Consider the following 560,195-nt stretch of genomic DNA (forward strand, 5'->3'; position numbering starts at 1 on the left):
TTTGGTTGTGCAGAGTTTTCTGAGGGACTATCCGGATCTTGATGCACTTCTGCACAAGGCCCGCCTAGAGTGTGCTCACTTGCGGCGTTCCAGCTTGGCAAGATCCCGCATTGCTGCTCTGCAGCGTCGGTTTCGCCTTCCTGAACATCGCATCATATGTGACCTACCTACCAGGTGGAATTCCACGTTACATATGTTGGAGCGGTTGTGTGAGCAGCAGCAAGCAGTAATGGAGTACCAGCTGCATCAGGCGCAAAAAAGTCGCAGTCAGCGCCGCTCAGACTTCACAACCACAGAGTGGGCCACTATGAAGGACGTCTGCCAGGTTTTGCGTCCTTTTGATTATTCCACGCGGATGGCAAGTGCAGATGATGCACTAGTCAGCATGACTGTCCCCCTTATCTGCTTGCTTCAAGAAACCCTGCAAGGGATAAGGGATGATGTGGAAGAGATGGAGGATGAGGAGTCACCTTTTCCATCAGGTTCTGGACAGTCAGCGCCACGTGGTTCCTCACAAAGGGGTCGGCAGGGGACCCTTTGTGAGGAGGATGAGGAGGAGTCAATGGACGAGGAAGAGCTACGTCCAGAGGAGGGAGTTCCACCATTGTCCAGTGGTCAGTGTGTACAGCGAGGGTGGGGTGATGAAGAGCGGGCAGAGATCATGTCTCAAGCAGGGGACAGCGTTTCTGGGCCAGTTGGCAGTCTGCAGCACATGGTTGAGTTCATGTTGCAGTGCCTGAGAGACGACCGCCGCATCGACCACATTCTCAACGTGCCTGATTATTGGGTGTACGCCCTCCTCGATCCTCGCTACCGTGACAATGTCCAAAACCTCATCCCGGCGTTGACACGGGAGCGTAAAATGCGGGAGTACCACGACACACTGGTGAATTCCATCATCTTCTCCAGTCCAACTGAGAGGAGTGCTGCTAGTGCTTTACAAAGCAGCTCAGTGCGTCGAGGCAGTGGAGGAGGAGGCTCTGCACAAAGAGGGAGCAGAAGCAGTGCCTCTGCCCAAGGCAAGCCAAGTATGGCACAACTGTGGAAAACTTTTGTGTGCCCGCCCCAAATGTCTACACCATCACCGGCGGCTCCAGTCAGCAGGAGGCAACAGTTCCGTCAGATGGTGACAGACTACATGGCTTGCCCTCTTAGTGTACTCCCAGACGGCTCTTCCCCGTTCAAGTTTTGGGTCTCTAAGCTGGATACATGGCCAGAGCTAAGCCAGTATGCATTGGAGGTGCTGGCTTGCCCTGCGGCTAGTGTCTTATCGGAACGTGTCTTTAGTGCCGCAGGTGGTGTACTAACAGACCGTCGCATGCGACTATCCTCCGATAACGTTGACCGGCTTACTTTCCTGAAAATGAACCAGGCCTGGATCTCGCAGGAATTTGCCACTCCTCTGCCTGATTAAGTAATTGGGTGTCATCCAGGTCTCCTGATGTGTTCATCTTTCTACCACCTGAACTGCTATTCCTGGGCTCCAACACCGCCAGTTGCGGCTCAGAAGTGCAGGCTGCACAGTCTAAACATACGACCCAGTGTTATTGGGTTTCAGTAACGTCAGCTGATCCCCAGCTGTGTAGCCGGCAATGTGTCCTGCGACCGCCACGCTGGCACAACAACCTAAATGTAAGGGAACCTGTACCCCCCCCCTCGGCGTTTGTTACTGAAAGAGCCATCTTGTGCAGCAGTAATGTTGCACAAGGAAAAGGTAGCTCTTTTATTTTTGCTCCTTGCACATGCAGAACTTAACACTTATAAAATGTGTTCACTGATACCGTTATACCGTCCCAGAGCTGGGACTTTCCTTCATAATGTGACGCAGCACAGCCGTCATTCCTACCCCCTTGGTGCCATGCGCTGCCTCCTCAGCGTTGTTTTAAGCTCTCACGAAGCCTGCGCTGTTCTGTTATCCCTTGGCCATGGCCAGTTTGCGCTGCCTGTCTTCTGACATAATTTGGTGTCAGGATGGCTGCGCCTGTGCGCCCACGCTGCCCGAGAACCCGCCGCGCAGTGTCTTCTGATTGAATCACACTGCGAGCCTGGGATCCATGGGCATGCGCAGTGCATACAGTTAGGTCCATATATATTTGGACAGAGACAACATTTTTCTAATTTTGGTCATAGTCATTACCACAATGAATTTTAAACAAAACAATTCAGATGCAGTTGAAGTTCAGACTTTCAGCTTTCATTTGAAGGTATCCACATTAAAATTGGATGAAGGGTTAAGGAGTTTCAGCTCCCTAACTTGTGCCACCCTGTTTTTGAAGGGACCAAAAGTAATTGGACAGATTCAATAATTTTAAAATAAAATGTTCATTTTTAGTACTTGGTTGAAAACCCTTTGTTGGCAATGACTGCCTGAAGTCTTGAACTCATGGACATCACCAGACGCTGTGTTTCCTCCTTTTTGATGCTCTGCCAGGCCTTCACTGCGGTGGTTTTCAGTTGCTGTTTGTTTGTGGGCCTTTCTGTCTGAAGTTTAGTCTTTAACAAGTGAAATGCATGCTCATTTGGGTTGAGATCAGGTGACTGACTTGGCCATTCAAGAATATTCCACTTCTTTGCTTTAATAAACTCCTGGGTTGCTTTGGCTTTATGTTTTGGGTCATTGTCCATCTGTAGTATGAAACGACGACCAATCAGTTTGGCTGCATTTGGCTTGATCTGGGCACACAGTATGGCTCTGAATACCTCAGAATTCATTCGGCTGCTTCTGTCCTGTGTCACATCATCAATAAACACTAGTGACCCAGTGCCACTGGCAGCCATGCATGCCCAAGCCATCACACTGCCTCTGCCATGTTTTACAGATGATGTGGTATGTTTTGGATCATGAGGTGTACCACACCTTCGCAATACTTTTCTCTTTCCATCATTCTGGTAGAAGTTGATCTTGGTTTCATCTGTCCAAAGAATGTTCTTCCAGAACTGTGCTGGCTTTTTTAGATGTTTTTAGCAAAGTCCTGTTTAGCCTTTTTTATTCTTGATGCTTATTAGGGGCTTGCACCGTGCAGTGAACCCTCTCTATTTACTTTCATGCAGTCTTCTCTCTATGGTAGATTTGGATATTGATATGCCTACCTCCTGGAGAGTGTTGTTCACTTGGTTGGCTGTTGTGAAGGGGTTTCTCTTCACCATGGAGATTATTCTGTGATCATCCACCACTGTTGTCTTCCGTGGGCGCTCAGGTCTTTTTGCATTGATGAGTTCACCAGTGCTTTCTTTCTTTCTCAGGATGTACCAAACTGTAGATTTTGCCACTCCTAATATTGTAGCAATTTCTCGGATGAGTTTTTTCTGTTTTCGCAGCTTAAGGATGGCTTGTTTCACCTGCATGGAGAGCTCTTTTGACCAGATGTTTACTTCACAGCAAAACCTTCCAAATGCAAGCACCACAACTCAATTCAACTCCAGGCCTTTCATATGATTAATTGAGAATGACATAACGAAGGGAATGCCCACACCTGTCCATGAAATAGCCTTGGAGTCAATTGTCCAATTACTTTTGGTCCCTTTAAAAACAGGGTGGCACATGTTAAGGAGCTGAAACTCCTAAACCCTTCATCCAATTTAAATGCGGATACCCTCAAATGAAAGCTGAAAGTCTGAACTTCAACTGCATCTGAATTGTTTTGTTTAAAATTCATTGTGGTAATGTCTATAACCAAAATTAGAAAAATGTTGTCTCTGTCCAAATATATATAGACCTAACTGTATCTTCACCTCGGGCTCTCGCCCATCTCCCTCCGCCTTCTTTAGACTGTGCGCCGTCAGCTGATCCCTAATAGCATGCCACGGCCGTGACGCCGCACAGTCTGAAGAAGAGGGAAGGAGGGGAGTGAGAGTCGAGGATATGCACTGTGCATGTCCATGGATCCAAGGCCCGCAGTGGGATTACAATAGACGACACTGCGAGGTGAGATCTGGAGCAGCGTGGACGCACAGGCACTGACAGCCTGACACCAAATTATGTCAGAAGACAGGCAGCGCTAATTGGGCATGGCCAAGGGATAACAGAACAGCGCAGGCTCCGTGACAGCTTAAAACAACGCTGAGGAGGCAGCGCACGGCACCAAGGGGATAGGAATGACAGCTGTGCTGCGTCCCATTACGAAGGAAATTCCCACCTCCGGGACGGTTTTACGGTATAAGTGGACACATTTTTAGTGTTTACTTCTGTGTTTGCAAGGAGCATAATTAAAAGAGCAACCTTTTCCTTTTGCATCCTTAGTGCTGCACAAGATGGCTCTTTCAGCTACAAACGTCTTGGGGGGAGGGTTAAAGGTTCCCTTTCAACTTGCTCCAGTCAGGCTTCGGCCTACACTCTGTTCCTCTGCTCCTCCTGCTATTCCTGGGCTCTAACACCGCCAGTTGGTGCCTGGAAGTGCTGTCTGCACAGTCAACAGTCGCTCCTCTGTTATTGGGGTTCAGTAACGTCAGCTGATCCCCAGCTGTGTGTGCGGCAATACCTCCAATCTGCTCCTCCTGCTGTCCTTGGGCTCTAACACCGCCAGTTGGTGCCTGGAAGTGTTGTCTGCACAGTCAACAGTCGCTCCTCTGTTATTGGGGTTCAGTAACGTCAGCTGATCCCCAGCTGTGTGTGCGGCAATACCTCCAATCTGCTCCTCCTGCTGTCCCTGGGCTCTAACACCGCCAGTTGGTGCCTGGAAGTGCTGTCTGCACAGTCAACAGTCGCTCCTCTGTTATTGGGGTTCAGTAACGTCAGCTGATCCCCAGCTGTGTGTGCGGCAATACCTCCAATCTGCTCCTCCTGCTGTCCTTGGGCTCTAACACCGCCAGTTGGTGCCTGGAAGTGTTGTCTGCACAGTCAACAGTCGCTCCTCTGTTATTGGGGTTCAGTAACGTCAGCTGATCCCCAGCTGTGTGTGCGGCAATACCTCCAATCTGCTCCTCCTGCTGTCCTTGGGCTCTAACACCGCCAGTTGGTGCCTGGAAGTGTTGTCTGCACAGTCAACAGTCGCTCCTCTGTTATTGGGGTTCAGTAACGTCAGCTGATCCCCAGCTGTGTGTGCGGCAATACCTCCAATCTGCTCCTCCTGCTGTCCCTGGGCTCTAACACCGCCAGTTGGTGCCTGGAAGTGCTGTCTGCACAGTCAACAGTCGCTCCTCTGTTATTGGGGTTCAGTAACGTCAGCTGATCCCCAGCTGTGTGTGCGGCAATACCTCCAATCTGCTCCTCCTGCTGTCCTTGGGCTCTAACACCGCCAGTTGGTGCCTGGAAGTGTTGTCTGCACAGTCAACAGTCGCTCCTCTGTTATTGGGGTTCAGTAACGTCAGCTGATCCCCAGCTGTGTGTGCGGCAATACCTCCAATCTGCTCCTCCTGCTGTCCCTGGGCTCTAACACCGCCAGTTGGTGCCTGGAAGTGCTGTCTGCACAGTCAACAGTCGCTCCTCTGTTATTGGGGTTCAGTAACGTCAGCTGATCCCCAGCTGTGTATCCGGCAACGTGTCATGCGACCGCCACGCTGGCACAACTAAAATGTAAGGGGACCTGTCCCCCCCCCCTCTAGGCGTTTGTTACTGAAAGAGCCACCTTGTGCAGCACTAATACTGCACAAGGAAAAGGTCGCTCTTGAAATTATGCTCCTTGCAAACGCTGAACTACACACTCATGTAATGTGTCCCCTCACACCGTCCAACCGTCCCGGAGGTGGGACTTTCCTTTGTAATGTGACGCAGCACAGCCGTCATTGCTACCCCCTTGGCACCGTGCGCTGCCTCCTTAGCGTTGTTTGATTCCGTCATGGACCCTGCGCTGTTATGTTATCCCTTGGCCATGCACAGTTTGCGCTGCCCGTCCTCTGACATCATTTGTTGTCATCCTGGCTGCGCCTGTGCGTCCACGCTGCCCGAAATCCCACCTCGCAGTGTCGTCTAATGTGATCCCACAGTGGGCCTGGTATCCATGGCCATGCGCAGTGCATATACTAGCCTCTCACTCCCCTTCTTCACGCTTCTTCAGACTAGGCGGCGTCAGCTGATCCCTAATAGCATGCCACGGCAGTGACGCCGCACAGTCTGAAGAAGCAGGAAGGAGGTGAGTGAGAGGCGATGATATGCACTGCGCATGCCCATGGATCCCTGGCCCGCAGTGGGATTACATTAGATGACACTGCGAGGTTGGATCTCGGGCAACTTGGACGCACAGGCACTGCCAGCCTGACACCTAAATGATGTCAGAAGACGGGCACCATTAACTGTGCATGGCCAAGGGATAACATTACAGCGCGGGCTCCGTGACAGAACCAAATAACGTTGAGGAGGTGGCGCACGGCACCAAGGGGGTTGGAATGACGGCTGTGCTGTGTCACATTACAAAGGAAAGTCCCACTTCCGGGACGGTTTGACGGTGTGGGGGGACACATTATATGAGTGTGTACTTCAGCGTTTGCAAGGAGCATAATTTTAGGAGCCACCATTTTCCATGTGCAGTATTACTGCTGTACAAGATGGCTCTTTCAGCAACAAATGCCTGGGGGGGGGGGGGGAGTTAAAGGTTCCCTTTCAACTTGCTCCACTGCAGGCTTCGGCCTACACTCTGCTCCTCTTTGATTCCCTGGGTTTCCACACTGTCAGTTGCCACCTGGAAGTGTTGTCTACACAGAAAAAACACTAGCTGATGTGTCAGTGGGGTTCAGCACCGCCAGCTGTTCCCCTGCTGTGTAGTCGGCAACGTGTCCAGCACAAGCCACGCTGGCACATGAACTGAAAATAAAGGGACCCTGCCACCCACCCCAAGGTGTTTCTATGTATAACAGCTACCTTGTACAGCAGTAATGCTGCATTTGTACAAGGTGTTTGACTTTTTCTCCTTGCCAACGTGGAACTCAACACGTACAAAATGTGTCTCATTGAGACCATTCCACTGTCCCTGAGGTGTGACTTTCCTTTCTAATGATACGCAGCACCCCCCTTGGTAGCGCTTCCCGTCTTCTGACATCATTGGTTGGCTGGCTGCGCCTGTGCGTCCGCCCTGCCTGAAACAATGCTCCTCGTTGTCTTACTTATTTTGACTGTGAGGGTGTGATTGATGGGCATGAGCAGTGCATATCTTCGCCTGTCTTAACTCATCTCCTTCCGCCTTCTTCAGACTGTGCGGCCTCATGGCCGCGGCATGCGAGAAGGGATCTGCTGAGGCCGCCCAGTCTGATGCAGGTGTAAGGACATGAGTGACAGGCGAAAAAATTTACTGCGCAAGGTCACGAATCCCTGCCCCGTAGTGTGACTTAAAGAAAAGACACTGCGGGTCTGGGTTTCATGGCCATCGCTAACCGCACCGGCCAACATGAAATGAGGTCAGAAGACAGGCAGCGCTCACAGCGCATGGCCAAGGGATAACAAGAGCGCAGACTCCTGTACAGCAAATAACAACGCTCAGGAAGCTGCGCCCATGCACAAAGGTATTATTTTGGACACCTGTGCTGCGTCTCCTTAAAAAGACAAGTCACGCCTCCACTACTGTTTGACAGTATAATGGGCTAAATAGTGTACGTGTTTTATTCAGCGTGTACAAGGAGCAAAAATAAATAGAGCAACCTTTTACTTGTGCAGCATTAATGCTGCACAAGGTGTGGCTCTTGTACCTTGCAACACCTGAGGGTGGGTTAAAGGTTACCTTTGAAATTGGTTCAACTAGGCTTCGGCCTACACTCTGCTCCTCTCCTCCTCCTGCTGACCCTGGGCTATAACACCGCCAGTTGTAGCCTGGAAGTGCTAGCTGCACAGAGAAAAACACCCGCCAATGTGTTAGTGGGGTTCAGCACCGCCAGCTGTTCCCCTGCTGTGTAGCCAGCATCGTGTCCAGCACAAGCCACGCTGGCACAACAGACCAAAAGCTGCCACCAGTGCAGGCCTCGGCCTACACTCTGCTCCTCTCCTCCTCCTGCTGCCCCTGGGCTCAAACACCGCTAGTTTTTGCCCGGAAGTGCTAGCTGCACAGAGAAAAACACCAGCCAATGTGTTAGTGGGGTTCAGCACCACCAGCTGTTCCCCTGCTGTGTTGCCGGCATCGTGTCCAGCACAAGCCACGCTGGCACAACAGACCAAAAGCTGCCACCAGTGCAGGCTTCGGCCTACACTTTGCTCCTCTCCTCCTCCTGCTGACCCTGGGCTCAAACACCGCTAGTTTTTGCCCGGAAGTGCTAGCTGCACAGAGAAAAACACCAGCCAATGTGTTAGTGGGGTTCAGCACCGCCAGCTGTTCCCCTGCTGTGTAGCCGGCATCATGTCCAGCACAAGCCACGCTGGCACAACAGACCAAAAGCTGCCACCAGTGCAGGCCTCGGCCTACACTCTGCTCCTCTCCTCCTCCTGCTGACCCTGGGCTATAACACCGCCAGTTGTAGCCTGGAAGTGCTAGCTGCACAGAGAAGAACACCAGCCAATGTGTTAGTGGGGTTCAGCACCGCCAGCTGTTCCTCTGCTGTGTAGCCGGCATCGTGTCCAGCACAAGCCACGCTGGCACAACAGACCAAAAGCTGCCACCAGTGCAGGCTTCGGCCTACACTTTGCTCCTCTCCTCCTCCTGCTGACCCTGGGCTCTAACACCACTAGTTTTTGCCTGGAAGTGCTAGCTGCACAGAGAAAAACACCAGCCAATGTGTTAGTGGGGTTCAGCACCGCCAGCTGTTCCCCTGCTGTGTAGCCGGCAACGTGACCTGCAAACGCCACGCAGGCACATGAACTGAAATTGAAGGGAGCCTGCCCCCCACCCCCAGGTGTTTCTATGTATAACAGCCACCTTGTACAGCAGTACTGCTGCATTTGTACAAGGTGGCTGACTTTTTCTACTTGCCCACGTGGAACTCAACACGTACAAAATGTGTCTCATTGAGACCATTCCACTGTCCCTGAGGTGTGACTTTCCTTTCTAATGATATGCAGCACCCCCCTTTGGTAGCGCTTCGCGTCTTTTGACATCATTGGTTAGCTGGCTGTGCCTGTGCGTCCGCCCTGCTCGAAACAACGCCCCTCGGTTTCTTATTTATTTTGTCAGCGAGGGTGTGGTTTATGGGCACGAGCAGTGCATATGTTCGCCTGTCGTCACTCATCTCCTTCCGCCTTCTTCAGACTGTGCAGCCTCATGGCCGCAGCATGCGAGAAGGGATCAGCAGAGGCCGCCCAGTCTGAAGCAGGTGTAAGGACGTGTGTGAGCGGCCAAAATATTTACTGCTCAAGGCCACGAATCCCAGCACCGCAGTGTGACTTGATGAAAAGGCACTGTGGGTCTGGGATTAATGGCCATCGTTAACCGCACCGGCCAACATGAAATGAGGTCATAAGACGGGCAGCGCTAACAGGGCATTGACAAGGGATAACACAAGAGCGCAGACTCCTGTACAGCAAATAACAACGCTCAGGAAGCTGCGCCAAGCACCAAGGCGTTATTTGGGACACCTGTGCTGCGTCTCCTTAAAAAGACAAGTCACGCCTCCACTACAGTTTGACTGTAGAATGGGCTAAATTGTGTACGTCTTTCATTCAGCGTGTGCAAGTAGACAAATTAATAGAGCAACCTTTGACTTGTGCAGCATTAATACTGCAGAAGGTGTGTCTCTTGTACTTTGTAACACCTGAGGGGGGGTTAAAGGTTTCCTTTGAAATTGGTTCAACTGGGCTTCGGCCTACACTCTGCTCCTCTCCTCCTCCTGCTGCCCCTGGGCTCTAACACCGCTAGTTTTTGCCCGGAAGTGCTAGCTGCACAGAGAAAAACACCCGCCATTGTGTCAGTGGGGTTCAGCAACGCCAGCTGTTCCCACACTGTGTAGCCGGCAAAGTGTCCTGCAAACGCAACGCAGACACAAAGCTGCCTCCAGTGCAGGCTTCGGCCTACACTCTGCTCCCCCTGCTTACCCTTAGCTCCAACACCGCTAGTTGAGGCTCTAGGAAGACAATCTTTAATAGGCAACGCATCCGGGTTCCAGCACCGCCAGCTGGTACTCGGCAGTGTTTTTGTCACGGGTACTCCCTCGTGCCCAGCCTGGTTCCAGCACCGTCAGCTGTTTCCGGGTACTGTCAAACTCACTGAGACACCTATGTGTTGCCCCGTCGTGTTGCGGTCGAGTTAGCCAACTCCAGGGTGCCTCCAGTTTAGGAGCTTCCTATGTGGGCTGCGTGAATTGGTAGTCAAGGCTGGTTCTGTAGTGCCAGTAGGCCAAGCTCACCCTGTAGGACTGTTGGGGTTCGGTAACTGCGGCTGCCTCGCGGCCTAGCTGTTCTCCCCTCTCCTGTGGACCTTGTGGTGCACCACCTGGTTCCAGCACCGTCAGCTGGTTCCGGGCCGAGCCTTTGGCTTAGGTGCCTCCTCCTGGGTATCCGAGTTCCGCCAACGCCAGGCGGTCCTTGGTAGTGCTTTTAAGCGCGGGCACCTACAGCTTAGTAACCGGGTTCCAGCACCGTCAGCTGGTCCTCGGTCGTGCCATTGGCTCTTGCACACTGGGGCCACGCATCCGGGTTCCAGCACCGCCAGCTGGTTCTCGGCAGTGTTTTTGTCACGGGTACTCCCTCGTGCCCAGCCTGGTTCCAGCACCTTCAGCTGTTTCCAGGTACTGTCAAACTCACTGAGACACCTATGCGTTGCCCCATCGTGTTGCGGTCGAGTTAGCCAACTCCAGGGTGCCTCCAGTTTAGGAGCTTCCTATGTGGGCTGCATGAATTGGTAGTCAAGGCTGGTTCTGTAGTGCCAGTAGGCCAAGCTCCCCCTGTAGGACTGTTGGGGTTCGGTAACTGCGGCTGCCTCGCGGCCTAGCTGTTCTCTCGTCTCCTGTGGACCTTGTGGTCCACCACCTGGTTCCAGCACCGTCAGCTGGTTCCGGACCGAGCCTTTGGCTTAGGTGCCTCCTCCTGGGTATCCGAGTTCCGCCAACGCCAGGCGGTCCTTGGTAGTGCTTTTAAGCGCAGGCACCTACAGCTTAGTAACCGGGTTCCAGCACCGTCAGCTGGTCCTCGGTCGTGCCATTGGCTCTTGCACACTGAGGCGACGCATCCGGGTTCCAGCACCGCCAGCTGGTTCTCGGCAGTGTTTTTGTCACGGGTACTCCCTCGTGCCCAGCCTGGTTCCAGCACCGTCAGCTGTTTCCGGGTACTGTCAAACTCACTGAGACACCTATGTGTTGCCCCGTTGTGTTGCGGTCGAGTTAGCCAACTCCAGGGTGCCTCCAGTTTAGGAGCTTCCTATGTGGGCTGCATGAATTGGTAGACAAGGCTGGTTCTGTAGTGCCAGTAGGCCAAGCTCCCCCTGTAGGACTGTTGGGGTTCGGTAACTGCGGCTGCCTCGCGGCCTAGCTGTTCTCTCCTCTCCTGTGGACCTTCGGGTCCACCACCTGGTTCCAGCACCGTCAGCTGGTTCCGGGCCGAGCCTTTGGCTTAGGTGCCTCCTCCTGGGTATCCGAGTTCCGCCAACGCCAGGCGGTCCTTGGTAGTGCTTTTAAGCGCGGGCACCTACAGCTTAGTAACCGGGTTCCAGCACCGTCAGCTGGTCCTCGGTCGTGCCATTGGCTCTTGCACACTGGGGCCACGCATCCGGGTTCCAGCACCACCAGCTGGTTCTCGGCAGTGTTTTTGTCACGGGTACTCCCTCGTGCCCAGCCTGGTTCCAGCACCATCAGCTGTTTCCGGGTACTGTCAAACTCACTGAGACACCTATGTGTTGCCCCGTCGTGTTGCGGTCGAGTTAGCCAACTCCAGGGTGCCTCCAGTTTAGGAGCTTCCTATGTGGGCTGCATGAATTGGTAGTCAAGGCTGGTTCTGTAGTGCCAGTAGGCCAAGCTCCCCCTGTAGGACTGTTGGGGTTCGGTAACTGCGGCTGCCTCGCGGCCTAGCTGTTCTCCCCTCTCCTGTGGACCTTGTGGTCCACCACCTGGTTCCAGCACCGTCAGCTGGTTCCGGGCCGAGCCTTTGGCTTAGGTGCCTCCTCCTGGGTATCCGAGTTCCGCCAACGCCAGGCGGTCCTTGGTAGTGCTTTTAAGCGCGGGCACCTACAGCTTAGTAACCGGGTTCCAGCACCGTCAGCTGGTCCTCGGTCGTGCCATTGGCTCTTGCACACTGGGGCCACGCATCCGGGTTCCAGCACCGCCAGCTGGTTCTCGGCAGTGTTTTTGTCACGGGTACTCCCTCGTGCCCAGCCTGGTTCCAGCATCGTCAGCTGTTTCCGGGTACTGTCAAACTCACTGAGACACCTATGCGTTGCCCCGTCGTGTTGCGGTCAAGTTAGCCAACTCCAGGGTGCCTCCAGTTTAGGAGCTTCCTATGTGGGCTGCGTGAATTGGTAGTCAAGGCTGGTTCTGTAGTGCCAGTAGGCCAAGCTCCCCCTGTAGGACTGTTGGGGTTCGGTAACTGCGGCTGCCTCGCGGCCTAGCTGTTCTCCCCTCTCCTGTGGACCTTGTGGTCCACCACCTGGTTCCAGCACCGTCAGCTGGTTCCGGGCCGAGCCTTTGGCTTAGGTGCCTCCTCCTGGGTATCCGAGTTCCGTCAACGGCAGGCGGTCCTTGGTAGTGCTTTTAAGCGCGGGCACCTACAGCTTAGTAACCGGGTTCCAGCACCGTCAGCTGGTCCTCGGTCGTGCCATTGGCTCTTGCACACGGGGCCACGCATCCGGGTTCCAGCACCGCCAGCTGGTTCTCGGCAGTGTTTTTGTCACGGGTACTCCCTCGTGCCCAGCCTGGTTCCAGCACCGTCAGCTGTTTCCAGGTACTGTCAAACTCACTGAGACACCTATGCGTTGCCCCGTCGTGTTGCGGTCGAGTTAGCCAACTCCAGGGTGCCTCCAGTTTAGGAGCTTCCTATGTGGGCTGCGTGAATTGGTAGTCAAGGCTGGTTCTGTAGTGCCAGTAGGCCAAGCTCCCCCTGTAGGACTGTTGGGGTTCGGTAACTGCGGCTGCCTCGCGGCCTAGCTGTTCTCCCCTCTCCTGTGGACCTTGTGGTCCACCACCTGGTTCCAGCACCGTCAGCTGGTTCCGGGCCGAGCCTTTGGCTTAGGTGCCTCCTCCTGGGTATCCGAGTTCCGCCAATGCCAGGCGGTCCTTGGTAGTGCTTTTAAGCGCGGGCACCTACAGCTTAGTAACCGGGTTCCAGCACCGTCAGCTGGTCCTCGGTCGTGCCATTGGCTCTTGCACACTGGGGCCACGCATCCGGGTTCCAGCACCGCCAGCTGGTTCTCGGCAGTGTTTTTGTCACGGGTACTCCCTCGTGCCCAGCCTGGTTCCAGCACCGTCAGCTGTTTCCGGGTACTGTCAAACTCACTGAGACACCTATGTGTTGCCCCGTTGTGTTGCGGTCGAGTTAGCCAACTCCAGGGTGCCTCCAGTTTAGGAGCTTCCTATGTGGGCTGCATGAATTGGTAGTCAAGGCTGGTTCTGTAGTGCCAGTAGGCCAAGCTCCCCCTGTAGGACTGTTGGGGTTCGGTAACTGCGGCTGCCTCGCGGCCTAGCTGTTCTCTCCTCTCCTGTGGACCTTCTGGTCCACATCCTGGTTCCAGCACCGTCAGCTGGTTCTCGGCAGTGTCTTTTGCTCTTGTACCTTCTGCTCCCCATCCTGGTTCCAGTACCGTCAGCTGGTTCCGGGCAGAGCCTTTGGCTTAGGCAGGGCCGCCATCAGGGCACTACAGCCGTGACTGGCGTAAGGGGCCCGGTGAGCAGAGGGGGCCCGCATCGGGCCCCCTCTTACCTGCTCACCGGGCCCCTACCGGCAGCCGCAGGCTGAACCGGGCCCTTAGCGGCGGCCGGCGCTACAGCTGTACGCTATTGACGTGCGGGCCCGCGCCCGCACGTCAATAGTTAACAGCCGCCAGCCGCAGCGTGCAGGTCGCCGGCGTCTGACGTCATTGTCAGTCGCCGTCGAGTGCACGGTGCAGCTGCGTGGAGAGAGGAGCGCGGCAGGTAAGTAGAACTTTTTTTTATTTTTATTGAGAGCGGCGATCGGGGGGTGGGGGGGGGGGGGGTTTGGGCAGAAGGCTGGACACAGGGGGGGCAGAAGGCCGCTGGACACAGGGGGGGCAGAAGGCCGCTGGACACAGGGGGGGCAGAAGGCCGCTGGACACAGGGGGGGCAGAAGGCCGCTGGACACAGGGGGGGCAGAAGGCCGCTGGACACAGGGGGGCAGTAAAGCTGGACACAGAGGGGGCAGAAGGCCGCTGGACACAGGGGGGCAGTAAAGCTGGACACAGGGGGGGCAGAAGGCTGGACACAGAGGGGGCAGAAGGCCGCTGGACACAGGGGGGCAGTAAAGCTGGACACAGAGGGGGCAGAAGGCCACTGGACACAGGGGGGCAGTAAAGCTGGACACAGGGGGGGCAGAAGGCTGGACACAGAGGGGGCAGAAGGCCGCTGGACACAGGGGGGCAGTAAAGCTGGACACAGGGGGGGCAGAAGGCCGCTGGACACAGGGGGGCAGTAAAGCTGGACACAGGGGGGGCAGAAGGCTGGACACAGAGGGGGCAGTAAAGCTGGACACAGCGGGCAGTAAAGCTGGACACAGGGGGCAGTAAAGCTGGACACAGAGGGGGCAGTAAAGCTGGACACGGGGGCAGAAGGCCGCTGGACACGGGGGCAGTAAAGCTGGACACAGGGGGGGCAGAAGGCCGCTGGACACAGGGGGGCAGTAAAGCTGGACACAGGGGGGGCAGAAGGCTGGACACAGAGGGGGCAGAAGGCCGCTGGACACAGGGGGGCAGTAAAGCTGGACACAGAGGGGGCAGAAGGCCGCTGGACACAGGGGGGCAGTAAAGCTGGACACAGAGGGGGCAGAAGGCCGCTGGACACAGGGGGGCAGTAAAGCTGGACACAGAGGGGGCAGAAGGCCGCTGGACACAGGGGGGCAGTAAAGCTGGACACAGGGGGGGCAGAAGGCTGGACACAGAGGGGGCAGAAGGCCGCTGGACACAGGGGGGCAGTAAAGCTGGACACAGGGGGGGCAGAAGGCCGCTGGACACAGGGGGGCAGTAAAGCTGGACACGGGGGGCAGAAGGCTGGACACAGGGGGCAGTAAAGCTGGACACAGAGGGGGCAGTAAAGCTGGACACGGGGGCAGAAGGCCGCAGGACACAGGGGGGCAGTAAAGCTGGACACAGGGGGGCAGTAAAGCTGGACACGGGGGCAGAAGGCTGGACACAGAGGGGGCAGTAAAGCTGGACACAGGGGGGCAGAAGGCCGCTGGACACAGTGGGGCAGTAAAGCTGGACACAGGGGGGGCAGAAGGCTGGACACAGGGGGGCAGTAAAGCTGGACACAGGGGGGGCAGAAGGCTGTACACAGAGGGGGCAGTAAAGCTGGACACAGGGGGGGCAGAAGGCCGCTGGACACAGGGGGGCAGTAAAGCTGGACACGGAGGGCAGAAGGCTGGACACAGAGGGGGCAGTAAAGCTGGACACAGAGGGGGCAGAAAGCTGGACACGGGGGGGGCAGAAAGCTGGACACATGGGGGGCAGAAAGCTGGACACGGGGCAGAGTGCTGGACAGAGATGGGGCAGAGTGCTGGACAGAGATGGGGCAGAGTGCTGGACAGAGATGGGGCAGAGTGCTGGACAGAGATGGGGCAGAGTGCTGGACAGAGATGGGGCAGAGTGCTGGACAGAGATGGGGCAGAGTGCTGGACAGAGATGGGGCAGAGTGCTGGGCAGAGTGCTGTACACAGATGGGGCAGAGTGCTGGACATAAATGGGGCAGGATTGGAAACAGATGGGGCAGAATGGAGACAGATGGGGCAGGATGGATACGATGGAGACAGATGGGGCATGATGGGGAGATCATATGGGGCAGAATGGATACTCATGAGGGCAGGATGGGAGAACATATGGCTGGAGCCTGGAATGAGACACATGGGGGCTAGGATGGCGAAAATTACCATAGGGGCTAATTAAGGGATATTATTATTGCAGTGATGTATTTATTTTATTTTTTGAGTATACTGTTTTAAATGGGGGGCGGTCCTGTTACTGTGTAGAGTGATACTATGTTGCCTTCTTCATGTGGTGTAATGTAGAAGTTGGGAAAATTACGTAATGTGTTCTACAAGCGGAACTCGAGATAACTGTTTTATTTCCTGCAGAGACGAGTCCTGGCTGGATGAAGTGATGGCGGTCTGTGCTGGATGAAAGATGAAGGACTTCACCTAGAGACGTCACTGGTGAGTCAGTGTTACCTATACACTGACACTATACACTGTATACTATATACAGAGGTCCTGTGTACAATGTCACCAGTGATCACTGTATTACCAATATATTATATACAGAGCTCCTGTGTGTAATGTCACCAGTGATCACTGTATTACCTGTACACAGACACTGCTTACTAATTACAGATCTCCTGTGCATAATGGCACTGATGGTGATAGTATTGTGGTTTTTTTTTTTTATTACTAATCAGTATTGTAGTATTCAGTCATTGTTGGTTATATGCGGTCTGGTCATGGTGTAGCGGTATTTGTTCCTTGTATGTGATATTATTCGATCACTGTGGTGGTAATATGTCATCTGGTCATAGTGCTGTGGTATTTGTTCCTTGTATGTAGTATTATAGGTCATTTTAAAAATTGAAAAATAAATAAAAATATACCTAAATTGTATTGCATATTTTAACAAATATTTAGTAGGTTACAGTAGAGTAGGGCCCGGCCAAAAGTGTCAACCGTGTTCTGGTGGCGGCTTAAAAAATCTTTTGGCCAAAACAAAAGCTGCCGGCTATATGTGTGATCTGGTGATGGGAACTGTCAATGTGTGATAGGTGAGAAGTGGAGATTTTCCAAGAGAGAGCGGTGGGACTGTGGACAGTTCGTGGGGTGGAGCCTGGAGGCGGGGCTGGGGTGGAGCCTGGGCGGAGTCTCAAGGGGGCCCCGAAAATTTTGCCAGTATGGGGCCCCGAAATTTCTAGTGGCAGCCCTGGGCTTAGGTGCCTCCTTCTGGGTATCCAAGTTCCACCAACTTCAGGTGGTCCTTGGTAGTGCTTTTTAGCACGGGTACCTCCTGCTTAGTAACCGGGTTCCAGTAACGTCAGCTGGTCCTCGGTAGTTCCATTGGCTCTTGGACCTTCGGCTACCCATCCGGGTTCCAGTACCATCAGCTGGTTCTCGGCAGTGTCTTTTGCTCTTGTACCTTCTGCTCCCCATCCTGATTCCAGTAACGTCAGCTGGTTCCGGGCAGAGCCTTTGGCTTAGGTGCCTCCTTCTGGGTATCCGAGTTCCGCCAACGTCAGGCGGTCCTTGGTAGTGCTTTTTAGCACGGGTACCTCCTGCTTAGTAACCGGGTTCCAGTAACGTCAGCTGGTCCTCGGTAGTTCCATAGGCTCTTGAACCTTCGGGTAGCCATCCAAGTTCCAGTTCCATCAGCTGGTTCTTGCCATTTTCTCAGCCTTCTTGTACCTTCTGCTACATTTCCAAGTTGAAGACCCTAAAGTCGACGACCCGGAAGACCACCCCGATGACGACGACGACGGCGGAGACGACGACGGCGTAGACGACGACCCTGGAGACGACGACCCTGGAGACGACGACATGGAAGACCGAGAAGCAGAAGAACAAGAGGCTGCAGAACAAAGAGCAGAAGAACATTAAGCATAACACTTAATATCAGAGCAAAAGATATTATCTAAATTATATGCAGAAGAAGACTAAGCAGTGTATGGGGGTGAGTCCGTTCCTCCTCGTGGTGCCCCTGGATAAAGCCTGATGCTGCAGGCCAAACTGAACGCGGACAAATGTAACTTTTGTGACTGGCAGAACGGAAGGTGTAATCTTCAAACTTTTATAGATAACAACTACGGGAATGCCTGTCACAAATGAGAATATGATGAAGAAGTAGAATAGGAAGAATAATAATAGTTGAATAAAATGAATATGTAGAATAGGAAGAATAATAATAGTTGAATAAAATGAATATGAAGAATGTAATTAAAAAAAATAGGTAGAAGATGAAGAAGAAGATGAATAAGGTGAAGAAAGTTGATGTCAAAGATGCTGATGATGATGAAGATGAAAGTGTGGGAAAAGTAAAAAAAAAAAAAAGGGGAAGGGCGTGGAATAGTGAAACATCAAGATCTGACAAAATAAAAAAAAAATTACATAGTCAATATCTTTGTCACTACGAACGTCTTTAAAAAAAAAAAAAAGGCTATTCTATTTGATTGCGCTAAACCTCTATGACTTTAATGTCTCCGCCACCTCCCCAAATACATCCTGCATTATTCTTTGTTGTTTTCCTTCATGTAGAATGAACCTACAAGGAAAGAAAGGGTTTATTTTAATTCTGATATTTTGGTCCCATTGACTTGCATTGGGATCGGGTATCGGTATCGGCGATATCCGCTATTTTTTGAATATCGGCCGATCCAATCCGATACCGATACTTTCCGATATCGGAAGGTATCGCTCAACACTACTAGTGAATAATGAAAAATAATTACTTATCTTATAAATAGCCCATGAATCTAATGCTGCCACACTGGTAATACCATCAGCCTTTGCTCAGTGGTCTGCAGCAATAATGTTCTGTGCAGAAATTATAGATACATTTTAAGTTGTTTAAGATTTTTAAGAAATGGACACAGAGAAGGGAATACTCAAAATGATTGCTTATCCTGTAAATTCCAATGAAAATTCCAGTGCTGCCAGCTCAGTTGTCCTGCTGGTCCTTGTTCGAGTGGCCTGCAGATATTAGGTCCCAGCAATATCCTCGGGACAGATATAACTAGTCAATGGCCAATGCAGTCATGTACCGTAGTATCATCGGTGGTGCAGCCAGGGATTGGCAGTAGCTGTATCCTGTGTATCGTCAGCTCAAATGTTCTGCAGAAATGTTTCCAACTATGAGCAGGACTATTATATCAGCAGTCTGCTAGCGGCAGGGAGTTTTCAGGTAAATACTAGATATTTTGTGAGTTTGAGAAATTCTCTGCTTTAAGTTCAGTTTTTAAAAAGTGTTTATTACGTCTTTAAAAACTAGAGATTTAACATATACTATTACCAGTATCCAGTAGAAGGCTAGAGAAGTCCATTTAGTGAAGTGTACACTAACCCATTACTTGCCAAATTAGCCATTTTAATTTTTTTTAATGACAGATTTTTAATGTTTTGGGTCCTAATGAATCAGAAACATAATTTGCAACATTTTTTCAAGTACGGATTTTTCAGAAAAGGGCATCCCAATATTCAATTAAAAATGACAATGATATGATTTCCTATTTTGTAAACATTCATTTTACAAACACAACACAAAAATTGGACCTAATTATAAAAATTTTAAAATCTTACTTGCTAGAAGCTGAAGATTAGACGTCCCAAAAAAGGACATTGGTAGATAATGGGTTAATATCTTTCCCAAATTATGAGCAAATAGATTAACCATTTTTGACTAAGATGGCAAAAAACACACTTCTCTTGGTGATGGAAAGGACAGGTAGAGGGGTTATGGAGGAGGCTGTTATTTTTTAGATTTGTTTTTTAAGTGTAACTAATCATGTGCTGGTGGCAAATTTTAGCCTGGGGGCACACAGCAGTAGCCCATGAGTAGCGGCCCATCCTTAAAGGGGTTGTCAGATCTCAAGCTACGTGTCTACAGTCACTATGTGTGAATCCTCATATCGTAGCTCTGTGCGCTGAGGATTCTCTGGTGCTGGTGCCAGGAACAGTGTTGTGAGTTCTGTTGTCGAGCTCCCTCCTGTGGTCATGGGTGGTGCTTTGGCGGGTTCTGTCCATGGACTCCCTCTGGTGGCTGTGGGTGGTGCTGCTGCCTCTGAGGTTCCTTCCACAGGTGACGGAGTTTATTCGTTGGCTGGCTGCTCTATTTGGCTCCACTCGGATCGTTGCTCCATGCCAGCTGTCAATGTTCTTGTACTGGTTCAGTTCGCTCTTGGATCTTTCTGGTGACCTGTCTACTCCAGCAGAAGCTAAGTCCCTGCTAGTTATTATTTGTTCATTGTTTTCTGGTTCAGCTTGCTATCATGATTTTGTTTTGCTAGCTGGAAGCTCTGGGATGCAGAGTGGCACCTCCGCACCGTGAGTCGGTGCGGAGGTCTTTTTGCACACTCTGCGTGGTCTTTTTGTAGTTTTTTGTGCTGACCGCAAATATACCTTTCCTATCCTCAGTCTGTTTAGTAAGTCGGGCCTCTCTTTGCTGAAACCTGTTTCATTTCTGTGTTTGTGACTTTCATCTTTACTCACAATCAATATATGTGGGGGGCTGCCTTTTCCTTTGGGGAATTTCTCTGAGGCAAGGTAGGCTTTATTTTCTATTTCTAGGGCTAGTTAGCTCTTAGGCTGTGAAGAGGCGTCTAGGCCGTGTTAGGTACGCTCCACGGCTATTTCTAGTTGTGTGATAGGATTAGGGGTTGCGGTCAGCAGAGTTCCCACTTCCCAGAGCTTGTCTTGTGTGAGTTTAACCATCAGGTCGTTCCTGGTGCTCCTAACCACCAGGTCCATAACAGCAGGGCTGCCATCAGGGCATTACAGCCATTACTGCTGTATGGGGCCCGGTCAGCAGCAGTACACAGAGGGGCCCGCAGATCCGGGGCCCCACTGTTGTGCTTCTACTGATCGGGCCCCATCATGTAGTAAAATACTGTGCACTGCGGCGCTGGGGCCCGGGAGCCTTTTTGGAGCTGTGCACGGCCGTCTCACCTAGTCGGCTGCACAGCTCCTGTTCGGCTGTGGCTAAAATGTATGGGCTCCCTGCAGGTCCTGACTACAGCCCATACATTCTAGCCGTCTCAGTAGTGAATGTGCTAGAATGTAGGGGCTCCTGTCAGGTCCTCTCAGCAGCACATACATTCTAGCTGCTGCTTCACTGCTGGAAACACTAGACGCCCCGGGAACGACTGAGGTAAGTATAAAAAACATTTTTGTTTTTTTAATAGGTGAGGTGAGGTGGGGGGGAGTGAGACTGCAGATGATGGGGTGTGTTTTAGGGAGTACTGTACATGATGAAATAATAGGGGGCTGCAAATGATAAAGTGTATTTGAGGGGGTACTACACATGAAATGATTGGGGCTGCAAATGAAGTAAGGGGGACTGCAGATGAAGTGAAGGGGGGATAGGGGACTGCAAATGATGATGTGGGGGTGATGGGGACTGCAAATGATGTGGGGGGACTGCAAATGATGTGGGGGGACTGCAAATGATGATGTGGGGGTGATGGGAACTGCAAATGATGTGGGGGTGATGGGGACTGCAAATGATGTGGGGGTGATGGGGACTGCAAATGATGATGTGGGGGTGATGGGGACTGCAAATGATGATGTGGGGGTGATGGGGACTGCAAATGATGTTGGGGGACTGCAAATGATGTGGGGGTGATGGGGACTGCAAATGATGTGGGGGTTATGGGGACTGCAAATGATGATGTGGGGGGGATGGGGACTGCAAATGATGTTGGGGGACTGCAAATGATGATGTGGGGAGATGGGGACTGCAAATGATGTGGGGGTGATGGGAACTGCAAATGATGTGGGGGTGATGGAGACTGCAAATGATGTGGGGGTGATGGAGACTGCAAATGATGATGTGGGGGTGATGGGGACTGCAAATGATGTTGGGGGACTGCAAATGATGATGTGGGGGTGATGGGGACTGCAAATGATGTTGGGGGACTGCAAATGATGATGTGGGGGTGATGGGGACTGCAAATGATGATGTGGGGGTGATGGCAACTGCAAATGATGTGGGGGGACTGCAAATGATGATGTGGGGGTGATGGGGACTGCAAATGATGTGGGGGTGATGGGAACTGCAAATGATGTGGGGGTGATGGAGACTGCAAATGATGTGGGGGTGATGGAGACTGCAAATGATGATGTGGGGGTGATGGGGACTGCAAATGATGTTGGGGGACTGCAAATGATGATGTGGGGGTGATGGGGACTGCAAATGATGTTGGGGGACTGCAAACGATGTGGGGGTGATGGGGACTGCAGATGATGATGGGGGGTGATGGGGACTGCAAATGATGTGGGGGGACTGCAAATGATGATGTGGGGGTGATGGGGACTGCAAATGATGTGGGGGTGATGGGGACTGCAAATGATGATGTGGGAGATGGGGACTGCAAATGATGTGGGGGTGATGGGAATTGCAAATGATGTGGGGGGGATGGGGATAGGTAATGATGTGGGAGTGATAGGGACTGCAGATGATGAAGTGTGTTTGAGGGGGTTCTGCACATGATGAAATGATAGGGGGCTGCAAATGATGAAGTAAGGGGGACTGCAGATGAAGTGACGGGGGGGATAGGGGACTAAATGATGATAGGGGACTAAATGATGAAGTGGGGGTGATGGGGACTGCACATGAAGTGAGTGTGAGGGACGTGGACAGCAATTGAATTGAACTTGGGGGTGGGAAGAGCAAATGATGTATTGAAGGTGGGGAGAGCAAATAATGAATTTTGAGGGTGGGGAAGATCAATTGATAATGAATAGAGGGTGGGAGAGAGAGAAGACGTGGCAATGAATTGAGGCAGAAGGGGCATGTAACTATAATGAATTGGGGTAAGGGTTAGAGCGGGAGGTACATAGTGGGTTCGTTGAGGATAAAGTAACTGGTAATAAATTGGAAGAATACAGGTGCTAATTAATTTATATATTAAATGAGGAAAGTGGCTATATACAGATAGTGGGGGCACAGTGGCGGATTATAATTTATATTTGGAATGGTGGGTTGCATAATAACCAATTATATATTAATGGTGGGTGAACGTCTGTAGTCAGATGTGTAGTGTAGAAGAAAGGGAAAAAATGGGGAATGTGCTCTGGAAGCGGTGCTCTAGATAACTGTGTTATTTTATGCAGATGAGACGAGTCCTGGCAGAAAGAAGTGATAGCGGTCTGCGCTGGATTAAAAAGAAACGCAAAGATGAAGGACTTTAGCTAGAGACGTCACTGGTGAGTATGTTACCTGTACACTGACACCATACACTGTATACTGTATACAGTGCTCCTGTGTATAATGTCACTGGTGATCACTATACTATCTGTACACTATACACTATATACAGAGCTCCTTTGTATAATGTCACTAGTGATTGCTGTATTACATGTACACTGTACCCTATATACAGAGCTCCTGTGTATAATGTCACTAGTGATCACTATATTATCTGTACACTATACACTATATACAGAGCTCCTGTGTATAATGTCACTAGTGATCGCTGTATTACATGTACACTATACACTATATACAGAGCTCTTGTGTATAATGTCACTAGTGATCGCTGTATTACATGTACACTGACACTATATGAAGAGCTCCTGTGTATAATGGCATCGGCGACCACTGTATTACCTGTACACACACTGCATACTAAGTACAGATCTCCTGTGTATAATGGCACTTATGGTGATAGTATTTTTTTTTTATTAATGATCAGTATTGTACTATTCAGTCACAATGTGGTGGTAATATGTTGTCCGGCCATGGTGTAGCGGTATTTGTTCCTTGTATGTGCTATTATTCGGTCACTGTGTGGTGGTAATATGTGGTCTGTTCATGTTGTGTTGGTATTTGTTCCTTGTATGTAGTTGGTCACCATGTGATGGTAATATGTGGTCTGGACATGCTGCGGTGGTATTTGTCCCTTGTATGTGATATTGTTCAGTCACTGTGGTGGTAATATGTGATCTGCACATGGTGTGGCGGTATTTGTTCCTTGTAGATAGTATTATAGGTCACTATGTGGTGATAATATGGTGTCTGGTCATGGTGTTGTGGTATTTGTCCCTTGTATGTGGTATTATTGGTCAATTGAAAAATAAATAAAAATACACCTAAATTGTATAGCATATTTTAACAAATGTTTAATAGATTAGAGTAGAGTAGGGCTCGGCCAAAAGAGTCTACCTTGTTGTCGTCTCAAATTTAAAAAAACCTTTTGGCCAAAACAAAAGCTGCTGGCTATGTGTTTGATCTGGTAATGGGAACAGTTAATGTGTGATTTGTGAGAAGTGGAGTTTTGGCAAGAGACAGCGGTGGGGCTGTTGACAGTTCGAGGGGTGGAGGCGGGGCTGGGGTGGAGCCTGGGCGGAGTCTTAAGGGGCCCTGAAAATTTTGCCAGTATGGGGCCCTGAAATTCCTAGTGGCAGCCCTGCATAACAGTACAGCTGGCCCAAAGTATTAATGCATCTCAATAGAGGGATAAGAGAAGTTCTGAGACCATTTTTTTTTCTTTGCAGTGTGTTTTGTCTTTCTTTTACCCTTAACCTTTGGGTGGTTCAGGACACAGGTGTAGATATTCAAGGTCTGTCCTCTTGTGTAGATCATCTCACTGCAAGGGTACAAAACATTCAAGATTTTGTGGTTCAGAATCCGATGTTAGAGCCTAGAATTCCAATTCCTGATTTGTTTTCTGGGGATAGATCTAAGTTCCTGAATTTCAAAAATAATTGAAAATTGTTTCTAGCTTTGAAACCCCACTCCTCTGGTGACCCCGTTCAACAAGTAAAAATCATTATTTCTTTGTTGCGTGGTGACCCTCAAGACTGGGCATTTTCCCTTGCGCCAGGAGATCCTGCATTGCGTGATGTAGATGCGTTTTTTCTGGCGCTTGGATTGCTTTATGATGAACCTAATTCAGTGGATCAGGCAGAGAAAATCTTGCTGGCTTTGTGTCAGGGTCAGGATGAAGCGGAGGTGTACTGTCAGAAGTTTAGAAAGTGGTCTGTGCTTACTCAGTGGAATGAGTGTGCCCTGGCGGCAATTTTCAGAAAGGGTCTTTCTGAAGCCCTCAAGGATGTCATGGTGGGATTTCCCACGCCTGCTGGTCTGAATGAGTCTATGTCCTTGGCCATTCAGATCGATCGGCGCTTGCGTGAGCGCAAAGCTGTGCACCATTTGGCGGTATTCTCTGAGCATAGGCCTGAGCCTATGCAGTGTGATAGGACTTTGACCAGAGTTGAACGGCAAGAACACAGACATCGGAATGGGCTGTGTTTTTACTGTGTTGATTCCACTCATGCTATCTCCGATTGTCCTAAGCGCACTAAGCGGTTCGCTAGGTCTGACACCATTGGTACGGTACAGTCTAAATTTCTTTTTGTCCGTTACTCTGATTGGCTCTCTGTCATCCTATTCTGTTATGGCATTTGTGGATTCAGGCGCTGCCCTGAATTTGATGGACTTGGAGTTTGCCAGGCGCTGTGGTTTTTTCTTGGAGCCCTTGCAGCATCCTATTCCATTGAGAGGAATTGATGCTACGCCTTTGGCCAAGAATAAGCCTCAGTACTGGACTCAATTGACCATGTGCATGGCTCCTGCACATCAGGAGGATGTTCGCTTTTTGGTGTTGCATAATCTGCATGATGTGGTCGTTTTGGGGTTGCCATGGCTACAGGTCCATAATCCAGTTTTGGATTGGAAATCTATGTCTGTGTCCGGCTGGGGTTGTCAGGGGGTACATGGTGATGTTCCATTGCTGTCAATTTCGTCTTCCACTCCTTCTGAAGTCCCTGAGTTTTTGTCAGATTACCGGGATGTATTTGAAGAGCCCAAATCCGGTGCCCTACCTCCTCATAGGGATTGCGATTGTGCTATTAATTTGATTCCTGGTAGTAAGTTTCCTAAGGGCCGACTGTTTAATTTATCTGTGCCAGAGCACGCCGCTATGCGGAGTTATATAAAGGAATCCTTGGAGAAAGGTCATATTCGCCCGTCGTCATCACCGTTGGGAGCAGGGTTCTTTTTTGTGGCCAAGAAGGATGGCTCTTTGAGACCTTGTATTGATTACCGCCTTCTTAATAAGATCACAGTCAAATTTCAGTACCCTTTGCCGCTGCTGTCTGATTTGTTTGCCCGGATTAAGGGGGCTAGTTGGTTCACCAAGATAGATCTTCGAGGGGCGTATAATCTTGTGTGAATTAAACAGGGCGATGAATGGAAAGCAGCATTTAATACGCCCGAGGGCCATTTTGAGTACCTGGTTATGCCATTCGGGCTTTCTAATGCTCCATCTGTGTTTCAGTCCTTTATGCATGACATCTTCCGAGAGTACCTGGATAGATTCATGATTGTATATTTGGATGATATTTTGGTCTTTTCGGATGATTGGGAGTCTCATGTGAAGCAGGTCAGAATGGTGTTCCAGGTCCTTCGTGCGAATTCCTTGTTTGTGAAGGGGTCGAAATGTCTCTTTGGAGTTCAGAAGGTTTCATTTTTGGGTTTCATTTTTTCTCCTTCTACTATCGAGATGGACCTTGTTAAAGTTCAGGCCATTTATGATTGGACTCAGCCGACATCTGTGAAGAGCCTGCAGAAGTTCCTGGGCTTTGCTAATTTTTACCATCGCTTCATCGCTAATTTTTCTAGTGTTGCTAAACCGTTGACTGATTTGACCAAGAAAGGTGCTGATGTGGTCAATTGGTCCTCTGCGGCTGTAGAGGCTTTTCTGGAGTTGAAGTGTCGTTTTTCTTCTGCCCCTGTGTTGTGCCAGCCAGATGTTTCGCTCCCGTTTCAGGTCGAGGTTGATGCCTCTGAGATTGGAGCAGGGGCTGTTTTGTCGCAAAGAAGTTCTGATGGCTCGGTGATGAAACCATGTGCCTTGTTTTCTAGAAAATTTTCGCCTGCTGAGCGCAATTATGATGTTGGCAATCAAGAGTTGTTGGCCATGAAGTGGGCATTCGAGGAGTGGCGACATTGGCTTGAAGGAGCCAAGCATCACGTGGTGGTCTTGACGGATCACAAGAATTTGACTTATCTCGAGTCTGCCAAACGGTTGAATCCTAGACAGGCTCGATGGTCGCTGTTTTTCTCCCGTTTCGATTTTGTGGTTTCGTACCTTCCTGGCTCTAAGAATGTGAAGGCTGATGCCATGTCAAGGAGTTTTGTGCCTGACTCTCCGGATGTTCCTGAGCCGGCGGGTATTCTCAAAGAGGGGGTAATTTTGTCTGCCATCTCCCCTGATCTGCGGCGTGTGCTGCAGAAATTTCAGGCTGATAGACCTGACCGTTGTCCAGCGGAGAAACTGTTTGTCCCTGATAGATGGACTAGTAGAGTTATCTCTGAGGTTCATTGTTCGGTGTTAGCGGGTCATCCGGGAATCTTTGGTACCAGAGATTTGGTGGCTAGATCCTTTTGGTGGCCTTTTTTGTCACGGGATGTGCGTTCTTTTGTGCAGTCCTGTGGGACTCGTGCCAGTGGGTTGCTTTTGCCCTTGCCGGTCCCGAAGAGGCCCTGGACGCATATTTCCATGGATTTTATTTCAGATCTCCCTGTCTCTCAAAGGATGTCGGTCATTTGGGTGGTTTGTGATTGCTTCTCTAAGATGGTCCATTTGGTACCCTTGTCTAAATTGCCTTCCTCCTCTGATTTGGTGCCATTGTTTTTCCAGCATGTGGTTCGTTTGCATGGCATTCCGGAGAACATCGTCTCGGACAGAGGTTCCCAGTTCGTTTCAAAGTTTTGGCGGTCCTTTTGTGCTAAGATGGGCATTGATTTGTCTTTTTCTTCGGCTTTCCATCCTCAGACAAATGGCCAAACCGAACGAACTAATCAGACTTTGGAAACATATCTGAGATGCTTTGTTTCTGCTGATCAGGATGATTGGGTGTCCTTCTTGCCTTTGGCTGAGTTCGCCCTTAATAATCGGGCCAGCTCGGCTACTTTGGTTTTGCCCTTTTTCTGTAATTCTGGTTTCCATCCTCGTTTCTCTTCAGGGCAGGTTGAGCCTTTGGACTGTCCTGGTGTGGATACTGTGGTGGACAGGTTGCAGCAGATTTGGACTCATGTGGTGGACAATTTGACATTGTCCCAGGAGAAGGCTCAACGTTTCGCTAACCTCCGGCGCTGTGTTGGTCCCCGACTCCGTGTTGGGGATTTGGTTTGCTTGTCGTCTCGTTATGTTCCTATGAAGGTTTCCTCTCCTAAGTTTAAGCCTCGTTTCATTGGTCCGTATAAGATTTGTGAAGTTCTCAATCCTGTGTCATTTCGTTTGGCCCTTCCAGCTTCTTTTGCCATCCATAATGTGTTCCATAGGTCGTTATTGCGGAGATACGTGGCGCCTATGGCTCCCTCCGTTGATCCTCCTGCCCCGGTGTTGGTCGAGGGGGAGTTGGAGTATGTGGTGGAGAAGATTTTGGATTCTCGTATTTCGAGACGGAAGCTCCAGTACATGGTCAAGTGGAAGGGTTATGGTCAGGAAGATAATTCCTGGGTTTTTGCCTCTGATGTTCATGCTGCCGATCTAGTTCGTGCCTTTCATTTGGCTCGTCCTGATCGGCCTGGGGGCTCTGTTGAGGGTTCGGTGCCCCCTCCTCAAGGGGGGGTACTGTTGTGAGTTCTGTTGTCGAGCTCCCTCCTGTGGTCATGGGTGGTGCTTTGGCGGGTTCTGTCCATGGACTCCCTCTGGTGGCTGTGAGTGGTGACGGAGTTTATTCGTTGGCTGGCTGCTCTATTTGGCTCCACTCGGATCATTGCTCCATGCCAGCTGTCAATGTTCTTGTACTGGTTCAGTTCGCTCTTGGATCTTTCTGGTGACCTGTCTACTCCAGCAGAAGCTAAGTCCCTGCTAGTTATTATTTGTTCATTGTTTTCTGGTCCAGCTTGCTATCATGATTTTGTTTTGCTAGCTGGAAGCTCTGGGATGCAGAGTGGCACCTCCGCATCGTGAGTCGGTGCGGAGGTCTTTTTGCACACTCTGCATGGTCTTTTTGTAGTTTTTTGTGCTGACCGCAAAGATACCTTTCCTATCCTCAGTCTTTAGTAAGTCGGGCCTCTCTTTGCTGAAACCTGTTTCATTTCTGTGTTTGTGACTTTCATCTTAACTCACAGTCATTATATGTGGGGGGCTGCCTTTTCCTTTGGGGAATTTCTCTGAGGCAAGGTAGGCTTTATTTTCTATTTCTAGGGCTAGTTAGCTCTTAGGCTGTCAATAGGCGTCTAGGTCGTGTTAGGTACGCTCCACGGCTATTTCTAGTTGTGTGGTAGGATTAGGGGTTGCGGTCAGCAGAGTTCCCACTTCCCAGAGCTTGTCTTGTGTGAGTTTAACCATCAGGTCGTTCCTGGTGCTCTTAACCACCAGGTCCATAACAGAACAGGTGGTCTTGTGACTGCAAACATGCGATATACATATAGATATATAGATATATATCTATATATATATATATAGATATAATGACACACATGCACTGTCCCCACTGTATAATGACACACACAGGGCCGGACTTGGACAAAAAAGCAGCCCTGCCACATAAACCCCACCAGCCACTTACTCAATCACTCCCCACCCCCGATCAGTGGATTCTGCTATACTTTGTCCTGCACTTCAACACTATTCTTAAAGGCGTTATTTGAAGAGCCACATGTGAATGGCGCCCAGTGCGCATGATCAACCACAGCTCTATTTACATGGTGCTCTCTAGAGCTCCAGTTCTTGGTATCATGGGGGTCTCAGCGGTTGGACCCCAGCAATTGGAAAGTTCTCTGCATAAGAGATTACTTGGGATAATCCATTTAAATGGGTTTTCTGATTTTTTTTTTATTTTCCCATAAAAAAAACTGAAAATAATAAACCAGGATTGACTTTCCCAAATACCAATGTCACCTCTCTGACAATAGAACAGGAGAAATGGTACTGTGCAGTGTATATATACAGGAGGAGTGGTACTGTGCAGTATATATACACAGGACAGGAGGAGTGGTACTGTGCAGTGTATATATACAGGACAGGATATATATATATATATATATATATATATATATATATAATGTGTTACAGTGAAGCAGCCAGTATCACTTATATATTGTATATATGGCAGGCTATATACATTGTATAGGCAATACTGCTACTGATGTGTATATATGCTATATATAGGTGATACCACTGTGTATATATGTACGTGTGTGTGTATATATGTGCTAATGTACGCTTAACATCCCCACCCCTAATGCCAAGATGAACCCTATCAATCCCTCTTAGCTGTCGCGGACACTTATAAGACCCAACATAGACAGCAATCCACACAGCCCCCTGAGGAAGCTCAGTGCGCGAAACGCGCATCGGGGCTCATGGTGCACATGCTCAGCACTGAACCACACATGGGTAAGCAACACTTATGGCACTCTGCATAGATGTGTCCTTTTTTTTATTTGAAATGGGCTAAGTGCAATATGGGAGAGTAGCTACAGGAGAGGTTAGTTAGTCCTTATTTTCATTAAGTAAGTCCATATTGGTCCGGACAGGGCTAACTGTGCTCATCGCTGACACCTCCAAGACTTTTTTGTATGCCCTACATTACCTAGCATTATATTCTGTGCTGTTTTTGGTTGCACCTTCATATATATTAATGTGGGTTCTCCTGCTGAATGTGTCCATCCTTTCATCTATCGATCCTCACCATTTATAATCATTTAAATATTGTTGGTTTTGAAATATTGTATCATCTTAATAAAATTTATATTTTTTTACTAAAATTGATGATGTTATGTCTATTATGGGGCATCATGCTCTGGGTATGCTTATAGGATTATACAGAGATAATGGAGCAGAACCAAGCTTACTACAGAGATAAGGGAGCAGAACCGAGCTTACTACAGAGATAAGGGTGTAGAACTGAGCTTACTATAGAGCTATGGGAGCAGAACCGAGCTTATTAGAGAAACATGGGAGCAGAAATGAGCTTACTACAGAGATATGGGAGCAGAACCAAGCTTACTAGAGATATGGGAGCAGAACAGAGCTTACTACAGTGATATGGGAGAAGAACCGAGCTTACTACAGAGATATGGAAACTGAAAGAAGCTTACTACAGAGATATGGGAGCAGAACTGAGCTTACTAGAGATATGGGAGCAGAACAGAGCTTGCTACAGAGATATGGGAGAAGAACCAAGCTTACTACAGAGATATGGAAACGGAAAGGATCTTACTAGAGATATGGGAGCACAACTGAACTTGCTAGAGATATGGGAGCAGAACAGAGCTTACTACAGAGATATGGGAGCAGAACAGAGCTTACTACAGAGATTTAGGAGCAGAACAGAGTTTACTGCAGAGATAAGGGAGCAGAACAGAGCTTACTACAGAGCTAAGGGAGCAGAAGTGTTATAGTCTGGTGATTAAGGAGCGACATGCGACTAGCTCTGAGCAGGTGGTAACTATACTGACCGCAGTCCCTAAGCTCGACACAACACTAGAAGTAGCCGTGGAATGCTCCTAACTCTGCCTAGGCATCTCGTCACAGCCTAAGAGCTAACTACCCCTAAAGATAGAAGCAGGAAAACTATCTTGCCTCAGAGAAAATCCCCAAAGGATAGATTAGCCCCCCACAAGTAATGACTGTGAGAGGAGAAGGAAATGACATACGTAGTATGAAACAAGATTAAGCACAGGAGGCCACTTCTAGCTAGATAGAAATAGTACAGGACAGAACGCTGTGCGGTCAGTAATAAAAACTAGAAAAAGTCCACCGCAGAGGAATGCAAAAATCTCCACACCTGACTAAAGGTGTGGAGGGCAAACTCTGCTGCCCAGAGCTTCCAGCCTAGCTGAATAGATCCATACTGATAAGCTGAACAAATGAACAAAACATAGAAAGTGCTGAACAACAAAGTCGACAACAAGTGAACTGCAAAAGGACAAGCAAGGACTTAGCTTTTGCTGAACTGGTCAGAATGTCAGGAAAATCCTAAGAGCAATGACTCCAGGCAGGAACAATTGACAACTGGCATTGAATGAGGGATAAGGCCAGACTAAAATAGCTGAGCCAGAAAGATGATTAGTGAAAACAGCTGCTGAAGCTAAATCCAAGAAGCAGCCATACCACTCAAAACCACAGGAGGGAGCCCAAGAGCAGAACTCACAAAAATGCTACTTACAACCACCGGAGGGAGCCCAACAGCGGAATTCACAACAGTACCCCACCCCCCTTGAGGAGGGGTCACCGAACCCTCACCAGAGCCCCCAGGCCGATCAGGACGAGCCAAATGAAAAGCACGAACCAAATCGGCAGCATGAACATCGGAGGCAACAACCCAAGAATTATCCTCCTGGCCACAACCCTTCCACTTGACAAGATACTGAAACTTCCGCCTCGAAAAACGAGAATCCAAAATTTTCTAAACCACATATTCCAACTCCCCCTCAACCAACACCGGGGCAGGAGGATCAACAGATGGAACAACGGGCACCACATATCTCCGCAACAAAGATCTATGGAAAACAATGTGGATGGCAAAAGAGGCTGGAAGGGCCAAACGAAAAGACACAGGATTGATAATCTCAGAAATCTTATAAGGACCAATAAACCGAGGCTTGAACTTAGGAGAAGAAACCTTCATAGGAACATGACGAGAGGACAACCAGACCAAATCCCCCACACGAAGCCGAGGACCAACACACCGACGGCGGTTAGCAAAACACTGAGCCTTTTCCTGGGACAACGTCAAATTGTCCACCACATGAGTCCAAATCTGCTGCAACCTGTCCATCACAGAATCTACACCAGGACAATCAGAAGGCTCAACCTGCCCTGAAGAAAAACGAGGATGGAAACCAAAATTACAAAAGAAAGGCGAAACCAAAGTAGCCGAACTGGCTCGACGGCAAGAAAGTCACCCAATCATCCTGATCAGCAGACACAAAGCATCTCAAATAGGTCTCCAAGGTTTGATTAGTTCGCTCAGTTTGACCATTTGTCTGAGGATGGAACGCCGAAGAAAAAGACAAATCAATACCCATCCTAGCACAAAAGGCCCGCCAAAACCTGGAAACAAACTGGGAACCTCTGTCAGACACAATATTCTCCAGAATGCCATGTAAACGAACCACATGTTGAAAAAACAATGGAACCAAATCAGAGGAGGAAGGCAATTTAGGCAAAGGTACCAAATGGACCATTTTAGAGAACCGGTCACAAACCACCCAGATAACAGACATCCTCTGGGACACAGGAAGATCCGAAATAAAATCCATGGAAATATGCTTCCAAGGCCTCTCCGGGACGGGCAAAGGCAAAAGCAACCCATTAGCGCAGGAACAGCAAGGCGTAGCCAGGGCACAAGTCCCACAGGACTGCACAAAAGAACGCACATCCCGCGACAAGGAAGGCCACCAAAAGGACCTTGCAACCAAATCTCTGGTACCAAAAATCCCAGGATGACCAGCCAACACAGAACAATGGACCTCAGAAATTACCTTACTTGTCCATCTATCAGGAACAAACAGCTTCCCCACAGGACAGCAGTCAGGTTTATCAGCCTGAAACTCCCGAAGCGCCCACCGCAAATCAGGGGAGATGGCAGACAGAATCACCCCTTCCCTAAGAATGCCAACCGGCTCAAGGACTCCAGGAGAATCCGGCAAAAAACTCCTAGAGAGGGCATCCGCTTTAATATTCTTAGATCCTGGAAGATACGAGACCACAAAATCAAAACGGGAGAAAAACAGGGACCACCGAGCCTGTCTAGGGTTCAGCCGCTTGGCCGACTCAAGGTAAATCAGATTCTTATGATCGGTCAAGACCACAATGCGATTCTTGGCTCCCTCAAGCCAATGTCGCCACTCCTCAAATGCCCACTTCATAGCCAACAACTCCCGATTGCCAACATCATAATTGCGTTCCGCAGGCGAAAACTTTCGGGAAAAGAAGGCACATGGCTTCATCAAGGAACCATCAGAATTCCTCTGTGACAAAACGGCCCCTGCCCCAATCTCAGAAGTGTCAACCTCAACCTGAAAGGGAAGAGAAACATCCGGCTGACGCAAGACAGGGGCAGAAGTAAATCGGCGTTTAAGCTCCTGAAAGGCCTCAACAGCCTCAGAGGACCAATTAGTCACATCAGCGCCTTTCTTTGTCAAATCGGTCAGGGGTTTAACCACACTAGAGAAGTTGGCAATGAAACGGCGATAAAAATTAGCAAAGCCCAAAAATTTCTAAAGGCTCTTCACAGATGTGGGTTGAATCCAGTCATGAATGGCTTGGACCTTAACAGGATCCATTTCTATAGACGAAGGGGAAAAAATAAACCCCAAAAAAGAGACCTTCTGAACTCCAAATAGGCACTTAGACCCCTTCACATATAGAGCATTATCACGAAGGATCTGGAATACCATCCTGACCTGCTTCACATGAGACTCCCAATCATTGGAAAAAATCAAAATATCATCCAAATACACAATCAAGAATTTGTCAAGATAATTGCGGAAAATATTATGCATAAAGGACTGAAATACAGAAGGAGCATTAGAAAGTCCGAAAGGCATCACCAGGTATTCAAAATGGCCTTCGGGCGTATTAAATGCAGTTTTCCATTCGTCACCCTGTGTAATACGAACAAGATTATATGCCCCTCGAAGGTCAATCTTGGTAAACCAACTAGCCCCCTTAATCCTAGCAAACAAATCAGAGAGCAAAGGTAAAGGGTATTGGAATTTGACCGTGATCTTATTAAGAAGGCGATAATCAATACAGGGTCTCAAGGAGCCATCCTTCTTAGCAACAAAAAAGATCCACGGTTTGACAGCCCGTTTTAAAGTCCAGCTGACCACATTCACCTCAGGGAAACTTGAGGGAAAGCCCACCTGGATCCATGCCAGTCACTGCAAAAAGATCTTTTCACCAGCAGAATGACTGTTGTCCTAATCACCTTGCTGGCAGTGGTAGGATGTTTGCACCTTACAGAGACACTGGATAAACAAACTTATTCAACATCTTGCTTTTCTTATAAAAGACGCGGAAGGACAAAAACTGCTGGACTGTTGGATCTGTGCACACAGCCCAGTATCTGCAAGGACTATGCTGTACTTAGCCTTACCCCAGGACCCAAGGAAGGTATTAACACCACACTGCATGCACAGTGAGACTTGGACTCAGATTTTCGTGGTTCCTTAAGGCTCTTAATGAGACTAATACAATATAGAGACTCCTTTTTTCCCAGCCAATTGGCTTAGCGGCCTAGCGGGATGGATTATTTTCGGTGTTTTACAGACTTGTATGCAAATTTTGTTGCTTTACTTATTCTTTTATGTAGCCGTAAAAGCGCTAATATATATATTACCTAAGCTATGGAATAATGTAGGTGTAGAAAAAAAATCTAAGGCTGAACCTTCTGTAGTGTATCATAGGCCCCGTATGGCCACTGCTGATGGGGAAGTTGAGTGTCCACACTGAGGGTGGATGGGCGAAGCAGGTAGGAAGTCCCCTTGTGGGTACTAGACCCATGAGACAGTAGCTCCTTTGTGGACATCAGCTGACCCCGTAGCAGAGGTTATACCATTTACAAAAGGGGGAAATTGATATAGAAGGGTTAATAGGTTGCCTTTAGCTACCTTGCCTTTAAGTGCCTTTTGCCTTTAAGTGTTAGAATTACTAGAATCTGTTGACTCAGTAGTCTGACGGTCTCCTCTTCAAGGAGACTGTACTTCTTATCATGTATGTTCTCAAGAGTCAGTACAACATATTCTGGGTTATGGTAAATAAAGTATGACCCTGGGTGATGGTGGGGGCTACATGAGTTACATTGAAATGCATTATGTGTAAATGGTATAAAATATTGCTTCTTGCTTATTACTGCAGATAAAAGTGACTTTTATCTGCTCACAGGATATGTGTGAGGTGTCTTTTTGTCTCCCAGCGCGCTTGTAAAATGACGGGCGTAACTCCACAATTTGGCCCTCACTGGTGATCTGTAAGCTGACATTTGGGTCAGAATGAAAAACAGCTACAATCTCACTCAAGAAGCAATTGACTCCTTCCACTCTCTCAAGCTGCTCATTGTGTCAGACATTCCAAACTATGATCAGCCATTTTTCTTATTTTTCACAAAGCAGGGTGGACATGCTACCGCAGTACTGACACTACAACATGGAAAGAAACAGAGACCGATAGCTTACTACTTAGCACAATTAGACCCCGTGATTAGAGGGTCTTCTACATGTGTACGTGCTGTAAGAGCTGCTGTATTATAGAAAGGCATGTGAAATCACACTGACTTTTTCTTTTTTTGACAATTTTGTTCCCCACGTGACATTAATGCCAGACTCGTACAAGTTCAACCAAAACACCTGTCTAAGATCAGACAGATCAGACTTGAATGTGCTCTAATACTAATCCCTGAATATGTCACCCTCAAAAGACATAATGTTCTGAATCCAGCCACTCATCTGCCTGTGGATTCAGAAAAGGGGGAATTGGTGACAGCATTGGCAGGTGGGAAAGAGAACATGACATGACGCACGAACATGACTGCATAGGAACTGATGAGTCAGGAGACAGTGGGTTTTACATATGTTCGTGGGAAGAAAAAAAAAAAACCCTGTTCCTAATGCATATTTTGAGGTTTTTTTTTTATTTTTGTAGATGGCTTCAGATACCACCAGAATGGGCGACTCTACATTGGATATGCAGTAGTATCCTCACATGAGGTAATCCGAGCTGAACCACTCGCTCCTCACATGTCGGTGCAGGAGGCAGAGTTGAAGGCACTCACTGAGGCGTGTAGAGTTGCTGCAGGTAAAGTCGCTAACAGTTACACAGTTTCAAATTGTGCATGGGGAATATCCCATGATTATTGCCCTATCTGGAGAAGCAGAGCGTTTGTTACATCAGCCGGTAAGCCCATTAAAAACGTAGAGCTGGTGAAACAATTAGTGGAGGCATTGACGTTATCAGTCCAGGTTGGCATCGTCAAGGTAAAAAGCACACACGGACGGTGACTCTGTGGAGGAAAAGGGCAACAGAAGGACGGACGAGGCTGCTAAAGTAGCAGCAAGGCGGCCTAGGGAGCAGTGGATGGTGGCGGGGAGTCAGCGTATTCCAGCCACACTGAGCCTAGATGTCCTGAAATCCCTCCAGCTGCCCAAACAGAGAGGGAACACTGGGAGAATGGGAGCTGAGCTGAACTCAGAAAGAGTATGGGAGAATCAGGATAAATCGTATATACCAAGATCCCTGCTCCCAATCATGGCGCAAGCAACACAAGATGCCTTCTGGATCGCTCCTGGTTTCAGTTACGCAGCCGCAAAGCTCGTACAGTCATGCCTCATCTGTGCACAGCACAACCCAGTAAAACAGTAAAAATCCCTAAGAAAGCGACACCCAGGCCTATCTACCCGTTTCAGAGACTGCAGACTGGCTACATACAGCTACCCAAGGTAGGAGTGTGTGAAAAATATCCTAGTATGTGTAGATCTCTTCTCTGGTTGGCTGGAAGCCTATCTGGTAAAATGTGCAAATACTAAAGCAACTGCAGACAAACTAATGAAAAAAACTGATCTGCAGGTAGGGTGTCCTAGAAACCATAGACAAGCGATAGGGACACACACTTCACGGGAGAAATAATGAGGGAAGTCATGCAGGTCCTGGGAGTACAGCAAGCATATCATGCACCATATAGACCACAAAGTAGTGGGAAAGTGATGAGACTAAACGGGACACTTAAACTGGAAAATCAAAGGCCATGGCAGACAAAGGAAAGAGCGGGGTAGAGTGCTTGTCTCTTGCACTCTTTTCAGTCACACACACTCCAAATAGAAAGACAGGCTTGTGTCCTTTTGAAGTCCTGTTTAGTAGTTTGCCAGAGGCTGGTCTGTACTTCCCACAGGTGCTACAAAAGCAACACAGTGCTATGACAGCCCATGTCCAGGCCTTACAGAAAAGACTTAATGTGGTGCATAAACATGTGTTTTCATCCATTCCAGATCCTAATGCCAGTGCAGACGTATATCAGCTGAATCCAGGTGATTGGTGGTCATACACAGACACGTGAGAAGGAGCCTAGATCCACCCGCTCCCAATGGTGACGAAGAGGGCCGAATATGCCCTTTCTCTAAAGATTCCTTAACATAGCACAGACAGATTGAAAAGTCAGCCCTTAGGGAACTTACAACCAGGAATCAAGTTAATAGCACAATCACAGTCCCTATGTGGAGGAAGGGAACTGGACTTGGGCTCATCGAATACATCCTGGAAATCTGACAAAAATTCAGGAACATCAGAAGAGGGGGAAGAGGAAATTGACATTAAAGGAACATCACTATGTACCCCTTGACAACCCCAACTAGTCACAGACATTGATTTCCAATCCAGCACTGGATTGTGTACTTGTAACCATGGAAAACCCAGTACAACAACATCGTGTAAATTATGCAACACCAGAAAACGGCAATCTTCCTGATGTGCAGGAGCTATGCACATAGTCAGCTGAGTCCAATACTGAGGTTTATTCTTGGCCAATGGTGTAGCATCAATACCCCTCAAGGGTATGGGACTCTGCAAAGGCTGCAAAGAAAAACCACAGCGCCTAGCGAATTCTAAGTCCATTAAGTTCAGAGCAGCGCCCGAATCCACAAATGCCATGACAGAAAAAGATGACAATGAGCAAATCAGGGTCACAGACAGGAGAAACTTAGGCTGCACAGTACTAATGTTAACAGATCTAGCGACCCTCTTAATACGCTTAGGGCAATCAGAAATAGCATGAGCAGAATCACCACAGTAAAAACACAGCCCATTCTGACGTCTGTATCCCCTCTGTTCCGCTCTAGTCAAAATCCTATCACATTGCATGGCCTCAGGACTCTGCTCAGAGGACACTGCCATATGGTGCACCACTTTGCGTTCGCACAGGCGCCGATCAATCTGAATGGCCAGAGACATGGATTCGCTCAAACCAACAGGCGTGGGAAAACCCACCATAACATCTTTAAGGGCTTCAGAAAGACCTTTTCTGAAAATAGCAGCCAGAGCCTCTTCATTCCATTTAGTGAGCACAGACCATTTTCTAAATTTCTGGCAGTATAACTCTGCCGCTTCCTGACCCTGACACAAGGCCAATAGTGTTTTCTCAGCATGCTCTACAGAGTTAGGTTCGTCATACAATAATCCGAGCGCTTGAAAAAATGCACCTACATTCAATAATGCCGGATCCCCTGTTTCAAGAGAAAAAGCCCAGTCTTGAGGGTCACCACGCAGCAAGGATATGATGATTTTTACTTGCTGAATGGGATCACCAGAAGAACGGGGTTTCAAAGCAAAAACAATTTCAGTTATTTTTAAAGTTCAAAAACTTGGATCTGTCCCCAAAAAAACAAATCAGTAGTAGGAATTCTGGGCTCTAAAGCCAGAGTCTGGACAACATAGTCCTGGATACTCTGTACTCTTGCAGCAAGTTGATCCACACGAGAAAACAAACCCTGAACATCCATGCCAAAGCATATATCCTGAACCACCCAGATATCAAGAGGAAAAGAAAAAAAAAAAAAGACAAACCAAAGCACAGAAAAAAAAATGGTTCAGAACTTTCTTTTCCTTCTTTTGATATGCATTTAATTCATTTTTGGCCAGTTGTACTGTTATGGTCTGGTGATTAAGGAGCAACATGCGACTAGCTCTGAGCAGGTGGTAACTATACTGACCGCAGTCCCTAAACTCGACACAACACTAGAAGTAGCCATGGAATGCTCCTAACTCTGCCTAGGCATCTCATCACACCCTAAGAGCTAACTACCCCTAAAGATAGAAGCAGGAAAACTATCTTGCCTCAGAGAAAATCCCCAAAGGATAGATTAGCCCCCCACAAGTAATGACTGTGAAAGGAGAAGGAAATGACATACGTAGTATGAAACAAGATTAAGCACAGGAGGCCACTTCTAGCTAGATAGAAATAGTACAGGACAGAACGCTGTGCGGTCAGTAATAAAAACTAGAAAAAGTCCACCGCAAAGGAATGCAAAAATCTCCACACCTGACTAAAGGTGTGGAGGGCAAACTCTGCTGCCCAGAGCTTCCAGCCTAGCTGAATAGATCCATACTGATAAGCTGGACAAATGAACAAAACATAGAAAGTGCTGAACAACAAAGTCCACAACAAGTGAACTGCAAAAGGACAAGCAAGGACTTAGCTTTTGCTGAACTGGTCAGAGTGTCAGGAAAATCCTAAGAGCAATGACTCCAGGCAGGAACAATTGACAACTGGCATTGAATGAGGGATAAGGCCAGACTAATATAGCCGAGCCAGAAAAACGATCAGTGAAAACAGCTGCTGAAGCTAAATCCAAGAAGCAGCCATACCACTCAAAATCACAGGAGGGAGCCCAAGAGCAGAACTCACAAAAATGCTACTTACAACCACCGGAGGGAGCCCAAGAGCGGAATTCACAACACAGAAGACAGCTTACTACATAGATAAGGGAGCATAACAGAGCTTACTAAGTCTACTAAATATATACAGGAACAATAGCAAGCTTACGGCAAACATATGCTACCAGAATCTAGATTACTACATTACTAAATAAAAAAATAAAAACACCACTAAAAAGAGCAATGTTATCACCTTACTGTAACAGTATATTGGTAGATACCAGTCCCACAGAACATACACGTGATTACAGTACAGTTTAACTTACACATGAGGTTTTTCTGATCCAGGTCGTTCACTTTTCCTGTCTTTTTTCTTCTGGCCCAGACCACCATTACCATTTCTCTAGCCACAGCTTGTCTGCACAGATTACAACAAAAACACATTTTCAGCGATGTCGCCATCTATTTCCAACCTACAAAAACTCCCCACTCTGCATGCACTTGCGGTGTGGAACACTGACCCCAATATTTAAAAAATTGTGCCATTATTAGGATTACTCCCTCCCCAAAAAATGAAAGTGTCCCATAGAAAGTATTAACGCCCCTACTGTGCAAAGGCCTGTATTCTATATAATATCCCAAGTGCCCCCTTCCAGCAACAAATACCCTTGAGTGTCCACTTAAAGTTAATAATGCCCCACAACAAAAATAAATAAATAATGGAACCTGAGTGCCCCTATCAAAACTAATAATGTCCCCTTTTATAACAAATAATGTCCTCTGAGCACCCACACAGCTATGTATATACAGGATGATGGTCCTACAGCCCCCAATACACAATGTGATGGTCCCCAAAGCCCTTTATAATACATTGAGGACCCCAGAGCTCCTTATATATAGTAAAATGGCTACATAGCCCCTATATAAAATATGATGTCCCCACTGCCCCATATATATAGTATGAAGGTCCTCACTGTCCTATATGTATTATACAGTGGAGAAAAAAGTATTTAGTCAGCCAAAAATTATGCAAGTTCTCCCACTTAAAAAGATGAGAGAGGTCTGTAATTGACATCATAGGTAGACCACAACTATGAGAGTCAAAATGAGAAAACAAGTCCAGAAAATCACCTTGTCTGATTTGGTAAGATTTATTTTGCACAACATGGTGGAAAATAAGTATTTGGTCACTTAAAACATGCAAGATTTCTGGCTCTCACAGACCTGTAACTTCTTCTTTAAGAGGCTCCTCTGTCCTGCACTCATTACCTGTAGTAATGGCACCTGTTTCAAAATTTTCAGTATAAAAGACACCTGTCCACAACCTCAAATAGCCACACTCCAAACTCCACTATGTTGAAGACCAAAGCGCTGCCGAAGGACACCAGAAACAAAATTGTAGCCCTGCACCAAGCTGGGAAGACTGAATCTGCAATAGGCAAGCAGCTTGGTGTGATGAAATCAACTGTGGGAGCAAGAATAAGAAAATGGAAGACATACAAGACCATGGATAATCTCCCTCAATCTGGGGCTCCACGCAAGATCTCACCCTGTGTGGTGAAACTGATCAAAAGAACAGTGAGCAAAAATACCAGAACCACACGGCAGGACCTAGTGAATGACCTGCATAGAGCTGGGACCACCATAACAAAGGCTACCATCAGTAACACACTACGCCGCCAGGGACTCAGATCCTGCAGTGCCAGACGTGTCCCCTTATTTGGTTTATCCAGAAGTATATTGGGAGAATGTCATATGATCTGATGAAACCAAAGTAGAACTGTTTGGTAGAAACAAGTCATGTTGCCATCCCCATGCTGTGAAGCATGGGGATAGCAACATCATGCTTTGGGGCTGTTTCTCTGCAAAGGGACCAGGACAACTGATTCATGTACGTGAAAGAATGAATGGGGCCATGTATCGTGAGATTTTGAGTGAAAATCTCCTTCTATCAGCAATGGCATTGAAGATAAAATGTGGATAGGTCTTTCAGCATGATAATGATCCCAAGCACACCACCAGGGCAATGAAGGAGTGGCTTCGAAAGAAGCATTTGAAGGTCCTGGAGTGTCTCCAGATCTCAACCCCATAGAAAACCTTTGGAGGGAGTTGAATCTCCGTGTTGCCCAGTGACAGGGCCAAAACATCACTGCTCTAGAGATCTGCATGGAGGAATGGCCCAACATACCACCAACAGTGTGTGCCAACCTTGTGAAGACTTACAGAAAACGTTTGACCTCTGTCATTGCCAATACAGGATATATAAATGTATCCAAGTACTGCAGAGCGCTGGCGCCAGGAATGGTCCGAGGAGCCCAGCACCTGCGCACTCCAGTACTTGGCTCTGCCCTCAACAGGGCAGATAAAGTACACCTGCACAGGAGCTGCGACAGGAAGCAAGCAAGGAATCATTGCATGAAGATGGGAGGCGCTGGACCCGGACCTAGACACCCATCAGACCGGACAGCCCCCCCAGGTGAGTATAATCTAACTTGTTTTTTTTATCTTTTAGGTTACATTGGGGGCTTATCTACAGCATTACAGAATGCTGTAGATGAGCCCCTAATGGCGGTGGCAGCAGCTTATATGTGAAAAAGTAGGTGACAGATTCCCTTTAATGACCAAATACTTATTTTCCACCATAATTTGCAAAATAAATCTTCACAAATCAGACAAGGTCATTTTCTGGATTTGTTTACTCATTTTGACTCTCACAGTTGTGATCTACCTATGATTTCAATTACAGGCCTATCTTGTCTTTTTATGTGGGAGAACTTGCACAATTGGTGGCTGACTAAATACTCTTTCTCTCCATTGTATATATGTGTACATATAAACACACACACATTAAAGGGAACCTGTCACCTGAATTTGGCGGGACTGGTTTTGGGTCATATGGGCGGAGTTTTTGGGTGTTTGATTCACCCTTTCCTTACCCGCTGGCTGCATGCTGGCTGCAATATTGGATTGAAGTTCATTCTCTGTCCTCCATAGTACACGCCTGCACAAGCCAAGATTGCTTTGCGCAGGCGTGTACTATGGAGGACAGAGAATGAACTTCAATCCAATATTGCAGCCAGCATGCAGCCAGCGGGTAAGGAAAGGGTGAATCAAACACCCCAAAACTCCGCCCATATGACCCAAAACCAGTCCCGCCAAATTCAGGTGACAGAGTCCCTTTAAGAAGGTCCTCACACCCACCATTCCCCACACAGCCCCTCATCATCCCCCATTCCCCACACAGCCCCTCATCACCCACCATTCCCACACAGCCTCTCATCACCCACAGCCCCTAATCTTCCCTTCTCCCTACAGCCCCTCATCATTCCCCATTCCCTACACAGACCCTCATCATTCCCCCTTCTCTCCACAGCCCCTCATCATTCACCCTTCTCCCCACAGCCCCTCATCGTCCCTTCTCCCCACAGCCCCTCATCATCCCCCTTCTCCCCACAGCCCCTCATCATTCCTCTTCTCCCCACAGCCCCTTATCATTCACCCTTCTCCCCACAGCCCCTCATCGTCCCTTCTCCCCACAGCCCCTCATCATCCCCCTTCTCCCCACAGCCCCTCATCATTCCTCTTCTCCCCACAGCCCCTTATCATTCACCCTTCTCCCCACAGCCACTCATCATCCCCCTTCTCCCCACAGCCCCTCATCATTCACCGTTCTCCCTACAGCTCCTCATCATCCCCTTCTCCCTACAGCCCCTCATCATCCCCCTTCTCCCCACAGTCCCTCATCATCCCCCTTCTCCCCACAGCCCTTCATCATCCCCCTTCTCCCCACAGCCCTTCATCATCCCCCTTCTCCCCACAGCCCCTCCTCATTCACCCTTCTCCCCACAGCTCCTCATCATCCCCCTTCTCCCCACAGCCCCTTATCATTCACCCTTCTCCCCACAGCCACTCATCATCCCCCTTCTCCCCACAGCCCCTCATCATTCACCCTTCTCCCTACAGCTCCTCATCATCCCCTTCTCCCTACAGCCCCTCATCATCCCCCTTCTCCCCACAGTCCCTCATCATCCCCCTTCTCCCCACAGCCCTTCATCATCCCCCTTCTCCCCACAGCCCCTCATCATTCACCCTTCTCCCCACAGCTCCTCATCATCCCCCTTCTCCCCACAGCCCCTCATCATCCCTTCTCAGCACACACAACCCCTCATCACCCCCCCCCCCTTCTCCCCACACAGCACCTCATCATAATCTTCACTTTGCAGGCCCACTCAAGTAGCATCAACCCTTTCCATATTACCTCCTAATAGTTATCACACCGAGTCCTGGGTCTTCATTTCCATTTGAAGCCCCTCAGTCCTCTCACAGGCATCCATGGTGGAGCCCCTCATTTCCCACTTCCTTCTCCAGCAGCCTAGGCAAAGCACAGCTTCCTGCTATTGGATTGTCACTGTACTGAAGGAGGCCCCGCCCCTTCCAGTGACATCATTACTGCAAGAAATCAACTCCAATCTAGACAAACCCTGCTGCCAGCCGCATCACACGATCACAGTACTGTACAGCACAGCAGACATGGCCGCACGCAGTTTGTTGTGTGCGGTCATCAGGCGGCCGGCCCTGCACAGCTGTTGGGTGAGTGGCCCGAGGGCATTTGCCTCCCTGCCAACTGGCCCAGATCGCCCCTGGCCCGCATACAGGACCATTTAAAGGCTGGCGGGATGACGTGACCGCGCACTACAGGTGCGCTATTTAGTAAAATCACTGTTGGTCTTCCAGCAACCCTGTGCAGCTCCTCAGGCACCGGCCCGGGGTGCATATGCATTCCTGCCACCCGACCCAGCCCGCCTCTGTACCTAATCTATTTGCTCACATTTTAGGAAATGTAGCTGAGAACCAAAGTTAATACATGTCTTTTTTTAAAGCAGTGTAATGGGTGAACATAAAATAAGAAAGGTAGTAAAATGTAATATTCAAGGTATTTTCAGTAAAAAGTTTTAAGCTTCTCAGTCCGATATAGGTCTACATGTTCTAATCATGAATATCTAAAGCTATGTTAACCATGTTTTTTGCTCATATATTTTTATTGTGTTATTGAATGTGATATGCCTGACCAATGTTCTGTACATAAGTTATAGGTACATTTTTTAAGTAATTGTCCAGGATTTGTGAAACAAAATTTACAGAGACTAGAGAATAATGAAAAATTATTGCTTATCTTATAAATAACCCATGATTCTAATGCTGCCAAACCGGTAATACCATAAGCCTTTGCTCAGTGGCCTGCAGCAATAATGTTCTGTGCAGAAAATATAGATACATGTTAAGTTGTTTAAGATTTAAAAAAAATGGACAGAGAAAGGAATACTCAAAATGATTGATTATCCTGTAAATCCCAATGAAAATTTCAGTGCTGCCAGCTCAGTTGTCCTGCTGGACCTTGTTAGAGTGGCCTACAGATATTAGGTCCCAACAATACCCTCGGGACAGATATAATTAGTCAATGGCCAATGCAGTCATGTATCGTAGTATCATCAGCGGTGTAGCCAGGGATTGGCGGTAGCTGTAACCTGTGTGTGGTCAGCTCAAAAGTCCTGCAGAGCTGTGTCCAACTATGAGCTGGACTAATATCCTTTTCATGACCCAGCTATTTTGACCTTAATAAACCTGGCCATTTTTTGCAATTCTGACCAGTGTCCCTTTATGAGGTAATAACTCAGGAACGCATCAATGGATTCTAGTGGTTCTGAGACTGTTTTTTTCGTGACATATTGGGCTTCATGTCAGTGGTAAATGTAGGTTGATAATTTTTGCGTTTATTTGTGAAAAAATGGAAATTTGGCTAAAATTTAGAAAATTTCACAATTTTCAAATTTAAAATTTTTATTTGGTTAAACGAGAGAGTTATGTGACACAAAATAGTTAATAAAAAACATTACCCACATGTCTACTTTACATCAGCACAATTTTGGAAACAAATTTTTTTTTTTGCTAGGAAGTTATAAGGGTTAAAATTTGACCAGCGATTTCTGATTTTTACAACGAAATTTACAAAACCATTTATTTTAGGGACCACCTCACATTTGAAGTCAGTTTGAGGGGTCTGTATGGCTAAAAATACCCAAAAGTGACACCATTCCAAAAACTGCACCCCTCAAGGTGCTCAAAACCACATTCAAGAAGTTTATTAACCCTTCAGGTGCTTCACAGCAGCAGAAGCAACATGGAAGGAAAAAATGAACATTTAACTTTTTAGTCACAAAAATGATCTTTTAGCAACAATTTTTTTATTTTCCCAAGGGTAAAAGGAGAAACTGGACCCCAAAAGTTATTGTACAATTTGTCCTGAGTACGCCGATACCCCATATGTGGGGGGAACCACTGTTTGGACGCAAGACAGGGCTCGGAAGGGAAGGAGCGCCATTTGACTTTTTCAATAAAAATTGGCTCCAATCTTTAGCGGACACCATGTCGCGTTTGGAGAGCCCCTGTGTGCCTAAACATTGGAGCTCCCCCACAAGTGACCCAATTTTGGAAACTAGACCCCCCAAGGAGCTTATCTAGATGCATAGTGAGCACTTGAACCCCCAGGTGCTTCACAAATTGATCCGTAAAAATGAATAAGTACTTTTTTTTTCACAAAAAAATTCTTTTAGCCTCAATTTCTTCATTTTCACATGGGCAACAGGATAAAATGGATCCTAAAATGTGTTGAGCAATTTCTCCTGAGTACACCGATACCTCATATGAGTGCACAAACCACTGTTTGTGCACACGGCAAAGCTCGGAAAAGAAGGAGCGCCATTTGACTTTTGAATGAAAAATTAGCTCCAATCGTTAGAGGACACCGTGTCGCGTTTGGAGAGCCCCTGTGTGCCTAAACATTGGAGCTCCCCCACAAGTGACCCCATTTTGGAAACTAGACCTCCCAAGGAACTAATCTAGATGTGCGGTGACCACTTTAAACCCCCACGTGCTTCACAGAAGTTTATAACGCAGAGCCGTGAAAATTAAAAATCATTTTTTTTCCACAAAAATAATTTTTTAGCCCCCATTTTGTTATTTCCCCAAGGGCAACAGGAGAAATTAGACCCCCAAAGTTGTTGTGCAATTTTTTTCTGAGTACGCTGATACCCCATATGTTTGGGTAAACCACTGTTTGGGCGCACGTCGGGGCTCGGAAGGGAGGGAGCACCATTTGACTTTTTGAACGCAAGATTGGCTGAAATCAATGGAGGCGCCATGTTGCGTTTGGAGACCCCTGATGTGCCTAAACAGTGGAAACCCCTCAATTCTAACTCCAACACTAACCCCAACACACCCCTAACCCTAATCCCAACTCTAGCCATAACCCTAATCACAACCCTAACCCCAACACACCCCTAACCCTAATCCCAACCCTAACCCCAATCCCAACCTTAACCACAACAGTAACCCCAACACACCCTTAATCCTAACCATAACCACAAGCCTAATCTTAACCCTATTTCCAACCCTAACCCTAATTCCAATCCTAACTCTAATTCTAACCCTAACCCAAAGGCTATGTGCCCACGTTGCAGATTCGTGAGATTTTTCTGCACCATTTTTGAAAAATCCGTAGGCAAAAGGCACTGCGTTTTACCTGCGTATTTACCACGGATTTCCATTTTTCTTTTGTGCAGATTTCACCTGCAGATTCCTATTGAGGAACAGATGTAAAGCGCTGCAGAATCTGCACAAAGAATTGTCATGCTGCAGAAAATACAATGCAACGTTTCTGCGCTGTATTTTCCGCACCATGGGCACAGCGGATTCCAAGTAGCCATGGAATGCTCCTAACTCTGCCTAGGCATCTCATCACACCCTAAGAGCTAACTACCCCTAAAGATAGAAGCAGGAAAACTATCTTGCCTCAGAGAAAATCCCCAAAGGATAGATTAGCCCCCCACAAGTAATGACTGTGAGAGGAGAAGGAAATGACATACGTAGTATGAAACAAGATTAAGCACAGGAGGCCACTTCTAGCTAGATAGAAATAGTACAGGACAGAACGCTGTGCGGTCAGTAATAAAAACTAGAAAAAGTCCACCGCAAAGGAATGCAAAAATCTCCACACCTGACTAAAGGTGTGGAGGGCAAACTCTGCTGCCCAGAGCTTCCAGCCTAGCTGAATAGATCCATACTGATAAGCTGGACAAATGAACAAAACATAGAAAGTGCTGAACAACAAAGTCCACAACAAGTGAACTGCAAAAGGACAAGCAAGGACTTAGCTTTTGCTGAACTGGTCAGAGTGTCAGGAAAATCCTAAGAGCAATGACTCCAGGCAGGAACAATTGACAACTGGTATTGAATGAGGGATAAGGCCAGACTAATATAGCCGAGCCAGAAAGACGATCAGTGAAAACAGCTGCTGAAGCTAAATCCAAGAAGCAGCCATACCACTCAAAATCACAGGAGGGAGCCCAAGAGCAGAACTCACAAAAATGCTACTTACAACCACCGGAGGGAGCCCAAGAGCGGAATTCACAACACAGAAGACAGCTTACTACATAGATAAGAGAGCATAACAGAGCTTACTAAGTCTACTAAATATATACAGGAACAATAGCAAGCTTACGGCAAACATATGCTACCAGAATCTAGATTACTACATCGATACAGTACCAGAGCCAAGCTTACTGCTTAGATATGGTACCATAACTGAGCTTACCTTCAAACATACAACTCCAGAAACACGGACATGTAAACACACAGTACGGCAGGGGCATTGCTAGGGTCCTGAAAGATCAGGGGTCCAAGCCCCAAGTGCATGTTTCCCCATATGACCTCCCTATAGCCATTTAAAATAGCATGTGTACATATGTAAGTACAGTATACCACTAATGCTAGCCAACACACAATGCAAAGACCAATATTATCAAAATGACTACTATAAAAGACCAAAACAATAAAACTACCATCCACCACCATCACCACTACACAGTGAATACATAATAATATGACCATTACCTCTACATAACAAAACACTCTATACAAAGACCAATGACACCACCACACATCATCTACTACATAATGGCCGAAACACATTAAGCTGTTACTAAATAAAAAAATAAAAACACCACTAAAAAGAGCAATGTTATCACCTTACTGTAACAGTATATTGGTAGATACCAGTCCCACAGAACATACACGTGATTACAGTACAGTTTAACTTACACATGAGGTTTTTCTGATCCAGGTCGTTCACTTTTCCTGTCTTTTTTCTTCTGGCCCAGACCACCATTACCACTTCTCTAGCCACAGCTTGTCTGCACAGATTACAACAAAAACACATTTTCAGCGATGTCGCCATCTATTTCCAACCTACAAAAACTCCCCACTCTGCGTGCACTTGCGGTGTGGAACACTGACCCCAATATTTAAAAAATTGTGCCATTATTAGGATTACTCCCTCCCCAAAAAATGAAAGTGTCCCATAGAAAGTATTAACACCCCTACTGTGCAAAGGCCTGTATTCTATATAATATCCCAAGTGCCCCCTTCCAGCAACAAATACCCTTGAGTGTCCACTTAAAGTTAATAATGCCCCACAACAAAAATAAATAAATAATGGAACCTGAGTGCCCCTATCAAAACTAATAATGTCCCCTTTTATAACAAATAATGTCCTCTGAGCACCCACACAGCTATGTATATACAGAATGATGGTCCTACAGCCCCCAATACACAATGTGATGGTCCCCAAAGCCCTTTATAATACATTGAGGACCCCAGAGCTCCTTATATATAGTAAAATGGCTACATAGCCCCTATATAAAATATGATGTCCCCACTGCCCCATATATAGTATGAAGGTCCTCACTGTCCTATATGTATTATACAGTGGAGAAAAAAGTATTTAGTCAGCCAAAAATTATGCAAGTTCTCCCACTTAAAAAGATGAGAGAGGTCTGTAATTGACATCATAGGTAGACCACAACTATGAGAGTCAAAATGAGAAAACAAGTCCAGAAAATCACCTTGTCTGATTTGGTAAGATTTATTTTGCACAACATGGTGGAAAATAAGTATTTGGTCACTTAAAACATGAAAAACAAAATCCAGCTCACCATACCGACATTCCCAGGAGCTCGGAGCACGGAACCGCTGTGTCAGGGCGTGGACGGACAGGAAAGAGAAGGAGATCCAGCTCAACGAAATAGTGAAAAATCCATAATTTATTTCACTCAAAATACAATGAAAGGACAAAACATCAGCATACAGAAAAAATTATAAAAACAAGGTCAACGCGTTTCCGGTGACTAAGCACCCTTAATTCATGATTAAGGGTGCTTAGTCACCGGAAACGCGTTGACCTTGTTTTTATAATTTTTTCTGTATGCTGATGTTTTGTCCTTTCATTGTATTTTGAGTGAAATAAATTATGGATTTTTCACTATTTCGTTGAGCTGGATCTCCTTCTCTTCACTTAAAACATGCAAGATTTCTGGCTCTCACAGACCTGTAACTTCTTCTTTAAGAGGCTCCTCTGTCCTGCACTCATTACCTGTAGTAATGGCACCTGTTTCAAAATTTTCAGTATAAAAGACACCTGTCCACAACCTCAAATAGCCACACTCCAAACTCCACTATGTTGAAGACCAAAGCGCTGCCGAAGGACACCAGAAACAAAATTGTAGCCCTGCACCAAGCTGGGAAGACTGAATCTGCAATAGGCAAGCAGCTTGGTGTGATGAAATCAACTGTGGGAGCAAGAATAAGAAAATGGAAGACATACAAGACCATGGATAATCTCCCTCAATCTGGGGCTCCACGCAAGATCTCACCCCGTGTGGTGAAACTGATCAAAAGAACAGTGAGCAAAAATACCAGAACCACACGGCAGGACCTAGTGAATGACCTGCATAGAGCTGGGACCACCATAACAAAGGCTACCATCAGTAACACACTACGCCGCCAGGGACTCAGATCCTGCAGTGCCAGACGTGTCCCCCTGCTTAAGCCAGTACATGTCTGGGCCCATCTAAAGTTTGCTAGAGAGTATTTGGATTATCCAGAAGTATATTGGGAGAATGTCATATGATCTGATGAAACCAAAGTAGAACTGTTTGGTAGAAACAAATCATGTTGCCATCCCCATGCTGTGAAGCATGGGGATAGCAACATCATGCTTTGGGGCTGTTTCTCTGCAAAGGGACCAGGACAACTGATTCATGTACGTGAAAGAATGAATGGGGCCATGTATCGTGAGATTTTGAGTGAAAATCTCCTTCTATCAGCAATGGCATTGAAGATAAAATGTGGATAGGTCTTTCAGCATGATAATGATCCCAAGCACACCACCAGGGCAATGAAGGAGTGGCTTCGAAAGAAGCATTTGAAGGTCCTGGAGTGTCTCCAGATCTCAACCCCATAGAAAACCTTTGGAGGGAGTTGAATCTCCGTGTTGCCCAGTGACAGGCCCAAAACATCACTGCTCTAGAGATCTGCATGGAGGAATGGCCCAACATACCACCAACAGTGTGTGCCAACCTTGTGAAGACTTACAGAAAACGTTTGACCTCTGTCATTGCCAATACAGGATATATAAATGTATCCAAGTACTGCAGAGCGCTGGCGCCAGGAATGGTCCGAGGAGCCCAGCACCTGCGCACTCCAGTACTTGGCTCTGCCCTCAACAGGGCAGATAAAGTACACCTGCACAGGAGCTGCGACAGGAAGCAAGGAAGAGGAAATCATTGCATGAAGATGGGAGGCGCTGGACCCGGACCTAGACACCCATCAGACCGGACAGCCCCCCCAGGTGAGTATAATCTAACTTGTTTTTTTTTATCTTTTAGGTTACATTGGGGGCTTATCTACAGCATTACAGAATGCTGTAGATGAGCCCCTAATGGCGGTGGCAGCAGCTTATATGTGAAAAAGTAGGTGACAGATTCCCTTTAATGACCAAATACTTATTTTCCACCATAATTTGCAAAATAAATCTTCACAAATCAGACAAGGTCATTTTCTGGATTTGTTTACTCATTTTGACTCTCACAGTTGTGATCTACCTATGATTTCAATTACAGGCCTATCTTGTCTTTTTATGTGGGAGAACTTGCACAATTGGTGGCTGACTAAATACTCTTTCTCTCCATTGTATATATGTGTACATATATACACACACACATTAAGAAGGTCCTCACACCCACCATTCCCCACACAGCCCCTCATCATCCCCCATTCCCCACACAGCCCCTCATCACCCACCATTCCCACACAGCCTCTCATCACCCACAGCCCCTAATCTTCCCTTCTCCCTACAGCCCCTCATCATTCCCCATTCCCTACACAGACCCTCATCATTCCCCCTTCTCTCCACAGCCCCTCATCATTCACCCTTCTCCCCACAGCCCCTCATCATCCCTTCTCCCCACAGACCCTCATCATCCCCCTTCTCCCCACAGCCCCTTATCATTCACCCTTCTCCCCACAGCCACTCATCATCCCCCTTCTCCCCACAGCCCCTCATCATTCACCGTTCTCCCTACAGCTCCTCATCATCCCCTTCTCCCTACAGCCCCTCATCATCCCCCTTCTCCCCACAGTCCCTCATCATCCCCCTTCTCCCCACAGCCCTTCATCATCCCCCTTCTCCCCACAGCCCTTCATCATCCCACTTCTCCCCACAGCCCCTCCTCATTCACCCTTCTCCCCACAGCTCCTCATCATCCCCCTTCTCCCCACAGCCCCTTATCATTCACCCTTCTCCCCACAGCCACTCATCATCCCCCTTCTCCCCACAGCCCCTCATCATTCACCCTTCTCCCTACAGCTCCTCATCATCCCCTTCTCCCTACAGCCCCTCATCATCCCCCTTCTCCCCACAGTCCCTCATCACCCCCCTTCTCCCCACAGCCCTTCATCATCCCCCTTCTCCCCACAGCCCCTCATCATTCACCCTTCTCCCCACAGCTCCTCATCATCCCCCTTCTCCCCACAGCCCCTCATCATTCACCGTTCTCCCTACAGCTCCTCATCATCCCCTTCTCCCTACAGCCCCTCATCATCCCCCTTCTCCCCACAGTCCCTCATCATCCCCCTTCTCCCCACAGCCCTTCATCATCCCCCTTCTCCCCACAGCCCTTCATCATCCCCCTTCTCCCCACAGCCCCTCCTCATTCACCCTTCTCCCCACAGCTCCTCATCATCCCCCTTCTCCCCACAGCCCCTTATCATTCACCCTTCTCCCCACAGCCACTCATCATCCCCCTTCTCCCCACAGCCCCTCATCATTCACCCTTCTCCCTACAGCTCCTCATCATCCCCTTCTCCCTACAGCCCCTCATCATCCCCCTTCTCCCCACAGTCCCTCATCATCCCCCTTCTCCCCACAGCCCTTCATCATCCCCCTTCTCCCCACAGCCCCTCATCATTCACCCTTCTCCCCACAGCTCCTCATCATCCCCCTTCTCCCCACAGCCCCTCATCATCCCTTCTCAGCACACACAACCCCTCATCACCCCCCCCCCTTCTCCCCACACAGCACCTCATCATAATCTTCACTTTGCAGGCCCACTCAAGTAGCATCAACCCTTTCCATATTACCTCCTAATAGTTATCACACCGAGTCCTGGGTCTTCATTTCCATTTGAAGCCCCTCAGTCCTCTCACAGGCATCCATGGTGGAGCCCCTCATTTCCCACTTCCTTCTCCAGCAGCCTAGGCAAAGCACAGCTTCCTGCTATTGGATTGTCACTATACTGAAGGAGGCCCCGCCCCTTCCAGTGACATCATTACTGCAAGAAATCAACTCCAATCTAGACAAACCCTGCTGCCAGCCGCATCACACGATCACAGTACTGTACAGCACAGCAGACATGGCCGCACGCAGTTTGTTGTGTGCGGTCATCAGGCGGCCGGCCCTGCACAGCTGCTGGGTGAGTGGCCCGAGGGCATTTGCCTCCCTGCCAACTGGCCCAGATCGCCCCTGGCCCGCATACAGGACCATTTAAAGGCTGGCGGGATGACGTGACCGTGCACTACAGATGTGCTATTTAGTAAAATCACTGTTGGTCTTCCAGCAACCCTGTGCAGCTCCTCAGGCACCGGCCCGGGGTGCATATGCATTCCTGCCACCCGACCCAGCCCGCCTCTGTACCTAATCTATTTGCTCACATTTTAGGAAATGTAGCTGAGAACCAAAGTTAATACATGTCTTTTTTTAAAGCAGTGTAATGGGTGAACATAAAATAAGAAAGGTAGTAAAATGTAATATTCAAGGTATTTTCAGTAAAAAGTTTTAAGCTTCTCAGTCCGATATAGGTCTACATGTTCTAATCATGAATATCTAAAGCTATGTTAACCATGTTTTTTGCTCATATATTTTTATTGTATGATTGAATGTGATATGCCTGACCAATGTTCTGTACATAAGTTATAGGTACATTTTTTAAGTAATTGTCCAGGATTTGTGAAAAAAATTTACAGAGACTAGAGAATAATGAAAAATTATTGCTTATCTTATAAATAACCCATGATTCTAATGCTGCCAAACCGGTAATACCATAAGCCTTTGCTCAGTGGCCTGCAGCAATAATGTTCTGTGCAGAAAATATAGATACATGTTAAGTTGTTTAAGATTTTTAAAAAATGGACAGAGAAAGGAATACTCAAAATGATTATCCTGTAAATCCCAATGAAAATTTCAGTGCTGCCAGCTCAGTTGTCCTGCTGGACCTTGTTAGAGTGGCCTACAGATATTAGGTCCCAACAATACCCTCGGGACAGATATAATTAGTCAATGGCCAATGCAGTCATGTATCGTAGTATCATCAGCGTTGTAGCCAGGGATTGGCGGTAGCTGTAACCTGTGTGTGGTCAGCTCAAAAGTCCTGCAGAGCTGTGTCCAACTATGAGCTGGACTAATATCCTTTTCATGACCCAGCCTATTTTGACCTTAATAAACCTGGCCATTTTTTGCAATTCTGACCAGTGTCCCTTTATGAGGTAATAACTCAGGAACGCATCAATGGATTCTAGTGGTTCTGAGACTGTTTTTTTTCGTGACATATTGGGCTTCATGTCAGTGGTAAATGTAGGTTGATAATTTTTGCGTTTATTTGTGAAAAAATGGAAATTTGGCTAAAATTTAGAAAATTTCACAATTTTCAAATTTAAAATTTTTATTTGGTTAAACGAGAGAGTTATGTGACACAAAATAGTTAATAAAAAACATTACCCACATGTCTACTTTACATCAGCACAATTTTGGAAACAAATTTTTTTTTTTGCTAGGAAGTTATAAGGGTTAAAATTTGACCAGCGATTTCTGATTTTTACAACGAAATTTACAAAACCATTTATTTTAGGGACCACCTCACATTTGAAGTCAGTTTGAGGGGTCTGTATGGCTAAAAATACCCAAAAGTGACACCATTCTAAAAACTGCACCCCTCAAGGTGCTCAAAACCACATTCAAGAAGTTTATTAACCCTTCAGGTGCTTCACAGCAGCAGAAGCAACATGGAAGGAAAAAATGAACATTTAACTTTTTAGTCACAAAAATGATCTTTTAGCAACAATTTTTTTATTTTCCCAAGGGTAAAAGGAGAAACTGGACCCCAAAAGTTATTGTACAATTTGTCCTGAGTACGCCGATACCCCATATGTGGGGGGAACCACTGTTTGGACGCAAGACAGGGCTCGGAAGGGAAGGAGCGCCATTTGACTTTTTCAATAAAAATTGGCTCCAATCTTTAGCGGACACCATGTCGCGTTTGGAGAGCCCCTGTGTGCCTAAACATTGGAGCTCCCCCACAAGTGACCCAATTTTGGAAACTAGACCCCCCAAGGAGCTTATCTAGATGCATAGTGAGCACTTGAACCCCCAGGTGCTTCACAAATTGATCCGTAAAAATGAATAAGTACTTTTTTTTCACAAAAAATTTCTTTTAGCCTCAATTTCTTCATTTTCACATGGGCAACAGGATAAAATGGATCCTAAAATGTGTTGAGCAATTTCTCCTGAGTACACCGATACCTCATATGAGGGCACAAACCACTGTTTGTGCACACGGCAAAGCTCGGAAAAGAAGGAGCGCCATTTGACTTTTGAATGAAAAATTAGCTCCAATCGTTAGAGGACACCGTGTCGCGTTTGGAGAGCCCCTGTGTGCCTAAACATTGGAGCTCCCCCACAAGTGACCCCATTTTGGAAACTAGACCTCCCAAGGAACTAATCTAGATGTGCGGTGACCACTTTAAACCCCCACGTGCTTCACAGAAGTTTATAACGCAGAGCCGTGAAAATTAAAAATCATTTTTTTTCCACAAAAATAATTTTTTAGCCCCCATTTTGTTATTTCCCCAAGGGCAACAGGAGAAATTAGACCCCCAAAGTTGTTGTGCAATTTTTTTCTGAGTACGCTGATACCCCATATGTTTGGGTAAACCACTGTTTGGGCGCACGTCGGGGCTCGGAAGGGAGGGAGCACCATTTGACTTTTTGAACGCAAGATTGGCTGAAATCAATGGAGGCGCCATGTTGCGTTTGGAGACCCCTGATGTGCCTAAACAGTGGAAACCCCTCAATTCTAACTCCAACACTAACCCCAACACACCCCTAACCCTAATCCCAACTCTAGCAATAACCCTAATCACAACCCTAACCCCAACACACCCCTAACCCTAATCCCAACCCTAACCCCAATCCCAACCTTAACCACAACAGTAACCCCAACACACCCTTAATCCTAACCATAACCACAAGCCTAATCTTAACCCTATTTCCAACCCTAACCCTAATTCCAATCCTAACTCTAATTCTAACCCTAACCCAAAGGCTATGTGCCCACGTTGCAGATTCGTGAGATTTTTCTGCACCATTTTTGAAAAATCCGTAGGCAAAAGGCACTGCGTTTTACCTGCGTATTTACCACGGATTTCCATTTTTCTTTTGTGCAGATTTAACCTGCAGATTCCTATTGAGGAACAGATGTAAAGCGCTGCAGAATCTGCACAAAGAATTGACATGCTGCAGAAAATACAATGCAACGTTTCTGCGCTGTATTTTCCGCACCATGGGCACAGCGGATTTGGTTTTCCATAAGTTTACATGGTACTGTAAACCTGATGGAAAACTGCTACGAATCCACAGCCAAATCCACACCGTGTGCACATAGCCTAATTCTAACCCTAACCCTAGTTCTATCCCTAACCCTAGTTCTAACCCTAATTCTAACCCTAGTTCTAATCCTAATCCTGGTTCTAACCCTAACCTTAGTTCTAACCCAAACCCTAGTTCTAACCCTAATTATAACCCTAACCCTAGTGCTAGTTCTAGCCCTAAGCCTAACCCTAGCCCTAACCCTACCCTAGTGGAAAAATAAAGGTAAATATATTTTCTTCATTTTATTATTGTCCCTACCTATGGGGGTGATAAAGGGGGGGTTCATTTACTATTTTTTTAATTTTGATCACTGTGATAAGTTTTATCACAGTGATCAAAATGTATCTGGAATGAATCTGCTGGCTGGCAGATTCGGTGGGCTCACTGCGCATGCGCCCGCAATTTTGGAAGATGGCGGCGTCCAGAGAAAACGAATGGACACCGAAGTTCGGTAAGTATGGGGGGTGGGATCGGAGCACGGGGGAGTGGACAGGAGGACGGGGGAGTGGACTTGAGGACGGAGGGGAGTGGAGCACATTACAGGACAGGACGGAGGACTGGGGAGGAAATCGGTGGTGGATGCGGGGGCAGATCAGGATTTCCAGCCATGGCCATGGCCGGGGCCATGGATTGTAATATTTCACCACGTTTCATAGGTGAAATATTATAAATTGCTCTGATTGGCTGTCTCACTTTCAACAGCCAATCAGAGCGATCGTAGCCATGGGGGGATGAAGCCACCCCCCCTGGGCTAATGTACCACTCCCCCTGTCCCTGCATATCGGGTGAAATTACAGTTCACCCTTTCACCCAACCTGCAGGGACGCGATCATTCTGTGACACAGCATATGCGTCACAGGTCGGATTGGCACCGACTTTCATGACGCATACACTGTGTCATAGGTTGGGAAGGGGTTAAATCAGCAGTCTGCTAGTGGTAGGGAGGTCTACATGTTTTAATTATGAATGTCTAAAGCTATGTTAACCATGTTTTTTACTCAAATATTTGTATTGTGTTATTGAATGTAATGTGCCTGACCAATGTTCTGTACATAATAGGTACATTTTTTAAGCAATTGTCCAGGATTTGTGAAAAAATGTACAAAGACTAGTGAGTAATGAAATATTATTACTTAATTACTACTTAATTATTACATATGTAGTATTATTCGGTCACTATGTGGTCTGGTCATGGTGTGGTTGTATTTCTTTCAGTATGTGGTGGTATTTCTATTAGTTTAGGGGATTGTGCTGTGTATGGTGGTCATTTTTTCTCTCTGATATTAATTAGATTATTTATTTCCATTAGAGATCAGATACTTGGAGCACAGCGGCAGAGATGCACTTACAGGGGTTTCCTGTGGAAAAAAGTAACCACCTATCCACAGGATAAATGATAACGTATTGATTGGTGGGGTCTGACTGCTTGGACCCATTAAGCAAAATATGGAACTTTTTATCCCCATTAGACTGGAATGGCATATCTGACTTGACCACTGATCTATTCATTCCCTCAGTGGCTGCACTTGTTTTTTTTCTAGAAGACCCAAAGAGAATGAATGGAGCTGCTATCAGATATCCCACCAGTTGCTCCATTTTAAAATGGGGATAAATGTCCTATCAACGATAAAACTTTCTCATTTTTCCGATCGGTGTAGTTTCTAATGGTTGGACTTAAGATATCACCTATCCTATGGAGCCCATGGATAGGTGATAACTTGTTTTAACCTAACAACCACTTTAATGTAAACTATCGTAATTGTACATCCCAGTTATGGGGATGCACAGTAGATGTGCAGGAGCCGCATGTGCTTTACAGCCGATGCTCCACTATAATGGGGATAATGACTGACAGATATTTGCATATAGCTGTAGGGTGGGCCCCTAGAGTCCATTCCCCTGGTGGGCCCAATCCTGAGGTCTTATATAGACAGGTGTGTGCCTTTCCAAATCAAGTACTATCAGTTTTATTACACACAGCTGGACTCCAATGAAGGAGTAGAACCATCTCAAGGAGGATCACAAGGAAATGGGCAGCATGTGCCTTTATTGTGAATGTTTGAGCAAAGGGTCTGAATACTGACCATGTGATATTTCAGTTTTTCTTTTTTAATAAATTTGCAAAAATTTCTACATTTTTTTTTCAGTCAAGATGGGGTGCAGATTGTAAATTAATCAGAAAAAATTAACTTTTTTAATTTACCAAATGTCTACAAAGAAACATAGAGTGAAAAATTTAAAGGGGTGTGAATACGTTCTGTACCCACTGTACAATTATTAACAAACTAGATGGTGGCCCGATTCTAACGCATCGGATATGCTAGAATATATATGTAGTTTATTTATGAAGATTTAAGAATAATGCAATGAATACACAGGATTTTCCAGGTAAAATATATACATTATCAGTGAAGCGGTGTTTAAATCCCGCGCCAATATCACTGATTGGTCATGGCCGGCCGGGCGCGACCAATCAGCGCAGCAGGGTTTAAATCTCGAGCCAATATCGCTGATTGGTCGTGGCTGGCCGGGCGCGACCAATCAGCGAAGCGTGGTTCAAGTCCCATGCCAATTCGCGGCCAGACTGCGCCTGTCGCTGATTGGTCGCGGGCAGCTGGCGAGAACAATCAGCGACGCCGGATTTCCGTTACAGACAGAATTAGATGATTATATAGTAGATACCCGATGCGTTAGAATCGGGCCACCATCTAGTATTCATATAAACATTGGTGCTTACATTTTTGTTTTAACCCATTGGACACACTGCCATTGTTTTTCTTCTGTCTTTATTTTAAGAGTCAAAAAATTATTAGTCTATCGCTGTATGACAGCTTGCTTTCTACAGGATGACTTATAGGTTTCAAAGACACCATTTATTTTACCATATGATAAACTTAAAAACGGGGAAAAATTTTATTCTCTCCCTTACACTGTCCTCCATGTTGTTTCTCACTCAGACTGTCCTCCATGTTATTCTCGTCCTCACAGACTGTCCTCTATGTTATTCTCTCCCTCACAGACTGTCATCCATGTTATTCTCCCCTTCACACACTGTCCTCCATGTTATTCTCGCCCTCACAGACTGTCTATTATTCTCGCCCTCACAGACTGACGTCCATGTTATTCTCTTCCTCAAACCTCCTCTAGGGTTGAGCGAAACGGATCGGTCATTTTCATAAATCGGCGACTTTTAGGCAAAGTCGGGTTTCATGAAACCCGAACCGATCCTACAGTGGGATCGGCCATGCGGTACACGATCAGAGCGCCAAAGTCGCGTTTCATATGACGCTGTCACCGCCGTTTTTCATCCAATGAAGCAGGACGCAGAGTGTGGGCAGCGTGATGACATAGGTCTCGGTCCCCATCATCTTTGAGAAGGGCATGGCAGTGATTGGCTTGCTGTCTGTGGCGTCACAGGGGGTATAAAGGGGCGTGCACGCCGACCGCCATCTTACTTCTGCCGATCTGAGCATAGGGAGAGGTGTTGCTGCAGTTAGTCAGAAGCAGGGACAGAGTTAGGGAGGAAATATAAACCCCCAAACCGCTTGTGCTGGAGCGATTTTCACTGTCCCACACCACAGAAGCAGCCATCTGCAGACCGGACATAACTGCACGAGAAGTATGCTGCCTTCCAGGTGCGATGATCAAGGATGTGACCGATAGGATACCAAAGCTCTTCAGCTCCAAGGACGTCCACCCATTTCTTCTGATACATGTTGGCACCAATGACACGGCAAGGAAGGACCTACCGACAATCTGCAAAGACTTTGAAGAGTTGGGGAAGATAGTAAAGGAACTGGATGCACAGGTAGTTTTTTCTTCTATCCTTCCAGTAGACGGGCATGGCACCAGGAGATGGAACAGGATCCTTGATGCAAACAACTGGCTAAGACGATGGTGCAGACAACAAGGATTCGGATTCCTGGACCACGGTGTGAATTACTGGTACGATGGACTCCTCGCCAGAGACGGACTACACCTCAACAAACCTGGGAAACACACATTCGCCAGAAGACTCGCTACACTCATCAGGAGGGCGTTAAACTAGAAGAAGAGGGGACGGGAAGAAAAACATTAGACTTGAACAAAGAAGACCCAGGAAAACATACTCAGATGGGAGGTAAGAACATTTCTAAAACAATCCACAGCGAGGAGATTGGAACAAAACAAAATCCTCTAAACTGCATGCTCGCAAACGCCAGAAGCCTGACAAACAAGATGGAAGAACTAGAAGCAGAAATATCTACAGGTAACTTTGACATAGTGGGAATAACCGAGACATGGTTAGATGAAAGCTATGACTGGGCAGTTAACTTACAGGGTTACAGTCTGTTTAGAAAGGATCGTAAAAATCGGAGAGGAGGAGGGGTTTGTCTCTATGTAAAGTCTTGTCTAAAGTCCACTTTAAGGGAGGATATTAGCGAAGGAAATGAGGATGTCGAGTCCATATGGGTCGAAATTCATGGAGGGAAAAATGGTAACAAAATTCTCATTGGGGTCTGTTACAAACCCCCAAATATAACAGAAACCATGGAAAGTCTACTTCTAAAGCAGATAGATGAAGCTGCAACCCATAATGAGGTCCTGGTTATGGGGGACTTTAACTACCCGGATATTAACTGGGAAACAGAAACCTGTGAAACCCATAAAGGCAACAGGTTTCTGCTAATAACCAAGAAAAATTATCTTTCACAATTGGTGCAGAATCCAACCAGAGGAGCAGCACTTTTAGACCTAATACTATCTAATAGACCTGACAGAATAACAAATCTGCAGGTGGTTGGGCATCTAGGAAATAGTGACCACAATATTGTGCAGTTTCACCTGTCTTTCACTAGGGGGACTTGTCAGGGAGTCACAAAAACACTGAACTTTAGGAAGGCAAAGTTTGACCAGCTTAGAGATGCCCTTAATCTGGTAGACTGGGACAATATCCTCAGAAATAAGAATACAGATAATAAATGGGAAATGTTTAAGAACATCCTAAATAGGCAGTGTAAGCGGTTTATACCTTGTGGGAATAAAAGGACTAGAAATAGGAAAAACCCAATGTGGCTAAACAAAGAAGTAAGACAGGCAATTAACAGTAAAAAGAAAGCATTTGCACTACTAAAGCAGGATGGCACCATTGAAGCTCTAAAAAACTATAGGGAGAAAAATACTTTATCTAAAAAAATAATTAAAGCTGCCAAAAAGGAAACAGAGAAGCACATTGCTAAGGAGAGTAAAACTAATCCCAAACTGTTCTTCAACTATATCAATAGTAAAAGAATAAAAACTGAAAATGTAGGCCCCTTAAAAAATAGTGAGGAAAGAATGGTTGTAGATGACGAGGAAAAAGCTAACATATTAAACACCTTCTTCTCCACGGTATTCACGGTGGAAAATGAAATGCTAGGTGAAATCCCAAGAAACAATGAAAACCCTATAATAAGGGTCACCAATCTAACCCAAGAAGAGGTGCGAAACAGGCTAAATAAGATTAAAATAGATAAATCTCCAGGTCCGGATGGCATACACCCACGAGTACTAAGAGAACCAAGTAATGTAATAGATAAACCATTATTTCTTATTTTTAGGGACTCTATAGCGACAGGGTCTGTTCCGCAGGACTGGCGCATAGCAAATGTGGTGCCAATATTCAAAAAGGGCTCTAAAAGTGAACCTGGAAATTATAGGCCAGTAAGTCTAACCTCTATTGTTGGTAAAATATTTGAAGGGTTTCTGAGGGATGTTATTCTGGATTATCTCAATGAGAATAACTCTTTAACTCCATATCAGCATGGGTTTATGAGAAATCACTCCTGTCAAACCAATCTAATCAGTTTTTATGAAGAGGTAAGCTATAGGCTGGACCACGGTGAGTCATTGGACGTGGTATATCTCGATTTTTCCAAAGCGTTTGATACCGTGCCGCACAAGAGGTTGGTACACAAAATGAGAATGCTTGGTCTGGGGGAAAATGTGTGTAAATGGGTTAGTAACTGGCTTAGTGACAGAAAGCAGACGGTGGTTATAAATGGTATAGTCTCTAACTGGGTCGCTGTGACCAGTGGGGTACCGCAGGGGTCAGTATTGGGACCTGTTCTCTTCAACATATTCATTAATGATCTGGTAGAAGGTTTACACAGTAAAATATTGATATTTGCAGATGATACAAAACTATGTAAAGCAGTTAATACAAGAGAAGATAGTATTCTGCTACAGATGGATCTGGATAAGTTGGAAACTTGGGCTGAAAGGTGGCAGATGAGGTTTAACAATGATAAATGTAAGGTTATACACATGGGAAGAAGGAATCAATATCACCATTACACACTGAATGGGAAACCACTGGGTAAATCTGACAGGGAGAAGGACTTGGGGATCCTAGTTAATGATAAACTTACCTGGGGCAGCCAGTGCCAGGCAGCAGCTGCCAAGGCAAACAGGATCATGGGGTGCATTAAAAGAGGTCTGGATACACATGATGAGAGCATTATACTGCCTCTGTACAAATCCCTAGTTAGACCGCACATGGAGTACTGTGTCCAGTTTTGGGCACCGGTGCTCAGGAAGGATATAATGGAACTAGAGAGAGTACAAAGGAGGGCAACAAAATTAATAAAGGGGATGGGAGAACTACAATACCCAGATAGATTAGCGAAATTAGGAATATTTAGTCTAGAAAAAAGACGACTGAGGGGCGATCTAATAACCATGTATAAGTATATAAGGGGACAATACAAATATCTCGCTGAGGATCTGTTTATACCAAGGAAGGTGACGGGCACAAGGGGGCATTCTTTGCGTCTGGAGGAGAGAAGGTTTTTCCACCAACATAGAAGAGGATTCTTTACTGTTAGGGCAGTGAGAATCTGGAATTGCTTGCCTGAGGAGGTCGTGATGGCGAACTCAGTCGAGGGGTTCAAGAGAGGCCTGGATGTCTTCCTGGAGCAGAACAATATTGTATCATACAATTATTAGGTTCTGTAGAAGGACATAGAGCTGGGGATTTATTATGATGGAATATAGGCTGAACTGGATGGACAAATGTCTTTTTTCGGCCTTACTAACTATGTTACTATGTTACTATGTTACCTTTTTGTGCAGGGACAGTGGAGGTCGTATTTTAGTGCAGCAGCTGCATAGCTGTGTGCACGGTGCTGTGCAAACCAACTGCTTTTTTTAAAGCAAAATTCCTGTTGCTCCTTTCTGCACAGTTACCTATCTTGTTTATTTGTCCACATTTTTGTGTTAAGCAGTCCTTTTTATTGCTGCCATACTTGTCCTGAGCTCATTGTAGGGAGCTTGTTTTTTAATTTATTTTTTTTTAAATAATAATTCCAGCCACTTTCTGGCACGTTCATAGTGTTGTGTTATACCACTGGGCCAGAGTTGTGGTTCTGTGTCTCCCCCCCAAAAAAGGGAGATTAAAATTCGCACACAGTGTATATTCTGATGTACTGCTAGTGTGTCGTATATATCAGGCAGCCACTTTCTGGCACGTTTATAGTTTACTGTTATACCACTGGGCCAGAGTTGTGCTTCTGTGTCTCCCGCCCCCCCAAAAAAAGGGAGATTAAAATTCGCACACAGTGTATATTCTGCTGTACTGCTAGTGTGTCGTATATATCATGCAGCCACTTTCTGCCACGTTCATAGTTTACTGTTATACCAGTGGGCCAGAGTTGTGCTTCTGTGTCTCCCCCCCTAAAAAAGGGAGATTAAAATTCGCACACAGTGTATATTCTGCTGTACTGCTAGTGTGTCGTATATATCAGGCAGCCACTTTCTGGCATGTTCATAGTTTACTGTTATACCACTGGGCCAGAGTTGTGCTTCTGTGTCTCCCCCCAAAAAAAAGGGAGAGTAAAATTCGCACACAGTGTATATTCTGCTGTACTGCTAGTGTGTCGTATATATCAGGCAGCCACTTTCTGCCACGTTCATAGTTTATTGTTATACCACTGGGCCAGAGTTGTGGTTCTGTGTCTCCCCCCCCCAAAAAAAGGGAGATTAAAATTCGCACACAGTGTATATTCTGCTGTACTGCTAGTGTGTCATATATATCAGGCAGTCACTTTCTGCCACGTTCAAAGTTTACTGTTATACCAGTGGGCCAGAGTTGTGCTTCTGTGTCTCCCCCCCTAAAAAGGGAGATTAAAATTTGCACACAGTGTATATTCTGCTGTACTGCTAGTGTGTCGTATATATCAGGCAGCCACTTTCTGGCACGTTCATAGCTTACTGTTATACCACTGGGCCAGAGTTGTGGTTCTGTGTCTCCCCCCCAAAAAAGGGAGATTAAAATTCGCACACAGTGTATATTCTGCTGTACTGCTAGTGTGTCGTATATATCAGGCAGCCACTTTCTGGCACGTTCATAGTTTACTGTTATACCAGTGGGCCAGAGTTGTGGTTCTGTGTCTCCCCCCCCAAAAAAAGGGAGATTAAAATTCGCACACAGTGTATATTCTGCTGTACTGCTAGTGTGTCGCATATACAGTGGGGCAAAAAAGTATTTAGTCAGTCAGCAATAGTGCAAGTTCCACCACTTAAAAAGATGAGAGGCGTCTGTAATTTACATCATAGGTACACCTCAACTGTGGGAGACAAACTGAGAAAAAAAAATCCAGAAAATCACATTGTCTGTTTTTTTAACATTTTATTTGCATATTATGGTGGAAAATAAGTATTTGGTCAGAAACAAACAGTCAAGATTTCTGGCTCTCACAGACCTGTAACTTCTTCTTTAAGAGTCTCCTCTTTCCTCCACTCATTACTTGTAGTAATGGCACCTGTTTAAACTTGTTATCAGTATAAAAAGACACCTGTGCACACCCTCAAACAGTCTGACTCCAAACTCCACTATGGTGAAGACCAAAGAGCTGTCAAAGGACACCAGAAACAAAATTGTAGCCCTACACCAGGCTGGGAAGACTGAATCTGCAATAGCCAACCAGCTTGGAGTGAAGAAATCAACAGTGGGAGCAATAATTAGAAAATGGAAGACATACAAGACCACTGATAATCTCCCTCGATCTGGGGCTCCACGCAAAATCCCACCCCGTGGGGTCAGAATGATCACAAGAACGGTGAGCAAAAATCCCAGAACCACGCGGGGGGACCTAGTGAATGAACTGCAGAGAGCTGGGACCAATGTAACAAGGCCTACTATAAGTAACACACTACGCCACCATGGACTCAGATCCTGCAGTGCCAGACGTGTCCCACTGCTTAAGCCAGTACATGTCCGGGCCCGTCTGAAGTTTGCTAGAGAGCATTTGGATAATCCAGAGGAGTTTTGGGAGAATGTCCTATGGTCTGATGAAACCAAACTGGAACTGTTTGGTAGAAACACAACTTGTCGTGTTTGGAGGAAAAAGAATACTGAGTTGCATCCATCAAACACCATACCTACTGTAAAGCATGGTGGTGGAAACATCATGCTTTGGGGCTGTTTCTCTGCAAAGGGGCCAGGACGACTGATCCGGGTACATGAAAGAATGAATGGGGCCATGTATCGTGAGATTTTGAGTGCAAACCTCCTTCCATCAGTAAGGGCATTGAAGATGAAACGTGGCTGGGTCTTTCAACAAGACAATGATCCAAAGCACACCGCCAGGGCAACGAATGAGTGGCTTCGTAAGAAGCATTTCAAGGTCCTGGAGTGGCCTAGCCAGTCTCCAGATCTCAACCCTATAGAAAACCTTTGGAGGGAGTTGAAAGTCCGTGTTGCCAAGCGAAAAGCCAAAAACATCACTGCTCTAGAGGAGATCTGCATGGAGGAATGGGCCAACATACCAACAACAGTGTGTGGAAACCTTGTGAAGACTTACAGAAAACGTTTGACCTCTGTCATTGCCAACAAAGGATATATTACAAAGTATTGAAATGAAATTTTGTTTCTGACCAAATACTTATTTTCCACCATAATATGCAAATAAAATGTTAAAAAAAAACAGACAATGTGATTTTCTGGATTTTTTTTTCTCAGTTTGTCTCCCATAGTTGAGGTCTACCTATGATGTAAATTACAGACGTCTCTCATCTTTTTAAGTCGTGGAACTTGCACTATTGCTGACTGACTAAATACTTTTCTGCCCCACTGTATCAGGCAGCCACTTTCTGGCACGTTCATAGTTTACTGTTATACCACTGGGCCAGAGTTGTGCTTCTGTGTCTCCCCCCCTAAAAAAGGGAGATTAAAATTCGCACACAGTGTATATTCTGCTGTACTGCTAGTGTGTCGTATATATCAGGCAGCCACTTTCTGGCACGTTCATAGTTTACTGTTATACCACTGGGCCAGAGTTGTGGTTCTGTGTCTCCCCCCCCCAAAAAAAAGGGAGATTAAAATTCGCACACAGTGTATATTCTGCTGTACTGCTAGTGTGTCATATATATCAGGCAGCCACTTTCTGCCACGTTCATAGTTTACTGTTATACCACTGGGCCAGAGTTGTGGTTCTGTGTCTCCCCCCCAAAAAAAAGGGAGATTAAAATTCGCAAACAGTGTATATTCTGCTGTACTGCTAGTGTGTCATATATATCAGGCAGCCACTTTCTGCCACGTTCATAGTTTACTGTGATACCACTGGGCCAGAGTTGTGGTTCTGTGTCTCCCCCCCAAAAAAAGGGAGAGTAAAATTCACACACAGTGTATATTCTGTTGTACTGCTAGTGTGTCGTATATATCAGGCAGCCACTTTCTGGCACGTTCATAGCTTACTGTTATACCACTGGGCCAGAGTTGTGGTTCTGTGTCTCCCCCACCCCCCCAAAAAAAAGGGAGATTAAAATTCGCACACAGTGTATATTCTGCTGTACTGCTAGTGTGTCATATATATCAGGCAGCCACTTTCTGCCACGTTCATAGTTTACTGTTATACCACTGGGCCAGAGTTGTGCTTCTGTGTCTCTCCCCCAAAAAAGGGAGATTAAAATTCGCACACAGTGTATATTCTGCTGTACTGCTAGTGTGTCGTATATATCAGGCAGCCACTTTCTGGCACGTTCATAGTTTACTGTTATACCACTGGGCCAGAGTTGTGGTTCTGTGTCTCCCCCCCAAAAAAAAGGGAGATTAAAATTCGCACACAGTGTATATTCTGCTGTACTGCTAGTGTGTCGTATATATCAGGCAGCCACTTTCTGGCACGTTCATAGCTTACTGTTATACCACTGGGCCAAAGTTGTGGTTCTGTGTCTCCCCCCCCCCCCCCAAAAAAAAAGGGAGATTAAAATTCGCACACAGTGTATATTCTGCTGTACTGCTAGTGTGTCATATATATCAGGCAGCCACTTTCTGCCACGTTCATAGTTTACTGTTATACCACTGGGCCAGAGTTGTGCTTCTGTGTCTCCCCCCAAAAAAAGGGAGATTAAAATTCGCACACAGTGTATATTCTGCTGTACTGCTAGTGTGTCGTATATATCAGGCAGCCACTTTCTGGCACGTTCATAGTTTACTGTTATACCACTGGGCCAGAGTTGTGGTTCTGTGTCTCCCCCCCCTAAAAAAGGGAGATTAAAATTCGCACACAGTGTATATTCTGCTGTACTGCTAGTGTGTCATATATATCAGGCAGCCACTTTCTGGCACGTTCATAGTTTACTGTTATACCACTGGGCCAGAGTTGTGGTTCTGTGTCTCCCCCCCAAAAAAAAGGGAGATTAAAATTCGCACACAGTGTATATTCTGCTGTACGGCTAGTGTGTCGTATATATCAGGCAGCCACTTTCTGGCACGTTCATAGCTTACTGTTATACCACTGGGCCAGAGTTGTGGTTCTGTGTCTCCCCCCCCCCCCAAAAAAAAAAGGGAGATTAAAATTCGCACACAGTGTATATTCTGCTGTACTGCTAGTGTGTCATATATATCAGGCAGCCACTTTCTGCCACGTTCATAGTTTACTGTTATACCACTGGGCCAGAGTTGTGCTTCTGTGTCTCCCCCCAAAAAAAGGGAGATTAAAATTCGCACACAGTGTATATTCTGCTGTACTGCTAGTGTGTCGTATATATCAGGCAGCCACTTTCTGGCACGTTCATAGTTTACTGTTATACCACTGGGCCAGAGTTGTGCTTCTGTGTCTCCCCCCCTAAAAAAGGGAGATTAAAATTTGCACACAGTGTATATTCTGCTGTACTGCTAGTGTGTCATATATATCAGGCAGCCACTTTCTGCCACGTTCAAAGTTTACTGTTATGCCAGTGGGCCAGAGTTGTGCTTCTGTGTCTCCCCCCCTAAAAAAGGGAGATTAAAATTTGCACACAGTGTATATTCTGCTGTACTGCTAGTGTGTCGTATATATCAGGCAGCCACTTTCTGGCACGTTCATAGCTTACTGTTATACCACTGGGCCAGAGTTGTGGTTCTGTGTCTCCCTCCCCCAAAAAAAGGGAGATTAAAATTCGCACACAGTGTATATTCTGCTGTACTGCTAGTGTGTCATATATATCAGGCAGCCACTTTCTGCCACGTTCATAGTTTACTGTTATACCACTGGGCTAGAGTTGTGCTTCTGTGTCTCCCCCCCAAAAAAGGGAGATTAAAATTCGCACACAGTGTATATTCTGCTGTACTGCTAGTGTGTCGTATATATCAGGCAGCCACTTTCTGCCACGTTCATAGTTTACTGTTATACCACTGGGCTAGAGTTGTGCTTCTGTGTCTCCCCCCCAAAAAAGGGAGATTAAAATTCGCACACAGTGTATATTCTGCTGTACTGCTAGTGTGTCGTATATATCAGGCAGCCACTTTCTGGCACGTTCATAGTTTACTGTTATACCACTGGGCCAGAGTTGTGGTTCTGTGTCTCCCCCCCCCAAAAAAAGGGAGATTAAAATTCGCACACAGTGTATATTCTGCTGTACTGCTAGTGTGTCGTATATATCATGCAGCCACTTTCTGCCACGTTCAAAGTTTACTGTTATACCAGTGGGCCAGAGTTGTGCTTCTGTGTCTCCCCCCCTAAAAAAGGGAGATTAAAATTTGCACACAGTGTATATTCTGCTGTACTGCTAGTGTGTCGTATATATCAGGCAGCCACTTTCTGGCACGTTCATAGCTTACTGTTATACCACTGGGCCAGAGTTGTGGTTCTGTGTCTCCCCCCCCAAAAAAAAAGGGAGATTAAAATTCGCACACAGTGTATATTCTGCTGTACTGCTAGTGTGTCGTATAAATCAGGCAGCCACTTTCTGCCACGTTCATAGTTTACTGTTATACCAGTGGGCCAGAGTTGTGCTTCTGTGTCTCCCCCCCTAAAAAAGGGAGATTAAAATTTGCACACAGTGTATATTCTGCTGTACTGCTAGTGTGTCGTATATATCAGGCAGCCACTTTCTGGCACGTTCATAGCTTACGGTTATACCACTGGGCCAGAGTTGTGGTTCTGTGTCTCCCCCCCCAAAAAAAAGGGAGATTAAAATTCGCACACAGTGTATATTCTGCTGTACTGCTAGTGTGTCGTATATATCAGGCAGCCACTTTCTGGCACGTTCATAGCTTACTGTTATACCACTGGGCCAGAGTTGTGGTTCTGTGTCTCCCCCCCCCCCAAAAAAAGGGAGATTAAAATTCGCACACAGTGTATATTCTGCTGTACTGCTAGTGTGTCGTATATATCAGGCAGCCACTTTCTGGCACATTCATAGTTTACTGTTATACCACTGGGCCAGAGTTGTGGTTCTATGTCTCCCCCCCCAAAAAAAAGGGAGATTAAAATTCGCACACAGTGTATATTCTGCTGTACTGCTAGTGTGTCGTATATATCAGGCAGCCACTTTCTGCCACGTTCATAGTTTACTGTTATACCAGTGGGCCAGAGTTGTGCTTCTGTGTCTCCCCCCCCAAAAAAGGGAGATTAAAATTCGCACACAGTGTATATTCTGTTGTACTGCTAGTGTGTCGTATATATCAGGCAGCCACTTTCTGCCACGTTCATAGTTTACTGTTATACCACTGGGCCAGAGTTGTGGTTCTGTGTCTCCCCCCCAAAAAAAGGGAGATTAAAATTCTCACACAGTGTATATTCTGCTGTACTGCTAGTGTGTCATATATATCAGGCAGCCACTTTCTGGCACGTTCATAGCTTACTGTTATACCACTGGGCCAGAGTTGTGGTTCTGTGTCTCCCCCCCCAAAAAAGGGAGATTAAAATTCGCACACAGTGTATATTCTGCTGTACTGCTAGTGTGTCATATATATCAGGCAGCCACTTTCTGGCACGTTCATAGTTTACTGTTATACCACTGGGCCAGAGTTGTGGTTCTATGTCTCCCCCCCAAAAAAAGGGAGATTAAAATTCGCACACAGTGTATATTCTGCTGTACTGCTAGTGTGTCATATATATCAGGCAGCCACTTTCTGCCACGTTCATACTTTAATGTTATACCACTGGGCCAGAGTTGTGCTTCTGTGTCTCCCCCCCAAAAAAAAGGGAGATTAAAATTCGCACACAGTGTATATTCTGCTGTACTGCTAGTGTGTCGTATATATCAGGCAGCCACTTTCTGCCACGTTCATAGTTTACTGTTATACCACTGGGCCAGAGTTGTGGTTCTGTGTCTCCCCCCCAAAAATGGAGATTCAAATTCTCACACAGTGTATATTCAGCTGTACTGCTAGTGCGTCGTATATCAGGCAGACACTTTCTTCCACGTTCATAGTGTTGTGTTATCCCACAGGGCCAGAGTTAGGGTTCAGTGTCTCCTCCCCAAAAATGGAGATTCAAATTCTCACACAGTGTATATTCAGCTGTACTGCTAGTGCGTCGTATATCAGGCAGACACTTTCTTCCACGTTCATAGTGTTGTGTTATACCACAGGGCCAGAGTTGGGGTTCTGTGTCTCCCCCCAAAAGCAAGTCATCTTTCAGGCAAGCTACGTGTCAGCAGGGGAAGGTGGGGAAAAAGAATGTGAAATCCATGATTGGTTAATTTAAATGAAGGTTAGATCATCAACATTTTTGGTAGCCAGACGTGTTCTTTTTTCGTCAGTATTGAACCAGCAGCACTGAACACTCTTTCTGAAAGCACACTGACAGCAGGGCAATCGAGGTTCTGTAATCCATATTCTGGCAATTCAGGCCAGGTGTCTAGTTTAGATGCCCAGTAATCAAAGGGGAATGACCTGAGAGGGAGAACATCAATAAGGGCGGAAAAGTAGTTTGTAACCATACTGCACAAATGCTGTCTCCTGTCACTTTGAATCGATGCAGCTGTCCCTGTCGTGTCAGCGGTCATTGCGAAATCATTCCACAACCTTGTCGTAAAACCCCTCTGTCCAACGCCACTTCGGATTTCTGCACCTCTAGCACCTCTGCCATGTTGCCCCCTGCAGCTCGTGTGAGAACCATCACCGGCGCTGTGTGCTGGGAATGCCTGAACCAAACGGTCTACAAGAGTTGCTTGTTTGGTAGCCAATATTTGACCTAGGTTCTCATGTGGCATGATATTTTGCAGTTTTCCTTTATATCTTGTATCCAGGAGGCAGACCAACCGGTTGTCGTCAACGGTCATCATTTTAAAAATGCGGGGGTCCCTTTTTAGGATACGCAAGGCATACTCAGCCATGTGGGCCAATGTTCCAGGTGTGAATTAACTGTTTCTGCTGGGTTGAGGCCCACTTTCTTGCAAATCAACATCACAAGTGTCCCGCAATAAACCTGTACCAGACCTTGCAATGCCACCAGTTTCTATTGCCACCTGAGAATCATCCTCCTCCCATACATATTCATCCCCATCATCCTCCTCCTCATCCTCTTCGTCCGCCAATTCGTCCTGTACAGTTCCCTGAGCAGACAATGGCTGGCTGTCATCAAGGCTTCCCTCCTACTCGGCTGCAGACGCCTGCTCCTTAATGTGTGTCAAACTTTGAATCAGCAGACGCATAAGTGGGATGTTAATGCTTATGATGGCGTCGACCACTGCACACCAGACATGTGGTGCCATCCAAGTCTCCATGTCTGCCATCCAAGTGCCTGCCCGTGTATCGCCCACAAATTTATAACAGCACGCCTCTGTTCGCACAGCCTTTGAATCATGTGCAGTATGGAGTTCCACCTTGTTGCAACGTCGATTATTAGGCGGTGCTGGGGAAGATTCAGCGATCGCTGATGGTTCAGCATACGGCTGGAGTGTATGGGCACCCGACGGATGTGCGAGCAAAGTCTTCGCACCTTCAGGAGCAGGGCTGGTAACTTTGGATAATTTTTGAGGAAGCCCTGCACCACCAGGTTAAAGGTGTGAGCCAGGCAAGGTATGTGTTTCAGTTCTGAAAGGGCTATGGCAGCCATAAAATTCCTTCCGGACTGAATACCTTGCCTGCCTCAAGATGTACACTGCCCAGCCATGACTGAGTTTGTTGCTGCAAGTACTCCACCAGTACTTCCGCGGTGTGTCTGTTGTCGCCCAAACACTTCATTTGCAACACAGCCTGCTGACGCTTACCACTAGCTGTTCGATAATGGGACACCCCGTGTGCAACACTGGCAGCTGCGGATGGAGTGGTAGGGCGACTGCGCTCTGTGCACGAGCTTTCGCTTTTGGAGGAGGAGGAGGAGTTTCGAACGCCGTATGCCAACTTTTTCCTGAGACTGTGGGATAGGCTGAACTGTCGCACTATGGCTGCCCCCTGTGGACCCTGCATCCTACACATTAACCCAGTGCGCCGTGATGGACACGTAACGTCCCCGGCCATGCCTACTGGTCCATGCATCTGTTGTGAGGTGCACCTTTCCACTGACTGATTGCCTCAAGGCATGGACAATGCAGTCTTTGACATGCTGGTGGAGGGCTGGGATGGCTTTTCTCGCAAAGAAATGTCGACTGGGTAGGTCATAGCATGGTACTGCGTGGGCCATCAGGTCTTTGAAAGCTTTGCTTTCAACCAAACGGTAGGGCATCATCTGTAATGAGATTAGTATAGCAATGTGGGCATTCAAATCCTGTGTAAGCGGATGAGAGGATGAGTACTTTCTTTTCCTAATGAGAGTCTCTTGTAGGGTGAGATGGACTGGAAAGCTGCATATGGCGGAACTAGCGGTGGTGGTGGACATGGCGGATTGAGAGAGTTTGTTATGGTATTCTTGTTGTTGCCCAACATAGTCTTTCCTACCAATAACCTTGTGATTCCCTGACTGCTTTGGCCTTATGACGATACCTCCACATTTGCTGCTGGTGGTGTCCTAACCGGTGGGCTTACAGTGAGGGAAGCAATGTAGCATTGCTGACTAACTTCACTCCGAGCAGGTGAACCAACGGTACGGGACGTTTCGTAGTTAGTCCAGGCTTGCAAGTGCATGGTGGTTAAATGTCTAAGCATGCACGTTGTATTTAAATTTTGAAGATTCTTCTCTCTGTTAAAGGTCTTGGAGCATTTCTTACAGATAACTTTTGACTGATCATTCTAATCTTGGTGAAAAAATTTCTATGCTACACTCTTCCTACTATCGAAAACCTTTTCAGGCATTGTGCGCTGTGCTACTTTCACCGAATGACCACGCTCTCCTAACACTGTTTTTGTTTTTCGCAAACATTTTTGGCCTGATATGGGCCTGCCAGATGACAGCTGTTGCAATGTAGATGACTGATGCGGATCATCCTCCTCCGCTTCTGAGCTAGTGGCAGCGGCACCCTCTTCCCCCAATGGCTGCCAATCTGGGTCAACAACTGGGTCATCTATCACCTCCTCCTCAATGTGATGTGCACCTTCCTCAGTGTCACCGTGTAAGGTGCTATAGCGTTCGGGACAGGGCACCATAGTCTCATCAGGGTCACATTCTGGCTCAGTAAACTGCAAGGGCAATGTAGTGATCACAGTCAATGGAACAGCATCACAATCTAGCTGTGGCTGTACATCAGTGCACTCCATGTCCTATTCTTCTTGTAATTGGCAGTGTACAATTTCCCTTTCGAACCCAGGCACGGTATGTGTAAAGAGCTTCATGGAGTAACCTGTAGTGTCGCCTACTGCATCCTTCACTTTTGGTTTGGGAGAAGGACACAAGGAAACGTCTTTTTCCTGACCGGGAGCATCCAATGACGACTGGCTGCTCTTACATTTAGAACTTTGGGAAGAGGAGGCGAAAGAGCTAGAGGGTGAGTCAGCAAGGAAAGACAACACTTTTTCCTGCTTCTCCGGCTTTAAAAGCTGTTTTCCTACTCTCAGGTAAAGGAGCCTTCGAGGCCTTGTGTAGCCAGACGATGACGCAGGCTGAACACCTCCAGCCTTAGGTGCTACTGTGCTTTTGCCACTACCACGAGATGCAACACCACCAGCACAATCAGTGCCAGCTGGCAACCCCCGCCCATGGCCTCTTCCACCAGACTTCCTCATTTTTGGGGGGGAGACACTGAACCACAACTCGTATTACACCGTCGTAATATGAGGGGCCCAGTGCCAGTACCGCTGCCCACGAGAGAGTGTTCCCCCCCCCAGATTGAACTGTGCTCTACCACTTGCAATACTACCTCTCCTAGCTCCACCACTGTGTAGTCTGTGCGGGTAAAACCTGAAATGGCACTGCCAATACAAATTATTTGAAATGATAGATAGTTAAAATATACAGGGGCCCTGGACTCCATTTAATACTTTGCGCCTACTACCACTGTCTTTATTATTTGGGTGTAATAACGGTGTCTGCCGCTGCATCTTTTTTTCCTTCACTGAACAAAGCTGAACTTCAACTGTTGTCCCGTTTCAAATATTAAACTGCATTTGCCCTACTTATTGGGTTGGGGCCTACTAACGGTGTCTGCCGCTCCTTGGTGTTCTCCTGGTTTATTTTTCTTGCGCTTCAATCTTCAGGCTTTCGTTTAAATATTTTTTATATTAAACTGCATTTGGCCTACTTGTTGGGTTGGGCCTAGTAACATTGTCTGCTGCCGCCTCTTGTTTTCCTCTACTAAACAAAGCTGAGCTTGAAGCTTCAGGCTTTCGGCCTGTAACAACAATATGAAACTACATTTGGCCTAGTTCTTGGTTTGGGCCTAGTAACATTGTCTGCTGCTGCCTTTTGTTTTCCTCTACTACACAAAGCTGAGCTTCAATCTTCAGGCTTTCGGCCTATATTTAGAATATGAAACTGCATTTGGCCTACTTGTTTGGTTGGGCCTACTAACGGTGTCTGCCGCTGATTGTTGTTCTCCTCCACTGAACAAACCAATGCCGCCTGTTTACTCCTGTTACCAATTTGGCTTTTAGCCTACGTTTTTATTTTGGGCCTATATCTGTTTCCTCCTCATTCCTGCCCATTGCCCAGCCACTGCTAGATGAGTCTGCTGGTACATTGACACAGACCACTACATTCCCCTTGCACTCTACACAGCCTGAATCTGACCCTGCTGAAACTCAGGTTCCCCTTCCCGCATACTATACCACCTTACATGGGGACAAAGAGGAAGGTGCAGATGAAAGTGCAGGTTCCTTCAACAGGTGGGGGGGGCATACTCGTTGGCGACGTCACTGGCACAGGGCCCCTCATAGTACGCAAAAGTGTCTCTGCCGGTGGGAGGCGCCCCCGCCGTCAATCACAACACCGTACTTTGAGGGGCCCTGTGCCAGTGGCAATGCGAACGAGTGTGCCCCCCTACTTGCTCAGGATCACAGCACTTGCAAAGTTGAAATACTTACCTCTCCCTGCTCCACCGCCGTGACGTATTCCACATTTCCTGGGCCCAAGAAAAAATTGAGCCAGCCCTCCCCCCCACAACTTTAACCAAATGACCCCCAATTTTCAATACCTAACTATTATTATAAGGTTAATTAAGATTGACAACCTTAAGTAACAAGAATTGATGATTTTGACATTAAAATGGGCTCTGTAGGTGTTTTTCTGTCCTCCACTCACTGCCGACTTTTATTCCCCATTGACTTGCATTGGGTTTCGTGTTTCAGTCGGCCCCCCGACTTTTCGCAATGATCGGCCGATTTCACCCGACCCGACTTTTGACAAAGTCGGGTTTCTCGAAACCCAACTTGATCCTGAAAAAGTAAAAGTCGCTCAACCCTACTGTCCTCCATGTTATTCTCTCCCTCACAGACTGTCCTCCATGTTATTCTCTCCCTCACAGACTGTCCTCCATGTTATTCTCTCACTCAGTCTGTCCTTCATGTTATTCTCGCCCTCAGACTGACCCCCATGTTATTCATAGTTACATAGTTATTAAGGTTGAAGGAAGACTATATGTCCATCTAGTTCAACCCATAGCCTAACCTAACATGCCCTAACATGTTGATCCAGAGGAAGGCAAAAAAAACCCATGTGGCAAAGAGTAAGCTCCACATTGGGGAAAAAAATTCCTTCCCGACTCCACATACGGCAATCAGACTGGTTCCCTGGATCAACGCCCTATCAAGGAATCTAGTGTATATACCCTGTAACATTATACTTTTCCAGAAAGGTATCCAGTCCCCTCTTAAATTTAAGTAATGAATCACTCATTACAACATCATACGGCAGAGAGTTCCATAGTCTCACTGCTCTTACAGTAAAGAATCCGCGTCTGTTATTATGCTTAAACCTTTTTTCCTCCAACCGCAGAGGATGCCCCCTTGTCCCTGTTTCAGGTCTATGATTAAAAAGATCATCAGAAAGGTCTTTGTACTGTCCCCTCATATATTTATACATTAAAATAAGATCACCCCTTAGTCTTCGTTTTTCCAAACTAAATAGCCCCAAGTGTAATAACCTATCTTGGTATTGCAGACCCCCCAGTCCTCTAATAACCTTGGTCGCTCTTCTCTGCACCCGCTCCAGTTCAGCTATGTCTTTCTTAAACACCGGAGACCAGAACTGTGCACAGTATTCTAAGTGTGGTCGAACTAGTGACTTGTATAGAGGTAAAATTATGTTCTCCTCATGAGCATCTATGCCTCTTTTAATGCATCCCATTATTTTATTTGCCTTTGTAGCAGCTGCCTGACACTGGCCACTGAATATGAGTTTGTCATCCACCCATACACCCAGGTCTTTTTCATTGATGGTTTTGCCCAGAGTTTTAGAATTAAGCACATAATTATACATCTTATTACTTCTACCCAAGTGCATGATCTTACATTTATCCCCATTAAAGCTCATTTGCCATTTATCAGCCCAAGCTTCTAGTTTACATAAATCATCCTGTAATATAAAATTGTCCTCCTCTGTATTGATTACCCTGCAGAGTTTAGTGTCATCTGCAAATATTGAAATTCTACTCTGAATGCCCCCTACAAGGTCATTAATAAATATGTTAAAAAGGAGAGGGCCCAATACTGACCCCTGTGGTACCCCACTGCTAACCGCTACCCAGTCCGAGTGTGTTCCATTAATTACCACCCTTTGTTTCCTATCCCTGAGCCAGCTCTCAACCCACTTGCACATATTTTCCCCTATCCCCATTATTCTCATTTTATGTATCAACCTTTTGTGTGGCACCGTATCAAAAGCTTTTGAAAAGTCCATATACACTACATCCACTGGGTTCCCTTGGTCGAATCCGGAACTTACCTCTTCATAGAAACTGATCAAATTAGTCTGACATGAACGGTCCCTAGTAAGCCCGTGCTGATACTGGGTCATGAGGTTATTCCTCTTCAGATACTCCAGTATAGCGTCCCTTAGAATGCCCTCCAGGATTTTACCCACAGTAGAGGTTAAGCTTACTGGCCTATAATTTCCGAGTTCAGTTTTTGTTCCCTTTTTGAATATTGGCACCACATTTGCTATACGCCAGTCCTGCGGCACAGACCCTGTTATTATGGAGTCTTTAAAGATTAAAAATAATGGTCTATCAATGACTGTACTTAATTCCTGCAGTACTCGAGGGTGTATCCCATCCGGGCCCGGAGATTTGTCAATTTTAGTGATTTTTAGACGCCGCCGCACTTCCTGCTGGGTTAAGCAGGTGACATTTAATTGGGAATTTTTATCACTAGACATTTTGTCTGCCATGGGATTTTCTTGTGTAAATACTGATGAAAAAAAGTCATTTAGCATATTGGCTTTTTCCTCATCCTCATCCACCATCTCACCCAGACTATTTTTAAGGGGGCCAACACTATCATTTTTTAGTTTCTTACTATTTATGTAGTTAAAGAATATTTTAGGATTATTTTTACTCTCTCTGGCAATGAGTCTCTCTGTCTCAATCTTTGCTGGCTTGATTTGCTTTTTACAGAATTTATTTAATTTTTTGTATTTATTTAATGCCTCATCACTACCTACTTCCTTTAATTCTCTAAATGCTTTCTTTTTGTCACTTATTGCGCCCCTTACAGCTCTATTTAGCCATATTGGTTTCCTCCTATTTCTAGTATGTTTATTCTCTCCCTCACAGACTGTCCTCCATGTTATTCTCTCCCTCACACAGTCCTCCATGTTATTCTCTCCTTCACAGACTGTCCTCCATGTTATTCTCTCCCTCACACTGTCCTCCATGTTATTCTCTCCCTCACACTGTCCTCCATGTTACTCTCTCCCTCACAGACTGTTCTCCATGTTATTCTCGCCCTCACAGACTGTCCTCCATGTTATTCTCTCCCTCACACTGTCCTCCATGTTATTCTCTCCTTCACAGACTGTCTTCCATGTTATTCTCTCCCTCACAGACTGTCCTTCATGTTATTGTCGTTCTAGTATATGTATGTAGTTTATTAACGCTAATTGGTCGAGGCCGGCCGGGTGCGACCAATCAGCTACGCGAGATTTTGGTTACAGACAAACAGACCCTTAGACAATTCTATATATAGATTGCCAGCGGCAAATAAACCTAAGTAAGAACTACAAAAATTTACTTTTAATCAAACTATTAAAGGAAAGTGTTTAAAATCTTAGTATGTGTCCATGGACAGGATATTGCTTATTATGTTATTATATTTAATTTTATTTAATATTGTATTCCTTGTCCCATTACCAGTGTATTTTTGAGGAACGGATATATTCGGGTGGCCGCTACCAATATCATTAAACCTGAAACCACCCATAAACCACACTGACCAGCTGCTAAAATAAGGTCCTAGGCCTCCCCATCATGTTTCACCAGCTAGACTGGCTTCTTCAGGGACTGAGGCTCTCATTACCAAAAAGCTGTCTAAGGAAACCAGGGACAAAATTGTAGACTTGCAGAAGGCTGGGATAGGCTACAGAAGAATATCAAACAGCTTGGTGACAAGGCAACAACTCTTGGCATAATTATTATAAAATGGAATAAACACAAGATGGCTGTTAATCTTCCTTGTTCTGAGGCTCCATGCAGGATCTCGCCTCGTGGGATAAGGATTATTCTGAGAACGTTCAGGAATCCGCCCAGAACCACTTGGGAGGGCCTGTTCAATGAGCTGAAGAGAGCTGGGGTCTCAAACATTATGGTTAGCAACACACTACGTCGTCATGGATTCAACTCCTGCAGAGCATGCAAGGTCATGCCAGCACATGAGGTCATGTGGTCATATAGAGGAAAAAGGAGACATACAACTCCAAAAACACTATCTCAACCGTGAAGCATGGTGAGGGAAACAAAATATTTTGGGGGTGCTTTTCTGCAAAGGGGACAGGATGGCTGCACCGTATTGAAAGGAGGATGGAAGGGTTCATGTATCACAAGATTTTGACCAACAACCTCCTTCCCTTAGATCATTGAAGATGGGTGGCTGCGTAAGAAGCATTTCAAGGTTCTGGAGTGGCTTACTCAATCTCCAGACCTGAACCCAATAGAAAATCTTTGGAGGATGATGAAACGCAATGTTGCTCAGCGAGAGACCAAAAATCTGTAATATCTGGAGAAGATTTGCATGAAGGAGTAGGCCAAAATCCCTGCTTCAGTGTCTGAAAAGTTGGTCAAAGTTGCAAAGGAAGGTTTCTGTACCTATGATAAAAGTTACAGACCTCTCCATTCTTTGTAGATAGGAAAACTTGCAAAAATCGGCAGTTGAACAAATATTTATTTTCCCCACTGTATTGGTTCTTGGTGCAGGTTTTATAGAATCCCTGTATACTTTGCAGCAGTGGTCAGAACGTGGAGCTATGTATAATCCCATCCAAACTCCTAATTTGCAGCTTGCTATGTACATTGTGAGCAAGCTGACAATCAGTGGTTACTTGCATGCCACACCAAGCCCTGCAGTGATATTTTCCTGGGGATAAATGACTGATTGTGTTGAAACTACAGCATGCTGTTGAGAAAGTGAATTAGGGTATCTGCCTCTACATCATGCTGCTCTCAGAATAAATAGCAAAAACCTAATGACAGTTCCCTACAAGTGCTTTTAGAAGACTTTTAAGCAGACCTGTCTGGTGAAATTAATCTGAATTTGCATCTTGAGATTTACCATCGACCTTTGGTGATTTGATCGTTTAGCCACCAAGATCAATTGCTTTTCAGAATCAGAGCATATTTAGCAAGTTGCTTGATCTATATTTTAGAGATCCATGAGGCCTGATATTATTTATTTATATAGCACCATTGATTCCATGGTGCTGTACATGAGAATGGGTTACATACAAGTTACAGATATCACTTACAGTAAACAAACTAACAATGACAGACTGATACAGAGGGGCGAGGACCCTGCCCTCGCGGACTTACATTCTACAGGATTATGGGTAAGGAGACAATAGGCTGAGGGTTGCAGGAGCTCTGGTGTTGTTGAGGCAGTATCTCCGGTAGTGATGAGGAGGCAGCGGGGTCAGTGCAGGCTGTAGGCTTTCCTGAAGAGATGGGTTGTCAGGTTCCGTCTGAAGGATCCCAATGTGGTTGATAGTCGGATATGTTGGGGCAGAGAATTCCAGAGGATGGGGGATATTCTGGAGAAGTCTTGGAGACGGTTGGATGAGGAGCGAATAAGTGTGGAGAGAAAGAGGTCTTGGAGATTACGGAGATTACGTGAGGGAAGACATCAGATTAGTTCAGAGATATATGGAGGAGACAGGTTGTGGATGGCTTTGTAGGTCAGTATTAGTAATTTGAACTGGATACGCTGAGGGAATGGGAGCCAGTGAAGAGATATGCAGAGGGGGGAAGCGGAGGAGTAGCGAGGAGAGAAATGAATTAGTAGGGCAGCAGAGTAAAGGATTGACTGAAGAGGTGCAAGGGTGTTAGCAGGGAGGCCGCAGAAAAGGATGTTGCAGTAGTCAAGTAAAGTAAATAAGGCAGCACACTGCAGCGCTAAAACATGTAAACTTGAAAACACGAAATTTGAACTGCATTACTGCACTAGAAATATGAAAAATGAGAGCTTTTAGCGCATAAAAATGGCCAATTTTATGTGTACCTGGTAGCCCCTTTACGGCATCTCTCTTATACCAGGTGCTAAACTTGCCTTACCTCGCTGAGAATAAACGTCTCCATCTGAATGGGTACATGTGAAACCTCTTCTTAGACTAAAATTCTCTCTCTCTGTGGAGGGGTATTGGACCTGCTGTAATTAAAACACCTGAAGCTAGGAGGCGGAGTGCACAATCAGAAGGCTAAAGAATACATTTCAAAAACCTGACCGGCACATCCAAACATAGACTAAATGTGAACAGGTGCTGAACCTAGAGTCGCCAACTCATATAGTTAAGTAAATAAGGCAGCACACTGCAGCGCTAAAACATGTAAACTTGAAAACACGAAATTTGAACTGCATTACTGCACTAGAAATATGAAAAATGAGAGCTTTTAGCGCATAAAAATGGCCAATTTTATGTGTACCTGGTAGCCCCTTTACGGCATCTCTCTTATACCAGGTCCTAAACTTGCCTTACCTCGCTGAGAATAAACGTCTCCATCTGAATGGGTACATGTGAAACCTCTTCTTAGACTAAAATTCTCTCTCTCTGTGGAGGGGTATTGGACCTGCTGTAATTAAAACACCTGAAGCTAGGAGGCGGAGTGCACGATCAGAAGGCTAAAGAATACATTTCAAAAACCTGACCGGCACATCCAAACATAGACTAAATGTGAACAGGTGCTGAACCTAGAGTCGCCAACTCATATAGTTAAGTAAATAAGGCAGCACACTGCAGCGCTAAAACATGTAAACTTGAAAACACGAAATTTGAACTGCATTACTGCACTAGAAATATGAAAAATGAGAGCTTTTAGCGCATAAAAATGGCCAATTTTATGTGTACCTGGTAGCCCCTTTACGGCATCTCTCTTATACCAGGTCCTAAACTTGCCTTACCTCGCTGAGAATAAACGTCTCCATCTGAATGGGTACATGTGAAACCTCTTCTTAGACTAAAATTCTCTCTCTCTGTGGAGGGGTATTGGACCTGCTGTAATTAAAACACCTGAAGCTAGGAGGCGGAGTGCACGATCAGAAGGCTAAAGAATACATTTCAAAAACCTGACCGTCACATCCAAACATAGACTAAATGTGAACAGGTGCTGAACCTAGAGTCACCAACTCATATAGTTAAGTAAATAAGGCAGCACACTGCAGCGCTAAAACATGTAAACTTGAAAACATGAAATTTGAACTGCATTACTGCACTAGAAATATGAAAAATGAGAGCTTTTAACGCATAAAAATGGCCAATTTTATGTGTACCTGGTAGCCCCTTTACGGCATCTCTCTTATATCAGGTCCTAAACTTGCCTTACCTCGCTGAGAATAAACGTCTCCATCTGAATGGGTACATGTGAAACCTCTTCTTAGACTAAAATTCTCTCTCTTTGTGGAGGGGTATTGGACCTGCTGTAATTAAAACACCTGAAGCTAGGAGGCGGAGTGCACGATCAGAAGGCTAAAGAATACATTTCAAAAACCTGACCGGCACATCCAAACATAGACTAAATGTGAACAGGTGCTGAACCTAGAGTCGCCAACTCATATAGTTAAGTAAATAAGGCAGCACACTGCAGCGCTAAAACATGTAAACTTGAAAACACGAAATTTGAACTGCATTACTGCACTAGAAATATGAAAAATGAGAGCTTTTAGCGCATAAAAATGGCCAATTTTATGTGTACCTGGTAGCCCCTTTACGGCATCTCTCTTATACCAGGTCCTAAACTTGCCTTACCTCGCTGAGAATAAACGTCTCCATCTGAATGGGTACATGTGAAACCTCTTCTTAGACTAAAATTTTCTCTCTCTGTTGAGGGGTATTGGACCTGCTGTAATTAAAACACCTGAAGCTAGGAGGCGGAGTGCACGATCAGAAGGCTAAAGAATACATTTCAAAAACCTGACCGGCACATCCAAACATAGACTAAATGTGAACAGGTGCTGAACCTAGAGTCGCCAACTCATATAGTTAAGTAAATAAGGCAGCACACTGCAGCGCTAAAACATGTAAACTTAAAAACACGAAATTTGAACTGCATTACTGCACTAGAAATATGAAGAATGAGAGCTTTTAGCGCATAAAAATGGCCAATTTTATGTGTACCTGGTAGCCCCTTTACGGCATCTCTCTTATACCAGGTCCTAAACTTGCCTTACCTCGCTGAGAATAAACGTCTCCATCTGAATGGGTACATGTGAAACCTCTTCTTAGACTAAATTCTCTCTCTCTGTGGAGGGGTATTGGACCTGCTGTAATTAAAACACCTGAAGCTAGGAGGCGGAGTGCACGATCAGAAGGCTAAAGAATACATTTCAAAAACCTGACCGGCACATCATGTTGCAGTAGTCAAGGCGTGAGATGATGAGGGCATGCACAAGCATTTTAGTAGATTGACGGTTGAGGAAAGGACAGATTCTGGAGATATTTTTGAGCTGGAGGCGACAGGTGGACAGAGCTTGGATGTGCGGTTTGAAGGACAGGGCAGAGTCAAAGGTTACTCTGAGGCACGGTACGGGGGAAAGCATGATGTCGTTGATTGCGATAGATAGGTCAGGTAAGGAAGATCTATGGGATGGATGAAAGATGATGAGTTCAGAATTGTCCACATTGAGTTTGAGGAAGTGAGAGAAGGATATGGCTGATAGACAATCTGGGATTCTGGACAGCAGAGCGGTGACGTCTCGGCCAGAGAGGTAGATCTGAGTGTCAGCATAGAGGTGGTATTGGAATCTATGGGACTTTGAGTTATCCCAGGCCAAGTGTATAGATTGAGAAGAGTATGGGTCCTAGAACAGAGCCTTGGGGGACTGCAACAGAGAGAGGGTGGGATGAGGAGGTAGTGGGGGAGTGGGAGACGCTGAATATGTGGTTGGAAAGGTACGAGGAGATCCAGGATAGGGCGAGGTATCTGATGCCAAAGGAGGAGAGGATCTGTAGTAGGAGGCACTGGTCAACTGTGTCGAAAGCAGAGGACAGGTCTAGAAGGAGGAGTACAGAGTATTGTCTGTTAGCTTTGGCGGTAAGTAGGTCGTAAGTGATTTTGGTCAGGGCTGTCTCAGTTGAGTGATAGGGCGGAAACCAGATTGTAGATTGTCAAAGAGCAAGTTAGATGAGAGGTGGGAGAAAAGTTCACAGTGGACGTGCTGCTCCAGGAGTCTGGAAGCAAATGGGAGCAGCGATATTGGGTGATAGCTGGACATAGCAGTTGGATCGAGGGTTGGCTACACCAGCATCCTTCAATCCTTAGTTCTCTTTTCCCCTTCTTCTTAGAGCTATAACTTTTAAAAATCTTTAATTTTTATTTTTCTGCTCCTTTAGGTGACTGACTTCTGATCATCGGATTGCTTTTTATATATACTGCAATACAATCGTATTGTACTTATCAGGCAAACATGTGGGTCTTCATCAGTCACCTGGCTGCCAGGGCAACCCATCGGCACTCCACAATCATATTACAGGAGAGTTGATAAGCACCTGAAATGGTACACCCCATGACCACACACCTTAAACACCACTGTCAGACATTTAAAGTCGCATTCAAAAGGTTCACCGTAAAATTACCTTGGTACTTTGCAGGGGTATTTTTCAAAAATTCAGGGAACCTAAAGGGGCCTACCAGCTCTCTACACAATTCCAAACTTCAGCTTCTACAAGCCCAATGATCCATCTTCCAAAAATTGCTTAAAATCAATGGCCCAGATTCATCAATGTTCTTTCGTCAGAATTCTGGCATAAATCACTTTGATAAGTCGCAAAACTCGAGGTTGGGCAAATTTTGCAACTTTTGGCGTTTTTACGCAAGTTTTGTACGAGTCCACCCAAATGGGTGGAGCTCAGGTGGAATGGGGGCAGGATGCCACAGCGTATCAAATTTATAATGATCTGCACCATACCTCAGGCCAGAAATCTCACTCCAATATATGACTGGAGTAAGAATTTTTGGTGAGGCGCTCTCCATCTTTCAGACACACCTTATTCATTAAGAGTCATGCTCCTAATGAATCAGGAGTGTCTGATGCCAAAATGCCACCTAATCAAGAATGGCATGAACAACACCAGTCTTCATGAATCAGGGCCAACATGTTAACAATATCATGGCTTTGAGTTATAGAAGATTCCCCAAAATAAGTTCAAGATTCTTTATCAGCTGCAGATCATAAACCACTCATCTATACTTCTCATTCAGAGCTTACATAAAAGATATAGGCTTATTCATGTTATATATAACAAGCAAATAGGCAGATAAATGAAAATATCTATAATACTATATACAATTAAAAGTAGTATTTAAAAGTCAGAGGTTTTATATTCTCCTTTAGGATAGTTCTCATCCCTCCTGTGAATCTGTCCTGGGTGTCCGTCCTCTATTCCTTGATCCAGCATGAGGTTGTGTTTCTTAATATCCGCCTTCTCCTCCTCACATGCTAACACTCCTCCGTTAACAGAGCTACAGCAGCCAGATAAGTGTTTATAAGGGCTCATCTCCACTTGTGTGAGAATAAAACGGTCCGATTTACGGACCGAAAAAACTGATGTAACGTGTGTGATTGTCATGCGAGTGTCATGCGAGTGTAATGCGATTTTTTAATCGCATCATCCGTTTTTACATCCGTGTGCAATCCGTTTTTTTTCTGTGCAACTATTTTTATACAGTCATTTACAGGACTATTTACAGTGTTCTGTGCCACAGAATGGTAAGGTATCCGTAAAAAACGGATGGAATACGGATGGTCCGTATTCCATGCGTTTTTTTTCTCGCACCCATTGACTTGCATTGGCGAGTCTCGTCCGAGAATCTCAGCAATACGCAGCATGCTGCGATTTTTTTCTCAGCCGACACAGATTTTTCTCAGTCCGATTTCGGCTGGGAAAAAAATCGCAAATGGAATGTCACCTATTGAAAAACATTGGTCCGAGTGCAATCCGATTTTTTATCGGATTGCACTCGTCCGTTTTCCTCACAAGTGGAGATGAGCCCTAATACAGTAATTTACCCCATTTACCTGGCACGTGAATTGTATCTTACAGTTTTTGTTGTTTCTCTTGGAGGTTAGGTTGAACTACAATCAATAAAGCGAACGTGGTGTAGTTTCTTATAAAATAGTTTCCTCTTTCACCTTATTACCATACTTACAAAATACACAATTACAAACCAGCATTTCAGTTGAAAACCGTAACCACAAATAAGGCATCCATCCAACTAGTTTCACTACATATTGCTTTATCAAAGGCTATCGGTCTGTGAATGCCGTTCTCTATGTTATATTCGACAAGAAAACTGAAAGCGGTAGAGGAATTAATAACATGTGACATGGAAAACGTATTTATTGCAGTGTGATTGTGGATATACAGTCATGCCCAAAAGTGTTGGCACCCTTGAAATTCTTCCAGAGAAAATTATTGCAACATGTTTAGTTATACACGTTTATTGCCTTTGTATATATTGGAGCAACACAAAACATAACAGACAAAAAGGCAGATTGGACATAATTTCACACAAAATCCCAAAAATGGTCAGGACAAAATTGTTGGCACCTTTCCAAAAACATTGGTAAACAACTTTGTTTTAAACATGTAATGCTTGTTCAAACTCACCTATAGCAAGTAACAAGTTTGGGCAATATGAAAATTAAACCTAAAACCAGATAAAAAGGGGAGAAGTTAACTCAATCTTTTCTTTGTGTTTCAATGTGCCACACTAAGCATGGAGAACAGAAAGAGGTCAAAAGAACTGTCTGAGGACTTCAGGTCCAAAGTAGTTGAAAAGTATAATCATTCTCAAGGTTACAAGTTCATTTCCAGAGATCTTGATGTTCCTTTGTCCACAGTGCGCAACATAATCAAGAAGTTTACAACCCTTAGCACTGTAGCAAATATCTTTGGACATGGACAGCAGAGAAACATTGATGAAATGCTGCAATGCAGGATAATCTGGATGGTGAATAAGTAGCCCAGATCAAGATCCAAAGAAATGTAAGCTGTCATGCAGGCTCAGGGTGCATCAGTGACAGCGTGAACTATCTATCTGTCAAAATTTGAATGAAATTAAATGTTTACCGAAAACAGAATGAGGCCTACAAAGAAAAGAACTCAGTACCTATAAATATAGTGGAGGCTTAAAGATGTTCTGGAACTGTTTTGCTACCTCTTGTGCTTGGTTCCTTGACTGTGTTCAAGGCATCATTAAATCTGAAGATTACCATTGGATTTTGTGTCCCAATGTAGTGCCCAGTGTCAGAAAGCTGGGTATAGGTTATGAGTCTTCCAGCAGGACAATGACCCCAAACATACTTTAAGAAGCACCCAGAAAAGGATGGAAACAAAGAGCTGAAGAGTTCTGAAAGGGCCAGTAATGAGTCCGTATTGAAATCCGATTGAAGACCTGTGCAGAGATCTTAAAGTCGCTCTTGGGAAAAGGCACCCTTCAAATATGAGAGACCTCAACCAGTTTTCAAAAGAGTGATCCAAAATTCCAGTTGAGAGGTGTAAGAAGCTTGTTGATGGTTATATTATTACTATTATTTATTTACACTGTGTGCAGAATTATTAGGCAAGTTGTATTTTAGAGGATTATTTTTATTATTGATCAACAACTATGTTCTCAATCAACCCAAAAGACTCATAAATATCAAAGCTTAATATTTTTGGAAGTTGGAGTGGTTTTTTTCTTTAGACTTGGCTATCTTAGGAGGATATCTGTTTGTGCAGGTAATTATTACTGTGCAGAATTATTAGTCAACTTAACCCCTCTGTGACCTTAGACGTACTATCCCGTCGAGGTGCCCTGGGCTTATCTGACCCTGGACGGGATAGTACGTCATAGCCGATCGGCCGCGCTCACGGGGGGAGCGCGGCCGATCGCGGCCGGGTGTCAGCTGCTTATCGCAGCTGACATCCGGCACTATGTGCCAGGAGCGGTCACGGACCGCTCCTGGCACATTAACCCCTGGCACACCGCGATCAAAGATGATCGCGATGTGCCGGCGGTGCAGGGAAGCACCGCGCAGGGAGGGGGCTCCCTGCGGGCTTCCCTGAGACCCCCAGAGCAACGCGATGTGATCGCGTTGCTGCGAGGGTCTCACCTCCCTCCCTGCTTCCTCCAGCCCCGGATCCAAGATGGCCGCGGATCCGGGTCCTGCAGGGAGGGAGGTGGCTTCACAGAGCCTGCTCAGAGCAGGCACTGTGAAGGCTGCAGCGCTGCATGTCAGATCAGTGATCTGACAGAGTGCTGTGCAAACTGTCAGATCACTGATCTGTGATGTCCCCCCCTGGGACAAAGTAAAAAAGTAAAAAATTTTTTTTCCAAATGTGTAAAAAAAAATTAAAAAAAATATTCCAAAATAATGAAAAAAAAAAAAATATTATTCCCATAAATACATTTCTTCATCTAAATAAAAAAAAAAACAATAAAAGTACACATATTTAGTATCGCCGCGTCCGTAACGACCCAACCTATAAAACTGTCCCACTAGTTAACCCCTTCAGTAAACACCGTAAGAAAAAAAAAAAAAAAACAAGGCAAAAAACAACGCTTTATTATCATACCGCCGAACAAAAAGTGGAATAACACGCGATCAAAATGACAGATATAAATAACCATGGTACCGCTGAAAGCGTCATATTGTCCTGCAAAAAACGAGCCGCCATACAGCATCATCAGCAAAAAAATAAAAAAGTTATAGTCATGAGAATAAAGCGATGCAAAAATAATTATTTTTTCTGTAAAATAGTTTTTATCGTATAAAAGCACCATAAAAAAATGATATAAATGAGGTATCGCTGTAATCGTACTGACCCGAAGAATAAAACTGATTTATCAATTTTACCAAACGCGGAACGGTATAAACGCCTCCCCCAATAGAAATTCATGAATAGCTGGTTTTTGGTCATTCTTCCTCACAAAAATCGGAATAAAAAGCGATCAAAAAATGTCACGTGCCCGAAAATGTTTTCAATAAAAACGTCAACTCGTCCCACAAAAAACAAGACCTCACATGACTCTGTGGACCAAAATATGGAAAAATTATAGCTCTCAAAATGTGGTATTGCAAAAAATATTTTTTGCAATAAAAAGGGTCTTTCAGTGTGTGACGGCTGCCAATCATAAAAATCCGCTAAAAAACTCGCTATAAAAGTAAATCAAACCCCCCTTCATCACCCCCTTAGTTAGGGAAAAATAAAAAAAAATGTATTTATTTCCATTTTCCCATTAGGGCTAGGGTTAGGGCTAGGGTTAGGGTTAGGGCTAGGGTTAGGGTTAGGGCTACAGTTAGGGTTGGGGCTAAAGTTAGGGTTAGGGTTTAGATTACATTTACAGTTGGGAATAGGGTTGGGATTAGGGTTAAGGGTGTGTCAGGGTTAGAGGTGTGGTTAGGGTTACCGTTGGAATTAGGGTTAGGGGTGTGTTTAGATTAGGGTTTCAGTTATAATTGGGGGGTTTCCACTGTTTCGGCACATCAGGGTCTCTCCAAACACGACATGGCGTCCGATCTCAATTCCAGCCAATTCTGCGTTGAAAAAGTAAAACAGTGCTCCTTCCCTTCCGAGCTCTCCTGTGTGCCCAAACAGGGGTTTACCCTCACATATGGGGTATCAGCGTACTCAGGACAAATTGGACAACAACTTTTGTGGACCAATTTCTCCTGTTACCCTTGGGAAAATACAAAACTGGGGGCTAAAAAATAATTTTTGTGGGAAAACAAAAAGATTTTTTATTTTCACAGCTCTGCGTTATAAACTGTAGTGAAACACTTGGGGGTTCAACGTTCTCACAACACATCTAGATAAGTTCATTGAGGGGTCTAGTTTCCAATATGGGGTCACTTGTGGGGGGTTTCTACTGTTTAGGTACATTAGGGGTTCTGCAAACGCAATGTGACGCCTGCAGACCAATCCATCTAAGTCTGCATTCCAAATGATGCTCCTTCCCTTCATCACCCCCTTAGTTAGGGAAAAATAAAAAAAAATGTATTTATTTCCATTTTCCCATTAGGGCTAGGGTTAGGGCTAGGGCTAGGGTTAGGGTTAGGGCTACAGTTAGGGTTGGGGCTAAAGTTAGGGTTAGGGTTTAGATTACATTTACAGTTGGGAATAGGGTTGGGATTAGGGTTAGGGGTGTGTCAGGGTTAGAGGTGTGGTTAGGGTTACCGTTGGAATTAGGGTTAGGGGTGTGTTTAGATTAGGGTTTCAGTTATAATTGGGGGGTTTCCACTGTTTCGGCACATCAGGGTCTCTCCAAACACGACATGGCGTCCGATCTCAATTCCAGCCAATTCTGCGTTGAAAAAGTAAAACAGTGCTCCTTCCCTTCCGAGCTCTCCTGTGTGCCCAAACAGGGGTTTACCCTCACATATGGGGTATCAGCGTACTCAGGACAAATTGGACAACAACTTTTGTGGACCAATTTCTCCTGTTACCCTTGGGAAAATACAAAACTGGGGGCTAAAAAATAATTTTTGTGGGAAAACAAAAAGATTTTTTATTTTCACGGCTCTGCGTTATAAACTGTAGTGAAACACTTGGGGGTTCAAAGTTCTCACAACACATCTAGATAAGTTCATTGAGGGGTCTAGTTTCCAATATGGGGTCACTTGTGGGGGGTTTCTACTGTTTAGGTACATTAGGGGCTCTGCAAACGCAATGTGACGCCTGCAGACCAATCCATCTAAGTCTGCATTCCAAATGATGCTCCTTCCCTTCCGAGTCCTCCCATGCGCCCAAACGGTGGTTCCCCCCCACATATCGGGTATCAGCGTACTCAGGACAAATTGGACAACAACATTTAGGGTCCAATTTCTCCTGTTAACCTTGGAAAAATACAAAACTGGGGGCTAAAATATAATTTTTGTGGAAAAAAAAATATTTTTTATTTGCACGGCTCTGCGTTATAAACTGTAGTGAAATACTTGGGGGTTCAAAGCTATCACAACACATCAAGATGAGTTCCTTAGGGGGTCTACTTTCCAAAATGGTCTCACTTGTGGGGGGTTTCTACTGTTTAGGTACATTAGGGGCTCTGCAAACGCAATGTGACGCCTGCAGACCATTCCATCTAAGTCTGCATTCCAAATGGCGCTCCTTCCCTTCCGAGCCCTCCCATGCGCCCAAACGGTGGTTCCCCCCCACATATGGGGTATCAGCGTACTCCGGACAAATTGGACAACAACTTTTGGGGTCCAATTTCTCCTGTTACCCTAGGGAAAATACAAAACTGGGGGCTAAAAAATAATTTTTGTGGGAAAAAAATTTTGTTTTATTTTTATGGCTCTGCATTATAAACTTCTGTGAAGCCCTTGGTGGGTCAAAGTGCTCACCACACATCCAGATAAGTTCCTTAGGGGGTCTACTTTCCAAAATGGTGTCACTTGTGGGGGGTTTCAATGTTTAGGCACATCAGTGGCTCTCCAAACGCAACATGGCGTCCCATCTCAATTCCTGTCAATTTTGCATTGAAAAGTCAAACGGCGCTCCTTTCCTTCCGAGCTCTCCCATGCGCCCAAACAGTGGTTTACTGCCACATATGGGGTATCAGCGTACTCAGGACAAATTGGACAACAACTTTTGAGGTCCAATTTCTTCTCTTACCCTCGGAAAAATAAAAAATTGGGGGCAAAAATATAATTTTTGTGAAAAAATATGATTTTTTATTTTTACGGTTCTGCATTATAAACTTCTGTGAAGCACTTGGTGGGTCAAAGTGCTCACCACACATCCAGATAAGTTCCTTAGGGGGTCTACTTTCCAAAATGGTGTCACTTGTGGGGGGTTTCAATGTTTAGGCACATCAGGGGCTCTCCAAACGCAACATGGCGTCCCATCTCAATTCCTGTCAATTTTGCACTGAAAAGTCAAACGGCGCTCCTTCCCTTCCGAGCTCTCCCATGCGCCCAAACAGTGGTTTACTGCCACATATGGGGTATCAGCGTACTCAGGACAAATTGGACAACAACTTTTGGGGTCCATTTTCTCCTGTTACCCTTGGTAAAATAAAACAAATTGGAGCTGAAGTAAATTTTTGGTGTAAAAAAGTTAAATGTTCATTTTTATTTAAACATTCCAAAAATTCCTATTAAACACCTGAAGGGTTAATAAACTTCTTGAATGTGGTTTTGAGCACCTTGAGGGGTGCAGTTTTTAGAATGGTGTCACACTTGGGAATTTTCTATCATATAGACCCCTCAAAATGACTTCAAATGAGACGTGGTCCCTAAAAAAAAATGGTGTTGTAAAAATGAGAAATTGCTGGTCAACTTTTAACCCTTATAACTCCCTAACAAAAAAAAATTTGGTTCCAAAATTATGCTGATGTAAAGGAGACATGTGGGAAATGTTACTTATTAAGTATTTTGTGTGACATATCTCTGTGATTTAATTGCATAAAAATTCAAAGTTTGAAAATTGCGAAATTTTCAACATTTTCGCCAAATTTCCGTTTTTTTCACAAATAAACGCAGGTACTATCAAAGAAATTTTACCACTATCATGAAGTACAATATGTCACGAGAAAACAATGTCAGAATCACCAGGATCCGTTGAAGCGTTTCGGAGTTATAACCTCATAAAGGGACAGTGGTCAGAATTGTAAAAATTGGCCTGGTCATTGACGTGCAAACCACCCTTGGGGGTAAAGGGGTTAATAAAAACCAAATATATTCCCATCTTATTTGTTTATTTTCACCAGGTAAACCAATATAACGGCATACAATTTAGAAACATTTCTGACATGCAAAAACAAAACCCCCCAAAATTTGTGACCAATATAGCCACCTGTCTTTATGATGACACTCAACAGCCTTCCATCCATAGATTCTGTCAGTTGCTTGATCTGTTTACGATCAACATTGCGTGCAGCAGCCACTACAGCCTCCCAGACACTGTTCCGAGAGGTGTACTGTTTTCCCTCCCTGGAGATCTCACATTTTATGAGGGACCACAGGTTCTCTATGGGGTTCACATCAGGTGAACAAGGGGGCCATGTCATTATTTTTTCTTCTAAGAGACCTTTACTGGCCAGCCACGCTGTGGAGTAGTTAGAGGCATGTGATGGAGCATTGTCCTGCATGAAAATCATGTTTTTCTTGAACGATACCGACTTCTTCCTGTGCCACTGCTTGAAGAAGTTGTCTTTCAGAAACTGGCAGTAGGTCTGGGAGTTGAGCTTCACTCCATCCTCAACCCGAATAGGCCCCACAAGTTTATCTTTGATGATACCAGCTCATACTAGTACCCCACCTCCACCTTGCTGGCATCTGAGTCGGAGTGGAGCTCTCTGCCCTTCACTGATCCAGCCTCTCGCCCATCCATCTGGCCCATCAACAGTCACTCTCATTTCATCAGTCCATAAAGCCTTTGAAAAGTCAGTCTTAAGATATTTCTTGGCCCAATCTTGATGTTTTATCTAATGATTCTTGTTCAAAGGTGGTCGTTTTTCAGCCTTCCTTACCTTGGCCATGTCCCTGAGTATCGGACACCTTGTGCTTTTGTTACTCCAGTAACGTTGCAGCTCTGAAATATGGCAAAACTGGCAGCAAATGGCATCTTTGTAGCTTCACGCTTGATTTTCCTCAATTCATTGGCAGTTATTTTGCGCCTTTTTTGCCCAACACGCTTCTTGCGACCCTGTTGACTATTTGCCATGAAACGCTTGACTGTGTCCAGGCGTATAAAGTCCAAAAAAGAAGAGAATGTCCAGCTTCACCGAATCCATAAAAAAGAGTTTTCTTTATTCACAAACTTTAAACATAGAGGATACAGACTTCAGCACGAACCATATGGGTAAGAATCTCAACGCGTTTCTGGAAACTAAGCTCCAGAAACGCGTTGAGATTCTTACCTATATGGTTCGTGCTGAAGTCTGTATCCTCTATGTTTAAAGTTTGTGAATAAAGAAAACTCTTTTTTGCGGATTCGGTGAAGCTGGACATTCTCTTCTTTTTTGTAAAAAGAGACAGCATGGTACAAAAATAATTCTAATTTAACCCCTTTCTGACATGTGACGTACTATCCCGTCGACGTGGGCCCGTATGCCCACCGACGGGATAGTACGTCATAGCGATCGGCCGCGCTCATGGGGGGAGCGTGGCCGATCGCGACCAGGTGTCAGCTGACTATCGCAGCTGACATCCGGCACTATGTGCCAGGAGCGGTCACGGACCGCTTCTGGCACAATAACCCCCAAAACACTGTGATCAAACATGATCGCAGTGTTCCGGGGGCATAGGGAAGCATCACGCAGGGAGGGGGCTCCCTGCGGGCTTCCCTGAGACCCTCGGTACAACGCGATGTGTCCTCCCTGCAGGCCCCGGATCCAAAATGGCCACGGGGCTGCATCCGGGTCCTGCAGGGAGGTGGCTTACCAGCGCCTGCTCAGAACAGGCATCGGGAAGCCTCTCTGCAGTGCACATCAGATCGCTGATCTGACATAGTGCATTGCAAAGTGTCAAATCAGCGATCTTACACTATAACATGATGCAACCTCCCCCCCCCCCCCCCCCAGGGAAATGTTATAGTGTAAAAAAAAAAAAATATTCAGATGTGTAAAAAAAAAAAAATTCCTAAATAAAAAAAATATATATATATTGTTCCCATAAATACATTGCTTTATCTAAATAAAAACAACAATAAATACACATATTTAGTATCGCTGCGTCCGTAACGACCCGACCTATAAGACTGTCCCACTAGTTAACCCCTTCAGTGAACACTGTAAAAAAAAAAGTGGCAAAAAACGCTTTATCATACCGCCGAACAAAAAGTGGAATAACGCGCGATGAAAAAGACGGATATAAATAACCATGGTACTGCTGAAAATATCATCTTGTACCGCAAAAAATGAGCCGCCAGGGAGCATCATCAGTGAAAAAATAAAAAAGTTATAGTCCTCAGAATAAAGCGATGCAAAAATAATTATTTTTTATATAAAATAGTTTTTATCGTATAAAAGCACTAAAACATAAAGATATAAATGAGGTATCGCTGAAATGGTACTGACCCGAAGAATAAAACTGCTTTATCCATTTTACCAAACGCGGAATGGTATAAACGCCCCCCCCCCCAAAAGAAATTTATGAAGAGCTGGTTTTTGGTCATTCTGCCTCACAAAAATCGGAATAAAAAGCGATAAAAAAAGTCACGTGCCCGAAAATGTTACCAATAAAAACATCAACTCGTCCCGCAAAAAACAAGACCTCACATGAGTCTGTGGACCAAAATTAGGGTTAGGGCTAGGGTTAGGGTTTGGGCTAGGGTTTGGATTACATTTACGGTTGGTATTAGGGTTAAGGGTGTGGTTAGGGTTGGGATTAGGGGTGTGTTGGGGTTAGGAGTGTGGTTGGGGTTAGGGGTGTGTTTGGGATTAGGGTTAGGGGTATGTTTGGGTCAGGGTTTCAGTTAGAATTGGGGGTTTCCACTGTATAGGCACATCAGGGGCTCTCCAAACGCAACATGGTGTCCCATCTCGATTCCAGTCAATTTTGCATTGAAAAGTCAAACGGCGCTCCTTCCCTTCCGAGCTCTGCCATGTGCCCAAACAGTGGTTTACCCCCACATATGGGGTATCAGCGTACTCAGGAAAAATTGCACAACAACTTTTGGGGTCCAATTTCTTCTCTTACCCTTGGGAAAATAAAAAATTGGAGGTGTAAAGATCATTTTTGTGAAAAAATATGATTTTTTATTTTTACGGCTCTGCTTTATAAACTTCTGTGAAGCACTTGGTAGGTCAAAGTGCTCACCACACATCTAGATAAGTTCCTTAGGGGGGTCTAGTCTCAAAAATGGTGTCACTTGTGGGGGGTTTCAATGTTTAGACACATCAGGAGCTCTCCAAACGCGACATGGCGTCCGATCTCTACAAGAACTTTTGGGGTCCAATTTCTCCTGTTACCCTTGGTAAAATAAAACAAATTGGAGCTGAAGTAAATTTTTTTAAACATTCCAAAAATTCCTGTGAAACACCTGAAGGGTTAATAAACTTCTTGAATGTGGTTTTGAACACCTTGAGGGGTGCAGTTTTTAGAATGGTGTCACACTTGGTTATTTTCTATCATATAGACCCCTCAAAATGACTTCAAATGTGATGTGGTCCGTAAAAAAAAATGGTGTTGTAAAAATGAGAAATTGCTGGTCAACTTTTAACCCTTATAACTCCCTAACAAAAAAAATTTTGGCTCCAAAATTGTGCTGATGTAAAGTAGACATGTAGGAAACGTTACTTATTAAGTATTTTGTGTGACATACCTCTGTGATTTAAGGGCATAAAAATTCAAATTTCCATGTTTTTCACAAATAAACGCAGGTAATATCAAAGAAATGTTACCACTATCATGAAGTACAATATGTCACGAGAAAACAATTTCAGAATCACCGGGATCAATTGAAGTGTTCCAGAGTTATAACCTCATAAAGGGACAGTGGTCAGAATTGTAAAAATTGGCCTGGTCAGTAACGTGCAAACCACCCTTGGGGGTAAAGGGGTTAAGACTGTGTGAACATTAAAATCATGATAAAATATTTTCCTCAATCGGTACATAAAAAATATTTTTTCCAGTGTGAGCTCTCTGGTGTAAAGCCAGATAAGATTTCCTGGTGAAAGATTTCCCACAGTCTACACATGAAAATGGCTTCTGTCCTGTGTGAGTTCTCTGATGGTTAACAAGATCAGACTTGTGCCGAAAAGATTTCTCACATTCTGGACATGAAAATGGTCTCTCCCCTGTGTGAATTCGCTCATGCTCAATAAGGTGCCATTTCCTGGTGAAACATTTCCCACATTCTGAACATGAAAATGATTTCTCCACAACGTGGGTTTTCTGATGTTTAGAGAGATAGGCCTTCTGGTTAAAACATTTTCCACATTCTATACATGAAAATGGCGCCTCACCTGTATGAGTTATTTGATGTACAATTAAATGTTTTTTTCTAGTAAAACACTTCCCACACTCTGAACATGAAAACGGCTTCTTTCCTGAGTGAGTTCTTACATGTTCCACTAGAGTTGCTTTCATGGTAAAACTTTTCCCACACTCTGAACAAGAAAATGGCTTCACCCCTGTGTGAGTTCTCTGATGTTTATAAAGATGTGACTTCTGGGTAAAACATTTTTCACATTCTGAACATGAAAACGGCTTCTCTCCTGTGTGTATTCTCAGATGTTTAACAAGACTTGATTTTTGAATGAAACGCTTATCACATTCGGAACATGAAAATGGCTTCTCCCCAGTATGAGATCTTTGATGTACCAGAAGATCTGATTTCTGGCAAAAACATTTTTCACATTCTGAACAGGAATATGGCTTTTCTCCTTTGTGTCTCCTTTGATGTTTAAAAAGTTGTGATTTCTGACGAAAACATTTCCCACATTCTGGACATGAAAATGGATTCTCACTTCTATGACTCATTTCATGCTTAATAAGATTAGTTTTCCTTTTAAATTGTTTCCCACATTCAGAACATGGAAATATTTTACTTCCTTTAACCTTTGTACTTTTTTCAGCAATCTGTGATCGACCAGATGATGGTTCCTTGTGATTAATGTGATAAGTATATAGATGTTTGCTATGAAGGACTGGTGGAATATTAGTGGCAAGAAGTGTTGCTGAATGTTCTCCACAATAATCTTCTGTAGCAATGTTAGGTAATACTTCATAATCTGCAGATGAAAGGAGATGGTTCTCCGAGTTTATGGTATAGTCATCTGTTGGAAATAAAAAAAAACAATTATATTTAGTCTTCTATTCATCTAGCTCATAATATTGTACAACATGATGCTTGTAGATAAGACTGGGTGTTCAAAATGATTCACTTTAAAATGGTTGTCTCAAGTTCTTAATTGGTAAAAATTGCAAGGTGCTTGTAAAGAAAAAGAAACTTTGCAAAATTACTTCTTATTAAAGGGATATCAATGACTTTGTGAAAAACAAAAAAAAGTGCGTGAGTACCGATAGGCACCGATAGGCAGGTAGTTGCTACCTACCCTGCCTATTGTGCCCATAGACTGCTCCTGCCTGGGATTCAGCTGCCTCTGCTGACGTCACATGGACAGAGCAGCAGATTCTTTTGATGGGGTTCTCTGTTGATGGAGTGAGGCTTTCATGCTGTTAACCAGTATGACGTAAGAAGTCACACTCCAAAAATGGAGTAGGGCAGAAAGAAGCTGCCACTCTGTTGACGTGATGTCAGCAAAGGCAACTGAATACTTGGCAGGAGCAGTCTGTGACCACTTTGTACCGGTGAAAAACAGCGCCGTGTGACAACAGACAGGTAAGTAGCAATAGCAACTACCTGCAAATCCCGGGTAACCCCTTTAAATATCCTATCCAGTCTCAAGAGCAGAGAAATGTTTAATTCTATTGTGCTCATGTTAGGGCTAGCGGAACGCACCAAATAAGAAAGATAGAATAAGGTGCGTTCGCAGCCCGGGGTCCACCGTGCAGAGATGGAACCTGCTGCCAAGTAATGTTGCTCCTTCCAGGCCATTTTTTTTTTTTCAATTCTGACCAGTGCCACTCTACAAGGTAATAACTGTGGATCCCAGTAATTCTGAGAATGTTTGTTTTTTAATGACAAATTGTACTTCATGTTAGTAGTAAATTTAGGACAATTTGTTTGTGTTCATGAAAATATCGTAAATTTGGCAAAAGATTTGAACATTTTCAAACTTTTAATTTTTATACCCTTAAACCAGATATCACAAAGAAAGGTCCAGCTCCATGATAGTAACATAGTTATTAAGGTTGAAGGAAGACTAAGTCCATCTAGTTCAACCGATAGCCTAACCTAACATGCCCTAACATGTTGATCCAGAGGAAGACAAAAAAAAACCCATGTGGCAAAGAGTAAGCTCCACATTGGCGAAAAAAAATTCCTTCCCGACTCCACATACGGCAATCAGACTAGTTCCCTGGATCAACGCCCTATCAAGGAATCTAATATATATAACCTGTAACATTATACTTTTCAAGAAAGGCATCCAGTCCGCTCTTAAATTTAAGTAATGAATTACTTATTACAACATCATATGGCAGAGCGTTCCATAGTCTCACTGCTCTTACAATAAAGAATCCGTGCCTGTTATTATGCTTAAACCTACTTTCCTCCAGACGTAGAGGATGCCCCCTTGTCCCTGTCTCAGGTCTATGATTAAAAAGATCATCAGAAAGGTCTTTGTACTGTCCCCTCATATATTTATACATTATAATAAGATCGCCCCATAGCCTTCGTTTTTCCAAACTAAATAGCCCCAAGTGTAATAACCTATCTTGGTATTGCAGACCCCCCAGTCCTCTAATAACCTTGGTCGCTCTTCTCTGCACCCGCTCTAGTTCAGCTATGTCTTTCTTATACACCGGAGACCAGAACTGTGCACAGTATTCTAAGTGTGGTCGAACTAGTGATTTGTATAGAGGTAAAATTATGTTCTCCTCATGAGCATCTATGCCTCTTTTAATGCATCCCATTATTTTATTTGCCTTTGTAGCAGCTGCCTGACACTGGCCACTGAATATGAGTTTGTCATCCACCCATACACCCAGGTCTTTTTCATTGACGGTTTTGCCCAGAGTTTTAGAATTAAGCACATAATTATACATCTCATTACTTCTACCCAAGTGCATGACCTTACATTTATCCCCATTAAAGCTCATTTGCCATTTATCAGCCCAAGCTTCTAGTTTACATAAATCATCCGGTAATATAAAATTGTCTTCCTCTGTACTGATTACCCTGCAGAGTTTAGTGTCATCTGCAAATATTGAAATTCTGCTCTGTATGCCCCCTACAAGGTCATTAATAAATATGTTAAAAAGGAGAGGGCCAAATACTGACCCCTTTGGTACCCCACTGCTAACCGCGACCCAGTCCAAGAGTGCTCCATTAATAACCACCCTTTGTTTCCTATCCCTGAGCCACCTCTTAACCCACTTACACATATTTTCCCCTACTCCCATTATTCTCATTTTATGCATCAACCTTTTGTGTGGCACCGTATCAAAAGCTTTTGAAAAGTCCATATACATACGTCCACTGCATTCCCTTGGTCCAGTCCGAAAATTACCTCTTCATAGAAATTGATCAGATTTGTCTGACAGGAACGGTCCCTAGTAAACCCATGTTGATATTGGGTCATGAGGTTATTCCTCCTCAGATACTCCAGTATAGCATCCATAAAAATATTTTTCCTCATAATTCATTAAAAAAATATTTTTTATACAATCAGCATACATGCCAAGAGCCCCTATGGGGAGGTACAGTACAGACCAAAGTTTGGACACACCTTCTCAAAGATTTTTCTTTATTTTCATGACTATGAAAATTGTACATTCACACTGAATGCATCAAAAGTATGAATTACACATTACACATGTGGAATTATATACTTAACAAAAAAGCATGAAACAGCTGAAAATATGTCTGATATTCTAGGTTCTTCAAAGTAGCCACCTTTTGCTTTGATGACTGCTTTGCACATTCTTGGCATTCTCTTGATGAGCTTCAAGAGGTAGTCACCGGGAATGGCTTTCACTTCACAGGTGTGCTCTGTCAGGTTTAATAAGTGGGATTTCTTGCCTTATAAATGGGGTTGGGGCTATCAGTTGTGTTGTACAGACTGTTAGAATTTGTATTATGGTAACAAAAAAGCAGCTAAGTAAAGAAAAATGAATGGCCATCATTACTTTGAGAAATGAAGGTCAGTCAGTCTGAAAAATTGGGCAAACTTTGGAAGTGTCCCCAAGTGCAGTGGCAAAAACCATCAAGTGCTACAAAGAAATTGGCTCACATGAGGACCGCCCCAGGAAAGGAAGACCAAGAGTCACCTCTGCTTCTGAGGATAAGTTTACCCGAGTCACCAGCCTCAGAAATCGCAGGTTAACAGCAGCTCAGATTAGAGACCAGGTCAATGCACACACAGTTCTAGCAGCAGACACATCTCTACAACAACTGTTAAGAGGAGACTTTGTGCAGCAGGCCTTCATGGTAAAATAGCTGCTAGGAAACCACTGCTAAGGACAGGCAACAAGCATAAGAGACTTGTTTTGGCTAAATAACACAAGGAATGGACATTAGACCAGTGGAAATCTGTGCTTTGGTCTGATGAGTCCAAATTTGAGATCTTTGGTTCCAAGCACCTTGTCTTTGTGCGATGCAGACAAGGTGAACAGATGGACTTCCCACCGTGAAGCATGGAGGAGGTATGATGGTGTGGGGGTGCTTTGCTGGTGACACTCTTGGGGATTTATTCAAAATTGAAGGCATACTGAACCAACATGGCTACCACAGCATCTTGCAGCGGCATGCTATTCCATCAGGTTTGCGTTTAGTTGGACCATCATTTATTTTTCAACAGGACAATGACCCCAAACACACCTCCAGGCTGTGTAAGGGCTATTTGACCAAGAAGGAGAGTGATGGGGTGCTATGCCAGATGACCTGGCCTCCACAGTCACCAGACTTGAACCCAATCGAGATGGTTTGGGGTGAGCTGGACCGCAGAGTGAAGGCAAAAGGGCCAATAAGTGCTAACCATCTCTGGAAACTCCTTCAAGATTGTTGGAAGACCATTCCCAGTGACTACCTCTTGAAGCTCATCAAGAGAATGCCAAGAGTGCGCAAAGCAGTCAGCAAAGCAAAAGGTGGCTACTTTGAAGAACCTAGAATATATGACATATTTTCAGTTGTTTTACACTTTTTTGTTAAGCATATAATTCCACATGTGTTAATTCATAGTTTTGATGCCTTCAGTGTGAATGTACAATTTTCATAGTCATGAAAATACAGAAAAATCTTTAAATGAGAAGGTGTGTCCAAACTTTTGGTCTGTACTGTATATAGTAGCATACACTTTTCAAACCTTGCAGGTCTCAATCATTGCAATGGCCCCCAGTAGGACATATAGTGCACAGGATTCTGTATGTGCTATTGGGTGTGTCTATGTGGGAGAAACAGGAGAGAAACTGAGAGCAAGGATGAGGTCTCATCAACACACAATTACAGATAAAAAAAAACATTTACCAGTGGCCAACATTTCGGTGGTCCAGGACACAACATAAACATGAAAATTGTCAAATTTAAAGGAAATTTTAAATCAGAAAAACATTGCAGGTTTTGGGAATACAAACGTATTAGAGTCATTGATTCCATCTACACAGGACTATATCTGTCAGAAGGATTTAGGACTCACTACAAAATCTGAGGAATCTGCTCCGAAGAAGTTGAGGGCACCAGGCCTCTGATCTTACTTGGATATTGGGACTATAAGGATATGTTTCCACAGTCAGTAAACGCTGCGGGTTGGATGCTGCGTACAGTCGCAGCGTCAAACCCGCAGTGTCCAGATGCTACAGCATAATGAAGGGGATTTCAAGAAATCCCATCTCCACAATTTTTTAAAGACTCCCGTGGCTCCCTGCATAAATGGACATGCAGCACGTCTTTCCAGACCGCAGCATGTCTGTTTATGTTCTGCTCTGTCTCTGCAACATTAATTTCCCTTAGAATAGCATTAGATGCGGTAAAACCGCATCATCTTTATAGTCACATGAGTAGCAAGTGTGGAAGCGAAGCTTACTACGCATGTGTACTAATTTAAACAATGTCTTACCTTGTGCAACAGCCAGAAGTTTGTGTCCACTGCAGTTTTCGCAATAAGATCAGCAGACCGCGAGAACTGCAGTGCACATGACCGCCGGGATTATCTCCGGTCACTAGCAAAGTTCTCACGGTCAGCTGATTGTAAGAACTGCACTGCAGGTGACCGCCGGAGACCGAGTTATCTCCGGTGGCCATCTACAAGCTCTGCTGTGTCTGGATGTCAGGCTGCATGGTGGCATCATGCCACCATTCAGCCAAAGGCATCCAGATGAGGCAGAGCTGGACTCATTCTGGGACACTCGGTAATTGGACTACGTCGAACAAGGGAGTATTTGTGTTGGTTTATTATTTTATTTTTTTGCAGGAGATCGAGGGTTTTAGGGATTAGGAGATGCAGTAAGTATGGTTAATTAAGATTATTAATGGACTTTATTCTGGCTTTATCTGTACCTACCATATAACTATAGGATTAGTGATGGATAGGTGTCTTATAGACATTTATCCATTACTAATCCGTGGACTTGATTTCACCGGACAATACACAGCTGTCATAAACCCCACAAATATTACCCCACTTGCCACCGCTACAGGGCAAGTGGAAAGAGCCAGGTAAAGTGCCACAATTGGCGGATCTTTGGATGCGCCAATTGTGGGGCAGCTGCAGGCTGCTATTTTTAGGCTGGTGAGGGGAAAAATCCATGGGCCTCACCAGCCTGAGAATACCAGGCCACAGCTGTCTGTTTTTTCCTTGGCTGGTTAATAAAAAATAGGGGGACGCCACACCGTTTTTTTTTGGAGCGGATCCTGTTGCGAATTCTGTTGTCGAACTCCCTCCTGTGGTCGTGAATGGTACTTCGGCGAGTTCTGTCCATGGACTCCCTCTGGTGGCTGTGAGTGAAGCTGCTGCTTCTGAGGTTCCTTACACAGGTGACGTGGTTTATCCTTTGGTTGGCTGCTCTATTTAACTCCACTCAGATCGTTACTCCATGCCAGCTGTCAATGTTCCTGCATTTGTTCAGTTCGCTCTTGGATCTTTCTGGTGACCTGTCTTCTCCAGCAGAAGCTAAGTTCCTGATAGTTATTATTTGTTCATTGTTTCCTTGTCCAGCTGGTTATCATGATTTTGTCTTGCTAGCTGGAAGCTCTGGGATGCAGAGTGGCATCTCCGCACCGTTAGTCGGTGCGGAGGTCTTTTTGCACACTCTGCGTGGTCTTTTGTAGTTTTTTGTGCTGACCGCAAAGATACCTTTCCTATCCTCTGTCTGTTTAGTAAGTCTGGCCTCCCTTTGCTGAAACCTGTTTCATTTCTGCGTTTGTGACTTTCATCTTTACTCACAGTCAATATATGTGGGGGGCTGCCTTTTCCTTTGGGGAATTTCTCTGAGGCAAGGTAGGCTTATTTTCTATCTCTAGGGCTAGCTAGTTCTTAGGCTGTGAAGAGGCGTCTAGGGAGAGTCAGGAACGCTCCACGGCTATTTCTAGTTGTTGTGATAGGATTAGGGCCTGCGGTCAGCAGAGCTCCCACATCCCAGAGCTTGTCCTGCGTGAGTTTAACTATCAGGTCGTGTCGGGTGCTCCTAACCACCAGGTCATAACAGTACAGCTGGCCCAAAGTATTAATGCATCTCAATAGAGGGATAAGAGAAGTTCTAAGACCATTTTTTTTCTTTGCACTGTGTTTTGTCTTTCTTTTCCCCTAAACCTTTGGGTGGTTCAGGACACAGGTGTAGAGATGGACATTCAAGGTCTGTCCTCTTGTGTGGATCATCTCACTGCAAGGGTACAAAACATTCAAGATTTTGTGGTTCAGAATCCTATGTTAGAGCCTAGAATTCCTATTCCTCATTTGTTTTCTGGGGATAGATCTAAATTCCTGAATTTCAAAAATAATTGTAAACTGTTTCTAGCTTTGAAACCCCGCTCCTCTGGTGACCCCGTTCAACAAGTAAAAATCATTATTTCTTTGTTGCGTGGTGACCCTCAAGACTGGGCATTTTCCCTTGCGCCAGGAGATCCTGCATTGCGTGATGTTGATGCGTTTTTTCTGGCGCTTGGATTGCTTTATCATGAACCAAATTCAGTGGATCAGGCAGAGAAAATCTTGCTGGCTTTGTGTCAGGGTCAGGATGAAGCGGAGGTGTACAGTCAGAAGTTTAGAAAGTGGTCTGTGCTTACCCAGTGGAATGAGTGTGCCCTGGCTGCAATTTTCAGAAAGGGTCTATCTGAAGCCTTAAGGATGTCATGGTGGGATTTCCCACGCCTGCTGGTCTGAATGAGTCTATGTCCTTGGCCATTCAGATCGATCGGCGCATGCGTGAGCGCAAAGCTGTGCACCATCTGGCGGTATTCTCTGAGCATAGGCCTGAGCCTATGCAGTGTGATAGGACTTTGACCAGAGCTGAACGGCAAGAACACAGACGTCGGAATGGGCTGTGTTTTTACTGTGGTGAATCCACTCATGCTATCTCCAATTGTCCTAAGCGCACTAAGCGGTTCGCTAGGTCTGCCACCATTGGTACGGTACAGTCTAAATTTCTTTTGTCCGTTACTCTGATTTGCTCTCTGTCGTCCTATTCTGTTATGGCATTTGTGGATTCAGGCGCTGCCCTGAATTTGATGGACTTGGAGTTTGCCAGGCGCTGTGGTTTTTTCTTGGAGCCCTTGCAATATCCTATTCCATTGAGAGGAATTGATGCTACGCCTTTGGCCAAGAATAAGCCTCAGTACTGGACTCAATTGACCATGTGCATGGCTCCTGCACATCAGGAGGATATTCGCTTTTTGGTGTTGCATAATCTGCATGATGTGGTCGTTTTGGGGTTGCCATGGTTACAGGTCCATAATCCAGTGTTAGATTGGAAATCTATGTCTGTGTCCGGCTGTGGTTGTCAGGGGGTACATGGTGATGTTCCATTGCTGTCAATTTCGCCTTCCACTCCTTCTGAAGTCCCTGAGTTTTTATCAGATTACCGGGATGTATTTGAAGAGCCCAAATCCGGTGCCCTACCTCCTCATAGGGATTGCGATTGTGCTATTAATTTGATTCCTGGTAGTAAGTTTCCTAAGGGCCGTCTGTTTAATTTATCTGTGCCAGAGCACGCCGCTATGCGGAGTTATATAAAGGAATCCTTGGAGAAGGGTCATATTCGCCCGTCGTCGTCACCATTGGGAGCAGGGTTCTTTTTTGTGGCCAAGAAGGATGGCTCTTTGAGACCTTGTATTGATTACCGCCTTCTTAATAAGATCACAGTCAAATTTCAGTATCCTTTGCCACTGATGTCTGATTTGTTTGCTCGGATTAAGGGGGCTAGTTGGTTCAGCAAGATAGATCTTCGAGGGGCGTATAATCTTGTGCGAATTAAACAGGGCGATGAATGGAAAACAGCATTTAATACGCCCGAGGGCCATTTTGAGTACCTGGTTATGCCATTCGGGCTTTCTAATGCTCCATCTGTGTTTCAGTCCTTTATGCATGACATCTTTCGAGAGTACCTGGATAGATTCATGATTGTATATTTGGATGACATTTTGGTCTTTTCGGATGATTGGGAGTCTCATGTGAAGCAGGTCAGAATGGTGTTCCAGGTCCTTCGTGCGAATTCCTTGTTTGTGAAGGGGTCAAAGTGTATCTTTGGAGTTCAGAAGGTTTCATTTTTGGGTTTCATTTTTTCCCCTTCTACTATCGAGATGGACCCTGTTAAAGTTCAGGCCATTTATGATTGGACTCAGCCGACATCTGTGAAGAGCCTGCAGAAGTTCCTGGGCTTTGCTAATTTTTACCGTCGCTTCATCGCTAATTTTTCTAGTATTGCTAAACCGCTGACTGATTTGACCAAGAAAGGTGCTGATGTGGTCAATTGGTCCTCTGCGGCTGTAGAGGCTTTTCAGGAGTTGAAGCGTCGTTTTTCCTCTGCCCCTGTGTTGTGCCAGCCAGATGTTTCGCTCCCGTTTCAGGTCGAGGTTGATGCTTCTGAGATTGGAGCAGGGGCTGTTTTGTCGCAAAGAAGTTCTGATGGCTCGGTGATGAAACCATGTGCCTTCTTTTCTAGAAAATTCTCGCCTGCTGAGCGCAATTATGATGTTGGCAATCGAGGGTTGTTGGCCATGAAGTGGGCATTCGAGGAGTGGCGACATTGGCTTGAAGGAGCTAAACATCGCGTGGTGGTCTTGACGGATCACTAGAATTTGACTTATCTCGAGTCTGCCAAACGGTTGAATCCTAGACAGGCTCGATGGTCGCTCTTTTTCTCCTGTTTTGATTTTGTGGTTTCATACCTTCCGGGATCTAAGAATGTGAAGGCTGATGCCCTGTCAAGGAGTTTTGTGCCTGACTCTCCGGGTGTTCCGGAGCCGGCGGGTATTCTTAAAGAGGGGGTAATTTTGTCTGCCATCTCCCCTGATTTGCAGCGCGTGCTGCAGAAGTTTCAGGCTGATAGACCTGACCGTTGTCCAGCGGAGAAACTGTTTGTCCCTGATAGATGGACTAGTAGAGTTATCTCTGAGGTTCATTGTTCGGTGTTAGCTGGTCATCCTGGAATCTTTGGTACCAGAGATTTGGTGGCCAGATCCTTTTGGTGGCCTTCTTTGTCACGGGATGTGCGTTCTTTTGTGCAGTCCTGTGGGACTTGTGCTCGGGCTAAGCCCTGCTGTTCTCGTGCCAGTGGGTTGCTTTTGCCCTTGTCGGTCCCGAAGAGGCCCTGGACGCATATTTCCATGGATTTTATTTCTGATCTCCCTGTTTCTCAAAGGATGTCGGTCATTTGGGTGGTTTGTGATCGCTTCTCTAAGATGGTCCATTTGGTACGCTTGTCTAAATTGCCTTCCTCCTCTGATTTGGTGCCATTGTTTTTCCAGCATGTGGTTCGTTTGCATGGCATTCCAGAAAACATCGTCTCGGACAGAGGTTCCCAGTTTGTTTCGAGGTTTTGGCGGTCTTTTTGTGCTAAGATGGGCATTGATTTGTCTTTTTCTTCGGCTTTCCATCCTCAGACTAATGGCCAAACCGAACAAACTAATCAGACTTTGGAAACATATCTGAGATGCTTTGTTTCTGCTGATCAGGATGATTGGGTGTCCTTCTTGCCTTTGGCTAAGTTCGCCCTTAATAATCGGGCCAGCTCGGATACTTTAGTTTCTCCGTTTTTCTGTAATTCTGGTTTCCATCCTCGTTTCTCTTCAGGGCAGGTTGAGCCTTCGGACTGTCCTGGTGTGGATACGGTGGTGGACAGGTTGCAGCAGATTTGGACTCATGTGGTGGACAATTTGACATTGTCCCAGGAGAAGGCTCAACGTTTCGCTAACTGCCGGCGCTGTGTTGGTCCCCGACTTTGTGTTGGGGATTTGGTTTGGTTGTCATCTCGTCATGTTCCTATGAAGGTTTCCTCTCCTAAGTTTAAGCCTCGTTTCATTGGGCCATATAAGATTTCTGAAGTTCTTAATCCTGTGTCATTTCGTTTGGACCTTCCAGCTTCTTTTGCCATCCATAATGTGTTCCATAGGTCGTTGTTGCGGAGATACGTGGCGCCTATGGTTCCCTCCGTTGATCCTCCTGCCCCGGTGTTGGTCGAGGGGGAGTTGGAGTATGTGGTGGAGAAGATTTTGGATTCTCGTGTTTCGAGACCGAAACTCCAGTACCTGGTCAAGTGGAAGGGTTATGGTCAGGAAGATAATTCCTGGGTTTTTGCCACTGATGTTCATGCTGCCGATCTAGTTCGTGCCTTTCATTTGGCTCATCCTGATCAGCCTGGGGGCTCTGGTGAGGGTTCGGTGACCCCTCCTCAAGGGGGGGGGGGTACTGTTGTGAATTCTGTTGTCGAACTCCCTCCTGTGGTCGTGAATGGTACTTCGGTGAGTTCTGTCCATGGACTCCCTCTGGTGGCTGTGAGTGAAGCTGCTGCTTCTGAGGTTCCTTACACAGGTGACGTGGTTTATCCTTTGGTTGGCTGCTCTATTTAACTCCACTCAGATCGTTACTCCATGCCAGCTGTCAATGTTCCTGCATTTGTTCAGTTCGCTCTTGGATCTTTCTGGTGACCTGTCTTCTCCAGCAGAAGCTAAGTTCCTGATAGTTATTATTTGTTCATTGTTTCCTTGTCCAGCTGGTTATCATGATTTTGTCTTGCTAGCTGGAAGCTCTGGGATGCAGAGTGGCATCACCGCACCGTTAGTCGGTGCGGAGGTCTTTTTGCACACTCTGCGTGGTCTTTTGTAGTTTTTTGTGCTGACCGCAAAGATACCTTTCCTATCCTCTGTCTGTTTAGTAAGTCTGGCCTCCCTTTGCTGAAACCTGTTTCATTTCTGCGTTTGTGACTTTCATCTTTACTCACAGTCAATATATGTGGGGGGCTGCCTTTTCCTTTGGGGAATTTCTCTGAGGCAAGGTAGGCTTATTTTCTATCTCTAGGGCTAGCTAGTTCTTAGGCTGTGAAGAGGCGTCTAGGGAGAGTCAGGAACGCTCCACGGCTATTTCTAATTGTTGTGATAGGATTAGGGCCTGCGGTCAGCAGAGCTCCCACATCCCAGAGCTTGTCCTGTGTGAGTTTAACTATCAGGTCGTGTTGGGTGCTAACCACCAGGTCATAACAGGATCCCACTATTTTTGCTAACCATCCAAGGTAAGCAGACTGCTGCAGCCTGGTATTATCAGGCTGGTAAGGTTCATGGATATGGGATCCTTACCAGACTGAAATACCAGCCCCAGTAGTCTGCTTTACTCTGGCTGGTTAAAATATACAGGGAAGACCCCACGCTATTTAAAAAAAAAAAATTATTATTTAAATATTAAAAAGCAAGGGTCACAAGATTCACCGTTATGTAAATTAGTACACATGCGTCGTAAGCTGCGTTACTGCACTTAATACGCATGTGACTAGGAAGATAATGCGGTTTTACCGCATCTAATGAAAGTGTATGGGTAATTTACACCGTGGAGACGGAGCGTCTCCACTACATAAATTGACATGCTGCCGTCTGGAAAGACGTGCGCATGTCCGTCTCTGTGGGTGAGCCGCGGGCATTGGTGCACACATAGTGGGCATGGGATTTCTTGAAATCCCATTGACTGTGCTGTAATGCAGCGTCCAACCCGCAGTGCTTACTGACTGTGGGAACATATCCCAATATACAACTCTGGCAAAAATTAGGAGGCTACTGTAAAATTTTCAGTTTGTCTGATTTTTCTATTCCTAGGTATACTAGCTGTTATGAAGGCAATCCAGTGACACAGTGTGCCAGCAATCAGAGCACATACAGTGATCTGACAATAACCCAAAAACAATAGAACGAGCTCTGAGACGTGGAATCTCTGTAGACCGCAATACCTGAACCTATCCTAAACACAACTAAAGGCAGCTGTGGATTGCGCTTGACAATACCTATGCAACTCGGCACAGCCTGAGGAGCTGACTAGCCTGAAGATAGAAAAACAAGCCTGACTTGCCTCAGAGAAATACCCCAAAGGAAAAGGCAGCCCCCCACATATAATGACTGTTAGCAAGATGAAAAGACAAACGTAGGGATGAAATAGATTCAGCAAAGTGAGGCCCGATATTCTAGATAGAGCGAGGATAGCAAAGAGAACTTTGCAGTCTACAAAAATCCCTAAAGCAAAAAACCACGCAAAGGGGGCAAAAAGACCCACCGTGCCGAACTAACGGCACGGCGGTACACCCTTTGCGTCTCAGAGCTTTCAGCAAAACGAATTGATAAGCTGGACAGAAAAAGTAGCAACAAAAGCAAAGAAGCACTTATCTAAGCAGAGCAGCAGGCCACAGGAAAGATCCAGAAGCTCAGATCCAACACTGGAACATTGACAAGGAGCAAGGAAGACAGAATCAGGCGGAGTTAAATAACAAAGCAGCCAACGAGCTCACCAGAACACCTGAGGGAGGAAGCTCAGAAGCCGCAGTACCACTTGTGACCACAGGAGTGAATTCAGCCACAGAATTCACAACAGTACACCCCCTTGAGGAGGGGTCACCGAACCCTCACCAGAGCCCCTAGGCCGACCAGGATGAGCCACATGAAAGGCACGAACAAGATCTGGAGCATGGACATCAGAGGCAAAAACCCAGGAATTATCTTCCTGAGCATAACCCTTCCATTTAACCAGATACTGGAGTTTCCGTCTAGAAACACGAGAATCCAAAATTTTCTCCACAATCTACTCCAATTCCCCCTCCACCAAAACTGGGCAGGAGGCTCAACAGATGGAACCATAGGTGCCACGTATCTCCGCAACAACGACCTATGGAATACATTATGTATGGAAAAGGAGTCTGGGAGGGTCAGACGAAAAGACACAGGATTGAGAATCTCAGAAATCCTATACGGACCAATAAAACGAGGTTTAAATTTAGGAGAGGAAACCTTCATAGGAATATGACGAGAAGATAACCAAACCAGATCCCCAACACGAAGTCGGGGACCCACACGGCGTCTGCGATTAGCGAAAAGTTGAGCCTTCTCCTGGGACAAGGTCAAATTGTCCACTACCTGAGTCCAGATCTGCTGCAACCTGTCCACCACAGAATCCACACCAGGACAGTCCGAAGACTCAACCTGTCCTGAAGAGAAACGAGGATGGAACCCAGAATTGCAGAAAAATGGAGAGACCAAGGTAGCCGAGCTGGCCCGATTATTAAGGGCGAACTCAGCCAACGGCAAAAAGGACACCCAATCATCCTGGTCTGCAGAAACAAAACATCTCAGATATGTTTCCAAGGTCTGATTGGTTCGTTCGGTCTGGCCATTAGTCTGAGGATGGAAAGCCGAGGAAAAAGATAGGTCAATGCCCATCCTACCACAAAAGGCTCGCCAAAACCTTGAAACAAACTGGGAACCTCTGTCAGAAACAATATTCTCAGGAATGCCATGCAAACGAACCACATGCTGGAAGAACAAAGGCACCAAATCAGAGGAGGAAGGCAATTTAACCAAGGGCACCAGATTGACCATTTTAGAAAAGCGATCACAGACCACCCAAATGACTGACATCTTTTGAGAAACGGGAAGGTCAAAAATGAAATCCATCGAAATATGTGTCCAAGGCCTCTTTGGGACCGGCAAGGGCAAAAGCAACCCACTGGCATGTGAACAGCAGGGCTTAGCCCTAGCACAAATCCCACAGGACTGCACAAAAGCACGTACATCCCGCGACAGAGATGGCCACCAGAAGGATCTAGCCACTAACTCTCTGGTACCAAAGATTCCAGGATGACCAGCCAACACCGAACAATGAAGTTCAGAGATAACTTTACTAGTCCACCTATCAGGGACGAACAGTTTCTCCGCCGGACAACGATCAGGTTTATTCGCCTGAAATTTCTGCAACACTCTCCGCAAATCAGGGGAGATGGCAGACACAATAACTCCTTCCTTGAGGATACTCGCCGGCTCAGATGAACCCGGAGAGTCGGGCACAAAACTCCTAGACAGAGCATCCGCCTTCACATTTTTTGAGCCCGGAAGGTACGAAATCACAAAATCGAAGCGGGCAAAAAATAACGACCAACGGGCCTGTCTAGGATTCAAGCGCTTGGCAGACTCGAGATAAGTAAGGTTCTTATGATCAGTCAATACCACCACGCGATGCTTAGCTCCTTCAAGCCAATGACGCCATTCCTCGAATGCCCACTTCATGGCCAGCAACTCTCGGTTGCCCACATCATAATTACGCTCAGCAGCCGAAAACTTCCTGGAAAAGAAAGCACATGGTTTCAACACTGAGCAACCAGAAACTCTCTGTGACAAAACCGCCCCTGCTCCAATCTCAGAAGCATCAACCTCGACCTGGAACGGAAGAGAAACATCTGGTTGACACAACACAGGGGCAGAACAAAAACGATGCTTCAACTCCTGAAAAGCTTCCACAGCAGCAGAAGACCAATTAACCAAATCAGCACCCTTCTTGGTCAAATCGGTCAATGGTTTGGCAATGCTAGAAAAATTACAGATGAAGCGACGATAAAAATTAGCAAAGCCCAGGAATTTTTGCAGACTTTTCAGAGATGTCGGCTGAGTCCAATCCTGGATGGCTTGGACCTTAACCGGATCCATCTCGATAGTAGAAGGGGAAAAGATGAACCCCAAAAATGAAACTTTCTGCACACCGAAGAGACATTTTGATCCCTTCACAAACAAGGAATTAGCACGCAGGACCTAGAAAACCATTCTGACCTGCTTCACATGAGAGTCCCAATCATCTGAGAAGATCAAAATGTCATCCAAGTAAACAATCAGGAATTTATCCAGATACTCACGGAAGATGTCATGCATAAAAGACTGAAACACAGGTGGAGCATTGGCAAGTCCGAACGGCATCACTAGATACTCAAAATGACCCTCGGGCGTATTAAATGCAGTTTTTCATTCATCTCCTTGCCTGATTCTCACCAGATTATACGCACCACGAAGATCTATCTTAGTGAACCAACTAGCCCCCTTAATCCGAGCAAACAAGTCAGATAACAATGGCAAGGGATACTGAAATTTAACAGTGATCTTATTAAGAAGGCGGTAATAAATACACGGTCTCAGCGAACCATCCTTCTTGGCTACAAAAAAGAACCCTGCTCCCAGTGGTGATGACGATGGGCGAATATGTCCCTTCTCCAGGGATTCCTTCACATAACTGCGCATGGCGGCGTGTTCAGGCACGGATAAATTAAATAATCGACCTTTAGGGAATTTACTACCAGGAATCAAATTGATAGCACAATCACAATCCCTATGCGGAGGTAGGGCATCGGACTTGGGCTCTTCAAATACATCCTGATAATCAGACAAGAACTCTGGGACCTCAGAAGGAGTGGATGACGAAATAGACAAAAATGGAACATCACCATGTACCCCCTGACAACCCCAGCTGGATACCGACATAGAGTTCCAATCCAATACTGGATTATGGGTTTGCAGCCATGGCAACCCCAACACGACCACATCATGCAGATTATGTAGCACCAGAAAGCGAATAACTTCCTGATGTGCAGGAGCCATGCACATGGTCAGCTGGGTCCAGTACTGAGGTTTATTCTTGGCCAAAGGTGTAGCATCAATTCCTCTCAACGGAATAGGACACCGCAAAGGCTCCAAGAAAAACCCACAACGTTTAGCATAATCCAAATCCATCAGATTCAGGGCAGCGCCTGAATCCACAAACGCCATGACAGAATACGATGACAAAGAGCATATCAAGGTAATGGACAGAAGGAATTTGGATTGTACAGTACCAATGACGGCAGACCTATCGAACCGCTTAGTGCGCTTAGGACAATCAGAAATAGCATGAGTGGAATCACCACAGTAGAAACACAGACCATTCAGACGTCTGTGTTCTTGCCGTTCAACTCTGGTCATAGTCCTATCGCACTGCATAGGCTCAGGTTTAATCTTAGACAATACCGCCAAATGGTGCACAGATTTACGCTCGCGCAAGCGTCGACCGATCTGAATGGCCAAAGACATAGACTCATTCAAACCAGCAGGCATAGGAAAACCCACCATGACATCCTTAAGAGCCTCAGAGAGACCCTTTCTGAACAAAGCTGCCAGCGCAGATTCATTCCACAGAGTGAGTACTGACCACTTCCTAAATTTCTGACAATATACTTCTATATCATCCTGACCCTGGCAAAAAGCCAGCAAATTTTTCTCAGCCTGATCCACTGAATTAGGCTCATCGTAAAGTAATCCGAGCGCCAGGAAAAACGCATTGACATTACTCAATGCAGGGTCTCCTGGCGCAAGAGAAAATGCCCAGTCCTGAGGGTCGCCGCGCAAAAAAGAAATAATAATCAAAACCTGTTGAATAGGATTACCAGAAGAATGAGGTTTCAAGGCCAGAAATAGCTTACAATTATTTTTGAAATTAAGAAACTTAGTTCTATCACCAAAAAACAAATCAGGAATAGGAATTCTTGGTTCTAACATAGATTTCTGATCAATAGTATCTTGAATCCATTGTACATTTGTAACGAGATTATCCATTGAAGAGCACAGACCCTGAATATCCATGTCCACACCTGTGTCCTGAAACACCCAAATGTCTAGGGGAAAAAAAAGACTGAACACAGAGCTGAGAAAAAAAAATGATGTCAGAACTTCTTTTTTCCCTCTATTGAGAATCATTAGGTAGGCTCCTTGTACAGTTATGAAGGCAATCCAGTGACACAGTGTGCCAGCAATCAGAGCACATACAGTGATCTGACAATAACCCAAAAACAATAGAACGAGCTCTGAGACGTGGAATCTCTGTAGACCACAATACCTGAACCTATCCTAAACACAACTAAAGGCAGCTGTGGATTGCGCCTGACAATACCTATGCAACTCGGCACAGCCTGAGGAGCTGACTAGCCTGAAGATAGAAAAACAAGCCTGACTTGCCTCAGAGAAATACCCCAAAGGAAAAGGCAGCCCCCCACATATAATGACTGTTAGCAAGATGAAAAGACAAACGTAGGGATGAAATAGATTCAGCAAAGTGAGGCCCGATATTCTAGATAGAGCGAGGATAGCAAAGAGAACTTTGCAGTCTACAAAAAACCCTAAAGCAAAAAAACCACGCAAAGGGGGCAAAAAGACCCACCGTGCCGAACTAACGGCACGGCGGTACACCCTTTGCGTCTCAGAGCTTCCAGCAAAACGAATTGACAAGCTGGACAGAAAAAGTAGCAACAAAAGCAAAGAAGCACTTATCTAAGCAGAGCAGCAGGCCACAGGAAAGATCCAGAAGCTCAGATCCAACACTGGAACATTGACAAGGAGCAAGGAAGACAGAATCAGGCGGAGTTAAATAACAAAGCAGCCAACGAGCTCACCAGAACACCTGAGGGAGGAAGCTCAGAAGCTGCAGTACCACTTGTGACCACAGGAGTGAATTCAGCCACAGAATTCACAACAACTAGCTATTGAACCTGTTCTACGCCTGGGTGGCGAGCATTTATATTGGTATATGGTCTCCATCCTGGTATGTGCTGCTTCCATCCTGCGCCCTAATCTTGTCATGTGCCGCCCCCATCCTGTGCCCTCATCCTGTCATGTGCTCCCATCCTGCGCCCCCATGCTGTCATGTGCTACTCTCATCCTGCTTCCCCATCCTGTCATGTGCTGCTCCCATCCTGCGCCCCCATTCTGTCATGTGCTGCTCCCATCCTGCGACCCTATCCTGTCATGTGCTGCCATCCTGTGCTGCTCTCATCCTGTGCCGCATCCTGTCATGTGCTGCTCTCATCCTGCGCCCCATCCTGTCATATGCTGTTCACAACCTGTGCCCCCTTCCTGTCATGTGCAGCCCCCATCCTGCGCCCTCAACCTATTTTGTGCTCCTCCATCTAGTCATGTGCTACTCATAGGGAATGGGGTCGTCACTAACCACGTCATCGCGCCCTCTGACCTGAACATCACAGCCAGAGGACGCGGAAGACAGAACGGCGTGCAGAGGTGGAACAGGGACAGGTGAATATCGCATGCTCACCCTTCTGGCACGTCCCTGCTTCTCCTAGGGAGATCGTGGTATGCGTTCAGTGCTTATGCATACTGCGATCTCCTGGGCCAAAATTCTCATCCCCGGGTGCGTCACTCTGTTGGGCCCAGACTGCGCAGGCACTTGAGCAGTTTAAAGGTTTCGGACAGAGTGACGCTTCCAGCGTTATATTATGATGTGTTGCTCCCATCCTGTGCCCCCATCCTGTCATGTGCTGCACCCATCCTGCGCCCCCATTCTGTAATGTGCTGATCCCATCCTGCGCCCCCATCCTGTAATGTGCTGCACCCATCCTGCGCCCCATTCTGTAATGTGCTGCACCTATCTTGCACCCCCATTCTGTAATGTGCTGCTCCCATCCTGCGCCCCCATTCTGTCATGTGCTGCTCCCATCCTGCGCCCCATTCTGTCATGTGCTGCTCCCATCCTGCGCCCCCATTCTGTCATGTGCTACTCCAATCCTGCGCCCCCATTCTGTCATGTGCTGCTCCCATCCTGCGCCCCCATCATGTCATGTGCTGCTCTCATCCTGCGCCCCATCATGTCATGTGCTGCCCCCATCCTGCGCCCCCATTCTGTAATGTGATGCGCCCATCCTGTGCCCCCATTCTGTCATGTGCTGCTCCCATCCTGCGCCCCCATTCTGTCATGTGCTGCTCCTATTCTGCACCGCCATCCTGTCATGTGCTGCTCTCATCCTGCACCCCCATTCTGTAATGTGCTGCTCCCATCCTGCGCCCCCATTCTGTAATGTGCTGCTCCCATCCATATGCCCCGTAGGCTGCTCCATAAAGGTTGATGGCCCCATAAGATGCTCCATAGCATAATATGCCCCGTATGCTGCTCCATAAAGGATGATGGCCCCATAAGATGCTCCATAACATAATATGCCCCGTATGCTGCTGCGATAAAAAAAATAAATGACATACTCACCTTTCGTCGCTGGGCACCGATTGCTGGGGACCTAAGCAGGCGGGGACACTGGCAAGCTATTGGGGTCAGGTGCCGGATTCGCCACTGGTTCAGGCCCCCGGCACTTGCAATATTCACCTGTCCCCGTTCCACAGCTGTGCGGCGCTCTGTCTTCCTCGTCCTTTTTTTTTGCATTACTTGAGGTCTGCAAGCAATGCATTTTTTTGTTATTTTGACCACTTCTCATTTTCAGAAAATAAATACAAAATGTATTGCTTGGAACTTCGGAGACATATTGTCAGTAGTTTATGGAATAAAAGAACAATTTACATTTTACTCAAAAATATACCTATAAATAGGCCTCTTAATTTTTGCCAGAGCTGTATCTGCAAACAGGAAATCACTTTTTTTTCCTTCCCAGCAGCCACGTTTTAATTAGCTTTATTTCAAGTGACAAAAAAAAAAAAAACGCATCAAAAAGGCATGCAAAAAACGCATCAAAAATGCAGGTGACCTGCCAGTGACCTAAGATGCCGATTTTACCTGCGTCAAATCCTGAGCAAATACTGAGCCATTCCTTACCAGGGAAACATACCCTAAAACTTTCAGACCACTAATCTAATCCAATTAAGGATTCAGTCTCTGAGCTCAGTTTGTTTCTTTATTTAAATGTTCATTTATTATACAATGCCCCTTACTTTTTTTGTTTGTGTTTCTCCAAAAATGTTGTTATACCATGCCTGAGGAAATGACCTAAGAAGTCCTGAAAGCTTGCTTTGTAACATCATTTATTTTATTTTTGTTAGCCATTAAGGCTATGTGCACACGTCAGGATTTCTTGCAGAAATTTCCTGAACAAAACCGGACATTTTCTGCAAGAAATCCGCATGTGTTTTTTTTTCACTTTTTTTTGTTAGTTTTTTTTGCGGATTTTTCTGGAGGTTCCCAATGCAATAATATAGTGGGAAATCCGCAAAAAGTCCGCAAAATTAATGAACGTGCTGCGTTTTTTACCGCAATGTATTTTTTTTCCTGGAAAAAACCGCAACATATGCACAAAAATTGCGGAATGCATTATAAATGATGGGATGCATATATATGCGTTTTTTATGCCTTTTTATTGCATTTTTATAGCGAAAAAAAAACATGAAAAATCCGGATCGTGTGCACACAGCCTTAAAGGTATTATGACACAAGATTATGTTGTTTTTCACGCTAAATGTGGTTAGACACACTGTGGGGCTCAGAGGGGAGGGAGGCATTTGGATTTTGGAGTGCAGAATTTGCTGAATTTTATTTGAGGGGTGAGGAACCATTTAGCTTTTACAGTGCCTTTGCACTTTCAGTAACGTGGAAACCCCCTATAGGTCCATCATCTGTTAATGGAAATGAGTGGGGACTTGCTTTTTTGTGGATTAAGCTGAAGCTTTTATTCGCAACATTTTACATAACATTTGGTATCACATTTATCCGATGCCCTACGCTGACCACTTATATTGGGGTTTCCATCTAAATCTCTGAATGACTATAATGGGTCTAGCCTCTGTTCAGCGTTATCCTTCTCAGAAGTGCACAGAACTGTGGTCAACTATGCTTTTATGCACGTCTAAAAGCATGCACACCACCGGATCATAGGCCACACGGCATCCACAGTGCCTCCATCTGCCTCATTATAGGGAATCTTCCGTCGGGGGTTCTGACTGAATCACATATTTCAGAAATTTACACGGAAACCCCGGTGTGAGCATGTGTTGTAGAGCGCAGGATAAATGTGCGCCGAGCCTTACTGTGATCTTTGGGAGGAAGAATAAACACATCAACAGCATGTGAAAAATAGTTTTCATTTTTTACGCCGTTCCTTGTGCAGTATAAGTGATTAGATGACTGTGTTTTTTGGGACAGTGCGATTACAGGGATACCAGATTTATATTGTATTTGTCTGTTTGGTTGTTGTCAAACACGAAAATACTTTTCTTTGCAAAAATTTGCATCACCATATTTTGAGAGCTATAATTTTTCCATATTTCGGATTACAGTCATGTGAAAGCTTTTGTTGTGGAACGAGTTGACATTTTTATTGGTATCATTTTTGAGCACATGACATTGATTGCTTTCTATTCCGATTTTTGGGAGGTAGAATGAACAAAAACAGCAATTCAATAATTGTTTTTTGTTTTATATTTATGCCGTTTTGCATGTGGTAAAATTGATAAGGCAGCTTTATTCTTCCGGTCAGTATAATTACAGCAATAACATAGATGTGGTATGTTTCAGCGATTTTACACAAAAACTTTTATAGAAAAAAAATATACTTTTGCATAGCTATGTTCTGAAAGCTATAACTTAATTTTTCCGGTGATGAACTGTATGGTGGTTTGTTTTTTAGTTGTACAAGATGAAGTTTTCAGTGATACCACTTTTATTTACATTAGCCTTTCTGATTGCATTTTATTCCATTTTTTTCCCCAGCGGTTTGATGAAAAACCATAGATTGCCATGTTTTCATTTATTTTTTTTTATTACATTCACTGAAGCGGTGAACTAGTGTGACACTTTTATAGGTCGGGTCATTCCGAAAGTGGCGATACCAAATATGTGTACTTTTATTTGTTCTGAGCATGGGCTAAGCAGTAGTGATGAGCTAGTATACTCGTTGCTCAGGTTTTCCCATGCATGCTCGGGTGGTCTCTGCATATTTTTGAGTGCTTGGAGATTTAGTGTTCGTCGCTGCAGCTGCATGATTTGCGGCTATTAGATAGCTTGATTACATGTAGGGATTCCCTAGCAACCAGGCAACCCCCACATGTACTCAGGCTGTCTAGCAGCTGTAAATCATGCAGATGCGTCAACAAAAACTAAATCTCCGAGCACTCACAAATACTCGGAGAAAATACGAGCGTGCTCGGGAAAACCCGAGCAATGAGTATACTCGCTCATCACTACTAAGCAGCTTTCCGTGGCATGATGACCCCGGGTCACCACGGCAATGATCGTGCCCTGCGATGATGTTGCGGGAGTGCCAATATGAAGGCAGAGGGAGCTCCCTTCCTCTGACTGCCTCCTGACTGTTGCAGTCGCAGCATTTAGGTTAAACAACTTGGGACTGGCACCGTCCCTGGTTGTTAGTGCAGGAGCTGGGCCACTAGCAGCGCCGAGCTCCTGCTGTTATCAGGCGGGTGGTGATGATATTTCACTGTTGTTGCTGAATGAAAAAAATCTTTGTTTTTATTTATTTTAATTTCACTACATGGAATGAAAGTGTTGTATTGCCAAGTCCCTTTGATGGGTTCTACTTCCTGTAACCAATGTTTTAACAAACTCTCAACTTCTTTGTAGCCCTGGTTTGTAGGGATGAGCGAGTGTACTCATTTGTCGGGTTTTCCTGAGCACGCTCGGGTGACCTCCGAGTATTTATGACTGCTTGGAGATTGAGCTTTCATCGCAGCAGCTGAATGATTTACAGCTAGTAGCCAGGCTGAGTACATGTGGGGGTTGCCTGGTTGCTAGGGAATCCCCACATGTAATCAAGCTGGCTAATAGCTGTAAATCATTCAGCTGCCGCTATGAAAACTAGATCTCCGAGCAGTCAGAAATACTCGGAGGTCACCCGAGCAACGAGTACACTGCTCATCACTACTGGTTTGTACCAATTAGTAGTTTTTAAAGATTTATTAATTGAAATTTACTTTTTGGTTTCAGACTAAAGCTTTAACCCCTTCATGACCCAGCCTATTTTGACCTTAAAGACCTTGCCGTTTTTTGCAATTCTGACCAGTGTCCCTTTATGAGGTAATAACTCAGGAACGCTTCAACGGATCCTAGCGGTTCTGAGATTGTTTTTTCGTGACATATTGGGCTTCATGTTAGTGGTAAATTTAGGTCAATAAATTCTGCGTTTATTTGTGATAAAAACGGAAATTTGGCGAAAATTTTGAAAATTTCGCAATTTTCACATTTTGAATTTTTATTCTGTTAAACCAGAGAGATATGTGACACAAAATAGTTAATAAATAACATTTCCCACATGTTTACTTTACATCAGCACAATTTTGGAAACAAAATTTTTTTTTGTTAGGAAGTTATAAGGGTTAAAATTTGACCAGCGATTTGTCATTTTTACAACGAAATTTACAAAACCATTTTTTTTAGGGACCACCTCACATTTGAAGTCAGTTTGAGGGGTCTATATGGCTGAAAATACCCAAAAGTGACACCATTCTAAAAACTGCACCCCTCAAGGTACTCAAAACCACATTCAAGAAGTTTATTAACCCTTCAGGTGCTTCACAGCAGCAGAAGCAACATGGAAGGAAAAAATGAACATTTAACTTTTTAGTCACAAAAATTATCTTTTAGCAACAATTTTTTTATTTTCCCAATGGTAAAAGGAGAAACTGAACCACGAAAGTTGTTGTCCAATTTGTCCTGAGTACGCTGATACCTCATATGTGGGGGTAAACCACTGTTTGGGCGCACGGCAGGGCTTGGAAGGGAAGGAGCGCCATTTGACTTTTTGAATCAAAAATTGGCTCCACTCTTTAGCGGACACCATGTCACGTTTGGAGAGCCCCCGTGTGCCTAAAAATTGGAGCTCCCCCACAAGTGACCCCATTTTGGAAACTAGACGCCCCAAGGAACTTATCTAGATGCATAGTGAGCACTTTGAACCCCCAGGTGCTTCACAAATTAATCCGTAAAAATGAAAAAGTACTTTTTTTTCACAAAAAAATTCTTTTAGCCTCAATTTTTTCATTTTCACATGGGCAACAGGATAAAATGGATCCTAAAATGTGTTGGGCAATTTCTCCTGAGTACACCAATACCTCACATGTGGGGGTAAACCACTGTTTGGGCACATGGTAAGGCTCGGAAGGGAAGGAGCGCCATTTGACTTTTTGAATGAAAAATTATTTCCATCGTTAGCGGACACCATGTCGCGTTTGGAGAGCTCCTGTGTGCCTAAACATTGGCTCTCCCCCACAAGTGACCCCATTTTGGAAACTAGACCCCCCAAGGAACTTACTTAGATGCCTAGTGAGCACTTTAAACCCTCAGGTGCTTCACAAATTGATCTGTAAAAATGAAAAAGTACTTTTTTTTCACAAAAAAATTCTTTTCGCCTCAATTTTTTCATTTTCACATGGGCAGTAGGGTAAAATGGATCATAAAATTTGTTGGGCAATTTCTCCCGAGTACGTCGATACCTCATATGTGGGGGTAAACCACTGTTTGGGCACTCGGCAGGGCTCGGAAGGGAAGGCGCGCCATTTGACTTTTTGAATGGAAAATTAGCTCCAATTGTTAGCGGACACCATGTCGCGTTTGGAGAGCCCCTGTGTGCCTAAACATTGGAGCTCCCCCACAAGTGACCCCATTTTGGAAACTAGACCCCCCAAGGAACTTATCTAGATGCATATTGAGAACTTTAAACCCCCAGGTGCTTCACAGAAGTTTATAACACAGAGCCATGAAAATAAAAAATTATTTTTCTTTCCTCAAAAATGATTTTTTAGCCTGGAATTTCCTATTTTGCCAAGGATAATAGGAGAAATTGGACCCCAAATATTGTTGTCCTGTTTGTCCTGAGTACGCAGATACCCCATATGTGGGGGTAAACCACTGTTTGGGCGCACGGCAGGGCTCGGAAGGGATGGCACGCCATTTGGCTTTTTAAATGGAAAATTAGCTCCAATCATTAGCGGACACCATGTCACGTTTGGAGAGCCCCTGTGTGCCTAAACATTGGAGATCCCCCAGAAATGACACCATTTTGGAAACTAGACCCCCAAAGGAACTAATCTAGATGTGTGGTGAGTGCTTCAAGTGCTTCACAGAAGTTTATAACGCAGAGCCATGAAAAAAAAATAAAAATTATTTTCTCAAAAATGATCTTTTAGCCTGCAATTTTTTATTTTCCCAAGGGTAACAGGAGAAATTTGACCCCAAAAGTTGTTGTCCAGTTTCTCCTGAGTACGATGATACCCCATATATGGGGGTAAATCACTGTTTGGGCACATGCCGGGGCTCGGAAGTGAAGTAGTGACGTTTTGAAATGCAGACTTTGATGGAATGCTCTGTGGGCGTCACGTTGCGTTTGCAGAGCCCCTGATGTGGCTTAACAGTAGAAACCCCCCACAAGTGACCCCATTTTGGAAACTAGACCCCCAAAGGAACTTATCTAGATGTGTGGTGAGCACTTTGAACCCCCAAGTGCTTCATAGAAGTTTATAATGCAGAGCCGTGAAAATAATAAATACATTTTCTTTCCTCAAAAATAATTATTTAGCCCAGAATTTTTTATTTTCCCAAGGGTTACAGAAGAAATTGGACCCCAAAAGTTGTTGGCCAGTTTCTCCTGAGTACGCTGATACCCCATATGTGGGGGTAAACCACTGTTTGGGCACATGCCGAGGCTCGGAAGTGAAGTAGTGACGTTTTGAAATGCAGACTTTGATGGAATGCTCTGTGGGCGTCACGTTGCGTTTGCAGAGCCCCTGATGTGGCTTAACAGTAGAAACCCCCCACAAGTGACCGCATTTTGGAAACTAGACCCCGAAAGGAACTTATCTAGATGTGTGGTGAGCACTTTGAACCCCCAAGCGCTTCATAGAAGTTTATAATGCAGAGCCGTGAAAATAATAAATACGTTTTCTTTCCTCAAAAATAATTATTTAGCCCAGAATTTTTTAATTTTCCCAAGGGTAACAGGAGAAATTTGACCCCAATATTTGTTGTCCAGTTTCTCCTGAGTACGGTGATACCCCATATGTGGGGGTAAACTACTGTTTGGGCACATGCCGGGGCTTGGAATTGAAGTAGTGACGTTTTGAAATGCAGACTTTGATGGAATGCTCTGCGGGCGTCACGTTGCGTTTGCAGAGCCCCTGATGTGCCTAAACAGTAGAAACCCCCCACAAGTGACCCCATTTTGGAAACTAGACCCCGAAAGGAACTTATCTAGATGTGTGGTGAGCACTTTGAACCCCCAAGTGCTTCATAGAAGTTTATAATGCAGAGCCGTGAAAATAATAAATACGTTTTCTTTCCTCAAAAATAATTATTTAGCCCAGAATTTTTTATTTTCCCAAGGGTTACAGGAGAAATTGGACCCCAAAAGTTGTTGTCCAGTTTCTCCTGAGTACGCTGATACCCCATGAGTGGGGGTAAACCACTGTTTGGGCACACGTCGGGGCTCAGAAGGGAAGTAGTGACTTTTGAAATGCAGACTTTGATGGAATGGTCTGCGGGTGTCACGTTGCGTTTGCAGAGCCCCTGGTGTGCCTAAACAGTAGAAACCCCCCACAAGTGACCCCATTTTAGAAATTAGACCCCCCAAGGAACTTATCTAGATATGTGGTGAGCACTTTGAACCCCCAAGTGCTTCACAGACGTTTACAACGCAGAGCCGTGAAAATAAAAAATCATTTTTCTTTCCTCAAAAATTATGTTTTAGCAAGCATTTTTTTTGATTCACAAGGGTAACAGGAGAAATTGGACCCCAGTAATTGTTGCGCAGTTTGTCCTGAGTATGCTGGTACCCCATATGTGGGGGTAAACCACTGTTTGGGCACACGTCAGGGCTCGGAAGTGAGGGAGCACCATTTGACTTTTTGAATACGAGATTGGCTGGAATCAATGGTGGCGCCATGTTGCGTTTGGAGACCCCTGATGTGCCTAAACAGTGGTAACCCCTCAATTCTACCTCCAACACTAACCCCAACACACCCCTAGCCCTAATCCCAACTGTAGCCATAACCCTAAACACAACCCTAACCGCAACACACCCCTAACCACAACCCTAACCCCAACACACCCCTAACCATAACCACAACCCTAATTCCAACCCTAACCCTAAGGCTATGTGCCCACGTTGCGGATTCGTGTGAGATATTTTCGCACCATTTTTGAAAAATCCGCGGGTAAAAGGCACTGCGTTTTACCTGCGGATTTTCCGCGGATTTCCAGTGTTTTTTGTGCGGATTTCACCTGCGGATTCCTATTGAGGAACAGGTGTAAAACGCTGCGGAATCCGCACAAAGAATTGACATGCTGCGGAAAATACAACGCAGCGTTTCCGCGCGGTATTTTCCGCACCATGGGCACAGCGGATTTGGTTTTTCATATGTTTACATGGTACTGTAAACCTGATAATCCGCACCGTGTGCACATAGCCTAATTCTACAGGTATGTGCACACGCTGCGGAAAACGCTGCGGATCCGCAGCAGCTTCCCATGAGTTTACAGTTCAATGTAAACCTACGGGAAACAAAAATCGCTGTACACATGCTGCGGAAAAACTGCACGGAAACGCAGCGGTTTACATTCCGCAGCATGTCACTTCTTTGTGCGGATTCCGCAGCGGTTTTACAACTGCTCAAATAGAAAATCGCAGTTGTAAAACCGCAGTGAAATGCGCAGAAAAACCGCGGTAAATCCGCCATAAATCCGCAGCGGTTTAGCACTGCGGATTTATCAAATCCGCAGCGGAAAAATCCGCAGAGGAACAGAATACGTGTGCACATACCGAAACCCTAACCCTACCCCTAACCCTAACCCTACCCCTATTCTAACATTAGTGGAAAAAAAAAATTTCTTTATTTTTTTATTGTCCCTACCTATGGGGGTGACAAAGGGGGGGGGGGTCATTTATTATTTTTTTTATTTTGATCACTGAGATATAATCTATCTCAGTGATCAAAATGCACTTTGGAACGAATCTGCCGGCCGGCAGATTCGGCGGGCGCACTGCGCATGCGCCCGCCATTTTGGAAGATGGCGGCGCCCAGGGAGAAGACGGACGGGACCCCGGCTGGATCGGTAAGTATGATGGGGTCGGGGGGGGGGGGGGGGTCGGAGCACGGGGGGGTGGAATCGGAGTGCGGGAGGGGTGGAACGGAGCACGGGGGGCGTGGAACGGAGCACGGGGGGGCTGGAATGGAGCACGGGGGGGTGGAACGGAGCACCGGGGGGGGTGGATCGGAGTGCAGGGGGGGTGATTGGAGCACGGGGGGGTGATTGGAGCACGGGGGGAGCGGACAAGAGCACGGGGGGGAGCGGAGCACTGGACGGAGGGGAGCCGGAGCAGTGTACCGGCCAGATCGGAGGGCTGGGGGGGCGATCGGTGGGGTGGGGGCACACTAGTATTTCCAGCCATGGCCGATGATATTTCAGCATCGGCCATGGCTGGATTGTAATATTTCACCCGTTATAATAGGTGAAATATTACAAATCGCTCTGATTGGCAGTTTCACTTTCAACAGCCAATCAGAGCGATCGTAGCCACGAGGGGGTGAAGCCACCCCCCCTGGGCTAAACTACCACTCCCCCTGTCCCTGCAGATCGGGTGAAATGGGAGTTAACCCTTTCACCCGATCTGCAGGGACGCGATCTTTCCATGACGCCGCATAGGCGTCATGGGTCGGAATGGCACCGACTTTCATGACGCCTACGTGGCGTCATGGGTCGGGAAGGGGTTAAGGTCCATAAGCTCTTCACAAAAACTTTCTACAAAGTGCTCTGCACTTTTGGAAACAGTGGCAAAAGTCCATCTGTCAACAGAAATCCACTGGAGAAATATGAAGACAAGCAACACAGAAATTTGTAATTTTTCAAAACTTTGAAAATTACTAAAAAAAAAACCCTAAAGTATATAAAAAAAAGTCTTCACCTTTTGCATTCTCTAACACACTATTACCAGATAAAAAAATCTCAAAAGAATTAAAAACAAAGGAAAATAGCATTGGTTCACTTGAAATGAAATGACCCTTCTATATAGAATAACATTCTCTATTACAGGGTAAATTTTAAACAATAGCAAAATATCATTTTAATGAACTCCTACCTCTGAATGATAGTAACCATACAGTTACGTGATGTGTCGGCTCTCTAGCTTTGATGCAAGCTGCGTCTGCATCTTTCCCAGCAGATGATGGGTGTATTTTATTCAACCATCATCTGCCTCTAACAGCCGTGAGTGGAGTCTCTGTTGCCCATAACACGTTGCAGCTACTGAGATATACAGGGTGGGCCATTTATATGGATAGACCTAAATAAAATGGGAATGGCTGGTGATATCAACTTCCTGTTTGTGCCACATTAGTATATGGGAGGGGGGAAACTTTTCAAGATTGGTGGTGACCATGGCAGTCATTTTGAAGTCGGACATTTTGGATCCAACTTTATTTTTTTCAATGGGAAGAGGGTCATGTGACACATACAACTTATTTCACAAGAAAAACACAAACAATGGTGTGCTTGTGTTGTATTGTCAATGCAACCCTCTTCTCCCACTCTTGACACACTGATTAGAAACACCACAAAAGAAATGCTTGCACAGGCTTCCAGTATTCATGGTTTCAGATGCTGCACATCTCGTATCTTCACAGCATAGACAATTGCCTTCAAATGACCCCAAAGATAAAAGTCTAAGGTGGTGAGATCAGGAGACCTTGGAGGCCAATCAACTGGCCCACAATGACCAATCCACTTTCCAGGAAACGGTTTATGTAGAAATGCTCGGACATGACACCCATAATAGATGGTATAGTGTAGTATATGGGGTACAAGGTTAGTGGGGCCATTCTTAATCAATGATAACCTCAATGCCACTGTATATCTGAAATTGCTACATGATGATGTGTTGCGCTCTTTATGCATTGAAGATGGTATGTTCCCTGAGTTTTTCCAGCAAGATGGCGCACCACCACATTATGGGTGTCAGGTCCGAGCATTCCTACAAGGAATCTGACCCTTTTAGACTAGCATTTCTTCTGTGTTGTTGCTATCAGTGTGTCAAGAGTGGGAGAATAGAGTTGCATTGACAATCCAAAACAATGGGCAGCACTTTGAACACATTTTCTAAGTCGTCATAAATAACTCATGAAAGAATAAAGTTACGTTAAAACAAGCACACCATTGTTCTTCTTGTGAAATTCTCAATATGTTTGTGTCACATGACCCTCTTCCCATAGGAAAAAAAAGTTGGATCCAAAATGGCTAACTTCAAAATGGCCACCATGGTTACCACTCACCTTGAAAAGTTTTCCCCCTCCCATATACTAATGTGCCACAAACAGGAAGATATCACCAACCATTCCCATTATATTTAGGTGTATCCATATAAATGGCCCACCCTGTATTGTACTGATATTGAAAACTTGTATGAGTGTGTATGGCCAATGTAGTAGGGCTTATGGTACGGATAGTGGGGGATATAAAATAAAATAATATTTGGGGATTGTACCAGGGGAATAAATGATCTTTTGGCACATTTAAGGTTCATCACTTACCTGTGCTGATATCTGTGGAAATTTCCATCTCCTTACACAGCTGGTTTACACTCACATACATCTCCTCTTCTTCAATTATAATTTCATCTTTGATATCAGACACTTGTATAATCTTATTCGGCAAGTATGGAACAAGTAACACACAATTAAGAAAAGAATTTGAGAAATTTAGGAGGAAAAAAACTAAACAATACAAGATTTGTAACTACTAAAATGGCACCAGTATTATATTTCGTGAATGTTCACATGCTGTGTTATTGCAGCTTTTTTTTCATTGCGGTATTATGTGTATAAAAAGCACTTATGCAGTGTTACCAAAATGAATGAGATTTCTAAAATCTCTTTCACCAAAACATTTGAGTTTTTTGAGTTGCGAGTGTTCTTTAAAAACCACATCATGTAAATTGTTTCTGTGTTTTTCACCCTCTCGAATGCATAAAAAAAGCAAGTAAACACGCAATGAAAATACAAGTAACAACACAGTTGTAGAATTTGATACACTTACTACCTGGTAATCATGATTGACATTTGGATTTTTCACTGAATAATCCTCAGAATCCAGTGGAGTGGTACATCTCTCTGGTAGACTTCTCGTATTGGATCCGTCTGCAGAGCAACATTTCATCTGAATACATTGTTTACATATGATCAAATGCTATAGACTTGTTGGTGATCAATGTACACGTGGTAATGAAGTATGAACCTGCAGATTAAATTGGAATGCTTATCCATCTAATGTGCAGATATGAAGAAAAACTAAGTACACCCTCTTTGAAGTCCATGGTTGTGTGCATCAGGACATACCGTAATTAAAAAAATGTGGTCCTTAGAAGGTCTTAAAATTAGGTAACTACAATATCAGAGAAAAAACAGAACATAAATTAAACTGTCATTATTGAACAAAAACTAGACCAAAATACAGAAGCAATGTGTGCAAAACATTAAGTACACCCCATGAATCAATAATTTGTAGAATCACCTTTAGCAGCAATAACCTGAAGAAACGGTTTTCTCTATGACATTCAGTCCCTCACATTGTTCTCCGGGAATTGTGGCCAACTTATCCAGTAAACTTTGCGTACATTCATAATTGACAGGGGTAATATGACATGGGCAAGACTTATTTTATTTATTTATTAAGTTTACTTATATATCACCATCATATTCTGCCACACATTATAGATCTCATCATCATCTCTGTCTCCATGGGAGATATAGTTTGTGAGCCCCAATCAGTATATTTTGATCTGTGGGAGGAAACCTGAGTACCCAGAGGAACCGCAAATATGGGGAGAACATGCAAACTCCTTGCAGATGATGATCTTGGTGGGATTTGAATCCACTGAGCCACCATGCTGCCCTTAATTATATATAACAAAGGCAAAACATTGTTATATATGACAGGGGCATCAATTCATTAAAATGGTTTTCTGGTAATTCCGGCCTGATATCCTTCTCTCCACCCCGGCAAAGTTCCTGGGAACCACAGTACTCAAGCATGCAGCCTCATTTTGCTGGCCACCGGCCCTTTGATTGCTCCTTACTAGAGATGAACAAACTTGTTCAGAAAACATTCACCAACCTCAAATTCAGCACGACCGTAGCTCATTTGGATTCATGTTCCTAGGCATTTTTCCTAAAAATAGTCAAATCTCAGCCAAAGTTCTGAAAATGACTGAGTTCTCTAAGAACTCTTTCAGACATCAGTGTTTCTGATAGCAGCATGGGCCACAAAACGTCCTACACATGTGCACACTGATGATGCATGGATGACATCCCCATGTCATCAGTGCAACACGTATCGGCGCATGGGAATTAGCAGAACTGTTCACGCTGTTTCCCGACGTCGGGTGTTGAGGTGAACACAGCTCACATTACGGTCCCCTGCTTGCGCTGTGATCAGCACTAGCAGGAGACAATGTTGAGAGTTGTATATAACAGCGAGAGCAAGTGGCGGCTGATGGGAGTATTCATTAGCCGTCAGGTGCCCTATAAATAAATGAATAAATAATTTTAAAAAAATTATGTGTTGCACTGTATTTTTGATAACCATCAATACAAATCTGACAACTGCAGGCTGCAACCCTCAGCTGTCAGCTTCAAAAAGGCTGGTTATCAAGAATAGAGGAGTTTCTAAATCGTATTTTAATTGCCGTATATACTCGAGTATAAGCTGAGATTTTCAGCCCACTTTTTGGGGCTGAAAGTCCCCCCTCGGCTTATACTTGAGTCATACCCAGGGGTCGGCAGGTGAGGGGGAGCGGGGGCTAATTATACTTACTTGCTCCTGGCGTGGTCCCTGCACGTCCCTGGCTTCCCGGCGCCGGCAGCTTCCTCCTGTACTGAGCGGTCACATGGTACCGCTCATTACAGTAATGAATATGCAGCTCCACCTCCCATAGAGGTGGAGCCGCATATTCATTACTGTAATGAGCGGTAACGGAGACCGCTCACTACAGGAAGAAGCTGCGGCACCGGGAAGCAGGGACTGCACAGCGCCAGGAGCAGGTAAGTATAACGGGGAGGGGGAGCGCTGCGCGATACTCACCTGATCCTCGTTCAGATGCCGCTCCATCTTCAGCAGTGGTGCTCAGGTCAGAGGGCGCGGTGACGTGGTTAGTGCGCGCCCTCAGCCTGAACGCTAGTGCTGAAGATGGAGCGGCGCCGGAACGATCAGCACGTGAATATTGAAAGCGCCGGGGCCTGAGCGACGGAGAGGTGAGTATGTGATTTTTTTTTATCACAGCAAATGGGGCAAGTGTCTGTATGGAGCATCTATGGGGCCATAACGTTTGTGCAGCACTATAAGGGGCCATAACGTTTGTGCAGCACTATATGGGGCCATAACGTTTGTGCAGCATTATATGGGGCCATAATGTTTGTGCAGCACTATAAGGGGCCATAACGTTTGTGCAGCACTATATGGGGCCATAACATTTGTGCAGCATTATATGGGGCCATAATGTTTGTGCAGCACTATAAGGGGCCATAACGTTTGTACAGCACTATATGGGGCCATAACGTTTGTGCAGCATTATATGGGTCCATAATGTTTGTACAGCATTATATGGGGCCATAATGTTTGCGCAGCACATTTTGTGAAAGAGCCCCCACACTGTTTACTATGCGGTGGACTCCGGGAAAATGGCTGTCGGGGTGGCGCATGCGCAGATGGAGATCTTGGCAGGCGTGGATGGAGATCTCGGCTTTCCTCAATCTGAGCCTGCCCAAGTTAGAAGCCGGACCCCGGAAGAATAGCGGCCGTCATATGCCGCTGCAGGGCTACCACTCGCCACCATACCACCACCACAGGACCGCCGCACCACCACGGCACACCGCAGGACCACTGCACTGCATCCCTCGGTAATAACAGTGTTCGGTTTATAAGACGCATCCCCATTCCCCCCCTAATTTTGAGGATCATAAAATTTCATCTTATAATCCGAAAAGTACGGTAATTTTTAAACCCTGCTTCTGTGTTTTGGTTTAATTTTTGGTAAATAATAATATGGTAGAATGTAAATTTTCATGTGTTGCTGTTTATCTGTGGTTGTATTTTTTTTTACATAATTTTACTACAAATTGTATGATTTAATGTACAGTATAATTAACCCCTTAATGACAGAGCCAATTTGGTACTTAATGACCAAGCTAATTTTTACAATCCTGACCACTGTCAGTTTATGAGGTTACAGCTCTAAAACACTTCAACGTATTCCACTGATTCTGAGAATGTTTTTTGTGACATATTGTACTTCATGTTAGTGGTAAGATTTCTTCAAGATGACTTGCATTTATTTATGAAAAAACTGAAATTTGGCAAAAATGTTGACAATTTGGCGATTTTCAAACTTTTAATTTTTTTGCCCTTAAATCAGAGAGCCATATCGCACAAAATAGTTAATAAATAACATTTCCCACATGTCTACTTTACATCAGCACAATTTTGGAAACTTTTTTTTTGTTAGGATGTTAGTAGGGTAAAAAGTTGGCCAGCAATGTCTCATTTTTCCAACAAAATTGAAAAACACATTTTTTTAGGGACTTCACATTTGAAGTGAGTTTGGGGGGTCAATATGACAGAAAATACCCAAAAGTGACACTATTCTAAAAACTGCACCCCCTCAAGTTGCACAAAACCACATTCAAGAATTTTATTAACCCTTCAGGCGTTTCATGAGAACTAAAGCAATTTGGAAGGAAAAAATGAACATTTTACTTTTTTCACAAAAAATTTACTTTAGAACCAAACTTTTTTACTTTCACAAAAGGCATCAGGAAAAAATGGACAAAAAAAATTTGTTGTGCAATTTCTCCTGAGTACACCGATATCCTATATGTGGGGGAAAGCCACTGTTTGGGAGCTTGGCATGGCTCAGAAAGGAGGGAGCTCTGTTTGACTTTTTGAACGCAAAATTGGCTGGAATCAATGGTGGGCGCCATGTCGCATTTGGAGACCCCCTGATGTGCCTAAACAGTGGAAACCCCCCAATTCTAACTCCAACCCTAATACAGCCCTAAGCCCAACCATAACCCCCAATCCTAATTCCAACCCTAACCCCAACACCACCCTAACCCCAACCCTAGCTCTAACCCTAGCCCAACCCTAACCCCAGCTATAAGCCGAAATATAACCCCAACAATAACTCTTACCCTAGCTATAACCCCAACCATAACCATAACCCTAGCTATAACCCCAACCCTTACAATAGCCCCAACCCTAACTCTAATAGAAATAAATACATTTTTTAAATTTATTATTTTTACCTAACTAAGGGGGTGATAAAGGCTGATTTACTTTTTTTTTTATTTTGATCACGATCACTGTGATAGGGTCTAACTCACAGCACTGGACACCCGCAGCCACACATCCCCTCATCCCAGCCTGTGGCCTGCATCATTGCCCCACTCCTGCCTCCATCAGCAGTGACCCTGGGACCACGCGTCACCGCAGCCACCACCCCACCACCCCGGTAAGCAATAAGATGCATGGATTATAAGAAGCACCAACATTTTATTAAAAAAGGTGTTTTTTTTCCTATTTTTCTCCTCAAAATTTGGGGTGTGTCTTATAATCCAGAGCATCGTATAATCCGCAAAATACGGAATTTATTCCAAAGGGTGTGCAACCAAATATTAAGTTGAGGGTACCAACAATTTTATAAAGCCTATTTTGTTTTTTTTTGTGAAATTATGTCAAATTTGCCTTCTTTTTCTCTGTATCTCTTGCATTGTCCCAATACACACAATGGTAATAAGTATATGTATGTGTAATAAAACATACAGTTAGGTCCATATATATTTGGACAGAGACAACATTTTTCTAATTTTGGTTATAGACATTACCACAATGAATTTTAAACAAAACAATTCAGATGCAGTTGAAGTTCAGACTTTCAGCTTTCATTTGAGGGTATCCGCATTTAAATTGGATGAAGGGTTTAGGAGTTTCAGCTCCTTAACATGTGCCACCCTGTTTTTAAAGGGACCAAAAGTAATTGGACAATTGACTCCAAGGCTATTTCATGGACAGGTGTGGGCATTCCCTTCGTTATGTCATTCTCAATTAATCATATGAAAGGCCTGGAGTTGAATTGAGTTGTGGTGCTTGCATTTGGAAGGTTTTGCTGTGAAGTAAACATCTGGTCAAAAGAGCTCTCCATGCAGGTGAAACAAGCCATCCTTAAGCTGCGAAAACAGAAAAAACTCATCCGAGAAATTGCTACAATATTAGGAGTGGCAAAATCTACAGTTTGGTACATCCTGAGAAAGAAAGAAAGCACTGGTGAACTCATCAATGCAAAAAGACCTGGGCGCCCACGGAAGACAACAGTGGTGGATGATCACAGAATAATCTCCATGGTGAAGAGAAACCCCTTCACAACAGCCAACCAAGTGAACAACACTCTCCAGGAGGTAGGCATATCAATATCCAAATCTACCATAGAGAGAAGACTGCATGAAAGTAAATAGAGAGGGTTCACTGCACGGTGCAAGCCCCTAATAAGCATCAAGAATAAAAAAGGCTAAACTGGACTTTGCTAAAAACATCTAAAAAAGCCAGCACAGTTCTGGAAGAACATTCTTTGGACAGATGAAACCAAGATCAACTTCTACCAGAATGATGGAAAGAGAAAAGTATTGTGAAGGTGTGGTACACCTCATGATCCAAAGCATACCACATCATCTGTAAAACATGGCAGAGGCAGTGTGATGGCTTGGACATGCATGGCTGCCAGTGGCACTGGGTCACTAGTGTTTATTGATGATGTGACACAGGACAGAAGCAGCCGAATGAATTCTGAGGTATTCAGAGCCATACTGTGTGCCCAGATCAAGCCAAATGCAGCCAAACTGATTGGTCGTCGTTTCATACTACAGATGGACAATGACCCAAAACATAAAGCCAAAGCAACCCAGGAGTTTATTAAAGCAAAGAAGTGGAATATTCTTGAATGGCCAAGTCAGTCACCTGATCTCAACCCAAATGAGCATGCATTTCACTTGTTAAAGACTAAACTTCAGACAGAAAGGCCCACAAACAAACAGCAACTGAAAACCACCGCAGTGAAGGCCTGGCAGAGCATCAAAAAGGAGGAAACACAGCGTCTGGTGATGTCCATGAGTTCAAGACTTCAGGCAGTCATTGCCAACAAAGGGTTTTCAACCAATTACTAAAAATGAACATTTTATTTTAAAATTATTGAATCTGTCCAATTACTTTTGGTCCCTTCAAAAACAGGGTGGCACAAGTTAGGGAGCTGAAACTCCTTAACCCTTCATCCAATTTTAATGTGGATACCTTCAAATGAAAGCTGAAAGTCTGAACTTCAACTGCATCTGAATTGTTTTGTTTAAAATTCATTGTTGTAATGACTATGACCAAAATTAGAAAAATGTTGTCTCTGTCCAAATATATATGGACCTAACTGTATGTAATTACAATAATTTTCTTCATTTTCTGGAACAATTTCAAGGGTGCCAGCACTTTCGGCCATGGCTGTATGTCCTTTATCTGGTCCCATCCTGATATATATGTCCCCCATCTGGGCCAAAGCGGTATAGACGTCTCCCATCCTGGAATATATGTCCCCCATTGGCCCCTTCCTGGTAGCTATTTCTACCATTCTGCCGCTGTTTTTAATGCATAAATAAATTGAAAAGATTCTTCTCAACTTCCTCTACCCCCTCGCAACCGCTATGCCCCTGATGAGAGAGGTAATATGAACATTTATAAAAAAAAAAGCTGTGATAATAGCCTGCTAGATACGAAATCATGAACATTTACACCATAATATTAGGTGTGTTACAGGGCAAAGGTTAGGTGGTGGGGTGGACTTGTGGTGGCTCTGTCTAGGAAATGAACTGACAACCTGCTTCAATCTGCAGACACAGTGATCCCCAGTGAGAAGTTCAGGGTGCACTTTCAGTGTGGCTGATGCTCTAAAAAAAAAAGAATGGGCAGAGCACAGTTGCATTTCTGACCTTTGCTACCACAATTGAGCTACAAACAAATTAAATAAATAAAGCATGGTGGTCGGGCACAAGAAGCACAGATCTTTGCTTCTCTTGAAATGCTCCTGGCCAGGCACCCTGCTGCCCAGTGTTATTTGAGTCTCCATTGTGGTGGCAGAGATCAGGGGTGCACTGGGCTCCCGTGTTCTGCCTCTCCTGTCTGGGTGCCATGCTGACAAATTACATTGGCGGCTATTTTTCAGCCACCACAACAGAGGTCAGGAGTGCACTGCATACCTCTGCTCTACCTCTTCTTCTATCTGAGAGCTTGCCTTGCACACTGACAGGGTTATACGGTGTCTTGCCAGTCACCACTCATGTTGGGAATACCTGCTGTGGACGCAATCATCATCCTCCGGTTTCCAGACTGCTTTGTCGATCTGTCCGCTGTGGAGGCAGAGCTAGCAGGCACTTGCGTGGAGTCTCGTGTGGAAGTGGTGAGTGATGTGAGAAAACAGGGCACCCTGCTTCCCACTGGTTTAGCGGTCTGGGAGATATGGGACGCTATGAATCCCTAGTGCCAGGCAACGCAGGACGCTGCCTTGCCTGGTATTAACCATTGGTGGGAGTGCGCCCTGCTGGACATGACTGGGAGGAGTGCTTCATCTGATGGTTATCGTTAGATTTGGGCTAGCTATTTAAGCCTGTTTCTAATTCAATTCAGCGCTGTTAATTCAGTTCCCTTGTGTAGGGTATGGTGAGTGCTTCCTGGCTGCGCTTTGGTTGCTTCTCAGTAGTTGCCAATGGTCCATTTCTTTATTAGCTATTGTCCCGAGGTTTCCCTTTGGTTTTTATTTGGGTTTTTTGCTAGCTTTGTATTTAATATTCTACCTGACTCCACATCGTCCATGTCACCAGACGCCAGCTATCCTTTGACATCAGTCTGGGAAGGGCTCTGTAAAGCCTCCCTCCCTTTCAAGTATGGGTGAAGAATATGCTGGCCCTTAAAGACTTACCTAGCAGTGGTGTCTTGTGCAAAGTGTATCTGTGACTATGCTTTTGCTGGTCCGATGTGAGTCGCTGCAGAGTAGCTATTCCAATGCATAACAATTCAGCATTAAGAAATAGTACTGCAAGTGACACCTGACGACTGGAGTAGTCCCGATGTTGCACAGTAATGTCTGTCAGGACAAAGTACAGTGGCTGTGTTGCCACCCGGGGGAAGAATCGTCTTAGTCAGCAACGCAGGACTGGATACAGGTGAGTTTTATGCTGCCCCTTCTACCAGACACAGTAAAACAATATGCCAGGCAGCAACCATAACCCCTAAAGTAATAAATGTCAAAACTCGAATGAGAAAAGAAAAGCACAAAGTCATAAAACAAAACAGCAACATTTATATCTGCTGTCCCTGCCTGGATCCAGCTCGGACTGATCCATGGTATTCGCTGGCTCCAGAGGTAATGTCACTATTCACCAGCCACAGGACTGCGTGGGCCTATGATAGACTGCAGAAGTCAGGTGACTTGAACCGTGTGTCATTGGATGTTTTTCTGATTTCCTATTACAGGACGAAATGATCTTGTGACTGGTGAATATGGCGAGTTCCCAAGCATTCTACATCTAGAGCATACGCAAGAAAAAAAATGGGACATGTCTATTTTTCAGGAAATCCAGGAGAGTACTTTATCTTTAGCAATAAAATATAGCTTTTAATTATCCATTTAAAATAACATTGACATCACAAAAGGTTTTTCACCAATACTAATATTGTACATAGCAGCATAGTACACACTATATGTTCACAGAGTTTTTTAGGTATCTTTTGGATCAGGTCTGCTCAAAATGATGATTGAAAATCACTTGAATGCTTGAAAGACTCTTCCCATTCATTTCTATTTTAAAACCACTTGTCATGGCTCGATTTGTGCATTCGATCTGTTGACCTCTTGGTTTGTGGTCGGTTCTCCTGTCTGCTGAGTTATTGTCCTTTCTTCCCTGTCCTTGTGCTGATGATTCCCATTGCCTTTATTTTTCCTTTCTGGATTTACTCTTCTTCAGGTATTTTCCATTGTACCGTTTTGGTTGCCCTTTCACATTCTGGGTTGGGCTATATACAGTGGCTTGCAAAAATATTCACCCTTTGGCATTTTTCATGTTTTGCTACCTCACAACCTGGAATTTCATTGTTTTTTGAGGGTTTGCATTACTTCATGTAAGGAACATGCCTACAACTGTGAATATTTGGCTTTCTTTTTATTGTCAAGCAAACAACAAATAGGACAAAATTCCGTAACTGAGAACTTCGATGTGTATGACTATTCACCCACCCAAAGTCAGTATTTTGTAGAGCCTCCTTTTGCTGCAATTACAGCTGCAAACTGCTTTGGATACGTCTCTTTGAGCTACTCTAAGCGTATTATTTGAATACCAGTTGCATTATTTAACTGCATGTGAACATGGTTGGTCAAAAACAAACGAAAAATACAAATCAAAAACTTCAGTTTTCTAAAGAAAATAAAGCAAAGGGTTGTACAGGTTCACTAATTATTATAATCAGGCATTCTTACATTCTTCACAGAAATAACTCACATATGCTTTACATAAATATTTACTACGACTAGAACATGTATTTGTTTTATCTCACAAAGATGGACAAATGCTGCATATTTTCCTTTCTAGGCTTTTTCCAGTACTGGTGGAGGCCGTGGGATTGCGTTGTTGAGCATGCTGCTAGATACGATTTACTATGGCTGCTGCTCCATTACTTCGGGAATCTTCCTAAGACAGATGGCATAATAAGTGACTTTTCAAATTCTTCCACACATAGTCTTCGTTTATGCAGTTTATTGGTGTTCCGATCAGGGTTTATTTCACACCATAAAACAAATGCATGGTAGGCAGATACATCAAGAATGTTATAAAATGAAACTACTGGCCACCGATTGGTTTTGTGTTTGCTTCTGTACGTCGCAATAAGTTGATCTCGTGTATCAACTGCCCCAGTGGGTGTGATGTAAAAAAGTTGTCATGTTTTGTCCTCTTAGTCCAAACCTCAAATCTGAAACTCGTGTAGCCTGATTCTTTTCAGTTTTCTCTCCAGGCTTCTTTTCTGTATATACCAGAGTCTTTAGATTGTATAAAGTGCTGCTGTCGCAAAGTGTCCATATCTTGATGCCGTACTTTTCTGGCTTACTCAATATACAGGGTGGGCCATTTATATGGATACACCTAAATAAAATGGGAATGGTTGGTGATATCAACTTCCTGTTTGTGGCACATTAGTATATGGGAGGGGGAAAACTTTTCAAGATGGGTGTTGACCATTTTGAAGTCAGCCATTTTGGATCCGACTTTATTTTTTTCAATGGGAAGAGGGTCATGTGACACATCAAACTTATTGAGAATTTCACAAGAAAAGTAATGGTGTACTTGGTTTTAACCTAACTTTATTCTTTCATGAGTTATCTACAAGTTTATGACCACTTATAAAATGTGTTCAAAGTGCCGGCCATTGTGTTGGATTGTCAATGCAACCCTCTTCTCCCACTCTTGACACACTGATAGCAACACTGCAGAAGAAATGCTAGCACAGGCTTCCAGTATCCGTTGTTTCAGATGCTGCACATCTCTTATCTTCACAGCATAGACAACTGCCGTCAGATGACCCCAAAGATAAAAGTCTAAGGGGGTCAGATCGGGAGACCTTGGTGGCCATTCAACTAGCCCATGACGACCAATCCACTTTCCAGGAAACTGTTCCGTTATGCACTGAAGATGGCACGTTCCCTGAGTTTTTCCAGCAAGCTGGTGCACCACCACATTATGGGTGTCAGGTCTAAGCACTCCTACATGAATAGTTTCCTGGAAAGTGGATTGGTATTCGTGGGCCAGTTGAATGGCCACCAAGGTCTCCCGATCCGACCCCCTTAAGGTACCTTCACACTAAACGACGCTGCAGCGATCCAGACAACGATCCGGATCGCTGCAGCGTCGCTGTTTGGTCGCTGGAGAGCTGTCACACAGACAGCTCTCCAGCGACCAACGATGCCGGTAACCAGGGTAAACATCGGGTTACTAAGCGCAGGGCCGCGCTTAGTAACCCGATGTTTACCCTGGTTACCATCCTAAAAGTAAAAAAAACAAACACTACATACTTACCTTCCACTGTCTGTCCCCGGCGCTGTGCTTCTCTGTACTGGCTGTGAGCACAGCGGCCGGAAAGCAGAGTGGTGACGTCACCGCTCTGCTTTCCGGCCGCTGTGCTCACAGTGAGTGCAGGAAAGCACAGCGCCGGGGACAGACAGCGGCAGCATGTGGATCTGGAAGCCTGTGCTAGCATTTCTTCTGTGGTGTTCCTATCAGAATGTCAAGAGTGTGAGAAGAGGGTTGAATTGACAATCCAACACAATGGGCAGCACTTTGAACACATTTTATAAGTGGTCAAAAACTTGTAAATAACTCATGAAAGAATAAAGTTATGTTAAAACCAAGCACACCATTGCTTTTCTTGTGAAATTCTCAATAAGTTTGATGTGTCACATGACCCCCTTCCCATTGGAAAAAATAAAGTTGGATCCAAAATGGACGACTTCTAAATTGCTGCCATGGTCACCATCCATCTTGAAAAGTTTTCCCCCTCCCATATACTAATGTGCCACAAACAGGAAGTTGATATCACCAACCATTCCCATTTTATTTAGGTGTATCCATTAAATGGCCCACCCTGTACAATGCTTGAACGCGCACCTACCTTGGAATGACACAAGTTGTTCATCCACAGTGACATTTTGACCAGTATTTTATAATTTTGGGAGAATCTCTATCCATTTATCCTAAACTTCTCAAATAGCGGCCAGTTGTTAGAGATTTTCTGAAGTTAGCAGAGAACAATTTTCCTGCCTTAGCAGAAGGATGCAAGTGCCAAATTAAGTTTTTGTTTCTAGACTGAATTGCTTACATCAAACTGGTTGACTGGGTATCGTACCTCATCTGATTCAACTTCAGAATCAGAATTTTCATAATCTCTTTCCCCGCCACTTATGTGGTCCTCATCTTTGGACACTTTCTCCAGTTAGATATCTTCTTCAGAATCTGAGGCCTTGGCAAGTTTTTACAATTCAGCTTCACTCAATGGACGTCTTCACCACATTTTTATCCAACTTTTCAATTGAGGTACAGTCATGACTTTCACGGGGTAAACTCAGCATTATAGACTAAAATGGCTATATGAATAAACAATAATAATAAGAAAATCGCAGCAAACACTAACCAGTTTAGCAACAATAAGAGCTCATATACTACAGCGAAGCAGACTTGCACAGACCTGTACTCAAAGCCCATCCATCTGCAGTAACTTGCAAATGTATCGAGGACACGGACCGGCAGGAACTGGAGAAATCAATAAACAATAGTAGATGAAATAGATAATCCACAATGATACTATAATAATTTATATGGATGAAAATATGGCAGGAGATCTGTTTAAAACACAATTGGGTCATATTGACCAGGGCAGTACATATGTAACAATCATTATATCAAAAGAGTTAAAAAAAACACTCATAATAACAACACCCATCCTTATACAAACTTGCCTAAGCACAATTTGGAGATCCTGATAATAATTAATCTGCAGCTTCACAAACCGCAGGGTTAATCCACTCGAGTGTTAATTTCACAGCATGCTTTGGGTGATTGTCTGTGAACCTCTGTCCCAGTCTCAAATCACTGACAGACTGAAACAGGTTTTGCTCAAGAGTATTTATTTATTTTATACACTTACATAGCACCATTAGTTCCACAGCACTTTACGGACACTATTGGCACTGTCCCCATTGGAGCTCACAATCAACATTCCTTACCAGTGTGTACTTAAAGCGTGAGAGGAAAGCGGAGAACCCTGAGGAAACCCACACAAACACGAGGAGAACATACAAACTCCTTGCAGATGTTGTCCTTGGTTTGATTTGAACTCAGGACACCAGCACTGCAAGGCTGCAGTGCTAACCACCGAGTCACCATGCTGTCCCAGTACATTATCCTTGTATTTCGGACCATCCATCTTCTCCTTAACTTGGGACCATTTTTCCCGTCCCTGAGGAAGGAAGCCGTTACCTCCCAAATGCATCAGATTGAGACCCTTACATTACCCTATAGACCTGACCAAAGGAATGGAAGTGACGTCACTACCTTAACCAGTAGCGGTATCCACCGCGTACGTCAAGTGGCAGTGATTCTTGCACGCTTACAACCGGCAGGGACAGCATTCGTTCAGTATCACTGCCCAAACACAGCCCCTTCTAGCACTTTTGAACTTCATCGCAACTGTCATCCTTGGACTAACATGAAGCAGGTCAATGGATGGTATCCGCTGGTGGGATCGCCTGCTTGAACCAGCAGCACAGTCTGATCGACACCATCGTACCTAGCTTTCCATAGCAGTCTCCACAGTGTGGCTTTCCTAACATCCAGTACACCCAGCTTTTCCAACATTGATTGTTATCCATTTTCTTTTTACAACTAACGCACCACCAGCAGCACAGCCAGATCGCTATCACCACAGCAGTCATTATGGTGTGGTTCTCCTAACAGCCAGTGCACCCAGCTTTCCCAACATTGATCGCTATCCATCTTCTTTCTACAACCAACGCCCCTTGCCAAGAACAACTTACATTGAGTAAGGTAATTCCTTTATTGCAAAAAATTGCATGGTGGCACCAGATCATTCGTAAAATTCACTGGGGGGACCCATATACAATTTTTCGTATTCACTTTATACTCCTGGAATTTCAGCAAACTTTTGGTGTTATTACTGGCGCACCCTTGCCCTAGTTTATACCCTTATCATGTGGACTAGAGATGAGCGGTGTTCGAGTCGAACTGTTCGCCAATTTCAAATTCTAGCTGTTTTCGGTGGTGTTCGAGTCGTTCAACGAACTCGAACAATTTGCTTAAAATTCGGCTGTTCGAGTTTCTGATCGATAACTGTTCGTTCACCAAAACCTTAACTTGATTTTCACATTAAAACTGTTTATCAATGTTAATAGATTGTTTCAGTGTATAGTGTGCGGGGGAAAGGCGGGGGATAGATCTGTGCTGAAATAATGCCGATCTCCATTTTTTTTTCTTTCCCGCATTTAGGCTGGTTTCACATTTGCGTTTTTTTTTTTGCGTTTTAGCGCAAAAAAACGCATGCGTTTTTTTCCTATACTTAACATTAAAAATGCATGCGTTTTTTTGCGTGCGTTTTGCCGCATTTTGACGACGCATGCGTCGTTTCTATGCATGCATTTTGTTGCAGAAATGCAACATGTAGTAATTTCTAGCGGCGTTTTTTTTGCCGCAAAGAACCGCATGCGTTTTTTCATGGCAAAAAAAGTATTGATGTCTATGTAAACGCATGCGCTTTTAAGCACATGCGTTTGCATGCGTTTTAATAGAAAAACACAAGAATACACACTGATAAGCCACCCCCCAACCCTAACCCTAAGGGATCCTAACCCTAACCCTAAGGGTTAGGATCCCTAGGGTTAGGATCCCTAGGGTTAGGGTTAGAGTTAGGATCGCTAGGGTTAGGGTTAGGTTTGGGGTTAGGATCCCTAGGGTTACTAGGGATCCTAACCCTAACCCTAGCTATTTATGTTTATAGTGGGTTTTCTAGTTGATTTTGATGATTGGCAGCTGTCACACACTTCTCATAATGCGTTTCAAAAACGCAAACACAGGAAAAAACGCATGTTAAACGCGTCAAAACGCCGCATTTCTTTTAAAACATGCAAAAACGCTTGTGTCTAAAAAAACGCAGCGTTTAAACGCGTTTTTTCACCAAATGCGTTTGTGTTAAAAACGTGTTTTTAAATGCAAATGTGAAACCAGCCTTACAGTGGGGCGGTGCAGTCTCTCAGCCTATCAGCAGTGCACACACACACACACACACACACACAGCAAAGTGCATGTGATGCACACAAGCAAGGGCATATGTCATTAGCTGTGTATGTGACATGTCCTTGCCCTATAAGAACCAGACATTTTCCCCGTTGCTAGCATTTCCTCACTGCTGCAGCTTAGTGTTAGACGGCACCGCTGCTGCTGTGGGCGCTATACAATATAAGAGTGTGAATTGCGAGTGAATTTGCAGTTAGATTGAGAGAGATAGGTTTAGGGAGTCGGGACTAGTTGTAATATCAGCCCTTTTCAGGGTAGGTTACAGCAGATCATAGCACTTTTTGCCAGGCAGGTCTGTGCCAGTGCTGTGCAAGTGTATGTCACAGCCTTTGGTGTAATCTATCTCCGCCAATCCTTTTGGGCTGTCACGCTCACGCCCTGACTGGTGGGCGTGAGCTCGGGGGGTTTGTGGCCCCACTGTGCCACAAACCAGACTACCCTGGAAGGGGCGTGACTATGACAGCTGCCTGGGGTTTCGCTGGAGCCTCTGATGGTGAGGTCAGGCTTGTGCAGCAGGCAGCTGCCAGGTGCTACTCCAGGGTGGTGTCTGGCTGTGGCTGCTGATCCCACTTGGGAAACAGGAACACCAGGATTGGTGCGGGCATCAGGCAGGACTGGCAGAAGAGCACGGCTGGAACTCAGACAAGTAGGCTGGCACGGCAGAGAACACAGGGCTGGCAGAGACACGGCAGAAACACGGGGCTGGCAGAGACACGGCAGAGAACACAGGGCTGGCAGAGACACGGCAGAGAACACAGGACTGGCAAGGACGGCAGGAAACACAGGACTGGCTAGGACGGCAGGAAACACAGGACTGGCTAGGATGGCAGGAAACACAGGACTGGCTAGGATGGCAGGAAACACAGGACTGGCTAGGATAGCAGGAAACACAGGACTGGTTGATGTGGTATATGAAGGAACAGGTAGGGGCCTGTTCACACTGGAGGTGCAGGTACAGATATGTAGTTTGGAGGAACAGGTAGGGACCTGTTCACACTGGAGGTGCAGGAACGGATATGAAATATGAAGGAACAGGTAGGGACCTGTTCACACAGGAGGTGCAGGTACGGAAACAAGCCAGAAGGAAAGGAGCATGAAGGAACAGGTTGGGACCTGTTCACACAGGAAGTAAAGTGCAAGACTGCAGATAGGAGCGGAAGAGCAGCAAGAGATAGCGTAGCAACAAAGGCTAAGCAGAGCGGAGCCACAAGGAATGTGGAGAGGAGCTGCAGCAAGAGATACTGCTGAAGCTAAGCAGAGTGGAACCACAAGTATTGCGGACAGGAGCTGCAGCAATAGATACTGCTAAAGCTAAGCAGAGTGGAACCGCAAGGATTGAGAGAAGTTGCAGCAAAAGATTACTGCAGCAACGGGAGCGGAGCAGAGTAGAATGGAGCAGAACCGCAGGAGTGCGGAGTAGAGATCAAGCCACAAAGCTACAAGCAGGCAGAGCCACAAGAGTGCGGAGCAGAAGCAGACTGAGAACACAAGGAAAGACACAGCAGGGAAGGAAGCCACAGACAAGGAGACCGAGATAAGACAAAGTACAGACAAGGCAATGGAACAAGACACAAGGACAAAGACACAGGGACCAGGATATTCTGCCTCCTGGAGGGCGGACAACAAGATCAAGGCAATAGCACAGAGAAAAGCCTCCAGAGAGGGAGTAACACAGAGCAAGACCTGGCAAACTCAGAAGCTAAACACTAACTGAGCAAACACATTGCACAGGCCCAGACCACAGGGTGAAGCTGCACTATATACAGGAGGCCTCTTGGTAATTGGTCAGGAACAGATTAGACAGATGCACCTGATTCCTATAAGAACCAGAGATTTCAGGCGCCGGCCCCCTATGCACACAGACAGGAAGCATGCATAGAGCAGAGAGACAGAACATGGAGCTGGCATGAAACAGAAACCACATCATGGCCTGGAGCAGTGGGTAAGATTGTGTGAGAAATGAGAGGCCATGCCGTGATGCCAGCAGAGTTGTTACATGGGCTAGTAGCATTGTCTGGTAGTCATCGGAGTAGACTACCTGTGAAGCTAGCTACACCGCCTGTGTGTCTAAATTTTTACTGCATCTAACCCAGTAAATTGTTTTGGGCTTAGTAGCAGTGTCTGCATGTCAGAGGAGTAGCCTGCCTGTGAAGCTAGCTACACCGCCCGTGTATCTAATAATTTTTTATTGCATCTAACCCAGTAAATCGTTTTGGGCTTAGTAGCAGTGTCTGCACGTCAGCGGAGTAGCCCGCCTGTGAAGCTAGCTACACCGCCTGTGTATCTAATAATTTTGTACTGCATCTAACCCAGTAAATCATTTTGGGCTCAGTAGCAGTGTCTGAACGTCAGCTGAGTAGCCCGCCTGTGAAGCTAGCTACACCGCCTGTGTATCTAATAATTTTTTTACTGGATCTAACCCAGTAAATCGTTTTGGGCTAGTACCATAGTTTGGCCACTCAGCTCTGCTCGGTTTCCATCCATCGTTTTTTGTGCCAACAACTACAGAGTTGCCAATTAGGTAAGCACCAAAATGAGTGGCAAAAGGCCTTCTGCTGGTGGAAAGGGGAATAGGCCTGTTGGAAAGGTAAAAAAAAAGGTTGTGTCCGTGGGGTAGGTGGTAAAGCAACAGTAACATCTGCAGAGAAAGACCATCTTCCAGCCAAAGCAAGATGTCTACTTCTTTTCGTGGACAATCTGATATGATCCCTTTCTTACAACCATTACTACGAGCATCGCTACAAATTCCAGATGAGGCACAAAAAGAGCAGGTGCTTGAACGGATATCAAGTGCTCGTTCAAGTAGACTCTCCTCCGTGTCAACTTCAACATCACAACAACTCCAGGCCTCAGAGTTGTCACCCCAATTGCACTTGCTTCCTCATAGCTCCCAAGTCTCCAGCCGCCCATCTGAGTATGGGGTAACACAGATGGTTGAATCTGCAGAACTGTTTACTCATACTTTAGCCTTGGAATCAGAGGTCTGCTCCAGAGCTTCTGTGAATCCAGACGAGGAAACGATCAGCACTGGTGCCCAGAATCTTTGTGAGTCGGATAAAGGCCCAGATGAAGAAGGTTCTGAGCATAATGTATACCCTCGTTCCCAAACTGTAACTCCTGTTGGTGGACACAATGATGAGACTGAGATACCTGATTGGAACGAAAACTTGACTTTTCGGTCAGGGCAGGAAGAGGTTGGCTCTGAGGACGACAGGTGTGAGAACACACAGGGTGATAATGACGAGGTTGGAGACCCCACTTACTGTCAACCCACAGTCCGCCAGTCCATGAGGTCAGCAGAGGAGGATGCTAGTGACGACGAGGTTATGTTGCGCCTTCCTGGACAGAGTACTGGAAGCACGTCAACAACTGCATCCTCAACCACAACTGTGCCTCTGAGCACAAGTCGTGGTGGCTCTTCAGGTCATATGGGCTCTAAGCCTTGCATAGCCTGGGCAGTTTTTGAGATTGCAAAGGATGACCCAACTCATGTTGTCTGTAAGATTTTTCAACAAAATCTCAGTAGAGGCCAAAAAATGAAAAGTTTGAGTACTTCATGCATGAACAGTCACATGGATATGAGGCATAAGTTGCAGTGGGAAGCTCACTGTGCTACAATGCGGCCTAGTGGGCCGGGCCAACCACCGTCTGCTCCATCAAGTGCATCCATGGCCTCTTCATCCTCTGTGACTGTGGGGACAGCTGTCGCACATGGTTTTGGACGCAGACCTTCCAGCTCTTTACCTGCAACAGCCAGTGTGATTGGCAGGTCGTCAGTACATTTGCAAGTGGAAACACCTGCAGGTGTTGAGCGCTCTGCCCCATCAAGTGCATCCACGGCCTCTTCATCCTCTGTGACTGTGGGGACAGCAGTCGCACACCGTTTTGGACGCAGACTTTCCAGCTCTTTACCTGCAACAGCCAGTGTGATTGGCAGGTCGTCAGTACATTTGCAAGTGGAAACACCTGCTGGTGTTGGGCGCTCTCCAACATCGAGACCACCACATTTTGATCAAGGTAACATAATATCTCCGCCTGCACCTTCCTCACAGACCAGCAGTTTGTCGGGTACAACCTACTCAACCACGTCTAAGCACGGCAGCCAGCCCTCGATCCCTCAGATGTGGACAAGTGAAAGACGGTTTCCTCCTAGCCATTACAAAGCTAAGAGGTTGGATTTCACCATCTGCAAGCTGTTGGCTACAGAAATGCTGCCTTTCCGCCTGGTGGACACAGAGGATTTTCGAGACCTTATGTCCGTCGCAGTGCCCCAGTACCAGATGCCCAGTCGCCACTACTTCTCAAGCTGTGCCTGCGCTACACCAGCATGTCGCACACAACATCACCGCTTCCTTGAGAAACTCTGTGTGTGACAGGGTGCATTTCACCACAGACACTTGGATGAGTAGACATGGACAGTCTAATGCTCGCACCGAGACTGGTTGGTGCGGGCGTCTGGGGGTGTGGCCCCACTGGACCACAGACCAAACTTCCCTGGAAGTAGCTTCCTAGGTGTTCGTTGGAGCCTCTGATGGTGAGGTCAGACTTGTGCAATAGGAAGCTACCAGGTACCACTCCAGGGTGGAGTCGGACTGTGGATGCTGATCCCACCAGGGACAAGACACAGGCAGGCAGGCACGGCTGTGACACTGGCTGACAGATGGGTACGGCAGAGGCCCTGACGGGCAGACTGGCTTGACGGAGATACAGACAGACAGGCGGGCACGGCTGGCACTGGCAGACAGGCGGACAGGGCTGATACTCTGGTAGGATCTGGTATACAGGCGGGTGTATGGAAACAGGTAAGAACCTGTTCAGACTGGTAAATATAAACAGACAGGTAGAGACCTGTATGTCAAGTTGCTGAGCAGAGGTAGAGCAAGAACGGATGCAAAGCAGAACCACAGGAGGTGGAGCTAAGAGCAGAGAAGGCGGAGCTAAGAGCAGAGATGAAGGCGGAGCTAAGAGCAGAGAAGGTGAAGGCGGAGCTAAGAGCAGAGAAGGAGAAGGAGCCACGTGCAGAAACGCAGGAGGTGGAGCCAGGTAGAACCACAAGGAGCAGAGCTGCAGAGCGAGAGCTGAGCGGAGCGACAGAGCAAAGCCACAGAGTGCAGAGCAAGGTCTGAGTGCAGAGCAAAGTTAGAGAGCACAGCTGAGAGCAAAGCCACAGAGTACAGAGCAGAGAGCAAGGCTGAGAGACACAGATCCACAGGTTGTGGCAGAACAGAGCAGAGAGAAGCAAAGCCACAGACAGTGGCGAACAGAGCAGAAAGATAAGACAGAGGTACACACAGCAGAGTGGGAAATGACTAATGACAAAGGAGGAACAGGAACGGACATAGACCAGAGTTCAGACAGAAACTGACACAGATACACAAACAGAACACAGATGAAGGCCTGCTAATTGCAGCCCTCAGAGACAGGAAACAGACACGACCTGGCAGCTCAGTAGCAAGTGATAACTGAGGGAAATGGTTTGCTCAGGCATCCTCCAATGGGTGAAGATGCCTTAAGTATCAGAGGCCACTAGGCTATTGGCCAGAGACACCTTAGGGAGGTGCACACAGTCCCAATAAGAATTCGGAGTTGCTGGCGCCGCCCCCCTATGCACACAGCCAGGAAGTGTACACAGAGTAAGCGGCCATGAAGCACATGGCATGGATCCGGCAGCAGACAGATCTCACAGCATGACACTGGGTGAGTGAGTAGATGTAATAGGCAGGTGGGGAATGGAAGGCCATGCAGTGATGCCGGCAGGGTTGTTACAGACAGGGGCGTTACATGTTGGTGACTGGGCACTGGGTAACTATGGTGACAGCAGAAGGGGCTGCTGTCCAACTCGTCCCCAAGAGTTGCGCGTCGATCCTCTGTATCTATAAGTTCCTCCACTGCTTCTGCCTCCTCAACCTCCTCTCGGTCCTCCACCTGCACCCAAAGCCTGTCTGGTAATGCCACCCGCGTTCTAACTGCGCAGAGGGAATCCTGCACACCTCCTTGCTATGCTGTCACCAGGGCTCAATGGCATCAGGCGGTGTTTACCTTGAAATGTCTGGGAAATGGGAGTCACACAGCTCAAGAGTTGTGGTCAGCTCTGGAGACCGAGTTCCATCAATGGTTGTCTCCACTGAACCTGCAGCCAGGGAAGGCCGTGTGCGACAATGCTGCAAACCATGGTGCGGCCCTTCGCCGGGGCAATGTCACACACGGGCCTTGTATGGCTCACATTTTGAACCTGGTTGTGCAGCAATTTTTATCCCACTATCCCGGACTAGATGGGATTCTGCAGAGGGCACTGTCGCTGTGTGCTCACTTCCACCGTTTGCATCCCACAGCTCAACGACTTACATCTCTACAGAAGTCGTTGGGCCTGCCAGTTCACCGGCTGAAATGCGATGTGCCCACACGGTGGAATTCAACTCTGCAGCGACTGTGGTAGCAACGACGAGCTCTAGTGCAATACGTTATGATGTATAGCCTGGGCCAACGAGATCCAGAGGTGGGGCAAATCACGCTGCAGGAGTGGTCTAAGATCATTGACCTATGCACCCTTCTCCACAGTTTTGAAATAGCTACGAAGATGTTTAGTGCTGACGATGCCATTATCAGCATGACTATTCCGGTCATTTACATGCTGGAGCACACCTTAAAAAGTATTCAGAGTCAGGTGGTGGGACAAGAGGAGGAGGAACAGGAGGAGTCGTATGCGGAAGAGATAACCAAGGGCACATGGTAGCAGCCAAACTGTTGAGGAAGGTGCAGGAGCCGAGGAAGAAGTGGAGGACAAACTGGCGCTGGGCATGGAAGACTCGTCAGATGAGGGAGACCTTGATCAAATTTCTGTTGTGCGAGGTTGGGGGGAGAGGACAGAGGAAGGAAGCATGATTCTCACCTCGCCGCCACCAAGACAACAAGGACTTGGTCCCCAAGGATGCGCAAGACACATGAGTGCCTCCTTGCTGCACTTCCTGCAACATGACCCTCGGATTGTCAGAATCCGAAGTAATGCAGACTACTGGGTTGCCACACTCTTAGATCCCCGGCATGAAAGTAAATTTGGCAAAATAATTCCTGCCGTAGAAAGGGATTCACGCATGCAGGAGTATCAGCAGAGACTGTTACAGAATCTTACATCTGCTTTTCCATAAAACACTAGTGGTTCACGTAGTGAATCTCTGAGTTCTAACTTGCCAACCGTGGGACTGTTGAGTCATCACTCAAACCATAACGTAACATCGTATCTGGTGGTAACAGCAATTTTTTCCAGTCGCTTCAACAATTTTTTAGACCATCCTTTGCAAGGCCACAGGAGACAAGAAGTCTGACGCATAGCCAATGCCTAGAGAGGATGGTACAGGAGTATCCCCAAGGTAACATCGATGCCATGACTGTGGAACTGGACCCTTGCTCATTTTGGGCTTCCAATCTGGAAAAAAAGCCTGAGCTCCTCACGCCTTGGAGATCTTGTCGTGCCCCGCAGCCAGCGTTCTCTCTTAACGTGTGTTCAGCGCTGCTGGTGGTGTGCTGACAGATAAGCGCACACGGCTGTCCAGTGAGAATGTAGACAGACTAATGTTCATCAAGATGAACAAATCCTGGATCCGCAAGGACATATCTACCCCTGTGTCATCCTGGGGAGACTAAAAGCTTGATGATTTTTGAAAATCACCTCACCATTTTAAGAAACTCTGGGGAAATTGATGCCACTTAAGTGGTGTCTGTGGCCCAATTTTTGGAAAACATGGAGACTCTTTTTGGAGTCCCTTGCTGTTTTTTACATGACGTTGGCATCGTCAATTCCAGGTGGGTGGGGTCACTCCCCCGCTTTTAACCTTTAGAAACTAAATACACTATGGCTTGGGGTAACACAGATGGTCGAGTCTGCATAGCTGTTTACTCATACTATGGCCAGGGATTCAGAGGTCTGCTCCAAAGCTTCAGTGTCTGCTAGTCAGCAGAGTACCCCACCCATGAAGCAAGCTACACTGCCTGTTTATCTAAGTACAAATTTTTAACTGCATCTAGCACAGGCAATACTTTGGGCCTAGTAGCAGTTTCTGCTACTCAGCAGAGTACCCGCCCATGAAGCAAGCTACACCGCCTTCTTCCTTTCTCAATCTAACCCCTCGGGTCTGGGGTGTCTGCTCTCCCTCCAGCTCTCTCCTTCTCACAGGTGGACTACCGCGTGTATTCACACTGTGGCGAATCTTTTGGGCCCAGGCATAAGAAGTCGTCAAGGTAATGGATAATATGTGCCCCCTTAGAAACATTCATGACGACCCATTCGAGGAAGCAACTAAACGCCTCAAATAGTGAGCAGGATATGGAGCACCCCATGGGCAAACAGTGATCTATGTAGTATGCTTCTTCACAGAAGCGGCCCAATAGGCGGACACTATTCGGAGGCACAGGTAGTAACCGCAACACCCCCTCAATGTCTATTTTGGCCATTAGGGTGCCCCTTCCCAACTTCTTGATCCGCCTGATTGCCTCGTCAAAGGAGATACAGTATATAGTACTGTACTTGGTTCTGCGTCGATGTTGTCGTTTACTGACCTGCCCCTTGGATATGACAAATGGTGGATTAGTCTGAATGTATTGGGTTCCTTTTATGGCACGACTCCCAACGGGGATACCACTACGTCTTCTAAGGGAAGTGTTCTGAATGGACCCGCCACCATTCTACCTAAAGATATTTCTTTTTTTTTAAATTTTGTGACGACGTCTGGGTGTTGGTAGGCTGATTTTAGATTTTTACTCCAGCCTTTCTTGATTTTAGAAGGGCATGACATGCCTATATCTGTGTCTCCTCCTCCTTTTCCTCCTCCACCTCTTTTCTTTTCGCATGACTATATGTACTTGTGACTTTTCCATGCGTTTGTTGTGTCTTCTGAGTAGTTTGGCAGCTTTTGGACACCTTTTAAGGGGTTTTCTATGTGTTTTCTAAGTGTTTGTAGGTGTTTGCCTGCCATTGGTTTCAATGGGGTTCGACAGTGTTCATCAAATGTGCCACAATTCCATGAACCGAAGTCGAACACTAGGGGGGTGGCTCAACACTAGTGTGGACCTAGTTGTTTCCACGTCTTCCATCTTTTGGCGACATTATATTTTCCCCAGCGTGGTTTTAAGAGAGGTATTGCTACTTGAACCAGCAGCACAATTAGATCGTACCCAGCTTTCTACAGCAGTAATTATGGTGTACTTCTCCTAACTGCCAGTGCACCCAGCTTTCCCAACATTGATCGGTATCCATTTTCTCTTTACAACCAATAATAATAATAATAATCTTTATTTTTATATAGCACTAACATATTCCGCAGCGCTTTACAGTTTGCACACATCATCGCTGTCCCCGTTGGGGCTCACAATCTAAATTCCCTGTCAGTATGTCTTTGGAATGTGGGAGGAAACCGGAGTAACTGGAGCAAACACGGAGAGAAAATACAAACTCTTTGCAGATGTTGTCCTTGGTGGGGTCTGAACCCAGGACTCCAGCGCTGCAAGGCTGCTGTGCTAACCACTGCGCCACCATGCTGCCCACCAATGCATCATCAGCAAGATTAGTCAGATTGCTACCACTGTACCCAGCTTTCCACAGCAGTTATTATGGTGTGGTTCTCCTAACAGCCAGTGCAACCAGCTTTCCCAATAGTTGTCGCTATCCCTCTTCTTGCTACAACCAACGCACTGTGCCAAGAACAACCTACATTGACTAAGGTAATTCTTTTATTAATTGCATGGTATAAATATTGCTTTTAGTAGTGGCACTTAAGGTACTGGATCATTGGTAACATTCACTGGGGTGACCCAGGGACCTCATATATATTTTATTTGAGGCTTTATATACAATTTTTTGTGTCAATTTTGTACTTCTGGAATTTCATCGGACTTTTGGTGACACCACTGGCACACCACTGCCCTAATCTATACCTTTACTGTGTGGACCTAGTTGTTTTCCACATCTTCCGGAGATATTAAATATACTTTTCCACAGCGTGGTTCCAAGAGCGGTATTTTTCTGTATACTGGCCCTTGGAATGCTTCTATGTGAGGACATATGTTGTTTTTCTTGCGGACTCGCTTTACCACTAGTGGATTAAAAAAAAAATATATTTAAAGACAGGTTGTAATGTAAAAAAAAAATAGGTAAAAAGCTAAGGGGGGTAATACTTTTGCAAGCCTCTGTATATTCTTCCTACATTACACTTCCTTGTTGGCTATACTTCTAAGAGGATTAGTGCTAAAGACTTCCAGCCCTACAGGGAAGGGATTTTTCCTGCTTGGCGTGTGTATTTCTGCTGTGTGTTTGTCTGCCTTTCCAGCACCTTTTCTTTTTCCTTAGGTTGGCGGGAGATCATTCTTGTTTCATTTATTATTCTCCGTACATTCCCTTTGTGCACGTGCATTAAATCTCATCACTCTGGGTGCAGCGGCCTCCCCTCTGGTTGCTCAGGAGGTACCAGAAACCCCTCGACGGTCTTTTAGGCTGCCAGGTTCAAGAAGGTGTTTTAGCTATGCAGGCTTCAGCTTCTCTGTTTTCTAGGTTTAATTATTCCAGTTATCCGTGTATGAGTGAGTTACGTCAATATCACCACTTTGCTGGTCAGATGTTCAGTCCATTGAGCACTGAGCACAAACGACTGAATATACACCGTGTGCAGAATTATTAGGCAAGTTGTATTTTAGAGGATTATTTTTAGTATTGATCAACAACTATGTTCCAATCAACCCAAAAGACTCATAAATATCAAAGCTTAATATTTTTGGAAGTTGAAGTGTTTTTTTTAGATTTGGCTATCTTAGGAGGATATCTGTTTGTGCAGGTAACTATTACTGTGCAGAATTATTAGGCAACTTAATAAAAACCAAATATATTCCCATCTCACTTGTTTATTTTCACCAGGTAAACCAATATAACTGCACAAAATTTAGAAATAAAACATTTCTGACATGCAAAAACAAAACCCAAAAAAATTAGTGACCAATATAGCCACCTTTCTTTATGATGACACTTAACAGCCTCCCATCCATAGATTCTGTCAGTTGCTTGATCTGTTTACGATCAACATTGCGTGCAGCAGCCACCACAGCCTCCCAGACACTGTTCCGAGAGGTGTACTGTTTTCCCTCCCTGTAGATCTCACATTTTATGAGGGACCACAGGTTCTCTATGGGGTTCAGATCAGGTGACCAAGGGGGCCATGTCATTATTTTTTCTTCTTTGAGACCTTAACTGGCCAGCCACGCTGTGGAGTAGTTGGAGGCATGTGATGGAGCATTGTCCTGTATGAAAATCATGTTTTTCTTGAACGATACCGACTTCTTCCTGTACCACTGCTTGAAGAAGTTGTCTTCCAGAAACTGGCAGTAGGTCTGGGAGTTGAGCTTCACTCCATCCTCAACCTGAAAAGATCCCACAAGTTCATCTTTGATGATACCAGCCCATACCAGTACCCCACCTCCACCTTGCTGGCGTCTGAGTCAGAGTGGAGCTCTCTGCCCTTTACTGATCCAGCCTCTGGCCCTTCCATCTGGCCCATCAAGAGTCACTCTCATTTCATCAGTCCATAAAACCTTTGAAAAGTCAGTCTTAAGATATTTCTTGGCCCAGTCTTGACATTTTATCTTAGGTTTCTTGTACAAAGGTGGTCGTTTTTCAGTCTTCCTTACCTTAGCCATGTCCCTGAGTATCACACACCTTGTGCTTTTTGTTACTCCAGTAACGTTGCAGCTCTGAAATATGGCAAAACTGGTGGCAAATGGCATCTTGGCAGCTTCACGCTTGATTTTCCTCAATTCATGGGCAGTTATTTTGCGCTTTTTTTGCCCAACACGATTCTTACGACCCTGTTGGCTATTTGCCATGAAAAGCTTGATTGTTCGGTGATCACGCTTCAAAAATTTGGCAATTTCAAGACTGCTGCATCCCTCTGCAAGACATCTCACAATTTTGGACTTTTCAGAGCACGTCAAATCTCTCTTCTGACCCATTTTGCCAAAGGAAAGGAAGTTGCCTAATAATTAAGCACACCTCATATAGGATTTTGATGTAATTTGACAACACCCCTCCTCATTACAGAGATGCACATCACCTGATTTACTAAATTGGTAGTTGGCTCTCAAGCCTGAACAGCTTGGAGTAGAACAACCAACATTTATAAAAAGCATCATGTGATTAAAATACAACTTGCCTAATAATTCTGCACACAGTGTATGAACACAAGTTGATTTTACATTAGAAATATATACGAATAGTCTTTCAAACATTTTTTGATTATTTTTTTCAGGCATCATCTGGAGCAAACTAAGACCCTCTCCAAAACTCAAAAACGCTGTGTGCATATACCCTTACATTTCATAGTGAACACGTTTATATATTCTTTTCATACAGTGAACAATTTTATCATGACTAACTCCCTTTAGTTATTACCTACCAATGACATCTGTAGGAATTCCCTCGTACAGCTCGTTCACAGCAGGATAAAACTCTTCATCTTCTTTTAGGTCTTCAGTTTTCATGTCACATGAATATTTAACCTAAGTCATAATATATGGAACAGATAATGTGCAATCAGTTGGGTTGCTTTTACAGCATTACTATGCATTTTATGCATGTTTTTACACCAAATCTAGGAGATTACAAAAAGAATGGAAAGTAGAATCATTCCGGTATACTTCCCCTTCCTTTTATAATCCAATCCTGCAATTGGCTTCACAAACTGTATAAGGCACCACATATGAAGCACTTCAATGAAGCACTTCAGAAATGAGAATACAGATAATAAATGGGAAATGTTTAAGAACATCCTAAATAGGCAGTGTAAGCGGTTTATACCTTGTGGGAATAAAAGGACTAGAAATAGGAAAAACCCAATGTGGCTAAACAAAGAAGTAAGACAGGCAATTAACAGTAAAAAGAAAGCATTTGCACTACTAAAGCAGGATGGCACCATTGAAGCTCTAAAAAACTATAGGGAGAAAAATACTTTATCTAAAAAACTAATTAAAACTGCCAAAAAGGAAACAGAGAAGCACATTGCTAAGGAGAGTAAAACTAATCCCAAACTGTTCTTCAACTATATCAATAGTAAAAGAATAAAAACTGAAAATGTAGGCCCCTTAAAAAATAGTGAGGAAAGAATGGTTGTAGATGACGAGGAAAAAGCTAACATATTAAACACCTTCTTCTCCACGGTATTCACGGTGGAAAATGAAATGCTAGGTGAAATCCCAAGAAACAATGAAAACCCTATATTAAGGGTCACCAATCTAACCCAAGAAGAGGTGCGAAACCGGCTAAATAAGATTAAAATAGATAAATCTCCGGGTCCGGATGGCATACACCCACGAGTACTAAGAGAACTAAGTAATGTAATAGATAAACCATTATTTCTTATTTTTAGTGACTCTATAGCGACAGGGTCTGTTCCGCAGGACTGGCGCATAGCAAATGTGGTGCCAATATTCAAAAAGGGCTCTAAAAGTGAACCTGGAAATTATAGGCCAGTAAGTCTAACCTCTATTGTTGGTAAAATATTTGAAGGGTTTCTGAGGGATGTTATTCTGGATTATCTCAATGAGAATAACTGTTTAACTCCATATCAGCATGGGTTTATGAGAAATCGCTCCTGTCAAACCAATCTAATCAGTTTTTATGAAGAGGTAAGCTATAGACTGGACCACGGTGAGTCATTGGACGTGGTATATCTCGATTTTTCCAAAGCGTTTGATACCGTGCCGCACAAGAGGTTGGTACACAAAATGAGAATGCTTGGTCTGGGGGAAAATGTGTGTAAATGGGTTAGTAACTGGCTTAGTGATAGAAAGCAGAGGGTGGTTATAAATGGTATAGTCTCTAACTGGGTCGCTGTGACCAGTGGGGTACCGCAGGGGTCAGTATTGGGACCTGTTCTCTTCAACATATTCATTAATGATCTGGTAGAAGGTTTACACAGTAAAATATCGATATTTGCAGATGATACAAAACTATGTAAAGCAGTTAATACAAGAGAAGATAGTATTCTGCTACAGATGGATCTGGATAAGTTGGAAACTTGGGCTGAAAGGTGGCAGATGAGGTTTAACAATGATAAATGTAAGGTTATACACATGGGAAGAAAGAATCAATATCACCATTACACACTGAATGGGAAACCACTGGGTAAATCTGACAGGGAGAAGGACTTGGGGATCCTAGTTAATGATAAACTTACCTGGAGCAGCCAGTGCCAGGCAGCAGCTGCCAAGGCAAACAGGATCATGGGGTGCATTAAAAGAGGTCTGGATACACATGATGAGAGCATTATACTGCCTCTGTACAAATCCCTAGTTAGACCGCACATGGAGTACTGTGTCCAGTTTTGGGCACCGGTGCTCAGGAAGGATATAATGGAACTAGAGAGAGTACAAAGGAGGGCAACAAAATTAATAAAGGGGATGGGAGAACTACAATACCCAGATAGATTAGCGAAATTAGGATTATTTAGTCTAGAAAAAAGACGACTGAGGGGCGATCTAATAACCATGTATAAGTATATAAGGAGACAATACAAATATCTCGCTGAGGATCTGTTTATACCAAGGAAGGTGACGGGCACAAGGGGGCATTCTTTGCGTCTGGAGGAGAGAAGGTTTTTCCACCAACATAGAAGAGGATTCTTTACTGTTAGGGCAGTGAGAATCTGGAATTGCTTGCCTGAGGAGGTGGTGATGGCGAACTCAGTCGAGGGGTTCAAGAGAGGCCTGGATGTCTTCCTGGAGCAGAACAATATTGTATCATACAATTATTAGGTTCTGTAGAAGGACGTAGATCTGGGTATTTATTATGATGGAATATAGGCTGAACTGGATGGACAAATGTCTTTTTTCGGCCTTACTAACTATGTTACTATGTTACTATGTTAATACCTAATGTCAGAAGTATATATTTCCCTTTCTCCCACTCTGTCCCCATGCCCAGGCAACAGCAAAGAAAATGACAACACTAATGAACTGATAGTGGTTCAAAAGGGTCAAAATACTTTGTCCGGCTATTCTTCTACTAAATCTACAGAGAGAATGCCCCCTAATATAATATGGCAGGACCACAAATGTGTAGTCAAGGAGGGTCATTAATAACCCCTTCACCGAGTCTGTTTTCAACTACATGACAAGGTCAAATTTTACAATTCTGACCAGTGTCACTTTATGTGGTAATAATTCTGGAACGCTTCAATGGATCCCACTAATTCTGAGACTGTTTTCTCAATACATATTGTACTTCATGATTGTTGTAAAATTTCTTTGATATGACTTACTTTTATTTGTGAAAAAAATCGGAAATTTTCAATCTTTTCATTTACAGGCGCTTCTCACAAAATTAGAATATTTTCAAAAAATTAATTTATTTCAGTTCTTCAATACAAAAAGTGAAACTCATATATTAAATAGAGTAATTACAAACAGAGTGATCTATTTCAAGTGTCTATTTCTGTTAATGTTGATGATTATGGCTAGCAGCCAATGAAAACCCAAAAGTCATTATCTCAGTAAATTAGAATACTTTATAACACTAGCTTGAAAAATGATTTTAAAATTTGAAATATTGGCCTATTGAAATGTATGTTCAGTAAATGCTCTCAAAACTTAGTCGGGGCTCTTTTTGCATCAATTACTGCATCAAAGCGGCGTGGCATGGAGGCGATCAGACTGGCACTGCTGAGGTGTTAAAAAGCCCAAGTTGCTTTGATAGCAGCCTTCAGCTCCTCTGCATTGTTGGGTCTGGTGTCTGTCTTCTTCCTCTTGACAATGGGGTTAAGGTCAGGCGAGTTTTCTGGCGAATCAATCACAGTGATACTGTTGTTTATAAACCAGGTATTGGTACTTCTGGCAGTATGGACAGGTGCCAAGTTCTGCTGGAGAATGAAATTTCCATCTGCAAAAAGCTTATCGGCAGAGGGAAGCATGAAGTGCACAAAAATTTTCTGGTAGACGACTGTGCTGACTTTGGTCTTGATAGAACACAGTGGACCTATACCAGCAGATGACATGGCTCCCCAAACCATCACTGATTGTGGAAACTTCAGACTAGACCTCAAGCAGCTTGGATTGTGTCCCTCTCCACTCTTCATCCAGACTACTATTGAGGCACAGTGCAAAGCTCAGAAGGGAAGATACATCATATTAGAGTTCTGGAATGAGGGTGCCATGTTACATCTGCAGAACTCTTGATGGTCCAGATCAGCATAAACCCCCCAAATGTGACCTTATTTTACAAACTACACCCCTCAATTTATTCATCTAGAGGTGCAGTGATCATATTGACACATGTGCTGCACAGAATTTTATACTATTGGGCGGTGAAGAGAGAATAATTAATTTTTACCACTAAAATGTTGTTTTAGCCCCACGTTTTTCATTTTTACAAGGGCTAATGTTTCTCGTGAGTACACCAACACAGGTAGTCAGGAACTACTTTTAAGGCAGAAAGCAAAACTCAGAAGGGAAGGAGCGCCATATTATAGTGCAGATTTTACTGTTATGGTTTGTGGGTGCCATGACCCACTGGGAGAGCCCCTGAAGTGCCAGTACAGCAGAACCCCTCATAAATGACTCCATTTTCCAAACTACACCAGATTGTCCTAGAATAGTTTGCGGACTCCATATACAAAGCCCCTAAGTGCTAGTAGAGCAGAATCCTTCCTCCAGTGATCCCATTTTGGAAATTATACCCCTTTTGGAATTTATCTACAGGTGTAGTAACAATTTTTAGTCCATTGGTGTTTTCCAAAATCAACGAGCAGTGAATGTTGCTGAGTAAATTGCCAACTGCTGTTGTAGTCCCTAGTACATTATGCCCAGCTTGTGCTTCTGGAGACATGAACCCATAAACTGGACGAGCTCTCATTGCTACAGAAATGGCAAAAGTGAACACTAAATGGGGTTTGGGCACACTGGGGCTCAGAAGGGAAAGAGGTGTTTGGATTTGAGAGAGCAGATTTTGCAAAATTTCTTTTAGGGGGTGAGGAGACATTTCTCTTCTCTAGAGCCTTTGTACTACCAGTAACGTGGAGATGACAAACCTGAGTGGGGACTTGCTTTTTTTGTGGATTGATTTGAAGATTTTGTAAGGAACATTTTACACAACATTTGAGAACACATTGATCTGGCACTCTACGCTGAGCACTTACTTTGGGGTGTCCATCTAAAGCTCTGAGAGACGTGATTCAGATAAAAGCCCCGAGGGATTCATTCACTATAGTAAGAAAGCTGAATTACTCTGGCCCCTGCTTGGCCTTTGATCAGCGGTGACCTTTACAGAAGTGCAAAACACTTTGGCTGACCAAACTTTTATGCACGCTTGAAAAGACACTGCCGTATCATAGAACAGACAACATCCAAAGTGACTCCATATGCCTCATTATTGGGAATTTTCTGTCATGGGTTCCTATTGAATCACGTATTGCCGAGATTTACATGGAAACCCCTATGCAAGCGCTGAAAGCAGAATAAATGTGCACCAAGCCTTACTGCAATCTTTGGAAGGCAGATTGAACAAATCAACGGCAGATGAAGAATTGTTTTTATTTTTAACGCCCTTTTTCATGCAGTGTAAGTGATTAGTCAACTGTTATTCGGGTCGGTGCGATTCCAGCGCTATACCAGATTGATATAGCTTTTCTGTTTGGCTGCTGTCACAAACTAAAACACACTTTATATTTTTTTGCAAAAACAAGATTTTGCATAGCCATTTTGAGAGCAATAAGTTTACATATTTCTGCCGACAGAGTCATGGGAGGGCTTGTTTTTTTTCAGGACTAGTTGACTTATTTATTGGTATCATTTTCTGTTACGTAACATTTTGTTTTCTATTACGATTTTTGGGAGGCAGAATGAACAAAAAACAGCAATTCAGGAATTGTTTGTTTTTCTTTTCTGTGGATGGTAAACTCCTTTTCAAAACCATCCCATTCGTGACCGAGCTTGTGGAACTCCGAGTAGGAATGCTATACTCAGAGAAGGTTAATCTCTATGTGCTGTCACACCCTCTGCCTCTCGGTCTGCCATGGCTGTGAAAACATGAACCAGTCTTGGATTGGAGATCTGGACAAGTACTTGGGGTCAGGAGTGCTGGGAGAGAGGATTAGTTCCCATTCATTCTGCTCGACCTTCGGCTTCTGTATCTACCTGGTTTGTCTGCTGCATACTGGACATACGCTAACATCTTTGATAAAAAGGAGGCTGAGATGCTAACACCTCATAGGCTGTATGACAGTCATATTGACCTTCTACCAGGCACTTCCCATTCATGAGGCTGAATCTATTCCCTGTCGCTGGCTGAGACCCATGCCATGTCTGAGTATATTGAAGAGAATCTTGCCCATTGATTTATCTGGAAATCTTCCTCCCCCCATGGAGAAGGTTTTTTTTCATGTAGAGAAAGCATTAAGCTACTTACTGGTAGCGGCGTTTCTCGGAGGCCCATGACAGCACGACAGAGAGAGGGGATCCGCCCATTAGGAACAGGAAACCTACAGATACAAAAGGGCGGTACCTCTCCCTTGCCTCAGTTGTATTTCAGAGTCTTGAGAGGACTACCGCGGTTAGTGGCACAAAAAATATACACTATATACAATTATATACAGATTATATACAAATTTCCAGCTATATATTTGGAACTGGTATCCTGAGTGAGATATATACATCTATAGGAAGTGCAACCCCCAGTGAATAGGGAGGGAACTAAGGGTGCTGTCATGGGCCTCCGAGAAACGCCGCTACCAGTAAGTAGCTTAATGCTTTACTCGGACTCCCATGACAGCACGACAGAGAGAATTACAGAGATGTAAGGTACCTTAGGGAGGGACTATGGCCTGTAGCACCCTTAACCCGAATGTGAGATCAGAGGAAGCCCCCAAATCCAACCTATAGTGCTTAAAGAAGGTGGACGGGGATGACCATGTGGCCGCCTTACATATCTGGTCGATTGATACTCCAGATTTTTCCGCCCAGGATGTAGCCATGGCCCTGGTGGAATGCGCCCTCAGATTCTGCGGAGCCGGACCCCCACCTGCAGTATAAGCCAAAGAGATAGCCTCCCTAATCCACTTTGCTAATGTGTATTTTGATACCCTAAGTCCCTTTCTAGGATTTTGGAAAGATAAAAATAATGCATCATCTTTCTTCCATGTGTCGGTAACAGAGATGTATTCTAGCAGGCATCTCCTAACGTCTAATGTATGGAGTAGTTCTTCCTTAGGGTTAGCAGGATTAGGGAGGAAGGATGGTAAGATTATCTCTTGTGACCTGTGAAACCGTGATGATACTTTTGGTAAATAGGCTGGGTCCGGTCTGAGGATTACTCTGTCTGGTAGAAACTCTGTATAAGGGGATACCCTGGAGAGAGCTTGTATGTCTCCTACTCTACGGGCAGATGTAATTGCTACCAGAAATGCTGTCTTAAGGGATAGCGCCTTAATTGAAGCTGTTTGCAAAGGTTCAAATGGCTCTTTAGTCAATGCTGATAGGACTAAGTTGAGATCCCAAGGCATAGATCTATCTTTCTGAATGGGTCTAGATCTACTAGATGCCTTAATGAACCTTGAGATCCAGTAATTATTGGCAATGTTACAGGAGAATAGAGCCCCTAGGGCCGAGACCTGTACCTTTAGAGTACTAGTGGATAGACCTAGTTCTAAGCCTTTTTGCAGGAATTCTAAAATTTGTTTTACAGGTATTCCTTCTTCTAAATTGAAATCAGAAGAGGCCAGAAACTTTCGCCAGGTTCTAGCGTAGATTGTTGTGGTTATCTGCTTCCTACTTTTCATAAGGGTTTCAATCAAACTCGGGGAGAACCCTTTGTTTTTCAGTAACGCCCTTTCAAAGTCCATGCCGTTAAATGAAGGTTCTTTACTTGCGGATGACTGATCGGCCCCTGGTAGAGCAAATCCGGAATCTCCGGAAGTACCCAGGGATCCTCCACTGACATGATCCTGAGCCAAGTGAACCAGGCCCTTCTGGGCCAGAATGGGGCAATCAATATAACTCTGGCTCGATCTTCCCTTATCTTCCTGACTACCAAGGGTAATAGGCCTAGTGGAGGAAATGCGTATGCCAGCTGAAAATCCCAATTGATCAGGAAAGCGTCTACGGCTAGAGGATTCTCCCTGGGATTTAGGGAACAGAATTTTGTTGTCTTCCGGTTGTCCCTGGTAGCAAATAGATCTACATCTGGATGTCCCCATTTGTGGACAATCTGATCGAACACGCAATTGTTTAGGGACCACTCCCCTTGTCTCAAGGTGTTGCGGCTTAGAAAGTCCGCTTTGACGTTTTCCTTTCCTCTTATGTGCAGTGCGGATAGGGATAAAAAGTGATTCTCTGCTGTCTGGAACAGACGATCCGTCACTCTCATCAGTGACTCGGAATGAGTTCTACCCTGATGATTTATGTACGCGACCGTCACCCGGTTGTCCGATAGGATCTTGACATGATGACCCTGCAGATATGAGAGGAATTTTTTCACTGAAAGCTCTACTGCCATTAATTCTTTCTGGTTGGAGGAGGCTGATATTAGGGAAGGGGGCCATAGACCCTGAACCATAATGTCATCCATGTGTGCTCCCCAACCCGCAGGGCTAGCATCAGTAGTTACCACACGTGTTACCTGAGACATCAAGGGAACCCCCGCCGATAAGTTTTCACTGACTAGCCACCACTTAAGAGATGTGAGTGCTTTTGGACCTAAAGTAACCTGACTCTGCAGGGACCCCTGTAAGATTTTGTCATTAACCAGCACCTCAGCTTGTAATGGTCTGGTGTGGAATTGGGCCCAACGGACAGCGGGAATGCAGGAAGTTAAGGAACCCAATAGAGACATAGCCTGTCTAAGGGTCATGGATGGTTTGTCAATTGCCTTAGACACCTGTTGCTGAATATGTAAAGATTTGTCGAGTGGAAGACAACATTGTTGTGTTTCTGAGTTTAATGATAGACCTAAGAATCTTTGTATTTTTTGAGGCTGTAAACGGGATTTCTCATAATTTATGATCCACCCCAGACGCTCCAGTCTGGATGTGGCTGATTCTAACTGGGACAGGCAATGGTCTGCTGAGCTCCCTACTATAAGGAAGTCATCCAAGTAGGGAATGATCAGGATGTCGGACTCTCGCAAGTGCGCCATAACCTCAGCCACTAGCTTTGTGAACACTCTAGGAGCTGCTGATAAGCCAAAGGGGAGCGCTCTGAACTGGAAATGGTGAATGCTACCCTCCATTGACACCGCTACTCTCAGGAATTTTTGGAAATCTTCATGTATTGGAACATGATAGTATGCATCTTTAAGATCTACAACTACCATAAAACAGTGTTTAAACAATATCTTTATTGCTGAATTAACCGTTTCCATTTTGAAGGATTCATTAACCAGGAATTCATTAAGACGCTTTAGATTAATGATCGTTCTAAACGATCCATCTGGCTTTTTGATCAGAAAAAGCGGAGAATAAAATCCCCTTCCTTTTTCTGAATCTGGAATTTCCACCAATACATTCTTGGCGCATAAGTTCATGACTTCAGCCTCTAGGGCTGCTTGCTCCAGGGGGGGAGGAACGATAAGGGGTTAATTTGAATTTATCCCGAGGCCAATGATTGAAGTCCAGCTTAAGACCTTCAGTAACAATGCCTCTGACCCATCTACTGTTCGTTATGTCAAGCCATGCTGAGGAGAATGCTGACAGTCTGCCCCCCACAGGGATTGCTAGTCATTGGTCTGGTTTTTTCTGATCCTTTGAGGAACGGCGAAACATATATCCCGTACCTCTACCGCGTCTGTCTTCCCATCTGAAACTCTCTCTAGTGGGAGAGGACCCGCGTTTCTTCCCACGACCAAATCTTCTTCGACTGAAGGGTCGGCGGTAGGATGCAGAGTACAGACTTGGGAACTTCTTTTTATCATCGCTTGCCTTTTCCAGTAACTCGTCCAGCATTGGACCGAAGAGATACTGTCCCTCGCACGGAATGGCGCAGAGCTTAGTTCTGGACTGGATGTCCCCTGACCAGCACTTTAACCATAGGGCCCTGCGAGCCGCGTTAGATAGACCTGCTGCTCTGGCCGCCATTCTGACAGAGTCCACAGAAGCATCCGATAGGAAGGCTGCAGCATTCTGAATTGTCGGAAGCGCTTTCAAAATAGAATCTCTGGATGCGCCATCCTTCAGCTGAGACTCTAATTGATCTAGCCAGACCATTAATGATCTGGCTGTGCATGCTGTGGCCACTGCTGGTCTGAGGGATCCAGCCGCCATCTCCCAGGTACCTTTAAGAAAGATATCCGCCTTTCTGTCTAGGGGATCTTTGAGGGACCCCATATCCTCAAAGGGTAATGAGGCTTTCTTTGACGCCTTTGCTACGGCCGCGTCCAACCTCGGAGCTATATCCCATGTCTCCACCACCGGATCATCAAAGGGATACCTTCGTTTTAAAGCTGGCGGTAAGGCCCCCTTTTTTTCAGGTTTTTTCCATTCACGGAGTATCAATTCTTTGATCTTCTCATTTACCGGAAAAGACCTATGTCTCTTACGATCTAACCCACTAAACATTAACTCTTGTTTGGAGGGCTGTGATTTGGGTTCCTCTATACCCATCGTGCCCCTAACTGATTTGACTACCTTGTCAATCTTATCTAAGGGTAGACAAAATCGTCCAGACTCTTCATCTGATGAAGAGGAGAAAGGACTAGAGAGATAAATATTTTCTTCTCTTTCCTCTTCTGATGAATTAGAGTCCACAGGGGTCCTATGCTTCGGGCCTTCCGCTTGGGATAGGGATCGTAATGACTCCCTTACTTCCAGCCGGATCATTTCTTTTAAATTTGCCGTACTCACGGACTCTTCTGCTACCTGGGGGAGGACAATATAGGTGATAACTACTATCTGACCTAAGGTCACTTCCACCCAACCACTCCTGTAGACCTCACCGTCTGTTGTATACAGGGGGCACATAACTTTTTAGTACAGGAGTCGGGTAAGGGGACTCCACAGAGGGCACACTCCTTATGCTTGGATTTTTCCGTACTTTTCTTCCCCTGGAAAGATAAAGTATAAGGGCCCCGCGTCACAGAGTGAACTTTCACGTAGATCACTTACCCGTGCGCCCAAGTCAAATACCGGAATCCGAGGGGGTTCTTTCCTAGACGAAGCTCTGGATCCCTGTTCGGATGAGCTTTTCCGACTAGGTTGGTCGCCTCTATCCTTTTTGGGCTTCTGACGCATCTCGTCTGACAGCTGCTGCTGCTGCTCACCACCACTCTCCATGACGGATTACGACCAAAAGCATGGTTCTGAAATTGTGACCTGCTTATATCCCCCTTGGATCCGGTCAGCAGATAGGCCAGCGCTATCCCTATTGGTTCCTGGACACAGCCAGGAGGGCAGAGGGCTGAATGATGAACCGGCGCTCAGATGCGATGGGCGCCGCCATCTTGGAACGCCCGCGCATGCGCAGACGCCCGGCGACCCGGAAGCGGCTACCAGACTCCGCCCCCCTACGTCACCGCACCCGGAAACGCTCCAGCACACGCTGAGAGCGGTGCAGGACGCCGGGGACGGATCGGCAGCGCTCCGGAGCTCGCCCACACATCGGAGCCCGGCACCCGCAGCCATGCCGCACCGCTGCACCACCAATGGGAATACTTACCTGCGCCGACACTGATGGATGCAGGAAATCCTCCGGACTCCGCTCCCTGCTGCGAACACCACTGACGTGTAATCCAGCAAGGACCACCGTGGTGTCTCCAGGGATCTCCGCACCGGCCGAGGTAGGAGACCCCCCCGCTACCGTAATCGGCCGGCCTGGGCTCCTTCGTCTGTAGGCACCCGTCCCCTCAGGAACAGGAAACCAACTGAGGCAAGGGAGAGGTACCGCCCTTTTGTATCTGTAGGTTTCCTGTTCCTAATGGGTGGATCCCCTCTCTCTGTCGTGCTGTCATGGGAGTCCGAGTAAAGGACGGTTATCTGCGACCCTGTATTGATTACAGGGGCCTCACCCAAATTACTAACAAGAATAAACACCCCCTGCCCCTCATTGTGTTCGATCAACTTAAAGGTTCAAGAGTTTTCACAAAGCTCGACCTTCACGGGGCATACACCCTGATCCCAATATGTCAAGGAGATGAATGGAAGTCGACCCTCAACACCTGAGATGGCCATTACTTGCATTCTATTGTTTTAAGATCCACACCATCAGGCTCTTCCATCCTCTTTCCCTCAGAGTAGAGGTCATATACTGTATCCCAGGCTCACCCACCCAGTTCCTTGACCAGTTTTCTGCCTGGCTGCCACACTTCATGTCCTCAGAATTACCAAACCTTATCCTGGGAGATCTCAACATCCCCATAAACAGTCCCACCTCACCATTTGCAGCTTCAATCTCTAACCACTTCTCTTGGGCTCTCACAGCTTTCAACATCTGAGACACTGTTGACCACCATCTCCTACTCTATGCTCCACTCAATTGGCATAAAGAAAATTGCTCTCTCCTGGTTCTATTCCTATCTTTCTGACTGCTCCTTCACTGTATGATTTCCTTACTCCACTTTTTCACCTTTTTCTTCCACTATTGTGACTCTCGGGGTTCAGTCCTTGGCCCTATTCTCTTCTCTCTCTACACAGTACCAATTAGTCAGACCACCAGCAAATTTGGCTTTCAGCACCATCTTTATACAGATGATACACAACTATATACTTCATCGTAACCCAGCTGTACTACAGAATACCAGTGACTGTCTGTATGCAGTCTCCATCATGTCCGCTCTCTATCTGAAACTCAACCTTTCCCAAACTGAATAACTTCTGCTCCCGTCATCTACTTACCTCCCTAAATCTGACGTCCCCCTCTCCGTGTGTGTGCCACCACAATAAGGCCTAGGCAGCACCTCTGTGTGAAAGTAGGTACAATCAAACCATACATTATCCATTGTCTATTCCCTGCTTGTTAATCCAGCAGATCAGCCAACCTATGGATTCTTAACCCAGTGGGAGGATGATTTGGGCATTTCTCTTTTTCCCGATCAAAGGGTTATGGTACTGTCCTTGGCTCATATCTGAAAGAATCGAATTATAAAAATGGTCCAGATGCTATAGGGTTCCAACTAAATTAAGTATTTGACTCCACTGATCTTGTGTGTTGGAGATGTAGATGTCATGAGGACAATGTTTCCATATCTTTTTGTCCTGCCCAGTTCTACAATCCTTCTAGACTGATGTGAAAAGCATGATTAGACTAGTAAATGGGTCCTGAACTGTTTCTGCTTCAGCTTTGCAAGACTTCTGCTTCCTCCTATAAACGTTCACTCTCAAGATTTCTGGTGATGGCTGCCAGAGACTGAATAGTTCTATTTTGGAAGACAACAAATCCACTAAGTATGTCCTTCTGAATTTTTAAGGTTAAGGACTTAATGTACATGGAGGATCTGAAGGCTTCTCTTTACAACAAATATGATATGATGATGCCTTTTACAAAACATGGTGTTACTGGATGGCGTTTCAACGCTCCAGAGAATATTGAAACTTAGACTACCCCATGCACATTACAGCTTCTAAAAGCACAAAAAGCATGACTGGAACAGCCAGTAGTGGGGCGTCCGGAGATCATACATGGACCAACTGTGGCCTCTTTAATGACATGAGATCAAACACATGATATATAAAGCATTTTTGGCTCTATCTACCTGATCATCCTGCAGGACGTTCTGATTTTCATCTTGATAATCCTCAAAATATAGTAGATGATGACACTCTATTTCCTCATTACTGGATTCAACTGTAGAAGACACACATGGTGACTGAATACATTATTTCTATAGGATCATCAGGTGAAGGAGATTTCTCTACCATTTCACATACAAAAATATTTTTTTAATAGACAATATCAGGATTGGATCCGAACAGAATTTTTAAGCTAGCCACACACAGATGCATTAGATGAGCTGAGCCATTTATTTTGACAGGTAACCTGGTCATCTAATATTTGAGGGCAACGCAACTTTACCTTGATATCTGTTGAGATGAAGATAGAGTGGCATGTAAAAGTTTGGGCACCCCTGGTCAAAATTACTGTTATTGTGAGCAGTTAAGCAAGTTGAAGATGAAATTATCGGTAATAATAGGCCTAAAGTTAAAGATAACAGGTTTCCTTTGTATTTTAGACAAAATATATAATGTATTTTTTGGACTATAAGACGCACCAGAACAAAAGATGCACCCCTTATTTTAGGGTTGAAAATAGGAAAACAAAGATTTTTTATAAGACTGGGGTCTTATAGTTTGAATTTAAGGTATCTTACCTGGGTGCTGGTGGGGATGGAGTGGGTTCACAGGAAGCATGGTCCCTTCTTCAGGAAGCTGGCAGTGGCATTAGTGGAGCAATGCTGCGGGCCGGCAAATGCGGAAGATATAGTATATCTCATCTTCAGCTAAGCATTATAACTGGCTCAGTGATCATACTCAAAGAGTGGTAACAAATAGTTGCACATCCAGTTGGAAGAGTGTTTCAAGTGGAGTACCACAAGGCTCTGTCCTGGCCCCAGTGAGGAATAGAACTAAGCAACAGTACATGTGAAAAAGACTTGGGTATACTAATAGATCACAGCTGCACATAAGTCAACAGTGTGATGCAGCAGCAAAAAAGACAAACACAGTTCTAGGATGTATTAAGACAAGCATAATGTCTCGATAACATGATGTAATTATCCCCCTCTACTCCTCATTGTTCAGGCCTCATCTGGAATACTGTGTCCAGTTCTGGACATGACATTTAAAAAAAAAATTGAAAAACTGGAGTTCAGAGAAGAGCTACCAGGATGGTGAGCGGACTGCCAACTATATCCTACAAGGAACAAGGTTAAAGGATCTGGGAATGTTCAGATTGCAAAAAAAGAAGGCTAAGAGGAGACTTAATAGCTGCCTACAAATATCTGAAGGAATGTCACAGTGTAGAGGGATCATCCTTATTCTCATTTGCACATGGAAACACGAGAAGCAATAGAATGAAACTGAAAGGGACAAGATACAGATTAGATATTAGAAAAAACAAATTGACAGTGAGGGTGATCAATGAGTGGAATCGGCTACCACAAGAGGTGGCGAGTTCTCCTTCAATGGAAGTCTTCAAATAGAGGCTAGATAGGCATCTGTCTGAACTGTTTTAGTGAATCCTGCATTGAGCAGAGGGTTGGACACAATGACCCTTGAGGTCCCTTCCAATGCTAACATTCTATGGTTCTATGATTCAATGAAGGTTTCAGACCTTAATTCCCTAATTAGCTTGTTAGGGTTAACGCATGTTCACTACCATGAATAGGAAAGGCCAGGTGATGCAAATTTCCCTGTTTTATGAAAACGCAGCCTCCTCTAACCTTGTGCTAAAAACCAGCAGCCATGGGTTTTCTTAAGCAGCTGCCTAGCACTCTGAAAATGAAAATGGTGGAGGTTTGACTTCTAAAGACCTTCAGAAAGATTTATCAGACTCTGGAGTTGTGGTACATTGTTCTACTGTTCAGAGACACCTGCACAAATATGGCCTTCATGGAAGAGTCATCAGAAGAAAAACTCTCTTGCGTCCACACCATAAAATTCAGAGTCAAAAGTATGCAAAAGCACATCTAAACAAGCCTGATGCATTTTAGAAAAAAGTTATGTGGACCAATGAGGTTAAATAGAACTATTTGGCCACAATTAATCAAAGCTATGTATGGAGAAAAAAAAATAAGAACATCTTCCCAACAATTAAGCATGCGGTGGATGAATCATGCTTTCGGTTTGTGTTGCATCCAATGGCATGAGGAACATTTCATGGGTAGAAGGAAGAAGGGATTCAATGAAATTTCAGGAAGAAGGGATTCAATGAAATTTCAACAGATTCTTGATGCAAACATAACACCATCTGTAAAAAAAAAAAAAAAAAGCAGCAGTTGAAAAGAGGATGGATTCTACAAAAGGATGATCCTAAACACATGTCAAAATCCACAATAGAGTACCTAAAAAGGTGCCAGTTAAAGGTTTTACAATGGCCCTCACAGTCCCCTGATCTGAACAGCATTGAAAGTTTGTGATTAGACCTCAAAATAGCAGCGCATGCAAGAAGACACAGCAATCTCACAGAGCTGGAAGAATTTTTCAAGGAATAATGAATGAAAATCCCTCAAACAAAAAAATGTTTACAAGCTGTGTTTCTTTTAAAACAGGGTACTACTAGGCACTAACCATTCAGGGTGCCAAAATGTTTGCATCGGCTTATTTGTTTTTGTAGCTTTTAAAATGTAAATGATGAAAATATTTTTTTTCCTAAAATACAAAGGAAATGTGTAATTTTTACCTCTACCTAGAGGATAAACAGTCGCACTCAGAGTCTTATATAATTTGCATATAAGTCCCTGGTCTTTACCAAACCTTATAATAGAGATTCAAGGAAGGGTAGAGTAGTGTAAAGTTGATAAATACTGAAATCCCATTGTAAGCTTGTCTGGTGCTTCCCTGAATCTCTATTATAAGGTTTGATAAAGACCAGTAACATGGTCGAAACGTTACCTTATGGAATAGTTTGCATTTCTCTACTGCGGTGAAGCAATTTTCTTTATCTGGTGATTTAAATAAATCCTTTTTTTGCAAATTATATGAGACTCTGAGTGCGACTGTTTATCCTCTGGATTACGGTCAGTGGAATATTTTCACGTTCAGTCAGCACCTCCTAAGCTAGAGTGCGCGTCTTTCCTTCTTTCTTAACATTTTTACCTTTTAGAGATAATCTAATCTTCAACCTGTGTAAAAGGGAAGTGCCTCAGGTTGTACATTTATATATGTACTTGCATGCCAGTCATGCATGCAAGATATATATATTATATTTAGACATACATACAGTACAAACCAAAAGTTTGGACACACCTCATTTAAAGATTTTTCTGTATTTTCATGACTATGTAAACTGTACATTCACAATGAGGGCATCAAAACTATGAATTGACACGTGGAATTATATACTTAAAAAATATGTGAAACAACTGAAATGATGTCTTATATTCTAGGTTCTTCAAAGTAGCCACCTTTTGCTTTGATGACTGCTTTGCACACTCTTGGCATTCTCTTGATGAGCTTCAAGAGGTAGTCACTGGGAATGGTCTTCCAACAATCTTGAAGGAGTTCCCAGAGATGCTTAGCACTTGTTGGCCTTTTGCCTTCACTCTGCGGTCCAGCTCACCTCAAACCATCTCGATTGGGTTCAGGTCTGGTGACTATTGAGGCCAGGTCATCTGGCGTGGCACCCCATCACTCTCCTTCTTGGTTAAATAGCCCTTACACAGCCTGGAGGTGTGTTTGGGGTCATTGCCCTGTTGAAAAATAAATTATGGTCCAACTAAACGCAAACTGGATGGAATAGAATGCCGCTGCAAGATGCTGTGGTAGGCCATGAAAGCCTGCTGCACAAAGTCTCCTCTTAACAGTTGTTGTAGAGATGTGTCTGCTGCTAGAACTCTGTGTGGCATTGACCTGGTCTCTCTTCTGAGCTGCTGTTAACCTACGATTTCTGAGGCTGGTGACTCGGATAAATTTATCCTCAGAAGCAGAGGTGACTCTTGGTCTTCCTTTCCTTGGGCGATCCTCATGTGAGCCAGTTTCTTTGTAGCCCTTGATGGTTTTTGCCACTGCACTTGGGGACACTTTCAAAGTTTTCCCAATTTTTCAGACTGACTGACTGACCATCATTTCTTAAAGTAATGATGGCCACTTGTTTTTCTTTACTTAGCTGCTTTTTTCTTGCCATAATACAAATTATAACAGTCTATTCAGTAGGTCTATTAGCTGTGTATCCACGAGACTTCTGCACAACACAACACTGATGGTCCCAACCCCATTTATAAGGCATGAAATTCCATTTATTAAACCTGACAGGGCACACCTGTGAATTGAAAACCATTCCCGGTGACTACCTCTTGAAGCTCATCAAGAGAATGCCACGGGTGTGCAAAGCAGTCATCAAAGCAAAAGGTGACTACTTTGAAGAACCTAACACATTTTTTCAGTGTTTCACACTTTTTTGTTAAGTATATAATTCCACATGTGTTAATTCATAATTTTGATGCCTTCAGTGTGAATGTACAATTTTCATAGTCATGAAAATACAGAAAAATCTTTAAATGAGAAGGTGTGGCCAAACTTTTGGTCTGTACTGTTTATATATATATATATATATATATATATATCTATCTATATAATCGTCTAAGAGGTACTTCCGTCTGTCTGTCTGACTGTAACAGAAATCCTGGGCCGCGAATTGGCCCCTCCCTACTTCTGTCCAGTCAGTGCCCCCTCCCTACTCCCCTCCAGTCAGTACCAGTGTGTCGCCCCATCTCGGACCAACTTTTTACTATTGATGCTGCCTATGCATGTTAAAAATAATTAAAAAAAAATAAAAAATCATGCTATTCTCACCTTCCGTCGCCTCCGCAGCTTTCCCGCTCCTCCCGATGCTCTCGGCAGCTTCCGTTCCCAGAGATGCATTGCGAAATTACCCAGATGACTTAGCGGTCTCACGAGACCGCTACGTCATCTGGGTAATTTTGCAATGCATCACTAGGAACGGAAGCTGCTGACCGACAGCTTCGGTGGACGACGGAAGGTGAGTATATAACTATTTTTTTTTCACAGGGATATGGTGCCAACACTGCTGTATACTACGTGCGCTGTGTTATATACTACGTGGCCTGTGTTATATACTACGTGGGCTGTGTTATATACTATGTGGGCTGTGTTATATACTATGTGGCTGCTATATACTACGTGGCTGCTATATACTACATGGCTGTGCTATATACTATGTGGCTGTGTTATATACTACGTGGCTGTGCTATATACTACGTGGCTGCTATATATTACGTGGCTGTGCTATATACTACGTGGGCTGTGTTATATACTATGTGGCTGCTATATACTACATGCTGTGCTATATACTACGTGGCTGCTATATATTACGTGGCTGCTATATCCTACAGGACTGCTATATACTACGTGGATGTCTGTATTATATACTACTTGGCTGCTATACATTACGTTGCTGTGCTATATACTAAGTGGGCTGTGCTATATACTACGTGCCTGTGCTATATACTACGTGGCTGTGCTACATACTGCGTGGGCTGTGTTAAATACTACATCGCTGTGCTATATACTACGTGCCTGTGCTGTATACTACGTGGCTGTGCAATATACTACGTGGGCTGTGTTATATACTACATCACTGTGCTATATACTACGTGGCAGTGCTATATACTATGCAGGCCAGCCGCGACCAATCAGCGATATTGCCGCGGGATTTAAACACCGCTTCGGTGATTGGTCGCGGTTGGCTGGGCACGACTAATCAGTGAAATGCAGTCCGGCCGCGAATTGGTGCGGGATTTCAACCACGCTTCGCGGTTTGGTCGCACCCAGCTGGCTGTGACCAATCAGCGATATTGGCACGGAATTTAACCCCCACTCACAGCGCAACGAACATACATACCATACATATTCTAGAATACCAGATGCGTTAGAATCGGGCCACCATCTAGTATATATATATATATATATATATATATATATATATACACGCACATACACCCACACATACATATAGTATGTGTATAACTCGTATATACAGCTCTGGCAAAAATTAAAAGACCACTGCACAGTTTTATAAAAATCACCATCTCTACATGTCTGACAGCCATTCTAGTGTCAGTTGAATTCCAACCAGAGTACACCTCATTCTACTTAATGTGCTTCTGATTAGGTGATCACCTGAACCAAATCTTAGTTAACGAAGGAAAATATAAAAAAACACTGCTGTGGTCTTCACAATCCTCTTGCAATAGGACAAGCTGGATGGCAAAACAAGTGCTAGTAATATCCCAAAAGTAATAGGAATGAAAAAAATAACTTGTAACCATGCCAAAGGAGTTGAAAAGAAAAGTCTTGAGTGAGGAAAAGAAGGGCTCAACTCTGGCTTTACTAGCAGAAGGACACAGTAAGCGCCATGATGCCTCCATCCTTAAAATTTCTAAGACGGCAGTCCATTACAACAAGGTCAAGCAGCAGACATTGGGGACAACATAGCAACAGACCGGCAGACGGCAAAAACGACTCTCCACTGACCGGGACGACCATCATCTTATTCGAATGTCACTCAGCAACCGCAGGATGGCATCAAGTGACCTACAAAAGGAATGGCAAATGGCAGCTGGGGTGAAGTGCATGGCAAGAACAGTTCATAACAGGCTCCTAGAGGCAGCACTCATGTCATGTAAAGGTAGAAAAAAGCCTTTCATCAATGAGAAGCAAAGGAGAGCCCGGCTGAAGTTTAACAAAGATTCTAAGGATTGGACCATAAAGGACTGGAGTAAGGTAATCTCTGATGAGTCTAATTTTCAGCTTTGTCCAACACCTAGTCGTCTAATGGTTAGATGGAGACCTGGAGAGGCGTACAAGCCACAGTGTCTTGCACCCACTGTAAAATTTGGTGGAGGATCGGTGATGATTTGGGGATGCTTCAGCAAGGCTGGAATTGGGCAGGTTGTTCTTTGCGAAGGACGTATGAATCAAGCCACATACAACGTTATCCTAGAAAACAGTTAAATCCTTCTGCTCAGGCAATGTTCCCCAACTCTGAGGACTGTTTTTTCCAGCAGGACAATGCACCATGCCACACAGCTAGGTCAATCAAGGTGTGGATGAAGGACCATCACATCAAATCCCTGTCATGGCCAGCCCAATCTCCAGACCTGAATCCTATTGCAAACCTCTGGAATGTAATAAAGAGGAAGATGGATAGTCACAAGCTATCAAACAAAGAAGAACTGCTTACATTTTTGTACCAGGAGTGGCATAAGCTCACCCAAAAGCAGTGTGAAAGACTGGTTGAAAGCATGCCAAAACACATGAAAGCTGTGATTAAAAATTATGGTTATTCCACAAAATATTGATTTCAGAACTCTTCCTGGAGTTAAAACATTAGTATTGTTGTTTCAAAAATGATTATGAACTTGTTTTTTTTGCATTATTTGAGGTCTGCAAGCAATGCATTTTTTTGTTATTTTGACTCATTTTCAAAAAATAAATACATTTATTGCTTGGAACTTCGGAGACATGTTGTCAGTAGTTTATAGAATAAAAGAACATTTTACTCAAAAATAGAAAAATCACACAAACTGAAAATTTTGCAGAAGTCTCTTAATTTTTGCCAGAGCTTTATATGTATATATAATTTCCCCATATTCAAAATATTGTCCCCCACATGTAGCAATGTCCCCTCCATATGCCACGCAGATATGCCCAGCACAGAAAAGTCTGGGCATGTCAATAGAAGATGGACAGATGTCCATCTGTTGTATGTGGCTATATGCCAACATGGTTAATTACCATGTCAGGAGATGGCCACAGTGCTAGGACAAAAGGATCAAAGAGATTCTTTGTTCTGGCTGCAGCCCCTGCCTGAAGGGGTCCAGGAGACAGTGCTGATAAAATCATATCAGTGTAGGCGCCTGGCACTTCAAAGTACCCTGCTGCCAGGTCGCACATGAGTGCGTGCAGGAACGCGCATGCTATATGTCATTTTGTGTGATGACACTCGCGCCCTGCATGCACACATGCAGGGGGCCGTGGCCACACGAGAGCGAGCCCCGCCGGATTTGAATATCCAGCGGCAGCGCTCTGTCTCTCTTCCTGCTTCCCGCCGGTAAAGCCCCTCTTCCCTTCCCTACGTGTCCCTGTATGCCCCTCCGCTGTTTCCCCCTCCACAGTCCCGTACTCTGCAGCCTTCTCCCAGCCTGCATGCAGCTCCTGCTCACTGTAGCTGTACACCGGATCCACGTGGGAGTCATAAATACCTTTTACTGATACACGGTTTTGTCTCAGTCGCCGTTTGTAGAGCATAGTGTAAAGGAATCGCAGTAACAGGTGAGGTATTAGCCGAATATTGATTATTAATAGTCAAGCCGGAGATTAATAATTAATATACAGTATATAGCCCTCTAATAACTTGCTTAACTGTTCACAATAGTAAATTTGACCAATGGTGCGCAAACTTTTACATGCCACTTTAGATTTGTTCTCAAGAACATATGGAGCAACTAGAGCAGCCAGTGCAAGTCCTAGCATCCATACATGTGTACCGGAAGGGACAGGGGGAGTCCAGAGAGACACCTGTGGGCTGCAGTAGCATTTGGCCAATAGCCATTTTCTTTGTATGACCGGCCTTGTATTATACAGCCAGTCTAAGCTAGCTCCGATCTTGCAGCTTTTTAACCATCTTCAATAGCAAGAATGTAGTTAAACAGTGTGTATTTTGCATTCATGGGCTGCCATGGTAGCCGGGGCCCTAATAGAGGTCCCCATGTTTGCCAGTTTACAACTCCCATGAAGCATTGACACAGGCAGGGGCTTCTTAATTTATCAGTAAAATGAAAATGCAACACAATACATGATTAAGGCAATGCATTCTGGAAGAGATGAAGGTTACAACTGTAAAAGTGTGAAGTAATCAAATATTATGCTATTTCTCTCTTAGTGAAAAATGTTGAAATTGTGTTTTTTTTTTTCCATTTTATGGAAATTTTAAAGAAATTAAATAGTGCCACTCAAAACTGCAACTGGACACCAGCACATTTGATTAATTTGATCGCCCCTCCCACTCCTCAAAGCTCCACCCAGTTTGGTGTTGCTGATCCAAAATAGCGTGAAAAAAACAAAAGTCGCAAAATGTTCACACAACTCTGCACTGTTCAAGAAAGCAAGAAAATTGCAACATTTCAAAGCTTTTACGCTAATGTGGATGAATTTGATGAATCGACCCCCTAGTCTTTATAGTTTTCATATATCGTCAAGAATTAAAAAAAATGATGGCTCTTGAAAGATGGCTGTGATAGGAAGGGGACAAAGGGATTGTCTTGCGATATATTGATGTGGGTGTGCAACACTTGGTACCACCACCAATCAGCTGTTTTCAGCTTCCATGGGATGTAAAGAGTGAATGAATGGATTAGGAACAGCACAACTCTATTGTGTAGTTGACGATAGGTCATCAATATTATAAGACATAACAGACCCCTTAAAAATTGCTCCCGTTAAAGGGAACCTGTCAGCAGGATTGTGCACAGTAACCTACACACAGTGTTAGATAAGCGCCGTTATACTGATTACAATGATACCTGGTGATGAAATCCGTCTTGTGGTTGTTGTTTAATCTGTATTGTCAGTTTTCAGTTAATGATATGCTCGTACTCCGGGGCGGCCTGTGGGGGTCTTCATGTGGAGCTCTGATTAGGTATTCATAATGCAGACTGCTGACAGGTCACTGATCCCTCTCTGACCTGCCCCCTAGTTTACATACTGAATATCTGTACATAGTGAAGAAAAAAAAAACCTGCACTGTAGCATAATCGCATGTTTACTGTCCTGATAATATCTGTACTTGATGTTATTTAGATAGTAGAAAATAAAAAAAATAAATTTTAACCCCTTTACCCCCAAAAGTGGTTTGCACCTTAATGAGCAGACCAATTTTTACAATTCTGACCACTGTCACTTTATGAGGTTATAGCTCTAGAACCTTTCCACAGATCCTGGTGATTCTGAGACTGTTTTTTCGTGACATACTGTACTTCATGATAGTGGTAAAATTTCTTTGATATGCGGTATGTTTATTTGTAAAAAAAAAAAAAAAAAAAAAACTGAAATTTGGCGAAAATTTTGAAAATGTCGCAATTTTCCAACTTTACATCAGCACAATTTTGGAACAATTTTTTTTTGTTAGGAAGTTATAAGGGATAAAAGTGGAAAAGTGATTTCTCATTTTTACAACACCATTTTTTTAGGGACCACATCACATCTGAAGTCACTTTGAGGGGTCTATAAGATAGAAGATACCCAATAGTGACACCATTCTAAAAACTGCACCCCTCAAGGTGCTCAAAACCACATTCAAGAAGTTTATTAACCTACACATATTTGGTATTGCCGCATTCAGAATCGCCTGATCTAAAAAATAATCTGATCGCTAAAATGGCGTAGCGAGAAAAAAAAAATTGAAATGCCAGATTTACGTTTTTTTGGTCGCCGCGACACTGAATTAAAATGTAATAACAGGCGATCAAAAGAACGTATCTGCACCAAAATGGTATCATTAAACACATCAGCTCGGAACGCAAAAAATAAGCTCTCACCCAACCCCAGATCACGAAAAATGGAGACGCTACGGGTATCGGAAAATTGTGCAATTTTTTTTTTTTTTTTAGCAAAGTTTGGAATTTTGTTTTACCACTTAGATAAAAAATAACCTAGACATGTTTGGTGTCTATGAACTCGTAATGACCTGGACAATCATAATGGCAGGTCAGTTTTAGCATTTAGTTAACCTAGCAAAAAAGCCAAACAAAAAATTGGTATTGAACTTTTTTTGCAATTTCACCGCACTTGTAATTTTTTTCCAGTTTTCTAGTACACGACATGGTAAAACCAATGATGTCGTTCAAAAGTAAAACTTGTCCCGCAAAAATCAAGCCCTCACGTGGCCATATTGATGGAAAAATAAAAAAGTTATGGCTCTGGGAAGGAGGGGAGCGAAAAACGAAAATGCAAAACCGAAAAAAGATTGGGTCATGAAGGGGTTAAACGCATAGTAATCTTAGTGTATGTAAACTTTTGACTTTGCAGTAAGTAATAAACATGCCTTAAAACATTCTCTCTCTCATTATTCTGGCATTTGGCAAATACTAATAATTATGGGAATCCTAATTGACCTAAAACGGGAAAGGTTTCTTCTGATTTCATGTCAGATATTGAGAAAAACATTCACGTGTCTTATTATATTGTGTATGTAAAATTCTAAAATTCTGGTTTAAACAGTATGTATGTATATATATATATATATATATATATATATATATATATATATATATATATATATATATATATATATATATATATATACCGTATATATCCTTAGCCATATAGTTTTTGGCTTTGTATTATAAAAGTTACATTAGGTCTTCAAAAACTTTACAGACAAAGGCACAGAAAATCTCCTCCTACCAGATAACATGCGAGTCTTCCGATTTTCCATAATAATTTCCTTGTACAGATCTTTGTGTCCTTCTATGTAGTCCCACTCCTCCATGGAGAAATAGACGGTGATGTCCTCACACCTTATGGGAACCTGACACACAGATACAAATTCATTGTGTCACAGTGCAGATTTAGCAGAGACCTTGCAGTTATTGGTGTATTTACAAAAAAGTCTAAAGGTTTATTCAATGTCTCCATTATGTCCCGGTCATGTAAATTGATTCCAGGTACTTCATATAGGTCTTCAATACCAGATCAATGGGGATAATATGTACGGTGCTCCGAGGATCTGCTGATTGTAGTGTCCACAGTGGCTGGCTGTACACAGTAATAATAATAATAATAATAATCTTTATTTTTATATAGCGCTAACATATTCCGCAGCGCTTTACAGTTTTGCACACATTATCATCACTGTCCCCGATGGGGCTCACAATCTAAATTCCCTATCAGTATGTCTTTGGAATGTGGGAGGAAACCGGAGTGCCCGGAGGAAACCCACGCAAACACGGAGAGAACATACAAACTCTTTGCACAGTATACAAAGCCGGATAAGCACAACTAGGCATTCTATGTAGTGGCCACCCTAGGGTGCTACAGCTGAACTCCCATTAAAGTGATAAAAATAATCATACTATACAACTCAAAGCTATTGTGGAACCAGAAAGACCCTATATGTGTTTCACAGTAGTTGTCACTAATTACCACTTTCACACAATTTCGCATCTTACAAGGATTGCATAGCAAACTTTGCAACTGAAATGCTTACTCCGGTAAGACCCTTATGTAAAAAACAAACAAACAAACAAAAAAAAAATGTAAAAACTAAATAGCAGTTGTGTGCAAAGTGTTTAAAGGGAATCTGTCAGCTTGTTCCCATTATGTAATCCGAGAGCAGCATGATGTGGGGAAAGAGAGCCTGATTCCAGTGATATATCACTTACAGGGCTGTTTGCTGTAGGGTCAATGAAATCACTGTTTTAAAAGCAGGAGATTAGAATTACAGAACAAGATGCCTTTGTGACTCCTAGTCCAACCCCACCCTCACCACTGATTGGTACACTGTGTATTGGGAGAAAGCTGCCAATCAGTGGTGTGGGAGGAGTTATAGAGGACTCAGCATTCCCCTTAGTTAGAAGGGTTAACAGTTGATCAGCAATTTCTCTTTTTTCCCACAAAAGTGACATCATTCTAAAATCTGCACCCCTCAAATCCTCATTCAATTTAACCTTTCATGTGCTTCAACAGCAACTAAAGCAACGTGGAAAAAAAAAATAACATTTTACTTTTTCCACAAAATCTTTTAGCCCCAATCTTTTGATTTTCACAACAGTAACAAGAGAAATTGCACAATATATTTTCAGGTCAATTTTCTTCAGAGTATGCAGATACCCAATATGTGAGGGAAAACCACTGTTTGGGCGCATGGCAGAGCTCGCAAGGGAAGGAGCGCCAATTGACTTTTGAATGCAAAAATGGCTGGAATCGAGAGTGGACATGTCACGTTTGGAGAGCCCCTGATGTGTCTAAACAGTGGAAATCCCCCACAAGTGACCCCATTTTGGAACCTAAACCCCTGAAGTAATGTATCTAGATGTGTGGTGAGCACCCTGAACCACAAGGTGCTTCACAGAAGTATAATGTAGAGCTGTGAAAATATAACGACAATATTCTCCCACAAAATCGTACTTTTAGCCTCAAAGTGTCTATTTTCACAAAGGTAACAGAAGAAAATGGTTGTGCAAGTTCTCCTGAGAAGGGCAATACCCTTTATGTGGGGGAATATAATTGTTTGGGTGCATGGCAGAGCTTAGAAAGGAAGGAATGACGATCTGGAACACAAACTTCAATGCAATCGTTTGCGAGCGTCATGTCCCGTTTGGAGAGGCCCTCATGTGCCTAAACAGTGGAAACCCCCCATAAATGAGCCCATTTGGTAACTGCACCCCTTAATGATTTTATCCAGGGGTATAGTGAGCATTTTGAACCCACAGGTACTACACAGACTTTGATAATATTAGGTGGTCATATGTAAACTTTTCTTTATTTCACAAAAATGTTGTTTAACCCCTTAGCGACCGCCGATACGCCTTTTAACGGCGGCCACTAAGGGTACTTAAACCACAGCGCCGTTAATTAACGGCGCTGTGGAAAAAGTCCATAGCGCCCCCCAGAGGCCGATTTTCTCCGGGGTCTCGGCTGCCGAGGGTAGCCGAGACCCCAGAGAACATGATTCGGGGGTTTTTTAACCCACCCCGCATTTGCGATCGCCGGTAATTAACCGTTTACCGGCGATCGCAAAAAAAAAACAAAAAACGCGATCTCTTTTTAATTTCTCTGTCCTCCGATGTGATCGCACATCGGAGGACAGAGAAAAGGGGTCCCAGGTGGCCCCCCAATACTCACCTAGCTCCCCCGATGCTCCTCGTGTCTCCCGGTGGGCGCCGCCATCTTCAAAATGGCGGGCGCATGCGCAGTGCGCCCGCCGGCCGGCACCGGGAGAATCTTTGGGGTCTCGGCTGCCGGGGGTAGCCGAGACCCCAAAGAGCATGATCGGGGTCGGTATTACCGACCCCTGTTTTGCGATCGCCGGTAATTAACTGTTTACCGGCGACCGCAAAAAAAAAGTAAAGTGTAATTCTCTGTCCTCTGATGTGATCGCACATCAGAGGACAGAGAAATAGGGGGATTCGGGGACCCTAGCATACTCACCTAGGTCCCTGGATACTCTTGCTGCTCCACCTGGCCGCCGGCAGAAGAACATGGCGGACGCATGCCCAGTGCGCCCGCCATCTGTCTCCATCTGCCGGCCGGCAGGAGAACAGCAGTTGGGGCTAAAATTAGGGTTTGGGGTAGGGTTAGGGGTAGGGTTAGGGGTAGGGTTAGGGGTAGAGTTAGGGGTAGGGTTAGGGGTAGGGTTAGGGTTAGGGTTAGGGCTAGGGGTAGGGTTAGGGCTAGGGTTGGGGCTAAATTTAGGGTTAGGGTTGGGGCTAAATTTAGGGTTAGGGTTGGGGCTAAATTTAGGGTTAGGCTTCTTTCACACTTACGTCGGTACGGGGCCGTCGCAATGCGTCGGCCCGACATACCGACGCACGTTGTGAAAATTGTGCACAACGTGGGCAGCAGCTGTAGTTTTTCAATGCATCCGCTGCCCAATCTATGTCCTGGGGAGGAGGAGGCGGAGTTACGGCCACGCATGCGCGGTCAGAAATGGCGGATGCGACGTACAAAAAAACGTTTTTTTGTGCCGACGCTCCGCCAAAACACAACTGATCCAGTGCACGACGGATGCGACGTGTGGCCATCCGTCACGATCCGTCGGCAATACAAGTCTATGGGCAAAAAACGCATCCTGCGGGCACATTTGCAGGATCCGTTTCTTGTCCAAAACGACGGATTGCGACGGAATGCCAAACGACGCAAGTGTGAAAGTAGCCTTAGGGCTAGGGTTAGGGTTGGGGCTAAAGTTAGGGCTAGGGTTGGGGTTAAAGTTACGGTTAGAGCTGGGATTAGGGCTAGGGTTTGGATTAGGGTTGGTATTAGGGTTAGGGTTGGCATTAGGGTTACGCTTGGGATTAGGGTTAGGTTTGGGATTAGGGTTAAGGTTAGGGTTGTGATTAGGGGTGTATTGGGATTAGGGTTAGGTTTGAGGTTAGGGTTGAGATTAGGATTAGGGGTGTGTTGGATTTAGGGTTTTGATTAGGGTTATGGTTAGGGTTGACATTAGGGTTGTTTTGGGGTAAGGGTTGTGATTATGGTTAGGGTTAGTGATTAGGATTATGGATCAGGTTGGGATTAGGGTTAGGGGTGTGTTGGGGTTAGGGTTGGAGCTAGAATTGGGGGGTTTCCACTGTTTAGGTACATCAGGGGGTCTCCAAACACGACAGCCAATTTTGCGCTCAAAAAGTCAAATGGTGCTCCCTCCCTTCTGAGCTCTGCCGTGCGCCCAAACAGTGGGTTACCCCCACATATGGGGCATCAGCGTACTCGGGATAAATTGGACAACAACTTATGAGGGTCCAATTTCTCCTGTTACCCTTGTGAAAATAAAAACTTGGGGGCTACAAAATCGTTTTTGTGAAAAAAAAAATATTTTTTATTTTCACGAATCTGCATTCTAAACTTCTGTGAAGCACTTGGGCATTCAAAGTTCTCACCACACATCTAGATAAGTTCCTTGGGGGGTCTAGTTTCCAAAATGGGGTCACTTGTGGGGGGTTACTACAGTTTAGGTACATCAGGGGCTCTGCAATCGCAACATAATGCCCACAGACCATTCTATCAAAGTCTGCATTCCAAAAAGGCGCTCCTTCCCTTCCGAGCTCTGCCGTGCGCCCAAACAGTGGTTTACCCCCACATATGGCACATCAGCGTACTCGGGATAAATTGGACAACAACTATTGCAGTCCAATTTCTCCTGTTACCCTTGTGAAAATAAAAACTTGGGGGCTACAATATCTTTTTTGTGAAAAAAAAAAATATTTTTTATTTTCACGACTCTGCATTCTAAACTTCTGTGAAGCACTTTGGCATTCAAAGTCCTCACCACACATCTAGATAAGTTCCTTGGGGGGTCTAGTTTCCAAAATGGGGTCACTTGTGGGGGGTTACTACAGTTTAGGTACATCAGGGGCTCTGCAATCGCAACATAATGCCCACAGACCATTCTATCAAAGTCTGCATTCCAAAAAGGCGCTCCTTCCCTTCCGAGCTCTGCCGTGCGCCCAAACAGTGGTTTACCCCCACATATGGCGCATCAGCGTACTCGGGATAAATTGGACAACAACTATTGCAGTCCAATTTCTCCTGTTACCCTTGTGAAAATAAAAACTTGGGGGCTACAATATCTTTTTTGTGGAAAAAAAAAATATTTTTTATTTTCACGACTCTGAATTCTAAACTTCTGTGAAGCACTTGGGCATTCAAAGTTCTCACCACACATCTAGATAAGTTCCTTGGGGGGTCTAGTTTCCAAAATGGGGTCACTTGTGGGGGGTTACTACAGTTTAGGTACATCAGTGTTGTGAGTTCTGTTTTTGGGCTCCCTCTGGTGGTTACTGATGGTACTGGGTGATTTGTGTTCTGCTGTCTCTGGTGTCCACCTGTTCTATTAGGATTTGGGAGTTTCCTATTTAACCGGGCTTTCTTGTCATTTCCCCGCCGGCTATCAAGGTTATCAGAGTGTTTTGTTACCTCAGCTTCTGGCTACAGTAATCTTCAGGACAAGCTAAGTTTTTGATTTTCTTGTTCCACGTTTTGCTTTATTTTTGTCTTGTCCAGCTTGCATATAATTGTTTCTTTGCTGCTGGTTGCTCTAGTCGGCTGTAATTGCTCCTCATGTTCCATGAGTTGGAACATGAGTTCAAGTAATTACAGGATGGTTTTTTTGAAGGGTTTTTTGCTGACCGCGCAGTTTACTTTTGTATCCTCTGCTATCTAGTTTTAGCGGGCCTCATTTTGCTGAATCTGTTTTCATACTGTGTATGTGCCTTCCTCTCATTTCACCGTCATTATATGTGGGGGGCTGCTATTTCTGTGGGGTATTTCTCTGGAGGCAAGAGAGGTCTGTGTTTCTTCTAATAGGGGAAGTTAGATCTTCGGCTGGTGTGAGACGTCTAGGATCAACGTAGGCACGTTCCCCGGCTATTGTTATTTGTGTGTTCAGGTTTAGGGTCGCGGTCAGCACAGGTTCCATCACCCTAGAGCTCGTTGGTGCTTGTCCTTTTGTGATTCCCTGCCATTGGAATCATGACAGTATAGCCGGCCAAAATGTTTGGGCTGAAGTAGGAGGAAAAGTAGTCTGAGGAAGTTTTTTTTTTTTTTTTTTATCTCCTCAGGTTGCTGCCTAGCCTTAATTGCAGCCTGGCTGATTTTTTTTTTTTCCTCCTCTTAATCCTTGAATGGCTCTGACCTTAGCTGTTTATCATGGACGTCCAGAGTTTAGCTTCCAGCTTGAATAATCTTGCTGCTAAGGTTCAAAATATACAAGATTTTGTTGTACATGCTCCTATGTCTGAACCTAGAATTCCTATTCCAGAGTACTTTGCTGGAGATAGATCTAGTTTTCTGAATTTTAGGAACAATTGCAAGCTGTTTCTTTCTTTGAAATCTCGCTCTTCTGGAGACCCTGCTCAGCAGGTTAAGATTATTATATCTTTCCTGCGGGGTGACCCTCAAAATTGGGCATTTGCATTGGCACCAGGGGATCCTGCGTTGCTTAATGTGGATGCGTTTTTTCTGGCATTGGGTTTGCTCTATGAGGAACCTAACCAGGAGATTCAGGCTGAAAAAGCTTTATTAGCTCTCTCTCAGGGGCAAGATGAAGCAGAAATATATTGTCAAAAATTTCGGAAATGGTCAGTGCTTACTCAGTGGAATGAGTGCGCCCTGGCTGCAAAGTTCAGAGATGGCCTTTCTGAGGCCATTAAAGATGTTATGGTGGGGTTCCCTGCGCCTACGGGTCTGAATGAGTCTATGACTATGGCTATTCAGATTGATCGGCGTTTACGGGAGCGCAAACCTGTGCACCATTTGGCGGTGTCTTCTGAACAGGCACTTGAGACAATGCAATGTGATAGAGTTCAGTCTAGAAGTGAACGGCAAAACTATAGGCGGAAAAATGGGTTGTGCTTTTATTGTGGTGATTCAGCTCATGTTATATCAGCATGCTCTGAACGCACAAAAAAGGTTGATAAGTCTGTTGCCATTAGTACGTTACAGTCTAAGTTCATTCTGTCTGTGACTCTGATTTGCTCATTATCATCCATTTCCGTCGATGCCTATGTAGATTCAGGCGCTGCCCTGAGTCTTATGGATTGGTCATTTGCCAAGCGATGTGAGTTTAGTCTTGAGCCTCTGGAAGTCCCTATTCCTTTGAAGGGAATTGACTCTACACCTTTAGCTATGAATAAACCTCAGTACTGGACACAAGTGACCATGCGTATGACTCCCGTTCATCAGGAGGTGATTCGCTTCCTGGTATTGTATAATTTACATGATGTTCTAGTACTTGGTCTGCCATGGTTACAAACTCATAATCCAGTCCTTGACTGGAAAACAATGTCTGTGTTAAGCTGGGGATGTCAGGGGGTTCATGATGATGCACCTCCGATTTCTATCGCTTCATCTACTCCTTCTGAGGTTCCTGTATTTTTGTCTGATTATCGGGATGTTTTTGAGGAGCCTAAGCTCAGTTCGCTTCCTCCTCACAGGGATTGCGATTGTGCTACAGATTTAATTCCTGGTAGTAAATTTCCTAAAGGTCGTTTGTTCAATCTGTCAGTGCCAGAGCATACTGCTATGCGGGATTATGTTAAGGAGTCCTTGGAAAAGGGACATATCCGTCCATCTTCGTCCCCTTTGGGAGCAGGTTTTTTTTTCGTGGCCAAAAAAGATGGGTCCTTGAGGCCTTGTATAGATTATCGTCTTTTGAATAAGATTACCGTAAAATATCAGTATCCTTTGCCTTTGTTGACTGATTTGTTTGCTCGCATTAAGGGGGCTAAATGGTTCACTAAGATTGATCTTTGGGGTGCGTATAATCTTATACGAATAAAGCAGGGTGATGAGTGGAAAACCGCATTTAATACGCCTGAGGGCCATTTTGAGTATTTGGTAATGCCTTTCGGACTTTCTAATGCTCCTTCAGTCTTCCAGTCCTTTATGCACGATATTTTCCGTGAATATCTGGATAAATTTATGATTGTGTATTTGGATGATATTTTGGTTTTTTCTGATGACTGGGAGTCTCATGTTCAGCAGGTCAGGAAGGTGTTTCAGGTCCTGCGGGCTAATTCCTTGTTTGTAAAGGGCTCAAAGTGTCTCTTTGGAGTCCAGAAGATTAATTTCTTGGGGTATATTTTTTCCCCTTCTACTATTGAGATGGATCCCGTCAAGGTTCGGGCTATTTGTGACTGGACGCAGCCTGCATCTCTTAAGAGTCTGCAGAAGTTCTTGGGCTTTGCTAATTTCTATCGTCGTTTTATAACTAATTTTTCTAGTGTTGTTAAGCCTTTGACGGATTTGACTAAGAAGGATGCTGATGTTGCTGATTGGTCTCCTGCGGCTGTGGAGGCCTTTCAGGAACTTAAACGCCGGTTTTCTTCTGCTCCTGTGTTGAGTCAGCCTGATGTTTCGCTTCCTTTCCAAGTTGAGGTTGATGCTTCCGAGATTGGAGCGGGGGCGGTTTTGTCACAGAGAAGCTCCGATTGCTCGGTGATGAAGCCATGTGCGTTCTTTTCTAGAAAATTTTCACCCGCTGAGCGGAATTATGATGTGGGTAATCGGGAACTTTTGGCCATGAAGTGGGCATTTGAGGAGTGGCGTCATTGGCTGGAGGGTGCTAGACATCGTGTGGTGGTCTTGACTGATCACAAAAATCTGATTTACCTTGAGTCTGCCAGGCGTCTGAATCCTAGACAGGCTCGTTGGTCACTGTTTTTCTCTTGTTTCAATTTTGTGGTTTCGTACCTGCCAGGTTCAAAGAATGTGAAGGCGGATGCTCTTTCTAGGAGTTTTGTGCCTGACTCCCCTGGAAATTCTGAGCCCACTGGTATCCTTAGGGATGGGGTGATTTTGTCGGCCGTCTTCCCAGACTTGCGACGTGCTTTGCAGGAGTTTCAGGCGGGTAAACCTGATCGTTGTCCGCCTGAGAGACTGTTTGTTCCGGATAGTTGGACCAGTAGAGTCATCTCCGAGGTCCATTCTTCTGCGTTGGCAGGTCATCCTGGAATATTTGGTACTAGAGACTTGGTGGCCAGGTCTTTTTGGTGGCCTTCCTTGTCGAGGGATGTGCGTTCTTTTGTGCAGTCTTGTGAGGTTTGTGCTCGGGCTAAGCCTTGCTGTTCTCGAGCCAGTGGATTGTTGTCACCTTTGCCTATCCCGAAGAGGCCTTGGACGCACATTTCCATGGACTTTATTTCGGATCTCCCTGTCTCTCAAAAAATGTCTGTCATCTGGGTTGTGTGTGACCGCTTTTCTAAAATGGTTCATCTTGTACCCTTGCCTAAGTTGCCTTCCTCCTCTGAGTTGGTCCCTCTGTTTTTCCAAAACGTGGTTCGTTTGCATGGGATTCCGGAGAACATCGTTTCTGACAGGGGATCCCAGTTTGTGTCTAGATTTTGGCGGACGTTCTGTGCTAAGATGGGCATTGATTTGTCCTTTTCGTCTGCATTCCATCCTCAGACGAATGGCCAGACGGAGCGAACTAATCAGACCTTGGAAACTTATTTGAGGTGTTTTGTTTCTGCTGATCAGGATGACTGGGTTACCTTTTTGCCGCTGGCCGAGTTTGCCCTTAATAATCGGGCTAGTTCTGCTACCTTGGTTTCTCCTTTCTTTTGTAATTCGGGGTTTCATCCTCGTTTTTCCTCTGGTCAGGTGGAGCCTTCTGATTGTCCTGGAGTGGACATGGTGGTGGATGGGTTGCATCGGATTTGGAGTCATGTGGTGGACAATTTGAAGTTGTCCCAGGAGAAGGCTCAGCAGTTTGCTAATCGCTGTCGCCGCGAGGGTCCTCGACTTCGTGTTGGGGACTTGGTGTGGTTGTCTTCTCGTTTTGTTCCTATGAAGGTCTCTTCTCCTAAGTTCAAGCCTCGGTTCATCGGTCCTTATAGGATCTTGGAAATTCTTAACCCTGTGTCGTTTCGTTTGGAGCTCCCGGCATCGTTTGCTATTCATAATGTGTTCCATCGGTCGTTGTTGCGGAGGTATGAGGTACCTGTTGTTCCTTCGCTTGAGCCTCCTGCTCCGGAGCTGGTGGAGGGAGAATTGGAGTATGTTGTGGAGAAGATCTTGGATTCTCGTGTTTCCAGACGGAAACTCCAATATTTGGTCAAGTGGAAGGGTTATGGTCAGGAGGATAATTCTTGGGTGGTTGCCTCTGATGTTCATGCTGATGATTTGGTCCGCGCTTTTCATAGGGCTCATCCTGGTCGCCCTGGTGGTTCTCGTGAGGGTTCGGTGACCCCTCCTCAAGGGGGGGGTACTGTTGTGAGTTCTGTTTTTGGGCTCCCTCTGGTGGTTACTGATGGTACTGGGTGATTTGTGTTCTGCTGTCTCTGGTGTCCACCTGTTCTATTAGGATTTGGGAGTTTCCTATTTAACCGGGCTTTCTTGTCATTTCCCCGCCGGCTATCAAGGTTATCAGAGTGTTTTGTTACCTCAGCTTCTGGCTACAGTAATCTTCAGGACAAGCTAAGTTTTTGATTTTCTTGTTCCACGTTTTGCTTTATTTTTGTCTTGTCCAGCTTGCATATAATTGTTTCTTTGCTGCTGGTTGCTCTAGTGGGCTGTAATTGCTCCTCATGTTCCATGAGTTGGAACATGAGTTCAAGTAATTACAGGATGGTTTTTTTGAAGGGTTTTTTGCTGACCGCGCAGTTTACTTTTGTATCCTCTGCTATCTAGTTTTAGCGGGCCTCATTTTGCTGAATCTGTTTTCATACTGTGTATGTGCCTTCCTCTCATTTCACCGTCATTATATGTGGGGGGCTGCTATTTCTGTGGGGTATTTCTCTGGAGGCAAGAGAGGTCTGTGTTTCTTCTAATAGGGGAAGTTAGATCTTCGGCTGGTGCGAGACGTCTAGGATCAACGTAGGCACGTTCCCCGGCTATTGTTATTTGTGTGTTCAGGTTTAGGGTCGCGGTCAGCTCAGGTTCCATCACCCTAGAGCTCGTTGGTGCTTGTCCTTTTGTGATTCCCTGCCATTGGAATCATGACACATCAGGGGCTCTGCAATCGCAACATAATGCCCACAGACCATTCTCTCAAAGTCTGCATTCCAAAAAGGCGCTCCTTCCCTTCCGAGCTCTGCCGTGCGCCCAAACAGTGGTTTACCCCCACATATGGCGCATCAGCGTACTCGGGATAAATTGGACAACAACTATTGCAGTCCAATTTCTCCTGTTACCCTTGTGAAAATAAAAACTTGGGGGCTACAATATCTTTTTTGTGGAAAAAAAAATATTTTTTATTTTCACGACTCTGCATTCTAAACTTCTGTGAAGCACTTGGGCACTCAAAGTTCTCACCAAACATCTAGATAAGTTCCTTGGGGGGTCTAGTTTCCAAAATGGGGTCACTTGTGGAGGGTTTCTACTGGTTAGGTACATCAGGGGCTCTGCAAACGCAACATAATACCCGCAGACCATTCTATCAAAGTCTGCATTCCAAAACGGCGCTCCTTCCTTTCGAGCTCTGCCGTGCGCCCAAACAGTGGTTTACCCCCACATATGGGGTACCAGCATACTCAGGACAAATTGGACAACAACTTTTGGGGTCCAATTTCTCTTGTTACCCTTGTGAAAATAAAAACTTGGGGGCTAAAAAATCTTTTTTGTGGAAAAAAAAAATATTTTTTATTTTCACGGCTCTGCATTATAAACTTCTGTGAAGCACTTGGGCATTCAAGGTTCTCACCACACATCTAGATAAGTTCCATGGGGGGTCTAGTTTCCAAAATGGGGTCACTTGTGGGGGATTTCTACTGTTTAGGCACATCAGGGGCTTTCCAAACGCGACATGGCGTCCGATCTCAATTCCAGCCAATTCTACATTGAAAAAGTAAAACGGCACTCTTTCTCTTCCAAGCTCTGCGGTGCGCCCAAACAGTGGTTTACCCCCACATATTGGGTATCGATGTACTCAGGAGAAATTGCACAACAACTGTAGTGGTCTAATTTCTCCTGTTACCCTTGTGAAAATAAAAATTTGTCGGCAAAAAGATCATTTTTGTAGAAAAAATGCTATTTTTTTTTTCACGGCTCTACGTTATAAACTTCTGTGAAGCACATGGGGGTTCAAAGTGCTCGCCACACATCTAGATAAGTTCCTTAAGGGGTCTAGTTTCCAAAATGGTGTCACTTGTGGGGAGTTTCCACTGTTTAGGCACATCAGGGGCTCTCTAAACGTGACATGGCGTCCGATCTCAATTCCAGCCAATTCTGCATTGAAAAAGTCAAACGGCGCTCCTTCACTTCTAAGTTCTGCGGTGCGCCCTAACAGTGGTTTACCCCCACATATGGGGTATTGGCGTATTCAGGAGAAATTGCATAACAAAATTTATGGTTACATTTCTGTTTTTACACTTGTGAAAATAAAAAAAATGGTTCTGAATTAAGATGTTTGCAAAAAAAAGTTAAATGTTCATTTTTTCCTTCCACATTGTTTCAGTTCCTGTGAAGCACGTAAAGGGTTAATAAACTTCTTGAATGTGGTTTTGAGAACCTTGAGGGGTGTAGTTTTTAGAATGGTGTCACACTTCATTATTTTCTATCATATAGACCCCTCAAAATGACTTCAAATGTGATGTGGGCCCTAAAAAAAAATGGTGTTGTAAAAATGAGAAATTGCTGGTCAACTTTTAACCCTTATAACTCCCTAACAAAAAAAAAATTTTGTTTCCAAAATTGTGCTGATGTAAAGTAGACATGTGGGAAATGTTATTTATTAACTATTTTTCGTGACATATCTCTCTGATTTAAGGGCATAAAAATACAAAGTTTGAAAATTGCAAAATTTTAAAAATGTTCGCCATATTTCCGGTTTTTTCATAAATAATCGCAAGTAATATCGAAGAAATGTTACCACTAACATGAAGTACAATATGTCACGAAAAAACAATCTCAGAATCAGCGGGATCCGTTGAAGCATTCCAGAGTTATAACCTCATAAAGTGACAGTGGTCAGAATTGCAAAAATTGGCCCGGTCATTAAGTACCAAATTGGCTCTGTCACTAAGGGGTTAAGGAAGGAGCGTTATTTGCGCAGGCGTGTACTATGGAGGACAGAGAATGAACTTCAATCCAATATTGCGGCCAGCATGCAGCCAGCGGGTAAGGAAAGGGTGAATCAAACACCTGAAAACTCCGCCCTTATGACCGAAAACCGGTTTAGCCAAATTCAGGTGACAGGTTCTCTTTAACTAGCAATCTCCTAATTGCTCACCCTTCCAGCCACCCTGCTACTTACTGACTGCCGTCCAGACATCTTTCCACCATCACCTGCCGCATCTCTGACTCTTTGCTATAGGCAGGACTTCTGGGCATGTCCAGGATTTGGAGGTCACAACGTTGTGACGCCACAACAACTTGATGATGCGCAGTGACCTCCAAGATCTAGACGCATCCAGAAGTTCTGGCCTATGGTGAAGAGGCCAGAAATGGGGCGCATGACAGCGTAAAGAGGATCGGATAGCGAGCAGTGGGTACTTCCAGCGAGGTGAGTGATGCATTAGATATTAGTATTAGGAGGTAGCAGTTGTTGTTTTTCTTTTTTACCATTTGTCGACCCTCTACAGCTCAGCAAAATGGCAGCCAGCTAGCCTCCACTTTGCTGAACTCGCGTGAAGAATACAGATCTTTTGCGAATTTCAGGTAGAGTTCAATGTCACTCCAATAAATTTACCCATCTCTAGTGTTATGCTATCCAAGACTAAAAAGAAATGTTGTCTAGAGCAGCGGGAATAAAATATGGCCACTTTACCCTGGTGACTGCTCCTCTTTAACCCCTTTATCCCCAAGGGTGGTTTGCATGTTAATGACCAGGCCAATTTTTACAATTCTGACCACTGTCCCTTTACGAGGTTAGAACTCTGGAACGCTTCAACGGATCCTGATGATTCTGAGACTGTTTTCTCGTGACATATTGTACTTCATGATAGTGGTAAAATTTATTCGATAAGACTTGTGTTTATTTGTGAAAAAAAACGAAAATTTGGTGAAAATTTTGAAAATTTCGCAATTTTCCAACTTTGAATTTGTATGCCTTTATATCACAGAGATATGTCACATAAAATACTTAATAATTAACATTTCCCTCATGTCTACTTTACATCAGCACAATTTTGTAACCCCAATATTTTTTTCGTTAGGCTATGTGCACACGATGCGGATTTAGTGCGGATCCGCAGCGAATTTTTCCACGTAGAAACACTGCAGATCCGCCCTGTAATTTACAGCACAATGTAAATCAATAGTGAAAATAAAAAGCTGTGCAGATGGTGCGGAAAAATAAGCGCAGAAAAGCTGCGGATTTAAAAGAAGGAGCATGTCACTTCTTTTGTGCGGCTCTGCAGCATTTCTCCACCCTTCCATTATAGAAATCCGCAGCGGTAAAAACTGCAGAAAATCCGCATCAATTCCACATAAAAACCGCACAAAATCCACATAAAATCCGCGGCAAATCTGCACCTGCGGTTTCTGCCAGGAGATGCGGATTTTGTGCAGAAAATTCCACACCCCATTCCACAACGTGTGCACATAGCCTTAAAGATGAATAGCAATTTCTCATTTTTACAACACCATTTTTTTTAGGGACCACATCTCATTTGAAGTCATTTTGAGGGGTCTATATGATAGAAAATAACCAAGTGTGACACCATTCTAAAAACTGCACCGCTCAAGGTGCTCAAAACCACATTCAAGAAGTTTATTAACCCTTCAGGTGTTTCACAGGAATTTTTGGAATGTTTAAATAAAAATGAACATTTAACTTTTTTTTCACACAAAATTTATTTCAGCTCCAATTTCTTTTATTTTACCAAAAGTAACATGAGAAAATGGACCCCAAAAGTTGTCCAATTTGTCCCGAGTACGCCGATACCCCATATGTGGGGGTAGACCACTGTTTGGGCGCATGACAGAGCTCGGAAGGGAAGGAGCGCCATTTGACTTTTCAATGCAAAATTGACTGGAATTGAGATGGGACGCCATGTTTCGTTTGGAGAGCCACTGATGTGCCTAAACATTGAAATCCCCCACAAGTGACACCATTTTGGAAAGTAGACCCCCTAAGGAACTTATCTTGATGTGTGGTGAGCACTTTGAAAAAAATCATATTTTTTCACAAAAATGATCTTTTTGCCCCCAATTTTTATTTTCCCAAGGGTAAGAGAAGAAATTGGACCCCAAAAGTTGTTGTCCAATTTGTCCTGAGTATGCTGATACCCCATATGTGGGGAGGAACCACCGTTTGGGCGCATGGCAGAGCTCGGAATTGAAGGAGCGCGATTTGGAATGCAGACTTAGGTGGATTGGTCTGCAGACTTCACATTGTGTTTGCAGAGCCCCTAATGTACCTAAACAGTAGAAACCCCCAACAAGTGACCCCATATTAGAAACTAGACCCCCCAAGGAACTTATCTAGATGTGTTTTGAGAACTTTGAACCCCCAAGTGTTTCACTAAAGTTTATAACGCAGAGCCGTGAAAATAAAAAATAATTTTATTCCCACAAAAATGTTTTTAGCCCCCCAAATTTTTATTTTCCCAAGGGTAACAAGAGAAATTGGACCCCAAAAGTTGTTGTCCAATTTGTCCTGAGTACGCGGATACCCCATATGTTGGGGTAAACCCCTGTTTGGGAGCACGGGAGAGCTCGGAAGGGAAGGAGCACTGTTTTCCTTTTTCAACGCAGAATTGGCTGCAATTGAGATCGGACGCCATGTCGCGTTTGGAGAGCCCCTGATGTGCCTAAACAGTGGAAACCCCCAATTCTAACTGAACCCTAACCCCAACCTAAGCCCTAACCCTAATGGGAAAATAGAAATAAATAATTTTTTTTTTTTAATTTTATTACTTTTCCCTAACTAAGGGGGTGATGAAGGGGGTTTGATTACTATTTATAGCATTTTTTTTAGCGGATTTTTATGACTGGCAGCCGTCACACACTAAAAGACGCTTTCTATTGCAAAAAATATTTTTTGCGTTACCACATTTTGAGAGCTATAATTTTTCCATATTTGAGTCCACAGAGTCATGTGAGGTCTTGTTTTTTGCGGGACGAGTTGACGTTTTCATTGGTAATATTTTCGGGCACATGACGTATTTTGATCGTTTTTTATTCCGATTTTTGTGAGGCAGAATGACCAAAAACCGGCTATTCATGAATTTCTTTTTTTTTTTTTTGGGGGGGGGGGGGGGGGGGAGTGGGGGGTGGGGTGGCGTTTATACCGTTCCACGTTTGGTAAAATTGATAAAGCAGTTTTATTTTTCGGGTCAGTACGATTACAGCGGTACCTCATTTATATCATTTTTATGTTTGGGCGCTTTTATAAGATAAAAACTATTTTATAGAAAAAATAATTATTTTGCATCGCTTTATTCTGAGGACTATAACTTTTTTATTTTTTTGCTGATGATGCTGTATGGCGGCTCGTTTTTTGCGGGACAAGATGACGTTTTCAGCGGTACCATGGTAATTTATATCCGTCTTTTTGATCGCGTGTTATTCCACTTTTTGTTCGGCGGTATGATAAAGCGTTGTTTTTTTTTTTTTACCGCGTTCACTGATGGGGTTAACTAGCGGGACAGTTTTATAGGTGGGGTCGTTACGGACGCGGCGATACTAAATATGTGTACTTTTATTGTTCTCTATTTATTATTTAGATAAAGAAATGTATTTATGGGAACAATGTTTTTTTTTCTTTATTTAGGAATTTATTTATTTTTTTTTATAAATGTGAATATTTTTATTTTTTTACTTTATAACATTGCCCCAGGGGGAGGGCATCATGTTATAGGGTCAGATCGCTGATCTGACACTTTGCAGAGCACTGTGTCAGATCAGCGATCTGACATGCAGGGCTGCAGGCTTACCAGCACTTGCTCTGAGCAGGCGCTGGTAAGCCACCTCCCTGCAGGACCCAGATGTAGCTCCGTGGCCATTTTGGATCCGGAGCCTGCAGGAAGGAGACGCTCGGTACAAGGTGAGCACATCGCCTTGTACCGAAGGTCTCAGGGAAGCCCGCAGGGAGCCCCCTCCCTGCGCGATGCTTCCCTGTACCGCTGGAACGCTGCGATCATGTTTGATCGCAGTGTGCCAGGGGTTAATGTGCCAGGAGCAGTCCGTGGATATTCAGCTGACACCCGGCCGCGATCAGCCACGCTCCCCCCGCGAGCGTGTCCGATCGCATATGACGTACTATCCCGTCACTGTGAATTAAGTCCCAGGTCATCTCGACGGGATAGTACGTCATATGGGATTAAGGGGTTAAACCACTTAGATGCTGTGAAAACAAAACTTGTAGCTTCAAAGACAATACATGTAGAAGAGTTCTAATTATTGTGCTGACAGGGATCCAACTCCCCACTGATTTATACCTAATCATTGTATTGAAATATTTTTTTTTCTAGTGATTATTGATATAGTGGTCTAGATTCCTAGACTATTAGCAATATCAGGCTTGAGGGGCTTTATTTTTGCACATCATACTTTTGGCTATATTGCCTCCATACACACTAAGGTCACCATACAGACGCCTCCTTTGGTGTTGCTGTTTAGTGTCCCATCATACCAGCAGTGCTCACCTCTCCAGTCAGCAGCTCAGTGATCTTGTTGATGAGTTCCAGGACCTCCCAATAGCTTGTGCCCTTATATATCAGTGAGTGAGGAGGAAGCACCGTGATGGGGACCTGGTTCCTGCTCCATACGTCACCCTCATTCTTCACTACTATGTAATCCTGTACAAGCAGAGAGACCATGACACCTCTAAGTCACTTTACATCACTATACATTCCTTTCAACTTTATTTTATAGCTTTAATTTTTTTTTAAGATAGAAGAGATAACAACCCCTCACCTCTCCGGTCAGCAGGTAGATTATCTCTAGGGTGAGGTTTAATATTCTCTCAGCCATTTGTATTCTTTCCTTCTCCATTTTATATAGGTCAGACCTACCGTCTTCAACCTGTAGGGAAAAAAAATGTAAAGAAACAATTGTCAAACACCCAATATAAAAGAATACTATCTCATACAAATGGCAACCAGTTCAGTGATTGACAGTCTCCCATATATGACTGTGCATACAGAAACTGCTGTCATTCGCCGAGTAGGACCGCCCACTGGACTCGTATACATACAACAAGCACTAGCAATTTCAAAGAATACAATACAAGTTATACTGAATCTTTTCCAAAAAGCCTAAACATCATTCTGCTCAGCTTCTTCTCTATACCAGGCAATGCACAGTTGTGATGGCATAGTACAACATATATAAAAACTGTATATGCCACAGAGTAGGCTGCTAGCCGGTGGAGTAAGATGGAAACCAGAAGGGTCATCATGTGGGATCGTTACCAGGAGCTCAGAATCGGGGACATAATCAGGATTCAGAAGACCAAGGTCAGAATGAAAATCAAATAGGCACAACAGGAGCTGAGCAACAGGAGTAAATCAGGAGTGTTAGTGGAATTGGCAGTGTTAGGCCATGTTCACACTAGCAGTATTTGGTCAGTATTTTACATCAGTATTTGTAAGCCAAAACCAGGAGTGGGTGATAAATGCAGAAGTGGTGCATATGTCTCTATTATACTTTTCCTCTGATTGTTCCACCCCTGAGATTGGCTACAAATACTGATGTAAAATACTGACCAAATACTTATTGTTGTATACAATGGAGCTATTCTTGCTCACACTGCAATAAATAAAATACCAACATTGTGGGGGCGTGGCCTGGAGCTTGAGCGGTGCGGACGTGGGTGACACGAGCTCCCCGGATTTTTCTGTCTGGGGACCCCGAAATCGCGTCCAAACCCCTGGGAGTTCCACAGCTGTGAGCCTGGAGAGTCACCGAGCTGACACCGCCTGAGCCCTGCATCGAGGGAGCCATCCCGCGGAGAGAACGCCGGCAGGAGCAGGCAGTGCCGCAGCCAGACGGCGCCATCACTGATCCCCTGTGGAGCCCCGGCAGCGAAGGAGCCCCTGCAGCGGAGGGGCGGGAGGGGTTTTTGCTAGGTGAGGAGCGAGATACGTCATGTAGCTTCTCGGTTCTCCTATGTACCCCCCACGGCCATCCATTAGATTATAAAACTCTTTAATGTTCATGGGCAAACCCAAAAAACGCTTAGAGGCACCCCTGGACTCTACAGCCCACTCCTCAGAAATGGATCGCTTCTTAACCAATAACAAGCAGCATAGAAATACCAGATCCCAGTCCTCCATTAAGGTCTCTGAGGATCAATTGTCCTCACAAGGCTCAGTGACCCCGCACAATTCGCCCGAAAGGGCATCAGAGGAGGGCGATAACAGTAATGATCTTCCTGATGATATGAACGTACAGGACCTTAGCAAATCCCTTCCCACCAAAATAGACTTGGAGAAATTTGCCCGTAGGATAGAAAATTCCTATAAAAAGGAGCTCCATGCCCTAAAATCAGAATTTACAACAAGAGTGGAAGAGGTAGAGAAAACCCAGGATCTCGTATTGCAAGAACTACAAATACACAGAGAGGTCATAACAAGCCATACTTTGAGACTGGAGGAATTAGCGACCGGAATGGAGGATCTGGAAAATCGTAATAGGCGCAATAATATCAGGATACGTGGTTTACCGGAGTCCATAGGCCCAGCTGAACTAGACCCAACAGTGCAGAAGCTATTTCTAGAAATCTTAAATGAAGCGGGGTCGGGTTCCATAGAATTTGACCGAATTCATAGGTCCCTTGGCCCGAAGCCACAGTCAGACTCAAGACCCAGAGATGTCATCTGCAGAGTGCACTACTATAAAACTAAGGAATCTATAATGCTAGCGGTCAGGCGGAGGGGCACAATTCATTTCTGTGGTACACAGATCCTAATACTATCAGACTTGTCCAGGCGGACCCTGCAGCTGAGAAGAGCCCAACGTCCATTATTGTCCCTCCTCCAGGGAAAAGATATCCCTTATAAATGGGGCTTTCCATTTCAGTTGATTGCTTTCAAAGGTGGGAAATCAGCCACCTTCCGCAACCTGGGGGACCTGGCCAACCTCCTAGGTATTTTTGAGCTGCCGATGACTGCCCTACCCGACTGGCCAAATTCTCCTCAGCTCCCAGATATACCACCGAGATGGTCAAGGGTCCAGCGCTCTAAACACCACAAGAAGCATGACTCACCCTCTGACCAGACCTGAGAGCCTTTCATTAATACTCCATTTGCTTCTATGGTGACCTAACCAGACCTTCTGTGCCTCACTGAGTCGCTCTGCTTCTGGGCTTGATATGTGGCAGGAATTAACAGAGTTTTGTTTTGTAAACTGTCTCCGCATAAGTTAAACTTATTTGTCTACCATAGATGTTTGACATAATATTGGAGCTTCATTAATCTAATTTCCTCTTCTTAACATTTTTATTCCCTAATTAGAGTGCCAGTCTAACCTATATGGGTATAGTTGCTAAATACTTGAAGTTTGCCTTTATAAAATGTTATATAACTGTTGATTTGCCCCTTAGGCCGGGGGGGGGGGGTGCTCGGGGAGCTGAGCCTCGCCTTTGGCTCTACCTCACCCAAATTGGTGCGAGTGGTGGCATTTTGGTATGCCACCGCACCAAGATTTCCTCATCTAGGTGCTCGACCTCTACACTCTCTTTCTCCTTTCTCGGCCTATACTATATAGGTTCCTCTCTCCTCTCTTCCATGGTTTTCTTCTCCCAATCCCTCATTCCTTTCCCAGTCCAAATAACTCACATGGATCCTCCATGGGCCTGGTTTCACTGTTCTCACAGTCGGCTGTTCACCCAACACCTTGATCATGGCTAGAATCAAATTTTGCTCTTTTAATGCCAAAGGACTTAACATACCAGAAAAAAGAAGACAGGTACTGTACTCTCACCAGAAGCTACAATATTAATGCTCCAGGAGACTCACTTTAAGACAGGAGTGACTCCTAATTGTACATCGTATCACTACCCCAAATGGTTCCACAGCACAAACCCCCACTCAAAATCTAAAGGGGTGTCTATTGGTTTTCACAAATCCTTCCTCCCTGAGGTCCTCGATTCGGTAGTTGATACAGAAGGGAGATTTATCTTCTTGAAGTTGGCATGGCGATCTCGTGAACTCATATTGACTAATGTTTATTTCCCTAATCAGGGTCAGCACAAATTCGGCTCCACGTGCAAACAGCTTTTAGAAAAATTTGCAGGAGGCTCGCCGATAATCCTTGGAGGTGACTTCAATCTCCCAATGAATCCTCTACTTGAAGGGGCCTTGGGAAAGTCCTCATATCCTGTATCCACTATTAAAAAAGTGAAGAAGCAGCTGAGTGACTTGCGGTTGATGGATGTGTGGAGGGCGTTGCACCCGGGCGTGAGGGACTATAGCTTTTATTCCCCAATATATTCCACATATAGCAAAATTGACTATTTTTTTGTCTCCCACTCCCTGTTAGAGGGGTGGAGGCCGATGTGGGGTCGATTCTGCGGTCTGACCACGCACCTATCTACCTCACGGTGCAACTGGGTCCCTATGTGAGATCCAGGTTCTCATGGAGATTAAATGAGAATCTTCTGCAGGATCCGACATGTGTTTCGGAAGTGAAGCGTTCCATTGAAGGCTTTGTGGTGGACCATGCTGACGACCCCACGTCGCCCTCGATCAAATGGGAGACCCTAAAATGTATCCTGAGAGGTGTATTCATATCGCATGGTGCTCGTCTTAAAAGAGAGCGCACTGAAGAAATCACAGAACTCTCCTCCCAGATACACAAACTCGAAGCAAAACATAAACAGGACCTTTCCCCGCTCACTTTATCAAATCTGTCCACGGCCAGACAAAAACTACTCACTATCCTAGATCAGAAATCCCGGTGCTTGAGAGAAAAAATAAAGAGTCGCTTCTATCATCTAAGTAACAAAAGTGGCAAACTCTTGGCGAGGGCTCTACATCCCAGAGGTCCCCAAACATTCATCCCATACATTAAAAATGCCAGGGGCAAAAAAGTTTACAGCACGCAGGACATACTCTCTAGCTTCCACGATTACTATAGCTCACTCTATAACTTAAAGGGTCATTACAACGATCTTCCCCCGCACACACTTCGGGATAAAATTAAATCGTATATCCAGTCAAATCGGTTGCCCCTTGTCTCGGAGGGGTGCCTGGCGGACTTGGAGGACGATTTTTCACTAGAGGAAATCTCCTCTGTGGTCGGGGAGCTGAAGTCGGGTAAAAGCCCTGGTCCTGATGGCTTCACAGCTAGCTTTTATAAACAGTTCTCGGATCTGCTGTGTACTCCGCTCTTGACCTCTTGTAACTATGTGGTCCTTTCCACCACAGGCACTAGCTGCGCATATAACAGTCATCCCTAAGCAGGAGAAAGATCTTGCGTTGTGCAGCGGTTACCGTCCCATCTCACTTATTAATATAGATGTAAAAATTTATGCTAAAATGATAGCCCAAAGATTAAATAGCCTTCTACCCCATCTGATCAACTAGGACCAGGTCGGTTTCATCCCGGGAAGGGAGGCGAGAGATAATACCATAAGATCTATCTCTCTGATTGATAGGGCAAATAGAGGCGGAGACCCCATGTGCATACTTTCAATCGACGCCAAGAAGGCATTCGATAGGGTGGGATGGGAATTCATGCAAGGAGCTCTGGAGGGCATTGGGTTAAAAAAGAGGATGCTGCGGAGTATCATGGTGCTCTATGAGGCTCCCTTGGCTCAGATCAAAGTGAACAGGTCTCTGTCAAACTCCATACAAATTCGCAATGGCACTAGGCAGGGGTGCCCCCTCTCACCCTTACTATATATTTTAGCCATGGAGCATCTGGCCGCCGCGATCCGCAGCAACCCATCCATAAAGGGTATAGAGATCCAGTCAGAAGAACACAAACTAGCCCTGTTTGCGGACGATGTGCTTATGTACATCACCTCTCCTGTAACCACCATTCCCAACATCATCTCAGAGCTTCAGAGATTTGGTCTCCTGAGCAATTTCAAGATAAACTCACATAAATCAGAAATTCTAAATGTTATGGACCTTTTCCATCATGCATGTAACAAAAAATGGGTGAACTTGGAACTTAATCTCTCGGCGGCCAATCCTATCGCCAACATTTGGCAAAAGAAAAACGCACAGGATCTGAGGGAGGAACTCCCCTTCCTCCCAAGAAATCTAGTGCTCTTCATCAAAAACGGTAGCCAAAAACTCAACATTTCCTCGATACCTGGCCCCATGACCCCAGTTATCGATAACCTAGACTTTCCAGCTGGACGGGATAAAACCGTCTTTTTCCATAAACATAAGGACAGTCACCCGGTAATCTATGATTATATAACCCAGTCCACTATAAAGCCCCTACGGTCCCTCTTTGCTGAATCAGATCCACCCCCTGGATCATGGTTTCCATATGAACAAATTAAAAGTTTCATTAATGTGATTTCTAAGCAGACCAACATATTTAGACCCTTCACTCCCTTCGAGTCGGCATGCCTGGGTGCGGGCCCTCCCACGCGTTCGGTTTCATCCTTGTATAGGATGTTCCAAGACCATCAGATAACTGTGTTTGGCTCTCCTGCATTCTTTGCGAAATGGGAAAATGATCTAAACAAAACCTTTTCACCAGAGGATAGATCCAAGTGTCTCCTTCATACCTTCAGATCTTCGTTGTGTGCTGACCACCAAGAGAGAAGTTATAAGCTACTGTCTCGATGGTATAGATGCCCGGACGGTATTCACAATATGTTCCCATCCACTTCAGATGTTTGCTGGAGGTGTTGGACAGAAAAGGGATCATACTCGCATATTTGGTGGACTTGTCCTCCCATTCATAAATTCTGGAAGGATGTATTTGATCTACACAACAAATTATCCTTTTATAGGTTGCAGCCGACTATGGAGCTGGCCTTGTTATCGATGTGCGATCTCTCCATTGCCAGGTTTAAGAGAGGTCTTCTTAGACATTTCCTCACAGCCGCACGCAATCTAATACCTCGGTATTGGAAACAATCCAAATCTCCATCGCGCTCTGATCTTGTTATAGAATTGAACCACATATACAGAATGGAGCAGTTGATCGGGCAGGACACAGGAACCCTAGACAGAGTGCTGAACATATGGTCTCCATGGATCATGTACAGAGAGACTCCGGATTTGATATCTTGGATAGGGCACGGTTGACTGCGGACGGGAAACCAGGACCCAATCCCCCCTCCCCTTGCTCCCCCCCTCTTTCCCCCCTTTCTCTCTTCTCTTTTCTCTTCTCTATCTTCTCTCAAATATAAATAAAGTTTAAGCTATTTTGAAATTATTACATAACGCTTTCATATAGTTGTTCCAGCTTTTACAGCTTAACTGACTCCTTACGTACACACTAGGGAGGACAGAAAGAATGTTAACTCAAGTTACTTCAAACCACAACGCATTTTATTGTTTAAAAGTGCTTGCATCGAAGTTGTTTAATCACATATTTGTCTGATGATGATTTGATCTGCAATGTATATTTTCATGCAACTTGTTTCAATAAAAAGATTTACACAAAATACCAACATTGTAGACAATACAATAACACATAGCTGCACTGTGCTGGCCATCGCAGGGTGCCTGTTCCATAGAACCCTAATGATCACAGCCCTATAGCTATTCTCTATGCACTGCTGCACTTTATGTAACCTAGACATTGGAAAATATGATTTCTTTCAGTGTGGATTCTATGAAGTTATGAATATGATTTTCATTGTAGTAAATGCCTGAGACTAAATGATCAATGTTTTCTACCACTCGTTACACCACTGTTTAGTACCTGGTGATGCGAAAAAGGGCAAGGTTGACGCTTTGGTATGAAGGCCAACATATTCACGACTGCATTTCTACATAAAAGTAACAGATTCTAAACAGGTCACAGCCGTGTAATAAAAAGACGTGGATCAAATATAATTATGTCACAACCAGGTTAAATGCATGTAGAGGAACTGCGGAGACACCATCACGTGTTTCTCAACGCAGGCAGTGAATAACCAGGCCTTTCCCCGGGAAGGAACAACCAAGGGAAGGGCAGCATCCAATAAAGGAAAACATCCAATAAAGGAAAACCACCTATGCCAAGCATGATATCCATCCACAGACAGCTGTTTCGGGTTTTTTGCCCCTCATCAGTGTGGAGTAGGAAACTGGCTATCAGGAGCAGTGCCTAGTAGAAAGTCTATAAAGGCACGGATGATTGACCTCGTGGAGACCAAAACATCCAACACCGCGGAGACACGATCACCTAGTAGACTGGCTCCTTATAGCCAGTTTCCTACTCCACACTGATGAGGGGCAAAAACCCCGAAACAGCTGTCTGTGGATGGATACCATGCTTGGCATAGGTGGTTTTCCTTTATTGGATGTTTTCCTTTATTGGATGCTGCCCTTCCCTTGGTTGTTCCTTCCCGGGGAAAGGCCTGGTTATTCACTGCCTGCGTTGAGAAACACGTGATGGTGTCTCCGCAGCTCCTCTACATGCATTTGCATATTTGGGGGCAGTGTTCTGGATCACTGCGTTGAGAAACACGTGATGGTGTCTCTGCGGTGTTGGATGTTTTGGTCTCCACGAGGTCAATCATCCGTGCCTTTATAGACAACCAGGTTAAAGACATAAAAAGTTGCAAGTTGTGCATCTTTCTACATTACTATGTGACATTTAACATATTCTAATATTGAAAAGTATACAAATTAACATACATATAAACAAACAAAAAAATAATTTGGACATTGACATGCGACATTTGACAAGATACCCTTGGGCTGTTAACCAACATTGGGCAGTGTACTAGCCTGCTTCACTATCTGTGGTGGTGTACGTTGGGACAAATGTAGCATTAAGGTGGAGGACTTGATACAGTAAATATGGTGTGACGGAGATGACGCGAGGACCTTAATGATTTGTCAAAAATGTACGCCATTTTTAATAAATATGAGCTACTATTTACCACCCTGTATTTTACATACTCACAGAACAGATACTATACCTATACACCAGTACCACGCTTCAATAAATACAAATGCAAATACAAATACCTAACAATTACATGCAACATTGTATGACATACCCAGTAGGGATACTACTGTATAATAAGCACTACAGAAAGCTATATACCATATCTATAGATACAGATATTTACTAGATAATACACACAACACAGTAATCTACTATATAATTGTCTATAAAGGGTCACTTCCGTCTTTCTGTCTGTCCTTCTGTCTGTAACGGAAATCCCAAGTCGCTGATTGGTCACGGCAAAAAGGCCACGACCAATCAGCGACGGGCACAGTTCGGCGGCAAAATGGCCGCTCCTTACTCCCTGCAGTCAGTGCCCACAGTCCATACTCCCCCCCAGTCAGCGTTCACACAGGGTTAATGGCAGCGTTAACGGATCGCGTTATGCTGCGGTGTAATGCAGTCCGTTAACGCTGCTATTAACCCTGTGTGACCAACTTTTTACTATTGATGCTGCCTATGCGGCATCAATAGTGAAAAGATCTAATGTTAAAAATAATAAAAAAATAAAAAATCATTACATACTCACCTTTGGTGGGCCCCCGGATCCAGCCGAGGCCTTTCCCGCTACTCGCGACGTTCAGGTGACCGGTCCATGCATTGCGGTCTCGCGAGATGATGACGTAGCGGTCTCGCGAGACCGCAATGCACTCTTGGGACCGGAGCGTCGCGAGGAGCATCGGTAAATGCCTCGGCTGGATCCGGGGGCTCCGGAAGGTGAGTATATAACTATTTTTTATCTTTTTTTTTTTTTTAGAAGAATATGGTGCCCACATTGCTATATACTACGTGGGCTGTGCTATATACTACGGGGGCTGTACTATATACTATATGGGCTGTGCTATATACTACGTGGCTGTGGTATATATTAAGTGGCTGGCCAATATACTACATCGCTGTGCTCTATACTACGTGGCATGGTGTTGTGAATTCTGTTTTCAAACTCCCTCCTGTGGTCATGAATGGTACTTCGGCGAGTTCTGTCCATGGACTCCCTCTGGTGGCTGTGAGTGGAGCTGCTGCTTCTGAGGTTCCTTCCACAGGTGACGTAGTTTATTCTTTGGCTGGCTGTTCTATTTAACTCCACTCAGATCGTTACTCCATGCCAGCTGTCAATGTTCTTGTACTGGTTCAGTTCGCTCTTGGATCTTTCTGGTGACCTGTCTACTCCAGCAGAAGCTAAGTCCCTGCTGGTTATTATTTGTTCATTGTTTTCTTGTCCAGTTGGCTATCATGATTTTGTCTTGCTAGCTGGAAGCTCTGGGATGCAGAGTGGCACCTCCGCACCGTGAGTCGGTGCGGAGGTCTTTTTGCACACTCTGTGCGGTCTTTTGTAGTTTTTTGTGCTGACCGCAAAGATACCTTTTCTATCCTCAGTCTGTTTAGTAAGTCTGGCCTCACTTTGCTGAAACCTGTTTCATTTCTGTGTTTGTGACTTTCATCTTAACTCACAGTCAATATATGTGGGGGGCTGCCTTTTCCTTTGGGGAATTTCTCTGAGGCAAGGTAGGCTTTATTTTCTATCTTTAGGGCTAGTTAGCTCTTAGGCTGTGAAGAGGCGTCTAGGTCGTGTTAGGTACGCTCCACGGCTATTTCTAGTTGTGTGATAGGATTAGGGGTTGCGGTTAGCAGAGCTCCCACTTCCCAGAGCTTGTCCTGTGTGAGTTTAACCATCAGGTCGTTCCGGGTGCTCCTAACCACCAGGTCCATAACAGTACAGCTGGCCCAAAGTATTATTGCATCTCAATAGAGGGATAAGAGAAGTTCTGAGACCATTTTTTTTTCTCTGCAGTGTTTTTTGTTTTTCTTTTCCCCTTGACCTCTGGGTGGTTCAGGACACAGGTGTTGATATGGACATTCAGGGTCTGTCCTATTGTGTGGATCATCTCACTGCAAGGGTACAAAACATTCAAGATTTTGTGGTTCAGAATCCGATGTTAGAGCCTAGAATTCCAATTCCTGATTTGTTTTCTGGGGATAGATCTAAATTCCTGAATTTCAAAAATAATTGTAAACTGTTTCTAGCTTTGAAACCCCGCTCCTCTGGTGACCCCGTTCAACAAGTAAAAATCATTATTTCTTTGTTGCGTGGTGACCCTCAAGACTGGGCATTTTCCCTTGCGCCAGGAGATCCGGCATTGCGTGATGTAGATGCGTTTTTTCTGGTGCTTGGATTGTTTTATGGTGAACCAAATTCAGTGGATCAGGCAGAGAAAATCTTGCTGGCTTTGTGTCAGGGTCAGGATGAAGCGGAGGCGTATTGTCAGAAGTTTAGAAAGTGGTCTGTGCTTACTCAGTGGAATGAGTGTGCCCTGGCGGCAATTTTCAGAAAGGGTCTTTCTGAAGCCCTTAAGGATGACATGGTGGGATTTCCCACGCCTGCTGGTCTGAATGAGTCTATGTCCTTGGCCATTCAGATCGATCGGCGCTTGCGTGAGCGCAAAGCTGTGCACCATTTGGCGTTGTTCTCTGAGCATAGGCCTGAGCCTATGCAATGTGATAGGACTTTGACCAGAACGGAACGGCAAGAACACAGACGTCGGAATGGGCTGTGTTTTTACTGTGGTGATTCCACTCATGCTATCTCCGATTGTCCTAAGCGCACTAAGCGGTTCGCTAGGTCTGCCACCATTGGTACGGTACAGTCGAAATTTCTTTTGTCCGTTACTCTGATTTGCTCTCTGTCGTCCTATTCTGTTATGGCATTTGTGGATTCAGGCGCTGCCCTGAATTTGATGGACTTGGAGTTTGCCAGGTGCTGTGGTTTTTTCTTGGAGCCCTTGCAGTATCCTATTCCATTGAGAGGAATTGATGCTACGCCTTTGGCCAAGAATAAACCTCAGTACTGGACTCAATTGACCATGTGCATGGCTCCTGCACATCAGGAGGATATTCGCTTTTTGGTGTTGCATAATCTGCATGATGTGGTCGTTTTGGGGTTGCCATGGCTACAGGTCCATAATCCAGGGTTGGATTGGAAATCTATATCTGTGTCCGGCTGGGGTTGTCAGGGGGTACATGGTGATGTTCCATTGCTGTCGATTTCGCCTTCCACTCCTTCTGAAGTCCCTGAGTTTTTGTCAGATTACCGGGATGTATTTGAAGAGCCCAAATCCGGTGCCTTACCTCCTCATAGGGATTGCGATTGTGCTATTAATTTGATTCCTGGTAGTAAGTTTCCTAAGGGCCGACTGTTCAATTTATCTGTGCCAGAACATGCCGCTATGCGGAGTGATATAAAGGAATCCTTGGAGAAAGGTCATATTCGCCCGTCGTCATCACTGTTGGGAGCAGGGTTCTTTTTTGTGGCCAAGAAGGATGGCTCTTTGAGACCTTGTATTGATTACCGCCTTCTTAATAAGATCACAGTCAAATTTCAGTAGCCTTTGCCGCTGCTGTCTGATTTGTTTGCTCGGATTAAGGGGGCTAGTTGGTTCACCAAGATAGATCTTCGAGGGGCGTATAATCTTGTGCGAATTAAACAGGGCGATGAATGGAAAACAGCATTTAATACGCCCGAGGGCCATTTTGAGTACCTGGTTATGCCATTCGGGCTTTCTAATGCTCCATCTGTGTTTCAGTCCTTTATGCATGACATCTTCCGAGAGTACCTGGATAGATTCATGATTGTATATTTGGATGATATTTTGGTCTTTTCGGATGATTGGGAGTCTCATGTGAAGCAGGTCAGAATGGTGTTCCAGGTCCTTCGTGCGAATTCCTTGTTTGTGAAGGGGTCGAAATGTCTCTTTGGGGTTCAGAAGGTTTCATTTTTGGGTTTCATTTTTTCCCCTTCTACTATCGAGATGGACCCTGTTAAAGTTCAGGCCATTTATGATTGGACTCAGCCGACATCTGTGAAGAGCCTGCAGAAGTTCCTGGGCTTTGCTAATTTTTACCGTCGCTTCATCGCTAATTTTTCTAGTGTTGCTAAACCGTTGACTGATTTGACCAAGAAAGGTGCTGATTTTGGTCAATTGGTCCTCGGCGGCTGTAGAGGCTTTTCAGGAGTTGAAGCGTCGTTTTTCTTCTGCCCCTGTGTTGTGCCAGCCAGATGTTTCGCTCCCGTTTCAGGTTGAGGTTGATGCTTCTGAGATTGGAGCTGGGGCTGTTTTGTCGCAAAGAAGTTCTGATGGCTCGGTGATGAAACCATGTGCCTTCTTTTCTAGAAAATTCTCGCCTGCTGAATCTAAACGATTAGGGCGCACAGCTATATAGATCAAATAAAAAGTGCTGAGGGTGCAAAACAACAGTAATAAAAACTGAACAAGTAAACCAAAAAGAAAAAGTATTACTGCACAAAAGCTGCACACCATCAAATAAGTAGATAACAAAAGATAAACATAGACTGATTTTATTCACGGATCAGAACATACAACATAAATAATAAAAACATAATTAAAAACATGAAAACAACATCATGAACACACAGGGAAATGCATATAATGACTCAGTATAATGAGCTAACCCAACAAAGACCGTTGGCTCATGGGGTGTTGCGCAAAAATTTATAATGTCAAAAGGACAGTGCTGAAATTTAGCTCGTATGGCCGCTACCACAGACCAAAAGCGAGCAAAAATAAATAAACGCACAACAACGTCCAAAGCAAAGAGCAGCAACTAGCCAAAAAGGACATATACAGGGCAGCCTATACAAAATGATACCACTGAGACACAGCATATAAACAGGAGAAACCTCCCAAATGTATACCACCTGGTGACGTGATGCCCCACGCGTATCGCCCGGCGAACCGGGCTTCGTCAGGGGATGCATGTTAGCCCGTGCACCAGCCTTAAATAGTGTCTGCTAGATAGCAGATAAGGTTCCGGTGTGTACCGGCCGGCACCGCGAAACCGGAAGTGAGCGCTAACCATAATGAGTGTTGACACCTGAGAGCCCAGCGCAACCATGCGCAGAAGACTCGGGGGGGGGGGGGGGGGGGGGGGCGGGAGAAACCAGCGAGCACAAACCAAGGTGGGAGGTCCGTGAAATCCTGACAATACCGCACGATCATGCCGAGGACCCAGCGCTGACATGCGCAGAAGGACCAGGGGGAGGAGGAGGTGTCAGTAAGCACGAACCAATGTAGGAGATCCATAAAGTCCCGACAATGCAGCGCGATCATGCGCAGAGGGGAAGAGCAGAAACAGACACAGCGCAAGCGCCAGTGAAAGCCAATGAAGAGAATGCAGACATGCGCAAATGAAGGGGCAGAAGACATAGACAGCCCCAACACTAGAAATAGGAAGCCTGAAGTATTCTAATGGAGCCACATGTACGTGCGCAAAGAGGGGCAGAAATAGCTAATATATATACTGCATAGGCGCCCGCAGGGGCCACCAGTATCAGGGCCAGGAAACATGCGCCGATAACAGGAACAACTACCCCTAAATGCAATGAAGTTAGAAATAAAGCGCAGCAAATAGGAAACGGCGTAAATACCTAAAAGAAAAGATACACCTGTAGGAGAACAAGGATCACTGATACACATAACCCAGTAACAACGGACCAAGCATCCCCCGGGGGCAATCGAACATGCACACAAACCTACAACCTCACAAATCAAAATAAGATGGAAATATTGAGGCGGTCCCCATAGTGCCCAAACGAAACTTTATTGAACAAGAGTAACAGTGTAATAACATAACACATACAGAGTTCCATAAAATATAATGATACCAACACAGCAATATGCATAATATATCCAACATGTTACACATCTATTGTTAGAGAGGACATATAATAGGGCAAAATGGGACCAATAAGGTCAAGTGTGCGCAGTGCTGAGAAACAGCACCCCCCCATGAGCCAAAAAATGCATAAAGATGTAAATAAAACTTGGCATCTGACACACAAAATTATGGAAAAGGAGGCCCATTTGGGCTCATACGCAAAATGCCATATAATAGCACCCCCATGAGTCAAGGTCCAAACGAGATCTAATTCCGACCCATATGGAAAAGAATGCGCAGTGCTGAAAAAACGGCATCCCCCATGAGCCCAAAAATACATAAACATGTGATAAACTTGACATCTGAACCACAACATGTAGGAGGGGGTCCATTATGGCCTCATATGCGCAGTGCTAGATAGTAGCACCCCCATGAATCAAGATCCAAACAAAATCTAATAAGACTTGGCAATGGTATCCCATAAAACAATGTAGCCTAGATGTACAGCAGCATGTTTTATGATAAAGGATAAATATATAATAGTCGGGACCCAAAATGAGCCCAGGTAATCATAATGGATAGTGTCCATAAACCCAATTGGGCATGTGACACAGAACCCGCTGAGGAACACACACTAAAATCTGCAGAGTCCATAGTCCACGTAGGGAAGCGAAGGTGAGTATACCTCATTTATAATATGAGATAGACGGAGGCAGTTTCCAAAATGGGCAAGAACCTCAAAACCCAGGCTCATCCATAGTAGACCAACACATAAGGGAACGTTCATCCGAGGAATCCAGTAAATAGCAGCTCTTCGTTAAGACCTACGGGAGTAATGGAACCAAGATTAAAAATCCACCTCGACTCCATGCGCAGAAGTAATTGTCCATATGCACCGCCCCTATTGGTTGTACGCACTCTGTCCAGTCCAATAATTTTAGTGCCCAGAGTCCGGCCATCATGATGTACCAAAAAATGGGATGCTACCGGAGTGAGTACTTTGCCTTTCAAGGAGTCACTACGTGCCAAATTAATGGTGGAGAAGTGTTTTTGCACTCTACGTCGTAACTCCTGAGAGGTCTGGCCAACATAAACCTTACGACAAGGGCAGATAAGAGCGTAGATGACAAAAGTCGTCTTACAGTTAATATAGGTGCACAACCTATGTCTGCTCTGATTGATAGGGTTCACAAAAAAACTTCTAGTGGGGCACATATATGGACAAATATTACAATTGCCACATGCAAATGACCCACGAAGATCAATGCCTCGATTAAGCCTAATGGTTTGCCTTTGATAGTGACTATTTGTCAAGAGATCCCTAAAGTTAGGGGCTCTTCTGGCTGCAAGTTGTGGTCGGTCCCCCACCACTCTTGATGTGGACAAGTCAGTGGTAAGAATATCCCAGTGCCTCTGCAGAATAGTTCTGATCTGTGACCAATTATTATTATAACTGGTAACAAATCTGGGCCTACTGTCCCGTACCTTGTTCTGAGGCACCAACAGCGACTCTTGAGTATGCCCATTAGCCCGCTGAAAGGCTGCAGAGATACTTCTCCGTGGATAATGTCTTTGACGGAACCGATTAGTCAGGTTGAGAGCTTCTTGGTGGAAGTCCTCATCCGAGGTACAATTTCTCCGTGTTCTCAGGAACTGCCCAACGGGAACACCATTCCGGGTATGTACAGGATGGAAACTCCTAAAGTCAAGAAGACTATTGGTAGCAGTCGGTTTCCGGAATAGTTTGGTGAAAAGAGAGCCATCCCTGGCCATCACTTGTAGGTCCAAAAAAGTCACTGTGGTAGAGGAGAAGGAATACGTAAGCACAATATTATGAGGATTCCTATTGAGAAGAGTGACGAAATTGTGACACTCATCAATACTGCCCGTCCAAATGAAAAAAATATCGTCGATATATCGACTCCAATGGCAGACATGCCGCTTAAACTCCTCTAGGGGGTACACCATGGTGGCCTCCCACCAACCCAAAAAGAGATTGGCGATGGCCGGGGCACAGCGCGCCCCCATGGCCACTCCAGAGATTTGTAGATAGTAGGACCTATCAAACAGGAAGAAATTGTGCCCCATAATAAATTCAAGCAGATCAACTATTAGAGAATCATGCATTCGATCCGAATGCCCCAACTGGTCCAAGAAATACAAAGTGGCAGTGATTCCGTCCTCATGGCTGATATTGGAATAGAGCGACTCAACGTCGCAAGTGACCAATAGAAAGTTTGAAGGTAAAGACACTTCACGACAAATACGAATAAAATGTGATGTGTCCAAAACAAAAGATGGTAGATTTCTAGTTAGGGGCTGCAAAAAATGGTCCACATACATGCAAGCTTTTTCACAGAGACTCCCTATCCCAGCTACGATAGGGCGGCCCGGAGGTCTCTGTGAATCTTTGTGGACCTTAGGTAACATGTAAAATGTAGCTGTAATAGGGACCTCTACCCACATAAATTCAAACTCGTGATGACTAATGATGCCAAGATCCCTTGCCTTCTCCAAGAGCTGTCTAAATTTCCCTGCAAATACAGCCGTAGGGTCCGATGGCAACTTCCTATAAAATCGACTGTTGCCAAGTTGTCGGTGGGCCTCTTCTAGGTAGAGGGAATGTGGCCACAAGACCACATTACCCCCCTTATCAGCTTCTTTGATAAGGAAGTTAGTATTAGACCTAAGATCTCTAAGGGCCCGCCTCTCGTCACTACTAAGATTACCCGGCACAAATCTGCTGGGTCGTAGGGCTGCAATGTCCCGTTTGGCAAGCTCAAAAAACACTCGAATGGCAGGGACTAAAGAAAAAGGTGGAGCTACTTTGGATTTGTTTTTAAAAAGGCGAGAATCCTTACCATCATCAAGGCTATTTTCTTGCAGGAGTAGTAGAAGGTCACGAAAAACCTGTTGGTCAGTCTGATCCAATCCCTCTGTCATGTGTGGTCTACTGTGTAACACCTGTAAAAGAAGACGTCTGCAGAATAAATACAAATCCTTTACCACTGTAAATTTATCCAATTCATGGACCGGGGAAAAGGTTAGACCCCGTTGCAGCACAGAAAGTTCACTCGGAGACAAGATATGGTCTGATAGATTAACTACCTGTAGTATATCACAAGGTACCTGGGCGGAAGCAGCAGAAGGGATTAGGGGTCCTGGAGTCATTACTTGCGTTGAGCCTTGTAAGGCCTCTTGAACGTGGGCTGACGCCCCCCGTACCTCGTAATCCGTGAAGGTAGAAATGTGGCGCCTCCGCCCCCTTCGAGTCCGATGTCTGGATCGCTTTCTGCTGAAGATAAAAAATCACTCTCCGACGTACCAGTTGTCATAGTAGTGTGTTTGGACTCATTACTTTTTTGAGGTTGGAAACCTTGCCTCCTGTTTCCCTGATGTTTCCATTTAAAGGCTTTTTTGGAGTCAAAATCATTGCGGTCCCTAAAGAATTTAGATTTCTTCTTGGCCATCACCTCACGGTCATATTTGTCTAGGCCCTCTTTAAGTTTGACCTTGAAGGGCTGCACTTGTTTGACATCATCAAAATTCGCCATCTTAGCTTCTAAGTCTTTGATGTGGCTTTTGGTTTGAACTAAAAGTTCACGATCATGTTCCAAAAGCATATTCATAATGATGCTGGAGCACTTCAAAAGACCTTGTTCCCATATGTCACGAAATCCCAGGGAGGGCTCCCACGCCGGAAAAATAGACACTCTAAGACCACGAGGGGCAATCCCCAACTTAACATATTCCTCAAGACTACGTATATTCCACCAGAGTCTGATCCCAGCCCGGTGTGCCCCCAATAGCTCCGAGGCAAGTTTATTGAAATCTGAATCAGGTGAGCTCTGTTCCTCAGATGAAAAAACATTCATGGATTGAGCCCGCCATGCGGCTTCTCGAGCCTCCCAATCCATAGCTCACAGCACTGACTAGCACAGCCGGAACCTACAAGATAAATAATAAGACACATGCACTCAATATAGAGACATGCACACAAAGTAGATTATTATTTCCAAATAGAACGCGTGCCAGCCCAAGAAAGAAGCCCACCATAAGGTGAGCATAGAGCATATAATGAATCTAAACGATTAGGGCGCACAGCTATATAGATCAAATAAAAAGTGCTGAGGGTGCAAAACAACAGTAATAAAAACTGAACAAGTAAACCAAAAAGAAAAAGTATTACTGCACAAAAGCTGCACACCATCAAATAAGTAGATAACAAAAGATAAACATAGACTGATTTTATTCACGGATCAGAACATACAACATAAATAATAAAAACATAATTAAAAACATGAAAACAACATCATGAACACACAGGGAAATGCATATAATGACTCAGTATAATGAGCTAACCCAACAAAGACCGTTGGCTCATGGGGTGTTGCGCAAAAATTTATAATGTCAAAAGGACAGTGCTGAAATTTAGCTCGTATGGCCGCTACCACAGACCAAAAGCGAGCAAAAATAAATAAACGCACAACAACGTCCAAAGCAAAGAGCAGCAACTAGCCAAAAAGGACATATACAGGGCAGCCTATACAAAATGATACCACTGAGACACAGCATATAAACAGGAGAAACCTCCCAAATGTATACCACCTGGTGACGTGATGCCCCACGCGTATCGCCCGGCGAACCGGGCTTCGTCAGGGGATGCATGTTAGCCCGTGCACCAGCCTTAAATAGTGTCTGCTAGATAGCAGATAAGGTTCCGGTGTGTACCGGCCGGCACCGCGAAACCGGAAGTGAGCGCTAACCATAATGAGTGTTGACACCTGAGAGCCCAGCGCAACCATGCGCAGAAGACTCGGGGGGGGGGGGGGGGGGGGGCGGGAGAAACCAGCGAGCACAAACCAAGGTGGGAGGTCCGTGAAATCCTGACAATACCGCACGATCATGCCGAGGACCCAGCGCTGACATGCGCAGAAGGACCAGGGGGAGGAGGAGGTGTCAGTAAGCACGAACCAATGTAGGAGATCCATAAAGTCCCGACAATGCAGCGCGATCATGCGCAGAGGGGAAGAGCAGAAACAGACACAGCGCAAGCGCCAGTGAAAGCCAATGAAGAGAATGCAGACATGCGCAAATGAAGGGGCAGAAGACATAGACAGCCCCAACACTAGAAATAGGAAGCCTGAAGTATTCTAATGGAGCCACATGTACGTGCGCAAAGAGGGGCAGAAATAGCTAATATATATACTGCATAGGCGCCCGCAGGGGCCACCAGTATCAGGGCCAGGAAACATGCGCCGATAACAGGAACAACTACCCCTAAATGCAATGAAGTTAGAAATAAAGCGCAGCAAATAGGAAACGGCGTAAATACCTAAAAGAAAAGATACACCTGTAGGAGAACAAGGATCACTGATACACATAACCCAGTAACAACGGACCAAGCATCCCCCGGGGGCAATCGAACATGCACACAAACCTACAACCTCACAAATCAAAATAAGATGGAAATATTGAGGCGGTCCCCATAGTGCCCAAACGAAACTTTATTGAACAAGAGTAACAGTGTAATAACATAACACATACAGAGTTCCATAAAATATAATGATACCAACACAGCAATATGCATAATATATCCAACATGTTACACATCTATTGTTAGAGAGGACATATAATAGGGCAAAATGGGACCAATAAGGTCAAGTGTGCGCAGTGCTGAGAAACAGCACCCCCCCATGAGCCAAAAAATGCATAAAGATGTAAATAAAACTTGGCATCTGACACACAAAATTATGGAAAAGGAGGCCCATTTGGGCTCATACGCAAAATGCCATATAATAGCACCCCCATGAGTCAAGGTCCAAACGAGATCTAATTCCGACCCATATGGAAAAGAATGCGCAGTGCTGAAAAAACGGCATCCCCCATGAGCCCAAAAATACATAAACATGTGATAAACTTGACATCTGAACCACAACATGTAGGAGGGGGTCCATTATGGCCTCATATGCGCAGTGCTAGATAGTAGCACCCCCATGAATCAAGATCCAAACAAAATCTAATAAGACTTGGCAATGGTATCCCATAAAACAATGTAGCCTAGATGTACAGCAGCATGTTTTATGATAAAGGATAAATATATAATAGTCGGGACCCAAAATGAGCCCAGGTAATCATAATGGATAGTGTCCATAAACCCAATTGGGCATGTGACACAGAACCCGCTGAGGAACACACACTAAAATCTGCAGAGTCCATAGTCCACGTAGGGAAGCGAAGGTGAGTATACCTCATTTATAATATGAGATAGACGGAGGCAGTTTCCAAAATGGGCAAGAACCTCAAAACCCAGGCTCATCCATAGTAGACCAACACATAAGGGAACGTTCATCCGAGGAATCCAGTAAATAGCAGCTCTTCGTTAAGACCTACGGGAGTAATGGAACCAAGATTAAAAATCCACCTCGACTCCATGCGCAGAAGTAATTGTCCATATGCACCGCCCCTATTGGTTGTACGCACTCTGTCCAGTCCAATAATTTTAGTGCCCAGAGTCCGGCCATCATGATGTACCAAAAAATGGGATGCTACCGGAGTGAGTACTTTGCCTTTCAAGGAGTCACTACGTGCCAAATTAATGGTGGAGAAGTGTTTTTGCACTCTACGTCGTAACTCCTGAGAGGTCTGGCCAACATAAACCTTACGACAAGGGCAGATAAGAGCGTAGATGACAAAAGTCGTCTTACAGTTAATATAGGTGCACAACCTATGTCTGCTCTGATTGATAGGGTTCACAAAAAAACTTCTAGTGGGGCACATATATGGACAAATATTACAATTGCCACATGCAAATGACCCACGAAGATCAATGCCTCGATTAAGCCTAATGGTTTGCCTTTGATAGTGACTATTTGTCAAGAGATCCCTAAAGTTAGGGGCTCTTCTGGCTGCAAGTTGTGGTCGGTCCCCCACCACTCTTGATGTGGACAAGTCAGTGGTAAGAATATCCCAGTGCCTCTGCAGAATAGTTCTGATCTGTGACCAATTATTATTATAACTGGTAACAAATCTGGGCCTACTGTCCCGTACCTTGTTCTGAGGCACCAACAGCGACTCTTGAGTATGCCCATTAGCCCGCTGAAAGGCTGCAGAGATACTTCTCCGTGGATAATGTCTTTGACGGAACCGATTAGTCAGGTTGAGAGCTTCTTGGTGGAAGTCCTCATCCGAGGTACAATTTCTCCGTGTTCTCAGGAACTGCCCAACGGGAACACCATTCCGGGTATGTACAGGATGGAAACTCCTAAAGTCAAGAAGACTATTGGTAGCAGTCGGTTTCCGGAATAGTTTGGTGAAAAGAGAGCCATCCCTGGCCATCACTTGTAGGTCCAAAAAAGTCACTGTGGTAGAGGAGAAGGAATACGTAAGCACAATATTATGAGGATTCCTATTGAGAAGAGTGACGAAATTGTGACACTCATCAATACTGCCCGTCCAAATGAAAATGTTTTTTCATCTGAGGAACAGAGCTCACCTGATTCAGATTTCAATAAACTTGCCTCGGAGCTATTGGGGGCACACCGGGCTGGGATCAGACTCTGGTGGAATATACGTAGTCTTGAGGAATATGTTAAGTTGGGGATTGCCCCTCGTGGTCTTAGAGTGTCTATTTTTCCGGCGTGGGAGCCCTCCCTGGGATTTCGTGACATATGGGAACAAGGTCTTTTGAAGTGCTCCAGCATCATTATGAATATGCTTTTGGAACATGATCGTGAACTTTTAGTTCAAACCAAAAGCCACATCAAAGACTTAGAAGCTAAGATGGCGAATTTTGATGATGTCAAACAAGTGCAGCCCTTCAAGGTCAAACTTAAAGAGGGCCTAGACAAATATGACCGTGAGGTGATGGCCAAGAAGAAATCTAAATTCTTTAGGGACCGCAATGATTTTGACTCCAAAAAAGCCTTTAAATGGAAACATCAGGGAAACAGGAGGCAAGGTTTCCAACCTCAAAAAAGTAATGAGTCCAAACACACTACTATGACAACTGGTACGTCGGAGAGTGATTTTTTATCTTCAGCAGAAAGCGATCCAGACATCGGACTCGAAGGGGGCGGAGGCGCCACATTTCTACCTTCACGGATTACGAGGTACGGGGGGCGTCAGCCCACGTTCAAGAGGCCTTACAAGGCTCAACGCAAGTAATGACTCCAGGACCCCTAATCCCTTCTGCTGCTTCCGCCCAGGTACCTTGTGATATACTACAGGTAGTTAATCTATCAGACCATATCTTGTCTCCGAGTGAACTTTCTGTGCTGCAACGGGGTCTAACCTTTTCCCCGGTCCATGAATTGGATAAATTTACAGTGGTAAAGGATTTGTATTTATTCTGCAGACGTCTTCTTTTACAGGTGTTACACAGTAGACCACACATGACAGAGGGATTGGATCAGACTGACCAACAGGTTTTTCGTGACCTTCTACTACTCCTGCAAGAAAATAGCCTTGATGATGGTAAGGATTCTCGCCTTTTTAAAAACAAATCCAAAGTAGCTCCACCTTTTTCTTTAGTCCCTGCCATTCGAGTGTTTTTTGAGCTTGCCAAACGGGACATTGCAGCCCTACGACCCAGCAGATTTGTGCCGGGTAATCTTAGTAGTGACGAGAGGCGGGCCCTTAGAGATCTTAGGTCTAATACTAACTTCCTTATCAAAGAAGCTGATAAGGGGGGTAATGTGGTCTTGTGGCCACATTCCCTCTACCTAGAAGAGGCCCACCGACAACTTGGCAACAGTCGATTTTATAGGAAGTTGCCATCGGACCCTACGGCTGTATTTGCAGGGAAATTTAGACAGCTCTTGGAGAAGGCAAGGGATCTTGGCATCATTAGTCATCACGAGTTTGAATTTATGTGGGTAGAGGTCCCTATTACAGCTACATTTTACATGTTACCTAAGGTCCACAAAGATTCACAGAGACCTCCGGGCCGCCCTATCGTAGCTGGGATAGGGAGTCTCTGTGAAAAAGCTTGCATGTATGTGGACCATTTTTTGCAGCCCCTAACTAGAAATCTACCATCTTTTGTTTTGGACACATCACATTTTATTCGTATTTGTCGTGAAGTGTCTTTACCTTCAAACTTTCTATTGGTCACTTGCGACGTTGAGTCGCTCTATTCCAATATCAGCCATGAGGACGGAATCACTGCCACTTTGTATTTCTTGGACCAGTTGGGGCATTCGGATCGAATGCATGATTCTCTAATAGTTGATCTGCTTGAATTTATTATGGGGCACAATTTCTTCCTGTTTGATAGGTCCTACTATCTACAAATCTCTGGAGTGGCCATGGGGGCGCGCTGTGCCCCGGCCATCGCCAATCTCTTTTTGGGTTGGTGGGAGGCCACCATGGTGTACCCCCTAGAGGAGTTTAAGCGGCATGTCTGCCATTGGAGTCGATATATCGACGATATTTTTTTCATTTGGACGGGCAGTATTGATGAGTGTCACAATTTCGTCACTCTTCTCAATAGGAATCCTCATAATATTGTGCTTACGTATTCCTTCTCCTCTACCACAGTGACTTTTTTGGACCTACAAGTGATGGCCAGGGATGGCTCTCTTTTCACCAAACTATTCCGGAAACCGACTGCTACCAATAGTCTTCTTGACTTTAGGAGTTTCCATCCTGTACATACCCGGAATGGTGTTCCCGTTGGGCAGTTCCTGAGAACACGGAGAAATTGTACCTCGGATGAGGACTTCCACCAAGAAGCTCTCAACCTGACTAATCGGTTCCGTCAAAGACATTATCCACGGAGAAGTATCTCTGCAGCCTTTCAGCGGGCTAATGGGCATACTCAAGAGTCGCTGTTGGTGCCTCAGAACAAGGTACGGGACAGTAGGCCCAGATTTGTTACCAGTTATAATAATAATTGGTCACAGATCAGAACTATTCTGCAGAGGCACTGGGATATTCTTACCACTGACTTGTCCACATCAAGAGTGGTGGGGGACCGACCACAACTTGCAGCCAGAAGAGCCCCTAACTTTAGGGATCTCTTGACAAATAGTCACTATCAAAGGCAAACCATTAGGCTTAATCGAGGCATTGATCTTCGTGGGTCATTTGCATGTGGCAATTGTAATATTTGTCCATATATGTGCCCCACTAGAAGTTTTTTTGTGAACCCTATCAATCAGAGCAGACATAGGTTGTGCACCTATATTAACTGTAAGACGACTTTTGTCATCTACGCTCTTATCTGCCCTTGTCGTAAGGTTTATGTTGGCCAGACCTCTCAGGAGTTACGACGTAGAGTGCAAAAACACTTCTCCACCATTAATTTGGCACGTAGTGACTCCTTGAAAGGCAAAGTACTCACTCCGGTAGCATCCCATTTTTTGGTACATCATGATGGCCGGACTCTGGGCACTAAAATTATTGGACTGGACAGAGTGCGTACAACCAATAGGGGCGGTGCATATGGACAATTACTTCTGCGCATGGAGTCGAGGTGGATTTTTAATCTTGGTTCCATTACTCCCGTAGGTCTTAACGAAGAGCTGCTATTTACTGGATTCCTCGGATGAACGTTCCCTTATGTGTTGGTCTACTATGGATGAGCCTGGGTTTTGAGGTTCTTGCCCATTTTGGAAACTGCCTCCGTCTATCTCATATTATAAATGAGGTATACTCACCTTCGCTTCCCTACGTGGACTATGGACTCTGCAGATTTTAGTGTGTGTTCCTCAGCGGGTTCTGTGTCACATGCCCAATTGGGTTTATGGACACTATCCATTATGATTACCTGGGCTCATTTTGGGTCCCGACTATTATATATTTATCCTTTATCATAAAACATGCTGCTGTACATCTAGGCTACATTGTTTTATGGGATACCATTGCCAAGTCTTATTAGATTTTGTTTGGATCTTGATTCATGGGGGTGCTACTATCTAGCACTGCGCATATGAGGCCATAATGGACCCCCTCCTACATGTTGTGGTTCAGATGTCAAGTTTATCACATGTTTATGTATTTTTGGGCTCATGGGGGATGCCGTTTTTTCAGCACTGCGCATTCTTTTCCATATGGGTCGGAATTAGATCTCGTTTGGACCTTGACTCATGGGGGTGCTATTATATGGCATTTTGCGTATGAGCCCAAATGGGCCTCCTTTTCCATAATTTTGTGTGTCAGATGCCAAGTTTTATTTACATCTTTATGCATTTTTTGGCTCATGGGGGGGTGCTGTTTCTCAGCACTGCGCACACTTGACCTTATTGGTCCCATTTTGCCCTATTATATGTCCTCTCTAACAATAGATGTGTAACATGTTGGATATATTATGCATATTGCTGTGTTGGTATCATTATATTTTATGGAACTCTGTATGTGTTATGTTATTACACTGTTACTCTTGTTCAATAAAGTTTCGTTTGGGCACTATGGGGACCGCCTCAATATTTCCATCTTATTTTGATTTGTGAGGTTGTAGGTTTGTGTGCATGTTCGATTGCCCCCGGGGGATGCTTGGTCCGTTGTTACTGGGTTATGTGTATCAGTGATCCTTGTTCTCCTACAGGTGTATCTTTTCTTTTAGGTATTTACGCCGTTTCCTATTTGCTGCGCTTTATTTCTAACTTCATTGCATTTAGGGGTAGTTGTTCCTGTTATCGGCGCATGTTTCCTGGCCCTGATACTGGTGGCCCCTGCGGGCGCCTATGCAGTATATATATTAGCTATTTCTGCCCCTCTTTGCGCACGTACATGTGGCTCCATTAGAATACTTCAGGCTTCCTATTTCTAGTGTTGGGGCTGTCTATGTCTTCTGCCCCTTCATTTGCGCATGTCTGCATTCTCTTCATTGGCTTTCACTGGCGCTTGCGCTGTGTCTGTTTCTGCTCTTCCCCTCTGCGCATGATCGCGCTGCATTGTCGGGACTTTATGGATCTCCTACATTGGTTCGTGCTTACTGACACCTCCTCCTCCCCCTGGTCCTTCTGCGCATGTCAGCGCTGGGTCCTCGGCATGATCGTGCGGTATTGTCAGGATTTCACGGACCTCCCACCTTGGTTTGTGCTCGCTGGTTTCTCCCGCCCCCCCCCCCCCCCCCCCCGAGTCTTCTGCGCATGGTTGCGCTGGGCTCTCAGGTGTCAACACTCATTATGGTTAGCGCTCACTTCCGGTTTCGCGGTGCCGGCCGGTACACACCGGAACCTTATCTGCTATCTAGCAGACACTATTTAAGGCTGGTGCACGGGCTAACATGCATCCCCTGACGAAGCCCGGTTCGCCGGGCGATACGCGTGGGGCATCACGTCACCAGGTGGTATACATTTGGGAGGTTTCTCCTGTTTATATGCTGTGTCTCAGTGGTATCATTTTGTATAGGCTGCCCTGTATATGTCCTTTTTGGCTAGTTGCTGCTCTTTGCTTTGGACGTTGTTGTGCGTTTATTTATTTTTGCTCGCTTTTGGTCTGTGGTAGCGGCCATACGAGCTAAATTTCAGCACTGTCCTTTTGACATTATAAATTTTTGCGCAACACCCCATGAGCCAACGGTCTTTGTTGGGTTAGCTCATTATACTGAGTCATTATATGCATTTCCCTGTGTGTTCATGATGTTGTTTTCATGTTTTTAATTATGTTTTTATTATTTATGTTGTATGTTCTGATCCGTGAATAAAATCAGTCTATGTTTATCTTTTGTTATCTACTTATTTGATGGTGTGCAGCTTTTGTGCAGTAATACTTTTTCTTTTTGGTTTACTTGTTCAGTTTTTATTACTGTTGTTTTGCACCCTCAGCACTTTTTATTTGATCTATATAGCTGTGCGCCCTAATCGTTTAGATTCATTATATGCTCTATGCTCACCTTATGGTGGGCTTCTTTCTTGGGCTGGCACGCGTTCTATTTGGAAATAATAATCTACTTTGTGTGCATGTCTCTATATTGAGTGCATGTGTCTTATTATTTATCTTGTAGGTTCCGGCTGTGCTAGTCAGTGCTGTGAGCTATGGATTGGGAGGCTCGAGAAGCCGCATGGCGGGCTCAATCCATGAATGTTTTTTCATCTGAGGAACAGAGCTCACCTGATTCAGATTTCAATAAACTTGCCTCGGAGCTATTGGGGGCACACCGGGCTGGGATCAGACTCTGGTGGAATATACGTAGTCTTGAGGAATATGTTAAGTTGGGGATTGCCCCTCGTGGTCTTAGAGTGTCTATTTTTCCGGCGTGGGAGCCCTCCCTGGGATTTCGTGACATATGGGAACAAGGTCTTTTGAAGTGCTCCAGCATCATTATGAATATGCTTTTGGAACATGATCGTGAACTTTTAGTTCAAACCAAAAGCCACATCAAAGACTTAGAAGCTAAGATGGCGAATTTTGATGATGTCAAACAAGTGCAGCCCTTCAAGGTCAAACTTAAAGAGGGCCTAGACAAATATGACCGTGAGGTGATGGCCAAGAAGAAATCTAAATTCTTTAGGGACCGCAATGATTTTGACTCCAAAAAAGCCTTTAAATGGAAACATCAGGGAAACAGGAGGCAAGGTTTCCAACCTCAAAAAAGTAATGAGTCCAAACACACTACTATGACAACTGGTACGTCGGAGAGTGATTTTTTATCTTCAGCAGAAAGCGATCCAGACATCGGACTCGAAGGGGGCGGAGGCGCCACATTTCTACCTTCACGGATTACGAGGTACGGGGGGCGTCAGCCCACGTTCAAGAGGCCTTACAAGGCTCAACGCAAGTAATGACTCCAGGACCCCTAATCCCTTCTGCTGCTTCCGCCCAGGTACCTTGTGATATACTACAGGTAGTTAATCTATCAGACCATATCTTGTCTCCGAGTGAACTTTCTGTGCTGCAACGGGGTCTAACCTTTTCCCCGGTCCATGAATTGGATAAATTTACAGTGGTAAAGGATTTGTATTTATTCTGCAGACGTCTTCTTTTACAGGTGTTACACAGTAGACCACACATGACAGAGGGATTGGATCAGACTGACCAACAGGTTTTTCGTGACCTTCTACTACTCCTGCAAGAAAATAGCCTTGATGATGGTAAGGATTCTCGCCTTTTTAAAAACAAATCCAAAGTAGCTCCACCTTTTTCTTTAGTCCCTGCCATTCGAGTGTTTTTTGAGCTTGCCAAACGGGACATTGCAGCCCTACGACCCAGCAGATTTGTGCCGGGTAATCTTAGTAGTGACGAGAGGCGGGCCCTTAGAGATCTTAGGTCTAATACTAACTTCCTTATCAAAGAAGCTGATAAGGGGGGTAATGTGGTCTTGTGGCCACATTCCCTCTACCTAGAAGAGGCCCACCGACAACTTGGCAACAGTCGATTTTATAGGAAGTTGCCATCGGACCCTACGGCTGTATTTGCAGGGAAATTTAGACAGCTCTTGGAGAAGGCAAGGGATCTTGGCATCATTAGTCATCACGAGTTTGAATTTATGTGGGTAGAGGTCCCTATTACAGCTACATTTTACATGTTACCTAAGGTCCACAAAGATTCACAGAGACCTCCGGGCCGCCCTATCGTAGCTGGGATAGGGAGTCTCTGTGAAAAAGCTTGCATGTATGTGGACCATTTTTTGCAGCCCCTAACTAGAAATCTACCATCTTTTGTTTTGGACACATCACATTTTATTCGTATTTGTCGTGAAGTGTCTTTACCTTCAAACTTTCTATTGGTCACTTGCGACGTTGAGTCGCTCTATTCCAATATCAGCCATGAGGACGGAATCACTGCCACTTTGTATTTCTTGGACCAGTTGGGGCATTCGGATCGAATGCATGATTCTCTAATAGTTGATCTGCTTGAATTTATTATGGGGCACAATTTCTTCCTGTTTGATAGGTCCTACTATCTACAAATCTCTGGAGTGGCCATGGGGGCGCGCTGTGCCCCGGCCATCGCCAATCTCTTTTTGGGTTGGTGGGAGGCCACCATGGTGTACCCCCTAGAGGAGTTTAAGCGGCATGTCTGCCATTGGAGTCGATATATCGACGATATTTTTTTCATTTGGACGGGCAGTATTGATGAGTGTCACAATTTCGTCACTCTTCTCAATAGGAATCCTCATAATATTGTGCTTACGTATTCCTTCTCCTCTACCACAGTGACTTTTTTGGACCTACAAGTGATGGCCAGGGATGGCTCTCTTTTCACCAAACTATTCCGGAAACCGACTGCTACCAATAGTCTTCTTGACTTTAGGAGTTTCCATCCTGTACATACCCGGAATGGTGTTCCCGTTGGGCAGTTCCTGAGAACACGGAGAAATTGTACCTCGGATGAGGACTTCCACCAAGAAGCTCTCAACCTGACTAATCGGTTCCGTCAAAGACATTATCCACGGAGAAGTATCTCTGCAGCCTTTCAGCGGGCTAATGGGCATACTCAAGAGTCGCTGTTGGTGCCTCAGAACAAGGTACGGGACAGTAGGCCCAGATTTGTTACCAGTTATAATAATAATTGGTCACAGATCAGAACTATTCTGCAGAGGCACTGGGATATTCTTACCACTGACTTGTCCACATCAAGAGTGGTGGGGGACCGACCACAACTTGCAGCCAGAAGAGCCCCTAACTTTAGGGATCTCTTGACAAATAGTCACTATCAAAGGCAAACCATTAGGCTTAATCGAGGCATTGATCTTCGTGGGTCATTTGCATGTGGCAATTGTAATATTTGTCCATATATGTGCCCCACTAGAAGTTTTTTTGTGAACCCTATCAATCAGAGCAGACATAGGTTGTGCACCTATATTAACTGTAAGACGACTTTTGTCATCTACGCTCTTATCTGCCCTTGTCGTAAGGTTTATGTTGGCCAGACCTCTCAGGAGTTACGACGTAGAGTGCAAAAACACTTCTCCACCATTAATTTGGCACGTAGTGACTCCTTGAAAGGCAAAGTACTCACTCCGGTAGCATCCCATTTTTTGGTACATCATGATGGCCGGACTCTGGGCACTAAAATTATTGGACTGGACAGAGTGCGTACAACCAATAGGGGCGGTGCATATGGACAATTACTTCTGCGCATGGAGTCGAGGTGGATTTTTAATCTTGGTTCCATTACTCCCGTAGGTCTTAACGAAGAGCTGCTATTTACTGGATTCCTCGGATGAACGTTCCCTTATGTGTTGGTCTACTATGGATGAGCCTGGGTTTTGAGGTTCTTGCCCATTTTGGAAACTGCCTCCGTCTATCTCATATTATAAATGAGGTATACTCACCTTCGCTTCCCTACGTGGACTATGGACTCTGCAGATTTTAGTGTGTGTTCCTCAGCGGGTTCTGTGTCACATGCCCAATTGGGTTTATGGACACTATCCATTATGATTACCTGGGCTCATTTTGGGTCCCGACTATTATATATTTATCCTTTATCATAAAACATGCTGCTGTACATCTAGGCTACATTGTTTTATGGGATACCATTGCCAAGTCTTATTAGATTTTGTTTGGATCTTGATTCATGGGGGTGCTACTATCTAGCACTGCGCATATGAGGCCATAATGGACCCCCTCCTACATGTTGTGGTTCAGATGTCAAGTTTATCACATGTTTATGTATTTTTGGGCTCATGGGGGATGCCGTTTTTTCAGCACTGCGCATTCTTTTCCATATGGGTCGGAATTAGATCTCGTTTGGACCTTGACTCATGGGGGTGCTATTATATGGCATTTTGCGTATGAGCCCAAATGGGCCTCCTTTTCCATAATTTTGTGTGTCAGATGCCAAGTTTTATTTACATCTTTATGCATTTTTTGGCTCATGGGGGGGTGCTGTTTCTCAGCACTGCGCACACTTGACCTTATTGGTCCCATTTTGCCCTATTATATGTCCTCTCTAACAATAGATGTGTAACATGTTGGATATATTATGCATATTGCTGTGTTGGTATCATTATATTTTATGGAACTCTGTATGTGTTATGTTATTACACTGTTACTCTTGTTCAATAAAGTTTCGTTTGGGCACTATGGGGACCGCCTCAATATTTCCATCTTATTTTGATTTGTGAGGTTGTAGGTTTGTGTGCATGTTCGATTGCCCCCGGGGGATGCTTGGTCCGTTGTTACTGGGTTATGTGTATCAGTGATCCTTGTTCTCCTACAGGTGTATCTTTTCTTTTAGGTATTTACGCCGTTTCCTATTTGCTGCGCTTTATTTCTAACTTCATTGCATTTAGGGGTAGTTGTTCCTGTTATCGGCGCATGTTTCCTGGCCCTGATACTGGTGGCCCCTGCGGGCGCCTATGCAGTATATATATTAGCTATTTCTGCCCCTCTTTGCGCACGTACATGTGGCTCCATTAGAATACTTCAGGCTTCCTATTTCTAGTGTTGGGGCTGTCTATGTCTTCTGCCCCTTCATTTGCGCATGTCTGCATTCTCTTCATTGGCTTTCACTGGCGCTTGCGCTGTGTCTGTTTCTGCTCTTCCCCTCTGCGCATGATCGCGCTGCATTGTCGGGACTTTATGGATCTCCTACATTGGTTCGTGCTTACTGACACCTCCTCCTCCCCCTGGTCCTTCTGCGCATGTCAGCGCTGGGTCCTCGGCATGATCGTGCGGTATTGTCAGGATTTCACGGACCTCCCACCTTGGTTTGTGCTCGCTGGTTTCTCCCGCCCCCCCCCCCCCCCCCCCCGAGTCTTCTGCGCATGGTTGCGCTGGGCTCTCAGGTGTCAACACTCATTATGGTTAGCGCTCACTTCCGGTTTCGCGGTGCCGGCCGGTACACACCGGAACCTTATCTGCTATCTAGCAGACACTATTTAAGGCTGGTGCACGGGCTAACATGCATCCCCTGACGAAGCCCGGTTCGCCGGGCGATACGCGTGGGGCATCACGTCACCAGGTGGTATACATTTGGGAGGTTTCTCCTGTTTATATGCTGTGTCTCAGTGGTATCATTTTGTATAGGCTGCCCTGTATATGTCCTTTTTGGCTAGTTGCTGCTCTTTGCTTTGGACGTTGTTGTGCGTTTATTTATTTTTGCTCGCTTTTGGTCTGTGGTAGCGGCCATACGAGCTAAATTTCAGCACTGTCCTTTTGACATTATAAATTTTTGCGCAACACCCCATGAGCCAACGGTCTTTGTTGGGTTAGCTCATTATACTGAGTCATTATATGCATTTCCCTGTGTGTTCATGATGTTGTTTTCATGTTTTTAATTATGTTTTTATTATTTATGTTGTATGTTCTGATCCGTGAATAAAATCAGTCTATGTTTATCTTTTGTTATCTACTTATTTGATGGTGTGCAGCTTTTGTGCAGTAATACTTTTTCTTTTTGGTTTACTAATTCTCGCCTGCTGAGCGCAATTATGATGTTGGCAATCGAGAGTTGTTGGCCATGAAGTGGGCATTCGAGGAGTGGTGACATTGGCTTGAAGGAGCCAAGCATCGCGTGGTGGTCTTGACGGATCACAAGAATTTGACTTTCTCGAGTCTGCCAAACGGTTGAATCCTAGACAGGCTCGATGGTCGCTGTTTTTCTCCCGTTTTGATTTTGTGGTTTCGTACCTTCCGGGCTCTAAGAATGTGAAGGCTGATGCCCTGTCAAGGAGTTTTGTGCCTGACTCTCCGGGTGTTCCTGAGCCGGCGGGTATTCTCAAAGAGGGGGTAATTTTGTCTGCCATCTCCCCTGATTTGCGGCGCGTGCTGCAGAAGTTTCAGGCTGATAGAACTGACCGTTGTCCAGCGGAGAAACTGTTTGTCCCTGATAGATGGACTAGTAGAGTTATCTCTGAGGTTCATTGTTCGGTGTTGGCGGGTCATCCTGGAATCGTTGGTACCAGAGATTTTGTGGCTAGATCCTTTTGGTGGCCTTCTTTGTCACGGGATGTGCGTTCTTTTGTGCAGTCCTGTGGGACTTGTGTTCAGGCTAAGCCCTTCTGTTCTCGTGCCAGTGGGTTGCTTTTGCCCTTGCCGGTCCCGAAGAGGCCCTGGATGCATATTTCCATGGATTTTATTTCAGATCTCCCTGTCTCTCAAAGGATGTCGGTCATTTGGGTGGTTTGTGATCGCTTCTCTAAGATGGTCCATTTGGTACCCTTGTCTAAATTGCCTTCCTCCTCTGATTTGGTGCCATTGTTTTTCCAGCATGTGGTTCGTTTGCATGGCATTCCGGAGAACATCGTCTCGGACAGAGGTTCTCAGTTTGTTTCGAGGTTTTGGAGGTCCTTTTGTGCTAAGATGGGCCAAACCGAACGAACTAATCAGACTTTGGAGACATATCTGAGATGCTTTGTTTCTGCTGATCAGGATGATTGGGTGTCCTTCTTGCCTTTGGCTGAGTTCGCCCTTAATAATCGGGCCAGCTCGGCTACTTTGGTTTCGCCTTTTTTCTGTAATTCTGGTTTCCATCCTCGTTTCTCTTCAGGGCAGGTTGAGCCTTCGGACTGTCCTGGTGTGGATACGGTGGTGGACAGGTTGCAGCAGATTTGGACTCATGTGGTGGACAATTTGACATTGTCCCAGGAGAAGGCTCAACGTTTCGCTAACCGCCGGCGCTGTGTTGGTCCCCGACTTCGTGTTCGGGATTTGGTTTGGTTGTCATCTCGTCATGTTCCTATGAAGGTTTCCTCTCCTAAGTTTCAGCCTCGTTTCATTGGTCCGTATAAGATTTCTGAAGTTCTTAATCCTGTGTCATTTCGTTTGGACCTTCCAGCTTCTTTTGCCATCCATAATGTGTTCCATAGGTCGTTGTTGCGGAGATACGTGGCGCCTATGGTTCCCTCCGTTGATCCTCCTGACCCGGTGTTGGTCGAGGGGGAGTTGGAGTATGTGGTGGAGAAGATTTTGGATTCTCGTATTTCGAGACGGAAACTCCAGTACCTGGTCAAGTGGAAGGGTTATGGTCAGGAAGATAATTCCTGGGTTTTTGCCTCTGATGTTCATGCTGCCGATCTAGTTCGTGCCTTTCATTTGGCTCGTCCTGATCGGCCTGGGGGCTCTGGTGAGGGTTCGGTGACCCCTCCTCAAGGGGGGGTACTGTTGTGAATTCTGTTTTCGAACTCCCTCCTGTGGTCATGAATGGTACTTCGGCGAGTTCTGTCCATGGACTCCCTCTGGTGGCTGTGAGTGGAGCTGCTGCTTCTGAGGTTCCTTCCACAGGTGACGTAGTTTATTCTTTGGCTGGCTGTTCTATGTAACTCCACTCAGATCGTTACTCCATGCCAGCTGTCAATGTTCTTGTACTGGTTCAGTTCGCTCTTGGATCTTTCTGGTGACCTGTCTACTCCAGCAGAAGCTAAGTCCCTGCTGGTTATTATTTGTTCATTGTTTCCTTGTCCAGTTGGCTATCATGATTTTGTCTTGCTAGCTGGAAGCTCTGGGATGCAGAGTGGCACCTCCGCAACGTGAGTCGGTGCGGAGGTCTTTTTGCACACTCTGTGTCGTCTTTTGTAGTTTTTTGTGCTGACCGCAAAGATACCTTTTCTATCCTCAGTCTGTTTAGTAAGTCTGGCCTCCCTTTGCTGAAACCTGTTTCATTTCTGTGTTTGTGACTTTCATCTTAACTCACAGTCAATATATGTGGGGGGCTGCCTTTTCCTTTGGGGAATTTCTCTGAGGCAAGGTAGGCTTTATTTTCTATCTTTAGGGCTAGTTAGCTCTTAGGCTGTGAAGAGGCATCTAGGTCGTGTTAGGTACGCTCCACGGCTATTTCTAGTTGTGTGATAGGATTAGGGGTTGCGGTCAGCAGAGCTCCCACTTCCCAGAGCTTGTCCTGTGTGAGTTTAACCATCAGGTCGCTCCAGGTGCTCCTAACCACCAGGTCCATAACAGCCTGGGTTATATACTGCATGGGCTGTGTTATATACTATGTCTCTGTGCTATATACTACGTGGCTGTGCTATATACGTGGCTGTGCAATATACTTCGTGGCTGGGCAATATACTACGTGGCTGGGCAATATACTATGTGGCTGTAAACTACATACATATTCTAGAATACCCGATGCGTTAGAATCGGGCCACCATCTAGTATATCATATACAGTATATGATTATGGCTTACAGCGAATGAAAACCCAAAAGTCATTATCTCAGTAAATTAGAATACTTTATAACACCAGCTTGAAAAATGATTTTAAAATCTGTTATGTTGGCCTGCTGAAATGTAAGTTCAGTAAATGCACTCAATACTTGGTCGGGGCTCCTTTTGCATTAGTTACTGCATCAATACTGCGTGGCATGGAGGCAATCAGCCTGTGGCACTGCTGAGGTGTTATAGAAGCCCAGGTTGCTTTGATAGCAGCCTTCAGCTCATCTGCATTGTTGGGTCTGGTGTCTCACATCTTCCTCTTGACAAAAGGGAACCTATCACCAGGTTTGCCTGATAAAAGATACTGCCATCACCTTTCTGGGCTGATATACAGCATTCTATAATGCTGTATATCTGCCCCCAACCCAACCTGCAAGAGTAGAAAAATAACTTTTATTATACTCACCTGCGGGGCGGTCCAGTCCGATAGCTGTCACTCTTCTTGGTCCGGCGCTTCCCTTCTTCTTGCAATGCCGCCCTTCTGCTTACATCGTGTGCATGATGCGTCTCCTAAGGAAAGCGCTCCTGCGCAGGCATACTTCTCTGCCCTGTTGAGGGCAGAGCATAGTACAGGAGTGCTCAGGTGCCGAGAAAGGTCAAAGAGCCCCGGCGTAAGCACACTGCAGTACTTTGCTCTGCCCTCAACAGGGCAGAGAAGTACACCTGTGCAGGAGTGCGATGCCGGGGAGACTGTGTGTATGACGAAGGGACGTGTCATCCACATGAAGCAAGCAGGAGGATGGGGATCGTAAGAAGGTGGCAAGTGCTGGACCAATACCAACAGAGCCCATTGCACCGGACCGCCCCGCAGGTGAGTATAATAAAAGTTATTCTTCTTCTCTTACAGGTCAGATCCGAGGGCTTATTTACAGCACTATAGAATTATGTATATCAGGCCTGAACAGTGGTGGCCATATCTCTTATTGGCCAAACCTAGTGACAGGTTCACTTTAAGGTTAAGTGAGTTTGCTGGCCAATCAAGAACAGTGTTACTGTTATTTATAAACCAGGTATTGGTACTTTTGGCAGTGTGGACAGGTGTCAAGTCCTGCTGGAGAATGAAATATCCATCTCCAAAAAGCTTGCAGAGGGAAGCATGAAGTGCTCTAAAATATCCTGGCAGACGGCTGTGCTGACTTTGGTCTTGATAAAACACAGTGGACCTACATCAGCAGATGACATGGCTCCCCAAACCATCACTGATTGTGGAAACTTCACACTAGACCTCAAGCAGCTTGGATTGTGTGCCTCTCCACTCTTCCTCCAGACTCTGGAACCTTGATTTCCAAGTGAAATGCAAAATTTACCTTCCTTGTGGATTGTGTCAATGACTGCCTTCTGGACATCTGTCAAGCAGTCAGTCTTCCCCATGATTGTGGGGCCTACTGAAACAGACTAAGGGACCTTTTTAAACGTTTAGGAAGCCTTTCAAGGTGTTTTTCGTTAGTTATTCTAATTTACTGAGATAATGACTTTAGGGTTTTCATTGGCTGTAAGCCATAATCATCAACATTAACAGAAATAAACACTTAAAATAGATCACTCTGTTAGTAATGACTATATAATATATGAGCTTCACTTTTTGTATTGAAGAACTTAAATGAATTAACTTTTAGATGATATTCTAATTTTGTGATAAACACCTGTACACATAGTAAAGTTACGTGGTATAATACACAACATAACTATAGCTATATAGTATACTGACATTACACACAGCACTGAACATACAGTGGGGCAAAAAAGTATTTAGTCAGTCAGGAATAGTGCAAGTTCCACCACTTAAAAAGATGAGAGGCGTCTGTAATTTACATCATAGGTAGACCTCAACTATGGGAGACAAACTGAGAAAAAAAAAATCCAGAAAATCACATTGTCTGTTTTCGTAACATTTTATTTGCATATTATGGTGGAAAATAAGTATTTGGTCAGAAACAAACAATCAAGATTTCTGGCTCTCACAGACCTGTAACTTCTTCTTTAAGAGTCTCCTCTTTCCTCTACTCATTACCTGTAGTAATGGCACCTGTTTAAACTTGTTATCAGTATAAAAAGACACCTGAGCACACCCTCAAACAGTCTGACTCCAAACTCCACTATGGTGAAGACCAAAGAGCTGTCAAAGGACACCAGAAACAAAATTGTAGCCCTGCACCAGGCTGGGAAGACTAAATCTGCAATAGCCAACCAGCTTGGAGTGAAGAAATCAACAGTGGGAGCAATAATTAGAAAATGGAAGACATACAAGACCACTGATAATCTCCCTCGATCTGGGGCTCCACGCAAAATCCCACCCCGTGGGGTCAGAATGATCACAAGAACGGTGAGCAAAAATCCCAGAACCACGCGGGGGGACTTAGTGAATGAACTGCAGAGAGCTGGGACCAATGTAACAAGGCCTACCATAAGTAACACACTACGCCACCATGGACTCAGATCCTGCAGTGCCAGAAGTGTCCCACTGCTTAAGCCAGTACATGTCTGGGCCCGTCTGAAGTTTGCTAGAGAGCATTTGGATGATCCAGAGGAGTTTTGGGAGAATGTCCTATGGTCTGATGAAACCAAACTGGAACTGTTTGGTAGAAACACAACTTGTCGTGTTTGGAGGAAAAAGAATACTGAGTTGCATCCATCAAACACCATACCTACTGTAAAGCATGGTGGTGGAAACATCATGCTTTGGGGCTGTTTCTCTGCAAAGGGGCCAGGACGACTAATCCGGGTACATGAAAGAATGAATGGGGCCATGTATCGTGAGATTTTGAGTGCAAACCTCCTTCCATCAGCAAGGGCATTGAAGATGAAACGTGGCTGGGTCTTTCAACATGACAATGATCCAAAGCACACCGCCAGGGCAACGAAGAAGTGGCTTCGTAAGAAGCATTTCAAAGTCCTGGAGTGGCCTAGCCAGTCTCCAGATCTCAACCCTATAGAAAACCTTTGGAGGGAGTTGAAAGTCCGTGTTGCCAAGTGAAAAGCCAAAAATATCACTGCTCTAGAGGAGATCTGCATGGAGGAATGGGCCAACATACCAACAACAGTGTGTGGCAACCTTGTGAAGACTTACAGAAAACGTTTGACCTCTGTCATTACCAATAAAGGATATATTACAAAGTATTGAGATGATATTTTGTTTCTGACCAAATACTTATTTTCCATCATAATATGCAAATAAAATGTTAAAAAAACAGACAATGTGATTTTCTGGATTTTTTTTTCTCAGTTTGTCTCCCATAGTTGAGGTCTACCTATGATGTAAATTACAGACGCCTCTCATCTTTTTAAGTGGTGGAACTTGCACTATTGCTGACTGACTAAATACTTTTTTGCCCTACTGTATATACTCAGTATAGAGTTACATGGTATAATACACACCATATGTATAGCTATATAATATACTGACATTACACACAGCGCTGTACATATATACACAGTATAGCGTTGCATAGTATAATACACACCATATCTATAGCTATGCAATATACTGACATTACATACAGCGCTGTACATATATACACAGTATAGAGTTACATGGTATAATACACACCGTATCTATTGCTATATAATATACTGACATTACACACAGTGCTGTACATATATACACAGTATAGAGTTACATGGTATAATACACACCATATCTATAGCTATATAATATACTGACATTACACACAGCGCTGTACATATATACACAGTATAGCGTTGCATGGTATAGTACACACCATATCTATAGCTATGTAATATATTGACATTACACACAGCGCTGTACATATATACACAGTATATAGTTACATGGTATAGTACACACCATATCTATAGCTATATAATATAATGACATTACATACAGCACTGTACATATATACACAGTATAGTGTTACATGGTATAATACACACCATATCTATAGCTATGTAATATACTGACATTACATACAGCGCTGTAGATATATACACAGTATAGAGTTATATGGTATAATACACTCTATATCTATAGCTATATAATATACTTGTCACGATATTGTATGAAATATAATATGATGTTGTAGCTTTGTCCTTCCGCCCATGCTGGGGCCTAAAACCCCCCTTCTCTCACTGGCTCTCTTTGCTTCTCTGTGTGCTTCGGAATGTATGGTAGAAGGGGGTTTTATTGCCCGGGCCATAAATTCCAGGCTCAAAGAAAGTTTCTCGCCCCCCTCCCAACTGCACTAGCTGAAACTGGTATAAATGGCTCCAAAATCCATGGAAGTCCTTTGTTCCATTATTGTAAGATATTGGGCCAATGATGTAGGCTAGAAAAAGGAAAATACATATGGTTAACGTTCGTCGGCCGTTCTGTCAGTCACACTAAACATGAGCTTCTAACTCCATCAGGTAAAAAAGTAGGGATTTCTCTGTAATTATGCATCACAAATAGGACATATTTGATCTCATTAGAATGCCAATGTTAAAACGAGATGAATGCTGGGTTTGTTATGACTATGACATGTTCTGTAGCGGAGATACAGGCATTAGATAAACTTGTGTTAAATCCAGTAATACTGAAGAGGTAGGACGGACTGGGTAAACCAACCCCTTTTAGTGATGTCACCAGGCTGAGCTATAAGTGTTATGCCAGACCCCAGCAGTTAGTCTGTCTGCTGGAGCCTATGTGAGTCTGACTTGAAGAGCTGTTCCTAACCACAGTCCTAATGCACTGGGACAGATAGAAACTCCACTAGCCTGGTTGCCCCAAATGATCTGAACACATGTAAGTGTTATTTCACATTTAACCCCTGTTATTTTTATAATTACCTTGTACATATTTTCAATTGTCTCATATTGTAACATCTTTATATGACTTTTTATAAACACTGCCTTAAATCTTTTACGGAGTATAATATTTAATATACAAGATTTGTTCTTCTGCCCTAAAACGTTCCCTAAGTCTTCTGAAGGGAATTACGGTACTGTTTTGGGTTAGCTTTAGACCCGTTTAATCGAATCTGGTGGCAGCATACCGTGTGCGGGCCTTTGGGTGTCGTTGTAGCGACTGCGGCGTTGATAATTACAGTCATGGCCAAAAGTATTCACACCCCTGCAATTCTGTCAGATAATACTCAGTTTCTTCCTGAAAATGATTGCAAACACAAATTTCTTGGTATTATTATCTTCACTTAATTTGTATTAAATGAAAAATTACAAAAAGAATTGTCCTAAAGCCAAATTGGATATAATTCCACACCAAACATAAAAAGGGGGTGGACAAAAGTATTGGCACTGTTCGAAAAATCATGTGATGCTTCTCTAATTTGTGTAATTAACAGCACCTGTAACTTACCTGTGACACCTAACAGGTGTTGGCAATAACTAAATCACACTTGCTGCCAGTTGACATGGATTAAAGTTGACTCAACCTCTGTCCTGTGTCCTTGTGTCTACCACATTGAGCATGGAGAAAAGAAAGAAGACCAAAGAACTGTCTGAGGACTTGAGAAACCAAAAATTGTGAGGAAGCATGAGCAATCTGAAGGCTACAAGTCCATCTCCAAAGACCTGAATGTTCCTGTGTCTACCGTGCGCAGTGTCATCAAGAAGTTTAAAGCCCATGGCACTGTGGCTAACCTCCCTAGATGTGGACGGAAAAGAAAAATTGACAAGAGATTTCAACGCAAGATTGTGCGGATGTCGGATAAAGAACCCTGACTACCATCCAAACAAGTTCAAGCTGCCCTGCAGTCCGAGGGTACAACAGTGTCAACCCGTATTATCCGTCGGCGTCTGAATGAAAAGGGACTGTATGGTAGGAGACCCAGGAAGACCCCACTTCTTACACCGAGATATAAAAAAGCCAGGCTGGAGTTTGCCAAAACTTACCTGAAAAGGCATAAACATTGGAAGAATGTTCTCTGGTCAGATGAGACAAAAGTAGAGCTTTTTGGGCAAAGGCATCAACATAGAGTTTACAGGATAAAAAAAGAGGCATTCAAAGAAAAGAACACGGTCCCTAGAGTCAAACATGGCAGAGGTTTCCTGATGTTTTGTGTTATGACCTGGTGATCAGGACAATAATGGACGTGGTGGTTAAGAGCACACGGAATGACCTGATAGTTACTGATAATATAGGACGAGCTCTGGGACGTGGGAACTCTGCTGACCGCAATCCCTAATCCTATCACGCACACTAGAAATAGCCGTGGATTGCTCCTAACGCTCCCTATGCAACTCGGCACAGCCTAAGGAACTAGCTAGCCCTGAATATAGAAAAATAAAGCCTACCTTGCCTCAGAGAAATTCCCCAAAGGAAAAGGCAGCCCCCCACATATAATGACTGTGAGTAAAGATGAAAATACAAACACAGAGAAGAAATAGATTTAGCAAAGTGAGGCCCGACTTACTGAACAGACTGAGGATAGGAAAGGTAGCTTTGCGGTCAGCACAAAAACCTACAAAAAGACCACGCAGAGGGCACAAAAAGACCCTCCGCACTGACTCACGGTGCGGAGGCGCTCCCTCTGCGTCCCAGAGCTTCCAGCAAGCAAGACAACAAACAAAATAGCAAGCTGGACAGAAAAATAGCAAACCAGAGAAATACAAGCAGGCACTTAGCTTCTGCTGGGAAGACAGGTCACAAGAACGATCCAGGAGTGAACAAGACCAATACTGGAACATTGACAGGTGGCATGGAGCAAAGATCTAAGTGGAGTTAAACAGAGCAGCCAGCTAACGAATTAACCTCGTCACCTGTGGAAGGAAACTCAGAAACACGCACAGCCACCAGAGGAAGTCCATGGATAGAACCAGCCGAAGTACCATTCATGACAACAGGAGGGAGCCCGACAACAGAATTCACAACAGTACGCCCCCCTTGAGGAGGGGTCACCGAACCCTCACCAGAGCCCCCAGGCCGACCAGGATGAGCCAAATGAAAGGCACGAACCAGATCGGCAGCATGAACATCAGAGGCAAAAACCCAGGAATTATCTTCCTGACCATAACCCTTCCACTTGACCAGGTACTGGAGTTTCCGTCTCGAAATACGAGAATACAAAATCTTCTCCACCACATACTCCAACTCCCCCTCAACCAACACCGGGGCAGGAGGATCAACGGATGGAACCACAGGCGCCAAGTATCTCCGCAATAACGACCTATGGAACACATTATGGATGGCAAAAGAAGCAGGAAGGGCCAAACGAAATGACACAGGATTGATAACCTCAGAAATCTTATACGGACCAATGAAACGAGGCTTAAACTTAGGAGAGCAAACCTTCATAGGAACATGACGAGACGACAACCAAACCAAATCCCCAACACGAAGTCGGGGACCTACACAGCGCCGGCGGTTAGCGAAACGTTGAGCCTTCTCCTGGGACAATGTCAAATTGTCCACCACATGAGTCCAAATCTGCTGCAACCTATCCACCACAGTATCTACACCAGGACAGTCCGAAGACTCAACCTGCCCTGAAGAGAAACGCGGATGGAAACCAGAATTGCAGAAAAACGGCGAAACCAAAGTAGCCGAGCTGGCCCGATTATTAAGGGCGAACTCAGCCAACGGCAAAAAGGACACCCAATCATCCTGATCAGCAGAAACAAAGCATATCAGATATGTTTCCAAAGTATGATTAGGTCGTTCGGTTTGGCCATTTGTCTGAGGATGGAAAGCCGAGGAAAAAGACAAATCAATGCCCATCCTAGCACAAAAAGATCGCCAAAACCTCGAAACAAACTGGGAACCTCTGTCCGAAACGATGTTCTCCGGGATACCATGTAAACGAACCACATGCTGGAAAAATAATGGCACCAAATCAGAGGAGGAAGGCAATTTAGACAAAGGTACCAAATGGACCATATTAGAAAAGCAATCACAAACCACCCAAATGACCGACATCTTTTGAGAGACGGGGAGATCCGAAATAAAATCCATAGAAATATGCGTCCAGGGCCTCTTCGGGACCGGCAAGGGCAAAAGCAACCCACTGGCACGAGAACAGCAGGGCTTAGCCCGAGCACAAGTCCCACAGGACTGCACAAAAGAACGCACATCCCGTGACAAAGACGGCCACCAAAAGGATCTAGCCACCAAATCTCTGGTACCAAAGATTCCAGGATGCCCAGCCAACACTGAACAATGAATCTCAGAGATAACTCTACTAGTCGATCTATCAGGGACAAACAGTTTCTCCGCTGGGCAACGGTCAGGTCTATCAGCCTGAAATTTTTGCAGCACGCGCCGCAAATCAGGGGAGATGGCAGACAAAATTACCCCCTCTTTGAGAATACCCGCTGGCTCAGGAACACCCGGAGAGTCAGGCACAAAACTCCTTGACAGGGATCAGCCTTCACATTCTTAGAGCCCGGAAGGTACGAAACCACAAAATCAAAACGGGAGAAAAATAACGACCATCGAGCCTGTCTCGGATTCAACCGTTTGGCAGACTCAAGATAAGTCAAATTCTTGTGATCTGTCAAGACCACCACGCGATGCTTGGCTCCTTCAAGCCAATGACGCCACTCCTCGAATGCCCACTTCATAGCCAACAACTCTCGATTACCAACATCATAATTGCGCTCAGCAGGCAAAAACTTTCTAGAAAAGAAAGCACATGGCTTCATCACCGAGCCATCAGAACTTCTTTGCGACAAAACAGCCCCAGCTCCAATCTCAGAAGCATCAACCTCAACCTGAAACGGGAGCGAAACATCTGGCTGGCACAACACAGGGGCAGAAGAAAAACGACGCTTCAACTCCTGAAAAGTCTCTACAGCTGCAGAAGACCAATTGACCACATCAGCACCCTTCTTGGTCAAATCAGTCAACGGTTTAGCAACACTAGAAAAATTAGCGATGAAGCGCCGATAAAAATTAGCAAAGCCCAGGAACTTTTGCAGGCTCTTCACAGATGTCGGCTGAGTCCAATCGTAAATGGCCTGGACTTTAACAGGGTCCATCTCGATAGTAGAAGGGGAAAAAATGAACCCCAAAAATGAAACCTTTTGAACTCCAAAGAGACACTTTGACCCCTTCACAAACAAGGAATTCGCACGAAGGACCTGGAACACCATTCTGACCTGCTTTACATGAGACTCCCAATCATCCGAAAAGACCAAAATATCATCCAAATACACAATCAGGAATTTATCCAGGTACTCTCGGAAGATGTCATGCATAAAGGACTGAAATACTGATGGAGCATTGGAAAGCCCGAATGGCATAACCAGGTACTCAAAATGGCCCTCGGGCGTATTAAATGCTGTTTTCCATTCATCGCCTTGTTTAATACGCACAAGATTATACGCCCCTCGAAGATCTATCTTGGTGAACCAACTAGCCCCTTTAATACGAGCAAACAAATCAGACAGCAACGGCAAAGGATACTGAAATTTGACTGTAATTTTATTGAGAAGGCGGTAATCAATACAAGGTCTCAAAGAACCATCCTTCTTGGCCACAAAAAAGAACCCTGCTCCTAACGGTGATGACGACGGGCGAATATGGCCTTTCTCCATGGATTCCTTTATATAACTCCGCATAGCGGCGTGTTCTGGCACAGATAAATTGAACAATCGGCCCTTAGGAAACTTACTACCAGGAATCAAATTACAGTGCTGTGTGTACTGACATTACACACAGCACTGTACATATAAACACAGTATAGACCTACATGGTATAATACACACCATATCTATAGCTATATAATGTACTAACAATACACAGCGCTGTACATATATACACAGTATAGAGTTACATGGTATAATACACACCCTATATACAGCTATATAATATACTGACATTACACACAGCACTGTACATATATACTCAGTATAGAGTTACATGGTATAATACACACTATATCTATAGCTATATAATATACTGACCACTATGTGGTTGTAATCGGGCTCCAACTCCCGATACTCAGCTCATCGGCCAGTCCCTCGCTGTAGCGGGAGCCAGAGTTTCCCCGTCCTGTGAAATCACCCCGCCAACATCTGCGGGGGTTCCTCCAGGATCGGAGTACACTCGTCCAGAGACACACAGTGGTGAGTGTGCCAAGGGTGGCAAGGAAATGTTACAAGAAATGGAGCTAACCTCAGCGGTTAAGGAGTTAATCCTACAACTATCACACTCTGGCGGAAAAGTGGTGAACAATACAACACCACAGTCCGCTAATCTACACAAAGACGCCTTCTTCTGCGGGATCAGCCCGCTAGGCGCCCATATAGATCAGGAAACTAGACAGAAAATCTGGAGCAACGATTATATTGATATATGGTCGCTGTTATCAGCGGACCAACAAACGGTGGATAAATCTAACGATAGGGGTAGATCAAGAATCGCTTTAACCATGAATAATTGGCTCCAGGCTTTCCCAGTATTGGGCTGTATTATAGGCCAGAAACATCCGGAACGCTGCTCCGAAATGTTTATATATCAGGACATGATATATAGTTCGTATAAGTCGCACGGCGGTTCAGCCTGGCGACGGTACGACGAGGAGTTCCGCAGGCGTCTGGCCCTACAGCCCGATCTAGGCTGGGGGGGTGAAAGCGACAGACGTGTGGTTGCGTCTGATGTTGTCCCAAAAGCAGCCCCCCTTTTCGGCCACGACCACTAATTATTCCGCAGCTGCAGGTCAGAACTCAGTGGTCGTGAGAAAACCCGCTGGTTATTCAACGAGGGAAACTGTTGTTTCCACGCGTTATGCACCTTGACAAAGAAGGCGAAACGCGCGTCGGTGGCGGCGGGGAGCATCGGTCCCGACCTGGCATTAGCATGGGTAAGCAGATTGGGTAGTGTATGAACCGGGCTGTAGGTTGTAGGTAGTGCGCACTACATTATACAAAGGATTTAATTAGTCATTGGACTTTATATTGATTTACTACCCTGGGTTCCTCTATCTATTGATGGCACTTAGCCTGCTTTCTTTTTCCCATGTTGGCCGTTTATTACATCTTATTGGTCGGGACCCTTGCCCTCCTTTTCCCGATCCTAGTCGTGTAAATTCTGTATTTTGTACACTATTGTTGTTAATATTTAATAAAGTTGTTATTTTGTTATCTTTGGACCTTTCTCCATTTTTCTTATGTAGTATATATTTGGATAAGGAGAGTCCTGCTGGTGCACGGACATGAGTACGGCAATTTGTCCTGATAGCACCGTTTCACTGATGGTACCTTATATGGTTTATGTTTATTTAGACGTGTGGTTGCGTCTGATGTTGTCCCAAAAGCAGCCCCCCTTTTCGGCCACGACCACTAATTATTCCGCAGCTGCAGGTCAGAACTCAGTGGTCGTGAGAAAACCCGCTGGTTATTCAACGAGGGAAACTGTTGTTTCCACGCGTTATGCAAATTTAGACACGATTGCTCCGCTTGCGGGGGGGGGGGGGACACCCAGCGTCAAGGTGCACTCATCAGTCAAACAAAACGCCTACACGGCAGAACCCCAGTGAGCGTAACCGCGATGGCCCCCTGGCTAAAGCTCTACCCCAATAAGAAAGCGGCTCAGCAGCTGCAGGCGGGATTCTCCGACGGGTTCTTTATTCCCTTTACGCTAACAAGAACGCCAACCCTATCTGATAACCTAAAATCGGCTCGTGAATTCCCCGGAGTACTTAGACAAAAAATTGATAAGGAGGTAGAGTTGGGTAGAATAGCGGGCCCCTTTCAGTCGCTCCCCTTCAAAAACATGAAAATATCACCGCTAGGCATTATACCAAAAAAGGAACCCGGTAAATACCGCTTAATTCATCACTTATCTCACCCAAAAGGCGATTCGGTTAACGACGCAATTTCCCCAGAAGAAGCTTCTGCCTCATACGCGTCGTTCGATAAGGCGGTAGAATTAGTACGGACAGCCGGACCCGGTGCCCTGCTAGCCAAATCCGACATTGAATCGGCATTCCGTTTACTACCCGTACACCCCGAATGTTTCCACCTTCTGGGCTGCAAAGTGGACCAACACTATTACTTCGATATGTGCCTCCCGATGGGATGTTCCATCTCGTGTCACTATTTCGAGCTATTCAGCACCTTCCTAGATTGGGTAGTTCGGTACGAGACTGGCAGTAAATCCCTAATCCACTACCTCGACGATTTCCTGTTCGTCGGCCCCAGAAATTCTAAACTCTGCTCTGAGCTACTAGAAAAATTCAAATCTATCTCACTCAAATTCGGTGTGCCATTCTCACCAGAGAAAACGGAGGGACCATGTAATGTATTGCCCTTCTTGGGCATTGAAATAGATACCAACTCGATGGTGTTCCGCTTACCAAAGGATAAAATACAAAAAACCCTGCAAATGTTGAAAGGCTTCCGCGAAGTTAACAAGATAACCCTACATGCAGGCGTTATTGGGCCTACTGACGTTCGCCTGCCGTGTAATGCCGGTTGGTAGAGCATTCTCGCGCAGACTATCTCTGGCGACAAAAGTCGCTTCTCAGCCCGGCCATAGAATTAGGCTCACTCGTTCGTTAAAAGCAGATCTGCTAGTATGGCAGACGTTCCTACAATCGTACAACGGTCACACGTGCGTCATGGCTAGTGAGATCGCAAGCGAGGATTTAGGGCTGACAATAGGGTGGAACAAAAAAGAGGGTTTTGCAGCAATTTATAAAAACCAATAGTGCAAATTTGGTTGGCCAGAGAAATGGATGACAACAAAATGGGGGCAAGATCCAGCCCTATGGGAATTGTTTGCGGTAGTAGCAGCGTTTGGAGTTATGGGCTGATCAGTTGAGGAACATGAACATTCGTTTCCAAACAAAAAATGTGAAAACAGCGAAGAGTTTAAATCACATGTCTTCTTCATCCCTGCCCATACTCGCTCTCTTGCGCCGGCTAGCGTTGATATGCCTTGATAACAATATTTGGTGTAGAGCCACAGCGGTGGCGGAAGTCGACGATAATACCATTAACCCACTGTTATTTTCCAATTGGCAGGCTTTCAGAATCCAGCAGCCCAACGCGCAACCCTGGGGTATTCTGTGTCCACTGTCCCTGTGGGACACAGTGGCCAATCATTGATGCTCTTAATCCGGGCCTCCGTTTCGCCAGCTACCTGGCAAGTGTATGGTAAGGCTTGGGAGGAGTGGTGCTCACTAATTCGGGGTAGGCCAGTCGATGAATGCGACGGAGCACGAAGCGCGGTGACAACTGATTTTCTATTACGGATGAGGGAAGGCGGGGCGTCGAGCACTTCGGCACAACGGAAATTATCGGGGCTAGCATTTTTCTTTCAATTAATGGGTTGGGTAGACGTAACTAAGTCCTTCTGCATAAGACAAGCCATAAAAGGTTGGAAAAGGCTTCAGCCAAGCCAAGAATGTCGCCGCCCCATTTCACTGAGACTATTGCAGGACATGATCTCGATATCCCCGTCGGTCTGCTCATCGCAATATGAGGCGGCCCTCATATCAGCAGCTTTTGCGACGGTCTTTTTCGGAGCACTGCGTATTAGTGAATTGCTACCGCGATCAAAAAAGCGACAGAAGGAGGCCTAATTAATGAGGACATACAGTTAGGTCCATATATATTTGGACAGAGACAACATTTTTCCAATTTTGGTTATAGATATTACCACAATGAATTTTAAACAAAGCAATTCAGATGCAGTTGAAGTTCAGACTTTCAGCTTTCATTTGAGGGTATCCACATAAAAATTGGATGAAGGGTTTAGGAGTTTCAGCTCCGTAACATGTGCAACCCTGTTTTTAAAGGGACCAAAAGTAATTGGACAATTGACTCCAAGGCTATTTCATGGACAGGTGTGGGCAATTCCTTCATTATGTCATTCTCAATTAAGCAGATAAAAGGCCTGGAGTTGATTTGAGGTGTGGTGCTTGCATTTGGAAGGTTTTGCTGTGAAGTAAACATGCGGTCATAGGAGCTCTCCATGAAGGTGAAACAAGCCATCCTTAAGCTGCGAAAACAGGAAAAACCCATCTGAGAAATTGCTATAATAATAGGAGTGGCAAAATCTACAGTTTGGTACATCCTGAGAAAGAAAGAAAACACTGGTGAACTCATCAATGCAAAAAGACCTGGGCGCCCACGGAGACAACAGTGGTGGATGATCGCAGAATAATCCCCATGGTGAAGAGAAACCCCTTCACAATAGCCAACCAAGTGAACAACACTCTCCAGGAGGTAGGTGTATCAATATCCAAATCTACCATAAGACTGCATGAATGAAAATACAAAGGGTTCACTGCATGGTGCAAGCCACTCATAAGCATCAAGAATAAAAAGGCTAGACTGGACTTTGCTAAAAACATCTAAAAAAGCCAGCACAGTTCTGGAAGAACATTCTTTGGACAGAAGAAACCAAGATCAACCTCTACCAGAATGATGGAAAGAGAAAAGTATGGCGAAGGCGTGGTACAGCTCATGATCCAAAGCATACCACATCATCTGTAAAACACGGCGGAGGCAGTGTGATGGCTTGGGCATGCATGGCTGCCAGTGGCACTGGGTCACTAGTGTTTATTGATGATGTGACACAGGAAAGAAGCAGCCGAATGAATTCTAAAGTATTCAGAGACATACTGTGTGCTCAGATCCAGCCAAATGCAGCAAAAGTGATTGGTCGTCATTTCATTCTACAGATGGACAATAACCCAAAACATAAAGCCAATGCAACCCAGGAGTTTATTAAAGCAAATAAGTGGAATATTCTTGAATGGCCAAGTCAGTCACCTGATCTCAACCCAACTGAGCTTGCATTTCACTTGTTAAATACTAAACTTCAGACAGAAAGGCCCACAATCAAACAGCAACAGAAAACCACTGCAGTGAAGGCCTGGCAGAGCATCAAAAAGGAGGAAACACAGCGTCTGGTGATATCCATGATTTCAAGACTTCAGGAAGTCATTGACAACAAAGGGTTTTCAACCAAGTACTAAAAATGAACATTTTATTTAAAATTATTTAATCTGTCCAATTACTTTTGGTCCCTTTAAAAACAGGGTGGCACGTGTTAAGGAGCTGATACTCCTAAACCCTTCATCCAATTTTAATGTGGATACCCTCAAATGAAAGCTGAAAGTCTGAACTTCAACTGCATCTGAATTGTTTTGTTTAAAATTCATTGTGGTAAGGTCTATAACCAAAATTAGAAAAATGTTGTCTGTCCAAATATATATGGACCTAACTGTAGTTATATGCAGCAACGCCCTGCGCATCAGGGTTAGAAAATCCAAATGCGATCCCACCAGTAGGGGCACATGGGTCCTGGTTAACTCTACAGATGGCCCAGCTTGCCCGCTAAAAATGGTTAAAAGATATGCCGTTATAAGACACGCTGGTAGATTTTTCTTCACTCATACAGACGGGTCCCCTCTGACCAAGTACCAATTTCATGCGATGTTCAAGCTATGCTTGGAAAAAAACGGGGCAAATCCAAAGGAGTATGGAACACATTCGTTCAGGATAGGGGCGGCCACAGAAGCAGCTAGGGCAGGAGTGTCAGAGGCCGAAGTGCAGAGAATGGGTCGTTGGAAGTCCGCATGCTTCGCCAGATACATAAGACCTGACTTGCTTAATTAACATGTGTTGTCTCTTACAGGGATTGAAGTTTGGGTTGTAGGAGATTCCTACGTTTACTGGCCCGAAAAGAGGGCCAAGCTGCGGCCAGGAGGAACAAATCTTTACCTCCCTGGCATAAAGGTTAACTGGAGGGGTATTAGAGGCCTCCAGTGGAAACAGGTGTTCAAAGAGATGGTTGGCATAGCAAGGATGGCGGAACAACCGTTGATAGTGGTGTTACACGCGGGTGGCAATGACCTTGGCAAACAAAAGGTGGCCGAATTGTACAAATGGGTGACAACGGATATGGAACGTTTCAGCTGTCTATTCAGGAACATAATACTGGTGTGGTCGGATATAACACCACGGGCCGTTTGGCGAGGAGCAAGAGATAAAAAAGCCATAGAGCGGACAAGGGGTAAATCCAATGCTCGGAGGATTGGAAAATATGTGAGAGGAAGAGGCGGTATCGTGATTCGCCACCACCAGCTACAAGGGGATAACACGCCACAATTAAGACTGGACGGAGTTCACCTAACGGACATTGTCCTCGATATTTTTCTGTCTGGTTTACAGGATGGGGTTGAACAGGCCCTAACATTGATGGGTGGGGTCGGAGTCCCGCGTAGGTAATACACGGGATCCTCCGTGGCGGAAGAAGCGGAGGAGGGCAAGGGTCGTAACCGCTCGTTGGGCCAATTCCCCTGTCGATCACGGACAGGAGCTCGGAGCGAGCCGCTCGTTACGATATGTAATTGCCCTTTCTCTGCTTATTTAATTAATAAACTGTGACCGACCTGTTCAACCCACCTAGGACTGTGTGTGTTTCATTACGGGACTGATGGGAGGGGGGAAGGCACTGGTTACGAAACGCAGGTCTCCACAGTCTGGCAGACGCGGTACTGATTAAGGTGCGTGTCTCTGACTGGGGAACACAGAGAAAGCAGAACTAAAAGGATGTCTGTGCCAGTTCCCCCCTAGCATCACTCCCCCCTTTGTGATGCACTAATTAGAAGACCCCCAGCCGGCCAGTGGTCAATAGAGCGGAGGGGTCCTACGGCCACTCCTACAGGGGTTAAATCCAGGTGTCCGGCCGAGAACTTCATCTTTTCCTCTCGGCGGACACCTGGAAGCTTTTGTCCCACCCTTCCTCCCTTTTTAAGGGCTAATGAAACTAACCTGCGGGATAATGTAAATGTGTAAATTATGTTTTAATTAAAAAAAAAAAAAAAATGGTTTTTACGTATGTGATATAACTAACCCTGGTAACCTTGATTAAGTCATAGCGGAAGAAGCGGAGGAGGGCAAAGGTCGTAACCGCTCGTTGAGCCAATTCCCCTGTCGATCACAGACAGGAGCTCGGCGCGAGCCGCTCGTTACGATATGTAATTGCACTTTCTCTGCTTATTTAATTAATAAACTGTGACCGACCTGTTCAACCCACCTAGGACTGTGTGTGTTTCATTACGGGACTGATGGGAGGGGGGAAGGCACTGGTTACGAAACGCAGGTCTCCACAGTCAGAGTTACATGGTATAATACACACTATATCTATAGCTATATAATATACTGACATTACACACAGCGCTATACATATATACACAGTATAGAGTTACATGGTATAATACACACATCTATAGCTATATAATATACTGACATTACACACAGCGCTGTACATATATACACAGTATAGTTACATGGTATAATACATACACACATCTATAGCTATATAATATACTGACATTACATACAGCGCTGTACATATATACACAGTATAGAGTTACATGGTATAATACACACCATATCTATAGCTATATAATGTACTGATATTACACACAGCACTGTACATATATACACAGTATAGTTACATGGTATAATACACACCATATCTATAGCTATATAATATACTGACATTACACACAGCACTGTACATATATACACAGTATAGAGTTACATGGTATAATACACACCATACTATAGCTATATAATATACTGACATTACACACAGCACTGTACATATATACACAGTATAGTTACATGGTATAATACACACTATATCTATAGCTATATAATATACTGACATTACACACAGCAATGTACATATATACACAGTATAGAGTTACATGGTATAATACACACCGTATCTATAGCTATACAATATACTGACATTACACACAGCGCTGTACATATATACACAGTATAGAGTTACATGGTATAATACACACCGTATCTATAGCTATACAATATACTGACATTACACACAGCACTGTACATATATACACAGTATAGAGTTACATGGTATAATACATACACGCATCTATAGCTATATAATATACTGACATTACACACAGCGCTGTACATATATACACAGTATAGTTACATGGTATAATACACACCATATCTATAGCTATATAATATACTGACATTACACACAGCACTGTACATATATACACAGTATAGAGTTACATGGTATAATACACACCGTATCTATAGCTATATAATATACTGACATTACACACAGCACTGTACATATATACACAGTATAGAGTTACATGGTATAATACACACCGTATCTATAGCTATATAATATACTGACATTACACACAGCACTGTACATATATACACAGTATAGAGTTACATGGTATAATACACACCGTATCTATAGCTATATAATATACTGACATTACACACAGCGCTGTACATATATACACAGTATAGAGTTACATGGTATAATACACACCGTATCTATAGCTATATAATATACTGACATTACACACAGCGCTGTACATATATACACAGTATAGAGTTACATGGTATAATACACACCGTATCTATAGCTATATAATATACTGACATTACACACAGCACTGTACATATATACACAGTATAGAGTTACATGGTATAATACACACCGTATCTATAGCTATATAATATACTGACATTACACACAGCGCTGTACATATATACACAGTATGGTTACATAGTATAATACACACCGTATCTATAGCTATATAATATACTGACATTACACACAGCACTGTACATATATACACAGTATAGAGTTACATGGTATAATACATACACGCATCTATAGCTATATAATATACTGACATTACACACAGCACTGTACATATATACACAGTATAGTTACATGGTATAATACACACCGTATCTATAGCTATATAATATACTGACATTACACACAGCACTGTACATATATACACAGTATAGAGTTACATGGTATAATACACACCATATCTATAGCTATATAATATACTGACATTACACACAGCACTGTACATATATACACAGTATAGAGTTACATGGTATAATACATACACACATCTATAGCTATATAATATACTGACATTACACACAGCACTGTACATATATACACAGTATAGAGTTACATGGTATAATACACACCATATCTATAGCTATATAATATACTGACATTACACACAGCACTGTACATATATACACAGTATAGAGTTACATGGTATAATACACACCGTATCTATAGCTATATAATATACTGACATTACACACAGCACTGTACATATATACACAGTATAGAGTTACATGGTATAATACACACCATATCTATAGCTATATATATATAATTGTCTAAGGGTTTTTCTGTCTTTCTGTCTGTCTGTCCAGGAAATCCCGCGTCCCTGATTGGTCGAGGCCGCCAGGCCTCGACCAATCAGCAACGAGCACAGCGACGATGATGTCATAATGGTTGCCATGGCGACGATGATGTCATAAAGGTTGCCTCGACCAATTAGCGACGGGCACAGTCTGCCGCGAATTCTGGAATCATCATTGTCCATATACTACGGGGACATGCATATTCTAGAATACCCGATGCGTTAGAATCGGGCCACAATCTAGTATATATATAATTTTCTAAGGGTCACTTCCGTCTGTCTGTCCTTCTGTCACGGTTATTCATTCGCTGATTGGTCTCGCCAGCTGCCTGTCATGGCTGCCGCGACTATTCAGCGACTGGCACAGTCCGGAAGAAAATGGCCGCTCCTTACTCCCCGCAGTCAGTGCCTGTCGCCCGCATACTCCCCTCCGGTCACCACTAACACAGGGTTAATGCCGGCGGTAACGGACCGCATTATGCCGCGGGTAACGCACTCCGTTACCGACGCTATTAACCCTGTGTGTCCCCAACTTTTTACTATTGATGTTGCCTATGCGGCATTAATAGTAAAAAATGTAATGTTAAAAATAATAATTAAAAAAAAACCTGCAATACTCACCTTCCGTAGTCGCTCGCGCCGGCCGCCGTCTTCCATTGCATGTTCCGGTGGCAAAGATGGTATGGGAGAAGGACCTGCCATGACGTCACGGTCATGTGACTGCAACGTCATCACAGGCCCTGCGCGATAAGGACCTGCCATGACGTCATGGTCATGTGACCGCGGCGTCATCACAGGTCCTGCTGTTATGAAAGGCAATTCAGTATCACAATGGACATGGAGGTCAGAGCACATACAGTGATCTGACAATAACCCAAAATCATAGAACGAGCTCTGAGACGTGGGAACTCTGCAGACCGCAATCCCTAATCCTCTCCAAACAACACTAGAGGCAGCCGTGGATTGCGCCTAACTCTGCCTATGCAACTCGGCACAGCCTGAGAAACTAACTAGCCTGAAGATAGAAAATAAGCCTACCTTGCCTCAGAGAAATACCCCAAAGGAAAAGGCAGCCCCCCACATATAATGACTGTGAGTAAAGATGAAAAGACAAACGTAGGGATGAAATAGATTCAGCAAAGTGAGGCCCGACTTTCTTAACAGAGCGAGGATAGGAAAGATAACTTTGCGGTCTACACAAAACCCTAAAGAAAACCACGCAAAGGGGGCAAAAAGACCCTCCGTACCGAACTAACGGCACGGACGTATACCCTTTGCGTCCCAGAGCTTCCAGCAAAACAATTAGACAAGCTGGACAGAAAAAATAGCAAACAAATAGCAAGAAGAACTTAGCTATGCAGAGCAGCAGGCCACAGGAATGATCCAGGGAAAAACAAGTCCAACACTGGAACATTGACAGGAAGCCAGGATCAAAGCATTAGGTGGAGTTAAGTAGAGAAGCACCTAACGACCTCACCAGATCACCTGAGGGAGGAAACTCAGAAGCCGCAGTACCACTTTCCTCCACAAACGGAAGCTCCCAGAGAGAATCAGCCGAAGTACCACTTGTGACCACAGGAGGGAGCTCTGCCACAGAATTCACAACAGTACCCCCCCCTTGAGGAGGGGTCACCGAACCCTCACCAGAGCCCCCAGGCCGACCAGGAGGAGACACATGAAAGGCACGAACAAGATCGGGAGCATGGACATCAGAGGCAAAAACCCAGGAATTATCTTCCTGAGCATAACCCTTCCATTTAACCAGATACTGGAGTTTCCGTCTTGAAACACGAGAATCCAAAATCTTCTCCACAATATACTCCAATTCCCCCTCCACCAAAACCGGGGCAGGAGGGTCAACAGATGGAACCATAGGTGCCACGTATCTCCGCAACAATGACCTATGGAATACGTTATGTATGGAAAAAGAATCTGGGAGGGTCAGACGAAAAGACACAGGATTAAGAACCTCAGAAATCCTATACGGACCAATGAAACGAGGTTTAAACTTAGGAGAGGAAACCTTCATAGGAATATGACGAGAAGATAACCAAACCAGATCCCCAACACGAAGTTGGGGACCCACACGGCGTCTGCGATTAGCGAAACGTTGAGCCTTCTCCTGGGACAAGGTCAAATTGTCCACTACATGAGTCCAAATCTGCTGCAACCTGTCCACCACAGTGTCCACACCAGGACAGTCCGAAGACTCAACCTGTCCTGAAGAGAAACGAGGATGGAATCCAGAATTGCAGAAAAATGGCGAAACCAAGGTAGCCGAGCTGGCCCGATTATTAAGGGCGAACTCAGCCAAAGGCAAAAAGGACACCCAGTCATCCTGATCGGCAGAAACAAAGCATCTCAGATAAGTTTCCAAGGTCTGATTGGTTCGTTCGGTCTGGCCATTAGTCTGAGGATGGAAAGCCGAGGAAAAAGACAAGTCAATGCCCATCCTACCACAAAAGGCTCGCCAAAACCTCGAAACAAACTGGGAACCTCTGTCAGAAACGAAATTCTCTGGAATGCCATGTAAACGAACCACATGCTGGAAGAACAATGGCACCAAATCAGAGGAGGAAGGCAATTTAGACAAGGGTACCAGATGGACCATCTTAGAAAAGCGAGCACAGACCACCCAAATGACTGACATCTTTTGAGAAATGGGAAGATCTGAAATAAAATCCATAGAGATATGTGTCCAAGGCCTCTTCGGGACCGGCAAGGGCAAAAGCAACCCACTGGCACGAGAACAGCAGGGCTTAGCCCGAGCACAAATCCCACAGGACTGCACAAAAGTACGTACATCCCGCGACAGAGATGGCCACCAAAAGGATCTAGCCACTAACTCTCTGGTACCAAAGATTCCAGGATGACCAGCCAACACCGAACAATGAACTTCAGAGATAACTTTATTCGTCCACCTATCAGGGACAAACAGTTTCTCCGCTGAACAACGATCAGGTTTATTAGCCTGAAATTTTTGCAGCACCCGCCGCAAATCAGGGGAGATGGCAGACACAATTACTCCTTCCTTGAGGATACCCGCCGGCTCAGACAAACCCGGAGAGTCGGGCACAAAACTCCTAGACAGAGCATCCGCCTTCACATTTTTAGAGCCCGGAAGGTACGAAATCACAAAGTCAAAACGGGCAAAAAACAGGACCAACGAGCCTGTCTAGGATTCAAACTCTTAGCAGACTCGAGATAAGTCAAGTTCTTATGATCAGTCAATACCACCATGCGATGCTTAGCTCCTTCAAGCCAATGACGCCACTCCTCGAATGCCCACTTCATGGCCAGCAACTCTCGGTTGCCCACATCATAATTTCGCTCAGCAGGCGAAAACTTCCTGGAAAAGAAAGCGCATGGTTTCATCACTGAGCAATCAGAACCTCTCTGCGACAAAACAGCCCCTGCTCCAATCTCAGAAGCATCAACCTCGACCTGGAACGGAAGAATCATTAGCACTTTGGGCTTCCTGTACTGTTATGAAAGGCAATTCAATATCACAATGGACATGGAGGTCAGAGCACATACAGTGATCTGACAATAACCCAAAATCATAGAACGAGCTCTGAGACGTGGGAACTCTGCAGACCGCAATCCCTAATCCTCTCCAAACAACACTAGAGGCAGCCGTGGATTGCGCCTAACTCTGCCTATGCAAGTCGGCACAGCCTGAGAAACTAACTAGCCTGAAGATAGAAAATAAGCCTACCTTGCCTCAGAGAAATACCCCAAAGGAAAAGGCAGCCCCCCACATATAATGACTGTGAGTAAAGATGAAATGACAAACGTAGGGATGAAATAGATTCAGCAAAGTGAGGCCCGACTTTCTTAACAGAGCGAGGATAGGAAAGATAACTTTGCGGTCTACACAAAACCCTAAAGAAAACCACGCAAAGGGGTCAAAAAGACCCTCCGTACCGAACTAACGGCACGGAGGTACACCCTTTGCGTCCCAGAGCTTCCAGCAAAACAATTAGACAAGCTGGACAGAAAAAATAGCAAACAAATAGCAAGAAGAACTTAGCTATGCAGAGCAGCAGGCCACAGGAATGATCCAAGGAAAAACAAGTCCAACACTGGAACATTGACAGGAAGCCAGGATCAAAGCATTAGGTGAAGTAGAGAAGCACCTAACGACCTCACCAGATCACCTGAGGGAGGAAACTCAGAAGCCGCAGTACCACTTTCCTCCACAAACGGAAGCTCCCAGAGAGAATCAGCCGAAGTACCACTTGTGACCACAGGAGGGAGCTCTGCCACAGAATTCACAACATCCTGCGCTCATACCAACCCTGGGATCGGAAGCTGCCGTGGACTACAAGGGGCCCTCGAAAAGGTGAGTATATGTTTATTTTTTAACCTGTGACAAACCTGGCTGGGCAATATACTACATAGCTGGGCAATATACTATGTGGCTCTGTGCTGTATACTACTTCGCTGTGCAATATACTACGTCACTGAGCAATATACTACGGCACTGGGCAATATACTACGTAACTAGGCAATATACCACGTCACTGGGCAATATACTACGTCACTGGGCAATATACTACGTGGTTGGGCAATATACTACGTCGCTGGGCAATATACTACGTAGCTGGGCATTATACTACGTGGCTGGGCAATATACTACGTGGCTGGGCAATATACTACGTGGCTGGGCAATATACTACGTGGCTGGACAATATACTACGTGGCTGGACAATATACTACGTGGCTGGGCAATATACTACGTGGCTGGGCAATATACTACGTGGCTGGGCAATATACTACGTGACTGGGCAATATACTACGTAGCTGGGCAATATACTACGTAGCTGGGCAATATACTACGTAGCTGGGCAATATACTACGTGGCTGTGCAATATACTACGTGGCTGAGCAATATACTACGTGGCTGTGCAATATACTACGTGGCTGGGCAATATACTACGTGGCTGGGCAATATACTACGTGGCTGGGCAATATACTACGTGGCTGGGCAATATACTACGTGGCTGGGCAATATACTACGTGGCTGGGCAATAAACTACGTGGCTGGGCAATATACTACGTGGCTGTGCAATATACTACGTGGCTGTGCAATATACTACGTGACTGGGCAATATACTACGTGGCTGGGCAATATACTACGTGGCTGAGCAATATACTACGTGGCTGTGCAATATACTACGTGACTGGGCAATATACTACGTGGCTGTGCAATATACTACGTGGCTGTGCAATATACTACGTGGCTGGGCAATATACTACGTGACTGGGCAATATACTACGTGGCTGTGCAATATACTACGTGGCTGAGCAATATACTACGTGGCTGTGCAATATACTACGTGACTGGGCAATATACTACGTGGCTGGGCAATATACTACGTGGCTGGGCAATATACTACGTGACTGGGCAATATACTACGTGGCTGAGCAATATACTACGTGACTGGGCAATATACTACGTGGCTGGGCAATATACTACGTGGCTGGGCAATATACTACGTGGCTGGGCAATATACTACGTGGCTGTGCAATATACTACGTTGCTGTGCAATATACTACGTGGCTGGGCAATATACTACGTGGCTGGGCAATATACTACGTGACTGGGCAATATACTACGTGGCTGGGCAATATACTACGTTGACATGCATATGCGTTAGAATCGGGCCTCCATCTAGCAGCTATATAATGTGCTGCCTCTATCATGTACACGATAACGGCCATCACTCCCCATGCTCACACTGCAGTCACACACACTATGCACAGAGACACTGTATACAAGCAGCATAACATAACACACAATAAACCCCGGCAGCTCGTACCGTAGCTCATCTGCAGAAACATCCCAGTGACTTCAGGACCTTTGATGATGTCACAGTCATGTGATCAGGCAGCCTTTTCCCTGCGTATTTAGGACCTTTGGAGCTGCCGTGGTCATGTGACTTGTCATTTGCCATAGAGAACTTGGCTATTCCACTTTCAAATGATGAGTCATGGAAGGGGTTAATGAGTCATGGGCGGGGTTATAGAGGGGTGTCGCTACTGCCCGCCCCCCCCACCTACCCCAGACACCAGCTGGGCAGTGCTCATTCTCCCCAGGGTCTTTCTGGTGCTTCATCTATCTGATCTTGGTAGCGGCGGTGCATATATTGGAACAATGTAAAAAAAAAAAAATTTGTTGCAAAGTGTTTATATATAAATCCCTAAATAAAGAAAAAATAAAAATATTATTCCTAGTATTTGAATAAATACATTTATGTAAAAAATACACGTATTTGTTATTGCCGTGTTCGAAACTAGCCGACTTTTAACCCCTTTACCCCCAAGGGTGGTTTGCACGTTTTTACAATTCTGACCACTGTCCCTTTATGAGGTTATAACTCTGGAACGCTTCAACGGATCCCAGTGATTCTGACATTGTTTCCTCGTGACATATTGTACTTCATGATAATGGTAACATTTCTTTGATGTTACCTGCGTTTATTTGTGATAAAAAAAACAGAAATTTGACGAAAATGTTGAAAATTTCGCAATTTTCCAACTTTGAATTTTTATGCAATTAAATCACAGAGATATGTCACACAAAATTCTTAATAAGTAACATTTCCCACATGTCTACTTTACATCAGCACAATTTTGGAACCAAAATATTTTTTGTTAGGGAGTTATAAGGGTTAAAAGTTGACCAGCAATTTCTCATTTTTACAACACCATTTTTTTTTAGGGACCACATCTCATTTGAAGTCATTTTGAGGGGTCTATATGATAGAAAATACCCAAGTGTGACACCATTCTAAAAACTGCACCCCTCAAGGTTCTCAAAACCACATTCAAGAAGTTTATTAACCCTTCAGGTGCTTCACAGGAATTTTTTGAATGTTTAAATAAAAATGAACATTTAATTTTTTTTCACAAAAAATTTAATTCAGCTCCAATTTTAAATTTATTTTACCAAGGGTAACAGGAGAAAATGGACGCCAAACGTTGTTGTACAATTTGTCCTGAGTACGCCGATACCCCACATGTGGGGGTAAACCACTGTTTGGGCGCATGGCAGAGCTCGGAAGCGAAGGAGCGCCATTTGACTTTTCAATGCAAAATTGACTGGAATTGAGATGGGACGCCATGTTTCGTTTGGAGAGCCCCTGATGTGCCTAAACATTGAAACCCCCCACAAGTGACACCATTTTGGAAAGTAGACCCCTTAAGGAACTTATCTAGATGTGTGGTGAGCACTTTGACCCACCAAGTGCTTCACAGAAGTTTATAATGTAGAACCATAAAAATAAAAAATCATATTTTTTCACAAAAATTATCTTTTCACCTCCAATTTTTTATTTTCCCAAGGGTAAGAGAAGAAATTGGACCCCAAAAGTTGTTGTACAATTTGTCCTGAGTACGCTGATACCCCATATGTGGGGGTAAACCACTGTTTGGGCGGATGGGAGAGCTCGGAAAGGAAGGAGCGCCGTTTGACTTTTCAATGCAAAATTGACTGGAATTGAGATGAGACGCCATGTTGCGTTTGCAGAGCCCCTAATGTACCTAAATAGTAGAAACCCCTCACAAGTGACACCATTTTGGAAAGTAGACCACCTAAGGAACTTATCTAGATGTGTGGTGAGCGCTTTGACCCACCAAGGGCTTCACAGAAGTTTATAATGGAGAGCCGTAAAAATAAAACAAAAATTTTTTCCCACAAAAATTATTTTTTAGCCCCCAGATTTGTATTTTCCCGAGGGTAACAGGAGAAATTGGACCCCAAAATTTGTTGTCCAATTTGTCCTGAGTGCGCTGATACGCCATATGTGGGGGGAAACCACTGTTTGGGCGCATGGGAGGGCTCGGAAGGGAAGGAGTGCCATTTGAATGCAGACTTAGATGGAATGGTCTGCAGGTGTCACATTGCGTTTGCAGAGCCCCTAATGTACCTAAACAGTAGAAACGACCCACAAGTGACACCATTTTGGAAAGTAGACCCCCTAAGGAACTTATCTAGATGTGTGGTGAGCGCTTTGACCCACCAAGGGCTTCACAGAAGTTTATAATGGAGAGCCGTAAAAATAAAACAAAAATTTTTTCCCACAAAAATTATTTTTTAGCCCCCAGTTTTGTATTTTCCCGAGGGTAACAGGAGAAATTGGATGCCAAAATTTGTTGTCCAATTTGTCCTGAGTGCGCTGATACCCCATATGTGGGGGGGAACCACTGTTTGGGCACATGGGAGGGCTCGGAAGGGAAGGAGCTCCATTTGGAATGCAGACTTAGATGGAATGGTCTGCAGGCGTCACATTGCGTTTGCAGAACCCCTAATGTAGCTAAACAGTAGAAACCCCCCACAAGTGACCCCATATTGGAAACTAGACCCTCCAGGGAACTTATCTAGATGTGTTGTGAGAACTTTGAACCCTCAAGTGTTTCACTACAGTTTATAACGCAGAGCCGTAAAAATACAAAATCTTTTTTTTCCCACAAAAATTATTTTTTAGCCCCCAGTTTTGTATTTTCCCAAGGGTAACAGGAGAAATTGGACCCCAACAGTTGTTGTCCTATTTGTCCTGAGTACGCTGATACCCCATATGTTGGGGTAAACCCCTGTTTGGGCACACGGGAGAGCTCGGAAGGGAAGAAGCACTGTTTTACTTTTTCAACGCAGAATTGGCTGGAATTGAGATCGGACGCCATGTCGCTTTTGGAGAGCCCCTGATGTGCCTAAACAGTGGAAACCCCCCAATTATAACTGAAACCCTAATCCAAACACTCCCCTAACCCTAATTCCAACGGTAACCCTAACCACACCTCTAACCCTGACACACCCCTAACTCTAATCCCAACCCTATTCCCAACTGTAAATGTAATCTAAACCCTAACTGTAACTTTAGCCCCAACCCAAACTGTAGCCCTAACCCTAACCCTAGCCCTAACCCTAGCCCTAGCCCTAACCCTAACCCTAACGGGAAAATGGAAATAAATACATTTTTTTAAATTTTTCCCTAACTAAGGGGGTGATGAAGGGGGGTTTGATTTACTTTTATAGCGGGTTTTTTAGCGGATTTTTATGATTGGCAGCCGTCACACACTGAAAGACGCTTTTTATTGCAAAAAATATTCTTTGCGTTACCACATTTTGAGAGCTATAATTTTTCCATATTTTGGTCCACAGAGTCATGTGAGGTCTTGTTTTTGCGGGACGAGTTGACGTTTTTATTGGTAACATTTTCGGGCACGTGACTTTTTTTATCGCTTTTTATTCCGATTTTTGTGAGGCAGAATGACCAAAAACCAGCTATTCATGAATTTCTTTTGGGGGAGGCGTTTATACCGTTCCGCGTTTGGTAAAATTGATAAAGCAGTTTTATTCTTCGGGTCAGTACGATTACAGCGACACCTCATTTATATCATTTTTTTATGTTTTGGCGCTTTTATACGATAAAAACTATTTTATAGAAAAAATAATTATTTTGGCATCGCTTTATTCTGAGAACTATAACTTTTTTATTTTTTTGCTGATGATGCTGTTTGGCGGCTCGTTTTTTGCGGGACAAGATGACGCTTTCAGCGATGCCATGGTTATTTATATCTGTCCTTTTGATCGCGTGTTATTCCACTTTTTGTTCGGCGGTATGATAATAAAGTGTTGTTTTTTGCCTCGTTTTTTTTTTTTTTTCTTACGGTGTTTACTGAAGGGGTTAACTAGTAGGCCAGTTTTATAGGTCGGGCCGTTACGGACGCGGCAATACTAAATATATGTACTTTTATTGTCTTTTTTATTTATTTAGATAAAGAAATGTATTTATGGGAATAATATTTTTTTTTTTTTCATTATTTAGGAATATTTTTTTTAATTTTTTTTTACACATTTGGAAAAATTTTTTTTTAACTTTTTTACTTTGTCCCAGGGGGGGACATCACAGATCGATGATCTGACAGTTTGCACAGCACTCTGTCAGATCACCGATCTGATAGCAGTGCAGGCTGCTTCACAGTGCCTGCTCTGAGCAGTCTCTGTGAAGCCACCTCCCTCCCTGCAGGACCCGGATCCGCGGCCATCTTGGATCCGGGTCTGGAGCAGGCAGGGAGGGAGGGTAGACACTCGCAGCAACGCGATCACATCGCGTTGCTGCGGGGGGCTCAGGGAAGCCCGCAGGGAGCCCCCTCCCTGCGCGATGCTTCCCTGCACCGCCGGCACATCGCAATCATCTTTGATCGTGGTGTGCCAGGGGTTAATGTGCCGGGGACGGTCCGTGACCACTCCTGGCACATAGTGCCAGATGTCAGCTGCGATAGGCAGCTGACACCCGGCCGCGATCGGCCGCGCTTCCCCCGTGAGCACCGCCGATCGCGCTGGACGTACTATCCTGTCCGTGGTCATAGGGGCCCACCCCACCTCGATGGGATAGTACGTCTGATGTCAGAAAGGGGTTAAAGCTCCCCCTATTTAACCCCTTTAGTAAACACCGTAAACGAAAAAAAAAGGCAGAAAACAACGCTTTGTCATACCGCCAAATAAAAAGTGCAATAAAACGCGAAAAAAAGACGGATATAAATAAAAATGGTGCCACTGAAAACATCATTTTGTCCCACAAAAAACCAAGCCCCCGTATGGGGTAGCTCCATCAGTGGAAAAATAAAAAAAAGTTATAGCTCTCAGAATAAAGTGATGCAAAAATAATTATTTTTTCTATAAAATGGTTTTCATTGTGTAAAAGGGCAAAACATAAAAAAAGACATAAATGAGGTATCTAGGATACAGCTGCGTTACCAATTTTACCACACGTGGAAAGGTATTTAAAAAAAATCCTGAATTACTATTTTTTTGTTTAGTCTGTCTCCGAAAAGTCAGAATAGAAGGCGATAAAAAATGTTATGTGCCGGAAAATGGTCCCAATAAAAATGTCAGCTCGTCCTGCAAAAAAACAAGACCTCACAGGACTTTGTTGGCAAAAATATGGAAAAATTATAGATGTCTAAATAAGGGGATGCATTTTTGCAATAAAAAGCGTCTTTTGGTGTGTGTGACAGCAGTAAATTCCAAAATAGTTATCACTTAAGGGCATACAATAAGTATATAAATCATAAATCTACCCTATTAAATCAGATTTTATTATACCTTTTAGAAACCAAACCGTGGTTAACATCAAAATCCAAAACACCGTGCAATACCAAACAAACAACCCTTGCACAATGACCTGTGATGCTACGTCATCTGGGGTCATTGTCCCAAGGCCCTCGCTGGGAACGGGAGTTGTCGGGAGCATCGTGAGGATTTTTATTATTTTTAACATTAGATCTTTTACTATTGATGCTGCATAGGCAGCATCAATTCAATAGTAAAAAGTTGTTTGACCAGTGTGACCAACCTGTCAATCAGTTTTCCAAGCGATGCTACAGATCACTTGGAAAACGCTAGTGTTTAGTGGGAATACACATGTGAATTCCGCATGCGTTTTACCCACGGCAGGGAGTTGCAGAATTGCCACGGAAATTTCCACGGTAATTCCGAATGTGCACATAGCCTAATGCTTGCAGCCTGGGGGCACTTAAGGGTTAACAATAGGAAGCCATTTTTTTTCTTTTCCCATCCACCCTGTCCTGTGCTTGTCTGCACCATTTCTCCAGTACTCACATGCATTTACTCCACATCTACCACTCACCTGACTGCTCCTCCCAGATCACTCACAGTCACACTTCACTAAACTGAATCTGATAAGCTCCAGGCACCAGCCAAGAAAAAAAAAAAGCTGGGCTCAATCACAGTGCAGAGCCGACGCCTTTCATTCACAGCAGGGGGCCGGCTGTTTGTATCGGCTTGTTCACAAACGATACATCACTAAAGAACTCCCAACCGTTCCGGATCCAGAGGGACAGTCCTGGTTTTGAGTCTGCCCCGCGGTCACGGCCATGATCTTACTTTTCCGGCACTGCACTGACCGTGATTCATTCACCAACTGGTTGCTAGGAAACATCGGGAAATTTTGGATGGCTGCTCTGTGCGCACAGGACCTGTGATGAGGTTACAGGAGGGGAGGAGTCAGGGGTCACATCATCAGGGGCTCCGTGTATGCAGGACTCTGCTGTGCTGGTTGTTATGGTGCTGGATGAGGGTAAGTTTATGTGTGAGGTCAGGAAGGGTTTGTGGATGTAGCAGAGCTGTGTATGTACAAGGTGTATGGAGAGGAGCCACGTGTGTATGAGGTGTATGGAGCGGAGCCATGTGTGTACGACGTGTACGGAGCGGAGCTGTGTGTGTACGAGGTGTACAGGGCGGAGCCGTGTGTACGAGGTGTATGGAGCAGAGCTGCATGTGTATGAGGTGTACGGCGCGGAGCCGCATGTGTACGAGGTGTACGGAGCGGATCTGTGTGTGTGTGTGTACGGAGCGGAGTCACGTGTGCTTAACTCCCAACCATCTCAGATCCAGTGGGACAATCCCAATTTAGAGACTTTGTCCCGCTTGGGATCCTCCTTTTCCCTCATGGCCTCATACCAAATGTACCTCTGCTTTAAATTGCTTGCGCGATCGCTAGCTGTGTCGGATCGGAGCAAATATTGCTCCTCGCTCTGACACTGACTGGCACAGGAGACACGGAGAGGTCTTTATCAGTAGCGCACCAGAGCTGCAGCGACGTGAGCAGTAAGCGGTATGGCTGGATGACATCATTCAGAGCCACGGGAGAGGAAGCTGCCGTCTGCTGCGAGGGAGCGCGGTGAGAGGTGGGTGAGTGTGTGGTTATGGAGAAGGCAATGATTGGGGTTGAAGAGAAGGCAATGATGGGGGTGTGAGGGCAATGATGGGGTGGGGTAACTATGTGTGGCCATTATACTGTACGCAACATCATGTGGTGCCATTATACTGTATGGAGCATCATGTGTGGCCATTATACTGTATGGAGCATCATGTGTGTCATTATAAAGTATGGAGCATCATGTGGGGCCATTATACTGTATGCAGCATCATGTGGGGCCATTATACAGTATGGAGCACTGTGTGGCCATTATACAGTATTGAGCATCATGTGGGTCATTATACAGTATTTAGCATCATGTGTGGCCATTATACTGTATGGAGCATCATGTGTGTCATTATAAAGTATGGAGCATCATGTGGGGCCATTATACTGTATGCAGCATCATGTGGGGCCATTATACAGTATGGAGCACTGTGTGGCCATTATACAGTATTGAGCATCATGTGAGGCCGTTCTACAGTATTGAGCATCATCTGGGGCCATTATACACTCAATGACAGAAGTTATGTCGCTTATCCATGTTATGTAAATAAAAACTTATAACCTGATGTTAACCCCTCTTTGACCTTAGATGTACTATCCCGTCGAGGTGCCCTGGGCCTATCTGACCCTCGACAGGCTAGTACGTCATAGCGATCGGCCGTGCTCACGGGGGGAGCGCGGCCGATCGCGGCCGGGTGTCAGCTGCCTATCGCAGCTGACATTCGGCACAATGTGCCAGGAGCGGTCACGGACCACCCCCGGCACATTAACCGCCGGCACACCGCGATCAAACATGATCGTGGTGTGCCGGCGGTACAGGGAAGCATCGCGCAGGGAGGGGGCTCCCTGCGGGCTTCCCTGAGACCCCCGCAGCAACGCGATGTGATCGCATTGCTGCGAGGGTCTCCCTACCTCCCTCCCTGCTCCAGGCCCGGATCAAAGATGGCCGCGGCATCCGGGTCCTGCAGGGAGGGAGGTGGCTTACCAAGTGCCTGCTCAGAGCAGGCGCTTGGTAAGTCTGCAGTGTTGTAAGTAAGATCGGTGATCTGACAGAGTGCTGTGCAAACTGTCAGATCATCGATCTGTGATGTCCTCCCCTGGGACAAAGTAAAAAAAGTAAAAAAATTTTTTTACAAATGTGTAAAAAAAATTCCTAAATAATAAAAAAAATAAGAAAATATTATTCCCATAAATACATTTCTTTATCTAAATAAAAAAAAAAAAAACAATAAAAGTACACATATTTAGTATCGCCGCGTCCGTAACGACCCCGCCTATAAAACTATATCACTAGTTAACCCATTCAGTGAACACCGTAAAAAAAAACAAAAAACGAGGCAAAAAACGCTTTATTCTCGTGCCGCCAAACAAAAAGTGGAATAACACGATCAAAAAGACAGATATAAATAACCATGGTACCGCTGAAAATGTCATCTTGTCTCGCAAAAAACGAGCCACCACACAGCATCATCAGCAAAAAAATTAAAAAGTTATAGTTCTCAGAATAAAGCGATGCAAAAATAATTATTTTTTCTGTAAAATAGTTTTTATCGTATAAAAGCGCCAAAACATAAAAAAAATATATAAATGAGGTATCGCTGTAATCGTACTGACCCGAAGAATAAAACTGCTTTATCCATTTTACCAAACGCGGAACGGTATAAACGCCTCCCCTAAAAGAAATTCATGAATAGCTGTTTCGGTCATTCTGCCTCACAAAAATCGGAATAAAAAGCGATCAAAAAATGTCATGTGCCCGAAAATGTGACCAATAAAAACAGCAACTCGTCCCGCAAAAAACAAGACCTCACATTAGTCTGTGGACTCAAATATGGAAAAATTATAGCTCTCAAAATGTGGTAATGCAAAAAATATTTTTTGCAATAAAAAAGCGTCTTTCAGTGTGTAACGGCTGCCAATCATAAAAATCCGCTAAAAAACCCGCTATAAAAGTAAATCCAACCCCCTTCATCACCCCCTTAGTTAGGGAAAAATAAAAAAATTTAAAAAATGTATTTATTTCCATTTTTCCATTAGGGTTAGGGCTAGGGTTAGGGTTAAGGCTACCGTTTGGGGATGGGGCTAAAGATAGGGTTAGAGTTGGGGCTAAAGTTAGGGTTAGGGTTTGGATTACATTTACGATTGGGAATAGGGTTGGGATTAGGGTTAGGGGTGTGTCTGGGTTAGGGGTGTGGTTAGGGTTACCGTTGGGATTAGGGTTAGGGGTGTGTTTGGATTAGCGTTTCAGTTATAATTGTGGGGCTTCCACTGTTTAGGCACATGAGGGGCTCTCCAAACGCAACATGGCATCCGATCTCAATTCCAGCCAATTCTGCGTTGAAAAAGTAAAACAGTGCTCCTTCCCTTCCGAGCTCTCCCGTGTGCCCAAACAGGGGTTTACCCCAACATATGGGGTATCAGCGTACTCAGGACAAATTGGACAACAACTTTTGGGGTCCAATTTCTCCTGTGACCCTTGGGAAAATACAAAACTGGGGGCTAAAAAATAATTTTTGTGGGAAAAAAAAGATTTTTTTATTTTCTCGGCTCTGCGTTATAAACTGTAGTGAGACACTTGGGGGTTCAAAGTTTTCACAACACATCTAGATAAGTTCCTTGGGGGGTCTAGTTTCCAATATGGGGTCACTTGTGGGGGGTTTCTACTGTTTAGGTACATTAGGGGCTCTGCAAACGCAATGTGACGCCTGCAGACCAATCCATCTAAGTCTGCATTCCAAATGATGCTCCTTCCCTTCCGAGCCCTCCCATGCGCCCATACGGTGGTTCCCCCCGACATATGGGGTATCAACGTACTCAGAACAAATTGGACAACAACTTTTGGGGTCCAATTTCTCCTGTTACCCTCGGGAAAATACAAAACTGGGGGCTAAAAAAATTTTGTGGGAAAATATTTTTGTTTTATTTTTACGGCTCTGCATTATAAACTTCTGTGAAGCCCTTGGTGGGTCAAAGTGCTCACCACACCTCTAGATAAGTTCCTTAGGGGCCTACTTTCCAAAATGGTGTCACTTGTGGGGGGTTTCAATGTTTAGGCACATCAGTGGCTCTCCAAATGCAACATGGCGTCCCATCTCAATTCCTGTCAATTTTGCATTGAAAAGTCAAACAGCGCTCCTTCCCTTCCGAGCTCTCCCATGCGCCCAAACAGTGGTTTACCCCCACATATGGGGTGTCAGCGTACTCAGGACAAATTGTACAACAACTTTTGGGGTCCAATTTCTTCTCTTACCCTTGGGAAAATAAAAAATTGGGGGCAAAAAGATGACTTTTGTGAAAAAATATTTTTTATTTTTACGGTTCTGCATTATCAACTTCTGTGAAGCACTTGGTGGGTCAAAGTGCTCACCACACCTCTAGATAAGTTCCTTAGGGGGTCTACTTTCCAAAATGGTGCCACTTGTGGGGGTTTCCACTGTTTATGCACATCAGGGGCTCTCCAAACGCAACATGGCGTCCCATCTCAATTCTTGTCAATTTTGCATTGAAAAGTCAAATTGCCCTCCTTCGCTTCCGAGCTCTGTCATGCACCCAAACAGTGGTTTACCCCCACATATGGGGTATCGGCGTACTCAGGAGAAATTGTACAACAACTTTTGGGGTCCATTTTCCTTGGTAAAATAAAACAAATTGGAGCTGAAGTAAATTTTTAGTGAAAAAAAGTTAAATGTTCATTTTTATTTAAACATTCCAAAAATTCATGTGAAACACCTGAAGGGTTAATAAACTTCTTGAATGTGGTTTTGAGCACCTTGAGGGGTGCAGTTTTTAGAATGGTGTCACACTTGGGTATTTTCTATCATATAGACCCCTCAAAATGACTTCAAATGAGATGTGGTCCCTAAAAAAAATTGTGTTGTAAAAATGAGAAATTGCTGGTCAACTTTTAACCCTTATAACTTTCTAACAAAAAAAAATTTTGGTTCCAAAATTGTGCTGATGTAAAGTAGACATGTGGGAAATGTTACTTATTAAGTATTTTGTGTGACATATCTCTGTGATTTAAATGCATAAAAATTCAAAGTTGGAAAATTGCAAAATTTTCAACATTTTTGCCAAATTTCCATTTTTTTCAATAAACGCAGGTAATATCAAAGACATTTTACCACTATTATGAAGTACAATATGTCATGAGAAAACAATGTCAGAATCACCAGGATCCCAGAATCACCAGGATCCGTTGAAGCGTTCCAGAGTTATAACCTCATAAAGGGACAGTGGTCAGAATTGTAAAAATTGGCCTGGTCATTGATGTGCAAACCACCCTTGGGGGTAAAGGGGTTAAATTCATCCATTGGTTGTATAAATTATTCTTTTGAAAGCTGAAACCCTCCGAAATGTGGTTTAGGTTAAGAAAATAAATTTACATCAATGCAGAAATATTGATCAGTTAACGAACACAGAATGGTCAGATTTTGGCAAGACAAAAGTTTTGTCTCCCACAGAAAGTAATGTGATATTCAAACAATTAATTAACCTAAAATACAAATATATGTTGCATAACATTGGTGAATGAAGTTGTGGTGCTATTAGAGTCATATTTAATATTTTATGTGAGCTTAAAGGACTGCATCCATGCTTACATGCCTCCCAGAGTTCATCTAGATTCTTTGGTTTTGTCTTCCAAGCTTCCTTTTTCATCCTACCCCAAACATGCTCAATGATGTTCATGTCTGGTGACTGGGCTGGTCAGTCCTTGAGCACCTTGATCTTTTTTGCCTGGAGGAACTATGTTGTAGAGATGGATGTATGAGATGGAGCACCTTCCTGCTGCAGAATTTGACCCCTTTTATGATTTGGAATATAAGAGGTAGCTAATACTTCTTGATATCTTAGGCTATTGATATTGCTTTCCACCTTGCAAATGTTGTGAACACCTCCATACTGAATGTAACCCCTGACCTTGATCTTTCCACCACCAAATGTAACTGTTTTCTGGGTGTATTTTGGATCCATACGGGCTCCAGTAGGTCTCCTGCAGTATTTGCGGCAGCTGTGGTGTAATTCTACTGAAGATTCATCAGAGAAATCCACAATCTGCCACTTTTCCAGCGTCCATCTGTTTAGGAGGTTGTGGAACTTTGCAAATGCCACACGGAGCATCATGTGTGGCCATTATACAGTATTGAGCATCATGTGGGGCCATTATACAGTACTGAGCATCATAATTGCCAGAGCTGTATATAAACAATTTTCAATATTTGGATTTTAATTACTATTTTTACATTACAGCCAGCATTACCCCCTATTGACAGCATTGAAAGGATCTGGATCCATATCCGGCAGGCATACCATCCCTTTCCACCGTCGGGAGTCAAGTCTTCAATTTATTGCCATTGAAAACTATGGACATTCATCACTCTTCTTGGTTCTCACCTTAGGAGGCACTTAAATCAAACTTCTTTCTAATGGATGGGTCTTATCGGACTGTTCTCTAATGGTGGGCAGTCACACCACTGGCCTATACAGGTCCTTCTCAAAAAATTAGCATATAGTGTTAAATTTCATTATTTACCATAATGTAATGATTACAATTAAACTTTCATATATTATAGATTCATTATCCACCAACTGAAATTTGTCAGGTCTTTTATTGTTTTAATACTGATGATTTTGGCATACAACTCCTGATAACCCAAAAAACCTGTCTCAATAAATTAGCATATCAAGAAAAGGTTCTCTAAACGACCTATTACCCTAATCTTCTGAATCAACTAATTAACTCTAAACACATGCAAAAGATACCTGAGGCTTTTATAAACTCCCTGCCTGGTTCATTACTCAAAACCCCCATCATGGGTAAGACTAGCGACCTGACAGATGTCAAGAAGGCCATCATTGACACCCTCAAGCAAGAGGGTAAGACCCAGAAAGAAATTTCTCAACAAATAGGCTGTTCCCAGAGTGCTGTATCAAGGCACCTCAATGGTAAGTCTGTTGGAAGGAAACAATGTGGCAGAAAACGCTGTACAACGAGAAGAGGAGACCGGACCCTGAGGAAGATTGTGGAGAAGTGGAAACATCCAGAGCCACCGTGCACAGGCGTGTGCAGGAAATGGGCTACAGGTGCCGCATTCCCCAGGTAAAGCCACTTTTGAACCATAAACAGCGGCAGAGGCGCCTGACCTGGGCTACAGAGAAGCAGCACTGGACTGTTGCTAAGTGGTCCCAAGTACTTTTTTCTGATGAAAGCAAATTTTGCATGTCATTCGGAAATCAAGGTGCCAGGGTCTGGAGGAAGACTGGGGAGAAGGAAATGCCAAAATGCCTGAAGTCCAGTGTCAAGTACCCACAGTCAGTGATGGTGTGGGGTGCCATGTCAGCTGCTGGTGTTGGTCCACTGTGTTTCATCAAGGGCAGGGTCAATGCAGCTAGCTATCAGGAGATTTTGGAGCACTTCATGCTTCCATCGGCTGGAATGCTTTATGGAGATGAAGATTTCATTTTTCAGCACGACCTGGCACCTGCTCACAGTGCCAAAACCACTGGTAAATGGTTTACTGACCATGGTATTACTGTGCTCAATTGGCCTGCCAACTCTCCTGACCTGAACCCCATAGAGAATCTGTGGGATATTGTGAAGAGAAAGTTGAGAGACGCAAGACCCAACACTCTGGATGAGCTTAAGGCCGCTATTGAAGCATCCTGGGCCTCCATAACATCTCAGCAGTGTCACAGGCTGATTGCCTCCATGCCACGCCGCATTGAAGCAGTCATTTCTGCCAAAGGATTCCCGACCAAGTATTGAGTGCATAACTGAACATTATTATTTGATGTTTTTTTTGTTTGTTATTAAAAAACACTTTTATTTGATTGGATGGGTTAAATATGCTAATTTATTGAGACAGGTTTTTTGGGTTATCAGGAGTTGTATGCCAAAATCATCAGTATTAAAACAATAAAAGACCTGACAAATTTCAGTTGGTGGATAATAAATCTATAATATATGAAAGTTTAATTGTAATCATTACATTATGGTAAATAATGAAATTTAACACTATATGCTAATTTTTTGAGAAGGACCTGTATTATGAACATCTATGCCCTTGGGATATTAAATTGTAGTTACACTTCACTATTTTTAGCATCACAAATTGATTGTATTTTCATCAATGAGTAATTCCAGCACCTCTGCCATCTTCGTTTCTCTCATTCTTTTTCCCATCGCTCCCACCCTACCCCTAGGTCCTAGGATTGTGCACTTCACACCAATTGTTACTTAGTTCGCAACAGTCCCAATCCCCATACAACACCACCTTTGTGAACACACTGTTGTTCTCTTTAATTATTTCTACCACAATTCACCCTGGTTGGGTTAGCCCACTACTACATACACATATAAATCCCATAGTAATCATATTCAGTTCATATCCGATAGCGGAGGTCCCTTTCACGGTCTCCCAATATCCACGTAACCCTTCTCCCCTCCCCTGTTCTCTTCCAGTGATTATCACACCTCCACTCCCTACCCATTAGGTCATCTTTATTACGTTTCTTTCCTTTTAAAGCTCTTGGAACACATTATCGATTTATTTATATATAAAACTCCTTTACCCACATATCAACCTTTATCTATTTTTTGGTTCCACACATTCCATTTTTTTTTTTTAACATGAAGCATTGCTCATCTATCTCATTTCTCCTCAACAAGTTAAGGGTCACCGCGCTTTTATTCACTATTGTTACTCACATTCCACCTTTATTGCAAGCCACTTTCACTGTTCAGACACATACACTGGTATTCATTCATTTACTCACGTCCTTTCTTTTGTCCCGATGGTATGCATGCGTGGCTTCCCCGATCTTGGGGACTTTCGGTAGTGATCACTCCTTTCCACGCGTGCGTGTCAACTAGCATCTCCAGGAAGTTCCTGTCATCCGATGAGGGCACCTGCACCATGCGCAGCTGACATCATGGACACATACTGGCTTCCACTGCACACTGATAGGAGGTAACAGAACATAAATATGCGGCTGCCGCTCACCTCAACGCGACCCCGTAAGAAGCTGGCGGTAAAACGCGCGTAGTGGTGAGGGGACGCTGTGGCGATTACTTCCCACTTGGAAACTACTGACTGTTTCCAAGGTAATTTTGGCACAGAACACTTTATGGACATTTAAGGCATTATTTATCCCTGACTTTTTACCTTATGTATTCTCTTTACCTGGTCTTATAATCTCAAACGAGCAGTAATAATCTGCATATATACCTCTACTCTGCACTTGCAGCATATTAGCACAAATTTTAGATATAATTAAGATTTATGAGTCTCCCCAATTACCATTATTCTCTCGTGACCTACTGCACCTACAGATCAAAGATCTGTAGGTATTTTTCTGCTTTATCCTTCTCTAGCCACTATAGCACACTGTATTCCATGGTTTATTTCTACTTACCGTATTTTCCGGCGTATAAGACGACTGGGCGCATAAGACGACCCCCCAACTTTTCCAGTTAAAATATAACATCTTCTTAAAAGGGGGGGGTCTTCTTATATGCCATGTGTCGTCTTATAGGGCCGGTGACTAATGTGCCTTTTTTTTTTTGGGGGGGGGAGGGAGGAGTGGTCCCGATGACGAAGGAAGGGGGCGTCTCACAGGAAAGTGTGAGTGGAGTATCCCCCTATTACCTCATTGTAGCAGCATGGGGTCTCTGTGCTGGGGAGCGGCGGTGGCTGCTCCTCTTTGTGCCGCATGGGTGCTGTGCTGTGGGGCGGCAGCGGCGTATCTTCATGCAGCGTCGGGGCTCCACCGGCATTTCCTCAATGCCCGGAGTCACCTGCAGCTCCATTGCTGCGATGCGGTGGCCTCCGGGAAAATGGCCGCTGGGGGCGGCGCATGCTCAGATTCAGATCTCATCCCGAGATCTCAGGAGACGAGATCTGAATCTAAGCATGTGCCGCCCCCAGCGGCCATTTTCCCGGAGGCCACCGCATCGCAGCAATGGAGCTACCGGTGCCTCTGGGCTTTGAGGAAATGCCGGCGGAGCCCCGACGCTGCATGAAGATACGCCGTTGCCGCCCCACAGCACCCACGACACGAAGATACGCCGCCCCACAGCACAGCACCCACACGGCACAAAGAGGAGCAGCTGCCGCCGCTCCCAGCACAGAGACCTCATGCTGCTACAATGAGGTAATAGGGGGATACTCCACTCACACTTTCCTGTGAGACGCCCCCTCCCTTCGTCATCGGGACCACTACACCCCACCCACCATATGCACCCGGCGTATAAGACGACCCCCGACTTTTAAGAAGATTTTCAGGGGTCAAATAGTCGTCTTATACGCCGAAAAATACGGTACTTTAAAACTGTAACTTAATTCTGGAATGGAGGTATATAAAAAAGCAGATATAACTGAAAAAAGTTTATTGATTTCTCCGCCTCAATATCCATCTTTTTGTCCAAAACAGCGTCACCTACATGATATTCTCTGCTTACATTTATGTTTTTATATCTTTGTATCAATAAAAATGGAATTTTTACATGATCTCTTCTCAAAACTGGACTCTTTGTTTGACTTGGTGGTTGCAGTTCATATTGTGTTGTACAGATCTATATCCAGCCCGTAGATTGTAACAGCTAATTTACATATTAAGAAAAACATGGACTTCTCTATAATATGACATTGGATTACAGATATCAAGGTGTAATTTTATTCAGCTTTCTATGACCTGCATGCCCATACAGACGGCTTAGGAGGGATGATTCTACTGACAGATTCCCTTCAAAAGAATTGAGAAGAATAGGAGTCTCTGGGGTAAAAAGTAAAACCTGGAAGTAAATTTACAGTTTGCATCTACCATTGTCATTTTCTTGCACATACTGATCAAAGCAAAACCAAACTGAAATGAAAAATGAAAACTGCTGCGGTGTATTTTGAAGCAGGTTCTGCATGCAATAAACCCCTGCTGGAGAAGGCAATGGCAAGTAGTAGGCCGGCGTCACACTTGCGAGTTTTACGGACGTAAGAGCACAGAAACTACGTCCGTAAAACTCGCAAAAAATACGGCACAATTATTCTCTATGCCCCTGCTCCTATCTGCCGTATTAAACTGATCCGTATTATACGGCTTTCTACGGCCGCAGAAAATCGCAGCATGCTGCGTTTGTCACCGTATTGCGCAAATAAAACGTCAATGAAAGTCTATGGAAGCCCCAAAAATACGGATTCCAGACGGACCAGCAGTGTGACTTGCGAGGAATACGCAGCGCTGTTAGAGAGAAAAGGCGGTAATTCAATTACCGGCTTTTGCTTTCTCCTTCCTAAACCCGACATGATATGAGACCTGGTTTACATACAGTAAACCATCTCATATCCCCATTTTTTTTGCATATTCCACACTACTAATGTTAGTAGTGTGTATGTGCAAAATTTGGCCGTTCTAGCTAGTAAAATAAGGGGTTAAATGGCGGAAAAAATTGGCGTGGGCTCCCGCACAATTTTCTCCGCCAGAGTAGTAAAGCCAGTGACTGAGGGCAGATATTAATAGCCTGGAGAGGGTCCACGGTTATTGCCCCCCCCCCTGGCTAAAAACATCTGCCCCCAGCCACCCCAGAAAAGGCACATCTGGAAGATGCGCCTATTCTGGCACTTGGCCACTCTCTTCCCATTCCCGTGTAGCGGTGGGATATGGGGTAATGAAGGGTTAATGCCACCTTGCTATTGTAAGGTGACATTAAGCCAAATTAATAATGGAGAGGCGTCAATTATGACACCTATCCATTATTAATCCAATACTAGTAAAGGGTTAAATAAAAAAACACACACACATTAAAAATTAATTTATTGAAAAAATCACAAAGGCTGTTGTATTAATTTATTCTACTCTCAATCCACTCACTGAAGACCCTCGCTCTGTAAATAAAAAAAAAATAATAAACCAACAATATACATACCTTCCGGGGATCTGTAAGGTCCAACGATGTAGATCCATCTGAAGGGGTTAAAATATTTTGCAGACACGAGCTCCGCTAATGCAGGTTGCTCATTTCTGCAAAACCCCGGCGAATGAAGCTAAATATAGATCAATGAGCTATATTTAGCTTCATTTGCGGTGAGGCGCCCTCTGCTGGCTTTTCCTAGATCGTGGGAACTTTCCTAGAAAGCTCCCTTGCTCGAGTTCATATGAGGACAGCCAGCAGAGGGCGCCTCACCGCAAATGAAGCATCCTGCATTAGCGGAGCTCGTGTCTGCAAAATATTTTAACCCCTTCAGATGGATCTACATCGTTGGACCTTACAGATCCTCGGAAGGTATGTATATTGTTGGTTTATTATTTTTTTTTATTTACAGAGCGAGGGTCTTCAGTGAGTGGATTGAGAGTAGAATAAATTAATACAACAGCCTTTGTGATTTTTTCAATGAATGAATTTTTAATAATGTGTGTGTTTTTTTATTTAACCCTTTACTAGTATAGGATTAATAATGGATAGGTGTCATAATTGACGCCTCTCCATTATTAATTTGGCTTAATGTCACCTTACAATAGCAAGGTGACATTAACCCTTCATTACCCCATATCCCACCGCTACACGGGAATGGGAAGAGAGTGGCCAAGTGCCAGAATAGGCGCATCTTCCAGATGTGCCTTTTCTGGGGTGGCTGGGGGCAGGTGTTTTTAGCCAGGAGGGGGCAATAACCATGGACCCTCTCCAGGCTATTAATATCTGCCCTCAGTCACTGGCTTTACTACTCTGGCGGAGAAAATTGTGCGGGAGCCCACGCCAATTTTTTCCGCCATTTAACCCTTTAATTTACTAGCTAGAACGGCCAAATTTTGCATAGACACACTACTGACATTAGTAGTGTGGAATATGCAAAAAAAATGGAGAGAAGACATGGTTTACTGTATGTAAACCAGGTCTCATATCATGTCGGGTTTAGGAAGGAGTAAGCAAAAGCCGGTAATTGAATTACCGGCTTTCTGCTATCTCGCGCTGTATGAAGCAATAATATATATACATATATGTGTCTACTGACATATATATATATATAGAGAGAGAGAGAGAGAGAGAGAGAGAGAGTATATATGTTGTTTTTTTTTTTATCACATGGATCCCTTGTATAGCGGTATGTCGGTTTTGCAAGCCTGCGCTAAAAACACGCATTACGGCTGCCATACGGATTACATACGGAGGATGCCATGCGCAAAAAACGGTGACACACCCTGCCTACGGAGGAGCTACGGACCACTATTTTCGGGACTTTTCAGCGTATTACGGCCGTAATATACGGACCGTATTTTCATACGCTGTGTGTGACGCCGGCCTTACAGCTAAGGGTTCTGTTCTACAGAATTCTGTAACATAACATTATTGCAAAGCCAATTATTGTGTAAGTAGGTCTCCTTCATACTGTTCAAATGTTATGTCCAAACAGAGTAAACAAAGTTAAGAGATTTCCATCCTTTCTTTTTCACATAGCTGGATCTTTCTCTACAATCAGAACAAATACGCAGAATTTTTAAGAATGTCATTTCTCATGTGATTTTTCCGATGTTTCAACAGTTCTGAGCTGCTGATGAAGGATTTTAAGCATTCCGAACAAGAATACGGCCTTTCACCGGTGTGGATTCTCTGATGGACCACAAGATAAGAATTACTAAAAAAACATTTCCCACACTCCAAGCAAGGATATGGTTTCTCCCCTGTATGGACCCTTTGATGAACAACAAGATTTGAGTTTCTAGCAAAACTTTTTCCACATTCTGAACAAGAAAATGGCTTTTCGCCTGTGTGAACCTTCTTATGGTTTGCGAGATTTGACATTCTGCTAAAACATTTACCACATTCAAGGCATGAGTATGGTTTCTCTCCTGTGTGCCACCTCTGGTGTGCAATGAGGTATGACTTTAGCTTAAAACGTTTTCCACACTCTAAACAGGAATATGGCTTTTCAGCTGTATTACGCTGCTGCTCATCCTTGAAGTCTGTGGATGGAGAAGGCACATACTCTGCAGAACTGGTGGTTAGGACAGCATCATTACCCAAGAAGGGCTTTTCTTCATAGGAGACAAATAGTTCTATATGAGCTGATGAATATTGTTGGAGATGATTTGTGGGTGTATATAGGTCAGTACAATCTCCCCCGTCCCATGGTTCCTCCTTAGTAAACCTAGATGGATCTTGAGTATAATCTCTTGAGTCCATTAAATTCTCTTCATTTAATAAGATTGGTTCTTTCTTAATAAGCGCAGATGGGAAGTGTGGAATATGATCTGTGTGTATATGGATGGTGGTATTGGGGAGATTGTCAGGTCCACATAACGCGGATCTCTCAGAAACCTTCTCCAGGCAGTTATTTTCCTTTGGTTTCTTTGATAACGCGTATTTGGCTGTCTGTATAAGCTTATCACTATTATGGTCATTAGTGATAGAATCTTTTGAAGAAATGGGAATGCAATTTGCTTCAGATATTTTTGTAGACTTCATGGGATCTGTGGAGAAAAACAGACACTTGGTTAGAAGATGCAACTTTGCATTATTTTTCATAAAAATTGATCAGACAGCCAAGTATAATAGTTTCTAACACATAATAAGACAATTCCATAAAAGAAATCCATCACCAAGATTTTGCTACCCCATCTGCGACCAACATGATGTATGTTTAGGGACCCTGATTTCAGTGATGTATCACTTAATTGCACTGCATATTGTAGTTTTGAGAAAATCATTATTTTATCTATGCCAGATCTTCCAGATCTCTGAATGCTTAGCTCTGTATAACCCCAAATGCCCCACGGATTGACAGCTTTCTGTGTACACTGTGAACAGGCAGAAAACTGCCAATCGGTGGTGGGAGCGAGGTGATACAGAGCTCATGAATATGGAGGACTACACAGCAGCAGGTTTCTATACTTGCGATAATCTACTGCTGATAAAACAGTGATTTTATCACAACTACAGCAAGGAGCTCAGTGAGTGACACATCGCTGGAATCAGGAGGGTCTCTACATTAGGCGGATCCCAGATTAAATGACAAAGCCATACCGTATTTTTAGGACTATAAGACACATTTTTTCTCCAAAAAAATTGGGAGAAAAATGGGGGGTGCGTCTTATAGTTCTAATGCAGGCTTACCTGGGGGTTGCGGCATAGGTGTGGGAATGCTGCGGCGGTGCGGAGTGCACCTGAGCAGGTGCACTCCGCACCACTCACCGCTGCAGCATCGCCACACCTCTGCCATAACCCCCTGGTAAGCCTGCGTTCGCATTATAAGATGCACCCCTCATTTTCCCCCCACATTTTGGGGGGAAAAAAGTGTGGCTTATAGTCCGAAAAATACAGTAAGTGCTCAGCGTAGTGCACAGGATAAATGTAATCCAAAATGTTATGTAAAATGTTCCCAACAAAAGCTTCAACTCAATCCATAAAAAAATGCCCCCACTCAGCTCCGTTATCTGTTAACGGAAATATAGGGGGCTTCCACGTTACTGCTAGTACAAAGTACAAGTGCCCCCCCCCCCCCAAAAAAAAAAAAAAAAAAAGAAATTCAGAGCGTCCACATCTTTGGTATGTCTGTAAGGATGACAGCCTGCCTAATTTATGGGTGCCTGTCTCCAGAAGCATGAGCTGGGCACTACAATATATTGGAGACTACAACTTACTGGGCGCTACAATACAGGAAAGATATATACAGCTCTGGCAACATTTTCAGGTTTCTCTGACTTTTCTCTTTATAGGTATATTTTTTGAGTAAAATGTACATTGTTGTTTTATTCTATGAACTACTGACAACAGGTCTCCGAAATTTAAAGCTAAAAATGTTGTATTTATTTGCAGCAAATGAGAACTCGACAAAATAATAAAAAAGAAACAGTGCTTTCAGACCTCAAATAATGCAAAGATAACAAGTTCTTATTCATGTAGAAACAACAATATTAATGTTTTAACTCAGGAAGAGTTCAGAAATGAATATTTGGTGGAATAACCATGATTTTTAATCACAGCTTTAATGCATCTTGGCATGCTTTCCACCAGTCTTTCACGCTGCTTTTGGGTGACCTTATGCCACTCCTGGCACAACAATGTAAGCAGTTCTTTGGTTGATGGCTTGTGACTATCCATCTTCCTCTTGATTACATTCCAGAGGTTCTCAATGGGGTGCAGGTCTGGAGATTGGGCTGGCCATGACAGGATCTTGATGGGGCGCTCCCTCCATCTACACATTGACTGATCTAGCGGTGTGGCATGAGGCATTGTTCTGCTGGAAAAACCAGTCCTCAGAGTTGGAGAACATTGCCTGAGCAGAAGGAAGCAAGTGTTTTTCAAGGATAGCCTTGTATGCGGCTTGATTCATACCAGATTAACCTGCCCAATTTCAGCCTTGTTGAAGCATCCCAAGAACATCACCGATCCACCACCAAATTTCACAATGGGTGCAAGACACTGTTGCGTGTACACCTTTCTAGGTCTCCGTCTAACCATTAGACGACCAGGTGGGCAAAGCTGAAAATTAGACTCATCAGAGAAGATTACCTTACTCCAGTCCTCTATGGTCCAATCCTTATGGTCCTTGTCAAACTTCAGCCTGGCTCTCCTTTAATTCTAATTGATAAAAGGCTTTTTTCTAGCTTTACATGACTTGAGCCCTGCCTCTAGGAGCCTGTTACTAACTGTTCTTGCTGTGCACTTCACCCCAGCTGCCATTTGACATTCCTTTTGTAGGTCACTTGATGTCATCCTGCGGTTGCAGAGTGACATTCGAATAAGATGATGGTCATCCCGGTCAGTGGAGAGTCGTTATCGCCATCTGCCGGTCTGTTGCCATGTTGTCCCCAATGTCTGCTGCTTGACCTTGTAATGGACTGCCATCTTAGACATGGAATGGATATATATATTTTTCAGTTTTTTGTGCCAGCACAAAAAACTGAAAAAAAGTGGACTTTATTGCCCAAACGGCATGGCAACGTTTCGGATATAGTATCCTTTCTCAAGGATACTATGTCCGAAACGTTGCCACGCCGTTTGGGCAATAAAGTCCACTTTTTTTCAGTTTTTTGTGCCGTTTTCCTTTTTTTACTTCTATTTTGTTAGCCATTTGAACATTGGCTGGGGAAGCTTTGCATGATTTTGAGGTAGTATTTGATGCTGTTCCTATATATATATATATATATATATATATATATATATATATATATATATGTATGTATATATATATATATATATATATATATATATATATATATGTATGTATATATATATATATATATATATATATATGTATATATATATATATATATATATATATATATATATATATACACACACACACACACACACACACACACACACACACACACACACACACACACATACATACATACACACACACACACACACTATATATTACACTTGCCTGCCGTCTTCAAAATTTTAAGGATGGTGGCAACATGATGTTCACGGTATCCCTCTGCTAGTAAAGCCAGAATTGAGCCCTTCTTTTCCTCACTCAAGACTTTTCTTGGTTTTCATGGTTAAAAGTTATTTTTTCATTTAAATTAATTTTGGGCTATTCCTAGTACTTGTTTGGCCATCCAGCTTGTCCTATTGCAAGAGGATTGTGAAGACCACAATAGTGTTTTTATACTTTCCCTCATTAAATAAGATTTGGTTCAGGTGATCACCTAATCAGAAGCACATTAAGTAGAATGAGGTGTACTCTGGTTGGAATTCAACTGACACTAGAATGGAATGGCTGTCAGACATGTAGAGATGGCGAGTTTTAGAAAATTTTGTAGTGGTCTCAATTTTTGCCAGAGCTGTATCTTGGTACTGTGTTAGCCGGAAGATAGAAAAATATTTAGATTTGAGAGTCCTCAGTGGTTGATACCTTTTAATGGCTAACTTAAAAGATGGTAACAAATTGTTAATCTGGGATCTTGTAGTCCTGATGTGAGTTGGGGAGGATAGGGAGCTTCTGGCAATGATGCTTCTTAGATTTGGGGGCTGTCTAAAACACAGTAGTTGGCACAATAGCAGTTTCAATTTTCACTTAGCAACATCCACTACTGCTCGTTTCTGTAAAACACCCATGGCAGTTAAAATTGTCACTACACTTGTAAATAAATTCCCAAAGGGGTATAGTTTCCAAAAAGAGGTCACTTGAGGGTGAATTATGCTCTTCTAGCACTTAGGGCTCTGTATATGGCTAAGCAGTAATCTATATCCACATTTGAGATATTTCTACAATCAGCAGAAATTGTGGGACAATGAGATCTCAGAGTTGGTGCCGAGATCTCCATCTGCGCATGCGCCGCCCCCTGGTGGCCATTTTCTCAGAGTCCACCGTACAGGAAACCGTGGAACTGCGGGGGGGGGGGGGCTGTGGCCTTTCACACAATGTCGGCAGAGCCCCCGCCGCAGCAGCGGGCACCCGCAGCAGCGCCGGACACATCGGAACACCCCCTTATACTGCTTACTCATTAGAAATTGCACAACAAATTTGGGGTCCATTTTCTCCAGTTATCCTTGAGAAAATAAAAATGTTGGGACTAAAAGATAATTTTTTGTAACCACATATCTGAATAAATTCCATGGGGGACTAGTTTCCAAAATTGGGTCACTTGTAGGGGGTTTCCACTGTTTAGGTACATCAGGGGCTCTCCAAACGTGACAATGGCGTGAGCTAATGATTTCACTCAAATTTGCATTCAAAAAGTCAAATGGTGCGCCTTCCCTTCCAAGCACTATCATGAGCCAGTAGTTTTCCAAAACATATGGGGTATCAGCGTTCTCAGGAGAAATTGCAGTATAAATTTTTGGGGCCATGTTCTCTTGTAACCCTTGCGAAAATTAAAAAAAAAAAAAAATGGGTCTAAAGTAACATTTTTGTAATAAAAAAGTCATATGTCCATTTTTCCTTCCATATTGCTTCAGTTCCTGTGAAGCACCTGAAGGTGAAGGGTTAATAAACTTCTTGAATACGCTTTTGAACACTTTGAGGGGTGCAGTTTTTTTGGAATGGTATAAATTTTTGGTATTTTCTGTCATATAGACCCCTCAAAGTCAATTGAAATGTGATGTGGTCCCTAAAACAATATGGTTTTGTAAATTTTGTTGTAAAAATGAGAAATTGTTGGTCAATTTTTAACCCTTATAACTTCCTAATAAAAAAACATGATGAACCCTAAAATTCTGTGGAGGACCCTGACTCAAGACAGGAGTAAAGCAAGGTTATGGCCATTCTAACCCTAGCTATTTTGGACTTATGAGTCACCTTACCCTTATTGGGACCCTGAAACAAAACAAACATGGAAGACTACTTCTTCCAGGGGCCTGGGACTTCAAGGTATCTAAGGAAGCACCTTTTGATATCTAAAGAATTAATGACTAGCTTTCTCTGAGATTTTGTTTTCACATGAAATGAAGGGAGAACTACCTCCTGTCATCAATGAAACCTCTAAACTACTTTCGGGATAAAAGCTGTGGGTTAACCAAGATGGCCTGTAATTCACGAACCCCCTTTGCCGAGGTTAGGGCCACTAAGGCTACCTTCACACATCATTTTTTTGACGTTAGCCTCAACCCGGGAAATTTGGAAAAAAGGGATCCATCGCAAATTGTGAAAAACTGATGCGATGGATGAGAGAGAGAGAGAGAGATAGAGAGATATATATATATATATATATATATATATATATATATATATATATATATATATATCTCCGGCGTTTGGTAGAATGGAAGCCTATGGCACCGGATTTGTCAAATGATGGTATCCGGCCGCGGATTCCATTTCTAATGGAATGGAAAATCGGAGCATGCTCAGTTTAGAAATGGAATCCGTGGCCGGATTCCATCATTTGACGGATCCGGTGCCATAGGCTTCCATTCTACCAAACGCCGGATCCGTCACTGTCCGTTTTTCCGAAGGACACAAAAAATGTTAGTATGTCCGCTTTCTCCGGCCGCCAGAAAAAGAATTTTCAACGGATCCGGCGAAAAACGGATGAAACGTGAGGCCATCTGTCGCAATCCTTCGCTAATACAAGTCTATGAGAAAAAAACGGATCTGGCGGCAACTTTTGCCGGATCCGTTTTTTCAGAATTCGCCGGATTGTGCATGACGGCAAAAAATGATGTGTGAAAGCAGCCTAAGAGAGCTGTATTCAGACTGAGAACCCTAGTAGTCTTAAACAAAATAGGCTCAAGGGTGTCTCATATAAGGGCATTCAGTACTAGGTTTAGATCCCAGGGAGCTATTCTAGGACCACCTACTGGCCAAGAAGCATGAGAAGCATTCATGAACCTATGCACCCAACCTATGCCTTCCTGCTGAAACTCCAACACATCCGTAAGCGAAACCTGTTGTTGTGTTGATAGATTTTGCCGAGAGAAATGTATTCCATACTTTTTGGTATATTTAAGGAGGTAACCTTTTTCCTACTTAACAGAGAGAGTGGAAACTAAGTCATGTAAGAATCCCTACTGGCTGATATGGCCCTCCTTCAAGCTCCAAGCAGGTGTAGGTTGTGAACCTAAAGGTGGAGGACTGGGCCCTGGGACAGAAGGCTGAGAACATTGGGTACTATGCAATGGTCTTAGACGAACATAATTCTCAACCAAGCAAACCAAGCACATCCACCCCACTTAGGGATTCCCGTGGATTCAGGGAGAAAAATTTGTCCACCTGCTGGTTTTCCCTGGTAGCGAATAGGTCTAGGAGACCCCATAAAGCACAAATCTGACAAAAAAATCTTGATTCAAAGTCCATTCTCCTTGGCTGAGTGAAAGGCGGCTTACATAGTTGGCTATAATATTCTCTGACCATTGTATATGCCGGGCGGATAGGGATAAAAGATTTTCTTCTGCCAACCGGAAGACTTTTCCTATTTGTTCACCCTTTAGTGATTTATCTAGGCCACTGGTGTTGTTATAGAACATTATCACCATGTTTCTCTCTGCAATACATTGTAAAGTAACTTGTATCGCCTCCCATATTGCTGTCAGTTCTTTCAAATTTGATTAACTGTTTTTTTTTAATTGTAGTATCCTATAGAGTCTGAAAAAGTAACCTTCCAGATGGACTTCCCACTTCTCACCTTGTATTCTTGGTAACTACAATTGGTTCTTGAACTGTCCACGGGATTCCTTTCAAGAGGTTCTTTCTGTCCATCCACCAGATGAAGGAGTCAAGAATCTCTGCTGACAACTGGAATTCCAGGTCTAGATGACACATCCTACTGGTCTGCACTGCAAGGATCTCCCATTGAAGACATCTTTTATGAAACTGGGACCCCTGGACAGCTGGAATTGTGGCCATCAAAGAGCTTAACAGAGACATCCCTCTCCTTGTTGAAATCTCCTGAAACCTTTGGAGTTTTAAGATTTTTTGCTCAATTCTCACAATTTTCTGTTGTGGGAGGAAGCAACGGGTTGAATCCAAATAGATCCCAAGAAAAACCTGAATCTGTAGAGGTTATATTCTGATTTGGTCATGTTCACTATCCAACCCAGACCTGACAAGACAGCTAGGACTTGTCGGACTGCTATCGTACAATCTCTTTGATTTTCCTATTATTAGGAAATAGTCTAGATCTGGTACTACTAAAATGTCCTTTTTTCTTAAGAAGCATGCCATTTGTGCCACTATTTTGGTGAAAATGCTGGCTGCTATAGAAACTCCAAAGGGTAGGAATTAGTATTGTACATGAAGTAGGTCTCCTCGGATTTTTACTGCTACTCATATACAGTATGTCTGATGGCCTGGGTGGATCAGAACGTGATAGCAAATCAGGTATAGTAGTTTTACAGTGGATCTCAGAGTTTCCATTTCCACTTTTGTGGTTCTTTGATAACAATTCAGAGCTTTTAAATTGATAAGTGTTCTGTGAGAACCATCGGGTTTTCTTTTTACTAGAAGCAGATTGCAGAAGAAGCTTTTCCCAATGACTGATGCTGGTACCCTGACCATTACCTGTTTTTCGAACAGCTTCAGAACCTCCCAATTCTAATGTTCACTGGTTCTTTGCCCCTAGCTGGTAGTGAGCTGTTGACACTTATTCCTGTCATTATGGGCAAAAAAATTCCGCCACCTTAGTTTTCTTAGAAACAAATGTATGTCTTTCACCCATACAAAAGGGTCAAACCTAGTGTTTGGGACGAAGGTCATCCCCGCTTTTAATACCTTAAATTCTGATGTCGTGAGTGTGTGAGAGCACAAATTAATAATACAATTTTTGTCAGATCCCTTCATCTCCCAGTCCCTCTGAGTGTCCCCACAATCTTCTATTTGTTGTAAGTGACTGTCCGACCTCGAAGTTGATATCGAGTATCTCGGCTCTCTAAAAAAGACGGCTGTGCAGAGTAAAGGTACCGTCACACTGGACGATATCGCTAGCGATCCGTGACGTTGCAGCGTCCTGGCTAGCGATATCGTCCAGTGTGACAGGCAGCAGCGATCAGGCCCCTGCTGTGATATCGCTGGTCGGGGCAGAAAGTCCAGGACTTTATTTAGTCGCTGGCTCTCCCGCTGACATCGCTGAATCGGCGTGTGTGACGCCGATTCAGCGATGTCTTCGCTGGTAACCAGGGTAAACATCGGGTTACTAAGCGCAGGGCCGCGCTTAGTAACCCGATGTTTACCCTGGTTACCATTGTTAAAGTAAAAAAAACAACCACTACATACTTACCTACCGCTGTCTGTCCCCGGCGCTCTGCTTCTCTGCTCTGGCTGTGAGCGCCGGGCAGCCGGAAAGCAGAGCGGTGACGTCACCGCTCTGCTTTCCGGCCGCTGTGCTTACACAGGGCAGAGAAGCAGAGCGCCGAGAGACAGACAGCGGAAGGTAAGTATGTAGTGGTTGTTTTTTTTTACTTTTACGCTGGTAACCAGGGTAAACATCGGGTTACTAAGCGCGGCCCTGCGCTTAGTAACCCGATGTTTACCCTGGTTACCAGCATCGTTGGTCGCTGGAGAGCTGTCTGTGTGACAGCTCTCCAGTGACCAAACAGCGACGCTGCAGCGATCCGGATCGTTGTCGATATCGCTGCAGCGTCGCTTAGTGTGACGGTACCTTAAGAGGATGATGCCGAGGCTGAGCCCTGATGAGGACCTCCCCTCCCTCCACTCTCTGCTCCTTTTCTCTGCCATCTTTTGAACCGTCCCCCTCTCCTACGCTGGTTGGTAAATATCTCAAAAGACATAGCACTCTCTTTTGGATTTGCCTCAGCGTCTGAGGACTCTAGATCAGACGAAGAGATATCTGTATTCACAGTTCCCCGAGTATATAGATTCGGGTATGCCTGCTTTTCTCTGAATTGAAAAGTTTCTTTAACCTTCCCTCCACCCGAAACCTGTCATCATGGTTAATTGGGTCTTCCTTTGTTAGGGTATGGGCTTATTGAATAAGAACCCCCAGCTTTGGCCTTTCCCCAGGTACATTCGCCCCAACCACTGTCCTCTCTCTACCCTCAGAACTCCTAAAGAATCTTTTGTATCTGGCAAAAAAGTAAGAAAAATTATTTTTCTTATCTGCCACTTTCTCTAAAAAAATCTCACCTAAGACAGAGCTGAACAAACAACCTTCTTGACAGAGAACAGCACAAGGCTTCATTTTGGACTGGAAATCTGCTGACCAGTTTTTTTTTTTGTTTTTTTTTTAGATAGAGTTTAGTGTGGAGAGTTTGAAAGAGCACAGGAGTGGGTGCAGCTTATCTAATGCTGTCCACAGACGCATCTGCCAAAAAACAAAAACAAAAAAACAACCATCTTCTGAATAGTGGGTAAGGCCTCCAATAGTTGGTCTCTTGAACACCTATTTCTTATCTGGGAATCCAATTCCTGTAGCCATTTTATTAGGGACCTAGCTGTACAAGAATGTTTAATTGTGCGGAAGCAGAGCGTGGTGTGACTTTTCTAACACTGTGACAAAGACGCCTGATTAGACACTGGGGGTATACTTTTGACTCCACCATCAGGATGTGCCCCAATATCAGAGAGAAAATATTCACTTTAATTAGTAAAAAAAAAAGAAAGTAATATAATGAGCAAAAGTTAATTTTTCATATCCCCAGTAGCTCCTGGAAGGATAAATCGGTTGAGAATTAGGCCGGGATCACACATACGCAAGATACGGCCGAGTCTCGCAGGTGAAAACCCAGCTCTGGTGCCGGCACTCCGGAGCGGAGCGTGCAGCCACACAGCAATACATGGAGCCGCACGCTCCGCTCCGGTGTGCCGGCGCCAGAGGAGGGTTTTCACCTGCGAGACTCGGCCGTATCTCGCGTATGTGTGATCCCGACCTTACAGTGAGTGACTGTGTGTTGTTTTCCTTTATGGTATCTAAACATACATCCTTTTCAAGCACACTGAAAGGAACTAGGAAGTTAAAATTTACCCAACATCTCCATAGCCAAATGTGCTTTAAACCTGGTGTCATTCTAGAGCTATTGTAGTTGTGGTGTATTACATACATCCTTGGCATTAAACTGTTAAAGCAATGCACAGGCGTGTAAAATTGGGAGTCAGGGGTTAGGCTATGTGCACATGGTGTAGCACACAAAAAACCGCTTCTCTTGCAAAAAAAAAAAGCTATAATGTTTCTGCCGACAATGTCATGTGAAGCCTTGTTTTAACGGGATGCAATTATATTTTTATTGGTATTATTTTTGGGCTCATAACTTTTTTGCTACTTTCTACTTGGATTTTTGGCAGGTAGAGTGAACAAAAAAACAACAATTTAGGATTTTTTTTTGAGGGGGGGGTATATTTTTTGACGTTCACTATGTGGTAACTATTATAAGACGTCTTCATTCTTTGGGTCTGTACAATTACAGCAATTCCACATTTATGTATTTTTTATATTTTATTTATGTTTTGCTACTTTTTACACAAAAACTATTTTATAGAAAAAGACATGGAATAAAATACAATCAAAATGTCATATATATATATAAATAGAAATGGTATCACTGAAAAAGTAATCTTGTCCTGCCAAAAACAAGCTGCCATAAAGGTCTGTCAGCGGAGAAATAAAAAAAGCTATAGCTCTCAGAATATGGCCATGCCAAAACAATATTTTGTTTGTCTATATGATATAAAAAAAATTGGGGGCTACTTCTTTTTCTTCAGGATGTTCTCTGTATGGGTCAAATAGTTAGATAGCTTTATACATCAGGTCGTTCCGGGCATGACAATACCAAATACCTACATTTATGTATTTATTGAGGATTTCTTAATTCTTTTTTAAAATATTTTTGCAAACAAATATATATGCGTTTTGTTTTTACTTAGTCTCTCTTAGGAACTTCAATTTAATTTCTCTGATCACTACTCTAATGCATTGCAATCCAGTACGACTGTCAATGTGACACTGGCAGAACACCTGTTACACTCTGCTTATAGCAGGGCCCAAAAGGCAACTCTAGCTGGAAGTCATGGAGGTCGTTATTTGACCTGCAGCTGCCATGACAACCATCATCTCCCCACGATCGTATTGCGGGGATGCCAATAAGGAAAGACAGAGAAAGGGAGCTCCCTCCCTCTCACAACTCTCTAAATTGCTATTGATTGCGGTGAAAATGAAAGACAAAGTAAAATCTAACAAGGAGTTGATCAAAGTAAACTAAGACCCAAATAAATCTACTTATTATGTAATCTCCACAGTAATAAGTTCTACAACATTGCTTAAAAAGGGTCACTTTCATAGAGAAGTAGTAAATGGCATCTGGCCTCTTTGCCTTTAAAGGGGAACCTGTCAAGCGATTCATACTGTCCAAACCGTGGGCAGCATGAATTGCAGCCGGGGCTTCACAATTGCTATATATACTTTGACGAGCCATCTCAAAATTCGCCCAGCACTGCATCGGGATGACTCTTCACAATGCTGCCGGGGGCAGCTCAAGATTGAATAAAGAAGCAGATTTCCCTACCTCTCTTTGCAAGAGCCAAAAGTTTAAATATTTCCATCAACTTGGCCATATGAGCCTTTTTTATGGCAATAATTGTAGTTTATATGGTAAAGTAATTGGTATCATGCTAATGTAGCCATAGGCATGTTAATGATATGGGAATTATGAGAGAATGGAAAAACAAATTTCAAAAACCTCTGGATTTATCCGGTATCATTGATTGCCATCCATGAGGTTATTAATGGTTCTTTGAGGAATGCTTTTTCATGCTGAATGCACTTGGGAACTAATGTTATCAAGATCTGTAGCTGGCACCTCCTTTTGCAATTGCTGAACAATTATGTCCCGGATGTGCTCGATGGGGAAACAATTCCAGAGACGCTGCAGGCCAAAGAAGTATGTTTACACCATGCGGAGTGCTCACACGAGCACAAGCAGCATGGGGCTTGCATTGTCGTGTTGAAAAAATGGCTCCAGGGACACTTTGGAGAAAAAGCAGATAACGCTGTGCTATTACCTGTACTTGGAATGAAGAATACACGAGTCCAGCTATTGTACATTAAGCTGCCTCACACAATCCTGTGAGTAGGACCGGAGTGTTATTTCCTTGTGAAGGGCCTCTTATCGCATTGCCCACTTGGTCTCTTGACAGTTGAAGAATGGAACATACTTCGGCACTGAGAAGAAGCACTTATTCATTTTAAATGTGTTTATTCCTTCTGGCAGAACAGGGGTTAATCGGCCATGTAGGAAATCCCAGTGCTTACAGCTGAGCTCAAGTTAGCCACTCCTTTCCCCTTTTATAATCTGGGCTCTGCTACAAATCCTTGTCAGAGCTTGCATTTGCTACATGGCTAACGAAGGAAAGAGGAGTTCTTATGAGGAGAGTTGGAGGAGTTATTAGTGACTGTTGCTTGGTTTGTATGTGTGGTAATTCCCTATCCTTCTCTATTTTGGTTTATTCCCCTACCTCCACGCCTCGGTGCATTCCTCTGTTATATGTGAGTGAATATTTTGTATGCCTGGAGTTTTCAGTAAAACCCTTGTTTGTGTTGCCTTGTTTGTCGGGTTGGTGTACTACAGTGCACAGTAGCGCCCCTCTTCCCTGGGTGGGGAAAGAAAACAGACAGAGGGCTAATTCAGGAGATAAGGCAAGGGTGGAGGCCCGGGCATCTTCACCTTCAAAAGTTAAGGTTACCCGACAGGTGTGTCATGACAACAGCAATGGAGGCAATTGTAAACGGATGTGTTAAAAAATGCTGAAAATAAGAATGCTTTCAAAAATTGAAGTGCTAATTTTTTTTTATTAAAGTGAAAGAAGAAAAGAAAAACCTAAATCAAATCAATATTTGGTGTGACCACTCCTTGCCCTCAAAAATAGTACAATTGTACCTAAAGAATAATTGATGCTGTTTTGAAGGAACTCAGCATGGAGGTTATTCCCAATATCTTGGAGAACTAGCCACAGATCTTCTGTAGATGTAGGTTTATCATATGCAATTATTGCTTTTTTTTAGTCCTGAATTTAAATCCCGTTTCCAAAGTCTGCCCCCAAAATGCTACATTATCAAGTTCAAGATTGCCAACTAAACTACAACTTGTCGACCTACATACCTTTTACTCCAACAGGTCTTATTTGAAGTGGTGATCTGTCAGAACGAGAAGCATCATACAGGGAGTCGGCAGTAACTGGGGGGACACAGTAATCGTTCTCTGGACAATATTGTGAATTTGGACATGTCTCTTGCAAATCATTTTTTCCAGATCCATCTGTGGAAAATACACAAAGTGACTGATCACATTATTTACAACTGATGGAGACAAGTTATAACTTGGCATCTAAGTTGCCTGTTTTCTCCTTTACCATTACTAAAAGTCTCCTCTTACCAAATGATGTGATGAGCTGAGGTTTCTCCATCATGAAATCTTCGTACAAATCCTTGTGTCCTTCTAAATACTCCCACTCCTCCATGGAGAAATAGACAGTGAGATCCTGACACCTTACAGGAACCTGATGTATACAATTATACAGCCATCAGCCAGATACCACCAGTGGTGTTACTGTATAGTATCCCAGCATTCCCAGTAGCACTCACCTCTCCAGTCAGCAGCTCAATAATCTTATTGGCGAGTGCCAGGATCTTCTGATCATTGTCTTTCTCGTCTATTAACATCTGATTTGAAGAAGCCATGATGGTGCTCTTTGTACCACCACATCCTCCTGACACAAGGTGGCGGCTACCAGGTGTAACACATTCACGAGAAGTCTTCTTTATTACAGTGTAATCCTGTGTACAGAAACTATAATTAATATCACTTTATAGATTCCTGGAATCCAGTAACTCACCAGTAACGTCCCTGTGACATAATTCCTGCCATCCCTCACCTCTCCGGTCAGCATGTAAAGGATCTCCAGAGTAAGGTTTAATATAATCTTAGTGATGTGACTCTTGTCCTTCTCCATCTTTAGCGAGTCAGTGATGCGACTCTGGGATTCATTCCCCCTCATGTTGTCAGGCAGGTGTTTTATGCAGAAAAGGCACGGTCTTCATGGAACCTAAATGACATGTAGAAAGCAAAATAGATATATTGGATAAATATTACATCCTTGGGCACCTGCTCCCTATCTGTCCATATCTCAGTCTGCTTGGAAAAATGGAGCAGAAGTTTCTGGACTCCTTGGATTAAAGGGAACCTGTCACCAGTTTTTGAGCCTATGAACAAATGCTGTGCTCTTTTATGCTCTGCAGAGAAGAGTGCGCCTGTGTGGTTGATTGAGCATATGGCACAGGCGCGAGCTCTCGGTTCGCTTTGTGGATGATGCGTCATATCAATCAAAGCAGGAGAACGCGATTAGGAGCAGAGAGGAGGGACAGACGCAACAGCGAGGATGCCTATCGGAACGGGCCACACATTTACATACAGTGAGGAAGCATATCAAATGGTATTTTTGGGGGTGTATACAGGGTTAGGGGGAGACAGCAGGTGTTAGACACGTTTGTGGAGTGCAGCACATGAGAAGTTAGAGGTGGTGGCATTTGTTCATAGGCTCAAAAACTGGTGACCGGTTCTATTTAAGCACGGAGATTTTTTACTCATTTTCACATTCTGTGTACATTTGTAATGATTTCATATTACCTGGAATTATTATTTTATATAATTATTAGAATGTTTGTTACATCATACATGTATTGATATGTTAATATTCCTGGATTGTTTGCCCCTTACCAATGGCCATCTTTTATTTGCATTGTCATTTTCTGTTATGATTTACCTGACTTATTCATGAATACATTTTGTTATTTAATACCTATTACTGCGGACTGTTTTGATCGGTCTTTTCCTGAGTTCTTTGGTGATTTTTGCTTTTTCCCGACTGTCCATCATTTTAGATTTAGTCCTTCTTACTTGGTTGGCAGATTTAATGAATTATTTATTTAGACATAACAATCCACAAAAAAGTCTCAAATTGCCATACAACACAACTGGACTCAATACACAATGCACATATAATACTTAGATTCAATAATATTTATTAATAATTCACATCAAATTTAACAACAGTAATTATACAAGAGAAAACCTCCAAATGTGATGGAGCGGATTAATACACATGACATCTACAAAGAAACCAATATGAAACATTAGTAGCCAGACAAGCCCCCATGCAGAAAAAAACTGCCTACACAAAGACCTGAACCTAACAAACTGATGAGGTTTGTGTATACACACGGCTTAGAAGCACGCCAGGTGACCCAATCAATGGGACTTTTAAATTGTTACTGCCACATGGCATGTAAATATACTGGCGCTTTGACCTATGACAATATAACAAAGGTATCGTGGCCGGTCTCAAAATATGGGCAATCTGGCAACAAAACTTACATATGGTAAGATGTCCGTGTCTCCGTTCCTTTACCCCGACGCGCGTTTTGTAACACTTCCTCAGGGGGCGTGCTTGTAAGCCGTGTGTATACACAAACCTCATCAGTTTGTTAGGTTCAGGTCTTTGTGTAGGCAGTTTTTTTATGCATGGGGGCTTGTCTGGCTACTAATGTTTCATATTGGTTTCTTTGTAGATGTCATGTGTAGAGTTGAGCGACCTTGACCTTTTTAGAGTCGAGCCGGGTTTTGCGAAACCCGACTATGTCCAAAGTCGGGTCGAGTGAAATCGGCCGATTATGACGTAAAGTCGGGATCGACCGAAACACGAAACCCAATGCAAGTCAATGGGGCAGCATAGTCGGCAGTGAGTGGGGGCCAGGAAAACACCTAGAGTGGCCATTTTAATGTCAAAACCATCCATTCTTCTTAATGAAGCTTGTCAAGCGTAATTTACCTTATAATAATTGGAAGGCATTTGAAATTGGGGGTCATTTGGCTAAAGTTGTGGGGGGTAGGGCTGGTTCAAGTAATTAGTGGGCCCAGGAAATCTGGACCACGTCACGGCAGTGGAGCAGGGAGAGGTAAGTATTTCAACTTTGCAAGTGCTGTGAACCTGAGCAAGCAGGGGGGGCCCACTCGTTGGCATTGGCACTGGCACAGGGCCCCTCAAAGTACAGCGGTGTGTTTGCACGGCGGGGGCGCCTCCCACCGGCAGCAACACTTTTGCGTACTATGAGAGGCCCTGTGCCAGTGACGTCGCCAACTAGTATTCCTCCCCCCACCTGATGAAGGAACCTGCACTTTCATCTGCACCTTCCTCTTTGTCCCCGTGTAAGGTGGTATGGTATGCGGGAAGAGCAACCTGACTTTCAGCAGGGTCACAATGTTGTTGTGTAGCGTGCACGGGGAATGTTGCGTTATGGGTCAATGTACCAGCAGACTCATCTATCACTGGCTGGGCAATGGGCACGATGAAGTGGAAACACAGATATAGGCCCAAAGAAGAAAGTGGGCTAAATGCAGTTCAAAATTGGTAACACAGGAATAACCAGGGGGCATTGCAGTGGAGGACAACTGGAATGAGAGGCTGACACAGAGAGTAGGGCCAAATCAGTAAGTAGTCGAAATGCAGTTCAAAATTGGCAACCGTAGTAAACAGGCGGCACAGCTTTGTTCAGTGGAGGAGAACAGCAAGGAGTGGCAGACACCGATAGTAGGCCCCAAACCAACTAGTACGCCAAATGCAGTTGTTCCATTTAACCACAATTTAATGAGAGCCTGAAGATAGAAGCTCAGGAAAGGCAACCTGGGGAACACCTTGGAGTGTAACACACCATCTCTCTCCACCCCATACCCATTTTGTATGGCCTAATGCAGTGTACTTTTCTACAACTACTAAACGAGAGTCGGAAGACCGAAGCAATGGCAAGGAAACCTGGGGAACACCTTAGAGTGTAACACACCCTCTCTCTACACCCCATACCCAATTTGAAGGCCTAATGCAGTGTAGTTTCCAAGAACTACTAAACGAGAGCCGGAAGATCGAAGCTCAGGAAAGGCAACCTGGGGAACACCTTGGAGTGTAACACACCCTCTCGCTACACCCCATACCCAATTTGAAGGCCTAATGCAGCGTAGTTTCCAACAACTACTAAACGAGAGCCGGAAGATCGAAGCTCAGGAAAGGCAACCTGGGGAACACCTTGGAGTGTAACACACCCTCTCGCTACACCCCATACCCAATTTGAAGGCCTAATGCAGCGTAGTTTCCAACAACTACTAAACGAGAGCCGGAAGATCGAAGCTCAGGAAAGGCAACCCGGGGAACACCTTGGAGTGTAACAAACCCTCTCTCTACACCCCATACCCAATTTGTAGGCCTAATGCAGCGTAGTTTCCGACAACTACTAAACGAGAGCATGAAGATCGAAGCTCAGGAAAGGCAACCTGGGGAACACCTTGGAGTGTAACACACCCTCTCTCTACACCCCATACCCAATTTGTAGGCCTAATGCAGCGTAGTTTCCGACAACTACTAAACGAGAGCCGGAATATCGAAGCTCAGGAAAGGCAACCTGGGGAACACCTTGGAGTGTAACACACCCTCTCTCTACACCCCATACCCAATTTGAAGGCCTAATGCAGTGTAGTTTCCAAGAACTACTAAACGAGAGCCGGAAGATCGAAGCTCAGGAAAGGCAACCTGGGGAACACCTTGGAGTGTAACACACCCTCTCGCTACACCCCATACCCAATTTGAAGGCCTAATGCAGCGTAGTTTCCAACAACTACTAAACGAGAGCCGGAAGATCGAAGCTCAGGAAAGGCAACCTGGGGAACACCTTGGAGTGGAACACACCATCTCTCTACACCCCATACCCAATTTGAAGGCCTAATGCAGAGTAGTTTCCAAGAACTACTAAACGAGAGCCGGAAGATCGAAGCTCAGGAAAGGCAACCTGGGGAACACCTTGGAGTGTAACACAACGTCTCTCTACACGACGGAAGGGCTGATTCTTAGGAAGGAAGGCTGTTGGAAATAAGCATTGCGCGTCCGAGGGTGATTATATTCTTATTAGGTATATACTCACCCTCGGACGCGCCCTGCTTCTTTATTTGGAATGAATGTTTATTTGCAATGTGGTGTTGACTTTCTCTATTATTTTGGTAATTAATGATTTTATTATTTTCATTATTTTGCATCTTCTCGGCAATAATATAAAGAAGACGCGACAGGACAACACTCGGTGGATGCCATATGTGTGTTTTCAATTTAAAAAAACTTTCAGTTAACTACTTGCAGGAGAAAGTAATTGTAGCTGGTGGCCATTTTTAGTACTGTACCAGATTAGAGTTGTGTGTTTGTTTTTAATGTTAAAATGTCTGCATTTGATATCTCACCAGTATTTTCTTTTTTATAAGCAAAATACTTATTTTTATATTTTCTGATGTTGGTTCCAGGGGTACACGGCCAGCAGTGCCCTGGTCAGTGTAGTAGTAGTTGAAAGAATGGACCGCAGACAGGCATCGAAGGCCTAAAATAATAACACATGGCTGTAGGCAATTTTAAATTGGTTCCAGGGGTACACGGACAGCAGTGGTGTGGTCAGTGGAGGCCTAGTGGAAGGAGTGACCGCAGACAGGCATCGAAGGCCTAAAATAATAACACATGGCTGTAGGCAATTTTAAATTGGTTCCAGGGGTACACGGGCAGCAGTGACCTGGTCAGTGTAGTAGTAGTTGAAAGAATGGACCGCAGACAGGCATCGAAGGCCTAAAATAAAAAAATTGGGCTGGCTGTAGGCAATTTTAAATTGGTTCCAGGGGTACACGGGCAGCAGTGGTGTGGTCAGTGGAGGCCTAGTGGAAGGAGTGACCGCAGACAGGCATCGAAGGCCTAAAATAATAACACATGGCTGTAGGCAATTTTAAATTGGTTCCAGGGGTACACGGGCAGCAGTGACCTGGTCAGTGTAGTAGTAGTTGAAAAAATGGACCGCAGACAGGCATCGAATGCCTAAAATAATAACACATGGCTGTAGGCAATTTTAAATTGGTTACAGGGGTACACGGACAGCAGTGACCTGGTCAGTGTAGTAGTAGTTGAAAGAATGGACCGCAGACAGGCATCGAAGGCCTAAAATAAAAAAATTGGGCTGGCTGTAGGCAATTTTAAATTGGTTCCAGGGGTACACGGGCAGCAGTGGTGTGGTCAGTGGAGGCCTAGTGGAAGGAGTGACCGCAGACAGGCATCGAAGGCCTAAAATAATAACACATGGCTGTAGGCAATTTTAAATTGGTTCCAGGGGTACACGGACAGCAGTGACCTGGTCAGTGTAGTAGTAGTTGAAAGAATGGACCGCAGACAGGCATCGAAGGCCTAAAATAATAACACATGGCTGTAGGCAATTTTAAATTGGTTACAGGGGTACACGGACAGCAGTGACCTGGTCAGTGTAGTAGTAGTTGAAAGAATGGACCGCAGACAGGCATCGAAGGCCTAAAATAAAAAAATTGGGCTGGCTGTAGGCAATTTTAAATTGGTTCCAGGGGTACACGGGCAGCAGTGGTGTGGTCAGTGGAGGCCTAGTGGAAGGAGTGACCGCAGACAGGCATCGAAGGCCTAAAATAATAACACATGGCTGTAGGCAATTTTAAATTGGTTCCAGGGGTACACGGGCAGCAGTGACCTGGTCAGTGTAGTAGTAGTTGAAAAAATGGACCGCAGACAGGCATCGAATGCCTAAAATAATAACACATGGCTGTAGGCAATTTTAAATTGGTTACAGGGGTACACGGACAGCAGTGACCTGGTCAGTGTAGTAGTAGTTGAAAGAATGGACCGCAGACAGGCATCGAAGGCCTAAAATAAAAAAATTGGGCTGGCTGTAGGCAATTTTAAATTGGTTCCAGGGGTACACGGGCAGCAGTGGTGTGGTCAGTGGAGGCCTAGTGGAAGGAGTGACCGCAGACAGGCATCGAAGGCCTAAAATAATAACACATGGCTGTAGGCAATTTTAAATTGGTTCCAGGGGTACACGGACAGCAGTGACCTGGTCAGTGTAGTAGTAGTTGAAAGAATGGACCGCAGACAGGCATCGAAGGCCTAAAATAATAACACATGGCTGTAGGCAATTTTAAATTGGTTACAGGGGTACACGGACAGCAGTGACCTGGTCAGTGTAGTAGTAGTTGAAAGAATGGACCGCAGACAGGCATCGAAGGCCTAAAATAAAAAAATTGGGCTGGCTGTAGGCAATTTTAAATTGGTTCCAGGGGTACACGGGCAGCAGTGGTGTGGTCAGTGGAGGCCTAGTGGAAGGAGTGACCGCAGACAGGCATCGAAGGCCTAAAATAATAACACATGGCTGTAGGCAATTTTAAATTGGTTCCAGGGGTACACGGGCAGCAGTGACCTGGTCAGTGTAGTAGTAGTTGAAAAAATGGACCGCAGACAGGCATCGAATGCCTAAAATAATAACACATGGCTGTAGGCAATTTTAAATTGGTTACAGGGGTACACGGACAGCAGTGACCTGGTCAGTGTAGTAGTAGTTGAAAGAATGGACCGCAGACAGGCATCGAAGGCCTAAAATAAAAAAATTGGGCTGGCTGTAGGCAATTTTAAATTGGTTCCAGGGGTACACGGGCAGCAGTGGTGTGGTCAGTGGAGGCCTAGTGGAAGGAGTGACCGCAGACAGGCATCGAAGGCCTAAAATAATAACACATGGCTGTAGGCAATTTTAAATTGGTTCCAGGGGTACACGGACAGCAGTGACCTGGTCAGTGTAGTAGTAGTTGAAAGAATGGACCGCAGACAGGCATCGAAGGCCTAAAATAATAACACATGGCTGTAGGCAATTTTAAATTGGTTACAGGGGTACACGGACAGCAGTGACCTGGTCAGTGTAGTAGTAGTTGAAAGAATGGACCGCAGACAGGCATCGAAGGCCTAAAATAAAAAAATTGGGCTGGCTGTAGGCAATTTTAAATTGGTTCCAGGGGTACACGGGCAGCAGTGGTGTGGTCAGTGGAGGCCTAGTGGAAGGAGTGACCGCAGACAGGCATCGAAGGCCTAAAATAATAACACATGGCTGTAGGCAATTTTAAATTGGTTCCAGGGGTACACGGGCAGCAGTGACCTGGTCAGTGTAGTAGTAGTTGAAAAAATGGACCGCAGACAGGCATCGAATGCCTAAAATAATAACACATGGCTGTAGGCAATTTTAAATTGGTTACAGGGGTACACGGACAGCAGTGACCTGGTCAGTGTAGTAGTAGTTGAAAGAATGGACCGCAGACAGGCATCGAAGGCCTAAAATAAAAAAATTGGGCTGGCTGTAGGCAATTTCAAATTGGTTCCAGGGGTACACGGACAGCAGTGACCTGGTCAGTGTAGTAGTAGTTGAAAGAATGGACCGCAGACAGGCATCGAAGGCCTAAAATAAAAAAATTGGGCTGGCTGTAGGCAATTTTAAATTGGTTCCAGGGGTACACGGGCAGCAGTGGTGTGGTCAGTGGAGGCCTAGTGGAAGGAGTGACCGCAGACAGGCATCGAAGGCCTAACATAACAAACTTGGGCTGGCTGTAGGCACTTTTAAATTGGTTCCAGGGGTACACGGGCAGCAGTGGTCTGGTCAGTGGAAGTCTAGTGGAAGGAGTGACCGCAGACAGGCATCGAAGGCCTAAAATAATAACACATGGCTGTAGGCAATTTTAAATTGGTTCCAGGGGTACACGGACAGCAGTGACCTGGTCAGTGTAGTAGTAGTTGAAAGAATGGACCGCAGACAGGCATCGAAGGCCTAAAATAAAAAAATTGGGCTGGCTGTAGGCAATTTTAAATTGGTTCCAGGGGTACACGGGCAGCAGTGACCTGGTCAGTGTAGTAGTAGTTGAAAGAATGGACCGCAGACAGGCATCGAAGGCCTAAAATAAAAAAATTGGGCTGGCTGTAGGCAATTTTAAATTGGTTCCAGGGGTACACGGGCAGCAGTGACCTGGTCAGTGTAGTAGTAGTTGAAAGAATGGACCGCAGACAGGCTTAGAAGGCCTAACATAACAAACTTGGGCTGGCTGTAGGCACTTTTAAATTGGTTCCAGGGGTACACGGGCAGCAGTGGTCTGGTCAGTGGAAGTCTAGTGGAAGGAGTGACCGCAGACAGGCTTCCAAGGCCTAACATAACAAACTTGGGCTGGCTGTAGGCACTTTTAAATTGGTTCCAGGGGTACACGGGCAGCAGTGGTCTGGTCAGTGGAAGTCTAGTGGAAGGAGTGACCGCAGACAGGCTTCCAAGGCCTAACATAACAAACTTGGGCTGGCTGTAGGCACTTTTAAATTGGTTCCAGGGGTACACGGGCAGCAGTGGTCTGGTCAGTGGAAGTCTAGTGGAAGGAGTGACCGCAGACAGGCTTCCAAGGCCTAACATAACAAACTTGGGCTGGCTGTAGGCACTTTTAAATTGGTTCCAGGGGTACACGGGCAGCAGTGGTCTGGTCAGTGGAAGTCTAGTGGAAGGAGTGACCGCAGACAGGCTTCCAAGGCCTAACATAACAAACTTGGGCTGGCTGTAGGCACTTTTAAATTGGTTCCAGGGGTACACGGGCAGCAGTGGTCTGGTCAGTGGAAGTCTAGTGGAAGGAGTGACCGCAGACAGGCTTCCAAGGCCTAACATAACAAACTTGGGCTGGCTGTAGGCACTTTTAAATTGGTTCCAGGGGTACACGGGCAGCAGTGGTCTGGTCAGTGGAAGTCTAGTGGAAGGAGTGACCGCAGACAGGCTTCGAAGGCCTAACATAACAAAATTGGGCTGGCTGTAGGCACTTTAAATTGGTTCCAGGGGTACATGGGCAGCAGTGTATGGTCAGTGGAAGTCTAGTGGAAGGAGTGACGGCAGACAGTCTTCGAAGGCCTAACATAACAAAATTGGGCTGACTGTAGGCACTTTTAAATTGGTTCCAGGGTAACACGGCCAGCAGTGGCCTGGTCAGTGTAGTAGTTGTAGAAAGAAGGGACCGCAGACAGGCTTCGAAGGCCTAACATAACAAAAATGTCAAAACAATGGTATTGTCAGTGCCAGGCATTGAAGGATGTCAGCGGCTAGACTACACATTGGTGAAGCTGTGAGAGATAATTTTGCTAGTGGTAGAGCACTGTTTGAGCTGGGGGGGGGAACTGTCTTGTGGCCGGCGGTACAGGCACAGGGCCCCTCATATTACAACGGTGTGTCTGACGTTGGGTGCGCACCACCACCGCCAGAGACACTTTATTGTACTATGAGGGACCCAGTGGCAGTGCCGTCGACCAAAAGCGGCCACACCCACCTCTTCAGACAAACAGCACTCTCAAGGGTCCAAGCGCAAAGTGGCGATAGCACGGCCCCGTGTGGGGAGTTTGGCCATTTCGTGAGGTGGAAACATGTCGTATGCTGGACAATCAGGTGAAGAAAATTACGAGATTGGAAAAGTCATTCAGAATAGTCCACAGGCAAGACCTTTTCATAGGAAAGCTAGGTGTCAGCCGGGCAGGGTGGGGCAAAAGATTTTGAAATCCAGTTGTGGTTCATTTTAATGAAGGTTAGATCATCTACATTTTGGGTAGCCAGACGAGTCCTTTTTTCTGTTAGTATTGAACCTGCAGCACTGAATACTCTTTCTGATAGGACACTAGCTGCCGGGCAAGCAAGCTCCTGCAATGCATATTCTGCCAATTCTGGCCAGGTGTCTAATTTGGATGCCCAGTAATCAAATGGGAATGACGGTTGAGGGAGAACGTCGATAAGGGATGAAAAATAGTTTGTAACCATACTGGACAAATGTTGTCTCCTGTCACTTTGAATTGATGCTGCAGTACCTGTCCTGTCTGCGGTCATAGAAAAATCACTCCACAACCTGGTCAGAAAACCCCTCTGTCCAACGCCACTTCTGATTTCTGCCCCTCTAACACCTCTGGTCTGCTGGCCCCTGGAGCTCGTGTGAGAACGATCACGGGCGCTGTGTGCAGGGAATGCCAGAAGCAAACGGTCAACAAGAGTTGATTGTTTTGTTGCTAATATTAGTTCCAAGTTCTCATGTGGCATAATATTTTGCAATTTGCCTTTATAGCGAGGATCAAGGAGGCAGGCCAACCAGTAATCGTCATCGTTCATCATTTTTGTAATGCGTGTGTCCCTTTTGAGGATACGCAAGGCATAATCCGCCATGTGGGCCAAAGTTCCCGTTGTCAAATCTGCGGTTGTGCTTGGTTGAGGGGCAGTTGCAGGCAAATCTACGTCACTTGTGTCCCTCAAAAAACCAGAACCCGGCCTTGCCACGCCACCAATTTCCCGTGCCCCCGGGAAAGCTTCCTCATTAAAAATATACTCATCCCCATCATCCTCCTCATCCTCCACCTCCTCTTCGCCCGGTACCTCGTCATGTACACTGCCCTGACCAGACAATCGCTGACTGTCATCAAGGCTTTCCTCTTCCTCTGGTGCAGACGCCTGATCCTTTATGTGCGTCAAACTTTGCATCAGCAGACGCATTAGGGGGATGCTCATGCTTATTATGGCGTTGTCTGCACTAACCAGCCGTGTGCATTCCTCAAAACACTGAAGGACTTGACACATGTCTTGAATCTTCGACCACTGCACACCTGACAACTCCATGTCTGCCATCCTACTGCCTGCCCGTGTATGTGTATCCTCCCACAAAAACATAACAGCCCGCCTCTGTTCGCACAGTCTCTGAAGCATGTGCAGTGTTGAGTTCCACCTTGTTGCAACGTCTATGATTAGGCGATGCTGGGGAAGGTTCAAAGAACGCTGATAGGTCTGCATACGGCTGGAGTGTACAGGCGAACGGCGGATATGTGCGCAAAGTCCACGCACTTTGAGGAGCAGGTCGGATAACCCCGGATAACTTTTCAGGAAGCACTGCACCACCAGGTTTAAGGTGTGAGCCAGGCAAGGAATGTGTTTCAGTTGGGAAAGGGAGATGGCAGCCATGAAATTCCTTCCGTTATCACTCACTACCTTGCCTGCCTCAAGATCTACAGTGCCCAGCCACGACTGCGTTTCTTGCTGCAAGAACTCGGACAGAACTTCCGCGGTGTGTCTATTGTCGCCCAAACACTTCATAGCCAATACAGCCTGCTGACGTATGCCAGTAGCTGCCCCATAATGGGAGACCTGGTGTGCAACAGTGGCAGGTGCGGATGGAGTGTTTGTGCGACTGCGGTCTGTGGACGAGCTCTTGCTTCTGCAGGAGGACGAGGAGGAGGAGGAGGAGGGGGTGCGAACGGCTACAGACAACTGTTTACTAGACCGTGGGCTAGGCAGAACTGTCCCAAACTTGCTGTCCCCTGTGGACCCTGAATCCACCACATTTACCCAGTGTGCCGTGATGGACACGTAACGTCCCTGGCCATGCCTACTGGTCCATGCATCTGTTGTCAGGTGCACCTTTGTGCTCACAGATTGCCTGAGTGCATGGACGATGCGCTCTTTAACATGCTGGTGGAGGGCTGGGATGGCTTTTCTGGAAAAAAAGTGTCGACTGGGTAGCTCGTAGCGTGGTACAGCGTAGTCCATCAGGTCTTTGAAAGCTTCGCTTTCAACTAACCGGTAGGGCATCATCTCTAACGAGATTAGTCTAGCTATGTGGGCGTTCAAACCCTGTGTACGCGGATGCGAGGCTAAGTATTTCCTTTTTCTAACCATAGTCTCATGTAGGGTGAGCTGGACTGGAGAGCTGGAGATCGTGGAACTAGCGGGGGTGCCGGTGGACATGGCAGACTGAGAGACGGTGGGAGATGGTATTGTTGCCGCCGGTGCCCTAGATGCAGTGTTTCCTACTACGAAACTGGTGATTCCCTGACCCTGACTGCTTTGGCCTGGCAAAGATACCTGCACAGATACAGCAGGTGGTGCGCTAAATGGTGGTCCTACACTGCCGGAAGGGATGTTGCGTTGATGACTAGCTTCATTGGCCGAGGGTGCAACAACCTTAAGGGACGTTTGGTAGTTAGTCCAAGCTTTCAAATGCATGGTGGTTAAATGTCTATGCATGCAACTAGTATTGAGACTTTTCAGATTCTGACCTCTGCTTAAGGAAGTAGAACATTTTTGACAGATGACTTTGCGCTGATCAATTGGATGTTGTTTAAAAAAATGCCAGACTGCACTCTTTCTAGCATCGGATACCTTTTCAGGCATTGCAGACTGAGCTTTAACCGGATGGCCACGCTGTCCTCCACCAGGTTTTGGCTTTGCCACGCGTTTTGGGCAAGATACGGGCCCGGCAGATGGAACCTGTGGCGATGTTGATGCCTGCTGCGGCCCCTCCTCCTCCTCTGCTTCAGAACTGCTGCCGCCTGCACCCTGTTCCCCCAATGGCTGCCAATCGGGGTCAAGAACTGGGTCATCTAATAACTCTTCTTGTACCTCCTGCGCAACTTCGTCTGTGTCACCGTGTCGTTCGGTGGTATAGCGTTCGTGATGGGGCAACATAGTCTCATCAGGGTCTGATTCTTGATCAGCACCCTGCGAGGGCAATGTTGTGGTCTGAGTCAAAGGACCAGCATAGTAGTCTGGCTGTGGCTGTGCGTCAGTGCACTCCATGTCAGATTCAATTTGTAATGGGCATGGACTGTTAACTGCTTCACTTTCTAAGCCAGGGACGGTATGTGTAAAGAGCTCCATGGAGTAACCCGTTGTGTCGCCTGCTGCATTCTTCTCTGTTGTTGTTTTTGCTGAAGAGGACAAGGAAGTGACTTGTCCCTGACCGTGAACATCCACTAACGACGCGCTGCTTTTACTTTTACCAGTTTCACGAGATGAGGCAAAAGAGCTAGAGGCTGAGTCAGCAAGATAAGCCAAAACTTGCTCTTGCTGCTCCGGCTTTAAAAGCGGTTTTCCTAATCCCAGAAAAGGGAGCGTTCGAGGCCTTGTGTAGCCGGACGACGAACCTGGCTCCACAGCTCCAGACTTAGGTGCAATATTTTTTCCCCCACGACCACCTGATGCTCCACCACTACCACTACCCTCATTACCAGCTGACAATGAACGCCCCCGGCCACGACCTCTTCCACTAGACTTCCTCATTGTTTTAAAAACGTAACCAAACTAACGTTATTTGTTGCAGTCACACAACTTACACGGTGAGCTATAACTTCAGTATGATTTAGCTACCCCTTTACAGGTTGGTGAGACCACAGCGAAAATCAGGCCCAATGTTACACACTCTTTTTTTGGTGGCTGCAAATTAGAGAGATGCCCCACACGCAGGACTGTCACTGAAGCACAAATGTTAATATTAATGTCACACTATTATTTTTTTTTTATTTTTATTTTTTTCAGGAACACTTTAGAAACCCCCCAAAAAAAAAAAAATAGATTTTTGCAGGGAGAATTTAGAAAACAAATGTAACAAACTATATGCTTTCTATGGGCCACTGAGTGAGAGATGACGCACACAGGAATCAGGAGTGGCACACAAGCCCAGAGGCCAATATTTTTCTACCAATGATTGATGGAGTTATTTTCTCTGGTAGATTTTGGAACCCAAATCAAGGAAAAAAAATGTAGGCTTTCTATGGACCACAATTGGAGAGAGAGAGAGAGAGAGATGGCACACCCAGGAGTCAAGACTGGCACACAAGCAGAAAGGCCAATATTAATCTCCCACTGTTTTTTTTGGTTGTTTTTTTTTTTTTTTTTTTCAGGGAGACTTTAGAAAAAAAAATAATAAAAAAAATATGATTTTATCAGGAAGAATTTAGAAACCAAATAAAATAAAATGATTTTTTCAGGGAGAATTTATAAAACAAATAAAACCAAAAATAGGCGTTCTATGGCCCACTGACTGAGAGATGACGCACCCAGGAGTCAAGACTGGCACACAAGCAGAAAGGCCAATATTAATCTCCCACTGTTTTTTTTGGTTGTTTTTTTTTTTTTTTTTTCAGGGAGACTTTAGAAAAAAAAATAATAAAAAAAATATGATTTTATCAGGAAGAATTTAGAAACCAAATAAAATAAAATGATTTTTTCAGGGAGAATTTATAAAACAAATAAAACCAAAAATAGGCGTTCTATGGCCCACTGACTGAGAGATGACGCACCCAGGAGTCAAGACTGGCACACAAGCAGAAAGGCCAATATTAATCTCCCACTGTTTTTTTTTTTTTTTTTCAGGGAGACTTTAGAAAAAAAAATAATAAAAAAAATATGATTTTATCAGGAAGAATTTAGAAACCAAATAAAATAAAATAATTTTTTCAGGGAGAATTTAGAAAACAAATAAAACCAAAAATAGGCGTTCTATGGCCCACTGACTGAGAGATGACGCACACAGGAGTCAGGAGTGGCACACAAACCCAGAGGCCAATATTTTTCTACCAATGATTGATGTAGTTATTTTCTCTGGTAGATTTTAGAACCCAAATCAAGGAAAAAAAATATAGGCTTTCTATGGACCACAATTGGAGAGAGAGAGAGAGAGAGAGAGAGAGAGAGAGAGATGGCACACCCAGGAGTCAAGACTGGCACACAAGCAGAAAGGCCAATATTAATCTCCCACTGTTTTTTTGGTTGTTTTTTTTTTTTTTTTTTCAGGGAGACTTTAGAAAAAAAAATAATAAAAAAAATATGATTTTATCAGGAAGAATTTAGAAACCAAATAAAATAAAATGATTTTTTCAGGGAGAATTTAGAAAACAAATAAAACCAAAAATATGCGTTCTATGGCCCACTGACTGAGAGAGAGAGAGAGATGGAACGCTTAGTACTGGCACACAAGCCCAAAGGGCAATATTAATCTCCCTTTTTTTTTCCAGGGAGAATTTCTGAAACCCAAAAAAAAAATAAAATAGGCTTTCTATGGCCCACTATTTGTGAGAGAGATGGGACGCTCAGGACTGGCACAGATGGCACGCTCAGGACTGGCACAGAAGCCCAGAGGCCAATATTAATCTCCCTTTTTTTCTGGGAGAATTTATAAAACCAAAAAAATATTTAAATAGGCTTTCTATGGCCCACTATTTGTGAGAGAGATGGCACGCTCAGGACTGGCACAGATGGCACGCTCACAACTGGCACACAAGCCCAGAGGCCAATATTAATCTCCCTTTTTTCAGGGAAAATTTATAAAACAAAAAAAAAAATTAAATAGGCTTTCTATGGCCCACTATTTGTGAGAGAGATGGCACGCTCAGGGCTGGCTGGCACAGATGGCACGCTCAGGACTGGCACACAAGCCCAGAGGCCAATATTAATCTCCCTTTTTTTCTGGGAGAATTTATAAAACCAAAAAAATATTTAAATAGGCTTTCTATGGCCCACTATTTGTGAGAGAGATGGCACGCTCAGGACTGGCACAGATGGCACGCTCACAACTGGCACACAAGCCCAGAGGCCAATATTAATCTCCCTTTTTTCAGGGAAAATTTATAAAACAAAAAAAAAAATTAAATAGGCTTTCTATGGCCCACTATTTCTGAGAGAGATGGCACGCTCAGGGCTGGCACAGATGGCACGCTCAGGACTGGCACACAAGCCCAGAGGCCAATATTAATCTCCCTTTTTTTCAGGGAGAATTTATAAAACCAAAAAAAAAAATAAATAGGCTTTCTATGGCCCACTATTTGTGAGAGAGATGGCACACTCAGGACTGGCACACAAGCCCAAAGGCCAATATTAATCTCCCACTGTATTTTTATCAGGGAGAATTTATACACCCCACAAAAAAAAATACAGAAAAATGAAAAGGCTTTCTATGGCCCACTATGTGAGAGAGATGGCACACACAGGGATGGCACTCTAGCAGAAATGCCAAATTGCCAATCTTAATCTCCCACCAAAAAAAAAAAAAAAAAAAAAACAGGGAATGTCCTACAATTACTATCTCCCTGCCTGCAGTAATCTCAGCCAGGTATGGCAGGCAGCTACTATCTCCCTGCCTGCAGTAATCTCAGCCAGGTATGGCAGGCAGCAATAAGGAGTGGACTGATGCACAAATGAAATAAAAAGTGTGGACAAACAAAAAAGATAGCTGTGCAGAAAGGAAGGAACAAGAGGATTTGTGCTTTGAAAAAAGCAGTTGGTTTGCACAGCGGCGTACACACAGCAATGCAGCTATCAGGGAGCCTTCTAGGGCAGCCCAATGAGCTACAGCGCTGAGGGGAAAAAAAAAAAAAAAAAATTCCACTGTCCCTGCACACCGAGGGTGGTGTTGGACAGTGCAAATCGCTGCAGCACAAGCGGTTTTGTGGTTAATGGACCCTGCCTAACGCTATCCCTGCTTCTGACAAAGCGGCAGCAACCTCTCCCTAAGCTCAGATCAGCAGCAGTAAGATGGCGGTCGGCGGGAACGCCTCTTTATAGCCCCTGTGACGTCGCAGACAGCAAGCCAATCACTGCAATGCCCTTCTCTAAGATGGTGGGGACCAGGACCTATGTCATCACGCTGCCCACACTCTGCGTTTACCTTCATTGGCTGAGAAATGGCGCTTTTCGCGTCATTGAAACGCGACTTTGGCGCGAAAGTCGCGTACCGCATGGCCGACCACGCACAGGGGTCGGATCGGGTTTCATGAAACCCCGACTTAGCCAAAAGTCGGCGACTTTTGAAAATGTTCGACCCGTTTCGCTCAACCCTAGTCATGTGTATTAATCCGCTCCATCACATTTGGAGGTTTTCTCTTGTATAATTACTGTTGTTAAATTTGATGTGAATTATTAATAAATATTATTGAATCTAAGTATTATATGTGCATTGTGTATTGAGTCCAGTTGCGTTGTATGGCAATTTGAGACTTTTTTGTGGATTGTTATGTCGATATTATAACACAATGATATAACAGGGATCACTTTATTTTGGTTAAATAAATTATTTATTTAGAGCAGCATTGTGAAAATTACTTTTTAACTATACGTGTCCTGCCACCAGGTATTTATACTTTGTCTGGTTTTATATCTTTATTACAGTCAGCAGACAGGACACCAGTGTGCACACTCCTCCTGTATTACAGTCAGCAGACAGGACACCAGTGTGCACACTCCCCCTGTATTACAGTCAGCAGACAGGACACCAGTGTGCACACTCCCCCTGTATTACAGTCAGCAGACAGGACACCAGTGTGCACACTCCCCCTGTATTACAGTCAGCAGACAGGACACCAGTGTGCACACTCCCCTGTATTACAGTCAGCAGACAGGACACCAGTGTGCACACTTCCCCTGTATTACAGTCAGCAGACAGGACACCAGTGTGCACACTCCCCCTGTATTACACTCAGCAGACAGGACACCAGTGTGCACACTCCCCTGTATTACAGTCAGCAGACAGGACACCAGTGTGCACACTCCCCCTGTATTACACTCAGCAGACAGGACACCAGTGTGCACACTCCCCCTGTATTACACTCAGCAGACAGGACACCAGTGTGCACACCACCCTGTATTACACTCAGCAGAAAGGACACCAGTGTGCACACTCCCCCTGTATTACAGTCAGCAGACAGGACACCAGTGTGCACACTCCCCCTGTATTACACTCAGCAGACAGGACACCAGTGTGCACACTCCCCCTGTATTACAGTCAGCAGACAGGACACCAGTGTGCACACCACCCTGTATTACAGTCAGCAGACAGGACACCAGTGTGCACACTCCCCCTGTATTACAGTCAGCAGACAGGACACCAGTGTGCACACTCCCCCTGTATTACACTCAGCAGACAGGACACCAGTGTGCACACTCCCCTGTATTACAGTCAGCAGACAGGACACCAGTGTGCACACTCCCCCTGTATTACACTCAGCAGACAGGACACCAGTGTGCACACTCCCCCTGTATTACAGTCAGCAGACAGGACACCAGTGTGCACACTCCCCCTGTATTACAGTCAGCACACAGGACACCAGTGTCCACACTCCCCCTGTATTACAGTCAGCAGACAGGACACCAGTGTGCACACCACCCTGTATTACAGTCAGCACACAGGACACCAGTGTCCACACTCCCCCTGTATTACAGTCAGCAGACAGGACACCAGTGTGCACACTCCCCCTGTATTACACACAGCAGACAGGACACCAGTGTGCACACTCCCCCTGTATTACAGTCAGCAGACAGGACACCAGTGTGCACACCCCCCTGTATTACAGTCAGCAGACAGGACACCAGTGTGCACACCCCCCTGTATTACAGTCAGCAGACAGGACACCAGTGTGCACACCACCCTGTATTACAGTCAGCAGACAGGACACCAGTGTGCACACTCCCCCTGTATTACAGTCAGCAGACAGGACACCAGTGTGCACACTCCCCCTGTATTACACACAGCAGACAGGACACCAGTGTGCACACTCCCCCTGTATTATACTCAGCAGACAGGACACCAGTGTGCACACCACCCTGTATTACAGTCAGCAGACAGGACACCAGTGTGCACACTCCCCCTGTATTACAGTCAGCAGACAGGACACCAGTGTGCACACCACCCTGTATTACAGTCAGCAGACAGGACACCAGTGTGCACACTCCCCCTGTATTAGACACAGCAGACAGGACACCAGTGTGCACACTCCCCCTGTATTACAGTCAGCAGACAGGACACCAGTGTGCACACCCCCCTGTATTACAGTCAGCAGACAGGACACCAGTGTGCACACACCCCTGTATTACAGTCAGCAGACAGGACACCAGTGTGCACACCACCCTGTATTACAGTCAGCAGACAGGACACCAGTGTGCACACTCCCCCTCTATTACAGTCAGCAGACAGGACACCAGAGTGCACACTCCCCCTGTATTACACACTCCCCCTGTATTACACACAGCAGACAGGACACCAGTGTGCACACTCCCCCTGTATTACACTCAGCAGACAGGACACCAGTGTGCACACCACCCTGTATTACAGTCAGCAGACAGGACACCAGTGTGCACACTCCCCCTGTATTACAGTCAGCAGACAGGACACCAGTGTGCACACTCCCCCTGTATTACACACAGCAGACAGGACACCAGTGTGCACACTCCCCCTGTATTACAGTCAGCAGACAGGAAACCAGTGTGCACACCCCTTACACTCAGCAGACAGGACACCAGTGTGCACACTCCCCCTGTATTACACACAGCAGACAGGACACCAGTGTGCACACTCCCCCTGTTGTTGTGAATTCTGTGGCAGAGTTCACTCCTGTGGTCACAAGTGGTACTTCGGCTGATTCTCTCTGGGATCTTCCGTTTGTGGAGGAAAGTGGTACTGCAGCTTCTGAGTTTCCTCCCTCAGGTGATCTGGTGAGCTCATTAGCTTTTTCTCTACTTAACTCCACCTGATGCTTTGATCTATGCTTCCTGTCAATGTTTCAGTGTGGGACTTGTTTTTTCCCTGGATCATTCCTGTGGCCTGCTGCTCTGCAAAGCTAAGTTTTGCTTATGTTATTTTGTTGCTATTTTTCTGTCCAGCTTGCTTTATTGGTTTTTCTCGCCTGCTGGAAGCTCTGAGACGCAGAGGGACCACCTCCGTACCGTTAGTCGGTGCGGAGGGTCTTTTTGGTCCCCTCTGCGTGGTATTTTATAGGTTTTTGTGCTGACCGCAAAGTTATCTTCCCTATCCTCGTTCTGTACAGCTAGTCGGGCCTCACTTTGCTAAATCTGTTTCATCTCTATGTTTGTGTTTTCATCTTACTCACAGTCATTATATGTGGGGGGCTGCCTTTTCCTTTGGGGAATTTCTCTGAGGCAAGGTAGGCTTATTTTTCTATCTTCAGGATTAGCTAGTTTCTCAGGCTGTGACGAGGCGCCTAGGTTCTGGTCAGGAGCGCTCCACGGCTACCTTTAGTGTGGTTTGATAGGCTTAGGGATTGCGGACTGCAGAGTTCCCACGTCTCAGAGCTCGTTCTATTATTTTCGGTTATTGTCAGTTCACTGTATGTGCTCTGACCTCCATGTCCATTGTGATTCTGAATTGCCTTCCATAACAGTACAGGAAGCCCTAAGTGCTAATGATTCTCAATAGAGGGAAAAAAGAAGTTCTGAGACCATTTTTTTTTCTTTGCACTGTGTTTTGTCTTTTTTTTCCCCTAGACATTTGGGTGGTTCAGGACACAGGTGTAGCAATGGACATTAAAGGTCTGTCTTCATGTGTGGATCAGCTCACGGCAAGAGTTCAAAATATTCAAGATTTTGTGGTCCAGAATTCTTTGCTTGAACCGAGAATTCCTATTCCAGATTTGTTTTTTGGAGATAGAACTAAATTTCTGAGTTTCAAAAATAATTGTAAACTATTTCTGGCTTTGAAACCTCGCTCTTCTGGTGACCCAATTCAACAGGTTAGGATCGTCATTTCTTTTTTGCGCGGCGACCCTCAGGACTGGGCGTTTTCTCTTGCGTCAGGAGATCCTGCATTGAGTAATATCGATGCGTTTTTCCTGGCGCTTGGGTTGCTGTACGATGAGCCTAATTCAGTGGATCAGGCAGAAAAAAATTTGCTGGCTCTTCGTCAGGCTCAGGATGAGATAGAGGTATATTGTCAGAAATTTAGAAAGTGGTCAGTGCTCACTCAATGGAATGAATCTGCGCTGGCAGCAATATTCAGAAAGGGTCTCTCTGAAGCCCTTAAGGATGTCATGGTGGGATTTCCTATGCCTGCTGGTTTGAATGAGTCTATGTCTTTGGCCATTCAGATCGGTTGACGCTTGCGTGAGCGTAAACCTGTGCACCATTTGGTGGTATTACCTGAGCTTAAACCTGAGCCTATGCAGTGTGATAGGACCTTGACCAGAGTTGAACGGCAAGAACATAGACGTCTGAATGGTCTGTGTTTCTACTGTGGTGATTCCACTCATGCTATCTCTGATTGTCCTAAGCGCACTAAGCGGTTCGCTAGGTCTGCCACCATTGGTACTGTACAGTCAAAATTTCTTCTGTCCGTTACCTTGATCTGCTCTTTGTCATCATATTCTGTCATGGCATTTGTGGATTCAGGCGCTGCCCTGAATTTGATGGACTTGGAATATGCTAAGCGTTGTGGGTTTTTCTTGGAGCCCTTGCAGTGTCCTATTCCATTGAGAGGAATTGATGCTACGCCTTTGGCCAAGAATAAGCCTCAATACTGGACCCAGCTGACCATGTGCATGGCTCCTGCACATCAGGAGGTTATTCGCTTTCTGGTGTTGCATAATCTGCATGATGTGGTCGTGTTGGGGTTGCCATGGCTACAAGCCCATAATCCAGTATTAGATTGGAAATCCATGTCGGTGTCCAGCTGAGGTTGTCAGGGGGTACATGGTGATGTTCTATTTCTGTCAATTTCGTCATCCACTCCTTCTGAGGTCCCAGAGTTCTTGTCTGATTACCGGGATGTATTTGATGAGCCCAAGTCCAATACCCTACCTCCGCATAGGGATTGTGATTGTGCTATCAATTTGATTCCTGGTAGTAAATTCCCAAAAGGTCGATTGTTTAATTTGTCCGTGCCTGAGCACGCCGCTATGCGCAGTTATGTGAAGGAATCCCTGGAGAAGGGGCATATTCGCCCGTCATCGTCGCCATTAGGAGCAGGGTTCTTTTTTGTAGCCAAGAAGGATGGTTCGCTGAGACCTTGTATAGATTACCGATTATAGTTTGTCCCTTTTCCCCATAGTTTGTAAGCTTGCGAGCAGGGCCCTCACTCCTCCTGGTATCTGTTTTGAACTGTATTTCTGTTATGCTGTAATGTCTATTGTCTGTACAAGTCCCCTCTATAATTTGTAAAGCGCTGCGGAATATGTTGGCGCTATATAAATAAAAATTATTATTATTATTATTATTACCGCCTTTTAATAAGATCACGGTTAAATTTCAGTACCCCTTGCCATTGTTATCTGATCTGTTTGCTCGGATTAAGGGGGCTAGTTGGTTCACAAAGATAGATCTTCGTGGTGCGTATAATCTGGTGCGAATTAAGCAAGGTGATGAATGGAAAACTGCATTTAATACGCCCGAGGGTCATTTTGAGTATCTCGTGATGCCGTTCGGACTTGCCAATGCTCCATCAGTGTTTCAGTCCTTTATGCATGACATCTTCCGAGAGTACCTGGATAAATTCCTGATTGTGTACTTGGATGACATTTTGATCTTCTCGGATGATTGGGAGTCTCATGTGAAGCAGGTCAGAACAGTTTTTCAGGTCCTGCGTGCTAATTCTTTGTTTGTGAAGGGATCAAAGTGTCTCTTTGGTGTGCAGAAGGTTTCATTTTTGGGGATCATCTTTTCCCCTTCTACTATCGAGATGGATCCTGTTAAGGTCCAAGCCATCCATGATTGGACTCAGCCGACATCTCTGAAAAGTCTGCAAAAGTTCCTGGGCTTTGCTAATTTTTATCGTCGCTTCATCTGCAATTTTTCTAGTATTGCTAAACCATTGACCGATTTGACCAAGAAGGGTGCTGATGTGGTCAATTGGTCTTCTGCTGCTGTGGAAGCTTTTCAAGAGTTGAAGCGTCGTTTTTCTTCTGCCCCTGTGTTGTGTCAACCAGATGTTTCTCTTCCGTTCCAGGTCGAGGTTGATGCTTCTGAGATTGGAGCAGGGGCTGTTTTGTCGCAGAGAGGTTCTGGTTGCTCAGTGATGAAACCATGCGCTTTCTTTTCCAGGAAGTTTTCGCCTGCTGAGCGTAATTATGATGTGGGCAACCGAGAGTTGCTGGCCATGAAGTGGGCATTCGAGGAGTGGCGTCATTGGCTTGAAGGAGCTAAGCATCGCGTGGTGGTATTGACTGATCATAAGAACTTGAACTTGACTTTTCTCGAGTCTGCCAAGCGCTTGAATCCTAGACAGGCTCGTTGGTCGTTGTTTTTTGCCCGTTTTGACTTTGTGATTTCGTACCTTCCGGGCTCTAAAAATGTGAAGGCGGATGCTCTGTCTAGGAGTTTTGTACCCGACTCTCCGGGTTTATCTGAGCCGGCGGGTATCCTCAAGGAAGGAGTAATTGTGTCTGCCATCTCCCCTGATTTGCGGCGGGTGCTGCAAAAATTTCAGGCTAATAAACCTGATCGTTGCCCAGCGGAGAAACTGTTTGTCCCTGATAGGTGGACGAATAGAGTTATCTCTGAACTTCATTGTTCGGTGTTGGCTGGTCATCCTGGAATCTTTGGTACCAGAGAGTTAGTGGCTAGATCCTTTTGGTGGCCCTCTCTGTCGCGGGATGTGCGTACTTTTGTGCAGTCCTGTGGGATTTGTGCTCGGGCTAAGCCCTGCTGTTCTCGTGCCAGTGGGTTGCTTTTGCCCTTGCCGGTCCCGAAGAGGCCTTGGACACATATCTCTATGGATTTTATTTCTGACCTTCCCGTTTCTCAAAAGATGTCAGTCATTTGGGTGGTCTGTGATCGCTTTTCTAAGATGGTCCATCTGGTACCCTTGTCTAAATTGCCTTCCTCCTCTGATTTGGTGCCTTTCTTCTTCCAGCATGTGGTTCGTTTGCATGGCATTCCAGAGAATATTGTTTCTGACAGAGGTTCCCAGTTTGTTTCGAGGTTTTGGCGAGCCTTTTGTGGTAGGATGGGCATTGACTTGTCTTTTTCCTCGGCTTTCCATCCTCAGACTAATGGCCAGACCGAGCGAACCAATCAGACCTTGGAAACATATCTGAGGTGCTTTGTTTCTGCTGATCAGGATGACTGGGTGTCCTTTTTGCCTTTGGCTGCATTTGCCCTTAATAATCGGGCCAGCTCGGCTACCTTGGTTTCACCGTTATTCTGCAGTTCTGGGTTCCATCCTCGTTTCTCTTCTGGACAGGTTGAGTCTTCGGACTGTCCTGGTGTGGATACTGTGGTGGACAGGTTGCAGCAGATTTGGACTCAGGTAGTGGACAATTTGACCTTGTCCCAGGAGAAGGCTCAACTTTTCGCTAATCGCAGACGCCGTGTGGGTCCCCGACTTCGTGTTGGGGATCTGGTTTGGTTATCTTCTCATCATATTCCTATGAAGGTTTCCTCTCCTAAGTTTAAACCTCGTTTTATTGGTCCGTATAGGATTTCTGAGGTTCTTAATCCTGTGTCTTTTCGTCTGACCCTTCCAGATTCTTTTTCCATACATAACGTATTCCATAGGTCATTGTTGCGGAGATACGTGGCACCTATGGTTCCATCTGTTGAGCCTCCTGCCCCGGTTTTGATGGAGGGGGAATTGGAGTATATTGTGGAGAAGATTTTGGATTCTCGTGTTTCAAGACGGAAACTCCAGTATCTGGTTAAATGGAAGGGTTATGCTCAGGAGGATAATTCCTGGGTTTTTGCCTCTGATGTCCATGCTCCCGATCTTGTTCGTGCCTTTCATGTGGCTCATCCTGGTCGGCCTGGGGGCTCTGGTGAGGGTTCGGTGACCCCTCCTCAAGGGGGGGGGGGGTACTGTTGTGAATTCTGTGGCAGAGTTCACTCCTGTGGTCACAAGTGGTACTTCGGCTGATTCTCTCTGGGATCTTCCGTTTGTGGAGGAAAGTGGTACTGCAGCTTCTGAGTTTCCTCCCTCAGGTGATCTGGTGAGCTCATTAGCTTCTTCTCTACTTAACTCCACCTGATGCTTTGATCTATGCTTCCTGTCAATGTTTCAGTGTGGGACTTGTTTTTTCCCTGGATCATTCCTGTGGCCTGCTGCTCTGCAAAGCTAAGTTTTGCTTATGTTATTTTGTTGCTATTTTTCTGTCCAGCTTGCTTTATTGGTTTTTCTCGCCTGCTGGAAGCTCTGAGACGCAGAGGGACCACCTCCGTACCGTTAGTCGGTGCAGAGGGTCTTTTTGGTCCCCTCTGCGTGGTTTTTTATAGGTTTTTGTGCTGACCGCAAAGTTATCTTCCCTATCCTCGTTCTGTTCAGCTAGTCGGGCCTCACTTTGCTAAATCTGTTTCATCTCTATGTTTGTGTTTTCATCTTACTCACAGTCATTATATGTGGGGGGCTGCCTTTTCCTTTGGGGAATTTTTCTGAGGCAAGGTAGGCTTATTTTTCTATCTTCAGGATTAGCTAGTTTCTCAGGCTGTGACGAGGCGCCTAGGTTCTGGTCAGGAGCGCTCCACGGCTACCTTTAGTGTGGTTTGATAGGCTTAGGGATTGCGGTCTGCAGAGTTCCCACGTCTCAGAACTCGTTCTATAATTTTGGGTAATTGTCAGTTCACTGTATGTGCTCTGACCTCCATGTCCATTGTGATTCTGAATTGCCTTTCATAACACCCTGTATTACAGTCAGCAGACAGGACACCAGTGTGCACACCCCCCTGTATTACAGTCAGCAGACAGGACACCAGTGTGCTCCCCCCCCTGTATTACAGTCAGCAGACAGGACACCAGTGTGCACACCACCCTGTATTACAGTCAGCAGACATGACACCAGTGTGCACACTCCCCCTGTATTACAGTCAGCAGACAGGACACCAGTGTGCACACTCCCCCTGTATTACACACAGCAGACAGGACACCAGTGTGCACACTCCCCCTGTATTACACTCAGCAGACAGGACACCAGTGTGCACACCACCCTGTATTACAGTCAGCAGACAGGACACCAGTGTGCACACTCCCCCTGTATTACAGTCAGCAGACAGGACACCAGTGTGCACACTCCCCCTGTATTACACACAGCAGACAGGACACCAGTGTGCACACTCCCCCTGTATTACAGTCAGCAGACAGGAACCAGTGTGCACACCCCTTACACTCAACAGACAGGACACCAGTGTGCACACTCCCCCTGTATTACAGTCAGCAGACAGGATACCAGTGTGCACACTCCCCTGTATTACACACAGCAGACAGGATACCAGTGTGCACACTCCCCTGTATTACACTCAGCAGACAGGACACCAGTGTGCACACCACCCTGTATTACAGTCAGCAGACAGGACACCAGTGTGCACACTCCCCCTGTATTACAGTCAGCAGACAGGACACCAGTGTGCACACTCCCCCTGTATTACAGTCAGCAGACAGGACACCAGTGTGCACACTCCCCTGTATTACAGTCAGCAGACAGGACACCAGTGTGCACACCACCCTGTATTACAGTCAGCAGACAGGACACCAGTGTGCACACTCCCCCTGTATTACAGTCAGCAGACAGGACACCAGTGAGCACACCCCCCTGTATTACACTCAGCAGACAGGACACCAGTGTGCACACTCCCCCTGTATTACAGTCAGCAGACAGGACACCAGTGTGCACACTCCCCCTGTATTACAGTCAGCAGACAGGACACCAGTGAGCACACTCCCCCTGTATTAGTCAGCAGACAGGACACCAGTGTGCACACTCCCCCTGTATTACAGTCAGCAGACAGGACACCAGTGTGCACACACCCCTGTATTACAGTCAGCAGACAGGACACCAGTGTGCACACTCCCCCTGTATTACACACAGCAGACAGGACACCAGTGTGCACACTCCCCCTGTATTACAGTCAGCAGACAGAAAACCAGTGTGCACACCACCCTGTATTACAGTCAGCAGACAGGACACCAGTGTGCACACTCCCCCTGTATTACAGTCAGCAGACAGGACACCAGTGTGCACACTCCCCCTGTATTACACACAGCAGACAGGACACCAGTGTGCACACTCCCCCTGTATTACAGTCAGCAGACAGGAAACCAGTGTGCACACCCCTTACACTCAACAGACAGGACACCAGTGTGCACACTCCCCCTGTATTACAGTCAGCAGACAGGACACCAGTGTGCACACTCCCCCTGTATTACACACAGCAGACAGGACACCAGTGTGCACACTCCCCTGTATTACACTCAGCAGACAGGACACCAGTGTGCACACCACCCTGTATTACAGTCAGCAGACAGGACACCAGTGTGCACACTCCCCCTGTATTACAGTCAGCAGACAGGATACCAGTGTGCACACTCCCCTGTATTACAGTCAGCAGACAGGACACCAGTGTGCACACCACCCTGTATTACAGTCAGCAGACAGGACACCAGTGTGCACACTCCCCCTGTATTACAGTCAGCAGACAGGACACCAGTGTGCACACTCCCCCTGTATTACAGTCAGCAGACAGGACACCAGTGTGCACACTCCCCTGTATTACAGTCAGCAGACAGGACACCAGTGTGCACACCACCCTGTATTACAGTCAGCAGACAGGACACCAGTGTGCACACTCCCCCTGTATTACAGTCAGCAGACAGGACACCAGTGAGCACACCCCCCTGTATTACACTCAGCAGACAGGACACCAGTGTGCACACTCCCCCTGTATTACAGTCAGCAGACAGGACACCAGTGTGCACACTCCCCCTGTATTACAGTCAGCAGACAGGACACCAGTGTGCACACTCCCCCTGTATTAGTCAGCAGACAGGACACCAGTGTGCACACTCCCCCTGTATTACAGTCAGCAGACAGGACACCAGTGTGCACACACCCCTGTATTACAGTCAGCAGACAGGACACCAGTGTGCACACTCCCCCTGTATTACACACAGCAGACAGGACACCAGAGTGCACACTCCCCCTGTATTACAGTCAGCAGACAGAAAACCAGTGTGCACACCACCCTGTATTACAGTCAGCAGACAGGACACCAGTGTGCACACTCCCCCTGTATTACAGTCAGCAGACAGGACACCAGTGTGCACACCCCCCTGTATTACACTCAGCAGACAGGACACCAGTGTGCACACTCCCCCTGTATTACAGTCAGCAGACAGGACACCAGTGTGCACACTCCCCTTGTATTACAGTCAGCAGACAGGACACCAGTGTGAACACCCCCCTGTATTACACTCAGCAGACAGGACACCAGTGTGCACACTCCCCCTGTATTACAGTCAGCAGACAGGACACCAGTGTGCACACACCCCTGTATTACACTCAGCAGACAGGACACCAGTGTGCACACTCCCCCTGTATTACAGTCAGCAGACAGGACACCAGTGTGCACACCCCCCTGTATTACACTCAGCAGACAGGACACCAGTGTGCACCCCCCCTGTATTACACTCAGCAGACAGGACACCAGTGTGCACACTCCCCCTGTATTACAGTCAGCAGACAGGACACCAGTGTGCACCCCCCCTGTATTACACTCAGCAGACAGGACACCAGTGTGCACACTCCCCCTGTATTACAGTCAGCAGACAGGACACCAGTGTGCACACTCCCCCTGTATTACACACAGCAGACAGGACACCAGTGTGCACACTCCCCCTGTATTACAGTCAGCAGACAGAAAACCAGTGTGCACACCACCCTGTATTACAGTCAGCAGACAGGACACCAGTGTGCACACTCCCCCTGTATTACAGTCAGCAGACAGGACACCAGTGTGCACACCCCCCTGTATTACACTCAGCAGACAGGACACCAGTGTGCACACTCCCCCTGTATTACAGTCAGCAGACAGGACACCAGTGTGCACACTCCCCCTGTATTACAGTCAGCAGACAGGACACCAGTGTGAACACCCCCCTGTATTACACTCAGCAGACAGGACACCAGTGTGCACACTCCCCTTGTATTACAGTCAGCAGACAGGACACCAGTGTGCACACACCCCTGTATTACACTCAGCAGACAGGACACCAGTGTGCACACTCCCCCTGTATTACAGTCAGCAGACAGGACACCAGTGTGCACACCCCCCTGTATTACACTCAGCAGACAGGACACCAGTGTGCACACTCCCCCTGTATTACAGTCAGCAGACAGGACACCAGTGTGCACACTCCCTCTGTATTACAGTCAGCAGACAGGACACCAGTGTGCACCCCCCCCTGTATTACACTCAGCAGACAGGACACCAGTGTGCACACTCCCCCTGTGTTACAGTCAGCAGACAGGACACCAGTGTGCACACCCCCCTGTATTACACTCAGCAGACAGGACACCAGTGTGCACACTCCCCCTGTATTACAGTCAGCAGACAGGACACCAGTGTGCACACTCCCCCTGTATTACAGTCAGCAGACATGACACCAGTGTGCACACCCCCCTGTACTACACTCAGCAGACAGGACACCAGTGTGCACACTCCCCCTGTATCACACTCAGCAGACAGGACACCAGTGTGCAAACCCCCCTGTATTACAGTCAGCAGACAGGACACCAGTGTGCACACCCCCCTGTATTACAGTCAGCAGACAGGACACCAGTGTGCACACTCCCCCTGTATTACTGTCAGCAGACAGGACACCAGTGTGCACACTCCCCCTGTATTACAGTCAGCAGACAGGACACCAGTGTGCACACTCCCCCTGTATTACACTCAGCAGACAGGACACCAGTGTGCACACCCCCCTGTATTACAGTCAGCAGACAGGACACCAGTGTGCACACCCCCCTGTATTACAGTCAGCAGACAGGACACCAGTGTGCACACTCCCCTGTATTACAGTCAGCAGACAGGACACCAGTGTGCACACTCCCCCTGTATTACAGTCAGCAGACAGGACACCAGTGTGCACACTCCCATGTATTACAGTCAGCAGACAGGACACCAGTGTGCACACTCCCCTGTATCACACACAGCAGACAGGACACCAGTGTGCACACCCCCCTGTATTACACTCAGCAGACAGGACACCAGTGTGCACACTCCCCTGTATTACAGTCAGCAGACAGGACACCAGTGTGCACACTCCCCCTGTATTACAGTCAGCAGACAGGACACCAGTGTGCACATGCCCCTGTATTACAGTTAGCAGACAGGACACCAGTGTGCACACCCCCTGTATTACACTCAGCAGACAGGACACCAGTGTGCACACTCTCCCTGTATTACAGTCAGCAGACAGGACACCAGTGTGCACACTCCCCTGTATCACACACAGCAGACAGGACACCAGTGTGCACACTCCCCCTGTATTACACTCAGCAGACAGGACACCAGTGTGCACACTCCCCTGTATCACACACAGCAGACAGGACACCAGTGTGCACACCCCCCTGTATTACACTCAGCAGACAGGACACCAGTGTGCACACTCCCCTGTATTACAGTCAGCAGACAGGACACCAGTATGCACACTCCCCCTGTATTACACTCAGCAGACAGGACACCAGTGTGCACACCCCCCTGTATTACAGTCAGCAGACAGGACACCAGTGTGCACACTCCCCCTGTATTACACACAGCAGACAGGACACCAGTGTGCACACTCCCCCTGTATTACAGTCAGCAGACAGGAAACCAGTGTGCACACCCCTTACACTCAGCAGACAGGACACCAGTGTGCACACTCACCCTGTATTACAGTCAGCAGAAAGGACACCAGTGTGCACACTCCCCCTGTATTACACACAGCAGACAGGACACCAGTGTGCACACTCCCCCTGTATTACAGTCAGCAGACAGGACACCAGTGTGCACACCCCCCTGTATTACAGTTAGCAGACAGGACACCAGTGTGCACACCCCCTGTATTACACACAGCAGACAGGACACCAGTGTGCACACTCCCCCTGTATTACAGTCAGCAGACAGGACACCAGTGTGCACACTCCCCCTGTATTACAGTCAGCAGACAGGACACCAGTGTGCACACTCCCCCTGTATTACACTCAGCAGACAGGACACCAGTGTGCACACTCCCCCTGTATTACACTCAGCAGACAGGACACCAATGTGCACACTCCCCCTGTATTACACTCAGCAGACAGAACACCAGTGTGCACACCCCCCTGTATTACAGTCAGCAGACAGGACACCAGTGTGCACACCCCCCTGTATTACAGTCAGCAGACAGGACACCAGTGTGCACACTCCCCTGTATTACAGTCAGCAGACAGGACACCAGTGTGCACACTCCCCCTGTATTACAGTCAACAGACAGGACACCAGTGTGCACACTCCCCTGTATCACACACAGCAGACAGGACACCAGTGTGCACACCCCCCTGTATTACAGTCAGCAGACACGACACCAGTGTGCACACCCCCCTGTATTACAGTCAGCAGACAGGACACCAGTGTGCACACCCCCCTGTATTACAGTCAGCAGACAGGACACCAGTGTGCACACTCCCCTGTATTACAGTCAGCAGACAGGACACCAGTGTGCACACTCCCCCTGTATTACAGTCAGCAGACAGGACATCAGTGTGCACACCACCCTGTATTACAGTCAGCAGACAGGACACCAGTGTGCACACTCCCCCTGTATTACACACAGCAGACAGGACACCAGTGTGCACACTCCCCCTGTATTACACACAGCAGAAAGGACACCAGTGTGCACACCCCCCTGTATTACACTCAGCAGACAGGACACCAGTGTGCACACTCCCCTGTATTACAGTCAGCAGAAAGGACACCAGTGTGCACACTCCCCCTGTATTACAGTCAGCAGACAGGACACCAGTGTGCACACCCCCCTGTATTACAGTCAGCAGACAGGACACCAGTGTGCACACTCCCCTGCATTACAGTCAGCAGACAGGACACCAGTGTGCACACTCCCCTGCATTACAGTCAGCAGACAGGACACCAGTGTGCACACTCCCCCTGTATTACAGTCAGCAGACAGGACACCAGTGTGCACACCCCTTACATTCAGCAGACAGGACACCAGTGTGCACACTCACCCTGTATTACAGTCAGCAGAAAGGACACCAGTGTGCACACTCCCCCTGTATTACACACAGCAGACAGGACACCAGTGTGCACACTCCCCCTGTATTACAGTCAGCAGACAGGACACCAGTGTGCACCCCCCCCTGTATTACAGTTAGCAGAAAGGACACCAGTGTGCACACCCCCTGTATTACACTCAGCAGACAGGACACCAGTGTGCACACTCCCCCTGTATTACAGTCAGCAGACAGGACACCAGTGTGCACACTCCCCCTGTATTACACTCAGCAGACAGGACACCAGTGTGCACACTCCCCCTTTATTACAGTCAGCAGACAGGACACCAGTGTGCACACTCCCCTGTATTACACTCAGCAGACAGGACACCAGTGTGCACACCCCCCTGTATTACAGTCACCAGACAGGACACCAGTGTGCACACTCCCCCTGTATTACACTCAGCAGACAGGACACCAGTGTGCACACCCCCCTGTATTACACTCAGCAGACAGGACACCAGTGTGCACACTCCCCCTGTATTACAGTCAGCAGACAGGACACCAGTGTGCACACTCCCCCTGTATTACACTCAGCAGACAGGACACCAGTGTGCACACTCCCCCTTTATTACAGTCAGCAGACAGGACACCAGTGTGCACACTCCCCTGTATTACACTCAGCAGACAGGACACCAGTGTGCACACCCCCCTGTATTACAGTCACCAGACAGGACACCAGTGTGCACACTCCCCCTGTATTACACTCAGCAGACAGGACACCAGTGTGCACACCCCCCTGTATTACAGTCACCAGACAGGACACCAGTGTGCACACTCCCCCTGTATTACACTCAGCAGACAGGACACCAGTGTGCACACCCCCCTGTATTACAGTCAGCAGACAGGACACCAGTATGCACACTCCCCCTGTATTACACTCAGCAGACAGGACACCAGTGTGCACACCCCCCTGTATTACAGTCAGCAGACAGGACACCAGTGTGCACACTCCCCCTGTATTACAGTCAGCAGACAGGACTCCAGTGTGCACACCCCCCTGTATTACAGTCAGCAGACAGGACACCAGTGTGCACACTCCCCTGTATTACAGTCAGCAGACAGGACACCAGTGTGCACACTCCCCCTGTATTACACTCAGCAGACAGGACACCAGTGTGCACACTCCCCTGTATTACAGTCAGCAGACAGGACACCAGTGTGCACACTCCCCTGGATTACAGTCAGCAGACAGGACACCAGTGTGCACACCCCCCTGTATTACAGTCAGCAGACAGGACACCAGTGTGCACACTCCCCTGTATTACAGTCAGCAGACAGGACTCCATTGTGCACACCCCCCTGTATTACACTCAGCAGACAGGACACCAGTGTGCACACCCCCCTGTATTACACTCAGCAGACAGGACACCAGTGTGCACACTCCCCTGTATTACAGTCAGCAGACAGGACACCAGTGTGCACACTCCCCCTGTATTACAGTCAGCAGACAGGACACCAGTGTGCACACTCCCCCTGTATTACACTCAGCAGACAGGACACCAGTGTGCACACTCCCCCTGTATTACACTCAGCAGACAGGACACCAGTGTGCACACTCCCCCTGTATTACAGTCAGCAGACAGGACACCAGTGTGCACACTCCCCCTGTATTACAGTCAGCAGACAGGACACCAGTGTGCACACTCCCCCTGTATTACAGTCAGCAGACAGGACACCAGTGTGCACACCACCCTGTATTACAGGCAGCAGACAGGACACCAGTGTGCACACCCCTTACACTCAGCAGACAGGACACCAGTGTACACACCACCCTGTATTACAGTCAGCAGACAGGACACCAGTGTGCACACCACCCTGTATTACAGTCAGCAGACAGGACACCAGTGTGCACACCCCCTGTATTACAGTCAGCAGACAGGACACCAGTGTGCACACTCCCCCTGCATTACAGTCAGCAGACAGGACACCAGTGTGCACACTCCCCTGTATTACAGTCAGCAGACAGGACACCAGTGTGCACACTCCCCCTGTATTACAGTCAGCAGACAGGACACCAGTGTGCACACTCCCCCTGTATTACAGTCAGCAGACAGGACACCAGTGTGCACACTCCCCCTGTATTACAGTCAGCAGACAGGACACCAGTGTGCACACTCCCCTGTATTACAGTCAGCAGACAGGACACCAGTGTGCACACTCCCCCAGTATTACAGTCAGGAGACAGGACACCAGTGTGCACACTCCCCCTGTATTACAGTCAGCAGACAGGACACTAGTGTGCACACTCCCCCTGTATTACAGTCAGCAGACAGGACACCAGTGTGCACACTCCCCCTGTATTACAGTCAGCAGACAGGACACCAGTGTGCACACTCCCCCTGTATTACAGTCAGCAGACAGGACACCAGTGTGCACACTCCCCCTGTATTACAGTCAGCAGACAGGACACCAGTGTGCACACTCCCCTGTATTACAGTCAGCAGACAGGACACCAGTGTGCACACTCCTTACAGTCAGCAGACAGGACACCAGTGTGCACACTCCCCCTGTATTACAGTCAGCAGACAGGACACCAGTGTGCACACTCCCCCTGTATTACAGTTAGCAGAAAGGACACCAGTGTGCACACCCCCTGTATTACACTCAGCAGACAGGACACCAGTGTGCACACTCCCCCTGTATTACAGTCAGCAGACAGGACACCAGTGTGCACACTCCCCCTGTATTACACTCAGCAGACAGGACACCAGTGTGCACACTCCCCCTTTATTACAGTCAGCAGACAGGACACCAGTGTGCACACTCCCCTGTATTACACTCAGCAGACAGGACACCAGTGTGCACACCCCCCTGTATTACAGTCACCAGACAGGACACCAGTGTGCACACTCCCCCTGTATTACACTCAGCAGACAGGACACCAGTGTGCACACCCCCCTGTATTACAGTCACCAGACAGGACACCAGTGTGCACACTCCCCCTGTATTACACTCAGCAGACAGGACACCAGTGTGCACACCCCCCTGTATTACAGTCAGCAGACAGGACACCAGTATGCACACTCCCCCTGTATTAAACTCAGCAGACAGGACACCAGTGTGCACACCCCCCTGTATTACAGTCAGCAGACAGGACACCAGTGTGCACACTCCCCCTGTATTACAGTCAGCAGACAGGACTCCAGTGTGCACACACCCCTGTATTACAGTCAGCAGACAGGACACCAGTGTGCACACTCCCCTGTATTACAGTCAGCAGACAGGACACCAGTGTGCACACTCCCCCTGTATTACACTCAGCAGACAGGACACCAGTGTGCACACTCCCCTGTATTACAGTCAGCAGACAGGACACCAGTGTGCACACTCCCCTGTATTACAGTCAGCAGACAGGACACCAGTGTGCACACCCCCCTGTATTACAGTCAGCAGACAGGACACCAGTGTGCACACTCCCCTGTATTACAGTCAGCAGACAGGACTCCATTGTGCACACCCCCCTGTATTACACTCAGCAGACAGGACACCAGTGTGCACACCCCCCTGTATTACACTCAGCAGACAGGACACCAGTGTGCACACTCCCCTGTATTACAGTCAGCAGACAGGACACCAGTGTGCACACTCCCCCTGTATTACAGTCAGCAGACAGGACACCAGTGTGCACACTCCCCCTGTATTACAGTCAGCAGACAGGACACCAGTGTGCACACCACCCTGTATTACAGGCAGCAGACAGGACACCAGTGTGCACACCCCTTACACTCAGCAGACAGGACACCAGTGTACACACCACCCTGTATTACAGTCAGCAGACAGGACACCAGTGTGCACACCACCCTGTATTACAGTCAGCAGACAGGACACCAGTGTGCACACTCCCCCTGTATTACAGTCAGCAGACAGGACACCAGTGTGCACACCCCCTGTATTACAGTCAGCAGACAGGACACCAGTGTGCACACTCCCCCTGTATTACAGTCAGCAGACAGGACACCAGTGTGCACACTCCCCTGTATTACAGTCAGCAGACAGGACACCAGTGTGCACACTCCCCCTGTATTACAGTCAGCAGACAGGACACCAGTGTGCACACTCCCCCTGTATTACAGTCAGCAGACAGGACACCAGTGTGCACACTCCCCCTGTATTACAGTCAGCAGACAGGACACCAGTGTGCACACTCCCCTGTATTACAGTCAGCAGACAGGACACCAGTGTGCACACTCCCCCAGTATTACAGTCAGGAGACAGGACACCAGTGTGCACACTCCCCCTGTATTACAGTCAGCAGACAGGACACTAGTGTGCACACTCCCCCTGTATTACAGTCAGCAGACAGGACACCAGTGTGCACACTCCCCCTGTATTACAGTCAGCAGACAGGACACCAGTGTGCACACTCCCCCTGTATTACAGTCAGCAGACAGGACACCAGTGTGCACACTCCCCCTGTATTACAGTCAGCAGACAGGACACCAGTGTGCACACTCCCCTGTATTACAGTCAGCAGACAGGACACCAGTGTGCACACTCCTTACAGTCAGCAGACAGGACACCAGTGTGCACACTCCCCCTGTATTACAGTCAGCAGACAGGACACCAGTGTGCACACTCCCCCTGTATTACAGTCAGCAGACAGGACACTAGTGTGCACACCAACCTGTATTACAGTCCGCAGACAGGACACCAGTGTGCACACCACCCTGTATTACAGTCAGCAGACAGGACACCAGTGTGCACACTCCCCCTGTATTACACACAGCAGACAGGACACCAGTGTGCACACTCCCCCTGTATTACACTCAGCAGACAGGACACCAGTGTGCACACCCCCTGTATTACAGTCAGCAGACAGGACACCAGTGTGCACACCCCCCTGTATTACACTCAGCAGACAGGACACCAGTGTGCACACTCCCCTGTATTACACTCAGCAGACAGGACACCAGTGTGCACACTCCCCTGTATTACAGTCAGCAGACAGGACACCAGTGTGCACACTCCCCCTGTATTACAGTCAGCAGACAGGACACCAGTGTGCACACTCCCCCTGTATTACAGTCAGCAGACAGGACACCAGTGTGCACACTACCCCTGTATTACAGTCAGCAGACAGGACACCAGTGTGTACACTCCCCCTGTATTACACTCAGCAGACAGGACACCAGTGTGCACACTCCCCCTGCATTACACACAGCAGACAGGACACCAGTGTGCACACTCCCCTGTATTACAGTCAGCAGACAGGACACCAGTGTGCACACTCCCCCTGTATTACAGTCAGTAGACAGGACACCAGTGTGCACACTCCCCTGTATTACACACAGCAGACAGGACACCAGTGTGCACACTCCCCCTGTATTACAGTCAGCAGACAGGACACCAGTGTGCACACTCTCCTGTATTACAGTCAGCAGACAGGACACCAGTGTGCACACTCCCCCTGTATTACAGTCAGCAGACAGGACACCAGTGTGCACACTCCCCCTGTATTACAGTCAGCAGACAGGACACCAGTGTGCACACTCCCCCTGTATTACAGTCAGCAGACAGGACACCAGTGTGCACACTCCCCCTGTATTACAGTCAGCAGACAGGACACCAGTGTGCACACTCCCCCTGTATTACAGTCAGCAGACAGGACACCAGTGTGCACACTCCCCCTGTATTACAGTCAGCAGACAGGACACCAGTGTGCACACTCCCCCTGTATTACAGTCAGCAGACAGGACACCAGTGTGCACACTCCCCCTGTATTACAGTCAGCAGACAGGACACCAGTGTGCACACTCCCCCTGTATTACAGTCAGCAGACAGGACACCAGTGTGCACACTCCCCCTGTATTACAGTCAGCAGACAGGACACTAGTGTGCACACACCCCCTGTATTACAGTCAGCAGACAGGACACCAGTGTGCACACTCCCCCTGTATTACAGTCAGCAGACAGGACACCAGTGTGCACACTCCTTACAGTCAGCAGACAGGACACCAGTGTGCACACTCCCCCTGTATTACAGTCAGCAGACAGGACACCAGTGTGCACACTCCCCCTGTCTTACAGTCAGCAGACAGGACACCAGTGTGCACACCACCCTGTATTACAGTCAGCAGACAGGACACCAGTGTGTACACCACCCTGTATTACAGTCAGCAGACAGGACACCAGTGTGCACACTCCCCCTGTATTACACACAGCAGACAGGACACCAGTGTGCACACTCCCCCTGTATTACACTCAGCAGACAGGACACCAGTGTGCACACCCCCTGTATTACAGTCAGCAGACAGGACACCAGTGTGCACACCCCCCTGTATTACACTCAGCAGACAGGACACCAGTGTGCACACTCCCCTGTATGGCAGACGCGGTACTGATTAAGGAACGCGTCTCTGACTGGGGAGCACATAGAGAGAGCTGCACGTAAAGGTTGTAAGTGCCAGTTCCCCCCTAGCATCACTCCCCCCTTAGTGATGCACTGATTGGAAGACCCCCAGCCGGCCAGTGGGCACTAGAGGGGAGGGGTCCTACGGCCACTCCTACAGGGGTTAAATCCAGGTGTCCGGTCGAGAACTTTCTCTTTCACTCCCGGCAGGACACCTGGAAGCTTTTGTCCCTGCAGTCGTGATGTCGGACCCCCTGATTGAGGCCTTACAGAAGAGAGCGGCACAGAGAGGTGAGAACTGGCTTCGGTCCGTTTTTTCCGACATCAGGGCTCAGCTTTCTGTGCCCTCTCCCGACCCCCTGCTCACACCCCCCTTATCTGGTCCGGCCTCGTCCTCCCTCACGCCTGCGCCCCCGGGGCCCCTTATGGCAAGCTCACCTTTCACGCCAGCTGGGGGCCGTCCCGTGCAGCGTTCATGCGGTCCAGGTTTTGATTCGGTGCTGCCCCTCTATTCCCCCCTACGGGCTGAGGGTATCACAGCCGCAGACGTTGGGAGGGCCTCCAGGAAGCGGCGGGGGAGGGCCGGGTGCCGCACATAGCGCAAACGAAGGGTAGTCCCCCCGGGCGTCGCGGGCCGCGCCGTGCAGCTGACAGGGTCGCCTCCTCCCCCTGTGCCTCTGGTGGCCGGTGGTGAGCTGGCTAGCGGCGCCAGGCGGCGTGAGGCTTCGCCTCCTTCCCTGGCCGTTCCGGCGGGTACCGCGGCTGTGCGGGGGGGAAGGCGGTCTGCCCGCCTACCCCGCGCCCCGGAGCGGCTCCAGGTCGGTGAAGGGGCGGCCTCGCCGCCTCGCAGCGGCCGGCGTCCTCGGGCACCGCTTGCTGCATCGGTCCGGCGCTCGGTGGAAGCTCCGCCCACCGACTTCCTGCCTCCGCCCGCCCACTTCCGGTCGCCTCATTTCAACAGCGCTGGTTACAGCGCCAGACAGTCCTCCATTACCTTCCCTGCGGGCATATATATGCCGCCCGCAGGGGGTAACCTGGAGGCTTCCAATAGCGCCCCACGGTCCCCAGAGCGCGCTGATCGGTCAAACCAGACCGATCAGCGCGCTGATTTCTCTCCAGGTCTGACCTCCTGCCCACCCCCGGCAGACGCCGCACTGATGCCTGCTCGGGGGTATCAGGGGTCAGGACGAAGCGGTTACAGCGCGGCTGAAGAGCGCATTGTTCGGTCCCATAGGACCGAGCAGGGCGCTCAACAGCTGCACAACGGGAATCACTTCGAAATATCAATAAACGCACCAAGCACGGACATATTTACACCTCCCCCCATTGCCCAATTTCCTAATAAAAATTATCCGTCAACCGCCGCCCCATTAAATCCCAGCAACGAGGATGAATACAGTTACCGCCTGACTCCCCCCCCTTCTAAGTAGCACAACAGGACCGGATACCTCCAATATTCACCCCCCATAATACCGCTAGAACCCCCCCATTACACCGCTGAGCAACGGCGGACGAAGGCGTAGACGCCGCACGTCCTCCCAATCCTCATCAGATAACTCCCATCACCATTCCCGCTACCCCTCTAAACGCCCCTCCCGTCACCGTCGCAGACGCAGCTCCCATAGGAGCCGCCGCAGATCTCAGACAACAGCCAAGGGGTCCGATTTATCGCAGAGCCCGGACAGAAGTCGCGCACGTGGCAAATCATATAAATCGCGGGCACCCTCTAGGGCTTTCAGCCAGGGAGAACAATCCCCCGCGGCTTCCAGCCACAACAACCACCGCGCAGTCGCTGAAGACGGAGCCATCAATCCGCCACTATGTGGTAGTAATCGGGCTCCCGCGGCTTCCAGCCACAACAACCACCGCGCAGTCGCTGAAGACAGAGCCAACAATCCGCCACTACGTGGTTGTAATCGGGCTTCATCGCAAGATACTCAGCATCAATCCCTCGCTGTAGCGGGAGCCAGAGTTTCCCCGTCCTGCGACATCCCCCCGTCAACATCTGCGGGGGTTCCTCCAGGATCGGTGTACACTCGTCCAGAGTCACACAGCGGTGAGTGTACCAAGGATAGCGAGGAAACGTTACGCTACGGGGTTAATGTAAAGGAAATGGAGCTAACTTCAGCGTTAAAGGAGATAATCCTACAACTTTCACATTCGAGCGGTAAAGTGGTGAACAATTCAACAGCTAATTACACAAAGACGCCTTCTTCTGCGGGATCAGCCCGCTAGGCGCTCATATAGATCTGGACACTAGACAGAAAATCTGGAACAACGATTATATTGATATTTGGTCGGTGTTATCAGCGGACCAGCAAACGGGGGATAGAGCTAACGATAGGGGTTTCGATAGGGGGAGATCGAAAATCGGTTTAACGATGAATAATTGGCTCCAGGTCAGAACTCGGTGGTCGTGCGAAAACCCGTGGCCTGCTGGCTATATAACGAGGGAAACTGCCGTTTCCACACATTATGCAAATTCAGACATGATTGCTCCGCTTGCGGGGGGGGGACACCCAGCATCAAGGTGCACTCGTCAGGCATACAAAGGGACTACAAGGCAGAACCCCAGTGAGCGTAACCGCAATGGGCACCCCCCCCACCCCCCCTAAAGCTAAAGCTCTACCCTAATAAGAAAGCGGCTCAGCAGCTGCAGGCAGGATTCTCCGACGATTTCTTTATCCCCTTTAGGCTAACAAGAACGCCAACCCTATCTGATAACCTAAAATCAGCCCGCGAATTTCCCCCAAATTCTCAGACTAAAAATCGAAAAGGAAGTAGAAATGGGTAGAAAAGAATCCGGTAAATACCGCCTAATCCACCATTTATCTCACCCAAAGGGCGATTCGGTTAATGACGCAATTTCCACAGAAGAAGCTTCCGTCTCATACGCGTCGTTTGATAAAGCGGTTGAATTAGTCCGGGCAGCCGGACCCGGCGCTCTGCTAGCCAAATCCGACATAGAATCGGCATTCCGGTTACTACCCGTGCACCCCGAATGTTTCCACCTTCTGGGCTGCAAAGTGGACCAACACTATTACTTCGACATGTGCCTCCCGACGGGATGTTCCATCTCATGTCACTACTTCAAGCTATTCAGCACCTTCCTAGATTGGGTAGTTCGGTACGAGACGGGCAGTAAATCCCTAATTCACTACCTCGACGATTTCCTGTTCGTCGGCCCCAGAAATTCTAAACTCTGCTCCAATCTACTAGAAAAATTCAAATCTATATCACTCAAATTCGGCGTGCCATTGTCACCGGAGAATACGGAGGGTCCATGTAATGTATTGCCCTTCCTGGGCATTGAAATAGATACCAACATGATGGTGTTCCGCTTACCAGAGGATAAAATACAAAAAACCCAGCAAATGTTGAAAGGCTTCCGCGAAGTTAACAAGGTAACCCTACTACAAATGCAGGCGTTATTAGGTCTACTGACGTTCGCCTGCCGCGTAATGCCGGTCGGCAGAGCATTCTCGCGCAGACTATCGCTGGCAACAAAAGGCGCTTCTCAGCCCGGCCAAAGAATTAGGCTCACTCGTTCGCTAAAAGCTGATCTGCTGGTATGGCAGACGTTCCTACAATCGTACAACGGTCACACGTGCGTCATGGCTAGAGAGATCACAAGCGAGGATTTAGGGCTGACAATAGGGTGGAACAAAAAAGAGGGTTTCGCAGCAATCTATAAAAACCAATGGTGCAAATCTGGTTGGCCAGAGAAAGGGACGACAACAAAGTGGGGGCAAGACCCAGCCCTATGGGAATTGTTTGCGGTAGTAGCAGCGATGGAGTTATGGGCCGATCAGTTGAGGAACATGAACATTTGTTTCCAAACTAAAAATGTGAAAACAGCAAAGAGTCTAAATCACATGTCCTCTTCATCCTTGCCCATACTCGCTCTCTGGCGACGGCTCGCACTGATATGCCTAGAAAACAATATTTGGTGTAGAGCCACCGTGGTGGCGGAAGTTGACGATAATATCTTTAACCCATTGTTATTTTCCAATTGGCAAGCTTTCAGCATCCAGCAGCCCAACGCGCAACACCGGGGTATTCTGTGTCCACAGTCCCTGTGGGACACAGTAGCCAATCATTGATGCCCTTAATCCGGGCCTCCGTTTCGCCAGCTACCTGGCAGATGTATGGTAAGGCTTGGGAGGAGTGGTGCTCATTAATTCAGGGTAGGCCAGTCGATAAATGCAACCGAGCACGAAGCGCGGTGACAACCGATTTCCTATTACGGATGAGGGAAGGTGGGGCGTCGGGCACCTCGGCTCAACGGAAATTATCGGGGCTAGCATTTTTCTTTCAATTATTGGATTGGGTAGACGTAACGAAGTCCTTCTGCATAAGACAAGCCATAAAAGGTTGGAAGAGGCTTCAGCCAAGTCAAGAATGTCGCCGCCCCATTTCACTGAGATTATTGCAGGAACTGATTGCGATATCCCCGTCGGTCTGCTTATCGCAATATGAGGCGGCCCTCATATCAGCAGCTTTTGCGACCGTCTTTTTCGGAGCACTGCGTATCAGCGAATTGCTACCGCGGTCAAAAAAAAAAAAACGCGTCGGTAGGAGGCCTAATTAATGAGGACATAGTTATATGCAGTGACGCCCTGCGCATCAGGGTTAGAAAATCCAAATGCGACCCCACCGGTAGGGGCACATGGGTACTGGTTAACTCCACAGATGGCCCAGCTTGCCCGCTAAAAATAGTTAGAAGATACGCCGGGATAAGACACGCTGGTAGATTTTTCTTCACTCATACAGACGGGTCCCCTCTGACCAAGTACCAATTTCAGGCGATGTTCAAGCTATGCTTGGAAAAAGCCGGCGCAAATCCAAAGGAGTACGGAACACATTCGTTTCGCATAGGGGCAGCCACAGAAGCGGCCAGGGCAGGAGTGTCAGAGCCCGAGTTGCAGAGAATGGGTCGTTGGAAGTCCGCATGCTTCGCCAGATACATAAGACCCGACTTGCTTAATTAACATGTGTTGTCTCTTACAGGGGTTGAAGTTTGTGTTGTAGGAGATTCCTACGTTTACTGGGCCGAAAAGAGGGCCGAACGGCGGCCAGGAGGGACAAATCTTAACCTCCCGAAAAAAAAAAAAAAAAAAAAATTAACTGGAGGGGTGTCAGAGGCCTCCAGTGGAGACAGGTGTTCAAAGAGATGGTTGGCATAGCAAGGATGGCGGAACACCTGGTGAGAAAGGTGGTACATGCGTGTGGCAATGACCTCGGCAAACAAAAGGTGGCTGAATTGTACAAATGGGTGACAACGGATATGGAAAGGTTCAACTGCCTATTCAGGAACATAATACTGGTGGTCGGATATAACACCACGGGCCGTGTGGCGAGGTGTAAGAGATAAAAAAGCCATAGAGCGGACAAGAAGGAAATTCAACGCGCGGATTGGAAAATATGTGAGAGGAAGAGGCGGTATCGTGATCCGGCACCGCCAGCTACAAGGGGATAACACGCCACAATTAAGGCCGGACGGAGTTCACCTAACGGACATTGGCATCGATATTTTTCTGTCTGGTTTACAGGATGGGGTTGAACAGGCCCTAGCATCGAGGGGTGGGGTCGGAGTCCCGCGTAGTTAATACACGGGATCCTCCGTGGCGGAAAAAGCGGAGGAGGGCAAAGGTCGTAACCGCTCGTTGGGCCAATTCCCCTGTCGATCACGGACAGGAGCTCGGCGCGAGCCGCTCGTTACGATATGTAATTGCACTTTCTCTGCTTATTTAATTACCGTAATAAACTGTGACCGACCTGTTCAACCCACCTAGGACTGTGTGTGTTTCATTACGGGACTGATGGGAGGGGGGAAGGCACTGGTTACGACACCCAGGTCTCCACAGTCTGGCAGACGCGGTACTGATTAAGGAACGCGTCTCTGACTGGGGAGCACATAGAGAGAGCTGCACGTAAAGGTTGTAAGTGCCAGTTCCCCCCTAGCATCACTCCCCCCTTAGTGATGCACTGATTGGAAGACCCCCAGCCGGCCAGTGGGCACTAGAGGGGAGGGGTCCTACGGCCACTCCTACAGGGGTTAAATCCAGGTGTCCAGTCGAGAACTTTCTCTTTCACTCCCGGCAGGACACCTGGAAGCTTTTGTCCCACCCACCCTCCCGTCCCACCCACCCTCCCTTTTTAAAGGCTAATGATTAAACTAACCCACAGGATAATGTAAATGTGTGAATTATGTTGTAAGATTTATAAAAAAAAAAAAAAAAAAAAATTATTACGCATGTTGATAGAACTAACCCCTGGTAACCTTTATTAAGTCACAGCGGAAAAAGCGGAGGAGGGCAAAGGTCGTAACCGCTCGTTGGGCCAATTCCCCTGTCGATCACGGACAGGAGCTCGGCGCGAGCCGCTCGTTACGATATGTAATTGCCCTTTCTCCGATTATTTAATTAATAAACTGTGACCGACCTGTTCAACCCAACTAGGACTGTGTGTGTTTCATTACGGGACTGATGGGAGGGGGGAAGGCACTGGTTACGACACCCAGGTCTCCACAGTCTTACACTCAGCAGACAGGACACCAGTGTGCACACTCCCCTGTATTACAGTCAGCAGACAGAACACCAGTGTGCACACTCCCCCTGTATTGCAGTCAGCAGACAGGACACCAGTGTGCACACTCCCCCTGTATTACAGTCAGCAGACAGGACACCAGTGTGCACACTCCCCCTGTATTACAGTCAACAGACAGGACACCAGTGTGCACACTCCCCCTGTATTACAGTCAGCAGACAGGACACCAGTGTGCACACTCCCCTGTATTACACACAGCAGACAGGACACCAGTGTGCACACTCCCCCTGTATTACAGTCAGCAGACAGGACACCAGTGTGCACACTCCCCTGTATTACACACAGCAGACAGGACACCAGTGTGCACACTCCCCCTGTATTACAGTCAGCAGACAGGACACCAGTGTGCACACTCCCCCTGTATTACAGTCAGCAGACAGGACACCAGTGTGCACACTCCCCCTGTATTACAGTCAGCAGACAGGACACCAGTGTGCACACTCCCCCTGTATTACAGTCAGCAGACAGGACACCAGTGTGCACACCACCCTGTATTACAGTCAGCAGACAGGACACCAGTGTGCACACCACCCTGTATTACGGTCAGCAGACAGGACACCAGTGTGCACACCCCCTGTATTACAGTCAGCAGACAGGACACCAGTGTGCACACTCCCCCTGTATTACAGTTAGCAGACAGGACACCAGTGTGCACACTCCCCCTGTATTACAGTCAGCAGAAAGGACACCAGCGTGCACACCACCCTGTATTACAGTCAGCAGACAGGACACCAGTGTGCACACTCCCCCTGTATTACAGTCAGCAGACAGGACACCAGTGTGCACACCACCCTGTATTACAGTCAGCAGACAGGACACCAGTGTGCACACTCCCCCTGTATTACAGTCAGCAGACAGGACACCAGTGTGCACCCTCCCCTGTATTACAGTCAGCAGACAGGACACCAGTGTGCACACCCCCCTGTATTACAGTCAGCAGACAAGACACCAGTGTGCACACCACCCTGTATTACAGTCAGCAGACAGGACACCAGTGTGCACACCACCCTGTAATACAGTCAGCAGACAAGACACCAGTGTGCACATCACCCTGTATTACAGTCAGCAGACAGGAAACCAGTGTGCACACCCCTTACACTCAACAGACAGGACACCAGTGTGCACACTCCCCCTGTATTACAGTCAGCAGACAGGACACCAGTGTGCACACTCCCCCTGTATTACACACAGCAGACAGGACACCAGTGTGCACACTCCCCTGTATTACACTCAGCAGACAGGACACCAGTGTGCACACCACTCTGTATTACAGTCAGCAGACAGGACACCAGTGTGCACACTCCCCCTGTATTACAGTCAGCAGACAGGATACCAGTGTGCACACTCCCCTGTATTACAGTCAGCAGACAGGACACCAGTGTGCACACCACCCTGTATTACAGTCAGCAGACAGGACACCAGTGTGCACACTCCCCCTGTATTACAGTCAGCAGACAGGACACCAGTGTGCACACTCCCCCTGTATTACAGTCAGCAGACAGGACACCAGTGTGCACACTCCCCTGTATTACAGTCAGCAGACAGGACACCAGTGTGCACACCACCCTGTATTACAGTCAGCAGACAGGACACCAGTGTGCACACTCCCCCTGAATTACAGTCAGCAGACAGGACACCAGTGAGCACACCCCCCTGTATTACACTCAGCAGACAGGACACCAGTGTGCACACTCCCCCTGTATTACAGTCAGCAGACAGGACACCAGTGTGCACCCTCCCCCTGTATTACAGTCAGCAGACAGGACACCAGTGTGCACACTCCCCCTGTATTAGTCAGCAGACAGGACACCAGTGTGCACACTCCCCCTGTATTACAGTCAGCAGACAGGACACCAGTGTGCACACACCCCTGTATTACAGTCAGCAGACAGGACACCAGTGTGCACACTCCCCCTGTATTACACACAGCAGACAGGACACCAGTGTGCACACTCCCCCTGTATTACAGTCAGCAGACAGGACACCAGTGTGCACACTCCCCCTGTATTACAGTCAGCAGACAGGACACCAGTGTGCACACTCCCCCTGTATTACAGTCAGCAGACAGGACACCAGTGTGCACACCCCCCTGTATTACACTCAGCAGACAGGACACCAGTGTGCACACTCCCCCTGTATTACAGTCAGCAGACAGGACACCAGTGTGCACACTCCCCCTGTATTACAGTCAGCAGACAGGACACCAGTGTGCACACCCCCCTGTATTACACTCAGCAGACAGGACACCAGTGTGCACACTCCCCCTGTATTACAGTCAGCAGACAGGACACCAGTGTGCACACCCCCCTGTATTACACTCAGCAGACAGGACACCAGTGTGCACACTCCCCCTGTATTACAGTCAGCAGACAGGACACCAGTGTGCACACTCCCCCTGTATTACAGTCAGCAGACATGACACCAGTGTGCACACCCCTCTGTACTACACTCAGCAGACAGGACACCAGTGTGCACACTCCCCCTGTATCACACTCAGCAGACAGGACACCAGTGTGCACACCCCCCTGTATTACAGTCAGCAGACAGGACACCAGTGTGCACACTTCCCCCGTATTACAGTCAGCAGACAGGACACCAGTGTGCACACTCCCCCCGTATTACAGTCAGCAGACAGGACACCAGTGTGCACACTCCCCTGTATTACAGTCAGCAGACAGGACACCAGTGTGCACACTCCCCCTGTATTACACTCAGCAGACAGGACACCAGTGTGCACACTCCCCCTGTATTACTGTCAGCAGACAGGACACCAGTGTGCACACTCCCCCTGTATTACAGTCAGCAGACAGGACACCAGTGTGCACACTCCCCCTGTATTACAGTCAGCAGACAGGACACCAGTGTGCACACTCCCCCTGTATTACACTCAGCAGACAGGACACCAGTGTGCACACCCCCCTGTATTACAGTCAGCAGACAGGACACCAGTGTGCACACCCCCCTGTATTACAGTCAGCAGACAGGACACCAGTGTGCACACTCCCCTGTATTACAGTCAGCAGACAGGACACCAGTGTGCACACTCCCCCTGTATTACAGTCAGCAGACAGGACACCAGTGTGCACACTCCCATGTATTACAGTCAGCAGACAGGACACCAGTGTGCACACTCCCCTGTATCACACACAGCAGACAGGACACCAGTGTGCACACCCCCCTGTATTACACTCAGCAGACAGGACACCAGTGTGCACACTCCCCTGTATTAGTCAGCAGACAGGACACCAGTGTGCACACTCCCCCTTTATTACAGTCAGCAGACACGACACCAGTGTGCACATGCCCCTGTATTACAGTTAGCAGACAGGACACCAGTGTGCACACCCCCTGTATTACACTCAGCAGACAGGACACCAGTGTGCACACTCCCCCTGTATTACAGTCAGCAGACAGGACACCAGTGTGCACACTCCCCTGTATCACACACAGCAGACAGGACACCAGTGTGCACACTCCCCCTGTATTACACTCAGCAGACAGGACACCAGTGTGCACACTCCCCTGTATCACACACAGCAGACAGGACACCAGTGTGCACACCCCCCTGTATTACACTCAGCAGACAGGACACCAGTGTGCACACTCCCCTGTATTACAGTCAGCAGACAGGACACCAGTGTGCACACCCCCTGTATTACACTCAGCAGACAGGACACCAGTGTGCACACTCCCCCTGTATTACAGTCAGCAGACAGGACACCAGTGTGCACACTCCCCCTGTATTACACACAGCAGACAGGACACCAGTGTGCACACTCCCCCTGTATTACAGTCAGCAGACAGGAAACCAGTGTGCACACCCCTTACACTCAGCAGACAGGACACCAGTGTGCACACTCACCCTGTATTACAGTCAGCAGAAAGGACACCAGTGTGCACACTCCCCCTGTATTACACACAGCAGACAGGACACCAGTGTGCACACTCCCCCTGTATTACAGTCAGCAGACAGGACACCAGTGTGCACACCCCCCTGTATTACAGTTAGCAGACAGGACACCAGTGTGCACACCCCCTGTATTACACACAGCAGACAGGACACCAGTGTGCACACTCCCCCTGTATTACAGTCAGCAGACAGGACACCAGTGTGCACACTCCCCCTGTATTACAGTCAGCAGACAGGACACCAGTGTGCACACTCCCCCTGTATTACACTCAGCAGACAGGACACCAGTGTGCACACTCCCCCTGTATTACACTCAGCAGACAGAACACCAGTGTGCACACTCCCCCTGTATTACACTCAGCAGACAGGACACCAGTGTGCACACTCCCCCTGTATTACAGTCAGCAGACAGGACACCAGTGTGCACACTCCCCCTGTATTACACACAGCAGACAGGACACCAGTGTGCACACTCCCCCTGTATTACAGTCAGCAGACAGGAAACCAGTGTGCACACCCCTTACACTCAGCAGACAGGACACCAGTGTGCACACTCACCCTGTATTACAGTCAGCAGAAAGGACACCAGTGTGCACACTCCCCCTGTATTACACACAGCAGACAGGACACCAGTGTGCACACTCCCCCTGTATTACAGTCAGCAGACAGGACACCAGTGTGCACACCCCCCTGTATTACAGTTAGCAGACAGGACACCAGTGTGCACACCCCCTGTATTACACACAGCAGACAGGACACCAGTGTGCACACTCCCCCTGTATTACAGTCAGCAGACAGGACACCAGTGTGCACACTCCCCCTGTATTACAGTCAGCAGACAGGACACCAGTGTGCACACTCCCCCTGTATTACACTCAGCAGACAGGACACCAGTGTGCACACTCCCCCTGTATTACACTCAGCAGACAGGACACCAGTGTGCACACTCCCCCTGTATTACACTCAGCAGACAGGACACTAGTGTGCACACCCCCCTGTATTACAGTCAGCAGACAGGACACCAGTGTGCACACCCCCCTGTATTACAGTCAGCAGACAGGACACCAGTGTGCACACTCCCCTGTATTACAGTCAGCAGACAGGACACCAGTGTGCACACTCCTCCTGTATTACAGTCAACAGACAGGACACCAGTGTGCACACTCCCCTGTATCACACACAGCAGACAGGACACCAGTGTGCACACCCCCCTGTATTACAGTCAGCAGACACGACACCAGTGTGCACACCCCCCTGTATTACAGTCAGCAGACAGGACACCAGTGTGCACACCCCCCTGAATTACAGTCAGCAGACAGGACACCAGTGTGCACACTCCCCTGTATTACAGTCAGCAGACAGGACACCAGTGTGCACACTCCCCCTGTATTACAGTCAGCAGACAGGACATCAGTGTGCACACCACCCTGTATTACAGTCAGCAGACAGGACACCAGTGTGCACACTCCCCCTGTATTACACACAGCAGACAGGACACCAGTGTGCACACTCCCCCTGTATTACACACAGCAGACAGGACACCAGTGTGCACACCCCCCTGTATTACACTCAGCAGACAGGACACCAGTGTGCACACTCCCCTGTATTACAGTCAGCAGAAAGGACACCAGTGTGCACACTCCCCCTGTATTACAGTCAGCAGACAGGACACCAGTGTGCACACCCCCCTGTATTACAGTCAGCAGACAGGACACCAGTGTGCACACTCCCCTGCATTACAGTCAGCAGACAGGACACCAGTGTGCACACTCCCCCTGTATTACAGTCAGCAGACAGGACACCAGTGTGCACACTCCCCTGTATCACACACAGCAGACAGGACACCAGTGTGCACACTCCCCTGTATTACAGTCAGCAGACAGGACACCAGTGTGCACACTCCCCCTGTATTACACACAGCAGACAGGACACCAGTGTGCACACTCCCCCTGTATTACAGTCAGCAGACAGGACACCAGTGTGCACACCCCCCTGTATTACAGTCAGCAGACAGGAAACCAGTGTGCACACCCCTTACATTCAGCAGACAGGACACCAGTGTGCACACTCACCCTGTATTACAGTCAGCAGAAAGGACACCAGTGTGCACACTCCCCCTGCATTACACACAGCAGACAGGACACCAGTGTGCACACTCCCCCTGTATTACAGTCAGCAGACAGGACACCAGTGTGCACACCCCCCTGTATTACAGTTAGCAGAAAGGACACCAGTGTGCACACCCCCTGTATTACACTCAGCAGACAGGACACCAGTGTGCACACTCCCCCTGCATTACAGTCAGCAGACAGGACACCAGTGTGCACACTCCCCCTGTATTACACTCAGCAGACAGGACACCAGTGTGCACACTCCCCCTTTATTACAGTCAGCAGACAGGACACCAGTGTGCACACTCCCCTGTATTACACTCAGCAGACAGGACACCAGTGTGCACACCCCCCTGTATTACAGTCACCAGACAGGACACCAGTGTGCACACTCCCCCTGTATTACACTCAGCAGACAGGACACCAGTGTGCACACCCCCCGTATTACAGTCACCAGACAGGACACCAGTGTGCACACTCCCCCTGTATTACACTCAGCAGACAGGACACCAGTGTGCATACCCCCCTGTATTACAGTCAGCAGACAGGACACCAGTATGCACACTCCCCCTGTATTACACTCAGCAGACAGGACACCAGTGTGCACACCCCCCTGTATTACAGTCAGCAGACAGGACACCAGTGTGCACACTCCCCCTGTATTACAGTCAGCAGACAGGACTCCAGTGTGCACACCCCCCTGTATTACAGTCAGCAGACAGAACACCAGTGTGCACACTCCCCTGTATTACAGTCAGCAGACAGAACACCAGTGTGCACACTCCCCCTGTATTACACTCAGCAGACAGGACACCAGTGTGCACACTCCCCTGTATTACAGTCAGCAGACAGGACACCAGTGTGCACACTCCCCTGTATTACAGTCAGCAGACAGGACACCAGTGTGCACACCCCCCTGTATTACAGTCAGCAGACAGGACACCAGTGTGCACACTCCCCTGTATTACAGTCAGCAGACAGGACTCCATTGTGCACACCCCCCTGTATTACACTCAGCAGACAGGACACCAGTGTGCACACCCCCCTGTATTACACTCAGCAGACAGGACACCAGTGTGCACACTCCCCTGTATTACAGTCAGCAGACAGGACACCAGTGTGCACACTCCCCCTGTATTACAGTCAGCAGACAGGACACCAGTGTGCACACTCCCCCTGTATTACACTCAGCAGACAGGACACCAGTGTGCACACTCCCCCTGTATTACACTCAGCAGACAGGACACCAGTGTGCACACTCCCCCTGTATTACAGTCAGCAGACAGGACACCAGTGTGCACACTCCCCCTGTATTACAGTCAGCAGACAGGACACCAGTGTGCACACCACCCTGTATTACAGGCAGCAGACAGGACACCAGTGTGCACACCCCTTACACTCAGCAGACAGGACACCAGTGTACACACCACCCTGTATTACAGTCAGCAGACAGGACACCAGTGTGCACACCACCCTGTATTACAGTCAGCAGACAGGACACCAGTGTGCACACTCCCCCTGTATTACACACAGCAGACAGGACACCAGTGTGCACACTCCCCCTGTATTACACTCAGCAGACAGGACACCAGTGTGCACACCCCCTGTATTACACTCAGCAGACAGGACACCAGTGTGCACAATCCCCCTGTATTACACTCAGCAGACAGGACACCAGTGTGCACACCCCCCTGTATTACACTCAGCAGACAGGACACCAGTGTGCACACTCCCCTGTATTACACTCAGCAGACAGGACACCAGTGTGCACACTCCCCTGTATTACAGTCAGCAGACAGGACACCAGTGTGCACACTCCCCCTGTATTACAGTCAGCAGACAGGACACCAGTGTGCACACTCCCCCTGTATTACAGTCAGCAGACAGGACACCAGTGTGCACACTACCCCTGTATTACAGTCAGCAGACAGGACACCAGTGTGTACACTCCCCCTGTATTACACTCAGCAGACAGGACACCAGTGTGCACACTCCCCCTGCATTACACACAGCAGACAGGACACCAGTGTGCACACTCCCCTGTATTACAGTCAGCAGACAGGACACCAGTGTGCACACTCCCCCTGTATTACAGTCAGCAGACAGGACACCAGTGTGCACACTCCCCTGTATTACACACAGCAGACAGGACACCAGTGTGCACACTCCCCCTGTATTACAGTCAGCAGACAGGACACCAGTGTGCACACTCTCCTGTATTACAGTCAGCAGACAGGACACCAGTGTGCACACTCCCCCTGTATTACAGTCAGCAGACAGGACACCAGTGTGCACACTCCCCCTGTATTACAGTCAGCAGACAGGACACCAGTGTGCACACTCCCCCTGTATTACAGTCAGCAGACAGGACACCAGTGTGCACACTCCCCCTGTATTACAGTCAGCAGACAGGACACCAGTGTGCACACTCCCCCTGTATTACAGTCAGCAGACAGGACACCAGTGTGCACACTCCCCCTGTATTACAGTCAGCAGACAGGACACCAGTGTGCACACTCCCCCTGTCTTACAGTCAGCAGACAGGACACCAGTGTGCACACCACCCTGTATTACAGTCAGCAGACAGGACACCAGTGTGTACACCACCCTGTATTACAGTCAGCAGACAGGACACCAGTGTGCACACTCCCCCTGTATTACACACAGCAGACAGGACACCAGTGTGCACACTCCCCCTGTATTACACTCAGCAGACAGGACACCAGTGTGCACACCCCCTGTATTACAGTCAGCAGACAGGACACCAGTGTGCACACCCCCCTGTATTACACTCAGCAGACAGGACACCAGTGTGCACACTCCCCTGTATTACACTCAGCAGACAGGACACCAGTGTGCACACTCCCCCTGTATTACAGTCAGCAGACAGGACACCAGTGTGCACACTCCCCCTGTATTACAGTCAGCAGACAGGACACCAGTGTGCACACTCCCCCTGTATTACAGTCAGCAGACAGGACACCAGTGTGCACACTCCCCCTGTATTACAGTCAGCAGACAGAACACCAGTGTGCACACTCCCCCTGTATTACAGTCAGCAGACAGGACACCAGTGTGCACACTCCCCCTGTATTACAGTCAGCAGACAGGACACCAGTGTGCACACTCCCCCTGTCTTACAGTCAGCAGACAGGACACCAGTGTGCACACCACCCTGTATTACAGTCAGCAGACAGGACACCAGTGTGTACACCACCCTGTATTACAGTCAGCAGACAGGACACCAGTGTGCACACTCCCCCTGTATTACACACAGCAGACAGGACACCAGTGTGCACACTCCCCCTGTATTACACTCAGCAGACAGGACACCAGTGTGCACACCCCCTGTATTACAGTCAGCAGACAGGACACCAGTGTGCACACCCCCCTGTATTACACTCAGCAGACAGGACACCAGTGTGCACACTCCCCTGTATTACACTCAGCAGACAGGACACCAGTGTGCACACTCCCCTGTATTACAGTCAGCAGACAGGACACCAGTGTGCACACTCCCCCTGTATTGCAGTCAGCAGACAGGACACCAGTGTGCACACTCCCCCTGTATTACAGTCAGCAGACAGGACACCAGTGTGCACACTCCCCCTGTATTACAGTCAGCAGACAGGACACCAGTGTGCACACTCCCCTGTATTACACACAGCAGACAGGACACCAGTGTGCACACTCCCCCTGTATTACAGTCAGCAGACAGGACACCAGTGTGCACACTCCCCCTGTATTACAGTCAGCAGACAGGACACCAGTGTGCACACTCCCCTGTATTACACACAGCAGACAGGACACCAGTGTGCACACTCCCCCTGTATTACAGTCAGCAGACAGGACACCAGTGTGCACACTCCCCCTGTATTACAGTCAGCAGACAGGATACCAGTGTGCACACTCCCCCTGTATTACAGTCAGCAGACAGGACACCAGTGTGCACACTCCCCCTGTATTACAGTCAGCAGACAGGACACCAGTGTGCACACTCCCCCTGTATTACAGTCAGCAGACAGGACACCAGTGTGCACACCACCCTGTATTACAGTCAGCAGACAGGACACCAGTGTGCACACCCCTTACACTCAGCAGACAGGACACCAGTGTGCACACCACCCTGTATTACAGTCAGCAGACAGGACACCAGTGTGCACACCACCCTGTATTACGGTCAGCAGACAGGACACCAGTGTGCACACCCCCTGTATTACAGTCAGCAGACAGGACACCAGTGTGCACACTCCCCTTGTATTACAGTTAGCAGACAGGACACCAGTGTGCACACTCCCCCTGTATTACAGTCAGCAGAAAGGACACCAGCGTGCACACCACCCTGTATTACAGTCAGCAGACAGGACACCAGTGTGCACACTCCCCCTGTATTACAGTCAGCAGACAGGACACCAGTGTGCACACCACCCTGTATTACAGTCAGCAGACAGGACACCAGTGTGCACACTCCCCCTGTATTACAGTCAGCAGACAGGACACCAGTGTGCACCCTCCCCTGTATTACAGTCAGCAGACAGGACACCAGTGTGCACACCCCCCTGTATTACAGTCAGCAGACAAGACACCAGTGTGCACACCACCCTGTATTACAGTCAGCAGACAGGACACCAGTGTGCACACCACCCTGTATTACAGTCAGCAGACAGGACACCAGTGTGCACACCACCCTGTATTACAGTCAGCAGACAGGACACCAGTGTGCACACTCCCCTGTATTACAGTCAGCAGACAGGACACCAGTGTGCACACCCCCCTGTATTACAGTCAGCAGACAGGACACCAGTGTGCACACTCCCCCTGTATTACACTCAGCAGACAGGACACCAGTGTGCACACCCCCCTGTATTACAGTCAGCAGACAGGACACCAGTATGCACACTCCCCCTGTATTACACTCAGCAGACAGGACACCAGTGTGCACACCCCCCTGTATTACAGTCAGCAGACAGGACACCAGTGTGCACACTCCCCCTGTATTACAGTCAGCAGACAGGACACCAGTGTGTACACTCCCCCTGTATTACACTCAGCAGACAGGACACCAGTGTGCACACTCCCCCTGCATTACACACAGCAGACAGGACACCAGTGTGCACACTCCCCTGTATTACAGTCAGCAGACAGGACACCAGTGTGCACACTCCCCCTGTATTACAGTCAGCAGACAGGACACCAGTGTGCACACTCCCCTGTATTACACACAGCAGACAGGACACCAGTGTGCACACTCCCCCTGTATTACAGTCAGCAGACAGGACACCAGTGTGCACACTCTCCTGTATTACAGTCAGCAGACAGGACACCAGTGTGCACACTCCCCCTGTATTACAGTCAGCAGACAGGACACCAGTGTGCACACTCCCCCTGTATTACAGTCAGCAGACAGGACACCAGTGTGCACACTCCCCTTGTATTACAGTCAGCAGACAGGACACCAGTGTGCACACTCCCCCTGTATTACAGTCAGCAGACAGGACACCAGTGTGCACACTCCCCCTGTATTACAGTCAGCAGACAGGACACCAGTGTGCACACTCCCCCTGTATTACAGTCAGCAGACAGGACACCAGTGTGCACACTCCCCCTGTATTACAGTCAGCAGACAGGACACCAGTGTGCACACTCTCCCTGTATTACAGTCAGCAGACAGGACACCAGTGTGCACACTCCCCCTGTATTACAGTCAGCAGACAGGACACCAGTGTGCACACTCCCCCTGTATTACAGTCAGCAGACAGGACACCAGTGTGCACACTCCCCCTGTATTACAGTCAGCAGACAGGACACCAGTGTGCACACTCCCCCTGTATTACAGTCAGCAGACAGGACACCAGTGTGCACACTCCTTACAGTCAGCAGACAGGACACCAGTGTGCACACTCCCCTGTATTACAGTCAGCAGACAGGACACCAGTGTGCACACCCCCCCCTGTCTTACAGTCAGCAGACAGGACACCAGTGTGCACACCACCCTGTATTACAGTCAGCAGACAGGACACCAGTGTGTACACCACCCTGTATTACAGTCAGCAGACAGGACACCAGTGTGCACACTCCCCCTGTATTACACACAGCAGACAGGACAACAGTGTGCACACTCCCCCTGTATTACACTCAGCAGACAGGACACCAGTGTGCACACCCCCTGTATTACAGTCAGCAGACAGGACACCAGTGTGCACACCCCCCTGTATTACACTCAGCAGACAGGACACCAGTGTGCACACTCCCCTGTATTACACTCAGCAGACAGGACACCAGTGTGCACACTCCCCTGTATTACAGTCAGCAGACAGGACACCAGTGTGCACACTCCCCCTGTATTGCAGTCAGCAGACAGGACACCAGTGTGCACACTCCCCCTGTATTACAGTCAGCAGACAGGACACCAGTGTGCACACTCCCCCTGTATTACAGTCAGCAGACAGGACACCAGTGTGCACACTCCCCTGTATTACACACAGCAGACAGGACACCAGTGTGCACACTCCCCCTGTATTACAGTCAGCAGACAGGACACCAGTGTGCACACTCCCCCTGTATTACAGTCAGCAGACAGGACACCAGTGTGCACACTCCCCTGTATTACACACAGCAGACAGGACACCAGTGTGCACACTCCCCCTGTATTACAGTCAGCAGACAGGACACCAGTGTGCACACTCCCCCTGTATTACAGTCAGCAGACAGGATACCAGTGTGCACACTCCCCCTGTATTACAGTCAGCAGACAGGACACCAGTGTGCACACTCCCCCTGTATTACAGTCAGCAGACAGGACACCAGTGTGCACACCACCCTGTATTACAGTCAGCAGACAGGACACCAGTGTGCACACCCCTTACACTCAGCAGACAGGACACCAGTGTGCACACCACCCTGTATTACAGTCAGCAGACAGGACACCAGTGTGCACACCACCCTGTATTACGGTCAGCAGACAGGACACCAGTGTGCACACCCCCTGTATTACAGTCAGAAGACAGGACACCAGTGTGCACACTCCCCCTGTATTACAGTTAGCAGACAGGACACCAGTGTGCACACTCCCCCTGTATTACAGTCAGCAGAAAGGACACCAGCGTGCACACCACCCTGTATTACAGTCAGCAGACAGGACACCAGTGTGCACACTCCCCCTGTATTACAGTCAGCAGACAGGACACCAGTGTGCACACCACCCTGTATTACAGTCAGCAGACAGGACACCAGTGTGCACACTCCCCCTGTATTACAGTCAGCAGACAGGACACCAGTGTGCACCCTCCCCTGTATTACAGTCAGCAGACAGGACACCAGTGTGCACACCCCCCTGTATTACAGTCAGCAGACAAGACACCAGTGTGCACACCACCCTGTATTACAGTCAGCAGACAGGACACCAGTGTGCACACCACCCTGTATTACAGTCAGCAGACAGGACACCAGTGTGCACACCACCCTGTATTACAGTCAGCAGACAGGACACCAGTGTGCACACTCCCCTGTATTACAGTCAGCAGACAGGACACCAGTGTGCACACCCCCCTGTATTACAGTCAGCAGACAGGACACCAGTGTGCACACTCCCCCTGTATTACACTCAGCAGACAGGACACCAGTGTGCACACCCCCCTGTATTACAGTCAGCAGACAGGACACCAGTATGCACACTCCCCCTGTATTACACTCAGCAGACAGGACACCAGTGTGCACACCCCCCTGTATTACAGTCAGCAGACAGGACACCAGTGTGCACACTCCCCCTGTATTACAGTCAGCAGACAGGACTCCAGTGTGCACACCCCCCTGTATTACAGTCAGCAGACAGGACACCAGTGTGCACACTCCCCTGTATTACAGTCAGCAGACAGGACACCAGTGTGCACACTCCCCCTGTATTACACTCAGCAGACAGGACACCAGTGTGCACACTCCCCTGTATTACAGTCAGCAGACAGGACACCAGTGTCCACACTCCCCTGTATTACAGTCAGCAGACAGGACACCAGTGTGCACACCCCCCTGTATTACAGTCAGCAGACAGGACACCAGTGTGCACACTCCCCTGTATTACAGTCAGCAGACAGGACTCCAGTGTGCACACCCCCCTGTATTACACTCAGCAGACAGGACACCAGTGTGCACACCCCCCTGTATTACACTCAGCAGACAGGACACCAGTGTGCACAGTCCCCTGTATTACAGTCAGCAGACAGGACACCAGTGTGCACACTCCCCCTGTATTACAGTCAGCAGACAGGACACCAGTGTGCACACTCCCCCTGTATTACAGTCAGCAGACAGGACACCAGTGTGCACACTCCCCCTGTATTACACTCAGCAGACAGGACACCAGTGTGCACACTCCCCCTGTATTACAGTCAGCAGACAGGACACCAGTGTGCACACCACCCTGTATTACAGTCAGCAGACAGGACACCAGTGTGCACACCCCTTACAGTCAGCAGACAGGACACCAGTGTACACACCACCCTGTATTACAGTCAGCAGACAGCACACCAGTGTGCACACCACCCTGTATTACAGTCAGCAGACAGGACATCAGTGTGCACACCCCCCGTATTACAGTCAGCAGACAGGACACCAGTGTGCACACTCCCCCTGTATTACAGTCAGCAGACAGGACACCAGTGTGCACACTCCCCTGTATTACAGTCAGCAGACAGGACACCAGTGTGCACACTCCCCCTGTATTACAGTCAGCAGACAGGACACCAGTGTGCACACTCCCCCTGTATTACAGTCAGCAGACAGGACACCAGTGTGCACACTCCCCCTGTATTACAGTCAGCAGACAGGACACCAGTGTGCACACTCCCCCTGTATTACAGTCAGCAGACAGGACACCAGTGTGCACACTCCCCCTGTATTACAGTCAGCAGACAGGACACCAGTGTGCACACTCCCCTGTATTACAGTCAGCAGACAGGACACCAGTGTGCACACTCCCCCTGTATTACAGTCAGCAGACAGGACACCAGTGTGCACACTCCCCCTGTATTACAGTCAGCAGACAGGACACCAGTGTGCACACTCCCCCTGTATTACAGTCAGCAGACAGGACACCAGTGTGCACACTCCCCCTGTATTACAGTCAGCAGACAGGACACCAGTGTGCACACTCCCCCTGTATTACAGTCAGCAGACAGGACACCAGTGTGCACACTCCCCTGTATTACAGTCAGCAGACAGGACACCAGTGTGCACACTCCTTACAGTCAGCAGACAGGACACCAGTGTGCACACTCCCCCTGTATTACAGTCAGCAGACAGGACACCAGTGTGCACACTCCCCCTGTATTACAGTCAGCAGACAGGACACCAGTGTGCACACCACCCTGTATTACAGTCAGCAGACAGGACACCAGTGTGCACACCACCCTGTATTACAGTCAGCAGACAGGACACCAGTGTGCACACTCCCCCTGTATTACACACAGCAGACAGGACACCAGTGTGCACACTCCCCCTGTATTACAGTCAGCAGACAGGACACCAGTGTGCACACTCCCCCTGTATTACAGTCAGCAGACAGGACACCAGTGTGCACACTCCCCCTGTATTACAGTCAGCAGACAGGACACCAGTGTGCACACTCCCCCTGTATTACAGTCAGCAGACAGGACACCAGTGTGCACACTCCCCTGTATTACACACAGCAGACAGGACACCAGTGTGCACACTCCCCCTGTATTACAGTCAGCAGACAGGACACCAGTGTGCACACTCCCCCTGTATTACAGTCAGCAGACAGGACACCAGTGTGCACACTCCCCCTGTATTACAGTCAGCAGACAGGACACCAGTGTGCACACTCCCCCTGTATTACAGTCAGCAGACAGGACACCAGTGTGCACACCACCCTGTATTACAGTCAGCAGACAGGACACCAGTGTGCACACCCCTTACACTCAGCAGACAGGACACCAGTGTGCACACCACCCTGTATTACAGTCAGCAGACAGGACACCAGTGTGCACACCACCCTGTATTACAGTCAGCAGACAGGACACCAGTGTGCACACCCCCTGTATTACAGTCAGCAGACAGGACACAAGTGTGCACACTTCCCCTGTATTACAGTCAGCAGACAGGACACCAGTGTGCACACTCCCCTGTATTACAGTCAGCAGACAGGACACCAGTGTGCACACTCCCCCTGTATTACAGTCAGCAGACAGGACACCAGTGTGCACACTCCCCCTGTATTACAGTCAGCAGACAGGACACCAGTGTGCACACTCCCCTGTATTACAGTCAGCAAACAGGACACCAGTGTGCACACTCCCCCTGTATTACAGTCAGCAGACAGGACACCAGTGTGCACACTCCCCCTGTATTACAGTCAGCAGACAGGACACCAGTGTGCACACTCCCCCTGTATTACAGTCAGCAGACAGGACACCAGTGTGCACACTCCCCCTATATTACAGTCAGCAGACAGGACACCAGTGTGCACACTCCCCCTGTATTACAGTCAGCAGACAGGACACCAGTGTGCACACTCCCCCTGTATTACAGTCAGCAGACAGGACACCAGTGTGCACACTCCCCTGTATTACAGTCAGCAGACAGGACACCAGTGTGCACACTCCCCCTGTATTACAGTCAGCAGACAGGACACCAGTGTGCACACTCCCCCTGTATTACAGTCAGCAGACAGGACACCAGTGTGCACACTCCCCCTGTATTACAGTCAGCAGACAGGACACCAGTGTGCACACCACCCTGTATTACAGTCAGCAGACAGGACACCAGTGTGCACACTCCCCCTGTATTACACACAGGAGACAGGACACCAGTGTGCACACTCCCCCTGTATTACACTCAGCAGACAGGACACCAGTGTGCACACCCCCTGTATTAAAGTCAGCAGACAGGACACCAGTGTGCACACCCCCCTGTATTACAGTCAGCAGACAGGACACCAGTGTGCACACTCCCAATGTATTACAGTCAGCAGACAGGACACCAGTGTGCACACTCCCCCTGTATTACAGTCAGCAGACAGGACACCAGTGTGCACACTCCCCCTGTATTACACACAGCAGACAGGACACCAGTGTGCACACTCCCCCTGTATTACAGTCAGCAGACAGGACACCAGTGTGCACACCCCCTGTATTACACACAGCAGACAGGACACCAGTGTGCACACCCCCCTGTATTACAGTCAGCAGACAGGACACCAGTGTGCACACTCCCCCTGTATTACAGTCAGCAGACAGGACACCAGTGTGCACACTCCCCCTGTATTACACACAGCAGACAGGACACCAGTGTGCACACTCCCCCTGTATTACAGTCAGCAGACAGGACACCAGTGTGCACACTCCCCCTGTATTACACACAGCAGACAGGACACCAGTGTGCACACTCCCCCTGTATTACAATCAGCAGACAGGACACCAGTGTGCACACCCCCTGTATTACACACAGCAGACAGGACACCAGTGTGCACACCCCCCTGTATTACAGTCAGCAGACAGGACACCAGTGTGCACACTCCCCCTGTATTACAGTCAGCAGACAGGACACCAGTGTGCACACTCCCCCTGTATTACACACAGCAGACAGGACACCAGTGTGCACACTCTCCCTGTATTACAGTCAGCAGACAGGACACCAGTGTGCACACTCCCCCTGTATTACACACAGCAGACAGGACACCAGTGTGCACACTCCCCCTGTATTACAGTCAGCAGACAGGACACCAGTGTGCACACCCCCCTGTATTACACTCAGCAGACAGGACACCAGTGTGCACACACCCCTGTATTACACTCAGCAGACAGGACACCAGTGTGCACACTCCCCCTGTATTACACTCAGCAGACAGGATACCAGTGTGCACACCCCCTGTATTACAGTCAGCAGACAGGACACCAGTGTGCACACCCCCTGTATTACAGTCAGCAGACAGGACACCAGTGTGCACACACCACTGTATTACACTCAGCAGACAGGACACCAGTGTGCACACACCCCTGTATTACACTCAGCAGACAGGACACCAGTGTGCACACTCCCCCTGTATTACACTCAGCAGACAGGACACCAGTGTGCACACCCCCTGTATTACAGTCAGCAGACAGGACACCAGTGTGCACACCCCCTGTATTACAGTCAGCAGACAGGACACCAGTGTGCACACACCCCTGTATTACACTCAGCAGACAGGACACCAGTGTGCACACACCCCTGTATTACACTCAGCAGACAGGACACCAGTGTGCACACTCCCCCTGTATTACACTCAGCAGACAGGACACCAGTGTGCACACTCCCCCTGTATTACACTCAGCAAACAGGACACCAGTGTGCACACTCCCCCTGTATTACACTCAGCAGACAGGACACCAGTGTGCACCCCCCCCTGTATTACAGTCAGCAGACAGGACACCAGTGTGCACACCCCCCTGCATTACAGTCAGCAGACAGGACACCAGTGTGCACACTCCCCTGCATTACAGTCAGCAGACAGGACACCAGTGTGCACACTCCCCTGTATCACACACAGCAGACAGGACACCAGTGTGCACACTCCCCTGTATTACAGTCAGCAGACAGGACACCAGTGTGCACACTCCCCCTGTATTACACACAGCAAACAGGACACCAGTGTGCACACTCCCCCTGTATTACACTCAGCAGACAGGACACCAGTGTGCACACTCCCCTGTATCACACACAGCAGACAGGACACCAGTGTGCACACTCCCCTGTATTACAGTCAGCAGACAGGACACCAGTGTGCACACTCCCCCTGTATTACAGTCAGCAGACAGGACACCAGTGTGCACACTCCCCCTGTATTACAGTCAGCAGACAGGACACCAGTGTGCACACTCCCCCTGTATTACACACAGCAGACAGGACACCAGTGTGCACACTCCCCCTGTATTACAGTCAGCAGACAGGACACCAGTGTGCACACCCCCCTGTATTACAGTTAGCAGAAAGGACACCAGTGTGCACACCCCCTGTATTACACTCAGCAGACAGGACACCAGTGTGCACACTCCCCCTGTATTACACTCAGCAGACAGGACACCAGTGTGCACACTCCCCCTGTATTACAGTCAGCAGACAGGACACCAGTGTGCACACTCCCCCTGTATTACAGTCAGCAGACAGGACACCAGTGTGCACACTCCCCTGTATTACACACAGCAGACAGGACACCAGTGTGCACACTCCCCCTGTATTACAGTCAGCAGACAGGACACCAGTGTGCACACTCCCCCTGTATTACAGTCAGCAGACAGGACACCAGTGTGCACACTCCCCTGTATTACACACAGCAGACAGGACACCAGTGTGCACACTCCCCCTGTATTACAGTCAGGAGACAGGACACCAGTGTGCACACTCCCCCTGTATTACAGTCAGTAGACAGGACACCAGTGTGCACACTCCCCCTGTATTACAGTCAGCAGACAGGACACCAGTGTGCACACCCCCCTGCATTACAGTCAGCAGACAGGACACCAGTGTGCACACCCCTTACACTCAGCAGACAGGACACCAGTGTGTACACCACCCTGTATTACAGTCAGCAGACAGGACACCAGTGTGCACACCACCCTGTATTACAGTCAGCAGACAGGACACCAGTGTGCACACCCCCTGTATTACAGTCAGCAGACAGGACACCAGTGTGCACACTCCCCCTGTATTACACTCAGCAGACAGGACACCAGTGTGCACACCCCCTGTATTACAGTCAGCAGACAGGACACCAGTGTGCACACCCCCTGTATTACAGTCAGCAGACAGGACACCAGTGTGCACACTCCCCCTGTATTACACACAGCAGACAGGACACCAGTGTGCACACTCCCCCTGTATTACAGTCAGCAGACAGGACACCAGTGTGCACAGCCCCCTGTATTACACTCAGCAGACAGGACACCAGTGTGCACACACCCCTGTATTACACTCAGCAGACAGGACACCAGTGTGCACACTCCCCCTGTATTACACTCAGCAGACAGGACACCAGTGTGCACACCCCCTGTATTACAGTCAGCAGACAGGACACCAGTGTGCACACCCCCTGTATTACAGTCAGCAGACAGGACACCAGTGTGCACACACCACTGTATTACACTCAGCAGACAGGACACCAGTGTGCACACACCCCTGTATTACACTCAGCAGACAGGACACCAGTGTGCACACTCCCCCTGTATTACACTCAGCAGACAGGACACCAGTGTGCACACCCCCTGTATTACAGTCAGCAGACAGGACACCAGTGTGCACACCCCCTGTATTACAGTCAGCAGACAGGACACCAGTGTGCACACACCCCTGTATTACACTCAGCAGACAGGACACCAGTGTGCACACACCCCTGTATTACACTCAGCAGACAGGACACCAGTGTGCACACTCCCCCTGTATTACACTCAGCAGACAGGACACCAGTGTGCACACTCCCCCTGTATTACACTCAGCAAACAGGACACCAGTGTGCACACTCCCCCTGTATTACACTCAGCAGACAGGACACCAGTGTGCACCCCCCCCTGTATTACAGTCAGCAGACAGGACACCAGTGTGCACACACCCCTGCATTACAGTCAGCAGACAGGACACCAGTGTGCACACTCCCCTGCATTACAGTCAGCAGACAGGACACCAGTATGCACACTCCCCTGTATCACACACAGCAGACAGGACACCAGTGTGCACACTCCCCTGTATTACAGTCAGCAGACAGGACACCAGTGTGCACACTCCCCCTGTATTACACACAGCAGACAGGACACCAGTGTGCACACTCCCCCTGTATTACACTCAGCAGACAGGACACCAGTGTGCACACTCCCCTGTATCACACACAGCAGACAGGACACCAGTGTGCACACTCCTCTGTATTACAGTCAGCAGACAGGACACCAGTGTGCACACTCCCCCTGTATTACACACAGCAGACAGGACACCAGTGTGCACACTCCCCCTGTATTACACTCAGCAGACAGGACACCAGTGTGCACACCACCCTGTATTACAGTCAGCAGACAGGACACCAGTGTGCACACTCCCCCTGTATTACAGTCAGCAGACAGGACACCAGTGTGCACACTCCCCCTGTATTACACACAGCAGACAGGACACCAGTGTGCACACTCCCCCTGTATTACAGTCAGCAGACAGGAAACCAGTGTGCACACCCCTTACACTCAGCAGACAGGACACCAGTGTGCACACTCACCCTGTATTACAGTCAGCAGAAAGGACACCAGTGTGCACACTCCCCCTGTATTACACACAGCAGACAGGACACCAGTGTGCACACTCCCCCTGTATTACAGTCAGCAGACAGGACACCAGTGTGCACACCCCCCTGTATTACAGTTAGCAGAAAGGACACCAGTGTGCACACCCCCTGTATTACACTCAGCAGACAGGACACCAGTGTGCACACTCCCCCTGTATTACACTCAGCAGACAGGACACCAGTGTGCACACTCCCCCTGTATTACAGTCAGCAGACAGGACACCAGTGTGCACACTCCCCCTGTATTACAGTCAGCAGACAGGACACCAGTGTGCACACTCCCCCTGTATTACAGTCAGCAGACAGGACACCAGTGTGCACACTCCCCCTGTATTACAGTCAGCAGACAGGACACCAGTGTGCACACTCCCCTGTATTACACACAGCAGACAGGACACCAGTGTGCACACTCCCCCTGTATTACAGTCAGCAGACAGGACACCAGTGTGCACACTCCCCCTGTATTACAGTCAGCAGACAGGACACCAGTGTGCACACTCCCCTGTATTACACACAGCAGACAGGACACCAGTGTGCACACTCCCCTGTATTACAGTCAGCAGACAGGACACCAGTGTGCACACTCCCCCTGTATTACAGTCAGGAGACAGGAAACCAGTGTGCACACTCCCCCTGTATTACAGTCAGTAGACAGGACACCAGTGTGCACACTCCCCCTGTATTACAGTCAGCAGACAGGACACCAGTGTGCACACTCCCCCTGTATTACAGTCAGCAGACAGGACACCAGTGTGCACACCACCCTGTATTACAGTCAGCAGACAGGACACCAGTGTGCACACCCCTTACACTCAGCAGACAGGACACTAGTGTGCACACCACCCTGTATTACAGTCAGCAGACAGGACACCAGTGTGCACACCACCCTGTATTACAGTCAGCAGACAGGACACCAGTGTGCACACCCCCTGTATTACAGTCAGCAGACAGGACACCAGTGTGCACCCTCCCCTGTATTACAGTCAGCAGACAGGACACCAGTGTGCACACCCCCCTGTATTACAGTCAGCAGACAGGACACCAGTGTGCACACTCCCCTGTATCACACACAGCAGACAGGACACCAGTGTGCACACTCCCCTGTATTACAGTCAGCAGACAGGACACTAGTGTGCACCCTCCCCTGTATTAGTCAGCAGACAGGACACCAGTGTGCACACCCCCCTGTATTACACTCAGCAGACAGGACACCAGTGTGCACACTCCCCCTGTATTACACTCAGCAGACAGGACACCAGTGTGCACACCCCCTGTATTACAGTCAGCAGACAGGACACCAGTGTGCACACTCCCCTGTATTACAGTCAGCAGACAGGACACCAGTGTGCACACCCCCCTGTATTACAGTCAGCAGACAGGACACCAGTGTGCACACTCCCCCTGTATTACAGTTAGCAGACAGGACACCAGTGTGCACACTCCCCCTGTATTACAGTCAGCAGAAAGGACACCAGCGTGCACACCACCCTGTATTACAGTCAGCAGACAGGACACCAGTGTGCACACTCCCCCTGTATTACAGTCAGCAGACAGGACACCAGTGTGCACACCACCCTGTATTACAGTCAGCAGACAGGACACCAGTGTGCACACTCCCCCTGTATTACAGTCAGCAGACAGGACACCAGTGTGCACCCTCCCCTGTATTACAGTCAGCAGACAGGACACCAGTGTGCACACCCCCCTGTATTACAGTCAGCAGACAAGACACCAGTGTGCACACCACCCTGTATTACAGTCAGCAGACAGGACACCAGTGTGCACACCACCCTGTATTACAGTCAGCAGACAGGACACCAGTGTGCACACCACCCTGTATTACAGTCAGCAGACAGGACACCAGTGTGCACACCACCCTGTATTACAGTCAGCAGACAGGACACCAGTGTGCACACTCCCCTGTATTACAGTCAGCAGACAGGACACCAGTGTGCACACCCCCCTGTATTACAGTCAGCAGACAGGACACCAGTGTGCACACTCCCCCTGTATTACACTCAGCAGACAGGACACCAGTGTGCACACCCCCCTGTATTACAGTCAGCAGACAGGACACCAGTATGCACACTCCCCCTGTATTACACTCAGCAGACAGGACACCAGTGTGCACACCCCCCTGTATTACAGTCAGCAGACAGGACACCAGTGTGCACACTCCCCCTGTATTACAGTCAGCAGACAGGACTCCAGTGTGCACACCCCCCTGTATTACAGTCAGCAGACAGGACACCAGTGTGCACACTCCCCTGTATTACAGTCAGCAGACAGGACACCAGTGTGCACACTCCCCCTGTATTACACTCAGCAGACAGGACACCAGTGTGCACACTCCCCTGTATTACAGTCAGCAGACAGGACACCAGTGTCCACACTCCCCTGTATTACAGTCAGCAGACAGGACACCAGTGTGCACACCCCCCTGTATTACAGTCAGCAGACAGGACACCAGTGTGCACACTCCCCTGTATTACAGTCAGCAGACAGGACTCCAGTGTGCACACCCCCCTGTATTACACTCAGCAGACAGGACACCAGTGTGCACACCCCCCTGTATTACACTCAGCAGACAGGACACCAGTGTGCACAGTCCCCTGTATTACAGTCAGCAGACAGGACACCAGTGTGCACACTCCCCCTGTATTACAGTCAGCAGACAGGACACCAGTGTGCACACTCCCCCTGTATTACAGTCAGCAGACAGGACACCAGTGTGCACACTCCCCCTGTATTACACTCAGCAGACAGGACACCAGTGTGCACACTCCCCCTGTATTACAGTCAGCAGACAGGACACCAGTGTGCACACCACCCTGTATTACAGTCAGCAGACAGGACACCAGTGTGCACACCCCTTACAGTCAGCAGACAGGACACCAGTGTACACACCACCCTGTATTACAGTCAGCAGACAGCACACCAGTGTGCACACCACCCTGTATTACAGTCAGCAGACAGGACATCAGTGTGCACACCCCCCGTATTACAGTCAGCAGACAGGACACCAGTGTGCACACTCCCCCTGTATTACAGTCAGCAGACAGGACACCAGTGTGCACACTCCCCTGTATTACAGTCAGCAGACAGGACACCAGTGTGCACACTCCCCCTGTATTACAGTCAGCAGACAGGACACCAGTGTGCACACTCCCCCTGTATTACAGTCAGCAGACAGGACACCAGTGTGCACACTCCCCCTGTATTACAGTCAGCAGACAGGACACCAGTGTGCACACTCCCCCTGTATTACAGTCAGCAGACAGGACACCAGTGTGCACACTCCCCTGTATTACAGTCAGCAGACAGGACACCAGTGTGCACACTCCCCCTGTATTACAGTCAGCAGACAGGACACCAGTGTGCACACTCCCCCTGTATTACAGTCAGCAGACAGGACACCAGTGTGCACACTCCCCCTGTATTACAGTCAGCAGACAGGACACCAGTGTGCACACTCCCCCTGTATTACAGTCAGCAGACAGGACACCAGTGTGCACACTCCCCCTGTATTACAGTCAGCAGACAGGACACCAGTGTGCACACTCCCCCTGTATTACAGTCAGCAGACAGGACACCAGTGTGCACACTCCCCTGTATTACAGTCAGCAGACAGGACACCAGTGTGCACACTCCTTACAGTCAGCAGACAGGACACCAGTGTGCACACTCCCCCTGTATTACAGTCAGCAGACAGGACACCAGTGTGCACACTCCCCCTGTATTACAGTCAGCAGACAGGACACCAGTGTGCACACCACCCTGTATTACAGTCAGCAGACAGGACATCAGTGTGCACACCACCCTGTATTACAGTCAGCAGACAGGACACCAGTGTGCACACTCCCCCTGTATTACACACAGCAGACAGGACACCAGTGTGCACACTCCCCCTGTATTACAGTCAGCAGACAGGACACCAGTGTGCACACTCCCCCTGTATTACAGTCAGCAGACAGGACACCAGTGTGCACACTCCCCCTGTATTACAGTCAGCAGACAGGACACCAGTGTGCACACTCCCCCTGTATTACAGTCAGCAGACAGGACACCAGTGTGCACACTCCCCTGTATTACACACAGCAGACAGGACACCAGTGTGAACACTCCCCCTGTATTACAGTCAGCAGACAGGACACCAGTGTGCACACTCCCCCTGTATTACAGTCAGCAGACAGGACACCAGTGTGCACACATCCCCTGTATTACAGTCAGCAGACAGGACACCAGTGTGCACACTCCCCCTGTATTACAGTCAGCAGACAGGACACCAGTGTGCACACCACCCTGTATTACACTCAGCAGACAGGACACCAGTGTGCACACCCCTTACACTCAGCAGACAGGACACCAGTGTGCACACCACCCTGTATTACAGTCAGCAGACAGGACACCAGTGTGCACACCACCCTGTATTACAGTCAGCAGACAGGACACCAGTGTGCACACCCCCTGTATTACAGTCAGCAGACAGGACACAAGTGTGCACACTTCCCCTGTATTACAGTCAGCAGACAGGACACCAGTGTGCACACTCCCCTGTATTACAGTCAGCAGACAGGACACCAGTGTGCACACTCCCCCTGTATTACAGTCAGCAGACAGGACACCAGTGTGCACACTCCCCCTGTATTACAGTCAGCAGACAGGACACCAGTGTGCACACTCCCCTGTATTACAGTCAGCAAACAGGACACCAGTGTGCACACTCCCCCTGTATTACAGTCAGCAGACAGGACACCAGTGTGCACACTCCCCCTGTATTACAGTCAGCAGACAGGACACCAGTGTGCACACTCCCCTGTATTACAGTCAGCAAACAGGACACCAGTGTGCACACTCCCCCTGTATTACAGTCAGCAGACAGGACACCAGTGTGCACACTCCCCCTGTATTACAGTCAGCAGACAGGACACCAGTGTGCACACCACCCTGTATTACAGTCAGCAGACAGGACATCAGTGTGCACACCACCCTGTATTACAGTCAGCAGACAGGACACCAGTGTGCACACTCCCCCTGTATTACACACAGCAGACAGGACACCAGTGTGCACACTCCCCCTGTATTACAGTCAGCAGACAGGACACCAGTGTGCACACTCCCCCTGTATTACAGTCAGCAGACAGGACACCAGTGTGCACACTCCCCCTGTATTACAGTCAGCAGACAGGACACCAGTGTGCACACTCCCCCTGTATTACAGTCAGCAGACAGGACACCAGTGTGCACACTCCCCTGTATTACACACAGCAGACAGGACACCAGTGTGAACACTCCCCCTGTATTACAGTCAGCAGACAGGACACCAGTGTGCACACTCCCCCTGTATTACAGTCAGCAGACAGGACACCAGTGTGCACACTCCCCCTGTATTACAGTCAGCAGACAGGACACCAGTGTGCACACTCCCCCTGTATTACAGTCAGCAGACAGGACACCAGTGTGCACACCACCCTGTATTACAGTCAGCAGACAGGACACCAGTGTGCACACCCCTTACACTCAGCAGACAGGACACCAGTGTGCACACCACCCTGTATTACAGTCAGCAGACAGGACACCAGTGTGCACACCACCCTGTATTACAGTCAGCAGACAGGACACCAGTGTGCACACCCCCTGTATTACAGTCAGCAGACAGGACACAAGTGTGCACACTTCCCCTGTATTACAGTCAGCAGACAGGACACCAGTGTGCACACTCCCCTGTATTACAGTCAGCAGACAGGACACCAGTGTGCACACTCCCCCTGTATTACAGTCAGCAGACAGGACACCAGTGTGCACACTCCCCCTGTATTACAGTCAGCAGACAGGACACCAGTGTGCACACTCCCCTGTATTACAGTCAGCAAACAGGACACCAGTGTGCACACTCCCCCTGTATTACAGTCAGCAGACAGGACACCAGTGTGCACACTCCCCCTGTATTACAGTCAGCAGACAGGACACCAGTGTGCACACTCCCCCTGTATTACAGTCAGCAGACAGGACACCAGTGTGCACACTCCCCCTATATTACAGTCAGCAGACAGGACACCAGTGTGCACACTCCCCCTGTATTACAGTCAGCAGACAGGACACCAGTGTGCACACTCCCCCTGTATTATAGTCAGCAGACAGGACACCAGTGTGCACACTCCCCTGTATTACAGTCAGCAGACAGGACACCAGTGTGCACACTCCTTACAGTCAGCAGACAGGACACCAGTGTGCACACTCCCCCTGTATTACAGTCAGCAGACAGGACACCAGTGTGCACACTCCCCCTGTATTACAGTCAGCAGACAGGACACCAGTGTGCACACCACCCTGTATTACAGTCAGCAGACAGGACACCAGTGTGCACACTCCCCCTGTATTACACACAGGAGACAGGACACCAGTGTGCACACTCCCCCTGTATTACACTCAGCAGACAGGACACCAGTGTGCACACCCCCTGTATTAAAGTCAGCAGACAGGACACCAGTGTGCACACCCCCCTGTATTACAGTCAGCAGACAGGACACCAGTGTGCACACTCCCAATGTATTACAGTCAGCAGACAGGACACCAGTGTGCACACTCCCCCTGTATTACAGTCAGCAGACAGGACACCAGTGTGCACACTCCCCCTGTATTACACACAGCAGACAGGACACCAGTGTGCACACTCCCCCTGTATTACAGTCAGCAGACAGGACACCAGTGTGCACACCCCCTGTATTACACACAGCAGACAGGACACCAGTGTGCACACCCCCCTGTATTACAGTCAGCAGACAGGACACCAGTGTGCACACTCCCCCTGTATTACAGTCAGCAGACAGGACACCAGTGTGCACACTCCCCCTGTATTACACACAGCAGACAGGACACCAGTGTGCACACTCCCCCTGTATTACAGTCAGCAGACAGGACACCAGTGTGCACACTCCCCCTGTATTACACACAGCAGACAGGACACCAGTGTGCACACTCCCCCTGTATTACAATCAGCAGACAGGACACCAGTGTGCACACCCCCTGTATTACACACAGCAGACAGGACACCAGTGTGCACACCCCCCTGTATTACAGTCAGCAGACAGGACACCAGTGTGCACACTCCCCCTGTATTACAGTCAGCAGACAGGACACCAGTGTGCACACTCCCCCTGTATTACACACAGCAGACAGGACACCAGTGTGCACACTCCCCCTGTATTACAGTCAGCAGACAGGACACCAGTGTGCACACTCCCCCTGTATTACACACAGCAGACAGGACACCAGTGTGCACACTCCCCCTGTATTACAGTCAGCAGACAGGACACCAGTGTGCACACCCCCCTGTATTACACTCAGCAGACAGGACACCAGTGTGCACACACCCCTGTATTACACTCAGCAGACAGGACACCAGTGTGCACACTCCCCCTGTATTACACTCAGCAGACAGGACACCAGTGTGCACACCCCCTGTATTACAGTCAGCAGACAGGACACCAGTGTGCACACCCCCTGTATTACAGTCAGCAGACAGGACACCAGTGTGCACACACCACTGTATTACACTCAGCAGACAGGACACCAGTGTGCACACACCCCTGTATTACACTCAGCAGACAGGACACCAGTGTGCACACTCCCCCTGTATTACACTCAGCAGACAGGACACCAGTGTGCACACCCCCTGTATTACAGTCAGCAGACAGGACACCAGTGTGCACACCCCCTGTATTACAGTCAGCAGACAGGACACCAGTGTGCACACACCCCTGTATTACACTCAGCAGACAGGACACCAGTGTGCACACACCCCTGTATTACACTCAGCAGACAGGACACCAGTGTGCACACTCCCCCTGTATTACACTCAGCAGACAGGACACCAGTGTGCACACTCCCCCTGTATTACACTCAGCAAACAGGACACCAGTGTGCACACTCCCCCTGTATTACACTCAGCAGACAGGACACCAGTGTGCACCCCCCCCTGTATTACAGTCAGCAGACAGGACACCAGTGTGCACACCCCCCTGCATTACAGTCAGCAGACAGGACACCAGTGTGCACACTCCCCTGCATTACAGTCAGCAGACAGGACACCAGTGTGCACACTCCCCTGTATCACACACAGCAGACAGGACACCAGTGTGCACACTCCCCTGTATTACAGTCAGCAGACAGGACACCAGTGTGCACACTCCCCCTGTATTACACACAGCAGACAGGACACCAGTGTGCACACTCCCCCTGTATTACACTCAGCAGACAGGACACCAGTGTGCACACTCCCCTGTATCACACACAGCAGACAGGACACCAGTGTGCACACTCCCCTGTATTACAGTCAGCAGACAGGACACCAGTGTGCACACTCCCCCTGTATTACAGTCAGCAGACAGGACACCAGTGTGCACACTCCCCCTGTATTACAGTCAGCAGACAGGACACCAGTGTGCACACTCCCCCTGTATTACACACAGCAGACAGGACACCAGTGTGCACACTCCCCCTGTATTACAGTCAGCAGACAGGACACCAGTGTGCACACCCCCCTGTATTACAGTTAGCAGAAAGGACACCAGTGTGCACACCCCCTGTATTACACTCAGCAGACAGGACACCAGTGTGCACACTCCCCCTGTATTACACTCAGCAGACAGGACACCAGTGTGCACACTCCCCCTGTATTACAGTCAGCAGACAGGACACCAGTGTGCACACTCCCCCTGTATTACAGTCAGCAGACAGGACACCAGTGTGCACACTCCCCCTGTATTACAGTCAGCAGACAGGACACCAGTGTGCACACTCCCCTGTATTACACACAGCAGACAGGACACCAGTGTGCACACTCCCCCTGTATTACAGTCAGCAGACAGGACACCAGTGTGCACACTCCCCCTGTATTACAGTCAGCAGACAGGACACCAGTGTGCACACTCCCCTGTATTACACACAGCAGACAGGACACCAGTGTGCACACTCCCCCTGTATTACAGTCAGGAGACAGGACACCAGTGTGCACACTCCCCCTGTATTACAGTCAGTAGACAGGACACCAGTGTGCACACTCCCCCTGTATTACAGTCAGCAGACAGGACACCAGTGTGCACACCCCCCTGCATTACAGTCAGCAGACAGGACACCAGTGTGCACACCCCTTACACTCAGCAGACAGGACACCAGTGTGCACACCACCCTGTATTACAGTCAGCAGACAGGACACCAGTGTGCACACCCCCTGTATTACAGTCAGCAGACAGGACACCAGTGTGCACACTCCCCCTGTATTACACTCAGCAGACAGGACACCAGTGTGCACACCCCCTGTATTACAGTCAGCAGACAGGACACCAGTGTGCACACCCCCTGTATTACAGTCAGCAGACAGGACACCAGTGTGCACACTCCCCCTGTATTACACACAGCAGACAGGACACCAGTGTGCACACTCCCCCTGTATTACAGTCAGCAGACAGGACACCAGTGTGCACAGCCCCCTGTATTACACTCAGCAGACAGGACACCAGTGTGCACACACCCCTGTATTACACTCAGCAGACAGGACACCAGTGTGCACACTCCCCCTGTATTACACTCAGCAGACAGGACACCAGTGTGCACACCCCCTGTATTACAGTCAGCAGACAGGACACCAGTGTGCACACCCCCTGTATTACAGTCAGCAGACAGGACACCAGTGTGCACACACCACTGTATTACACTCAGCAGACAGGACACCAGTGTGCACACACCCCTGTATTACACTCAGCAGACAGGACACCAGTGTGCACACTCCCCCTGTATTACACTCAGCAGACAGGACACCAGTGTGCACACCCCCTGTATTACAGTCAGCAGACAGGACACCAGTGTGCACACCCCCTGTATTACAGTCAGCAGACAGGACACCAGTGTGCACACACCACTGTATTACACTCAGCAGACAGGACACCAGTGTGCACACACCCCTGTATTACACTCAGCAGACAGGACACCAGTGTGCACACTCCCCCTGTATTACACTCAGCAGACAGGACACCAGTGTGCACACCCCCTGTATTACAGTCAGCAGACAGGACACGAGTGTGCACACCCCCTGTATTACAGTCAGCAGACAGGACACCAGTGTGCACACACCCCTGTATTACACTCAGCAGACAGGACACCAGTGTGCACACACCCCTGTATTACACTCAGCAGACAGGACACCAGTGTGCACACTCCCCCTGTATTACACTCAGCAGACAGGACACCAGTGTGCACACTCCCCCTGTATTACACTCAGCAAACAGGACACCAGTGTGCACACTCCCCCTGTATTACACTCAGCAGACAGGACACCAGTGTGCACCCCCCCCTGTATTACAGTCAGCAGACAGGACACCAGTGTGCACACACCCCTGCATTACAGTCAGCAGACAGGACACCAGTGTGCACACTCCCCTGCATTACAGTCAGCAGACAGGACACCAGTATGCACACTCCCCTGTATCACACACAGCAGACAGGACACCAGTGTGCACACTCCCCTGTATTACAGTCAGCAGACAGGACACCAGTGTGCACACTCCCCCTGTATTACACACAGCAGACAGGACACCAGTGTGCACACTCCCCCTGTATTACACTCAGCAGACAGGACACCAGTGTGCACACTCCCCTGTATCACACACAGCAGACAGGACACCAGTGTGCACACTCCTCTGTATTACAGTCAGCAGACAGGACACCAGTGTGCACACTCCCCCTGTATTACACACAGCAGACAGGACACCAGTGTGCACACTCCCCCTGTATTACACTCAGCAGACAGGACACCAGTGTGCACACCACCCTGTATTACAGTCAGCAGACAGGACACCAGTGTGCACACTCCCCCTGTATTACAGTCAGCAGACAGGACACCAGTGTGCACACTCCCCCTGTATTACAGTCAGCAGACAGGAAACCAGTGTGCACACCCCTTACACTCAGCAGACAGGACACCAGTGTGCACACTCACCCTGTATTACAGTCAGCAGAAAGGACACCAGTGTGCACACTCCCCCTGTATTACACACAGCAGACAGGACACCAGTGTGCACACTCCCCCTGTATTACAGTCAGCAGACAGGACACCAGTGTGCACACCCCCCTGTATTACAGTTAGCAGAAAGGACACCAGTGTGCACACCCCCTGTATTACACTCAGCAGACAGGACACCAGTGTGCACACTCCCCCTGTATTACACTCAGCAGACAGGACACCAGTGTGCACACTCCCCCTGTATTACAGTCAGCAGACAGGACACCAGTGTGCACACTCCCCCTGTATTACAGTCAGCAGACAGGACACCAGTGTGCACACTCCCCCTGTATTACAGTCAGCAGACAGGACACCAGTGTGCACACTCCCCCTGTATTACAGTCAGCAGACAGGACACCAGTGTGCACACTCCCCTGTATTACACACAGCAGACAGGACACCAGTGTGCACACTCCCCCTGTATTACAGTCAGCAGACAGGACACCAGTGTGCACACTCCCCCTGTATTACAGTCAGCAGACAGGACACCAGTGTGCACACTCCCCTGTATTACACACAGCAGACAGGACACCAGTGTGCACATTCCCCCTGTATTACAGTCAGGAGACAGGAAACCAGTGTGCACACTCCCCCTGTATTACAGTCAGTAGACAGGACACCAGTGTGCACACTCCCCCTGTATTACAGTCAGCAGACAGGACACCAGTGTGCACACTCCCCCTGTATTACAGTCAGCAGACAGGACACCAGTGTGCACACCACCCTGTATTACAGTCAGCAGACAGGACACCAGTGTGCACACCCCTTACACTCAGCAGACAGGACACTAGTGTGCACACCACCCTGTATTACAGTCAGCAGACAGGACACCAGTGTGCACACCACCCTGTATTACAGTCAGCAGACAGGACACCAGTGTGCACACCCCCTGTATTACAGTCAGCAGACAGGACACCAGTGTGCACCCTCCCCTGTATTACAGTCAGCAGACAGGACACCAGTGTGAACACCCCCCTGTATTACAGTCAGCAGACAGGACACCAGTGTGCACACTCCCCTGTATCACACACAGCAGACAGGACACCAGTGTGCACACTCCCCTGTATTACAGTCAGCAGACAGGACACTAGTGTGCACCCTCCCCTGTATTAGTCAGCAGACAGGACACCAGTGTGCACACCCCCCTGTATTACACTCAGCAGACAGGACACCAGTGTGCACACTCCCCCTGTATTACACTCAGCAGACAGGACACCAGTGTGCACACCCCCTGTATTACAGTCAGCAGACAGGACACCAGTGTGCACACTCCCCTGTATTACAGTCAGCAGACAGGACACCAGTGTGCACACCCCCCTGTATTACAGTCAGCAGACAGGACACCAGTGTCCACACACCCCTGTATTACAGTCAGCAGACAGGACACCAGTGTGCACACTCCCCTGTATCACACACAGCAGACAGGACACCAGTTTGCACACTCCCCTGTATTACAGTCAGCAGACAGGACACTAGTGTGCACCCTCCCCTGTATTAGTCAGCAGACAGGACACCAGTGAGCACACCCCCCTGTATTACAGTCAGCAGACAGGACACCAGTGTGCACACTCCCCTGTATTACAGTCAGCAGACAGGACACCAGTGTGCACACTCCCCTGTATCACACACAGCAGACAGGACACCAGTGTGCACACTCCCCCTGTATTACACTCAGCAGACAGGACACCAGTGTGCACACTCCCCTGTATTACAGTCAGCAGACAGGACACCAGTGTGCACACTCCCCTGTATCACACACAGCAGACAGGACACCAGTGTGCACACTCCCCTGTATTACAGTCAGCAGACAGGACACCAGTGTTCACACTCCCCCTGTATTACAGTCAGCAGACAGGACACCAGTGTGCACACCACCCTGTATTACAGTCAGCAGACAGGACACCAGTGTGCACACTCCCCCTGTATTACAGTCAGCAGACAGGACACCAGTGTGCACACCACCCTGTATTACAGTCAGCAGACAGGACACCAGTGTGCACACCACCCTGTATTACAGTCAGCAGACAGGACACCAGTGTGCACACTCCCCCTGTATTACAGTCAGCAGACAGGAAACCAGTGTGCACACCCCTTACAGTCAGCAGACAGGACACCAGTGTGCACACTCACCCTGTATTACAGTCAGCAGACAGGACACCAGTGTGCACACCCCCCTGTATTACAGTCAGCAGACAGGACACCAGTGTGCACACCACCCTGTATTACAGTCAGCAGACAGGACACCAGTGTGCACCCTCCCCTGTATTACAGTCAGCAGACAGGACACCAGTGTGCACACCACCCTGTATTACAGTCAGCAGACAGGACACCAGTGTGCACACCACCCTGTATTACAGTCAGCAGACAGGACACCAGTGTGCACACTCCCCCTGTATTACAGTCAGCAGACAGGAAACCAGTGTGCACACCCCTTACAGTCAGCAGACAGGACACCAGTGTGCACACTCACCCTGTATTACAGTCAGCAGACAGGACACCAGTGTGCACCCCCCCCTGTATTACAGTCAGCAGACAGGACACCAGTGTGCACCCTCCCCTGTATTACAGTCAGCAGACAGGACACCAGTGTGCACACCACCCTGTATTACAGTCAGCAGACAGGACACCAGTGTGCACACCACCCTGTATTACAGTCAGCAGACAGGACACCAGTGTGCACACTCCCCCTGTATTACAGTCAGCAGACAGGAAACCAGTGTGCACACCCCTTACAGTCAGCAGACAGGACACCAGTGTGCACACTCACCCTGTATTACAGTCAGCAGACAGGACACCAGTGTGCACCCCCCCCTGTATTACACTCAGCAGACAGGACACCAGTGTGCACACTCCCCCTGTATTACACTCAGCAGACAGGACACCAGTGTGCACACCCCCTGTATTACAGTCAGCAGACAGGACACCAGTGTGCACACCCCCTGTATTACAGTCAGCAGACAGGACACCAGTGTGCACACTCCCCCTGTATTACAGTCAGCAGACAGGACACCAGTGTGCACACTCTCCTGTATTACAGTCAGCAGACAGGACACCAGTGTGCACACCCCCTGTATTACAGTCAGCAGACAGGACACAAGTGTGCACACTCCCCTGTATTACAGTCAGCAGACAGGACACCAGTGTGCACACTCCACCTGTATTACACTCAGCAGACAGGACACCAGTGTGCACACCCCCTGTATTACAGTCAGCAGACAGGACACCAGTGTGCACACTCCCCCTGTATTACAGTCAGCAGACAGGACACCAGTGTGCACACACCCCTGTATTACACTCAGCAGACAGGACACCAGTGTGCACACACCCCTGTATTACACTCAGCAGACAGGACACCAGTGTGCACACTCCCCTGTATTACAGTCAGCAGACAGGACACCAGTGTGCACACTCCCCCTGTATTACAGTCAGCAGACAGGACACCAGTGTGCACACTCCCCCTGTATTACAGTCAGCAGACAGGACACCAGTGTGCACACTCCCCCTGTATTACACTCAGCAGACAGGACACCAGTGTGCACACTCCCCCTGTATTACACTCAGCAGACAGGACACCAGTGTGCACACTCCCCTGTATTACACTCAGCAGACAGGACACCAGTGTGCACACCCCCCTGTATTACAGTCAGCAGACAGGACACCAGTGTGCACACTCCCTGTATTACACACAGCAGACAGGACACCAGTGTGCACACTCCCCCTGTATTACAGTCAGCAGACAGGACACCAGTGTGCACACTCCCCTGTATAACAGTCAGCAGACAGGACACCAGTGTGCACACCCCCTGTATTACAGTCAGCAGACAGGACACCAGTGTGCACACTCCCCTGTATTACAGTCAGCAGACAGGACACCAGTGTGCACACCCCCTGTATTACAGTCAGCAGACAGGACACCAGTGTGCACACTCCCTGTATTACACACAGCAGACAGGACACCAGTGTGCACACTCCCCTGTATTACAGTCAGCAGACAGGACACCAGTGTGCACACCCCCCTGTATTACAGTCAGCAGACAGGACACCAGTGTGCACACTCCCCTGTATTACAGTCAGCAGACAGGACACCAGTGTGCACACTCCCCCTGTATTACAGTCAGCAGACAGGACACCAGTGTGCACACTCCCCCTGTATTACAGTCAGCAGACAGGACACCAGTGTGCACACACCCCTGTATTACACTCAGCAGACAGGACACCAGTGTGCACACTCCCCCTGTATTACAGTCAGCAGACAGGACACCAGTGTGCACACTCCCCTGTATTACAGTCAGCAGACAGGACACCAGTGTGCACACCCCCTGTATTACAGTCAGCAGACAGGACACCAGTGTGCACACCCCCCTGTATTACACACAGCAGACAGGACACCAGTGTGCACACTCCCCTGTATTACAGTCAGCAGACAGGACACCAGTGTGCACACTCCCCCTGTATTACAGTCAGCAGACAGGACACCAGTGTGCACACTCCCCCTGTATTACAGTCAGCAGACAGGACACCAGTGTGCACACTCCCCCTGTATTACAGTCAGCAGACAGGACACCAGTGTGCACACTCCCCTGTATTACAGTCAGCAGACAGGACACCAGTGTGCACACCCCCTGTATTACAGTCAGCAGACAGGACACCAGTGTGCACACTCCCCCTGTATTACAGTCAGCAGACAGGACACCAGTGTGCACACTCCCCCTGTATTACACTCAGCAGACAGGACACCAGTGTGCACACTCCCCCTGTATTACACTCAGCAGACAGGACACCAGTGTGCACACTCCCCTGTATTACACTCAGCAGACAGGACACCAGTGTGCACACCCCCCTGTATTACAGCCAGCAGACAGGACACCAGTGTGCACACTCCCTATATTACACACAGCAGACAGGACACGAGTGTGCACACTCCCCCTGTATTACAGTCAGCAGACAGGACACCAGTGTGCACACTCCCCTGTATTACAGTCAGCAGACAGGACACCAGTGTGCACACCCCCCTGTATTACAGTCAGCAGACAGGACACCAGTGTGCACACTCCCCTGTATTAAAGTCAGCAGACAGGACACCAGTGTGCACACCCCCTGTATTACAGTCAGCAGACAGGACACCAGTGTGCACACTCCCTGTATTACACACAGCAGACAGGACACCAGTGTGCACACTCCCCTGTATTACAGTCAGCAGACAGGACACCAGTGTGCACAACCCCCTGTATTACAGTCAGCAGACAGGACACCAGTGTGCACACTCCCCTGTATTACAGTCAGCAGACAGGACACCAGTGTGCACACCCCCCTGTATTACACTCAGCAGACAGGACACCAGTGTGCACACCCCCTGTATTACAGTCAGCAGACAGGACACCAGTGTGCATACTCCCCCTGTATTACAGTCAGCAGACAGGACACCAGTGTGCACACACCCCTGTATTACACTCAGCAGACAGGACACCAGTGTGCACACTCCCCCTGTATTACACTCAGCAGACAGGACACCAGTGTGCACACCCCCTGTATTACAGTCAGCAGACAGGACACCAGTGTGCACACCCCCTGTATTACAGTCAGCAGACAGGACACCAGTGTGCACACTCCCCCTGTATTACAGTCAGCAGACAGGACACCAGTGTGCACACTCTCCTGTATTACAGTCAGCAGACAGGACACCAGTGTGCACACCCCCTGTATTACAGTCAGCAGACAGGACACAAGTGTGCACACTCCCCTGTATTACAGTCAGCAGACAGGACACCAGTGTGCACACTCCACCTGTATTACACTCAGCAGACAGGACACCAGTGTGCACACCCCCTGTATTACAGTCAGCAGACAGGACACCAGTGTGCACACTCCCCCTGTATTACAGTCAGCAGACAGGACACCAGTGTGCACACACCCCTGTATTACACTCAGCAGACAGGACACCAGTGTGCACACACCCCTGTATTACACTCAGCAGACAGGACACCAGTGTGCACACTCCCCTGTATTACAGTCAGCAGACAGGACACCAGTGTGCACACTCCCCCTGTATTACAGTCAGCAGACAGGACACCAGTGTGCACACTCCCCCTGTATTACAGTCAGCAGACAGGACACCAGTGTGCACACTCCCCCTGTATTACACTCAGCAGACAGGACACCAGTGTGCACACTCCCCCTGTATTACACTCAGCAGACAGGACACCAGTGTGCACACTCCCCTGTATTACACTCAGCAGACAGGACACCAGTGTGCACACCCCCCTGTATTACAGTCAGCAGACAGGACACCAGTGTGCACACTCCCTGTATTACACACAGCAGACAGGACACCAGTGTGCACACTCCCCCTGTATTACAGTCAGCAGACAGGACACCAGTGTGCACACTCCCCTGTATAACAGTCAGCAGACAGGACACCAGTGTGCACACCCCCTGTATTACAGTCAGCAGACAGGACACCAGTGTGCACACTCCCCTGTATTACAGTCAGCAGACAGGACACCAGTGTGCACACCCCCTGTATTACAGTCAGCAGACAGGACACCAGTGTGCACACTCCCTGTATTACACACAGCAGACAGGACACCAGTGTGCACACTCCCCTGTATTACAGTCAGCAGACAGGACACCAGTGTGCACACCCCCCTGTATTACAGTCAGCAGACAGGACACCAGTGTGCACACTCCCCTGTATTACAGTCAGCAGACAGGACACCAGTGTGCACACTCCCCCTGTATTACAGTCAGCAGACAGGACACCAGTGTGCACACTCCCCCTGTATTACAGTCAGCAGACAGGACACCAGTGTGCACACACCCCTGTATTACACTCAGCAGACAGGACACCAGTGTGCACACTCCCCCTGTATTACAGTCAGCAGACAGGACACCAGTGTGCACACTCCCCTGTATTACAGTCAGCAGACAGGACACCAGTGTGCACACCCCCTGTATTACAGTCAGCAGACAGGACACCAGTGTGCACACCCCCCTGTATTACACACAGCAGACAGGACACCAGTGTGCACACTCCCCTGTATTACAGTCAGCAGACAGGACACCAGTGTGCACACTCCCCCTGTATTACAGTCAGCAGACAGGACACCAGTGTGCACACTCCCCCTGTATTACAGTCAGCAGACAGGACACCAGTGTGCACACTCCCCCTGTATTACAGTCAGCAGACAGGACACCAGTGTGCACACTCCCCTGTATTACAGTCAGCAGACAGGACACCAGTGTGCACACCCCCTGTATTACAGTCAGCAGACAGGACACCAGTGTGCACACTCCCCCTGTATTACAGTCAGCAGACAGGACACCAGTGTGCACACTCCCCCTGTATTACACTCAGCAGACAGGACACCAGTGTGCACACTCCCCCTGTATTACACTCAGCAGACAGGACACCAGTGTGCACACTCCCCTGTATTACACTCAGCAGACAGGACACCAGTGTGCACACCCCCCTGTATTACAGCCAGCAGACAGGACACCAGTGTGCACACTCCCTATATTACACACAGCAGACAGGACACGAGTGTGCACACTCCCCCTGTATTACAGTCAGCAGACAGGACACCAGTGTGCACACTCCCCTGTATTACAGTCAGCAGACAGGACACCAGTGTGCACACCCCCCTGTATTACAGTCAGCAGACAGGACACCAGTGTGCACACTCCCCTGTATTAAAGTCAGCAGACAGGACACCAGTGTGCACACCCCCTGTATTACAGTCAGCAGACAGGACACCAGTGTGCACACTCCCTGTATTACACACAGCAGACAGGACACCAGTGTGCACACTCCCCTGTATTACAGTCAGCAGACAGGACACCAGTGTGCACAACCCCCTGTATTACAGTCAGCAGACAGGACACCAGTGTGCACACTCCCCTGTATTACAGTCAGCAGACAGGACACCAGTGTGCACACCCCCCTGTATTACACTCAGCAGACAGGACACCAGTGTGCACACCCCCTGTATTACAGTCAGCAGACAGGACACCAGTGTGCATACTCCCCCTGTATTACAGTCAGCAGACAGGACACCAGTGTGCACACACCCCTGTATTACACTCAGCAGACAGGACACCAGTGTGCACACACCCCTGTATTACACTCAGCAGACAGGACACCAGTGTGCACACTCCCCCTGTATTACAGTCAGCAGACAGGACACCAGTGTGCACACTCCCCCTGAATTACACTCAGCAGACAGGACACCAGTGTGCACACTCCCCCTGTATTACAGTCAGCAGACAGGACACCAGTGTGCACACTCCCCTGTATTACACTCAGCAGACAGGACACCAGTGTGCACACACCCCTGTATTACATTCAGCAGAAAGGACACCAGTGTGCACACACCCCTGTATTACAGTCAGCAGACAGGACACCAGTGTGCACACCCCTGTATTATACTCAGCAGACAGGACACCAGTGTGCACACCCCCCTGTATTACACTCAGCAGACAGGACACCAGTGTGCACACCCCCCTGTATTACAGTCAGCAGACAGGACACCAGTGTGCACACTCCCCCTGTATTACAGTCAGCAGACAGGACACCAGTGTGCACACCCCCTGTATTACAGTCAGCAGACAGGACACCAGTGTGCACACTCCCTGTATTACACACAGCAGACAGGACACCAGTGTGCACACTCCGCTGTATTACAGTCAGCAGACAGGACACCAGTGTGCACACCCCCCTGTATTACAGTCAGCAGACAGGACACCAGTGTGCACACTCCCCTGTATTACAGTCAGCAGACAGGACACCAGTGTGCACACTCCCCTGTATTACAGTCAGCAGACAGGACACCAGTGTGCACACTCCCCTGTATTACAGTCAGCAGACAGGACACCAGTGTGCACACCCCCCTGTATTACACTCAGCAGACAGGACACCAGTGTGCACACCCCCTGTATTACAGTCAGCAGACAGGACACCAGTGTGCATACTCCCCCTGTATTACAGTCAGCAGACAGGACACCAGTGTGCACACACCCCTGTATTACACTCAGCAGACAGGACACCAGTGTGCACACACCCCTGTATTACACTCAGCAGACAGGACACCAGTGTGCACACTCCCCCTGTATTACAGTCAGCAGACAGGACACCAGTGTGCACACTCCCCCTGTATTACACTCAGCAGACAGGACACCAGTGTGCACACTCCCCCTGTATTACAGTCAGCAGACAGGACACCAGTGTGCACACTCCCCCTGTATTACACTCAGCAGACAGGACACCAGTGTGCACACTCCCCCTGTATTACAGTCAGCAGACAGGACACCAGTGTGCACACTCCCCTGTATTACACTCAACAGACAGGACACCAGTGTGCACACACCCCTGTATTACATTCAGCAGAAAGGACACCAGTGTGCACACACCCCTGTATTACAGTCAGCAGACAGGACACCAGTGTGCACACCCCTGTATTACACTCAGCAGACAGGACACCAGTGTGCACACCCCCCTGTATTACACTCAGCAGACAGGACACCAGTGTGCACACCCCCCTGTATTACAGTCAGCAGACAGGACACCAGTGTGCACACTCCCCCTGTATTACAGTCAGCAGACAGGACACCAGTGTGCACACTCCCCCTGTATTACAGTCAGCAGACAGGACACCAGTGTGCACCCCCCCCTGTATTACAGTCAGCAGACAGGACACCAGTGTGCACACTCCCCCTGTATTACAGTTAGCAGACAAGACACCAGTGTGCACACCCCCCTGTATTACAGTCAGCAGACAGGACACCAGTGTGCACACTCCCCTGTATCACACACAGCAGACAGCACACCAGTGTGCACACTCCCCCTGTATTACAGTCAGCAGAAAGGACACCAGTGTGCACACTCCCCCTGTATTACACTCAGCAGACAGGACACCAGTGTGCACACTCCCCCTGTATTACAGTCAGCAGACAGGACACCAGTGTGCACACCCCCTGTATTACAGTCAGCAGACAGGACACCAGTGTGCACACTCCCTGTATTACACACAGCAGACAGGACACCAGTGTGCACACTCCGCTGTATTACAGTCAGCAGACAGGACACCAGTGTGCACACCCCCCTGTATTACAGTCAGCAGACAGGACACCAGTGTGCACACTCCCCTGTATTACAGTCAGCAGACAGGACACCAGTGTGCACACTCCCCTGTATTACAGTCAGCAGACAGGACACCAGTGTGCACACTCCCCTGTATTACAGTCAGCAGACAGGACACCAGTGTGCACACACCCCTGTATTACACTCAGCAGACAGGACACCAGTGTGCACACCCCCTGTATTACAGTCAGCAGACAGGACACCAGTGTGCATACTCCCCCTGTATTACAGTCAGCAGACAGGACACCAGTGTGCACACACCCCTGTATTACACTCAGCAGACAGGACACCAGTGTGCACACACCCCTGTATTACACTCAGCAGACAGGACACCAGTGTGCACACTCCCCCTGTATTACAGTCAGCAGACAGGACACCAGTGTGCACACTCCCCCTGTATTACACTCAGCAGACAAGACACCAGTGTGCACACTCCCCCTGTATTACAGTCAGCAGACAGGACACCAGTGTGCACACTCCCCCTGTATTACACTCAGCAGACAGGACACCAGTGTGCACACTCCCCCTGTATTACAGTCAGCAGACAGGACACCAGTGTGCACACTCCCCTGTATTACACTCAGCAGACAGGACACCAGTGTGCACACACCCCTGTATTACATTCAGCAGAAAGGACACCAGTGTGCACACCCCTGTATTACACTCAGCAGACAGGACACCAGTGTGCACACCCCCCTGTATTACACTCAGCAGACAGGACACCAGTGTGCACACCCCCCTGTATTACAGTCAGCAGACAGGACACCAGTGTGCACACTCCCCCTGTATTACAGTCAGCAGACAGGACACCAGTGTGCACACTCCCCCTGTATTACAGTCAGCAGACAGGACACCAGTGTGCACCCCCCCCTGTATTACAGTCAGCAGACAGGACACCAGTGTGCACACTCCCCCTGTATTACAGTTAGCAGACAAGACACCAGTGTGCACACCCCCCTGTATTACAGTCAGCAGACAGGACACCAGTGTGCACACTCCCCTGTATCACACACAGCAGACAGGACACCAGTGTGCACACTCCCCCTGTATTACAGTCAGCAGAAAGGACACCAGTGTGCACACTCCCCCTGTATTACACTCAGCAGACAGGACACCAGTGTGCACACTCCCCCTGTATTACAGTCAGCAGACAGGACACCAGTGTGCACACTCCCCCTGTATTACAGTCAGCAGACAGGACACCAGTGTGCACACTCCCCATGTATTACAGTTAGCAGACAGGACACCAGTGTGCACACTCCCCATGTATTACAGTCAGCAGACAGGACACCAGTGTGCACACTCCCCCTGTATTACAGTCAGCAGACAGGACACCAGTGTGCACACCCCCCTGTATTACAGTCAGCAGACAGGACACCAGTGTGCACACTCCCCCTGTATTACAGTCAGCAGACAGGACACCAGTGTGCACACTCCCCTGTATTACAGTCAGCAGACAGGACACCAGTGTGCACACTCCCCATGTATTACAGTTAGCAGACAGGACACCAGTGTGCACACTCCCCATGTATTACAGTCAGCAGACAGGACACCAGTGTGCACACTCCCTCTGTATTACAGTCAGCAGACAGGACACCAGTGTGCACACCCCCTGTATTACAGTCAGCAGACAGGACACCAGTGTGCACACCCCCTGTATTACACACAGCAGACAGGACACCAGTGTGCACACCCCCCTGTATTACACTCAGCAGACAGGACACCAGTGTGCACACTCCCCCTGTATTACAGTCAGCAGACAGGACACCAGTGTGCACACTCCCCCTGTATTACACACAGCAGACAGGACACCAGTGTGCACACCCCCCTGTATTACAGTCAGCAGACAGGACACCAGTGTGCACACTCCCCCTGTATTACAGTCAGCAGACAGGACACCAGTGTGCACACTCCCCCTGTATTACACACAGCAGACAGGACACCAGTGTGCACACTCCCCCTGTATTACAGTCAGCAGACAGGACACCAGTGTGCACACTCCCCCTGTATTACACACAGCAGACAGGACACCAGTGTGCACACTCCCCCTGTATTACAGTCAGCAGACAGGACACCAGTGTGCACACCCCCCTGTATTACACTCAGCAGACAGGACACCAGTGTGCACACACCCCTGTATTACACTCAGCAGACAGGACACCAGTGTGCACACTCCCCCTGTATTACACTCAGCAGACAGGACACCAGTGTGCACACCCCCTGTATTAAAGTCAGCAGACAGGACACCAGTGTGCACACTCCCCCTGTATTACAGTCAGCAGACAGGACACCAGTGTGCACACCCCCCTGTATTACAGTCAGCAGACAGGACACCAGTGTGCACACTCCCCCTGTATTTCAGTCAGCAGACAGGACACCAGTGTCCACACTCCCCTGTATTACAGTCAGAAGACAGGACACCAGTGTGCACACTCCCCATGTATTACAGTTAGCAGACAGGACACCAGTGTGCACACTCCCCATGTATTACAGTCAGCAGACAGGACACCAGTGTGCACACCCCCTGTATTACAATCAGCAGACAGGACACCAGTGTGCACACCCCCTGTATTACACACAGCAGACAGGACACCAGTGTGCACACCCCCCTGTATTACACTCAGCAGACAGGACACCAGTGTGCACACTCCCCCTGTATTACAGTCAGCAGACAGGACACCAGTGTGCACACTCCCCCTGTATTACACACAGCAGACAGGACACCAGTGTGCACACTCCCCCTGTATTACAATCAGCAGACAGGACACCAGTGTGCACACCCCCTGTATTACACACAGCAGACAGGACACCAGTGTGCACACTCCCCCTGTATTACACACAGCAGACAGGACACCAGTGTGCACACTCCCCCTGTATTACAGTCAGCAGACAGGACACCAGTGTGCACACTCCCCCTGTATTACACACAGCAGACAGGACACCAGTGTGCACACTCCCCCTGTATTACAGTCAGCAGACAGGACACCAGTGTGCACACCCCCCTGTATTACACTCAGCAGACAGGACACCAGTGTGCACACACCCCTGTATTACACTCAGCAGACAGGACACCAGTGTGCACACTCCCCCTGTATTACACTCAGCAGACAGGACACCAGTGTGCACACCCCCTGTATTACAGTCAGCAGACAGGACACCAGTGTGCACACACCACTGTATTACACTCAGCAGACAGGACACCAGTGTGCACACCCCCTGTATTACAGTCAGCAGACAGGACACCAGTGTGCACACCCCCTGTATTACAGTCAGCAGACAGGACACCAGTGTGCACACACCCCTGTATTACACTCAGCAGACAGGACACCAGTGTGCACACACCCCTGTATTACACTCAGCAGACAGGACACCAGTGTGCACACTCCCCCTGTATTACACTCAGCAGACAGGACACCAGTGTGCACACTCCCCCTGTATTACACTCAGCAAACAGGACACCAGTGTGCACACTCCCCCTGTATTACACTCAGCAGACAGGACACCAGTGTGCACCCCCCCCTGTATTACAGTCAGCAGACAGGACACCAGTGTGCACACCCCCCTGAATTACAGTCAGCAGACAGGACACCAGTGTGCACACTCCCCTGCATTACAGTCAGCAGACAGGACACCAGTGTGCACACTCCCCTGTATCACACACAGCAGACAGGACACCAGTGTGCACACTCCCCTGTATTACAGTCAGCAGACAGGACACCAGTGTGCACACTCCCCCTGTATTACACACAGCAGACAGGACACCAGTGTGCACACTCCCCCTGTATTACACTCAGCAGACAGGACACCAGTGTGCACACTCCCCCTATATTAGTCAGCAGACAGGACACCAGTGTGCACACTCCCCTGTATCACACACAGCAGACAGGACACCAGTGTGCACACTCCCCTGTATTACAGTCAGCAGACAGGACACCAGTGTGCACACTCCCCCTGTATTACACACAGCAGACAGGACACCAGTGTGCACACTCCCCCTGTATTACACTCAGCAGACAGGACACCAGTGTGCACACCACCCTGTATTACAGTCAGCAGACAGGACACCAGTGTGCACCCCCCCCCTGTATTACAGTCAGCAGACAGGACACGAGTGTGCACACTCCCCCTGTATTACACACAGCAGACAGGACACCAGTGTGCACACTCCCCCTGTATTACAGTCAGCAGACAGGTAACCAGTGTGCACACCCATTACACTCAGCAGACAGGACACCAGTGTGCACACTCACCCTGTATTACAGTCAGCAGAAAGGACACCAGTGTGCACAATCCCCCTGTATTACACACAGCAGACAGGACACCAGTGTGCGCACTCCCCCTGTATTACAGTCAGCAGACAGGACACCAGTGTGCACACCCCCCTGTATTACAGTTAGCAGAAAGGACACCAGTGTGCACACCCCCTGTATTACACTCAGCAGACAGGACACCAGTGTGCACACTCCCCCTGTATTACAGTCAGCAGACAGGACACCAGTGTGCACACTCCCCCTGTATTACACTCAGCAGACAGGACACCAGTGTGCACACTCCCCCTGTATTACAGTCAGCAGACAGGACACCAGTGTGCACACTCCCCTGTATTACACTCAGCAGACAGGACACCAGTGTGCACACTACCCCTGTATTACACTCAGCAGACAGGACACCAGTGTGCACACTCCCCCTGTATTACACTCAGCAGACAGGACACCAGTGTGCACACTCCCCCTGTATTACACTCAGCAGACAGGACACCAGTGTGCACCCCCCCCCCTGTATTACAGTCAGCAGACAGGACACCAGTGTGCACACCCCCCTGTATTACAGTCAGCAGACAGGACACCAGTGTGCACACTCCCCCTGTATTACAGTCAGCAGACAGGACACCAGTGTGCACACTCCCCTGTATTACAGTCAGCAGACAGGACACCAGTGTGCACACTCCCCCTGTATTACACACAGCAGACAGGACACCAGTGTGCACACTCCCCCTGTATTACACTCAGCAGACAGGACACCAGTGTGCACACCACGCTGTATTACAGTCAGCAGACAGGACACCAGTGTGCACACTCCCCCTGTATTACAGTCAGCAGACAGGACACCAGTGTGCACACCACCCTGTATTACAGTCAGCAGACAGGACACCAGTGTGCACACTCCCCTGTATTACAGTCAGCAGACAGGACACCAGTGTGCACACTCCCCCTGTATTACACACAGCAGACAGGACACCAGTGTGCACACTCCCCCTGTATTACACTCAGCAGACAGGACACCAGTGTGCACACCACCCTGTATTACAGTCAGCAGACAGGACACCAGTGTGCACACTCCCCCTGTATTACACTCAGCAGACAGGACACCAGTGTGCACACTACCCCTGTATTACACTCAGCAGACAGGACACCAGTGTGCACACTCCCCCTGTATTACAGTCAGCAGACAGGAAACCAGTGTGCACACTCCCCTGTATCACACACAGCAGACAGGACACCAGTGTGCACACTCCCCCTGTATTACACTCAGCAGACAGGACACCAGTGTGCACACTCCCCCTGTATTACACTCAGCAGACAGGACACCAGTGTGCACACTCCCCCTGTATTACAGTAAGCAGACAGGAAACCAGTGTGCACACTCCCCTGTATCACACACAGCAGACAGGACACCAGTGTGCACACTCCCCCTGTATTACAGTCAGCAGACAGGACACCAGTGTGCACACTCCCCCTGTATTACAGTCAGCAGACAGGACACCAGTGTGCACACTCCCCTGTATCACACACAGCAGACAGGACACCAGTGTGCACACTCCCCCTGTATTACACTCAGCAGACAGGACACCAGTGTGCACACCACCCTGTATTACAGTCAGCAGACAGGACACCAGTGTGCACCCCCCCCCTGTATTACAGTCAGCAGACAGGACACGAGTGTGCACACTCCCCCTGTATTACACACAGCAGACAGGACACCAGTGTGCACACTCCCCCTGTATTACAGTCAGCAGACAGGTAACCAGTGTGCACACCCATTACACTCAGCAGACAGGACACCAGTGTGCACACTCACCCTGTATTACAGTCAGCAGAAAGGACACCAGTGTGCACAATCCCCCTGTATTACACACAGCAGACAGGACACCAGTGTGCGCACTCCCCCTGTATTACAGTCAGCAGACAGGACACCAGTGTGCACACCCCCCTGTATTACAGTTAGCAGAAAGGACACCAGTGTGCACACCCCCTGTATTACACTCAGCAGACAGGACACCAGTGTGCACACTCCCCCTGTATTACAGTCAGCAGACAGGACACCAGTGTGCACACTCCCCCTGTATTACACTCAGCAGACAGGACACCAGTGTGCACACTCCCCCTGTATTACAGTCAGCAGACAGGACACCAGTGTGCACACTCCCCTGTATTACACTCAGCAGACAGGACACCAGTGTGCACACTACCCCTGTATTACACTCAGCAGACAGGACACCAGTGTGCACACTCCCCCTGTATTACACTCAGCAGACAGGACACCAGTGTGCACACTCCCCCTGTATTACACTCAGCAGACAGGACACCAGTGTGCACCCCCCCCTGTATTACAGTCAGCAGACAGGACACCAGTGTGCACACCCCCCTGTATTACAGTCAGCAGACAGGACACCAGTGTGCACACTCCCCCTGTATTACAGTCAGCAGACAGGACACCAGTGTGCACACTCCCCTGTATTACAGTCAGCAGACAGGACACCAGTGTGCACACTCCCCCTGTATTACACACAGCAGACAGGACACCAGTGTGCACACTCCCCCTGTATTACACTCAGCAGACAGGACACCAGTGTGCACACCACGCTGTATTACAGTCAGCAGACAGGACACCAGTGTGCACACTCCCCCTGTATTACAGTCAGCAGACAGGACACCAGTGTGCACACCACCCTGTATTACAGTCAGCAGACAGGACACCAGTGTGCACACTCCCCTGTATTACAGTCAGCAGACAGGACACCAGTGTGCACACTCCCCCTGTATTACACACAGCAGACAGGACACCAGTGTGCACACTCCCCCTGTATTACACTCAGCAGACAGGACACCAGTGTGCACACCACCCTGTATTACAGTCAGCAGACAGGACACCAGTGTGCACACTCCCCCTGTATTACACTCAGCAGACAGGACACCAGTGTGCACACTACCCCTGTATTACACTCAGCAGACAGGACACCAGTGTGCACACTCCCCCTGTATTACAGTCAGCAGACAGGAAACCAGTGTGCACACTCCCCTGTATCACACACAGCAGACAGGACACCAGTGTGCACACTCCCCCTGTATTACACTCAGCAGACAGGACACCAGTGTGCACACTCCCCCTGTATTACACTCAGCAGACAGGACACCAGTGTGCACACTCCCCCTGTATTACAGTAAGCAGACAGGAAACCAGTGTGCACACTCCCCTGTATCACACACAGCAGACAGGACACCAGTGTGCACACTCCCCCTGTATTACAGTCAGCAGACAGGACACCAGTGTGCACACTCCCCCTGTATTACAGTCAGCAGACAGGACACCAGTGTGCACACTCCCCTGTATCACACACAGCAGACAGGACACCAGTGTGCACACTCCCCCTGTATTACACTCAGCAGACAGGACACCAGTGTGCACACTCCCCTGTATTACAGTCAGCAGACAGGACACCAGTGTGCACACTCCCCCTGTATTACAGTCAGCAGACAGGACACCAGTGTGCACACTCCCCTGTATTACAGTCAGCAGACAGGACACCAGTGTGCACACTCCCCCTGTATTACACACAGCAGACAGGACACCAGTGTGCACACTCCCCCTGTATTACACTCAGCAGACAGGACACCAGTGTGCACACCACGCTGTATTACAGTCAGCAGACAGGACACCAGTGTGCACACTCCCCCTGTATTACAGTCAGCAGACAGGACACCAGTGTGCACACCACCCTGTATTACAGTCAGCAGACAGGACACCAGTGTGCACACTCCCCTGTATTACAGTCAACAGACAGGACACCAGTGTGCACACTCCCCCTGTATTACACACAGCAGACAGGACACCAGTGTGCACACTCCCCCTGTATTACACTCAGCAGACAGGACACCAGTGTGCACACCACCCTGTATTACAGTCAGCAGACAGGACACCAGTGTGCACACTCCCCCTGTATTACACTCAGCAGACAGGACACCAGTGTGCACACTCCCCCTGTATTACACTCAGCAGACAGGACACCAGTGTGCACACTCCCCCTGTATTACAGTCAGCAGACAGGAAACCAGTGTGCACACTCCCCTGTATCACACACAGCAGACAGGACACCAGTGTGCACACTCCCCCTGTATTACACTCAGCAGACAGGACACCAGTGTGCACACTCCCCCTGTATTACACTCAGCAGACAGGACACCAGTGTGCACACTCCCCCTGTATTACAGTCAGCAGACAGGAAACCAGTGTGCACACTCCCCTGTATCACACACAGCAGACAGGACACCAGTGTGCACACTCCCCCTGTATTACAGTCAGCAGACAGGACACCAGTGTGCACACTCCCCCTGTATTACAGTCAGCAGACAGGACACCAGTGTGCACACTCCCCATGTATTACAGTTAGCAGACAGGACACCAGTGTGCACACTCCCCATGTATTACAGTCAGCAGACAGGACACCAGTGTGCACACTCCCCCTGTATTACAGTCAGCAGACAGGACACCAGTGTGCACACCCCCCTGTATTACAGTCAGCAGACAGGACACCAGTGTGCACACTCCCCCTGTATTACAGTCAGCAGACAGGACACCAGTGTGCACACTCCCCTGTATTACAGTCAGCAGACAGGACACCAGTGTGCACACTCCCCATGTATTACAGTTAGCAGACAGGACACCAGTGTGCACACTCCCCATGTATTACAGTCAGCAGACAGGACACCAGTGTGCACACTCCCTCTGTATTACAGTCAGCAGACAGGACACCAGTGTGCACACTCCCCCTGTATTACACTCAGCAGACAGGACACCAGTGTGCACACTCCCCTGTATTACAGTCAGCAGACAGGACACCAGTGTGCACACTCCCCTGTATCACACACAGCAGACAGGACACCAGTGTGCACACTCCCCTGTATTACAGTCAGCAGACAGGACACCAGTGTGCACACTCCCCCTGTATTACAGTCAGCAGACAGGACACCAGTGTGCACACCACCCTGTATTACAGTCAGCAGACAGGACACCAGTGTGCACACTCCGCCTGTATTACAGTCAGCAGACAGGACACCAGTGTGCACCCTCCCCTGTATTACAGTCAGCAGACAGGACACCAGTGTGCACACTCCCCCTGTATTACACTCAGCAGACAGGACACCAGTGTGCACCCTCCCCTGTATTAGTCAGCAGACAGGACACCAGTGTGCACACCCCCCTGTATTACAGTCAGCAGACAGGACACCAGTGTGCACACTCCCCTGTATTACAGTCAGCAGACAGGACACCAGTGTGCATACTCCCCTGTATCACACACAGCAGACAGGACACCAGTGTGCACACTCCCCTGTATCACACACAGCAGACAGGACACCAGTGTGCACACTCCCCCTGTATTACACTCAGCAGACAGGACACCAGTGTGCACACTCCCCTGTATTACAGTCAGCAGACAGGACACCAGTGTGCATACTCCCCTGTATCACACACAGCAGACAGGACACCAGTGTGCACACTCCCCTGTATTACAGTCAGCAGACAGGACACCAGTGTGCACACTCCCCCTGTATTACAGTCAGCAGACAGGACACCAGTGTGCACACCACCCTGTATTACAGTCAGCAGACAGGACACCAGTGTGCACACCACCCTGTATTACAGTCAGCAGACAGGACACCAGTGTGCACACTCCCCCTGTATTACAGTCAGCAGACAGGACACCAGTGTGCACCCTCCCCTGTATTACAGTCAGAGGACAGGACACCAGTGTGCACACCCCCCTGTATTACAGTCAGCAGACAGGACACCAGTGTGCACACCACCCTGTATTACAGTCAGCAGACAGGACACCAGTGTGCACACCACCCTGTATTACAGTCAGCAGACAGGACACCAGTGTGCACACTCCCCCTGTATTACACACAGCAGACAGGACACCAGTGTGCACACTCCCCCTGTATTACAGTCAGCAGACAGGACACCAGTGTGCACACTCCCCCTGTATTACACACAGCAGACAGGACACCAGTGTGCACACTCCCCCTGTATTACACACAGCAGACAGGACACCAGTGTGCACACTCCCCCTGTATTACAGTCAGCAGACAGGAAACCAGTGTGCACACCCCTTACACTCAGCAGACAGGACACCAGTGTGCACACTCACCCTGTATTACAGTCAGCAGACAGGACACCAGTGTGCACACCCCCCTGTATTACACTCAGCAGACAGGACACCAGTGTGCACACACCCCTGTATTACACTCAGCAGACAGGACACCAGTGTGTACACTCCCCCTGTATTACACTCAGCAGACAGGACACCAGTGTGCACACCCCCTGTATTACAGTCAGCAGACAGGACACCAGTGTGCACACCCCCTGTATTACAGTCAGCAGACAGGACACCAGTGTGCACACCCCCTGTATTACACACAGCAGACAGGACACCAGTGTGCACACTCCCCCTGTATTACAGTCAGCAGACAGGACACCAGTGTTCACACTCCCCTGTATTACAGTCAGCAGACAGGACACCAGTGTGCACACCCCCTGTATTACAGTCAGCAGACAGGACACCAGTGTGCACACTCCCCTGTATTACAGTCAGCAGACAGGACACCAGTGTGCACACTCCCCCTGTATTACACTCAGCAGACAGGACACCAGTGTGCACACCCCCTGTATTACAGTCAGCAGACAGGACACCAGTGTGCACACACCCCTGTATTACACTCAGCAGACAGGACACCAGTGTGCACACTCCCCCTGTATTACAGTCAGCAGACAGGACACCAGTGTGCACACTCCCCCTGTATTACAGTCAGCAGACAGGACACCAGTGTGCACACTCCCCCTGTATTACACACAGCAGACAGGACACCAGTGTGCACACTCCCCCTGTATTACAGTCAGCAGACAGGACACCAGTGTGCACACCCCCTGTATTACACACAGCAGACAGGACACCAGTGTGCACACCCCCCTGTATTACAGTCAGCAGACAGGACACCAGTGTGCACACTCCCCCTTTATTACAGTCAGCAGACAGGACACCAGTGTGCACACTCCCCCTGTATTACACACAGCAGACAGGACACCAGTGTGCACACTCCCTCTGTATTACACTCAGCAGACAGGACACCAGTGTGCACACCCCCTGTATTACAGTCAGCAGACAGGACACCAGTGTGCACACCCCCTGTATTACACACAGCAGAAAGGACACCAGTGTGCACCCCCCCCTGTATTACACTCAGCAGACAGGACACCAGTGTGCACACTCCCCCTGTATTACAGTCAGCAGACAGGACACCAGTGTGCACACCCCCTGTATTACACACAGCAGACAGGACACCACTGTGCACACCCCCCTGTATTACAGTCAGCAGACAGGACACCAGTGTGCACACTCCCCCTGTATTACAGTCAGCAGACAGGACACCAGTGTGCACACTCCCCCTGTATTACACACAGCAGACACGACACCAGTGTGCACACTCCCCCTGTATTACAGTCAGCAGACAGGACACCAGTGTGCACACTCCCCCTGTATTACACACAGCAGACAGGACACCAGTGTGCACACTCCCCCTGTATTACAGTCAGCAGACAGGACACCAATGTGCACACTCCCCTGTATTACACTCAGCAGACAGGACACCAGTGTGCACACACCCCTGTATTACACTCAGCAGACAGGACACCAGTGTGCACACTCCCCCTGTATTACACTCAGCAGACAGGACACCAGTGTGCACACCCCCTGTATTACAGTCAGCAGACAGGACACCAGTGTGCACACCCCCTGTATTACAGTCAGCAGACAGGACACCAGTGTGCACACTCCCTGTATTACACACAGCAGACAGGACACCAGTGTGCACACTCCCCCTGTATTACAGTCAGCAGACAGGACACCAGTGTGCACACCCCCTGTATTAGTCAGCAGACAGGACACCAGTGTGCACACTCCCTGTATTACACACAGCAGACAGGACACCAGTGTGCACACTCCCCTGTATTACAGTCAGCAGACAGGACACCAGTGTGCACACCCCCCTGTATTACAGTCAGCAGACAGGACACCAGTGTGCACACTCCCTGTATTACACACAGCAGACAGGACACCAGTGTGCACCCCCCCCTGTATTACACTCAGCAGACAGGACACCAGTGTGCACACCCCCTGTATTACAGTCAGCAGACAGGACACCAGTGTGCATACTCCCCCTGTATTACAGTCAGCAGACAGGACACCAGTGTGCATACTCCCCCTGTATTACAGTCAGCAGACAGGACACCAGTGTGCACACACCCCTGTATTACACTCAGCAGACAGGACACCAGTGTGCACACACCCCTGTATTACACTCAGCAGACAGGACACCAGTGTGCACACTCCCCCTGTATTACAGTCAGCAGACAGGACACCAGTGTGCACACTCCCCCTGTATTACACTCAGCAGACAGGACACCAGTGTGCACACTCCCCCTGTATTACAGTCAGCAGACAGGACACCAGTGTGCACACTCCCCCTGTATTACAGTCAGCAGACAGGACACCAGTGTGCACACTCCCCTGTATTACACTCAGCAGACAGGACACCAGTGTGCACACACCCCTGTATTGCACTCAGCAGAAAGGACACCAGTGTGCACACACCCCTGTATTACAGTCAGCAGACAGGACACCAGTGTGCACACCCCTGTATTACACTCAGCAGACAGGACACCAGTGTGCACACCCCCCTGTATTACACTCAGCAGACAGGACACCAGTGTGCACACCCCCCTGTATTACAGTCAGCAGACAGGACACCAGTGTGCACACTCCCCCTGTATTACAGTCAGCAGACAGGACACCAGTGTGCACACTCCCCCTGTATTACAGTCAGCAGACAGGACACCAGTGTGCACACCCCCCTGTATTACAGTCAGCAGACAGGACACCAGTGTGCACACTCCCCCTGTATTACAGTCAGCAGACAGGACACCAGTGTGCACACCCCCCTGTATTACAGTCAGCAGACAGGACACCAGTGTGCACACTCCCCTGTATCACACACAGCAGACAGGACACCAGTGTGCACACTCCCCCTGTATTACAGTCAGCAGAAAGGACACCAGTGTGCACACTCCCCCTGTATTACAGTCAGCAGACAGGACACCAGTGTGCACACTCCCCCTGTATTACAGTCAGCAGACAGGACACCAGTGTGCACACTCCCCCTGTATTACAGTCAGCAGACAGGACACCAGTGTGCACACTCCCCATGTATTACAGTTAGCAGACAGGACACCAGTGTGCACACTCCCCATGTATTACAGTCAGCAGACAGGACACCAGTGTGCACACTCCCCATGTATTACAGTTAGCAGACAGGACACCAGTGTGCACACTCCCCTGTATTACAGTCAGCAGACAGGACACCAGTGTGCACACTCCCCTGTATTACACACAGCAGACAGGACACCAGTGTGCACACTCCCCATGTATTACAGTCAGCAGACAGGACACCAGTGTGCACACTCCCCTGTATTACACACAGCAGACAGGACACCAGTGTGCACACTCCCCTGTATTACAGTCAGCACACAGGACACCAGTGTGCACACTCCCCTGTATTACAGTCAGCAGACAGGACACCAGTGTGCACACTCCCCCTGTATTACAGTCAGCAGACAGGACACCAGTGTGCACACTCCCCCTGTATTACAGTCAGCAGACAGGACACCAGTGTGCACACTCCCCCTGTATTACAGTCAGCAGACAGGACACCAGTGTGCACACTCCCCCTGTATTACAGTCAGCAGACAGGACACCAGTGTGCACACTCCCCCTGTATTACACTCAGCAGACAGGACACCAGTGTGCACACTCCCCCTGTATTACACTCAGCAGACAGGACACCAGTGTGCACACCCCCCTGTATTACAGTCAGCAGATAGGACACCAGTGTGCACACTCCCCCTGTATTACAGTCAGCAGACAGGACACCAGTGTGCACACTCCCCTGTATTACACTCAGCAGACAGGACACCAGTGTGCACACTCCCCTGTATTACACTCAGCAGACAGGACACCAGTGTGCACACTCCCCCTGTATTACAGTCAGCAGACAGGACACCAGTGTGCACACTCCCCCTGTATTACAGTCAGCAGACAGGACACCAGTGTGCACACTCCCCTGTATTACAGTCAGCAGACAGGACACCAGTGTGCACACTCCCCTGTATTACAGTCAGCAGACAGGACACCAGTGTGCACACTCCCCTGTATTACAGTCAGCAGACAGGACACCAGTGTGCACACTCCCCTGTATTACAGTCAGCAGACAGGACACCAGTGTGCACACTCCCCCTGTATTACACTCAGCAGACAGGACACCAGTGTGCACACCCCCCTGTATTACAGTCAGCAGACAGGACACCAGTGTGCACACTCCCCCTGTATTACAGTCAGCAGACAGGACACCAGTGTGCACACTCCCCCTGTATTACACTCAGCAGACAGGACACCAGTGTGCACACTCCCCTGTATTACACTCAGCAGACAGGACACCAGTGTGCACACTCCCCTGTATTACAGTCAGCAGACAGGACACCAGTGTGCACACTCCCTGTATTACAGTCAGCAGACAGGACACCAGTGTGCACACTCCCCTGTATTACAGTCAGCAGACAGGACACCAGTGTGCACACTCCCCCTGTATTACAGTCAGCAGACAGGACACCAGTGTGCACACTCCCCTGTATTACAGTCAGCAGACAGGACACCAGTGTGCACACTCCCCCTGTATTACAGTCAGCAGACAGGACACCAGTGTGCACACTCCCCTGTATTACACACAGCAGACAGGACACCAGTGTGCACACTCCCCTGTATTACAGTCAGCAGACAGGACACCAGTGTGCACACTCCCCCTGTATTACAGTCTGCAGACAGGACACCAGTGTGCACACTCCCCTGTATTACAGTCAGCAGACAGGACACCAGTGTGCACACTCCCCCTGTATTACAGTCTGCAGACAGGACACCAGTGTGCACACTCCCCTGTATTACAGTCAGCAGACAGGACACCAGTGTGCACACTCCCCTGTATTACAGTCTGCAGACAGGACACCAGTGTGCACACTCCCCTGTATTACACACAGCAGACAGGACACCAGTGTGCACACTCCCCCTGTATTACAGTCAGCAGACAGGACACCAGTGTGCACACTCCCCCTGTATTACACACAGCAGACAGGACACCAGTGTGCACACTCCCCTGTATTACACTCAGCAGACAGGACACCAGTGTGCACACACCCCCTGTATTACACTCAGCAGACAGGACACCAGTGTGCACACCCTCCTGTATTACAGTCAGCAGACAGGACACCAGTGTGCACACTCCCCTGTATTACACTCAGCAGACAGGACACCAGTGTGCACACTCCCCTGTATTACACTCAGCAGACAGGACACCAGTGTGCACACTCCCCTGTATTACACTCAGCAGACAGGACACCAGTGTGCACACTCCCCCTGTATTATACTCAGCAGACAGGACACCAGTGTGCACACTCCCCTGTATTACACTCAGCAGACAGGACACCAGTGTGCACACTCCCCTGTATTACACTCAGCAGACAGGACACCAGTGTGCACACTCCCCCTGTATTACACTCAGCAGACAGGACACCAGTGTGCACACTCCCCTGTATTACAGTCAGCAGACAGGTCACCAGTGTGCACAGTCCCCTGTATTACACTCAGCAGACAGGACACCAGTGTGCACACTCCCCCTGTATTACAGTCAGCAGACAGGACACCAGTGTGCACACTCCCCCTGTATTACACTCAGCAGACAGGACACCAGTGTGCACACTCCCCTGTATTACACTCAGCAGACAGGACACCAGTGTGCACACTCCCCTGTATTACAGTCAGCAGACAGGACACCAGTGTGCACACTCCCTGTATTACAGTCAGCAGACAGGACACCAGTGTGCACACTCCCCTGTATTACAGTCAGCAGACAGGACACCAGTGTGCACACTCCCCCTGTATTACAGTCAGCAGACAGGACACCAGTGTGCACACTCCCCTGTATTACAGTCAGCAGACAGGACACCAGTGTGCACACTCCCCCTGTATTACAGTCAGCAGACAGGACACCAGTGTGCACACTCCCCTGTATTACACACAGCAGACAGGACACCAGTGTGCACACTCCCCTGTATTACAGTCAGCAGACAGGACACCAGTGTGCACACTCCCCCTGTATTACAGTCTGCAGACAGGACACCAGTGTGCACACTCCCCTGTATTACAGTCAGCAGACAGGACACCAGTGTGCACACTCCCCCTGTATTACAGTCTGCAGACAGGACACCAGTGTGCACACTCCCCTGTATTACAGTCAGCAGACAGGACACCAGTGTGCACACTCCCCTGTATTACAGTCTGCAGACAGGACACCAGTGTGCACACTCCCCTGTATTACACACAGCAGACAGGACACCAGTGTGCACACTCCCCCTGTATTACAGTCAGCAGACAGGAGACACCAGTGTGCACACTCCCCCTGTATTACAGTCAGCAGACAGGACACCAGTGTGCACACTCCCCCTGTATTACACTCAGCAGACAGGACACCAGTGTGCACACTCCCCCTGTATTACACTCAGCAGACAGGACACCAGTGTGCACACTCCCCTGTATTACAGTCTGCAGACAGGACACCAGTGTGCACACTCCCCTGTATTACAGTCTGCAGACAGGACACCAGTGTGCACACTCCCCTGTATTATACTCAGCAGACAGGACACCAGTGTGCACACTCCCCCTGTATTACACACAGCAGACAGGACACCAGTGTGCACACCCCCCTGTATTACAGTCAGCAGACAGGACACCAGTGTGCACACCCCCCTGTATTACAGTCAGCAGACAGGACACCAGTGTGCACACTCCCCCTGTATTACAGTCAGCAGACAGGACACCAGTGTGCACACTCCCCTGTATTACACTCAGCAGACAGGACACCAGTGTGCACACTCCCCCTGTATTACACACAGCAGACAGGACACCAGTGTGCACACACCCCTGTATTACACTCAGCAGACAGGACACCAGTGTGCACACTCCCCTGTATTACAGTCAGCAGACAGGACACCAGTGTGCACACACCCCTGTATTACACTCAGCAGACAGGACACCAGTGTGCACACTCCCCTGTATTACAGTCAGCAGACAGGACACCAGTGTGCACACCCCCCTGTATTACAGTCAGCAGACAGGACACCAGTGTGCACACTCCCCCTGTATTACAGTCAGCAGACAGGACACCAGTGTGCACACTCCCCCTGTATTACAGTCAGCAGACAGGACACCAGTGTGCACACTCCCCTGTATTACACTCAGCAGACAGGACACCAGTGTGCACACTCCCCTGTATTACAGTCAGCAGACAGGACACCAGTGTGCACACACCCCTGTATTACACTCAGCAGACAGGACACCAGTGTGCACACTCCCCTGTATTACAGTCAGCAGACAGGACACCAGTGTGCACACCCCCCTGTATTACAGTCAGCAGACAGGACACCAGTGTGCACACACCCCTGTATTACAGTCAGCAGACAGGACACCAGTGTGCACACTCCCCTGTATTACAGTCAGCAGACAGGACACCAGTGTGCACACCCCCCTGTATTACAGTCAGCAGACAGGACACCAGTGTGCACACTCCCCTGTATTACAGTCAGCAGACAGGACACCAGTGTGCACACTCCCCCTGTATTACAGTCAGCAGACAGGACACCAGTGTGCACACACCCCTGTATTACAGTCAGCAGACAGGACACCAGTGTGCACACTCCCCCTGTATTACAGTCAGCAGACAGGACACCAGTGTGCACACTCCCCTGTATTACACTCAGCAGACAGGACACCAGTGTGCACACTCCCCCTGTATTACACTCAGCAGACAGGACACCAGTGTGCACACACCCCTGTATTACACTCAGCAGACAGGACACCAGTGTGCACACTCCCCTGTATTACAGTCAGCAGACAGGACACCAGTGTGCACACCCCCCTGTATTACAGTCAGCAGACAGGACACCAGTGTGCACACTCCCCTGTATTACAGTCAGCAGACAGGACACCAGTGTGCACACTCCCCCTGTATTACAGTCAGCAGACAGGACACCAGTGTGCACACCCCCCTGTATTACAGTCAGCAGACAGGACACCAGTGTGCACACTCCCCCTGTATTACAGTCAGCAGACAGGACACCAGTGTGCACACTCCCCTGTATTACACTCAGCAGACAGGACACCAGTGTGCACACTCCCCCTGTATTACACTCAGCAGACAGGACACCAGTGTGCACACACCCCTGTATTACACTCAGCAGACAGGACACCAGTGTGCACACTCCCCTGTATTACAGTCAGCAGACAGGACACCAGTGTGCACACCCCCCTGTATTACAGTCAGCAGACAGGACACCAGTGTGCACACTCCCCTGTATTACAGTCAGCAGACAGGACACCAGTGTGCACACTCCCCCTGTATTACAGTCAGCAGACAGGACACCAGTGTGAACACACCCCTGTATTACAGTCAGCAGACAGGACACCAGTGTGCACACTCCCCCTGTATTACAGTCAGCAGACAGGACACCAGTGTGCACACTCCCCTGTATTACACTCAGCAGACAGGACACCAGTGTGCACACTCCCCCTGTATTACACTCAGCAGACAGGACACCAGTGTGCACACACCCCTGTATTACAGTCAGCAGACAGGACACCAGTGTGCACACACCCCTGTATTACAGTCAGCAGACAGGACACCAGTGTGCACACTCCCCCTGTATTACACTCAGCAGACAGGACACCAGTGTGCACACTCCCCTGTATTACAGTCAGCAGACAGGACACCAGTGTGCACACCCCCCTGTATTACAGTCAGCAGACAGGACACCAGTGTGCACACACCCCTGTATTACACTCAGCAGACAGGACACCAGTGTGCACACTCCCCTGTATTACACTCAGCAGACAGGACACCAGTGTGCACACTCCCCTGTATTACAGTCAGCAGACAGGACACCAGTGTGCACACCCCCCTGTATTACAGTCAGCAGACAGGACACCAGTGTGCACACACCCCTGTATTATACTCAGCAGACAGGACACCAGTGTGCACAGTCCCCCTGTATTACAGTCAGCAGACAGGACACCAGTGTGCACACTCCCCCTGTATTACAGTCAGCAGACAGGACACCAGTGTGCACACTCCCCTGTATTACAGTCAGCAGACAGGACACCAGTGTGCACACTCCCCTGTATTACACTCAGCAGACAGGACACCAGTGTGCACAGTCCCCCTGTATTACAGTCAGCAGACAGGACACCAGTGTGCACACTCCCCCTGTATTACAGTCAGCAGACAGGACACCAGTGTGCACACTCCCCCTGTATTACAGTCAGCAGACAGGACACCAGTGTGCACACTCCCCCTGTATTACAGTCAGCAGACAGGACACCAGTGTGCACACTCCCCCTGTATTACAGTCAGCAGACAGGACACCAGTGTGCACACTCCCCCTGTATTACAGTCAGCAGACAGGACACCAGTGTGCACACTCCCCTGTATTACACTCAGCAGACAGGACACCAGTGTGCACACACCCCCTGTATTACACTCAGCAGACAGGACACCAGTGTGCACACCCTCCTGTATTACAGTCAGCAGACAGGACACCAGTGTGCACACTCCCCTGTATTACACTCAGCAGACAGGACACCAGTGTGCACACTCCCCTGTATGACACTCAGCAGACAGGACACCAGTGTGCACACTCCCCTGTATTACACTCAGCAGACAGGACACCAGTGTGCACACTCCCCCTGTATTACACTCAGCAGACAGGACACCAGTGTGCACACTCCCCCTGTATTACAGTCAGCAGACAGGACACCAGTGTGCACACTCCCCCTGTATTACAGTCAGCAGACAGGACACCAGTGTGCACACTCCCCCTGTATTACAGTCAGCAGACAGGACACCAGTGTGCACACTCCCCTGTATTACACTCAGCAGAAAGGACACCAGTGTGCACACACCCCCTGTATTACACTCAGCAGACAGGACACCAGTGTGCACACCCTCCTGTATTACAGTCAGCAGACAGGACACCAGTGTGCACACTCCCCTGTATTACACTCAGCAGACAGGACACCAGTGTGCACACTCCCCCTGTATTACACTCAGCAGACAGGACACCAGTGTGCACACTCCCCCTGTATTACACTCAGCAGACAGGACACCAGTGTGCACACTCCCCCTGTATTACACTCAGCAGACAGGACACCAGTGTGCACACTCCCCTGTATTACAGTCTGCAGACAGGACACCAGTGTGCACACTCCCCTGTATTACAGTCTGCAGACAGGACACCAGTGTGCACACTCCCCTGTATTACACTCAGCAGACAGGACACCAGTGTGCACACTCCCCCTGTATTACACACAGCAGACAGGACACCAGTGCACACCCCCCTGTATTACAGTCAGCAGACAGGACACCAGTGTGCACACCCCCCTGTATTACAGTCAGCAGACAGGACACCAGTGTGCACACTCCCCCTGTATTACAGTCAGCAGACAGGACACCAGTGTGCACACTCCCCTGTATTACACTCAGCAGACAGGACACCAGTGTGCACACTCCCCCTGTATTACAGTCAGCAGACAGGACACCAGTGTGCACACACCCCTGTATTACACTCAGCAGACAGGACACCAGTGTGCACACTCCCCTGTATTACAGTCAGCAGACAGGACACCAGTGTGCACACACCCCTGTATTACAGTCAGCAGACAGGACACCAGTGTGCACACTCCCCCTGTATTACAGTCAGCAGACAGGACACCAGTGTGCACACTCCCCTGTATTACACTCAGCAGACAGGACACCAGTGTGCACACTCCCCCTGTATTACACTCAGCAGACAGGACACCAGTGTGCACACTCCCCCTGTATTACACTCAGCAGACAGGACACCAGTGTGCACACTCCCCCTGTATTACACTCAGCAAACAGGACACCAGTGTGCACACTCCCCTGTATTACAGTCTGCAGACAGGACACCAGTGTGCACACTCCCCTGTATTACAGTCAGCAGACAGGACACCAGTGTGCACACTCCCCTGTATTACACTCAGCAGACAGGACACCAGTGTGCACACACCCCCTGTATTACACTCAGCAGACAGGACACCAGTGTGCACACCCTCCTGTATTACAGTCAGCAGACAGGACACCAGTGTGCACACTCCCCTGTATTACACTCAGCAGACAGGACACCAGTGTGCACACTCCCCCTGTATTACACTCAGCAGACAGGACACCAGTGTGCACACTCCCCCTGTATTACACTCAGCAGACAGGACACCAGTGTGCACACTCCCCCTGTATTACACTCAGCAGACAGGACACCAGTGTGCACACTCCCCTGTATTACAGTCTGCAGACAGGACACCAGTGTGCACACTCCCCTGTATTACAGTCTGCAGACAGGACACCAGTGTGCACACTCCCCTGTATTACACTCAGCAGACAGGACACCAGTGTGCACACTCCCCCTGTATTACACACAGCAGACAGGACACCAGTGTGCACACCCCCCTGTATTACAGTCAGCAGACAGGACACCAGTGTGCACACCCCCCTGTATTACAGTCAGCAGACAGGACACCAGTGTGCACACTCCCCCTGTATTACAGTCAGCAGACAGGACACCAGTGTGCACACTCCCCTGTATTACACTCAGCAGACAGGACACCAGTGTGCACACTCCCCCTGTATTACAGTCAGCAGACAGGACACCAGTGTGCACACACCCCTGTATTACACTCAGCAGACAGGACACCAGTGTGCACACTCCCCTGTATTACAGTCAGCAGACAGGACACCAGTGTGCACACCCCCCTGTATTACAGTCAGCAGACAGGACACCAGTGTGCACACTCCCCCTGTATTACAGTCAGCAGACAGGACACCAGTGTGCACACTCCCCTGTATTACACTCAGCAGACAGGACACCAGTGTGCACACTCCCCCTGTATTACACTCAGCAGACAGGACACCAGTGTGCACACTCCCCCTGTATTACACTCAGCAGACAGGACACCAGTGTGCACACTCCCCCTGTATTACACTCAGCAGACAGGACACCAGTGTGCACACTCCCCCTGTATTACACTCAGCAGACAGGACACCAGTGTGCACACTCCCCTGTATTACAGTCTGCAGACAGGACACCAGTGTGTACACTCCCCTGTATTACAGTCTGCAGACAGGACACCAGTGTGCACACTCCCCTGTATTACACTCAGCAGACAGGACACCAGTGTGCACACTCCCCCTGTATTACACACAGCAGACAGGACACCAGTGTGCACACCCCCCTGTATTACAGTCAGCAGACAGGACACCAGTGTGCACACCCCCCTGTATTACAGTCAGCAGACAGGACACCAGTGTGCACACTCCCCCTGTATTACAGTCAGCAGACAGGACACCAGTGTGCACACTCCCCTGTATTACACTCAGCAGACAGGACACCAGTGTGCACACTCCCCCTGTATTACACACAGCAGACAGGACACCAGTGTGCACACACCCCTGTATTACACTCAGCAGACAGGACACCAGTGTGCACACTCCCCTGTATTACAGTCAGCAGACAGGACACCAGTGTGCACACACCCCTGTATTACACTCAGCAGACAGGACACCAGTGTGCACACTCCCCTGTATTACAGTCAGCAGACAGGACACCAGTGTGCACACCCCCCTGTATTACAGTCAGCAGACAGGACACCAGTGTGCACACTCCCCTGTATTACAGTCAGCAGACAGGACACCAGTGTGCACACTCCCCCTGTATTACAGTCAGCAGACAGGACACCAGTGTGCACACACCCCTGTATTACAGTCAGCAGACAGGACACCAGTGTGCACACTCCCCCTGTATTACAGTCAGCAGACAGGACACCAGTGTGCACACTCCCCTGTATTACACTCAGCAGACAGGACACCAGTGTGCACACTCCCCCTGTATTACACTCAGCAGACAGGACACCAGTGTGCACACCCCCCTGTATTACAGTCAGCAGACAGGACACCAGTGTGCACACACCCCTGTATTACACTCAGCAGACAGGACACCAGTGTGCACAGTCCCCCTGTATTACAGTCAGCAGACAGGACACCAGTGTGCACACTCCCCCTGTATTACAGTCAGCAGACAGGACACCAGTGTGCACACTCCCCTGTATTACAGTCAGCAGACAGGACACCAGTGTGCACACTCCCCTGTATTACACTCAGCAGACAGGACACCAGTGTGCACAGTCCCCCTGTATTACAGTCAGCAGACAGGACACCAGTGTGCACACTCCCCCTGTATTACAGTCAGCAGACAGGACACCAGTGTGCACACTCCCCCTGTATTACAGTCAGCAGACAGGACACCAGTGTGCACACTCCCCCTGTATTACAGTCAGCAGACAGGACACCAGTGTGCACACTCCCCCTGTATTACAGTCAGCAGACAGGACACCAGTGTGCACACTCCCCTGTATTACACTCAGCAGACAGGACACCAGTGTGCACACACCCCCTGTATTACACTCAGCAGACAGGACACCAGTGTGCACACCCTCCTGTATTACAGTCAGCAGACAGGACACCAGTGTGCACACTCCCCTGTATTACACTCAGCAGACAGGACACCAGTGTGCACACTCCCCTGTATGACACTCAGCAGACAGGACACCAGTGTGCACACTCCCCTGTATTACACTCAGCAGACAGGACACCAGTGTGCACACTCCCCCTGTATTACACTCAGCAGACAGGACACCAGTGTGCACACTCCCCCTGTATTACAGTCAGCAGACAGGACACCAGTGTGCACACTCCCCCTGTATTACAGTCAGCAGACAGGACACCAGTGTGCACACTCCCCCTGTATTACAGTCAGCAGACAGGACACCAGTGTGCACACTCCCCCTGTATTACAGTCAGCAGACAGGACACCAGTGTGCACACTCCCCTGTATTACACTCAGCAGACAGGACACCAGTGTGCACACTCCCCTGTATTACAGTCAGCAGACAGGACACCAGTGTGCACACTCCCCCTGTATTACAGTCAGCAGACAGGACACCAGTGTGCACACTCCCCCTGTATTACAGTCAGCAGACAGGACACCAGTGTGCACCCCCCCCTGTATTACAGTCAGCAGACAGGACACCAGTGTGCACACTCCCCCTGTATTACAGTCAGCAGACAGGACACCAGTGTGCACACTCCCCCTGTATTACAGTCAGCAGACAGGACACCAGTGTGCACACACCCCTGTATTACACTCAGCAGACAGGACACCAGTGTGCACACACCACTGTATTACACTCAGCAGACAGGACACCAGTGTGCACACTCCCCCTGTATTACAGTCAGCAGACAGGACACCAGTGTGCACACTCCTTACACTCAGCAGACAGGACACCAGTGTGCACACCCCCCTGTATTACAGTCAGCAGACAGGACACCAGTGTGCACACACCCCTGTATTACACTCAGCAGACAGGACACCAGTGTGCACACACCACTGTATTACACTCAGCAGACAGGACACCAGTGTGCACACTCCCCCTGTATTACAGTCAGCAGACAGGACACCAGTGTGCACACTCCTTACACTCAGCAGACAGGACACCAGTGTGCACACTCCCCTGTATTACAGTCAGCAGACAGGACACCAGTGTGCACACTCCCCCTGTATTACAGTCAGCAGACAGGACACCAGTGTGCACACTCCTTACACTCAGCAGACAGGACACCAGTGTGCACACTCCCCTGTATTACAGTCAGCAGACAGGACACCAGTGTGCACACTCCCCCTGTATTACAGTCAGCAGACAGGACACCAGTGTGCACACTCCTTACACTCAGCAGACAGGACACCAGTGTGCACACTCCCCTGTATTACAGTCAGCAGACAGGACACCAGTGTGCACACTCCCCCTGTATTACAGTCAGCAGACAGGACACCAGTGTGCACCCCCCCCCTGTATTACAGTCAGCAGACAGGACACCAGTGTGCACACTCCCCCTGTATTACAGTCAGCAGACAGGACACCAGTGTGCACACTCCCCCTGTATTACAGTCAGCAGACAGGACACCAGTGTGCACACACCCCTGTATTACACTCAGCAGACAGGACACCAGTGTGCACACACCACTGTATTACACTCAGCAGACAGGACACCAGTGTGCACACTCCCCCTGTATTACAGTCAGCAGACAGGACACCAGTGTGCACACTCCTTACACTCAGCAGACAGGACACCAGTGTGCACACCCCCCTGTATTACAGTCAGCAGACAGGACACCAGTGTGCACACACCCCCTGTATTACAGTCAGCAGACAGGACACCAGTGTGCACACTCCCCCTGTATTACAGTCAGCAGACAGGACACCAGTGTGCACACACCCCTGTATTACACTCAGCAGACAGGACACCAGTGTGCACACTCCCCTGTATTACAGTCAGCAGACAGGACACCAGTGTGCACACACCCCTGTATTACACTCAGCAGACAGGACACCAGTGTGCACACACCACTGTATTACACTCAGCAGACAGGACACCAGTGTGCACACTCCCCCTGTATTACAGTCAGCAGACAGGACACCAGTGTGCACACTCCTTACACTCAGCAGACAGGACACCAGTGTGCACACCCCCCTGTATTACAGTCAGCAGACAGGACACCAGTGTGCACACACCCCTGTATTACACTCAGCAGACAGGACACCAGTGTGCACACACCACTGTATTACACTCAGCAGACAGGACACCAGTGTGCACACTCCCCCTGTATTACAGTCAGCAGACAGGACACCAGTGTGCACACTCCTTACACTCAGCAGACAGGACACCAGTGTGCACACCCCCCTGTATTACAGTCAGCAGACAGGACACCAGTGTGCACACACCCCTGTATTACACTCAGCAGACAGGACACCAGTGTGCACACACCACTGTATTACACTCAGCAGACAGGACACCAGTGTGCACACTCCCCCTGTATTACAGTCAGCAGACAGGACACCAGTGTGCACACTCCTTACACTCAGCAGACAGGACACCAGTGTGCACACTCCCCTGTATTACAGTCAGCAGACAGGACACCAGTGTGCACACTCCCCCTGTATTACAGTCAGCAGACAGGACACCAGTGTGCACACTCCCCCTGTATTACAGTCAGCAGACAGGACACCAGTGTGCACACTCCTTACACTCAGCAGACAGGACACCAGTGTGCACACTCCCCTGTATTACAGTCAGCAGACAGGACACCAGTGTGCACACTCCCCCTGTATTACAGTCAGCAGACAGGACACCAGTGTGCACCCCCCCCCCTGTATTACAGTCAGCAGACAGGACACCAGTGTGCACACTCCCCCTGTATTACAGTCAGCAGACAGGACACCAGTGTGCACACTCCCCCTGTATTACAGTCAGCAGACAGGACACCAGTGTGCACACACCCCTGTATTACACTCAGCAGACAGGACACCAGTGTGCACACACCACTGTATTACACTCAGCAGACAGGACACCAGTGTGCACACTCCCCCTGTATTACAGTCAGCAGACAGGACACCAGTGTGCACACTCCTTACACTCAGCAGACAGGACACCAGTGTGCACACCCCCCTGTATTACAGTCAGCAGACAGGACACCAGTGTGCACACTCCCCCTGTATTACAGTCAGCAGACAGGACACCAGTGTGCACACACCCCTGTATTACACTCAGCAGACAGGACACCAGTGTGCACATACCCCCTGTATTACAGTCAGCAGACAGGACACCAGTGTGCACACTCCCCCTGTATTACAGTCAGCAGACAGGACACCAGTGTGCACACACCCCTGTATTACACTCAGCAGACAGGACACCAGTGTGCACACTCCCCTGTATTACAGTCAGCAGACAGGACACCAGTGTGCACAGTCCCCTGTATTACAGTCAGCAGACAGGACACCAGTGTGCACAGTCCCCTGTATTACAGTCAGCAGACAGGACACCAGTGTGCACACTCCCCCTGTATTACAGTCAGCAGACAGGACACCAGTGTGCACACTCCCCTGTATTACAGTCAGCAGACAGGACACCAGTGTGCACACTCCCCTGTATTACAGTCAGCAGACAGGACACCAGTGTGCACAGTCCCCCTGTATTACAGTCAGCAGACAGGACACCAGTGTGCACACTCCCCCTGTATTACACACAGCAGACAGGACACCAGTGTGCACACTCCCCCTGTATTACAGTCAGCAGACAGGACACCAGTGTGCACACTCCCCTGTATTACAGTCAGCAGACAGGACACCAGTGTGCACACTCCCCCTGTATTACAGTCAGCAGACAGGACACCAGTGTGCACAGTCCCCCTGTATTACAGTCAGCAGACAGGACACCAGTGTGCACACTCCCCTGTATTACAGTCAGCAGACAGGACACCAGTGTGCACACTCCCCCTGTATTACAGTCAGCAGACAGGACACCAGTGTGCACACTCCCCCTGTATTACAGTCAGCAGACAGGACACCAGTGTGCACACTCCCCCTGTATTACACTCAGCAGACAGGACACCAGTGTGCACACTCCCCTGTACTACAGTCAGCAGACAGGACACCAGTGTGCACACCCCCCTGTATTACAGTCAGCAGACAGGACACCAGTGTGCACACCCCCCTGTATTACAGTCAGCAGACAGGACACCAGTGTGCACACTCCCCCTGTATTACAGTCAGCAGACAGGACACCAGTGTGCACACTCCCCCTGTATTACACTCAGCAGACAGGACACCAGTGTGCACACTCCCCTGTACTACAGTCAGCAGACAGGACACCAGTGTGCACACTCCCCCTGTATTACAGTCAGCAGACAGGACACCAGTGTGCACACTCCTTACACTCAGCAGACAGGACACCAGTGTGCACACTCCTTACACTCAGCAGACAGGACACCAGTGTGCACACTCCTTACACTCAGCAGACAGGACACCAGTGTGCACACTCCCCCTGTATTACACTCAGCAGACAGGACACCAGTGTGCACACTCCCCTGTACTACAGTCAGCAGACAGGACACCAGTGTGCACACCCCCCTGTATTACAGTCAGCAGACAGGACACCAGTGTGCACACCCCCCTGTATTACAGTCAGCAGACAGGACACCAGTGTGCACAGTCCCCCTGTATTACAGTCAGCAGACAGGACACCAGTGTGCACACTCCCCTGTATTACAGTCAGCAGACAGGACACCAGTGTGCACACTCCCCCTGTATTACAGTCAGCAGACAGGACACCAGTGTGCACACTCCCCTGTATTACAGTCAGCAGACAGGACACCAGTGTGCACACTCCCCCTGTATTACAGTCAGCAGACAGGACACCAGTGTGCACACTCCCCCTGTATTACAGTCAGCAGACAGGACACCAGTGTGCACACTCCCCCTGTATTACACTCAGCAGACAGGACACCAGTGTGCACACTCCCCTGTACTACAGTCAGCAGACAGGACACCAGTGTGCACACCCCCCTGTATTACAGTCAGCAGACAGGACACCAGTGTGCACACCCCCCTGTATTACAGTCAGCAGACAGGACACCAGTGTGCACACTCCCCCTGTATTACAGTCAGCAGACAGGACACCAGTGTGCACACTCCCCCTGTATTACACTCAGCAGACAGGACACCAGTGTGCACACTCCCCTGTACTACAGTCAGCAGACAGGACACCAGTGTGCACACTCCCCCTGTATTACAGTCAGCAGACAGGACACCAGTGTGCACACTCCTTACACTCAGCAGACAGGACACCAGTGTGCACACTCCTTACACTCAGCAGACAGGACACCAGTGTGCACACTCCTTACACTCAGCAGACAGGACACCAGTGTGCACACTCCCCCTGTATTACACTCAGCAGACAGGACACCAGTGTGCACACTCCCCTGTACTACAGTCAGCAGACAGGACACCAGTGTGCACACCCCCCTGTATTACAGTCAGCAGACAGGACACCAGTGTGCACACCCCCCTGTATTACAGTCAGCAGACAGGACACCAGTGTGCACACCCCCCTGTATTACAGTCAGCAGACAGGACACCAGTGTGCACACCCCCCTGTATTACAGTCAGCAGACAGGACACCAGTGTGCACACTCCCCCTGTATTACAGTCAGCAGACAGGACACCAGTGTGCACACTCCCCCTGTATTACACTCAGCAGACAGGACACCAGTGTGCACACTCCCCTGTACTACAGTCAGCAGACAGGACACCAGTGTGCACACTCCCCCTGTATTACAGTCAGCAGACAGGACACCAGTGTGCACACACCCCTGTATTACAGTCAGCAGACAGGACACCAGTGTGCACACTCCCCTGTACTACAGTCAGCAGACAGGACACCAGTGTGCACACTCCCCCTGTATTACAGTCAGCAGACAGGACACCAGTGTGCACACTCCCCTGTACTACAGTCAGCAGACAGGACACCAGTGTGCACACTCCCCCTGTATTACAGTCAGCAGACAGGACACCAGTGTGCACACTCCCCCTGTATTACAGTCAGCAGACAGGACACCAGTGTGCACACTCCCCCTGTATTACAGTCAGCAGACAGGACACCAGTGTGCACACTCCCCCTGTATTACAGTCAGCAGACAGGACACCAGTGTGCACACTCCCCCTGTATTACAGTCAGCAGACAGGACACCAGTGTGCACACTCCCCCTGTATTACAGTCAGCAGACAGGACACCAGTGTGCACACTCCTTACACTCAGCAGACAGGACACCAGTGTGCACACTCCTTACACTCAGCAGACAGGACACCAGTGTGCACACCCCCCCTGTATTACAGTCAGCAGACAGGACACCAGTGTGCACACTCCCCCTGTATTACAGTCAGCAGACAGGACACCAGTGTGCACACTCCTTACACTCAGCAGACACACACTACACCACCGTCTGCTCTTCCTGTATTATTAGAAGCAGCCGCGATATCTTGCAATGTAAAGAGATGACACATTCCATCACCCACCTCCAGACTCATCAGTGTCTCCTCCCCGCTAATTGGCAGGCAGCACCTTGCCCTCGGATGTTGTTATTTCCCTTCCCATCTGTCATATCCTTTGTCTTCCTGGTCGCTTAGCGACTGTAACGTTGTGTATTAATTCTTGCGCCCCCTGCGGGATAACAACCCCGAGATCCCCAGATGGGAGAACCTTTGCTGGGCAGAGGAAGCTGGAGGCCACGTGACTCTGGAGGGGGCGGTGCTTGCGTCGTAGAGCAAATCTAGGGACGCTGCTGTGGACGGAGTCTGCGCACTAGTGATGGGCATTCCCGGCTCCTGCACATAGTACAGCGCCTCATACTGTTCTCATTCCTGTCAGTGACTGTCACGCCAGTGCCTCATTATACCGCTGTATGGGCCTGTGGTGACGCAGTACAGACCGCTATAGCATTGCCATGCCCTCAGAGTGGAAGCTCCAGTGCACAGGCCGCTCATTCCTCCTTGGGGTCGCTGACCTGTTATTGCTAGTGTCTGTGTTTGTCCTTTCTGCATTAGTGCTGTGATATGTGCACCACACACACAGACTAAGGCCGGCGTCACACTCAGCGTAAGACAATACGGTCCGTATATTACGGCCGTAATACGCTGAAAAGTCCCCAAAATAGTGGTCCGTAGCTCCTCCGTAGGCAGGGTGTGTCAGCGTTTTTTGCGCATGGCATCCTCCGTATGTAATCCGTATGGCATCCGTACAGCATGTTTTTCTCGCAGGCTTGCAAAACCGACATACAGATTTACAAGGGATCCATGTGTAAAAAAAAAAACATTTACTGTCTATATATATATATATATATATATATATATATATATATATATATATATATATATGTCAGGGAGACACATATACGTATATATATTAATATTTCATACAGCTCGAGAGAGCTTTAAAGCCGGTAATTCAATTGCCGGCTTTTGCTATCTCCTTCCTAAACCCGACATGAGACCTGGTTTACATACAGTAAACCATCTCATATCCCCATTTTTTTTTTGCATATTCCACACTACTAATGTTAGTAGTGTGTATATGCAAAATTTGTCCGTTCTAGCTATTAAATTGAAGGGTTAAATGGCGGAATGAAATAAAAACAAAGGTTGTAATTATTCTACCCGCAATCCATCTGAAGACCCTCGCTCTGTGACAAAGAAAAAATAAACCAACACTATACATACCTTCCGAAGATCTGTAAGGTCCCACGATGTAAATCCATCTGAAGGGGTTAAAATATTTTACAGCCAGGAGCTCTGTTAATGCAGCCTCCTGGCTGCAAAACCCGGGGGAAAAAGGTAAAGTAGGTCAATGACCTATATTTACCTTCATTTGTGGTGAGGCGCCCTCTGCTGGTTGTTCCTAGATCGTGGGAACTTTCCTAGAAAGCTCCCAGGCTCGAGTTCATATGAGGACAACCAGCAGAGGGCGCCTCACCGCAAATGAAGGTAAATATAGGTCATTGACCTACTTTACCTTCATTCCCCGGGGTTTTGCAGCCACGAGCACCACTGCATTAGCAGAGCTCCTGGCTGTAAAATATTTTAACCCCTTCAGATGGATTTACATTGTGGGACCTTACAGATCTTCGGAAGGTATGTATATTGTTGGTTTATTATTTTTTCTTTGTCACAGAGCGAGGGTCTTCAGATGGATTGAGCGTAGAATAAATTATTACAACAACCTTTGTTTTTATTTCATTAAAATAATTTTTAATAATGTGTTTGTGTTTTTTTTAACCCTTTACTAGTATTGGATTAATAATGGATAGGTGTCATAATTGACGCCTCTCCATTATTAATTTGGCTTAATGTCACCTTACAATAGCAAGGTGGCATTAACCCTTCATTACCCCATATCCCACCGCTACACGGGAATGGGAAGAGAGTGGCCAAGTGCCAAAATAGGCGCATCTTCCAGATGTCCTTTTCTGGGGTGGCTGGGGGCAGATGTTTTTAGCCGGGGGGGGGGGGGGGGGGGGCAATAACCATGGACCCTCTCCAGGCTATTAATATCTGCTCTCAGTCACTGGCTTTACTACTCTGGCGGAGAGAATTGCGCGGGAGCCCACACCAATTTTTTCCACCATTTAACCCTTTAATTTAATAGCTAGAACGGCCAAATTTTGCACATACACACTACTAACATTAGTAGTGTGGAATATGCAAAAAAAATGGTGATATGAGATGGTTTACTGTATGTAAACCATGTCTCATATCATGTCGGGTTTAGGAAGGAGAAAGCAAAAGCCGGTAATTGAATTACCGGCTTTCTGCTATATCGCACTGGATGAAATATTAATATATATACATATATGTGTCTCACTGACATTATATATATATATATACCTATTCTATGTGTACACATTTATTCTACCTATTCTTCTGTAAGCTGTCAGTGTGATTTTATTGTACATGGCACTGAATTGCCGGCTTTTCTCTCTAACTCCTCTGCGTATTCCTCGCAAGTCACACTGCTTGTCCGTGTGTAATCCGTATTTTTGGGGCTTCCATAGACTTTCATTGGCGTATTTCTTGCGCGGTACGGTGACAAACGCAGCATGCTGCGATTTTCTGCGGCCGTAGAAAGCTGTATAATACTGATCAGGAAAATACGGCAGATAGGAGCAGGGGCATAGAGAATAATTGTGCCGTATTTTATGCGAGTTTTACGGACGTAGTTTCTGCGCTCTTACGTCCGTAAAACTCGCAAGTGTGAGGCCGGCCTTATAGTGAGCTGCTGCATTATGTGTTTTGGTCAGCAGGTGGAGCCCTACTGATACTGAACTGTTTTGGTCACCAGGGGGAGCGCTCCTTGTACTGAGCTGTGTGTTCTGGTTTGGTCAGCAGGAGGAGCGCTCTATTATCTGAGCTAACTGTTGTAATTGGTAGAAGAAGCTAGTCTCACTGAGCACCAGTGGAACGCAGACTGATCACGTGATCGTGACATAATTGAAGGTCCTTTAGCCCCATCTGTAGCACAGCCTACTATGTGACTGATCACATGATTATGACATGGTTGAAGGTCCTTTAGCCCCTGGAGTTTTCCATCTCTTGCTGGGGGTGGTGGTGAGTGTGCCTTGTATTCTACCTTGGTCCCTGTGTAATAGGCGGTGTGTGCTCTCTGTACAGTGTGTGCTTATTAGTAGCTTATATAGTTGTGTGTGTGAGAATATAGCTTACATTGTACAGCTATACTGACATCCTATGCAATGTATATTTTCTATATGTATCCATTGTACAGGGCACGCAGCGTATGTATCCATTGTACAGGGCGCACGGAGTATTTATCCATTGTACAGGGCGCGCAGAGTATTTATCCATTGTACAGGGCGCGCAGAGTATTTATCCATTGTACAGGGCTCGCAGCATATGTATCCATTGTACAGGGCGCACGGAGTATTTATCCATTGTACAGGGCGCGCGGAGTATTTATCCATTGTACAGGGCACGCAGCATATGTATCCATTGTACAGGGCGCGCGGAGTATTTATCCATTGTACAGGGCGCGCGGAGTATTTATCCATTGTACAGGGCACGCAGCATATGTATCCATTGTACAGGGCGCGCAGAGTATTTATCCATTGTACAGGGCGCGCAGAGTATTTATCCATTGTACAGGGCGCGCAGAGTATTTATCCATTGTACAGGGCGCGCAGAGTATTTATCCATTGTACAGGGCGCGCGGAGTATTTATCAATTGTACAGGGCATGCAGCATATGTATCCATTGTACAGGGTGCGCGGAGTATTTATCCATTGTACAGGGCTCGCAGCATATGTATCCATTGTACAGGGCGCACGGAGTATTTATCCATTGTACAGGGCGCGCGGAGTATTTATCCATTGTACAGGGCACGCAGCATATGTATCCATTGTACAGGGCGCGCGGAGTATTTATCCATTGTACAGGGCGCGCGGAGTATTTATCCATTGTACAGGGCGCGCGGAGTATTTATCCATTGTACAGGGCATGCAGCATATGTATCCATTGTACAGGGTGCGCGGAGTATTTATCCATTGTACAGGGCGCGCGGAGTATTTATCCATTGTACAGGGCACGCTGCATATGTATCCATTGTACAGGGCGCGCGGAGTATTTATCCATTGTACAGGGCATGCAGCATATGTATCCATTGTACAGGGCGCGCGGAGTATTTATCCATTGTACAGGGCGCGCAGAGTATTTATCCATTGTACAGGGCACGCAGCGTATGTATCCATTGTACAGGGCACGCAGCGTATGTATCCATTGTACAGGGCACGCAGCGTATGTATCCATTGTACAGGGCACGCAGCGTATGTATCCATTGTACAGGGCACGCAGCATATGTATCCATTGTACAGGGCACGCAGCATATGTATCCATTGTACAGGGCACGCAGCATATGTATCCATTGTACAGGGCACGCAGCATATGTATCCATTGTACAGGGCACGCAGCATATGTATCCATTGTACAGGACGCGCGAAATATTTATCCATTGTACAGGGCGCGCGGAGTATTTATCCATTGTACAGGGCATGCAGCGTACGTATGTATTGTACAGGGCATGCAGCGTACGTATGTATTGTACAGGGCATGCAGCGTACGTATGTACTGTACAGGGCATGCAGCGTACGTATGTACTGTACAGGGCATGCAGCGTACGTATGTACTGTACAGGGCATGCAGCGTACGTATGTACTGTACAGGGCATGCAGCGTACGTATGTACTGTACAGGGCATGCAGCGTACGTATGTACTGTACAGGGCATGCAGCGTACGTATGTATTGTATAGGGCGCGCGGAGTATGTATCCATTGTAAAGGGCATGCAGCATACGTATCCAGTGTACAGGGTGCGCGGCGTACGTATGTATTGTACAGGGTGCGCGGCATACTTATCCAGTGTACAGGGTATGCGGTGTACGTATCCAGTGTACAGGGTGCGCGGCATATGTATCCAGTGTACAGGGCGCGTGGCGAACGTATGTAGTGTACAGGGTGCGCGGCCTACGTATCCAGTGTACAGGGCGCGTGGCGTACGTATCCAGTGTACAGGGCGTGCAGCGTACGTATCCAATGTACAGGGCGCGTGGCATACGTATGTATTGTACAGGGCGCGCGGCGTACGTATCCAACGTACTGGGCGCGTGGCATACATATGTATTGTATAGGGCGCGCGGCGTACGTATCCAGTGTACAGGGCGCGCGGCGTACGTATCCAGTGTACAGGGCGCACGGCATACGTATCCAGTGTACAGGGTGTGCGGCGTACGTATCCAGTGTACAGAGTGTGCGGTGTACATATCCAGTGTACAGGGTGCGGCGCGTACGTATCCAGTGTACAGGGCGCGCGGCGTACTTATCCATTGTACAGGGCGCGCGGCGTACGTATCCAGTGTACAGGGCGCACGGCATACGTATCCAGTGTACAGGGTGTGCGGCGTACGTATCCAGTGTACAGAGTGTGCGGTGTACATATCCAGTGTACAGGGTGCGGCGCGTACGTATCCAGTGTACAGGGCGCGCGGCGTACTTATCCATTGTACAGGGCGCGCGGTGTACGTTTCCAGTGTACAGGGCGCGCAGCGTATGTACATACTTGGGTTTACAATTAGTAATTGGCTGATTCTTCATATCACACTCAATATGGAATCAGCAGTCATAAAAGTCAATATCGCCCCTATATAGCAGGGATGGGGAGCCAGTGGTCTGCGGGCTATTTGATGCCCGCAATGTTCTCTTCTGTGGCCTCCCTGGTAGATTTCCTGGCATTGCAGTGCTTGAGTCAGCAGCCGTGTTTTGACGACCATGGTCACTTTACTGCTCTTTACATTAAGAGCATGCGCACGCAGCGTTCACTACAGAGTGCTGAGTGTGCATGCAATGAAGATCTCTGAGAGTGTCCGCACGATCTGTGCTCCAGTCCCACCGACAACGACAGCAATCGCAGCCTCACCTCGCCTGTGATGTATATATTCCATGTTGTCATGTGACTCATTAGTGTTACTAGGTCTTCGGTGTTAATGGGAAGCACCTTTTGAGGTAGTATATTGTGGATTTTGATGTGTTTTTCACTTCACTTTTTTTTACCGATGGTGTTATATTTGCATTAAGAATTTGTTGAAATATTAAACCTATCCTTCCCTCTACTCGTGAAATGTTCCCCGTGCCATCCATTGGCTGCAACACAACCCAAAAACTTATGTGATCCACCCCATACTTAAAGGGGTTGTCCCAACAAAACAGATAAGTCTGCATTTCAGATCCAGGACCGGAGGGTATGTATGAGTTATATAGTAGTTGGAAGTCAGGGAAATTGAGGAGTCAGTTGGAGTTGGTGGTTTGGTTTATCGACTCTACAGCCCTGATGAAGACGCAGGAGAGGGTTTTTTCTGATGACTCTTCCATGAAGGCCATATTTGTGCAGGTGTCTCTGAACAGTAGAACAATGTACCACAACTCCAGAATCTGCTTAATCTTTCTGAAGGTCTTTTGCAGTCAAGCGGGGGTACTGATTTGCCTTTCTAGCAATCCTACAAGCAGCTGTGTTATGAAAGGCAATTCAGTATCACAATGGACATGGAGGTCAGAGCACATACAGTGATCTGACAATAACCCAAAATCATAGAACGAGCTCTGAGACGTGGGAACTCTGCAGACCGCAATCCCTAATCCTCTCCAAACAACACTAGAGGCAGCCGTGGATTGCGCCTAACTCTGCCTATGCAACTCGGCACAGCCTGAGAAACTAACTAGCCTGAAGATAGAAAATAAGCCTACCTTGCCTCAGAGAAATACCCCAAAGGAAAAGGCAGCCCCCCACATATAATGACTGTGAGTAAAGATGAAAAGACAAACGTAGGGATGAAATAGATTCAGCAAAGTGAGGCCCGACTTTCTTTACAGAGCGAGGATAGGAAAGATAACTTTGCGGTCTACACAAAACCCTAAAGAAAACCACGCAAAGGGGGCAAAAAGACCCTCCGTACCGAACTAACGGCACGGAGGTACACCCTTTGCGTCCCAGAGCTTCCAGCAAAACAATTAGACAAGCTGGACAGAAAAAATAGCAAACAAATAGCAAAGAAGAACTTAGCTATGCAGAGCAGCAGGCCACAGGAATGATCCAGGGAAAAACAAGTCCAACACTGGAACATTGACAGGAAGCCAGGATCAAAGCATTACGTGGAGTTAAGTAGAGAAGCACCTAACGACCTCACCAGATCACCTGAGGGAGGAAACTCAGAAGCCGCAGTACCACTTTCCTCCACAAGCGGAAGCTCCCAGAGAGAATCAGCCGAAGTACCACTTGTGACCACAGGAGGGAGCTCTGCCACAGAATTCACAACACAGCTGTCACTGAAATTTTGATTGGTCTTTCAGCCCTTATCTTGACCTCCACTGTTCCTATTAACTGCCATTTCTTAATTACATTTCAAACTGAGGAAAGGGCAACTTGAATACGCTTTGCTATTTTCTTATAGCCTTCTCCAGCTTTGGGGGCCTCCATCATTTTTACAGTGCTAGGCAGCTTCTTAGAAGATCCCATGGCTGCTGTTTTTGGCACAAGGTTAGAGGAGGCTGGGTTTTTATAATGCTGGGAATTTTGTGGCCACTTGGCCTTTCCTAACGATGATGGTGAACAAGCCACAACCCTACAGGCTAATTAACTTTGACCAAGGTTTCAGACGTTATCTGAGCACAGAAATCTCCAAGGGTGCCCAAACTTGTACATCGGCCCATTTTCCCTTTTTTATTTTATAAAATGGAAAAAAAATTACAATAGATTTTTTTTGTGTCTAAAATACAAAGGAAATGAGTTATCTTTAACTTTAGCCCTTTTAGGTATCATTTCATCTTCAACTTGCTTATCTGTTCACTGTAACAGTAATTTTGATCAGGGGTGCCCAAAAATGTTTACATACCACTGTATGTTCTGCAGAACTGGTATCTACCACTATATGTAACCATATGTCGGTAATATCAGTGCTCCACTATTGTTGCAATTAGGGTTACTGGTTAGGGGCCCTCTCAGATGTTTTGTTACCCACCCACCCCCCACCTGATCTGAACCTTTATCTACACCTCTGCTGTGATGTATACATGCCCCCTGCATCTCCTATGTGATGTATATAGATCAGTCTCGGCATCTCCTTTCTGATGTATATGCTGTATGCACCCCCTCTCTTCCCACTCTGAGGAGACCTGCATTGTGATATACTATATGTTGCGGATTATAAGACACACTGGACCAGAAGACACACCAAAAATTTTGTGGTGCAAAAAAGGAAGAAGGAAAATGTTTTAAAAAATAAAATAAAAAAGTTGGTGCGTCTTATATTAACTTAACCCCTTTACCCCCAAGGGTGGTTTGCACGTTAATGACCAGGCCAATTTTTACGGTTCTGACCACTGTCCCTTTATGAGGTACTCTGGAACGCTTCAACGGATCCCAGTGATTCTGACATTGTTTTCTCGTGACATATTGTACTTCATGATGGTGGTAATATTTCTTTGATATTACCTGCTTTTATTTGTGTAAAAAACGGAAATTTGGCGAAAATTTTGAAAATTTCCAACTTTTTCCAATTTTCCAACTTTGAATTTTTATGCAATTAAATCACAGATATATGTCACACAAAATACTTAACAAGTAACATTTCCCACATGTCTACTTTACATCAGCACAATTTTGGAAGCAACATTTTTTTTGGTTAGGGAGTTATAAGGGTTAAAAGTTGACCAGCAATTTCTCATTTTTACAACACCATTTTTTTTTCTAGGGACCACATCTCATTTGAAGTCATTTTGAGGGGTCTATATGATAGAAAATAACCAAGTGTGACACCATTCTAAAATCTGCACCCCTCAAGGTGCTCAAAACCACATTCAAGAAGTTTATTAACCCTTCAGGTGTTTCACAGGAATTTTTGGAATGTTTAAATAAAAATGAACATTTAACTTTTTTTCACAAAAAATTTATTTCAGCTCCAATTTGTTTTATTTTACCAAGGGTAACATGAGAAAATGGACCCCAAAAGTTGTTGTACAATTTGTCCTGAGTATGCCGATACCCCATAAGTGGGGGTAAACCACTGTTTGGGCGCATGGCAGAGCTCGGAAGCGAAGGAGCGCCATTTGACTTTTCAATGCAAAATTGACTGGAATTGAGATGGGAAGCCATGTTGCGTTTGGAGAGCCCCTGATGTGCCTAAACATTGAAACCCCCCACAAGTGACACCATTTTGGAAAGTAGACCCCCTAAGAAAGTTATCTAGATGTGTGGTGAGCACTTTGACCCACCAAGTGCTTCACAGAAGTTTCTAATGCAGAGCCGTAAAAGTAAAAAATCATATTTTTTCACAAAAATGATCTTTTCGCCCCCAAGGGTAAGAGAAGAAAGGGTAAGAGAAGATTTTGGACCCCAAAAGTTGTTGCACAATTTGTCCTGAGTACGCTGGTACCCCATATGTGGGGGTAAACCACTGTTTGGGTGCTTGGCAGAGCTCGGAAGGGAAGGAGCGCCATTTGACTTTTCAATGCAAAATTTACTGGAATTGAGATGGGATGCCATGTTGCGTTTGGAGAGCCACTGATGTGCCTAAACATTGAAACCCCCCACAAGTGACACCATTTTGGAAAGTAGACCCCCTAAGGAACTCATCTAGATGTGTTGTGAGCGCTTTGAACCCCCAATTGTTTCACTACAGTTTATAACGCAGAGCCGTGAAAATAAAAATTCTTTTTTTTCCCACAAAAATTCTTTTTTAGCCCCCAGTTTTGTATTTTCCCAAGGATAACAGGAGAAATTGGACCCCAAAAGTTGTTGTCCAATTTGTGCTGAGTACGCTGATACCCAGTATGTGGGGGAACCACAGTTTGGGCGCATGGCAGAGCTTGGAAGGGAAGGAGCGCCATTTGGAATGCAGATTTAGATGGATTGGTCTGCAGGCGTCATGTTGCATTTGCAGAGCCCCTGATATAACTAAACAGTAGAAACCCCCCACAAGTGACCCCATATTGGAAACTAGACCCCCCCAAGGAACTCATCTAGATGTGTTGTGAGAACTTTGAACCTCCAAGTGTTTCACTACAGTTTATAACACAGAGCCGTAAAAATACAAAAAAACCTTTTTTTTCCACAAAAATTATTTGTTAGCCCCCAGTTTTGTATTTTTCCAAGGGTAACAGTTGAAATTGAACCACAACAGTTGTTGTCCAATTTGTCCTGAGTACGCTGATACCTCATATGTTGGGGAAAACCCGTTTGAGCGCACGGGAGGGCTCGGAAGGGAAGGAGCACTGTTTTGCTTTTTCAACGTAGAATTGGCTGTAATTGAGATCGGACGCCATGTCGCGTTTGGAGAGCCCCTGATGTGCCTAAACAGTGGAAACCCCCCAATTATAACTGAAACCCTAATCCAAACACACCCCTAACCCTAATTCCAACGGTAACCCTGACACACCCCTAACCCTAATCCCAACCCTATTCCCAACTGTAAATGTAATCTAAACCCTAACCCTAACTTTAGCCCCAACCCTAACTGTAGCCCCAACCCTAACCCTTACCCTAGCCCTTACCCTAGCCCTTACCATAGCCCTAACCCTAGCCCTAACCCTAGCCCTAACCCTAATGGGAAAATGGAAATACATTTTTTTAATTTTTCCCTAACTAAGGGGGTGATGAAGGGGGGTTTGATTTACTTTTATAGCGGGTTATTTAGCGGATTTTTATGATTGGCAGCCGTCACACACTAAAAGACGCTTTTTATTGCAAAAAATCTTTTTTCCGTTACCACATTTTGAGAGCTATAATTTTTCCATATTTTGTTCCACAGAGTCATGAGAGGTCTTGTTTTTTGCGGGACGAGTTGACGTTTTTAATTGTAACATTTTCGGGCACGTGACATTTTTTGATTGCTTTGTATTCTGATTTTTGTGAGGCAGAATGACCAAACACCAGCTATTCATTAATTTCTTTTGGGGGGGAGGGGCGTCTATACCATTCCACATTTGGTAAAATTGATAAAGCAGTTTTATTCTTCGGGTCAGTACGATTACAGCGATACCTCATTTATATCATTTTTTTATGTTTTGGCGCTTTTATACTCTAAAAACTACTTTATAGAAAAAATAATTCTTTTTGCATCGCTTTATTCTGAGGACTATAACTTTTTTATTTTTTCGCTGATGATGCTGTATGGTTGCTCATTTTTGCGGCACAAGATGACGTTTTCAGCAGTACCATGGTTATTTATATCCGTCTTTTTGATCGTGTGTTATTCCACTTTTTGTTCAGCGGTTTGATAATAAAGCGTTGTTTTTTGCCTCTTTTTTTGTTTTCTTTACGGTGTTCACTGAAGGGGTTAACTAGTGGGACAGTTTTATAGGTTGGGTCATTATGGACGCGGCGATACTGAATATGTGTTCTTTTGTTTTTTTTATTTAGATAAAGGAATGTATTTATTGGAACAATATCTTTTTTTTTTCTATTCGCCACGACAGCACCCACTAGAGAGAGGGGATCCGCCCCTAGGAACAGGAAACCTACAGAGAGATAAAAGGGGCGGCCCCCCCTCGCTCCTCAGTTGGTTTCCTGTTCCTAGATGGAGACCCACAGAGAAGACTCTATGGATAGGAAGAGGAAGACCTGCCTGGACTACCGCCTGTCGACTCTGCTGAGCGGCAGGGGTTCCAGAGCAGGTAGACAGAGTCGGGGGAATGATCCTGCGGGCTCCCCCCTCATCTGGTGCGGCTGACAGGCAGCCTGAAGTTATCCAACGGTCTCCCTGCTGGGACACCGTTGTGGAGACGCCGACAGTGCGGGTACCTGGTGCGACGTCCTCCGGTGTGCGTCTGAGCAGCGGTGAGACGGTTACACGATACGAGGACCTCCTGTCCCTCCAAGGTAAGAGGTGACATGGTGGGATGCAGCAGGCAGCGGCGTCTCCCGGCATACAGGACGCGGGCGCATGCGCAGTAGCGTCGGCGTCCCGGAAATGGAGAGGAACTTCCGGGGCACGGTGTTGGAGGTCATTTCCGGGGGAACTGCCATATTGGATTCCCCCATGCGGTGCCATTACTCTAAACGCCGGATCTGTAAGTAAAAAAAAAAAAAAAAAAGTGGAGACAAAGCAAGGGGTGTGTACATTACTACACTATAAAGTGTAGTCAGTTAAGGCAGTCAGTGTGCCATTATGTCGTCCCAAGAGGAGGTCAGGGTGCACCCTATGGAAGAGCCATTAGTCCCTAGTGGTGAAGCCAGGAAAAGGAATAGTGGACACTCTAAAATAAGTGACTCCACTGATAAATCAGGAAGAAAATCCTCCCGTTCCACACCCCAAGCTAAGGCATCTCCGCAGCCGGTATAAATATTACGCTGGGTGAGTGCGTATATAGCTTCACTGAAGCTTATATTGATTCCTTTGCTTATATTATTTTCCCTTCACCATGACAGCGCCGCACGTGAGATGGCATCCGCCCCCAGGAACAGGAAACCTGTAGCAGAGATATAAGAATGGGGCGGCCCCTCTCTCCTCAGTTTGGTTTCCTGTTCCTGCAGGTGGACGCCTGTCGCAGAGCTCCTACCTCCGGAGGGATACCCCCTCTGATGAGTCCGGTCCGGAGGCCGAGGTCCGCGGGGAAGCCAGCCATACTCGGCGGCATCGCGTGCGGTGCTGTCCGGTGTCGGGCTGCTGGGTCCGCGCCATCCCTTTCCTCGCTGGACTCCCCGGCGACCGCTCTGTGCAAGAGGCCGGTCCGGGGTTGCGGGGGCGTGTCCCTCACTGACGCTGGCGCCGAAGTGAGGGATGACGACTTCCGGTCGCAGGAAGTGACGTCACACGCCGAGGGAGCCGGTGTGCTGGACACTTCCGGGCGGAAGCTGATCCAGTGGCGCGCACACCGCTCCTCTATAAAATACGGCAGCAAAGAGGAGTCGCTGGTCCTGCTCTTCAGACGGAGATGACCGAACCAGCGGTAGATCCGGAGCTGCTGATGCCTGCGCCTAAAATGTCGGAAGACACTCAAGCTGCAGGGGAAGGGAAAGCCACCTCCAAGCAAAAGAATAGGGTCTGTCCACTATGTAAAGAAAAACTCCCTAGGCTATACAACAAAAAGATCTGCCAGCCCTGTATTGACAGAACAGTTGCGGAGGAATCTTCTTCCCTATTACAAAACATTAAAACAATCATACGGGAGGAAGTTAAATCTACAGTTAAAGAACAGTTGAGACATCACACAAAGGAGACCCCCCCTCCCCCAACAAGTGAACAAGGGTCGGATGTAGATTCAGGGGATGAGCCGGGAGCCTTAACCCCCTCTGATGCCTCAGATTTAGACTCCTCAGATGAGGAGTATGGCCGCCCATGCTTTCAGTCGGAGGACATTGGAAAGCTGCTCAAACTTGTCAGAACGACTATGGGAGTAGAGACCCCTAGAGAACCACGGACAATCCAAGACACCATGTTTAGCAACTTGGAGGAGAAGAAGCGAAAGTTTTTCCCCTTCCATGATAACATAATTAAATTAATAAAACGTGAGTGGAAAAAGCCTAATAAAAAGATGTCTGTCCCTCAGGCATTAAAACGCAAATACCCCTTTGATGAGGAGGTCTGTGAGAAGTGGGATAAGGCGCCTAAGTTAGATGCAGCCATCGCCAGCACTTCTAAGGGGGTTGCGTTACCATTTGAAGACATGGGAGCCCTAAGGGACCCCCTCGACAAAAAAGCAGATGCTTTTCTAAAGTCGGCTTGGGAAGCAGCGACATGGTCATTTAAACCCGGGGTTGCTGCCACTTGCACGGCACGTGCTATGGTCAAGTGGTTAGAGGAGTTAAGTGACCAAATCAAAAACAAATGCCCAAGAGAGAGGCTTCTGGAAGCATTGCCCTCTCTGCAAGGCGCCGCAAGATTCCTAGCAGACGCCTCGATAGATTCAGTTAGAAGTGCCGCACGCGTGTGTGCCTTATCTAATTCAGGAAGGAGAACATTATGGCTGAAAAATTGGACGGCTGACTTCCAATCAAAGGTCAAACTCTGCGGAGTACCCTGTGAAGGGCAATACCTTTTTGGCAAATCTCTAGACGAGATCCTTGAGAAAGCGTCGGACAAAAAGAAGCGGTTTCCACCCCCTTCCTTTCCCAGGCGCCGATGGGATACCTCTCGTTCGTCCTTTCGTGGTGGATATAGAGGGACCCGCGGCCGATCAGATGACAGGTCTAGTCGAGGCAGACCCTGGAGAGAGCGAAAGGAAAGGGGATTCCTTTTCAACAAACCTCCCCCCAAGCCTGATCCCAAAAATCAGTGACGCCAGCATTCCGGTGGGGGGAAGACTCCGGCGGTTTGTCCATCACTGGGCAGCACTGCCGGCTTCTCATTGGATAACAAATTTGTTGTCAGAAGGTCTAAAGTTCAAATTCTCCAACCTCCCACCAAATCGTGTAAAAATGACCCAGGTGGGGGGAAAAAATCAGGCCATATTAGAAAGAGAAATTTATCTCCTCATGCAAAAAGAAGTGTTAGTAGAAGTACCCCATCAAGAGATAGGGAAAGGGTTCTACAGCACTTTATTTCTAACACCAAAACCAGACGGCTCGCTGAGGGTAATATTTAACCTAAAAGCCCTAAACCATTACATTCAAATAGACAAGTTCAAGATGGAGACTTTAAAGACCGCAGTAAAAGTACTCGACCCAAACTGTTACATGGTGGTGATCGATCTTACAGACGCTTACTACCATGTGCCAATCGCCGTCCAACACCAACAATACCTAAGATTGGTGGTAAATCTGGGAAAAACCCCCGTCCATCTACAATATCAATGTCTTCCTTTTGGGGTAGCCATTGCGCCCCGTATATTCACAAAAATTATTTCCGAAGTAGCATCTTTCGTCAGGAAAGAAGACATAATGTTGGTACCCTATTTGGACGATTTTTTGATAATAGCAAAAAACAAAGAAAGTTGCAAAAGTGCGGCCGCAAGGGTGCTGGAGGTACTGACCAATTTAGGATGGATGATAAACCTGAAAAAATCAAGGCTTGTCCCAACTCAAACCCAAGAATTCCTCGGAATTGTGTTAGATTCAGTCAAGCAGGAGTGTGTCCTCCCACAGAGGAAAGTTCAATCTATCCAACAGAGGGTAGAGTCATTCCAATTACAACAGACTATCTCTCTGAGAAACGCAATGTCCTAACGGCAACGATTCCAGCAACGCGATGGGCACAAAGCCACACACGGGAGTTACAATGGCAGATACTAGCCGAACAAGAAAAAAATCCATACAATCTGAATCGGAAGATTCTTCTGTCACCAGAAGTTCAAAACTCACTAGAGTGGTGGCTGAAAACAGAAAATCTAACCAACGCAGTGCCATGGTCAGTACGAGATCCAGTAGTCATTACTACCGATGCGAGTCCGTGGGGTTGGGGGGCACATTTGGGAGATCAGGTCCTACAGGGTCAATGGGGAAGCCCAATGACAACAGCGTCCTCCAATCTAAAAGAATTGTCTGCGGTGAGACTAGCACTTCTTCATATAGGGGAAAGAATTCTGGGAAGACACGTGGTAGTGTTATCCGACAACAACACAACAATAGCTTATATAAACCGCCAAGGGGGCACAAGATCAACATCCCTTATGGCAGAGGCCAAAGAACTTTTTATATGGGCCGAAAACAACCTTCTTTCGCTAACCGGAACATACTTGAAAGGATCAGAGAATCAAGTAGCCGACTACTTAAGCCGTCACACGTTACATCAGGGGGAGTGGTCCCTGAACCAGCAAGTATTTGGGAAAATATGTGCCAGCTGGGGCGTTCCAGACGTAGACCTGTTCGCCACAAAACAAAATCGGAAGGTGAAGAGGTTCTATTCTCTGAACCCAAGAGAGCACCCGGAGGGGGTAGACGCGTTCCTGTATCGGTGGAACTTCCATCTAGCATACGCATTCCCCCCAATACCATTAATCCCGGCAGTCCTCAGGAAAATTCGGGAGGACAAAGCACGAGTGATCCTCATAGCTCCCTTTTGGCCGAAGAGAGCGTGGTTCACGTGGCTCAGGCGCATGTCTATCTCGGACCCGTGGATCTTTCCGGATGCTCCGGATCTCCTATACCAAGGGCCAGTTCAACATCCCCAAGTTCACAGATTGCATCTCACCGCCTGGAACTTGAAAGGGGACTTCTGTTAGCAAAAGGATTCTCAAGCCCTTTGGTGACCACATTGCTTGCTAGCAGGAAAAAGGTCACCTCAGACAAATAACAAAAAATCTGGCAAAAATTCCTAGATTTTGCGGGACGACAGTTGTCTGACTCTGGTCAACAGGTCCCAGTAAAAGAAATTCTTGAATTTCTCCAAAAAGGGTTGGAAAAAGGTCTGTCTACTAACACCTTAAAGGTAGAACAAAGAACCTCAAGTATGAAGATCAAGACATATCATAAACACCAGTGTGAATATGTATAAGCATCCCAATTAAAATAGTAAAAACAGGGAAAGGTACGGTAAAATAAAATGCCTTTATTACATATAATATATATAAATATACAGGGCAACAATAGGCAATCACAAAAGTGTGCCTGTAACTGGAGGACCAAAAAATATATATATAAAAATATACAGCAGCAAAAAATAGCAACAATTACTGAAAATGGACACAGAGAGGACTGGGTAAAAAAATGCTAAAGAATATTATTGGAGAAATAAAGAACAATGTATATATCCTGAGTGTATAGATGGCGATATAGGTATGAAAATGATATATATATATGTATAAGACAAATGGCCATAAATGATAGAATAAAATAAAAAGGCACTCAGCAAGCCAAGTGAGGGCTACTAAAAACATATAAAAAGTGTAATAAAAACCATGTACGAATATAATAACCGCTAATAATATGAATATGTGCACATTGGCAATAAAGTGCAAAATAGAGGTGTAAGAGACAATAGTCCAAACCAGTGTGAACAAGGGTAGAGGCAGACCTCTAAATAATAAACTAGAGGATACACATAGCGTGCAAAAAATAGTGAGAGATGAGCCCAGAGTCACAAAAGCTGCCAGGTGCAGAGAAAAAAATGCGGCCGAGAATATATATATATATAATTACCTCTGCCAACTACGTGTCCGGTCCTCCAGGTACAGCGCACCCCGACGCGCGTTTCGGACTGTGTCCTTCGTCAGGGGGTGGTGTACAGGAGGAACCGGGGGTCTATATATATGTGGAGGACATACCGCCGAATGAGCGAGGCAGACGCTAAAGCGGCGCATGCGTCACCCGAAAGGGCCGGAAGTGCGCGAAACCCGCGCCACGCGACCCGGCAAATTGTTGCCATGGCAGCAGGACGCAGGACGCGCAACCACCAGGACCCGAGCGGCGCATGCGCACAGCGACGACCACACATCATCCGAGGAGACCATGTATTAACTGCCGATGAGGGAGCAGGAGCACGACGACGCATGCGCTATCAGGGACCCACGGATGCGCGATACCCGAGGCCCGGAACCGGCAGCACAGGGCCACCAAAGTTACAGGGATCCGGGGACGCACAGACAATGGGACACAGACAGCGCATGCGTACAGCAGCGGCCCACAATCATGGGCAGAAAAGGGAAAATACTGTAAGTCTCACACACAGATAGTGCTTGGTGCTATGAAAAAATGAATAAAACTGTCGAATGGAACGGGGAGTATAAAGAATATACTTAAAAAAATAATAATAAAATATATATATAGAAAAAAACTATGAGAAGAAATGAAATGAAAATGTATGGTATGTAAAAGGACCATATAATGATGCCTAAAAATGTAATATGCATACAGATGTACCGAATAAATACAAATAAGCAAATTAACATTGCACTAATGAGTATTAGAGGCATATACCGAAAGTATGTATATGCATATTATAAAAGGAGAGCAATTGTCATCAATGTGGGTGACTGTATCTGTCAACAACCATGGAAGAGGATGATACTAATAAACAGAGAAATAGAAAAATATATGCAATATAGTCCAATAACAACGAAAACTTTGACGCCAAACAAGTCATATAAGAAGAAGATCATCAAATGGTCCGATAAACATCTTGGCGTGGATGCACCAGAGGGTCCAGGATGAGCATCATGATGGCGGATAAAATAATAATCGAACGGATGCCATACGATAAGTTAGACACACTATATGAAGATAAAAATAAAAATAAAATAATTAATAATAGTTGTAACCATAGCAACCAAAATATCAATACTATGTAAACAAATAAAACCATACATAAATATATATAGATAAATATAAAATATAGAAAATATATGCTTGTGAGCCAAAAAATGTATATACCATTAAAAAATACAAAAAGAAAAAAGATTACTAAATTTATATGAATGTATATTCATGACCACATGCATATATTTGTGCGCATAATAGAGCGTACTGCCTAAAAAGCTAAAAAGACATAACCGGTTCAAATAAAAAAGGATAAAAGGGATAAAAAGGTTCACAAAAAGGATGCAAAATTAAAATTCTCATTGAGGCCCAATGGATGAACTGTTTTAAGGGTCCAAATCCATTTGGATTCAAGTCTCGCCAATGGTGTACTTACCTTACCTCCTCTCAATGTGGGTTTGATAACATCAATACCCTTGATCCGTAGTAACGATGCATCAGATTGGTGGTGAATTCTGAAGTGTTTTGGAAGCGTTTTAAGTGTGGATAGGTCTTCAACTCCCTTAGCAGCGATGATACCTAGGACATGTTCACGAACTCGAACCTTGAGTTGGCGAGTAGTTAGGCCGATATAAATAAGAGAGCAGGGGCAAGTAGCATAGTATATCACTGCCTTCGTAGTACAGGTAATCGATGACATAATTTTGAAAGTATTGTGGCCATCAGAGCTTGTGAAATTATTAGCCCTGACTATGTTAGGGCATGCTACACATTTGCCGCATGGACGGCATCCTACAGAGGGTTTAAAATCAGATAAAAAAGTGTGGGATTCGTGAACATAATGACTTTTTACGAGTTTATCACCCAGATTGGTGGCTCTTTTAAAGGTCATATTAGGTTTGGATCCAATATACTGTGATATAATGGGATCAGCTTGCAGGATAGGCCATGATTTCTCCAGATATTTCATCATTAATTCGGTCTGTCCGTTATATTGTGTAACATAGCGGACCAATTTATTTGAGGTAGTAGGCCTAGCAGAGTACAAAGCCTCATGTCTGGTAGTATTTTTAGCGCGATTATATGCCCTTTTGATTGAGCGATGGCTGTAACCTCTGTCCAAAAACCTCAATCTGAGGTCAGCAGCCTGTTTCTCAAAGTCATCATTCGTTGAGCATACCCTGCGAAGTCTCAGAAATTGGCCTATAGGAATGGAACGTATCATCGCTGGTGAATGAGAGGAGGAAGCATGTAGAAAAGAATTCACGGATGTCGTCTTGCGATGTAAGTCCGTTTGGAGGCAATTATCAGTGCCCCTATATATCCTGACATCCAGAAAGTCAATTTGGTCCATATTAGATTGATGTGTCAGCCGTATATTGTACTGATTTTGGTTCAAGTAAATCATAAACTCGCTAAGGGATTCTACGGACCCCTGCCAGATCAGAAAAATGTCGTCAATGTACCGCGTCCAAAACAGGACGCGGTCCATTGACGACGACCGATCTGACAGGAAGAGGTCCCTCTCCCACAGCCCCAGGAAAAGATTAGCATATGAAGGTGCAAAAGAAGCCCCCATTGCTGTTCCCTGGAGCTGCAGGTAAAGGGACCCCTTGAAAAGAAAAAAGTTATGTGTTAGCGTGAAGGCCAGTAATTGTTCCACCAAAGAACTGGTGTAGGTAGACATCATGGAAGACTGTAAAAAGAATTGGGCAGCCCGTAAACCATCTTCATGGCGGATATTGGTGTACAGAGACTCTACGTCACAAGTGACAAGTAGAGTATCTGCACCAATATACAAGCCATCAATTTTCTTTAAGAAATCATTTGTGTCCTTAATAAACGAAGGAAGTGTTTCCACCAATGGCTGTAACTCAGATTCCACGAATTTATTAATATTCTCAAGGTAATTGCCGCAACCAGAAATGATCGGTCTACCAGGAGGGGTTGTCCTATTTTTATGGACTTTGGGCAGCAAGTAAAGGGTGGGAATGGAAGGCTCGCATACCTGTAAAATGTTAAATACTTCATTAGTGATTGAACCATCATCCCTGGCCTTCTTAAGGATGTGCAACAATTCGGTTTGAAATTTAGTTAGAGGATTAAATGTCAGTTTTTTGTAACAGGCAGCATCATGTAGTTGACGAAAGGCCTCAGTTTCATATTGTAACTTGGGCCAGATGACAACATTCCCACCCTTATCCGCTGGTTTGTAAACCACATCCTGGAGTCCCTGTAGTTTTTTTAGGGCAAGGTCCTCATCCCTAGTAAGGTTAGTGATTTCCGGATACCGAGGAATGTTCTCAAAATCTTTGCTGACCGTCCTAACAAATACCTCAACCGTTGGACAAGATGATAGGGGAGGAAATTTTTTGGATTTGGGTTTAATAGATAGGGGTATCTTACCTCCTGAGGGGGTATCATGTTCGCGTTGCAATTCCTCGAGGATAGCTAGCGTTTCTTGTTCTGTCTCTGTTGGAAACAATTTGAGGAGAGATGCATCATGGAAGTGTCGTTTAAAAATGAGTTTACGGGCAAAAAGGTGTAAGTCCTTAATAGCCAGAAAATGATTAAAATGTGCTGTTGGACAGAACATAAGGCCCTTACACAATAGATCGTTTTCGATGGGTGAAATATCATGTGAGCTCAAGTTGATTACCTTCAGGTTGTTCCTATAATTGTCGGGAGAGTATCTGAAGGCTCTCTTGGATGGCGGGAAGCGCAGATTCCGTTTCAGGCATCATTATATGGTCCTTTTACATACCATACATTTTCATTTCATTTCTTCTCATAGTTTTTTTCTATATATATATTTTATTATTATTTTTTTAAGTATATTCTTTATACTCCCCGTTCCATTCGACAGTTTTATTCATTTTTTCATAGCACCAAGCACTATCTGTGTGTGAGACTTACAGTATTTTCCCTTTTCTGCCCATGATTGTGGGCCGCTGCTGTACGCATGCGCTGTCTGTGTCCCATTGTCTGTGCGTCCCCGGATCCCTGTAACTTTGGTGGCCCTGTGCTGCCGGTTCCGGGCCTCGGGTATCGCGCATCCGTGGGTCCCTGATAGCGCATGCGTTGTCGTGCTCCTGCTCCCTCATCGGCAGTTAATACATGGTCTCCTCGGATGATGTGTGGTCGTCGCTGTGCGCATGCGCCGCTCGGGTCCTGGTGGTTGCGCGTCCTGCGTCCTGCTGCCATGGCAACAATTTGCCGGGTCGCGTGGCGCGGGTTTCGCGCACTTCCGGCCCTTTCGGGTGACGCATGCGCCGCTTTAGCGTCTGCCTCGCTCATTCGGCGGTATGTCCTCCACATATATATAGACCCCCGGTTCCTCCTGTACACCACCCCCTGACGAAGGACACAGTCCGAAACGCGCGTCGGGGTGCGCTGTACCTGGAGGACCGGACACGTAGTTGGCAGAGGTAATTATATATATATATTTTCGGCCGCATTTTTTTCTCTGCACCTGGCAGCTTTTGTGACTCTGGGCTCATCTCTCACTATTTTTTGCACGCTATGTGTATCCTCTAGTTTATTATTTAGAGGTCTGCCTCTACCCTTGTTCACACTGGTTTGGACTATTGTCTCTTACATCTCTATTTTGCACTTTATTGCCAATGTGCACATTTTCATATTATTAGCGGTTATTATATTCGTACATGGTTTTTATTACACTTTTTATATGTTTTTTAGTAGCCCTCACTTGGCTTGCTGAGTGCCTTTTTATTTTATTTTTTTCTATCATTTATGGCCATTTGTCTTATACATATATATATATCATTTTCATACCTATATCGCCATCTATACACTCAGGATATATACATTGTTCTTTATTTCTCCAATAATATTCTTTAGCATTTTTTTACCCAGTCCTCTCTGTGTCCATTTTCAGTAATTGTTGCTATTTTTTGCTGCTGTATATTTTTATATATATATTTTTTGGTCCTCCAGTTACAGGCACACTTTTGTGATTGCCTATTGTTGCCCTGTATATTTATATATATTATATGTAATAAAGGCATTTTATTTTACCGTACCTTTCCCTGTTTTTACTATTTTAATTGGGATGCTTGTACAGGGTGGAGCGCGGTAATTTGCTTTTTTGCACTGCATGCTGTGGCGGCACTGTCGGTCGAAGAGAGGGGAGAGTGGGTGTGGCTTACAGTGGCTGATGGGAGATTTGTATTCTTCATGATGAACTGAATTTTCACCCGTATAAAATGTGCGTGGTCCAACATTTGTCAGCATGGGACTATTTGACACGGCGGACCTCTTGTGAAGACATGTTAGCAACGATACCCCGTGACGCAATTGTGTTTTTTTCTGATGAGGCACATTTTCACCTCAGTGGGTGTGTAAACAAACAAAATATGCGTTACTGGAGTGAAACAAACCCCAGAGAAGTTCACGAGAGACCTCTGCATTCGGACCGCGTCACTGTGTGGTGCGCCATATCACGAGTAGGCATCATTGGTCCTTACTTTTTTCAGGATAATGGTCGTGCCATAACTGTGAACTCCGAACGGTACTTGTCTATGATACAGGATTATTTTCAGCCGGCTCTTGAGGCAATGGAACTAGAGGATACATGGTTCCAACAGGATGGTGCCACTGCACACACAGCGAGGGTTACCATGAATTGTTTGAGGCAAATGTTTCCTGGACGGCTTATCTCTTTGAGGGGAGAAGTGAACTGGCCAGCACGCTCACCAGATTTAGTCCCATGCGATTTTTTCCTTTGGGGTTACCTGAAGTCTAAGGTGTATATCAACCGTCCCAACACCTTGGAAGACCTAAGGAACAATATTGAAGCTGAAATTGGCAGAATACCAGTGGACATGCTTGTTAGAGTTCATGAAAACTTCAGAAAACGTATGCAGCAGTGTGTGGATAGCGAAGGTCGACATTTGCCAGATACACTATTTAAAACCATGTAATTTAAAAATTCCATTATTGTTCAGTATAATTAAAATATAAAATAAATTTTTCTAATGATCATAATTTTTTTATTTAATTCCCAAATCAGCAAATTACCGTGCTCCACCCTGTACATATTCACACTGGTGTTTATGATATGTCTTGATCTTCATACTTGAGGTTCTTTGTTCTGTTCTTACACCGAATGGTCTGCCATTCATACACTAAGTAGTGGTCTTTTGGTATTTGCACATTGCACAATCTCTCTAAATATCATTATTCCAGCCCGGTTGTGGTCCGAATATTGGGAGTTATTTTTCTGATTGCTATTTTTGTTTCATTAACACCTTAAAGGTGCAGGTCTCTGCCCTTGGTGCACTGTTCGATCAAAAACTTGCTGACCACCCTTGGATCTATAGGTTCATTCGAGCCTCCTTTACTTCCAGACCCTCAAAATTAATACCTAAGATAGCTCCCTGGGATTTGAATTTAGTTTTAAAGGCTCTTACCGTTTCCCCCTTTGAACCTCTGGATTCTATATCAATAAAATCCTTGACTCTAAAAACGGTTCTCCTAGTTGCCTTAACGTCTGCCCGTCGTACTTGTGAGTTACAAGCTATGTCGGTGAACCCTCCTTACACTACTTTCCATGATGACAAAGTAGTTATTAAAACCGACCCTGCCTTTCTTCCGAAGGTCAATTCTAAATTTCATAGAGACCAGGAAATTATTCTGCCCTCTTTTTGTTCCCAACCAAAATCCCAGGGAGAGAAGACCTTCCATTGTCTCGATGTCAGACGCTGCCTCCTTCAATACTTAGAGGCCACAAATTCCTGGCGTCAGTCATCGGCCCTTTTTGTCACCTATCAGGGGACAAACAGGGGAAAAAAGGCCTCAAAGGCAACTATTGCACGGTGGTTGCGTACGGCTATTTCACTTTCGTATTCTTTTTCTGGTCAAGTTCCCCCACAGGGTGTTACGGCTCACTCCACGCGTGCTATAGCCACTTCTTGGGCGGAAAGGGCTAACGCCTCGATAGAACAGATTTGTAAAGCGGCAGTATGGTCATCACCCTCTACCTTCTTCCGACACTATAGGTTAGACTTAGGTCAATCAGACTTGTCTTTTGGGAGAAAGGTGTTGTCTGCTGTCATCCCACCCTAGGAATCTTCTATTTTTTCCTCTCACGTGCGGCGCTGTCATGGTGAAGGGAAAAATGATAATTACTTACGGGTAATTTGATTTTCCGGAACCATGACAGCGCCGCATTAATTCCCGCCCTATCTTGGTGATGGTTGTGTGATTCACAAAAAAAAAAAAAAAACTTATTGTATATGGATAAATGTATATGTACAAAGCATGTGTGTACACAAGAGCTAACGAAATGGCTATACAAATGTAAATCTGATACATAACTGTGTACTAACAAAGCGGTCATCTTCCATACTCTGCAAACAAACTGAGGAGAGAGGGGCCGCCCCATTCTTATATCTCTGCTACAGGTTTCCTGTTCCTGGGGGTGGATGCCATCTCACGTGCGGCGCTGTCATGGTTCCGGAAAATCAAATTACCCGTAAGTAATTATCATTTTCTAGGCAAAGAGGACGGGGAAGAGTAAGCACAAACAATGTGCCATATGTACCGAACCCCTGCCTGACTCCTATCTTAAAAGTCTGTGTCAGGCATGTATAGACAACACCTTACGGCAGAAGGAATCGGTTAAAATGAATGAGATACGTCTCATAATTCGGGAAGAACTTCAGTCGTTGGGAGGTGGTTCTACTTCTTCAGTAAATATGGAGAAACGAAGGAGAAAAACATCCTCTCCTAGAGCTGACACATCAGCGGAGAGTGGGGAGGTCGACTCTGATATTTCTCAGCAATCTAATTCCTCAGAGGAAGAGGACTTCGTCTGTTTTCCAACTGAGGGCATAAACAACCTAGTAAAATCAGTGAGAAATACGATGGGGGTGTCTGAATCAAAAGAACCCCAGACGCCACAAGAAGTTATGTTCGCTGGTCTTTCTCAGAAGAAAGGCCACGTATTTCCAATAAATCAGGCCATAAAAGATCTCGTTAAAAAAGAATGGAGTAGAGGTCAAAAGGGGTTGGTCCCAATATCCTGTAAGAGGCGCTACCCCTTTGATGATGAGGATTTGAATACCTGGGCCAAGATACCAAAAGTCGATGCGGCAGTTGCGTCTACATCTCGACGTTTCTCCTTACCAGTGGAGGATGCAGGTTCCTTATCAGATCCTATGGACCGGAAATCAGACGCACTCCTTAAAAAATCGTGGGAGGCCTGTGTCACGGCATTCAAGCCGGCTATTTCAGCCACATGTACTGGCAGATCAATGCTAGTCTGGCTGGATCAGCTGGATCAGAAGATTAAAAGTGGCGTATCTAGAGAAAAATTAAGGGCATCTATCCCTTTGATTAAAGGTGCTGCGGCTTTTATTTCAGATGCCTCAATTGATTCCCTCCGCCTGGCGGCCAGAACAGCTAATCTCGCTAATACGGCTCGGCGGGCTTTATGGTTAAAAAACTGGAAGAGGGATGCCCAGTCAAGATCCAAATTATGTTCCATACCCTGTCAGGGTGAGTACCTGTTTGGCACAGTCCTTGATGATATTCTCACTAAGGCGGGCGAGAGGAAGAAAGGATTCCCTAATCCCTTTATTCCGTCTTACAGAAGGGCGTTCAGGAAGCCACCATTCGGAAGAAAGGGAGGCTTCAGAGACAGGTGGAATAATAAGGATTTCAAACAAAAAGGAAATCTGTTTAATAAACGCCCCTTCAAGCCAACCGATAAATTCCATCAGTGATATTTCTCCGGTGGGGGGAAGACTAAAACAATTCAGTCATCAATGGAAAGAAATAACAACTAATCAATGGGCTATTAAATTAACATCCTCAGGCCTCACACTAGACTTTATTAAAACTCCTCCGGATTCTTTCCTTCTTACCACCTTAAGATCCAAGCCTCAGCAAGAGGCACTTGAAACCGAGGTTAAAACCCTCCTACGCAAACATGTCCTAGTAGAGGTTCCATCTTCCCAGATAGGGAGAGGTTTTTACTCTCCCTTGTTCCTGATTAGTAAGCCGGATGGCTCTTTCAGAACTATAATCAATTTGAGGAAGCTGAATTCCTTTATAAAACCTAAAACATTCAAAATGGAATCCATTCGTTCAGCTATAAAAAATCTATTTCCAAATTGTTACATGGTAGTATTGGATCTAAAAGATGCTTACTACCATATTCCCATTCATAATTCACACCAACAATTTCTTCGGGTAGCAGTTTGTATAGAGGGGCAAATTCGTCATTTACAATATAGAGCAATGCCCTTCGGGTTATCTATGGCCCCAAGGATTTTTACTAAGTTACTATCAGAAGTAATGTCCTTTTTACGGGTAAAGGATACTTTGGTCATTCCATATCTAGATGACCTGTTGATTGTAGGAAAGAGCCCCCTACAGTGTGAGCAGAGATTACGGGAAGTAGTCATATCCTTACAATCCCTGGGTTGGCTGGTTAATTGGGAAAAATCTAGACTTCAGCCTGTAACGTGTCAGAAATTCCTTGGGCTCCTTCTGGATTCCGTTGACCAGATTTGTAAACTGCCTGAGGATAAGAAATTCTCCATAGTTGATAAGGTGTCCTCAGCAATAAAAAGACGTAGTATGTCACTAAGACAGGTCATGTCATTCCTAGGCTCTCTAACATCGTGCATTCCTGCGGTACAGTGGGCACAGTTCCATACTAGGCAGCTACAAAAATTTGTATTGGAGGAGGACATTAAGAATAGAGGATGTCTGGATAGAACAGTTTTTCTAACATCGGAAGTATTACACTCCCTTAGGTGGTGGTTGGATCAGAATAATCTTTCAAAGGGGGTTCTATGGGTAATCACTCCTTCTAGTGTTGTGACCACAGATGCTAGTCCTGAAGGCTGGGGGGCACATTTTCAGGATCAATGGGTTCAGGATCTTTGGTCCAGCTCAGATCTTAATAATTCCTCGAATGTCAAGGAGTTGAGGGCGGTATATTACTCCCTTCTCCACTTTCTTCCCCAGCTCAGGGGCTCTCATACAAGAGTATTCTCCGACAACACCACTGCGGTGGCGTATCTGGACCATCAGGGAGGTACAAGGTCGGACAAACTCAGGGAGGTGGCATCAGACATCATGGAATTAGCCGAAGGTCATCTACTATCACTATCGGCAGTACACATCAGAGGCACAGACAACTTTCGTGCCGATTTCCTGAGCCGTCATACTCTTCATCAAGGGGAATGGATGCTGAGCAGGAAGATTTTCAAGGCAATAACAGCTCGATGGGGTGTTCCTCAAATAGACTTGTTTGCCACAAGAGCCAACCGTCAAGTCAAGATGTTTGCCTCTCTAAACAGGGAGGACAAGCCAGACATACTCGATGCCCTCCAGACGCCATGGACATTCGATCTGGCCTATGCTTTCCCTCCATGGAATCTATTACCTATAGTAATAAGAAAAATAAGGGAGGAGGGCGCAAAAGTTCTGTTGATAGCCCCATTTTGGCCCAAGAGGCCATGGTTCTCATGGCTGAGGGCGATGTCAGTGTCAGATCCATGGATTCTGCCTCAGTCCAAGGACCTGCTCTCTCAGGGTCCATTCCTCCATCCTCAGGCAAAGGGCATGAACTTAACTGCCTGGAGTTTGAGAGGCGGTTACTAAATCTCAGGGGGTTTTCTAATGGGTTAATCGATACTCTTATGAAGAGCAGAAAACCTTCAACTACCAGGATTTATGTTAGAATTTGGAGGAAATTCCTTCAATTTCATACTACACAATTTTCCTCTGAGATTCCTATATTTCAAATGTTAGAATTTCTACAAAAAGGGCTGGAATTAGGGCTCTCCGTGAGCACTCTGAAGGTGCAGGTTTCAGCATTAGGAGCTCTTTTTAATCATGACATTGCAGGAAATAAATGGATATCCCGGTTTATATCCGCTTGTGAAAGATCAAAACCAATTAACATTCCTCGGGTTCCTCAGTGGGATCTTTTGATAGTTTTGAATGCATTAACACAACCACCTTTTGAGCCTCTCCATACAGCCTCACTAAAGAACATTTCTTTGAAGACTGTTTTGCTAGTGGCATTAGTCTCTGCCAGAAGAGTGAGCGATCTACATGCATTATCTATAGATCCTCCCTTTTTAACGGTAACATCAGATAGGATACTTTTAAAAACAGATCCTTGTTATCTCCCTAAGGTGGCTTCTACCTTTCATAGATCCCAGGAGATCTTGTTACCCACCTTTTATGAGAACCACTCAACTCCAGAAGAAGAAAGACTTCACACCCTAGATGTAAAAAGGTCTGTCCTAGCCTATTTAGAGAGAACTAGGGACTGGAGGAAGAGTAGGGCTCTCTTTGTGTCTTTCCAGGGTAAAACCAAGGGTGCCGGAATCACAAAGAACACATTATCTCGCTGGATCAGAGAGGCCATAATCTTGGCGTATAAAGCTGGAGGGAAAGATCCTCCAATGCATGTGGGAGCGCACTCTACAAGAGCCTTGTCAACTTCCTGGGCAGAAAGGGCGAATGTGCCAATAGACCTTATATGTAAGGCTGCAACTTGGTCTTCACCAAATACCTTCTATAAGCATTATAGATTAGATCTATCCTCTGCTTCTGATCTAACTTTTGGTGTATCGGTCCTTGACTCAGTAAACCCACCCAGTCTATAGTCTCTGCAATTCTCTCTAGTGGGTGCTGTCGTGGCGAATAGAAAATACCGGATTACGTACCGGTAATGCTCTTTTATAGAGCCTACGACAGCACCCGTTCACATCCCTCCCTTTTCTGTATATAGTTGCACATGGTGCTTGTTTGGTGAGGTGTAAATATTAGAAAGATATAATATGAGGTTGTAAATATGTGTATATATGTATATACCTGAACCTGTTAACTAAAACTTGGCGGCGGTTCCTCCTATTCTCTGTAAAACAACTGAGGAGCGAGGGGGGGCCGCCCCTTTTATCTCTCTGTAGGTTTCCTGTTCCTAGGGGCGGATCCCCTCTCTCTAGTGGGTGCTGTCGTGGGCTCTATAAAAGAGCATTACCGGTACGTAATCCGGTATTTTTTTTTTATTTAGGAATCTTTTTTTTCTTTTTTTTTTTTTTTTTTTTTTTACACATGTACATTTTTTTTTAAACATTTTTACTTTGCCCCAGATGGGGACATCACAGTAAAGTGACAGATCGCTGATCTGACACTTTGCTGTGCACTGTGTCAGATCAGCGATCTGACGTGCACTCCTGCAGGCACTGTGAAGTCACCTAACTGCAGGACCCGGATGCAGCCCTGCGACCATTTTGGATCCGGGCATGCTGCAGGGAGGAGGAGGTAAGGACCCTCTGAGCAGCGCGATCATATCGCATTGCTCCGAGGGTCTTAGGGAAGCACGCAGGGAGCCCCCTTCCTGCGCGATGCTTCCTTATACCGCCGAAACACTGCGATCATGTTTGATCGCAGTGTGCTGGGGGTTAATGTGCCGGGGGCGGTCCGTGACCACTCCTGGCACATAGTGCCGGATGTCAGCTGCGATAGTCAGCTGACACCTGGCCGCGATCGGCCGCGCTCCCCCCGTGAGCGCGACTGATCCCGCTGGACGTACTATTCCATCCTTGGGAAGTAGGGCCCACCCCACATGGATGGAATAGTACGTCCAATGGCAGAAAAGGGTTATGGTAGTTTACCTGGGGAGCAGCTGCGGTGGAGCGGAGTCATATTGGCAGGGTCGCTGCTTCAGGAGGCCGGCAGGAGCAGGGCGTTGATGCGGTGCCTGGGATCTCGGAAGGTATTGGCGCTATTTTCCCAATGATATCCCTGCTTCCTGCTACTGCCTTCGGTCACGTGTGCCGATACTTAACCTTCGTCCGGCTGAGTAGGTACAATTGTAACTATTCCGTTTTAAAATTGCAATAACTTTTTTTTTTTTCGAAAAGCCGTAGAGGGCTGGAATTTCGTGACGTCTCTGCAGTTTTGGTCCAGAATATATTGGCCAAATTTCAATAAAATATATATGAAGGTACAATTGTACCTCTGCAGCCTGTTAACGTTGTAAAATTATGCAGCCTGACAAAGGTTAAAGAGAAATGAATAATTTCCCTTAAGTATCGGCACACGTGACCGCTGGCAGCAATAGGAAGCAGGCGGATGACAGTGCGCGCTACTGAAGAGGAATGGATACTTACCGCGAACTCTGATGAACACCCGGTGAGTATTCCAGCAGCTGTGCTCTGCTTGTGAGCAGCGCATGATATCCCTGCTATGCCCTGCTTACAAGCATTAAGCAGCTGCTGGCACCGTAGCATGACACTGTGAGGGAGCGGAGGAAGGTAAGAGTAAAGGTTTTTTTTTTTTTTTAATCTTTTCTGATGGGGCCATGGATACCAGGACTGGGATGGAGCCAATCTTACCAGCAAGGGGATGGGGCCAATCAATCATTCCAGGATGCCAGGAAAAAATGAATATTCATTGTCATCCACACCCATGAGCGTGGAATGGAGTGCATATTAATTTCTCTTTAGCAGCGGGCACAGGAGTTAGCACCAGCCGCCAGCTCCTGCCTCTGTGACCCGCTGCTCCTCCGATACCGCTCCCCCACCTCCCCATCACAGCCAGGGCCAATATATCCGGACTATAAGATGCACCCCCCATTTTCCTCAACATTTTGGGAGGGAAAAAGTGCGTCTTATAGTCTGAAAAATACAGTAATCTCTTGTTGATAAAACAGTGATTTTATCAAAACTACAGCAAGCAGCCTACTAAATGGCACATCGCTGGAATTGGAGTCTGTTTCTACATTATGCTGCAATCAGGTGGTAGAAACCAAGTTACAGATTCCCTTCAATATCTCTGACATAAAGTAACTAAATAGCAATGCTACAGCGTGCTAGAACACAAACCATAAGAAGTTGGGAATAGCCTGTTGCAGTTTATCAGCGTGAAATAATCAGTTGAGTACTGCCATGTAGTCCTCCATCTTCATGAGCTCCAACCCCCGCCCCACTACTGATTGACATCTTTCTGCCTATGCAAAGTATGCACAACTGCCAGTCAGTGGTGTGGGCAGGGTTATACGGAGCTCAACATTCAGAGCTCTAATTGTTAGATCTACAGCAGATAAAACAGTGATTTTATCAAAACTACTGCAAACCCTAGAGACTAGACAATTTGGTCCTTGGTTCCGGCAGGGATGTGGAGTCGGTAAGCCAAACCTCCGACTCCAACTCCGACTTCTCAATTCCCATGACACCGATTCCAACTCCCTCATACATGGCTCATGTTTAAGTGATAAATTTACTGTAGTAAAATGGTAACATCAGGCTTTTAATCTTTATTATGATACAATAATCAAGCGATTTAGATAGAACATAAAATATATTTATTGGAATACAAATTTAGAACCAAAAAAACTTTGCATATTTACAATTTATTAAACACTCTGCAGTAAGTGGGCGAAAAAAAACAGTTTTCAACAAAAATGTACTGAATAGCATTTGTGCAGACTATGAATTGGTTCTCAGTAATATCGCCTCCATCAGATACTCCTTTATAGATGACCTCAAACCTGACCTAATTATTTTAAGGCTACAGAACAACCTCTCTACACTAACTTGGGTTTGGTGGCAAAGCAGTAACAACATGGGCAACATCTCTCAATTTCAGGATATAGGAATTGCCTCGTGCACAGTCAGTTTTGATGAAAGATTGAACTCCTCTACTTCTTTGAGAGCAAATGAAAAATTTATCTGAAATATGGTCAATCTGTTTTCTATGGGAGTGGAATCTTTTTCCCTGCAGCAATGCTTTGCCTTCTCCATGTCGTCTAAATACTTGACGAAATCAAACTTCTCATCTGATGAGGATGAAGGAACGGCAGCAGCAGCACTGGCAGGACCCGAGTCCTCTTGCTCTTGGCCATCCTGTAGCCCAATCATCCTAACTGCTACCTCAATCAAAGCTTCTTTTCCTTTAGTAAGCTCTTGATCATCCAGCAATATACGATGATTCGGGTCAACATAAACAGCTGCCAGAAGAATTTTTTTTTTTCTAATAGCAGTGTCTCTCTCCGTTTCATTGAAGCAGCAATGCCATCTGCGATTAAACCTCCTCTTTGGGACAGGCAAAACAACAAATTCTTCCACTCCTTCATAAAAATGCCAGGAATTAAATCCTCAGCTTGTAACTTTTTAGTCACTGTAAATGGGCGATTAAGCAGTTCCTTCAATTCAGCCACCTGTGTCCATTAACCTTCATGTAGTGTTACCTGAGGGTTGGCCATATCTACAAGGAAGGGTTTCAGCTTAAGCAATCGCTCAATCATTAAATAGGTGCTGCCCCACCGAGTGGCTTGATCCACAATTGCCCCTTTTCCAGCAAGTTTCTTCAAGATGTAATCAATTTTAGGGGTTCTGGCAGCAATAGCCAATTTCCTAATCAGAGTTCCAGCATGTCCCTCTTGCAGACTATCTCTTATTGTCAGCTGCAGCGTGTGCACAACACAGCGCATGTGCTGAATAGGAAAGAGGTGTGAAGCAGCTTCAACAAGATCATCTAATTGTAAAGAATCATTTTCCTGTTCTTCTGTAGTAATATCTGTTTGTTCCTCCATTATGGGAACAGGACTGTGGCCTTCCATCTCCAACATAGTGAGTGTGAAATGTTCTAGCTGCTGTTCACCTTCATTATTCTCATTTATCAGTTTAATTGTTATCATGTTTGAAGCATTATCAGTTACAATAGGAAGAAACTGTTCTTTTTTGAGTTCATAGTCTTGCAGAACTTTTTCCACTAAGGTCTGGAGAAACTGGCTGCTGTGATGAGCTTTAGTATCTTTTACTGCCAGTGTCTTAGTAACAATTTTTTTGTTGTCACAAACATATCAAACGTTGATAGCAAAATAGTTCACTCTGTGACGTGTGCAGGCATCCATTTTAAGAAATACAAAGCGTCTCTTGAGAGGTTTTTTTAAGATCTTCCTTTTGGTGAAGGGCTTCTTCAATCACTAATTTTCTAATACTTTCTCTTTCCAGATAAACACCAAGTTTGTGAGCCATTTCTCCATAAAGAGCTGTAAAAGCTGGTCATGCAAATAATAATGGTACACAGTCCTTCACAACAAGCTCGATGAGCTGTCTTTTAAACACATCTGCTGTCATTGTTACAGTAACTTTGTCACAAAATCTCTCGTAAACTGACGTTTGAGACGCTCTTTCCTCCTCCTTTCCCTGGCGGGAAGTGCTGGTCTTTGGTTTCTTGGTGCTGCTGTGATCTTTTTCAGTCACAGCATGGTAAACTTCTGAGTGGTAGTGTTGTAAATGTCTTTTTAAATTGGAAGCTGTTGAAGGAACATTTTTACCACTGCCTGAGTATGCACTGATTTTGGCATCACAGCATTTGTTTTCACCTGGGTCACTTATACACTGACACACAAAATGTTTATTATCTTAAGTCACTGTGAAATGCTCAAATACAGAGGACTTCATAAGATGCTTCTTAGACATTTTGTAATTATGTAAATTCGTTCTCAAAAGAATTTTGTCCTGTAAAAAAAAAAAAAAAAAGTATATTGTAATTCTTGCAAGAATAGGTAATTGTGCACTGTATAATTTGGGATAGAGATAAAACAATCTTTGCATAAACCAATAGGACAGATAAGTATAAAGTTTGTAAACTGTGTTGTTAAATAGCTTTACTCTGAACTTTCAATGTCAGGCTTGTCTCTGGGTACAGCTCCCTAGATGATTCACATCATATTTCTTCATAGTCTTTGAAGAGGGGAGAAGGGAGGGAGAATGTTTGTGCTGAAGCACATTCCAGAATACACACACACACACATCCTCATTGATACTGTTACTGTATTTGAGATGTTAGAAAACATTTTTCGTCTTATATTCTATGTATAGTGTATGTAAGTCATCAGAGCAGCTAATTTCTCCAAACATGAGCTGAAAAACAAATTAAAACATCAAGCATACAGGGACAGCATATACTGGACTATTGATTTATGCATAGTTTATTGAAAGTTTAGATGTGCTTTAGGAAGTACCTTCTTTAATCCTGCTTTTCTGTTCACTCCAGAAATTCTGAGATGAATGTGGGCTTTCCTTCCCTGTGTGTTTATTTTTTCCCCTTATCTGTAGAGGAGGAGCTTCACTACTTATCATGAACATAAACTGCAGCACAGATTCATCTCAGCTAAAAGTCTAGACCCTAGATCAGAAATAGGACATTTCATAACTTTCCCAAATTCTTATGAAAAAAATATTTGCCACAAACTGCATTGAACTACTGTACCCAATTTATTATATATTTTAGGAGTCAGTCCATCTTATACCGACTCCAACTCAGACTCCACCAAATTGGGCTCTGATTCCACGACTCCGACTCCACAGCCCTGGGTTCCGGGATGCTGTCAAAATGATATACAAGAACCCTAGTTCTAAAATGTTGATCAATAACACCCTTTCTCAGCCTTTCAATATTCGACAGGGATGTCCCTTGTCACCTCTCCTTTTCAACATAGCTTTGGATCCCTTGAGAATGCTGCAAAACCTGACAATATATCAGGGAATAGGGATAGGACCAGCAGTGGTTAAAATTTTAGCATTTGCAGATGAAATCCTACTTTTTATCACTAATCCATCCTAAGCAATCCTGGTTATAATGGAGACTCTAAATAGCTTTAGGGAAATATCAGGGTTTAGAATAAACTATAACAAGTTTGAAGCCCTAGCATTAGTCAGGGCAGGAAAAACTGGAGTAGACACATTCCCATTTCACTGTAGAACTGATTCCATTAAAGGGAATCTGTCAACCCATTTTTCGCCTATAAACTAAGGCCACCACCATCAGGGGCTTGTCTACAGCATTCTGTAATGCTGTAGATAAGCCCCCGATGTAACCTGAAAGATAAGAAAAACAAATTAGATTATACTCGCCCAGCGGCGGTCCGATGGGCATCGCAGTCCGGGTCCAGCACCTCCCATCTTCATGCGATGACGTCCTCTTCTTTGATTCCTGTCGTGGCTCCGCTGCAGGCGTACTTTACCTGCCCTGTTGAGGGCAGAGCAAAGTACTGCAGTGCGCTGGTGCCGGGCCTCTCTGACCTTTCCCGGCACCTGCGCACGGCAGTACTTTACGCTGCATTCAACAGGGCAGATAAAATACGCCTGCACAGGAGCCGCGACAGGAAGCAAAGAAGAGGATGTCATCTATCGGATCCAGCAAAAAAACCGGATCCATCACATCAGTTTTTCAGTTTGCAACGGATCCGTTTTTTCAAAAACTCGCTGGATCCTGCCTGACGGCAAAAAACGGATGTGTGAAAGTAGCTTAATACTGATATACTCCATCACTTGTGGGGATGCATACATATCCAGAAATTATAGAAAAGCATTAATTCATATATCCAAAATACATATTGCATTACCTTTCCATTAACACCACAGTGGGCAGTTTTCAACATCCTGGCAAATAGTCATCAAAATATATCTAGACTATATATCGAGGTTTGATCATCACTAATTATTTGGGCCTCGGCTACGAGGAAGAGTATCCTCCACCATTGGTTAAACCCAGTGCCACCACCACTAACACTTAATCAATCCAAAATTATGTTTTTGTTTAAAATGGATTGGCTGGACACACGGACAAAGAAAAAATGATCGGGAAATTCTTTGAAAGATGGGCGTCGTTCATTCCCACATTACCAGAAAACACTAAAGATAGATTGAGGAAACAATTCGAACACACCTCATGGTACTTACTTGAGACACTTCATAATCGGGTTCCAATACCATAATCATTGACGTTATGTGAGACTTAAGTTCGCACACGGTAGGGATGGGAGGTGGGAGGGATTGTTTTTTTTTTTTGTTTTGTTTTTTCGGGTTAAGGGTTAAATTCATGGTATTTGATGGATATCATTGCATGTATGTACTACTATGCATTTAATAAACAGAGTTTAAAAAAAAAAAAAAAGACTGCAAACGGCACAGAAAGTGACACATCACTGGAATCAGGTTTTCTGCCTGAGCGTCACATTGCTCTAAGATCGAGTAGCAAAAACCTGGTGACTTTTTTTTTTTTTAAGTGAATCTTGTCAGTAGGAGCAGCCCTCCTAAGCCATCTATATGGGCATGAAGGTCATAGCACCTAGACGCTCATATAGGCTGCTTAGGGGGGTGGATCCTATTGACCGCTTCCCTTTAAGGCATTGCATACATCTATGATGTAAGATGCTACATAGCTGAAGCTTTATTCAGATATGTTTTTGATATTGAAAGAATACTGATGCCGGACTTAGTCTGTCTGTCCTTCATTTACTCACATACATGCTTCAAATATGATACTTTTAATTAAATGTTGCTTAAATTATTTTTCTAGGGGTTTCTGTAGTAAAAATGTTACTATCCTGGCTGACCTATTGAGGATGGAGAAGGACAGAAGGCAGATGACTGAGAGACTATTAAGCCTCACCCTAGAGATAATCTACCTGCTGACTGGAGAGGTGAGGGGTTCTGGAAACCATGTTGCTTGTTAGGTCTTCTATCTATTAATAAAGTCTTGACCTTACTTAAGAAGTAATAAAATGAAATCACTGTCTTCTTGGCCAGGATCATGTAGTAGTAAAGAAAGCCGCAGAAGAGTGTGAAACAGTGATCAGGAACCAGGGACCTATCAGGGTGTCTCCACCTCACGCACTGATACATGAGACAAAAGTATATGAGAAGATCCTGGGACTCACCACGTTGATTTCTGAACTGCTGACTGGAGAGGTGAGCACTGCTGGAGGTAAAACATTACTCCAACAATCGCAGAGGGATCTCCAACATCATTAACTGGTTTAACCCCTTTCTGACGTGACGTATTATCCCGTCGAGGTGGGCCCGTATGACCACCGACAGGATAGTACGTGATAGGGCCGGGTGTCAGCTGACTATCACAGCTGACATCCGGCACTATGTGCCAGAAGCGGTCACTGACCGCCCCCGGCACATTAACCCCTGGCACACTGCGATCAAACATGATCGCAGTGTTCCGGCGGTATAGGGAAGCATCGCGCAGGGAGGGGGCTCCCAGCGTGCTTCCCTGAGACCCCCGGAGCAACGCGATGTGATCGCGTTGCTCCGAGGGTCCCCTACCTTCCTCCCTGCAACTGGCCCGGATCCAAAATGGCTGCGGGGTTGCATCCGGGTTCTGCAGGGGGTGGCTTCACAGCGCCTGCTCAGAGCAGGTGCCGGGAAACATCCAGGAGTGCACGTCAGATCACTGATCTGACACAGTGCTTCTGCAAAGTGTCAGATCAGCGATCTTAGATGAATAAAGAAATGGAGGGCACCGCAAACAGAATATCAAAAGGGGAAGGTTCACCGTGGGCTTGTAAATTAGACATGGAAAAGAGCAAGAAAAAGATCATACCCACATGAACGGGAACACCTCCACGTATAACAATATCAAAATTATGTTTTATTAAATTGAAAAACCTCAAAAGACATGTAAATGCAAAAAACAACAACACACAATGTAATTAAAAACACTTAAAAAATGCAAACATGCAAAAAGATGCCTATTGATATGTCATGCCCCGGTATAAGGGAAAGGACAACCCACAAAACATGAATCACCCACAATAGAAATGTCACAATATACAACTGCAGAGATGCAAATGATGACCACTGTGTGTTCAGTAGACACACTGGCATCGATATTACAGTACCATACAGAACTATGATAATAACAGCCCTATAATAAGGTGCATAACTTTCGTGCAGAAATATTAGTTAGATCAAGACTTCAAGCACATGACAAAAAGTACAAAAAGATGTGCAAAAAAATTAGAATGATAAAATGAAAAAACGAAACAATGAAAATATATATATATATCACTTAGTAGTAATGCACATCAAACCTGCGGAGAGGGGGAACTAGAAAGATGCCAGAACCCAAAACCTCCAGCCCAAAAAACCCCCATCATACCCACAGTCCAGAGTCATGGCAAGAAGTCATATGAATAGGGGAAGCAAGATGTGGGAATAGGCTCCGACGCGTATCGCCGCTTAGATAGCGGCTTCCTCAGGGAGAAAATAGCATAGCATTAGGTTTGATGTGCATTACTACTAAGGGTAGTACTAAGGGTAATTTTCTCCTGTTACCCTTGGTAAAATAAAACAAATTGGAGCTGAAGTAAATTTTTTGTGAAAAAAAATTAAATGTTAATTTTTATTTAAACATTCCAAAAACTCCTGTGAAACACCTGAAGGGTTAATAAACTTCTTGAATGTGGTTTTGAGCACCTTGAGGGGTGCAGTTTTTAGAATGGTGTCACACTTGGGTATTTTCTATCATATAGACCCCTCAAAATAACTTCAAATGAGATGTGGTCCCTAAAAAAAAATGGTGTTGTAAAAATGAGAAATTGCTGATCAACAATTGCTGATCAACAATCATCATTCCAAAGACATACTGATAGGGAATTTAGATTGTGAGCCCCATCTGGGACAGCGATGATAATGTGTGCAAAAAATGTAAAGCGCTGCGGAATATGTTAGCGCTATATAAAAATAAAGATTATTATTATTATTATTATTATAACTTTTAACCCTTATAACTCCCTAACAAAAAAAATTTTGGTTCCAAAATTGTGCTGATGTAAAGTAGACATGTGGGAAATGTTACTTATTAAGTATTTTGTGTGACATATCTCTGTGATTTAAGGGCATAAAAATTCAAAGTTGGAAAATTGCAACATTTTCTAAATTTTTGCCAAATTTCCGTTTTTTTAACAAATAAACGCAGGTAATATCAAAGAAATGTTACCAGTAACATGAAGTACAATATGTCACAAGAAAACCATGTCAGAATCACTGGGTTGAAGCGCTCCAGAGTTATAACCTCATAAACAGTGGTCAGAATTGTAAAAATTGGCCTGGTCATTAACGTGCAAACCACCCTTGGGGGTAAAGGGGTTAAGGAAATAAAGAGTTTGAAAATTGCGGGGAAAAAAATGCCTTAAAAGTAGTTTTCCCCACACATGGGGTATTAGCACACTTAGGAGACATTGCACAACAAATTTTGAGGTCCATTTTATCATGTTACCTTTGAGAAAATAAAAAAAATTGGGGCTAAAAGAACTTTTTTGCTGGAAAAATGATTTTTTTTTTTTTTTATTTTCTTTGCTCTACGTCATAAATTTCTGTGAACCACCTGGTTGTTCAAACTTCTCACTACACATCTAGATAAATTCCTTGAGGGGTCTAGTTTCCAAAATGGTGTCACTTGTGGGGGGTTTCCACGGTTTAGTCACATCAGGGGCTCTCTAAATGTGACATGGCGTCCGATCTCAATTAACAGCCAATTTTGTGTTCAAACAGTCAATCTTCGCTCCTTCCCTTCCGAGACCTGCCGTGTGCCCAAACAGTTTTGTTCCTCCACACATGCAGTATCGGCGTACTCAGGACAAATTGCACAACTATTTTTAGGGTTGTATTTGTTTTCTTGTGACCCTTGTGAAAATTAAAAAAATGATGCTAAAAGATCGTTTTTGTAAGAATTTAATTTTCATGGCTCTACATTATAATCTTCTGTAAATTACTTTGTGGTTCATGGTGCTCACTACACATCTAGATAAGTTTCTTGAAGGGTCTAGTTTACAAAATTATGTCACTTGTGGGAGGTTTCCACTGTTTAAGTACATCAGTGGCTCTGCAAACACGACATGGCGTCCAATTTTCAATTCCAGTCAATTTTACTTTCAAAAAGTCAAATGGCGCTCCTTCCCTTCCAAGCCCTGCTGTGCGCCCAAACAGTAGATTTCCCCCCACATATGGGGTATCTACGTTTTCAGGAGAAATTGCACAACAAATTTTGGGGTTCATTGTCTCCTATTACCGTTGTGAAAATAAAAAAATTGGATCCGAAGTTAAAAAATGTAAATGTTAATTTTTTCCTTCCATATGGATAGAGTTCCCATGAAGCACCTGAAGGTTTAAGCCCTTCACCCTGAAGCCTGTTTTCAACTTCCTGACCAGGCCATTTTTTTCAATTCTGACCACTGTCACTTTATGAGGTCATAACTCTGAAAACGGATCCTGGTGATTCTGAGATTGTCTTCTCGTGACATATTGTACTTTATGATAGTGGTAAAATTTCTTCGATTTGACCTAAGTTTATCTGTGAAAAAAATAGAAATTTGGCAAAAATTTGGAAAATTTTGCAATTTTTAAACTTTTAGATTTTATGCTCTTAAATTAGAGAGTCATATCATTCAAAATAGTTAATAAATAACATTACCCACATGTCTGCTTTACATTAGCACAATTTTGGAAACATATTTTTTTTTGTTAGCAAGTTATTAGGGTTAAAAATTGACCAGCGATTTCTCATTTTTATAACAAAATTTGCAAGACCATTTTTTTAGGGACCACTTCATACTTGAAGTGACTTTGAGGAGTCTATATGACAGAAAATGCACCTATCAAGGTGCTCAAAACCACATTCAAAAAGTTTATTTACCCTTCAGGTGCTTCACAGGAATTTTTGGCATGTTCAAAAAAAATTGAACACTTAACTTTTTCACAAATTTTTTACTTCAGATCCAATTTGTTTTATTTTACTAAGGGTAACAGGAGAAATTGGACCACAAATGTCGTTGTACAATTTGTCATGAGTACGCCGATACCCCATATGTTGGGGTAAGCCATTGTTTGGGCACATTGCAGAGCTCGGAAGAGAAGTTGCGCCATTTGACTTTTCAATGCAAAATTTGCTGGAATTGAGATCGGACACCATGTCGCGTTTAGAGAGCCCCCTGATGTGCCTAAACAGTGGAAACCCCCCACAAGTGACACCATTTTGGAAAGTAGACCCCCTAAGGAACTAATCTAGATGTGTGGTGAGCATTTTGAACCTCCAAGTGCTTCACAGAAGTTTATAAGGTAGAGCCGTAAAAAAAATCATATTTTTTTTCACCAAAAAATGATGTTTTTGCCCAAAAGTTTTTATTTTCCCAATTGTAACAGGACAAATTGAACCCCAAAAGTTGCTGTGCAATTTGTCCTGAGTACGCTGATACCCCATATATGGGGGTAAACCACTGTTTGAGCGCATGGCAGAGCTCGGAAGGGAAGGAGCGCCATTTGACTTTTCAATGCAAAATTGGCTGGAATTGAGATCGGAACCCATGTTGCGTTTGTGGAGCCCCTGATGTGCCTAAACAGTGGAAACCCCCCACAAGTGACCCCATTTTGGAAAGAAGACCCCCTAAGGAACTTATCTAGATGTGTGGTGAGCACTATTAACCTCTAATTAATTTAATTTAGTTTCACTAAAGTTTAGAATGTAGAGCCGTGAAAATCAAAAAATCATTTTTTCTTTCCACAAAATTATATTTTAGCCCCCAAATTTTTATTTTCCCAAGGGTAATAGGACAAAGTGGACCCCAAAAGTTGTTGTCCAATTTGTCCTGAGTTCGCTGATACCCCATATGTGGGGGGAACCACTGTTTGGGCACACGGGAGAGCTCGGAAGGGAAGGAGCGCCGTTTGGAATGCAGACTTAGATGGATTGGTCTGCAGGCGTCACGTTGCATTTGCAGAGCCCCTGATGTACCTAAACAGTAGAAACCCCCCCACAAGTGACCCAATATTGGGAACTAGACCCCCCAAGGAACTTATCTAGATGTGTTGTGAGAACTTTGACCCCCAAGTGTTTCACTACAGTTTATAACGCAGAGCCATGAAAATAAAAAATAATTTTTGTGGGAAAAAAAAAAGATTTTTTTAGCCCCCGGGTTTTGTATTTTCCCAAGGGTAACAGGACAAATTGGACAACAAATTTTGGGGTCCAATTTCTCCTGAGTACGCTAATACTCCATATGTGGGGGTAAACCCAGAAGGGAAGGAGCACTGTTTTACTTTTTCAACGCAGAATTGGCTGGAATTCAGATCGGTCGCGTTTGGAGAGCCCCTGATGTGCCTAAACAGTGGAAACCCCCAATTCTAACTGAAACCCTAACCCAAACACACCTCTAACCCTTATCCCAACCATAACCCTAACCACACCCCTAATCCTAATCTCAACCCTAATCTCAACCCTTATCCCAACCGTAAATGTGTTCCAAACCCTAACTTTAGCCCCAACCCTAGCCCTAACCCTAATGGGAAAATGGAAATAAATAAATTTTTTTAAATTTTATTATTTTTCCCTAACTAAGGGGGTGATCAAGGGGGGTCTGATTTACTTTTATAGCATTTTTTTTGGCGGATTTTTATGATTGGCAGCCATCACACACTGAAAGACGCAAAAAATAGTTTTTGCATCACCACATTTTGAGAGCTATAATTTGTCCATATTTTGGCCCACAGAGTCATTTGAGGTCTTGTTTTTTGTGGGATGAGTTGACGTTATCAGTGGTACCATGTTTATTTATATCCGTCTTTTTGATCGCTGGTATGATAATAAAGCGTTGTTTTTTGCCTCGTTTTTTATTTATGTTTTTTGCGGTGTTCACTGAAGGGGTTAACTAGTGTGATAGTTTTATAGAGCGGGTCATTACGGACGCGGCAATACCAAATATGTGTACTTTTATTGTTTTTTTTATTTACATAAATGGATTTACTGGGAATTTTTTTTTTTTACTGTCTTACATTGTCCCAGGGTGGGACATCACTATATTAGATCACAGTGCTATACACTGACACTCTGTATAGCACTGTGTCAGATCAGCGATCTGACAGGCAGTGCAGGAGGCTTTCCGGCTAGCTACTTCACTTCATGACCCGGAAGGAGTCCCACAGCCATCTTGGATCCGGGGACTCCTTCCCTATCACCGGAACAACGCGATCGCATCGCGTTTTTTCCGGTGGGAGAGCGCAGGGAGCCCCCATCCCTGCGCGATGCCCCTCTTACGTCGCTGTCACTATTGACAGCGGCATCAGAGGGGTTAAATGCCCACGATCGGCGCTAGCGCCGATCGTGGGCATTGCTGCAGGGTGTCAGCTGTCATATACAACTGACACCCACACGCGATCGATGCGGCGCTCACTGTGAGGCCGCGCGATCGTGCCGCCGTACTAGTACTGCGGTTTGCGGGAACTCAGTTCCCGCAGAGCAGTACTAGTACGGCGCATGTCAGGAAGGGGTTAATAAACTTCTTGGATGTGGTTTTGAGCACCTTGAGGGGTGCAGTTTTTAGAATGGTGTCACTTTTGGGTATTTTCAGTCATACGGACCCTCAAAGTCACTTCAAATATAACGTGGTCCCTAAAATTAAAAAAAATAAATAAATAAAAAAAGTTTTGTTGTAAAAATGAGAAATCACTGGTCAACTTTTAACCTTTATAACTTTCTAACACAAAAGAAATTGTTTCCAAAATTGTGCTAATGTAAGGCCTCTTTCACACTTCCGTCTTTCAGCTCCCGTCAAGATACGTCGATTTTTGAGAATGCAGGATCCTGTAAAAAAAAAAAATTTGCATTTTCTCATAGTAACGGATTGTGACGGCACTGGATCCTGCGTAAAAAAAACGATCCGTTGGGCAGAGAAAACGTTCAGAGGAATGTTTTTTTCTGCAAGTCGGAAAATCGGTCAGCTAAGCATTCTGCGCTGCCCGTCACTGGCTACAATGGAAGCCTATGGACGCAGGATCCGTCGCTGACCGTCGCACACAGGAATCCAGCGACGTATCACGTTTTCCCCTCTGAGCATGCCCGGAAGGATTGTCAAGGCAGGGGAAAATCAATCTCTCTCTCTCTCTCTCTCTCTCTCTCTCTCTCTCACTCTGTCTCTCTCTGTCTCTCTCTCTCTGTGTCTCTCTCTGTCTGTTTTTCTCTCTGTGTTTCTCTCTGTCTCTGTGTCTCTCTCTGTCTCTTTCTCTCTCTCTGTGTCTCTCTGTCTGTTTCTCTCTCTGTGTCTCTCTCTGTCTCTCTCTCTGTGTCTCTCTTTCTCTCTCTCTGTGTCTCTCTGTCTCTCTGTGTCTGTCTCTCTCTCTGCCTTTCTGTCTCTCTCTGTCTGTCTGTGTCTCTCTCTCTCTCTCTCTCTCTCTCTCCAACAAGACGGATTTCATCAACCAAGATATCATTTTAATCAGTATGATGGCACTGACACTGTTTGTAGGTTACTGTGCACAATCCTGCTGACAGGTTCCCTTTTAAGGGGTGAAAGGAGTCTTCCCACAAACAAAGTTAATTTTAATCAACATTGTAATCAATAGATCATTTAATAATAGTACGTTCCACAATTGGATGTGTTTTAAAAAATGTTGCTGTGCTGAGATAATCTTATAAATGTGCCCCCGCTGTGTACTGTTTAATGGCTGTGTCTGATTATATGGGAACATGGTCTGATCATACCACAGCTCCTGGGATGGGAGGACACGAGATTACATGCATTGAAGATTGAGATCACAGCTGATTCTTTCTTTGAGGTAAAACATTGCTTAAAAACAGGCAGTGAAATGTATTACCTCACAGAAATAATGAGCTGTGATGCTGTACTATCCCATCTGTATACTCTTTTGCTTCCTCCCCTGCCCAGGAGCTGTAGTATGATCCGACCATGTTCCTGCACGGTCAGACACAGCCATTACACAGTGCACAGCAGGGGCACATTTATAAGATTATCTCAGCACAGGAACATTTTTTAAAAGACCTCCAATTGTAGAACTTATTATTATTCAAAGATCTATTAATTAAAATGAACTTTGTTCATGCGACAACCCCTGTAAGTAATAGTATATCTGATTTCTAAACCAGTTATATTCCCCAGAGCATTTTAAAGAAGAATTTACCTGGTTGCAGACTCGCAGCCATGTTGCGTGGTAGTGTGACTCTGGCTTTAGCCTATAAACGGCACTTAGGCACTCCCTGGAAGGTGTTACAATACTGTGGTATTTGGGTGAGATCTAACCTTTACTATATGAGCACTGGTATAATTGAGCGCTGAATTGTTGCCAATGGTACAGTTGGTATAGCTGATATTTTCCCTGTAGACATGTGAGGTTTTAATTGTCTTTAATTTCTGCACTTGGATTCACCCTTTACCTACATATGACGTATAGTTGAATCATGTGCCGGTTCCCAGACTTTGATTCGGGCTCGCAAGTAAAGGCCGCATCTTTCTTGGTAGATTATGTCTGTGATATTCATCAACTGCCTCTAACAGCCATTCGTCAAATTTCTGACAAGCAGGGGTATGGAGTTGTGAAGTTGGAGTCGGAGCCCATTTTGGTGGAGTCGGTGTCATGGAAATTGAGGAGTCGGAGGTTTGGCTTACCGACTCCACAGCCCTGCTGACAAGTGGCGCCATTCGCTGTGCCTTAAATCTTACTCCCGCCTGCACTGGAGTAGAGTTTGTGGTGAGGCGCACACTGAGGTGCACTCCACTCGTCTAGATCTCTTGATTCATGACGAGGCGTGCATCACTTCATGAATCAAGAGCCTGACATGCCACCTCAACAATACAAGTGTGAACCACGCCGATATTGCTGATTCGGGGCCTATGTCTCCCAGCATCAACGTTCGGCAGGGGTATAACGTGTCCTCTGTAATTAATGTGCCGCCACTAATTAGCTCCTGAGGGTGTCGCGTGTCAAATGTTTCTTCTGCCCAGACAAATGAGGATGCTGCCGGCGATCAGTGGCGGAGGAGCAGGTCCAGAAGACAAGTGTTTTTTTTTATTTTTACACCAAACTGGGACTATTCAATACTGGACAATCTCCTAAATATCCAATACCAGGAACAATGAGGATGGAAATGTTATTGGAATTGTTCTGCTTGTAGTGAATATGTTGACTGTGTATAAGGCATAATAAGAAGGTTGTGTGGTAGAAGCCAGTGACTTGTTATGGACTGCCAGCAGGTTCTGCTGTGTATTAGTTGCACTACAAGTGCCAGGATGGTTAAACAAATACATTCATTTTTTGGCACTAAGTTTGATTCTTTCTGTGCATTAGATTCCTGTAAGGTGTCAGGACGTCACTGTCCATTTCTCTATGGAGGAGTGGGAGTACATAGAAGGACACAGGGATCAGTATGAGGACAGTATTGTGGAGAATCTCTGGACTCTTACATCACCAGGTAAGAGGAGATGTTCCTTGCTCTTCAATACTGCAGCATCTGCACTATTTGTTTTGTTACACTGGATTCCCAGTTGCTTGTCACATTGATTTGATGTATTTTTAACACCATTCTGTAATGCTGTAGATAAGCCCCCGGTGTAACCTGAAAGATGAGAAAAAGAGGTTATATTATACTCACCCAGGGGCGGTCCTGCTGCGGTGGGCATCGCGGTCCAGTACAGCGCCTCCCATCTTCTTACGATCACGTCCTCTTCTTGTCTTCACGCTGCGGCTCCGGCGCAGGCGTACTTTGTCTTCCCTGTGAAGGGCAGAGCAAAGTACTGCAGTGCGCAGGCGCCGGGAAAGGTCAGACAGGCCCTGCGCACTGCAGTACTTTGCTCTGCCCTCAACAGGGCAGACAAAGTATGCCTGCGACGGAGCCGCAGCGTGAATACAAGAAGAGGACGTCATTGTAAGAAGACGGGAGGCTCCGGACCAGACCGCGACACCCATCGGACTGGACCGCAGCGGGACCGCCCCTGGGTGAGTATAATCTAACCTCTTTTTCTCATCTTTCAGGATACATTGGGGGCTTATCTACAGCATTACAGGATGCTGTAGATAAGCCCCTGATGCCGGTGGGCTTAGCTCACCTTCGATTTTGGGTATGACAGGTTCCCTTTAAAGGGAATCTGTCACCCCTGTGATGCTTTTAAGCTATTACTCTGGGCATACAGGTAATAGAATGGTTAAACTAGTCTTACCTGTATGCCTCATAGCTGTGGTTTAGATGTTGAGAAATGCACTTTTAATCTTTTATGCTAATGAAATCCCTGCCTCCTGACTTCATTATAATAGCACCTCCCTACCATGCACATCACACTGCCCTGTGACGTGCAGTTGCGGTCTCGTAATCCTGCGCATGCACCATGCACTCACGCGGTTATGGAAATCTTATCCGTCTGTTGACTTAAATATGATCTTGTATAGGCTGCTTCTAATATTTTTACCTTGGTGTCGTGGGGGGATTATCATTAATAATTTTGGTTACATTTATTTCTCTTTGGTGAGGACTGCAAAGGGTATTAACGAAACACTGTTATGTCCACCCATCCCAGCAAGTCCACACGATCCCTTTAGGGGAATACTTTTCGAAGTGCAGATAGATCATAAAATTTAGCATCTTTATATGTCACACCCTGACTTTTTTGGAGGTCCCAATTTTTCCATCTTGCTGTCTTTTATATTACACTAGATGGTGGCCCGATTCTAACGCATCGGGCATTCTAGAATATGCATGTCCACATAGTATATTGCACAGCCCACGTAGTATATTGCCCAGCTTCGTAGTATATTGCCCAGCCACGTATGTAACAGATAAAAATAAAAAAGAAACATATACTCACCCTCTGAAGGCCAATTGAAGTCCTGGCGTCTGTGTGCGGTGCACGCGGCAGCTTCCGGTCCCAGGGTTGGTATGAGCGCAGGACCTGTGATGACGTCGCGGTCACATGACCGTGACGTTTTGGAAGGTCCTTCTCGCATAGCATCTTTGGAACCGGAACCTGACCCTTTCACTGCCGAGGACAGCACGCACGTCGGAGGGTGAGAATAACCTTTTTTTTTTATTATTATTATTATTTTTAACATTAGATCGTTTTACTATTGATGCTGCATAAGCAGCATCAACAGTAAAAAGTTGGTCACACAGGGTTAATAGCTGCGTAACCGGAGTGCGTTACACCACGCTCCAGTAACGCTGGCATTAACCCTGTGTGAGGGCTGACTGGATGACTGGAGGGGAGTATGGAGCAGGCACTGACTGCGGGGAGGAAAGAGCAGCCATATTGCCACCGGACTGTGGCCGTCGCTGATTGGTCGTGGCAATGGTCGTGGGCGTTTTGCCACGACCAATCAGCGACTTGGATTCCATGACAGACAGAGGCCGCGACCAATGAATAACCGTGACAGAAAGACAAAAGGACAGACAGAAAGACGGAAGTGACCCTTAGACAATTATATAGTAGATATGTTGTTTTAAATATTGTTTCAATAAAAGAAAAAAACATTTTTTATCTACTTTTTCTCTCGTCACTTCATACCTCTATTAGGTAATTTGTGTAAGTATCTATGATTGAAATGCTATTTATTGCCAATTTAACATTGGATTATGAGTTTAATGCCCATATAGATGCTTAGGAGGGTTAATCCTGCTGACAGATTCCCTTCAACACATTTGCCATGTTCTAATCTTGTGGACAGACATTATCTTTACAAATCAGGAGGGTTTGGTATCTGACTTTTCTTATTTAAGGTGTGCTTCACTTCTTGCTGGGAGAAGTAGCTGATATGAAATGGAGACATATTCTTGTCATTTATAATTGGAATAACCCATGTAAATCCAGTAATCCTAACAAATAATAATGGCCCACATTTATTAACCCCTTTCTGACATTAGACGTACTATCCGTCGAGGTGGGGTGGGCCCGTATGACCACCGACGGGATAGTACATCATATGCGATCGACCGCGCTCACGGGGGGGGGGTGCAGCCGATCGCGGCCGGGTGTCAGCTGACTATCACAGCTGACATCTGGCACTATGCCAGGAGCGGTCACGGACCGCCCCTGGCACATTAACCCCCGGAAAACTGCGATCAAACATGATTGCAGCATTCCGGCGGCATAGGGAAGCATCGCGCAGGGAGGGGGCTCCCTGCGTGCTTCCCTGAGACCCGTGGAGCAATGCGATGTTATCGCGTTGCTCCGAGGGTCTCCTACCTCCTTCTCCCTGCAGGCCCTGGATCCAAAATGGCTGCTTCCAATCATCTGTGCCTTTTATAGCCTTTTTACTAGGCACTGCTCCTAATAGCCAGGTTCCTACTCCACACTGATGAGGGGCAAACACCCCGAAACAGCTGTCTGTGGATGGATACCATGCTTGGCATAGGTGGCTTTCCTTCATAGGATGCTGCCCTTCCCGTGGTTGTTCCTTCCCGGGGAAAGGCCTGGCTATTCACTGCTTGCGTCGAGAAACATGTGATGGTGTCTCCGCAGCTTCTTTACATGCATCTGCATATTTCCCATAAGGGATGGGGGCAGTGTTCTGGAATCACTGCGTTGAGAAACACGTGATGGTGTCTCCGCAGTGTTGGATGTTTTTGTCTCCCCGAGGCCAATCATCTGTGCCTTTATAGCCTTTTTACTAGGCACTGCTCCTAATAGCCAGATTCCTACTCCACACTGATGAGGGGCAAACACCCCGAAACAGCTGTCTGTGGATGGATACCATGCTTGGCATAGGTGGCTTTCCTTCATAGGATGCTGCCCTTCCCGTGGTTGTTCCTTCCCGGGGAAAGGCCTGGCTATTCACTGCTTGCGTCGAGAAACATGTGATGGTGTCTCCGCAGCTTCTTTACATGCATGGGCAATATAGTACGTCACTAGGCAATATACTACGTGACTGGGCAATATACTACGTGGCTGGGCAATATACTATGTGGCTGGGCAATATACTACCTCACTGGGCAATATACTACGTGACTGGGCAATATACTACGTGACTGGGCAATATACTACGTGACTGGGCAATATACTACGTGACTGGGCAATATACTATGTGGCTGGGCAATATACTACGTCACTAGGCAATATACTACGTGGCTGGGCAATATACTACGTGGGCTGGGCAATATACTACGTGGGCTGGGCAATATACTACGTGGGCTGGGCAATGTACTACGTGACTGGGCAATATACTACGTGGGCTGGGCAATATACTAAGTCACTAGGCAATATACTACGTGGGCTGGGCAATATACTACGTGCCTGGGCAATATACTACATGGCTGGGCAATATACTACGTGGCTGGGCAATATACTACGTGGCTGGGCAATATACTACGTGGCTGGGCAATATACTACGTGGCTCTGTGCTGTATACTACGTGGCTGGGCAATATACTACGTGGCTCTGTGCTGTATACTACGTGACTGGGCAATATACTACGTGGGCTGTGCAATATACTACGTGACTGGGCAATATACTACGTGGCTGGGCAATATACTACATGGCTGGGCAATATACTACGTGGCTGGGCAATATACTACGTGGCTCTGTGCTGTATACTACGTGGCTGGGCAATATACTACGTGGCTCTGTGCCGTATACTACGTGGCTGGGCAATATACTACGTGGCTGTGCAATATATTACGTGGCTGTGCAATATACTACGTGGCTGGGCAATATACTACGTGGCTCTGTGCTGTATACTACGTGACTGGGCAATATACTACGTGGGCTGTGCAATATACTACGTGAATGGGCAATATACTACGTGGACATGCATATTCTAGAATACCCGATGCGTTAGAATCGGGCAACCATCTAGTATTCCTATATTTGAAATTGTCTGTTTATATAGTTTTAAGAGTTGAGGCTAAAGTTAGTTTTATATATTGAGCTTTTGGAGCTAAATTTTGTGTTGTTTTTTTTCTGTGATGTGATGACAGGAACCTGTCAGCTGATACAGGCTGCCTTATGCAGCATGTATGAACCACTGGCTGTAGTATCTCAGCCATAAAAATATTTTTAATAGCCACCATGGACATATCCGCGCTATTGACTAGTCATACAGGCGGACCCCTGGTTGCTTCTCTTTGCCTGCTGACAGTGACTGACAAGTCTCTGCCTATATGTGTGTGTAGGCCACGGCTTGTCAGTCACTACCGGGAGGGGAGAAGCCGCCGGAGACCTGACTGTATGACTAGTCAATAGCGCGGCTCGGTCCCTGGCAGCTATTATAAGCATGTTTTTCTCTGAAGCACCGCAGCGTTTCCGAGACAAGCATACATGGCTGGGATACTACAGCCAGTGGCCGATACACGCTGCCCACGGTTAGGGCAGCCTGTATCTGCTGACAGGTTCCCTTTAAGCCTATGCAATGAGATCAGTAATGCAGGCCATTGTTTGTAGTCATTTGGTGTCTTCTACAGATAAATCCAGTAAGGAGGAAATACCGGAGAGCTTTCCAAGGCTTCTATCTTCCAAGAGTTATCTGGAGGAAGATTGTGATATCCCACAGGCTGATCAGGTAGATGGCACTAAATATTACTAAGTGCTGCACAGTGTTACACCGTTGGGAATTTCACATTATTCTATTCTTCATCCCTTATTTTTAACCCCAAATCCTTTTTCCCCTCTCCCACAAAAGCCCCTCCCTGCACGGAGCTCCTCTCGGGGCAGGAAACTTCTATATATGACTAGATGCCTCCCTCTGGCCCGGAGGTTGACCTGTTCAGATGCTCCACAATTACGCCAATGTCAGAGGACTAGGTGCCACCAAGTTGCAGAGAGCCAGTAATCTGTGCTGCCTGTTGGTGGCTCTGGCTATGTAAATCCCCTGGCTTTAGTTCCTGCAGTCTGGCTTCTTTTTGGATTTCTATGATGCCCATATTTTCATGAGGTTGTTCCTCCCTCTCCTTTCCAGAGGGTTCAAGCATTGTTGTCTCTATTGAAGGGAATTTGTCGCCAGGTTTTTGCCACCTAATCTGAGAACAGCATAATGTAGAGACAGAGAGACCCTGATTCCAGCGATGTTGAACTCGCTGTAGAACTCGCTGTTCTATCAGCACAAGAGGACTATAAAACTTGCCATGTAGTCATCCATATTCATGAGCACTGTATAACCATGCCACATCACTAGTTGGCAGCTTTCTGCCTATGCACAGTGTATACAAAGAGCTGCCAATCAGTGGTGTGGACAGGGTTATACAGAGCTGAGCATTCACAAAACTTGTAGATTTGCATCAGATAAAACAGCAAGCAGTCTAGTCAATGATACATTACTGTAATCTGGGTCTTTGCCCCTTCATCTTGCTGCTCTAAGAAGAAATTGCAAACAGATTCCCTTTAAGAAGTTTAGGTTTCAGCCAGGCATTGGCCAGGTTGAGTTAGTGCTATGCACTTGATTATGTGCCCCTGACATGCCTTATGTGACCTACTCATGTTCACATATTTGAGAAGGCAGTGATGTCTTTTGCACTGCACTGCGCTGTCAGATGCCATAGAGTCCTATGGAGCGTTGGAAAAGTAAAAGGAATTAGACCCCAGTTATAGCAAACTGTTTTTACGCACGTCTTTGGCCACTCCTGCAAAGTTTTAAACCTATTTTTGAGGTATCTTGTGCTGCTGGTAGTCTTACAAGATCAGTCTGGACTCATTAGACAGTAGAATATTATCATCTGGAGGATGGAGGAATCTCAGACTTCATTTAGGGGGATCCATACAGATGCTCTTGTGTACCATGGTACTGAGGGGGAGGGGTCCTTCCCATAGCAAGGAACTTCTATTGGCTTTTCAAGCTGCCTGTTTCCATCAAACAACATGAAGGTGATTTCAGGCATTACTACAGCTGTACCCCACATATGCAAGAAAGGGAGACCACAACCCCTTAGTTTTTGGAAATGACCTTTTAAACCTTTTGCAGCCAGGTCCAATTGCAAAGAGAAACTTTTTTTTAATCCCTTTGACTGTAAGAAAATAACATGAAATCTTGTACTTAAAAATTTATATCTCTTGCTCTTATTCCAAGGACCCTATAGTGTAATATATCCCTCTGTATTAAGGAGAGCTACAAAGAAACTGAAACACTCACGTAGTATTATCCACGCTAGAGTGTGTTTGTATGTAAGTGTATAAGTGTGATATATGGACATATACAGTGGTGGAAATAAGTATTTGACCCCTTGCTGATTTTGTCCACTGACAAAGTCATGAACAGTCTATAATTTTAAGGGTGGGTTAATTTTAACATTGAGAGAATATAAAAAATAAAATACAGAAAATCACATTGTATGAATTATATAAATTTATTTGCATTTTGCAGTGAGAAATAAGTATTTGAGCCCCTAAAACTACAAGAGGTGAACTTGTTAATGATCTCAAGACTGCTGGGACCACTGTCACCAAGAAAACCATTGGTAATACATTATGCTGTAAAGGATTAAAATCCTGCGGTGCCCGCAAGGTCCCCTGCTCAAAAAGGCACATGTGCAGGCCCATCTGAAGTTTACCAATGAACACTTGGATGATTCTGTGAGTGATTGGGAGAAAGTGCTGTGGTCAGATGAGACAAAAATTAAGCACTTTGGCATTAACTCAACTCGCCGTGTTTGGAGGAAGAGAAATGCTGCCTATGACCCAAAGAACACCGTCCCCACTGTCAAGCATGGAGGTAGAAATATTAGGTTTTGGGGGTGTTTCTCTGCTAAGGGCACAGGACTACTTCACTGCATCAATGGGAGAATGGATTGAGCCATGTACCATAAAATCCTGAGTGACAACCTCCTTACCTCCTCCAGCAAAAACAACAAAGGAGTGGCTCAAAAAGAAGCACATTATTTCATGAACTGGCCTAGCCAGTCTCCAGACCTTAATCCCTTAGAAAACTTATGAAGGGAGTTGAAGCTCCAAGTTGCCAAGCGACAGCTTCAAAATCTTAATGCTTTAGAGATGATTTGCAAAGAGGAGTGGACCAAAATTCCTCCTGACATGTGCGCAAACCTCATCAACTTCAAAAAACGTCTGACTGCTGTGCTTGCCAACAAGGGTTTTGCCACCAAGTATTAAGTCTTGTTTGCCAGAGGGATCAAATACTTATTTCTCACTGCAAAATGCAAATAGAGTTATATAATTTATACAATGTGATTTTTGCTCCAGAGATGTGTCTTCATGATAAGGAAAGCTGAGCTTTTGTTTGTTCCTGAGCTGGCGGTTCCTCGCAGCAAAACGGACTGTTTGCTGTACATTATGTTTTTGTTTTCCCATTAGGCCAGAAAGGCAGTGTTTGTTTTGCCATCACTGCACTGGTGTATGCATCACCTTAATAAACCAGTGGAAGATTTAAAGAAACAGCGAATGAGTGTATACACTGCAGGTGAAATGAGTACTGAACACGTTACCAATTTTTTAAGTACCGTATATACTCGAGTATAAGCCGACCCCCCCTAATTTTGCCACAAAAAACTGGGAAAACTTATTGACTCGAGTATAAGCCTAGGGTGGAAATGCAGCATTTACCGGTGAATTTCAAAAATAAAAATAGATCATTATTTCCCCATAGCTGTGCCATATAGTGCTCTGCACCGTTCATATTTCCCCATAGCTGTGCCCCCTATAGTGCTCTGCCCCATACAGTGCTCTGCACCGTTCATTTTGTCCCATAGCTGTGCCCCATACAGTGCTCTGCACCGTTCATATATCCTCATAGATATGCCCCATACAGTGCTCTGCACCGTTCATATATCCTCATAGATGTGCCCCATACAGTGCTCTGCACCGTTCATATATCCTTATAGCTGTGCCCCATACAGTGCTCTGCACCGTTCATATATCCTCATACATGTGCCCCATACAGTGCTCTGCACTGTTCATATATCCTCATAGATGTGCCCCATACAGTGCTCTGCACCGTTCATATATCCTCATAGCTGTGCCCCATACAGTGCTCTGCACCGTTCATATATCCTCATAGATGTGCCCCATACAGTGCTCTGCACCGTTCATATATCCTCATAGATGTGCCCCATACAGTGCTCTGCACCGTTCATATATCCTCATATCTGTGCCCCATACAGTGCTCTGCACCGTTCATATATCCTCATATCTGTGCCCCATACAGTGCTCTGCACCATTCATATATCCTCATAGATGTGCCCCATACAGTGCTCTGCACCGTTTATATATCCTCATAGATGTGCCCCACATAGTGCTCTGCACCGTTCATACTGCCCCATAGATGCTCGGTATAAATCTGTGCCGCCGCTGCCGCTGCTGCAATAAAAAAAAACACATACTCACCTCTCTTGCTTGCAGCTCCTCAGCGTCCGGTCCCGGCGTCTCTCTCCGCACTGACTGATCAGGCAGAGGGCGCCGCGCACACTATATGCGTCATCGCGCCCTCTGACCTGAACAGTCAGAGCGGAGCGACGCCGGGAAGATGGAGCGGCGCCCGGCGGCTGGAACGCGGACAGGTAAATATGCGATACTCACCTGCTCCCAGCGCTCCTGACGCTCCCTCTGCCTGTCTTCGGTGCCGCAGCCTCTTTCTCTATCAGCGGTCACCGGCACCGCTGATTAGAGAAATGAATACGCGGCTCCACCCCTATGGGAGGTGGAGCCGCCTATTCATTTCTCTAATGAGCGGTCCCACGTGACCGCTGAAGAGGGGAAGAAGCTGCAGCACAGAAGACCGTGGGACGGCAGGGGGAGCGCCAGGATCGCTGGGACTAGGTAAGTATACCTCAGCGCCCTCTCCCCCTCACCCGCCGACCCCACCGCTACCGTGACTCGAGTATAAGCCGAGAGGGGCACTTTCAGCCCAAAAATTTGGGCTGAAAATCTCGGCTTATACTCGAGTATATACGGTAAATATATTTTTAAGTATAAAATAAATTTCAGAAAGTATGTTCAATACTTTTTTTTTCTCTGTGTCATTTCTCATTATTACATATAACTTAATTTATGGACATCTATGGTTTGATTTCTTCGCCTGTGCGGATTGGATGGGTTGTTACCGATATCTGGTGAGAATTTCATGTCAATAGCACCTTTTATAAGTATATTTATTTTGATAATTGGTGACATGTTCAATACTTATTTCACCCATTGTATATATATTACACATGGTGACAGCAGACTTGGACCCCAAGGCATGACAACCCCTTGAAATGCTAATTGGTCCCCCTCCACAAAATAAAATATTCAGAGGAGTAAGCTGGGTCACAGTACACAGGCGTAGCCAGTGAAGGGTTTACATGCGGAATGCGGATCTCACAACTATTAAAGACAAGGAGTAATTTTGCCCCTATTGAACCCACACACAGACAGTACGGTTCCTTCACAGCTTTATTCACACACTAATATTTTTGATCCATAGTTGTGTGTCAAAACCAGGAGTGTCTCCAAAACACAGAACAGAAACATGTCAGTCTCTAAATTATAGTTTTTCTATAACTCCTGGATTTGGCATCCAAACAAGGATGTAACATACTAACCAAATACTGACATGTGAATAAGCCCTCAGTCCCCACAGTCCTTCACACAGGATAGCCCATAGACAGCCCTTCACGCAGTAAAATGGCCCCCCACACGGGTTTGATCACCCCACATTCCTACCACATACAGTTGATGGCCACATATCTCCCTAAACACAGTACGATGGCACCAATACTATATTTCCACACACAGTTATTCCCACTCATCTCTCTCCTTTATGAAATAAGAAAAATCAAATTCACTTTTCCCCATTCCTCTGCAGCGCGCGTTGTGGAAAAAAAAGCACAGTAAGCTGCCTAGTCTGGTAGAGCCGCAGGTAAACAACCTGGATGCAGGCAATGAAATAAAATTCAGGAGGAACGAAAGATAGAAACAAGAAAATAATAATAATAAATTATAGTGGTGTTGTGTATTACAATACAGCACAGATTAACTTAACCCTGCTGTTGTCTTCGGTCAAAAACGACCAAACTTGAACTTCAATATTCTTTAAAATATTCAAGATGCGGCTCTGAAACCCGTGGCCGACCGACCCATCCTCATTTAAGTCAATCAACCACAAGTTTCAGAACCGCATCTTGAACACCCCAAAAAATACCAAAGTTCAAAATCGGTCTCCCCAGACCAAAGACAACAGCAGGGTTTTAAAACAAATTTAGATTTTGGGGACAGAGAACATCTTTAGGGGCCTATAATTACAAATTTTTCCAAAAAGTGCATAGCGAATAAAGTTTTGACGTGCATTAGGCACAAGATACCAAAGATGGCATTAGGGCTATGTATAAGAAGCACAATGATAGTATTGGGACTCCAATGCCCATCTGATGAGCACAAACACTGCGAATACTGTATACAGCACGATTCCAAATACGCCACAGTACTGATGGTGGATACCAACATAAAAGCAGGATAGACAGAGTAGGACTCTGACACTGGCATTTCAGGCAAGTGGTCCATTGCAGGCATCTATCACCCTGGGCAAGCAAACAAAACTATCTGCAGGTTAATAGCATTATTTTCCATGACCGGTTCCATGCAAATACGGTAAATTCTTTATTTTGCTTTCTGTTCTTTGTCTTCTTGATTGCACATCCTTTGTGCTATATGCGGTGAATTAGGTTCTAAATCTAGATGATGTTAAAGTTGAAGAGCTAACGGATGAAGCAGAGACTCGTGCGGATTTAATCCCACTGTGTATGAAGGTGGATGCTTCTACATATCTGTGCACAGGTGAGTCCCAACAAGGGCGTCTATACTGTTGTAGGGGTGGAATCCACAGTATATCTGCAGCCCAGTCTACATTGACCATGCAGAATAGCTGTTATAGCGGACAGTGGACAGCATGATTAAATAGCTTGCAGTCCTGCCCAAACGCCGATAGAAATGAACTCCCATGCTCCCAGCCTGGACTGTACTACAAGACAGCAATAGATTAGGAAGTGTAGGCAGCAGTAAAGATATCGGTTATCTTCTAACATAGTAAAAGATCAAAAACGGATAGTGTCAGTAAAGAAGGCAAATGAAGCTCCAACTGGTCTGGACTTCAAGTGTGCCTGCAAAATACAGTGTGAAAAGGCCTTAAGAGGATCATGAGGATGTGCAGAACAGTTGACAATCACTTCCATGTATATGTGTCTATTTCAGATGGATCTAGTAAGAGGAATCCACTCGATAGAAGTCCCAGTTCAATACATTCCCAGGATTCTACAGAAGAAAATCAGAATGGTCAGCCAGATTATCAGGTACATAGAGATGTCCTCTGATACTATACATACAAGTGCTCTTTGTGTGTGATTGCAGCATAAATCTAGTTTATGTACTGTATATAATCCCTTTATGCTTAGGGATGCAATATACTGGAGTTTATATAATTAGTATGCAGTAACTATAGGACGCAGATGCATGTGGCATTTGGTTATGAATGATTTTATGATTTTGGGTTCTTTTTACATTTTTCTGTCTTCATAATTATTTGTTCCATATATTGTGACTTAGGTTATAGAATTGCCTTATATCAAAGATGAGGATATAACCGAAGAAGAGGAGAATGGTGAGGATCTAACAAAGTGGAAGGAGGAGGAAATGCATGCAGATATCAGTACTGGTGAGTGATGACCATTAAATGCTTCTCATTCTGTCTCAATGCTGATGTCAGTAATACCCGAGAGATAAAGTCTTCTCTTTGGGGGTTGATAAAGGTTTCAAGCCTTAATTGCTTATTAGAGTGAATTCAAATGCAGCACATTTTACAAATGTGGATTTGGCCATAGCAATGCCAGTACAAAGTCGTCTTGTGTTAAAGCGAACCTGTCCGCAGGATTTTGCTAAGTAAACTAAATTACAGGCATTGTCAGGTTAGCAGTGTTAAACTGATTGAAATGATACCTGGGGTGAAGAAATCTGTCTTGTAGTTCTTGTGTAATCAATGTTAGAAGATTTCCGTTAATGATATGCCCGTGATCCAGGGCATCTCTGTAAGCAGAGTCTTCTCTTCCTGCTCTATGCCAGAGAAGAGACCTGCCCAAAGTCCGCCACGCAGCACAAACAGTCTGTCTATATGATAAGGAACATGTTTGTGCTTTGGAGCGATCTGTGGCCAGGTCTTTCCAGATTTTTAAAGTTGGAAGGAAATACCATAGAGGATGGCTCTTCAATGTGCTGCTGAAGACACCAATTGATGAAAAAGGAGATCCAGGAGTCGATCTGCAGAAAATTGCGGTTTTATTAGTCAATGCGTTTCAAAGTTCAGACTTCATCGGGACAAAACCAAATGGTTATAGTTTTGTTCTGATGAAGAAGTCTGTGAACTTTGAAACATGTTGACTAAGAAAATCGTAATTTTCAACACATCGACTCCTGGATCTCCTTTTTCATCATATAGTGTCTTCGGCAGCACAGTTAAAGATCCATCCTCTATGGTTTTTCCTTCTATTGCACATATCCTGGATTTACACAAGATGTTTTACTAAGCTTTCTTTGGTGTTCTGGCACACAACCGAGCCAGGTGATCACATCTCTGCACCTATCGATCTCATATCCTACAGTATATCCGAGAAAGGCCCTATTTTGCACTTTGTTTTCCAGTTTTTCCTTCTGAATATTTTAAAAGTTGGTTGACACTCCTCGGCATTTCTGTAAATGTTTACAAGTCACTAACATCTAATTTCCTTGAATCTTGGCATTATAATATTGCTGTAAGTTCAACAAGCAAAGCAAACTTTAATATTGTAGGTGTAAAAAATATATATATATATCTAAATAGAATTTTTTTTGTTGCTATTTTAATAGTAACCCCTTTCTGACCTCAGACGGGATAGTATGTCCAAGGTCAGATCCCCCCCTTTGATGCAGGGCTCCGGCGGTGTGCCCGCATCAAAGCCGGGACATGTCAGCTGTTTTGAACAGCTGACATGTGCCCAAAATAGCGGCGGGTGAAATCGCGATTCACCCGCCTATATTAACTAGTTAAATGCCACCGTCAAACGCTGACAGCGGCAATTAACCGGCGATTCTGGTCGCGCGGCCGGAAATGAGCGCATCGCCGGCCCCCGTCACATGATCGGGGGTCAGCGATGCGTCAGAATGGTAACCATAGAGGTCCTTAAGACCTCTATGGTTACTGATGCTGGCCTGCTGTGGTCGGCGCTCATAGCACACCTGCAATTCAGCTACATAGCAGCGATCTGATGATCGCTGCTATGTAGCGGAGGCGATCGAGTTGTGCCAGCTTCTAGCCTCCTATGGAGGCTATTGAAGCATTGCAAAAGTTAAAAAAAAAAAAAAAAAAAAAGGTGAAAAACAAAAAAAAAAAAATATAGAAGTTTAAATCACCCCCCTTTCGCCCCATTCAAAATAAATCAATTAAAAAAAAAATCAAACCTACACATATTTTGTATCGCCTCGTTCAGAATCGCCCGATCTATCAATAAAAAAACAAAGCATTAACCTGATCGCTAAACGGCATGGCGAGAAAAAAATTTGAAACGCCAGAATTACGTTTTTGTTTGGTCGCCACGACATTGCATTAAAATGCAATAGCGGGCGATCAAAAGAACGTATCTGCACCAAAATGGTATCATTAAAAACGCCAGCTCGGCACGCAATAAATAAGCCCTCACCTGACCCCAGATCAGGAAAAATGGAGACGCTACGGGTATCGGAAAATGGCGCAATTTTTTTTATTTACTTTTTTTAGCAAAGTTTGGAATTTTCGTTCACCACTTAGATAAAAAATAACCTAGACATGTTTGGTGTCTATGAACTCGTACTGACCTGGAGAATCATAATATCAGGTCAGTTTTGTCATTTAGTGAACCTAGCAAAAAAGCCAAACAAAAAACAAGTGTGGGATTGCACTTTTTTTGCAATTTCACCGCACTTTTTTTCCCGTGTTCTAGTACACGACGTGCTAAAAGCTATGATGTCTTTCAAAAGCACAACTTGTTTCGCAAAAAATAAGCCCTCACCTGGCCATATTGACGGAAAAATTTAAAAGTTCTGGCTCTGGGAAGGAGGGGAGCGAAAAACGAACACAGAAAAACAGAAAATCCCAAGGTCATGAAGGGGTTAATTGTACACCATATTTGTGGCAAAACATCAAAATTTTGCTAACAAAGAGCAGCTTTTTTGCCACAGTTCTAAAAAGTGAAGCAAGAAGCGCAGATATCCGGCTTAGATTTAACATGATTAAGGCCTGTCCTGAAAGTCTCAGCAGCTGTTAAAAAGATTATAAGGGTATGTGCACACGGTCCGCAACGGTTTTGATGCTGCGGATTCGCAGCTGTTTTCCATGAGTTTACAGTATGTAAACCTATGGAAAACAAAATCTGCAGTGCACAGCACATGCTGTGGAAAAAAAACGCGGAAACATAGCGTTATTTATTCCGCAGCATGTCAATTCTTTGTGCGGATTCCGCAGCAGTTTACACCTGCTCCATAATAGGAATCCGCAGGTGTAAAATCGCATGTGAAATCTGCACAAAAACAAAAAAAAAGGCTGTAAATCCGTGGTAAGTCCGCAGGTATTCTGCAGTGCGGTTTACCTGCGGATTTACCAAAATCAGTCTGGAAAAATACGCAGGACTTTACACAACGTGTACACGTAGCCTAAGGCAATGCCATTAATTGAGTATCAGTTTACACACAATTCCCTATTACCTATTTGACAGCCACCACAACTCTCAAGATATGACCACAGCACGGCTGTATTAGGCTAGAATCACATTGCGTTAGTGCAGTCCGTTCAACGCATACGTTAAACGGACTGCGCTGACGCAAGTGCCGACTTTGCACAGCGCTAGCGCAGATGGAGCATCTGCTAGCTCCATCTGCGCTAGCAGTGACGGACCCGGAAACGCTGCAGCCCACGTCTCGGGTCCGTCAATCAATGTCGGATGCATTGCTAGCGCACGCCCATTGTGGGCGTGCGCTAGCGATGCATCCGACATTGCATTCAATGGCGCCATTAACAGACTACGTTACACCGCGTTATGCCGCGGTGTAACGTCCGTTTAACGGAGACACTGAACGCAATGTGAACCTAGCCTTAGCCTCATGTAGAACACCGTATTCAAATATTATGTCTTTACAATGTATTCTTTGGACTTTTAATATAATTGAAGATTTGTTATAATTCTTTACCTCCATTGCATTATGAATTAAATCAAAATCAAATACTATACTGTATGTATTATTACTTCCTAAAGTGCATTTATTGCATTAGTAATTTTGCATATGTTGTACCAGCCATAGTGTATGTGTGATATTATTGATAATAGTTTGTACGCTATTTTAAAACGTTGCGCTTCTTTGAGAAATTTCCATTTTTTTAATTAGAATACAAAAATGTCATTATTGTTTTCAAATAAAACCATGCCACCAAAATACTGTCTAGATATTGTCAATATCAGTTTACTGTAATGGGTAGAAACGGATAGGGACCGATTTCCCTTGATAAGGGTGCGTTCTGGAGTCAGACGTTCCTGATTCATGAGGTGGTGCAAGCTTCTTCGTGGATCTGGAGTGTCTGACGAGTGGTGGGCTTCTCCATGCGCTATGCCAGAAATCTCATTCCAGTTAGGTATTGGAGTAAGATTTGTCATACGGATCGGCATAGCTTGTCTTGAATTTTAGGAACTGCGGCAATACACCCCGTCACACATCCGCTCCACTCATTTTGTCGTAGCTGGGAGAAACTGGTGTGCAAAAAAACAAAAGTCGTAAAATTTTGGCACAACTCCAAGTTGCACTTACATTTTGTGACCTTTCAAAGCTTTTATGCCAGAATTCAGAGTGAAAACTTTGATGAATAGGACCCATAATGTTTAACATGTTCATGGCAAAAATATTTAGGTACACAGTATATAGAAACAGAAATGAATATAAAATCTGTAACGAATGGAAGCGGAGGCACAGATGTTGCAGAGTACATTCGTTTATTGCTATTTTAGTGGAACCACATGACCACGGCCCGGGGGGCTCCGAAGAGGGCATGACTATGCGAGCCCCATACACCTGTAGTAAGAGACCTCGAGCAGGGTCAGATTGGAATGTCCGAGGGACGCAGGTGCTACCTCCAGTTAGACCCCAGACACATGGCAGCTGGCCCAGCAGAACAGGTGAACTGCCCGAGATAACATGTAGCGGTAGGCTAGACCGATGGCAAGCGGCTGAGCAAGATGGAACTGGCAGTGCAGATGTCGTCCTGGATGACGAGCAGCTGAGCATGACGGAGCAGGCACAGGCAGCACTGGTATCGTTCAGGATAGCACAGTGATGAGCGGCAGACAGTCTGAGAAGACAAACAGTGTTAGTGGGGTACTGACCGGACACTGACGGTACACAGACAGAATGCAGGCACGATGTACTGTCGTGCCTGCATTCTGTCTGTGTACCGTCAGTGTCCGGCTAGTACCCCGCTAACACTGTCTTCTCAGACTGTCTGCCGCTCATTACTCTGCTAAAGAACCGGAAACTAGCAACAGGAAGCACTTGTTGCTCCAGCGGCGCCTCCTCTATGGCAGAGGTGCCAGAAATAGTACTTACTGCTCCATCATTGGTTCGGAGCATATTTGAAAAATGTGCGCTGTCTCTTTAAGAGACCGGGAGTGTGCGCACCCTCAGTCATACCCGAAGACCTGTTGGCTGCACGCGAGGAAGCAGCAGCAGGAGGACAGCCAGGGACCGAGGCCGGGCGGCGGGGAGCGAACCGAGAGCGGGGACCCTGATGGGACCCCCGTGGAGGTACGGACGCCAGCGCTACAAAATCAAGATTTAAAAACAGATTAGAGAATAAAAAAATCCTTAAAAGTTGAATACTGTATAGAGGTTTTTAATGGGATCAAAAGATAGATTGTCAAATGTAAGACATTTTGATATCCTGTTCAATGGGGACTGTAATTTTAAAACCTTTACAGAAATCAAAAGGACAGGAGAACATGATAAACTTTGCTATATATCTTATCAGGGAAATCTGCATTCTTCCCTGCTTGAGACACTTCCTCTCCTCCCTCCATTCTGAATTCACCTTCCAGTCTGAAAGAAAAAACATAGCTCAAATCCATGTTGTAAGACTGACTGCCAGCTCACTATGGTCCCTCTACGCACAGCCGATTATTATACTTGTATGTGGAGGAAAGAGGAATAGAGTGCAGAAACAAGCAGAGAGACACGGATAGATTGTGCTGAGCTTTTTAACAAGTCTTTCACCTCACTCCAGTGCTGAATTCATATCTACATTGATCACTACTGCTGTGTAATTTCATCCATACTGCTGCTTTTCTCTTTGTGGTAAAAAAAGGGAATGAAGAGTAGGATTATCTGTCTGTTTGCTGTACAGCGCATGGCACGGATCATAGAAGCTAGTCTCCTCCGACCAGCTCAGAGTGGATTGTAAATTAGAGCATGCAGAAAGTTATTCCTGGTACTCACACTGGATAGTTTTTCCTGAAAAGTTATTTCTAAGTATGGTTACATTAAATGGAAAGCACTGATATGATCTTTCTAATTACGCAGACATTGTGTAAGATGGTGAACAATTGTGTCAGGATTTAGGCTTGGGGTTTGTGCCGGACACGGCCTTTACAAAGACTGGCTCCTTACTACTAATGTGGCTAAATTTACCCTTTGTGACCCAATAAATCCATAAGCTCTAAGAGAGGTACATTGATGAAGGTCTAATTTTGACCAAAACGTCTATTGTATGCACTCTTCTCTATTAAATTTTCACTTCATCTCACTACGTGTGTCTCAAGTTTATCTCTAATATTATGGGTGGTCCAAGACATGTGCCCTGTATGAGGTATTATTAAATGTGTTTATCATTACTAGTCTGCAGAGAGAAAGCCATGCTTTTATGGAAGCATTGTAGGGTGCTAGAAAAAGTGTCCTTGGATTTCCTTTTGTGTTTTGCAAAAGATAAAATGCAATATGTTTTATATCCAATAGGAGGCTGCACCAAAACCTTTGTGTAATGTCTTTATTTCATTTGCAGATTATGAAGGAATGTATGACCATATCGCAGATGGCACTTATGGAGACTATTCAACAACAATCCTTACGACAAATTTACCATCAGTCTTTCAAAGCATAGACCTATCTACTGATTGTACTAATGACAAGGAACCTTCACCTGGTCCATCACAGATTGATAATCAAAGTACAGGAGAGACGGGAAGTAAAATATTCCTTTGTTCTGAGTGTGGGAAATATTTTTCAAAGAAATCCAATCTTTCTATGCATGAAAGAATCCACAGAGATGAGAGGCCATTTTCATGTTCAGAATGTGGCAAAAGTTTTCGCCAGAAATCTGTTCTTTTTAAACATCAAAGAAGGCATAGAGGGGAGGAACCATTTTCATGTTCAGAGTGTGGTAGAGGTTTTCAACAGAAATCAGATCTCATTGTACATCAGAGGACTCACACAGGAGAGAAGCCATATGCATGTTCTGAATGTGGGAAGTGTTTTATGCAAAAATCAGTCCTTGTTACACATCAAAAAATTCATTCAGGTGTGAAGCCATTTTCATGTTTGGAATGTGGAAAATGTTTTACCCGAAAACAAGATCTTTTTAAACATCAGATAACTCACACAGGCATGAAGCCATTTCCATGTTCAGAGTGTGGGAAATGTTTCACCACAAAATCAAATCTTGTTGAACATCAGAAAACTCACACAGGTGTGAAGCCATTTTCATGCCCAGAATGTGGGAAATGTTTTATCCAAAAATCAGATGTTGTTAAACATCAGAAATGTCACACAGGTGAGAAGCCGTATTCATGTTCTGAATGTGGGAAATGTTTTGCAAGGAAATCCTGTCTTGTTGAACATCAAAGGACTCACACTGGGGAAAAACCATTTTCATGTCCAGAATGTGGGAAATGCTTTAGCCATAAGTCCGCTGCTGTGAAACATCAGCTAATCCATGCAGGGGAGAAGACATTTTCATGTTTGGAGTGTGGAAAATGTTTTCCAAAGAAATCCTATCTTATTGAACATAGTATAACCCACACTGGTGAGGAATCATTTTCATGTACAGAATGTGGAAAATGTTTTAGCCAGAAGTCAATTCTTGTTAAGCATCAGAGAACTCACACAAGTGAAAAGCCTTTTTTATGTTCTGAATGTGGTAAATCCTTCACAAGAAAATCAAGTCTCATGGAGCATTTGAGAAGTCACACAGGAGAGAAGCCATATTCATGTCCAGAATGTGGGAAATGTTTCAGCCAGAAGTCTGACCTTGTTAAACATCACAGAACTCATACAGGGGAGAAACCGTTTTCATGTTCAGAATGTGGGAAGTATTTTAGACAAAAATCAGTCCTAGTTAATCATCAATTAATCCATACAGGGGAAAAGCCATTCTCATGTTCACAATGTGGAAAATGTTACAGCCATAAAGCAGCACTTGCTCAACATAAGAAGAGAAGTCATTTTAATGTTCATAGTGTAGGAAATGTTTTACCTCATATAGTGTTCCAAGGAAATCATTTGCATTAAAAAAAAATCAAACATAATCCTCTGAATCCTTATTTTATTTTGTTTGATCATAGCTGGGCCATTAAAGGGAAACTGTATCCCTTCACAGCTCCATATCGTATGCTAAAGTACTGTACATTCCAGTCAGTGTTCTTGTGTTAATTCCAGTCTCAGTCTTTCTCAGATAAGCCAGTTAGGTTGCTAAAAGATGCCATTTTTTGCTATTTCTATGTGGCAGTTAAAAGTCTAAGAATAAATTTAAAACAGAAAACAATGGGCCCGATTTTACTATTGCAGTTGTCTTTTTTTCTTTTTAGCTTTTTTGCCTGTTTTTGATTTGTGCCTTATTCTTCTTTTGATTTGCCTCTTTTTTTAAAGTCTCTATTATGTGTTCACTTTTTTTTTGTTTTCATTTTTCTGTGTTAGCTATTGTGGTCAGGGTTTGGGTTTTGCATGTTTTTAGGTGATTACATTAATTGCAACTTTTTAAAGTCATCAGATTTTTATACAAATGTACTCCTAGTTATCTCCACACCCTCCCCGATGTAATTTTATTTATGTCTCATATTTTTGTTCAAATTTTGTGATTTTAGCTGAACATGAGACTTTTTCAACCATTTGGGTAAAAAGAAGCAAAGATGAAGAGTATTTTTGATTTTGCACAAAATTCATGAATCACGTGTGTGCTACTTTAAAGAATTTATCGTAAAAAATATTAACGAGTACAAGAAAAATAATGGTTACTGTTAGAAAAAAAAATGCAAATTATGGATATGGCCCAATATACTTACACACATTGCTTGGCATAAATGAGTAACCCCCTTTGATAAGTACTAGTTTGATGAATATTTCACTGAACACAAGGGAATGTTCTAAATTTTGCCAAGACTGAGTTTCATAGAACATTTACTGAAACTTATAAAATGAAAGTAAGGTTGATAATAAAACTTTCATTACAAAATCGTCTTTAATCATATTAGTTGATGCAAAAATAAATACACACCACATGTAAAACTAAAACATCTAGTATTTTGTATGCATTTTTCTACATGATGCCTACAGTGAAACATGGTGCTTGCAGTGTCCTTATGTGGGGCTTCATGAGTGCTGCTGGTGTTGGTGAGCTACATTTCATTAATGGTATTGTCAATTTACAGATTTTCTGCAAGTGTATTTATCTAAAGAGCAAATGCTGCGATCACTCCGTGTCCTTGGTAGACATGGACTTTTCCAGCATGACAATTATCCAAAACACATATATTGCATTTCTGAAGAACAGGGTGAAAGTTTTCAGTGGCCAAGTATGTCTCCTAATCTTGGTCCAGCCAAAACCGCTATGGGGAATTCTGAAGAGAAAAGTTGAGCATCACTCTCCATCCAGGCTCTAAAGCAGGTCGTTCTTGAAGAAAGTGCAAAATTTATCTTTTTACAAACATTCCGTGCCTAGAAGACTTGGCGCTGTCCTGAAAAATCATGGAGGTCATGCAAAATACTAAATGTAGTTGTTTAAAATGTGATGTGCATTCATTTTGCATCAACTAATTTGAGTAAAATTGAAAATTTTGTAATGAAAGTTATATTAACTTTACTTTTAGGTTATGGGTTAAAAAATTGTTCTAAGGAAGTTGGTCTTGTCAAAATATTGGAATTTTTTTCTTGTATTTCGGAGAGATATTGAATCATATCTTTTCAAAGGGGGTGTGCTCCTTTATGCTGAGCAATGTATGTTAATAACTTTTAGTTAATGTAATTGCACAATGTTTCAATCTACAATCTTTATTCCATCATTAATTTTCCGACCTGTTTACACTCTAATCCAAGTTGCAGATTTTTCTCACTGCAGTGCGCAGGTACTGGGAAAGGTCAGAGGGGCTCGACGCCTGCGCACTGCAGTATTTTGCTCTGCCCTCAACAGGGCAGACAAAGTACGCCTGCGCCGGAGCCACGGCAAGAAGACAAGAAGAGGACGTCATCGTATGAAGATAGAAGGCGCTGGACCGGACCGCGACGCCCATCGGACCCGGACCGCAGCGGGACAGCCCCTGGGTGAGTATAATATAACCTTTATTTCTCATCTTTCAGGTTACATAGGGGGCTTATCTACAGCATTATATAATGCTGTAGATAAGCCCCTGATGCCGGTGGCCGCAGCTCATACGATTTTGGGGGTGACAGATTCCCTTTCATTTCTAAAACCAGCATATTTTGCGTGGGGCCACTTTAAGTGGAGAATTTTTAAAACCAATAAAAGTATTCGCTTATATCTCTCCTAAGACATCATTCTTCCTAAAATAAATAAGTCAAAATAATATTAAAGCCAAACAAACAAATATGACCTCTTCCATACCAAAAAAGGCCCCAGAGGTACAAAAAGGGTCCTCCCGAAATCCATCGGAAGATTCGGTCAATACTATAGGCCCTATGAACTCCAGGTCCCCAATCAGAATGGAAGAAAAGACTTTAACAAATCCCCTAAACCAAACAAAACAAAAAATAACCCCTCCAAAACATCAAAGGATGCGGACAACCTCCCTCTCTACAAAGAGGAAAGTTCCAGGGGCACAGAGAGAAAAATATGCATCTCCATTTGAAACCGATGACGAATCGGAAGACTACTCACCCAATCCTAGTCCCGAGAAATTAAAATTTAAAAGAAATAAAGAAATGAACCAACTTCTGTTGAAACTCATAAAATCGACCAAAATACTATAGAAGAATATATGTCCAACCTAACGGATACATTCAACAATAGTATGAAAGTGAGCTTTGATAAACAAACAAAAAATTTTCAAGAGACATTTGATTTCTTTAGTAAGAAGTTACAGAAAACGAAGAAAGACTAAAAGTGGTAGAAAAAAAATCAGACGTCATGATAAAGGAAAACAAGGATATTTTCTCTGAACTACACAAGCTGAAAATTAAGGTTGCAGATATGGAAGATAGAAATAGGAGAAATAATCTTAAAATAAGAGGAATTCCTGAGTGTTGCTCCCAATAAGCTAGAAGAGTACACAAAAAACTATTAAAAAAAAAATCCCTACCTTAACTGAGCAAGAATTAGTAATAGATAGAATTCACCGGTTGCCGAAGCCAACAAACATCCCCAAAGAGCTACCAAGAGACACCATTATGAGTGTCCATTTTTTCCAGGTGAAGGTACAAATTCAGAACTACATAAAAGAAAACAAAAGCTTCCCAGAGCCATATGAAAATCTTAAGTTATACGCTGATCTTTCGAAGGCTACAATTGAAGGGAGGAAAGCATTCAAACACATAACCATACCTCTAAGAGACAACAAAATACCCTATTAATGGGTACATTACAGAGGCAACACTATTGCTTTATTATCACCAGAAGAGGACACTGACATTCTAAACTCAATAAAAATCCCACCATACTCAAAGCAACCATACCCCAAGAGTCCAACCATAAGACTTGATTCTAGACCTAAAAAAGTCAACAAACTAGTCTGAAAGTCCATAAAAGAAATATTAAAAAATGATAGTTTGCTGGTACTATGATTAGCTTAGAAGTTTTTCATTTCTGTTTTTATTAGCATTTGTTATTTAATGTTTAAGAATTATTTTTTTTATCTTCTCAAGAGGACAGCTCCTCAGGAGCAAATTACACAAACTTTTCCCCAAAAGGAGAAGAGAAGTTCACAATAGTGAACCCCTTCAAGAGGACATTCAAATACCCGTATATACTCAAGTATAAGCCGACCCGAGTATATGCCGACCCCCCTAATTTTGCCACAAAAAACTGGGAAAACTTATTGACTCGAGTATAAGCCTAGGGTGGAAAATGCAGCAGCTACCGGTGAATTTCAAAAATAAAAATAGATGCTCCATACCATTGATTATTGCCCCATAGATGCTCCATATAAAGCTGTGCCATATATAATGCTCCTTACCATTGATTATTGCCCCATAGATTATCCATATATAGCTGTGCCATATAGAATGCTCTGCACCGTTCATTATGGCCCCATAGATGCTCCATATAAAGCTGTGCCCCATATACAATGCTCTGCACTGTTCATTATGGCCCTATAGATGCTCCTTATAAAGCTGTGCCATATATGCTCTGCACCGTTCATTATTGCCCCATAGATGCTCATTATAAAGCTGCCCCATATATGCTCTATATCGTTCATTATGGCCCCATAGATGCTCCTTATAAAGCTGTGCCATATATGTTCTGCACCGTTCAGTTTGGCCCCATAGATGCTCATTATAAAGCTGTGCCCTATATGCTCTGCACCGTTCAGTTTGGCCCCATAGATGCTCATTATAAAGCTATACCCTATATGCTCTGCACCGTTCAGATTGGCCCCATAGATGCTCATTATAAAGCTGTGCCCTATATGCTCTGCACCGTTCAGTTTGGCCCCATAGATGCTCATTATAAAGCTGTGCCCTATATGCTCTGCACTGTTCAGATTGGCCCCATAGATGCTGATTATAAAGCTGTGCCCTATATGCTCTGCACCGTTCAGTTTGGCCCCATAGATGCTCATTATAAAGCTGTGCCCTATATGCTCTGCACCGTTCAGTTTGGCCCCATAGATGCTCATTATAAAGCTGTGCCCTATATGCTCTGCACTGTTCAGTTTGGCCCCATAGATGCTCATTATAAAGCTGTGCCCTATATGCTCTGCACCGTTCAGTTTGGCCCCATAGATGCTCATTATAAAGCTGTGCCCTATATGCTCTGCACCGTTCAGTTTGGCCCCATAGATGCTCATTATAAAGCTGTGCCCTATATGCTCTGCACCGTTCAGTTTGGCCCCATAGATGCTCATTATAAAGCTGTGCCCTATATGCTCTGCACTGTTCAGATTGGCCCCATAGATGCTGATTATAAAGCTGTGCCCTATATGCTCTGCACCGTTCAGTTTGGCCCCATTGATGCTCCACATAAATCTGTGCCATAAAAAACGCTGCTGCTGCAATAAAAAAAAAAACACATACTCACCTCTCTTGCTTGCAGCTCTTCAGCGTCCGGTCCCGGCGTCTCTCCACTCTGACTGTTCAGGCAGAGGGCGCTGCGCACACTATATGCGTCATCGCGCCCTCTGACCTACACAGTCAGAGCGGAGAGATGCCGGGACCGGACGCCGGGAAGATGGAGCGACGCCCGGCGTGTGGATCGTGGACAGGTAAATATGACATTCTTACCTGCTCCCGGCGTCCCTGGCTCCTTCTCCCGGACAGCTGGTCTCCGGGTGCCGCAGCTTCTTCCTCTATCAGCGGTCACCGTTACCGCTGATTAGAGAAATGAATATGCAGCTCCACCCCTATGGGAGTGGAGTCCATATTCATAAGTTTAATGAGCGGTCCCACGTGACCGCTGTACAGGGGAAGAGCTGCGGCACCCGAAGACAGTGTGACAGGCAGGGGGAGCGCCAGGATCGCCGGGACTAGGTAAGTATGCCTCAGACCTCTCCCCCCCTCACCCGCCGACCCTGCCACAGACCGTGACTCGAGTATAAGCCGAGAGGGGCACTTTCAGCCCAAAAATTTGGGCTGAAAATCTCGGCTTATACTCGAGTATATACTGTAAGACAAGTGAAGTATAAGTTCAAATTCTGTGTTATCTTCTAAATTGTTGTTTCGGCTTGATAAAAGTTTAGAGGAAAGTCTTATTTAGAGGTTTTCCTTTGCAGGTTTTACAGGTTCCTGCTATACTAACCAAACAGGTTCTCTGATATAAATATAATTAAGATTCTCTTTTAACACACTTGTTAGCCTCCCCGTTATGAGTATTAAAATATTAACGTATAACTTTAGGGGATTAAATAGCCCACACAAAAGATTTTCCCTCTGGAAGGAAATCATTCAAAAATAGCTGATGTAATTTGCATCCAAAAATCAAAATTAAAAAAAAAAAGGTAGCCCAAAATTTTCACACACAAACTCTCCTTACATATTTGAATCTGAGAATTCAAAGAAAAAAGCTGGGGTCATTACGATTGTAAAAAATTCCCTTTCCTTTGAGCTAATAGAAGAGTTCATGGATACGAAAGGAAGAAACCACATACTAATTTGCACTCTGAACAATCAGACTTGTACAATAATTAATACTTCTGCCCCAAATAATGGCCTATTGAGCTTTCTTAATAAGCTTAAAAAAAAGGTTGAATCAGTCAGAAAAGGAGATCTGATTTGGCTAGGCGACTTTATCATGGTCCCAAATGCTATAATGGACTCTTCTACATCAAGTAGAAACAGAACAAACACCTTGGACAACTGGATATCTCAAAATGAGATGTTCGATACTTACAGGTGCTTAAACACCACCTCAATGAATTTACCCATTTCTCTGATCCACACCAATCAGCCTCACGAATAGATTTAATATTAACGGACATATTTACCTTACCTAAATTCCAGAAAATTAATATAGAAAAAAAATCCTTTTCGGATCACTCACCGGTCACAGCAGAGATGCAAATAGGATATTCAATAAATAAAACCCAATATGCAAATGTGACTCCCAACATCCTTCACATCCCTGAGTACAGACTATAGAAAATGCCTTAACAATCCATTTGAAAGAAAATACCTCGGATGACACAAATCCATATACCAACTGGTGTGCCCACAAAGCAGTAAGAGGTATTATGATCCAAATATCATCCAAAAAAGAAAAAAGCAAATAGATCCCGAATTATGGAACTTCAAAATAAAATAAAAAATAAGGAAAATGAACAATTAAAATTTAATACTCCGTCAGTACCAATTAAAACCGAGTTATTAAAACTAAAGCAAGAAATCAAAATCATAATATTCTCTTATGATGCGATGTTAAAAAACTCCAAAATCAAACAATATTCTTCACTGAATAAACCGTCCCACTATGTGATGAACAGAATAAAAAAAATAAGACAAATAAATAGAATCAATAAAATTAAAAGACATGATGGCTGATTAGTATCCCATCCTCAGGATATAGCAAATACATTTGCAGAATTCTACAATAAACTACGGTATATAATTTAAAACTACAACCTTCAATTCCTCAACCTAATAAATCGGATATAGAGAAATTCCTTGCATCCATAGATCTACCTAAAATAACTCCTGAAAAATTAGAATCCCTGACATCTCCCTTTACCCAGCAAGAGATTGCAAATACCAAAAAACAAACCTTCACAAAAAGGACCCAAGAAAATATATAGCAAAAAATATAAACTTTATTGAATATACATAAATAAAATAAAAACAGGGCAGTAGCCACCAGTGCAGCAGCAAAGGTGGGACTCATACAGGGGCAACCTCAATAAAACAGCATATGCGGCAATAGTATAAGGATAGCAGATAGTTATGATGACAATAAATAAAATGCAAGTAGATATATACAGGGCAGTAGAACAAAAGTGAATAGATAATATACACAATAATAAATATAAAGTGAGAAACTAGTAAGCTATGTCCTACTGCATAGGCATAAAACTATCCTAGGCTAGACCGTAAGCAAACCACATATGTAAACGCTGCATAAATAGAAGGTATAACTACCACGAGGAGGCACCCGGAGACTCACCACACCCCTGGGTGTGCCGAAGTCCCCGGGTAACCAGGGTAAACATTGGGTTACTAAGCGCAGGGCCGCACCGCTGTGCTCTGCTTTACGGCCGGCTGGCGCTGACACAGTGCAAGGAAGCTGACGGCGCGGGACAGACACCGGAATGTAAGTATGTAGTGTTTGTTTTTTTTAACTTTTACAATGGTAACCAGGGTAAACATCGGGTTACTAAGCGTGGCCCTGCGCTTAGTAACCCGATGTTTACCCTGGTTACCCGGGGACTTCGTCATCGTTGGTCGCTGGAGAGCTGTCTGACAGCTCTCCAGCGACCACACGATGACCTAACAGCGACGCTGCAGCGATCGGCATCGTTGTCTATATCGCTGCAGCGTCGCTAAATGTGACGGTACCTTTAGTATATTACAGTTGTCCCTGCCTGTCAACAGCTTCTCTATCACTGTCACACTGGTTTTTGATCTGATCACAGCATTTCCAATCTGATAAGGGCACAGACAAGTGTTAAAATAGTAGATAGTGAGCTGCAGACAGGCAGGGAAAAGTCTTCTAATTAAGTAGAAGTATGGACCCAGGAGCAGCACGCTTCCGGTCATTCCGCCTGTGCATGAGTGCTGCAGAGAGATCAGTGAGAAGCCGTGCCATTCACAAGATGGTAGCGTCCGTCATTGAAAAAGAGGTACAAAAATACAGGTTTTCAGGTAGATACTGACTTTCAAAGCAGTCAGTATCTATTCTATTTTCTTGTTCTAAATTAGAGCTCAAAGATGGAATATAACTACCTCACTGAATTACTTACTGCTCTAAACAAGTAACACTTATGGTAGTACAAGATATTCAGAACATCCTCTAGCACCAATCAAGCAAGTTGTGCAATTATGGCTCAAGGTTTCACCTACATCTCAATACTCCAAAAATGCCACCGGTTCCAATGTGATACTATTAAATCAATCCTAAACCAAAATATTAAAGTGTACTTGTCAGTTCTCAAAGAAATACAAAAAGCGTAGCACTCTTCATATAGTTGCTATGGATCTCGGTAAACCCGATTTTGCGTTTTTTTTATGCTAATTTTCAGCTGCTTTTTACAGTACCAGCAAAGCCTATGAGATTGCTGAAATCTCCTGCACACACATTGTTTTTTTGTGTCATCAGTATTTTGTGCTTTGCTGCATTTTTTGGACATAGAGCATATCACTTCTTTCAGCGTTTTTCCAGCGGTTTTCACCCATTGACTTGAATGGATGGTGAAAAAATGCTGCAAATGCACAGGTTGACTTTCCTTGCAGCGTATTTGCTGCAAAAAAGTCAAGGAGAGCCGGAAGTGACGTCACACTCGGCTCTGCTACATCTAGATGGCATGAAGCGTCCATGCAGCCTGTCATCCAGCAGAGCAGACCCGAACCCCATTCACTTGAATTGGGGTTCCCCCCTAATTTTGATAACCAGCCAGACAAAACTCACAGCTAGGGGCTGCAACCCCCAGCTGTCAGCTTCAGCAAGGCTAGTTATCAAGAATAGAGGGGTTCTCACGTTTTTTTTTTTTTAATTATTTAAATTCCATATATACTCGGGTATAAGCCGACCCAAGTATAAGCCGAGACCCCTAATTTTGCCACAAAAAACTGGGAAAACTTAATGACTCGAGTATAAGCCTAGTGTGGGAAATGCAGCGGCTACTGGTAAATTTCAAAAATAAAAATAGATACCAATAAAAGTAAAATTAATTGAGCCATCAGTAGGTTATGTATTTTTGAATAGGGGAGAAAAAATCTATTAAAAAGCATAATACTCCCTAAACTTCTTTACCGTTTCCAGATGCTTCCCATTCACATCCCTAACCATTATCTATCTAAAATCAATTCCTTTTTTGTTAACTACATCTGGAAAAATAAATGCCCTCGAGTAAACACCAGAACACTTACTCTCCCTAGATCAGAGGGTGGAATGGGGGTTCCAGACATTTTTAAATATTACAGGGCTGCAATGTTAACTAGAATTGTTGACTGGATCAGAAACCCACCCAGTAAACTTTGGCTGTCTATTGAGGAACACTTAGAGCCTGCGCCTTTGAGATCTATGGCTCTCCTGCATGATTACATTAAACTACCTCATCTAGTTACAAACGAAATCACCCTGGCTACACTTAAATTATGGAGGACAAAATTCCCTAAACCCCCCGCCCCCACCCTCCCCCCCTTTCTCAAATTCTGACACTTCAGGATGTAACAGGCCCCATTCCCCCTGAATTGCCTAAAGTCCCCGATGCTGTTGTGTCTGTCTCAGGAGACCTACCAATTTCAATAGATCAGGTATTCCTAGATGGCTCTCTGATGACTCTCTCAGAGCTCCAAGCTTTTAAACCACATCTCAATGTATCTTTTCTCCATATTAATAGGATTAGAGATTATTGCCTTAAAGATAAGATTCAGCTTTCTTTACCCCGCCCGACCTCTCATTTTGAACAACTGTGCGCTCAACACAAGCCTCCAAAAAAAGTCTTATCCAAATTATATAATTCTCTGGTCACGGAAAAGGCTGAAATTAAGTGAGCATTTATTGGACTTTGGGAAATAGACCTGAATGTTCACTTTACACCAGACCAAATAGCCTCTATATAGAAGAGGTCTCACGGCCCTTCCCAATATGTGAAAATACAAGAAAATTCTTATAAAATTGTAACTCGTGGTATCGTACACCAGCTCAACTGCATCAATGGCATCCCTCCGCTTCAGAAGAGTACTGGAGATGCAAGGAAGACTTAGGCACTTATTTTCATGTATGGTCGACATGTCCAGTGATTATGGCCTTTTGGCAATTGATTGGTGAAATAATCACGGAGGTCCTGGGCCGAGTTCCTTTGATGAAACCTCAATCTGCTCTTCTTAACCTACCTTTATGGCCAGAGAACCCCCCAGCTTCCAAGATGGCTAATATTATTATAGCAGCTGGCAAATACCTAATTCCTACTCGGTGGAAATCAACCCAAATCCCCACCAAAAAACAAGTCCTTGAGAAAATCGATCTATTGTTTCACACGGCTGAAATAGTAGCCAATACACAAGAATCATTATTCTCTTTCCGCAATACATGGGAACCCTGGATCCAATTTAGATCCAACCCTAATTTTTTTCTAGAAATCTCAGACAGTTGAACTGATAGCTAAAACCACTCACACTACCCTTACCTTGTTCTTGATCACTCTCCGCCGGGCTACCCCCTGTTGTGAATTCTGTGGCTGAGTTCACTTCTGTGGTCACAAGTGGTATTGCAGTCTCTGGGCTTCCTCCCTCAGGTGTTTTGGTGAGCTCGTTGGCTGCCTTGCTATTTAGCTCCACCTGAGTCTGTCTTCCTTGCTCCTTGTCAATGTTCCAGTGTTGGATCTGAGCTACTGCATCTTTCCTTGGGCCTGCTGCTCTGCTAGTTAAGTGCTTCTAGTTTGTTTTCTGTTTTTTCTGTCCAGCTTGCTATTATCTTTTGCTGGAAGCTCTGAGAAGCAAAGGGGTGCACCGCCGTGCTGTTAGTTCGGCACGGTGGGTCTTTTTGCCCCTTTGCGTGGTTTTCGTTTTAGGGTTTTTTGTAGACTGCATAGTTCTCTTTGCTATCCTCGCTCTGTCTAGAATATCATGCCTCACTTTGCTGAATCTATTTCATTCCTACGTTTGTCTTTTCATCTTGCTAACAGTCATTATATGTGGGGGGCTGCCTATTCCTTTGGGGTATTTCTCTGAGGTAAGTCAGGCTTGTATTTCTATCTTCAGGCTAGTCAGCTCCTCAGGCAGTGCCGAGTTGCATAGGTAGTGATAGGCGCAATCCACTGCTGCTTATAGTTGTGTGAGGATAGATCAGGTACTGCAGTCTACAGAGATTCCACGTCTCAGAGCTCGTCCTGTTGTTTTTGGTTATTGCCAGATCTCTGTATGTGCGCTGATTACTGCACGCTGTGTTGCCTGATTGCCAGCCATAACAACCCCCTATCATTTCCCACCTACCCCCCTCCTCTTTCCTCCCCTTTGGCTCCTCCGTCTTTGATACCCACATCTCTTATATGTTTCATTTACTTCATCACTAATCTAACTAGTTATTCCAGTAAAACTAATCAAATGTTTGATTTTGCTGATCCTCTTGACACCTGGATTTATAATTGATGTTATAGCTTCCTAAAGAGGACCCTGCTTCGACACTCTCTTCACAAGCAGTTAATGTCCTTTGCTGTCATGATTGTGATTACTTTATTTACTCTGTTCTCTGTTATCTTTTACTTAATAAAAAGAACGTTGAAAAAAACTATTTTTGAATATCCATATTGAATTAGGAGCCCCATATAATGCTCCATACAGTTCATGATGGGCCCCATAAGATGCTCCATACAAAATACGCCCCATATAATGCTCCATACAGTTCATGATGGGCCCCATAAGATGCTCCATACAAAATATGCCCCTTATAATGCCCAATAAAGTTCATGATGGGCCCATATAATGCTCCATAGAAAATTTGCCCCATATAATGCTGCATATAGGTTGATTATGGGCCCATAAGATGCTCCATAGAAAATATGCCACGTTATGCTTCATAAAAGTTGATTACGGCCCCATAAGATGCTCCATAGAAAATTTGCCCTATATAATGCTGCATAAAAGTTGATTATGGCCCCACATAAGATGCTCCATAGAAAATATGCCACATATAATGCCCATCATATCAGTCTAGTTTATGCTGATATGATTGCCATACTGTATATCTGCTGCAATAAAAATAATGACATACTCCCCTCTCATTGCTGTTCCTCAGCGTCGCCGTCTCTGCAGTGACTGTTTCCGGCAGAGGGCGCACACTAACCAGGTTATCGCGTCCTCTGGCTGTGACGTTCAGGTCAAAGGGCGCGATAACGTGGTTAGGGGTGGTCAGGGCGGTGGTAGAACGGGGACAGGTGAATATTGCAAGTGCCGGTGTCCTGAGCAAGCAGCGGCACAGGCACATGGCCTTCATAGCGCGCCGGTGTCCTCGCCTGCTCAGGACCCCAACACTTGTCCCGGTGCCAACGCCGACCGCAAGCCCTGTCAGCAGCCACCGGAATACTTACCAAGGCTGCAGGGGAGCGTGGACATGTTCCAGAGATGCCGGGACCTCCGCACTGGGACCGTGACTCGTGTATAAGTCAAGGGGGTCTTTTTTAGCCTAAAAAAGGGGCTGAAAAACTCTGCTTATACACAAGTATATACAGTAATTTTAAAAAAGGGCGTGGGGTCACCCATTATTGAGAACCAGCCTTGCTAAAGCTCACAGCTGGGGTCTGGTATTCTCAGGCTGGTAAGGGGCCATTGATATACACTGTGCAGAATTATTAGGCAAATTGTATTTTGATCACATGATACTTTTTATACATGTCCTGCTCCAAGCTGTTCAGGCTTGAGAGCCAACTACCAATTAAGTAAATCAGGTGATATGCATCTCTGTAATGAGGAGGGGTGTTGTCTAATGACGACATAAACCCTATATAAGGTGTGCTTAATTATTAGGCAACTTCCTTTCCTTTGGCAAAATGGGTCAGAAGAGAGATTTGACGGGCTCTGAAAAGTCCAAAATTGTGAGATGTCTTGCAGAGGGATGCAGCAGTCTTGAAATTGCCAAACTTTTGAAGCGTGATCACCAATCAAGCGTTTCATTGCAAATGGCCAACAGGGTCGCAAGAAGCATGTTGGGCAAAAACAGCGCAAAATAACTGCCCATGAATTGAGGAAAATCAAGCGTGAAGATGCCATTTGCCACCAGTTTTGCCATATTTCAGAGCTGCAACGTTACTGGAGTAACAAAAAGCACAAGGTGTGTGATACTCAGGAACATGGCCAAGGTACGGAAGGCTGAAAAACAACCACATTTTGAACAACAAACATAAGATAAAACGTCAAGACTGGAGACACTCGCAGATACTGATGCCTCTGCCCTCTCCATTGGCTAGAGTGGCGGATTTACCAGAGCTTTACCCGAAAGATTCTATATCCTTAGCGTCAGATCCCCTATACAAGATCAGAGACAATCTAGAATGTATAATGATTGACGGCACATTACTCCCGTTATCGGAGTTGCAGTCAAGATTCCCCCAACTTCAGTTAAGCTTCTTTCACTACAACAGGCTTAAAAATGCCATAAAACTGGCCATAAAATGCCAGACTGGCCACTTTCATAGAGAACTGACAACTTTCGAACAACTCTATATCAAGTAATCATAGTGATCACAGCCCCACTCGAACGAGCTTTTATTCGTAGTTGGGAGAAAGACTTAGGTATTGAATTACAAGATTGGGAGGTGGATCAAATATATAAAAATTCACACGGCCCCTCAAACTGCATTAGGGTACAAGAAAATTCATACAAAGTCATCACTAGATGGTATACTATCCCAATGTTATCACACCTATGGTATCCTAGGGCTACATCAACCTGTTGGAGATGCTCTAAAGATACTGGAACTTTCCTGCATATGTGGTGGTCCTGTGAAAAAGTACAAACTTTTTGGAGGGAAGTGTTGAAATACACAACTGACATTTGTAAATTACTACAACCTCCATCTCTAACGCTTATTTTCCTGAATTGGAAGGGGGACAAATCAAAATTTTAAAATAAATCTCTAGCGGCATTTCTTCTTTCAGCAGCTAAACTCCTAATCCCAGCTCATTGGATGGCCAAAAGCTGCCCAAGCCTCTCAGACTGGGTTAATAAGGTTGATCAACTATACTATATAGAGGAAATCTCTGCATACACCTGTTTCTCACAGGATAGATTCTATTTAACATGGGCTCCCTGGAAATCTTTTAGAACTAGTAATGAATATTTGGCCATCATTAACCCCTAATGATCCTTTGGATTCTTAGACGCCACTACAACCTAATAGCAAACGCTCCGATGCGCTATAGCATCTCACCTGTTTGTATTTCTTGACAGGCCGGCTGTTCTCTCCACCGTAGGAGTAAACCCCTAATTTTCTCCCCCCACCCTCTTCTTCACCTCTTTATTCTTTATTTTTCTATATTTGTTGCATAAAGGTAATAGTGGTGAATGTATAACTATTTTTAAAGGAAGTCTCTATATTACTACATCCCGCCGAACATTGACCTCACTTTATGATGTATCCAGTTCTAATTGTTTTCATTATTAGGCAGTTCAACAAGGATATTTTATTGTTAATATGAACAGACTACTTCCAATACTATGTATGTTACCACAAAGATATGTCTTTATTATTGCTTTTTAGCTGTTAATTGTATTAAACTTAATAAAAAAGATGGTTAAAACAAAACAAAATGTCAAGACTGGGCCAAGAAATATCTTAAGACTGTCTTTTCAAAGGTTTTATGGACTGATGAAATGAGAGTGACTCTTGATGGGCCAGATGGATGGGCCAGAGGCTGGATCAGTAAAGGGCAAAAAGCTCCACTCCGACTCAGAAGGTGGAGGTGGGATACTGGTATGGACTGGTATCATCAAAGATGAACTTGTATGACCTTTTCGGGTTGAGGATGGAGTGAAGCTCAACTCCCAGACCTACTGCCAGTTTCTGGAAGACAACTTCTTCAAGCAGTGGTACAGAAAGAAGTCAATCGTTCAAGAAAAACATGATTTTCATGCAGGACAATGCTCCATCACATGCCTCCAACTACTCCACAGCGTGGCTGGCCAGTAAAGGTCTCAAAGAAGAAAAAATAATGACATGGCCCCCTTGTTCACCTTATCTGAACCCCATAGAGGATCTGTAGTCCCTCATAAAATGTGAGATCTACAGGGAGGGAAAACAGTACACCTCTCGGAACAGTGTCTGGGAGGCTGTGGTGGCTGCTGGACGCAATGTTGATCGTAAACAGATCAAGCAACTGACAGAATCTATGGATGGAAGGCTGGCGAGTGTCATCCTAAAGAAAGGTGGCTATATTGGTCACTAATTTTGGGGGTTTTGTTTTTGCATGTCAGAAATGTTTATTTCTAAATTTTGTACAGTTATATTGGTATACCTGGTGAAAATAAACAAGTGAGATGGGAATATATTATTTGGTTTTTATTAAGTTGCCTAATAATTCTGCACAGTAATAGTTACTTGCTCAAACAGATATCCTCCTAAGATGGCCAAATCTAAAAAAAAACCACTCCAACTTCCAAAAATATTAAGCTTTGATATTTATGAGTGTTTTGGGTTGATTGAGAACATAGTTGTTGATAAATAATAAAAATAATCCTCTGAAATACAACTTGCCTAATAATTCTGCACACAGTATAGGCTCCCCAGCCTAAAAATAGCAGCCCGCAGCTGCCCTGAAAAGGCGCATCTATTAGATGCGCCAATTCTGGCTCTTTGCTCAGCTCTTCCCACTTGCCCTGTAGTGGTGGCAAGCGGGGTAATGAGAGGTTAATGTCACCTTACTATTGTAAGGTGACATTACGCCGGCTTAGTAATGGAGATGCATCAAATCCACCTATAGACACCTATCCATTACTAATCTTATAGTAGTTAAAGGGTTAAATAAACACACATGCAGAAAAAAATCTTTAAATAAAACACCACGCAGTTTTGCAATCTTTTTATTGTTCTGCCATTCCAAACAAAGCCATCGAACTTTTGAAATAAAAATAAAATAAAAAAGTAAAAGTATACTCCATGACCCATCGTAGTCCAATATAACTAGTGTCACATGCAGTATCTGGGGGAGATAAAGCTTACCGGGTCGCTGCTAATGCGACCACCCCCGGCTGTAAGCAACTGGGGAATGAATGATACACAGCGGGCGCAGGCTCAGTAACTAGAGGTGATGTCACTGAGCCTGCGCTACCTCATAACCTGATTTGAGATAACCTCTGGACTGTGGGAACATGCTGGGGAATAGGATACCACAGGTAATGTATCTATTCTATCAATCTATTCTCTCAATCTATATTCATTATATCTACTGGAAGTTGTTTTTTTTTTCTCTGTGTGCACTCAACTTTATTGGCATCCACAAAGAGAAAAAAACGCACCAAAAAAAGGAACCTAAACCTGTGTTTTTGGGGCAGCTTCTTTCTTGCCAAGCTGATCAGGGAAGATTGGAGGTGGGTCGGGACATTGCTCCTGTAACGTTTGCCGGCACCCCTGTCTCATGCTACCTTCACTCCGATCCCATGCAGCAGCGCTGCTCACAGACACATACGGCTTGTCTTGGCTGGATGGAGCAGGGGCACTGCGGAGGAGACCTCCCCCTAATCATATATTGGTACTTCGCCTGGACTGAGCTTATTACAGGTAGAACGACGTGACACACATCTAGTGGAGTGAAGGAAAGGGACGAGCAGCATAAAGCATGAAAGTGGCAAAAGCAGGTAATATATGCATTATATATGATATATTATTTTACAAAACTGATTATATTAGTTACAGTGAAGGAACTAAGTATTTGATCCCTTGCTGATTTTGTAAGTTTGCCCACTGAAAAAGACATGAGCAGTCTATAATTTTAAGGGTAGGTTAATTTTAACATGGAGAGATAGAATATCAAGGATAAAATCCATAAAAGCACAATGTATAAATGATCCCTCTGGCACACAAGACTTAATACTTGGCAGCAAAACCCTTGTTGGCAAACACAGCAGTCAGACGGTTTTTGTAGTCGATGAGGTTTGTGCACGTCAGAGAAATTTTGTCCCACTCCTCTTTGCAGACCATCTCTAAATCATTAAAGGAAATCTGTCACCCCAAATTTGCCTATAAGCTAAGGCCACTGGCATCATGGGCTTATCTACAGCATTCTGTAATAGATAACCTGCAAGATAAAAACACGTTATATTATACTCACCCAGGGGCGTTCCTGATTCGGTTCGAGTCCGATGGGTGTCACGGTCCGGGTCCAGCGCCTCCCATCTTCATACAATGACGTCTTCTTCTTTTCTTCCTGCCGCTGCTGCTGCGCAGGCGTACTATTATGATTCGGTGACCTTGGAGCAGCATGAAAACTTTCACTGGAGTAGGTGGTAACTATACTGACCGCAAATCCTGATCTTAACACCGCAACTAGAAGTAGCCGTGGGGTGTACCTAACAAACCCTAGACACCTCGTCACAGCCGGAGGACTAGATACCCCTATAGATGAAAATAGGAATTCTACCTTGCCTCAGAGCAGAACCCCAAAGGATAGGCAGCCCCCCACAAATATTGGCTGTGAGTAGGAGAGGAAAGACAAACACAGGCAGAAAACAGGATTTAGCACATGAGGCCACACTAGCTAAAATAGGAAAGAATAGAACAGAGTCCTATGCGGTCAGAATTAAAACCCTTCCAAAAATATCCACAGCAGATTATACAAAAAATTCCTCCATCTAACTAAAGACGTGGAACGTATAGCTGCAACTCCAGAGACTCCTACACTCAGAGCAGGAATACAATCAAAAAACAAACACACAGCTTGTGTGCCATAGAAAAAGAAACAGACACTTATCTTTGCTGAATTGGCAGCTAAGCAGGAGAAGCCAGACAGGGATCCAACACTTCCCAAGAAATATTGACAACTGGAAAGGACTAATGAGTCCTGCAAACCTAAATACCCCAGTCAGAATTGCAATTAGTAGACACACCTGTCCAGGACTGCAGGCCAGGGACAACTGCATTACCACCTACAACCACCGGAGGGAGCCCAAAAGCAGAATTGACAATAGCGTACGTTATCTGCCCTGTTGAGGGCAGAGCAAAGTACTGCAGTGCGCAGGTGACGGGCCTCTCTGACCTTTCCTGGCACCTGCGCATTGCAGTACTTTGCTTTGTCAGTAGGCAAACTTACAAAATCAGCAAGGGATCAAACACTTATTTCCCCCACTGTAGCTAGATTATATGTGACTCCCCTATGGTTTATTAGATAATACGTAGTAATGAGCGAGGGTGCTCGTTACTCGGGTTTTCTGAGCACGCTCGGGTGGTCTCCAAGTATTTATGGCATAATTGGAGATTATGTTTGTGTCACCGCAGCTGCATGATTTGTGGCTGTTAGACAACCTGTATACATGTGGGGGTTGCCTGTTTGTTAGGGAATCCCCACATGTATGCAAGCTGTCTAACAGCCGCAAATCATGCAGCTGCAGAGACACAAACATAATCTCCGAGAACGCCATAAATTGGAGACCACCCGAGCGTGCTCAGAAAACCCGAGTAATGAGCACCCTCGCTCATCACTAATAATACGCAATGTGGGGTTAATACCCCACCTAATTCATATTATGCTAATCACCACATTCAAATAACCTCTACATCTTCTCACTGTGGATTCACACTAGATATAACTGATTATAGTTGACACCCTAATAGTGTATTAGATAATAAATCTGCAGTGTTAATAAGTGTACATGACATTGAACATGAATGAGCCAGCGGGCAGTGTGAGGTTAATGCCCCTGCTTATTAACAATATATAAGTAACCACAGTCCAGACCTGCTGGACAATTGAATTCAGCAGGTATTTATACCGATATTGGCTGGGGGCATTTCTAAAGTATGGGTGCTGCCCCTTTAAGAATCGAGGAGACCGCGTGCACTAGGTGTGCCACCTGGAGACCCGCGCAGGCCCAGGAAGCCATGCAAGTGAAACACAGAAAATGACCACTGGAGTGGCAGGAGAATTAAAATAAGTCCAAATGAAGAAGAAAGCAGCAGAAGATTGCCTTGCGCAGGCGGGTACTACGGAGGACAGAGAATGAACTTCAATCCAATATTGCGGCCAGCATGCAGCCAGCAGGTAAGGAAAGGGTGAATCAAACACCTGAAAACTCCGCCTATATGACCAAAAACCGGTCCCGCCAAATTCAGGTGACAGATTCCCTTTAAATAGCTTTTTGTTCAGTGAATGTGACCTCCTAATGCTGCAAATTCCACAAATGAGCATTTTCTGTTCTTTAAAACATATCAAATGTTTAGAAATTCTACTGTGCCTAATAATTTGGAACAGTGCATTTGAGGTTTTATTCATTTTGGAGATTATACTGTTATCATTGGGAGGTTTCTTCAATAAAATTCGATGTATACTCTAACGGGTGATGACTAGGGTTGAGCGAAACGGGTCGAACATTTTCAAAAGTCGCCGACTTTTGGCTAAGTCGGGGTTTCATGAAACCCGATCCGACCCCTGTGCGGGGTCGGCCATGCGGTACGCGACTTTCGCGCCAAAGTCGCGTTTCAATGACGCGAAAAGCGCCATTTCTCAGCCAATGAAGGTAAACGCAGAGTGTGGGCAGCGTGATGACATAGGTCCTGGTCCCCACCATCTTAGAGAAGGGCATTGCAGTGATTGGCTTGCTGTCTGCGACGTCACAGGGGCTATAAAGAGGCGTTCCCGCCGACCGCCATCTTACTGCTGCTGATCTGAGCTTAGGGAGAGGTTGCTGCCGCTTTGTCAGAAGCAGGGATAGCGTTAGGCAGGGTCCATTAACCACAAAACCGCTTGTGCTGCAGCGATTTGCACTGTCCAACACCACCCTCGGTGTGCAGGGACAGTGGAAGTTTTTTTTTTTTTTTTTTTCCCCTCAGCGCTGTAGCTCATTGGGCTGCCCTGGAAGGCTCCCTGATAGCTGCATTGCTGTGTGTACGCCGCTGTGCAAACCAACTGCTTTTTTCAAAGCACGAATCCTCTTGTTCCTTCCTTTCTGCACAGCTATCTTTTTTGTTTGTCCACACTTTTTATTTCATTTGTGCATCAGTCCACTCCTTATTGCTGCCTGCCATACCTGGCTGAGATTACTGCAGGCAGGGAGATAGTAGCTGCCTGCCATACCTGGCTGAGATTACTGCAGGCAGGGAGATAGTAATTGTAGGACATTCCCTGTTTTTTTTTTTTTTTTTTTTTTGGTGGGAGATTAAGATTGGCAATTTGGCATTTCTGCTAGAGTGCCATCCCTGTGTGTGCCATCTCTCTCACATAGTGGGCCATAGAAAGCCTTTTCATTTTTCTGTATTTTTTTTTGTGGGGTGTATAAATTCTCCCTGATAAAAATACAGTGGGAGATTAATATTGGCCTTTGGGCTTGTGTGCCAGTCCTGAGTGTGCCATCTCTCTCACAAATAGTGGGCCATAGAAAGCCTATTTATTTTTTTTTTTGGTTTTATAAATTCTCCCTGAAAAAAAGGGAGATTAATATTGGCCTCTGGGCTTGTGTGCCAGTCCTGAGCGTGCCATCTGTGCCAGCCCTGAGCGTGCCATCTCTCTCACAAATAGTGGGCCATAGAAAGCCTATTTAATTTTTTTTTTTGTTTTATAAATTTTCCCTGAAAAAAGGGAGATTAATATTGGCCTCTGGGCTTGTGTGCCAGTTGTGAGCGTGCCATCTGTGCCAGTCCTGAGCGTGCCATCTCTCTCACAAATAGTGGGCCATAGAAAGCCTATTTAAATATTTTTTTGGTTTTATAAATTCTCCCAGAAAAAAAGGGAGATTAATATTGGCCTCTGGGCTTGTGTGCCAGTCCTGAGCGTGCCATCTGTGCCAGCCAGCCCTGAGCGTGCCATCTCTCTCACAAATAGTGGGCCATAGAAAGCCTATTTAATTTTTTTTTTTGTTTTATCAATTTTCCCTGAAAAAAGGGAGATTAATATTGGCCTCTGGGCTTGTGTGCCAGTTGTGAGCGTGCCATCTGTGCCAGTCCTGAGCGTGCCATCTCTCTCACAAATAGTGGGCCATAGAAAGCCTATTTAAATATTTTTTTGGTTTTATAAATTCTCCCAGAAAAAAAGGGAGATTAATATTGGCCTCTGGGCTTGTGTGCCAGTCCTGAGCGTGCCATCTGTGCCAGCCAGCCCTGAGCGTGCCATCTCTCTCACAAATAGTGGGCCATAGAAAGCCTATTTAATTTTTTTTTTTGTTTTATCAATTTTCCCTGAAAAAAGGGAGATTAATATTGGCCTCTGGGCTTGTGTGCCAGTTGTGAGCGTGCCATCTGTGCCAGTCCTGAGCGTGCCATCTCTCTCACAAATAGTGGGCCATAGAAAGCCTATTTAAATATTTTTTTGGTTTTATAAATTCTCCCAGAAAAAAAGGGAGATTAATATTGGCCTCTGGGCTTCTGTGCCAGTCCTGAGCGTGCCATCTGTGCCAGTCCTGAGCGTCCCATCTCTCTCACAAATAGTGGGCCATAGAAAGCCTATTTTATTTTTTTTTTGGGTTTTAGAAATTCTCCCTGAAAAAAGGGAGATTAATATTGGCCTCTGGGCTTGTGTGCCAGTTGTGAGCGTGCCATCTGTGCCAGTCCTGAGCGTGCCATCTCTCTCACAAATAGTGGGCCATAGAAAGCCTATTTAAATATTTTTTTGGTTTTATAAATTCTCCCAGAAAAAAAGGGAGATTAATATTGGCCTCTGGGCTTCTGTGCCAGTCCTGAGCGTGCCATCTGTGCCAGTCCTGAGCGTCCCATCTCTCTCACAAATAGTGGGCCATAGAAAGCCTATTTTATTTTTTTTTTGGGTTTCAGAAATTCTCCCTGGAAAAAAAAAGGGAGATTAATATTGCCCTTTGGGCTTGTGTGCCAGTACTAAGCGTTCCATCTCTCTCTCTCTCTCAGTCAGTGGGCCATAGAACGCATATTTTTGGTTTTATTTGTTTTCTAAATTCTCCCTGAAAAAATCATTTTATTTTATTTGGTTTCTAAATTCTTCCTGATAAAATCATATTTTTTTTATTATTTTTATTTCTAAAGTCTCCCTGAAAAAAAAAAAAAAAAAACAACCAAAAAAACAGTGGGAGATTAATATTGGCCTTTCTGCTTGTGTGCCAGTCTTGACTCCTGGGTGTGCCATCTCTCTCTCTCTCTCTCTCTCTCTCTCTCTCTCTCTCTCCAATTGTGGTCCATAGAAAGCCTATATTTTTTTTCCTTGATTTGGGTTCTAAAATCTACCAGAGAAAATAACTACATCAATCATTGGTAGAAAAATATTGGCCTCTGGGTTTGTGTGCCACTCCTGACTCCTGTGTGCGTCATCTCTCAGTCAGTGGGCCATAGAACGCCTATTTTTGGTTTTATTTGTTTTCTAAATTCTCCCTGAAAAAATCATTTTATTTTATTTGGTTTCTAAATTCTTCCTGATAAAATCATATTTTTTTTATTATTTTTTTTTCTAAAGTCTCCCTGAAAAAAAAAAAAAAAAACAGTGGGAGATTAATATTGGCCTTTCTGCTTGTGTGCCAGTCTTGACTCCTGGGTGCGTCATCTCTCAGTCAGTGGGCCATAGAACGCCTATTTTTGGTTTTATTTGTTTTATAAATTCTCCCTGAAAAAATCATTTTATTTTATTTGGTTTCTAAATTCTTCCTGATAAAATCATATTTTTTTTATTATTTTTTTTTCTAAAGTCTCCCTGAAAAAAAAAAAAAAAAAACAACCAAAAAAAACAGTGGGAGATTAATATTGGCCTTTCTGCTTGTGTGCCAGTCTTGACTCCTGGGTGCGTCATCTCTCAGTCAGTGGGCCATAGAACGCCTATTTTTGGTTTTATTTGTTTTATAAATTCTCCCTGAAAAAATCATTTTATTTTATTTGGTTTCTAAATTCTTCCTGATAAAATCATATTTTTTTTATTATTTTTTTTTCTAAAGTCTCCCTGAAAAAAAAAAAAAAAAAAACAACCAAAAAAAACAGTGGGAGATTAATATTGGCCTTTCTGCTTGTGTGCCAGTCTTGACTCCTGGGTGTGCCATCTCTCTCTCTCTCTCTCTCTCTCTCTCTCTCTCTCTCTCCAATTGTGGTCCATAGAAAGCCTATATTTTTTTTCCTTGATTTGGGTTCTAAAATCTACCAGAGAAAATAACTACATCAATCATTGGTAGAAAAATATTGGCCTCTGGGTTTGTGTGCCACTCCTGACTCCTGTGTGCGTCATCTCTCAGTCAGTGGGCCATAGAACGCCTATTTTTGTTTTTATTTGTTTTATAAATTCTCCCTGAAAAAATCATTTTATTTTATTTGGTTTCTAAATTCTTCCTGATAAAATCATATTTTTTTTATTATTTTTTTTTCTAAAGTCTCCCTGAAAAAAAAAAAAAAAAAAAAAAAAAAAAAAAAAACAGTGGGAGATTAATATTGGCCTTTCTGCTTGTGTGCCAGTCTTGACTCCTGGGTGTGCCATCTCTCTCTCTCTCTCTCTCCAATTGTGGTCCATAGAAAGCCTACATTTTTTTTCCTTGATTTGGGTTCCAAAATCTACCAGAGAAAATAACTCCATCAATCATTGGTAGAAAAATATTGGCCTCTGGGCTTGTGTGCCACTCCTGATTCCTGTGTGCGTCATCTCTCACTCAGTGGCCCATAGAAAGCATATAGTTTGTTACATTTGTTTTCTAAATTCTCCCTGCAAAAATCTATTTTTTTTTTTTTGGGGGGTTTCTAAAGTGTTCCTGAAAAAAATAAAAATAAAAAAAAAATAATAGTGTGACATTAATATTAACATTTGTGCTTCAGTGACAGTCCTGCGTGTGGGGCATCTCTCTAATTTGCAGCCACCAAAAAAAGAGTGTGTAACATTGGGCCTGATTTTCGCTGTGGTCTCACCAACCTGTAAAGGGGTAGCTAAATCATACTGAAGTTATAGCTCACCGTGTAAGTTGTGTGACTGCAACAAATAACGTTAGTTTGGTTACGTTTTTAAAACAATGAGGAAGTCTAGTGGAAGAGGTCGTGGCCGGGGGCGTTCATTGTCAGCTGGTAATGAGGGTAGTGGTAGTGGTGGAGCATCAGGTGGTCGTGGGGGAAAAAATATTGCACCTAAGTCTGGAGCTGTGGAGCCAGGTTCGTCGTCCGGCTACACAAGGCCTCGAACGCTCCCTTTTCTGGGATTAGGAAAACCGCTTTTAAAGCCGGAGCAGCAAGAGCAAGTTTTGGCTTATCTTGCTGACTCAGCCTCTAGCTCTTTTGCCTCATCTCGTGAAACTGGTAAAAGTAAAAGCAGCGCGTCGTTAGTGGATGTTCACGGTCAGGGACAAGTCACTTCCTTGTCCTCTTCAGCAAAAACAACAACAGAGAAGAATGCAGCAGGCGACACAACGGGTTACTCCATGGAGCTCTTTACACATACCGTCCCTGGCTTAGAAAGTGAAGCAGTTAACAGTCCATGCCCATTACAAATTGAATCTGACATGGAGTGCACTGACGCACAGCCACAGCCAGACTACTATGCTGGTCCTTTGACTCAGACCACAACATTGCCCTCGCAGGGTGCTGATCAAGAATCAGACCCTGATGAGACTATGTTGCCCCATCACGAACGCTATACCACCGAACGACACGGTGATACAGACGAAGTTGCGCAGGAGGTACAAGAAGAGTTATTAGATGACCCAGTTCTTGACCCCGATTGGCAGCCATTGGGGGAACAGGGTGCAGGCGGCAGCAGTTCTGAAGCAGAGGAGGAGGAGGGGCCGCAGCAGGCATCAACATCGCCACAGGTTCCATCTGCCGGGCCCGTATCTTGCCCAAAACGCGTGGCAAAGCCAAAACCTGGTGGAGGACAGCGTGGCCATCCGGTTAAAGCTCAGTCTGCAATGCCTGAAAAGGTATCCGATGCTAGAAAGAGTGCAGTCTGGCATTTTTTTAAACAACATCCAATTGATCAGCGCAAAGTCATCTGTCAAAAATGTTCTACTTCCTTAAGCAGAGGTCAGAATCTGAAAAGTCTCAATACTAGTTGCATGCATAGACATTTAACCATCATGCATTTGAAAGCTTGGACTAACTACCAAACGTCCCTTAAGGTTGTTGCACCCTCGGCCAATGAAGCTAGTCATCAACGCAACATCCCTTCCGGCAGTGTAGGACCACCATTTAGCGCACCACCTGCTGTATCTGTGCAGGTATCTTTGCCAGGCCAAAGCAGTCAGGGTCAGGGAATCACCAGTTTCGTAGTAGGAAACACTGCATCTAGGGCACCGGCGGCAACAATACCATCTCCCACCGTCTCTCAGTCTGCCATGTCCACCGGCACCCCCGCTAGTTCCACGATCTCCAGCTCTCCAGTCCAGCTCACCCTACATGAGACTATGGTTAGAAAAAGGAAATACTTAGCCTCGCATCCGCGTACACAGGGTTTGAACGCCCACATAGCTAGACTAATCTCGTTAGAGATGATGCCCTACCGGTTAGTTGAAAGCGAAGCTTTCAAAGACCTGATGGACTACGCTGTACCACGCTACGAGCTACCCAGTCGACACTTTTTTTCCAGAAAAGCCATCCCAGCCCTCCACCAGCATGTTAAAGAGCGCATCGTCCATGCACTCAGGCAATCTGTGAGCACAAAGGTGCACCTGACAACAGATGCATGGACCAGTAGGCATGGCCAGGGACGTTACGTGTCCATCACGGCACACTGGGTAAATGTGGTGGATTCAGGGTCCACAGGGGACAGCAAGTTTGGGACAGTTCTGCCTAGCCCACGGTCTAGTAAACAGTTGTCTGTAGCCGTTCGCACCCCCTCCTCCTCCTCCTCCTCGTCCTCCTGCAGAAGCAAGAGCTCGTCCACAGACCGCAGTCGCACAAACACTCCATCCGCACCTGCCACTGTTGCACACCAGGTCTCCCATTATGGGGCAGCTACTGGCATACGTCAGCAGGCTGTATTGGCTATGAAGTGTTTGGGCGACAATAGACACACCGCGGAAGTTCTGTCCGAGTTCTTGCAGCAAGAAACGCAGTCGTGGCTGGGCACTGTAGATCTTGAGGCAGGCAAGGTAGTGAGTGATAACGGAAGGAATTTCATGGCTGCCATCTCCCTTTCCCAACTGAAACACATTCCTTGCCTGGCTCACACCTTAAACCTGGTGGTGCAGTGCTTCCTGAAAAGTTATCCGGGGTTATCCGACCTGCTCCTCAAAGTGCGTGGACTTTGCGCACATATCCGCCGTTCGCCTGTACACTCCAGCCGTATGCAGACCTATCAGCGTTCTTTGAACCTTCCCCAGCATCGCCTAATCATAGACGTTGCAACAAGGTGGAACTCAACACTGCACATGCTTCAGAGACTGTGCGAACAGAGGCGGGCTGTTATGTTTTTGTGGGAGGATACACATACACGGGCAGGCAGTAGGATGGCAGACATGGAGTTGTCAGGTGTGCAGTGGTCGAAGATTCAAGACATGTGTCAAGTCCTTCAGTGTTTTGAGGAATGCACACGGCTGGTTAGTGCAGACAACGCCATAATAAGCATGAGCATCCCCCTAATGCGTCTGCTGATGCAAAGTTTGACGCACATAAAGGATCAGGCGTCTGCACCAGAGGAAGAGGAAAGCCTTGATGACAGTCAGCGATTGTCTGGTCAGGGCAGTGTACATGACGAGGTACCGGGCGAAGAGGAGGTGGAGGATGAGGAGGATGATGGGGATGAGTATATTTTTAATGAGGAAGCTTTCCCGGGGGCACGGGAAATTGGTGGCGTGGCAAGGCCGGGTTCTGGTTTTTTGAGGGACACAAGTGACGTAGATTTGCCTGCAACTGCCCCTCAACCAAGCACAACCGCAGATTTGACAACGGGAACTTTGGCCCACATGGCGGATTATGCCTTGCGTATCCTCAAAAGGGACACACGCATTACAAAAATGATGAACGATGACGATTACTGGTTGGCCTGCCTCCTTGATCCTCGCTATAAAGGCAAATTGCAAAATATTATGCCACATGAGAACTTGGAACTAATATTAGCAACAAAACAATCAACTCTTGTTGACCGTTTGCTTCTGGCATTCCCTGCACACAGCGCCCGTGATCGTTCTCACACGAGCTCCAGGGGCCAGCAGACCAGAGGTGTTAGAGGGGCAGAAATCAGAAGTGGCGTTGGACAGAGGGGTTTTCTGACCAGGTTGTGGAGTGATTTTTCTATGACCGCAGACAGGACAGGTACTGCAGCATCAATTCAAAGTGACAGGAGACAACATTTGTCCAGTATGGTTACAAACTATTTTTCATCCCTTATCGACGTTCTCCCTCAACCGTCATTCCCATTTGATTACTGGGCATCCAAATTAGACACCTGGCCAGAATTGGCAGAATATGCATTGCAGGAGCTTGCTTGCCCGGCAGCTAGTGTCCTATCAGAAAGAGTATTCAGTGCTGCAGGTTCAATACTAACAGAAAAAAGGACTCGTCTGGCTACCCAAAATGTAGATGATCTAACCTTCATTAAAATGAACCACAACTGGATTTCAAAATCTTTTGCCCCACCCTGCCCGGCTGACACCTAGCTTTCCTATGAAAAGGTCTTGCCTGTGGACTATTCTGAATGACTTTTCCAATCTCGTAATTTTCTTCACCTGATTGTCCAGCATACGACATGTTTCCACCTCACGAAATGGCCAAACTCCCCACACGGGGCCGTGCTATCGCCACTTTGCGCTTTGACCCTTGAGAGTGCTGTTTGTCTGAAGAGGTGGGTGTGGCCGCTTTTGGTCGACGGCACTGCCACTGGGTCCCTCATAGTACAATAAAGTGTCTCTGGCGGTGGTGGTGCGCACCCAACGTCAGACACACCGTTGTAATATGAGGGGCCCTGTGCCTGTACCGCCGGCCACAAGACAGTTCCCCCCCCCAGCTCAAACAGTGCTCTACCACTAGCAAAATTATCTCTCACAGCTTCACCAATGTGTAGTCTAGCCGCTGACATCCTTCAATGCCTGGCACTGACAATACCATTGTTTTGACATTTTTGTTATGTTAGGCCTTCGAAGCCTGTCTGCGGTCCCTTCTTTCTACAACTACTACACTGACCAGGCCACTGCTGGCCGTGTTACCCTGGAACCAATTTAAAAGTGCCTACAGTCAGCCCAATTTTGTTATGTTAGGCCTTCGAAGACTGTCTGCCGTCACTCCTTCCACTAGACTTCCACTGACCATACACTGCTGCCCATGTACCCCTGGAACCAATTTAAAGTGCCTACAGCCAGCCCAATTTTGTTATGTTAGGCCTTCGAAGCCTGTCTGCGGTCACTCCTTCCACTAGACTTCCACTGACCAGACCACTGCTGCCCGTGTACCCCTGGAACCAATTTAAAAGTGCCTACAGCCAGCCCAAGTTTGTTATGTTAGGCCTTGGAAGCCTGTCTGCGGTCACTCCTTCCACTAGACTTCCACTGACCAGACCACTGCTGCCCGTGTACCCCTGGAACCAATTTAAAAGTGCCTACAGCCAGCCCAAGTTTGTTATGTTAGGCCTTGGAAGCCTGTCTGCGGTCACTCCTTCCACTAGACTTCCACTGACCAGACCACTGCTGCCCGTGTACCCCTGGAACCAATTTAAAAGTGCCTACAGCCAGCCCAAGTTTGTTATGTTAGGCCTTGGAAGCCTGTCTGCGGTCACTCCTTCCACTAGACTTCCACTGACCAGACCACTGCTGCCCGTGTACCCCTGGAACCAACTTAAAAGTGCCTACAGCCAGCCCAAGTTTGTTATGTTAGGCCTTGGAAGCCTGTCTGCGGTCACTCCTTCCACTAGACTTCCACTGACCAGACCACTGCTGCCCGTGTACCCCTGGAACCAATTTAAAAGTGCCTACAGCCAGCCCAAGTTTGTTATGTTAGGCCTTCTAAGCCTGTCTGCGGTCCATTCTTTCAACTACTACTACACTGACCAGGTCACTGCTGCCCGTGTACCCCTGGAACCAATTTAAAATTGCCTACAGCCAGCCCAATTTTTTTATTTTAGGCCTTCGATGCCTGTCTGCGGTCCATTCTTTCAACTACTACTACACTGACCAGGTCACTGCTGTCCGTGTACCCCTGGAACCAATTTAAAATTGCCTACAGCCATGTGTTATTATTTTAGGCCTTCGATGCCTGTCTGCGGTCACTCCTTCCACTAGGCCTCCACTGACCACACCACTGCTGTCCGTGTACCCCTGGAACCAATTTAAAATTGCCTACAGCCAGCCCAATTTTTTTATTTTAGGCCTTCGATGCCTGTCTGCGGTCCATTCTTTCAACTACTACTACACTGACCAGGTCACTGCTGTCCGTGTACCCCTGTAACCAATTTAAAATTGCCTACAGCCATGTGTTATTATTTTAGGCATTCGATGCCTGTCTGCGGTCCATTTTTTCAACTACTACTACACTGACCAGGTCACTGCTGCCCGTGTACCCCTGGAACCAATTTAAAATTGCCTACAGCCATGTGTTATTATTTTAGGCCTTCGATGCCTGTCTGCGGTCACTCCTTCCACTAGGCCTCCACTGACCACACCACTGCTGCCCGTGTACCCCTGGAACCAATTTAAAATTGCCTACAGCCAGCCCAATTTTTTTATTTTAGGCCTTCGATGCCTGTCTGCGGTCCATTCTTTCAACTACTACTACACTGACCAGGTCACTGCTGCCCGTGTACCCCTGGAACCAATTTAAAATTGCCTACAGCCATGTGTTATTATTTTAGGCCTTCGATGCCTGTCTGCGGTCACTCCTTCCACTAGGCCTCCACTGACCACACCACTGCTGTCCGTGTACCCCTGGAACCAATTTAAAATTGCCTACAGCCATGTGTTATTATTTTAGGCCTTCGATGCCTGTCTGCGGTCCATTCTTTCAACTACTACTACACTGACCAGGGCACTGCTGGCCGTGTACCCCTGGAACCAACATCAGAAAATATAAAAATAAGTATTTTGCTTATAAAAAAGAAAATACTGGTGAGATATCAAATGCAGACATTTTAACATTAAAAACAAACACACAACTCTAATCTGGTACAGTACTAAAAATGGCCACCAGCTACAATTACTTTCTCCTGCAAGTAGTTAACTGAAAGTTTTTTTAAATTGAAAACACACATATGGCATCCACCGAGTGTTGTCCTGTCGCGTCTTCTTTATATTATTGCCGAGAAGATGCAAAATAATGAAAATAATAAAATCATTAATTACCAAAATAATAGAGAAAGTCAACACCACATTGCAAATAAACATTCATTCCAAATAAAGAAGCAGGGCGCGTCCGAGGGTGAGTATATACCTAATAAGAATATAATCACCCTCGGACGCGCAATGCTTATTTCCAACAGCCTTCCTTCCTAAGAATCAGCCCTTCCGTCGTGTAGAGAGACGTTGTGTTACACTCCAAGGTGTTCCCCAGGTTGCCTTTCCTGAGCTTCGATCTTCCGGCTCTCGTTTAGTAGTTCTTGGAAACTACTCTGCATTAGGCCTTCAAATTGGGTATGGGGTGTAGAGAGATGGTGTGTTCCACTCCAAGGTGTTCCCCAGGTTGCCTTTCCTGAGCTTCGATCTTCCGGCTCTCGTTTAGTAGTTGTTGGAAACTACGCTGCATTAGGCCTTCAAATTGGGTATGGGGTGTAGCGAGAGGGTGTGTTACACTCCAAGGTGTTCCCCAGGTTGCCTTTCCTGAGCTTCGATCTTCCGGCTCTCGTTTAGTAGTTCTTGGAAACTACACTGCATTAGGCCTTCAAATTGGGTATGGGGTGTAGAGAGAGGGTGTGTTACACTCCAAGGTGTTCCCCAGGTTGCCTTTCCTGAGCTTCGATATTCCGGCTCTCGTTTAGTAGTTGTCGGAAACTACGCTGCATTAGGCCTACAAATTGGGTATGGGGCGTAGAGAGAGGGTGTGTTACACTCCAAGGTGTTCCCCAGGTTGCCTTTCCTGAGCTTCGATATTCCGGCTCTCGTTTAGTAGTTGTCGGAAACTACGCTGCATTAGGCCTACAAATTGGGTATGGGGTGTAGAGAGAGGGTGTGTTACACTCCAAGGTGTTCCCCAGGTTGCCTTTCCTGAGCTTCGATCTTCATGCTCTCGTTTAGTAGTTGTCGGAAACTACGCTGCATTAGGCCTACAAATTGGGTATGGGGTGTAGAGAGAGGGTTTGTTACACTCCAAGGTGTTCCCCAGGTTGCCTTTCCTGAGCTTCGATCTTCCGGCTCTCGTTTAGTAGTTGTTGGAAACTACGCTGCATTAGGCCTTCAAATTGGGTATGGGGTGTAGCGAGAGGGTGTGTTACACTCCAAGGTGTTCCCCAGGTTGCCTTTCCTGAGCTTCGATCTTCCGGCTCTCGTTTAGTAGTTCTTGGAAACTACACTGCATTAGGCCTTCAAATTGGGTATGGGGTGTAGAGAGAGGGTGTGTTACACTCTAAGGTGTTCCCCAGGTTTCCTTGCCATTGCTTCGGTCTTCCGACTCTCGTTTAGTAGTTGTAGAAAAGTACACTGCATTAGGCCATACAAAATGGGTATGGGGTGGAGAGAGATGGTGTGTTACACTCCAAGGTGTTCCCCAGGTTGCCTTTCCTGAGCTTCTATCTTCAGGCTCTCATTAAATTGTGGTTAAATGGAACAACTGCATTTGGCGTACTAGTTGGTTTGGGGCCTACTATCGGTGTCTGCCACTCCTTGCTGTTCTCCTCCACTGAACAAAGCTGTGCCGCCTGTTTACTACGGTTGCCAATTTTGAACTGCATTTCGACTACTTACTGATTTGGCCCTACTCTCTGTGTCAGCCTCTCATTCCAGTTGTCCTCCACTGCAATGCCCCCTGGTTATTCCTGTGTTACCAATTTTGAACTGCATTTAGCCCACTTTCTTCTTTGGGCCTATATCTGTGTTTCCACTTCATCGTGCCCATTGCCCAGCCAGTGATAGATGAGTCTGCTGGTACATTGACCCATAACGCAACATTCCCCGTGCACGCTACACAACAACATTGTGACCCTGCTGAAAGTCAGGTTGCTCTTCCCGCATACCATACCACCTTACACGGGGACAAAGAGGAAGGTGCAGATGAAAGTGCAGGTTCCTTCATCAGGTGGGGGGAGGAATACTAGTTGGCGACGTCACTGGCACAGGGCCTCTCATAGTACGCAAAAGTGTTGCTGCCGGTGGGAGGCGCCCCCGCCGTGCAAACACACCGCTGTACTTTGAGGGGCCCTGTGCCAGTGCCAATGCCAACGAGTGGGCCCCCCCTGCTTGCTCAGGTTCACAGCACTTGCAAAGTTGAAATACTTACCTCTCCCTGCTCCACTGCCGTGACGTGGTCCAGATTTCCTGGGCCCACTAATTACTTGAACCAGCCCTACCCCCCACAACTTTAGCCAAATGACCCCCAATTTCAAATGCCTTCCAATTATTATAAGGTAAATTACGCTTGACAAGCTTCATTAAGAAGAATGGATGGTTTTGACATTAAAATGGCCACTCTAGGTGTTTTCCTGGCCCCCACTCACTGCCGACTATGCTGCCCCATTGACTTGCATTGGGTTTCGTGTTTCGGTCGATCCCGACTTTACGTCATAATCGGCCGATTTCACTCGACCCGACTTTGGACATAGTCGGGTTTCGCAAAACCCGGCTCGACTCTAAAAAGGTCAAGGTCGCTCAACTCTAGTGATGACTTTTATTATACTGACTGTCATTTACACCGACCATTTAGGAAAATCAGAGAAAAATGTCATCTGCATAATAATTTGGAACATAGTGTAAATGACAGTAGATTAGTGGGGGCACCAGGTACTGAGACTCCCCACAACCCCCTCCCTGATTGCACAAACATCCCCTCGTCTCCCTCATGAGGTGCACCATCTTCTGAGTGCGAGCTATGGATTCAATAGAAAGCACTGACTTTGTAGCCCTTTACTTTCTGTTGAATCTGCACTTTTCTCTGTGTGTACACTCAGGCAGGAGCTTTGCGCTCTTGTTGACTGAGCTGCGCACATCTGATGGAAAAGGGTCAAGTGATCAGTGAGGGACACAATACCCGGCCCCTAGTGACCTGTTTCACTGCATGAGCTTTTGTTTTAGACATTGTGTTATTTTGGTAGCACGGCTATGAGGTACATATAAATTACTCTGTGATTTTATAAATCTTTGTAAAAAAAATTTTTTTTACAATCCACTATAAATACCCTGATAATTTACCTCTCCAGGTCATGTAGACACCTAATATGTATAGGTTTTTGCTTTTCTAAGCATGTAATAAAATGTATTTTTTAAAGAAAAAAATATTTTTGTGGTGAGAAATCTTTAACTTGTATTACTTTTTTTAACTATTATTTTGTGTGTGTATATGTATATATGTGTATATACACTGCTCAAAAAATGGGAACACTTAAACAACAAAATACAACTCCAAGTAAATCAAACTTCTGTGAAATCAAACTGTCCACTTAGGAAGCAACACTGTTTGATAATTAATTTCACATGCTGCTGTGCAAATGGAATAGACAACAGATGGAAATTATTGGCAATTATCAAGACACACTCAATAAAGGAGTGGTTCTGCAGGTGGGGACCACAGATCACATCCTATTACCAATGCTTTCTGGCTGATGTTTTGGTCACTTTTGAATGTTGGTTGTGCTTTCACACTGGTGGTAGCATGAGACTGACTCTACAACCCACATAAATGGCTCAGGTAGTGCAGCTCATCCAGGATAGCACATCAATGTGAGCTGTAGCAAGAAGGTTTGCTGTGTGTGTCTGTCAGCGTACTGTAGTGTCCAGAGGCTGGAGGCGCTACCAGGAGACAGGCCAGTAAACCAGGAGACATGGAGGGGGCTGTAGGAGGGCAACAACCCAGGGGCAGGACCGCTACATCAGCCTTTGTGCAAGGAGGAGCAGGTGGAACACTGCCAGAGCCCTGCAAAATTACCTCCAGCAGGCCACAAATGTGCATGTGTCTGCACAAACGGTTAGAAACCGACTCCATGAGGATGGTCTGAGTACCCGACGTTCACAGATGGGGGTTGTGCTCACTGCCCAACACCATGCAGGACGCTTGGCATTTGCCACAGATCATCAGGATTGGAATATTCACCACTGGCACCCTGTACTCTTCACAGATGAACGCAGGTTCACACTGAGCACATATGACAGATGTGACAGAATCTGGAGATGCCGTGGAGAGCGATTTGCTGCCTGCAGCATCCTTCAGCATGACCGCTTTGGCAGTGGGTCAGTAATGGTGTGGGGTGGAATTTCTTTGGAGGGCCGCACAGCCCTCCATGTGCTCGCCAGAGGTAGCCTGACTGCCATTAGGTACCGAGATGAGATCCTCAGACCCCTTGTGAGACCATATGCTGGTGCGGTTGGCCCTGGGTTCCTCCTATTGCAGGACAATGCCAGACCTCATGTGGCTGGAGTGTCAGCAGTTCCTGCAAGATGAAGGCATTGAAGCTATGGACTGGCCTGTCCGTTCCCCAGACCTGAATCCAATTGAGCACATCTGGGACATCATGTCTCGCTCCATCCACCGTCACGTTGCACCACAGACTGTGCAGGAGTTGGCAGATGCTTTAGTCCAGGTTTGGGAGATCCCTCAGGAGACCATCCGCCACCTCATCAGGAGCATGCCTAGGCATTGTACAGTAGGGAGGCCATACAGGCACGTGGAGGCCACACACAATACTGAGCATATTTTCCTTGTCTTGAGGCATTTCCACTGAAGTTGGATCAGCCTGTAATTTGATTTTCCACTTTGATTTTGAGTATCATTCCAACTCCAGACCTCCATGGGATATTCATTTTGATTTACATTGATCATTTTTATGTTTTACTGTTCTGAACACATTCCACTATGCTATGAATAAAAATTTGCAACTGGAATATTTCATTCAGAGATATCTAGGATGTGGGATTTTAGTATTCTATTTTTTGAGCAGTGTGTGTGTGTGTGTGTGTATATATATATATATATATATATATATATATATATATATATATATATATATAAGCATATATATAATTTTTTTGTTCCCCAAGAGATCAGTGCACGTTGGATAATAATAAGAGCCTCAGCTACAGTGGAAAGTCAATGGCACAGCTAATCTGGGTCTGCTAGTACTGAGCAGCTCTGCCATTCTGTAAGCGTATGTTTCCACGGTCAGTATTGGCAGCGCTTTGGATGCAGCTCTGTCCAAAGCGCTGTCGGCTTTTGTACGCGTGGTGATTCTGCATGTGTTCATTGAACCGTGCGGAATCACCGAATCCTATACATTGGGCTGTAAAATTTATGTAGCGGAGACTGCGAGTCTCCGCAAGAAAAATTGACATGCTGCGGTTTAGAAAGATGCACCACATGTGTATATGTAGGGAAGCCACAGGCGTCACTGCATGTATAGTGGAGATGGGATTTCATAAAATCCCCTCCACTATGCTGTAACATCTGGCCGCTGCGGATTGGACGCTGCGGCTGTACACGGCGTCCAAGCCGCAGCAAATACTGAACGTGGAAACATAGCCTTAGGCACCGGGCGTTCATGTATTTGCAGCTCTAACGGAAGCACTGGTGGAGCAGAAGCTTCTAGACCAGGGGTCCCCAGCCTTTCTTACCTTGAGAGCCACATTCCGCTATGAAAGTTGGTTGAGAGCCACAATGCATACGCGGTCGGAAATGGCGGACACAACGCTGCAAACGTTTTTTGCAGCCGACGGTCCACCGCAACACAACGCAACCATCGCACGACGGTTGCGACGTGTGGCAAAGGCTACTTTCACACCAGCGTCGGATTCGGCCCGTCGCATTGCTTTGGGCCGAGATTCCAGCGCTAGCGTTTGATGCGCTGCACAACGGGTGCAGCGGATGCATTTCTCCGGCGCATCCGCTGCCCTATTGTGAGGTGCGGGGAGGTGGGGGCGGAGTTCCGGCCGCGCATGCGCGGTCGGAAAAAGCGGTCTGTCGGCAGCAAAAAACGTTCCATTTAATGTTTTTTGCTCCCGGCGGTCCGCCAAAACACGGCGCAACTGTCGCACGACGGTTGCGACGTGTGGCAATGCGTCGCTAATGTTAATCTATGGGGCAAAAACGCATCCTGCGAACAACTTTGCAGGATGCGTTTTTTGCCATAAACGAGGCATTGCGACGTAGTGCAAAAAACGCCAGTGTGAAAGTAGCCAAAGCGTCGCTAATATTAGTCAATGGAGAAAAAACGCATTCTGCAAGCAATTTTGCAGGATGCGTTTTTTCTCCTAAACGACGCATAGCGATGTGCAGTGCACGACGCTAGTGTGAAAGCAGCCTAATACACGATTCAGCACTGGATATTGGGGGGTGATGAGATTATATGAAATGCAGACGTCTTGTCTGTGATCCCGGAATCCTACAGGACAGGTAATGTCATTATATTTACATCCAACGAAACTACCGGTGACCCTGCGCCATAAACTAATATTGTGTGACTGGCGGTCATGTGACAGGCTCCAGAGATAATGAGGCTCCCTGCACATTTGGAGGCCAGCGCACATAATATGGAGTCCAGGAGCATGTGAAGTATCGGTATCTGAATGTCACACAGACCCGGACATTGCAGCGATTAATGGTGCAGGAACCCGGCCAGTCCAGTACAAAGTCTTGCGAGACTTTGTGCGACTAACAGACCACAGTGACCCGCTCCACTGCGCAGGAGTGAATGCAGTCGCTGACGCAGGACGGGGCAGGTATTGCAAGCGGCGGGGCAGGTATTGCAAGCAGCGGGGCGGCTCCTTTCCCCACATAGCAGGAGCAGGTGGCGGGCGGGTGTTATACACAGTGGGGTGGGTATTACTGCCAGCGGGGCGGCTCCTTGGGGACTTTTTTTCAGTGACCGTCGGCGAGCCACATGCCTGGAGCAGGCGAGCCGCATGTGGCTCGCGAGCTACGGGTTGGGGACCCCTGTTCTAGACACTACATAGCACTCATTGATCGCTGTGTAGCTGGCAAAATAGTGTCCCTAAAGTCTGGAAACATAGGAATGCTCATTAACTATAACAGAACCACATGTGTCCTATACCCAGGGTCGAGGGCTTTAGCTACTTTTACACTTGCATTGTGTGACGTACGTTGCAATGCATCATTTTGGGGAAAAAACGCATCCTGCAAAGTTGCCCGCAGAATGCGTTTTTCCTCCATAGACTTGCATTAGCGATGCATTGCGACGTATGGCCACATGTCGCATCCGTCGTGCGACGGATGCGTCGTGTTTTGGTGGACCGTCGGCACAAAAAAAGTTACATGTAACTTTTTTTTGTGCGTTGCGTCTGCCATTTTCGACCGCGCATGCGTGGCTGAAACTCCGCCCCCTCCTCCCCGGACATTACAATGGGGCAGCGAATGCGTTGACAAACTGCATCTGCTGCCCCCGTTGTTCATTTATTTCACAACGTGCGTCGGTACGTCGGCCCGACGCATAGCGGCGGGCCCATACCGACGCAAGTGTAAAAGTAGCCTTTGTCAGACAGCCATAGAGTGGCCCTGGTCCTGCTAGATTGCAGGAACTTTCACCTTGCACTAGAGATGAGCAGCACGGTGGCTCAGTGGTTAGAACTGCAGCTTTGGAGTCCTGGGTTCAAATCACACCAAAGACAACATCTGCAAGGAGTTTGTATATTCTCTCATGTTTGCGTGGGTTTTTTCCGGTTTCCTCCCATATTCAGTATGATAGGGAATTTAGATTGTGTGCCTCATCGGGGACAGCGATGATAACGTGTGCAAACTGTAAAACGCAAATGTTAGCACTATATAAAGATTATTATTATTAAGCAGATCAATTTGCGGAACTCCGGTCTAGGTCCATGCACATGACGCATAGATGACGTGATGCCGTATCAGGGACACTGGAAAACGTGAGATTCGGGTGCCTGCTGTGTAGCCGCCAGGCACCACTGTGAGATTCGGGGGCCTCCTGTGTAGCCGCCAGGCACCACTGTGAGATTCGGGGGCCTCCTGTGTAGCCGCCAGACACCACTGTGAGATTCGGGGGCCTCCTGTGTAGCCACCAGGCACCACTGTCCTGGACACTGCATCAGCGTCTTGCAAATCAATTCACCCTACAACATAAATTTACAATGATGCGAGGTTAAAGCTCAGGACCAAGTGCTGAAACAAATATTAGGCAGGAAAACTCCCAATACTGCTATTCTGACATGAATTTGAAAAGTAAATACACTGGTCTCATCAGGTCTACATTGGAAGCAGTTTGCATAGTGGAATTCTGGGTTAGACCCCACAGGCACTAAGTATAGACCCTTCTGCAAGTTAACGGATGCCTGGAAACCCCCAATTTGGTAAATGAGCCATTAGCATACATTTCTGCAACCCTTTTGTTGGGTATGAACTGGATAAATTATGATAACTACATCACTTATGTCCGTTTAGCAAAACCCCACATGAGGGGCCTCTCAGAAGGGCTCCTGAGGTTTCCTTCAACTCTCTTGTCGCACAGGTACCTTTCTCCTAGATACCAAACATATTTACATGTACATCTAAAAAATCATGCGTTTCACAGGGTCCAGAAGCTGCCGCTTGGGACTTCCTGTTTGCGTGTCAAACGGCGGAAGTGACGTATGCCAATGCGCCGAAAGCCGAGAGTGTGCGCCGCACTCGGAAGCTGCTCGTTGCTCATGTGATGAGCCTTTCTCGGATCCCTGCTCGTCTTCTGCAGCCGGTGTCCTCCGGTCTGGAGTCGGCTCCGTACGTGACTCCGCCAGCAGCCGCCGAACACGTCACGTCCCTCCTGCACACAGACAGATCCGCCTGCTTCCTGTGACTCCTCCCTTCAGAGATGCCCACTTCCCCTAGTCATCCTTGTAGGGTTCTCATGTTGGGAGCCAGCATTGTCGCCTGACTCCTCGGCGTGCATACATCTGGCATGGGCTATGCCTTGTACTTTCTCCCCCCATGCTTCACCTGTCAGTGGCTATGGTCAGATGCATGGGTCTATCATATTTCATCTGATGGAGGAGACCCATCCATTTCCAAAATCATGAGCATTAATAAAGGGCATGTAACACTAAATCCTCTCAGTAATGGATTTCACACTGTGTGACAATGCCGCTGCGCGTCACGTGGCTGCTCACGTGCAATCTGCATACAGACAATGGTGCGACAATCGCTTTTTATTCCACTTCTCTCAATTTACAAATCTGACCAGCACCTCCTATCAGAAGACGACATATGCAAACCAAAAAGTGCCGCAACCGCTCTGCTAAGATGTAGACAAAGGTTCAGACCACAGAGAGAAGTGGAGGAGAGCGCGGTCCGTACGTGATCAGCAGATTGTGAGCTGTCTCGTCACGAGCGCCCTGGCTGGGAAACCTTGGTATCCTAACAGCCAGCACGTAACACTTCGGATTCAGCATGTTATAGTCCCTCAGAAAATGTCTGCATGAGCTGGACAGTCCATGTAACAATTACCTGTACATACTACCAGCACAGTGATTGGAGCAGATAGGTTCGAGAAAAATAACGTACTTTCACTCATGTTTCACTTACAGAGACGGAGCCGAGCATTTCTAACAGAAAGTGATAATGGAGAACCAGCGGGGCGAGAACCAGACTGGCATCAAACACGAAGAGTTAGAAGATGATGAGATCTGTGTGAAGCTTGTCCAGGAATTTAAAGAAGAGGATCAGTCTTCAGGTATCTGCAGAGGAGTGTTGGTCTCTGTGTAATCTCTGTAATTGGTCACCTCGAAGAAGTCATAGCCAAACTGTAATATTAGAATCGGTATGTTAGCCACTGAGAGGGGTTGTCCAGGCTTTTTTCCTATTCTGTGTGTGTGCGCGTAGGCTGCAGAATGCTGACAGTGTGTAATATACTCCCTGTCAGCATTCTGCACTGTTGCCTAGATACCACACTTAGGGATGTAACCAGGTCTCTCCTGATTCTGGATGAGCTGGTCACACCCTGTCTACAGTTTTCCTGGCTTGCAGATATATATTATAATTAGTGATGAGTGAGTGTACTCGTTGCTCAGGTGACCTCCGAGTATTTTTTAGTGTTCCGAGATTTAGTTTTCATCACGGCAGCTGAATGATTTACAGCTATTAGCCAGGCTGAGTACATGTGGAGGTTGCCTGGTTGCTAGGGAATCCCCACATGCAATCAAGCTGGATAATAGCTGTAAATCATGTTGCTGAGGCAAAGAAAACTTAATCTCCGAGCAGTCATAAATACTTGGAAGTCACCCGAGCAACGAGTATACTCTCTCATCACTAATTATAATGTAATGAGGTTAGACGCAGGCTTGACACACAAATCTGCAATCATTCTATGTGACTGTAGATTGCCGAATTGTGACAGCGTGCTGTATACAAGCTGTCAGGACTCCCCAGAGTGAACAGGCGTTAACGTGGTCCATATATGCAATTTGCATACTTGCAGTTACATTTCGTCTAGATGTGCTCAGTTTCTCTCAATGGAAGTGTATTGAGAAAAGTTAGGTACATTTATTCAGCGCGAGACTGCAATTATGTACATCGCATACACTGCTCTGGCAAAAATCAAGAGGCCACCACATCAATACCCTGTCATGGCCGGCCATCCCAATCTCCAGACCTGAACTCCATTGAAAACCTCTGGAATGTAATCAAGAGGAAGATGGATAGTCACAAGCCATGAAACAAAGAAGAACTGCTTACATTTTTGTGCCAGGAGTGGCATAAGGTCACCCAAAAGCAGTGTGAAAGACTGGTGGAAAGCATGCCAAGACGCATGAAAGCTGTGATTAAAAATCATGGTTATTCCCCAAAATATTGATTTCTGAACTCAAAATAAATGTTTTATTTATTATTACTTTTGTCAGATTCAAGTTATTTCTGTAACCATTGTGGGTTTTTTGTCATTAAACGAGGGGTACCAACAATTTTGACCACGTGTGTATATAATGTAAACGTCTGACATTCATTTTCAGTCCAATTCAGGCTTTGGCTAAGAACGCTGTCACTAAAGCTACAGCATTTTTCCCCAAAACTGTGTGTAGCATCACCTGTAAAATGACTGTCCAGTCCATAGATCAAAATGTATACTAGCTAGTTCAGTGTTTCTCTAGCTCCAGTCCTCGCAGACCCCAACAGATCGTGTTTTCAGGATTTCCTTAGCATTACACAGAGAGATGGAATTATTAATAAGGCATCAGAAACTGCCACAGGTTCTGTCACCTGCACAATACTGAGGGAATCCTGAAAATCTGATCTGTTGGGGTCCGCGAGGACTGGAGTTTGGGAAACACTGAGCTAGCTCCTATATGAAGGCCAGTCTGTTATTTTTGTTTTTCAGATCTGGCTTCTTTTTTGTTCTGCTCTGTTGGACTGAGCTGGGATTTCTGATGCCAGGTTAGACATGGTGTCACTAGGTTGTCTATGGTAGTCTGTACCACACCTACTGCCTTACTGGATCAGGCTGCTGCTCCCTTTCTTCCCCCCCTTAGATTTGTTGATGTGTACAATGTACATCTTTTACAGGCTCACAAGGAAGTCAATGCATGGAGGGCAGATTTCCAATACAGGATGCAAAATAGTGGTAAAGTACAGTCCAGTAAATTAGCATTGACCAAACGATAGAATCAGCTAATTTCTGATTGTAAATAGTGTAGGGAGGAGTCTGGAGGGGCACTTATTATTTTCCAAGGAAAGTGATTTCTAAAGCAAACACATTACTATGAACAGTGTTTTCAACTGAAGTTGTCTGTATCAAAATCACTGACCCTCTGACATGTCCGAGCTAAAGTGTACCCTGAGAGCAAATGTGGTGGTAGCTTTGTTTAGTATCTGTATGTGTGTTCCCTACAGATGGATCCAGTAACAGTGATACACCAGAGAGGTGCTCAAGTCCTAATTATTCCTGGGATAGTCCAGATGAAGATGATGATACCCTACCGGATCCACAGGTAGATGGTACCGACGTCTTGTAGCAAGTAAAGTAAATTCACCACTCTATCGAAGAGGTATTTGAGTCTTAAAGATATTGTCCACAAGATAGGTGATAACTTGCTGATCAGTGGGACCCAGTGGGGAATTTGCAGTATATCACAAAAGTGAGTACACCCCTCACCTATTTGTACACATTTTATTATACCTTTTCATGGGACAACACTGAAGATATGACACTTTGATGCAATGTACAGTAGTCAGTGCGCAGCTTGTATAACAGTGTGAATGTGGTGCCATGTAAATAACTCGACACACTGCCATTAATGTCTAAACTACTGGCAACAAAAGTGAGTACACCCCTACATGAAAATGGACAAATTAGCCATTTTCTCTCCCCGGTGTCATGTCACTCATTAGTGTTACAAGTTCTCAGGTGTGAATGGGGAGCAAGTGTGTGAAATTTGGTGTTTTCGCACTCATGCTCTCATAAGGGTCACAGGAAATTTAACATGGCACTTCATGGTAAAGAACTCTCTGAATATCTGAAAAAAATAATTGTTGCTCAGCGTCATATCCAGAGGTTGTCTTTTCAAAATAGACGTATGAGTGCTGCTAGCATTGCTGAAGAGGATATAGGGGTGGGGGGTCAGCCTGGTAGTGCTCAGACCATATGCCACACACTGCATGAAATTGGTCTGCATGGCTGTCGTCCCAGAAAGAAGCCCCTTCTAAAGATAATGGACAAGAAAGCCCTGTGTCTGATGAGACCAAGATAAAATTATTTGGTTCAGATGGTATCAAAGGTGTGGCAGCAACCAGGTGAGGAGTACAGAGACAAGTGTGTCTTGCCTACAGTCAAGCATGGTGGTGCGAGTGTCATGGTTTAGGGCTACATCAGTGCTGCCGGCTGTGGGGAGCTTCAGTTCATTGAGGGAACCATGAATGCCAATATGTAGTGTGACATACTGAAGCAGAGCGTGATCCCCTGTCTTCAGAAACTTGGCAGTATTCCAAAATGAAAAATGACCCTAAACTCACCTCCAAGATGACCACTGCCTTGGTAAAGAAACTGATGGTAAAGGTGCTGGGCTGGCTTCAGACCTGAACACTATTGAGTATCTGTAGGGCATCCTCAAACGTAAGATGGAAGAGCGCAAGGTCTCTTAACATCCACCAGCTCCGTGATTTCATGCTGGAGTGGAAGAGGATTCCAGTGACAACCTGTGAAGCTCTAGTGAACTCCATGCCCAAGAGACTTAAGGACAAGCTTGAAAATAACGGTGGCCACAAAAACATTGACACTTCGGGCACAGTTTGGCCACTTTCACTTAGGGGTGTACTCTCTTTTACTGCCAGCAGTTTAGACATTAATGGCTGTGTGTTGTTATTTAGAGGGCACCAAATTTACACTTTTATACAAGCTGCACACTGACGACTGTGCATTGTGTCAAAGTGTCAGATCTTCAGTGTTGTCCCATGAAATGATATAATAGTTTAAAAAATGTGAGGGACATACTCACTGTTGTGTGATACTGTATTTCCCTGCTACAAAATGATGCAGCAGGGTAGATACCCAACTACCGCGCCATTTATTTGGCACCCTCCTGTAGAATGAATGGAGCGTAAGCCGCACATGCACATTGCCATTCTAACGGGGATAAAAGTTCCCAGTTCTTCCGTGCAGGTCCCAGTGGTCAGATCTATGGGGACAGGTGATAACTTGTTGTCACTGTACAACCCCTTTAAGGCCCCAAGACAAATTAGACTAAAGTCATTGGCATGAGCCGACAATATAATGTGTATGATGATGTTGGGGCAGAGATGGATCTGGCTTGCTTAGTTTCAGCAGCCTTTTGCTGTCCCTGGAGATCAGCGAGAGAATTTAGGAGCCAGGGATTCGGGAGGGGTAGTTGTCGCCAAGTGATCTTTCGGCCAGCAGTTTTAGAGGATCTAGGTGTTTAGAGAGGATCTGTTCAAATAAGGGTATTTTACTAATTGCCTGTGATACTGTTTGATGGAACAGCTTTCATCAGATGTCACCTTTTTCCATAGCCCTGTCTGAATTTGTCCTAACTGAGGTCTCTCTATAAATCAGCACAATTTATGATGATTGGATGAGAAAGATTATCTGATAAGCTCCATAACTTCTTTTTGAGAAGAAAGTCATGGAGCCTTTAAGCTGATCCTTTGACCAGTATTTTTAGAGGATTTTTAACATAGCAGGGCTTCTGGAAGCCGTCCAATGGGTTGTGCTGGTGGTATATGCACTAGTTTAAAAAGAATAAAAGGTTTGCTCTACCCAGTTATTTAAAAAAAATGGCTTACAGTGGTCTAGAATAACGGATTAGCGCTCACTTTACCAGTCTGCTTCCCTGGTCCATCCCCACCCACGTCTTTTTTCACCTGGGCTTAGTGATGTTGTGCCAACTGCTGCCGTCAATTACTGAAGTTCCTAAACAGAGAATGAGGGTGACTAAGGAAAAATTGGCTGAAGAGCGGCAGGAGATTGGTAAAGTAAGTATTACTCCTTTTGCTATTTGAGACTATTATATATTGTTTCTTAACCCCTTCGCGACATGCGCCGTACTGGTACTGCGCATGTCGTGTCTCCCCCTTTGATGTGGGCTCTGGCGCTGAGCCCACATCAAAGTCGCGACATGTCAGCTGTTTTGTACAGCTGACATGTGCGCGCAATAGCAGCAGGTGGAATCGCGATCCACCCGCCGCTATTAACCTGTTAAATGCCACTGTCAAACGCTGACAGCGGCATTTAACTAAAGCTTCTGGCCATCTGGCCGGAAATGAGTGCATCGCCGACCCCGTCACATGATCGGGGGTCAGTGATGTGTCGGGATGACAACCTGAGGTCTCCTTGAGATCTCTATGGTTGTTAATGTCGGCTTGCTGTGAGCGCCACCTTGTGGACGGCGCTCATAGCTAGCCTGTAATTCAGCTACATAGGAGCGATCTGTTGAGCCGATTAGGCTATGCCAGCTTCCAGTCTCCCATGGAAGCTATTGAAGCATGGCAAAAGTTAAAAAAAAGTTTTAAAAAATATGAAAAAATAAATAGTTTAAATCATTCCGCTTTCGCCCCATTCAAAATAAAACAAACAAAAAAAGTCAAACCTATACATATTTGGTATCGCTGTGATCAGAATCGCCCGATCTATCAATTAAAAAAAAGGATTATCCTGATCGCTAAACAGCGTAGCGAGAAAAAAATTAAAAACGCCAGAATTACGTTTTTTTGGTCGCTGCGACTTTGCATTAAAATGCAATAACCGGCGATTAAAAGAACTTATCTGTACAAACGTGGTATCATTAAAAACGTCAGCTTGGCGCGCAAAAAATAAGCCCTCACCTGACCCGAGATCCCAAAAAATGGAGACGCTACGGGTATCGGAAAATGGCGCAATGTTTTTTTTTTCTTAGCAAAGTTTGGAATTTTTTTTTACCACTTAGATAAAAAAATAAGCTAGTCATGTTAGGTGTCTATGAACTCGTAATGACCTGGAGAATCATAATTGCAGGTCAGTTTTAGCATTTAGTGAAGCTAGAAAAAAAAGCCAAACAAAAAACCAGTGTGGGACTGCACTTTTTTGCAATTTCACCGCACTTGGAGTTTTTTCCCGTTTTCTAGTACAAGACATGATAAAATCAATGATGTTGTTCAAAAGTACAACTCGTCCCACAAAAAATAAGCCCTCACATGGCCAAATTGACGGAAAAATAAAAAAGTCATGGCTCTGGGAAGAAGGGGACCGAAAAACTAAAAAGGGCTGCGTCTTGAAGGGGTTAAAGAAAAAAAAAAGTTTCTTCATTTTTGATAAACCCCCTTCCTCTTGTATATCAGATGTCACAGTTGTCATCTGTCCAAGACCTCTCACATAACTTAGGGCTCAGAAATTACACCCCCTTCCCCCAACCACATCAGTGTCGAATACAATTGCCAATTTTGCCACATTCATAGAGTTCAAAGAGAACCTGTCAGGAAAATGTTACTGCTGCAACTTGTGGTATGGCTGTGGCTATGTGCACACGTTCAGGATTTTTTGCGGTTTTTTTGACAGTTTTCCGTGGGCAAAAATGCTTAAAAAACGCATACATAAGCATCCCATCATTTTTAATGCATTTTGCAATTTTTGTGCACATGATGCGTTTTTCTCCGCGAACAAAACGCATCGCGGTAAAAAAACGCATCATGTTCATTAATTTAATCGTGTTTTTGCCACTATTTTATGCATTGGGAAGCTTCGGAAAGAAACGCACAAAAAAGTGAAAAAAGGCATGCGGATTTCCTGCAGAAAAAGTCCGGTTTTGTTCAGGAAAATTCAGCAGAAAATCCTGACGTGTGCACATAGCCTGTGTCGTCCGATGTGCCAGCGCTGAGACGTCAAAGCTTTAAAGCCACATGCAAGTTAGTTTGGAAGTGTATTGGGGCATATCTTCAGATTGTTGGACACGTCCTCAAAGCACTTCCAGACTAATTTGTATGTGGATTCAAAGCTTTTATTTTCGCACTACTGACACATTGGATTATAATAAAAGAGGTGTCATTTTCTATTGCTGTACTAACAGCTGTATAGGCATACCACTAGCTTCAGTACTAAGATCATCCTAACAGGTTCCCTTTAAATCTGGCTTACCAGAGTATTTGCCCCATAAAAGTTCATGGGAAATGCACAGGATATTCCATAAAGACTTAATAAGTCTGGGAGCCTCACCTATGGAGATAAGCCATACATGTTGTTTCTGAATACCTATGTTAGCCTTTCAGAGTGTGGAACAAATTCTAAGCATGTATTCTAGGACTATTTTTGTGTCGTTTCTCTGTCTTCTAGGGTGAAGACTTGGTTATTGTTAAAATAGAAAATATAGATGATGATGAAGAATACAAAAGGGGAGATCTGTTATGGAATGAAGGGGAAAATCCTTCCGATATAAACACAGGTGAGCCAAAGCCAACCGCAGGAAATATCCCTATGTGCATAGATCATACCGATTTATGAAATACATAATGTCCACCTTGTCTTACAACTGTCATCACTGCACAACTTCATACTGTCTTCATAATGATTTGTGCACTAAACAGTCTTATTTACAGATTGTTCTGATGTCTTTGGTCTAGACTACTTAAGCACATCAGCGCTCAAACACTGAGGGAAAGAAGAGAGGTGTAAGGTCTATTTTTTTCTTTTATAACATTTAGTACATTTTATGTTTTTTTTGCAAGGTAGACTTTAAGGGGGATCTCTGGGACTTGGTAAAAAAAATGTAACTAAGCACTAACAGGCATGTAATAGCTAGACAGACCGCTCCTGCTGGTTATTTTGTTGCCTCTGCTAACGTCACTTTCACAGAATGGCGGCTTCTTTTCCACCCTGTTCTGTCAATGGGTCGGGACCGCCGACGTCATCCTGATTGACAGCTGGCTCCTCCAGTTTAGCAGCAGGGAGTCAGTGGTCAATCAGAATGGCATCAGCAGTCCCACCCTGTCAGCAGAGCAGAGCAGAAAAGAAGCCAGCACTCTGTCAATGTGACTTCAGCAAAGGCAACAAAATCACCAGCAGGAGCGTCTGTGATGTCTCTGTGCCAGCGAAGAATGGCGCCAGGCACAACATACATGTAGGTAGCAACTACCTGCCTGTTAGTGCTTAGGCACATTTTTTTACAAAGTCCTGGATATCCCCTTTAAGTGTAAAGGGGATGAGTGCAAATCAGGTAATATAGAAAACTGTTTTTTTTTAGGTGTTTAATCCAACTGGATTCTCCAACGCTGTGTAGCCGTGTAGACTTGGAAGGTAAACTAGAAATCAGAATATAGACGGTAGATGCCTGGGACATGCCCAGTGCATATTGATAATGGGAAATAAAGGATCTCATATACATTAGATAAAAATTTGACAGACCTGCCAATTTAAGCATGTTTGTTCTACCATCTAGTGTGTATAGGGGTCTCCTGACTTCCCCCTGATAGTTGGAGGGTTAATAATTATTGGATGGATGGAATTCAATCCCCTGATTCTTTTATTCGACAGGGGGATAACTTTCTGCCAGATCATCCTGCCAGCTGCTTTCTCATAGAGATCACAGGGATACTTGGCTGAGCATTTCTGTTTTTGGGACAGTCGGGAGAGATGGCTGCAACTGAATGATGGTTCGGCTGACTGCTAGCTAATGTGTATGGTGGGCTTAAATCCTAACTTGAAGGGATTATTGCACTTGTGTACATGCTCTGATAGAATTTGTTTGCACAGACATATTCTCCACTGAATTTTGTATGCTTGGGTACAGTAGAGAGTTAATTTACATTTACCGAGGCCCTAATACTATTCATACAACACGGAGCAGTAATATGTTTTCTGGTATTAGACCTGATCCTTATTTTAATCAACAAAAAGAATATACTTCACAGATAGACCAAAGTATGCATACAATAACATTTGATTGAATACAATATAAATGCATGATACAGTTAGGTCCATATATATTTGGACAGAGACAACATTTTTCTAATTTTGGTTATAGACATTACCACAATAAATTTTAAACAAAACAATTCAGATGCAGTTGAAGTTCAGACGTTCAGCTTTCATTTGAGGGTATCCACATTAAAATTAGATGAAGGGTTTAGGAGTTTCAGCTCCTTAACATGTGCCATCCTGTTTTTTAAAGGGACCAAAAGTAATTGGACAATTGATTCCAAGGCTATTTCATGGACACGTGTGGGCAATCCCTTTGTTATGTCATTCTCAATTAAGCAGATAAAAGGCCTGGAGTTGATTTGAGGTGTGGTGCTTGCATTTGGAAGGTTTTGCTGTGAAGTAAACATGAGGTCAAAGGAGCTCTCCATGCAGGTGAAACAAGCCATCCTTAAGCTGCGAAAACAGAAAAATCCCATCCGAGAAATTGCTACAATATTAGGAGTGGCAAAATCTACAGATTGGTACATCCTGAGAAAGAAAGAAAGCACTGGTGAACTCATCAGTGCAAAAAGACCTGGGCGCCCACGGAAGGCAACAGTGGTGGATGATCGCAGAATAATCTCCATGGTGAAGAGAAACCCCTTCACAACAGCCAACCAAGTGAACAACACTCTCTAGGAGGTCGGCGTATCAATATCCAAATCTACCATAAAGAGAAGACTGCATGTAAGTAAATAGAGAGGGTTCACAGCACGGTGCAAGCCACTCATAAGCATCAAGAATAAAAAGGCTAGACTGGACTTTGCTAAAAAACATCTAAAAAAGCCAGCACAGTTCTGGAAGAACATTCTTTGGACAGATGAAACCAAGATCAACCTCTACCAGAATGATGGAAAGAGAAAAGTATGGAGAAGGCATGGTACAGCTCATGATTCAAAGCATACCACATCATCTGTAAAACACGGCAGAGGCAGTGTGATGGCTTGGGCATGCATGGCTGCCAGTGGCACTGGGTCACTTGTGTTTATTGATGATGTGACACAGGACAGAAGCAGCCGAATGAATTCTGAGGTACTGAGAGCCATACTGTGTGCTCAGATCCAGCCAAATGCAGCCAAACTGATTGGTCGTCGTTTCATACTACAGATGGACAATGACCCAAAACATAAAGCCAAAGCAACCCAGGAGTTTATTAAAGCAAAGAAGTGGAATATTCTTGATTGGCCAAGTCAGTCACCTGATCTCAACCCAATTGAGCATGCATTTCACTTGTTAAAGACTAAACTGCAGACAGAAAGGCCCACGAACAAACAGCAACTGAAAACCACCGCAGTGACGGCCTGGCAGAGCATCAAAAAGGAGGAAACACAGCGTCTGGTGATGTCCTTGTGTTCAAGATTTCAGGCAGTCATTGCCAACAAAGGGTTTTCAACCAAGTACTAGAAATGAACATTTTATTTAAAATTATTGAATCTGTCCAATTACTTTTGGTCCCTTTAAAAACAGGGTGGCACAGGTTAAGGAGCTGAAACTCCTAAACCCTTCATTCAATTTTAATGTGGATACCCTCAAATGAAAGCTAAAAGTCAGAACTTCAACTGCATCTGAATTGTTTTGTTTAAAAGTCATTGTGGTGATGTCTATAACCAAAATTAGAAAAATGTTGTCTCTGTCCAAATATATATGGACCTAACTGTATGTAGTGATGAGCGAATATACTCGTTACTCGAGATTTCCTGAGCACGCTCTGGTGTCCTCCGAGTATTTTTTAGTGCTCGGAGTATTAGTTTTTCTTGCCGCAGCTGAATGATTTACATCTCTTAGCCTGCTTGATTACATGTGGGGATTCCCTAGCAACCAGGCAACCCCCACATGTACTTATGCTGGCTAACAGATGTAAATCATTCAGCTGTGACAAGAAAAACTAAAACTCCGAGCACTAAAAAATACTCGGAGGACCCCCGAGCGTGTTCGAGAAATCTCAAGTAACGAGTATATTCGCTCATCACTAATGATATGTATATTAAAAACAAGGCAAGCCACAGATGGAAAACATTGGTGGAAACCCGGACCAGATGACAAATACACAATGTGAGGAGAAAATGGCAAAAATGGTAAGGGTTCATACTGCGTTTTAGGCGTCCGTTAGACGGACTACGTTACACCGCGGCGGCATAAGGCGGTGTAATACAGTCCGTTAACGCCGACATTGAGTCCACAATGGGCATGCGCTAGCAATGTGCCGTCATTGAGTGACGGCCCCTGGGAGGCGGGCTGCAGCGTTTCCGGGTCCGTCACTGCTAGCACAGATAGAGCATCTGCTAGCTCTATCTACACTAGTGCGATGTCATGTCCGCACTTGCGTTAACAGCAGCCCGTTAACGCATGTGTTGAACAGGCTACTGTTAATGCAATGTGAACCTAGCCTAAGTAGCAAAAGTAAAAGAGGCAGACAAGATAGCACAATGCACCATATATAGGAAAAGGGGAAATATAATATCTGGTAGATGAAGGAAAACTGGGTATGGGTGAGAAATACAGTTATCAATAATTAAACATAGTGTTTGAACTGCTCAAACATATCCAAGAGTAGTAAGAGGTAGTGGTAGGTAGTAGTTACATAGCTTGACAGCTGCCAAGTGAAGTAGTTTAAATAGACAAAAAGTCACATGTGCCAATAAAGTGCATAGTGCCATAACAAATACCTTGGGTACAACATAAAGCTCACATATGAGTAGAGCAGTTATTACCTAAGTACAGCCAACCAATCATAGAGGGAATTGTGTGAGTCCCATTAGGGAAATAAATAGCGAATACTGCCGTAAACATCCCTAGGCGGCGGTATCCGGTACCTAATTCCCTCTGTGATTGATTGGCTGTACCTTAAATAGCCACCTGACCAGCGTCAAACCTCCCCTAGATGAAGCAGTCATTGCGAAACGTACGTCGGGTGTGGTGAATGCTCAAACTAGTGGCACCTACTTAGGTAACAACTGAGGGATCAGTGACCTGTCAGCAGTCTGCATTATGAATACCTAGTCAGAGCACCACATGAAGACCCCCACAGGCCGCCCCTGAGCACGAGCATATTATTAACTCAAAACTGAAAATAAGGATTAAACAACAACCACAAGACGGATTTAATCACCCAAGGTATCATTGTAATCAGTATGATGGCACCGACCTGACACTGGGTTACTGTGCGCAATCCTGCTGACAAGTTCCCTTTAAGTCAGTTTTTTCTGTGTCTCTGGGTTACTGTTGCATATTTTATAGAACATAAACACAGGATCTTATGATTCTGATGATCCACCAAGATGGATATAGTAAACTAGCGCACAAACAACTTCTAATCAGTTAAAGAGCTAATCTCAAGTTTGAATCCCCTATCCAAGGAATATGGAATAACTTTGTGATTGCTGTGGGTCCGACCGTTATGGCCTCCAGTCGTCCAGAGAACCAAGGCCCTGAAGAGCGCTGACTGGCTGGTGGTTAATCATGCATACTGTCTTTCTATTCTCTATTAATGGGAGTGCTTGAGATAGCTTAGCGTTATCATTGGCATTCCCATTACAATAAATGTGCATGATCAACCATTTAAGTGAATAGGAGCTGAGCTACAGTCACTACACAGTTTATTGGGATATACTTTTTTGACTCTGTACAATATTCATCTTTGGCCAATGCTGGATGATCTAATATTGATGACCTAATCTAAGCATAGGTCATTAATATCTAAATACTGAACAATCCCTTTAAATGAACTCTCATTGGGTTTATTTATTGCAGTAGTGATCATAAATGAAAAGTACAAGACATTCTTTCTTTTTGTTATGTTTCTGCCTTGTTTTGTGTTTATTTAATATCTTCAGGTGAACATGATGATATATCGGAACAAAACTCAAGTCTGTATCATGATCATGAAGATGACGACCTCAGACAGTATTCTCCAATGGAACATTCCCTTATCCATACACCACCAGATCTGAACTTAGATATTATTACATATAACATTGATGATGACAAAATATATCCTTGCTGTGAATGTGGGAAAAGATTCAAGCAGAAATCACACCTTCTCCGCCATCAGTTAATTCACACTGGAGAAAAGCCATTTTCTTGTCCTGATTGTGGAAAATCTTTTCCACAGAAAGCTAAACTTATTTTACATCATAGAACTCACACCGGGGAGAAGCCTTTCCCTTGTCTTGTGTGCGGGAAATGTTTCACAATTAAGTCCAATCTTGATGCTCATCAGATTGTCCACACAGGAGAAAAGCCTTTCCCTTGTTTAGAATGTGGGAAATGCTTTACTAAGAAGTCCAATCTCATCAGTCACCAGCGGATCCACACGGGTGAGCAGCCATTTTCATGTTCAGAATGCGGGAAAAGTTTTACCCAGAAAACTGCACTTCTCAAACACCAGAGAATCCACACGGGCGAGCTGCCATTCTTCTGTTCTCATTGTGGGAAATATTTCAGAAATAAATCAAATCTTGATAATCACTTGAAGGTGCACACCGGTGAGCACCCTTATTCCTGTTCGGAATGTGGAAAAGGCTTTGTCCAAAGAGCTAAACTTGTCCAACATGTCAGAGTCCACACAGGGGAAAAGCCGTTCACTTGTTTAGTGTGTGGTAAGTGCTTCACAATGAAATCAAGCCTCGATGTGCACCAGGAGGTTCACAATGGTCAAGATACACTGTCTTGTCCTGACTGCGGCAAATATTTCAAACGCAAATCTAACCTTCTAATTCACCAGAGAATGCACACTGGCAAAGAGCTCTTCTCCTGCATAGATTGTGGAAAGGGTTTTACACGCAAAGAGACTCTTGCTAAACATCAAAGGACTCACACAGGCGAGAGGCCATTTCCTTGCCCAGAATGTGGCAGATGCTTCACTCAGAAGTCTCACCTCATCAAACATCAGCATCTTCACTTGTATCCAAACACTGGAGAGTCAAGCGAGTCTGCGAGTGAGAAATAGTGTTATCCGCAGATCCATTACTTTGTTCACACCTTTCGCTTTCACCTAGACTCCTTATTGATTTCTCATTTCTTAATGGTGCCATGATAATATGAGTTGTTTCTTTAATGAAATATACTGTTACTAGTGGGAAGTTCACATGCAACAGATTGACAATTGAATAACTTATATACGCTCACCTTGTGTAGGAGATAATTACAGATTGACTGTCATTTTATTTATTTAAAATCAATAGTACACATGAAAAATAAGAAACTTTGTGCTAATAAAATATATTACAATCTGTTTCTTTCTTTTCCTGAACTGATCATTCATTCTCAATTACAAGTAAAATCTGTCTTCAGCGAATGCAGACTTTCTATTACGAACTGTAACTATTGTTTCAGGAGAACTTACAGCATTCCGTCTGTGCCTCTACCTCTTCCTCCACCTCTGTCTTACTCTAGCTTCTCCTCTGTGTCTCCCTTTAGCTCTTCCTTCATCCTCATCTGTCTGTATCTAGCTTATCCCCCTCCATGTCAGTGTCTACCTCCTCCCCATCTGTCTGCCTGTAGATCCTCCCCATCTGTCTGCCGCTAGTTCCTCCCCGCTTCTATTTGCTTCTAGCTCTCCCCAGCTGTCTCTTCCTCTATCTTGCTGTCTCTGTGTCTGCATGCAACTCCTCCTCTGTCTTCCTGCCTCTAGCTCTTCCTCCATGTCAGTGTCTGCCTCCCCATCTGTCTGCCGCTAGATCCTCTCCACTTGTATTTGCTTCTAGCTCTCCCCAGCTGTCTCTTCTTCTATCTTGCTGTCTGTCTGTGTCTGCATGCAACTCCTCCTCTGTCTTCCTGCCTCTAGCTCTTCCTCCATGTCAGTGTCTGCCTCTACCTCCTCCCCATCTGTCTGCCGCTAGGTCCTCCCCGCTTGTATTTGCTTCTAGCTCTCCCCAACTGTCTCTTCCTCCATCTTGCTGTCTGTATGCAACTCCTCCTGTATTTCTGCCTCTAGCTCCTCCCCTTCCATGTATTTGCCTTTAGCACCTCCCTGTCTATATCTTTCTTCCTCTAGCTCCCACCCTCTATGTCTCCCTCTTGCTCCTTCCCTTTTGTATTTGCCTCTCGTTCCTCCCCATCTATGTCTGTGTCTTCCTCTAGCTTGCTCTCTGTTTGCCTCTAGCTCCTCCCTTTCCATGTATTTGTCTCTAGCTACTCATCTATATCTTTTTCCTCTAGCTCCTCACCCTCTGCCTTTCTGCTTCTAGCTCCACTCATCAACAGCAGTGTCTGCCTCTAGCTCCTCCCCTTTGTATTTGTCATCAATCTAGCTCCTCCCTCTGTCTTGCACCTTCTGTGGATCTTGTTCCTCCTCCCTCCTTTCTCCATAGCATTTTAAAAGGCAGATTTTATCCATGTATTGAGAATGAAAGATCAGTCCAGATGGAGAAAGAAATAGAATTCTCTGATAAGATCTATTACAAAGTTTCTTATTTTCTTGTGTACTATTGATTTATGAAATAAAAATTTAAACCGATGGCTACTCTTTAAGTGTATGAAAATAGTTGTCATCACATTTGTGAACACAGGGCAAGATATGTTATGTCATTACAAGAAGAGCTAAGCCAAGCTAGCCTTTCCTTGCTTCTCTGGCTGTTGAGGAGGTAATTAGGAAAAAAGCCAGAGAATATGTGAACATTATATCTTAAGGAATATCTCGAATGTATCCAGAACCTGAGCACAAGATCAAACACATGTGACGTTGAGGGGGGACGAGCCTCAGGCTGTGCGAGAGAACATCTCACAGAGTTCATAAGAGCAGTAGCACATACAGTCTCACGAAATTAGAATGTCATCAAAAAGTTAATTTATTTCAGTTCTTCAGTACAAAAAGTGGAACTCATATATAGAGTCATTACAAACAGGGTGATCTATTTCAAGTGTCTATTTCTGTTAATGTTGATGATTATGGCTTACAGCCAAAGAAAACCCAAAAGTCATTATCTCAGTGAATTAGAATTAACTAAAAATACCTGCAAAGGCTTCCTAACATTTTAAAAAGGTCCCTTAGTCTGTTTCTGTAGGCTCCACAATAATGGGGAAGACTGCTGACTTGACAGATGTCCAGAAGGCAGTCATTGACACACTCCACAAGGAGGGTAAGCCACAAAAGGTCATTGACAAAGAAGCTCCCTGTTCACAGAGTGCTGTATCCAAGCATATTAATGGACATTTGAGTGGAAGGAGAAAGTGTGGTAGAAAAAGGTGCACAAGCAACCAGGATAACCGCAGCCTTGGAAGGATTGTTAACAAAAGGTCCATTCAAAATTTTTGGGGAAATTCACAAAGAATGGACTGCTGCTGGAGTCATTGCTTTAAGAGCCACCACACACAGACGTATCCAGGACATGGCTACAAGTGTCGCATTCCTTGTGTCAAGACACTCATGACCAATAGACAGCTCCAGATGCATCTTACCTGTGCCAAGGAGAAAAACAACTGGACTGTTGCTCAGTGGTCCAAGGTGTTGTTTTCAGATGAAGTAAAATTTGCATTTCGAAAATCAATGTCCCAGAGTCTAGAGGAAGAGTGGAGAGGCACACAATCCAAGCTGCTTGAGGTCTAGTGTAAAGTTTCCACAATCAGTGATGGTTTGGGGAGCCATGTCATCCGCTGGTGTAGGTCCACTGTGTTTTATCAAGACCAAAATCAGCACAGCCATCTACCAGGAAATTTTAGAGCACTTCATGCTTTCCTCTGCCAACAAGTGTTTTGGAGATGGAAATTTCATTCTCCAGCAGGACTTGACACCTGTCCACACTGCCAAAAGTACCAATACCTGGTTTAAAAACAACAGTGGCCAGAAAACTCGCCTGACCTTAACCCCATAGAGATTCTATGGGGTATTGTCAAGAGTAAGATGAGACACCAGACCCAACAATGCAGACGAGCTGAAGGCTGCTATCAAAGTAACCTGGGCTTCTATAACACCTCAGCTATGCCACAGGCTGATTGCTTCCATGCTACGCTGCATTGATGCAAATGGAGTCCCGACATGTCAGATTTTAAAATCATTTTCAAGCTGGTGTTAAAAAGTATTCTAATTTACTAAGATAAGGACTTTTGGGTTTTCATTGGCTGTAAGTCATAAATAATCATCAACATTAACAGAAATAAACACTTGAAATACATCACTCTGTTTGTAATGAGTCTATATAATATGAGTTTCATTTTTTGTTTTGAAGAAATGAAATAAATTAACTTTTTGATGATATTCTTATTTTGTGGGAAGCACCTGTACATGCACTCTGACAAAACGACATGTCCCACAGCAACGTGCGTCTTTTCCCTCCTCACAACTTTAATGTGTTTGCCTCTGCTCTGTTTCTGAATACAGCTATGATGTTATATCGGCCATGATATAGTAGAAGAAAGTGCAACAAGATAAACGAGCATGCCAAAGCGCAACACATTTTGAACGTACAGTTATTTTTCGTAGTGAGCTGGTTTTTCTCTTTTTCATGTTGGTCATGCCATGCACACATTTTCTCCCATCAGGCAGTTTTTTTTCCATTTACCTTACCTCCCTCATATATAAGCCAAAGGCAAAAGTAGGCCTTGCAAAGGTCCATGGTGGATGGATTCTATATTTATTAATGTGTCAACAACCATTTCAGTAGACCAAATAATTGCCCTTCACATAAGACAAGCATATACAGTCATGGCCAAAAGTATTGACACCCCTGCAATTCTGTCAGATAATACTCATTTTCTTCCTGAAAATGATTGCAAACACAAATTATTTGGTATTATTATCTTCATTTAATTTGTCTTAAATGAAAAAACACAAAAAGAATTTTACTAAAGCCAAATTGGATATAATTCCTCACCAAACATAAAAAAGGGGTGGACAAAAGTATTGGCACTGTTCAAAAAATCATGTGATGCTTCTCTAATTTGTGTAATTAACAGCACCTGTAACTTACCTGTGGCACCTAACAGGTGTTGGCAATAACTAAATCACACTTGCAGCCAGTTGACATGGATTAAAGTTGACTCAACCTGTGTCCTTGTGTGTACCACATTGAGCATGGAGAAAAGAAAGAAGACCAAAGAACTGTCTGATGACTTGAGAAACCAAATTGTGAGGAAGCAAGAGCAATCTCAAGGCTACAAGTCCATCTCCAAAGACCTGAATGTTCCTGTGTCTACCGTGCGCAGTGTCATCAAGAAGTTTAAAGCCCATGGCACTGTGTCTAACCTCCCTAGATGTGGACGGAAAAGAAGAATTGACAAGAGATTTCAACGCAAGATTGTGCGGATGTTGGATAAAGAACCTCGACTAACATCCAAACAAGTTCAAGCTGCCCTGCAGTCCGAGGGTGCAACAGTGTGAACCCCTACTATCCGTCTGCGTCTGAATGAAAAGGGACTGTATGGTAGGAGACCCAGGAAGACCCCACTTCTTACCCCGAGACATAAAAAAGCCAGGCTGGAGTTTGCCAAAACTTACCTGAAAAAGCCTAAAATGTTTTGGAAGAATGTTCTGTGGTCAGATGAGACAAAGTAGAGCTTTTTGGGCAAAGGCATCAACATAGAGTTTACAGGAGAGAAAAAAGAGGCATTCAAAGAAAACACGGTCCCTACAGTCAAACATGGCGGAGGTTCCCTGATGTTTTGGGGTTGCTTCGCTGCCTCTGGCACTGGACTGCTTGACCGTGTGCATGGCATTATGAAGTCTGAAGACTACCAACAAATTTTGCAGCATAATGTAGGGCCCAGTGTGAGAAAGCTGGGTCTCCCTCAGAGATCATGGGTCTTCCAGCAGGACAATGACCCAAAACACACTTCAAAAAGCACTAGAAAATGGTTTGAGAGAAAGCACTGGAGACTTCTAAGGTGGCCAGCAATGAGTCCAGACCTGAATCCCATAGAAGACCTGTGGAGAGATCTAAAAATGGCAGTTTGGAGAAGGCACCCTTCAAATATCAGGGACCTGGAGCAGTTTGCCAAAGAAGAATGGTCTAAAATTCCAGCAGAGCATTGTAAGAAACTCATTGATGGTTACCGGAAGCGGTTGGTCGCAGTTATTTTGGCTAAAGGTTGTGCAACCAAGTATTAGGCTGAGGGTGCTAATACTTTTGTCTGGCCCATTTTTGGAGTTTTGTGTGAAATTATCAATGTTTTGCTTTTTGCTTCATTCTCTTTTGTGTTTTTTCATTTAAGACAAATTAAATGAAGATAATACCAAATAATTTTTGTTTGCAATCATTTTCAGGAAGAAAATGAGTATTATCTGATAGAATTGCAGGGGTGTCAATACTTTTGGCCATGACTGTATAAATGACTGAAAGTATTTGTCAGCATGTTTTTATTAATGTGTTTTTTATTTATTTTCCTGAAAACACTTTTCCCAGAAAAATTTTAATTTTCAAGGGGTTATCCACAAGATAACTCTCTGTACGCTAGAAATGCCCACTCAGACAACATTTGCTAAGTGGGCATTAATGGCTATTTAAAAATAATTCTATTACCGTAGATAAACCCCTATATAATTTCTATTGAAATTTTTATTGTATATAACGTATTTTTCAGACTATAAGATGCACCTTACCATAAGACGCACCCAAGGTTTAGACAGCAGAAATAGGAAAAACACTTTTCTTATTAATTAAAACTTCCCTAGCACTGTAAAGTAGAGAGGTCATTATAACTAAGCGCTGGGGTAGATTAGGGAAGTAATACATCTATTGTTATTGTCTCACTTCAGTTTGTATTATGCACACATGGCTCTGCTACATATGCATATATAGACGCACAGCTCTGCTACATGCACATTTACAGACATACACAGCTCCGCTACATGTATATTTGCTTACAGATAGACACTCACTATACATTACCACTTCTTGCATTTCCTGAACAGAGGCTGCAGAAGGACGAAGCGTCTGCATTCTCCTCCATCACAGGAAGCTGCCTCTAGACTAAAAGATGCGTTTTAACAAGTTTTTCTTGTAAATGTGCATTTTATTGTCTGAAAAATACAATATTTTGTCATATTAGAGATTTATGCCGTGTTATTTATATTCTTATTTTTTGTTATCTTGAAAAGGTTAATTAAACTTAAAAATCTGTGGATTTTATTGAATAATTTAATGTATGTGAAAAAATATTTTAGAGGTTGAGTCAAGATGTTTTAGTGAAAGTGGTTCTCTGGGAATAGGAAAAAAATAACTAAAGGAAATTTCATTATAAATAAGTTCCTAAATACATTTAATTAGCAAATCACACTTGTTTTGCCTAAGGAGGTAATCAGTATAGTTATATAATAGCTGCCATCTTGTTACACTGACAGAAACCTGCCCTACAATGTTAGTACAAGCACCTGTGAGCATCTGCAGGAGAAGCCCCGCCGCTGTGACATAGACATACTTACCATATTTTGCGGATTATAAAATGCACTGGACTATAAAACGAACCCCAAATTTTGGGGTGGAAAATAGAAAAAAGGGGTTTTTTTTAAATAAAATAGTGGTGCATCTTATAATCCATTTTAAAGGTAGCTTGCCTGGGGGCGGCAGAGCAAGGTCGTTGCTTCAAGAGGCTAGTGGCAGCAGAAGTGCTGCAGTGCCTGGGCACTCATTAGATGCTGGCGCCTGTGAGTGAAGTCCCATTTCCCATTCAGTTCCCTGCAGTCGGCTTTGGGAAAATGGCCGCCGGAGCTGGTGCATGCGCAGATTGATGTCTCATTAGGCTTGGCTTTACAGGAGCAATAAAAAGGCAGTCATTACGGCCATCAGCAGCACCACAGCCTGCTACAGGGACCCAAAGTGAAACGTATTCCCTTGCCCTAGTTAGAAAAAGGTGAAGAAAAAAGTGAATCGCACTTGCTTGCATTTTAAAAACATCATTATTGGGAAAAGAATTTAAAAAATTAAAAAAGTACCGTATACATTTTACATCATCACTTCCTCACCAATAAAACTAACATGTCACATAACCCATAATAGCGGTGAGCGGTATAAAAAATAATTGTAATAAAACAGAAAGCCAGAATTGCTGTTTTTCTGGTCAGCTTGCCTTTTAAAAAAATTTGAAAGCTATCAAAACGTCACTTAAAACCCAAAATTATATCAATAAAAGCTGCAGTTTGTCACAAAAAAAAATGCCCTCACACAGCTCGATCAACAACAAAAAACATTATGGCTTTTAGAATATGGCAACTCCAAAAAAAACTTATTTTTTCATAAATGGATTTTACCTTAAATATAAAATAATATATAAATAAACTATACATATCTGGTAGATGTTTGCAATGTCCCAATATATAAAAAGAATAAATTACTTATCACGCTCAAGAAAGCCTGAATTGCTCTTTTAGTCACAGTGCCTCACCAAGAAAAAGAAACAGAATAAGTATACGTGCACACATGGAGTATTTGCAGCAGATTTTTCATCCTCCCCTGCCCAGGAGTTGTGGTATGATCAGACCATGTCCCTGCACGGTCAGACACAGCCATTACACAGTACACAGCAGGGGCACATTTATAAGATTTCCTCAGCACAGGAAAACATTTCATTTCATTGAAGTTTTTGCCCAGAGTTTTAGAATTAAGCACATAGTTATACATCTTATTACTTCTACCCAAGTGCATGACTTTACATTTATCCCCATTAAAGCTCATTTGCCATTTATCAGCCCAAGCTTCTAATTTACATAAATCATCCTGTAATATAAAATTGTCCTCTATATTGATTACCCTGTAGAGTTTAGTGTCATCTGCAAATATTGAAATGCTACTCTGTACGCCCCCTACAAGGTCATTAATAAATATGTTAAAAAGAAGAGGGCCCAATACTAACCCCTCTGTCCTCTGACCTATCTATTTTACCAAGAGTAACAGGAGAAATTGGACCTCAAAAGTTGTTGTAAAATTTGTCCTGAGTACCCCATATGTGGGGGTAAGCCACTGTTTGGGCGCATTGCAGAGCTCAGAAGGGAAGGAGCGCCGTTTGGCTTTTCAATGCAAAATTGGCTGGAACTGAGAGAGGACGCCATATCTCGTTTGGAGAGCCCCTGATGTGCCTAAACAGTGGAAACCCCACAAAAGTGACACCATTCGGGAAAGTAGACTGTTGTGAATTCTGTTGTCGGGCTCCCTCCTGTGGTCATGAATGGTACTTCGGCTGGTTCTGTCCATGGACTTCCTCTGGTGGGTGTTTCTGAGTTTCCTTCCTCAGGTGACGAGGTTAATTCGTTAGCTGGCTGCTCTATTTAACTCCACTTAGATCTTTGCTCCATGCCACCTGTCAATGTTCCAGTATTGGTCTAGTTCACTCCTGGATAGTTCTTGTGACCTGTCTTCCCAGCTGAAGCTAAGTTCCAGCTTGTATTTCTTTGGTTTGCTATTTTTCTGTTCAGCTTGCTATTTTTATTGTTGTCTTGCTTGCTGGAAGCTCTGGGACGCAGAGGGAGCGCCTCCGCACCGTGAGTCGGTGCGGAGGGTCTTTTTGCGCCCTCTGCATGGTCTTTTTGTAGGTTTTTGTGCTGACCGCAAAGTAACCTTTCCTATCCTCGGTCTGTTCAGTAAGTCGGGCCTCACTTTGCTAAATCTATTTCATCTCTGTGTTTGTATTTTCATCTTTACTCACAGTCATTATATGTGGGGGGCTGCCTTTTCCTTTGGGGAATTTCTCTGAGGCAAGGTAAGCTTTATTTTTCTATCTTCAGGGCTAGCTAGTTCCTTAGGCTGTGCCAAGTTGCATAGGGAGCGTTAGGCTCAATCCACGGCTATTTCTAGTGTGTTTGATAGGATTAGGGATTGCGGTCAGCAGAGTTCCCACATCCCAGAGCTCGTCCTTTATTATCAGTAACTATCAGGTCATTCCGTGTGCTCTTAACCACCAGGTCCATTAATGTCCTGAGCACCAGGTCATAACAGTACAGGTGGCCCAAAGTACTAATGCATCTCAATAGAGGGATAAGAGAAGTTCTGAGACCATTTTTTTTTCTCTGCAGTGTGTGTTGTCTCTCTTTTCCCCTTTACCTCTGGGTGGTTCAGGACACAGGTGTAAACATGGACATTCAAGGTCTGTCCTCTTGGATGGATAATCTCACTACAAGGGTACAAAACATTCAAGATTTTGTGGTTCAGAATCCGATGTCAGAGCCTAGGATTCCAATTCCTGATTTGTTTTTTGGTGATAGAAATAAGTTCTTGAATTTCAAAAATAATTGTAAATTGTTTCTTGCCTTGAAACTTCGCACCTCAGGTGACCCTGTTCAACAAGTAAAGATCATTATTTCTTTGTTACGTGGTGACCCTCAAGAGTGGGCATTTTCCCTTGCGCCAGGAGATCCGGCATTGCGTGATGTTGATGCGTTTTTCCTGGCGCTTGGATTGCTTTATGACGAACCTAATTCAGTGGATCAGGCAGAGAAAATCTTGCTGGCTCTGTGTCAGGGTCAGGATGAAGCGGAGATATATTGTCAGAAGTTTAGAAGGTGGTCTGTGCTCACTCAGTGGAATGAATGTGCCCTGGAAGCAATCTTCAGAAAGGGTCTCTCTGAAGCCCTTAAGGATGTCATGGTGGGATTTCCCATGCCTGCTGGTCTGAATGAGTCTATGTCCTTGGCCATTCAGATCGATCGACGCTTGCGTGAGCGTAAAGCGGTGCACCATTTGGCGGTACTATCTGAGCATGGGCCTGAGCCTATGCAATGTGATAGGACTTTGACCAGAGCTGAACGGCAAGAACACAGACGTCGGTATGGGCTATGTTTTTACTGTGGTGATTCCACTCATGCTATTTCCGATTGTCCTAAGCGCACTAAGCGGTTCGCTAGGTCTGCCACCATTGGTACGGTACAGTCTAAATTTCTATTGTCCGTTACTCTGATTTGCTCTTTGTCATCCTATTCTGTTATGGCATTTGTGGATTCAGGGGCTGCCCTGAATTTGATGGACTTGGGAGTATGCTAGGCGCTGTGGTTTTTTCTTGGAGCCCTTGCAGTATCCTATTCCATTGAGAGGAATTGATGCTACGCCTTTGGACAAAAATAAGCCTCAGTACTGGACCCAATTGACCATGTGCATGGCTCCTGCACATCAGGAGGATATCCGCTTTCTGGTGTTGCATAATCTGCATGATGTGGTCGTTTTGGGGTTGCCATGGCTACACGTTCATAATCCAGTATTGGACTGGAAATCTATGTCTGTGTCCAGCTGGGGTTGCCAGGGGGTACATGGTGATGTTCCATTTTTGTCTATTTCGTCTTCCGCTCCTTCTGAAGTTCCAGAGTTTTTGTCGGATTATCGGGATGTATTTGCTGAGCCCAAAGCCAGTGCCCTACCTCCTCATAGGGATTGTGATTGCGCAATTAATTTGATTCCTGGTAGTAAGTTTCCTAAGGCCCGATTGTTCAATTTATCTGTGCCAGAACACGCCGCTCTGCGGAGTTATATAAAGGAATCCTTGGAGAAAGGCCATATTCGCCCGTCGTCATCACCGTTAGGAGCAGGGTTCTTTTTTTGTGGCCAAGAAGGATGGTTCTTTGAGACCTTGTATTGAGTACCGCCTTCTTAATAAAATTACAGTCAAATTTCAGTATCCTTTGCCGTTGCTGTCTGATTTGTTTGCTCGTATTAAAGGGGCTAGTTGGTTCACCAAGATAGATCTTCGAGGGGCGTATAATCTTGTGCGTATTAAACAAGGCGATGAATGGAAAACAGCATTTAATACGCCCGAGGGCCATTTTGAGTACCTGGTTATGCCATTCGGGCTTTCCAATGCTCCATCAGTATTTCAGTCCTTTATGCATGACATCTTCCGAGAGTACCTGGATAAATTCCTGATTGTGTATTTGGATGATGTTTTGGTCTTTTCGGATGATTGGGAGTCTCATGTGAAGCAGGTCAGAATGGTGTTCCAGGTCCTTCGTGCGAATTCCTTGTTTGTGAAGGGGTCAAAGTGTCTCTTTGGAGTTCAGAAGGTTTCATTTTTGGGGTTCATTTTTTCCCCTTCTACTATCGAGATGGACCCTGTTAAAGTCCAGGCCATTTACGATTGGACTCAGCCGACATCTGTGAAGAGCCTGCAAAAGTTCCTGGGCTTTGCTCATTTTTATCGGCGCATCATCGCTAATTTTTCTACTGTTGCTAAACCGTTGACTGATTTGACCAAGAAGGGTGCTGATGTGGTCAATTGGTCTTCTGCAGCTGTAGAGGCTTTTCAGGAGTTGAAGCATCGTTTTTCTTCTGCCCCTGTGTTGTGCCAGCCAGATGTTTCGCTCCCGTTTCAGGTTGAGGTTGATGCTTCTGAGATTGGAGCAGGGGCTGTTTTGTCGCAAAGAAGTTCTGATGGCTTGGTGATGAAGCCATGTGCTTTCTTTTCTAGAAAGTTTTTGCCTGCTGAGCGTAATTATGATGTTGGTAATCATGAGTTGTTGGCCATGAAGTGGGCATTCGAGGAGTGCCGTCATTGGCTTGAAGGAGCCAAGCATCGCGTGGTGGTCTTGACAGATCACAAGAATTTGACTTATCTTGAGTCTGCCAAACGGTTGAATCCGAGACAGGCTCGATGGTCGTTATTTTTCTCCCGTTTTAATTTTGTGGTTTCGTACCTTCCGGGCTCTAAGAATGTGAAGACTGATGCCCTGTCAAGGAGTTTTGTGCCTGACTCTCCGGGTGTTCCTGAGCCGGCGGGTATTCTCAAAGAGGGGGTAATTTTGTCTGCCATCTCCCCTGATTTGTGGCGGGTGCTGCAAAAATTTCAGGCTGATAGACCTGACCGTTGCCCAGCGGAGAAACTGTTTGTCCCTGATAGATGGACTAGTAGAGTCATCTCTGAGATTCATTGTTCAGTGTTGGCTGGGCATCCTGGAATCTTTGGTACCAGAGATTTGGTGGCTAGATCCTTTTGGTGGCCGTCTTTGTCACGGGATGTGCATTCTTTTGTGCAGTCCTGTGGGACTTGTGCTCGGGCTAAGCCCTGCTGTTCTCGTGCCAGTGGGTTGCTTTTGCCCTTGCCGGTCCCGAAGAGGCCCTGGACGCATATTTCTATGGATTTTATTTCGGATCTCCCCGTCTCTCAAAAGATGTCGGTCATTTGGGTGGTTTGTGATCGCTTTTCTAAGATGGTCCATTTGGTACCTTTGTCTAAATTGCCTTCCTCCTCTGATTTGGTGCCATTATTTTTCCAGCATGTGGTTCATTTACATGGTATCCCGGAGAACATCGTTTCTGACAGAGGTTCCCAGTTTGTTTTGAGGTTTTGGCGATCCTTTTGTGCAAGGATGGGCATTGATTTGTCTTTTTCCTCGGCTTTCCATCCTCAGACAAATGGCCAAACCGAACGAACTAATCAAACTTTGGAAACATATCTGAGATGCTTTGTTTCTGCTGATCAGGATGATTGGGTGTCCTTTTTGCCGTTGGCTGAGTTCGCCCTTAATAATCGGGCCAGCTCGGCTACTTTGGTTTCGCCGTTTTTCTGCAATTCTGGTTTCCATCCTCGTTTCTCTTCAGGGCAGGTTGAGTCTTCGGACTGTCCTGGTGTGGATACTGTGGTGGATAGGTTGCAGCAGATTTGGACTCATGTGGTGGACAATTTGACATTGTCCCAGGAGAAGGCTCAACGTTTCGCTAACCGCCGGCGCTGTGTGGGTCCCCGACTTCGTGTTGGGGATTTGGTTTGGTTGTCGTCTCGTTATGTTCCTATGAAGGTTTCCTCTCCTAAGTTTAAGCCTCGTTTCATTGGTCCGTATAAGATTTCTGAGGTTATCAATCCTGTGTCATTTCGTTTGGCCCCTCCTTTTTCTTTTGCCATCCATAATGTGTTCCATAGGTCGTTATTGCGGAGATACGTGGCGCCTGTGGTTCCATCCGTTGATCCTCCTGCCCCGGTGTTGGTTGAGGGGGAGTTGGAGTATGTGGTGGAGAAGATTTTGGATTCTCGTGTTTCGAGACGGAAACTACAGTATCTGGTCAAGTGGAAGGGTTATGGTCAGGAAGATAATTCCTGGGTTTTTGCCTCTGATGTTCATGCTGCCGATCTGGTTCGTGCCTTTCATTTGGCTCATCCTGGTCGGCCTGGGGGCTCTGGTGAGGGTTCGGTGACCCCTCCTCAAGGGGGGGTACTGTTGTGAATTCTGTTGTCGGGCTCCCTCCTGTGGTCATGAATGGTACTTTGGCTGGTTCTGTCCATGGACTTCCTCTGGTGGGTGTTTCTGAGTTTCCTTCCTCAGGTGTGAGGTTAATTCGTTAGCTGGCTGCTCTATTTAACTCCACTTAGATCTTTGCTCCATGCCACCTGTCAATGTTCCAGTATTGGTCTAGTTCACTCCTGGATCGTTCTTGTGACCTGTCTTCCCAGCAGAAGCTAAGTTCCAGCTTGTATTTCTTTGGTTTGCTATTTTTCTGTCCAGCTTGCTATTTTTATTGTTGTCTTGCTTGCTGGAAGCTCTGGGACGCAGAGGGAGCGCCTCAGCACTGTGAGTCGGTGCGGAGGGTCTTTTTGCGCCCTCTGCGTGGTCTTTTTGTAGGTTTTTGTGCTGACCGCAAAGTAACCTTTCCTATCCTCGGTCTATTCAGTAAGTCGGGCCTCACTTTGCTAAATCTATTTCATCTCTGTGTTTGTATTTTCATCTTTACTCACAGTCATTATATGTGGGGGGCTGCCTTTTCCTTTGGGGAATTTCTCTGAGGCAAGGTAGGCTTTATTTTTCTATCTTCAGGGCTAGCTAGTTCCTTAGGCTGTGCCGAGTTGCATAGGGAGCGTTAGGCGCAATCCACGGCTATTTCTAGTGTGTTTGATAGGATTAGGGATTGCGGTCAGCAGAGTTCCCACGTCCCAGAGCTCGTCCTTTATTATCAGTAACTATCAGGTCATTCCGTGTGCTCTTAACCACCAGGTCCATTATTGTCCTGACCACCAGGTCATAACAGTAGACCCCCTAAGGAACTTAACTAGATGTGTGGTGAGCACTTTGAACCCCCAAGTGCTTCACAGAAGTTTATAATGTAGAGCCGTGAAAATTAAAAAATCATTTTTTTCCACAAAAATTATCTTTTAGCCCCAATTTTTTATTTTCACAAAGGTAACAGGAGAAATTGGATGCAAAAAGTTTTTGTCCAATTTGTCCTGAGTGCGCTGATACCCCATATGTGGGAGAAAACTACTGTTTGGGAGCATGGCAGAGCTCAGAAGGGAAGAAGTGGCGTTTTGGAATGCAGACTTTGATAGAATGGTCTGCGGACGTCACGTTGCAATTTCAGAGCCCCTGATGTACCTAAACAATAGAAACTCCCCACAAGTGACCCCCATATTGGAAACTAGACCAACAAAGGACCTTATCTAGATGTGTTGTGAGAACTTTGAACCCCCAAGTGTTTCATTAAAGTTTATAACGTAGAGCTGTGAAAATAAAAAATCCTTTTTTTTTTCACAAAAATGATTTTTAAGCCCCTGGTTTTGTATTTTTCCCAGGTTAACAGGACAAATTGGACCCCAAAAGTTGTCCAATTTGCCCTGAGTACGCTGATAACCCATATGTGGGAGAAAACTACTGTTTGGGCGCACGGCAGAGCTCAGAAGGGAAGGAGCACCGTTTTACTTTTACAACACAGAATTGGATGGAATTGAGATCGGACATCATGTTGCATTTGCAGAGCCCCTGGTGTGCCTAAACAGTGGAAACCTCCCAATTCTAACCACAATCCTAATCCCAACACACCCCTAGCCCTAATCCCAACCCTAACCACACCTCTAACCCGAACACACCCCTAATCCCAACCCCAAAACACCCCAAAACCAACCCTAACCATACCCCTAACCCAACCATAAACGTAATCCAAACCCTAGCCCCAACCCTAGCTTTAGCCCCAACCCTAACATTAGCCCCAACCCTAACCCTAATGGGAAAATGGAAATAAATACTTTTTTTAATTTTATTATTTTCCTCTAAGGCGGTGATAAAGGGGGGTTTGAGTTACTATTTATAGCGGGTTTTTATATTTGGCAGCTTTCACACACTAAAAGACGCTTTTTATTGCAAAAAATATTTTTTGCGTTACCACATTCTGAGAGCTATAATTGTTCCATATTTTGGTCCACAGAATCATGTGAGGTCTTGTTTTTTGCGGAACCATTTTTGGGCGCATGACTTTTTTTTATCGCTTTTTATTCCAATTTTTGTTAAGCAGAATGAAGAAAAACCAGCAATTCGTGAATTTCTTTTGGGGGGCGTTTATACCGTTCCGCGTATGTTAAAATTGATAAAGCAGTTTTATTCTTCGGGTCAGTACGATTACAGCGATACCTCATTTATATCATTTTTTTTATATTTTGGCGCTTTTATACAATAAAAACTTTTATAGAAAAAAAAAATAATTATTTTTGGATTGCTTTATTCTGAGGGCTATAACTTTTATTTTTTTGCTGGTGACGCTGTATGGCGGCTCGTTTTTTGCGGGACAAGATGACGTTTTCGGTGGTTCCATGTTTATTTATATCCGTCTTTTTGATCGCATGTTATTCCACTTTTTGTTCAGCGGTGTGATAATAAAGCATTGTTTTTTGCCTTTTTTTTTTACGGTGTTCACTGAAGCGGTTAAATAGTGGGACAGTTTTATAGGTCGGGTCGTTACAGACGTGGCGATACTAAATATGTGTACTTTTATTTATTTTTTTATATTTACATAAAGAAATGTATTTATTGGAACTATATATATATATATATATATTTTTTTTTTTTTATTTTATTTTTTTTATTTAGGATTTAATTTTTATTTTTTTTTGCACATGTAAATTTTTTTTTTTTTACCTTTTTGCTTTGTCCCAGCGTGGGACATCATGGTATAGTGTCAGATCACTGATCTGACACTGCACAGCATTGTGTCAGATCAGCGATCTGACAGGCAGTGCTGCAGGCGCTTGCAAGCCACCTCCCTGCAGGACCCGGAAGGCCCCCCACGGCCATCTTGGATCCAGGGCCTGCAGGGAGGAGGAAGGAGGCGACACTTGGAACAACGCAACCACATTGCGTTGTTCCAAGGGTCTCAGGGAAGCATGTTTCCCTATGCCGCCGGAATGCTGCGATCATGTTTGATTGCAGTGTTCCGGGGGTTAATGTGCCTGGAGTGGTCCGTGACCGCTCCTGGCACATAGTGCCGGATGTCAGCTGTAATAATCAGCTGACACCCGGCCGCGCTTCCCCCGTGAGCGCGGCCAATCGCCTATGACGTACTATCCCGTCCCTGGGAATTAAGTCCCAGGTCACCTCGACGGGATAGTACGTTTAATGGCAGAAAGGGGTTAAATATTAGACACAGGCAACACAAGTAAACACAAAATGCAGTTTTTAAATGAAGGTCCTTATTTTTAAGGGAATAAGAAATCCAAACCTATAGAGCCTTGTGTGAAAAAGTGATTGTCCCCCTCTCCCTCTTAAAACATACATTAGCAGTGGTTTATCATATCTTTGGGAAGCTGAATTCAAATTCCCTAGCCTCACTTAGGCTGATTATTGACACACCTGTTCTCAATCAAGAAATCACTTAAATATGACCTGCCTTACGCAGAGAAGTAGACCGAAAGATTCTCAAAAGCTAGACATCATGCTGTGACCCAAAGACATTCCGAAACTAATGAGAAACAAAGTAATTGAGATCTATAAGCCTGGAAAAGGTTATAAAGCCACTTCTAAAGATTTGGGACTCAGAGAAACCACAGTGAGGGCATCATAATTATATACCAGTTTTTCATACCAGTTTTATATTTTAGATTTGTATTACCAAACAAATAAAATAATAACTATAATCCAAAGAATCCTAAATTGCCATAACACGCAACAAGGAAAAAACATCTAATAAATTTTTAAAATTAATATTTATTAATAATTCACATAATAAATTTAAACATGTAATACTAAAGTGAAAAACCTTCCAATTTATAGGAGCGGATAGATACACATAACATCACATACCCTTAAATGTGTGATCATCATCCCAAAATAGCCCACATATGAACGGCTGTATAACGAACAAATCCATATCAAGCTACCCAAAAGGAAGCAATTCTAAATGGAAATCCAGAGAATTGCAAGTACCCAAGTGAGAAGGCACAATAATTCATTGCCATCAACTGGTACACATGCTGACTATCGCCACTCACAAAGAATGTACCCACAATACAACACTGGACAAAGTAATAGCCGAAAAAAAAATGGACAAATAGATTGTAACTTACACAGGGAATGGTGTCCGTGTATCCGCTCCTTTACCCCGACACGCGTTTCGTAACACTTCCTCAGGGGGCGTGTCGGGGTAAAGGGACGCCGGACATTTAAACTATAACTCCTCCAATCAAAAGGACTCCTTGCAGGACGCCGCAGCCTACGTTGTCAGGGAAACTAAGTGTGCGCTGACGCTGTCCTCCGCGCACCGGAAATGGCCTCACTGCTTCCGGACTATGGACCGCAAGCACCCAGGCGCTCATTAATGAGCGCTGTGCGTGCCAGCTAAGTCCTGCCCGCCGGAGTCAGTGAAGTCTGTGGGAGAACCGATCAGAAGGCAGCGCGACGTTCCCGGACAAGGCTGGCTGAGGGAAGCTAACATTAAAAGACCATCCCATTACAAAAAACATATAAAACATTAGTACATGATAGATAATAGACACTTAGGAAGAATGATTATTGAAAACATTTTGATAAATATGTGTAACAATTAAATGCTAATAAACAAAAATAAGGTGCCTATAACTAGTGCCAATATATAATATAGATATATACATGTATCATATTAACAAATATAAAGTGCTTTTAATACAAAGTGATTTTTATACAATATAAATAGAAATTTATCAAAAATGACAAATATGACAGTAAAGTGCTTTACAAAACCTATAAAATAAACCAGTCCTTGAAAATGGACCCAGATGGTCAAAAGTGAAAAACAAATTTTGTTGCTGAAATAAACACTACACACATTAAAATTCTTTTCTTCCTGTGTCCTCCAATGTTATATTTCTGTATAATGGGATTCCTTCTTGATTATATAAACACCTTGAACGGAAAGAGGATTACCAACTACGTCCAAATGTCAGGACTACATGAATCTATTAATAATGAAAAAGAACACGTTAAAATCATAAAATGACATCCCAAACCAGTATCCCTAAACCCCTAAAAAATACCACTACGTCCAAACAAAACCGGATTATTCAAGGAATGCTGAGAAGCCAAAATTTTCGTTTAATCCCACAGGGGCTACACTGCCCAGTCTGTAGATCCATTTGCTTTCGAGTCTCGCTAGATTTTTGGCTAGATTACCCCCTCTCGGCCCCATCTGTACTATATCTATGCCTTTAACCTTTAATAAGCTGGAGTCACTATTATGATGCTCAAAGAAATGTTGGGGTATAGTTTTTAGTAAGGAAACATCCTCCACATTTTTACTTTTATCAATATCCCTAACGTGTTCTCTTGTGCGGATACGAAGTTCTCTGGTTGTCAACCCGATATAAATTTTACCACAGGGGCACTGGGCACAATAAATCACGCCTTTTGTGGCGCAAGAAATAAAATGTCTGATAGAGTACACTCTCTTGCCCTTGGCATCAGTAAATGTTAGGCTCTTAGACATGTTATCGCACGCCTTACAGTGCCCACATGGGTAAAAACCCTTTGTGTCCAGCCATGTTCCCTTTTTGTTCTGCTCATAATGGCTATGGACCAAAATATCCTTTAAATTCTTAGCTCTTCTTGCCGTAATAAGAGGGGAAGGGGGTAGACATTTTTTGAGGATTGGATCAGTCAACAAAATTTGCCAATGCTTGCGAACAATTTGGCAAAATTGAGGCCATTTGTTATTGTATGTTGCAATTAAGCGTGGGCAAAAATTGTCTTCACCAATATCTCCTTTGCTCCGATCATTTTTATATAAAAGTTCATTTCTGGACTTATGTTTAGCATTTTGATATCCTTTTCTGATGTTTTTAAAACTGTATCCCCTATTTTTAAATCTCGTACCTAACTCCTTGGCTTGTCTTTCAAAGGATTGTCCGCTAGAGCATATACGTTTAACCCTCAAAAATTGTCCCATTGGTATTCCTTTAATCACCGATGGAGGGTGGGATGACGTGGCGTGCAACAAGGTGTTGGTTGCAGTCACTTTTCTGAACACTTCAGTGGACAAATTGCCACTGGCGGATGCATCAATTTGTAAGTCAAGAAAATCTAGACTTCGACCTACCTTAAAGGTCAACCTGATGTTGATATCATTGTTATTGAGGACCGCCATGAGTGCCTCCAGTTGATATATAGGCCCCTCCCACACAAACCAAACATCATCGATATAACGCATCCAATGATGTACGTTATCGATGCCAGGGATGGGATTACTGATGAAAATATCCCTTTCCCATAATCCTAAAAAAAGGTTTGCGTAGGACGGGGCACAGGAGGCACCCATGGCGGTCCCCTGCTTCTGCAGGTATACCCGTTTGTTGAAGATAAAACAGTTGTGGGTAAGTATAAACTCCAACAAAACCAACAACAGATCGACCAAATCCGATTCTAGGTTACTCGTTCTCAAAAACCATTCGGTGGCTGCCAGGCCATCCTTATGCCTAATGGAAGTATACAGGGACTCCACATCTGCCGTGACCATCACCATATCTTCCGTCAGACATAAATTGTCTAACCTCTTCAAGGCAGATGTGGTGTCCCCGATATACGACGGCAGGCTAGCCACCAATGGTTTCAAAAATATTCCAAGGTGTCACAAATTATTTCGCAAAGTCCTTCATTTCCAGCCACAATTGGTCGCCCCGGCGGATTCTCCAAATTTTTGTGGACCTTAGGGATTAAATAAAAGGTAGGGAGTTTGGGTACCATCTTTTGTACCAAATTTAATAATTGTTTTGGAATAATCCCTTTATCGAATGCCTCTTCTAAAATTTTCACCAACTCCCTTTGGTATGATGGAAGAGGATTTGAAGGTAATCTACGATAGCAAGATACATCGTTTAACAATTTATCAGCCTGTTCCTCATATAGTACCGAAGGCCATATTACTAAATTCCCCCCTTTATCTGCGGCCTTAAAGACCACGTCCGACCACGTCTGCATTTCTTTCAATGCTTTTTGTTGATCTCTTGTGAGACTAAAGCTATAGTTTTTCTGCGCGTCGGGGTAAAGGAGCGGATACACGGACACCATTCCCTGTGTAAGTTACAATCTATTTGTCCATTTTTTTTTTTTCGGCTATTACTTTGTCCAGTGTTGTATTGTGGGTACATTCTTTGTGAGTGGCGATAGTCAGCAAGTGTACCAGTTGATGGCAATGAATTATTGTGCCTTCTCACTTGGGTACTTGCAATTCTCTGGATTTCCATTTAGAATTGCTTCCTTTTGGGTAGCTTGATATGGATTTGTTCATTATACAGCCGTTCATATGTGGGCTATTTTGGGATGATGATCACACATTTAAGGATATGTGATGTTATGTGTATCTATCCGCTCCTATACATTGGAAGGTTTTTCACTTTAGTATTACATGTTTAAATTTATTATGTGAATTATTAATAAATATTAATTTTAAAATTTATTAGACATTGTGTTTTTCCTTGTTGCGTGTTATGGCAATTTAGGATTCTTTGGATTATAGTTGACATTGTTACACAATGATATTGTAAGGATCAAATTATTGATTATAAATAAAATAATAAGCTGGTATATAATATGGAGATTTGTCAATGTCATTTCCTGTTTGAATACTATATAAAACAACACCCTAGGTCTAAGACGCACACCATACTGTGACTTAAAACAAGTAGTTCAAAACACATCAGTCTGGTGCATACCCAGGGACATGAAATTTTGGTAGGGAAGATTGTGCAATGCTAATCTTCCCTACCAAGTTGTCTTCATTTCCTGCTGCCGACACAGGCCTTCATGTCCTGCACTACCGGAGTACTTCAGTTTATGGGTGAGCTGGATACCCATTTTTTCTATGTGATTACACTTTATGTTGGCAATCATCCCTGCTCACACATTTATTTTTTAAACTAAATATTTAAACATGGTTATAAAAATGGATCCCCCTTTGTCTGGGGAGAAGGATTTTTTCAACTCAAATAATCAAACCAGACTACAAAAACATTTTTCCACTACTGGCATTTATATCCCTAATGACCAACACAATATAAAAGAATCCTTGAAGAATCTTGAAAAACAAATGACATTCAGATTAAGAACCTGGTGCGATTCGACAACTTTGCAAACATATATGGATAAATCTATGATCACACAAGGATTATGTTTAAAAAAATGACCAACTCTGATATATACTGTCATGATGAATTTCTTACTGAGTGGTATGGAATTCTTAGTGACTGTTCAATTAAACTGATGAACTTGATTGTCAAACATGAGAAATGTAAAATGGAAACGAACATAAAAGAAAAGGAGAGCCATCTGACAGATCATGTCAACTCAGAATTTTATATAGCTTCCAAAAATAAGATTAATGAAAACTTGCGCAAGTTAGAAGATATAACATCTATAAAACAAACAAAATTCAAGAGAGATGCAAGATTATGCAAACAATGTTTTTTTGTAATTGGTACCTATGTAACAAAACCACTGGAAGCCCTAACTCTATTATAAAAAAATCACGAAAAAAGTCGATACGAACAAAAACATAACTGACGAGTCAGTTTCAGGTCTTCATTGGAGTCCACAGATGGCAACATAGATTCATCTGATTGTAAAGTGGAAAGCATTGTACCACCCACTATAAACTCTACAAAATAAAAAAAAATGCAACTTTTATTCCTCCAAAAATGACTTAATAACAAAAAGGTATCAAAGAGAGCAGGAAGAAAGCACAAGAAAACAAACACACAATTACCTAACACGGCAGAAGAAGTAAATCATGACGATCTTTCTATAGTACATTTGCCAGAAAGCTTTTTAAGCTGGTCAGAGGTTGAAGTCTTAAAAAAAGGATTAAAATTTGCACCTACAAAAAAATTTAACTTAAAAAATTTGATCTACTTTCAACTATAATGGATGTCAACAAGTTCGGTTAAATGCTTAAAAACATTTTTTACACAGTGAAGATTCTGAAAATAAAATTAAAATAAAAACTATATACCGTATTTTTCTGACTATCACACACACTTTTTTCCTCCACAAATGTAGAGGAAAATGTGGGGTGCGTCTTATAGTCTGGATGTATCTGCTGTGGATAGGGAGGTGGGGGAGTGGGAGCAGTGGGTCACAGGAGGCAGGAGCCGATGGCTGCGGCATACTCATGTGCCCGCTGCTAAAGAGAAATTAATATTCACCGCCTTCCACACCCATGGGAGTGGAAAGCAGTGAACATTCATTTTTCTTTAATAGCAGACCAGACACGCTGTTAGCTGCAGCAGCCAGCTGTTGTGAATTCCGCTCTTGGCCTCCCTCCGGTGGTTGTAAGTGGCACTTTTGTGAGTTCTGCTCTTGGGCTCCCTCTTGTGGTTTCTAGTGGTATGGCTGCTCCTTGGAGTTAGCTGTCTTCAGCTGCCTCCACTTATCGTCTCTTCTGCTCCACTATTTAAGTCTGGCTTTTTCTTCAGCCTGTGCCACTTGTCAATGTTTCCTGGCTGTATTCACATCTCTGCTTGGATTCTCCTGGTTTCCTGACCAGTTCTGCAAAGATAAGTTCTGGCTTTGCTCATTTCAGTCCACATGTTGTGGACCTATTGTTCTGTGCATTCTATATTTGTCCAGCTTGTCAGTATGGATTATTTCTGTTAGCTGGAAGCTCTGGGAAGCAGATTTACCCTCCACACCTTTAGTCAGGTGTGGAGATTTTGTAAACTCTGTGTGGATTGTTTTGTAGTTTTTATACTGACCGCACAGTATCCTTTCCTGTCCTATCTATCAAGCTAGACTGGCCTCCTATGCTAAAATCTGATTTCATTTCTGCGTATGTTATTTTCCCTTCCTCTCACCGTCAATATTTGTGGGGGGCTATCTTTCCTTTGGGGATTTTCTCTGAGGCAAGATAGGTTTCCTGTTTCCATCTTTAGGGGAAGTTAGATCTTAGGCTGTGCCGAGGGGTCTAGGGAGCGTCAGGTACCCCCCACGGCTATTTTTCGTTGCGCTGCTAGGTTCAGGGGTTGCGGTCAGTACAGATACCACCTCCTTCAGAGCTTGTCTCATGTTGTTCCTAAACCACCAGATCATAACAGTACAAGTGGCCAAAAATGAATTAAATGCATCTCAAAAGAAGGAAAAGAAAGTTCTGAACCATTTTTTTTTTCTGTGCTTTGGTTTGTCTTTTTTTTTTTCCTCTTGATATCTGGGTGGTTCAGGATATATGTTTTGGCATGGATGTTCAGGGTTTGTTTTCTCGTGTGGATCAACTTGCTGCAAGAGTACAGAGTATCCAGGACTATGTTGTCCAGACTCTGGCTTTAGAGCCCAGAATTCCTACTCCTGATTTGTTTTTTGGGGACAGATCCAAGTTTTTGAACTTTAAAAATAACTGCAAATTGTTTTTTGCTTTGAAACCCCGTTCTTCTGGTGATCCCATTCAGCAGGTGAAAATCATCATATCCTTGCTGCGTGGTGACCCTCAAGACTGGGCTTTTTCTCTTGAAACAGGGGATCCGGCATTATTGAATGTAGATGCATTTTTTCAAGCGCTCGGATTATTGTATGACGAATCTAATTCTGTGGATCATGCAGAAAAAACCCTGTTGGCCTTGTGTCAAGGTCAGGAAGCGGCAGAGTTATACTGCCAGAAATTTAGAAAATGGTCTGTGCTCACTAAATGGAATGAAGAGGCTCTGGCTGCTATTTTCAGAAAAGGTCTTTCTGAAACCCTTAAAGATGTTATGGTGGGCTTTCCTACGCCTGCCGGTTTGAGCGAATATATGTCTCTAGCCATTCAGATTGATCGGCGTCTGCGCGAGCGCAAAGCTGTGCACCATATGGCAGTATCCTCTGAGTACAGTCCTGAACCTATGCAATGTGATAGGATTTTGACTAGAATAGAACGGCAGGAATTCAGACGTCAGAATAGGCTGTGTTTTTACTGTGGTGATTCGTCTCATGTTATCTCATTGCCCTAAGCGTACTAAGAGAGTCGCTAGGTCTGTTACCATTAGTACTATACAGCCTAAATTTCTCTTATCTGTGACCCTGATTTGCTCATTGTCGTCCTTTTCTGTCATGGCATTTGTGGATTCAGGCGCTGCCCTGAACTTAATGGACTTAGAATTCGCCAGGTTTTTCCTTGCAGCCTTTGCAGAGCCCTATTCCTTTGAGGGGCATTGATGCTACACCCTTGGCCAAGGATAAACCTCAGTACTGGACACAGATGACTATGTACATGGCTCCTGCACATCAGGAAGATTGCCGTTTTCTGGTGTTGCATAACCTGCATGATGTTGTTGTACTGGGATTTCCATGGTTACAGGAACATAATCCGGTGCTGGATTGGAAAACTATGTCGGTGACTAGTTGGGGTTGTCGAGGAGTACATAGTGACGTTCCTTTGATATCAATTTCCTCTTCCCCCTCTTCTGAGGTCCCTGAGTTTTTGTCGGATTTCCAGGATGTATTTGATGAGCCCAAGTCCAGTTCCCTTCCTCCACATAGGGACTGTGATTGTGCTATTAACCTGATTCCTGGTTGTAAGTTCCCTAAGGGCCGACTTTTCAATCTGTCTGTGCCAGAGCATGCCGCCATGCGGAGCTATGTTAAGGAATCTTTGGAGAAAGGGCATATTCGGCCCTCTTCGTCACCATTGGGAGCGGGTTTCTTTTTTGTTGCTAAGAAGGATGGCTCCTTGAGACCCTGTATTGATTATCGTCTTCTTAATAAGATCACGGTCAAATTCCAATACCCCTTGCCTTTGCTTACTGATTTGTTTGCTCAGATTAAGGGGGCTAGTTGGTTTACTAAGATTGACCTCTGAGGGGCATATAATCTTGTTCGTATTAAACAGGGTGACGAATGGAAAACTGCATTTAATACGCCCGAAGGCCATTTTGAATACCTTGTGATGCCATTTGGGCTCTCTAATGCTCCATCTGTGTTCCAGTCTTTCATGCATGATATTTTCCGCAATTATCTTGATAAATTCACGGTCGTATATTTGGATGATATTTTGATTTTTTCCAATGATTGGGAGTCTCATGTGAAGCAGGTCAGGATGGTGTTCCAGATCCTTTGTGATAATGCTTTATTTGTGAAGGGGTCTAAGTGCCTATTTGGAGTTCAGAAGGTCTCTTTTTTGGGTTTTATTTTTTCTCCCTCGTCTATAGAAATGGATCCTGTTAAGGTCCAAGCTATTCATGACTGGATCCAACCCACATCTGTGAAGGGTCTTCAAAAATTTTTGGGCTTTGCTAATTTCTATCGCCGTTTCATTGCCAACTTTTCCAGTGTGGTTAAGCCCCTTACTGATTTGACGAAGAAAGGCGCTGATGTGACGAATTGGTCCTCTGAGGCTGTTGAGGCCTTTCAGGAGCTTAAACGCCGATTTACTTCTGCCCCTGTGTTGCGTCAACCTGATGTTTCTCTTCCTTTTCAGGTTGAGGTCGACGCTTCTGAGATTGGGACAGGGGCCGTTTTGTCTCAGAGGGAGTCTGATGGTTCTTTGATGAAACCGTGTGCTTTTTTTTCCAGAAAGTTTTCGCCTGCAGAACGCAATTATGATGTCGGCAATCGGGAGTTGTTGGCTATGAAGTGGGCGTTTGAGGAGTGGCGACATTGGCTTGAGGGAGCTAAACACCGTGTTGTGGTCCTGACCGATCATAAGAATCTGATTTACCTCGAGTCGGCCAAGTGGCTGAATCCTAGACAGGCTCGATGGTCCCTGTTTTTCTCCCATTTTGATTTTGTGGTCTCGTATCTTCCGGGATCTAAGAATGTTAATGCTGATGACCTCTCGAGGATTTTTTCGCCTGATTCTTCTGGAGTCCTGGAGCTGGTTGGCATTCTTAAGGAGGGGGTGATTCTTTCTGCTATCTCCCCTGATTTGCGGCGGGTGCTTCAGGAATTTCAGGCTGATAGGCCTGACCGCTGTCCAGTGGGGAAGCTGTTTGTTCCTGATAGATGGACAAGTAAGGTAATTTCTGAGGTTCATTGTTCAGTGTTGGCTGGTCATCTTAGGATTTTTGGTACCAGAGATTTGGTTGCTAGGTCCTTTTGGTGGCCTTCCTTGTCTCGCGATGTGCGTGCTTTTGCTGTTCCCGCGCTAGTGGGTTGCTTTTGCCTTTGCCGGTCCCTGAGAGGCCCTGGACGCATATTTCCATGGATTTTATTTCGGATCTTCCTGTTTCCCTGAAGATGTCTGTTATCTGGGTTGTTTGTGACCGGTTCTCTAAAATGGTCCATCTGGTACCTTTGCCTAAGTTGCCTTCCTCCTCAGATCTGGTTCCATTGTTTTTTTAGCATGTGGTTCGTTTGCATGGCATTCCGGAGAATATTGTGTCTGACAGAGGTTCTCAGTTTGTCTCTAGATTTTGGCGGGCCTTTTGTGCTAGGATGGGCATTGATTTATCTTTTTCTTCAGCGTTTCATCCTCAGACTAATGGCCAAACTGAGCGAACTAATCAGACCTTGGAGACCTATTTGAGATGCTTTGTGTCTGCTGATCAGGATGATTGGGTGTCTTTCTTGCCGTTGGCCGAGTTTGCCCTTAATAATCGGGCTAGTTCGGCTACTTTGGTTTCACCTTTCTTTTGTAATTTTGGTTTTCATCCTCGTTTTTCTTCTGGGCAGGTTGAGCCTTCTGATTGTCGTGGTGTTAATTCTGTGGTGGACAGGCTGCAGCAGATTTGGACTCATGTGGTGGACAATTTGACGTTGTCTCAGGAAAGGGCTCAACGTTTTGCTAACCGCCGTCGGCGTGTTGGTCCCCGGCTTCGTGTGGGGGATTTGGTTTGGTTGTCTTCTCGTCATGTTCCTATGAAGGTTTCTTCTCCTAAGTTTAAGCCTCAGTTTATTGGTCCTTATAAAATTTCTGAAATTATTAATCTGGTGTCTTTTCGTTTGGCTCTTCCTGCCTCTTTTGCCATTCATGATGTTTTCCATAGATCTTTGTTGCGGAGATATGTGGTGCCCGTTGTTCCCTCGGTTGACCCTCCTGCCCCGGTGTTGGTTGAGGGAGAGTTGGAATATGAGGTTGAGAAGATTTTGGATTCTCGTTTTTCGAGGCGGAGGCTTCAGTATCTTGTCAAGTGGAAGGGTCATGGCCAGGAGGATAATTCCTGGGTTGTTGCCTCCGATGTCCATGCTGCCGATTTGGTTCGTGCTTTTCACTTGGCTCGTCCTGATCGGCCTGGGGGCTCTGGTGAGGGTTCGGTGACCCCTCCTCAAGGGCGGGTACTGTTGTGAATTCCGCTCTTGGGCTCCCTCCGGTGGTTGTAAGTGGCACTTTTGTGAGTTCTGCTCTTGGGCTCCCTCTTGTGGTTTCTAGTGGTATGGCTGCTCCTTGGAGTTAGCTGTCTTCAGCTGCCTCCACTTATCGTCTCTTCTGCTCCACTATTTAAGTCTGGCTTTTTCTTCAGCCTGTGCCACTTGTCAATGTTTCCTGGCTGTATTCACATCTCTGCTTGGATTCTCCTGGTTTCCTGACCAGTTCTGCAAAGATAAGTTCTGGCTTTGCTCATTTCAGTCCACATGTTGTGGACCTATTGTTCTGTGCATTCTATATTTGTCCAGCTTGTCAGTATGGATTATTTCTGTTAGCTGGAAGCTCTGGGAAGCAGATTTACCCTCCACACCTTTAGTCAGGTGTGGAGATTTTGTAAACTCTGTGTGGATTGTTTTGTAGTTTTTATACTGACCGCACAGTATCCTTTCCTGTCCTATCTATCAAGCTAGACTGGCCTCCTATGCTAAATTCTGATTTCATTTCTGCGTATGTTATTTTCCCCTCCTCTCACCGTCACCACCAGATCATAACAGCCGGCTTCCTGTCGGGCGTTCGCGTGTGCCCGCTACTTAAAGAAATGAATATTCACTGCTCTCCACTCCTATAGGTGTGGAATGTGTGAATATTTATTCCCTTTAATAGTGGGCACACGTGAATGCATGGCAGCTGCGGCTAACACTGTGCCCGCTATTAAAGAGCAATAAATATTCACTGCTCTCCACGCACATAGTCCCGGCGGGGGGAGCAGTGAGTATTCTGGCAGCTGTTCTCGGCTTGTAAGGAGCTCATGATGTCACTGTCATGCACTGCTTACAAGCATAAATCAGCTGCTGGCATCAGAAAAGGAAGGTGAGAGGGAGCGCAGGGAAGGTAAGTAGGATGGTTTATGTTTTTTTTAAAGTTTTGATGGGGCCATGCATACTAGAATGGGGATGGAGGCCAATCATACCAGGATAAGGATGGGGTCATGCATACCAGGATGGAGATGGGGGCATACCAGGTTAGGGATGAGGGGTACCATGCCTACCAGGATAGGGATGAGGGAGCGATGCATACCAGGATAGGGATGAGGAGGCCATGCATACTAGGATATGGTTGAGGAGACCATGCATACCAGGATAGGGTTGAGGAGGCCATGCATACCAGAATAGGGTTGAGGAGGCCATTTATACCAGAATAGGGTTGAGGAGACCATCTATACCATGATAGGGATAAGGGGCCCATGCATAACAGGATAGCGATGAGGGGGACCAAGCCCACCAGGATAGGGAAGAGGGGGACAGTGCCTACCAGGATGTGGACGAGGCCATGCATACCAGGATAGGAATGAGGGGGCCATGCATATTATATGATTAGGATAGGAATGAAGAGGCTATGAATACCAGGATTGGGATGAGGCGGCCATGCATACCAGGGTAAGGATGAGGGGGCCATGCATTCCAAGGTAGGGATGAGGGGGCCATGTATACCAGGGTTGGGATGAGGGGCCATGAATACCAGGGTAGGGATGAGGGGGCCATGTGTATCAGGATAGGGATGAGGGGGCAATGCATACCAGGATGGGGATGAGGGGACCATATATATCAGGATAGGGGATATTAGTACAGGATTGACCACATTTTTTGCTTCAATTTTTATTCTAATTTCCTCCTCTAAAACCTAGGTGTGTCTTACCGTATTTTTTGTACTATAAGTCGC

At 45.9% G+C, this 560,195-nt stretch overlaps 3 protein-coding genes across 7 annotated transcripts; 1 reads left to right on the forward strand and 2 right to left on the reverse strand.

Annotated features, from left to right (window-relative positions):
• Positions 1-96,439: 96,439 nt before the first annotated feature.
• Positions 96,440-259,706, reverse strand: LOC138667074 (zinc finger protein ZFP2-like). Of its 2 annotated transcripts, XM_069755344.1 has the most exons (10): positions 259,595-259,644; positions 239,604-239,713; positions 199,734-199,841; positions 199,463-199,615; positions 182,124-182,247; positions 170,735-170,826; positions 157,464-157,566; positions 130,139-130,236; positions 129,631-129,742; positions 96,440-99,055 (listed from the first exon to the last, which is right to left on the reverse strand). In XM_069755344.1, exons 2-10 carry the CDS (start codon positions 239,658-239,660, stop codon positions 97,860-97,862), a joined length of 2,043 nt encoding a protein of 680 aa, XP_069611445.1. In that variant the 5' UTR covers positions 239,661-239,713; positions 259,595-259,644; the 3' UTR covers positions 96,440-97,859. The 2 variants fall into 2 exon arrangements, with proteins under 2 accessions (XP_069611445.1, XP_069611446.1); XM_069755345.1 differs by lacking the exon at positions 239,604-239,713 and having other exon boundaries at positions 259,595-259,706.
• Positions 259,707-278,449: 18,743 nt separating this feature from the next.
• LOC138667083 (zinc finger protein 391-like) lies at positions 278,450-411,523 on the reverse strand. Its single transcript, XM_069755371.1, has 6 exons — positions 411,315-411,523; positions 293,761-293,931; positions 293,471-293,662; positions 293,262-293,385; positions 292,989-293,144; positions 278,450-279,961 (listed from the first exon to the last, which is right to left on the reverse strand). The coding sequence occupies exons 2-6, from the start codon at positions 293,881-293,883 to the stop codon at positions 278,967-278,969; spliced, it is 1,590 nt and encodes a 529-aa protein (XP_069611472.1). The 5' UTR covers positions 293,884-293,931; positions 411,315-411,523; the 3' UTR covers positions 278,450-278,966.
• Positions 411,524-414,306: 2,783 nt separating this feature from the next.
• LOC138667066 (oocyte zinc finger protein XlCOF6-like) lies at positions 414,307-537,198 on the forward strand. 4 transcript variants are annotated; one of them, XM_069755325.1, is made up of 11 exons: positions 414,307-414,398; positions 447,840-447,963; positions 448,070-448,231; positions 457,406-457,529; positions 462,504-462,601; positions 468,684-468,795; positions 469,210-469,307; positions 469,561-469,669; positions 476,057-477,454; positions 504,086-504,090; positions 530,168-537,198. In XM_069755325.1, exons 2-11 carry the CDS (start codon positions 447,886-447,888, stop codon positions 531,086-531,088), a joined length of 3,105 nt encoding a protein of 1,034 aa, XP_069611426.1. In that variant the 5' UTR covers positions 414,307-414,398; positions 447,840-447,885; the 3' UTR covers positions 531,089-537,198. The 4 variants fall into 4 exon arrangements, with proteins under 4 accessions (XP_069611426.1, XP_069611424.1, XP_069611422.1 ...); XM_069755321.1 differs by lacking the exons at positions 414,307-414,398; positions 504,086-504,090; positions 530,168-537,198 and adding an exon at positions 440,232-440,507 and having other exon boundaries at positions 476,057-477,578; XM_069755323.1 differs by lacking the exons at positions 447,840-447,963; positions 448,070-448,231; positions 504,086-504,090; positions 530,168-537,198 and having other exon boundaries at positions 414,316-414,398; positions 476,057-477,578.
• Positions 537,199-560,195: the final 22,997 nt, after the last annotated feature.

The sequence above is a fragment of the Ranitomeya imitator genome, chromosome 2 (assembly GCF_032444005.1).
Source record: "Ranitomeya imitator isolate aRanImi1 chromosome 2, aRanImi1.pri, whole genome shotgun sequence".
Taxonomy (NCBI): domain Eukaryota; kingdom Metazoa; phylum Chordata; class Amphibia; order Anura; family Dendrobatidae; genus Ranitomeya; species Ranitomeya imitator.

Bases quoted from the DNA above. Each gene is read 5' to 3' on its own strand.
- LOC138667074 (XM_069755344.1), bottom strand. From the start codon at position 239,660: ATGACTGTAATTATCAACGCCGCAGTCGCTACAACGACACCCAAAGGC. The intron at 199,616-199,733 runs GTGAGGGGTTGT...CTGCTTGTACAG, and splicing joins TCTACCTGCTGACCGGAGAG to GATTACATAGTAGTGAAGAA. The intron at 170,827-182,123 runs GTAGGAGGAGAT...TGTCTTCTACAG, and splicing joins GAAGACTCGCATGTTATCTG to TTGAATCCAGTAATGAGGAA.
- LOC138667083 (XM_069755371.1), bottom strand. From the start codon at position 293,883: ATGAGGGGGAATGAATCCCAGAGTCGCATCACTGACTCGCTAAAGATG. The intron at 293,386-293,470 runs GTGAGTGCTACT...TGTATACATCAG, and splicing joins TTGAGCTGCTGACTGGAGAG to GTTCCTGTAAGGTGTCAGGA. The intron at 293,145-293,261 runs GTAAGAGGAGAC...TATTTTCCACAG, and splicing joins TCAGCTCATCACATCATTTG to ATGGATCTGGAAAAAATGAT.
- LOC138667066 (XM_069755325.1), top strand. From the start codon at position 447,886: ATGGAGAAGGACAGAAGGCAGATGACTGAGAGACTATTAAGCCTCACC. The intron at 457,530-462,503 runs GTAAGAGGAGAT...TGTCTTCTACAG, and splicing joins CTGGACTCTTACATCACCAG to ATAAATCCAGTAAGGAGGAA. The intron at 468,796-469,209 runs GTGAGTCCCAAC...TGTCTATTTCAG, and splicing joins TTCTACATATCTGTGCACAG to ATGGATCTAGTAAGAGGAAT.